This window comes from Grus americana, chromosome 19, assembly GCF_028858705.1.
Source record: "Grus americana isolate bGruAme1 chromosome 19, bGruAme1.mat, whole genome shotgun sequence".
NCBI lineage: Eukaryota > Metazoa > Chordata > Aves > Gruiformes > Gruidae > Grus > Grus americana.
In genome coordinates, this window is record NC_072870.1 from 11912429 (window position 1) to 12481891 (window position 569463).

The 569463-nt window shown below is 47.6% G+C and overlaps 12 protein-coding genes and 2 long non-coding RNA genes across 68 annotated transcripts; 7 read left to right on the forward strand and 7 right to left on the reverse strand.

Moving 5' to 3' along the window:
• Positions 1 to 6631: 6631 nt before the first annotated feature.
• Positions 6632 to 25930, reverse strand: NOS2 (nitric oxide synthase 2). 2 transcript variants are annotated; one of them, XM_054847224.1, is made up of 27 exons: positions 25891 to 25930; positions 24321 to 24491; positions 23077 to 23173; positions 22389 to 22511; positions 22150 to 22298; positions 19980 to 20142; positions 19452 to 19543; positions 18911 to 19052; positions 18365 to 18504; positions 17585 to 17759; positions 16722 to 16823; positions 15885 to 16079; positions 15446 to 15528; positions 14989 to 15133; positions 14630 to 14734; positions 14413 to 14462; positions 14143 to 14317; positions 13527 to 13659; positions 13039 to 13117; positions 12454 to 12632; positions 11642 to 11805; positions 10686 to 10896; positions 10278 to 10365; positions 9695 to 9816; positions 8935 to 9083; positions 7985 to 8179; positions 6632 to 7393 (listed from the first exon to the last, which is right to left on the reverse strand). In XM_054847224.1, exons 2-27 carry the CDS (start codon positions 24425 to 24427, stop codon positions 7280 to 7282), a joined length of 3477 nt encoding a protein of 1158 aa, XP_054703199.1. In that variant the 5' UTR covers positions 24428 to 24491; positions 25891 to 25930; the 3' UTR covers positions 6632 to 7279. The 2 variants fall into 2 exon arrangements, with proteins under 2 accessions (XP_054703199.1, XP_054703198.1); XM_054847223.1 differs by having other exon boundaries at positions 25881 to 25921.
• Positions 25931 to 44114: 18184 nt separating this feature from the next.
• On the reverse strand, positions 44115 to 86271 carry LYRM9 (LYR motif containing 9). 22 transcript variants are annotated; one of them, XM_054847232.1, is made up of 10 exons: positions 85807 to 86044; positions 84296 to 84406; positions 83068 to 83117; positions 68748 to 68822; positions 68063 to 68175; positions 66813 to 66930; positions 56468 to 56529; positions 47722 to 47862; positions 46770 to 46862; positions 44116 to 45592 (listed from the first exon to the last, which is right to left on the reverse strand). In XM_054847232.1, exons 8-10 carry the CDS (start codon positions 47845 to 47847, stop codon positions 45575 to 45577), a joined length of 237 nt encoding a protein of 78 aa, XP_054703207.1. In that variant the 5' UTR covers positions 47848 to 47862; positions 56468 to 56529; positions 66813 to 66930; positions 68063 to 68175; positions 68748 to 68822; positions 83068 to 83117; positions 84296 to 84406; positions 85807 to 86044; the 3' UTR covers positions 44116 to 45574. The 22 variants fall into 22 exon arrangements, with proteins under 22 accessions (XP_054703213.1, XP_054703220.1, XP_054703223.1 ...); XM_054847229.1 differs by lacking the exon at positions 83068 to 83117; XM_054847235.1 differs by lacking the exons at positions 83068 to 83117; positions 84296 to 84406; positions 85807 to 86044 and adding an exon at positions 86166 to 86270.
• A 497-nt stretch (positions 86272 to 86768) lies between these two features.
• NLK (nemo like kinase) lies at positions 86769 to 150508 on the forward strand. Of its 4 annotated transcripts, none has more exons than XM_054847443.1 (12): positions 86769 to 86830; positions 87986 to 88421; positions 121514 to 121643; positions 123262 to 123317; positions 129876 to 129982; positions 131784 to 131869; positions 132801 to 133010; positions 137665 to 137766; positions 142327 to 142413; positions 144134 to 144332; positions 146107 to 146200; positions 146746 to 150508. In XM_054847443.1, exons 2-12 carry the CDS (start codon positions 87997 to 87999, stop codon positions 146798 to 146800), a joined length of 1551 nt encoding a protein of 516 aa, XP_054703418.1. In that variant the 5' UTR covers positions 86769 to 86830; positions 87986 to 87996; the 3' UTR covers positions 146801 to 150508. The 4 variants fall into 4 exon arrangements, 3 of the variants coding, with proteins under 3 accessions (XP_054703418.1, XP_054703419.1, XP_054703417.1); XR_008579867.1 differs by lacking the exon at positions 86769 to 86830 and having other exon boundaries at positions 86843 to 88421; positions 146746 to 150035; positions 150131 to 150508; XM_054847444.1 differs by lacking the exon at positions 86769 to 86830 and having other exon boundaries at positions 86843 to 88421; positions 146107 to 146206.
• A 483-nt stretch (positions 150509 to 150991) lies between these two features.
• On the forward strand, positions 150992 to 154367 carry TMEM97 (transmembrane protein 97). The gene is made up of 3 exons (XM_054847119.1): positions 150992 to 151128; positions 152728 to 152872; positions 153407 to 154367. The coding sequence occupies exons 1-3, from the start codon at positions 151009 to 151011 to the stop codon at positions 153655 to 153657; spliced, it is 516 nt and encodes a 171-aa protein (XP_054703094.1). The 5' UTR covers positions 150992 to 151008; the 3' UTR covers positions 153658 to 154367.
• A 792-nt stretch (positions 154368 to 155159) lies between these two features.
• IFT20 (intraflagellar transport 20) lies at positions 155160 to 157685 on the reverse strand. Its single transcript, XM_054847121.1, has 4 exons — positions 157411 to 157685; positions 156941 to 157026; positions 156017 to 156120; positions 155160 to 155567 (listed from the first exon to the last, which is right to left on the reverse strand). The coding sequence occupies exons 1-4, from the start codon at positions 157535 to 157537 to the stop codon at positions 155486 to 155488; spliced, it is 399 nt and encodes a 132-aa protein (XP_054703096.1). The 5' UTR covers positions 157538 to 157685; the 3' UTR covers positions 155160 to 155485.
• Positions 157686 to 157758: 73 nt separating this feature from the next.
• On the forward strand, positions 157759 to 174006 carry TNFAIP1 (TNF alpha induced protein 1). 2 transcript variants are annotated; one of them, XM_054847118.1, is made up of 8 exons: positions 157759 to 157863; positions 158017 to 158151; positions 160556 to 160896; positions 162471 to 162640; positions 164450 to 164539; positions 164643 to 164695; positions 167147 to 167342; positions 168582 to 174006. In XM_054847118.1, the coding sequence occupies exons 3-8, from the start codon at positions 160680 to 160682 to the stop codon at positions 168798 to 168800; spliced, it is 945 nt and encodes a 314-aa protein (XP_054703093.1). In that variant the 5' UTR covers positions 157759 to 157863; positions 158017 to 158151; positions 160556 to 160679; the 3' UTR covers positions 168801 to 174006. The 2 variants fall into 2 exon arrangements, with proteins under 2 accessions (XP_054703093.1, XP_054703092.1); XM_054847117.1 differs by having other exon boundaries at positions 158017 to 158136.
• Positions 174007 to 175249: 1243 nt separating this feature from the next.
• Positions 175250 to 238957, forward strand: SGSM2 (small G protein signaling modulator 2). 11 transcript variants are annotated; one of them, XR_008579836.1, is made up of 25 exons: positions 175250 to 175549; positions 183534 to 183609; positions 204436 to 204598; positions 208434 to 208595; positions 211171 to 211238; positions 211751 to 211896; positions 212328 to 212462; positions 212926 to 213050; positions 214074 to 214141; positions 215825 to 215988; positions 216522 to 216651; positions 218089 to 218223; positions 221602 to 221752; positions 222310 to 222374; positions 222828 to 222973; positions 223412 to 223540; positions 227441 to 227623; positions 228725 to 229129; positions 229816 to 229940; positions 231201 to 231283; positions 231765 to 231874; positions 233183 to 233279; positions 234502 to 234669; positions 235037 to 235288; positions 236032 to 237631. XR_008579836.1 is itself a non-coding variant. In XM_054847107.1 (24 exons), exons 1-24 carry the CDS (start codon positions 175493 to 175495, stop codon positions 236118 to 236120), a joined length of 3180 nt encoding a protein of 1059 aa, XP_054703082.1. In that variant the 5' UTR covers positions 175250 to 175492; the 3' UTR covers positions 236121 to 237631. The 11 variants fall into 11 exon arrangements, 9 of the variants coding, with proteins under 9 accessions (XP_054703082.1, XP_054703085.1, XP_054703084.1 ...); XR_008579837.1 differs by having other exon boundaries at positions 234595 to 234669; XM_054847107.1 differs by lacking the exon at positions 235037 to 235288.
• A 7150-nt stretch (positions 238958 to 246107) lies between these two features.
• MNT (MAX network transcriptional repressor) lies at positions 246108 to 294808 on the reverse strand. 2 transcript variants are annotated; one of them, XM_054847757.1, is made up of 6 exons: positions 294573 to 294807; positions 278274 to 278847; positions 275223 to 275264; positions 274387 to 274498; positions 253328 to 253520; positions 246108 to 251734 (listed from the first exon to the last, which is right to left on the reverse strand). In XM_054847757.1, the coding sequence occupies exons 1-6, from the start codon at positions 294643 to 294645 to the stop codon at positions 251019 to 251021; spliced, it is 1710 nt and encodes a 569-aa protein (XP_054703732.1). In that variant the 5' UTR covers positions 294646 to 294807; the 3' UTR covers positions 246108 to 251018. The 2 variants fall into 2 exon arrangements, with proteins under 2 accessions (XP_054703732.1, XP_054703733.1); XM_054847758.1 differs by lacking the exon at positions 275223 to 275264 and having other exon boundaries at positions 294573 to 294808.
• Positions 294809 to 295131: 323 nt separating this feature from the next.
• LOC129215124 (uncharacterized) lies at positions 295132 to 304614 on the forward strand. Of its 2 annotated transcripts, none has more exons than XR_008579895.1 (3): positions 295132 to 295369; positions 301149 to 302077; positions 303002 to 304614. It is a non-coding gene; the product is annotated as an uncharacterized LOC129215124 (long non-coding RNA). The 2 variants fall into 2 exon arrangements; XR_008579896.1 differs by having other exon boundaries at positions 303054 to 304614.
• A 13003-nt stretch (positions 304615 to 317617) lies between these two features.
• Positions 317618 to 345793, reverse strand: LOC129215125 (uncharacterized). 3 transcript variants are annotated; one of them, XR_008579899.1, is made up of 4 exons: positions 345675 to 345793; positions 338758 to 338877; positions 319551 to 319875; positions 317618 to 318437 (listed from the first exon to the last, which is right to left on the reverse strand). It is a non-coding gene; the product is annotated as an uncharacterized LOC129215125 (long non-coding RNA). The 3 variants fall into 3 exon arrangements; XR_008579898.1 differs by having other exon boundaries at positions 317618 to 319872; XR_008579897.1 differs by having other exon boundaries at positions 317618 to 319875.
• A 125-nt stretch (positions 345794 to 345918) lies between these two features.
• On the forward strand, positions 345919 to 383409 carry PAFAH1B1 (platelet activating factor acetylhydrolase 1b regulatory subunit 1). Of its 2 annotated transcripts, none has more exons than XM_054847759.1 (11): positions 345919 to 346136; positions 363771 to 363982; positions 366543 to 366627; positions 369960 to 370034; positions 371050 to 371256; positions 373237 to 373405; positions 375084 to 375186; positions 375954 to 376182; positions 377438 to 377539; positions 378188 to 378344; positions 379652 to 383409. In XM_054847759.1, exons 2-11 carry the CDS (start codon positions 363951 to 363953, stop codon positions 379723 to 379725), a joined length of 1233 nt encoding a protein of 410 aa, XP_054703734.1. In that variant the 5' UTR covers positions 345919 to 346136; positions 363771 to 363950; the 3' UTR covers positions 379726 to 383409. The 2 variants fall into 2 exon arrangements, with proteins under 2 accessions (XP_054703734.1, XP_054703735.1); XM_054847760.1 differs by lacking the exon at positions 345919 to 346136 and adding an exon at positions 346288 to 346373.
• Positions 383410 to 387362: 3953 nt separating this feature from the next.
• On the reverse strand, positions 387363 to 427408 carry CLUH (clustered mitochondria homolog). 2 transcript variants are annotated; one of them, XM_054847403.1, is made up of 26 exons: positions 427206 to 427408; positions 412521 to 412717; positions 410754 to 410925; positions 410448 to 410591; positions 410109 to 410236; positions 409305 to 409459; positions 407787 to 407912; positions 405945 to 406092; positions 405093 to 405185; positions 403859 to 404553; positions 402476 to 402693; positions 401728 to 401832; positions 400388 to 400488; positions 398143 to 398295; positions 397468 to 397530; positions 396575 to 396819; positions 395701 to 395785; positions 394848 to 395001; positions 394373 to 394512; positions 394179 to 394259; positions 393416 to 393541; positions 392781 to 392902; positions 391259 to 391352; positions 390356 to 390490; positions 389031 to 389104; positions 387363 to 387886 (listed from the first exon to the last, which is right to left on the reverse strand). In XM_054847403.1, the coding sequence occupies exons 1-26, from the start codon at positions 427321 to 427323 to the stop codon at positions 387718 to 387720; spliced, it is 4041 nt and encodes a 1346-aa protein (XP_054703378.1). In that variant the 5' UTR covers positions 427324 to 427408; the 3' UTR covers positions 387363 to 387717. The 2 variants fall into 2 exon arrangements, with proteins under 2 accessions (XP_054703378.1, XP_054703377.1); XM_054847402.1 differs by lacking the exon at positions 427206 to 427408 and adding an exon at positions 418444 to 419830.
• A 6983-nt stretch (positions 427409 to 434391) lies between these two features.
• CCDC92B (coiled-coil domain containing 92B) lies at positions 434392 to 450313 on the reverse strand. The gene is made up of 4 exons (XM_054847676.1): positions 450169 to 450313; positions 443312 to 443465; positions 438873 to 438920; positions 434392 to 435399 (listed from the first exon to the last, which is right to left on the reverse strand). The coding sequence occupies exons 1-4, from the start codon at positions 450211 to 450213 to the stop codon at positions 434732 to 434734; spliced, it is 915 nt and encodes a 304-aa protein (XP_054703651.1). The 5' UTR covers positions 450214 to 450313; the 3' UTR covers positions 434392 to 434731.
• A 7745-nt stretch (positions 450314 to 458058) lies between these two features.
• Positions 458059 to 538194, forward strand: RAP1GAP2 (RAP1 GTPase activating protein 2). 13 transcript variants are annotated; one of them, XM_054847661.1, is made up of 26 exons: positions 458059 to 458258; positions 460846 to 460962; positions 478306 to 478341; positions 509857 to 509941; positions 517647 to 517682; positions 517955 to 517999; positions 518531 to 518563; positions 518874 to 519083; positions 519583 to 519686; positions 520195 to 520273; positions 520743 to 520796; positions 522005 to 522088; positions 523383 to 523483; positions 524177 to 524306; positions 524530 to 524685; positions 525383 to 525454; positions 525877 to 525963; positions 526222 to 526356; positions 529651 to 529788; positions 530171 to 530289; positions 530597 to 530710; positions 531215 to 531332; positions 531717 to 531843; positions 533125 to 533204; positions 533418 to 533456; positions 534194 to 538194. In XM_054847661.1, exons 1-25 carry the CDS (start codon positions 458209 to 458211, stop codon positions 533424 to 533426), a joined length of 2319 nt encoding a protein of 772 aa, XP_054703636.1. In that variant the 5' UTR covers positions 458059 to 458208; the 3' UTR covers positions 533427 to 533456; positions 534194 to 538194. The 13 variants fall into 13 exon arrangements, with proteins under 13 accessions (XP_054703636.1, XP_054703637.1, XP_054703645.1 ...); XM_054847662.1 differs by having other exon boundaries at positions 533128 to 533204; XM_054847670.1 differs by lacking the exons at positions 458059 to 458258; positions 460846 to 460962 and adding an exon at positions 464574 to 464648.
• Positions 538195 to 569463: the final 31269 nt, after the last annotated feature.

The window sequence follows — 569463 nt, forward strand, 5'->3', positions numbered from 1 at the left end:
GAAAGGACGAGATGAACTTTTCTAAGTACCAGGAGATGCTCTCAATGGTTTGAAGTCAGGAATTCAAGGCAATGTATTTAAAAGACCAGAAATTGTGGGAGGTGTGTGGGAAGAAAGGGAAGTGGATGGACAGAGATGACAGTCCTGCCGTGATGTGTCACCTGATGTACAGGGACGTCATCAGCTCCATCATCACTTTCACTGCAGTCCTGCGCCCTCTCCCCCCTGCCCTTCGCTCGTCTTGAGCAAAGCAGCAGAAGGGGATTGCCCATAATTTCCCATTTACTTTGCCGCACTCCAGAGCCTGCCAGACGCGGGGTGATACAAGCCGGACGGGTCACCCTCGGGAGTAAACGACTAGAGCGGGATCCTCGCGATGGGCGAGGGCAGCCCCGGTGGCACGCGGAAACCCGCGAGAAAGCGCAGACCCCAGGCTAGGGGCATCTTGCCAGACACTGTGCCAGAGCCATCCTGCCCTGCCTGGGCGGCACAGGGAGGCAGCGCCTGTTAAAAACCCTTCTCTGGATGGGGCGGGAATAAGCAGCTATTGTGACAGAAGAAAGTCTCATTTCTAGAAATTTCAAGAGAGAGAAGCTCTTGGAATAACACGCTGAAGCAAAGGGTGACAGAAGTCTCGGGTTTAGCTCGTACAAAAAAAATAAGACTAAAAAATCATATTACAGCTTTTGTCTATAGCTCTTGCTGTGTCTTACAGCTTGCCTTCACTAGTTAATTGATGGCCTCTGAGCCTGTTTGCTTTCTTCCCAATATATTGGCTGTCAATCACTGACATCCTTTCACAAATGAGATGCCAAGTGTGTGTCTTTTCTGCACGCCTGGTTCATTTTGTGTCCTCTTACAAGTCAAACTGCAGAGGCCCCCAGTTACAGCACGGCTGGCAAACTTTCTCAGCTTGCACGGCAGGCTGAAGCACCAGGCCGTTCACTCTCTGTTTGCTGTGACTCGGATTCTTGCAAGAAATCGCATGGGGACGGCGTGAGAGCGAGGGGAAAGGGAGAGGCCAGACCTGGGCTTCCTGCAAGTCCTGCAGGCTCCGGCACAAATCCTTCCCCGGGACTTGATTGCCTCCTCGTGGTTCCTGCCGCTAATTGCAGCTATCCTCCCCCCCAGGCTCCGCCGCTCTTCCCTGCACCAATGGGCCGGGCCAGTTCAAGAGATGTCGAGGCCGTTTGCAGTACCGAGGAAAGTTTTCCCTCCGGGATACGATGGCTGCAGTTATTTCGTGCTTTAAGAACGCCATCGTTTATTTCCTTAAAGCTTTAGACTACGTTGAGCAGCTGCCTCCTCCCACATGCCGCTCCTCAGCCCCCCTCACCTTGCCGCTCAGCCCGCAGTGCCGGCACCCTGGCCGTACACACGGATTAGCCCAGCCGGCACCTAAGCCTGACCTGGCCTCCTCCTGTCGCACAGGGGCCCGTTCCACTGATGCCCCAGTGAGGAAGGAGGGCTATAGGCTCCCTCCTGGCATCGGCCCGCTGTAGGATCTCTGCCCGAGCTGCCCTGTGCACCACGCACCTCCAGCACGGCCCTGTGTGACTACAGGGGGCTGGGCAGGTGCCCAGCTCCTCGCCGGAGCACCCAGAGCCTCCTAAGTCCTGCCACAGCCTTTTCCGTACAGAGCGGGGAAAAGGCTCTGCCAGCGACACCAGCTGCTTTGCTCTCCTCAGTCGAAGTGACATTGCAGCGTGTTAATTAATCTCAGGAACGTTATGCTGCTGCCAAACAGCTTTATGCTGAAAATAACAGCAGCATTGTACTGTCCTGCAGGGAAAAGGCCAAGGCATTATAAAAGCGCAATTTTACATTTCATCCATCTTATCTAGATATCTTTCATATGCAAACAATACAAAGCTTAAGATAAGTTGGGCTTTGTTGTCCTTCACAAGGAATAAGAAATAATGAATTTAATTCTCAATTAAGCTTGAAGGGCACAGGTGTTTAATTTAAAAAAAACCAACAAAACCATCCTCAAGCATAAAGGTTACATTCCATCAGCTGTGAACAAGAACAGTTTTGATATTTGCCTGGCCATCTTACATCCAGCAATTGCAACCTGGCTGTCTGAAGCACCGACAAAGCGAGGCACCTCTGCTCTGGCACGAAGGCAGGCAGCGAACGGGAACGCGAGCAGCTCCTGCACAAGCACACTTAGATCAAGAGGCACTTGAATACAGCCGCTCTGTGCGGAGTGGCTCAAGCTGATCTGCAGAGACACGCAGCACATGGCAGCGCCCTGGGGATCACTAGGTCACCCTGCCAGCTTCTGTCAGAACAGTTCTTGTTCCCACCAAAATGATGCCTCCAACACCCCCTCTCCATTCCATCACGGACTTACAGCAAGCATTGGGCTTACTTGCTTTCGTGTGAGGATTTTGTGTCCCTGGGAGTTTAGACTCTTCGTCAGTCTGAAGGCAGGAGAAGAGGTTGCACCCCACAAAAACCCAGGGTTTGGGCAGAAAAACACAGTGCACAACACAAAGCACTCGTGGGGAAAGGAGAAGCCCAGTCCCCTGAGCAACACGCCACTCTCCCGGGGCAGGCCTTCACAGCAAAGCTGTTTTACACAACTGCTTTTTGCACCAGCTGACCCTGGCAACATCCCTACAGTCACGGAGAGCCCTCAGCAGCAAGCGACGCTGGGACCCAGTTTTGAGGCTTTCTGGAGGGGCACTCAGCTATGGGTGGGCCCAGACTGTGACGGACCAGCTTGAAGAGACAAAGAGCCAGACAGGCAAGAGCCCCTCCACCATTCTTTGCATTCCTGAGCCAGACAGCAGATGTTTTCTGCAGGTACTCTGTTAACCAGCACAAAGACTGGAACTCATGGTGCCTCAGGGAACAGCCAGGCATTTTCTGAGATGGGGTGAAAACCTCCAAGACCTGACCAGCGCTAGTGGTTTGCTGGCCCTTCAGACCCAGCCCTGCTGAAGGCAAGGTCAGCAAAGCAACCAAAGGGTAGTAACTGCCCTGGTAACAAGCGGCCACTGCCCACCAAGTCTTACCACAGCCCCACTAGATGACACGAGCAGCACCGCATCACTAACCTTACAGGGCTGGACAGCAAAGGCTCAGATCAAACTTTTTCTCTGCTGCTATACAGCCAAACAGCGAGAGCTAGATGCAAAAGCTGCAGTCCTTGAACACAACCTGGCCTGTTTCACGCGTTAGCCCCAGCATAACGACTAACAGATTTACGAGAGCCACTTCACAGAGACTGGACAAACAGGAAGATCTGCATTTACTGTCTACCTCTTGCTTCCCCTGTGAAATCACTTCCTCTGACCCGGAAGATTTGCAGCAGCACTTCCCACAGCTCTCCCCATTTATAGATTTGGATGTACTGTGATGCCCAGTGTTTCAAGGTGGCCACGCAGGGACACCACTGGTTTGAGTATGCCTGTGGGGCTGCTCATCTGCAGCAGGTTGATACGTGTGAGATTGGAGGAGACGTTACTCTGACCCAGGCTCTGGTTTAGAGACACGATCCAATGCACAGCTTCACAAGCCACTATATATCAGAGTATAACATCACTTAACATTAGCAGCCACCTAGGAAGTCTCTCAAAGCAGATTTTGTTAGAAAAAACTTAAAATACCTGTCTCCTGCCAAAAGCCTAAAACCACTTGTTATAACCTATGATTTATACAATACAGTGTACTCCTGTTTAGATCATATTCTTAGATTTTTAATGGCCTTTTTACAATATTTCTCTTTCGTTGATGAATAGTCCAAGAATTTGTTTTCCCTCAAAGACAACGAAAGCTTCCCCATCCTCTTTTTTTCTGAAGCAATGAGCACTCACGCCTCAACAGAGACAGGTTCAAGCACAGACACAGACGATTTGTAGCACCAGAGGGACACTCGATTGCATTTTAAACCTAGAGATCAGAGGGGACCATTTCCCATCCCGGTTACTCAACTCTCCTCCCAGCACACATGGAACATCCCGGTGCAGCCAGGGAAATGGCGGCTCATTCAGAGAAGGCACCAAATAACAACACACAACGTGCAGATCAGGCTACAAGTGAACCAACTGAAGCAAGATCGAGGAAAGCTAGACACCACACCTCACAGTTTCACGCTCTCTCAGAGCTCAGCCCTTTCTGGCCCACAAAAGCAGCAGTTCCAGCCCTTGGCCCAGCCCCGGCCTCCCAGCAGGGTCTCTGGGCCAGACCAGCCTCCCGCCCTCCCAGACCCCCCTGTATTTCAGAATACACATTCAGAGAGGAGAACCTCTCTCCACAGCTATAATATAATACATCATTTCAATGAAAAAAACAGAAAAAAAGCCTTTCACCTACCCGAACTCATTCTGCCTTCCCTGTCCCAGCATTCCTCAGCCCTCGCCTTGTGCAGGGCCCAGCTGCCCCTCGTTGCCTGGGCTGATCCGTCCCACCTGCCTGCCGCCCCCCAGACGAGTACTGTGACCAGTCAATGTTCGATTGCTAACACATTTCAGAAACACATCCATGCAGCTGAGCCCTATATATTACAGGCTATAGGGAAGCAATCAGCATATCCATACTGCAAGCCTGGTGCTATACCCAACCAGCACGGGGACTGGTAACTTCCCATGGTGACCTGCAGTTTAGCTGACCCATTTACGTGGTGCACCTCGGAGTACAAGGGAATTTTACCAACAACCAAAAGTGGCTGAGAACCAGGCTAAAAGGTCTGGCATTTCAGTGCCTTGGCATGCAGCCTGTTTGGAATGCTGAATTCCATCATAGCCACCTAAGTTGGGCTTAAGTGTTATGAAACAAGCCACTAATTGCTTCAGAAAGTGTTGATCTGTAATTCTCAGCCAGATCCCAAATCAGCAAGGTGCACAGTCATCTCTCAAACTTTCAGACCAGAATAGTTCCTCTGCCTCCAGCAGCATCACTCAAGTGCTTCAACTAATGCACATGCTTAAATCCTTTACTGACTTGGGGCTGTAATAAACACTTTAATAACCGCAGAACAGGCTGTTTGATCATCTCCAGGATTTTAAAAGGTATATTTTGCATCTAGTTTCTTAAATGAAGTTTTGGTTTTTATCTTTGAATAATTATCCACTGACCTTAACATCTGCACTTTATCTTCCCCATTTATTTCTGTAGAAAAAGCAATTATACACAGCTTCAGATCAGTGCTGCAACTGAAGTTAACTTACAGTTGGGACCACTTTAAATAAATTCACAAAGAATTAAAACAGATCACTGCTTTTCTTAATTCTTTCCCTTAACTGCCTTCTCACCCCTCTGCTAGAGGGAAATGTTTGCGGTGGTGGAATTAAGATGAAAAGGTCCCTCAATAAAACTCACCTCATCAACTTAGAATACATCAGTGGAAAGTCATGCAACTTCTGAGCTGATACACAAACACTTGTGCCTCTGGCTCCGACTTGTCAGAGGCCCATGAAGGAACAGATGTTCTTGCTTCCCTGGCTGGCAGTTTTCAGTGGTGTCTCACATCTTCAGGACACGGCATTATCAAAGGGCACCCCAGTCTGCCCCCAACTTGGTAAAAACAGCATGGCTTTTTTTTTTCTTTTGAGTTTTCTGACTCTCCAACTGGAAGTGAACTATGGTCCTTTAGTACACAAGCAAGCATTTCTAAAGGATTATGGTAATGCTTTAAAGTAAGCAATAACTTTGACAAGACACCTGAGATACAAAGACCATCCTGGCAAGGAAATTCACCTATCTGGCCATGTGCCTGGAAAATGGGCTGTGCAGTGACGCATGTCCCAAAAGGGCAGGGAGCATCTTAGCGCTCTGAAGTATGGAACTGACTGCTTCTGTTAACTGCTTTTGTTGGGCTCATTTGAAGTCTAGGACTCAGTGAGCTCTGGGCTTATGGGGAACTTTCTTAATGGAAGTGCAATTACCTTCTTCCATTTCCATCCCGCCCCAAAAATCGAAAATCAGAAAACATCAATTAAACAAAGTATGAAATAACGCTGATGGAGTGTATATATACACTAGGTGCCCACCAGGACTCCATACTTGCCAGGAATCTCCTCTGTCCTTTACTCCCTTTGTAGCTGTTGTCTGATACATCCTGTTCTCTGCCATCACTGTCCACATGCTTTCATCTATGCTGTATTTTTGATCTTATGTCTAAGGCTGTCCTGAAGCATGTGTGAAACACACTGTACATATGTAGCACTGTTGACTTTTGAGTCTCAACTCCTCCTTCATCAGATTCCAGCTCCTGGAGACAAGGGATAACAAGAAAATCTCACCTTATGCTTTTTTAATATGATCATACAGCCCTGGTAATTTTAGAGAACTAAAAGTTGACATAACTGCAAGGCATAAAAAGAGCCAAAATATAGCTAGAGCAAAATATACTGCTCTCATTGCTATTTTATATTCTTGCAGTTTGCAAGCCAATCTTAGAATCCATGGTGCAAATATACACTTCCCTGGCAATAACAAAAATGTGTAACTAATCTTAGGCAGACTGCCTGACTCCTGGAGATGGGCTCTTCACTTACAGAGGGAGTATTGGCTGGAGCCCAAACCCACTTCACCGGAACTGGAGAACTTACCGACCCCTACTTTTTTAGGCTAAAGCCAACATCAAAAAGAGGTGTAACATTTAATCCACACCAACTTGTTTGTCTCAATATAAAGGTATCTTTTATTACAAACAAATCAAGTAAATCAGAGCATAGAATTCAAATGTACAAAGTGCTTTTGAATTTTCTGAACCTTACTGCCATATGCTCTAACAACAACAATTCAGGTTCAAGTACCTGAATCACACAAAGCAGAATTCAAAACTACTATCATACATTTGAGGTGTATGCAGCAGGTATTTCCACTTATGAACCATTATATTATCTCATTTGCAAATATTGCTTCAATATATTTCAAAGTGCCACAGCCATCCATTTACTTGCTTTAAAGTGAAGATAATATGCACAGTAAAACAAACTGATATAAATAAGTTCACAAAGATAAACAGTACATTTAAAAAAAAGATTTCAGTTCTAGCTTACATGGTAAAAATCTCTAAATTTTCCTTGTATTTACAAAAAATAACAGATTTACACTAGCATAGACTATTAAAAAAATAATTTGCATCTTCACTATTAAGATAACCTATTAAATCTCTGAATAAATAGCAAAAGTTAAAATTATTTTTTTCTTAATTAAGGCTGAAGTCAAATCCTACAATCATATACATGTGTATGATTTAACACATGTAAGAAAGAGGATTTGACCCCTTGTTTCTTGAAAATAACAACAAATGTGCAAATATTGACTAAAACATAAGTTGTTTCGTTCTTGGACTGGTGGGTTGCAAAGCTCTTACACCTCTTTTAACTTCATGTGGGAATACAGCCCCAAATATATCTTCGTGGTATCGCTTTTGGCTCTGCAAAAAAAGAAAGCAAACCCAAGAGATTAATTAAATACTGCTAGTTCCTCCTTATGTAACAGTTAAGTAACTGAAAGGTCTTTTGCATTTGTATGACTGGTTCTGTAATAGTGGACTTTTGTTACTGTCAATAAAAGGAACCCATCTGAATCCCAGACCCATGTGCTGCTCCAGGACAAGTTCTGCTAACAAGAGGGTCCTAAAAAGCCAGCAGACCCAGGCACTGTGTTTTCAGCCATGGGTCCTCTAATTTCTTAAACTCACTTTCCTCCGTTGGTACAATAAAGTCTTAAACTCCTGATGTTTCAGACATGCAACAAAGCTAATGTCCAGGACCCAAAGGGAGACGCTGGGGAAAACGGTAGATGTAAGAGAAGAAAGTCATGTGTCACTCTTACACCACCACCAAACAGCAACTGCATTTTAAATCATGGTAGGTGGACTAAACTGATCACTTCAAGCTCTTTTCCTTATGCATTCTGCTAAAAAGAAGCTCATGGCAGCCCACAAGATCTTGAGCGTGACTTTGAAGACTTCTGCAACCCACTCTGTCAGACTGGAAAGAATGCCTTGCACATCACAGCATACCTTTAGCTGGAAGACATACTCCTCTGCCTCCTGCTCACTGAGGTTCATGTTTTTTGCAAGCATTCCTTTCAAAGTCTCAGCAACATCCTTGGCCATGCGTACATCTCCACAGACATACAGATGCCCTTCCTCCTTATGCAAGAGGTTGCACACTTTGGTCTCCAACTTGCTTTGAAGAATGTCTTGAACGTAGACCTTAGAAACAGGAAAAGGATCATTAGACAAGGTTTCTGAAATGCTACTTTGGCTATTGGCTTTTCTAATTTCAATGTGGGTCTATACAGTAAGGTTCTAAATGCCCTGTCTATTCCAGCTGTGTGTTGCACCACAGCAAAGGAGAAGAAAAATGTCTTCATGCTGTCTTCACAAGCCCCAGATTTGGAGGCTAGTCCTGTCTCCTGATTAAACTAGAGCAGACTAAGATTCTTCTTTTTTAGAACCAGTTACAACTGCCAAAGTCTCCTAACTTGCCAGGAGAATAGGATAGCTAAAAAGAGGATAGCTTAAGCGCTGTTGTTTTCTCCAATGAAGATTTCATCTAAGCAAAATTAATTTCCAGGACCACTGTGTCATTGAAATGGTAAGAAATGGCCAGAGCCAACTCATTTCTAACTCATGGGCTAATCAAATCCTGCAAAATTTACGGCTTTGAAAATGTTCCAGCTTCTAGTTTCAAAGGCTGTTTGCACTTAAAGATTTGATTGTATGTCTATTATGCCTCTCTATATGGCAGCGAGGGTTTTATATTTCTATAGCTTGCTCCTACTGAAGTGCACAGTGAGATTCGCCTTTATTTTGAAGGAGCGGGGCCTTTTGTCTCTTGTTCACAATACGCCGAAGCAAAATGCTAACATTTTTGTAAAGAACATTGTTAAACAGAGCCCAGATCTTAACATGAGGGACCGTTCTGAAAGGAGCCAACCCTTAAAGAACCAAGGAGCCAGCCTCACTTTAGCTTGGCCAGGTTGTCTGGAGTAAGCTGTATAGACTTCTTTCAGGACTCCCTTCCTCTTCATTTCCTCAGTTTCTTCTTTGTAGATGTGATCCATGTCTGGCTGCCGGCAGCCAAACAACAACGTCATGTCACCACCTTTGATCCCTGAAACCAACACGAAAGTTTTTTGTCATTCCTGGTAAGGCCTATTATATCCTGTGACTATTCCTGGGGGGCTCTGTTGTCACAGTAACTAGCTGTGTACAGCTACTTTCTCATTAGCCTTGCTCACTAAACATCTGAGAAGGGGAGTGTGTGTGTCTGTGTGTGACAGTTTCCAATACTAGGGTCCTGCAGTAGGACTGGACCTGCCCAAGACCCCAGAGAACTGTGTGGAATCACCCATTGGAGCAGGTTCCCCAAACATGCTCTATAATACAGGCAGGCCGAGGTGCTTTCTCCGTATTGCGGCCCCCATGCGAGCGCTGGGGCAGTCACTGAACATATGGTGGTTACAAGGACTCATATGCGGCTCCCTCCAAGTGACCAAACACCTCAAGATCACCAGAATGGTCTCAAGTGGGATGGAATTATTAGCTGTTTCAGTGCAGTGTTCAATCAGTCTTGGGATGACAAATCTCTATGGGATTTACTTGGCTAATGTTTCTGGCTGTCTCCATCCGTAGAGATTTTGTTTGGAGGACAAGGGACATCTTGGATGTCTGCTGCTGCTGGACGAGTTATGGCCTCCCTCTTGTAGCAATCCCCATCAGTACCTTTCTCTTCCAGGTCATAGAGACGCTGCTGCCAAAAACTTCTAAAGGGAGCAATTCCCGTTCCTGGGCCGATCAGAATGCATGGCTTGGTTGGCTCCTCTGGGAGACGGAACCCATTAGCACTAAAATGCAAAAAAAATGCTAATTAGGTAATGAGTTTGTGACTGACTTCTCAGTGTCAGATTCCTGAATGATTCTGAACAGCACAGCCTAAGTTATCAATTTGAAAACAGTAAGGGGGCTTAACTTGGTGACGGTTGCTTCTTGTTCTTTAGCTTTACTTGCTCCATAGTGGATATGCTGACAGTGGGGATGGTGTCATATGAATAGAATTCTTTCAGAATTTTCTAATGATTTATGATTTTACTCAACATAAGACATGGTAAAGGGTCTCATTTCTGGAAGACAGGGAGTTCTCTCTCTTCTCTGATCCTCAAACTCAGATATTCCAATTTGCACTCACCAGTCACTTGAAAGTCATATGCAAACAATGAAAAAAAACACTGAAGAAGCTGAACTAAGAACTGCTGTTTGGTTGTGGGTTTTTTTCTTCTTTTTTCTTTGTTCTCTGTCATACACTCACCTGTGTATAAAGCATGGGACCGTTTCATTGAGAGCTATTGTATTCAGCCATGTGCTGCAAACTCCATGGTGCAAAGGCCCTTGTCCATCTAATCAAAGCAAAGGGAAACACCTCTGTCATTCTCTGTTTTTTTTAAAAAGCTCAGTTTATACTTAAAATTACAGCATTTAAATAAGCGTATATCTAGTAATGATTTATAAAACAAGGATATGCTGCTGATGATGAAGGATTTTGGCAAATCCTGACACAGTACGAACACCTGCAGTGCAGTACACTATCCTGCATGATCACAATACAAACTTTTTGCTACAGATATGTTTCAAGCCATATGGCAGACAAGTTTTTTTCTGAACCACAATGAAGCTTAAATATAATATTAATTGAGAAATGAAAACAACAATTCATTACCTCTTGTCCTGTAGTTTACAACTGCAACTGTCAGATGAATCTCTCTGGGTGTCATGTCACAGGAGGAACTGACAGAATAGTACCTGGGTTTCAGAAATGGCAGCTGAGTCAGTAAGAAAGCTGTTGAGACCTCAGCAGAGGGAAACTCCTCCAGGACCTCCAGGATGTTTGGGCTGTTGTAAAACTTCCATTTATTGTATTCTTCTGTGCTCTAAAAGCCAAATGCCACCATTATAATGTTACCAGGTTCAGGAGAGCAGGATAATTACATTCAATTAAATATGCAGGCAAATCAACTGAAATTCTCAAAACTTTGCCTAGACCAATACTGGGGTTTCCTAAGAATTGTTTAATTTTTGAAAACAGAAGTACAGAACACCCACTGTAATTTTCTCAGATACCAGCTCAATCAGTGAGGATGTAGAAACTGAAGTAGCATCTGTTTCTGAGCCCCCTGCAACGGGATATCCACAAAACTGTATGGGCCCAGGTCCTGATAACCTACTGAGCCTTGCTGAACCCAGCAGGAGAAGCAAGCACTTACCACACCTATGAGTCATTGGTTACTTAAACCAACATCCTTCTTACTCTCATGGTACCAAACTCTCTGACAAAAATATCTGCCAGCTCGCCTCCAACCCCTCCACCTCCAAACTGAAAGTTTTTTTAATGGTGTAGCATCAGAAACCATCGCAAGGCAGGCAAGAGAAACAGGCAGGCAAAATGACCCACCCAGAACCACACAGGAAATACCAGATCTGAAGAAATCTCTTGATTCCCACGCCCACGTGGAGCCACAAGACCACCCTTTCTCTCACTGTGGTTGGTTTTAGAAGCACACAGAACAGAGGGATAAAAATCAAGCACCATCACTACAAAAGTTTCTTAAGCTTCTGAAGGGCATCAGATGGTCCAGTACAGAGTACTTCTAACATAGATCTAGCCTGAATGCTTACCTGACATAAAACTTCCAGTCTCTGTTTGTCTCCTTCCGCTGTTACCAGCTGTGAGAGCTTTTTTAGTAGTTGTTGGGAGGGCGGAGTAGTGATATCAAGCAAGTATGTCAAAGCCTCGGAGAGTGTGCAGGCTGGAATCTTTTTGGCACTTGTCCAGTAGCCACCTGGAAATGAGGGAAATAAAAGAACACTTGGCAATTCCTACAACATTTGACAGCTGTAGAGCTTTGCAAAACTCAGCGTCCTTCAAAGTACAAGTTCAGACTAGGTTGCAGCAGGTCTAGACCACAGGACCCTTCTGAAAAGGGGTTACTGTGAGGTTTCAAATTCTTTGTAAGGGAAGGATCTGATGCAGAGAATTGCCTGATAACAAAACACCACTTTAAAATGAAAAGTCTTTCATTTGAGGAAATCATCTTTCTGTGTGTCACAATCCTATGATTTAGGAATTTGTTCCTACTAAGACGGAAAAGATGGTCATGACATGTAAATCTATTTTAGGACTCCAATACATAGCAACAATAAGCAAACTCTGTTGATTAATTTAATTGCATTCAATGGCCAATTCAGCAACTGAATTACAAAGAGTGTCAACCTAGGATAACTCTGCAAACACTGATGAAGTTATCATGGACTGCCAGGGTATGCAAAATCAGAATTGAGAATTAGAAGAATAACTCAAAGCATCAACACAATCCTATTGAAACTTAAGAAAAGGATAATAGAATCAAATTTGGTCTATAATAATTCTCAGGAATTTGAGAAATCTGTTAAACATCCTTGCTTATTTCATCTAAAGAGAACCAACTTACCATCAGCGCAGGTTTCAAGTCTGATAGTCTGATCAGCTGGAGGGGCATCCTTGACATGTGCAATGAGGCCACGGACTAATTCTGGCTGGTTGCCTGGGAAAATCCCGATATGTTCTCCGGGCAGGTAGCACACTTCCTGATTAGTCTCACAGGAAAGCTTTACTAGAATGGTGACACGACTAGATATAGAAAAAAGGAGACCAGACAGATCTTGGTTACGTCGACAGGATTTCCCTTGAATTGCGCAGAACAGTAAACATTTGCCTGGCATGTAGCATACCAAATGAGGGAGAGGGACCAGACACCTGAGCTTCCACATTTAGTGGATATCAGAGGGCTGTATCACAAAGTTAGTTATTTCCCTACACCCCTAAAGACTCTACTGAGAAGTCAGATCCTATCTAAACCAGAGCTAAGATTGTACGTATTCTTGTGATAATGATTTACTTCTACTAATGATGGTACAAAATTCATAAATATTTCTTAATAACTGCAGTGAGAAGATTTCTATAACCAGGCATTTCAGATGTTTAAGATTTTAGTAAAATGTAGTATTGCAATGTTCAAAAGAATGATGTGTCATACCTGGATTTTAAACTTTGAAGATTCTGTCTGAATTTCAGCTTCATTGGAATGATATCCTTGGCGTGAATATTTGCAAGTGCTGTTGAGAAAAGAGGACATGACTCATGGCAATTTCGTGATTAGGTTTGTTTAAATTGTCTTCAAATAATACACAGAAAAGAACTGAACCATGGTCGCCCAGGAATGCAATATACTTTTACTCAGCTATGTGCCCTATATGCATGCATCCCCTGACTAGTAGTTCATCTCAGCTTTTGTTCTTCTGGGGCTGTCAAAACATATGCTAGTTCTGGTGTTCTGATGTATTGCGCTGGAAAAAGATAACAATTTATGCAATGTAGCCCAATGTCTTTTGTTTCTCTGACCACTGTACTTTATTATATGCATTCTATCATCTAGCAGGACCAATATCACTTCTAGAAAACCTTTGCAGTTCAGACCTGTCTGAAGCAAAATGGACAGAGGAAGTGGAAGGTGGGAGGTAATACCTTTCGCCAAGTCCATAGTTTGAGAGTCATGCACTATCCTGTAATTCTTAGGATCCCAGCTTTCACCAGAGGTATATATCTCAGGCAACTGAATACTGTTTTTCCCACGGATGTTAAAGATGTCACAGGCAGTCTAGAAAAAAAAAAGAAAAAAAAGGCTATTCATAGTAAAAAAAAAAATTCTTAGTGTTGTCATAATCCTAATGAGGAGATATCAATTTCACAGATTGCTATTTTTTATTGATCCTGTTGAATTCAGTGGATGTTATAGGGGTTCAGTGAATTCAGTAAGGTTCCACTTCTATACCAGTATAGCTATAAAATTGATTGACTTAAAAAAATTCTCATGTTTGGTGCTACCACCCTTGTTCATACCAAGCATTCCATAATCCAAAAGGTTTTGTGGAACTTTATGTGATTATTAAAAAGTAATAGAAAAGGGGCCCAGTTCCCTCTTCAACTTAGGCAAGCAGTAGAAAAGAGGGGAGTTCGAAATTCAGATATAAATCCAGATGTTTGTTTTCCTTCATTTCCCCCCATTTTTATGGGATGCTAGTGAATACTGAAATGAGTGAATGAACAAACTAAAATATGAGCTAACTATTTATATAGTGACCTTGAATGCACTGACTGCCCATGTGTTAAAGGCTTCTTCTTGCCCATTGAGTTCATCTCCTTCGCCTATTGGAGTGAGCTGAGAAGCCCCCAGTTGGGCCAGTTTTTGGTCAATGGCATGAGCAAAGGCACAGAACTCTGGATACATGCTGGATCCCAAACCAAACACAGCATACCTGCAAGAGGAGATAAAAATAAAATTACTATGTTATGCTAAATGAAATGCAAAAGGACTCAATCACAGGCAAACCAAACAACAAAGTATTTTTACCTAATTTTTTTTCTCAGCAATTTCAAGGTGAGCAAGGAGTTCTTCAGGGTCTGTATAAAAATTCATAAAACACGTAAGATTAGAAAAATACTCTGATTTCAAACAGAAGTGAGACGCTGATCCATATCTTACTGAAGTACATGGGACAAATGAAAGGGTTGTCTTTGGTCTCAGTCTTTGACTTGAGCCTCATATACACTTCTGAGGTGAACATTACCTTTCCGTTATTTGGAGAATCTCCGTTTCCAAAAGTGCTAGTAACCACTAAAAGAAGCGTTTCTTTTTCCAGGTCACAAATGTTGTACTCATCCATGCACAGAATCTGGAAGGTATAAAGCTCATGAGAAATTGCCAGCAACATCAGAACTAGCATGAGGTATCTCCATGATTGTCATATGACTGTTGATCAAATTACAAGGCATTATGCTAAATGAATACAAAAATCAAAGTTCTAGTCCAACTTATGTTTACTGAACATTCCACACATAGGTTCAGAGAATGAAAAAGCTTGCAGAGGCCGATAAAACCAGCCAAACTTCGTTCTCTATTTAGCGTGGATGATTTATACTTTCTTACCTTAGTGTTGAAGGCACAGCTGAACAAGCTGCACAGCTTGTTGGCTAGTGTTTCGGATTTCCCAGTCTCTGTTGCATAGATTACAGTGACCTTGGACCTGGTTGCCATTGTTTGTCGCATGAGTGAAGATGCAAAGAATACAGCTCTGGGGAAAAAATAATCACATATAATTTTTAATATAGCTACACAGCAATTCAGATTGATTCACAAACAAGCTAGAAAAGACTGATCTTGAACATGGTTTTTCCTTGGAAGATTGTTCAGAAGCAATACACGATAGAAAGCCCTGAATAAGAATCTTAGATATGAATATTACCTAACTGTGGACAGGTAAGTCTATGATTCAAACAATTCAAGTGGTCTCTACTGTAATAATTATTTTAAAAAGTGGAACAGAAACATCACAAGAATACAACAGTTGGACAAAAGCATGAAGACTCTTATTTGAACAACTTACTTTGCCAAGATGCTCAACTTTATTTCTTTTTTCTTTGGCCTCCGGGTCTCATCATGCCAGACATGTGTTTTCCATGCATCCACCTTTTAAAAAAAGAAAAAAGTTAACCTTCGGGTAAGAAGTGTAAAATAATAAATACACAATTTGTATATTTTTGAAATGGCCATATTAAACAGAATCCATGTATACAATCCACTGTGTTCAAATATGGGATCAGTCTCTGTAGTATTAAATTGCATTTTACTCACAGCTTTAGAATTCAACAGAACTAATGTAACCTTTCACAGCACAATAGATATTGCCTGCTATCTATGAACCTCTCTAGTGAACTTCCATTAACCAGGAGTTTTCATTCGGACTCCTTCAGATCCCATATTATCGTCTGGACTGCTGAAGTTATCTACTAGAATAATTTTTTTTTTTTTTTGGTAATATGTACCTGGTAGTAATAGAAGGGAGTGAGGACATAGTTCAACATCTCCTGGTGGAACACGGGAGTAATGCTCCCTGACATAGGAGGTACAATCCACACCCAATCGGCCGGGCAGCCGCCTCGCACACGGTACTCATTCTGCATGTATTTCATGAAGGACTCGGCAGCTGAGTGGTGATCCATGATAGTCACATTTTGTTTCTAGAATAATCGCAAAAGGAAAGACATACATTAAAAAGCCCATTCCACTCTTCTTCCTGATGCAGTTAAAGTAATCCTTTTGCTTTGGTTAATATTTCAAGGACTCAAGGACTTTATTCAGTGCCGGGAAATAATTACTGTCAGCAACTATTATATAAATACAGATCGAGGTAGACCTTTGATTAAGGACTCTTATGTCCTTTTTTTTTTTTTTTTTGACATCAGCATTTTACCTCTCCAGCACTGAGAATGCATGCTGAAAAGCAATTTTATCGATCTTTCATATTTTTATGGTATGTTAAATAAACGGTAATTGTAAATAAAAGATATTATTTCAATGGTTTACATAGATTTTGACACCTTCACATACATGTTAAAAGGATGAACAATCTTGCCCTTAACTTCCTTTTCTTTTTCTCTCCCTTCTGCCTTCACCTGAAGTTTTTTCTGGCAACAACAGGAAATACGGAATCCTGTACTTTCCCAGGTGTAAATCAAGAGTAACCCTATTGGAATCCCATTGATAACCTCCACTGAGCACTGGTCCATTGGCACTCTATTTGTATAAAGTTGTTGTAAGTGAAAGGAAAAAGGGACACTCAATATTCAGTGTCTCTCCAGATACCACACTCATTGACTTACTTGGAAGCTATAGAGCACAGCCACATTTATCTCTACAACAGCTCGGTCTTTCCACAATGATGAAAGTTTGTTTGTTTCCAGTCCCATTCTTCTCCCTACCTCCTACACGTGAAAAAGAGAGAGAAAAGGGAAAAGCAAATTTACTATGTGGGACTTAGACCTCATGATTTCCCCACCTCATCACATCAATATGCAGGAAAAAGTATTGTGGAAGGGGGAAGAGTCAGTCTTATGCTGGGGAAAGTATGGCAGCAGAAACACTTGAGATTAGAAGTAAACTTGAATCATGGAGTTCTGGTTCTGTTCCAGTTTGGTAAAGCAGGGAGTGGTTCTCTCCTGGACTAAATGGTTTACAAGTGGCAGTATCTGGTTATAAGTCATCGTTACCAATTTGTATTGGTGTGGTGGTGCTTAAGACCTGCAGCTAACCACCAAGACTCCACTGCCTTGTCAACAGCAGACTGGAACTGACATAAATATACCTCTGAGAAATGCACAGTCAGGGACCAAAAGTCCTCAGTCAGCAGGACTCAGGGTAAAATTGGGGAAGAATTCCCTTTGGACACCATTTTCTATAATTTTTTTTTACAGCTGCAGTTTCACCATTCTATCGAGCTATTTGGAACAGATACTGTCACAACACTGTAAAAACAGTCATACAATCTGGCAGTCATAATCGTGGCAGAAATTCAAGACATCCCACAAGGGTCGGGATATTGTGTCAGATTAGCACTGAAGTGTTAGTGTGATGGAAATACAACAACCGTCCCAGCAAAGACTGATAGCGTCTCCTTTTTAAAAACGCTTCGCCCACGAAGTTCAGTGCCTTCGCAGATCAACACATTTCTACTTCAGAAGATTACCTGTAGGATATTGTATCGCTGTACATCACAGAAGTCTCGCACTCCTATCTCTGTCCCCATGTACCAGCCATTGAAAGGACACCCAGTAAACTCCAGGCCTCCCACCTCAAGAAGCATGTTGGCAACAGCAGGCAGCGCATACCACTTCAGATCTAACTCCTTAAACCATTCATACCTGTTAAACAAGCATTGTGATTTATTACTTTATGTGTCTTTTCCTTCTTTAGGCGATAACCAGAAAGAAAAGCCTGGGAAGATAAAGAGTACTAACTCGTGTTACTAAGTCTTGAAATGACCCAGGAAGCACGGTCTGCAAAAAGTCCTAGCAGTTTTTGTTTACAATGCGGTAACTGGGAATTGCCTGCTAAAGAAACTGCAGAACAGAATTACAGAGTTCTGCAATTTGCAGGCCAGTCCCAAAGCAAACATGAAGAAGAAAACCAAAGACAGAACGGCAACAAACATTTTGTTATGACTGCAGCCATATTTTACATATGTATTGCACTGGCATAAGAAATGATGATTTTTTTTTTTATTTATTCTGAATATGATTGAAATGTAGATTGAGGGGAAAAAAAGATTTCCAACGAAATTGCTATTGGCTTCCTTAATTTAAATGTAATTTTATTGTTCTAACAGGCATTTTATCTTTCAGGACAATTTACTATAATTTCATCCTAACAAAGAACTCATAAAATGACTGCCACAGGTGCAGAGGCTAATAACCTGCCAAGGTGAGGCAGAGGCAAAAACGCAATTATCTAAACCTTGCGTGCTTACTTTGGATGCTCCATTGGCACTTCGAGGACAATTTCTGGTGGGATTTCAAATATTTCTGGGTCTTGGCCATTTGCTTGGAGAATGAGTGGAACTACATCAAAGCGGCCATATTTCGGCTTCCACCCAAGCTCAATGCACAACTGTAAATAAAGAAAGCACATTTTGGGGTTTTTTAGGTTCCCCCTCCTGCTGGATTTGAAGACAAAGAACGTTAACTCTCTAAAACCCACTGAGGTGAATTCTAAGCAATAAAGGTTATCTTTCCCATTCCAACAATGTTGAGACATGTTGTTCAAGTACTGCTTGTGTCCCTGCCTTAAGGGGACCATTAGCTCACCCTGTTATGAGATGGAGGGGAGTATCTTTATATCAGGATTGTAGGAAATTATTGCACTGCCTGCACCTAGAACCTGTGGGGCAGAACATCCTATTCACTCCTTACCGCCACACTTCCCTCCCACTCTGTATAAACATGGAAGAAAAACAAAAAGACAGAAGGGTTAGACGAGATGGAAAGCCATTGTGATTCTGTATGTAGATCTGTACCTGTGTGAACTCCACACTGGCAGGGTCTCCTATGATAGACCCATCTGGCATTTGATATCCAGCGTATCGGACGAGCTGGCTGTTCCAAACACGAAAATCGTGTTTCCCATCAGTCCTTTGGGGGAAGATAGTGATGGCTGATCTGCCCAGAAAGACAATCGACTCCGGTTACACCACAGCATCACGTCAAATACATTCTAATCATTAAGACATAAATTGTTACCGACAGCAATTATTTTATATTTCTAAAATAAACATCAGTAGAAATAAAATCATTCATCACCCCTGCCCACCTCGCTTAATCTTCAAAGCATCTCTTTTCCCCAGGAATTAGAAAAGATTTTGCAACATCAGCCATGAAAGGTACAAAATTTCAAAATGGTTGATGGTACATGAGAGGAACACGTAAGTACCAGGAGAATTAAGAGCAAAGACAAGTTGTCAAAATATTTAGATATACCATTTCAGGTCTTATGTAGCATTTTGAGTCCAGATCTGGATGTGATTTTTGTTGTTTGCAATTAAAATTGAAGAGACTTACCTTATATTTCCATTGTTTGTGGCATACTGAATATGACGACAGATATGGTCGAACATTTCCTTTGCTGTTTTACAATCACGTGCATCAAATACCTATGTTTCCAGAAGAAATGTAAAGACAAAAACCTGATTTTGAAACAACAATGTAAGCTCATTATTTTTCTTATGCATTTAAGGAAAGATTAAGGAAAAAAGTGCAATGAAAAATCAGTATCTCTCAATTTAATTGTAGCTCCACTAGGAAAGTTTCATTTTTATTGTTCTTATAAGCATCATTTTCACACGTAACAATCCTCCAAGGATCAAGACATGCACGTGGTTCCACGACACAGTTGGTTTCTATGCTAAGACTCCTACACGTTTTCATTCAACTATGAAGCAGAGGACTACAAAAAACCCTGTTGATCTTATGATACGTACAGGAGGGAGCAGTCCTCAGTTGAAGCAACTGGCATATTTTACCAAAGGACATTCTTCTGATTTACAGCAGATGACTATTTGGCCCATAATGTCCTGCCTCATACGTTACCTGGAGATTGGACCACTGGATTCTCCCAATACACCTAGGTGCATTCCTCCAGGCCTGTTTGGCAGCAAAGATCAGTTCATCCTTTGTCAGATGGTAGGTTCCTGTTGTTTCTATCTCCTTGGTCACTGTTTCCAGTCGGCCCAGGTGTTCTTCTATTTTTGGCCTTTTGAACAGGAAACAGCCATGGAAAGAAACAATGAGAATTTCATTACTTAGAATTGATTTAAATTGCTGACATTCTTATGTTCTGGATCTTATTGCTCAAGCCATAAAGCTTTTAGGCATCCTTTTGCACAAGAAGACTTCTACATACATTGCTACATACATTGCTGATTTTATCTTCCAGGATGCAGGGAGATTTCCAGGGAAGGGATTAGCATCTATGTAGGTTGAGATATGGCAAGTCTGGCTAAATATTGAGAAACCTGCCCCTGTTATAAATCCACACTCTCTGGATGTGAAACAGGCCAACATAAAATATTCTATTCTTTATGAAAACATCCATCACCTCATGAAGTCAGCAATTTTCACTGTGCTTCGGCTGTAAGAAGTCACCATCATCTGTGCCCCATCTCCCCTCTACTGACCACACTTTTGTCCCCAAAGCATAGCTGTTATCTAGTGCAGCAGTCGAGGTTTTTATCAAAAAGTGGGGGGGTTCTAGGCAAAGGGGTGAATTAAGTACATAGGACTCTGACTGAGGACTACAGAGGAGAATTTTTCCTGGCTTCAGAATTTAGGAACCATCCTTACTGAGTGCAAAGGACAGAGCTTACTAGCCTAATGAAGAGACTAACACACTAGAAATTTAAGTAGCGACACCATCCTTTCACCACCCAACGCATACACGGATTGATCACAAGCTTTTCAGTGTAAGTTTTCCGTTTAAATTCAGATTTTCTAGGTTAATTTGGGAAAAATGTCAAATCACAAGCAAATGAAAAGTAGACAACATGCTAGCTTCAGCCCAGAAGTAAGATTGCAGTGACTGTCCTCTCAGGGCTCTATTTTCACAGGGACACAGCTCTGTTGAGCAAAGTAAGTAGGATTTTCATTCCTAAAAAGAAGTGCTGAGCAATTCCTTTGTCAGGGAAACCAACTCTAAAATTCTTTAGTTTGATAACAGACAATGAAGTCAAAATATTAGGAAATATTTATCACAGCACAGACAAAAATTGTTTTGTTGGCTTACAGACAGAATGAAAATAGCCTGCACTGTCTGAGAGTTTTCACATTTTCAACAAGATGAAAGATCAAGGGCAAGCATGTAAGATAGTGTAAATCAATGTGATCAAATAGCCATGAGCAGAAACACAGAGATGTGCAAATGAGTACAGCCTGTAAGACAGGGACTTTCAGAAAGACTCAGATGGAAGAAAGCTTTGTAGAAGAGTTCAAAGTGTCTAAAGAAGTAGCCATTATGTGGCTGAGTCCCTTTGAAAGTCTGATAATGTTTTATAATGGCATGAGCAAACACTAGATTGTCACTTAAAAGCTTGTCATGTGAAAACTGTCACTGCAAACTCTTGGACCTCAACTAGATGTTCCAGCTTTTCCTGCAACAAGATGTCTCTGCACCATGCGCACTTTAGAAAAAACACAAAGCTCTTTTCTGAAGCTAGAGCGTCCCTTCAGCATGTTCAGTAGCTTACGTTGATGATAGAACAGAGCAAGGTTGAGAAGCAAGAGACTGGCCTTCCAATCTTTGGCTAAAGCCTTGAGAGTCAAAACAGAGGACAAAAGAACACAGAGAAAAGATACTTGGTACAGCACAAATAAAAAGCATTACCCACATTATTCACGTCTAAGGCTGATCTAGGTAGGAGCTAATCCCATTAACATCCAATGTTAAGAAAACAGAAGGTAACATTCTGTAAGAGTCCTAACCAAGCTGCTTTGTACTATAACACACTCAAGGATGGGGCTGAGGAATGCGCTGTACAAAGTGCATCTCTGTATTCCCAAGACCTGGGATTGCCAGATATAGGATATGAAGTACAGTGATACTTTTACTTACCTTTGCTAATAGTCCTTATCTATTTTTTGAATGCACGCTATGTAACAGGATAGTTACCAATAGCCGTGAAGAAATAAAATGCTCCTACAGTCTCACAGACAGACAGACAGGTAGAGGACTTTTATACCAAAGATGAAGGTAAAGTCGGCTTACTCTTTAAATGAATTGTAGTACTGCTTGAGAAAGTCTATTGCCTGAGGTAAAAGCTCTGCCGGTGGAACTGGCCTATCTCTAGTACCTCTCACCAGGCCCTTTGGGGTCATGAGGGCCCCTTGGCAGGCTTTGGTCCGGCAGTTGATAACCTGAAAAACAATAAAATGTCAAAACCCAATATTACGCTCTGTATCTTTTCCAAGTTATGAAAAATTACTGTTCAGGCTTCTGTATCTTACCTCCTTTGCTGTCAGGTGTAGTGTGTCGAGAAAGCTGGAGCCATTTCCCAAGTTTCTTACTTTTACATGTCTTGGACATCTTGATACTTGGGTTGAAGCTTTCATACCATTTTGGGGAGGGTTCTGGACAGAGAAAAATAAAAATATGTACTGACTTCAGACTTAAGTATCTTAAAGCTTCATTTTATATTTTATTTTACCATTAAAATGCTACAAATTAAATTCAAGAAACTATGTATAAATGTGATCTTCTCCAATGTATTTACTCAGTTGAGTACAAAACTATTGACCTAATCCAGAGTTTGATATGAAATGGGAAAAAAGTATTTTTGTACTAATCAACCAATATCTGCCACTGCAAACACCTTTTCAATTTCAATAAGGCCTCTTAACGTAATAGTCACAGACTCAGGAAAGTGAACCAGACCATTTTAGAGAAAGCACATGTTTGTTACTAAAGGCTGGGATTTCAAAGGTGAACAAAGGAATCAGGCGCTCCAATCCCACTGGGTCACCTCGTTCCCTTATGTCTTACCAAAGCTCCCTTTTGTTCAGAACAGATCTGTCATCCAAAGATCTCACAGCAGTCCTAACCTCATGTAACCACAGTTAGGCTGCACATGAGAACTTTGAGAAGTTCACAACCCATGTGAACTGTTAGTATCAAACAAGGACACTAGAAACAGACCTCTCTCACATCCTCGGCCTTTGCTGAAGTTACGATAGGCGCCACCTGTATCTGCTTCTTGCTCAGATCATATAATTTGGCATCATCATTTTCTAACCTTTAAAAGAGAGAAAGACAATTCAGTATAACACGAAGTACTAGATTTTTGTTAGTTTTACCTGCAGCATCAGTAGGGAGATGCTCAGAGCTGTCTCTGAGAGATGTACCGAGTCAATAAGCCAACCACTTGCAGCAGTGTGAGTGGTGGAGTGGACTAGCAGGCCATAGTAAAGCTACAATCACCCGTTCCAGACCACTATGCGGGAAGGAAAACAACTGATATGCCCTGGAATGGTAAAGGTTCAGTATCATTGTTGTAAGCTAAACAAAGGACATCTGTACAATTGTGATCTGGCCAGAAAATACTCAGAGGAATTAAACAAAGAGGTTTAAATCTTCAGGGAAATGCGTGAAAATTTCAGCTAGGTCCAGTCTCCAGCTTATTAAGCAAATAACATACTCTTATATTAATTGCCTTTGCTTTCTGCATTAAGACTTTCTTTCCAAACTCCTACTTTCTAATTTGGATATCAGGTTTCACAAGACGATCAAAAACACCCCAGAGGCATCCAAACCATAAACTCCAAACAAAACCCTTAGTTCGGAGAGGGCAATGATGTATTTTAGCTAGCAGAACATATGTGATCACCCACTTCCACTAGTCAGCTTTGCCTATTTTCACATTTGAATATAAACTACTTTGAGCAATGACAGGAAAGGGCAGGGAATGAGCAGAGAAAGAAATGGTATGCAATAGAAAACAGAAATAAGTAACAGCCTGGAAAGAGACATTTAATATGCACGTGCAATTTATTTTATACAGCTTCTTGTATAAATTGTATCACAGAAATACTTTACCAACTTAATTACAGCATTAATAATCACTTTGCTAATTTTTATAGCATACACATGCCTCCTAAGTCCTAGCATATGTGAAATCATTATAGCACACCAAATAAATTTAGAACTATGAAAGAGAAAGCAAGATGATTTCTTTCCACAACAGTTGTATAACTTAGACACAAAAGTTTAAATGTACCTTACCAAGTCAACACCAGTCAGGGACCCCCAGGGACAACCGTTCTTTGGTTAATATTATTGCTTTGGAAACACATTACAGGTTTCTCCAGAACCCGTATCACTTAGTATCTTTCCTTTTCAAATGAAAGAGAAACTATGAAGCCATTAAAAGACAAAGATCTTACCCATGGATCTTCCTATTTTTCTCCACATTATTATTGATATCCTTCTCTTCAGAGGACTGGTTCTTAGCAGCACGAGGTTTGAATACAAACTGCCATGGGCACAACATTTTGTATGCTTTATTTATGATTTTAGTTCACAGTGCTGAAATCTTGTGAGATGTGGGAACACTTCTGAGGAGGGAAAAAAAAACCCAAGGTCAGTGTTGATTAAGAAGGTAACTGCCTTTGAAAGGGGTTGAAAACCCAGCAGACTAATTGCTCTAACTTCCTGTTTTAAAAAAGGAAAACCACTTGAGTCAGAGTAGTGATACTATACCTAACAGTTTGTCAGTGTACTGCTGCAATCATGCCTTATTTTAAAATACCGGCAAGAGAATTTCAAATGTCCCTCAGTTGCGTAAACCAGCAAATATCAGTTATCTACAAAAAGCACATGAATGCTTTACTTCTAAGCAAAGCATGCCTTGACACTTAACAATGTTCTGTGTTTTTCAAAAGTTTGTTAAGTGTTACTAAATGTTCTGTTAATTCACTATGTGTTAGCTAGGAAAAGGGATGTAAGATATATTGCTGTGTTATTTTCACATAGTAATGAAAAACAATTGGTCTGTAAATTAACCAAAACGTTTTGCAATGTATTCATCTGCCAGAGACAAATGGGTTGCTGAGACTCTGAATTCTGTATTTTGTAAGACATAGATACATAGCATATACTTGAAGGTAACGTATATAGAATAACGTACAAAGTTTAATGCTATTCATTTGAACATACATTTTCTGCTAATTTCTGAGCCTAAAATAGATTTTTGCACCAAGGAAGGTGTGACAGGAAAAAAAGAACAAAATAGTGTTTGAATCTGCTTCATAACAGATGTTTCAAAAAAATTAAAGATCAGGAAAGAAAATATACATTGCCACATATTCCTGATGCAATTTGTATCTTATTTTGTCATTTATAGTGCTTTTTCAGTAAAAGTAAAATTTATATTGCTGGGCTCCCAAGATGCTGTCTGCTGTAAAATCACAGAAGAAAAGACCCACATGCAACTATCTGTGCAGCAGCTGTAAGGTGTTAGGACTTGTCTGGTACTCCAAGTAAAAGAAATAGTGTGTAATACAGTCACAAAATAGGAACAAATCTAAATTACTATTCTGCAATAAAAAAATGCCGCAGTGTGCCTATACACTTTTGTAAAACACAGGGGAAAAGGAGAGAAGGAAAGGAAAGGATAGGGAGAGACAGAGAGAAAGAAAAGAGAGGAAGAAAGTTAGAAAGAAAGAGAGAAAGAGTAAGAAAAAGAGTGGAAAAACAGGGGGACAAAATTTAAAAAGCCCAGAAAAACTACACACACAAAAAAAAGAAAAAAGCAGAAAAAGAAGAAAAAAGTAAAAAGAGAAAATAGTAAGAGGAAAAATGTAAATTATAAAAAGAAAAGAAGAAGAAGAAAAAGACAACAAGAAGAGAAGACACAGTTTCCATTCACTGGCATTCAGAGTAAGAACTTGCTTTTCGCGTTCTCCACAACAGGGTTCTTTAAATAACATTTACAATATTGTTACCTGCACAAACCTTTAAATCAGCAGAAAGGGGGATCAAGTTTTCAGAGCAGCAGGACGACTTGGAAATAAAGCAGAAGACAGATTCCAATGCTTTACTCCTAACATGGAAAAAAAAAGTTTGCCATAGAATTACGTTACTTGCCAGCTGCAGTAAAGGAACAGCAAACCGGACACTTAGACACAGTGCTGTCTTACCGTGCTTTTGGGAGGGATTTTTCCAGACCTGCTAGGAAATGGTCTTTGTCAAAGCGTCTCTCCTTTAACCTCTCCTGCTCTGTATCCCTCCTGTGAGGCAAAAGCATTTTATACTCCAGGACCATGTATGCAAAACAGCAGAGCAAGGCGACACACGGACAGTGGACAAAAGGGGAATCCCAAACCGTCTTTCAGAACCAGAGGGTGTGTAGCTGATGCTGCAGTATTACATAAGATGTCTTGGCTGGGAGGGAGAGCAGTGACTAGTTCCTGATGTTCTGAGCATCCACTCCTTCATGCCTGGCATGCTGCAACCTTGACTTCTCCTTGTGCTCGGTGATAAGGACAGCGGATCGCATTGAACATTTTTACAACCTCACAAGCAACGTTAAAACACCTTAGCAGCAGAAAGACTTCGATAAATGACTTCAAGAAAAGTTTTAAAGAAATTTTATAGAGCTCTAGGGTATCAACCAGTAATGCACTTAAACAGGTGATTAAACATAAATATATTACTTCCTTATTTTTGGTCAAGTCTTAAAGGACCTTTCTCAATAGAGTATTTGTAGAATTTCTTTCTCTCCAGAGCTCCCTGCTGTATCTGTTGCTGCCTGTGAGCTTTGTTCCTTTGTACTTTTCCAACGCGCAAGGAAGGAAACTGCAACTCCCTGAAGCATAAGCTATTCCCACAACGCTGTAGGTGTGAATGCCAGGAGGACAGCCAGACGCTGAGGATGGGATTATTGAGCTGATTTTCAACTTTAGACAACATGTGGACATTCACATGTTACAAAACTGGGTTTCTACGGTCTGAAAGCCACAACGATCCCGGACCGAGGGCGGCATACACTGTGAGCTGCTGCCAGGCAACTGCCGACTCAGAAAGGCTGCAGCATGCCAGGGCACTCTCAAGGATTTTGGCCAGAGTTATTTATTCAATGATATTACGCATGAATTATTTAAGGAAACTGTTTGAACTGTTTTTAAATTACAGACAATTCTTAAATGTGCTGACTAATACAAGGTCAAAATTGTTACGTTGACTAGAAAAAGATTTGCAGGTGCTGATCAAAGATCTGCAGAAATAAGGCATAAGGCTGCAAGAGAAACAAGGAAATGCACATTTGCTTTTCATCCGTCACATTTATACAGGGCAAGGCATTTTCTTTTTTCTGTGTCTATTTAAAAATGAACATTAAGTACTTGTGTAAAGCACTCCTAGAGGTAAACTGAGTTGTGTGTACATGAGTTCATGCATGAATACACCTGTATATATCCCATCCAGGGCTGCTAGAGATAAATCTCTTGAAAGAGAGACCTGAGTTTTCTGTAGTTTGAGCATTCATCTGCCTGAGTGTATCAAGCCCACGCTTCTCTACATTCATCGCTCATGAATGTTCACACTCAGATTGTTTTGTTTTTTTTTTTTTTAATGTGATGATGCCCTTCCTCTCACTGGAATTATCACTTGACATCCCTTTGTTTAAAATATTCCAGATTTCTAATCAGCAGGCAGAAATAACGCCTGCCACAAATTTCAACCTTGCTTCTGATCCACAACAGCTCTTCCCAAACCACAGCCACAGCTGTAATTGCTTGAGTGTGAATACAGCTCTATCTCAAGGGTCAAACTGAAGGTGCTTGAACTGAAAGGAAACTTCAGCATTCTGAGAACAAGGTTACACTCTTCTTTACATCTGCTGTTTTGTCAGGGTTTAAAAATTCTATTTGCATCCTTTCCTTTCTTATTAAATCTGACTTCTCTTTTATACAGGACATGGGGAATCTTAACATCTAGTACTGTAAAAAAGAACATATCTTAGTAGAAATTTAAGTGAATTCAATTATGTCCAATGGTTTCTAAGCTTTTATTATTCAACTTCCTTATTTCCCTGTGCTTGGAGACTGCTGAAATCAAGGAAAGGCTACATAGAGATTAGATATGAAAAATCAGATTCGAAATGACCAGAAGAGGAAAAACTTCATCTTTCCTCATGCAAATAGTTTAGAGTATTGGCTGAGGTACAGCCATTCAGGGAACTGCTTAATCACTCCAGTTTTTCAAACAAGACCTGCTCTTTTACTCACCGAAATTGATAATAAAACTCCCTCTGTATCTTAAGAACAAGAGAGCACCATTAATTTTGTAGGTGGAGTCAGAGATTAACAAATCCACTGTGCACTCCTTCTACAAATATTCTACACTGCTTGGAAAGTTCTTCCCTCAAAAAAACAATTCCGCACATATTTCCCCGTTTCGCACAGCCACTTCAGCCTCTGCCATATCAAAATGCAAGAACTAGTTGCTTTTCTCGCATTAACTTTGATGAAAGAGGTGCCCTTTCAGAGCAGAACATCTGACCATGCTGTCATTTTGAGTTAAATTTTGGGTTGTTTCTGAAAATGTGATGGCCTGTAGCCTTAACAATAAGCTTTCTGCAATTTCATTCAAATCAAGTCACATTCTTTGACTGCAATATTCTGCATCAGCTCAAGAAGTTACACTCCTAAAAACATTTAAAAAAGAAGCTCTGTTTGTAAGGTTGCTCCTCTAAGATCAGGACACCTGAAAGGGCTGATTTTCCTAACTTCATGGAACCCTAGAGAGATAACGTTCAATTATCCCAACTTTTCAGAAATCACTAGTGATTTTTTTCCTAACTCCCTTTTTCCTAGCTAATCTAACTCTTTTCTAACTATTTGAGATGTCTCCATAAGAATCTTTCAGGAGTGTTGCATACGACATCACAAATTCAAAATATAATATTGCAGGCACCCCTAAGCACTTGGCACGTTAGGAGATTTGTTAAGACTTCACACGCTCCTCCTGTGATAAGGATGAAGTACTCTACCTGCATGTCCAAACTGATGGCTCTGTTCTTCATGCATTTCCTTTTCCTGAGGAAACTACTCTGCTTCCTGCCTTACCCCAATTGATTAACTCCACTGGCTGAACAGGAAATTTGGTCCTTAGAATACCAGTAACACATAATCATTAAACAAGGACTGGAAGGGCCCCCCACATGGCACCTGGTCCCTCTCCCTGTGCCATCAGCAAGATCAGCTGTAACTGAGCTATTTTTGAATCAGCGGAAAACAATTACAAGTCAGACAGAGGGGCAGGACTCACAGCAAAAAGCTGCCTAGTAAACTGAGATGAGACACCAAAGAGTAAGGTAATCAGTCAAACTCAGTCAGATCACAAAAGATCATTTACATCATGGCAATGGACTCGCTTTTCAGTCAAGCGCTCACTACTTTCACACATTTGTACTTTGTGGTACTGTCGTGGTTTTACCCCAGCCGGCAGCTAAGCACCACGCAGCCGCTCACTCGCTCCCCCCCCCATCGGGATGGGGGAGAGAATTGGAAAAGTTAAAGTGAGAAAACTCATAGGTTGAGATAAAGACATTTTAATAGGTAAAGCAAAAGCCGCGCGCACAAGCAAAGCAAAGCAAAGCAAGGAATTCATTCACCACTCCCCATGGGCAGGCAGGTGTTCAGCCATCTCCAGGGAAGCAGGGCCCTGTCACGCGTAACGGTTACTTGGGAAGACAAACGCCATCACTCCGAACGCCGCCGCCCCCCCCTTCTCTTCCCCCCAAGCTCCTTATAAACTGAGCATGACGTCATATGGTATGGAATATCCCTTTGGTCAGTTTGGGTCACCTGTCCCGTCTGTGTCTCCTCCCAACTTCTTGTGCACTCCCAGCCATCCCGCTGGCAGGGCAGTGCAAGAAGCAGAAAAGGCCTTGGCCCCGTGTAAACACTGCTCAACAATAAGTCCATAGAACAAAAACATCTCTATATTATCAACACTGTCTCCAGCACAAATCCAAAACATATCCTCACACTAGCTACTATGAAGAAAATCAACCCTCTCAGCTAAAACCAGGACAGGTACAAACACCTTAATTCATTTGGTCCACTGAGAACATTCATTCACTTTCTGCTCCTTTTCTGGGCTGAAGTGCTGTTTCCTCTCCTAGCTATCAGACTTCATTCACATTTTCCAGCTTGCTATCACTTAATTGTAGAAGAGACATCACTTCCCTGGAATGTATTACATACTTCAAAAAGTTATTTTAAGACAAGTATTGTCTCTTTTTTTTGTGCTGTATCCAGTGCCTGGTACAATGGGGCATGGAGCCACAGGAAAGCCTCTGTACTTTTTCAACTCAGAGGTAAATAAATACATAAATAATGACAATGGTGAGGGTTTGTGTCATAGCCTGGGTTCCAGACCACCCTGGGATAGTATCTACGAGCCTCAGTTTGCTAATGACTTTGCAGTTCTCATCCAAAAAATGTTATCTGCAAAAAATATATTTCTAGTTCCCAAATTCCTACAACTACATCACAAGTGTACGAGAAAGCCTGTGATACTCCTCCTGGACAGAGGAGCCCAGGAGTTGTAGGATAAGAACTTTTTAAAGGTTCTAGGTGATCCACTTCTGTTGGTCTTATTTTTCAGTGCTTGCTAATCTCACATGGGTATGGTTCAGCGTCAGTGTCCTTAAAGCTCTTCTGAGTGGAGTGTGGTGAAAGAGTTCTGTACCAAAGGATGGCGAGACGAACAGTCACAATTGCATAGGCACATCACACTTGGAGAATGACGCATTAATATAGACTAGAAGTTTCCATTTTCTCACACTCTGCTTCTTTAAATGTCTAATGGAGACATGAAAAATGAAACTGGTAACTTCTATAAAAACACAAGACTTCAATTTCCCACATTTAGTTTAGAAGGTGAAAGAAATGTAAAAATAACTCTAAAGACACTTCCTTTCCTTATGACATTCCACCCTAAAACACACCAAAGCAGCTGGTCCATGGAAGCCAACTCCCAGGCACTGTGTCTTAAAATGAAGATTTACGTAATGAAACAATAGAGCTTCTCACCAATTCTTCCTGCCTTTAGGGTCTGCAACCTCAATAGATTCCTGTTTTTACTGGAAGCTTCTGATAGTTTCTGACAAAGGAAGACACAATTAATAACACTAATAACTACTGTTAAAAAAGGTGTTCCCAAATATCTCCTCATATTGACTACTGTTAATCATCATCTTTTACACCAGTTTGGCTTTTCAATTCCCCCCAAAAAACTGTTTGGTTTGAATATTCCCTCAAACTTTACAAGATGGTAAAACTGTTTCTTTGGTTTAGTGTTTTGATTGCTTACTGAACCTTCCAGGATTTTAACATATGTACCATTAACTGCAACATCTTCTTCCCCTGCTGCTTCATTATTTTGAAATGTTCTTTATGAAGAGTGAGGATGACAACTTTCTATCAAAAGCAAAATAAAAGACTCAGGTCTAGGCATTTCAAAATATGCAATTCCAGGTAGGATCCCAAATCTACTGTCTGGACTCCTTTTTAGTTTCTGCAGATTTAAGGTATATTAAAAGCAGCAGTTTAGGGCAAAAAGTGTAATGTTTCATTTGCCATCTCCTGATCAAGACAGTGTAAGACTGCATGCCAAACGATGACAGGGCAGAGTGGAAAATTTCATTACGTGAACATCGGAGGGTGAAAATGAAAGTTAAGAAAAGTGTTTAATTTACAGTGCTGTGCCAGGAAACTCATCCCTTCCTGTCTGCTAGTTGTAAGAGTTAAGCCAAACTCAGAAATGCAGCAATAACGAAATCCCCTCATCAGCCACCCTTTTCAAAATTCCCATGTGTTCATATTACAAACATTGACGAGGAAGCAAAGGAGGGACAAAGCAATCAGACACCCAATAACTAGATTTCTTTGTGCCTGGATGCACGTTGTCTCAGGCAGAACTGACTTCTGAAGCGTGCCAACTCACTCGCAGGATCCTTGGCCACAGCTGCAGCAGTAAAGGCTAGCTACCGGCAGATTACAGCAAAGCAGTCAAGTAGCAACTGGCAGTTGACTGGGCATAAAAAGCGGTGTCCTGCATTCGGCTGCCTGCTGAGCTGCGTGCCCTATGCTCCTTGACATTGTTTCATTCTCTCTAGCCTATTGAAGATGTCACTGTCTGGAGCATAAGGAAAAGCTGGCATGTGGATAGGGAAAATGTACAGAACAGTGTTTGCTACCTCTGGTCCTGCAATTCACGCCTGTCACAGCTGAATGTAAAGAATATTGAAGTATAAAAGTAACGTAAGTTCTAAAAGTTAAAAATACCTTAAAGGGAATAGAAGCTAAAATTCAGCCTAAGAAATCATGAGGACTATTTTTATATGGTATAACTGCATTCTGCATTTCTGTGCTTGTTTTCTTCCAAAGATATTAAAATATTGCTAAAACTTATATAAAACTTTGATCTCACCGCACAGTCCCTAACCACAATGTGAAGGAATACAGCCAATTGTATTATTTCTCATGGGAATATGCTAGAAATATCATTAAAACAATGCACTTCCATAGAAGCTGCTCCAAAAATGGTGAAGTTGAATAGAGAATGATATAGTTCTGGAGGTTGATTTAGCAACTTGAGCAGGGTTATAAGTCTCTGTTGTCATGGAGGGTGGATCATGTTCTTCAGCTTAACAGGACTCGAAAACTTACCTGCAATTCACACCAAATAAATGTTTAAAGGCAGTCTGGGCAATGATGAGGGCTCTTAATCCAGTGTTCCATCACTAATTTCTGAAATGTGGGGTTTTTTGTTTCTTACCTTTTACATAGCTTTCTCCTAAATGACTGATTCCACACATTTACATTATGCTTTGCATGAAATATGAACAGGGACTCTTTCTTCAGAGTTTAATGAGCTCTGAAAAAAGTTAAGTCTATTGGGAAGTCCACTAAAATCCCCAGAGCCTGAAGTTTGCACGTAATGCAGTCTATTTCTGCCATATTCTATTTTGGAAGCACACAGGCATAGTATTAAAATAACAAAAATCACATTTTTGCTTAATAGTGAAACACTCAGGATACCTGTAGATGCAAACAGAAGCAACAGTGCTCCATCCTGGATTAAGGAAGTAGGAAGTTAAATCACTAGAAAAATATTAATTTTTACCTGTATCAGGAAATAATCAGAACACATGCTTTCAAGTCTTCCCCCCCCCCAAGTTTTTTTATTATGATTCCCCTAGTTACTGCAGACTCACTGTGAGCACAGGCACTAACAACATTCACAGCAGTTTCTTTTTTGCTTTCCTTTGGGGTCTGTGCCGAGGTCTTTACCTCTGGAGCTCTGACCAACTGGAAAGTATGTTTTTTCTGCCAAAGCATCACTAATCCTCCTGTCAGCCTTTCCCACAAAACCTCTGATGTGTACAACTTTTCCTTGTCTTCCTGTACTGGACCCAGACTGTGCTTCTCATTCTTCTCAATTTCTCTCACCCTACTTATCTCCATATTTGAGTACCTTCCTGACCAGCATGTTAGTGCTGTGTGCTGGGCACATTTTGAAGAGATACTGACCATTTCCTTGACTTGGGTCAACAGAAATTGGCACAAGTTGAGACATTGGTTGAATTTCATTCCCAAAGCAAGTGTTTGTATTCAACGTACTCCATCCCAGCTGGAAAATTCTGGTTCTGAAGAACATGGACCAACTGTGATACCCAGAGAAGGATGGATCATCATCCAGTTCTGTATTTCCTCACTAAGGGACAATCATGAAGCTGAATTTGAAGGGGATAAAATCAAGAGAAAATAACAGCATACCCATAAATCATTTTGTCTTCTGAAAGCGTACTGCTTCCTTATCTATGCCACTAAACCACATGCTTTCTTTATGAAGCAACTGTGAGACATTTTCCTTCCATAAAATGTCTGCGATATTGGTGGCTGAAGAATACCGAAACGAATTTACAAGACGCTACTAATTCATTACCAAACCAGCTGAACTCTTTACAATGTTTGCAGCAGTTGCAACTGCTAGAGCAGTTGATCTACTTAACATTAAGAATCATTGGGCATCTTGGTCATTTGCTCCAAAAATCTTAAAATGACTCCACTACACAGTCCACATCAAATAAACAGAAACTATTTCAATAAAAGGAAACTATTTCAAGCAACTCAATCTGCATGTTTGCCATGTCTTTTTTTCTATCAAGTCATACTTCTACCCAAGTCTCTGGAATTTTTCTCTCCCTAATTGATTTCTTCTAAACAACCAGCAGGGAACTTTTCTTGAAAACTGCCTAATGTTTCCAAGTCAATACTGTCCCAGCCTGCTTATCTGTTTGATAAGAAAAGAGATTAAAAACATGGATAGATCAAGAAGGAAACAGCCACAGCAACAACATTTTGCACTATTGTTAAGCCTTCTCTAATGAAGCAATATTCTGGAAAATATCAGATCTGGCAATAGATGTCTGAGACTAGCTCTGCACAGCCTCAATTTTTAGTAGTTGACAATCTGTCCTCACAGATTGCCTGTGCACCAAAGCACTCCTCTTGGTAACCCTCCATATTTCTTTGGGTCAACCTGGTTTGACAGACTTAAATTTATCAGAAGCGTTTTAAAATTTTCTTAGTTTTTGTGACAGTCTACCATGAACCATGCTATAACCTTCATATAAAGCCTAGCAGAGAGGCATTCATTATGACACCAAAAAAAAAAAAAAAAGAGAAATCCTATCTGTTCTACCACTTTCTGGAATAGAAGATTTTCTTTGATTCTCTGGGTCCTGATATACTTACCAAATATTTACTACTACTACTCAGAACCAATATGAAAAATTTGATAGAAACTGGTATATTTGGTTTTGGAAAAGAAGATGGGGTTGTTTTATACAGCTTCTAAATTTACATTTTTCAGTCCATGTGGAATCTATCCTTTTTTTCCTAATTAGAATTAATAGCAAAGCCTTCCTGCCTCAGTCCCTCAGTAAATACTGTTACCTCCCACTACTACCTGCACCAGAAGTACACCTTGCTAATGAGTTCATTTCCCCTCACATCAGTCTCTCACCTGCTAAATACAGTACAAGATCTCTGCTAGAAAGGGAAAATAATTTGCAATTGCTAACTACAAGATTTTTCTGTCTTGTCCTTTGTTTTTTATTGAAACATATAGCACTGTTGAAAGAATTTCAATAAAATTCATGTGCTTATCTTTATTGCTGACCTCCAAGTCTCTAACTTTTCCTTTATACCAGCTTTTACCTACTCAATTTTTTTCATTTCTGCATGCTCAAGCATCAAACTGTGGTCAGCATAGCTTAGCCTACACATCATCATAGTACGTTCAGTTGCTTTCCATTACTTCCTGCACAGGGGTTTTCTCAGGCAATTTTATAGCTCTGCTTTATCTTTTTACTGCTCAAATTATTTTAATGATTTCTTGCAAAGTACTAGTTAGGCCAGTCTTGCCTAAGCCTGTATAACTTTCAACGTCTGCAAAAGTTAAATCACATTTTCAAAACTTTCAGTGAGAATTAAATTACCTTCCCTCTGTTAGTGTTCAGAAAACCAGCTAGTGCTAGAGGGTTCATGGTAATGAGCTTACAACTCCTTTACTAGCAACTATCTACCTTCCCCTACCAGAAAAGACAATTTCCATGGTACATTCTTCAACATCTTCAGAGTATTTTGAGTTGGTTTTAATTGATTTTGAGAAGCAAATCCAGCTAAATACTTATACATTGAAATACAATTTACAGTTAGATTCTGTTGAGTATACCAGAAAGCAAGCTTCTGCTGATCTGCTGCCAGTTCCAATTCACAGAGTAAATCTCTAGACTAATTTAGGAAATTTTTGTCTCTTATCACAAGTCTAAATAACAACTCAATATATCTGCTCACTACATCTTTATGGTATTTTTCATTTGTTTGTTGATCATCCAATGATGATATGAATTGGAGAAACATTCACACTAAAGTGTCAGTCAGCAGGAGGCAAGCAGTCTAACTTGCAGGCTCCTATTCAAGCAGTGCGGTTAAAATGCAATGCTTGCTTGTGTCCTTGATGCTTTGTCTCTACATTCCATGCAAAAGGTGTGTTTTAGGAATATGTTCACATATATTCTGACTAATTCTCCACCATTGAATAAAACAACTGTTTCCTCATTTGGAACTGCCTAGCAAGTAAAACCAACATGTAGGTGAACTTTAGGCAGCTGCTGAATCATGGTACACTGAATAGCCCTGGGATTTATGAAATATTCGTCAAACATGACTGATAACTGAAATAAAGTCAGTAAAGAAACTTACATTGCACATAGGATTATAGGAGAACACAGGTTGGAAGGGACCTCAGCATTTCACCTAGTCCAACTCAAAGCAGAGTCAGACCAGGTTGCTCAGGGCCTGATCTAGGCTGGTATTGATGACTTCCAAGGAAGGAGAAGGCACAACATATCTGTGCAACCTACTCTACTGCTAGACTGTCCTCATGGGGAAAAAGTTTCTCCTTATACTCAGTCTGGACTTCTCATTTCAACTTCTGCTCATTGCTTCTCATCTTCCCACCATACATCACTGAAGAGCCTAGCTCCATCTCCTTAATGACCTCCTTGAAGTCAATAGAAAGGTGCGATTATGTCCCCTGGGTCTTCTCCAGTCCAGTTCCTTCAGCCTCTTCTCAGGAGGCATGTGCCTCAGCCCCAGTCACCTTGGTGGGCATCCACTGAACTCACTCTTCTTGTATTGGACCCCCAAACTGGACACATTATTGTAGCAGTAAAGATGCAGATGTCTAATTGTGCTGCTTTTCCTACCTCACCCTCTATGGAAATTCCAGGCTAGGGACATACTATTTAACTTGTTTTTCATTCAGTGAGCAAACATACTGCTTATTTATACAACTCTTGACCACGTTGACAGAGAAGATAGCCTTTGAAGCTGCATTTGGGAGGCAGAACAGCACTTAGGAGTTTGAAAAGTCACTTACTAAAAATAAAATAAATAAAGAGAGATGTGAAAGAATGTGTGTTGGTACACAGTAAGGTCAGATTCTAGAAAGTGATGGATGGCTTTATGAAGTGGGTTAAGTCATAGGGTTTAATCTATAATAAGCAGTCCTAGTACAAACATCAAAGGATTGTTACAGATTAATTAGCAGGTGCTATTATTATCCATAACAATTTTTGTTTCCATTCCCGAAAGGATAAGCAGCAAAACAATCAATTCATGCAGTCTAAATGCTTCATCTAACTACTGCAGTAAGGGGGTATTTGGACCACAGCCACCAAAGCAAAAGGATCTGATGTAGACTGTGCACTTAACAGTGAAGTGACAGAATAGTAAGATTTTTGGTCAAAAGCATGTTCGTGCCTAATCTTGTTTTTATGATGATTTGTTTTGGCTTAGTCATCTGAAACCTGGCAGAAGGGAAGGTAAAGGGGAATTTTCTGTGACTTTACAACACTGTCTGTAAGGCTGAAGCAGCTCAAGAGAGCTCTCTGACCAGCACAAACTGAAAACCACTGTTATTTCCTTCTCTCTTCTCATATACCAGCTTCTAAGACTTAGTTGTTGTCTGAGAATTCTCCAAAAGAACACATTGTTTATCTTCCTAGTAGGGCTTTCAGGGATCACTATTTCCTGTATTTCCATGAAGTACCAAAACCCTCATCCAACATGACACCTCTGATCCTAATTTCCTCCCATGTTTCTCCCTTTTGAAATCCTGTTTCTTTTCAATGGAAAAGCAAATCTGCACGTATGAGACAGATGACTGGCATCCTGAAATGACTTCCCAGTGATAAGTCCTCACAGTTAACAATGTCGATTGGGTAGAATGACCATATCAGGAGAGATGACTTCTCAAGTACATAATGACATACTCACAGTTTCTGCCCACACAATGTCTGATTGCACTGGATAAGGAATTAATAAATGATAGCTCATGCATGCTTTTGGTAGGTTTTTGTAATAGTTCTTCACCTCAGATCAGTTCCTACCCAGTTAGATGGATCATTTTGCAAAAAGCCACACCACCCCATCTCTGAATAATTAGAAGTGAATGCACCATGGAGAATGAGCGATCATTTTTATCAGAGATGTATTCTAGGTCAGTGTTGATACACACAAATGAGCACAGTATAAACTAATGATCAGCAATCCATTAACTAGTTTTTAAACAGACTGCAGGTTTTAATATTGATAATGTTGAAAAGAAAAAGGGAACGTAGTTCTTCAGCACAGAAGACAGCAGCATGACTTAATCCAGAATCCTCTTTATGCCTTCCCCTTATTTAGCAGTTGTGACTAGGAGTAACGCCTTTGCTTCCAGTCTCTCAGCTGGCTTGCCAAAGGCCAGTGCATCCTCAACATCAGACCCACCTCTGTAACTTAGCCTATCTGAACTCATGCAGAGACTATGTGTTGTAAAACCAAACAAAACTGTTTCATTTTTAATTCTGGTAACTATGATTAAGCATGGTATGTTTTTCTAAGTATTCGAGGTACTGGAAAAAATGGTGTAAGATGGTGAATGCTCACTGAAATACACAGGAATCTTTCCCTTTGATTTCAGTGTCTTTGGCTCAGAACCCATGAAAGTAAATATCCTGATTGGCAATTTTCTATAATACCTTTGTTCTTATAGACCAAGACAGAATTTGATACAGCATAAAGGCAAGATTTGTGTCTCCCAGCTTTTCTTGTAAGAGACAGTCCCTATGAATTCCAGAGGTTCTTAGAGCATTAGAGTTCTATAGAACAAAGTCACATAATTATAATCTGTGATTTCTTTCAGATACTTATAAAAATGAAAACATTTTCTAAATAGTAAATAAAAAATCTCCCACCCATATAGTACAAAACGTCAACTGATTACAGGTTCAGTACGGTACCCAATCTGTTCCTTTCAAAATGTCTTTGTTAGATGAAAGACTTTATGGCTCTCTTCCTCTCAACCAGACATGGATTTCATTCGAGTTACTTTTTATGCTAAATACCATTCTTTACATTCTCTGTATTATTACATCAGCTATAAAATCTGCAATCTTTGCTTATAAATTAACTTTGAGGATAACAAACAAGTTGGAGGGCAGGATTAGCTCTTCATCTCTTAAGTTTCATAATACACACTGACTGCCTTTTCACTGCATTTAATCAATTAGAAATTACTGGACTTGGTATAGTGTAATACAGCCTATAGGATTTCACAATTATGTGAGTTGGGAGCAGAGTTTGGAGATCTCTTTTTAACCCATGCTTCTGAAATAATTGTAAAATGGTCATTACCGTTTTAGTATCTTCCTAATTCAATCATGCTAGTAGAGAAATAACCATTTTACTGCTACTTGCCAGCAGTCCCAAGCAGTCAGAGAGGTGTTCTGTGCACTGAAATCATCAGGCTAAAGGAAGATGGTGAACTTAGCACTGGGAGTGGGAGCAGATGAGTATGTGAATCAGGTAGGTTAAGAGCTCTCACTGAAGCTTTAAAAACCCAACCCAGTATTGAGATCCACTACAAGTTGTTGTTTAGTCTTGTCTTGCCCATGGCAACCCAACTGTTAATTGCAGTTACAAGTATGCATCTCTATGCAGATAGCAAACCAGAGACCTTTCCATGTAATCCAAACAGACAAGGCAGAATATGAAAAAGCAGTACAGAGAAGTAATCTTATCTTCCTGAGGTTATACAGCAACACAGTGAAATATGTAAGACTATCACCAAGGTATAGTTTTTATGGTCCCAAATTTAAGCACCTAAAAAGCAATCTAAGAATTTCTTTTGAAAATCTTTGCCATAAAGCTGCAACCTACTCTGTGAGATACTTCCAGCGAAGAGGACAAATTCTATAGAGCTCTTTGGGGAGAGAAGTCTCCAAGACTCACCAGGTGTCTGCATTCTGTACTGTGAACTATGGTTAAATACACTATTTTGTGGCCTCTAAAGAGAGGACAAAAACCAGAAAAATAAGAGAAAGCAGCCCTTGCAGTTGCACAATTGTGGAAGACTGAATACTCTATTTTTAGGTATGAAAAAAATCAGTCCTCAGATTGGTAAGTATCAGGGAGGTGTCTCCAGTAAATACAGCCTTTGCCTGTGTTCATCATCATGATATAATATTTTCCAGATTACTAAATTCTGTTTGACATTTGTTTTGAAACACAGTTTTCCTTGTTCCTTGTTTCATACCATCTGAGATACAGCTGACTTTCCATGGATGAAATGACTACTGAGAAAACGAAAGTAAGACTGAGAAAATCCCAGATCCCATGTAATGTTACCTAAGAGACCATCAGTCAAACTAAGCAGTTGCAAGAATTTATCGTTGGTTTTGTATGTTTTAAAATCCATTCTGGAGAATGACAGGAAATAATCAAAACACTAGCTTTTTTAAACTTCTTTCAAGAAGGATACCGAAGACTGTGCAAAAAATAAGCTGTAATAATAAAAGGACATGAAATATGCTAGTTTTTAAACAGATGAAGCTGAACCCCAGCAGAAGGAAGCACACGGGTAATGAGGCAGTTCAATCTAATGTTGTGGAGCAGTGGGCAAAAGAATATTTCATGTGAGGTAGTGAAGCACCCAAACAAAGCTGTCTCAGAAGTTGCTTATTTTTTTTAATCAAGTTAATCCTTTTCAGAATGGATTAATGCAGAATATGAAAGCAGTCTCTTCTGGGGGAAAAGGCACCCAGGGTGACAGTTACAATAAACAACAGTTCCAAAACTGTCCTCTTCATAGTCTACTAGCTTCTGTAAGCGTGCAGGATTACTCCTTAAGTGTGCAATGTCAGGGACTTCTACCAACACTAAATACAAACATTGTTAAGCTCTTAGCTGCAAATGACAGATGCCTCCATCTGCTTCTAAACTTTTAAAAACTATTTTAAATATCAAACACAATTATGAGGAAAACAGAAGATATTCTTCAAAGAACAGCTTTTTTTAAAAGTTAATGTGGCTGTCCTGATAAATCACAAGCTGAAAGGAATACTTGATGACTAGTATATACTTCAGTTAACACTATTTCATAAAGCTGGCTTGACAGAAGTATAAGATAAATTAATCAAATAATACAAAAGCTGAAAGATGCACCAGCTGGCTCATGCCCAGTAAGAAATACACCATGACAGCAGGAAAGACTGCAGTACAGCAGCTGGCCAAGCGAGCAGCACAGTACAGTGTCAAGCCATTTTCCTGTGTTACTGACTTGGTTTAGAACATGGCTCTTAAAAAGACTACTCACACATTCCAAATAAACATATGCTATTTTGGATGACACTGATGGACACTATATTGCAGAGCATTCAGCTCTAAAGACTGATTCTTACAGTTTAAGGTCAAGGACTGTCACAATGAGTGAATATTATGATATTGAACGTCCAAGACTCACAGCCACTGTGCTGCCTGTTTGGTTTGCATTTTATCAGAGCTTTATACGAAGACACAATTTGTAATGCCAAATTAAAAGCTATTCACAAATAAGAAACTGTTTCCCTTAAAGATCACAGTGAGTATTATTTGTTTCTCTCAGAAATAGTGTGTATACTTATTCTTTATTATACCACAAAAAAGATTTTCCAGTGTCATAAGGAAGTAATAAGCCAAACACCATAGAAGAGATGTTTTTGTTTAGCATCAAATTCTTAAGCTCACGTGTCTCTAAACAAAAAGCAATTCTTGTGACATAATGAACCAAGTGAAAAGGAGTTTACATAGTCCTAAAGCTAAAGAATGATTTAAAGAATATTCTATTATTGACAAATGATGCTAAGCAAAACCTGGCTTGGGATGGAAGTATTCTATTCAGTACCCACAGGGCTCAAATGACTTTCAGTGGCAAGAGTCAACTGAAATCACTAACACCTCTGACATAAGAATGTGATCAGAAATATATACCTCTCTAACCATGTGAAGTGCAGAATACTATCCTGTATTTTAGATAAACCACAAATTGACAATCTTTTCCATACTAAACCTTGATATCAACAAGTTTTTTAAAAAGGAAAAATTTTCACTACAGAGAAAGTTTCTACATAAGGCTCCAAGGCTGGTAACAGCAAAAGCAGAGTCTTTAATATTTGTCTGGGGGCTTAAGAGCAAGAACCTAGACGCTAAACAAAACACATTATCTAACCCACCAATAAATTGCCATTGTTCCAGTCTTTCTAGACATGTCACTTTCATATCTGTAATGTACAGATTATTTTCATGCAATTTCAGCTTCAGGTTCCTGATGTTTTATAAAGCATAGCACCAAATTTGGTTCTGTCCTTAGACTGAAGGTTGATAAGTATATAACCAGGAGCTAATGACTAAGAACTTGTTTCTCATTTTCCTTAACTAAAATGTGATCTAAATCTGTTTCTCCATACTTCAAGAATTAAAAGCATGATCCCAACCTATTAAACAGAAGTCTCCCAACTGTCTTTTCCTTGTTCTAATGTTTGTCTTGCATAATAAGCCTCCTGTGAAACTCTCTAGCTTAACTGACAGAGTTGTCTGTACACAACCTTTGAACAGTTAATTCCATTCAACTCCTAATTGTAGAGAAGTACTTAGGAGAAGTTATTGACCCAAGGTCTTACGGTAACCAGCTGCAAACCCGTTGTTTCCTGAACTACACTTGTGTAAACACAATGAAAACCCTCAGGCTAATGAACGACCAGGTGATACTACTCCATACTGAAAGTGATGCTGGTAACCCAATGATTCCTATAGTTGTGCTTATCAGTGGAACCAACAAAAACTGGGGCTTTGACATGACTTTCTGATGGGCCCTTAATCATTCAATTATTGCATATACATTGTAACAGTCCATTACTTACCAGAACTGGCATGATGTACAAGTAAAGAAATGGGTTCCTCATTTCAGTAAAAAGAAACTAAACCCTATAAATAGAATACACTTGTCCCTTTTTACTGACATTATCCTTTGTTGCATCAACAGTTTAACAAGCACTGTAAGCTTTTTTTTTAAACTTTGCAATAGCAATTATAGTATACAACGCAGTCTCTTATCCTCTAATACTTAATCTGCACCCAACACCTTTATTTTCCTAGATATTAATGAAGAGAACTCAAACTCTCAGATCAAACATGTTAGTGAGTGATAAATTAGAGCAACTCCAGGATTAAAGAAGTTTTCTGGATAATAACAATTTTGGGCAGAAGTATTGAAGCTCTTCTCAAAACCCTTTTAGAGTTCAGGTTCTCATTGACTTCTAGGCTAATATAACATCTTCGGTCTCAAATTATGCTGCTGAAGAACAGAATTGGTATAATGTCTTGAAAACATGGAAGCCCAGGCATTAGAGAAACATGTCTGTCTGGGGCACTGGAGTTACTTTCACTATTACAAGGAAGTAGTTTGCATCACATCTCCCCACCACCAAGAAAATTATTTGCTTAGTTATGGAATAAAGTTATCTTCACATTATACTTCCATTCTATTTAAAAGGTTTGTTATTTTGAAAACCAGATTATGTTTGTATAAAAAGAAAGACTCGGACATCTCATTATGCCCTACAACTGAATCACTACTGTCAAAATATTTAGTCATGACATTTCTTGCCTCAGCAACTGTGCTCCCTCTCTGCACCCTACCAAAACCTGCATGCTCTACCAGTTTCCAAAGTCTAAAATTCACTGATCTTGGTCCTACCATATCAGTTACGTCTATCATACCTTTGGTCTGATGTTCCCATATCTCAGCTGGCACCTTAGACATTTGGAGCTCCAGAAATGCCACGGCTCACCTTCCAGCTCCTTGGTGCTTTCCCTCTTGAACTATCCATAAATTAAATAACAGGCATGTAAGAATAATTCAGACACATGCAATTATCTTTAGTAATTCAACAACATATTATGTGTCTCACTACAAAAAGCCAGACAGGTAAAGCAATAGAGGGTTGTTGAGCACACTACATTTGAAGTTCAGGAAACCAGTATGTTTCCATACACCGTCAATCCTATTGAATCTTACAGTTTTCATAATTGCACTGATATAAACTTCAGTGCATCTCCATGCTACAGACCAAATATATATAATAGAATTGCAGTACAGCATGAGTCATCTGTTTGCTGTTCTTGATTAAGAGTAGCACATTTAGATATCTACTATCAAATCTAATTGAGCTTTTATATTATAGCATTCAGTTTCATACTGACTATTCCTTGTCAATACTTTAGTGTAAATGTCTGCTTACAGCCCCCATTTCTTTTACAGTCCTTGTCAAATTTTTCAACTACTTTGAGCTACGATTTTCTTGTTTCTTTCATGGCTGAATGAAAGAAAAAATCTGGTGCCTAAGAGAGATCTGTCTTAGTACTTAAGTTCTATTTTGGCAGGTGAGGTAGCTCAACAATTTGGAAACAGTAAAAAATCCAGCCCCCAAATACTTGGGACTTCGGATAGGCATCGCAGCATGCACTGCCACCTGGAGGCAAAAAGTTCCAAGTGCAGCTAAAAGCAAAGATGTTTCAAAAGGAAACTTTTTTATCCCTAAATTAATTTTATTTAAGATAGCTAGTACTTCTATTGAGTTTTCCCTGATGAAAATCTATTAGGGCAGTAAAAAGATTTTTTTTTAAAGAGGATATGGACTCCCATTTTTAAAAGACATTTATTATATGTTGCAAAAAGTTGTGAAGGCCTTTATATCTGTACGACATTGCACACTTCAGCCATTATACCATTCAGTGCACAAAGCCTGTCTGAACAGTGTCCATTTTCATGAGAGTTGAGAGATTAGGGTGACAGGCACCTATCTCTCACTAAGGAAAGACAACCGTTGCTTCAAGTGCAACCCTACAGAGTAGAATGAAGATATGCCCATAGCACAAACTGGCAAGGGGAAAATACTGTGGTTCGAGTTTCAGATGGGCTTAAAGTTCTTGTGGGTATGTTCTCCACTCAGCAGCCTATGCTTTTGTGTCTGCTATGAGACTAAAACCAGATCTGTGCTCTGGTTGTAACTCTGCTTCACTCTGAAAACTTATCTATGGTCCTGACAAAGGACGATCTGACATAACAGACTGACTACCCTAATTCAGAACCTTACACAAAGAAAATTAAATCCACTGTTACTTATGCAGAACCACCTTGCCACCAAACAACCTATGCAGTAAGTGTATCAAACAGTGCTACACTACAGTGGATCTAGGCCTAACAGTATAATCTAGTCCACAATTGAGTAAAGAGAAATTTGCTCTGATCATCAGTGAGCATTTCTCAGGTTTGCAGGCTCCCAGTATAGACCTCTGTGCTCAGATACTAGTTAAGTTCTTTCAGATGAGACGCTGTAATTCATCAGATATTAACAGAAAGGGCACTATTTATTATTTGTTAATGACATTTTTATTCTGAGTAAGTTTTCCTGAGAAGCTCTCTGTGTTACTCAAATCTTAGACAAGTTTGGGCTTTAAGCTAAAGTTTGTGATAGTACAAGCTAATACTTTGAAACTAGACTGTGCCTTATAATCTACAGACTCAAATAGCTTCAGAAATATTAATTTAGCTTTATTACATCCCAATGAGATATTATTGTGTTTGTATTATCTAAGAAAAAACTCCAGGCGATAACTCTAATATGGTACTGGGCTTCACTGCAAGTCTTCTAAGGATGTTTACCAATGACATTCTTGTCATCTTCATTCTTCTTCTATTTCTGCTTTTTATACTAAAAAAAGAAAAAAGAAACAATTATTTGTGGGAAAGAGCACATTACTAAAAGTAACATACATTCTGACAAGGATTTACAACCCTCTTCATGATGTACATAAAATTATCTCAGTTTCCTTTAAGTACGATTGAAATTTGATAGGCTTTCCCTCCACAGGATACAACAATGCTTCTTGGCAGACCCTGTGAATCCAATCCCCTCTCACACAGTTCAATTACCAGTTTTCCAATGAAGCAGACTACAATTCTCTGCAGCAGAATCAGAATGAGGCTTTTCAGAATTGTAAGGAGAATAAATCAGATTCAGGCACAGACAGCTATTTACCAGGCTGTAACTGCTGGGATTTGGCTACTGCTATAATTTTATAATCTATGACTAATCTGTGCTTGCTCCTGTAACAATTCTCATTTGGATTTCATGGGCTGGCAGAGAAGAGGACTTAAGTCATTTAGTAAATTAAATCACAGATATTTAGAGCAAGCTGAACTTTTGACTTGTTTTACTATACTCTGAGAAATCCATGTTAACCCATCATGCTTCCCAATCAGATTTAAATCCAAGGAAGTCAATGTGACTCTCAGCTGTCTAATGGTAAACAATCTTCACTCTTTTATTTAAGAAACCAGTTTGAGTGGTATCTTTCAGTGCTTGATAGTAAAGAGACATATCTGCTGGGTGATAACTACAGCACAAGTAAGCCAGTTAGCACAATATTGCCACTGTGTTGTCTAACCCTGATCTGCGCAGTCACAGGCAAGATCCAAGGGAAAAAAAGTTGCTCTGGGAGTTTACGTAAACTGACTAAGAGAGGCTAGATTCCTGTAAGGAAAGCAGCTGATGCATACCAACAAACTGGCTTGCAAAATACTGTCAGGTTTTTTTCTCTGTAATAGAGTTATACTAGCCATCACTGCTGAAATTTAATATAATTCTTCATGGAAACAGAGATTGATAGAGAGACCAACTTCAAGCATCATTGGTTCTAAAAAGAAGAATTTTTAAAGAAGAACTATCACAATCATAAATCCCTAGCAGCTAGGTATATTTCCTTTCACCCAGACACTTCAATGTCTAGGACAATGGAACAGTTTGCTGTTCCTAAATTGCTTTCCAATGTTTTCTTCTTTGTTCTGAACTGAGAGAGCGCAAAATTTAGACATTCTGATGCACTTACTTTATTCATAATCCAGTCAGCATCTTCAATGGCTCTCTTAATAATCTGCTGGATTCTCTCAGGATCATCTTCATCTGCATGAACTTTGAAACTCTGCAACATTCAATACAAAAGCTGAAAGATGCACCAGCTGGCTCATGCCCAGTAAGAAATACACCATGACAGCAGGAAAGACTGCAGTACAGCAGCTGGCCAAGCGGGCAGCACAGTACAGTGTCAAGCCATTTTCCTGTGTTACTGACTTGGTTTAGAACAAGTGTTACACTGACTAGCCAACTTAATGCAACAGTTGTCAAAATAAGGATCACTTCTAAATCTCAAAGAAAATATTTGATACGAATAAACTATTGATCTGAAAAGGTGAAAGTTTGCATTGTAGCACCTGGCTGGGCTATTTCCATAACAGGGCTTGTCAAATTTAATTGCATATTAAGTATTTTTCTCCTTTCATGTATCATCAGCAAAAAACACCAGAGAACTTCAATTCAGGACAGTTGAAATCGTCTGGTACATTAAAACTAGAAAGGCACAGGGACAACAGATATGATCAAAGGCATGAAATTGCTTCCATACGAACAATTAGACAAGGTTTACCCAGCTGGGGGCAGGATATATACATTAAAAAGTGACCAACAAGGAACCGGTAAGTCACCCTAAAAGATGTATTTAGGTGAGTAAGGAATGATTGTTCACTCTCTTGACTAACACAAGAATTAGAGATGAAAGCCAAGGAAAATAGAAGGTTTCAGATTCAAAGCAAACTAAAATAAATATTCCTTCTCATACTCCCAGTATAATCATTCAAATCCACAAAGGTTACAAACTTGCAGAAGAATAATTTTTGAAGTGCCAGGAGTTATTAAAAGTTGATCCATACTGTAGGAGGAAAAAAACATAACCAAAAACCCCACAACATTGAATTCCACCAACAAAAAAGAAATCTGTTTCTCACCTGCCTGACAGCATGTCTGTAATGTTGACGAATATTCTCTTCAGGAAGTTGCTTACAGCATCGAAGCAGGTAACGATATAACTGCAAAGAATTCTGAACTAATTCAGCATTCGGTAGAGGGGCCATTATCAAGCTTCTTAGCTGTTGAAAATAACACACACACACATAAGTCAAAATAACTAATTTTATTAAAAACACAGAATTAAAAGCATAAAGTAATTTTACAGCAACAAAAGCAGGGCCAGCAAATTAAAGTTTAGCAGTGTAACTTGAAGAAAACACAATATGAAATTAATCAGAACTTGTTATTTATGGACAGATGGGGGCTAGTTATCATTGATCGATGTATTAAAATACATAAGTGTGCAGTTCATGCAAGAAGATCAGTTCATGATGGTAATATTAAGGTGTATTGCAATATTAAGTTTTTTCTAGTTTATAGAAAGACCCACAGCACTAGCTGCTATCCGTATACAAAGCAGTATCGTAGCCCTGAGGGAGTTTTCTACTGGATAAGCCACAATTCTAAGATTCATTCAAGCTTCCAGTGCTTTCCTTGAGCATCCATAAGAGTCCATCCACATGGTGACCTTGTAGAACAAGGACACTCATAATCTCTGTAAGTGGTGGTGGAATTTAAGAGTATTTCCTTGTATTGCCAGTCTCTCAAAAATATCTTGTGACCTTGCCTATGAATGTCAGGCTTTAACTGGATGTAACTTGCATAAATACAGGACACAGGCAAAAATATTGAAAGGTTTGAAATTTTCCATTTTTTTTTCTTTTGGTAACGGCAACAGGAAAAGAACAAATCTAACAAGTTTCACCTCCATAACTACACTTACATATTGTAACAATAAGTCCATCCAAGCTATATAAAGTGCTAATCAAATACTGTAAATGACTTGTCATTTAACAGATGGTTACCATCTGCAGAGAACTAAATTAACATTTGGAAAAATGCACTTTTACATCATTACTCTTAAGAATAAAGATAATAAGTAACTGAATAACGAAGTAGGTGTATGGCATTATTTTAGAACCCATTATGATACTTACTCATAATTTGGAATATTTTTTTCATTTTTCTTAAGTAATTTGAGTCCTTCGGCCAAGTTTATTTCAGAATAGAACACCACAGATATCACATGCCTAGGCTGTATATTTGCATAGACTAGCTCTTCTTGCAATGGGGAAAATCTCCTCAATTTGTACCTATAAAGTGCCCATCATAATGGAATAGGTAGTGTTGTAATCTGTATTTTCATTAAAACAAAACTCTATCTCAGTCTATAACTAAGTAGATATAAATAAGCATAATTCTATAGCACTAACAAGAGCTATGCTGATGTACAGTAGCAGAGGTCACTGAAAATCTTTAATATTTTAGTCACAAGAAGTACAATTCCTCTACGTGAAGAAAATTAAAGAACTCTGACAAAAATGCAGAGTGCGTCTTATTCTTGAGGGATGGACCTTGACAACATTGCTTTACTCATGGCACAAAACCACAGTATAAAGTCATATCTGAGCACCTCACGGTATTGTTTTTTTTCCTGTTCATTACTGAAAGATTGGTTGAAATCTATGCTATACTGATTTTTTCCATCTATCTTTTGTCAAAAGTAACATCTTGTAAAACGAGAGGGAGCTGTTCCTGTGGCAGAGCTTCTTGTCTACAGGAAATGTGTGAGAGCGCCTTGCAATATTAGTGTTATTATCTGCATTGGAATTGTGCCCATACTCTTCAGTCAAGGATTCAGGCTCTATCATGGTAGGTACTATATATACATACATATCTAATGAAAAAGTTTCTGCCGCAAAGAATTTGCAAAGCAGACTAATGACAAGTCATGAGATGAGCCAGAACAAGGCAGATGAGCCAAACAGGTGGGATGGGAATGGGGAGGAGGTGACAGTAATATGAGCCTGTTTTTGTGTAGACTAATAGAGCACACAATATAGCTCACCACCTGCTTAGCTGATATCAACGGGCAAGTTTTATAACACTATTTTTTTTAAGGACCTGCAGAAACATAGTGAGTCATGGCTGATGGGTGTTATGGAAGCCCCTAAGAAAGGCTCTGATGACACTTCAGAAAAAAGCTTTTCTAGCCTCCAAGGGAAAAAAATGACTGTCTTAAGGAAGCACTTAACAGGGTTACTATCTCATGAGCTAAATTATTAAAAAATATATACAATAGACTAATAAGCATAAACCTTTGAGGAACATGTCATAATCCCTTTCCTGCTTATTTACACTGCCATCTTTCCTTACATCTGAAATGGGTTCTGTGTAGCCCATTTGTGACTTTACTCAAAATCACTTTAGCAACACTTTCAACAAGCAAAGCCCTTTCCCCAAAGTATTAGAGTATATAGATTTACGAGAAACAGTACTCCAAAACTAATGCTGATCACAGTGACTAACTCCCTAGTGAAAAATACCCATAAAAGTTACAAAAATCCCAATTTGACATTCATTACCAATATGTCACATTTTTGGTGATTGCAATGAGCTGAAGGATCCGTGTATGGTGCTGTTTACACCGATTCTGTTATTAACATTATAAAAAACCTAACCAACCAAAAAAAGGCTGTTGGACCTCAGGCTCTGTAAACACCACTCATGGCTGTGATGACTTTCCTTGCAGCCAATACAACACAGCTTTGCAGCTACCTGCACAAGATTGAGCTCAGTCACTTCCTTAATTAATTGTAGGTTAATGACTACCTACTCAGGGGATCTTGTAAAGAAAAGTAGACAAAGGCCATTCCCAAGATGGATAAATGGGTGATGGCAGCGTCAAATGTGTCAACTGCAAATCCTGTTTTGTATTGCGCTGCAGTGCCCCATTCAGTGCAAGAAGGGCTAACGCACATCAAAGACAGAAGGTGGATCAAATTTAACATTTAAGATAATAACTGATTTGGTTATTAAAGTCTGGAATAAAGATCTTGGGAACTGAAATGGTATAACAGTTAGGAAAGATTCCATGCACAAAATGCAGAGAGTGGCATTTCTGATTTTTAGTTACAGGTGACTCAGAAGTAGACCTTGACAGGAGTAAGTTTTCAAACATACCCTTCTCTCAACACAGTTGAGTGCAAGATCATGATGTCTTGTGGGCAAGAAAATCTTAATTAGTTGGCTCCTGGATTCTGTCATCATAACCTTTACCCTCTGCCCGTTATGCACTCCTCCCACAACAGACATGCCCACAGGAAGGTAAATCTGCCCTGGCCTGACAGGTCAGTGAAGCTCACTCAGCCCTGAAGAGTCCCATCTTCCTCTAGTATCTAAAACTGAACAGTGGTTTTCCACACTTTGAGCTTCATGGGGTGTGTCTGCTTTTGAATACTTGATATGTTCTATCAGTAAAGTACAAGAGATGAGGTAAGACTTCACAATAATCCCTCCTGAGAATTATTCACAGCAAAAATACGGTTTCCATTAGCTTTCATGAACAATTAGAAAACCATTCTTCCATCACAAGGACAATAAGTTGACATTGCTGTTGCAATGTTTTCATTCTGCTTGTTTGATTCCAGTTTTGGTTTTTGTATTTGTTTACTAAAAGCCATTGAGCCTCACACACTACAGGAATTGGATACTGTCCAAAATAAACATATGTAGGGCAGAAAGATGTTACAAAAATTCAGAAATATAGACCAAGAGCTGACTTCAAAATGGCTTCAGCCTGACTAGACCATTTGGTAGCTCACTTTCCAAGCACACAAGATGCACTCATTATGGCTTTACCTAAAAAGTTCAGTTTAAAATACTGATCAGAATACCTCCAGGCTTCAAAGTTAATCTCTTATTTTCTTCCAATGTTTTTTCTCTAAAATATGATTTTCTCTAAAATATGATTTTCTCTTTGCAATGAAACCTATGCTAGGCATCAGCTCCATGCATTTTTTTGGTTTGGATTCATTTCACTTTGGCATTTGAGTACAGGATGTGATTATACTCTCACTAGTCAGTAAAGTGATCCCTCCGTTCCCTTTCCAACCAGTAGAAAGATAAGCAACTCCAAAATGTGATTCAAATAATAGACTGAATTACTCCTTGCCCTTCTCTCCACTGAAGACAGAAGGAGTAGCAAAACAAGAATTATAATACAGATCCTGCAGTTACAAGCCTAAATTAGGTAGGATGATTCCAAGTCATGTCCTATGTTGAAAATAGAAATATAATCATAGAATGGTTTGGGTTGAATGGGACCTCTAAAGATCGTCTAGTCCAACTCCCTTCCATGGGCAGGGACATCTCTCTATAGATCAGGTTGCTCAAAGCCCCATCTGACCTGATGGGGCTCTGAATACTTCCAATGATGAGGCGATAATATGTTATGTAATACCAAATAACATCAAATATACTAAAAGAGTTTGTTTCAGAGTGGCGCTCAGTTTTGTTTTGGCATAGCTGGCACCTCATGATATAAAATCTGACTTTCCAAGTGTTAAAGGCCTCAGCAGGTATCTCAAGCAGGTACATGTACATGCTGTTATTTTTCTAACTGCCACGTGCGGTTCGATCCAAGGGCTTCTCCTCCAGCAGACAGCTGAGGGCGTGTTTCCAGCGCACACCTTTCACTCCTCCCTTGAGATCCTTCCTTGACTTCTTCTAAAGCTGTTTTCTTAGGAGCCCTTCTAATACAAATGGACTTTCAAAATAGATTCTGGTGCCCTCCTTCAGTTCCATCCTAGCACTCAGTTCAGTGATCTCTCTGTATACCGCTACTATGTACCAGTGAGAACGCAAATGAAACTTTGAAAATCATCTTAGTTTGTCATGTAAATGCTTTTGCTTTCCTGCTTGAGATATTTAGTTTCACCTGGCTCTTTCTCCCCTACTATTTAAACTGAACCTTCAGCATTCAATTGGTATTACCTTTTTAATTAAAAGTATTTTGGGGTTGCAAATTTACACCATACATTGTAAGAAACATTCACTATACAAACATCATGCTAAATCCCCTCCTTCAATTTTCCCCGGCATTTAGTACTGCAGGTGAAAAAACTGAGAATGCTATATGTAGAATGAGTAATATTCCTGACACATCCTGATAGTTCAAGGGATTGTCACAACAATATTCAATTTATAGAAGGAGATGTCGATGTTTGCCTTTAAGAAGAACTGGGATATAACAATTTTTTATCAATATCTAGATTTACTTTTCTTTCATAACAAGAAGTTAAAGAATACAGTAACAAACATGTTGCCTTTCTTTGTTAGCCTTGAATTTTTTTACCATATGAAATTACATAGGTGAAGCAAGACCTTTTCAATAAAGTTTGGATGTTCTCTGTGTATCTATGTCCATATTTCTCTATTTTACCAATACATTTGAACAAGAACTGCCTGAACAGATACAGCTATAAAAATAAGGAAAATTAAAACAAGAAAGCAGCTACAAGGCATGCCAGAGATCAGAAAAATCTGCCATGTTAATGACCCAGTGACTGTCAAGGTGCTTTATCTATCAGCCATTCAAAGCCTGATTAATCAAGTCACTTTCCTAAAGAATAAAGTGCCTTCTAGAGTCTGCTACAAAGAAATTACTGAAGCTAAAGGATTACTAGAGGTGTTGCACCCACAGACATCTATCTAGCTTTCTTATGTAGTTCTGAATCTTCTATTCCTGTACCCTGAGTGTCTCCCAGTGTCTGACACAGACACAAGAACACCGCTCAGACTGCAGACTGCTCTCATCAATAGGAAACAAGGCACAGAAATTAACTGACTGGACCAGCTTCACATGGGATATCTTTGGCTCCAACCAATGTTTTCCTTTTCTCCTTCCTTCAGTGGCAGTTGTACATAATCCCCAGCTCTGAAATTCAAGCTTTGATATAGCTAGATTTTTGTTTTGTCCTGGATCTATACCCCACTCCCTAAACTCAGTGCAAACTCGAACTGGGCATCGGATTCAACTTGTTACTTATACCCATAGGTTCTGTGTATGTTTTTTCATCATTCAGTACAGAAATCTAGACTACCCAGTTGGATTCAAGTTAGTATAAACCTAAATTTAATTTTACACACAGGGTTTTTTGGGGGCTAGAACCTTAGTAAGAATTGGTATAATTCCACTGACCCTAAGAACCTGATCCTGTATTTCACATATTCCCACTAAATACAGTGAAACATCCCAATTCAATACAGATCCTAAAATACACTTTGGGACTAGAGCCAATTTGTTGAGTTGTTTCTAGGCTTTGATGTGTAAACTCGTCGTATGTCATTGTGATCTAATTAAACTTAAGTGGTGCAATAGATTTCCTGTCACAAAAGCAAAGATCCCTCATGTGTTGGGAATGTACAGAACAGCTGGCTTCAGCACAAAGAAACTAAGCTACAGGAAAACACAAGAAACCAGAGTCACGTAAACATGAAAGGATTAAACTGATCAATGGAATTGAAAATTTTGTTTCACCAGAGATAATTAGGAATTTTCCACTGCAGTAAGTTTTCATAGGAAAATGATGAGCTGTTGAATCCAAGTTGTGACATACATTTACACTGATGAATTTAAGACAAAAATCCTTCACCTTCCCACAAATACTGGATTTTCTAAGAGATTTGAAGATTGATGTTTTCACCAGGTCTAATTATCAAACACATACTGTACAAGACTCGATACTGAAAGAAAATAAATATCCTGAGTTCTGCCATAGATTCATAGCTGCAAAAATGCTACACATTTTGACATGGGTAAATTTCACAGGGAAGGTTATCACCAAAGATCTGAGCATGTAACTTCAGCGTATGCAATATCATTTCCAGTGAAAACTTGATGGCTATTTTGGTAAAATGGCTGTTTAATCAGAATCAATCTCATGACCTGACCCACTACACGTTCTAAGATACTGGGGCGCTGTACAAGTACAACTCAACAGTGAATAGATCCTGGAAACAGGTAAAGCTAAACTCTGCACTTGTATAGAGCACGACACTGGAGAATTGGCATAGTTACTACTGATAGTTTTACCCTTGCACAAAAGGACAATGAAACATAGTAGGAATCTACACTATTGCCTTTTGTTCTACAAACATCCCACAAATGTTACTAGTTTAATCTGCCAAGAAAAAACCCTCGACCTCACAAAATCTGGCTATAATCCTGACTAATAATGTAAATCTCCTTCTGATAACTTAAATATCATGCATAGCACAAAACCCCAACTATCTCAACCAAGAACTGTTGAGTCAGAAATAAAATAATCTGCTAATTGTGCTTTTCTGGAATGGATGACTGTATAATGTCCTAATCAGAAGGCTGAAATCACATTTGCATTTAGATAAAGCCCTGTTTAAAAAGAGACAAGTATAAAAGGAGACACTGAGACTATTGTGGCATTTCTCTGCATTGCATAATCATTTACATTCCTGATAATGATATTCAGATAGTGAAGCAAAGGCTGACCAAAGCCAATTAATCTTGCACTCCGCATTAGCAGGCTTGCCAATTGACCCAGTGTATAGCTGAACCCCTGATGATACTGATATGACACGGTGCCACTACTCAGATTTTTTTTCTTCTGCTATTGTGACTGTTTTTTAAGCAAATCCCTATGGTTCAACAGTTAGAATCTCAGTCCCTTCAGACTAGTTAAACAGCCAAAGCTGGGCTTCAGAGACTGGAAGTGCTAATTAAGGACTGCAAGAGTTACCTGAGCTGTTGCTGTTTACAGGTTGGCTCCCCCTTCCCCTCTTCTCCCCCAATACACAGGCTGCAGATGTGTCTTCTTATTGCTTCCAAGTATTACATCTTAAGAAGTCAAAGTCAGGAATTTATAATTCCCTATCCTAGTCAAACCTCATGATCTGTAAGGTATTGATTTTACAGTGTCCTAGTAAAGTAGCACAATAGTATTATGTCCATTTTTAACAGTCAGAAACCAGGACAGGCCTGGATTCCACTCAATTTGGCCACTTAACTAATATAAAGCTAGCCTCGAGCAGCACCTTGTCACTCACTGCCACAGGGCATCAAAGCTCCTAAGGTGCTGAATACCAACCACTACACAGTATTCAGCAGGATGGAGCTAGGTTCCCACAGACTGCCTCAGCATTCTGACCACCAAACCATCTGTCATAAATTTATCTTCACAATCAGGTTCTCTGTGGGGGAATGCATTGCCATTGACCATTGCCATCCCACACAAAGCCAAGCATGCAAAACAGCTGGAGGGAAAACAAACTAGAAATGGAGAGATAGAATCATTTGATTTTTTTTTTTTTTTACTGTTGGCTCTGTGTTACTGAAGATGCACCTCTGGGATGCAAAAGCTGGTACCAGAGTTTGCAGCTGGCTCCAGGCTCTTGCTCCAGATTGTCTATGTGAGTTGATCACACTGCATGTTCAAGAATAAATTCCTCAATCAAAAAAAAAAGACAGAACAAAACCCATACCATCTCCCTGGGTGTTAGTAGGTTGTGTTTGGACTCAAAAAAATTGCTGAGAAGTACAGAATGAATTTTGCAAATTAAGATTAAGCAAACAAACACTGTAAAAAAATTAAATCTAAGAAAAGCAAGTGCAAAGCATCTATTGAGTAGCATTAGTTTAGTTTTAATTAGGAAGATGCTTCAGAATATTCCCAGCAGTATAAGAACTCAAACCAGCAGAGAAGTGGACTGGTTGGTGGGGTGTTTTTTTTTTTTAAATGTATGTTTGATTTTAGGTAACTTGGGAATTTGGTGTTGAACTTGGAACATCTTATGCAGTTATCTTACCTAAGGTGCCAAAATTATTTGTCCTTCTTGAAAATGTAAATCCAAGCATCCAAAAACAAACTCTGCAAGAGAAAGAGAAATCACTAGTGAAATTACTATTAAAAATTTATAGCCAAGTTCTGTAATCTGACTCATCATGTCTTCACTGGACCTGCTTTTATTAGCATGAATACAGATTCCAAAAGTGGTATTTGTGCAAAGGGAGATGGTAATGTTTTCTGCACAGCAAAGTAATAATCAAACTGCCAAAATAAGAATTAAATTGGAAGCCTCTTGAAACCTCTTTAACCACAAAACATCTTGGTCTATGTTTTGACATCAGTCCAGGAAGACACACAAATGGACTGCTACTACTCAGAAGGATTCTTACTCTTTTGTCTTAGTGTTTGGCTACATCAGTCCTCCTTTCCAGGTTTCACAGGTTCCCAGCTAGTAAACACAGGAAAGGCCTATGACTCTGGGCTCTAACTTCTTAAATACACTTACAACTTACTGCAGCAGAGTGGCAGACCTTATCAGTTTCAGCGAACTAACTGCCTTCTCTGGTTATCACACCACAATGCATTTTCTTTATTCCCCAGTAGGTCACAGGGGTGACTAGTGCACTGTGATGGAGGGCAGCTCTGTGGTCCTGCTGCCCCAGGCAAACCAGCAAATGTCTGTCTCTACCAAGTCACATTCACTCAGAGCCAGTGAATATTTTGTGGCCGTGGGCAATGGCCTGCCCTGCAGATACACCCTGTTCGTTTATGGGTGAGCATGTACAATGCTGAAGTCACTTTCTAACAAACACATCTCTCCAGCATGCTGGCCTTTTATTAAGATCTGTTAGTTTGATGTGATCACTTCTGACGAGCTGTGGTCTGTCATTGTTGTGGATTTTGTCCTTTCTAAATATGATCTGTAAGGCCCTACTGCATGAATGCTGATAGCCAGTCTTGTTCTGTTCACTTCTATTTCTGTTCTTCTCTGCTTTATGCTTTGCTTGATGTGTGAGCGCAGCAGTATCAAATGACAGTGCAACAGCAGCACATTTTAGGGACACAGTCCCACAGCATAAAGTTAGCTTTACACAGTATTAGTAGAGCATACAGGAGATTAAGAACTGGCTAAACAACAGATCTCAGACCTGTTTGTTGACAAGGAATCACCATCGCTTGGACATCCTTCATGCAGTTCTACAGCAACAGTATTAGGCCTACTGCTATTCGACACTAGCAGCAGTTGCCTTGCTGCAAATATAATATTATAATTGGGAAGCCTTGAGGATGACAAAGATTGCCAGAGCTGTACATAATGACAACATGGCAATCAGAATGTGGTACGTTTCTGGATAAGCAGGGTCCAAATTTGTGCTTTAATACACCTGAACGTTACACAAACAACTGGGAGAGCAGGTTGTACCTACACAATAGGGAGCCACTCCCAGGAGGGAAGAGTTCTGAAAAAAGAACTAGTCATATTGAACATCAGCTCCTAGTCAGCTGCTGACAGAAAAACCTGCTAGAGTGATCCCTAAATGTATAAACAATTAAACTATGAATAAAAGAAAAAAATAACTTCACCTCTGAAAGTGGAATAGAGCTCCATTTTATTTTGTACATCCACATTTCTTAAAGGAAAAAAAAAATATATGGGCTGCCACTGTCACAGCAATTCACCCAGCCCTCAACCTGCTACTGACAGCCCATTGTAAAGGACAAAAAGGAAGGTGCTTCACACAGACCAACTGTCCTGGCAACCAGCACCTAAGGCCTGCAAGGCACAGGCCTGCTAGTCTGAGTAAAAGCTTAAATATACTGTATGGTAAAGGAAAACTGAATATAGGTATAATCAACAGGATTATAAAAAGCACAAAAGCTCTAGGTTTGGCCTTAAAGAGACATCAAATTCCTGTCATGATGAAGACCACTTATATAAATTAACCAAAGCCACTAGGCAAATGTTTTATCTCACACTCTCATTTGGTATCACAAAGCAGAGACATGCAATACATCAAACACAGCAAATAAAGCATCGAGACTTGTGCAACACCAGTGAGGGAAGATGCTGCCCACACTGAGGCCAGATTACCCTGTTCTGGATAATTAACAAGCATGCTCAGACTAATTAGAGTAATATTCCTTGGAGCATGCTAACTAAATGTCAAGTTCAGGCAGCAATAAGGGATAGCACCTGGTTTAGGTGCAATTCAAACTTCTCTACTTGTTCTCTTCTCCTGGCTTAAAGAAAATCCTGAAAGGCAGAGTCTCAAAAGAACTTTATCTTCCCAGCTGTAAACTGCTCAGTTCAACAGCTGTCAACATGAATTTTGTTCTCAGTGGTCAAATCTGTAAGTATTTACCTTTGAGATCCCACCTGATAGGAACCGAGTTGTATCTTGGTGCCATCAGCTTTAAAACAAACTGCCTGTTCATTCCTTCCTTTCTTGTAAATACTGTATTTTGAAATGTACCAGTGCTTAGTTCCAGTTTAGCAGTGATGGTTCTCCCTACTACTTTATGATAGTTAGCGTAACAACTTTCTGGCTGGGTTTGTATCACCTTCTGTGCTTTTTGAATCTTCAAATTTTTGAAAAACTTTTGATTGGGCACAATAGAAGCTACCACAAATTTTGTTAAAGGATGGATACCCAGTTAGCAGCATAAGGTATGAAAGTTCTTTTGAAGGGCACAAACATGCTGGTTTTGATTAATGAAAATATGAATTCTATGAAGTATGGGTCAGATAAGCATGGGAAGAAGTACCTTACAGCAGGTCCTCAAGAATCAGTAAGTTTTACATAAGGTTTTGTTACGGCTCCTAACTCTATTCAGTAAGGACTGAAACTGGTTAAAGTTTATTTTACCTTTATGCTTTAAAATAGGCTCATTTTGCTCATGCAATCCAACTTTATCTTTTTTTTTTTCAAGGCAAGACAGTAAAAGCACATAATCCAAAGAAGCAGCTACCACTTAGTGCAGAAAGGGCTCTACTTAGGAAAGTAAAAAGATGAAAGTTCAACAGAAGGGCAAAGTCATGAGAAGGTAAAGAGTCAGAATTTTAAAAAAGCAAAAGGAGTCACTGTGACCCACACTACTGACTAAATATTAAAAAAAGGTTTTTATTAAACCAAGAATGCCTAATATATAGCTCTTAAAACTCCTTTAGTGCAAACCTCATATCCAGCCTACAAGGGAATCAAACCTGCAGTATAACAGGGCTTTCTAGTATGACCTCTCATTTTACTGATCTACCACAGTACATCCTTTCCAGTCCTAACTATACACGCATAATCCCTAGTGACGATGGTGCTTGTACAATGCCCTGGTATCTACAGTGTGCCCTGTAATCATCCTTCCTGGTTTACATTATCCTTTACAGCAGCATCAAGAACAACTTGCTGTCTCATTATTTCTAATCCACACCTGCTGAATTTTAGCATCTTCCAATCCTTTGCCCTCAATTCAAGTAATAATCCGAGCCAAAAACCTTCCCTTGCATAAAGCCTGTCTGTGGTAGAATTATACCATGGATGAATTTGGCCCACCATATCTTGAGCAGAATACATGCCTGTTGATGGGGGAAACATTTATAAGCAGCAGTATTACAGAACATTTAAGTCTCTGAGTCTTTAGCCTCTTAAGGGGGATTTTAACTTGTACAGTTCACTAATCAGGGATTGTTACCATACCAACAGCTAATCATGTGGGCAGATGCCCACCATATCTTCAGAACATTTCTGAGGTCTTAAAGCCATATATCAAGTTTTCCCAAAAACTTTAGTGTCACTCTCCAGGGCCTATCCTAGCTCAAAGAGAACCCGTCTCCTAAGAAAAACAAGGAAAAAGTCTGGCTAGCAACAAGCTTATTGCAAAGAAAGGGTTCCCAGTCCAGCAACTGGTTTTTGAGAAAGGACCCTTATACCTGAAGAACCTCTGTTGGCTGCAGTGGGATGCCACAAGACAGCTCCTCACGCAGCCAGCTGCAGTACGAGACTTGCACATTCACACTTTGGATGGCAAAAGAGCTATATACCCCCCCTTCCTTCAGGGACCATTCTCTTCTACATATAAAATATAGTTGTTTTAGAAAGTCATAGGATATTCTTTTGAGATGAAAAGAACAATGTTGAAGGAACTCCATCATCCAGGAAGTCAGTACCTGGTTCCAGAAAGGGCTACTTAAGAATTGATTCCAGTGCCTCATGATCTGACCCAATTAAAAGAGGGAAGTAATTAAAACCTACAGCTGACAGTGATGGCAGATGTTAGCTAGTGTAATGTATTTACATTGCAGGCCTACACATTGCTTGAGCTCAGGACTGTGTTGCTGCCTACATTAGCTCAGTCCTTGTTTCTCTCCTGTTGAGTACAGGCTTCCCAAAGGAAAACACAAGCTGTATGCCGGACAAGGACAGTTTTGTACATTCTAAATAGGATTTGAAGTCTACCAATAGATCAGACTTCTAACAATATCAACAGGCTAGCACACCTCCACTGACTTTAACAAGCCTGCAGTCATTTACAGCACAGTATCTGACCTCCCAGGAGCATAATTGTCCCCGTGGTGCCAGGAAGGCACCTGTGCACGCCAGCACCCTGGTGTGCAAGGAGGCTTTTTGCCATCTATTTTCATGGCAAAGTCACGGCCGTGATTTAGATGAGTCAAGAAAGAGTATGTTGAGTACTTCCATGTTAGTAGTACAACTTCCCTCCTCCTCCCCTATCATCACCTAGATTTAAATTATCATGTAAAGTAATAAGATGAAAAACAGATGTTTTGAAAAAATTCTTACAAATTTGAGAACTGCAGAGGCATCTACAATTTAAAGCCACCGTTACTTCAAACAGATAACCATCTCATGATCAGTAAGTAACACTGCATTATAACGTTATACATTATTAGCAGTATTGCATTGCACCTTTTCAAAACAAAAGGTAATCTTATTTCTTTCCAACCTGATACCAACTGAACCTAGGATCAGAATGCCAGCAGCAGACTCACAGGTTTCTGGGATGAAGTGGAAGTAAGCAGTTTTCAACCAAGACAGACTTATCCATCTTTTAAAGTCTGTCCCAGAAAAATTCATCCATTGTTAAATAATCCTTACCATATACAGAACTCTCAGAACTCAAATCAAGTATAAATGCAAGCCAAATACCTGTAGCCTTACTTTCCCTGAAGAGAAACAATGAAAGCAGTTAAATAATATTCTTAATCTTCCACATAACATATCAATAGCAGAACCAAAAATAGATCCTGGATATCCTATTGGCCAGGTAAGAAAAATCTTACAACTGGGACATGATTTTTTCAAATTTTCACTTCCCCCCACCTTTTGGATATTTTCATCAATGAGCCGGAACAATATACAAGAAAAACACTCTATAGAACTCTGCAGAACATTTGTTTTCAGATGTACAGTGCTTACTTTTAATTGATCACACACAATGCACCAACTATATTAACTAATTTATAGCTCTGGCTGAGATGAAGTTAAGGGAAAAAAAAATATGTTTTATTGTCTATTGAGTTGAGTTCAAGCCAGAACTCTTGATCTAAGTGTCCAGCTCAGAGCTCTTGCTATAATAGATTAAACCCAACACGCTGCACTTTGCAGAAGGCAGGAGTTGGATCTAAATTTTGGCCCTTGGCGCTGAAGGTAAAAGCTTGTTTTTACCCTCAAAGGCAAAGTTCTTAGCATCCCAGTGCAGAAATCCATTGCCATACATCAAGACACCAGTGATTTAAATATCCCATTGCACTATGCTTAAACCATGGATGCACAAGCAGAAAGAGACAACGCCAGCCTCTTAGATCTCTAAGAGGAAAAAATATCTGAGAAAAGAAACTGTGCTCCAAAAAATTAAGCAGCTTGTGCAAAGTCACACAATGAGTCAATAGCAGAGCTGGGAATAGAAACCATATCTTCTGATTCTCAAACTACCACCTTATACGGAATCATGCTATTGATTACGTCTTACACAGTGATTCACAATAGCATCCCTAATTCAAACAGCTATCCTCTGAATCTTTGGAACCCATGTCTTAATTCTCTTTGATGTATGTCAGCTAAACCAGGTTCAATATCCTCTATATATATATATCTGAATTTTTATTAATGATTATTCTATTTTCTGGTTTTGACTGAATAGCTCTGGGGTGATTAAAATATTTCCTTTTTTCTAAAGTACTTGGATGTTGACACAGAATGCCACAGTATTCTCTTCCCTTTGCAGTAGACGGCACATTTATCAACACCCATCTGAGGGAATGAACATGGCAGGACAGTTCTTCTGACTGGCAAAAAGCACTTGACGGAAATGGAGCTGCCTTAGGTTTCATATGTGATTCAGATTTGTTTACATTTTGTGAAACCTCAGGAAAAAGGGGATAAAAGCTTTGGTTCAATTGAAGTCATGTTGTTAACCTCCAGTGCTAATAATTAACTCAATTATGCTGAATTAATTTGATGTAATTATTAGTGATGGTGCAAAGACAGTGGCCCAGAGAAAGTTTGAGAGACAGGAGAAACAGAAGTCTTAACAATACAAAACACCCCATAAATAGCATCTTTTTTTGCCAGAATGAGTCAAAGACAAAATGAGTTCATTACAGTCATCTGGCTTCACTCAACCCTCCAAATTACCCCAATACCCAGACAAATAGCTGTGAAATCCAGCAAGTGAACTAGAATTAAAACATGCCCTGACAAATTTGACACAGCACTCAACACAAGTGTCTTTCCCCATCCTATTATCTAAACAATACAGATTTAATAATATATTTAAGAGCCACAATGCTTTTCCTTTAACTGAAGACATTAATTAAGAACATTTTCTTGTTGTAGTGTTGTCAGTTGGGTGGTTTTTTTGATGAACAATCTGGAGAATGCTTATGGAGTCTTTTCATTTGATCTGCAGTTTTTATCTAGTATTTTCAGACTTATTCAGTTCAAAACAAACAAATCCCAACTATAAAAACAAACATCTATTTTTCTCCTTCCCCATTTAATATTTCTGTGATTTGCTTTGAAAAAGTATAATAGAAATGTATTCTTTGCTATGAAAATACACATATTTTACCAAGGCATTTAATTTTCTCATGTACTAAAAAAGTACTAAAAAATTGAAGGAAAAAAATCACATGTGATTGTCTTAAGTCTTGGGAAGTGGATTAAACTGAAAATGAAAAAGAAGAAATTCTATGCAGATTTATGCTTTAAGTATAACCAGACTCTCTACAGGACTCTGGCCTCCTCCCTGCGCTCCTCGAGGAAGCACACCTAGACTCTGGTACACTCCCAGTTAGGGTCTAGTTAGATGCCACAGACAAGGGATGCATTTACCAAATAAAAATCCCAAAAAACAAAATATGAAATGCTACAGCCAAGTCAATGACACAAGCCTCTTGTTACTCAGGCTAGAAGCTGTCAGTAGTACAACTCGTTCCCCATTTGTGGGCCTGCGCACCTGGAGTGCAGGGACTCCCACACACTGCAGTTCTGTGTATGAAGCCCAAGGTAAATATTTCATTGCCTTGTTTCCATCAAGCCTCACTGTATATGGATTTAGCACCATGGGTTGTTATTTTCCTAGCGTAAAGAATTTAAATAGTTAAGAGTTTAGATTACAGCATCACTATTTTTGATATTTTACAGTCCTGGAGGACCAGCAATATGTAACCATGAAGAGTTGTGTGCCTTTGCCTGTCTAGCTTCAGCCTGAAATACTACTTGACTTATATTTGTCATAATGCTGTAAATACACAAGCTTCTAAACTTCCACTGCATTTTTATTGTCCTTGGTGACAAGAATAAAAATATTACCTCTAACATCACCAGTTACTTCTGAGGAGAGAATCCAAGTGCTTAGCAGTAACAAATGAATAGTATTTCTCTAATTTGATAAGTAGGTGCTGCTAGCACGCCTACAGATCATATCCGCATCAAGTTCTGACAATTCTCAAACACAGCTGATCTTTCAGAACTCAGTTTAATTGCTATCAGGCTCTGATCAGACTCATCATTTCAAAGCAAGTTGTATTCCATGCATAATTTATGCATTTGATTTCAATAGATTATTTTCTGCCCTGTTCTGAGAGGGCAAAAAGTGTTTTCCATGGGGAAGCTGCTAACATTTTCTGAATAACCAAAGTGGCTTTCTTCAATAACAATTTTAAAAAATATTATTTGGCAAGAGACACCGCATTTTAAAGTAAATTTAGTGTAATGGATTGTTTGAAGTCTCCTACATTTATTTGGACAGCTACTGCAGATTTTCTCTATGCCTATTTACCACAATCTATTTAGTTTTAGTTTAGTGAGCTGAGAGTTATTGCTAGAAGAAATAAACTGAAATAGTGTATGTTGCCATAAATGAATTTACGTTCAGCATAAGAATCTAGAATACTGGTATTGTATCTGTATTGGAACTTAATTCGGAGGACTTTCTTTTTCTACCACAGACAAATGCCACTGAAAGCAACATTAAAATCACTAGTCCAAATTCTTTAGCTGGTGTAAATCAGCACACTTCTACTGAACCACAAAAACCCCCTTATGTTTGCTGGTAGCCTGAACACCCAGGCTTGAGTTTTATGATTGTAGCAGAGTTTCTCCAAAGTTACATAGGAGTAACAGCCAGTTGCCTTGAACAACTCTCAATGCAAGAGCATTTTAAGGGTCAATTAATGTTTGAAGCTATTTTGCATACATACTGTACATTAGCACTCTGAAGGCCTACAAGGCTACTAGAATTTAATATGCTATACAAAGCACCTGAAAAATAATTATTTCTTCCATATATTTCCACCGTGGTTTGAGTAAATTTTGCCGGATGTGACTCAAATATTGTATGTCTCCTCTCATTTTTTTCTCCTTCAACTTCTTCCTGCTTCATTAGATACGTTCTTCCTTTAACTTTACTACTATTTGTTTGGTTACCCCACTGGAAAAAAGATAACCCCAAAATCTCATCTAGTAAGGTACAACCCTACAAAATGCATGCAAAAATAACAGAACAAACCACTTGATTTCCGCTTACAGAGCTACCACAGAAAACACTTAGAATTCTACAGGTTGACCCAGAAGAAATACTTCCAACATTAGCAAATTCAACCACCATGTAAACAGGCAGCACAAGAAAACTGAATAAAGCTGGGCCATTTTGCACCATACTTGGCTTGGGAATTGGATAATGTTTTGAGAAGAAAAAAAATCTAACGAACAATCCCTACATCAAGGCAGCATATAGTAACAGGTAAGAATGAGAATAAAGCTATGTGGCATTTAGGACAATTCCTGCAAGTGACTGTGGTAAGCTGAGACATTTGAGTTAGCAAAGACCAGTCATTAAAGGTTTGGTTTTTTTTTTTTTAATCAAAATAAGTCAAGTTGGGAAGCAATCAATGAGTTTGGCTTTCATACCTGAAGGGGAGATAATCAAAGGAAAGGGCAGGTGGCATGGAGGGAAGGGAAGCATGGCTAGTAACTTTTTTAGCCAGCACAGAAGGAACAAGGAGATGTATGTGGTCTAACATTCTGAAACCACTTCACACCAATCTGGCAATGCAAAGGGTGTTTGCGTAAATGAGAAGATCACCAGCTTTTCCCTGACACCAGCCCACGCCTCCACCTAGAACTCCCTCTTCTCACACCCCCAGCCCTGCTTTTCATTTCTATCGTCACAGACTTGATTTTCCCTTTCATGGATTTTTGCTTGAAAAAGCATCACTGCTTCAATTGTCTATTTTCAGCCTATATTTAAGAAAACCCTTTGGTTCCATTTGTAGCCACATCCTGTCTCAGCCTCCCCCTCTTTTTGTTCCTAAATATAAGGCTGATGCAATTTGATGTGACATGACAAAATAGCACATTTGCATCGGCAGAAACTTTCTCTCAACAGCAGTAATTAAAGGGAGCAGATGAGACATTGCTGAAATTGGTGTTTATTTAGCCTGGAAATAAAAGGCTTAAAGAGGACTTGAGAGGGATGTTCGAGTGTCATGAACATGAAATTCATCGATGAGTACCCTCTTTTACATGCTTCCTTACTGCAAAATCAAATGGTCGTTCAAACAGTGTAATCGATTTACAGAGATTAACACCCCCACCCCCCCAAGATTTACGTAGACCATATTCCAAACTAGTGAAAGTCATTTAATGTGTTTCTTTGGATTAAAAATAGTACCAAGACACTTGTGGTTATACATAAGACAAGGTCATTGAATCGCTAACTTCAGAGCACAGGCTCTCCATAATTGAGTATAAGAGAACTGAGATCTCATTGACTACAGTGAAAATTATGTGCTTAAATATCTTAATTTTTGATCTGAGATGCACCTGCAGCAGATAGGTACTCACCTTCACCTACAACATAGATTTTTGTTAATTGTCCAAGACAGGAATTCAGAAATGGCAGCCCAGGGCTCTGAATGCTATGACTTCAACAGGATTCATACAGCAGATTAAACATATATATCTACAAAACTTAGGAAACAGTTTACTGTCATTGGTTGCTGAATGGATACACTGCAAATACTTGATAGGATCAGATCCCATCAGTTTCCTGCACTGTATTCTGTTATGGATGACAGTAATAGAAGGCAGTGGTGGGAGGGAGAGCAACATTTGGAAGTTGAGGGGGTTTTTTTGATTTTTAGAAAGTAAGTTTAGTTTACTTAATCCATGTGAAGAATTCACAGAAAGGTCTGATGGATGTTCCATAGGCCACAGGATTTAACAGACATAATATGCTTTCACATGAAGCTTCCTGCTCTGAAGAGAATCTTCCTTCTCTTCTTCACATGAGGCTATTCTTTTAAATCCATCTGTGATTGGCACTACCACTCTGTTTAAAACTGGCAGACCACATTTTGAGCAGGCTCATTTCCATCCTAACACAGATGGTATCAAGAATAGGGCAGGCCAGAAAAAAATCAGTTTGCATATTATGCTTCAGTTTTTATGGGTCAGATTACCATTCAATGCCATCAAAATGGCAACCCATATGTGATGTGTCTGCCATTGGAACTAAAGTGATACACCATCATAATCTTAACATGCTTGGTTAGAAAAAGTTTCATTAACCATTAATAAATATCAGAGATTGAAGAGTAAAAAGATATTTTCCTTTCCAACAACATTTTGACTTTGACAAATCAAGAAAATAGCTTTGGTGAACCAAAAACGAAGAGACATTATCACATCTTCATCCCTGAACAACTGTATTGGCAAGGCTCTCTTGGCAGAAGGTAGGTTAGCATCTATGCCAAATATTCACTTAATACGTGAGCCAGGTGCAGATGTTGTCTATGTAATTTGGTCTAACTTCTTTGTTGTACAAGCCAGAAAATTGTTCCCACAGCTTTGGGGAAAAAATGGGGGTATGAAAAGCTCTTCGCATGTTTTCATTGGTTCAAGAATATCAAGTGTTTTAAAGACACTCTTGTAGAAATAAGAGATGTGCCATTAGAAACATGCGTAAGTATTAATTATAGAATCAGCAGAGAGCTATGTCCTAAGGAAACTAAAGGGATGCTGAAACAAGGTCAAAAACATGGCATTCTGTTTCCAGCCTCCTACCCACATTCTGCCTCCCTGCAGCAGCCTACCAGATACAATTGCTGGATTCCATGTCCTATGGGGGTATTATCCCAGATGCTCCAGAAGCCACACTTCTACATTTACAGGGTTTGAAGCAGGCAAGTCTGCTCCTGTGAGAAGTCTATGAAACAGTAAAAATGTATTTTAAGTCTTCTGCTGTGTTATCATGGCACCTGAAATTCGAACAACTCTTATGCTAAATAACTGTTATGCTAAATAACAGGGCCACTGCCCTGTGTCATTACCAATGGGACAATTTTTCATTTACAAGTTTTATCACCCCTCCAACTTCTCTACATGTTCTGGTTAACATACCATACTGATACTTCAGGTGTTTATTCTCAACCAAATACAATACACACAGCAACAACAGTTTCCCTCCACCATGCTGAGATTACTAATCTAGTTGTTGTCCTGACAGAAGTATGAAAACACTGTTTCTTCTGGTATCTTTACTGGCAATTTGCAATTAAGGTTCTGCTACTGCATTTATCAGCATGGCTGGAATGGGGACAGGGTGTTCCTGAATACAAAATGCTGTTTAGAAATATCTCCTGCAAACACATACAGTCATATAACAAATCTGCAGCAACTTCACTTCTACCTTTTGTTTGGTATTTTCAACCTTTCCCCCCCATGTGAGGCAAACAGGCTCCTAACGATTTCCATAAAACAACAAAAAGAGTCACTTACAGCATTCAGAGCAAAGGAACTTTAATTATCTTCACAGATTAGGTCTGTCGAAGTCCAACAGTAAGCAAGAGAGACCTGTGGAGAAGAATCAATTTTCATTATCTGTTCTTCCTCAACTCGCAACTTAAAGTACCATCAATAAAGAAGTGCAGAGAAGCCCATCTATAATCACCATTTATCAGTATGTAAGCTTTCACTTTTGTCTAACTAGTTAGATTAAACATGAATTCATGGCCTTGATATGAATAGGTTATTGCTTTCAGTAATCTACTCAGAAAACACTTTAACATACACTAAAAAAATGTAAGTAGAAAGAAATTCCAAAGCACTCAGTGGAACTGAACCTTCAATATTTCCTGTTAAGAGTTTCTGAAGGTAAGAAAGCATTTAACTACTTTAAAGAGCCATAGTTTCGAGCATTCAGAACTCTATATAGTGACATAATAATTTCAGAGATTTACATATTTATCAGAGAGCAGAACATTGCTTTGGGAAAAAGCATTTATCAACATTACAACAGCCTGGTGGCTCCTCAGTAAAATTTAAGAAGTATTAGGCCTGGATGGTTATTTGGATTTCCATTCCTACTGTCAGTGGTGCAACCTCATCTGAAAATGCTCAAGCACACTTCTGCAGGAAGAAGCAAAGGGAATCACTTCTTGAACACCACTGTACCTTGCAGTACTGATCTTTACTTTCAAAGATCATCTCCAAGAAGGCTGCAGAAAACTAAGAATTACTTCCCTGAGAGTTATTATTGTAACTGAAAACAATGCACAACCAAAGTAGAATGTTTTTACAGCTCTAGCAGACAAACATCTGAGAAGAATCTTCCCTTTTACAGTATTCTCTTTAAACCATCTTAACCACGTCACACACTGCTTCAGAGGTGCACCTTGGTGTAGTTTCTGGATGACTCATTTGGCCCCTAACAGGAGAATTCAGGCTTCTGTTTTCCACCTGTCTGTCTAATCTTTTGGTGACCTGCATGAGCTTACACCTCTTCCATTGTGTTTTGCCCTGACAAAAAATTGCTTTTGACCCATGGGACAATTGACTCAATACAAGAAACCCCTACTTTATCAAATACTGGATGGTGAGTAAAGGAAATCAACTAATTCTTTAAAAAGTCAACACTAATTCCTTTATTTAGAACTTGATCATAAGTTTGTTGAAGTCAAGAGAATGGATTGCTCTGACTATCCAAATATATCTGGATCAGGTCTTATTTCAGATCATCTGGTACTTCAGAAACTTTCAAGAATCACTTGAAACAGAAGTCCTGGAAGATAGCAATGACAGAAGAATCTGAAAGGATCCATCATGCCTCCCTTTGAAAGATGCAAGTCTTTGAAAAATCTAAGGCAAAATTCTGAACTACATTTACAAACATGCAGATCAAAGATAACTGTTGCCATGGGGGACATTCCCTCCCTGCCAAGTATTAATAGTATCATAACTTGATGACACATGAAGGTTGACAACACCTTGGGATGTTCGATTTTGATACCTAATTTAGGCACTCAGTTGCCCTCTGATGACATAACTACATTGGGAACATGGGTTCCAAGAATTAAGCATTCAAAAAAATAATCTCACTTTGGTCATGTTCATAGGAGATGCTTTGTTTGCAGCTAAAGCCTATGTGTCCTTTCTTGCAAGGCATCTGAGACAAAGCATTTCTAATCCATTCACACAGTTAACACTGCCATCCAGATTCTCCATCTGCATCTTGCACATCCAGTGCCCTTTTCTTTGGATCCAGTGTTGTCCTATTGTTCATCTATGCTATAAAATGTTTTCCTAAACCATTACTTCATGTATGTTAGTCTTCTCTTCACATTCCCTTACTGCTTCTCCCTTTTATTACATAAACAGAAGTTACTTTCACTTCCAAGTTCCTGATAGCACATTTTCTCTCCTTACTCATCTCTAACACTGAAACGTGGAATTTTGTCTCTAATTAGCCTATAATACTAACTGCCACCATTTACTTGTAAAATTTTTAATGTAACAACTATTTCAAAGCTCTCTTCCACGCTGTTCCCATGCTATGGAGGAGTGCTCTGCAAACATCCACTAACCCACTTCTGTGTTCCACTTCAAACACTTCTTAAGCTTACTCCTTGTCCTGATGCCTTGAGAGTTTTAAGAGCCAATTGTTACAATTAAAGAGACTAAATGTTTCCCTTTTACTGGAATAATCATCTGAAACACAGATTATGTTAAAACAAAACACACCTGGTAAGACCACACCAAGCTAGGCCTTGTCATATGAAGATGCATGCAGGTAAACTTCCCATAGGAGGTCATGTAAAACAAGGACCTAGTACAGATTCAACTAAAAGCCAGTCCTGAGTCTAGCTTTCTAGCTTTGGTACAAGAACTGAACACTGAAAGCTTATTTTCATTCATCATCCAAATTTTCTTTTCTGAATAGCAGATAAGATGTCTGATATCTACCTTGGACCAGTCCTGCAGAAAACACTTATTATTTAGCATTGCTAATTAACATTTTGGAGATATACCTGCAGTTAGTTTTCCCACTAGGGCATTTGTGATGCCCTTTCAGAAGTACATTGTCCTTCGCTGTTAACGTGTAGCCAATATAACAGCCAAAGAGCAATGCAATTAACTTCCCCATAGGCTGAAATTTAAACCAGCAATTACTTCTATAATTCAATTAGCAGAACATCAGGCACCTTTGCTCAGAAAGCTTTCCAAATCTACTCAAAGTACACCCAGTTGAGCTTTGAGAACACAATAAAATAGTATCAGTTGCTGTGTTTCATTGTTTAGTGATAAACACTGCTTAAGGTCTAACTTGAATTTCTACTTTGGAAATAGAAGAGTCTTTATAAGAGAAATTAATTCATGTCAAACTCGAGGTTCCTCTACGCTGCTAGAAGCGTACAAAGGAGCACTGATGTAAGAAAGAATTACATTCCTAACATTTACTAGCTGGTATAAGTTAGTTAAAGCAAATAATTGCCAGCTTGCTGTGCTATTTACACCAACTAAAAGCCCAGTGTCTTCTCTTGCTCTTAGAATACAAAGCTGAGCTGCACTCAATCACTTTTATGCATCATATTGATAATATCTCTGGATGTTCAGACACCGCCACCAGAAACAATTGCAGCCTGGAACAACCTTTGCATGGTACTGTTTACTTTATAGTATAACCTTTTTCTTAAAAAAAATAAAGATCTAATGTGCCTCTAAACATGTTTGAGAAAAATTTTGGCTTGCTTTCTGTTTGTAAATGCAGACACATTTCCAAGCAAAACTTGGAGACCATGTTCATTCCTGTTTATGACTGAACAAAAAGTATTGCTGTTCGATTTCTTATTTATCAGGTATCAGACAACTTGCCATATCCAAAAGGAATAAAAACACTATATGAAAAGTCTTTACAGTTTAATAAAGTATAATTTACTAAGTGTAAACAGGTATAAATCTGCCATTTCTAACATTCTAAAAATTATTTATCAGAAAGTTTAAAATAAAAAGTGATGGGTAGGAGAGAGGAGAGGATTACCCACACATCTCTACGGCAGCATAAAAATATTAAGTTCTGATCCAAAGGCCAATGACATCAATGAAAATTGGCAGGGGCAGGAAGAGAGTTCAGAGATCTGAAGCAAAGTGGGATTTAGGTACCTTTATACCTTGGGTTTCCTTGAAAAATCCAACTTTGCAGATCCAGAACAACAAAATCATTCTTTATATTTTGTTCTTCAAACTGTGCTTGTCTTTATGTAAGCATGCTTCAGTGAGCAGACAAAAATTGAAGCCATATACACATTATTTTTAAGGGTCGCCAATGTTGGTTAGCCAAACGATGACTCCCATTTACTTGCACAACACCACTGTCTCTGTATATCACAACTCCACTTCCCACTGTTGTTAGAACAGTATCAAAAGTGGAATCAACTGACATTCTCATTTCTTTCTTCCACAGTGTGCACTGGTCAGCTGTTATCGAGAGAAATGTTTCCATAATAATCCGACAAGACTTCTCCCTCATTCGTTTGCAATGAAAGAGTTAATATCTGTGACCCAAATATAGAGACCCATTTTAAACTTGCTGAAAATTGCTTTTTAATCCTAGCTCTCGAGGATTTCCTTTGAAACCATCTGCCATGCATGCTGGGTACTCTTTTCCAGTATATAGGCAGGATTACTATAATATGGATTCTTTTGTGTAACTTAATACATTTCAGCATATTAAAAAATTAGTTGAAATTTCCATTCTTTTCTGATTTCAACTGTATACCATAAAAATTACTGTAGAAGTAAAAATCAGTGATAAGTTCACAGCAAAACCAACACCCATATTTATCTTATTTACTGCAGTATTTACATTGCAATTCTGAGATATTTAGTCAGTCTAACACTAGATAGGATTTAAGCAAATCATTATGAGTCAGTTAACTAATATAAGTTATGCACATGCTTAAAATTAAGCTCAAGCATTTTCCTGGATAGCAATGATTTAAGCATGTGCTTTCCCAACTAGAGCACAGTTTGAACACTGGAAGACAATTAACATCATGATAGAGATCACAAAAGACTGCCAAATATTATTTCAAATTTATTATTCAACTTTTTCTATTTTCTTGCTATGAACTTTTATGCAGTTGTATTTTTAATAATACAAATATCAAGGAGAAGCAAGTCACATTCATAGACTGAATCTTAAAATTGGCATGTGCAACCACATATATTTTAGCAATCATCCAAAACATAAAACAAAGAAAATATATTGCTTCCTATCAGAATGACAGCCAGAGCGATTGAAATGGCAAACATTCAGCAAGACAGAATTATAATCAATTTATTGTATCAAAGTAAAAAGTCAAAATCCCACCACAATTACCGACCATTTTCAGTGTAGAACACTTTCAAAAAAAACTGGTGATGTGCCTGCAAACATTCTGAGAACAGAAAATAAGGAAAATTACTTGCATAGTTTTAATCACTAAGGTGACAGTAACATTTCAGCAGACAGACAAGTCATAGCCTGTGAACTTCTGTTTCACATAAACACACTTGAGAGCAATGTAGCTGTGCATGGGCTTCATGCTAGCAGCCCTCAGAGTCCTCATTCACATTAGTCCGTTTCACAGCCAGTCACCTAATACCTAATAAAATGGAATGGGAACACAAAATCCCACACCAAGACATTCCCTTCCTAACTGAAGACAGAATTCCATACCCTTTGATGCATTTTCCCTGGAAAGGAGCAGTGATAGATATAACTAATATACAGGACAGTTCTACACATGTAGATGTTGGTAGAATGTGGAGAGAAGAAAACACAAGCAAATCATTTTGTTTCAGCAGTAACAGATGTTGGAGCATCATCCTGCAGACACATTATTTTTAATACAAAAGCGCTGATAAAGTGAATGAGGGGTTGAGGACAGAATCAATACCCAATTACCCAGTTATCTCAGTGTTTCCATTTTAATGAGCTTCCTGTATGATTTTGTCCTTTAATTTTCCTTCTTTAATATCATAACAAATTAGTTTTCTCTTAAACATGAGTGAAAAGAAATTCAGCTGTCTAAAAAAATCCTAAGACAACTAGTAGTAGGTTCTTAAAAATGACATGTTATACTGTCATTTACTTCTGTGTAAACCCAGAGCAAGTCAGAAGATCCTATGGCACTACTTGGGATTAGACTTGAGTGACTGAGGACAGCTTCTTCTGCTGATGTGGCAAATGATAGTAAAAGACTGTAGCAGTGCTATGGCATTCGCAGATATATATGTGCTGAAAAAAACCCCAACCAAATGCATAAAAAAATAGATTAAAACCACCTTTCTCTGGCTAAGGGCGGGATTAACTGAAGCCTGGTCTGCATTCCAGCTGCAGAGTAACCTGCTTTCCTGCTAGATTGCACTTGCCACTCCCATTATCAATATAGCACCATAGTTTCTTTCCACTTTCTTAAACTTGGTCAGTGATGTTAAGGAGCTGGAGACACACCAGGAATGTAAGCGGTGCCAGTGCTGTGGCTACAGAGTATGAAATACAACGGATACATGCTTAGCTCTCACCAAGTCTGCCTTCACACACAGCACAAAACCCCTCAAATAAATACACACACAAACCTGTGTAGCGAATTACATTGACAAGGCTTGCAGACAAGGGCAGTAGAAGCACAGTATTGAGGCTAAGCAGCACTTCATTGAGAACATCCCAGTCCTCTACTGGACAACAGGAACCTAAGGAATGTCCAACTACTTACCAGAAGCAATTCAGAACAGCTTACATGTGACAAACATGAGAACTTTGATGCTGTATGGATCCTCTAGGGTCTGCTGAGCAGCACAGCATCACACTGCAAAAATAAGTAGTGGATGCTGGATAAAGAGAGCTATCTCCATCATACACATTGGTATATAAGGCTGCAACAGGGGCTTCGGAATTGCAACCGTCATCTCAGATACAGTTTCTCTTTAGACTGCATCCCCTTCTTTTTAATGCCAGACTGCTACTATGCCACTCCAGAGCCTCATTTACAGAATATTTACATCCCACTTTACAGTTAATTAAATTGAACATCATTAAGACCATAGGGCAAAAGAAAAGTTTCCAGCAGCCTTTAGGATACCTGGAATTCAGAGTGCCATCACAGTGGTAAGCAGGCATACATACACAGACAGACAAGAGACTTATGCAACAGCTACACACGACTGTTGTACTTGGAGTGCCTCTTTGATGACATTCTCCATCATAAGTATTTTCAGAATAAATTTGCTTAGCTGTGTATAACATGGCCCTTCATTAGTACTATGTGAAATCCGTAGTCAATTAACATCCCAAAAGGAGCTAAAGCTACCCCATGTTTCTTCATGCCCATGTGCAAATCTGCAGGCTTTCAATAGCTACCATGTAAAAGATGTATGTCAAAACAAGCAAAAATCCACACCAAGAAAAGGAAAGACAAACCCCCAACAACCATAACTGTTTACAAAACAGCTTTCTTACAACTGACTGGTCCACCAATAGCACGGAAATTAGTGATGTGTAACTAATTGATACAAGTCTCCTGAGGCAAGTATTGCTGCTGGTTATCTTGATATGAGAAATTTAGTCCAGAAGGATAAATTGGATTGACAGCTGAAAAGCTTTAGTTCTAGTAGGAAAGGAATTGATCTGGTAAAAAAAAAAAAGCCCTTAAAGTGATATTATCATGTCAAAAAGCAGGATTAGGAAAAACATCAGTGGTCTCAAAACAACTGCGAGAACTTAGAAAACTTTGTGTTTCTATGAGTAATGCTAATTATTTCCACCTTCACACCAAAGGTGAAAAATTGAACATGTCAAATTTTTAATATTTCTCCTAGTTACACTTTATATATGAATATAATTATAAAACTGTTTGCTACAAAAGTCCATGTTCTTCAATTAGTGATTTCATTTTTGCATATAGTACTTTTACTTATCAGTTCTCCTTCCACCGAGTCCAAGAAATATAAAAGTATTCATATATTCACAAACCTGTAGAAGATTCTCTTCATGTTCCTGGCAAAGTGTTGTATCAGTCTTTTCCTGATTAATTTTACTGCCTGCTCCTATACAAATTACTCGATTCCATAAGCAAGACAAGTACTCCATTCATTACAATCATTTTTTGATAGACAAAACAGCAGTTAATATGTGTTTTACATGCAAGGTATGCATTTTTTGCTCCCAAGTGCACATAACACAAGATTTATTTTCTTCAAAAACATCCGATTTCAAATAAAGGATTATGTGAAGCAAAAGTGTAACTACTCAGTTCTCAAAGCGTACCACACACAGAGGAGTGCTTCATCTGCATGATTTGTGTAAAACAAGTTTCTTGGACCTCAGAAAGAGAGCACTGCAATATATTGAGAGAAAAGAACAGATGTCATAGCCAAAATAGCTCATGATATACCTGCTACTACATTCTGCTGCTATGACTGAACACTGACAGAGGCTCTCCTGAGGCTATCAAGAAATCAAACACCCAAAGCTAGCCAATCATTCAGATGGAAAAATATGAGCAAGAGCTCTTAAACTAACAACATTCTCTGTGTACAACATAATGATTGTTGTCTAACCAAAGAAACAGACCTTCCCGTCACCTAAACCAGTAATTCCCAGGTTACATGTAAATGAAGGTTATTTCCTTTCTTAGCTAGTAGGTTTGAATCAAGACAGCAACTGAATGGCATGACATGTGAACTCAATACTGAATTAAGCAAGTGTGCTTACCCAACATAAGAGGTGTAAATTATGTGATTACCATTTGAGATTTGTCCTGACTGATAAACCTCCTGATCTTTACCTCTATGCCTGACATTACTCACCATATTTAAGAACATCATAAACAAATTGTGCCCATGGTCACGCTGTGCAAATTAAACAATCCACTAATATTAGAGGTATGATGCAGAAAATAAGTGAGTCTAAAGCACCTAGCAGCAACAGCAGTCCAAAGAGCATATCTGAACTGTAACAGACTGCATAGAGAAGGAACCACATAGGTTTTATTATCACACATTAATCAGTTTCCTTGAGGGGTTTGCCTACACAAAGTATTTTACATTACACTAGCTGAGAATATCTACTATCCATAGAGACCATGGTTGCCCAGATCCTGAGCTAGGCTAATTTAGAGCAACTCCACTCTGCTTCTGGCTTGGTATTATTTTTAGCTAGTTTCTACTCCAGAAACAGTGGGTCACAAAAGAACAGGGTTACTAAACATGTGACATGTTTGAACAAGCAGCAAATGGTGATGCAACTCTTGGAAAATACATAGATGTACTGTCACACACAGATTAAAATCATGCAGTGTTTTTTGCCTGGAGAAATTGGCTTCTGTTATAACAATACAAGGTTTGTGGAACAAACCACAGTAAAGGTAAAGAGTTTTTGGCTCAACTAGTCTCAAGTAATCAACAATAAATGTAATCTGAAATTCCACTCAACAGATCCTTTAGTAACACTAATACTGTGTTTAATGTGACTTAATCTCTACATATGAAATGCTTTCCTGCAACAGATATGACCTCCAAGCATCAAAATGTATGTAAACCTATAGTAAAAATAACCCAAGGTAAGTTAACAATTTGAGCAGGTGGTTCACTGGCTCTGGCACAAACACAACAGGCTCAAACAGGTAACATTAGTACAAACACCCACTGAACAACCTGACAGAAGTTAAATAAAGCACATGGAAAACAAAGCATCAAACAGCTCCATACACTGTGCTCCACAAAATGCTGATCTTTAAACTATTTCCATCACAGCTAAAGAACCTTGCTTCTAAAAAAAGACCCAAAACAAAGAATCACGTGGAGGGGAGTTTGAAAGAAGCCGTGCCAACTTATATGAACTAAGTGAGGATTTGGCTTCACACAGTCCATTTCAAATAAACATTACAAAAGTCTACTATCAGATATATGGACATAATTCTGGAGTCAATATGAAATGATGGCCTAAAAGCACAGGCTTCAAGTTGTACTAATTATAACGAATCTTCTATGTAAACTTAAGTTTATTCAGCATTACATTATCCCAGTTCACCAGGTTCACACTCTGAAGACAATGCTAGAGTGAAATGTTCTCATGAACCAGACTGCAAGTTTGTTGTTTCTCATTAGTTTCCAGATGTTTTGGTCCTGTATATATTCCTATCTGAACTATTTGTGTACAGCAAAGAAATATAGTAATATTGGTAAGACCACAGGGAATAATCACTACTCTGTACCTCAGAGAAAAAACTGTTTAAGTTCCATTCTCAAAGTTGTCCTGCTGTAATGGATAGGTGTGCTGCTGCAAAGGCCACAATTTAAAAGTTACTGTTTAAGTGTTTCCATAACACATTGTTCTTTTTTTGATACTGAATGCCTATGGTCTATTACAAGACTCAAGGAACTCTGACATGGTGAAGGATTTATGAGCTATTATGCTAGACAAAATTAGTCATTACATAAAAAAAGCACTAAGAAGTTATCCAAACTGGAAATAAAGCCAGGGGCAAGAATCAGAATCAGGCTGGACTTTGTGCTATCGTTATAAAGCTAGAGCAAACAAAACTAACTGGTATTTACAGATACATCATCACCTGGAAGAATTTAACAACCTGAGGGTTTAATCTCCTATCCAGGACTTCACTGAATCATACCTATAGAATATTGGGTCAAAGTACAACTAATTTGACATAGCAAATTGTTGCAAGCACTTTGTTTCAGTGTAATTGAATGCAGGACAAGAAATAACAGCCATTAGCCATGATGTTGAAAACAAACTCTTAGCAGAGGCATACAATCAGAGAAGCATACAATCAATTCAGATCAACTTAATTGCTTTGTTCAATTTATTGTCACTGGCATCAATGACAGAACGAAAAGCTAACTGTGGGACAGCCAGTGCAGGAAGTCAGGTCTCTGAAAGATGGCGTTTCCAAAAGTATCACCACATCAACAGTATTTTCTATTCTGACTAAATCTACAATCCAGAAAATTCAACATATCATAAGTACTGGTGTTTTAGCCTCCTTCCTCTCTCCCCCATCACTGATTAAAAGATACGGCAGAAACAGAGTGCTCAGGTATTACTATACCTATTTTAATTTGGAGGAAAAGGAAGTAACCTGCTTCTCTTCCCACTCCAAAAAATGTTATTTAGGGATCCTGCTCACACAAAACCAAGTGGTTTGCAATGGTGTTTTCAATTCTCCACCTTCTAGGGAAGATAACACGCTGTGGAGCTATTTTAAGAACATCTCATTCACAAAGGTCTCCAATTCAGTCTTCAGAGACAGAGATGATTTTCTTGCTGCTTCAACATCTTTACTGGCATGACATTTGCTTCAGAGGGAGTTCATTTGCTGTTCCAACATCAAAATGGAGCAAGAGCAGCTGCCAGGAGAGGGATAAAAGGAAACACTGGTGACAAAGAGCAGCAGGGTCATTTCTGGTGCAAAGAAATGTAGAACAGAGAGAACTGCAGAACTGTCACTTTCTCCAAAAAGCTGCAGGGGATAAAGACCTCCCCTCTACCTCCTGCAACTGGTGTTTAGCAGCAAGAAGGAAAATGACACAGAAGGAGCCAAACATTCAGGCTGAAGTCTTTAAATGGCAAATTATTATAAACCAAGTTTAAGCACCTGAGCATTCCCAGTGAAAGCCAAGCTCATGCTTAAGCTCTGCAGTGAGCAAAGAATTCAGCAACTATTTCAGAAAATTCAAAAGAAAACACTTTTGGCTAGGAAGCACTACAGGGTACAGAGTTCAGTGTTTTGGAGGTGATAGTCTTTGGGATGAATTCAAGCCCCAGTGCTAATCATGACTTTCATATTTGTATATACAGTATACTGAATAAACTTGGGGCAAAGCTGTCAACTGCAACCCAACCACCACAAAAACTACACTGCACGAGCCACAAACAGGGCTGACAGGCCAGTGAAGCAACATAAGTGCCTGTAGAGTCCGATCTCCAACATCAGCAAGATGCACTATCTTAGCTGACACCATCTGCCATTTACACCATTTGTCCCCTACTCCCTCTCTGTCATATCAGTGCAGCTCTGTTGAAGTACTTTTTAATCATTTTTCAAACAAGCCATGTTCCCACACTGCTGCTTTAAGGCAAAGATGAGGCTCAACTTGGTCAACATGCCTTTTTGCTAGACTTACAAGCTAGGTCATCCACTTGTTTGAGTACCTGACACCCTCCCCCCCCATCTTCTTATTAATACATTGTCCAGAGCAGGACAGTCCCTCATTCAACAAGATGAGCAGAACCTTGCCCTCCTCTTAGATGAGGGCATATTGCCATCCTTGCGAACTTTAAGATGCAAACCTTTATACATAATCAAAGTTAAAACAAAATATTCTTTCCCTTTGCTCGTCACTGGATTTTGTTAATAGATTAGTTTATTCTTTTCCAGTTTTATAGAAAAAAGATTAAAAAATGAAAACTCTAGAAAATTATTCTTTGCAGAGAAAAGGACTAATACACACCAACAGGAATTTTAATCTTACAGATACAACAGAATAAACATTAATACATACAAAGTATGTTAGGACCACAGTTTATTTAGATCATGATATTTATCAGACTAACCAAACCCCTTCAAATTCAAAAGGCATTAGCACTGTGTTTATGACACCTTAAGGGCTTCAGCATTAGGATTTATGAATAAAATATTACCAGTGTGTCACAGAATACTGAGGAATGTATCTGCAGAGTTGTATATCAAGGTATGTGTGGGCTTGTCAAACACCCACATGATAAATTATCAATAGTGCAGCTTGGAGTACCCCTTTTGTAGATCAGAGACAAATCTGTGCAAGCATTTTATTATGTTTTGTTCCACTTAATGTTACTTTTTCTGCATTAAAGGGTCACAAAAAACCTACATGCATAAGTGCTGAAGGACATTTATGCACAATACTCAGCCATGAAATCAAAAGACTTATTCTAATATTCAGAGCCCTGTTTTCACAGCTAGTTCCTGTGGTACAAGGAAAAAAACACAAAGCCTATGTCTGAAACTGGACCATAACATTTTATACTGTGCAGTATGATACAATCTTTTGTGGAGAATTAAGGTTAAAATACTGCTGAGGAGCATCAAAGAAACAGAACTGGCTGATTACAAATTGTCTTCCATCCCTTGCCCTTATGCAGAGTGCTGTCAAAAAGATTATACCTCTGCAAAGCAAGTGGCAAATCCAAGGGGAAAATAAATCTCTCAAGAGTCAGAAAAGACTAAACTTGATACAGTAGATTTTAAGAAAGGAACAAGTCTGTGTCTTGTGTTTCTAATGCACATTATTTACTTTTATATGTAGTTTTTAAATGAGTTTAGCTAAGAGCACCTGACAAATCTAGCATTCCACGTTTGGTACTCAAACAGCAGACTTGCTACTGCTTTACAACACTCTTACTGTGAATAAAATCGTAAGAGACAGATGCATGTCCCCATGAATAACTGTCTTCACCAGTAAGAGATTAGAATTGATCTGTCACATTTCATCAGCACTAGTCACCAATCGCATATCTCCATGCATCACTGGGGATGACAAATTACTTGCAATCAAACTGAGCTTTGGCAGGATCTAGAGTGGTGTCTCTACCTGCCCAGTTTAAATTACTATGGTTACATTTTGCCAACTCACTCATCAAGCAGCTCTAGCTCATTGAGCTACTCACAAAACACTCTTGCTCAAAGTTATGAGCCAGCTCTGTAATGAGCTCCCCCACAGCAGCCTTATGCTTCTTATACAGAAGCATTAAAATGCAAGGAAGCACTGACTTACAATAGTACACGATTAATTCATTCTGCAGCCCTGTTCTAAGCAGGAATGATTCATATAATAGATAACACTTTCAACTAACAGATCTGTACTGAGGTAACAAAGGTCTATTAGAAGTTGAGCACTTTGTCTGCAAGTTTCATGTTTCCTTAATATTCTTTTAAAAGGTTTTTCCCTTAAACATACCTCCATATGAATCAACTGGATCTTGTGCCCCTTAATGTTCACAGCATGAAGCGCCTAAAAAACAGATGAACTGACGGTCTTAGGCTTCACAGCACGACAGAGGCCAGGGACACCAATTAAAAGTGTTTATAAACCCAGTGTGGAAGGAAGATATACTTGTTAGGGTGGGTCATTCAACACTGGCATCTGACATAACTCCATATGGATGCATAAGATAAGCATACCCTTTCAGCTGCCATGTCACCAGTCTCTCACCTCATTGAAAAGAGCTGGTTCAACTTCAAAGGACAAATAAAAGATGGATAGTACAGTTGTAGCATTTAGTCAAACTAAAATAAAGCGGGTCTCAGATTTTACATACACTTCACAGACATGAAGTTGGAAAGTATGGCTTGTAGTCCAGTCAAGAGCTGTCAGGAAAACTGGTGACAATGCCAGGACTGCAATCCAGTTCACTTTTGCTCTCACTGCTGAAAATTCATCTACATGACAGTGTCTAATGACACTTCTAGAGTATTTCTAAGACAATACACTTATTTACTCATGCACAGCCAAAAATGAAGTCACTGTGGATTTGATTTGTTAAAGCTAATAGGAAAAGGTTGTATGACAAATCAATAGGAAGTCACTAAGTTTAGACAAAGGTGTGTGGGGAGAAACTCTTTATGCTGGATATACTGTTCTGGTTCAGGCAACTAACCCTGCTCACCAAATAGTGGACCGAGGAGTTGCCCCAGATCACTTGTGGCAATACATAAACAAGCAGTCAGACTGAAGGCTGGCTGAGCTGACAGAACCCGTTACTTTTTTCTTTGATACTTACTAAGAATAACCTCTATCCAAAAACTTGAGATTGGTGGTGTTTGATGATAACTATAAAGAAAAGGGACATCAGTAAGCAATAAAAAACTTTTGAAAAAGTTTACCTGTGATATAACTTTTTAACCGAGTCTGTTTTTCATAAAAATAAAGGCAACTTCCATGATATTGTAGCACATCGTGTGATACTTGCAGTGCTCCTTCCTTAAAGTAATAAGGACAAAGAAACAGCATGAACTTCAGTTGCTATGTCCCTCAGGTTAATTGGCAATTGGTTTGCTCATGAGGAAGTGTAAATAGATGCTTTAAACAATAACGAGAAGTGGATCCAATTCTATCTTTTCATGAGCACAATACTTGAAAGAACAGGTTCTCAGGGACACAAGCTGCTCCAGGGGACATAGCTACACAAAGCTTTATACTATACTACCAGAAATCTAGGCCTGAATTACTCCCTGTCCACTGCGAAAATGAGTAAAAACATTCTGCTTAAACATTGCTGTTCAGAAGCTTCTCTCTAAAGGCTCCATATGGTCAGTGGGGAAGAAACATTAGGGTGATGTCCAGACACACCTGAAGTAGACTCCTCCAGACAGCAATGCAGTATACCCAACACAACCCTTTAATGCTAAGGACCCTACAGAGATAAGGCTCCTAAATTAGTCACCAAAACTGCACAGTTCTACAAACGCTTCTCAATAAGCAGTCATTACTAGACTTTCAGGTTTTGCTAGAAAAAAGTTGACTTTTTCCATAACTCTGGACACTGTTTACAACCATAAATTCAACTACAGTCTAGTGGTAAGAACAAGAAAAATTTCTTTCTTCCCAACATGCAGCTGAAGATGACTGATTTTCAGCAACTCTACCAGTAAAAATTAAACTCCACTGAAAATCGATTGTTTAAAAGACATGCGATCCCATTAACTCAGTAATGTGCCTAACCGAAAAAATCGAGATGACGCTCTATATTTGGATTTGAATAACGGCACTGAGACATTAATCTGCAAATACACTTAGAACCCAAGTTTCCATACAACAATTACTAGGCAATTGCTCCATTTTACTACTGGGAAAGATGTTGCAGTAACAGAGAAAGAAAAAAGTCCATAATGAAAATGTGTGGGAGAGTTTTAAAAGCCTTCCAACCTTCAGAGTACTTCCCCATGCCCAGGCCCACCCAACCTACTCTGTATCCACTTCCTTCCATTGTCCCACACACCACACCATACCTTGACAGAGCTTGAGGGGAAGCAGAGACCAAAAGAATCCTTGGTGCACGCCTTATTTGTATTCACATCAGCGGTTTGTTATCAACTTCAATAAAAGCTTCAAACAGACAGCTAGAAATACAAGTTCTAAATAAGTATTCTGACTCTTCTTTGAACATGGAATATTATAAAATGGCTGTAAACCAAATCTACTCTTGCTTTTTTTTTTTAATAAAAAAGTAAAAGTCTGTTTTTAAAACTGTGACATGATAGCAAAATTCTGCTATAATTCCAGACTGGAATATTAGCTAACAACATTTCAAAATGCAACAGACACAGTTATAACAAAGAAACTTGTCTGCTCTTTTGAGAATGTAAAGAAGAAAAGTCTTGCAGGAATTAAGACAAAAAGTATCCAAAACCCATTATTAAGACGATTTTGCACTCAAAATGCAATTAGGAATTGCAGCAGGCTTTCACATTTATAGTCTCCTTTCCCCCATGCTGTACAGAAGTCCAATGATGCTGTTCAGTTTTTAAGAGACATACAGAAAAGAGATCACAGTACTTGATACTGTGCCAACAGGGGTTTGTTGGTAAGACTTCAGCAATGCAGTTGTACTATCACAGTTCTGCTATCCTTTTTTCCCCTGTTCTGACAGGAACCAGATGCAGAAAAGGAGACTGTCAGCTCACCCCAAATGGGGGCACGGACAAACTCACCATCAGTCATTTACTTCCTTTGGAACTGCTCACACAATTTAATCATATAAAGGAATCTCTTTATCACTCTCAGAGTTAATTTAACCCTATTACCATCATGAGTAAGGCTCCAATAACTAGGAGTTTTTGTGAAGTAAAACTATTAATCAGATATGATTAATATTCACACAAGAAAATGGAAAGTGTCAAAACTGTCTATTTTTTATTAGTCTCTATGTTTTAGGCAACACTTATGCTTTAAAGAACCACACTGCATTCCCCAGGCATGCAGATGAATGGCATAAGTGAACTAAAACAACAAACCACAAAAAAAATTTTGGTCCTAGGTTAACATGTACTTTACATTGGAAACAACTTCGAGTGTGTTAAGGTGCATGCTGCAGCAAGCCTCAGAAAAACAGAGAACCAGCTACAGTATCTGCTACTAACCATCTACCAAAAAGATCTAAAAATCTCTTTTTTTGTTTTTTTCCCGATGAGCCAAGGGAGGCGGGAAGCCCATGCCGTGGTGTGACACTGTGCCTCCCATCTGCTTCTGGAGCCTCCAGACAGGCCCCGGCCCTCAGTGCCCCATCTCATTTGCTTCAAACCTTGAAGGTAGAGCCTTCAAGCTTTACCTTCTGGTCTTCACATCGAAGGAAAAAAAACCCATACCAAAAAACCCAAAAGACATCATCCCCCTGCAGAAAAAGAAAAAAACAGAAGAAGCTCCACACATTTCAAGGCCAGCCCCTGCCTTTAAAGTACATTCGCCTTTCCTTAGCCGGGTTAGACAAGCTTCTTTCGTGAAAGGCAGCTTTAGTAATCACCTTCCTCTGGAGAGCGCGGCTGAGGCAAAAACATCTACCTCAGGAAACCGAGCTCCTCTTCTCTTGCCCGGCCCGGAGAGCGGGCTGAGCCCTGAGGGCCCCACCGCCGCCCCAGGGGCGGCAGGTCTGAGGGCCCCGGAGAACCACACCAGCGGGCAGGGCACAGGGACCCGCCCCGGCCGCGCTGCGCCCCGCTCCCCGCGGCCGAGTTCCCGCTCCGCTCCCCGCCGCCACCCCTCAGCGCCCACAGTGACCTCCGCGCCCCGCCGCGTCCTTATCTCACCCCGCCCCGGGAGCGCCATTGGCCCCTCCCGCCGCTCATCAGCCCGCTCCCCGCCTCCCATTGGCCAGCCGCCCACCTGCAGACGGGCACACCAGCCACTTCCTCGCCCGTCACCCGGCGCCTCGCACCGCCATTAGAGGGACAAGGGCTCTTTTAACGCCCATCGGCGCTAATCACTCGTGAGGAGAGCTGTCAATCACGCCGCCGCCTCGCCTCCGAGTACTATTGGCCCAGTAACCCCTTTTCGGGCTTTCGTTTCTCCTCATTGGCTAATTGGATCGGATAGGGCGCTGCGATTGGGCAAAAAGCAGGCCTTGGGGGCGGGAGTCGGCTTAGGAGGAGAGTCAATTGGCCAGAAGGCTGGAGCGGCGCCATGTGATTGGCAGGAAAGGTGAAGAAGGCGGGGCCACCCGAGGTGAGGGTTGTGTGAGGTGAGGGAATCTCGCGGGGTCTCGCTAGCTCTGGGCGCGGAGGCGCGCGGTGATTGGGCGGCGGGGGTCAAGGGGGCGGGACTGAGTCAGGGAGTCTCTGCAGCGGCCGAGTCCTATGGGCCGGCCGAGCTGGGTCCCGCTCGGTGATTGGGTGGGGGCGGCTCTCGCGGAGCCTGGTGGGCCGGGTCCGATTGGCTGCGGGCGGGTGTCGGGCGCGCGCCCCGCATGGGGGGGGGGGGGGGCCGGCGGGGGGAGGGCAGGCCGGGTGCGCGTGCCCGCTGTGCGCTCCGCGCTGGGGCTCCGTGAGGAGGTGAGTGGCGGCGGCGGCGGCGGGTCGGGCGGCCGAGGCGGCGGCGGCGGCCGGGGGGCGGAGCGGCGCTGCCCGGCGGGGGCCTGAGAGCCCGCCGGCCCCCACCTCTGCCTGCCGCACGCACGCAGCGGAGACCCCCTCCCCCCACCCGGCCCCGGTCCTTCCCCGCCCCGCCGGAGGGGGGGCCGCAGCCGCCGGCGCCCCCCCCGCAGAGGCGCTGCCCGCCGCCGGCGCTGGGTCAGGCTGTCAGGGCGCCGTCGCCGCAGGCGGGGGCCGGGGCGCCGCCGCCGTCCCTCGCCGCCCCCATCGCATCCTCCCCCTCGCCCCTCTTTATCCCCGGCCCCGCGCTCTTCCCTGTCATTCATTTGTCACTTTCCCCGCTCCCATTTTTTTTCCCCTCGCCCCTTCTCTCCCTCGTTCCTCCGTTGTTTTCTTTTCTGCCCCGTCCCTTTCTCTTCCTCCATCTATTTTTATCTTTTTTTTCGTCCCCTTCGCCCTCCCCCTCCTTATCTTCGCCCTCGTCTCCTCACTCCTTCCGTCCCTCTTCACTTTTCCTGGGTGCTCGTGTGTGTTTCAGGCCTTCAAGGAAAAGTTGCAAACTCCCAAGTTTTTTTTGCTATATTTGAGGGAGCAGGTGTCGGAAAGGAGGGAGCTATGTAGGAGGTGCCTGGGCGCTCAGGGAGCTTTCGAGGAGATAAATGGAGAGGATGTGGGAATGGAAGGGGTAGACCTGTCAGTCCTCTCAGGGTATTCCAGGGGAGAGACTCCAAATCCTCCTTCTGGAGGGAAGGGGGATTGATCGCTGTATTTCTATTTTTATTTAAAAAAAAAAAAAAGTGAAGAAAAAAACCCCAAGCAACACCCAACCCAGTTGCCCAAGGATGGAGTTTCAGTAGCCGACCACAGCTGGACTCTTGGGGGAAGAGGGTTCATGCACTCTGGCTCACGCACACATGAAGAGATTCTCCAAATTGTTTGGCTTCACCAAGAGATAAGGCCAGTTGAGCTCAATGTTTTTCAAGGTGGGCCGTGTATGATGAAACCCAACTTCTTTTAAAGTGTAGCAGATTTCATTTTTATGGCCAAATGACAGCTTGACCCAGTTGTTATCCAATCAAAGGGCATTTTTTTGAATGTCTCTTTGTGGCACAACAGCCAACGCAAAAATGATGGCGGCTTACAATGGCGGTACGTCTGCGGCAGCAGCAGGTCACCACCACCACCATCACCACCACCTTCCTCACCTCCCTCCTCCTCACCTCCATCACCACCACCACCCTCAACATCACTTGCATCCAGGCTCTGCAGCCGCGGTACATCCCGTACAGCAGCATGCCTCTTCGGCAGCTGCGGCCGCGGCAGCTGCGGCCGCGGCCGCGGCAATGTTAAACCCAGGGCAGCAGCAGCCATATTTCCCATCACCGGCACCGGGTCAGGCCCCTGGACCAGCTGCAGCAGCCCCAGCTCAGGTACAAGCTGCAGCAGCTGCTGCAGTTAAAGCGCACCATCATCAGCACTCACAACATCCACAACAGCAACTGGATATTGAGCCGGACAGACCTATTGGATATGGAGCCTTTGGTGTTGTCTGGTGAGTAAAGAAAAAAACCTAAACCGATTTTTCCTTTTCATTTTTTACCAGATCATAATTCATTCTTGGTTTTGTCATTTGAATCCCGAATACAAGCAAGCTGCTTACTACAAATTTTTTTTGCTGGTTCTTCTCTGTTGTTAGAAAGTTGGCTTCACTTGTTTTTGTTGGCAGAATGAGGTTTAGAGTGGTGAAGAGCAACCTCTGACTAACAGGCCACACCATCAGTCTCTTTTGAGACAAATGCAACATGTTTATATACCTTCTTCTGCATTTTATTAGAATATGCGTGTTGTGTAGCTAAGCTCTGCTTCCTAAAGTTTCAGGTTAACAAATGAGCGTTAGCATATATGTTTTGACCTGACCTAAGAGTTAGAAATTCAAAGCGTATGAAAATGTCTTCCTTTTGCAGTCACCTGCCAAGATCTTTGTCTAGGAGACTGTTTGACCTGCACTAGTATGCTGTATGCTACCCGAAACAGAGTATCTGAACTTTGCTCTCCTCTCATAAACGTAAATGGGATTTTCTGCCTTACTGTAGTACTGCCTACAGTCCTTTTATTCTCCCAGCCACTATTCCAGAGGACTTTGTCAGCGGAGCATAATCTCTTCTAATATATTTTGTGACCGCCTTAATATAATGTGTGTAATTATTGCTCTTCAGGATCACTGAAGCAAAACTGGCATGATTTTTTTTTTTTTTAATAACCAGTTGTCAGTTAACCGTATTCTGAAACGTTCATTAGAAACATGAAAGGTGCCTTGGTGGTGTTTTTGAAAGCAAGTGCGTTGCAGCACACTTCCTGTATCACAAATACAAAGTTTGAAGTGTGTAACTGTGTCGCGTCCCTACGCAACTTTCCGCAGCGTTCAGCTGACAAGACTTGCTGTGGTGCTTCAGGAGTTTTGCTTTAGGTACTGCCCGTACTTTACTTTTACTGAGAGAGGAGTATTGTGTGATGGGGTTGCAGTCTGTGCCTGCGCGTGGTGGCAAAGCGCTTTGCAGGACTGGCCTAAGAAGAGCAAAACGCTCTATTCCTTCGTCCCAGCCCTTAAAGTTGGTCACTCATAACCAAACCGGTGTGTTTAATAAAATCGTGTTTTCTAAGACGGCTGAACAAGCTGCACAAACTAGACGTAGGTTAACGCTAATAGCTGATCTTGTGTCCCTTAATTCAGAAGGCCTAGGGAGTTAATTTAAATGCTAAGTTTTCGGAGTCGGAGGGGTGCTGTTGTACAGTTAGCACTGCTGTTCTTGCTATGATACGGTATAAAAAAGAATGAAAACTGACAAGAAATCTGCTGTAAAAAATTATCTAAAGATGATTTCCATCTGTTCATATATTTTTGATAAAGTGTGGAGTTTTTTTAACTTAATTGTTACAGGCTTGCTTAAATTTAGATTGTTATGTAAGATCAGGCCTTGTTATCGTTTCTACAAGCATTTTGTTTACCTGTGTATATTTCCTAGGTCTTTGTTTTCTCAGTTTTACTTGCAAAAAAAATAAGGTGCAGAGAGAGATCTGCTTTCATAATATTCAGTAGAATAAAAGGTCAAGCTTGCATATTTAAATATAATATCATTAAGAACACTGAGGGGAAAAAAAAAAAAGTGTAGAAAGAAGAAGAGTCTGCTCTTGGCTGACACCAGGTAGAACGGTGCCAAAAGTGTCCGACCATCCCGAGACCCTGATCGCGCAACTGCGTCCACACAGGCAGGAATCGCCACTAGTGGGACTGTGCTTGCAAAGTTGTAACTACAGCTTTTACTTCCAGATGACAACAGCTTAAAAAAAAAAAAAAAGAGAGGGTGTTAAATAAAATAAAAGCAGAAGCTTGGAGGTCAGATCTCCTTTGGCAGAGCTGTAAGGCTACGCAGGCTGAGAGTGTAATTGGCTGAAATTCAGTTCCTCTTTGCTCACATATATTTGAATTTAGTGATCACTGTTAGGCTCTTGGCATTGCATATTATCTTCTGCAAGTGAATGTGAGTCTGTAAGCAATAATTAAACTGAATTTTAGATTTCATTCAAAATGTGAAAGAATGCCTGTGTAATTTAATTTTAGCCATGAGAGATAACGCAACTGAACATAAGCATGGATTTGGATATTTATAGCTTAAGTTGACTTAGACATAAAAAATTTATACTTTGGTACAAGTGTAACACAGAATTTTCAGTAACATCAGGCCTAAGCTAATTTTGAATAAGGATTCTGTTGCTTAGATCTGTATCTCTTTCAGAGCATGTACTGGCACTGATAGATAGCCGAAAAGTTCCTATCTGTACTTCTGAGGGAAATGGATGTTACTCTGCAGACAGTTTGAGTGCTTGAAGAAGTCGTCTTTCATCTTGCTACTCAGATGTGTCATTGCATTGTCTAGAAAGATACACGTTATCCTGCAGTTAAGTTTAGTTGTCAAATAAGTAATCAGTTGTGTGTGGTGTTGAGTTTCCCGTTAGCTTACAGAGAGAGATTTTGACTTGGCACTTGAATTAGCATTTGTCATTAGTTCATTTGCCTGGTACTTTATGATGTTTTGGGGTAGCTAATGTGCTGCTGGAGTTTTTCACTCATGAAGAGCCAAAGTACCGTGCTTCAGCATTTTCATTATTAACTCATGCGTGCTTGTATTGCTGCCGCTAGTATTTGTGTACACAAGCTGTAACCTTGCTCATCTAGTCACCATTACGTTTTAAATTAGCTATCGTTGGCACGTTATCTCCTTTGACTACGTGTAGATTTTAAAGTGAACTTAACCCAAGCTGGCAAAGTAGGAAAGAATCTCTCAAACAATTGGCATTAAATTATCCATTTTCATTGTGCTTTAACATAAAGATGTGCATATTAATGCAGTACCCAAGCTTGGTGTTTCTGAACTGTGATGAAAGGGGGGGGGACATGCTGAAGCAGGGAAGGATGCGTAGGAACCTTCCCCCAGGTTCTGCAGATTCGTTTAACCACGCTCTAGTTTGGCAAATGGCCACGAAACAAGTTGCGTACCTAATTTGCTGAAAACAGAGCAATTTGCTCTTTAAATATTCACTGTTAACATGTTCTTCAAGTGTTGAAAAAAAAATCAGGATTTTAGTTTCAGTGACAAACTCTGTTTGGGCCCCATGGTTCAGACTGTATATCTGATTTTTGGAAGTCTTGTGTGTATTCTAAGAATAAGGAGCTGTCCTTTGCAGAAGTGCTCCCTGTTTTGCTGGGGAGACATGCTACTGCCATCTGGTGGGATTCATAAAAAAAAAAAAAAATTAAAAAAAAATATCTGATGAACCTCATCAGAATATCTGATGAAGTCTCATAGGTTTGGGAGTGAAGAGTGAAGCCTTAATACCTCTGCAAGAGGCGCTCGTGCTGTTTTCATGCAGGATTCCTAGACCGGAGAAGAGGAACTGCAACTTCTGTGGAGGTAGACGGGGAATAATTCCTTTGGCTGCTGGTTCCAGCTGTTAACACTGCTGCTGAAATTTTATGAAAATATCTTGTCAGTTGGGATATATCCACCCCCATGGGATAAGAAACTATCACTCTGTAAGGTGTGCGGGGATTGTATTTGTCTTATGTGCCTCTCAAATTTTGAAAAGTTATTGTCATTCATCAAAGATGGTGAAATCAAGCAATCTGTTTTATTATTATCATCACAACTATGTTAAAAGGTATCTCTGTGGGAAAGCTGTTACAAATGACAATAGAAAGAAGTATATTACTTTGTTTTTTAAGTCCTGATTTACACAATTTTAACTTGCAGCGTGGTTTTTAATGTATTTGCTTCTAATACTTTCTATTCAGGAAGTCAAACAGCAGTATAATGTTCCAAATAGTTTGGTTGTTGATGTTGAGGTAGGACATTATGTACAGGCTGCCATACCTTTTAAAGGCAGAAATAATTTAGCCTAAATCTACTGTTCATTCCTGGCCTTCGAAGGCCTGAAATCACTGAAGTCATTGCTAAATAAAAATTGAAATAATATTGCATACAATTGCTTGTTGCCTGGACCCTGGAACTATTTTAAGAGGGTTTTATCGCTATACTGATACTAAGCACTGCAGCAGGAAAGACGTTTCTAGGATAAACCGATAATCCCCTGTTACTTTAAAGGAACGTGTCATGCTGAGCAAGTATGCAGTATAGATAATTTGCTTTGGACAAATTTGCTAGAATGTATATTAGGAAAAAAGAAAGATGTTTCAGCTTCAAAAAAGTATGAGTAACGGCAGGATAAGTTCCCCTTCTGATGTCTGATATTGCTGCGAACCATGATGATGTTTTGCATAGTTAATGCAAATAATAATGCAAAAATATAGTCTGGTAAGCATGAAAACTTTAGAAAAAAGTGAATTATGAAAACTTTTAAGACTTTTAGTGTGAGTTTTTTTGGTTGTGTTTTTTTTTTTTTCCCCTAAGCTAAAGCGGTTTGTATCCTGATCTTTTTCCAGTCCCTCAAAACTCACCTGTTAGTGGAAGACAGTACTTGAACATTAGGAAAGTGTCCTATGTTAATTTATATTTAGATGGGCAACTGTTTGCTTTGCCTTAAACTATTTCATCTGACATTTTGTATTAGTCTGAAATGACTTTTTTTGTGATTGATCAAAAAAATGCAAAAAGACTCTAAAGTTTATCCTGGAGCTCTCATTGTGAATGAGCCTCAGCATAAATGGAGAGCTGTAAGCAGGAGGTGATGTGTCTGGTAGATGGAACAGAACATCCACCAGAATTGGATAAAGAGGCTCTGGAAGGAGTAATCCACGCCAATGAGGTTATCTGGAGAGAAGATCCCTACAGAACTTTCAAACTAAGCAAATCCAAGGAGCCTTTTAAAGAACTGGTACTACAGCTGGCTACGATGCCACGACAGTACTAATCAAGAATATAACTCAGGGCTTTTTTTAAGAGTGAAAAACATCTACAGTATGATGAGTTGATTTTTGGTGTAGTGAAATTGGCTTTTAGTAATGGGCAACAAAAATGTTTAAAATTAATAAATAAAATGGTCAGAAGTAGTTTGGAAAAAAAAAATCCTTCCAGGATATTTGGACCACTTGGCTGTCTGTACTGACTGTTGTGTTTAGCATTGCTGATGATCCTCACTCATCTAGGTAAATATGAAGCTTTTCCGTTCAAATGTGCATCTGCTTTGTCTACATAGACTATAACAGAAAGATGTGAACAGAAATTTCCAGTTAGAAAAGATTACCACTGTTGAGTTCTTTATAGTCCCAGTACGCAAACGCTTTCCATTAGAAACTGTGATATAAACATCATTGCAATTTCCTGACTTCTTCTGGATGACATTTTTAAATACCGTCGCCTTTTGTTGTTCAGCTGGGTAGAGTCTCTTTTCCACTAGTGGGCTGCCGTGGACGGGCTGTGGGTACCGACAGAACCATTCCCCATAGGAGCACTGCCTCCAACACTGCCTTTTTTGGTTTTCCACTTCTTGTGTCCTGCTTCAATGAGTTTTTCTCTTGTCTGGGGTGTCTGATGCAGATAGGCAGTGATTTCCTAAGGAAGAGACTAAGTCGTTTTCATCCAGTTATTTCTTGGAGGAAACCACGAGGATGCCTGAGGCAATACTGGCAATGGGCGCATTACAGAGCAGAGTGTGTATTGTGTTTCACGCTTACCATCACAATTTAAGGATCTGCAGGTGATTATCTTTAATAGCTAAGTCGGTATTTTTTAAAGGATAGCTTTATCTCAGTTGGATTCTGACTCCATTTGTGAAGAAATTTAGTAGAAATATAGTAGAACAATGACATTTGTTTTTTTAATCTGGGAAATTTTGCAAAGCTTGTATGTTGGGTTTTTTGTTGTTTTTTTTTTTAAATTTCATGAAAAGAAAAATTCTGTTAACATCTAAATGACTAGTCCCTGAATGTGCTGAATTAAATGAAATGGATATAATAACTCCTTGCATTTACATTAGACATTGGGAATTAAGTGAAATTCTATCTAAGTAATATACTAGATTGTTCATTATTGTCTTGTAAGATGATGCAAGAAGGAAGGAATGTGGATAACATTTTTTCCTCAAAGTTGGGCGAGGACCATTTTGGATGAATTAGTTGACTGTAAATTATGCCAAGGTCAGCATTTCACAGGTCACTTGAAATGCACCCTCTTTGCAGCACCTGCAAATCTTCCTGTTGTTTGTATCACATCCAACTGCGTGCTGATAGTACGGTTGGATCGTGGTAGCATTCGGTATTTTCTCTTTCTTCTCAATTCCACAAACGTAAGAGCAGAACAGCTTGTGACTGGATCTACCATCTAATAGTGATTTTTCAGAAGATGTATTTCAGATGCTCTTTTCCCCTCTCCATCCCCCCACGTACTCTTTCAGCTTTTTTAAAAAGAGTATTTACATTGTCAAATTCACTAATCTGAACCCACAAATGCCTTTAGTGTTTATAAATGGGCGAAGGTGTAAGCAGTCGTGCCAATTGTATGTGATCAAACAGAGAAGTAAATAAAGGCAAGTAACAAGTGTGTGTGTTGTGTGAGGCTGCTTGATGTCGCTAGGCTGCTTGATTTCCTGGGGAACAATGGGACTGAGAGTGAAAATAGCTTTGGGCAGGTAAAGTAGAAGGAAGCCTTTGGGATATGTTTGAAGTGTTTTTTTGATGACTTGTAATGGTTGTATCTGGGTCTCATGTATCTTTAATCCTCTGGAAAGTTCTGCCTTCTAGTCTGGAATACATAACGTTCAGCTTTTCCTATGAGAAAAGATAGCTCAAAGTTGTGTAGAGCTTACTTAAACTGACTTTGAGTTTATTAAAATGAACAATAATTCATTAATATAATTGGTAATGGTTTTTAAAATAGCATATTAAAAAAAATCCGCAAAGAACTGTAAATTAAGTGTTAGAAAATAAGAGAATGGAGAAGCTGGCTTAGTCTGCAAAACTGAGCATAGATGAATGAGTTTTATGATGGAGGGAGATGTTTGGGGGAATAATATTGTATTTTAGGTTAAACTATTTCTGTAGGCTCCGGTATGTAAGTAGACCCATCTGTTCTGTATTTGAGGGTTAGCTTTTGCAGTCCTATTTCTCTGAGTTGTTTGTAAGCAAACACAGAATATTAGCATTACTACTAGATTTGGTGTACCAGTGAGATCTAGCTCCCAGGGGTTTTTATATGGAAGTTTTGGTTACTTGAGCACAGCGTGCCTTTCATTTCTTAATATGAAAAGTTGCAATGGAGCAGTCGAGTCCTCTTTTTACACAGAATGTGAAAAATTTTCTCCTCTGTATTTTTGAAAGGTTGAAATGGCACACAGGCAATGCTACCATCTTCCTGCATGAGCTGGGGATAATTTAGTTGGGAGGAGTGTGCAGCTGGGTTGCAATGTTTAATCAGTTCACATCTGTATTCTGCTTGGTCTAACCAAGGTGGTCCATGCGGACTGTGTGGTGGCCACCCCATAACCATGCCGGTGTTCACAATTGCGTGGTAACGCTTGTATTCTCATATGGTGCGTGGTGTAAGGGATGCTGAAGCGATGTTAATTACTTGCTAGGAGCAAGAATATGCTATAGGACTGTTCTAACTGGTCCAAATAGAATTTCAACTGAGACAAAGAATAAATTAATTTTTTTCTGCCTTTGTTGGTTATATCTTTGCTGTGTTTAGATTTCTGTTGGTCTGATTTCTGTGCTTGTTTCCTAACTCTGGAGATTTCCTGAGAGTAGAACTGGCTACTTTGTTGAATTTGTTGAAAAATGAAAGTCCTAGGAACAGAGAATAAGATGATATAGGGGCAATTTAGATTTTAAAATCCTTCTGGAATATGAGAAGTAGTGTAAAAGGTAGGGTCTGTACTCAGAACAGCTTCTAGGGTTTACTGAAAACCCATTTATTTCTGGTCAAAGAATTCAATAAGAAGAAGCTTGGCTCAGTTACTGCAATTTCCTCTGTAACCTTTAGAATCTAAGAGTAAGCACTTGATTAAAGATTAAGTTATAAATATTATTGCGACACTAATCTATCTGAAAATGTTTGGATTTTGTTTCTGAAATTCAAGTTTGTAGTATGCCTGGTACTTACTTAATAGCTGATGTCCATTTTAAACTTCTGTAATAGATTATTTAATGACTGTGATCAATGACTGTGTTCTCTGTTGCTTAGTACGAGGTATTTACAATGATATAATTACTTTCTGTAAACAAAGTACAGTCTCAGTTTTCCAGGCTGTAGCTTGGATTTATGCCAGTTTGAGTCCATGCTAACTTATATGTAAAGTTGGGAAATTCTTAAAGTAATAAATAATGGGTTTAGGTAATGCAGCTTTAGTGTTGATGACACTGGTAAACAGAGTCATTAGCCCTGGTGTAAACTGTTGAGTTTGGAGTTGTATAGATCTCCTCCGATGCTATCAGATACGGAAAGAGCAGCGTGTGATGATGTATACTGGAGGTAGATGGGAGCATAAACCTGTGGAGCTGAAGAGTGGGAGCTTCTAGGAGGAGAGACTTGGGATGAGGATGGGTTAACTGGCCGCGCAGGATGGAGGAAATGGGAGAATCCCTGCTGCGTGCGAAATAGCCCGTTGGCCGGGGCCCACAACTGTGTCATGCATCTGTCACTGATGACATTTCTTAAAGATGACAGCTACCTTGTCTGGGTTGGAATAGTACAGATTGCTTTTCAAACACAGGAAGAAGCTTTATAGCTCCCAAAGTTGTCTAATGCGGATGTACTCAGCTGTTCTACAAGCAGCTAAGTGCAGTTGGTGTGGGCAGAGCCCTAGTGTTATAATTTAAAAATACATCACGTAGTAGATGCTGTAACTTTTGCTTTATTGTGAGTCAAACTAACTATTACATCCAATTTTGTAAAAGTAGACCCCTGAGTGAGGTAGTAGATGCTTAAATGAAAGTGGCTTATGACAAGCAGTACAAATATGTATGTAAAGGATAGAGGTTTATGTGGTTAATGCATTTATTTATTGATAATAGTATTTGACCATAATAAGCAGTAACAATGAAAAAGTGAATGCAAGTGGTAGTGGATGGGATGGGTCATGAATGGGGTGGTAGCTAAAGGTGGTACAAACCATAGCAATTATCTGCCATCTAAATACAGAGAAGTTATAAAAATTAATGATGATGATGTAGAAGTAAGCCATGCTGTTTAAAAAAATAACATAGGTAACATATTTTCTTTTTTTTCTCCCCACTGTGTTCTGACTGTCCTTTTCATCACTTCCCCCCCTTTTTCTTATTTTCCAGTATTGTCTGTGGCACTTTGTATGAAGGGCAGCTTATCAGCAACATGTTTAAATGAAGGCACTAGTGTTTGGATACAAGGGCTAAATTGTAGAAAATAAATACTGCTTCTCTCTGGAAATCACTAGAGCTCCATCCATAGTGCATTGTAGGAGTAACCTGGAAAAAAGCAAAGTCATCTGCTCTATGGAAACATTTGGCATTCCTTAGTATGTCATATATGAATGAGCTACAGACTGGCCTGTGGATGTAAAATGTGCCCAAATACCTGTGATTCAAGCGTGTAGATCACAGAACTGAGTGTCTTTCAGGGAAATCTTGCCTATGGTCAGAAATGCCCTAACTTGGCCAAGTATAATATATTAAAATGTTTGAGATACTGATACTTTTAGTAGTTGATTATGTAAAGTACACTGATTGCCTTGATCCATCAAATTGTCAGCACGTTTTTCTAGGTTTCAGAAAGTTGTCTACTGGGAGTTTCAGTAATCATGGAAAAAACGACAGTGGTGATCAACTGAACTCAGGTGTGTAGTGTGTGAGTGCATACGACATGGTACAAGTACAATGTTGGAGTACACGAGCGCATACAACTTCACAGACGAGAGACCAGGAGACTAGACAAACTGCATCAGGTGAATGCAGCCTTTTACCAAAACGCATGGCTATTCAATACACCAAAACACCAGCAAAATCTGGACTTCATTTTAATATTTAAAGAAATGTCTTTTTAATTTTGTTATGTGAGAGTGATAGATAATTGAAGATAGGCTCGTATCAGCCTTGATATTAAATAACTTCCATGGCCATGGCTGACTCTGGAACGTGGCCATGCGCAGTGTTTAAAAGTGCTTAGTAAGAATTTGAGCTTTAATCCTGAGGGCTGTAGCAGAATCAGTGTGTCCGAGTAGTATCATTCTTTAAATTCCTGATGTGGTATTTTTCTATAAAGGCTTGGAAGCATATGTGTGTGAGTGGAATTTTTATGCTGTTTATGATGTTGGATATAACACCAGAATGGTCATAGCAGAATCGTTTTGTTGAATATGTACTTTGATAAATTATCTTCTGTTATTTCTTTAATTTTCTTGGAACATGGTATGATGGTATTCATGTGTAATTTGAAAACAATAAATTCAGAGCTTTCTGTTCAAGAACTCTTGCAGGAAATTTTATGGAAAAGTAAAAATACACTGGAAAATGTAGGACTCCTTGGACTCTAGAGAAGGATTTTCTTCTCCCATTTTCTTTCATATGCAAATACATTTTAACAGGTGCAAAAAAAAATGCTTACCAGAGAAACTGGTGGTTTAGTTTCCTTGTCATTTTGGTATGATGCTATTCCAAATTTTAATCCTAAATCGATTCCTGGTTTCATGGCAATATTTTTCTTCATTATTCTGGTACCACCAGGCGGTGCTCTTATAGTTGTCTTCATGTTGTAAGCTAAATGTAGTGTCAGAATCGAGCCTTTGCTTAATGGGAGCAATAAAGCTGAGGATGGTATTGAACTGATGGTCAAGTAGTTATTCTGTCTTTGATCTACATTATTAGGCTTTTTTTGTTTGTTTGTTTGTTTTTTCAAAAAGCTGCTGACTTCCCCTTCTCCCTTGAAAGTGTGCATTTTATTATTTTATTTAATATAAATTCTTGTACCTACTGAAGAATATTTGTCAATGAATAGCAAAACTTATTCCATAAAGGTAGCAGCAATTTTCAGAAATGAGCAATCTTCTTCATGTGAAGGAATTGCTAAGATCTGTGCTAGCACTTGTTGAGCTCTGCAAATGGGACTTGAAAGCCAGTCTAGTTGTAGATTAGGGAGGAGAGAGTCTAGCGTGTGGTCTGGGTCCGTGGACTCTGTTTCACTGAAAACCATTTTATTTTTCTTTTAACTGTTTTGGTTCCTAATGAATAGGTTAAGGTTTATTACAGGAAATACAGGAAAAGTTCTGTCATGGTCCAGTTTGGACCCTTGTCATTTAAGTATGGCACTTCTGTCTGGAGTAGAAGCTCACAGTGCACCGACTTCTGAAGAGAAGCGTATGTCTTTCTGTCTTCTAACAGGGGACCTTTTTGGCTTCGTTTTTAAAGGCCCTTGACAACCAATACGAAACTATTTGAAAGCCCTAAATAAGAGCTTTTTCCCCCACCCAGAGATTCCATAGTAAGCAGAACAAAAGCATGGTTAAAAAGGCCGTTTTCATATAGCAATATAACTTCTCTTTGGATGTTTCTGTAAAATCATGTTGGCTCATTTACTTCAGATCTCTGATTTGGAGGGAGAATATCTTGCAGTTAAGCTTTCCGGAAGAATGAAGAGAATATATCAATTATTCTCAGACTGCTTGCGATCCATCTTTCTTAATTTTATCAGTTCCTAGGCTAGCGTTCTTAGGTAAAATGAACAAGAGAATTTTCTGAATCTCTTAGTTCTTTCTGAATCTCCTGTGTTCTCCCCAAGTGCTTTTGAAATCCTCTAGACCAGGCCTCCTTGATGTTGATTTGTAGCTTGTGGGTATGTTGATGAAGCAAAATTATTCTTTTTGTTATTGTTCTGACTGACTGAATGGGCATGGATCAAATAGGTCATGGAAAGACATGGTATTCATAAAATTAATATGCATAAGGCAATACTGCACAAGGTTACAAACGTAGACTGTAGAGAGTACTTAGCATCCAAGTGTGCCTTAACTTGAAGAGTTTTTGCATCTGGCTTGAGCTGTGCTAACAGTTTAGAAAGGTGCATCTGCAAATGAGCTCTTAACTCTTAGTGTGCATTTTAAAAAACCCAAACAGTCAGTCAAAACAATACAAAAAAAATTAAGATGCTGTTTGTTGTTTTGTTTTGTTTTTTAACACAAGTGAGGAGTCTTCCATTCAATTAGCATTTTTTCAAGTCATGATTCCTATTTCAATTGCAAGGACATGTCCAGAACAAGCACAAATAGACACAGGCTGAAAGTGATGTCTTGGGAAATGAAGATCTGCCAATAGTTTTGTTATGGGCACATGTCCTCTAAGTCATCATTCTGGATGCTGATCTTGTTAAGACGATGTACAGTTAAAGGATAGTGGAGATTAATGGTTTATGTTTTCTTCTAGTTCAGCAGGTGTAAATGAAAAAACCACAAACCCAAACACAAAAACAACCAAGGGTTGTATCAAGAAAAATACCCAGCTCTTAAAGGGAAATAAACAGAATGAGTAGTAACAAGGACCTACCTTATTTTTATGTCTAAGTTCAAATTATTGGGGAGAGAAGCTCCCATGTAACAATTGCTGTTAAATTAAATAGGGAAAATTCTGCTTTTCCTTATCCGTTATTCCTGTCACTGTTTTGAATTGGCTGAATGAATTCACTGTTACTGTCCATGACATAACATGCCTCATCCTTGCTGACAGGTACAGTAAATATCTGACTTGAAAAACTCAGTTTTAATTCAGGAGTTGTGTTTGGTTAAGGATGCAGTTTCACAGCCACGTCGTGGCAGCCCGTCCGGTGTACCTGAACTAGCATTCATGTGACCGTGTCCTGAGCTGTTAGTCTGCTGTTGAGGGCTGCTTCACAAGTGAATATTCAGATCATGAACTGGAACAAAAGAATACGAAATTCTTTTCAGGTTTAAATCTTAAAGCCATTGCAAGTTGCCATTTATGATCTGGCAGACCAAGATGTTTATCTTCTCCATGTAGATTCAGACTGCTTCTGGAGGGGGAGAGTCTCAGCACACGTTCCATGGAATACTTCTGTGTCAGTGCTAAAGAACAGCTAGCACAGATCCTGCATGCTATCAGTCTGTATGCGTAATTATTCTAACAGAGAATGTCATAAAGTAATACTGATAAGCAAAAATTCTAAAAAAAATAATCTATTTTACCATAGGTCACCTTAATTCATGTGAATAAGAATTCTATCTAACAGTTTAGCTAAAAGCAGTTTTTAATTATGAAGTAGAAAGTACCTTTTATTTGTTTTTTAAGTTATTACAGATAGCTCAAGGTATCACAGTGCTTTTCTGAGCATATTTGCTCATTGATTGCATTTGGAAAGTCAGGATTAAGGTCTTCCACTGTCTTTTGATGGCAGGGCACTGACATACTTACCCAAGCCCATAATCTGAATTGCAGCTTTCCTCTTACCCCCGCTGAAGGAGAAAAGCATTTATGTTCTTTAGGTTTGGATTGTTTATTGTTTTCTGAAGCAGTTGAAGAAAAGTAGGTGAATGTTGACAGAATTGGGACCAGCCTTGACCTACTTGTGGCTTTTTCTCTGATCTCTGTCTTGGGCATGTCACCTTATCATTTTTATGCTACTGTTTACTCATCTAAAGCCTCATCTAAAACATTAAGAACTGACAGGTGTTTGGTAATTTGAATATTAAATGTATATATCATCACTCCCACAGTTGTTCCCAAGAAGATTTTGTCACCTATCATATGACCCAGTAAAGGGAATCCTTCTGTAATCATTTCTATTTCATACTCAACTATTGCTTAAACTTTGGATTTAAAGTGTTTTAGAGCCATTAATTTCATTCCCCTTGGAAATTCTACATTTTCTTCCAAGAGTCTGTACTTTACTTTGGAATGTCCCAAGACTGGAATTACACCCATGGTAGTGATTTATGTTGTCACACGGTTTTTGACTGACTCAGAATAGAGCAACATATATTAGGATTTTGGGGTCAGTTCATGGAGATCATTTAAAAGTAAATACAGCTTTGAAACCAATAGGTTAGACAAGAGCCCTGCAGATCTGACTTCGGCGTTTCTTTGGATAAAGTTGTGAAACCAGAACAGCTGCTGTGTGGGATGTAAATTAGTTTGGTTTATAACAATTCAGGTTGGTTGTTTTTTTTTGGGGGGGGAAGGAGGAAACACACTTTCCTTGAAGTTCCTGTAATATTTTAAACAGTTATCCAAGATTACATATTGTGGGTAAGTTTTAAAAGGGAGGAAAAAAAGGCTGAGTATCACTGAAGCTGTGCTGTCTTCTTGAGCATGCAGTCTCCTCCGGCACCTGCTTCATGTGCCTGCTTACTTGGGCACTGGCACCGTGAGATTAACAGGGTTGGTTGGGTTTTTTGTTCTGCTGACAAGTGTTGTAGACTTTTACTAATATAAAAAAATAAAGCTTTTCATCAGTGTGCAGGGGTACCATCTTGCCAGCATCAGCACTTGGAGAGGAACAGGGAACAAGGCCTTTCAGTAAGGACCTTGACAGGCTGGAGAGGTGGGCCCCTGTGAACCTCATGAAGTTCAGCAAGGCCAAGGGCAAGGTCCTGCACATGGGTCAGGGCAATCCCAAGCACAACTACAGGCTGGGGGGAGAATGGATGGAGAGCAGCCCTGAGGAGGACTTGGGAGTGTTGGGGGACGAGAAGCTCAACATGAGCCAGCAATGTGCGCTGGCAGCCCCGAAAGCTAACCGTGTCCTGGGCTGCGTGTCCAGCAGCGTGACCAGCAGGTCGAGGGAGGTGATTCTGCCCCTCTGCTCTGGGGAGACCCCCCTGCAGTACTGCGTCCAGCTCGGGGGTCCCCAGGACAAGAAGGACATGGAGCTGTTGGAGAGAGTCCAGAGGAGGCCACGGAGATGATCCAAGGGCTGGAGCACCTCTGCTATGGAGACAGACTGAGAGAGTTGGGGTTGTTCAGCCTGGAGAAGAGAAGGCTCCAGAGAGACCTCAAAGCACCTTCCAGTCCCTGAAGGGGCTCCAGGACAGCTGGAGAGGGACTGGTGACAAGGGCAAGGAGTGACAGGCCAAGGGGAATGGCCTGAAGCTGCAGGAGGGGAGATGGAGATGAGATGTGAGGCAGAAATTCTTCCCTGTGAGGGTGCTGAGGCCCTGGCACAGGGTGCCCAGAGAAGCTGTGGCTGCCCCTGGCTCCCTGGCAGTGTTCAAGGCCAGGTTGGATGGGGCTTTGGGCAAGCTGGGCTAGTGGAGGGTGTCCCTGCCCATGGCAGGGGGTTGGAACTGGATGGGCTTTGAGGCCCCTGCCAACCCAAACTATTCTAGGATTCTATGATAAACCTTTGAACTTTGCTACTCTGCCTTATGACACCTTTTGTTACTTAAGCCAGTGACTTTAATTGCTGGCCAGTAAGCATATCACACCTTTAGGCCCTGATCAAATGTATTAAATGAAGACATAAAGCTAATGTAATAAATATTATGGATGAGGTTAAAGGAGCAAGACCATTCTGCGTGATTTCTCCTTTATTTGTGAATGCCAGTAAAAGAAATGTGTGACGTGTTCTGTTTAGCATTAGAAAATATATTGCGCATCAGCCAACAGAGCTGCAGTAGCATATCTTTCATTTTATACCTGAAGTACATTTATATTTTAATCTCTGAGGGTTTGGTATGGTTGATGATATCACTGATTAATGTTTCAGTTATTGATCATTATAATTAATTTATTACTCAATTTACTTCAGTCTGAAAACATTACCTTGGAAAAGAAAAAAAAATCAGCAATAAAGACCAGCAAAAATCAGTCATCACTGTTTTTACATTGATAATTTATTTTGTTCCTGCATTATGCAATTATTAAACATTCAGATAGACTTGCAATGGAAAAATTTCTCAGTTCTGAAGCTAGATGTTCATTCACTGCCTTTAGCAAATCATCTGAAAAGGTATGCTTTGCTTCAGATAAACATTAGATATAGTACTGGCATAGTGATGCTGTCCTGTCATGTGGAAACACCTAAATATTTGAGTGATGGTCATATACTTTATCACAGTTGGAAAGGGGATCACGTTAGTTCTTGGGAAGTGTTACAAAAGCAGAAAGTTAAGGTTAAAAGACTTGAACTTTGGCAAGAACAATACTGACTCAATACCTAGGAGTTACTTAAAAAACCCCATATATATAGACAAGGACTTGCTTTTACCTGAAAATTTAGATTTTGCAAATTTCACAGTACTTCAGTCATTGGATTAGTAAGCCAAACAGTCTCATAGAATTATCAACAAGATGAGGAATTGCATTGGTTACACATTCTGCCTGTCACAGTCGCGAAAGAATTTTAAAACGTCTTCTATCGCTCTCAGCAGGCTGTTAATTCAAAGGTACTATTTACCTGTCTATTTTAGTCTGTCACTTAAAAATCTTAATATTTCTGAAATTGCTTTTTGAATCTAATAAAAAGGAGTGGTTATGGCTCCAATGTAATTGGGACTGTCAAGGAAATAGGTGGAATTTTTACAGCACTATGAGACTTGATGGTATGTGACAGAGGATCATTCACTTCACTGGTCCATGGTAATGGAAGACTGATGTCTTGTTAAACTCCCTGTTCATAAATATAAACCTGATTTTTTAAATATTTTTTTCTTCTTTGCAAGGTTGTGGGTCTTTCTTAAATCTTCATTAACATATACTAAAATAAAAGCACTTCTTTGACATTCCAAAAATAGCCCATAACCCTGAAGCATCTTCTAGGCTTTGGGATTGTACAGGTTATGAGTTTATTTCACACTTGTGTTTTGACATGTCCCTTCTGTTCCTACAGTAAATCAAAGGAGGAATGACTCTGCAGTGTTGATCGCAGAGAAATCTTTACACCAGAAAAAAACCCAACACATCAGCAGTTTACAATAATTTACATGAGTAAAATGTACAGAGGAAGCATCAGAAAAACTGGTGTCTGGTTACCTTGTATACAGTGACAAGGAAGCTGCCATTAATGTAGTTGGGCTCTTTACCACTATCGTCAAAATATAGAAAGGATTATCTTCAGTTACGAGAAGAAGCCGTATTGTCTCTGAAAGAGGTAGCGCTAACAGAGCTTTTGTCAGATGTGCTGTTCGGTTTGTTTCTCAGCTCTTAGTTTTGGTTTGTTCTGTAGAGGAGGAGTTGAGATGTCTCTGGTTAGTGTTTGCTTTGGCCGTTGTTAAATGTTGGTGTTGGGAATTACAGTACCTTTATAAGCTTAATGTGTGTTTTAAGTCATACTTTAAAGTTCCGTGATTCTAGTATCCATTCCTGTGCAAGAGAGATAAATAAAAATACTGATGTCTAAACTTCTGGTAAAAGGAGTGGAAGAGAGAGTGGCAACTAGGAAGCATTCCAAGTTGCAATACTGAATTATTGTAATAAATATTTGTAGTATAATAAGGAATAAACAGGATATAAGATGAAACTTGAAAGGTCAGTAAATAAGATTTGCCTCTTCCAGGTAAAAACCTTGATGAATGTTCACAGATTTATCATTACTACAGAATTTGGGGAGATGAATATAAATAGCAGTATTTCATAAAATTAAAAGGTACTGTGAGCCTCATACAACAAATGTATCAAAGTCCTGAGGCGTCATACTTAACCAACAGATAAAACTATTTCCCTTGGTGGTAGCAGAGAGCACTGGAGTTTAATTACTTTGAAGTACTGTGTTTCAAATATTTGTTGCAGACTTTGGTTTGAATATTCTTCTAATTTTTTTCACTTGCTGGCAAACAGCCAAACATGATAGTGGTGAAAAAATGAATGGCTGAAATAGCAGAGGTTTAACCTGGAAGGTGAAGGATTCAGATATTGAGATGAGGTGCGGGGCTGGTTCCCCGTGATCATTGTGTAGCTTCATTGGAGTAAAGAGGCGAAAAGGAGTTTGGTCACTATTTTTTGTTGTTTTGTTTGTTTTGTCCCCGTCCCCCTGCCCTGGAGAGGGGGTGGTAGGGAGGATGAGAGGTGCAAGGGAAAAGCTGCTGGTGAAACTTCAGATGCTGGGGATGATTGCTGCGGGAAACTGGGTATCTGTCTAGAGGATATGACCAGAGACTTTATTAACCTACTTTGCTGTGGAGGTGCAAAAGTATTCTAGGAACTGTGCCAAGACCTGGAGGCTTGTTGGACATGGAGAAGAAGGTTTCTCGCTTGGGTTTTCCTTGGCTGGCTAGTGGGAATGGGAATAGAGGTCAGTGAATTGGGCCAGGAATGTAGTGGTTCGTGTAATTGTGGTATACGCTTTAAAAATAAAGAAGAAAGAAATACAAAATACATGGAGATTTATATGTTTATTGGGCATGTTAGTTATTTATCACCATCACAGACCTTACAGAGCTATGCCATTGACTGAAAAAAAAAAAAAAGAATTGCTTTTATGGCAGTAAAAGATATATCTGAATAAATGTCCTGGATAGTGTAATAACTTATTCTAGCTGTGGTTCATATAGGCAGTTGAGAAGTAAATAAAAAGGTCTCAAGCATAGCCAGAAAATTTTGTGTAAATGGGGAAATAAATTTGATTTGGAAAGCAGTTTCAATTTTAAGCTTCCGTGAAGGAAGACAAATTAAACATTTTTAAAGATATTAACCATAGCAGTATCCCTTTAATTTTCTATCCTTTCTTTTAAGTAAGATACTCTGAATCAATTTTTGTTCAAGGAGACAGATTTCTTGCAGTAATCAGTTCTGCTTTTAGCTCTGATTTTTAAAGAATAAGTGATAATGGCGCACATGCTTGAGGGTGTGATTAGAACGCAACATTAAAAGGCTTTTTAGGACATCTATGGTTGAAAAAGGAGCTCTGGAGAGGTCTGCATTTGGCAGCTGAGCAAGATGTGAATAAAGCATACCTTTGAAGTGTGGTATGGAGAACAAGTTGCTTAACCCTTTCACATAAAGTACCTTTTAGTGAAAGTTAAATCTAGGTGTTTTCTTCAGGCTCATCTGAAAGCTATACATTAAATCCGTATTCAATCTTCTTTTTCCCTGAATGAATCCTGTACCTCTAAAAAGACCACCTGTCAAGAAAAGACTTGGCCGTTTGGAGTAACTTACAATACAGGTATTCTGGAGTGCCTGTGAATGTTTTTTGTTACCTTACAGTATTCTGTGAAGTGTGTTGAGAAAACTTAATGAAATGCTGAGAATGCATATTGGTAGTAAGTTAGTTGTCTTTTTTTATAATCTTCTTAAGGAACTTATTTTCTGTTCAGTGTCTTTAAAACACACACAAACTGTTGTTCAAACGCAAATTCCTGGATGCAAAACCTGCTTTACTTGCCCAGATTTTAGGAAAATATTTAGCTGGTAGAATATATTTTTGTAGTTCCAGATTCTAAAAGCGTAAGAAGTTTTTACTTCTGTGAACACCTTCACCCAACTTTTATCAATCCATATCAGTCTGCAAATGACTTCTCCATTTAATATGGTGTGATCTGTTGTGTGAATGAGCGCTGAAACTGATGCAAACTCCTGAAGCTGACCTCCAAAGGTGGGGAAAACAGGGGAGGACTCTGGCCATGGACTGTCACTTCTGGGTGGACTGCTACTCTTGAGTCCTGATGCAAGCTGATGGGACGCTTGGCAGTTTAGGTAGGCGACAAAACTGGAAACCAAGTGGATGTCTGTGTGGAAAATGTTCAGTACATCCCCCTCCGCCCCCAGCGGTGCAGAAAGAGTTTGCACCAGCCAGCCCTACAGATTTACCATACAGACCTGCGTTACCTTGTAACGTGGCCAAAAGTACCCCAAAACTAGATAAACGTCCTCTTCTATCCCTCTGCCATTTATATAAAACTCAGCAAACGCTGTTAGTGAAGGCTTCTTAACAAAAACCAGTTGAATCGCAAATATTGAACAGCCAGTGTAATACTGCTTCCTCCTGGCGAGTGGTCTGCATTTCACCTGTAGCCCCTCACCTCCAGTTGCCAAGTGCAGTGGTTTCAGGAGAGAAACCAAGCGTTTCCACAGTATCCAGACCTTACTAGGTCATGTCCACAGCGAGATGCTTTAAGTCTGGTAGTGTACTTAGTGTGATTTTAATTTTTTTGGACCTTTGGCTAGCTGTTGTTTTACTTGATCTGTCCTGAGACACAGCTCACGCTTCCTATGTTAGTCAGAATGTGTCACTTCAGTTCTAAATGAGATATTTTCCCCAAGCATGAGCCAGGCTTAGCTGTAGGTAAGAAGCGAGTAAGAGGTGAGCTGGGGAAGAGGAGGAATACTGAAATTTATTAAAACAATCAGAGCTCTTTGATTTACTCAAAAAGGAAATTGGAAATCGATTTTTAAAAAGTGTTTGCTATCACCATTCATAAATCAATTACAACATGTTTTGTTTTGCTTGAGTAGCTTGAGTAAATAACAGCTTCCAAAATATTTTTCTTTCCTGTACTTTTTTAATGTTTACCTGTGAAGACTGCTGCACATCTCGCCCTCTGCTTCTTTAAACTTCTATTATCTTCATTTCATTAGCTGAAAGACTAACTTCACCACATCCATGTTTTTGAGGAAAAAAGGCTTTGTATCATACAGTTAACTGTTTAAATTCCTTTTACTTAGCTGTCGGGACAGAGCATGCCATTGCCAAAAGACAGCAAAGCAAGCTGCTTCCTTGTGTTGCAAAGGTTATTTTGTAAGAGTAAAATATACATCCGAGAGGGCGGTGGGTATTGTGTCCTCCAGCAGAAGCGATGCTGTTACATCCTCCAGTCGATCTTTTCAGCTCTTACCTCTGAGTGTCACTGCGCTGGCTGCATAGTTCCTTATTACCTTCATACTGACTGGCCTTGCATGTCTGTGTCTCAAAGCTAAATCTAAGTGAAATCAGAGTTTTGCTCGGCAGTATCTGCTCAGCTATCTTTTTCAGTTTGCTTTCATATCGTATCTCTTAAAGTAATTTTTTTTACCCACTGTTAATATTTCATTGTAACATCTTTGAAGTATTGCCAGCTGGAGACTGCTGCAGAGCAATAGTGACCTGAAAATCATTAACAGCACAACAGTTTCTTAAATATCTCAAAAAATAACAACTGTTCTTTTTTGATAATGTCTTTTAACAATGAAACCTTTTTCTTATTTTTTGATGCTTCTGTGCTAAAAATTCCGCTATCGTTACCAACTTTTACTCAGTGCATTCTTTCGCACTGTTAGCAATGGGTTAATCTGTGCTGTAGCTACTGGGGGCTCTCTGTGGGCAGTGATTTGCAGCAGGATTGTGAACAGATTTTGTGGAAACTTTTTAAGTCCATGAACTGCTGGTGAAAATATGTGGTCACGCTTCGTCAGTGTGGGTGTTACATGTGTGTGTCTTGTGGGCTCTGATTAGCTACTTAGGGTAAGCAGGTATTTAATACAGCTTGCAGGTAGGATAATAAGAAATTATGTAATTTATCCCTAGACCTGTGTCTCTGGCCGCTGCATGAGTACGGGATCCACCTTTTGTCAGTGCTCTTCCTCAGTCCAGCGGGTAGTCATCCTCAGATTCAGCATGCATCTCTAACTTCTCTGCTCCTTCATCACTGATGAAGCTACAACTGTCTGATCTGTTGATTTCCATTTGTTTATTCTTCCTTAGTGGTGACGGGCTGAGTTTAAAACAGCCTTCCAGAGAGCTCTGGTCATTGCAATAAAGTGAGGAAGACTGGACGCTGCGCTGTAATATCTTCCTCCTTCTCATAACTTATCTGTGTGTGGCTTTTCCTTTAAAAATTATAGCTAAAAAGATTATGAATATCTCTTAAATGGGATTATATCAGCTTTTGCATCTCTTAAACAATGTGTGTATAGCCAGAGGGTAAAACACATTATAATACCATGCTAATTGCGTGAGTGTGTATGCTAAAAATCTCTTGTTGTGAAAAATCCAACAAAACCAAAACCTAACTCCCTTCTAATGATGCCACTCAATTAGCCACCGCTCCTGTTTCTCACTGCAAGGGGAGCCTGTCACGCCACTGACAGGGCAGGATTTAATGTGGTTTGTAACATATAGCACTGACTCTCAGTTCAGACTTGGCACACAGGGGAAGAAAAGGCTCATGTAAAACTTAAAAATGAGGGTCCTCAAATCAGCAAGCTTTGGTTATCTGCAGGAGAGGCTTCGTTCTGAGCTGGTGCTCTGCAGTTAAGTGGTAGGGTGAGGCATTTCTAGAGAAACAGTTCATGTGTAATTTAAGAGCCCTCTAAAAGAGATTAATCCCACCTATCCCTCTCCTTATTGACTGGGCAGAGCCAGTGTGACTGACTGAGATCATATTTGACATATGCTTAAGCTGTCATTGTTACTGAAAAAGCAGTCTGTCTGTCTTCCCCTTTGTCTCGGCTACTTGTTTTCCTGCTTTCTGCTTCGTTGTGCCAGCACAGCTGTTTGCAGGGCCACATGGGGAGCCAGCTCTGGCAGCCCAGCAACAGCCCTTACCCAGGTCAAGCACGCCACACTTAGAGCCTGAGATTGGAAAACTGACTTTTAGGCTACTAAAGTTAGACAAAATGATTTAGCATTTGAATAATTTAACTTGCATTAAGAATTGTCACAAAGCTTTAAAATGTATTTGATACGTGTTGGTGAACACCACAGCTGGAGGTCAGGAACCATTTTGGACGATGAACTCTTCGGTCCGTGATTGGAGAAAATACTTCTGTTGATTAGGCAGGGTCACTGGAGAACGTAGAACATTACCACTGTCCTGTCTCACTCGTGCTTGAGTATTTATAATAGTAGAATTGTTAAAGCAGCTACTTTGCTTTGCTTAAAAACTCAGTATATGTGTATAAATTTCCTTGTTAGTCTTCAAGAAGAAATCTGTTGTTAAGAGTGCATACATATATTGTTTTATTTTCTTAATGATTTCACACATTATGTGCATGCTTTCCTCACCTCTCCCCTCTGCTACCTAATAGTCCATTAAATGTTGATCAGTTCTTGTGTTTTGGTAGGGCTCGTTGCCTGTCCGTAGTTCTACAGAGAGCAGATATGCTGGATCTGAGGGCCTGTTCCTCTGTGTAAACTTTATGTACCCAATCAAACATTTCCCAGACAGGTAATTTGATAATTGCACACCCTCTCCCTGCCCTTTCACTTCAGTCTTGGGAATCTTTTGGTTTTGTGAACTTTTCTAAAGGACTTTTTATTTCATCCCATGCTCAGATATATTCTGAGATATGCCAAGATGTGATTGATTGCGATACTGTGTACTGAAAAAGTGATATATTGGGTATCACATGCCCTTCGGTATGAGCTGCATTATTTGTTTGAGTGGTATCTCAAATATGCTTGGGTGAGCAGCTGAAATGCTTGTGGCACCAGGTTTGTTATGTATCTTACAGTAAGGCATTCTGGAAAAAGTCCGCATGATTAAGAGTCAAGCGGCTGAGGAGAGAAGTTGACTGACTAAGAAGAAAACCTTGGAAAGTAATCCTATTAAGTCCCCCGCTTCTGATAAGTCCGGATGTAAGTTTATAGGTATTCTCTGTGAACGTAAGGGAAGGTTCACTTCCCTCTTAGAACAAACTCCATCAGCGCTTTCCCACACTGCCCCTGAGAACATTCTTTCATTATCTTGTTTGTGTGTAATAATTGCATGGAGTAGTCACAAACTTGTTTTTCTACCAGTTGAAATGATAGAACAATGTGTATGCATTGACCTGGATTCAGAGAGAGAAAAGGTTACTGTTGGCATAGCTTCCACCTTGACAATTTGCCATCAACGTGGTAGAGAGTTGCTAAAGACTTATAATATGTAATTGAAAAGGCTAAATGCCTGCAAGGATTCTTTGAGATAAGAATTGTCTTTGAAAACATTTTAACTAGAGGTCTGGATTGTATCATTAATCCTTTCTGTAGTTCTATTACTCTTTAAAATTTTATTATTTCTGGAGTGATTAGCCTGCAATGTAAATAGAAGCCACAGTTTTTGTACAGTATCTTGTTTCTTGATATGTTTTATGTCAGACTCTTTTTAAAAACTTTTTATGTAGTTAAATGTAATAAGACATTTGTAGTATGTATAATCAGCAGAAAACCCCGTTTCCTGATGGAGAGAGGAATGGCCCTTCTACTTAGGGTACTGGGCTGCAGTTCAGGAGATGCAATCCCCATTTCTGGCTCTGTCCGTAAGCCCCCAGCGTGACCGAGGGCCTGGTTTCCTGCTGTACCTAATCTGGTGTAATTGCAAACTGCTTCCAGAAAATCGCACCGTCTTGCACTTTGCCCCAGCCATGTGCTCGCACAGCTTCCCCTCTGTCACATCGAGGGATCGGCTGGCTTTGGGATGGCTTCATCCCTCTTGCTGCGTGTTTAACGCCGAATCTGCCTGCGCAGGATTGCTGTGCTGAACCGACTCGCCTCATGGGCAGCTGCCGGCTCTCTCCAACGCCGGCAGGAGGGCAGGAACCAGCGACGGGTGGGAGCGGGACCTCTCCTCCCGCAGCAGCCCGGGGTTACACGAGATAGCGTAGTGCCAGTAAATCACTCGGGCTAGTACGTCCTCATGTGAATTGCCTGTTGAAAGGATAAACTCTTTTGCTTGGGATCGTGCTGTATCTGTGATGGTTTGGAGACACAGGCGGAGCGAGGGCCCGCGTGCCTGAAAGCTTGGCTGCTTCTTTACACGGTTTGCTCTGGTGAAACGAGCGCTGGCTGCTCAGGTGAAAAATGTTACCTGCAAAGTCTGCTTGGGCATGAGCGACACGGTGCTGAATTACTGCTGTAGAGAAAGGTATAAAGGTTCTGGTAGATTTGACTATCTTTTAAAGAAAAGGTAAAACAAAATGAAATATATATTGGTTTCTTGTTGTATAATAGGCAGGTTTAGATTTATTAGTGAATGCAGGACTAGATATGGAAGAATTAAACAAGATGGACTGTAAGTGCCTTGCAGCCTTTCATCCAGAATACGTATAATACATTCTGGTTAGGTGTAGGAAGTTTAGCTTTCAGCTTCATTAAAGATTTCGCAAAATTTTGGTGTCTGAAAAAAAATGGGCAATATTTCAAGAGGAACATTTCAGTCTCATGTTAAGCATTCAAATAGATGTGTGTTTGACACTTGTTATTTACAAGAACTAAAGTCTGAAATAAGACAAATCGTCTTGTTTACTTGTATCTTAATCTCTTTACTTTGGTGTTTGTATTTGTTTTCCCCCTTTTTGACTAGAGGGATCATTTTCTCATATTTATAGAAAGGGAGAACTGAACAACCTGATGTTACGGAGAACACAAACTGTTCAAAATAACAGCATGTTATCACATACATGGAGAAATCAAGAATAGAGAAATAAACTTCTGGAAGGTTTTGGCTGTAGTAGTCTTGGTGTTACCTGTACTAGTAGGTGGTATGGCTACAACACATTTTTTAAAGAGGCTGAATCATGAAGCCAATTAATGTAAATGTTTTCTTTACTTTCTTACGTTCCTCAAGTACTAAAAACTTGGTAAGGTAAAAGGGAGAGCATCTGCCAATAAAATTTTTTTACTTTGACAAAATGTATTGTTTGATAATTTTTACAATGTAATATTCTACTGTTATTGCGTAGGTAAGGTGAGAGAGAAGGGCAGATGCGTGGGTGCTGTTAGGAGCCACAGGCAAGGGCAGGAGGTTGTGACCGGGTTGTGTTAAGGACCGCCTGGCCGGGCAGCCCTCCTCCGATGGTACCCAACTGCTGGGGTGAGCACGAGTCAGGCGTCCTGAAAGACTTGTAGCTGCTGTGAAAGCAACACGTGTGACTTGGTTTCATAGTATTAAAAGTAGCTTTTTGCCATGGCTTGTACAGTATAATAGAGAATCCATAATGATTGGGTGTTCTCACAGAAACATCTGGAGTCCTATAATTCTTCAAGACATGATTAAAGCCAAACTAGATATTCCTTGATATCCCCCCCCACCCCGATTATATTTATTAACTTATTTTTTGTCCCATACTTATATATAATTATTTTCAAAGTTATTTTTGGTTTCAATCTTGGTTTCTTATCTCGTTATCCCCAGCTACAGTTGATGCTTAATAAGTGAAACCTTTGCAGACTTCAGTAGTAGCTTGAAAGAGCGCCCCATTGACTCTGTGCTGAGTGATGGATAGATTCCCTGCCTGCTGTTCACTTTACTGCCAGATTCACCTAGGGTGTAATATCCTAACAAAGCAGAGGAGGGAATTGAAATGTGTTCTTCTGAGAACAGCAGTAAGTAAAGCTGCCTTTCTAGTTGTTCTCTCAATTAGCTCCTAGGAGATTTTCATGCTTTTCTAGTTTCTCTTGGGGATATGTGACCTGATAGCATATTGCTATAAATAATTATTTTACTAGTACCACAGTAGGTACTGCACACAAACACAAAGCAACATTTTCAGCACCTTTATTGGATGCTGTAAATACCGGGATTTCAGACAGGCTTTTTTCTTTCTTGCTTGCTTTTTTCTGTCCTTCTTTGGAATGCAGTCCTGACATTTCTGATCTTTATAACTTTGATTGTTAGTTTTGTGCTGCCCCTTGAAGTGAAATTGCTAGTGAGTGGTATAAAGCTCACCAGCTAAGGCAAGGGGGTGAGGAGCAGTGAGAAATTGTTGTGGCTATGGGGGAGAGCATAGAGGAATTGCTTTCTGGCTGGATATTGCAAGTGATCATTACTTGTTTGTAGAAGTGGATTATTTAAAAGAAAAAATAAACTGCCCTTAAATGCATATGCCACAGCAACCCCATTTAACTCAATCCTTTGTCAGAGAGAGGAGCACCAGGAAAAGACTATTCACCTAAACCAATTTTTGCTATATGGAAGCATTTGAAAAAGCAGCGGAGAGCAGGCATACCAGGCCTTGCGTACACACCTGTGGTGAAGCTTAACAGTCCTGCAACATGTTTAGCTCTTTTTGTTTTTTAAAGTGGGTCCTGCAGCTAGTAAAACTGGGCATCAGTAAATCTGTGGTAGCTATCAATATAAATCAGAGGTTTCTATTACTCGATTAAAGACCAACCATTTTACCAAATCTTTCACTCTCACTAATGAGGCTGCATGAAGCTATGTGCATGGGAGAAGCGTAAGAATTAATTGGGCACTGATGTTCACTGCTATCAGCTGCCTGATTATGTTCTGACTTAACAGAATTTAGTATTCCTAGATAAGTGTCGTTGTGGAAACTAAACTAACGAGCTGTGGTACGTCAAGGTACAAAGCACCATCAGTTTTCTCCAGCGAGGCTCAGCAGCAGAGGAGGGTTGGGAATCGGTACTGAAAAGTTTTAAGTATTTCCCTTCTGTCAGAGAGAAAAAGAGGATATCTGTTTCATATTTTGGGGGGCACTGATTGAAAGGATTTTTAGGCATTCAGCAACTACTTTCATATCTATATAATCTTTCTGAGATAATTTTTATTTTAAAATGTTTCCTATAATTGTTTTTGAGTTTTTTATTTCTGTTTGGGGTTTTTTTGTTTGTTATTTTGGTTTTGGGGTGTTTTTGATAAAGGAATTGGGAAAGAGGTTAGACAAAGTGCAGGCTTAATACCAATAGGAAATAATAAAAATTTTGCAATTTGTGTTACTGCTCATGTGTAATTAACATTGATTTATGAGAACTTTAATTTAGGCAACTGTGAACTGCCTCATGACTTTCTGCAGAGCAGATATAAACTTGCTCAGCTGTAGATGGTCCACATTCACGTCCTAGAAATTCATTTCAATCTGAACTAGTTTTTGTAAAAGCTGACTGCTGGCTTCTTGTGTTCACATGCAACTAGCATGATTTTGTTAGCAGTACAGCTGAAGGGAGTGAGTGTTTCAAATCCATCAAAAATCCTATTTTAGGTATCTTTTTACAGGACCTCCACTTCAAACTTTCTGGTTTTCATTTGTATGGTAGAGCTCCAGAGATGACTTTATCTGCATTTGAGTCTTGGATTCAGATTTGTAGTGTTGAATATATTGCTTTCACAGTCGTGACCCGTATCGCCTCCATTGCTGCCGGCAACGCGCCTCGTAGGCAACTGGAAGAAGTAGAATGTGTGCGTGCATTTGACTGTGGTTTCAACATGTAGATGCCATTTGATTTGGGTGCTGAGGTCAGGCTGCTTGCTTCCAACAGTTGTTATGGCTCACTAAAAATCATCCCAGGCACACCTACAGAGGCAGTGCAATTGAAAACCAGTGACTGCAAGGAACTTTGTGTTTAATGCTATTCTGTATTTTAACATTTTGGTAATTTCGGACAGTGTGAGAGGAGTACTTCTTTTAAAATAATGTCTTAAATTTCAGACTTTGCCTGAAAATAGTTCGGGTCATTATTCTAAAACTTTATTCTATTTTAATATTTTATTAGAATTGGGAGTGACTATTTTAATCTATAACTCAATTAAAAGGACACCTTTCGAGGTCTTCTGGTAATTTTGTGTGGTTGTATGGCACTCACATGAGCGTAGGTTATAGTTTTTGATAATTTGATTTAAGACTAATAAAATGAAAATATTAGCAGGTTTTACTTGAAATTTCATTTTTATTCAATAGGACTATTTAAATAGATACATTACTGTAAAAATCAAATGTTTGTTTAGTATATGCATTAAAAGCACACTTTACATAATAATAATTTATGTGATGTTCAGTTGGACAAGTAACTGGTCATTGAGGCAGAGAGGCGTGTGAACAGGGTCATTTTCACTGGGGAAGGCGGAAGTTGCCTGTTCGTTATCTGCACGGCCCAAGGCTCATTAGCTAATACAGATGGGATAACCCGGGTGCCGCAGAACCGGGAGAGCTCAGCCCAGCAAGGCTTTCAGCAGGACAGAAGAGCATTCCTCTGTAACCGGCTTCAGCACTTATCTCCCTTCCCTGGTACTGTTTGTGCTGAACCAAAGCAGCTGCTACCCCGAGTTAAGAGAGAACAAACTCAACACGGCGTGAAATTACTGCACTTCCATTCACATTCATTAGAGTTATATTGTTACCAGCTACAAGCATGACTGGTCTTTGCATGAATAATAACAAGAAATGCTGCTTTGTGGGTTTTACCTTAAAACATTAACAAGACACAGTGCAAACTTTGAAACCATGTGTATTATGGTCCATCTAATGATATATATTATTGAGTTTTTCTTGTCCATTGCTGGAATAATACTTACAAGATTTGGAAAAAGGCAGATAGGAAGTTTCTAAACGGAAATATGGTTACAAGGTGGCTATTAAAAATAATTCCAAAAGGTTTCGAGTGTAGGTTCCCGAAGCTGTGTTGCTGCCACTAGAACATGGAACCTCTGCGATGTGGGAGAGGAGAACCAGTACCCAAATCCTCAAGTACCAAACAGACGATTTCCCCCTGGCTCAATTAGAAAAGAACAAGCAAGCTAGCGGCAGCTTGGTTTGGTACCTATTCCTCTTCAGCAGATCACTTTCATCCTGTCTGCTGGCAGGTTGGGTTTCAGAAACAACTCTGTTGCCTGCCTTCAATTCACCGTCGTCGTCGTCTTGGTGCTGCTGCAACAGTCAGACCCGAACGTGGCTAGAAATGCTCTCTGCGCGTAGGTGTAGTGGGCCTGCTTTTTATCTCCCCGCGCTCAGAGCCGTCGTGCCTTTGGTCTAAAAAGCCTTCGGGACGTTAATAGTGAGGAAACGCCTGAAGAGCAGAGAGGACTCTAGTACGTGCTGGGTCAAGTCAGCAGCGTAGAATTTTGCTCAACAGGTTTTGTTACGGTCTTTTGGTTCTTATTAGTCTTTATGTCCCAAACCAAAGCCAAACTATTATTGCTCTTTTTTAATAATGCTGGTTTTATTGATTGATTAATTGCATGTTGTTCAAGCACTTTTTCAATTTATTGTATCTGTTTCACGTAGATATGTGAATTGTATTGCACGTCTGACCAGTTTATGAAATTGTAATATGTCAAAAATACCTAAAATTTCAAAGCTGGTTCTGATACGTTGAGTTATCTGCTTGTTAACATTTACAAAATGGGTTATTCTTTTATGACTAATTGGAATGGTGTCTTTCTGTTGTGATAGTACTCAAATTCAGAAGCTGATTGCTATAGATACAGCCTAAATATACAACCAGGAGCTTAAAAAGCTTGTAAAGCTTCCAGTCCCCAGAACAAGAGGCAGAGTGTTTAACAAAGCCACGAGCTGTCTGCAGCCAGTTGTATGGAAACTTCCTCTTGCTGTAACAGTCACGGCGATGCCCAAGTTTCAGATGACAGATTTTTATCAATCGGGGAAGGGTGCGTTACTTGTTTACAGGTCTGGCTCTGAAAATGTTGCTGTTAGTGTTTTCTGGTTTGCTTAGATCTGTCCATTTCAGGTTCTGTTAAACTTCTGTAATTTGAGGTAAAAAGCAAACAGAAAACCTATGAAATCTGTGAAGCTGCAGTTGATTTCTTCAACGAAGTAAACCTAGAGACCAATTTTCATTGTTTTTTTACTTTGCACTCTTTTTTTGTGCAACCCCTGGACATGATCAATGAAGATTTTTCAGTCTTTCTTTAGAGAAAGTTGTTTACTGCACTCATTTATTACAGATAATAGAAATGGTAGAAGTAGATGTGAACTCTCTCAAATAAGCTATCTGGATCTTAAGCATTGTTTAATTCTGTCCTCAAATAAATGGAAACAATTTTAGAGAATTAATTTGTTTACAGTGTAAAATAGCAATTGTGTCTATTTAAACAAAATTCTTTTCTTGTAGTTAGGTTTTTTAGATATGTTTCTAAGGAAAATAATGAAACAAACCCACATATTTAATTTTCTTCACCTTATTCAAAAAGAATTTTAGAGCGTGCTCTAAATGTGCTATAATAGATCATAAAATACATTTTGAAGGTTTTAAATCAAATATTTTTCATAGCCAAGATAGCTATTTGACTCTTGTTTTAACTGTACTGTTGAACATACCATAGATGAGGAAGGTGCTTGTGGTCTGCCTAGGTACTAAGTCATGTGTGCAGAAATTTCGTGTTGTCAAAGGTCTCAGGTCTCGCGTCTGTGTGATACTGGAGTGCATCGTCATTGCGATCCACTAGTGGAATTTCTTCCACAGCTGCGAATATCCTCTTGATAGCAGTTGTGTCTGTGCAGTGGTCAGCAACAGTGTCAAAACCCCAAAGGGAAAAATTGGTAATTTAGTAGCATCTGTAGTGTAATCAGTGAGGATTTTTATGAATAAAAATTTACAACTTTGTTTTTGTAGCAAGAATGTACCTATTTAATTCCTAGGAATCAGCAGCTTTTAAGGTTGGGGTTTTTGGTTTTTTGTTTTTTGGGGGTTTTTTTACAGGTTAGAGGTTTCATGGCTTGCACTTGGTTTTTTTAATGATTTTTTTTAAAGTTGGTAAAAACTTGGCAGGAGCTAGAAATGCTGTCTCATAGAGAGAGAAGAATACCACTAATTAGCTGATCAGTGGTGCTTGACCTTGTGAGCAGTGGGAGCTCTCAGCTCATGCTGGGATCAAATTTATATGAATTTGTGAGCCACTGCCTGGTACTGGCCCTGCTGCGTGTCATTCAGAATCTGCCTCTGCCATAATCCTAAAGCCCTGGCCAGCCTGAAATGTTGCCTACTCATGATGAATAGTACCTTGTTTCGCAAATAGACTCATTGAGGTTAACCATCATCTGTGACTGAAGTTACTATACAGCGAGGGAGGATATTTCGGTCTGGCCCATGGTGAGTGCTGCGTTGCATTAACAGTGGATTTTCTGTAGGTCTTCCAGTTTTCATTCCCTTTCATTCCAGTTTAGGCTAGAGGCAAGAGGCAAAGGTCCTGGAGAAAACAGGAAACATACTGGGAATTAGAAGACCTTTTCAGATTCTTTTCAGCTCTGTGTTTCCCACCATAGAAATAGTCTGGTATCAACTTTCCGGAGTCTCACTTCGCCCCTTATTTAAAATATAAATATGCAGTGGCTATGATAAGTGTTCTAAATGAGTGTGCTGGGATAGTTCTCCCTTGATTCCAAACCACTAGTGTCAGTGGCTACTTTGGACTTTTTGGATTGATTGGTTTGTATTTTGAAGTCAGATGTGGTACTTGGAGATAAGGCAGATATTTGATTACCCTGTTCTAATTTTTTATGTAGATACTTAAAGCAGCATGGACCTGAGACAAAAGAAGAAGCCTTCCCTGTTGTCTGTAGGAGAGCCACATGATAGAAAAGCCAGCAACTTTTTCAGGACAAATGTAGTCATCAGGGTACATAGCTGGATGTAGATTCTTATGTGGTTATGGCATTGCACAGAAAAGAAAGTTATTTTGGTCATCCCAATAAAAATACGCAGAAAAAAATGAAGGTTTCCTAACAACTGAAGATCTAGAAACCCTGTTTTGTAGTGAGGTTTGAGAAGCTTCACCTTAAAAACCATGTTTGGGAATTGAGGCACCATAATCTCCTTGCTCTAGTTTTATGGTTCTCATTATAAAATTCTATTTTCAGAACCTAATTACTTTAAATTAAAATACTTGCCATGTGCAAAGCACCTTATAATTTCTGAACTACTATACTTGCATCCCATAAGCTCAATGGGAGAAAGACAGCTATCATGCCTGTTTTACATTTGTGGGAACTTAGACACCATGTGCTGTTGCTTCTCCAGATGTAAAGTGATTTAGTGATAGATCAAGTAATAGTCTTACACTTGCCAGGATTCTGTCAGAATGGGATTATTAAATTTTTTGCCCTCTTAGGAGAGGAAGAAGAAAGCAGTAGACCCAACAAGATCAAATCTGTGTAACTGAGAAAATGTTTTACTCTTAATAAAGTCTTTTCTGGGAGGTGGAGGAGATGTTTGTCGTCACATCCGCCCCTCGGCTCAAGGTGTTGATCGAGCTCTGATCTACAGAGTGTGCCAGTGGCAGCAGTGTGTGCGCTGATATGCAGGGGTCCGGCCACTTAGCAGCTACCAAACTTGACTGGGGGTGTGTGTATGCTCTCCGACCAAAGAATGGTCACACTGCAGTTCACGCAGACTCTATAGGACAGTGCATAATGCCCTTTGCTTAATACTTTTTTCCCTAGAACTGTCTTCACGTTGTTTTGACTCACCGTCTTAAGTTGAGAATGATAAGAACTCTAAAATATTCTTTTCTGATTTAGAAAAATCGTCTAACAGTAGTATGTGATGTTCTAAATCTTTTATTCTGTAGGTCAGTAACAGATCCACGAGATGGAAAGAGAGTTGCACTCAAAAAGATGCCCAACGTCTTCCAAAATTTGGTCTCTTGTAAAAGAGTCTTCCGGGAGTTGAAGATGTTGTGTTTTTTTAAGCATGACAATGTAAGTAAATTCGAAGTAATTTTGAAGTCTTTGATAAAGCCTAATTGTAAAATGGAGCTATCTATAATAGAAGTATTTTTTATTTTAAGTTATAGAATATCTAAAATGCTTTAAAAGCTCTCGAATTTTATGGTTATCAAATTTCCTGGAAACTCAGATATTACTGCTGCAAATACTATAAAAAAATGAAGCTATTAAGAATCTAAGGATATTCATAATTTCCCTTCCAAAATGTTTGCAAATAGACAGGCAATACACTTCCACCTAATCTTATTTTAGACTGTAGTTAAATGGCAATCTGCACAAAAGCATGCCAGCTGGAGATGCTTTCGCTTCCAAGCTATTTCTTACTCCATCTTCCTCTCCCCTCTGTTGGAGTTTATTGCTCTCTTAGTTCTTCTAGCAGAGTGGTCGTACAAGCACTCCCAAGTCTGCCTCAGGTAAAAGCAGCCAGGTTAAGTTAAAACATTAAAAAAATTATTTTAATTGACCCATACAGTTGTGTCTGAAGTGAATCATAAAGAACTTACAGCAACTGTTCCACAAGTGCAACTGTGGATGTGGTAACTTCTCCCATTGAGGAGCAGCAACAAGCACATTGGGAGTACTGTGTTCTCCTGGTGGAGTGGGATCAGGAAGTGGGTGTCTGTTTCAGAACCTATTTCATTGCTTTTCCTCCTGTTTTAAAGTTTTTTAAAAGCCTTTTTTAATCTGGGGGTATCATATTCCGAGAGAGCTTTTATTTGTGCTTAAGCACTGAGTTCAGATAAGCGGTGGTTAGTGGGGCACAAAAGAGCCAGGCTGCCTTGCCATCTTGTACCCTGCAGAGTCCGTCCCCCCGCTATCACGCATCCGTGGGAGATGGATTCTGGGACAAGATTTCTTTAGAACTGGTACCTTAAACTGCTCCTCACCACGGTCTTTGTTATGGAGAAGACTTTACTGAGGACTGTAAAATTAAATGAAAGCATCTCCGTAAGCAGTCAGAAGTTGAGCCTGATAACCACTGACGTTTGTGTACTGTACCCAAATGTCAGATATTCCTAGGACAGGATCTAAAAGACTACACCAAGGCAGTATTTTTTCCTGTGAGAGGATGTAAATTCAGAGCTTTGTACAGAGCGCTTTGTACAGAGCGCTGAGCTTCTGAGTCAGAATGTGAACAACTTTAGGGTTTGTAATTCCCATGTGGAAGCAGTGTATCACAAAACTCTTAAAGGTGAAAGGCAGAACAAAGTGTAATATCTTTTGCTTTTGCATTTCTTTGATAGAATTACTTCTTTCAAATATTTTGCGGTTATATGTATATTTGAAATAAACCAATTTTTATTGAGTAGATAAATTTATGCTTTTAAGCTAGTACTTGAACAGCTGGAAAAAGTTTCTTGAATTAAAAAAAAAAAAGGAAAAAAAGGAAAAAAGAGAGACCCTGAATGTACAGAATATCTGACTTGGTGGGCTACTAAATTCACATATCTAGTGAGACAGACTAGTGGTCTGTCGATGTGGGACAGAATAAAGCTAAGCTCCATAAGAAAGGTGCACTCTGACTGTCTTTTGAAAGGGATTTGGTTTTGTTTGACTGGGATAGGTCTTGATCTTGTGTGGTGTTTCCTAGGTACTCTCTGCCCTCGACATACTCCAGCCTCCACACATTGACTATTTTGAAGAAATGTATCCTAAATATAAAATAGAGCATCCTAATTGAGGTAGGTGTAATTTTCATTAGCTTAGAAACTGCAAGTAGTTGGTGGAATCTGTGGAATCTGTGTAATAGAACTATAAAAACTTTGAGCCTGTATCTGAACAGTTTTATTTAAAGAAGTGAACCTCTACTATCAAGAACTCTTAGCTAATGTTAACGTTGGAGGTGAAATGGTGCGGGATTGAACACGACGCTTTGAATACGTAAGAGCCAGTAAATGCAGGGCATTGCAGTATTTACCAACAGATACTGCTGCTACTAATGGTGATTCCCCCAAAATATGCTACTATATCCAGAAATTAACTTCCTCACAGTTGTTAGTACCCTAAAATACTTTCTGGTGTTTTCAGAGTGCTACTGTCACATGCTTTGAAACCATGACTTTTCAGAGACGTTTCAGCTGACTACTTGGGCTGTGGCTTTCCTTGTTCAGCCTCTATCTTGATCCTTTTGCAGACTTTGTTTGGCTTATCTTCTATTTTTGGGGTTGGGAATTTCTGCATTCTTAAATACTGAAAAGTCAGCCGTTGAGCTGGGTAGGCTCTTGCTGACCCTAGTTGGAAGAGAAATTCTGTGACTCAAAAGCAGGTTGGTTTAGTACTTACTCTAGTTCTTAAATTGCTAGAAATTACTCTACCAGAATGCATTAAGTACACATTTTCATGGTACAGAAAGTATCTAGAAATATGGTGAGATTTAGGAAAAAAAAAATTTTAAAAAGGGCTAATTGTGTTGTCTGCAGAGACTTTACTAGCTACAGACCAGGAATCATAATAAAGATTGTCTGCCTAGATTAATCCCACTGTCTGTTCTCTTCTTTATGCTATTTTAAGAATTTAACATGCTAAGATCCAATTTTTTAGATGTTTTTAGCTAATAAGAAATGAACTTATAATTTATCACTGAATGAGATTATTTGTTTATATTTTATTTTTTATGTGTGTAGTAAAAAAGCTCTTCACCAGACTCCTGCCCACAACATTTTTAAGATTATTTGCAGAGTTTTATGAACTGTTCAGATATTTTTACAACATGCTGTTAGTAACAAAATAGCCTTTGTAGACTTTAGTAAAAGTGATATTTTAGAGAGCAGATAATCAAATATCCTAACACATTGACATTTCCATTATCTAATTAGCATTTCGGTACAGGGATCTTCCATACAGCCGAGGTCAGCTAATAGACTGTGAGTTTTCTGTGGAAAACCCCAAAAGCAAACACTGAAAATTAAACTCAGTGCTGAATTGTTGAAAGCGAACACTTGAATCATAGCGCGCTCAATGATGTGTTATCTTTATACTGCTGCTCCTTTTACAGCTTTGGTCGTGGTCTTTCAAGTTTATAATTCATGACCAAATTATATAAATAAAAACTTCCTCCCAAAACCAAAATTGTTACCAAAATCTCCTTGTAAATCAGGCAGGGCATAACGAAATGTCTGTTATAAGCTTATGTGAGACACCTGCCAATTACTTTTCATCTGAAAATGTGTGCATATACATTCAGGAGCATATATAAAGTGTTCTGATGGAGGATTTGGGTTTGTTTTCTAAAATTATATAGTTTTTATACAATTGTAATTGGGACTCGAGAGCTTTTCCTGTTACCTGGATGCGTAGTGATAGTCAGGCTTAAAACCAAATTAATGCCTTTCCACATCAGGTGTTATCTTACAAGTAGCTTTACTATGTTGGGGTCAGTCTTCAGTGGAGGCGCTTGAGTTGGAGTGCACCAGCTTACCCTTATGATTAGACTTCTGAAGGTTGTTTTTTGATTACTGATGGGTCTTAGCTGCTTTTTTGTATGACCCTCTTTACCAGACAATTAATGGGTGGAAAATTGTCATTCTTTATTTTTAGATAAACTGAACTTTGTGAAATATGGTTTGATCTATTTATAATACCTTGAACTGATTGGTGAACAGAGTAGGTGTATGTTAACCAAAGTACAGCATGATTTACTGATTCATAAACAACTTCTAGGACTTTCTTGTATGAATGTTAGGTAAAGCTCTTAAATTTTGCTTTGATATTTCTTTCATGTGCACAGCATATACATGGTCTTCAAAAACTGGATTTTGGTTATTTGCACTAGTTCAATGCCCTCATTTTCTAACAAGTCATATGAGTAATAAATCAGATCTAGGTTAAGGATTACTCCTTCCGTGTAATTGTACAATCAAGAATATTTAAATGGGATAAGCTTATTTTTATGAGCTTAGCTACTGCCAAGTTTTGAATATAAAACCAGAAATGTTAGTTTCCTTCATGGTTAACTGATTTTAAGTCATTCTGACTAGTATTTTATAGGGTTGTCTTTTTTTTTAATTTGTTTGAATTTCTTGGCTCTTAATATTGGTAATAGAAGACTATTTGCTTTGCATAGTCTTCTTTCTTTTGAAATAATTGCAGTAAGTGCACTTATGACCCTTAAATTCATTAGAAGAATGAATAGGTGTTTCAATTTATATGCACATTTTTAATTGCATGTGCTTCTGTTATTGTAGTATAAGGAGAACTTATTTCAGAATCGTTTTAAAAAGATCAGATAACTATATTTCATATTTGGGGGCCGTAGTTGTAAATACTTCTCCAAAAATCTTCTGCTATTGCTTGTCCGTCTTCTTTGACGCATGCCATAGATTGGCATTTCTAAATTGCATAATTAGAGGTGACTTGATGGCAAATTTACTTATTAATTTTACCTATAACAGAAAAGTCAGCAAATTTTAAGCATAAGAAATAATTAAGACAGGCATTTGATTAATTACATTTATTTTTTTTTAATAATTGTTGCACTATTTTTACATGAACTGGGTCTTCATTTTTCATGTTTTGGGTGTTGATACAAAATGAGGATGTTCTAGAAATATTTCTTCTAGGAAGCTATAAAGTTTGCAGAGAGTTAGAAGAGAACAGAGGTGGCATCACAAACTAAGCTTCATATGATCCTAATGTAACAACAAGTCTAACTAAAGTATACTAAATAGGAGAAAAACCCTTGTCCCCATTTTATAGAAAATCCTGAAATACATAAGAAAGAGTTTTGTTTTGTTTTTAAAAAAGCATGTTTCTTGCAGTGTCACGCAGATAAGACACCTCCACTCCACTGTTAGCATTCAACAAGTCCTGCCCCAGGACTTGTTCACAGAATGCTGGCCTCTTCCCAGAAAACTAGTCTATAGAATTGCTTTCTGAGGTATGCAGAGACCTCATAAAGAAGGATCCAAGTCATTCGGAGGATACCACATCACAGACTGTACTTTATACCTTTTCAAAATTTGCCTGTCACTTCGTAAAATATACCAACTCAGCGAGTCTTCCAGTCAACAGAGTAAGTGAAGTTCTTTTGTGCCATGCATTTGCCTTGATAATTATTCTGAAGCAAATTGGTACATTTGTAGTTCTAATTTTATACAGCTACTTAACTAATTACTGCTGTCAGTAGCAATTTTTATCTGGTAGTAATGTTCAGCTTAGCTGCATATCAGAGCTCCAGTGACCACCTCATAGCCAGCATATTTTATCCTTCGACTTAAAGAAGAAAACTGCAAGAACCTGTTTGAATAGTTGATTGAAATCCCATAGGGGGGTTGTAGTTTGTTTTTGCTAAACATTTATAGTACTGGCCGGAGTAAAGTCATTGACCCACTTGGGTACCAGCTGTTTAAGAAGCTGCCACATTTGTAAAAGGCAGAAACATGAAGCAAGTGCTGCTTTCACTCTTGTTTAGAGACCCTCATTAAATTATCTAGAGACAATAATCAGATAGCTGCTGCTCAAGTTAATGGCACCTCTGAGCCCCTGTCAAGAGAGCTTTATTTAATGCGCAACAGACCTGGAGTGGTGCAGGTGCCATTTCAGGCCCTCATTTAATTTAAGCTGCTTTAGTTGGCATGGCAACTAGTTGAGACATCTGGGAGACATTATGCTCGGGATTGAGATTTAGGAGGATTTGTGGCGTAGCAAAACAAAAATCTTATCATAATAAAATGCAGAGTAATGCTTTTGGATTTTTTTTTTAATATTTTACATTAAAAATGAAATGTAAAGATTTGTTGCAGCCATAAGGTAAAAACCAAATTTCAGTGGGCTGGTATAAATATTTAAGAGGGCCTTTGCAAAAGGAGAAGACAAATTAGAGGATTAGAAATTATGGTGCTGCAGGGTTGGGTTTTTCTTTATGATTTCTTTATGAAAGCAATTTTAATTTGATGGGGGTTTTTGGTCAAAAATTTGGCAATATTTCATTTATAAAATTAATTCTGATGTGCTGTGCTGATGGCAGATGAACAATTTGGCAGATAGGGATTTGGCCGGATAGGGTTTGCAGAGCAACAGATGGAAGGAGAACATTGATTGGGTAAAGATGAAAGAGAACGTAAGTTTTCTCTAGATTGTTATAAGTGCAACTTGACCTCTGCCAATTAATTGATGGCAATGGTAAGAACAAGTAGAAGTTTCTGCTGAAGCTGACTTGCTTACTGTGTTACTGAGATAAATATCTTGACTGAAGTCAGGGTTTGCTGTTACGTAGCAGACTTGATATGTAGCAGAGCTGGCTATAAAGAGCGTTGAACCAACTGCCAGGCTCCTGCAGGATAATGGGGAGGTTTCACAACAAACCAAACCCCTCAACGTTGACCTAGTTAGTTAGCTTTGCTTTCAGAGGAAAGGCCAGGATGGCACACTCATAAAAATACCACTGCGAGGTCGATGAGTTCATGAAGTTACCGGAGCTCGTGCACGGCGGATACAGAGGACAAGTGGGACCGAAGCGTGTGACTGGCTCACGTACAGCAGACCTGTCTCTTCCTGCCGAGCGGACGCAGAGCCGTACACGCTCCCGTGCCCAGGGAGCGCCCAGGTGGAGGAGGGATGCTGAGCTGTTGCCAATTCCAACAGATGAGCAGTTTGTGGTTTTGGAAGGCTGAGAGCTGACTGCTGCTTCACCTTGAACCTGGTACACCAAGGGAGACACTAAATTGAGGCCCAGGAGATGCAGTTTTATTTCCATCTCTCTCCTTGATCTTTTGCACGACCTTGGCAGTGTGCACCACGTCTCTGCCGCATTTTTGTCTGTTTTGAACTTTGCAGGGCTTGGTGTGACTTGTGATGCTTAACACTTAATGCAGGGCTGTCGGTGAGACGACCGATTCCCTGCTGTAAAGTAGAAGTTCAGTTAACATGTGGCTACCGGGTTTTACTTTCTTCAGCCACAGACATAATAATATCTGAGACCTTTGTTTCAAATATTACTGCTAAAGTTAGCTTTTAAAGCAGTAATGTTTCTTAATTACCAAGCTTACTTGTTGTAAAAGTTGAAAATTCTCAGTATTGCACGTTAAATCCTTCTTGAAAGTTGGGGTGCTGTGAGTTTGCCTTAAACTGTTCTGGCCCGCAGCTCCAAACCAAAGCTCCGTTTACGAGGGGTGTTTGTGAATGAAGCGGAGCACAGCAGAGGCAGCTTCTCTGCAGCTCGGTATGCTCTGCATCGCTGGCCGCAGTAGAAGCTGTCTGTCGCTAACTGCCCTGTGCAACTCGTAGGCAGCCTGTGTCTGTAGTGTCCCGAGTGTTTATCGTCATGATTTTTGCATGTGTTTTATTCCTGGAAGCTATTCAGGAAATGGACACCTTGATACTGCTTTTGTGCGTTAAGATATGCTGCTATGTCTTCCATATTTCTCCATTTTTGAAACATTTAGTGGTTTTAGTGCTTCCTGAATAAACACAATACCCTTCTTAACGCACACCTTACCTTAGTATAAGCCACAGCATATACAAGTCTTTGGATCTTCAAGTATTTGTATAAACTACCAGTGACATGACGATTGCTGTGTTCTGTGTATCTGTGAGCATGTGGTGTCTGTTTGGTTTTTTACTTTTTCCTCTAGGCAGAAGTTTGTTTTCTTTTTTTTCTTTTTCTTCTCCTGGTATAACTCGGAAGAGGTTTTATGACTGGGATTTGTATGTGTGTGTGTATATGATGCTTGAGAAGGCAAAATATGGGGTACTGGATAGATTTAGGGAAGCGTATGTATTTATAAAAGTCTGTATTACTGATTGTGTAGCAACCTGCAAGGTACTTTTGATAACAGACTTTCACAGGCTTCCACTTGCCACTTTGTCTGGTTAAACCACGTTGATGTACGTCCACTATGAAGATGCTACTTTAGTTGTTTGTAATTTATGGCTTACCGATCTTAAGGAAAAATTTAAAGGTTTCAAGATGCCATTAATTATATTAAAATTTTACTTTGTTTTCTGAGCCATAATTTGACTTTGGAGTAATTTTGTAACAACTACCTTAATGCAAACACTACTTTATTGAGTAATCTGTTTTCTTTCACAACCTGTTTTTTATTTTCATTCTTGTAAGAGTCTGGAGACTTGACCTCTGAAGAAGCTTTATTCTGTTTTACTCGATGGCTCTGACCTGTAAGAGCTCAAATTCCTAGGAGTTAGAGTAAATGTTTCAAGAGATTATGTGCTGGACTTTCTGCTTTTGCCTTAACTAATAAATTGAAGATATGTTGTCACTGAATTGATGCAGAGTGACCTCCATAAGATTATCGTCTCTCCTCAGCCACTCAGCTCGGATCATGTCAAAGTTTTTCTTTACCAGATTTTAAGAGGTAATTTTTCTTCTTTTAAATTTAATGAAAATTATATAGTAGTAGTTCATTTTTTTTCTCTGTTTCTTAATGTTTACTCTCAAGACATCCTTATCTTGAATAAGTTTCCCATGGAAACTTGTTCTTTTTATTTCCTATTCCGAATGAATAGCAAGCGTAATTATCCTAGTTATAAGAAAATGGCAGCCCTGCTGCCTTCCATGATAGTCACAGGTAAAGATGGCAAGCCTTACGCTTCAGCTGCGAAGACTCTTTCAATGGCCTGTGCGAGTCTTCAGGTGGGTGGGTGTGTTTTAACAGTCCTCCAACGCTTTTTGAATCAAGGTACAGAAAGGACTCCTAGACTGAGCCAAATTGATAAAAATATGTAAGTATACCCACTGAAGGCATTCTGGAGAACAGCCTAGTTAAAATTGTTACGGAACAATCCACTAAAGTTTGATTTTTAGTTTAAAAAATTTACCATAATATAGTAATTACAAACTTGATTTTTATTTTTTTTTAGTCCATTTGGAAACTTTTATCCAAGAACATCTGATCAGTGTTAGTCCAGTTGCTTTTCCATTGGCTTTGTTTGAGTACTTTCACTGGAATAAGGTGAAAGTAAACAATCAATTTTATCTAGTAGTAAATAAATAGTAGATTGTATTCATAAAGCAGAGCAAAGAAATGTAAATGATATCCAGAATTAGTATGGGCTATTCCAGGTGCCTGTTGTGCTAGAGAAAATACTTACAGTCCTAAAGGAGAAAAGGCATTTGTGCCTCTGTGGTTACTGAGTTTATGGTGACTGGGGGAACACTCAAAACTCTAATTTCTATCCAAACGGCGATGCACAACTGTCGGTTAAAGTTTGTCTAAGAGTTACTTGAATTCTCATTCCATTTGGCCAGGCCTTTGACCTGAGAGCTCAGTGTTCCCCACTTTAATGCTATTATTTATTTTTGCCCTCTCTGACCCTACTTGAATTGTGGCCATTTTTCCATTTGTCCATGCTTTGTAGTTCCTGTGCATAAACAACTTCTCGTTGGTATATTTTCGTCCACTGTACTTTTTAGTGAGGTGCTTTCTGCATTACTTTCATTTTCTTGAAAGATCAGAATTACAGCTTCAGGGACTGAGAAAGCACACAGGAAGCACAGGTCGTCTTTCTTTCTAACCGCCTAAATGTTAGAAACATCCCAATGGCTGTGCTCAGACACCCCAAGTTCATTAGCTTTAGCTTTGAATTTTTGCAGAAAATTAAGAAAAGAGCTTAGGCTTTACTGTAATTTGGGCTTGTATTCTCTTAGCCTTGTTTTACATTGTCTGCTGCTGGCTTATGAGGTTTTAGTTAGGAAAAAACTGATAAAAAAAAATGCAAATTAGCTTGGGTTTAATCTGAATTTATTTCTGAAGTGCAGCTGTTACCTAGGAAATTGTTAAGTCACATTTTAGTGCTACAGAAGTTAAAATTGTTACAGGGAAACAGAGCAGTAAGAGCTGTATGTCAGTATTCCAGTGCTGTGATTAGCAGAGTATCCATGTCATAACCAGGGATGTGATGTTTGGATTTCTAAAAAAAAAAAAGACTGCTTAAATTACTTGCTCTGTCCAGTTTGTGTATTCCAAAAGTTTTATCCTTTCGTTGAGTGACTGAATGTATACTAGAGATGGGAAGTTAGAATCGTATAAAAAATGAGCCGATGGCAAAGTCTTTGCTGATCAGGAGTTGCAAGACCTTCCAGGAAAATGTTGTCAGCCTTAAGCTTCTTTTAAAATGAAAAAAAGGTATTTATTTTAATTTCATTTAATATTTCAGGTCTGAAATATCTACATTCTGCTGGCATTTTACATCGAGACATTAAACCAGGGAACCTACTTGTGAACAGCAACTGTGTTCTTAAGGTGCTACTTAAATTTATTGAAAATGTACATATGTATATGCTGTTCATGATAAATCAGTTGTTATTTTTTTGAACAAAAACGTTTAATATGAACACTTTTCCTGAAAGTCATTTTAAAAGAAAAAAAATCCCACAGATCCTTTAAAAGTGATAAACGAACCAAACATCTTCCTTTCCTCTTTTCTCCCTATCTCTCCCCCAATCTATGAAAGCAAGATAGACACAATCCTTTTGTTTGACTCGCGTGGGATCTCGTGTGCCCTGGGCAGCTGAGAAGGGCAGGCGATTTCCTCGGGTATTGAATGTTGGTGCCAAAATAAAGGCACACATACGGAATGCCCAAGGCTCTTCCATTAACAACTTAGGCATATGAAGTGTTGGAGGGCTTAGGCGTGTTGTATAGCTATGCCAAATATAAAAAACTTAAGTTTTGTTCACACTGATTTGCTAAACATTCTAACTGTGAAAATTCAGGTCTGTTTTCTTAACCCCTCTGGTTCAAGAAATTTTTTGATAGTTTTCAAAAGCCAAAGTGAGTAGAAAGCTGAATCTTTCTGTACCATTTTGAGGCATATCATGAACAAATGCAGTCTGCTTTGGGATGAAATACTCTGTACCCAAAGATTGGCAATATGTATCTTTTTTTTCTTTAGTGCAAAGGTTTTTAATCTTTTAGATTATAAATATTGTAATGCCAACTAAAAATGTACTGTGATTTCAAATAAAATTGTAGAAAGCTTAAACGGATGTGGAATAAAGTAGCATGATTTGTTCCTATTCCCCTTTCCCTTTGCTTATGCAGTTACAGCAGATGATCTGATTTATTTAAATGCTAGTTTGGAATTTCCTGCTTCGTTACCAGAAGGTTACCTATTTGATATGCATTAAGTGTTTTGGTTATTTTAATTTTTTTATTTACCTTCTCAATTTAGATTTGTGATTTTGGATTGGCCAGGGTGGAAGAATTAGATGAATCTCGTCACATGACTCAGGAAGTTGTCACTCAGTATTATCGAGCTCCAGAAATCCTGATGGGCAGCCGTCACTACAGCAATGCTATTGACATCTGGTCTGTAGGCTGTATCTTTGCAGAATTACTTGGGCGAAGAATATTGTTTCAGGCACAGAGTCCCATACAGCAGGTATAATTAAATTTCCCTTTAAAACATTTTCTACTGCATAATTGCATGGAATCAGTTCTACTGATGCATTTTGAACCTCAAGCTTGCTTTTGTTTTGCTTGGTTTACACGCAGTAAAAACCAAGCTACTTGGAAACGCCGAAATGATAGCTAGCTTCCAGGCAGTATTAAAAGTAGTGGTTATTAACGTTAGCTTTTGAAATGTGTATTTTTTGTAACCCTCTGTAATCTGCTGCAGTACCAAAGCCTGCCATAGCATTTTACTGAGATAAGGTAAAGGTGATATAACTGGCATCAAGCTTTTTGTAACAACTAACATGAGAAAGTACTAAGTTTTCTGTCAGTACATAACTGGAGGTACAGTATTGGCACTTGAACTGTTTAAATTGCCAATTAGTACTATTGCTCAGACCGCTTCATTTTAGTAATGGTCAAGTGTATAAGAAGGTATTGAATATTTTTTTTATGTTGTATAGCTGTGGCTAGGTATAAAACCATGAGATGCACCAGAATACTTCATCACCATTCCAACAGTAAGGAAACGAATGTAATATACATGTGTCTCTAATAATCTTGAAGTGCTGTTTTTCCAGTAGATAGAAAATAGTGTCTGCAGCAAGATATTAGATGGATGCATTTATACTTCTATCTAAGAGAAGGAACAAGATGTGCTGACATAAAAATATTTATCTTTAATGTTACTAGTATTCACCTGTAGATTAGAAACTACATAGCATTAAAATTGTGAGATTATGTGTATTGATTGACAGGAAGTAAAAACACATTCCAAACTTTTGTTAAAGGTGACATTCCAAACTCCTTACTTTCCCTGTATGTTTTCACACATAGCATTTTCAGGGGGTTGAGAGATACTCATGTTAGCATGCTGTTTTCAACATTCGTATATTTTAAATGTTATGTATATATTTTTTCAATGCTGTGTCCTGTCTAGTGGTACCTATCACATCCCAAGGAGGGACTTGCTAGTCACACGAGACAGCACCGATACCTCGTGTGAGCGCAAGAAGCAGGCCTCCTCCCCAGACACACCTCTCTCACCCTTGTGAAGAGACTGCAGGGGAGAGACGCAGTCATGTCATCAGAGCTGCTGGTTAAATTGACGGCTATTCTCTTGCAGTCTCAAAAATATTTAAGATGTCCTAGTTTTCCAATCTTTGATCCTTTGCTATGCCGAAGCTAAACATATATGTGATTTTAATAGCCTTGGCTATCCTTCTTGAAATTTAAAGTGCAAAGACATTCATCAGATAACTCTAGAATAGCATTATGGGGTGGGTTTATTGGGTGGTGTTCACTTTATTTGATTGAAAAGTGGTATAAAGCTACGTAAGAGTTCCTAGATCTTCTGTGATCCCTGTGCAGCAGAATGGTTTAAGAAGTAATCGCCATATATATTTCATGTTCTGAGAAATTCAATACCGTTCAAATGTGGATGGAGTCTATAGAAGTGCCTCGGGCCGGTCAGTGTTCTGCTCTTTCCTTATACCCGTGCCATGCCCCTTAGCGTAGGCTGTAGACGAAGAACAGTTATCCCATACGGCCCATGGAGTTGGCCAGGCCAGCAAAAACTCTGATGTCAGGAGAGCCATCATCAGGCTAAAGTTTTTCTGGTAGAAAAATCAGAGAAGAGATCATTTTAAAACAAACTGTACTGCAGTTTTTAACTCAAATCTGTGATGAAGAAAGTGAACAAACCTTTATATTATAAACCAGACTGGAACTGGTGATTTTACTATTTTAAACTTTGGATAGTATCATGTTGAAAGTGATGACTATATCTAAATTGCTTCCGCAAGTTACAATAGCTAACTTTTGATAAGGATTTTGTGGGATTTCTTACAAAAGTAAGAAATGAGATAATCTATACTGACACTTAGATAATCGGAAAACCTTTCAAATATAGTTATTTCCTAACACCTCCCATTTTTGCTTTTTACTGATACTATTTAGAATAGTTAGCATTTTTGTACAATACAACTTTTCTCTTTTTGTTTAAAAATGCATTTTTAAAGTTGCAAATACAAGTTATTTTTAGCTATATGTCCAGAAACATCTAATACATGTAATTTTATCTTTCAGTGCATCGGTGGTGCAGGAAGGGTGATCTCTGACTTTCTGACTATCTGTGGGAGCAAGTGCCTTTCTCTGCTTGCTTGAAAGACTAGTCTGCACGCTGTTTTGTGAAAGACAGGTTATAGAGTGCTAAGTTTTAACCACCTTCCTAGGTTAGCCAGCTCCTCTAGTCTGATTTTGCTAATTATTATTTAATCATCCTTAAAGATAACCAGTCACGTGCCTGAGACAGTAAGCAGAATCTGTTCGGGAGGATCAGAGTGTCAGGAAGAAAGGAGAATCGGGCAGATGCTGCCAGCCCAGTGTAGCCATTTCCCATCAGCTGTAGCACGTACATGAAGTTGCATTTCTGGCACGTCGTGCAGCCAGCCTTTGACATGTCAGCACGCAGGTACGCAGGGAGGAGAGGCTTGCTGCTTCATCAGTGTACCGGGGTATGCCTGCTGCTGGACGCCACTTCTGTATGTCTGACTTCAGCCACGGTTAGCTGAGCAGTTAGCGCATGCCAGCAGGAGGGGATCTGCAGAGCGAGGGGTAGTCGGTGCTGAGGACCTGACGCCCCCTTTTTCCACAATTCAGAGCAGAGACGTGCTTTGGAGTGGACCTGGTCTGCTTGCACAGCCTGGATGCCCACTGGCAGATGAAGTGCTTGAGATGTTCTCATGCAATGCATCCTCCAGTTAGTCCTCTCTGAAAGGAGCCCAGTGCCTCTGCTCTGCTCGGTGCAAACCAGGGCACGGGCAGCGGCAGCAGCCGAGAAGTCAGCTTTGAAAGTGCACTTCTGACCTAAGATAACAATAATGTCATGGTGTAGATTCTATATACCCGAAAGACTTGAAAATCATGCAACTGAGGTCAGTTGAATTAAAAATTAATGCTTTGTAATATTTTTTCTATTTTTACGCTAAAATTTCGAGATATATTTCATAATACTTCAGAAAAACGTGGTTGATGACTGATGACGTGCATCTAGATAAATGAAATCAGACCTCCTCACACTCTTCTGTGAGTGTATTGGAAATATATGGGCTAAGACAAGAGAATTTATATCTCATGAGGTGTTAAACATAAACTTTCAGGAGATCATTATGAAAATTGTTTTCAGTGCTTGTAACCATTAGAATAAAGTGTGTGTATTTATATCCATATCTATATATAGAGAGATATAAACATATATTAACATATCATTGCTGTGTGCTTCAGGAGTAGTCGGCTGAAAAATACAGGTGTTTAATGCAGTCTACATTCCCTAATACGCTGGTATAATTTATTATATTACTTCTTATATTTTGTAAATATGTTGATCTGTTATAATATCATCTCCATGTGTCTATTTCTCAATTATGTGTTTTCCACATCTAAAAACCTCAAGGTTTAGGATTTTATTTTCCTGCCTAGTGTTCCATCTCCTTACAAACGTAGGTCCTTTGGTGTCACCCCTCTATGAAGTTAGGCTGGCCCTGGCCGCGCCGTGCCCCGGCAGACGGGAGGACACGTGCTCAGTACAGGTTGTGAGGTTGCGCGTACCTCGAGGCGCTGGGCAGACCCGTGCTTCCGCTGGAGAGCGGGCAAGGACGGAGGGAGCACACCAGCGAAGAGTTACACGGTGCGGTGTGTAAGCAGCAGTCACACCGACAGCCAGTGGGTGATTCTCACGCTTGCCAGGCTGGGGTAATGGTGATAATGGGTTTATTCTTGGAGGAGAGCTCTGCAGTTGCTCGTTAGCACGACTCACAAGGGAACTCTTGGAACCAGGATGCTATCCCACCACTGATGAGACTCTTTGGTTTTGCTTGACTTCTACAGAGTTTTTTTTGGTTTATGCACTATGGGAGTATGCTTACACACTTTTATAGAAATAAGGTGAAAGCTTGTCTGTTGCTTTCCAAAAAGAAAAAGGTGAATGAAATGTCATTTCATTTGAAGTTGAGACCAACGTTAACTACAGCATCATCTTTGCTTTTTTTTTAGGTAGCTTTTTGTTTTCCACTCCTTTTCTTTCCTCTGGTGCCAGACAGATTTTTTTTTTTTAAACTTATTTTCCTCATATATTGGAATTTTTTATATAGTATCTTCATACTGTAGTTCTGAGTTTTTTTCCATTTTCTATAGTTTTATTCCTGTGGATGGCAAAATATATTGTGTAAAGTAAAGCTGACCTGTTTTTTTGGGCTTGTTTTGTGTGATATATTGGTATGCAATACTGACATTCAATTAAGAATATTTGGGTTTTGGAATGAGTAACACTTCATTAACAGTACTTAACAATTTTCTTAATGATGTAAAATTGACTTCTAAATTGCAATAAAATATTTTACTAAACCGGTAAACAGAAAACGCTCCCAAACTTGAAAATCAGCTTTTTCAGTGAAATTACAACTGTTTGTATTTGCTATCTACTAAATGTATAGGTTAATATTGTAATTTACTATCTGTAAAATAGTGGTTTTGAAGTGATTCGTACCTTAAATGTAATTTATTTTGGCTTAAGAGTCTGCTATCATAGTGAAACGTATTAACATGTGTCTAAGACCTCCAATGTGTATGTTCTATACCTACAGCTGGATTTGATCACAGACCTGTTGGGAACACCGTCGCTGGAAGCAATGAGGACGGCTTGTGAAGGCGCCAAGGCACACATACTCAGGGGTCCTCATAAACAGGTAGAGCTGGAGGTTGCCGGCCTCTTTGTACGCTTGGGCAAGACAGTCTGTCGATCAGCGCCATAAATTAGGATTTCCTCTATGTGGGATACTACTGCTGCGTCATCGCAGTGTTTCACATCTTGAAATTCTCACCCATTGGTGAAAGGCTTAGCAAGATACTCAAAACTGAGATATAACATTCAACATAGCTGAAGTAAAAGTTAATTAAAAAAAACCCTAATAAACCAGAGAAAAAAAGCAGGATGATTTCATTATGCTGACTGGACAATTAAAAGGGCAAATGAAATGTACTGTTAATAGATACAAAGAAATGCTTATGCAGGAATCCATAGTGCAGTAATAAAGCAATGTCTATCCAATATGGTCATTTTTATGATTGTTAGATAGCAAAAATTAACAAAATTAATAACCTCTACATGTTAATATACCAGATCTTTCCAGTAGTTAAGTTTGCATCTTTATTTTCTGCATGTTGAAGTAATTTCTCAAATGTCTACTCACCACAATAGTAGTTACCATAGAAATGAGCGGTGAATATATATTCTGCTATATTATTAACATGTGGGAGTTCTGCCTCCTTGGCACTTTTGATTCACTACATCAAGTTGTCTCTATTCCATTTTATGACAGGTGTTTTTTCTTTTAACATTTATAATAGGAGGATTTCCTTAAGACTTTCTCTAACAGTTTTAAAACAAATCAAGTCTATTTTTTTTGCTGTCACATGGTAGAAGAGTTGTAACTTTTAAGCATGTAGTCCTGCACTTTCAAGGTTTGAGATGTTTTAAAAAAAGTTTTATAGTGATTTGAAGCTTGGAGAAATACATCCACTATAATTTATATATATAAATATGTAACAGTATACAAATACATCGATACCTTATAGAATACATTGGTTTAAACTCTGATAATTTGATAATAACTTGACATTTCCAAAGTGTGGTAGTTGTGCTCTTGGTAATAGAAAGCAAGAAGTCTGGAATGTATTTGTTAGCCTTGTTCAGTTTGTTAAACCAGGATGTTTTATCAAGACTTGAAGTGGGTACAAGAGTATCTTCTGATTCTCTAATCCCAGCGCTAAGGCTATTCTTCTGCAAGCCCCTGAAACTGTGTGTCTGGACCCATTCAATACCGGAATACTGAAAAGCAAGTGAGGTGAAACGGTATACAGAGTTTCCAATGCAGATTTAATGTCCTATAGCCGCTACGCCATAAGCAATAAACCATAAGCAGTTAGTTCTGTGTCTCGTGAGGCAAACAACAGTCACGGAGTGCCACAGCAGCTGGACAGTCGCTGGAGTCGGTGCGCTCGTTTGCAGCTTGGAGTTAGGGGGTTACGGTGCATCTAGTTGGTTTCTTTAATGACATTTCTCTGTCTTCAAGCACACTTTGTGTTCGAATGCAAATTCATGGCTTTTTGTCTTTTAAGATGGAGATTTTGCTGGTTATAAATAGCTAAATGTTACCAGTTTCTTAATTAGATTAATAGGGAGAGAAAACCAAGTTAGAAACTGGTGATTACTTTGTGGCACAAACTATTTTTAATCGGTGTAGGTGAGCACAGTAGGAGTTAAAGGGTAAAGCATTTTGCTGCTTTATGTAAAAATAGATTAATGCATGAAGTTTCGGATTAAAAAACCCCCACCGCACTGTGTGCTGGCATAATGAAAATTTACATACTATGTAGACCTCTTTGTCAGTTTTGTATTTAAAAATTTGACTTCAAACTAAATTTAAGTGAATTGATCAAGTTGCTTAACTGGCAGCCCTAGGAAGAGCGTCTCCTCCCACAGTCACGGCGTACCGTACGCTGGGAGTTGGACTTCCCTGTGCTGTAAAATGGGTTGGAGTTCCTTCCTTCCTTCCCTCCCTGTTGTGGCCCTTGGGTCCTCAGTTAGGGAAGAGAGACATCCAGTACGATGCATGTTACTTGCTAAAAGACCTGACCGTTGATTCCGTGGTAATCAAATCTTGCAGCAATTCAGTTTTTACCAATTTCTTCTGCCCTTGGTAGTACTCTTGTCAGGACTGGTTCTGATCTCTAGCAGTGGACTTGATTGCAGTCTGCCGGAGAAATGCTGTCCCCAAAAGCTGCATGTTAGCAGATGCTCTTGGAATGGCAGATGAGCTGCAGGCAAGGGGCGTAAGTGTAGCAAAAAAAGTGCATCCTTGGATGCAGCAGGTTCCAGAAGTAAGGCATGTAATCATGTGTTTTCTGCCCCAGTATATGGATGAAACCCACTTGATCACAGTGCTTGGATGACAGTGCTTTTTTGTGCCAATGGTGCTTATTAATTAGAAGAACCATATGAAGTTGCCAAATATTATAGCTTTATATTCTGTAGACCGCACTTAGAAACGAAGGCTGCGAAGTGCTTAGCGCTGTATTTGGTAGTTCAGGGTTGACGCAGAGTGGTGTCACTGTGGAGGGGTAGTTCGTAGATGTACTGGCAAATTTACAGCAACTAAGTAATTTATATTCGCTTGCTTTGCTAAACAGGTAGAAGCGACAGACGCCTGCCAAATACTAGCATTGCATACCCGTTAACAGTCTGTGTAGAGTTCATGCAGTTCTGGAAATCCTGTGGATCCATGCAAATGTAATATAGAGTCTAAGTTTGCCAGTGAATATTGTCCCATAAATACTCTAGCTGGCTTTCAATTGATTTGTTATATTTTATGCAGAATGTTTTACTCATTTCTGTCAGCCGGCTAGTATTTTCTTCCCACATCTCAGTAGTAATTAATCACAGGCGCTAGTGAAGCACTCTAATTCTTCCTGCCCTAATGGCTCTTCCCAACACCTGCATTCACTAGCTAAGATGAATGCTGTTTGAATTTTCATGGGAGGAATACGAAGGTGGGTGCGTGGCTGCACGGGTGTGTGATGGTTTATTTCCGTGGGGAAGGAAATTTCAAGGTGGTTGGAGTTGGAAGTAACACACTCCATAGTAGGAATTTTCTTTGCAGCAGTGTCTGGCCTAATACCTATGGGGCTCTTTTTTTCCTTTGGCTGGGGGTTTCGTTTTCTTTTTTCAATAGGTTGGGGGTTTTGCTTTCTTCTGAGTTTGAAAACTGAGACTTCCTTTCCCCCATCTTACTCTTTTTTTTCTTTTTTTTCCCCCCCTTCACTTCAGAGGAGTAACTGTTCAGTTGTTTTGCCAACACTTTATTTACTTTGAAGACTAACTGTAGTGTGCTCTACTGCTGGTCTTTAAGCTAAATAGAAATAGGAATAATGTCAATTAAGCAGGAAAGTATTTTACTTGATTTTAGAAACTGACATTGTTATGGCTTTAAAAAAACCCAAAACTTTGAAGCTCATCCCAGAGAGTCTAGGATATAGCTAATGCTTTAAAATGACTGGCTTATAACATTAAAGTAAGCTTTTATTGTTGATGTTTTGGGTCTTTTTCATTTTGGGCAACTTCAGGCAGTACTTCTTCCCACGTGTTAGGAATGTGGGGACAGGGGTTTTCTTCGCATTTTCATACCTTAGCGTTAACTTTTGATTCCAGAGTCAAAGGAGACATTCAGGCTAGAGAGTACGTGAAGTTGGAAGTGGTCAGATGGAAACCTTACATACCGAGTAAAATCTTGTTAAGCTATTATCTGCTTGTCGAAGTGGCAGGGCCTGACGGCATGGCCGAGCCTGGAGCAGCGTTTCCGTACAGCCAGAGCCGTATAATCCCTGTTCTCTCAGCACGTTTTGCTGGGGCTCTGCGCCTGCCTCCGGGTCCGTACCTGCAGGGAAGGTTATGTGCGTGAATTCCCAGGAAGGGCTGGATGTCGCCAGTCTTTACAATCTCTCTTAACATGGGTATTTCTACCACGAGGTTTTTTCACTCTCAACTGAAAGTGGAAACTTTCGGAACGGGCAGGCTGTCGTGCTTGTGAGCGTGAGCAAAACGAGGAAATATGGGAGGAAAAGGATCCGCCGAGCTGATTTTTGTGGGGCTGACCAGAGCAAGAATCACGCCGCTGCTGTCAGCTTCTGGATTGTTCCAGCTTTTTTAACCATGCGGTTCATGCCCGAGAACACCCCGTTCCCCCTCCCCCAGTCCTTCAAGCCCTGGTCGTTGGCCTATTTATGTAAAATGCTGTATGCCTGAAGGTCATTTTAATTGTACTAGATGTCACTGCCAGTTAGATATGGATCGCCTGGGTAAGGAAAAGCAAAATAATCCATAATTTGGCAGTGATTGAGATCAGAAAAATGAAATACTGGAAATGATGTGGTTAATCAAACCCCTGAGCAGCTACAGCTTAAAGTCTTGTCTATATCGAAAATTAAATAAATTAAAAAAAAAAAAAAAAAAGGTTTGCCCAGGGATTACATCTGAACTAAGGAAAATAACAATTAGATCTCTCTTACAATTGCTAAGTTTTGTGATACTGATTATAGTCTTGTTGGAAAGCGTTAGGTAGTGCATGTCCTTTTTAACAAGAAGTTTGTCCTTGGTAGCTATAAAATAATGCGTGCTGTAACAGTGTTTTCTTGCTGATGGATTTGACAGGACAACTATCTGTACTTTTCTTTCCCTATTTCCCCTACAGCCATCCCTTCCTGTCCTATATACACTTTCCAGTCAAGCTACACATGAAGCAGTTCATCTCCTTTGCAGAATGTTGGTCTTTGATCCAGTAAGTACGATTTACAATTATTTCTAATGCTTTTTGTTTTAACAGTTTTTGTTGTCTGCTACTTAAATTAATATTTTACATAAAGGACTGCTTTAGCTGATTTTCTTCTACATTGCATTTCAGTACTTTAGGGTCTGTAAAAGATATAAAAATATCATCTTATAATTGGTCAATTAATTCCCCCCTGGAATGGGGGTTTTGCATTTAAAATCTAGTGGGCTTTTGAAGAAAGCTACGATAGAGTGAGAAAGATGAGGGTGTTCATGAATCATGCTATCTTTTCCTAGCTAGGTGTAGGTAGCAGAACATCAGATACTTTGATGCAGTTCTAATTAGAGACGCGTGGGTGTTCATGGTCTTGCAACACACAAAAAATTCCTTCTACATCCACACAGTCACATAACGGGATCTTTTTCCCACTGAGCATCTGTTTTTCTAATAAAAATTTGCTGCTGTGGATTTTGGATTTCATCTCTTGGGCTTGCTATACAAAATTGTCACTAGAAAATCTGATACTGAACCAATGTTCCTAGTTATTTCATCTTTACAGGAAAATCCCTAACATTTCAAATGAAAAATAGACAAATCAACTGACCTGCAAAGGAGGAAGCTTGTCATTGATAAAGGATTCAGAAGGCAGTACCGCCTTATTTTTTTTTAAACCTTAAGATCGCTTTACTGAAGAAAAACATAGAAATGTTAAATCATAACCTCCACTTAAACAAACTTTAACTTTTTTCCTTTTGAACTCCCTCAACACTCAGAATATTATTATTCCCAAATCACATTTGTATAAATGGTTTGTTTTTTAAAGAATCAGGACAATCCATTAGAACAGGTGATTTTAATTTCATCTAAGAAATGTGCTGGGAATTGGGACACTTGGGTTGTATGTCAAGCTTTGCCGCTGCTTTTGCTCTGTAACTTTGAGCAAGTCACTTTGGTTCTGTTTGGTTGCGTGGTTTGGGGTTTTGTAATTCACCTATAACAATGGATTTCATTACACTCTGAATTTGCAGTAGCACTTCTGTCTGCAATTCTTTAGAAACAGATAGCATTCTCCTTTTTTTGACGGGATGCTGTTGGACACCTAGAGGCTGAGTACTTTGAGTTGTGCACAAAAAAAGTCTTAGTCATGTGGAAGTTGACTTTATCATTTAAACCATTGCTCTGACCACTTTCTTCCCTGCACTTCCTTCACCACTTGTTTTCTGAAACTTGATGTGTAGAATATATCCTGAATTATTCTGTTATCAGTGATGCTTAAATTTGTGTTTTACTTTAAATATGCACTTAAGGACACATTAAAAAATGTTTTTGCAGAGTATGGAACTGCAAAATGCTGTATTTGCTAACATTTAATTCTTTGGGCTTATTTTGATGTATTGTAGGATTCATAATTTTAAGGTTAGCTGGAGAAAGTAATTATTGAAAAATCATATTAGCAGCATTTTCTATCATTAGCTATGTACAGAAAGGTCAATGTCATTTTAGCGATGCTGCTTGTTTTTAGGTAAAATCTTCCCCCTAGTGGCAGTGTTTGCAGATCCCAAACATGTCCTGACCTGAACTAATCCTTTAACATGATTAGGCGTATATAAAACAATTCAGAATTAATTGATGACTAAGTATTCTTTAGACTGTTTCAATACCTCTGAAAATATCCTAACTGTTTTGTTTTGTTTTCTCTCTTTTATCTTCTTTAAATGCAATATTTCAGTCCAAAAGAATATCCGCTAAGGATGCCTTAGCTCACCCATATCTCGATGAAGGGCGGTTGCGATACCACACTTGTATGTGTAAATGTTGTTTTTCCACATCTACTGGCAGAGTTTATACTAGTGATTTTGAACCCATCACGAATCCCAAATTTGATGACACTTTTGAAAAGAACCTCAGTTCTGTTCGGCAGGTTAAAGGTGAGTAGTAGTTAACCTTTGCATCCGCACGTACCTGCCTGCTCCATCCTTTAGTAGTGTGTAGTTAGGATGTGCAATCTGGACGCATGTACTGACCCAGATGGTTTTCTCTTTTAGGTATTTTTCCATAGTAGATACTGGAAATAATTTCACTAAAAGAGCAGAATTGCTCGTAAACGTTCTGACATAGTGTAATATCACACGTGTTAGTTGACATGCAGAAGTCTATTGGTTTCAAACCTTAATAGCATTCTTCTCTGACGTCGGTGCTCCCCTTGCCACTCCTTTGTTGAAGGGTGGCACTGGGAGGGAAAGGGAAATCACTGTCATCGCCTTCGAGGTGCGAGGCGCTACCCTGATAGCTGTCCTGCAGAAAGGGTCAGCACCGCCGGGTAACTGAAGCTGAGTAGTCTCATAGTTCTCCTGCTTTGATTTCTCCAGTCCCTCGCAGCCTGCTCACACTGACGTGTCCGTGTCGGGTGCCCTTACAGCAGCTGCTGCCCGAAGCTCCGTACTGGTGCCAGGCTGTGGTTCGGGCCGGAGCGCTGAGGGTGCCGCGTCGGGCCGTGACACGCTGTTGAGGGAAGTCAGTCCTGGTGCCCGGGAGAGGAAACTGTGGCAGCAGATGGTTACTAAATGCCAGCAATTGCATTCTGGCACCAGAGATTTGAAGTCCGATTCCATTCTAGCAAACAAGCCATGAAATAGACTTTGTTTCTTTTGAAATCAGATCCACTCAGGAAAGTGGTCCTTTTATCAGAGCAATACAATATGAGGAACAGTAGTAGGGGTTTAGGTTCTGTTCAGTGGCTGCTTGAATAACTTGAGAGGAAGAGAGGGAGAAGAAATGTATTACCTTAGCAGTTTCTACCAGACAATTCAGCCATTTGGGACAAAAATACTCCATGATGTTGCCATGATAATGTGACTTATTTCAGATATATCTTGAACTTGTAATTCTGAAATTCACATTTATAATCCCTACAAGTTCACGTACCACTGTTTTCTTTTTATCCTGCTACTCTTTCCCTTTCCCTCCTCTCTTTGGCCATCACTTTTCAGAGCTGTACGTAGATCTGCTGTCTTCTCTGAAATCTGTTGCTCTAAAAGCTGCCTTGAAAGTTTGCTGACAGCGATGCAGTTTCCAGCACGTTGCATCTACCGTGCCCCCGGGCGTATGGAGCTGCTCTGCCAGCCGTTGCTGCTGCTTATAGAGGAGCAGCCCGTCGCCAACCCTTCCAGGCGCTGGTTTTTTGGGGGGTGCACATGTGTGTGTGAGAAGATGTTTTGTCTTGCAACTGTACAGAGAGTTCCTCTCTCCTATGAAAATGTACTTTTTTGTTTTCATTGTCTCAAGTGGCCGTTTTGTACTTGGTGGTAGTAACTGAGTTCGTGAATCAAACTGGGCTGAGTAATAGAACTGTGTTCTTGGTATTTGCAAATCAAGTTCAAGTTGAGAATTCTTTGTTTTTCCAAAAGTTATACCCTAAAATTGGGATTTAATCTATCACTGGTTATCATCTGTTCAGTATTATAGTGGTGATTAGGGTTTTGTTCCATATGCATTTATTTCAGCATGCATAGAAGAGTTCTGTGTGACTTTATACTACGAGGTATGGCATTGGATGAGATTTAGGGAAGCTGGAGTTCTTCTGTCCTTACTAAAATGTACTTTCAGTAAAGGAAGCTTTATTTTCCTCCAGTCTACGCTGCATTTTACTGAAGCAAAAAGTGTTAATGATGTGGTGTTTTTTTATTTTCCTCCTATGTACAGAAATAATTCATCAGTTCATTTTGGAACAGCAGAAAGGAAACAGAGTGCCTCTCTGCATCAACCCTCAGTCTGCTGCTTTTAAGAGCTTTATTAGGTAACTGTATGTAATCACATCTGATATTAATTCACATTTATTAGTAGTACAGAATTCACACATCCAAAATGTTTTTATGTTTTAAGTTTCTGAGAGTAGGAAAGGCCCACAGATAACTTCTGCAGAAAAATACCTTAAGGCCATGTATGGTTACATTCTAAAAATACTTTTATGAATTCTTCTAGAATTTGAATAAAATGTGCAAAAGCTTCAAGTAATATTTTTGCATAAAAGTACAGAAGTCAGACTAAAAATGAGAATTGAAGGATTGACGAGTTGAATTCTGATTGTAGAATTGCACTGTAAAAACATGAAAATGAATGACTGATAGATTAAGAATCATTAAGAAAATAAGTAGATAAAGTATAGCGAAATATTTGTTGTCCGTGTCGTTAACTGTTGGTCCTGGGGTGGTTTGGGCTGGTTTGGTTTTGGTGGGGTTTTTGTGTTTTCCTTGAAATGTTTGCTTACTGGTTGAGCATTAACTTTCTTGTCCATGAGCTATTGCAAATGAACACTGATTTTCTGTATCACCTGCATTCTAGTTCCACGGTTGCTCAACCATCTGAGATGCCGCCATCTCCACTGGTTTGGGAATAAAGTGGAAGATAATATACTACTGAAGATGTAATGTAGCTTTCCACTGGAGTCTGGGATTTGCAATTCTGGAGGTTAATCATGCTTGTACTGTAATTTTACTAATGAAGTTTTAAATTAACAACCACTACTTGTACAATATGAATAATATTTAGAAATGTACTAGACTTTTAATCTTGTAAAGTGGTTGTGCTTTTAGAAGAAAATATTTTACCCAGAGTTGCACGTGTTTTATGAATTCTAGTGCAGCTGTGATGGCTCAGCTCAGAACAAACAGAATTGAACCAAATTTGGGGAGGTTTTTCCTTTTTTCTTTTTTCCTTTTTTTTTTTTTTTATTGAAGTGAGATTGTACAAAAAGATAGACATACATTTTGATATTGAGCCATTCCTGAAGATTTTGGGTTTTCTAAAACTAAGGAATACAGAAAACTTGACTGCGACCAATCATGAGGTCACATCAGATGACAGTGACCACAGTAAGTGGGCATGTCACCTGATGATCAAACCCTATAAATAGCTTCTCACTAGAGCTGTGATGGTGATGTGTGCTGTTCTAAAATCAAATGTTGTGAGTAGAGAGAATGAGTTTGTGACTAGGAGAGACTAAACTTCTGTTTCCTTACCCAGTATAAATATATATATATATTTAATCTATTTTTATTAGAAGTTTTTCTGCTCTTTCTTACATAAAACCCCCCAGCATGCATCTTCTATGTGTGTAAATAATTCCATTTATGGGCTAATTTCAGAGATCCCTGACATCATTGCTGTATAGAGAGAAACTAGCTTGCACATTTTAGGTCTGTGAAATTTTGTGAGAACTTTTTCCTGCACTGGACAGTTGAAAGGAAAAAAAAAAAAAAAGAAAAGGAAAAAAAAAGCACATAGGGAATTACGTTAATTGTGTTCGTGTCTTTAGGCGAAGCTGTGGAAGTCTTGAAATGTCACAGTAGTAAATAACTTTTATTACTTTTTGGCTAATTCTTTTTCTGTTGGAACACTGAATTCTGTGCATATGTATATATGAACACAAATTGAAGGCCTCTACCTCCTGGAGTATACAACTTGGTTTGTTTACCTCCACATGATTTTTTTTTTTTTTTAAGTTCAGTGTGGAGACTTGAAACTTGAATGTCCCTTCCAACTTTTATATTTAAAACAAGACTAGAAAATTGAAGACTGTTTTTCACCTGTACAAAGAAATACTGAAGGGTGGTCTTAAAATTTGAGCATTGGTCTGGAGAAAAACCGTGGTGTTTGTTATGGACAATTAACTGTTAAAGTTATTGTAAGTTATCTGTATTTAGCAGAGTATTTTCAACAAGAGTGATCTGAGCTGAAATTGGAGACTATTAGTAAGTTATGTTTGGAAGTTTTAACTTCAATGAAGTAATTATTTGCTGTGAAAGAGACAAACATTGAATAACTGAACAAAGATGGTGCAATATCTTTGTTTTTTATGAGGCTCCTGAGAATAAAACCAACTGAAGCATTTCAATTCACTTGAAAGAGAAACGTGTTTAAGTAAAAGAGCCCAAGAAGACACTGGTATGAAAGGTAAAATCTCAGAGGTTGGTCAGTTAATGTGGCACACTTGCTGGTCACTTTGTAAAATGTAGATTTGAAGTACAGTGGTGAAAACATTAAATGTGACATTTGACAAAGAAGTGGTGTTATCTTTCTTTCCTGTCTGATCTCCCACCTTTATTTAAGAATAAGGTGTTACAATCTTGATTAAATACTGTCTAAAAGAATACAAGTAAAAAGAGTTTATAACATCTTGGTTTGGGCATGGTTTTGATTTTTACACCCGCATGCGTACATACACACACATATACGTATATATATGCATATGTATGCACATATATATGAATTCTTAAAAGAAAATATTCATTTACTCTTTAAGCTTGATCCTGGAGAAAGGCAAAACTTGCTGATTAAATCAAAACAAGCGATTGACTTGCACTTTATTGGGAGCTTGACAGACATCCAGTAAAGGATGAATTTTACTTAATTTGCAAAGTTCGTGTTGTTTTTTTCAGCATAAATGCTTTCATTTTTTCTGTAGTCCTAACGCAAAGAATCCAGCGTGCAGTAGTGTTGCAGAATATGACTGAAAGCATTCATGGTTTATGAGTACAACCTTTTTAAAGATCAAATTGAACTGTGTAGTTCAAACCTCCGGACCTCAGAAGAAATAAACTGATAAACTCTCTCAGCATGTGCTCCCTTCCCAGGGCCGGCACAGACGCTGTTTGTGACTCAACTATATGCCTCTTCTTCAGAACTCTTCTTAAAAGTCTCCATGCTGTTATGAGCTAAAGTTTAACGTGTTTAGACCGGTGGTGTCATTATTGCCTCGTGGTTGTCTGTTGCTGAAGTAGTTGCCATTAATTCACTGCCATTTTTACTTAGCCTGCTCATTAGATTCTCCTTCAGCGCAAGACGATGGCACGAACAGGCGGTTGGCTTGTTGGGGCTTCTCATTTTGACACCCAGTTTCATCAGGCCATGAGCACGCAGCGATGCGACTGGCAAAGACCACTGTGTGCATCAGTGTCTTTTTGGGAGCTGATTGCTAGGGGTCCGTGGGTCAATCTCGTGCATAAACATAAAAAGAATAAAATGTCTTTTGGACATTTACCTTTCAGGGTGTCTTCAAACGAACGTGGGCAAGGCACCGTGCAGAATGAGTTATTAAAATTGGCACAAATGTGTAACTGAAACTGTATGTGCAAATATATAAAAAACCAGTTATGGTAATGTTTTCTGTAGCCTCAACTGCATTTTACATGTTAAATGTAAATCAATGACAATGACAGTGAGAGCTCGAGAGCTGTCTTTGACAAAGATAGTTCCGTTTCTGAAGTGAACGCATGCGTGTATACACTTAGAGCTATCTAGACGTGAGGTCAAGAGAGCTGCTTTCTTTCCCAGTGAGGTTAAAATCTGGCTTGCAGTTTCCAGAGTTGCATTTTAATCAGTTTTAAGCTTTGTTGATATCAATGTCAAATTAATTACAGATTGTAATCATAAGTTTTAAGCTCTCTAAATATAGCTTCTGCATCTCCTTTTACTGATTGTGCCTTGAGAGGAGTACAGAAGTAGTGCAAAGAGTAACTTCAGAATTACTCACAAATTGCTGAAGGACCATCCAGATATTAGAAGGCCTAATCTCTGTGTGCGCACATCATGGAGGTGACGCAAGGGAGCTAAACAAGATCAGCTACGGAAAAGTAAGTTGCCAAAATCCATTTCCTGATGTATGGTGAGATATCGTTGATCAAAATCAATTAATCTACGGAAGTTACAAAGTGCTTTTCTCCTTCAGCCAATTTATTGGTGGCGGATTTGGGACTTTACTCTTTGAGGTGCCGGGAGTGTGACTGCTCGCCTGATGGAACGGATGCTTTTCATATTTACTGGGTAGCAGTTTTTCTACTCTTTTTTACCCTTTATTTGTTTTAGTAACAGAGTATCTTGAGATCCTGGAACTGTTTGTTCTTTGTAACTTTTTAAAATTCTTCTGTCAAGTGTAACTTGATAGGAAATTCTGTTGGCTGTACTTCTGTAATCCTGCTCAGGTACGGTTACTGTGAAACTGTTTGTGACATTGATAAAGGGGAGACTGGAATCCGAGCAGATAACTGATATATAATCTGCGTGTACACCTTGGACAGCTTCTGTGCTCAATAAAGGATGGAATCGGACCCGCTGAATTCCTGGTTATGCTGTAACTTGCTGCCGTCACCGTTGAAGCACTGGGGCCAGGATGGACCCGGCAATGGAGGGCACGTTAGTTCCAGTCCAGGAATCCGTTTTTCCTCAGCTTGATCCTAGACGCAAAATTAAGAGGAAAAGACACCTCGCAAGGTGGTGGCTTTCCCTCGGCGGCCGATGGCCCGGCCTGGCACCCGCTGCCGTACCAGAGCGGGGTCGCGCCGGGTGTCCGGGCTGCCGGACGTGCCGAGGGTGGGGCAGATGAGCGTGAGCTGCGGGAACACGGGGAACGGCGGGGGGGGGTTGCTCGGAACGGGGCACTTGGCGTCCCGACCCCAGCCCTTCATCCTCCTTCTCCTTCTCCTCAGCGCCTCTCGCAGCCGCCCTGCAGCGCCGGCGCGGCTCGGTGGGCGGGGCCCGGCTCGGTGGGCGGGGTCGGGCCCGGTGGGTGGGGCGCGTCGCGCGCGGCGGGCAGGGCAGGGCGCGGCGATGGCGGCGGGTCCGCGCTGGCGCGAGCGGCTCTTCGCCCTGTACTTCCTCACACACATCCCGGTCACGCTGCTGATCGACCTGCAGGCGCTGCTGCCCGCCGGCCTCCACCCGCAGGGCGTGAGCACCCGCCGGGCGGGACGGGACGGGGCTGGGGCTGGGGCTGGGGCTGGGGTTGGGGCTGGGGTTGTTGGGGCCGGGGCCGGGCCGGGGGCTTACCCGGTGCAAGGGTTTTGGAGGGAAGAGAACGTGTGCGGAGCCTTCCGCTTGAATTAACGGGTGCGGGTCATTTTTTACGAAATCTAGTATGTAGAGTCAAAAGGGGAGACAAAAAACTGCAGGGAATTTCCTAACATAGTATTTAAAAATAATTCCATACTTACTGCCTATATGGTGACTTACATTTTTAGTCAAGTCATTCATTTGGGAAGGGGAATAAACGCGTTTAGCAGCACGTTTAGCAGCTGTGACTGACTTTTTTTTTTAAAATTATAACTGGGATGTGTGTGGGTTGCTCCTTCCAGTCACAGGCCAAGCAAGAAACGTCCCCGAGGAATTGCTGGTGCGGGCGATAGTTTCCCCAGTTGGAGCGTTTGCGTTTTGCCGCGCCGGGATGCGAAGCGGCTCCACAGACACGGTTTGTGGGAACGCACCTGCAGCCCCCCGGCACGTACCGCGCCCAGGCCCTGAGCGTGCCGGCAGCGCCGCGTGCCGCCCCGGGCTGTGGCTGTCGCTGCCTTGGCCGCTCTGTGAGCCCGATGGTCCCTCGGGCTCCTGCCGAAAACACAAAAGCGAATTGTTACCGCCGCAGAAGCAGGCATGCGAGCAAACAGATTCGTTAGTCAAAATCTCTGGTTTGCTGGGATCTGAACAAAATTATAGAAGACAATAAACATGATAAAGTCAATTAAAACAACGGTTGGATAGAAGATAAGCAATCCGACTATCGTCATCAGGATGAGATTGGCCATAACTTCCTTTGCAAGCTTTACAATTGGCGAATTTGATCTTTGCCATTGGAATTGCCTGTAGAATTACTCCATTATAGAAATCATTTTTAATTAATAGTTAACTAGCAAATCTCAATACTTATCTCTGCGTTCAAAGTCCACCTTAAAGCCGTGCTGGAATTTACATTTCTGTCATGGAAACTAATTGCCGCTCCAAAGCCAAAATTCTCCCATCGGGCTGTCTGAGCAGTGGAAGCCGCCCACAGGCATCGCAACCCCACAACGTGACGCGATGAGGCCTGGGGACGCCCACGGGGCTGCTCCCATAGGTCACCTCCTGCTGAGGCACGGCAGGTGCCAATGAGTATTTTCGATGTTGAGCCCACCTCGGCTGGCAGTGGGAGGGGCAGAAAGAGGAAATAATCTCTGCTAACACCAAGGTGCGGATTTTTTGTGGTTTGAGGTTTTTCTGGTAAGAAATGACATTTCAGAAATAGTCTCTGGAAAGCATCTGCACTTAATGCTGTAGTAATCCTAAAATTGCCTGTAGTACAAATGTAATCTATACTTAATGAAAGGGTCGGTCACTTCGGAGACCTGAGAAACGCAGTGCCTGTTATTGCGGCATGAAGCCAGGCATACCAGGACGAGATCTCTGGATTTTCCCACTGCAGCGATGGCTCCATCCAACCACCTGAGGAGGGTCATAATTCTTCCTGTTGCAGTTGACGTTCAGTGTACTCATCTGTTGTTTGTTCTTTTCCTGAAGCTGACAGAGTTGTTACAGTGGTACGTGACCACCTTTAGAGACCCCCTGATGCTCCAGCCCCCAGAGTGGTTCAAGGCGTTTATATATTGCGAAGCCTTCTTACAATTGCCTTTCTTCCCCGTTGCAGGATACGCCTTCTTGAAAGGTTGGTAAAAAACAAGCGTAAGAATACATCCTGTGCAGTATTTCTGCCTAACGCTTGCTTTCTGCACAGCAGAGAAAGTTTATTTATCAGTCTTAAGCAATTACAGGGACATACCATGTGGAGTGTTGTGCTGCTTTCATGGCGAGTTTTATCTGAGAAAGCAGCTGAGAAGGAGGCCTGTCAGAAACAAAACCGTGACTATAGGCACTCTTCCACTGCAGCCATTTATATGCAACCAGCGTCAACGTTTGATGTCTGGCACGCTTCCAGGGTAGATGAAGTTCTGGGTCAAGCCTGTGTACTCGTTTTGTTGCTTCAAACTGTCACGGTCACACCATCGTTCTAAATTTCCAGAAAGGTTGATAATTTTCCTGCGGTGCTACTAGTATTTACAGGTTTTTTTCTACTACCTGTTTAATGTGACTTACTGCTTATCCCATCAGATATGGCGGTTAATGTTCTGTTAATTTAAAGGCCACTGAATTCTGCTTGTTTCAAAATACTTAATATTGTTCCCTTTTTGCTTCTGTCCAGGCGGCTGCAGGTGGATAAGGACTCCCGCAATCATCTACTCCACCCACGTGGCTACAACATTGTTTGCCATCCTCGCGCATGTCCTGTTCCACGATTTCTCAAAGTCCGAGCATTTGGGACCCCAGACGTTACGCGAGCGCCTGATTCTGCTGTCTGTATACGTGCCGTACTTGGTGATACCGCTTCTGATCCTCTTCACCATGCTCCACAGCCCCCACTACAGCCACGTGGAGAAAAGGAAAAGGAAGTAGCCCACCGTAGAGGCTGTAGGCACAACACTCACACTGGTTCTGGTTCAGACCCTCCGGCACAAACGTCTGTCTTATGTTGTTGGCTGCAACAGCTGTTGCCAGAGAATCTGGCTCCCGCAGGAAAAATTGAATTGTTTGAGTTTACAGCTCTCCTTCAATCAGAAAGGGCTTTGGGAGGCGCCTGCATAGTGATGCCGTGGGGTTTCTGGGCTTGGGACCCTGCTCCCCTCCCGCTGGCCGTTCTGGGCGGTACGTCTGTCATCGGGAAACGAACTTTGAACCATTTGACGTGTAACTGTGCGACGGGGGGAACTGCAGCTGATGTTTTTCTTTCAAGTTCTTTTTTTCCAAGGTGACTGTTAGAAAACCACTTAAGAATTTTGTCTTCCAAGAGATATTCTGCAAAATCCCTGACTGATTATATACAGATTTGCAAAGCTATGCTTTTGAAGCATTTCAAATCATATAATCACTCTTAACTTCCTCCTTCCTTTAAAACTTCACCTTCCTTTGCTCTGCTTCAATTTTGATTAATTGCCTGATCAGTGGTGAATGTTGCAAAATCTGGATCTCTGAATGCCTGAAGTAAAATTTGCCAGTAAGCAACTTCCTACATGATTGTGAAACACTGCAGAAATTCTAACCAAGGATTTGTAAATTGCTCTCTTCCATGAAATCACTTCTGGTATGGAAATAAATAACTAAATGCATGAAACTGCATTTACTCTTCTGAAGGGAATGACTAAAAGGGACGTAAAAGGCCCATGAGATCGTAGCTAGTTCACACAGTCAATATATGTGTAAGGTACAGCGAAAAAAACCTACTACTGCTAGAAATGCTGGGGTGGTTGGGGTTTTTCTTTTGAGTTCTCAATCTGATCTGCAAGAATCAAACTTGGAGCTGTGTAAGGCTGCAGGTCACCGATGCGGCTTTTCTGTCACTGCCTGTATCGTTCAGGACTTCACGGGCATGAACGTGACCCTGCCCTGGGCTCCAGAGAGGCCAGCATTCAGACAGACGCAAACCACACTGTTTGGCTTCAACGTGAGGCTTGATTTTAGATCCTGGGCATCCAGTTTTCAAATGTCTCGTCCATGTTTATGGCTTGTATCTACTCCTGGGGTCACGCTGCACTTACAAGGGTTTGTCTCCTCAGTTTGCAGTTCTGGTGCCCATGAAAGGATTCCGCGCTAGTGTCCCTGCCCATAGGGACATGCCTCAGGCACTGTTTAAGGTTCAAATTCTGCCCCATTTTCTGCTTTTGTGTGTGTCTGGAACTGATCTGTTAATCACAGACTTCTGGGGGGGGGTTTCCTAACTCTACAGGAAAATTAATCTGGTCAATACAGATAAAAGTTACTGCTGCTTCTGTGTTGTGTCTTTACAGACATGACAAACGCCACAAAACACGGGAAACCCATTGTGACTATCCAGGGACGTGTAAACTCTGCAGCTGAACAATAACATAGCAGAAAGAACTAATTCTGGTATATCCAGAAAGTCTGAAAACAATAATTTATTTCTTGATTAATTTGAAAGAGCTGTACAATTCAAAAAGCGAGCACAATAACAGTAGTATTAATTCAACTGTAGTTAGAACTACTGATTGTACAAAACTTATAAAATCAAAGGGCAGAACAGTCTTCGCATCTGTTAGAAAGCCTCCTTATTGCCACTTTAGTGTAATTCACACTGAATTAAAAGACACTTCCATTTGTACAAACCATCTCTTCATTCATACACAGTGAAAAATTGCATATTTTTGAAATTCTCAAGATTCTGGAATGGTCAAGTTTCCAAGTTAGTTTGTTTTTATCCTAAACCCCTCTATTTCTGAAAAATGAATTGGTCAATGAATTCGTTCTGGTCTGCTTCAATTTTGCACAGAGTCTCGTACTCTATTCGGTATCTGAAGGGGGAAAAAAAAAAAAAGGTTACCAGCTACCTCCAGCCCGCGTGAGATGGTTTAGTACGAAGTTCACCGGCGGGTGGCAAGGGGATGTTGGGCTACGTGTGTATAAGTCATCTGTAAAGCGCTGCCTGCCCGAGTTAGAGTTTGCAGTTCTAAAGCACCTTTACCAGTCAGATACGTGGCAGCTCTTGGTTTTATTCATCTCTTGACCTGCATGGTCTCACGCCACCTCCATTTAAGTAGCCACAAAGTCGTCAGAGAGGAACCACTGCTCTTAGGTTAACTCTAGGCTCGTGGCTCCGTGTGCGCTTTGTGCAGGAGACAACACCTTTGCTGCAGACAGACTGTTTGAACGAGCTCAGACAGTGTCCTGCAGCCCAGCACAGATGGCAGATTGACTTTCCAGCCCACATGGTGCCCCAAAAGCATTTTAACAGACAACTCACCTTTCCAACTGCATTTTTTTCTCAGCTATTAAAGCCCGAAGTTGCTGTTCCTGAGCTTCTCTTTGCTTTGCTATAGACTTCAGCAAATTTCGTGCACCGATGGCCTGTCAAAAGAAGACGGTCAGTGATGTAGTTGTATTGGGATTTTTTTATTGCTTTAACCCTGTCACTACTCGCAGGTTGATTCTGAGGTGTTTCAGCCGCGCTAACAGTACAGGAGGGTTGGCAACTTAATTCTGAACGGCCGGTGCAAGCAGTCCCTGGGGAGGTTGGGCAGATAAAGGCACCTGAGATTTCCTTCAAGCTCAGGATGTTCATAACAGCCTGAAACAAAAGTCACTGACTCCTCTGGAAACACAAACTGATCACTGGTGACTGGTCCTACAGATAGACAAGCTCTGGTTCCATTTTTTTCCCCGGTACAAGTAAGGAAAAAATTACCTACAGTTGTACTAAACATTAATTTCTATCCTCACAATAACATGTAAAACACACCACACCACTTGGTGACACAGAGAGATACATAAGGAAAAGTTCAAAAGTAGTTATAGAGCTATTCATTGATCTGGTCTTCAGAAAGCCGCCCTCCTCCTCCCAGAGCCTCTCCTGCCTCTTGAGGACAAAGTTCTACTAGTAGAAGGAGTGATCAAAAAATACCTGTTCTATTTATGTGCAAATATCTAGACAGGCAGCAACGGTGGGACTGATAAAGGCAGGAACGATGTGACACACTGAGTGTGCCCGTACAAGCCCTCTAGACGTTAATATCCATTAGAAAGCGCCACGCTTTCCTATCGCAGACAGACAGCTGTTAACTACCACGGAGAGACCGGCAGAAAGGGATTGCTTATGCTGCAGGAGGAAGGGAGAGATCTGGGTTTTCACGCACAGTACCCGACAAGCCAGTAATTAATCGCGCGGTACCTTCATCTTCTCACTTTCAGCAGCTTTTGCCAGTTGATCAACAAGTTCAATTAAGCTACCCACTATCTTCTGAAATTCTACTACTTCTGCAAAGAAAAAAAATTGTCAAGTAATACTCAAAACACCCCTCAGGAAGACTAATGCTTCTACTACACGCTCCAATTTTCAGACGTGGCTTGTACTGTTGGAGTTTACCGCGAACACGTACAAGTTGAAGTTTCCCCGGCTCTCGGGTAAGGGGCGGGAGGGCAGCACAGCCCCTGAGCGCCCACGGGGGTGCCTAGCCGCCTCCCCAGCCTTCTCCCAGCTGCCGGGCCGGCGGGGGCCCGCACAGAAAGCGGCGTTGTCCGGGAAGGCACCGGGCCCGCTCCCGGCCTTCGGGGGCCGCGGGGAGCAGCGGGCCCGGCCCGGGGCGGGGGGGGGGGGGGGGGGGGGGGGGGGGCACGGCCATCGGCCCGCGGAGCACTCACTGTCGAGGAAGGCCCTGCACTCCTCGCGGAGCTGCGCCGTCTGCTGCGCCACCGCGGGCTCCAGCACCCGCAGCTTGTTCAGCTCGTCGAAGTGGAGGCCCGCCGCGCCCAGCGCCGCCTGCGCCATCTCCCGGGGCGGGCGAGGGGGACAGCGTCAGCGCTGACCGGAGCGGAGCGGAGCGACTCTCTCCGCCAGGAGCAGGGGTCCTCCCGCCGGCCGCCGACAGCCCCGTCACCTCAGGGCGCCCGGCCCGACCCCCCCGCGGCGGCCACGGCGCCGGCCCGGCCCCGCGCAGGGCAGGCTGGGAACTGCAGTCCCGGCGGCGCCGCGGGGCAGGCCGGGAGCTGCAGGCGGTGGGAAGCGCTTCCGGGTCGCCGGTTCCCAGCGGGGCGCGGAGGAAATGAGCTCAGCCGGGGGCCGCGGCGGCGGGGCTGAGGGGCGGCCGCGGGCGGGTGAGCGAGCGAGTGAGTGCCGGGGCCGCCGCTCCCGGGGCTGTGGGGCCGCATCCCTGGTGTCCCGCCGGGCAGCGAGCGGCGGGCAGGGCCAGGCCAGGCCTCCGGCCGCCGCCGTCCCGCCGCTGGGTCAGCCTCTCTTTGCTTTTCCAGGTGCCGGACCGGGCCCAGGGAGGAAGCGCGCCGCCGGCCTCGGCGGGAAGGCAGCCGGCGTGCGGCCCCCGGCGCTGGGGCGGGCCGAGCCCTCTCCCCGGACGTGCTGCCGCCCCCCCGGTGCGTAAGGCCCTGGTGCGTGCCGCGGCCCGGCCCGCGCCCCCCGGCAGCGGACAGCGCGCTGCTCCGGCCCGCGCAGGCCTGGCAGGGCGGGGATGGGGGGTCCCGGGAACCGAGGGGGCCGCTTGGCACGGACCAGGCCGCAGGACCCGGGCCAGGAGCGTGCCCGGTTTGCCAGCCCTGCGCGGGAGGGGCGGGCGTCCGGGCTCCCCCTGAGCTGTTGGGCTCGTTCCTTTTTGTGGAAAGTCTCAGAGGGGCCGTTTCCTGGGGGGTGTCCGAGCCGGTGTGTCACTGTTCCGCAGTCCTGCCTCCCACACAGCGCAGGAAGGAAGGGACGAGAAAATTTTCTCCTGTGGTAATGGGGGTAATTAAAGGTTATGTTACTGTTTACAGCAAAAGCCTCCTAGCTTATTACTTAATGAACACGTTAGAATGATAGTACCGACTCCTGCTCGGTTTGGCAACGTAGGGGATTCTGCTCATGTTTAGCTTCGTTCTGCTTAGCCAGAGAGGTGAATGCCTGAAGTGGTAGAACCGACTGAAAACTTGGTTCTAATGCATATGTTGGAGAGGTCTCTTTGCGTCTGGATTTATCTCATTACAGAATCAGTCTGGCTGTCTTTAAAAACATGTTTTTATTCTAATGAAGGGATTGCTGAGAGGCTAAAGCAAGTCAGGACATCAAGGGCAGATGTATAGACCTGAGGCATGTTTCCATTGTTACCAAAGATCCTAATTGCAAGACAAAGTGCAGTTGCTTCTGGTCTTGGTTTACTTATTCGTAACGGGTTATAGTAAACACCTATACCTATATCGTAAACTGTTACTTGCAGTGCCTGGACAATGTCTGACCAATTTCTCTATAACCCTTAGCTGCTTTGTTTCAGTAATGAACTTCTTATATAACACCACGACCATGGTACAGGATTTTTGGTTGCTGGTCAGGAACTACTTTCCTGGGCAATTCCATGTGTAACGTGCAGTTGCCTTTGACTTAGATTTGCTCATGGACTGCTTGAGCCAAGTGACGTAGTCGGAAAAAACTTTGCCTTGCGCAGATGTCGCTTGAAGCTTGCTATTGTGTTTTATAGTGATTAATTGAAAGTAAAGAGTGATGGCAGCTAGTGGGAGTTCCAGTTAAAGCATTTATAGACGAACTGAGCTTTTTTGGCACTGAAATTCTTCAAATTGGTTTGTGTCTTGGTGATCTGCACAATATCTGTATTGCTTGTTATTTAACATACATTGTTTGCAGTTTGCTTAATTAGAATAATTGAGTTAGGAATTGCAAAATAATGTTGGTTTAGGTGTTGTTCTAAGTTCAGTAGTTATTCAGATCTCTGGGAATTTTAAGATACCATCTCTAGCTGCCAAGTAATTTGCTGTACAGATGGATGGTTGTGGGCTTTCTCTGTTGAAAGCTGAGGTGGGGTGAGAAGGAAGAGGGATGTGGGAAGAACAGCAATGCAATTAGCAGGTTATTATATTTATTTCTAAAAGGTTACTCATGTGCCATAGGCACAGAACAGAGAAGGGAGGAGATATTTGTAGTCTGAAAGAGTTCTAAAACAACAACAAAAAACAACAGCAAAATGTTTTTGAGAATAATAATTATTAGAAGGAGGATAGGTAAGAAACCTGTATTTGTACTTTTCCAGTTAAAGAACTGCAGATCTGGCCTGTTAGACAGAGTTTCATTCTTTTCTTTGTTTCCATTTTGAGCTTATTGTCGATGGAAGGATAAGTGTAGTGAGGCTGGGAGAAGCAGTGAATGTCTAACAAATATTCCAAAGACCGGACATACTTGTTGGGGGTGGTAGTGGTGTGTTAAATTTTTTTTTTTTTTTTTTTTTTTTTTTTAATTAAAACTACATTCACTGCTTGGCATTCCAGGATGGAGGAAGAAGAGTTTTGAATTAAAGGAGTTGCCAGGAAATAGAACATTATGGTTCAGCATTTCAGTGTCGAGGCATTTGAAGAGACATTTGTAAATGTCTCCAGCTAAAAACCAAACCAGCAGCAACAAACTGCACAGATACACACCCCGGCTGAAGGAAGGACAGAAAGCTCTGCCATTGTGTTTCACTCTGCACGAAAAAAGAGTTGTGTTCTTTTGGGAAGTTGAGAGGGAGCGGAATTAGCTTGGACTGCAGTATTGTGTGGTGTTTGTAAGTGTTGGCTGCAGACTAAATAACAGGAAGTCCAGAAAAGTTTAGTGTCCCTCACTAACAGTAACGCAGCCGTAACCTGACTGTGAGGTGCTGAGCAGCCATTACGCTGCTGCCTCAGTTGTCTGGAAAACAGCTAAATCTTGTCCCTAGGAATCTACTGAAAGTATCTCTTTAATGTGGGCTTTGTGTTTTTGTTGTAAATGGAAATTCCAGGCTTCTGTATTGATCTTACACGTTTCTGTTCCAAGGGCCCAGTGGTTATGACTGCTTTTGCCGTGCCATCCTCGTCTGGTGACTCGTGACTCTTCACCAATCACGGCGGAATCCGTCAAGCCCACGCTCTGCAGGGTTGTCATCTACCTACAGAAGGAGATGTCGGGAGACACGTGTCTAACCACCACCCTTTGTCCAGCTGCAGGGCCCAAGCCCAAAACCTGCAGCTTCAAAGGGGGCAGCCTTGGTAACAAGTATGTGCGACTAAACGTTGGGGGCTCTTTGTATTACACTACAGTACAAGTACTGACCAGGCACGACACGATGCTTAAGGCCATGTTCAGCGGCAGAATGGAAGTGCTCACAGACAAGGAAGGTAAGGGAACGTCTTTTGTTGATAATTTTGTAAAACAAGTGGTTGGTGGTTTTTTAAATATCTTAAAGCTATGCTCGGTTAAGGACGTAGGGAAAGATGTAATCCAAAAATAGCTTGGAACATTAGGCAGCCAGCTCCCATTGGCGCTAACAATCCTCTGCGCTTTATAAAAATGTGTTCTTTTGTTACTAAAATTAACGAGCGGAAGGACTGGTTCTCTTTCCTGCCATCACAGCTGGTGTGCAGATTGTTGATGTTGTTATGAAGACTGAACAGACAGTATGTGGGTTGTCATTTATGTGGTGTCATGTAGCGGTATCATTCAAAATGCGTATGTGGGGAGGGACATTCAGTTTTTGTCTTTAAAACCCAGAATAGCCTTGCTTGCTGTGTTGAGAGTTCTTTTTTTCCTCCTCCCAGTAGCATGTTCCACTTGTGGCTTATGATGCTGTGACAGTATTTAGCTGTCAGTTGAGTAGTATGTCACCTCCTGCCAAACACTCAATATCGACGTTATATCGATCCGTAATAAATTATGGAGTAGAACGAGTAAGAGGACCAATATCAGCAATGGCTACGAGTGCTTTCATTTTCCTCTGTTTAGTAGTCCAGGGCAAAAGTGATACCTTAGGAACCGGGGTTGTGGTGCTGTGGAGAAGAGGCTGAGAGAGGTTAGCAAGTATTTAATCTCTTGGCGTTTCTGAATACTCATTTGCGAAAGCTCTGCTGCAAACCCAGATTACATCAGTTTAACCTTGATGCACACCAGTGTGTTTACTTAAACTGAAACAACTCCTTGTGGAGTTTGTGTATCATTTAAACCAAGTTCCCCTTGAGTAGGCTGGGTCTTGGGTGTTACATGCAACTAAATTAGTTTAGTCCAGCAGTTTTGTATAAGAGCCTTGGCCTGAATGGAAAACAAGGTTCGTGTTCTGACAGCCACAGCTGGAGAATCTAGCAGTGGTTTAGCCTACTTTCCTGTGTTGTTTTCTGTGCCTAGGTCCCAAATTAACACTTTTTTGCCTGCCTTCCCCATTATGGAAAAGGGTTTGGCACTGTATTAAGCCCTCTGCCTCTGTGTGTCCTACAGAGCTATTGTTTGCCAGCAAGTCAGACATCCTGTTTCCTACAGAATGTTACTTCAGGGATGTTTTAAAATTGCAAGAACTGTCTGTCTGCTACTGTTTCCTGTGCTGCGTCCCCTCTCCTCTCCCTCCTGATCTCTCTCTGTCCTGTTTTTTGCTCCCGTTTGGAGACTAGAACAGCCTTTTTCCTGTACTGGCTTTTCTGGGCTAGTTTACCTTTTAGCATCTTCAGAACCCTTCTCTCATATTTTTAGCTTAAGGCTTTTCTTTTGGGGTGTTGGAAAGTAGTGAGGACATACCAAAGGAGTGGGTCCACTGTCAGTTTCTGTTCTGTAACCAAATTCAGTTAGCTCAAAGTCCCTAAAGACTGAATGAAATGGGAAGAGTATCATGTGCAGTTTCAGGAAACATTAATTTAACCTCTCAGAGGAGCTTTTTCTTGCCCTCTAGTGTTGAGGTGATTGAAATGATGTGATGGATGTTTTTCAGGCTGGATCCTTATAGACCGTTGTGGGAAGCACTTCGGAACAATTTTAAACTATCTCCGAGATGACACGATTGCACTTCCAAAACACAGGCAGGAGATCAAAGAGTTGATGGCAGAAGCCAAATATTATCTCATTCAGGGCTTAGTGGACATGTGCCAAGCGGCCCTGCAGGTAAGAAATAGAAGTAGCCTGTAAAGTGTTTGGCGGATATTTTGCTTATAAAATTTACTTAAGACAACTCGAGAGGGTATTTCGTGGCCTTAGAGATGGCATCAAGTCTTAGAGGTACAAGGCAGCCTGGAAAGGAAACGAGGCAGCAGCTGGGTAAGTTGATGGATCTTATCCAGTACGTTTATCAAAGCCATAGTTATCCATGCTCTGTGTGCACGCTTGAGATTCTGCAGTGCTTTGAATTACACATGAAATTTAGTTTATGATCTCCCTGGAAATGTTTTCAGACCCCTGTGCTATGATGGCACAGCCTTCGCCACAGGTCCTGTACTCTGAAGGCATTTAGTGCAATTAGTGAGGTGGTTGCATTGTCAAGGAAGCGATTTCTTTATGAGAAGAGAAGGATCGTCCCCTGGTTAGATTATATGAATCTAGAATGTGGAAGATGTAGATTCAAGTTCCTGTTATTTCACAGAAGTCAGGTGTGATGATGGATAAATCATTTCCCTTTGTGCTTCCGTTCAGTTGTCCAGCCGCCCCCTCAGAAGGGGATAGTAGCACTTTACTACTTCACAGGGATGTCAGGGGGGTGAGTAAAGTAGAAACTGTATTCACAATTTGTCATTTAAATAGAGGTACTGGTTCTTTTCTGTTTCTGTTTTTTTAATTTTATTTAGGAAATAGATAGTGAATGAGTTCCTCTTGTGTGAAATGAAATAAAAGCCAGAAATTTAAAGGAAACTGATTGAATAAACGTGATTATTTTGGGCGTATGTTTTAAAAGACCTTATGGCATTTGTCTAAATTTCCCCCAAGTTATGTCACTTCTAATTAGATAATATTTATAGGCAGAATGGGTTTGAATCTTTGAAAACGTGGTAAATTTTTTCCTATGTTTGAATCTTAATGGAGAAGAAGAGCCATATGGTAAGCACTGATTACTTTAAGGACTTTTCTTTGTATCAATTTTACTACTACTCTTTGCAAATATATAAGCCCATAGTAGCTTTATTCCCTTTACTAGTCCCTATGTCTTGAACTGATTGAAATCAGCTTGTTCTGCCAACTTTTTAATAAGGTTAGCCCAGATGCAATATATATACCTTATTATTAGTCTTAAGATTGTGAAATTAATGTTTCTTGCAGGACAAAACTTAGTAATTAATAAATACCTTGCATACTAGGTTCAATATTCTTCCTGAATGCGCTGAAAGGAATGCAAAGCCACACTGACAATTTTCCTTCTGGTTTGGAATTGAAAACCTTTCTTCTAAAAACAAAATGTTCCAAGGCTTTCCTATTAGTTATTGAACTTTCCTTAATTTGCTGCATGAGGCATCTGGAGTCACAGACTGTACTACATGCTCTTCATTGTTGCTTTTTTATCACAAGGGGCTGCGGTCCGTTTTGGTGACATGCTGTTCTTGCCAAATGTTCAGTTCACAGTGGCTGATACTCTTGCATACCACGGTGTTTTGAGTTGATTAAAACTAGTGCAAACTCTTGTGATCCTTTTCTTCAAATATGACTTGAGCTCAGTGTCCTTGCTGTAGCTAAGGAGGACATCCGCCTGCATCCCAATATTTCAATTACTGCTGACTTCTGGGGATAAGAAATCTCTCTGCTGTATTTCTGGGTTGCAGAGCAAGGTAATGCTGTGTGGTTACTATGGCAACACAGAGCTTTTCCTTTGCATCACAGGAGTTGGGAACATGGCTGGAGGGGCTGCAGAAGACAGCAGCAATAGATGTTGGTTTTAGCATTTATCTCTCTTGAGTTTTTCCTCTCTCTCTTCTTTCTTTAAAACAGGACAAGAAAGACTTGTATGAACCTGTCTGTAGCATCCCTATTATCACATCTCCAAAAGAAGAGGAGAGACTGATAGAATCATCAATGAAAGTAACTGTTTTTTCACAACTATCCAGTGAGAAACTGGATTTTTGCTAAATGTATTCAAACACAGAACTTACCTTTTCTGCTTTTTTTCTTTCTCTCCCAATAGCCTGTTGTTAAGCTGCTTTATAATAGAAGCAACAACAAATACTCCTACACCAGGTATGTCAGCTTTTTCTCCACTGTAATGGGAAAGTTTCCCTTTGGCTATGGGAATGGAAGATGATGTGGTACAACTTAACTTGTTTTGGGGTTTTTTTTGTTTGGTTGGTTTGGGTGGGTTTTTTTTGCTTACAGCAGTGCTCTTCTATGGATTTGAGTGCAGTTATTTTTGATTGATGTGACTCCAAACAGGGGGAGAACACAACAAACTCTTATCTGTTGCAGTCTAGTGTACAGTTCAGTTGTGTGAGAAAGATGAACAGAAACAAGGGACAAGAGCTAAGAACTATGAGACTATTGACTGAAACTAGATGTAACTTAGGTAATGCAACACAAACTGGTAACCAGAGCACTACCTCGTCAATGCAAAGCTAGCGCAGCTGTGATCCCTACCTCATCAGCTTAGCTTTACTTTTGAGTCTGAATATACCTCTGCCAGCACTCTCTTACTCTGACCTACAGAAATTCTTGATGTTCCAGCACCTTCAGTGCCTCTAAATGAATTAATTATTTGGTTACTAAAGAAAGTATCTGTTCTGCTCAGGAACAACCTAGATAGGGCCAGGGCAAGAATTTACTGGTTTTCCTCCTGTATAAAGTAACATTATTTAGTTTTATGCTGTAACTATCATGATCCCTTTGTTATGATGCTATCAGAATGGCTTTGGATTTTCCCAAACCAGTCATTGAAGTGATGTGAGTAATCCTTTATGCTATGCCGAATCCTCATTTTCAGCCTTTTCAGTCTGAGATGCAATCTTGGAAGCTTTTTTCTCTAGACAAACTGATTGTCTACCTGTCAGAGAGATGGATTCTAACAATCATGATATTTCAGGTAGCCAGGAAATGCTACCTACGGGAGTGCTGAAGAGCAGCCTGTTTTTCAGCAGATTGCATTCTGTACTGCACCCCTCCCTGTGTTACCCTTTAGCTAAAGGCAGTGATGCTAAAGCAAGCACAGAATAGCATATTAGTCACCATGGGTCTGGAAAGTAAATGTACTAGTAATGAGAGCAACATAATCCTGGATACCGGGAGGTGCTGGTATCTCAACTAGCTGTAGAGTTCTAATTATTCCTTGTGCATGAATCTACATGCCTGATGGTGTTTAAATGAGGCATCTTTATTTAAAATTCTACACTGGCTGCTAGCAAGCAAAGATTTTTTCCTTCTATTCTTCCTAATCAAGAGTATAAAAAGAGCCTTCTTGGTTATGTTGTCCGTGTGATCTAATAATGAAGACTTCTACCTTCTTTTCCCAGCTCTTCCACTTGATAGAGCCTGGGACTTGTCACTGGCTGAATACCAGATCGCTTTATCAAATGATTTTTGGGAGCTGAAGATTTTCCCTGGTTGTACATCATGCTTTTTTGATTTAGATCTGAACAGAAATACTTCTCAGACTAAGTATTTTCTGTAAAGCCCAGTTGGCTGTCCTTATTGGCAGTGTCTTGATTCACAAGTATTTCATAGCCTTCCTGGACTACTTGCAACAGTTAAGATACTGCATGCAAAAGTACGATGACATGTCTCTGGGTAGATTCTTGGCAGCAAGGTGCGAACCTTGAGCTTCTGGGTCCAAGGAGTAAGGAATTTTACTGTTAAAGCTAGCAGGGTTGGCTTTATTTATTTTGGCAATAATATGTTCACTAATTTCCACATAGCCACACGTAATTTCCCAGCCACCTGTAAGAGGAGACACAGGGGCACAGTGCACTTACTTTTGATAGAGCTGCATTCAAGCTAATCAGAGGAGTAAAGCTTTTAGGTTTTTCTTACTTGATCAAATTGGACATTTATTGGCCATGATGTTGTTATTTAAGTAAAATATTTTAAATTTTAAGAGTAGCTTTCTGATTGCTTTATTTGATTTTAAAGCTATAATACTACGTATATTTTTTTCTCTAGAACATCTAGATCTTGCTTTGAAAAGTAATTAAGATCCTACATTGTGTTGGCTGTCAATAAAACTTAGTTTAAATAATGTATCACCCTGGAAATTTGTATATGGTATCACTAGTGTTACGTGCAGAACACCTTGCTTTTTAGCTGGCCTTCTAACATGCATTGACTCTTTGGACTTTTGCTGTTACTAAGCTGAAGAGAACTGCAGTTAGTAATGTGATTTAATTGTCTTGAGCATCAGTCAAGAGATAGTTGTAGATAGTTGATGTAATGATTTGGGAAATTGTGCTGTCGTTATTAATTATATAACTTGACCTCTAAAGGCTGGTGTGTTTGCTCATGGGGATCAGAGCATCTTATTTGTATCTGAAATTGGCTATTACCCTCTCTTTTCTTGGCAGCATATGGCAATGAGTCACTACTTATTTGTATTCTGCAGTGAGATCAATGCTTAAAACTGTGGTGGAACAGGCATCTAAATTCTGTAGAGATGGCCAGTTGAAAAACCACAAAAACCGTATTCCTTCTTTTGTTGCTGTGTTTCAGTAACTCAGATGACAACTTGCTGAAGAACATAGAACTGTTTGACAAACTCTCTCTCCGATTCAACGGCAGAGTCCTTTTTATTAAGGATGTTATTGGGGATGAAATCTGCTGCTGGTCTTTCTATGGACAGGGTCGGAAACTTGCTGAAGTCTGTTGTACCTCTATAGTGTATGCTACAGAGAAGAAGCAAACTAAGGTAATGGAGTTTTACCCTCCTGTCTCTTACGGTTTAAAAAAAATTGGGTTGATGACACATTGCAGAAAGATACAGATTTTGTATAACTTAAGCCATATTGCTGGGGCAAGCAGTATCACTTCTTGGAAAAGCTTTGATGCCAACTTTCTTGGATATTGACTAGAATTGATGATCAGTGACATGAAAATGAGAAGGCTGGCTCGCTGCTTAGGGAGCTGCAGGATGAGCTGGTGTCTTGGTAAAAGATGCTGCACACCAGATAGAGTTCAGAGAAGACTAAATATAGTAGCTGGTTTGAAGAAAGAAAGACTGAGAATGGTAATTCTGAAAGCATGTGCATTTAGCCCTAGTCTCTTAAAGTTGATGGACTTTGTGTCCTTAAAGCATGTAAGTGCCTTTACATTCTTCTCTAATTAAATGAAGTAAAGATCTAATTCTGCTCCTAATTATACCTACATAAGTTTACTTCATTGCAGTTACTTTGTGCTGTGTTTCACTTGCACTGATGTAATCATCTTATGTAATTGGACTAAATGGTTGTGTCTGGGAGTATAAATTTCTCCAGAGTGTTGGAAAACATGTGCCAAAAAGAAGATTGAAACTGATCTGTCCCAAACTGAATAACTGAAATGGATGGGATGAAATAAATGAAATGGAAACTGGAGCTCAAACACAGTTTAGAAACATGATATTTTTATTATCATTGTGCTTTTATGTGCAAAACTATAGAATATCTGTTAAAAAAGTTCAGCAGGAGTGCAGATTCCCAATAGTCAACCTGTCTTGATTTCCGTACATTTCCAGCAATTCTTCTCATAGTCTTCCCACCTCCGATTTTGCAAAGGTTACCTAGAGACTTGCTTTCAAGCACAGTACATCCTAAAGAGATGAGTTGCATGCATTAGAATATGATAATGATTAGCATGATAAATCTACAGAGTTTCCCTAACTTCATGAGTTAACTTCTCACTTGCAGTGGTGCAGGTAAGGTGACCAGAGTCCAACATTAGTACTTAAGAATCAGAAATACTGTATTCCATTTTAGAACAACTTAAAAGAAGAGGTGAGGTAGGTGAGCTGATGGTGGGAGTAATCCTCTACTGCTTTGCTCATCTTTCTCATTTACAATTGTTTTACTTCATGTCTTTTTATGGCTCAAGTATCTTTTTACTTCTGGGCATGTGTTCCAGTCATGTTACCCTGGATAGATCAGAAAAGGACATATGCTGTTTTTTGTAGGTTGAATTCCCTGAGGCACGAATTTATGAGGAAACACTAAATGTCTTACTATATGAAACACCACGGGTTCCTGATAACTCTCTGCTGGAAGCAACAAGCAGGAGCCGAAGCCAGGCATCTCACAGTGAGGATGATGAGGGTTTTGAACTTCGTGACCGCGTGCGCCGAATCCACGTGAAGAGATACAGCACCTACGACGACCGTCAGCTTGGCCACTAACGTATCAGGAGAGAGGGTTTGGTGTCAAGGCTTGTATTGATATTCTTTGAAGGAGATCAAGAAGTAGGGAGGGATCAGTTGGACTCTGGATTGATCTTTTGGCTTCTTGGCTCCCTAGAGAAGCAAATGGGCATTTGTGCGCACAAAGCAACACTAAAGGCCAAGGGCTTTGAGAACTAAGATGTTAATTTTGCACCATGTGCTTTAAATAGACTGGCCCCTTTTGGATGCCACGTGAGGAATGGAATTTGGAACACCAGTTCTGACAGTTTGTGGTTGCTCTTTCATGTCTAATGACTTGCCAGTTTTCTGAATTCCTGTGAGAAGTACTACTGTTCCTGAATAAGATGGTGTGATTTGAAAATCTTTTTCCAGATACCTGCCCTTTTAGGGTTTTGTATAATAGAACTCCCAGTTTTTAAATCAAGATACTGAAGAGGGGGCGGAGAGAACTTGAACATGATTACTCTTAGCAAACACTACATCTGATAACCCTCAGAAGAAGCGGTTAGCTATCCAACAGTCAGATGCACTGCACGTGTGATTTCTCCCACCTCTCTCCCCTAGTATGCATACAAAAGTTTGTGTTCCAAGATAGCTGTGTTTTAAAACTAATTAATTCTAAGGCAAGCTCTTCCAAAGAGGTAAGAGTCAAGTCATCTAAAAGCCTCCCCTTGTGAAAAATGAGAAAACTTTGAAATATTAAATATATACGTAATGATTTCTCTTGGGAGATGGAGAAATGGTGAAGGAAGAAACTTCTTCAAGTAAGAAGGCTTCAGGGATAAATTGTGGCAGGGTTGCCATTGTTTAGGCTTGGGATAGTGTAATCCTGTTTAATCCCCCAGATTGCCATTGTTTATATAGTTTTACATTAGTTTCCTCTTGTGGCCCAAAAGTGCTATTGATGTTAAATATCTCAAGCAGCAGGGGAAAAATTGCAGTGACTGTAGAAGTACAGACTAAACAACAGTTTATAATGCTAGATCATGTTCATATACTGACAGGTGAATTCAAGTTTTGTGTTCTGAATCCCTTCTAGAGCATAGAAGTTGAAGTGGAAAGAGAAGAATAGTCATAAAAATCTTGTTCTGGCATGAAACTGCCAGAGGCTTTGGACACAGGAGAGAGGTAGCTTATACTGAATTTTAAAATGAAATAATCACTTTTATCCTGAGTATTTGGCTGGGTGCTAGTTGTAAAGGGCCTTTCAGAAGGTTGGAGTCAAGGCTGCTCTGCAGATTGGGTCTCTGGAAACAGATTCAAGTTTAGAATGAAAAGTTGTTACTGTATTTTTAAATGTTTGCTTGTGTGTTTTAGCTGTAGGCTGCAGATTCAAATTTTACCACTGTCCTAACAGGTTATTACTTGATGGCTGTTCATTGGCAGCTATGGCTATGTGACAGCAGTGGAGCACGCTCCGCACCTGCTTTTATGTTCCATATTTTACATGAACATGGAAGGCTTGGATTCTACGATGGTTAGTCTTGAACTGCTTTGACCAGTGCCAAATCTACCTATAAGTGTTAAAGCAAATTACTGCAAAAGCCTGACAAGAAAATAATCCCAAATTAATACAGTGAAGTCATAACTGGAATTGAGGTGGTAGATGGTTTGGTAGAAATAGCAGCAGAGGAGGGAACAAAAAAAAATTATTTCCACTCAATTAGGCTTTTGAAAATGAAATTGTTGACCCTTGGTAAGAAAGCAGTAATGAACGCAAACTTTCAGGACTTTATTGCCTAGCCAGGCCTCTACATGTGGCAGCCTTTCACTTAATTCTCCTCACATTCAGGAAGTAGCGTTGCCACAGTAATGCACCTGCCTTTTTGTGAAAGGCCTCTTTAAATCTCTAATAACCTCTTTTCTTTTCATATTGCTTTCTGTAAGTTGTTGTTTTCCAGCTGGTTTTTCTATTGTGCCAGTGAAAATACAGCTGTTGAGATTAGTTTTTGACAAAGACTTTTGTGGGTTTTTTTTCTTTAATTCTGCTAGTGTGTGATGTGGATTTTTTTAAAATTTTTTTCCCCTCCACTGATACTATTTAAATTAACTGTGGTGGGTGCTTTGAAGCTACCAGCAGAGCCTGTAGTGATAGGGTCTTTATGCTGTACTTAATAGCTTCAATTTACTCTCTTGTACTTTTTTTTCATCTTGTAACAAATAAGACTGCCACTTAAAATCCATGTATGACACTTCTGTTTCTTGGCAAATGGTTTATATTATTTTTTTCTTGTTACTATCATAGTGAATGTTAACATTAAGTGAATGAAGCTGGTAGCCTTGCAAAACTGTGTTTAAAATAAGTTACAAGCAGAAAACTGTTATCTTTGCATTTCTTTGCTCTGGAGAGTACAGGTATGGGAAGGAGTGTGTGAAAGAGAACGAGTATCAGATCCGTGTGCTAGTCCAGAGCCTTTCATTCCGTGACTGGATTCTGTACTCCCAGGATTCATTAATGAAATGAATTCAAACTGTGAATTATTACACTGTAAGAAGCAGAGAAAAGCTGTGTTTTGATTTAGTTGGTTTTCTTTTTCCTGTCTCCCATAGCCAACAAGTACTATTAATTTCTGATTTGAATTCAGATTAAATTAATCATGGAAACAAACTGTTTTGAGAACCATCTGGGTTGTGAAAATCTTTTTAAAAAGTGCAAAATAACTTCTTGGTATTTGTGGAACGTGGAATGTCAGAACTGTAAGCAGTTATGAATGTTTTTTAAATATGTACAGATATCCTTTTCATTTTACCTTCTTCTCTCATCCCCATTTGTTCTCCCTTCTCTACCCCCAATTAGTACTGATCACAAAACATCTGCTTTTAGGTTAAGATATGACTAGAACTGGAATGATGTTAAACAGTGTTTGGCCACTGTGGACAGAACTCAGTCTGTAGGCTTTACTCAGAGTAATAATTTCATGCATAAACACTAAAGTTTTGTCTATTCAAAAGGTGTTTCAAAACTACAGTCTTGGTGTTCTTTGTCCTGGTAAGGTTTTCAGGATGTGGCTGGGAGATCCCAGTTAAATACCAGTGGCTGGGTTTGACTAGCAGTTCTGTAGTTCCCTCCACTGGTGGACAGATAAGAATAGAGAACATCGGGAAATCCTCTGTGTAGGTGTGTTCTGGGAAGTGTGCTGTTCGGACATACACAAGGCGTTGTTGTACATGACTGTAGCGTTAGAGATCCCCTCCCTAGGTAGGGCTGCTATACTTGGCTTCCTGATAAAATCTGGAATGCCCTGAGTTACTTCTTGCCTGAGGGCTTACAGAATTGGATAATTCACAAAGTCACAGCAAGTCTAAATATAGACATGGATGCAGCCATCAGTTCATGAGGTGACCATTTTCTAATTCAATTCACAGAACACTGTATTTTCTCTTAAGAGTCCTGTTTATCTGGAACTGCTCCAATACAGGATGTTAATTGAATGTCCTTTTCACCAAAATCATGCACGTTGATTTATACAGTCTCTGTACTACCAGGTTCTGATAATTCTGAATACTGTAGTTTTGATGTAACACATGCTTTGTATTCTCATCTTAATAATCCTTTACTTAATTAAAGGCTATAAATTGTTTTGACAAGAACATTCTAGACATTCTAGAACATATTTTTACAACCTGGTATAATGGAGAAAAAGCATCACTGGAAAGGATAATGTAGTTTTGAAATGCAGCATTCACTTATTTGTAGTAAGCTGTCCACCTCTAGAGAGAACAAACAGCTGTGCTTCCTAAGAATCTTCTCTGCTGGCTTTAAATATCACAAATTATGATCCCTATTAAGACAATATAGATTTCTAATTATATGCATTTGTCTGCAAGTTAAGAGACTTGTAATGGCTTCCTACATAGCCCATCACCAATGGATGTGTTTACTGATGTGCCTGTGAATTTATAGTAGCCTTTAGGAGGAAGAAATGCCGTTTTGCCTCATTTGTAATGTATGACTTCTAACTACATCGGCTAGCATTCATTAGCTGCTGGAGCTCTTTTTGAAACCTCACTGTCCTCTTCACTCCTAAATTTAAGTGAACTTCTGCACATTCAAATATTATATTAGCAGACTGAGAGAATGAATGGAAAACATTAACTGACATCTATACACAAGTACTGTAATAAAGGGTTGCATGTTTCTGTAATGGGGTCCTCGCATATGGCAAAACAGCCTCAGTCTTTCTGCAGAGGAGGAGACTTGGTGCCTTGAGTGAATGTCTTATGTTAAACATCTTTTCAGTATCAGTGTTAATTAGGCAATAATGTCAACAGAGAGAGCTCTGCAGGGTAGCAGCCTCCAACTGCTTGATAAATGCCGAGACTAAACTAAATGTTTAACCTTCACCTTGACATTTAGTTTTTGGAACAGGAGACATTTATCCTATCATAACGTTCCATTCCACTGACTTTTTCTGTCTTGCACTTCTTGGTTAAAATATAAAATAACTGACTGAGACTGGAAGGGCATTGGAGGGACCGATACTATGGCGTTATTGAAAAGCTGCATTCTGCTTGGAACAGGCAATGCTTATTGTGGTTTTGATTAGGTCTTTTTTTTTCTCTCAGTTTTTTAATTTTCAGACACAACTCACTCTTAGAAATACCGATGAAGTATACCTTATACTTAACTGAATGTGTCTGGCCCAGCAGAACCTGTTTTACGCAATTAGATTGTATCCTCTGACAATCCTTGGCATTGAATTTTTACAGCCAAATTTCACACCATCCATTCTGTTAGGAGAACTGAGGTTTTATTAAGCGATGAGTGGGCATGAGTCCTGTTTCCAGCTTTGCCACTAACTTGGTGACATACAGCAAGTCAGTTTTTCTGTATGTGCATAATTCTTCCTCATCTGTAATAAAATGGTGGTAAGACCCTCCCCTATCTCAGAGGGACGTTGAAGCTTAATTTGTTTAATAATAGTAAAGGACTTTGGATTTCTATAATGTTTTGTATCCAGAGGATAGCAAATATGATTGCTGATTTTGTTTAAACTGACATTCTGTGATCAAGCTGTTTTCTTATAGCATCAGGCTTTGTTTTATTTTTATGTCTAACTTTTAAGGGTCAGTCTTATGGATAAAATACTTAGTTAATGCAGTAACCTTATTAGCTATCGATTAAAGTGTTTTTCTCTTTTATCAGTGCATTAAATGGAAATGGAACACTAATTTTTAATAAAGTATTATATTTTGTCTTCTGTGACTTTTCTCCAGCATCATAACTTTTTATTTGTCATGTTGGTCTCTGCACTTTTGTGATCCTCACCAAATATTTAGCATTCCTGAGCCACAGAAATACTGTATCAGCAAATGGCTTTTGTATTATATGGAGCTGTTGCTACCCGCACCCATTGCCTGCAAGGTCAGGCTGTTTGTAGGAGGTATCAGTGTACTTACAGGTACACAGCAGCCAGCTGGTTTTGATTCTATCTGGCCTTTTCCCTTAATTGTGGAATGTCTGCAGTGGTTTTTCATGTTCATGGAAATAACTTCATTTCCTAATAAGAATTTTGAACTTTCATCAAGTCTACACACAATTTGTATTACCACAAAGGTAACCTAACTTGTATTTTGAAAAATCTTTAACCTTTCTTGAGTCTGTTGTATGAGAGCTTGTAGAACCTGCTTTTATTCATCGTGGTAGGACTTTCTGGTTCTTCTGACTGGGTAACACGATTCAGTCTGCTCTACCTGCTGCCTCTCTGGAAAATGGAACAACGCTGTTACCTTCTTTTTGCCTTTCTGCCTGCAGTAATGGATGTCTGTCTGGTTCTCCTGCCCTCTATTCTCTGCACCGTTCTGTCTGCCTTTCTCTTCTTTTGCAGCCACAGCTGACGTTGGATTTTCAGCAGTAGGTGGAGGAGTGAATGGTGAAGTACCCCGAGTACCCCTGCTGAAGGAGTGACCTTGCCTACATCCTTATTTGCTGTGGAAGGAAGAGCTTGAACGCTTCCCGGGCCCCCTCTGTGGTTTTGCGAAGTGCTGTCCTTTTGCCACCATCAGAAAGTGAATCAAACAAGCTGAGCGTGCTGGTCACTGTTTTAGTGCGATACTGGAAAATAAGGAAATAAGCACCGGAAAAAGCAGATTTAACCTGTCACTGACCTGCTTCCCTTCCCTAGAGGCCGCTGTGCCGCTGCCGCGCCCCAGGGCTGTACGGAACACCTGGGCTCCCCGGCCCCTCCTGGGCTGCGGCTCCTTCAGGACGAGGACGGGCATGGGCTGGTGCCGAAGGGAACCGGGGCTGGGAGCGGGGGCCACCGGCACCGGGCCCGCTCCGTCCGGGCACCGCGGCTGCCGGGGCCGCCTCGGGCCGCGCGTTCCCTCAGCTCCGCAGGCGGCGGCTCCGCCCGGCCTGGCCCCGCCCTCCCTCCCTCGCGCAGCGGCGCGGTTGCCATGGAGCCCCTGCAGCCGAGGCGGTGGCGGCAGGTGCGACCCCGCCTCGCGGCCCCGCCCCAGCCTGACGTCAGCGGCAGCCGCGGAAGATGGCCGCGGAGCCGCGCGGTGCGCTGCAGCCTTCCCGCGCTCGGCCGGGCGGCGCGGAGCCCTCGGCTCCCTCAGCCCCTTCGGTCCCCTCGGAGCCCTCGGCCCTTTCGGCCCATTCGCCCCGCGGGCGCTCCCGCAGCGGCGCGGGCGGGCGGCTCTGAGCGCGGGGCGCGGCGGGCGGTCCCGCTCCCCGCTCCGCCATGAGCTGCTCGGCGGACGCCGTGAAGGAGAAGCTGCTGTGGAACGTGAAGAAGGAGGTGAGGAGGAGGTGGGCCGGGGGCGGCAGGCGGGAGTCTTCCGCGGAGCTCCCCGGCGGGGCCGGTGAGGTGAGGCGGGCAGAGCCCCGCGCTCCGGGCGGTGGAGGTTCCCCCGGCGGCGTGGGGGTCCCCCCCACGGGTGGGCTCTGGGGCCTCGGGCCGCCCTGCGCGCCCTCCAGCCGGGCTCGGCCTCGGCCTCCCGCGGGGGGTTCCGGCCGGTAAGGAAAGGTTGGAGCTTCCGCGTGATGGATTTGTTTAATCGGTTTTGCAGTAGGGCTGGTAGTTAAGAGTTTGTCTTGAGCAAATAAAATAAAGCTTTGGCTAGATTGAATTAAAACACAATTTCCCTTCAGGAGGCGATGAATGGGAAGTGGAGGATTTGTTTGACTACAACTGTTTAACCCTTTCTTTGGTGCTGGTGTGGAATATATGACCTTCCCGTGATTGGAAAATCAATAAATAACGGTGCTACGTAGCTGAGCTGTTGAGGCTGGCGTTGTAACGCTGCTCCAGAAATGTGTCAGTGGGTTTGCTGGGTTTTTCCAAAGAGCCTGAGGAGAAGAGATGCTTCTCTGTGGGCTTGCTCTTTCCTGCCCCTGCAGCCCGTCACAGTGGTGTTCATCCCAGGCAGGAGTCTGCAACGAGCTTGTGGTCCTGGCTCCCTTTCCCGGGGGTTGTGTTCCCTTATTGCGCGCTCTTTGCCAACTTCCTGAGCTGCGAGTTTTAGAGGAGAAGGGGGTGGAAATCAGGGATAAGAAAGCTAGTCCTAAGATACCCTTGGGTGAATGGACTTGGCTCCCAAATGCCTGGCAGAGGGTGTCTGCTCCCGTGGTGCTGGTACCTGCGCTGGAAGTGCTGGGAAGGGGAGGAGGGCTGGCTGTTCTTACAAACAGCTGCGTGACATTTATGTGCTGGGGCAATCTGAGATCTGGATAAACTACAGAACATGCTGTGCCTGAACGGGGACGGTGGCGTTTGATCGCACCTGCGTTCGGACTGGTCACGCTCAGCCCACAAAGGGTGGTGCGGTTACCTGGTGATGTGCTCAGGACAGCCTTCCTGCTGCGCTTCACCTTTGGGTTCCAGCGAGGTTCCTGCGGGGACACAGGAGCTCTTTGGGGTCCCTGCTGAGGTGGTGTGGGAGGAGATGCCTGTGTGAGCGTGCCTTGGTCCACTTGTGAACACGCTCCAGCGTAGTGAGCTGCCGCCTCTCACCCGTGCACCCAAGTGCCAGATTTTGCACTCTTGTGGCATTGGCTGTGTAACAGCTGCGTGTGGCTGCTTCTAAGTGAAGGTGTAATGTTTATCCATCACAGCAACAAGAAGTATTTTAAAAAGCTAACTATCCTCCCGCTCCTTTCACAGCTCACGGCTGGGGAAATCAGAGGTAGCCAAAGAGCAGGATTCATTAAAGCTCAAGTGAGAAGTTGTTGCTACGGCTGAGGTTCCTGAGCGTGAATCTGGTGTCCTAATATTTGTTAGTGTTGAAAGCAGAACACACCAGATGTTTCAGTCAGTGTAGGTTGACTGGCAGTGGTACAGTGGGGAGGACACGTCAAGAATGATGTGTACACAGAACTGTGTGCCCGTGTCCTAGAATGACCCAGGCAGCAGCTGGCTGCAGGGCACTGAGCGGGTGTCACCTATTGCTCGCTCCAGCTAAATGCTGTGGCTGAACATAGCTGTGGACCTGCCACTTCATTTAGAAATTTTAGCTTAAACTAGGACCTTTGAGCCAAGGTAGTGTAAGGCTTGATTTATAAGTGTGTGTGTTTGCTCTCCTGGGTTAATGTTTAAATATATAAATAAATTTGAGAAACGTTTTCCAACTCTGAACATTGCAATCTTGTGCTAATGTACGAGATGGAAAGTGAAATGGATTTTCACGATCCAAGCCAGCTTGAGCCGAGGAGAACAAGTGGTATATAATTAAAAAATCTGAGGCTAATTTGTTTTTAAAGTCTCTAAAATGTTTTTAATTGGACTCTAGCTTTTAAACTACTTGAAAAATGCTTGAAAGTGTTATTTGTACCTTCTGTGTCATCTGCATTTTTGTTTTCTTTGATTTGTTTTCTTTTCTTGTCCAAATCCTCACAAATGCTCTTTTAGAGGATTTATATTGGATTGGCTTTTTGGGGGTTGTCCAGAGCTTTCCATCATAAAATAGTTGTGAGAGCTTTTTGGTGACTGCAAATTAAGGTAACACCTCTCTCCTGCAGATGTGGAGTAGGGGTCCCTGTCTGCTCGCGTTAAGACAAATGGTATCAGGAGGCAGAGATGCTGAGATTGACTGTTTAAAAGAAAAATAGAATCTCAATCAACGGAACCAGGAATTGAATGCAAACCCCTGGAATACCAGCCACCAGATTATGCTGCCCTTAATGACAGTAACTAACTTTTTCTGATAGAATTTTCAACCTCATGTTTTATTCTGTGTGACTTTTCACACAGCCACTTATACCTGCACGCATGTTGTGTGTTGGTGGCCTTGTTTTGACAAAATGGACGTGACTAGTCCATGTCCATCCTCAAAGCGATCATTCCCTTCCCTTGTCCTTTAAACCCAACCTCTTCCATTGAATTATTTTCACGTAACCTCAATATCTAATGGAGTTCAGAGTACATATATTCTTTCCGTATGTTGTTTACACCAAGCCTCTTAAAATTCAGTTGTCTTTGCAAAATATAAAATGGTTGTCTCCAAAGTCACTTGGTGCAAAATGTTTTATTTTATTTTGTCTCTCCCTCTCAGCAAAAACTTTTGCATTTTTCCTTTGGGAAAATTTACTGCTGTTTGCTTTTTCTCAGATGGACTTTCAATTCCCACTGGTAAAGAATGTATTTTGTTGGCCCTAATAGAAAGGAGGACATGTAATGTGTTTTGAAAATTTAACTCCACCGGGACTCATGCTGAGGCTGCTTATAAGTTCACGTTTCAAACATTTATCTCTCTGAAGGAAAATCTGTTGTGACAAGTAGACTCATAAACCAGACTTTGTTCTGGCCATTTCCTTCTACTTACTGAAATTGAGGGTTTTTTGCCATTTCTGGATTTAAACACAGCATTCTTTCTAGCTGTGAAACAAACAGGATAACAATAACCTTAGCAGTTTCACTCTGAAAAATTTCAGAGCCCTTCACAAACACAATTGCTCATCTAACAACTAAAATGCAACCACTTCTGAGCAGAAATACAGTACTTATTTAGCAACTTGTATTTATACCACCCAATTCTTCACTGAGAGTAACAAAGAGTTAGTGCAGCAGGAGCAATCAATACATGAGATGAACAGGAACTACATAAGCTAAAGAAGTCATGGATGCTGGACATAAGGTTTTCTCCTTTGAGATAAAAATACTGTGGGTTTTAACTGTGGTCCTGGTTATTCTAGTATTTTATGAGCACTGTTCTTTGTGTCCGATGCTGCATTGTCCCCATGGTGCTACTCCAGCATCCCATTGTGATGCAGAGATGGGGAAAGTGCTGCCATCTGTGTTCTGAAAGAGTGGTGCTGGATTGAAAGGTCATTCCTAACCCTGAAGTTTGCAGATATGTTGAGAAGTGCTGGGTCAGCCCTGGTCAGAAATCTATCATTGTGATAGTTCAGCAAAATTGTGGTAAGACGAGTCTTGACTGTTTGTTCTCATTGGAGCGGACCGAGAACTCAACAGAGGGATGGAAAAGGGAAAGCCTGTGGGTCTCTGCCAGCCCTGTGCTTGTGAACAAGTTAGTATATAGTCAGTGCATGTGGTGTCTTAGTAGTCTTCATTTTCTTAGTCTTTTATACCAGTAGGTTGCTGCAAAATTGAAGTTTATTTCCATTTTTAAAGCTTCCTTATAATGAATATTAGAAAAAACCCCAAACAACATAAAGGCATTTCTCTTGTGTTTTTCTTTGGTGAAACTTATTAAATAATCCATGTATTATGACCTGTGTTTGGTGTTTGCTTCTGAAAGTTTTGGCCATTGTAGGACGTAGGAGAAAGTCAGAGCAGGGATCCATTATAACATCGTGCGAATGCTTATCAGCTTCTGTTTGAGGAGCTTGCTTTGCTCTCCATGGATAATGCTACCACCAGGATACTCTTTACTCCTCCTATGCCAAGATCTTTCCTCGAGTAGACAGAGCTCTGCCGTCCTTGCTCTCCAGTGGTTGGTAAACTTGGTGCACACAGAGCCCGTTACCTTCTCCCAGGAGAGCAGAATGTCTCCTGAGCCTGTGGCTGAGGCCTGTCCAAGCTCTCTGCGACTCCCTCGGTGCAGGGCTCCTTCTGGCTCGCTGATGCAGAGACTGAGACACACGGAAGTCAATGCGCTTGCCGCTTTTCTGCGTGCTCGTGCTGCCTGGCAGGTGTACTTGAACATCGTGGTTAAGATGAGTGGATCCTGTATTGATCTAACAGAGGAGGCACAGAGAGCGGGAGGGATGTTTCCAAGGCAATGGAGGGAGCTGTGTCGCACCTCGGCCGGACCTCTGCCGCCTCCGTCCCGCTGGAGCAGGTCGCTGTCTGTCAGCAGCGCTGGCCCCGGCTGGGGGAGGCAGCCCTCCGTGCCTTGCAGCGAACAGCAGTGCAGTTGGCTCAAGAGATTTCTTTACCTGTACAGGTGGAGGGGTGGATGCGGTGGGGGCGGGCTGATGATCTTTCTTTTAAGGAGATTAATTTGCAGTTTGGTCAGGTCCGCTAGTATCTGCAAGTGGGTGTCTGTGTAGGCTTCTGCTCAGAAAGCTTCATTGACAACTGCCTCCCCAGAACAGAGACACACAACAGCATAATTCCCTGCAGAGAGAGCTGCCCAAAATTGCAAGAGGAAGAAAAAAAATAAAAAGAAGGCTTGTATTCCATTTGATCAGAAACATTTGATTTAGCTCCTTGCCTGGAGCATCCCTGAATTACGTGGCAGTGGGGAATGACGTGGAATTGAAGAACGCTGCATTCCAGCTTTTGAATCTTCACATCTACGGTCTATGCCCGGAGAATGTTTTCTACTAACATTCACTAACTCTCCAGAAAATGTGCAAAGGTTGCTCTGTGTTCGGTGGCAGTTGGGAACAGACACTGATTGCTCGCCTGGTCTGTACTGCTCAGCTCTGGAGAGCCTGGATTAAAAATCTGCCGATAGCTGACCATACGGTGCTGCTGTATAAAGTAGAGTTGATCGTTGCATCTGAAACCTTTTTCTTTCTGATTTTTTCATACACTTCAATTTTTTTGTTCCTGGGGCTACAAACTGGGATCTAAATAACATACTGAGCTAATGAAGACTAATGATTGGGGTTTGCCTGCGAAATGTGTGACAGTGGGGAATTGGCCTCTGAGCTCCAGAGCTCTTGCTCCTGGCAAATGACTCTTCTTCCTCCCTGTTTTCAGGAATTGAATTCCAGTTCTCTGGGGAGCTGAGGCTGAAATCACAGTCTGAAGTCCTGGGTGCCTGAATTCATGCCTTGAACTTGAGTCGTACGTGCATGACTGCCCTGGTGCAGCTTTCTAGTGCTTCCTTTTCTGTCCACCTCAATGCTAGCGGCACTCGGAGGTGCTTTTTCCCTTTAGTAAATCAGGCCTTTCATTTGGTAGATTAAATGATGGTTCTCATCCAGTGAAATCAGAACAGCTTGCAAAGGTTGGGTCACTGTCCTTTCACAGATGGGTCAGCTGAGGCACAGAGATGAGTTGGCTTGGAGGCAGTGGATCCACGGTCTCTGCTTCCACTGCAAGCTGTGTTTGCCGGAACATGCTGCCTGGAGCAAGTTTTGTTTGATTCCTGCCAAGGCAAACAGACATCAAGCTTCTAAATCAACAATGATGTGAATAAAAATGTGAGAAGCGGTATTGATTGCTGGGTAAACAGGACGATCGAGATGCTTCCTGTGTGAGATCCCATCCATGAGACCTTCTCACACCTTTGCTTCTTTCTTGATGTCCTCTTACTCCTCCACTTTCCACTGCTTTACTGTAAGGTCCAAAGTTCTAATAGCCATGTCAGAAAGAAACAAATTGGTTAGGAGTTTATGTTGTCAAGCCTCAGATGTGAACAGTGAGCCAGGTTTTATAAAGTACAAAAGACTTGCTTTGAAGTCCTCAGATGGAAAAAATGTTCTACTTTCAAAGCCTCTTACGTGTTTGCTTTTTTCCTCCCAATGTTTGCTTTGCAGCCCAGAGGGCTCCTGTTTGATAAGAAGTTCAAATTCTGTAGAATCAACTTGATCCAGAATTTGGGGCGAGGAGAACGCTGCGTTTTGAAAGGCTCATGCAGCGAGTGCCAGAGCTGGAGCTGCAGACTGGTGCCAGCCGGGGCGGGGGTGTAGGAGTGGGCATGGAGACCTCACAATGATTACCAGGGAAAGGCATGCTTGATTGCAGCATCCAGAATTGGCCTTGCAAATTATCTTACTGGAGGAGGAAGCCCTCAAACTGGAGAAAGCACCTTCATAGGCAGCTGCCACCTCATCATCCCAGCAGTGCAAGCAGAGCCCAGCTGCTGATCAGGCATTGCACCTGCAGCTTCTCCTGCTTCCAGCTGAGTGGGGAGGCTTAAAACCTTTGGACCTGTCAACGCTACCAGGAAGCGGTAACCCAGCTAGCTTTAAACTGGTTATCTCGGGAACCAGATGCAGCCTAAGGAGAGCTGGGCACGCAGTTGCCAGCCCTACCGAGAAGCATGGATCGAGGTCTCCTGGGTGCGCAGCCCTGCGGCAGGCTGCTGGGGACCTTTGCTGTGCAGCTTGCACTGGCACTCAGGCCAGAGTGAGTTGGTACACGGGCCGTGCTGCTGAGCTGGTTGGTAAAGAGCAGCCATGCAGTGACTACCTGCCAGATAATTCACTATTTGTTGGATTGCAGGACTGCTGTAAAAATTGTTTTCAAGTAAAAAAAAAAAAAAATTTGGAAGAAGAGAGTATCTTGTTAAATCTTCTGCCACAGTAGCACTTTCATATATTGGAAGTGATGTGGCATTTATTAGGCAGAGTGTCCTAACCCTGTAATTATAGCTCACAAATGAGAGAAGCTGAAAATGGCTGTGGATTTGTATCTGGAAAAGCAAGTGCTCTGTGGCCAGGAAGGAATGAGTGTCTGATAAATGAGTTGGTTGAGGCAAATAGGTTTCATCTGGTATCAGGCTGAGGAAGCCATTGGGGGAGGAACAAGCCAGCAGATGAACGGAGGGTAACTGCAGCCGCTCTTCAAGACCCTAATTGTAAGATTTGTCTGGTTTCTTCCTTAATTTTTGAAAGTCGGTAATCTGCAATGAATTCCCTCTGGAGCCCATCAGCCTTGAAACCGGAGAGGAACTTTGTTTTAAATCAGTAAGAAGTGAGATAAATGTAATTATATTTGCTGTAATTGTTAAATGCTGTCTAGAAGCAAAAACTGAAGGCACTGCCTTCTCTATCGGTACTGTATTATTTTTGTATAGTGTCTGGTGCAGCAGAGCTTTGAGAGCATAATTTGTAATTACTGTGGCATGTGAAGTCCCCAAACCGGGGAAAGGTTGCTGTAAACCTCTCTTGGGATGTATGCCTGTGTAGCTCAGGGATTCTTTGTGCTTGAAAAAGAGCAGAATGCCACAAATGGAAAGAGGACATGGCAACACATAATCTTGTTTCATGAGGCAGAAGTAACTACATGCAGGAAGGCCAAGGATGAATCATATAAAAAGTTCTGCACAGCCCTTTGGAACTTCTGCTGAAGAAGTTCTTGGGAAGGCACTCTGAAATAATTCAACCTTTTATAGGGGCACGTCCCAAATAGACCTGACCTTGTTCTACCAGAGGCTCCCTTATCCCATGAAAAGCCGCTCAGGTTTGTCCTTCCTTTCCCCCCTTAAGTGCTTCTGTCCTTCCTTCCTTCCCTGCAAAATGTAACTTGCCTGAGTTGTTAGTCTTTTGGTGGTGGGGAAAGGGCAAGCAAAGGCTACACTGAAACTCCCAAGTGCTGGGCTAGTTTATGTTGAGATCTTACAATCACTTCTTTCTGTTTGTTTTAGGTAAAGCAGATCATGGAAGAAGCTGTCACCAGGAAATTTGTACATGAAGACAGCAGTCACATCATCGCCTTATGTGGTAAATGACACGCAAAAGAGCTAACGCTACATAATCTTACTTTTCCTATAGAAATGTATTTTGTCTGCTGTCAGAGGTAGATGCAGGGATTTAAATATTAGACATCATGAACTTCAGGCCCATGTCGCCTTTTCTTTACGTTTGCTACATCTGTGTGTACATTACAAATAAGAAAGTAACTCTTAGTAAAATGGCATTATCCAAAATAAGTACCAAGCCAAAATGACAAGGTGATTTACTAGGAAGCACTAGCAGGTTAAATAATATGTATTTGGACATAAGATACAACCCAGAGAATAACTGCCAAAAGATGAAGTTTTTACAGTCATGGGTTAAAATCTGGCAGCTGCCTTCCAGCTGAAAGTACTTCGTTCTGTAAGTTGTCTCAATGTATTTGAAGAGTAAAGTGTCTCATTTTGAGTATAGGTGACAGAATCCAGCCCAAAAAAATCATTGAAAGAACTGTTGCCTCTATTAAAAGAAGAGAAACAATGGAAACCTCAGTGACTTTTCTAGCCAGCGTCGTGCCACTGGCTAATTGGCACATCTCAGATCTTTGCAACACTGCTCTGCTCTCTGCTGTGCACTGAATGCTGTGTTACATAAATGGTGATTTAAGAGATTGTCCATGATGTCAAAGCCTAGCCCTCAATCTTGTATATTTTCTTAATATAATCAGTGAGCCGTTATTTTGGTGACTTTTCCTCATGACTCTATTTTGGAAGTTACATTACCAAGAATTAGCAAGAAAATAAAATTTCTTTGTGGATAACATCGTGTATACCAAGGGTAGCTGGTGTTTCATAACTCTGAATCGATCAAAGGCTGAATAAATTCTAAAATTTGGTGGTGGTTTGCCCAGCCTCTGCAGACTTAGATTGATGCGTGTGTGTTGTGATGATGAAGCGAAGCAGAGCCGGGGTGGGTGGGTGGATAAAGGATGGTCCAAATGCTGGATTCTCGTAGAGATCAGCTCCCCAAAGTTGACACCAAGTACTCCTTTGGAGACTTAGCCACTTCATTCAGTGCCTGGGATGGAACTGTTGAATGCTGGTGCAACAGTTCTGAAATCTAGCCCATAATTTGCTAGGGCCAATAAAAAATTTAACACTATTCTTACTATTCATCAGACTTTGGTGTGTGGAGAAACATCACAGCGAGATACTGCTGAGAACTATGTACAATTGTAAATATATATGTTGGCCTGTGCATTCTTGGCTGCTTTCTCTCCATGCTTGAAATTGAAGACCTAACTGGGAGTGATGCTGAGAATCATTGGAGAGCAGCCATCCTGTAAACACTTCTGGATTTCACAGAACGGAGCATTTGCAGCCAAGCATACCCAGATATGTGTTGATGACAGTGGAGAGGTTAAGAAGACTGGAAGTCAGATTTGGCTTTGGAGATAAGTAGACTGTTCAGACAAAGAAGTATTGACACGTTACTGAAAGCCAAAGTCAGAGAATAGTAACCTTTTCCTGTCGCAGCATGGAAATTCCAACTTGCTCTGCTGCGCGTGGTTATTATGCGTGCAAGGCTAATCTTTCACTAGCCTGCTTGCTGCTTCCAAGTTATCTTTTACCTACAGCTTAGGAGAATTTATTCATCCCTATGTATTCAGGAACGCAAGATTTGGCCATGTTTCCTGGCTAATGTTTTATTACTATTAATACAGACTGTAGCAGTTTCCTTCATTTAGGTTGTGGTTATGTTAATATTCCCCTCTTATCTACTGTATATTTGTACTATACAGAGGAGAAAAGGTAACTGAGGAAGATGGTCCTGAGGTAGGAGCCCTGAGCCAGTGCCCTTGCTGCAGACTGCCTGTTTGATCTAGGGAGCTCCTCGTGTTGTGTGTGTGTTCTCCGTCTTTGAAACTATATTCTGCAAGATGTGCTGCAGTGTTGATGTAAGGGGTAGCGGGGCGGCAGCTATTTCTGTTAGAATCTGCTTGGCCAAAATTAGGAATACTGTAAAATCTTCTTAATGTTTCTCCCTTCCTCCCACTGTGCTTCCAGTTAGTTTTGTGTTCTGGATTCTGTGGGGTCTGAAGAACTAATAACTCTCCGTGAGCTGCCTTATTATTGCCCAGCAATCCTACCTAACCTGAGGAAGTATTCCAACCTGCAGCTGCTTTGGATGTAGGACTTAATTAACTCTGATCTAGAAGTAGGTGAAGCTGAGTGTTCTGCTCTCACTTCAGCTAATTGAATGGAGAAACTGTTTCCAGTAGATTTGGCTAGCAGCTCCTGGCTGGGGCTCTCCTCTGTGTGCAGTTCTCTTCCCTCCCCCTCTACAGCTTCGTGTGCCTCTTCGAGAGGTTTTTCCCTTCTATTTAAAATTAGATTGGCTCAGTACATGAGTCACTTTCAGCGAATCTTTGTTATAAATATAGAATTCTTGTGAATCATTTTAGTCTCCTGCAAGGCTGAGTTTAGCAAGAGTCTCTTAAATACACGGTAGTCGATTTTCAGGGCCCGTCTGCATCAGTAACAGAAGATTTCCAGGCTCTCCTAGGTCCTGAATGGCTGAAGGTGCCAATTAAGTAGCGTGTGCCACTTTCCCCACACCCTTAGGTGCCTCTCTGTTACAGTACACAGGGTTTGTAAGGACGAGGAACTCCCAGGCTGAGGTGGCAGACTCAGTGTTTGCTGTTCAGCCCCATGCTGGACTGCAGCATCTCTGAACAGCGCTTAGGGGCATCATCTGTTAGGCAGAAGGAAGTTTTTCATGGCAGTTGTGCCTGATGGGGTTTCCTCATGGTCCGGCTAGCCCTTGAAATGTGTCTCCGTGGTCCTGGATTCAGTCCGTAGGATGCAGCTGGACAGAAGAGCAGCTTGTGTTGTGTTGGGTTCACTTGCAAATCTAGAGCAGCTTCTATGAGATTTGGCTCTGTGGAGATATATTGGCATCCAAGGGGTGGGAGAGCCCCTTTCCTGTCCCAAGGAACCCTAATGAGACCACAGAAAACACGTATTGAGGTAGGAGACGCAGTCTCAGCACGGCGTGTCTAACCTGTTGAGCACAGAGGGTGAAGCAGTGAGCTCACCTTTGCAAGCTCCTGAAGGAAATGCCGTTCTCCGGACCGGGGCACCTCCATGCCACCCTTGCTGGCCCCTGGAGGAATAACGCAGGTCAGTTCTTCTCATCCAGTGGGAGAGGTTTGTTGTGACCACAGTGACTCTGCTTGCAATCACCTGTGTGATCTCAGAGAAGGAAAACAGTGCTGACGTTTTCATCCTTCTGGGGAAGCAATGAATGCAGATATCTTTGTGTTTGTTCTCAACTCAGCTTATAACCTAGGTATATTCCAGTTATTCTCTCATCCTGTCTGATTTCTAAAAGATCTCTCCAATTCAGAGCCATAGAGGTTCAGTTTGGACTGTGTGCAGTGTGGCTAATGTGTGCCATGTTGGGACAAAAATTCCAAATTTCTTTGGGCTACTGGTTGCTGTTGAGTAAATTTCACCAGTGTTTTGTGGTCAATCAGAGTATAATGAAATGACGCAAGCTCTGTGGATGTTCATAGCATCTTTAGTGGACAGGCGTTTCTGTTAGAAACTGGATGTGGATGTTTTCAGCCTGGGTTATCTGGTGCCGTTTCCATAGTAACGGTAGCTGACATCGTGTGACGTAGGGACTGTGCCTTGCTCGTTCAGCTGAGTGCCATCGCTGCAGGCCAGGGAGAACACTGCCGCTCTCCTGCATCCTTCCCATCACCAGCTTCCCTGAAGTTTTCATGGCTGGTTGTGTTCCCGCCAGGAATACTAGTCATTTCCTGCTTTTTATTTTCCTCTGAGGGAAAGGGGGAAGAAGGAGGAAGATTTTCTTCTGTCTGTCTCTGCAGTTCTCTAACGCATATTTACCAGTAATCACCAAGCAGGGTTTTCCAGTCCAGTTACGCTTTACATTACACTTACTCAGTTTGTCCGAAAGCTACCTGCAGCTTTGCCAAGCCTCTTTCTGCGTGGTTGCCCATCTTTAGATCTGACAGCAACGTGCTGCTATAAGCAAAGAATTAAAAACCTGTTTAAATCTGCTGTTCATACAGCAAACATAATGGAACATGCCTTATTCGTGAATGCATCTAAGGCAGGGTTACCCAAATGTTGTTCTTTGTGCCTGCAAGGGCGTGTAGCTCACGTCATGAATCTCACAGGACTGGTTTTCTCCAAGTGGTCTCTTTTATGTGTCCAGTCAAGATCTTTTGTTACCTCATTTTTTAATATTTCTTCTCTTCCCCCTTTCATCGAAGAAAAAAATAAATAATATAATTGTACGGAAAGTTTCACAGAAGCTAGAAATGTACCAGGTTAGGATATCTTTACTCCAGATGTACAAAGTCAATTCAAACAGTGCTTAATAACACTCTTTATCTTGTCAAAAAAAAAAAAAAAAAAAAAAAAGCCCTTACACTTTCAATCTCATCTTTCAAACCAGCATGTTGATGTTTTTCAAAGAGCTGTCTCATTTCCAGTGGATGTATTTAACGTGTGTTGAGCTCCGTTGCCCTGTCAGCTCGGCAAGGTGGCCCTGAGGAACTGGGACAGCCAAGAAGACTTTCTAGAGCTGGTGTCCTGAGCAGGGCGCGGGCAGGGGCTTCTGCCCCGTTCACGAGGTCTGTGTGCCTCCAGCAACATCGGAAAGAGGAACTTTGGGAAAGGCTTCTGCAGGCTTATCTTTTCCTTCTCTGCTGTTCATCCCAATTAGCGCATCCGTGGTGGAATGGGTGGCCAGACTCTGTTCCTTGCAACAGCATGGGTCGCTGGGACGTTTGTTTAATGCACTTCATGTTTACTCTGTGTGCAGAGCTGTAATAACTGCCCCAGTCGCTCAAAGTGTACGTTCCGTTTGTATGCGTTACTCTTTGGAGGGGAAAAGCCTTCTCCTGGAAAAGACACTTAAAGAAGCCATATACACCGTGTGTGCTTGATGTTTGATGAATGGGTTATGTTCCCAGAAGGACACTGCTCCTCTAATAATAGTAATTAAATGTAGAATATATTTTTAATGTCTTGTTTTGAAAGGTATATTGATAACTACTCTGAAAACAAAGTTTTCCCAGACAAAATCTCCCTTGGTGAAGTTAACAGTGTATTGTTCCAACTGGTGTAATTATTGCTTAAGTGTAGCAAGGATGCTGACAAAAACCGGGATTGTACAAAACGTTCGACATTCACCGCTTGTTTGTTTTACAGGAAATGTGAACTTTGAATTGACTTGTAATTAAATTATTGTTCATATGAGTTGACCGTGTTTGGCCTGGTTTATAATTTAAAGGTATTTTTATATTGTTTGAAATGAGTCTCAGTAGTTTGTTCTCTTTGAATAAATATTTTGAGTGCATTAACTGAAACAATCCTGAATTCTCATGCTGTAAAGTAATTGCCATAGACTTCAGGTGGATTATTGAGAGCTGGGACGTGCCAGAATCACATGTAGATTGTTTAGATGTAAATCCAACGTGCCTGCTTCTCAAAGTGAACGTAGTTACTGCATTTTGGGAGGAAGTTGGCAGTAAACATGAGTAAAAATGGTAACTTGGGCACTGTTGAACATGCAGAACTTGGCTTTTCAATGAGATTAGGGAAGGGATGAACTGCACAAAAAGCTTTTTTTGGCCTGAATAAATCTGCTACCAGTAATTAAACCCATTAATTATAATGTACAGAATCCCTTTGTGGTTGAAATGAAAAGGCCAGTTCTGACTTTGAGCTGTAGAACGGTATTTAATCTTGTGTTTGAGACTTCTTTTAAACCTTCTGTGAGGGTTGCAGGTTTGCGTTGCACGTGTTCCTTGGGATGCGAACGGAGAGGAGAGAGTTGGGGGGTTCTGCTGCTGTCCCTGGGAATTGTGCCACCAGATCTTCTGGGGACGCCCCTGGGTTTGCACAGGAGCCGTGCTGGGAGGTGGATGGGTTTATTGCAGGGGCATAGCCCTTGGCTGGCCCTTTCCTCCCACACCAGCAGCTGGCCTTGATTTTTCTTTGGAGCCCTCATGCTGGAGGAAGGGTGGTAGCTGCAGCAGTGACAATCCCGTAGCTGTGCTTGGTGCATGTCTGATGAACCTCAGAGCCAAAATGATCAGTGTGATACCTCAAAAAGAGGCCCCTCATCCCAGAGGGGAATATTCTTCCTTAGAGTGTTATGGGTGTTACGTGTAAAATTTTTTTATTTTTTTTTTATCGCGGCAGCCAAATTTCTTCTCTTTTGCCCAGGTGCTGATGGCAAAGGAGTTGCACAAAGGAAACTGTTCCGCGCGCTGCAGCGAGAGGCTTTTCTTTGGTGTGGAGCCTCACAACTGCACTGGCCGCTTCTAAGGGCTTGGGAGGCCTGGTCTTGTTAAGTGGCCGCCTGCCAGCGGCACTGCAGATCTGCTTAGTGGCTGAACTTGAACTCGAGTCAACCAGGAGCAGGCCGTCGGTTTGGATTTGATGTTTCAGGCACCTTTCTCTGGTTTTGTCATAGTACTGCTGAGTTTTTTGCTGTCAAGGAAGGTTAGACCTGTAGATCCAAGTGTGCCTCTGAATTGCATCACGCATTCCTGTTGATACTGAGATGTTGATGCGAGTGTGACCAAACCACTTGTAAACTAGAAAGCAAAGAAACTGAACTCAAATTCTGTCAGGCATTGAAGCTCTTCTAGCAAAGAAAACAACAAAACTCCTGTCTTCTTTTGGGTTGGGGGTTTTTTTTTTTTTTTGATACTTCGGGTATCTTTTTTGGTATATTTTGGATACTTGACTTCTTCTCATTTCCAGTTATTAATATAATTTGATTTCCCCCCCCAGTCTCGGTTACAGTCCTTCAGAGGCATTTGGAAGTATTTATTTTTCCTTACTTCAGTGTAATTTAATTATCTTTGCCTTCCAAATCTGTTCTAAAGCTGTGTTTTATCTAGACCAGACTTACAGACCAGAAATATTTTCCCCCTCTTAACCCCAAGCAGTAAATTTGCAATTTCTGAATGTTAAGTCACTGTTCTGTCTTGATAGATTTGTTGAGAATACTTGCTGCAGAACCTGCAATTCCGTGTGCTGGTCCATTCCAGACTCAGCGTGCAGAGATGAGGAACAGAGATCCTCTCCGGCGAGAGGAGACGAGGGAGCTTGGCTCGCTCAGCCTAGGAGACAAGCCTGTCCCCTGGATTGAGCTGTATTAACCTCAGGTTTTGTTGTTTCCATTTCCATTATGTTTCCATTGCTTTTCTTCTCTTATTAACTGATGAAAATGACTGTTTTTTTTCTTGGGAATGCTGTGTTTAAATATCACAGATCTAAAAAAACCCACTCCAAATCCATGTAATGATCTGTCCAGTAATGCATTGGGAACGGTAATATGGTTTGACTGCAGAGCTGGATCTGAATATTAAACGAAGGTGTTTATACGTTAGCTGTGACTACGTTTAGTCACGCATGCAGCCCTTCAAACAAAAGAAGGATGTGATCACTGCACTGGGGGCAGCGGATGATACAACGAGTTCACATTAGTAAGCAGTCCTTGAAGCGGTGCATGGGAGAGATGGGGTGACATCTCCTGTCCCGCAGTGCACAGACAGTCGCCCAACCACGACGCGAGTGCTGACTTGCCCAACTCAGCCTGCTCTGGAAGCAGCCGCTTGCGAAACCCTTGGTAGTCGCTGGACGCGGTAGCAGAGGAGCGTGAGCGAGGAGACGGATGGGTGAGGAGGTCCATGCCGTGGCTGTGCGGTGCTGCGTGTGCACCTGGGCAACTGCAGGGCGCGTCCTTCTCTTTGTGGGTGACTTCCAGGTCTGTAGGCATGATGTGCCAGGTAAATTTATACTTGTTCTCAGTATAGTTTCTCTCATATGCTCCTCTAGGGTGTGAAGTAGCTCCTTCAACTGCCCTGCATTTCCTTTGGTACAACAAGACTAGAATATGTTCTTGACATGGGACAGGTGGTGTTAGTCCAAGCTGGACTCCAGGCTGCAGATAAAAATGGCTCCTTCTGTGAAACACTCCCTAGCTGGCATTTGTATTCCTTTTCAGGTAGAGCAATAGGAACGCACTGTTTTGTCTCTTTTAACCTGTGTGCATATTACATGCAGTCTGCCAGTGTTCCCCATCAAGATACTCACGTACTCTGTGGACTTGATATTAGCCTGTGTGGTGGTTTTGAGGATGTGAGACTGGAAGTCCTGTCACTTTTATTTCAGAGACTTTTTAAAGAGTGTGGGGCTTTTAAATCTCATTCAAAGGAGTTGCTGACCTGATGCATAAGTATCTTTGAACTGTTTGTGCTCTGTTTGTCTTGTCGGAGTGTATTTCATGTTGTGTGCTTTTGCTTTCAAGCTCCTAAAGTGTCTGCGTACATCAGGACTGCACAATTTATTGTTCTCCGAGGCAAAGTGGAGGAGAACTGTCACACACAAGTGCTTTTGAAGCGACTGTGCTTTAGGCTTTAATTCCACACTTGAGAGGAGACCCAACGTGGAGGTCCCATACCCATCCATTGCAGTTTCCTTTCACATAGTCCTGGGGCACCGAGGCTTGCATAATTATCAGTGTAAGATCTTTCCTTCTTGGGAAACAAGTAGGGGGAATTTTAGTTGGAATAGCTCTGTATCAGTCAATATGTGTTCACAGTGAAAGGACTGGCAAATTCTGAGAAACAGAATGGTTCTTGGGTCCTGTGAACGTTTTAGAACCAATTCAGTATATAACATAATTGCAGTTAATCTGCAAAACACTTACTAAGATTGGACTTTCTATCAAACAATTTAACAGTTATTTCCCAGCTTTAATTAGGTGTCATCACAGCTTCCTAAAGAGATGAGTACTCCATTCGTTTTGGAGGTGGTAGGCAGTAGGAGAGCAATTGTGTGGTGGGATTTTCTGGGGCCACATGCTTAGTCTGAGGTCAGTTAAGATCTTAAGTTTCAGGGTCTGTAAATGTTTGCAGGAATTCAATCAAATAGCTTCAGGTGGATCCTGGATGTGTCTCTGTCAAAGCTGGCAGTGGAAAACCAGGAAACCTGTGAAGGTGAATGTGGCTGGTGACTCCTCGAGACCAGACATCGGGGGTATTTCAGGGACAGCGTCCGAGTTGCAGGAGTGCCTGCAGTGCTGGTTAGGAATCTAAGCTGCTAACGTACAAAAGGGTTAACCACAAAAATGTGGTTAGTTGTGGGACTGTTTTCTTCTTTGGTCTTATGATGACTTGTTATCCCATTTTGCACAAAGTTAATTGTGTTTGAAAGAGAAGATCTAATTAGGAACCAATGACTGCATGATGCTGGAGCTTGTGTTCTGTTTTTTCTCGTTTAGGACCTGAAATCTAAGCAATTATCAGAGTCACCAAACGTCATGATTGCCAGCCCCAAGCAATGAAAAATCATGAGTCAGAAATATTTTCCTTCATGGCCCTAAATTACAGGAGTGGATTAAAGTTCATGACAGGCAAATAAAATAAACCAAAGACTAGAAATATATTTCTTAAATACATTTCTTACCCAGAGATTCTTATCCAGCGGCATGCAGATGTTCAATGAAGAGATGGAGATGGACTTGGAGCTAGTGTGGACCTCATTTTTGAAGCGTCCTGCCTGTCCACACAACAAACTGTTGCCATCAGCTTCAGCTGGAGTTGGAGCCTTCCGGTTCCTCTGAAAATCAGCCCCATTAGGAAGTGATGCCTTATGTTTTGGGGGTTTTAGGTGATTGCCTTGAGGCTTCCAAATAGCACAATGCTCCTAGGCTTGCAAAAATGTAAGAATTCGGTTTCCTCTTTCTTTTTTTCCTTAGCTCACAGAAATGTAACTTATGTAGAAATAGATGTAAATAACCATTGTCCAACCAGACAATTTATTATTTGAATTCTTTTGGTTTTCTACACTTGGCATTGATATATTAAAAAAAAATGCAGTTAATCTGCTATGGAAATGCAGGTGTCTCATAAAAAAAAATGAGCCTCCCTGTATTAGTGCTTCTATTTGGAAAACAAATGGAACATTTTCAGTGATGAATAATACTTATAAAATAGTTTACAGATATTCTACCTCACTTCATAAACACATTAGCCCAAAGAGAGTACCAGAGATCATCATAATTGGGGGGAGGCAAATTTTTTTTCACACAAATTTAAAAGGTTTTTGATTGTCCTCCAAAGATGACTGCTTTAGAGTAATGAGTGGCATGCTATGGAGGAGAGGAAAAAAGAGAGTGAATAGTAGCTGCGATGTGAAATCAAACAATTTTTGAACTGCACGTGCTTTTAGTCTGAGAAGTGAAATATCTCTTATGCTTTTTAGAGCACTCTGCTAAACATTTTACTTTAGTCCTGAGCCATCAGATTGGATCATACACAGTTATTTAGAGAAACCTCAGTAATTTTGATTTAATAGTGTTTAATGGAAACACTTCCATTTTCTGAAGGCTGTTGAGATCCTTGAAGCTTAATGGTCAAGATTTTAAAGAGGAGAGTCACCAGCCTCCAGCCCTGATGTTGCCCAGCCAGAGCTATCTTTAGAACTGAGGACTGTCCATTTAGGTATCTTCCCCCCTCCACCCCCACCCCCCCCCCCAGGATTTATTGAAAATACGATGTCTCTGTCCTGTCTGTGTGGCAGAGTAAAACACAAGTAGCTTGAGTCCAGGTGAACTTAACCATCACACCACACAGCCTTGGATGTTCGGTTCCCAGTGACTTCCAGGGGAAAAGGTGCTTTCTCCTGATACAGATTCAAACCATCCAGTTAACTATAAGTAGAGTTTTCAAATTAAACTGTTCCTTTATAGTGTATTTTCAACACTGCTTTCACAGTGAATCTCCTTTCCTGTGAAATGGAAAGGTGTTTTTCTGGTAGTTATCAAGTGCTGTTTTACTGATGGACTCTTCAAGGCAGAGACTGTTGCCCCCTAGACAGTTGCACAGGTCCTAGTTCTGTGCAGTCCTGATCACAGATAACATCTCTTCGTGCTGTTGTAAAATAAAAATTCTTGGTGGTGTGCTAGCACCTTTCACCTTTGCATGGATTTCAAGTGATTTGCTACATTAGGGCTTTAACAAACACTAGTCAAATTAACAGATACTTTAAAGGTCTTCATTTTGCAGCTTGAAATGAAAATGAAATTAAATATGAAAACAGCTTATCCTCCCAGTTGATCTAACATGGGGCATCTTGACTTCTCGGCTGACCAGGCAGAGGAAGAGCCACAGCAGCAATACAGTGCCTTTTAACTCCCCGAGATCCCTGTCTCTTAGCAGTGCTGATGTTGTTCTGATGTGACCGTGGGAGGGCTGCTGTAAAGGAGAACGTGTCATAAATATACCAGACCTGCAGTGAAGCTGCAAGCTTCAGATGTCCACAGTTTTGTGGTGAGATGAAAAATGGGCATATGCTAAAAGAAAGTACTGAAGTCGTACATCAGCAATGGAAGAAACGCATCAGCACAGGTAACTTTGATGCATGTAGCTATTAAGGGATGCTCCGTTGCAAAGCACAAGTTGTACTTACCTACTGAGGCATTTGCTTGAGGTTGTGATTATAAAGAAAATATTTAATTGGACTTCTTGTACTCTTGCTTCCTACTCTTCTGTTCTATGACACGATTTGTTAGTTTTTTTGTAGTAAGGGTACTTCCTCTATCTCAGTGACATATGAACTCTTTCATTCTGGAAATTTGTGTGCTTAACCCTGAAGATGATTGCAACCCTGAAAATTAAGATGTGATTGCAGATATCTTTGTATCATTCATACCCCATGCTATGATATTTAAATGACAGCACCAGAGGTCTGAGGAAGATATTAGTTCAAAATGAGCCACTGGTTTCAGTGTTTTTGTTCTGATGTGCGAGGGAATCCTTCCCTCTCGGTTGCAGTGGTTGTTGCATGGTTGGGTGTGATGAACGAGGTACTGAAGATCAGGTGAGGCAGGTGGGAGTTTGGCTGTAGCACAGCTCTCTCCTCATTATCCTTGCCTGGTGTCCCAGTGGCGTGCTTGGATTTGTTACGTGAGGTCCCTTATTTGCAGTGCAGCTGTATCAGGAGAGTCTATGATCCTTGGCATTTGAAGGCAGAATGTCACATTAGGATTGAGACTTAAGCACGCACTTCATACTCAGTTTTTCTCCCTTCCATAAAATGCACAAAACGGTACCCTTTGGACAAAGGAGCAAATTTATCTCCTCTGCAGTCATTTGCTTATTACCCATCTGTACCTGCATACTAGCTACCTCACCTACTCAGTATCCATTTCTCAATGACAGAGCGTGCTATAACTTGGTAATAAAACTGGTTTCAAACTAGGCAGATCTGTGATTAGCTAGGTAAAGCAGCAGCAGCTGGAGATCGTGAGCATCTGACTGCTTCTTTATCATCCTCCTCGTTTCACTTGTTCTTATTTTCTTCAGCCTCATGAATTCTATTCCCAGTGTGCAGTTTCCATGAAAACAAGGTATTCAGCTGCGGTGTGTCTTCCTGTCTAAGGAAAATCTCATCTGCTAAATAAACCCCAGAAGGACTCCTTCCACAGGCCTTCCACCCATCCAGCCCCATCCCTAGAGCTCTCTTATTTCACACTCCGTTAAATCACGTCAAGATTTCATAAAGGCAAAAAAGGAGAAAACAGAACATGTTCACCTGACCCTGCAGAAGTAGCCTTGTTGAAGTCATAAAAAAGTGACATTTTTCAAAGCTTGTTGGGGACTGTGATTATTTGGACTGTAAATCAATAATGTATCTGCACTTAATTAAATTTGGTGGATACTGCAGAGGATGTTCCTCAAAACTGGCTGGAGTTAATGATTTTTTAGATGGCTGCTGTCAGCTGAACGATACAAGGGAATTACCTGAGCTGTGTTGATTTATTCCAAGTGCAGTGCTGCTCTTCCAATCTGTACATAATGAATATCTGCGTTTTTCTGTAGTCAGTTTTTGTATGTATTTATTGCTGTAAGTATAGTGACAGTAGGCAGGCTCACTCAGAAAGCTTACAGTTGTTATGTGTATACATACATATGTGTGTGTGTATATACACACTACCTGTTTGTACACAAAACTACCTGTTGATGTCTTTCTGATGTTATCAGTTCTGCCAGAAACAGCTAAATCTTCATCTCTTTTTATGTCTTTTTAGAGTGTCAGATTCCAAAAAGGGAGAAAAGGTTCATTTTCTTTAAAATAGGTAAATAACTTCATTTTCCTGTCCCAGAGGTGGTTCTAACTATAACCCCTACAATATTTTGTGTGTTATTTTTTTAGGCAGCAATCTGAGCTCTGCATTCTGTAGTTTGCAACTCCAGGGGGATTACGTATTTTTGGTTTCTCAAAAATAAAGTGGGTTTGCAGAAACCTGGTTTACCTAACCCTCTGGCTCTCTTCCCCCAAAATAGTTCTCTGTCAAGATTATTTTTCCCCACCCCCCAGCTCTACCATGTGTTCTTGATGTTGTCTCCATCGTATGCTGGGTGGGTTTTACGCGTGTGTCTCTGAGTGTGGTTGTAATACGTAATCTGTATTGATTTCAGCTGAGAAAAGATGTGTGCTGGTGCACTATGGAAACGAGGAAGGGGAGTGTGTGTGCACACCGTGCCCTTTTGTGTGTTCAGTTAAAATTTTTTTTCTGACACCGGCCAGCACAACAATAGGAGAGGAGTATATTAATATTCAGGGTAAATGAGTTAGTTCAGTTTGTTTTCACCTATTCCCACAAGCCTACAAGATGAATGCCGAGAGTCTGCCACGGAGAATTGATTTAAATCCAAGAAACAATGCTAATTCCCTTGCAGATTTCCAGAAAGCAAGGAGCGTAAGCAGCGCAACTGCAGAGCAGTGGGTTCGTGGAGGCCTTCCTGCACAGGCAAGGAGAGACTTTCCTGGGGAGGTTTTCAGGAAGAGTTTGTAAATGCTGGTTTACTTCACTGTAGAAAGTGTGCTTTCACCGTTTCAGTCCAATGCTTAGGAAACAGAAATCTAGTTTTTGTGGTTGGTTTAAAACAGAAGAGAAACAGAAAGAGAAGCGATAAGTGGAGCTAAGGAGATGTCCTTGAATACCTTGTGTCTCCTTTCTGTAAAGCCGTTTGAGCACCACTGTCAAGGTCCTCTCATGTCTCTTAAAAGATTCTGCAGCTTGGGGTGATTATTCTGCAACTTTGTCCAGGGTGCATTAAAGTTTCCTTGTGTCTGAGCCTGGCTGTGTGTGTGTGCAGGAGAACGTGGCTGTGGGTGATGGTGACGAGGTGCCATGAGACCCGTGCCTGCCGTGGGACACGCAAAGCCTCCTCGGCTCTCCCAGGCAGCTGACCTCTAACTAACGTGCTGTGAAGCTCCTGCGCCGGTCGCCGTGTGTGAGTGGTGCCTTCCTGTGGTCGTACGGTCCCCCGGGTTGGAACAGGAGGGCGTCTCTGTTGCAAGGTGTGCTCCCCTCCTCGAGTGTTTTGTGGTTTAACTGGGTACAAGCCACCGTGTGTTTGAAAGCTAACTTAGATTAGGTCCAATGTCAATGTAAAGTCAGTTAGCTGCTCTGGAATAATTCCCTCGTATAAAGGAGCCTGGAGAGAAAAGTTGGAGACAGAAAGTACCGAGTACCGTTGGCCTCAGTCTGCGGGTGAGGTAGAGGAGAATGACGTGACTCGAGGGTCACACAGGCTGGGACCCAGGTCTGAGGGTGCCTCACACGTAGAGCTGGACATGGCGCGTTAATCTCTCATCCCATGGAACGTACGTTTTGAGGCAATTCAGCAGCTAATTCCAGTGTCTCTCCCCTTGCGAATAACCGCTACGCGTGTATTACAGTCAGTTGGGGCCTGATGTTATGCCAAGTCCTTGTGATGAGAAATGTCACCATGGAGTAATTAAATATTGGGGCTTTAGGGACAGTCGCTGTAGAAATTGCCCTCTGTGGCAGCTGCAACATTTATTAATAATTAAAGCTGTGCCTGCTGTGCTTTTCACTAAATTTATTTCATTAATATTTTATTGTTTTAAAGAAAGAAAAAAACAACAGCGAAGGTGGGAAGAGAGCCTGTTTCCTAAGCAACAGCAATGCACTTTGCAGTTATTTTTAAAGGCAGGTTGCTTCATTTAAGATTTGGAACCGATTATTGCTGCATTGCTTCGGGCATCTGGAAAGCTGCTTTTCTTTTTTCATTTTCTTTATTTCTTATTGAAAGACAGAGCAAAACAGTAGCTGGGTTAAGAATTGTTGTGATGGTTGCTTGACAGGATCAATGACTATGATGTGAAGAACATCTCCATGCTGTCATCACTTTGTTCTTCCCATGCCGTTCTACCTGGCTTTGCAAAACCCCCATGGGCAACCAAACAGTGCTGACCCCGCTGCTGCTCCTGTGTTAGATGCACAGATGCTCCATCTTTGAGTAGAAACAGCCTTGCTCGCAGAGGTGCCATCAGCACTGGGCTCCCACTCGTGTAGGACCACAGGCAAACAGGCGTTGCCCTTGTCACCTACACATCTCCTCTGATCGCAGCTGGTGTTTCCTGGTATAAGCTGATTGCTGAGAGGGGTCGAGCAGGGATGTGCCCGTGTCCTGGCTCTCCTTTCAGGGAATAGTGCCGCGCGTAGGATTTTGTGCAGAACTTGGGTGAAAAAGCAAGGCTGTGGTTGTCTTCTGAGGCAGTAGTTGTGGGTGGGAAGTGCACCGGCGTGGGAAGCAGTGCCAGACTTGCTGCTCAGTAGCCTTGTTTGATGCTGTCAAGCTCATGTCCTAAGAGATGCGTAACAGGAGTCTGCAGAAGCTGAGACCGTCAGCACTGTTCCGTTGTTGCCATACAGCATCTCAGCAAGTCTGTGGGTTTTGCTTCTCCCGGGCTAGGACTCCTCTGGGTTCAGCCTGGGCCAGACCCTCTTTGCAAATAGCAGTAAGAAATGCTGGGACAGTTATTCCAGGATAGCCCAGGGCCAGCTGCAACAAAGCCTTAATGGTGGAAGGGTTGCTATATGGACTGACTGTCATCTCACAAGGGGAGGAGGCTGAATAATCTTTCTTCTCTGCTTCCAGATAAATCTGTTTACAGATAAAATGCTGATACGTGCCTTGATCCTCAGTTCCTGGTGATAAGTCTTTCAAGTATTCAAGAATGCTGTTCTCTCACAAATTTATACATATTTTCTTCTACTTTTTATCAGTCTTATCTATGTGTGTTTGTCTCTCACTTTGTGTTTATACAGTGCTTGATGCAATAGGACCTTAGTCTAATAGAGAAAGTAATAACCAGGTTTTTAAAATTTAGGATACTCCATCCATCCAGACAGCAGTTTGTTGGTGCTGTTTAAAGTGAAACTGGAAAGAAATAAGCAATTAAACAAGGGATCACAAAGAAAGGTAATCATGCTGGTTTTTTCAGAGAGGTAGTGGGTGTAAAAGCGTATGAATACCTTGCTGTAGCACTCAGTGAGGCTTTTTTGGTTTACGGCAACATGGAAATAGCACGGATGGGTCAGTATTTCTTTTGTCCACTTTCTAATCCATTTACCCTGGAAACAGAAGGGGGTGTGGATTTGCATAGCACAAGCATTTATGCTGAAGACATCAACTGAATGCTGTGAATGCTCAAATGCTCTTATTTATTTAAAAAAAAAAAGAAAACCCAGCAACAAAGCAAAAGAAAAAAACAAGTCCTTCATTATCAGTAAGTACGTGAGACGTGCCATTTCATTTATACAAGCTGTCCTGCTTTCCACAGGGCCTGCCAATCTCCTGAGTTACGCATTTATTGGAGGATGGCTCTGTGTGTGTAGGGCTCTCCTGTGTTTATTTGAATTGTCCCTGGTGTTTGAGTGGTGGAAGAAGCTGGTCACAGCACCGTGCATTACGATCCTGTGCTTTTGGCATGCTTGCCAACAGCATTTAGGTGACGTGTTTCAGATTAGGCAGCTTAAGGAGAGACTATTAAGATAGTACATGTGTCTTGGTTCATCTTCAGATGAAATTGGAGTTTCGGTTGGGTTCTCGTATACGTTGTGAAATAAGGGAATATATCAAATTTCTTCAGAAGAATTTGCAGTCTAAATAAATTTAACAAGGACTAGAAAGGAGGAAGAAGAGAGAATGCTGACTTCTCTATTTTGCAGAGGATGAATTCAGGATATACAATTAGAAGACTTGGCTTTGCTAACTCAGGTTAGTTGCATCTCGATAAAAATCGTTAAAAGTGAACAATCCCAAATACCCAAGCCATCAGTATTTAATTCCACTGGCTGTCTCATAGGGAAATTAGGACTTTCCATGGAAATTTTATCTTCTATCAGATTTTATCCACTGTTACTTAGCTTAAAAACATATCTGCCTTCACAGTTGAAAGCAAAATAGTGACATGGTTGTCCCACAGCACATTTCCAATTTGTTTTTCTAGTGCACTCTAAGAGCAAATGGTTGTGCTTTCTGAACACGCATTAGGTTAATTTGTGTAGTAAGGATCTGATAGCAGGAAGCCAATTAGAGTTTTCTTTTTTCCAGAGTGATAAGACACAAACTGTGAAGTTATTAATACCTCATAAATGCTTCTCTTTAATTTTTTGTGTTCATTCAGCAGGTCGTTCTTCAGTCTTGCAAAGCAAAGAAATAGGGTAGCAGTGCTGGAGATGAAGGGGACGTTTTTACCAACGCCGTTCAATACAGACACATGCCCCCGCTGCCGTAGCTTCCAGGCTAGCTAAATGCAGGTGGTGTTCCTGCGTGCCATCCAGTCTTGCCTGGGACTTTGGTTAGTGTTCCGGGACTGAGCAGTCAGGACAGGTCTTTTTCAGACGCAGGCTTCCAGGTATTACAGGATTTGGAGGCTGCCGAGTACAATAAGGAGGGGGAGTCTTCAGGAGATGCTCGGCACCTGACGATACCAGGCTTTAATCAGAATGCTGCCCTCTTTCAACATGAGCTGCTGAATCTTGTGAGCGATGTGATGTGTATCAGAGCAGATGGAACACCATTTGTTACTCGTAACAAAAATTTAATGTGGCAATTCTATCTGCAGTTCACCGCAGGACTGCCTGCTGTCATTAAACACGGAGAGCGTGGCTCAGATGCTGAACTCAAACCCTTCTGTAAGGGCTGGCATGCCCGCCTGGGTTTCGGTGAGTGCACACCTTGCAGATAACGTTGGGGTTTTCCCCCTCCCTGTGAATGAATTGGTCTGTTCTCCTTCGTACCTCTTTATGGACAGCATTGGCTGGATGAGTCATCTGCAGTCTCGATTTGAAAGCTGGTAGACCAGGAAGGCTTCATTTCTTATTTTGATTTTTATTTGTGTTTATCTTGTTTCTTTTTCCTGCAGCAGTTTAATGAGACCTGGTTAGATTTCTGATGCACAGTCTTGCAAGGCTGAAATAGTGCAATGCGGTCTTTTACTGGTGACCATCAGAGCGTGTTAACGGGCAGGTTTGCAAAATGAACCTCATGGGTGGATCTGCTGTAGATGTAGGTCTGGCTGCATCTCTGTTCCCTCTCAGGCTGTAGTACTGTTACATTTTCTTCTCAGTTCATCACCCTTTCAATCTTTTCTGTCCAAAGCTAGATGATGGGCTCTGTTGGAAGGTGAGCCTGTCTTACCAGGCTTTATTGTCTCGTAGTGAGCTCCAGTGCTTTGGGAGGGGTTTCTCCTCCCTAGCATAACTGTTCAGTTTCCTATTTGTTTTCCAGTAGACCCTATGATTTTAGTCCAGCAAGTGTCCTAACAACTGGTTCATCTTCTGTACCTGTGACTGCAGGGTCGCTTCATGGCGGTCACAGGAGATGCTGTCTTTTCCTGAGGTCTGTCACTTTGTTCTCTAGCTCCTGACCAGGTGATGTCTGACTTGCAGTAGATTCCTTGCAAGATCCGGTAGCCGATGGCTGCTGCTTTTCCAGGCTGTCCATCCTACCACATCAAGGTGCACGGTTGCTGGCTACATGGGCACCTTACCCTGGAGATCTTTGTAACTGATGCAGAGACTTGAACAAGTTGTTCTTCTAGGAGCTTGCCCCTGGCGCTTGGAGAATGTTCTAGGCTGGAACATGGATGTCCACAACATAACTCGATTAAGGTGCGTTAATCAAATCAGAGAGTCTATCTGAGTGGTGGCGGAAGCTCGTTACAGGCCTAGCTATTTGTAATTGTGTTTGAGGTGACAAACCCAGTGTACCTGAGAAGAATGTGAATACACAGAGAGCCTGGAGCAGCTGCAAGCTGTGGAGAGTGAACTGAAATGTCCGGTGGTGATGTTTAAGTTCACTGTTATTTATTCCTAAAGTGAAGGAAGAGAGGGAGGACTGCGTGGGCTGATGTTAGAAGTCTCCTATCTTCCCTGTTTTCACCAGAAAGTGCCTTTCCCATAATCTAGGTGAGTGGAAGGCATCATCGTGGTACCACTTCCCAGCAGAGTCTGTTTCCAGCCGGCCGTCGTGCTGCTGTGTTTGATAACGTGGTCTTATTAACACGGTAAAACAACCGAGTGCTCTTCTCCACCCAGCCAACTCAAACGTGCGTTTCCCTCAATGAGACTTGTTTCAGAGTTCAGGAATATTAAACCAAAACACACGCACACAATCCCAAAAAAATCCACCAGCTCAGCTGTGACCTAGCTGGACTCCGATGCTTGTGGGTTATAAGTGTTCTATAAAGTGTAGCTCTGGCTTTGATTCTCGTACATCTCTCTCCTCCCCCGGCCTCCTCGTTTCTCTAAGTTTTGTATTAGTCACCACGTAATGAGAGACCTGCAGGCAGCAGTACTCCAGGAGCAGTTTGTGATTTTTGTCTTGAACATGCCATTTTAAACAGTGAAACACATAATAAAAGCAGCTTTAACTGTCCTGATACATAGCCTTACCTGTCCCACAGATTTCCATGTATACCGCAGTCTCATTGCATCCGAGTTCCTTCCCAGTCGTGTTAACCAATGCGATAGTAACATTTGCATGTGGCTCATGCTTTTTTCACAGAGAATGGAATACATAAGGCAACCGAGGGGGAGGGAGTTGGTAGACTTTTGTTGTTATTTTCATACCTATTTCCAATGAGAGGTGGCATAATGAAAGTATTTCACTTTCATTTGGGACATGAAGAGTTAATATTTTAATAAGCAGAAATAAAAGGATGACTTGATCTACCCTGTTTCTGCAAATCAGGATCCTGTGGCAATGAAAGCTGTGTGGTCGCTAGATAGATTAAACGATACGCAGCAATGGACTGCGTGCCAGTAGTTGGTTCAATACAGCAATTTCTCACATTCAGATATTGGTTCAGGTTTGAACCTGAACTCTATAACCGACATGAGATGCCTTCTTGCCTGCATCATTCTTCACAGACCAGTGCTAATATTCCTACAACGTGACATTAGAAATGAGTAGCAAATAACAGGGAAGCGTGACCTCCAATTAGTCCTTTTCGTTGTGAATGCCAGACCATATGGAGACATACAAGTGGGAGAAATGAATGCAGCAGCTCACAAAGATAAATAGGACCTTCTGCTCAAAGCAGAGACCATCAGTAAAAGCAGATTTCTAGCTCATTATATCTTGAGTTGGGGGACCTGGTTCTGCCATGAGGAGTTGAGAAGAGGTTTTGCCTTTGGCTTCATTTTCAGTAGAATCAGGAATTCTTACACAGTGACGTGTGTAAAATGGGGTGAAAATACTGGGAGATGTTTCAGTCCTTTGGTTCATTTCTGTGTGGAGGTTATCTGTAACTTGTTGCGGGTCAGACACACACTTGCATCCTCTGATTTTGAGATCTAATCTGTCTTTCTGTCTCTCCTGTCCCATTCTGTTGACTCCACGCGTGACCGGTGGGTGTTAGTGGATGGCATTCACAGCAGAGAAGACCGAAGGACAGCAGTGCCCATAACTTTGTCTCCTCCCTTTTCTTGCAGGTGTTGTGGAAGCGTGCCTCCTGCACATGCTGAAGCGCAGGGCTGCTGGCTTCCTGCGGACTGACAAGGTGGCCGCGCTCTTCACCAAAGTTGGCAAGACGTATGCAATAGCTGGAGACGTATGCAAGAAAGTGCAGGAACTGCAGCAGCAGGTAGAAAGCAGGTGAGGCTGGGTCTGCTTGTCAGCAAAATTCATGGGGTGTATGCAGCACAGTGAGGCTACAGAGGCTGCTTGGTAAATGCAAAGGGGTCTGTCTTGGCCACATTTCTTAAAGCTTTGTCTCTTTGGTGTCTGTAACTATAAGGCAAATGTTTTTGTTAGATCAAGCTGACAGCTAGTAAAGGGGTAGAGGCTGGGAACTGGGTCTCTGGTGTTTCGTTTTGCTTCTCAGTATAGTGGATCAGCACGTCCAGCCCACACAAAGCAACAGAAGTGAACAATAAGTGGTGATTTTAGAGAGTGCTTGCAGTCAGGGTATGGTGGACCACTTTGGACCGTTGGTGGGAAGGGATGTGGGTGCCAAGACCAGGAATGGAAGATTTGTGGGTAATATGGTAGAAATAGTTAATGGATACAAAGAACGATAGGAGGAAGGATGAACTCAAGAAGAGGCGGTCAGCAGTGAGACACTTACTGTAGGGAAGCAGCTAAGTATACCCTGGACTTGAGCACAACTGAATTTGTGCTGGAGTCAGCTTGAGACTGCTGAAAGTCTTAAACTTCTTGCTAGTGGTGAGTAGTGCAATTACAGTTTTCCATGTGGTTCTGCTGACTGAATCACAGTCCAGGAGCCTGTGAGATGAGCGTCTGGTATTGTAAACTCAGGACAGGAGACTTTTTCTTCTGTTTTAGATGGTAGTGCAGTGGCACTGCTAAGCCTTAAGAGGTCTTTGCACATTGCAGGAATTTTTAACCTCTTGATTAACTTGCTGTACGAAGGACTTTGTCAAGAGAGCTTGACTTCAATGTGTGGCATTGAAGTCTTCAGTTATTAACATTGTTTAAATAAACACTTATACTTAAATTTCTCTGTAATTTTCTGGCATTTATCTTTGTTAGACTTCTAATTATCAGACTTTGCTATGTAGCTTTTAATAGGTACTTTTTTGATAGATTTTTTAATTGTGTGCCTACTGATGTAGACTGGGATTTCATTAATTTTAGTTTTTTAAATGTTGGGGGGAAAGGATGCTTTCTACTGAGAGCTGCCCAGCCTTTCCCCTCACTTAAGAGCCCACGTGAACCCTACTCTAACCACGAGAGACCTTTGGCTGTGTCCTCTAACAGAAAGGAGCAAATGAACTTAAATTCTGTGGTTTCTCAGCTCAATTTTATGTGTTTTTCAGCTATTAACAACCACAGATTTTAAGTGCTGTAGAAAATATGCACAGCAAAGAGACTCCATTACGAGATACTGCAGGGGGTGGACTCGCTTCGTTGAATGTATAAAATGAGACAGGGGTGCTGTAGCAGTCTAATTGCTCCTGAGCCTGCGGCTTAAGAAAGCCCCTGTTGAGGGTGCGATTAAACACACTTGAATTCCTCTGATGTTAGTGGTGTCCTGTGTATGCATTGACTTGGGGCTGTCACATGGCCTAATGGAGGACCAGGGGCTGTGTAAAGGCAGAGAGGAATTGCAGACCTCACTCAAGACAGCCCCCAACTATTCTATTTAGTCTTTGAACACTTTCCTGAAACGGGACCTGAGGGCTATCAAAGAACAGGATCATCTGAGAACATGGGTTTTCTACTGCACATTGTTGAAGACATCAGGGTTTCTCTTCTCATTAGGACAAAACTGCACCTTTTTTTCTGCTGTTTTAAGGGGCGGATTTGCTGGGAAAGAGATTAAGGGGGTTTGTCTTCCACTGCTGGCCCCATGCAGTGGATGGAGAGCCAAGGCAAACCTGCAGTACCGTGCAGAAGTAGGAAGCTCTCCCTGTGCTCAGCTCTGTACCCTTCTGCACCTGCGCAGTATTACCTGAAGCAGGAGTATGGGCCCATCACGAGATGTCATCGCGTGCTGTGGCAGGGCTGGCACAGCTTCACCCCGAGCTACGCCATGGACACGCAGCGTAGTGGCATTATGTATTTTAGGAGGAGAGGGTGCAGGGCAGTGCCCCACCAGTGCTGTCACGGGGGACACGGCATGGCTGGTACCACCTTATAAAATTGTGCATTGTGACTTGTTGCTGCCTGTTAGGTATTCAGTATGGAGCGGTGTTGTCATCTTGTCTTACATAACTCGTGCCGCAGGCAAAGCTCACGGGGAGGGAGGAAGGGAACAGAAATGCACGTTTCAGCTACTTTGCTAGGCAGCCGGAAAGAGAAATGGAGAGAACAGACCCATTTTCCTTTTTGTGGGTCACCTTTTAGAAACTGAAAAGCTCTAGACAGCACATTCAGCTTCAGAATCAGTCTGTGGTTCCAAATCTGTTTAGGCCATTAATTATCTCAACAGTGACAAGTGATAATTTGTGTCAGTACCACCAAAGGAGTGAAGGGAGTGTTGTCAGTATGAAAATGTATTTTGGACACCAGTACTCAGTGGCTGAGAGGTGGATGCTCGCTGCGGCAGGACACCCAGCATGGATAAGAAAACTGCTTCTTGGCGTGATGCAAATTCCAGCTCCCACCATGTGAAGCCGTGCAGTGGCATGGCATACTGGGGTCTGAGAGAGAAGTACTGTCCTGTTCCTGTGGCAAAACATCTCCCCACAGTTTGCCACTGTCCCTCACTGGACTGGGCTCAAATAGATTTTCTGGGCAGCAGAGGACTCCACAGAAAGGAATGACAACTTCCCACGTGGTGCAGAGACCACCGTGCTGAGCAGCCCCCGCGTTCTTGTTGACAGCCACGCTTGGGAAGCGATTCTGTTTTGTATAGCCAGCTTGCCATCCTGCTGCTGAAAGGCAGCATTAAGCTCCCCGTTTCTGAGGTGGACCTGTTGCTGTGCTGGCTTATGCTGTAGGAACAAGCAGGGGGTCTGGGCTGTAAGCAAGCTCCCAGCTGGCTTTGGATGCTCATTTGCTGTACTTCTAGTTTCTCAGTTTGATGTTGCTTATCTCTTAGTTGTCTTGTTGTCATTCTGTAGGTGGTAGGAGATAGGATCTCACTGCCAAGACGCTAGCACAGACTGTGCTACAGCTATATATGGTGCTTTACAGAGAGAAGGAAAAGATGGGCCTGTGCCCAAGGATTGCCTGATGATGGTATGGCAGGAGGTCCCTGGAAAAGCTCTGCCTGTCTTATCTCAAATCCTACTCCGATGCTTGGGGTCTCAGTGGGAATATCTCATGCTGAAACAGCCGTGTGCCTTCCTGGGGTCATGGCCAGTTTCAGCCTGGCGGTACCAGACAGAGCAGGGAGACAAGAATCTTCTTTTTACCATCCTCCCTGTGGCTTTTTCAACTCAGTGTGAAGCTTGCTTTGATAAGAAGTAAACTTCTGTTCATCAGGTGCTACTTATTTTCTGCTACACTTTGCATTTTGTTGGGTTTTCATTCTTTTGGATTGTATGGTCTGCAGTGGATATACAGCCTATCCCTTCCAGCCTAGTATGTGGGAGTTGTGGAGGAGCTCAAATGTTGGGCTTTTCCTAGAGCTTCAGAAGTAGAAAAGATATTTTTGGTAGGTGACTACCTAGCCTGAGATACCTAATATAGGCCTGTTTGGGGGCTTTTTTTAGAGCTTGTTGAGCATCTGTCTGTGAATTAGATAATCTTTACAGACTTCTATTTGTAACTCAGAACTGAGGCAGCCTAAGTCATTAGAGCCACGATTTTCAGAAAATCCCTGATGATGGACTGACTAAAACTCCGCACCCCAGTGGTAGTGAGGGCTAGTCCAGTCACGTAGACAGCTATATACAGATACATGTTTTGTCAGACACATGTTGTGTATTCCGACACCTCTCCATGCGGTCTTTCACTGGAGAGCTTTCTGTGAGAAGAAGAGTCTGAATTCTGACTGCTTTTACTTTATTTCCTTTTGCAGGAAAAACCAGGCAAATGGGCAGGAGCCCCTCAAGAGGCAGGGATCAACCACAAGCAAAGCGCCTGTCCTGACACCTCAGGCCATCAAACACATATGGGTTCGGACAGCATTGATTGAGAAAGTGCTCGACAAAATTGTGCAGTATATTGTTGATAACTGCAGGTAAGGAAAGAATCAGAAGCACAGGGGTTTGTTGGACTGATGTGTGTAGGTATCTGCAACAAGGGATTTCATCAAAAGTCTTCAGCAAACTGATGTGATGCAAACTTCTGGTAGGAAGAAAACCGGATATACGGACATCTGGAAGAAATTGTACTTTTGTTTTGAATCATTGATGTGTTTCAGACTTAAAAAGATGTTAACAGCCATACAGCTTCCCAGAAATCAGCTAAAAAGCTAACTTGCAGTTTATTAAGGACTTCTTTTTTCTAAAGTTGGCAATATTGAACAGTGCTACCATAAAGCATTCAGAAGCATGTGAAGCCCTGGTCCTTTCCACTTGCTTAGGCACCTTAGATTTCAGTAGGTATTAGGTGCCAGATTCTAATGGGACCCAGATCTCAGCGACTTAGTGGAATAGAAATGTCTTCTAAGAGGTCAGGAGTGCTTAATTCACTTACATTAGTTAAAAATAATCCTTTGAAATTTCAGGATGTCAGGGAAGAAAATGCCCTTTGTAAGTAAAAGAAGGGGAAATGAGTTTAGAACAGGAGTTAATGACATAAACCCTTAGGGCTGTGGAAAAAGGTTCTTGTAATCATGTTTCCTTTTTAGAAAATTCAAATTTTGTGTAAAGTGCATCTTCCCTTGCAAAACTAGAGAAGAGCATCAATGCTTTATGGATGTAATCCACAGGGACTTTTTTTAAGAGGAAGAGACAAGTCCTCCTTATTCTGTCACATATTCTATCATCACTTCCTACTGTCAAGCATTAGCTTTGGTTTCCCAAGAAACCTTCCTACCCTCACATAACTGATAAAGAAGAATTACGGGGCACATGGAGGACAATTTCCCATAAGAAGAGAAAGGTAGGAACCCTAAAGCTTGATGTGGTCCCAGAACAGTACATCTGTGCTCACTGCCATTGAGATTTGTTCTCTGAGGTGCTCGGGTAATTCTGCACTGGGGGGACACATTCTAGGCTGTCCAAAGCCCATGGGTCTGAACAAGGAAGAGAGCTAGGGCAGAGGAACTTATTTTCACAGTATTTTCCAAGTTTGCATTACTGTTTTCCTTGTCATATGCTTTATTTTCATGATCTATCTTGCCACTAAAAAGAAAGAGAGTGGAAGAAAGGTCTTTGTGCTGTTCAAAGAGAACTGTTGCTCTGGGATATCTAATCCAGTTTGTTTTAGGAGCTGTGTGCGGAAGAGACGGTGGGAGGGTTGGCTGTGCCCCAGAGACATCGGTAATGCAAGCATTTTAGTCCAATGTATCAGTATGTCTGCTGATACATGGATACAAAGATTTTTAATTTCTTTTTCCACATCATTCACCTGCAGACGTGACAAGAGAGTCCAGTCTCACTTGTTCCATTACTATGTATTGTAGATGTTCATCTTACTGCTGTCTCCATCTGTTCAAATGAGTTAGGATCAGGTCCTTAATTGCAGGTGTGTGATTTTGAGAACCGGACTTAGTGAATAAAACGACCCTCTTCATAAGGCTTGTTTCCATGCACTTTGTGACATTCCTGCTCAAATGCTCCATGTTTAAGTCCTTCAGTCAGTTCTGTTCTTGAGGAAGAGAAGATGGGTTAGAGTTGAGCCCCATCTAGTGGAAGAGACAGCAGAGGATAAGGACAGTTCAAGAAATTTGGGTGGTTTGATTTTTTTTGGCTATGTGGTTTTGTAAGTCAGCTTTGCCTGCTGTGATGGGAAGACTTTGGGGTCATTGCAAGAGCTACTATTTGTAGTAGTTCATTGTTCTTGACAGTGTTTCAAGATTATTCCTCGCAGATGGAAGAGATGTTTAAGAATGTGTGGATCTTTTGGTCTCTGTGGAAAACTGACAAAATTGCTTGCAGAGAGTTATTGTTTGTCTCCATATTGCATTAGTGCCCAAAGCCCCAGATCAAATATACTGGGTAAACACATTTAGCAAAAGGCAGGCTCCTGCCTCTCAAGAGCTCAGTTCAAAAATAGATGAGGCAGAATGAGCATACCGAGAGGAAGTGACTTGCCTGAGATTACACAGCTGGTCGGGGCAGAATGTGGAGATGACAAGTAGGGTGGTGGTCATCTTGTTATCTATAGAAGTCTGGAGTGTAGGTTTATTGAGCTGGTTGTTCTGGGCTCCCTTTATGCTCCACGGAGATATAGTTGATGTTACTATACAGTTTAGGAAATGATCTAATTCTAAACCAGATGTCTAAAACAGGCCAAATGAATTTCTCCATAGCCTTCCTGTGGTATATTTTAATGATCTTTAAAACTAGTTCAGGACACACCATGTTGTAAAAGCCTTCTTTACCTGCAACCCCAACACAACATTTCTTCTTTACGAGATCAGTAGGTGAGCCAGTCGAGCTCCATTAGAGCTTTTAGAGGAGATGCATGCATCGGTGATTTCTAGGTCATCCTAGCAACTGCTCTTCCTCTGCCTGGTCAGGACATATATGGGGTTTGGATCCCTTTGGTCCTATCTCTAGCTGTTTAGATACGCCGTTTTCTTATCAACCCACTGTTACAAAATAACAGCCAGTGTTTTTAACTGATCTCTGATCTTTTATTCCTAGTAAATATTATGAAAAAGAAGCTTTACTGGCAGATCCTGTTTGTGGCCCGATACTGGCTTCTCTCCTAGGTAAGTTCTTGCAAAGTGACTTCTTATGCTAAAGAAATTGAATTGTTTCTTAAAACATTTTGTATTATGATGGTGTTACAAAAGGTGATTTTTCTCTCTAGCATGTAGTTTAACTATTTCTAATAGAGCAACATAGATGGTGTTGTTTTGTTGCTTATGAGACCAGTAGACACCAATCATCTGTTTTTATTATTAATTATTGGTTGGATCTAAGAACAGAACGGGAATGGCTTTTTACTGAATGCTTGCTAGCAGATTGTAACTGCTAATGCTGCTATGGCAGAGTATTGTGTTCTACAGGAATGTTTTTATACAGCCCTAGATAATAGGACCTGGTACGTTGTTATATGTATTGTCTATATTATGGGCTGATCCTGTAGGATCATTAAGTGATTATTACTATTGACTTAGCTTGAGAAAGAAATCTTGCTTTCAGTACTTGGCCAGCAGGATAAGACTAAGTATGTTTCTGAACCAACTCAGAAGGTTTCTCTCCTGGGCTGTTTTCTTAGTTGGACCCTGCGCTCTGGAGTACACCAAGCTAAAAACAGCTGATCACTATTGGACTGACCCTTCAGCAGATGAGCTTGTTCAGCGACACCGGATTCATGGAGTGCATGGCCGCCAAGACTCTCCTTCGAAGCGCCCGGCCCTGGGAGTAGGTATTTACTGTGTAGCTGTTTCTGAGTTAAGGCACAGGTTAACAGAAAAACAACCCCAGCAGGGAGAAATCTGAACTTAGAACCACCTTTCTTTTCTCTTCTGAAACGGAGCCTTTATCACAGATTAGAAGTCCATTTGGGCCCAAATGTCCTCTTTATCTGTATGTAGAAAAGTTTGAGATCCAGGACTAAATTCTGTGGCTTTTGACACTTTTGATCTGACCAGGTAGTTCTCAAGAAATGATGAGCTGCCTTGGCCAGGGGTAAGAGCCCGAGTCATTTCTCTGCAAGGTCTCCTCGCTCCAGAAAGAAGTTCCACTCTACAGAGATGGGTGTAGATGGAATTGTTCCTGGTTTATTGGCCTGCAAGTACGGTCATTCCTGTCCTACGTGATCTGCCCTGACTGTGTTTATGTGTGTGCACTAGATCCGGAAACGGCATTCAAGTGGGAGCACGTCAGAAGATCGCTTTGCTGCTTCAGCAAGAGAGTACGTGGAGTCTTTGCACCAGAATTCCCGAACACACCTTTTGTATGGAAAAAACAATGTCCTGGTCCAGCCGGTGAGTACGAAGAGTTTTGGGCCAATGCACACAGCTGCTGCCTGGCTGTGACCTGAGAAGTCAGTAGTAAAGGTAAGGATATAACCCAGGCTTGTCAAGGACTCGCTTAGTGTCTTGTCCTCAGGCCAGTGCTGCCTTCCCCCTTGACTCTATTATGCTGAGGTAGATTAAGATGTGACGAATGCTTTTCACTGCCTGACCAATGTGAACTGTTCCTATAGGTAGGAACAGGCATATGGCACTGTATTTCATAAACCCAGTGACTGTACTGTGTTTTTTCCCCTCTTTCTAAATAGCAGCATTAAATACCAGTACTTTTGGTGTTAAGGTTTCCCTTGGCAGTTCCTAGATAATGCACTGCTCTGGAACTTGTGGGGCACAGGGAGACAATTGATGAGAAAAATGACAATTATAGTTGTGCACTGTGTCACCTGGACTGTCTGTCTTTTGCTTCTGTGAACAGAAAGACGACTTGGAGGCGATTCCTGGGTATCTCTCCCTTCATCAGTCAGCAGAGAGTTTGACTTTAAAATGGACTCCGAATCAGCTGATGAATGGAACACTTGGAGATTCAGAGCTGGAGAAAAGGTAGTCATTGCATTCAGGAAAAGGTCAGAGGCATTCATGGCGTTTATTTCCTATACACTTGATAATATGACATGTGTAACAAGGCTGATTTAATTGAAGGGCTTCTGAATAGTGCATCACTTGAGGTGTCAGGCAGCTTGGGTTCCGTTCCTGTTTTGCCACGGATTAAGCAACTTTCCAAAGGTCCTGTAATGCACTTGAATATAAGGCCTTTCAAAAGGAACACAAAAGCCCACTTTTCCAAGTGTTCAGGAGAAAAGGCTCCACACTAACTTCCATCATTACAATTCCAGTACCTCCCTTCAGAGGGTCACAAATCACTTGGCTAGCATGGCTAATTTCAGCCTCACAAGAGAGACCTGAATGTCATTGTCTTTCGTTAGATCAGTTATTCATCTAATTTGGCCTTCTGCTTCAATGGAAAGACAGGTACTTGAGCCAGGCAGGTATGTCTCCTCAGGGAATGCTTCCTTCAACCCCAGAACAGTGCTCTCGAATGCTTAATCCATTCCATTCTTTTTCTAAAACTTCACGTGTATTTTAATGAACTTTAATGAAGCCCTCTACCCTTGCTTTTATTGCTAAATTCTATCAAGGTTGTTCTCAGAAGGATTCAGAGCTGTTTCCAGTGTTTAATCTGTAAGCTTAAGCCCCAGTGGATTTACTTGCTGCTGCCCATAAATCACATGTGCAAGACAGAACGAACCTGGCTGTCCTGAACCCCAATGACAAGACCTTGATGAAGTCTGTGCCCTGGGCGTTTTAACCTTAGCCAGAGCATTGTTGTACCCTGGTATTGGGGGGGAGGGAGGTTATGGAAAGGCTGCTGCCAGGTGCATCCACTGTGGAGAACTAGTTCCTCTGCCTTTTACTTGACTATTAAATTTACCTTAATTGACCCAATTTAATAAGCAGTTATTAGCTTAGCAGAGTCTTTTTATTGGGTGCTTGGAACTGCAAGCACTCCTGAATATGGGGGGAAAAAAAAAATAATGTTTCCTGCACTTTTTCCTTCCCTATTAGTGTTTACTGGGACTACGCATTAATAGTGCCGCTCAGCCAGATCGTCTGCATTCACTGCCATCAGCAACGTAAGCAAAAACCTTCTTCTCATGGGGGTGCTCCCAAAGCCCCTTTCTGCCAGGTGAATGTTACTGCTGCTGCATTTTATATGGTGCCTGTTAGGGGTTTATTGCAAAAGGAGGCAGACCATTTTTCTTCTTCAGATGTCTCCACTGAAAGGCCTGGTAAGAACTCCTCTGCCTAACGCTGCTCCAGTTGTCAACTGCTTTCTGTGCTCTTCGGTTTTCCTGTGTGCTGTGTTTTTTCCGAGTCATTTGTGTAGAACAGCACTGATGGGAAACTGTCAGCAGCAGGTATTAAATATAGCAGCTTTGGCTCTGTTCAGCGTGACACTCCATCCCTGGACCATTACAAGAAAGGAGAGGGCAGGGGGGAAAGCAGGTCTGTCACCTGTGTCTCTAGTGGGATCACCAGCCTGTGGGAAGGGGGTGCATGTAACCAGGGCCAACCTTGGCCACCCTCTGACCATCCAGTTCTCAGTAGCCCATTCTGCTCAATGCAGGGAGAGGAATCTGAAACAAAATGTCTCTCCCGCTGCTTTTCCTTACCACAAGCTTTAAGTCAAAATCACAAAGCAAAGAACTTTTAGAAATTTTGTTTGGAGTCAGATTTGAGTTACAATTGAAGAACCTTTTGAACTAAGAGCCTGGTTTAGAAGACAGTTTATGTATAGTGCTTTAAAGTGCATAAGCAGGAGAATCACTTGAATGATCACTTCTCCTCCCTCAGTGTCATTAACGCTTCTAATGTGTTATGGACGTATGGGGATGAGTGTTAAAATCCAGAATCCTAGCTGGCAGAGGATGACAATTGCAGCATTCATTCAGGTCCGTTTGCCTCGCTTCGATCAGCTTCCCCAGGAGACTTCGTGCCTGCCCAGTATTTCACTGACCGGCCAGACGCATCCCCACTCCGCTTTGTGGCAGTTCCTTCGGACAAGGGGAATTAAATGACAGACGTGAAATGGGACAGCCTTTGTTGTTCTTCGCTGAGAAAGCTGGTTCAGTAACAGGTGTCAGGCATACACACAACATGACTTTTGTTGTTTGCACAAGATGACAGACACGTGCACAGCACCTAGCTACCAGACTGGAACTTGCCCAGCTGTGTTGTGGAACACATCCCGCTCTACCCAGGTGGCTCCAGATCCCTCAGTCATTCAGTTTTGGAAAAGGAAATGACGAACCTAATTCACTTCTATTCTTTTGAAAATTGTACAAGATGCAGATTATTATGCTTAAAAGAGTATCCAGAGCCCAGGGTGGTTTTCCTTATTTGTGCTAAATTTCTAGTGATGGTGAAGATAGATGAGCAAAACTTACAATGGGGAATGTGACTTGCCAATTCTTACACAAATAAAGCTGACAGCCTCTGATTATACCCGTTAGGTTGGGTTTCATTCTAAATTGTAGGTCCTTTGTTAAGTTATGTCATACACCAGAGACTTAATTATTTATTATATTAGTGTTCAGAATCACTTTAAATGTTTCTGCATGAGGCCTGTCAGAGTTTGCCTGTATTTTGAGCTTCTTTAGGACTAGAGGACTGAGATAATCCTTAGGTTGCACTGTAACTTGGAGGTTTATTTATCTACTTAGAGATGCTCATAAATAAAACTTACTGTGAAAGTAAGAGCAACAAATAGAGGTTCTGATGTAACAAGTGTGGACTCCCCTTGTCCTCCTTTGCAGCAGAAAGCAGATGGACATTAGTCCTGGTGAGTCAGGATGGAACTCAGAGACCTCCGCTGCACTTTCCCCAAGGAGGCCACCTCCTCGCATTTCTTTCCTGTCTGGAGAATGGTCTTCTGCCTCGTGGTCAGCTGGAACCACCACTTTGGTCCCAACAGGGCAAGGTATTACCTTTTCTGATGAGCTCTTGTGTTGGGGCTGAGCTCAATGTCTTTGTTCAACCAGCATCCTGCTCCACAGTGTTATTGTAAAGCAGCTGGAGAGCAAAGTGGGAGGCAAAGTAACTCCACTTAGTCCAATTTGATTCTTATACAGATAGTCTATAAAAATTGTTCATACCTTCATTGCCACATTTAGCAATAAACCGGAATCTGCTATTGTATCAAAATATGAATCCAAACGATAGGGACTGGGACTCAAATGGACAGGGACATGCTTGCTGTCAGAGGCTTGGATTATTGAAGAAGCTGGTGCCCAGCTCCCATGGATTACAAGAAAAAGCTGTGGTTTAAGTACACAGAAAAGTTGTGTTAAGTACCCCTGAACCACCTGCTGCGTACAATTCCTCTGTTGTTTCCTCCCTCACCTCCTCCCAGCGTTGAAGGTTTAGTTTTAAGATGCCAAATGTCTGAAGTTCTTAGTTTGCTGTGCTCTTAGTCATTGGTAGCTGAATGTACGGAATCATTATTTTCTCTAGGGTAAGGTATTTCCAAAGCTTCGAAAACGGAACAGCAACAAATCAGTGGACCTAGAGGAAATGCCAGCTGAAGACACTTCAACAGACTATGTGTTCAGAATTATCTATCCAGGACACAAGCATGATAACAGTAAGTGCCTTTGTTCTGCTTTGTTAAAAAAACCAGAGAGTCAGTCAAAAAAACCCCTAAGAAAACCTTGAAGTAATATCCTGTGAAGTAATCAAAGGTAACAGACAAGCCAGGTTTTTGTAGGGGAAAAAAACCAATCTATTGCAAAATTTCATTGTGTAATAATTGTGATCAACAGGTACAGCTTACTGTAGGTTTCCTTAATGCAGTGAGACTTGTTATCTTAGTGGAAATGGAGTTGAGGTGGGGAATCTTATTTATATTTACTCTGTGTTTTGCAGAGGAAGTTTTCAAAATACTCCCCTGGGCTTGCAAACTGAGACTAAAAGCAAAAAGATTGCTTGACTAGCCAAGAGCAGTTCTGCTCCCAAAGTGAGGATATTTTTATTGGCCATGCTGCTTGCTTATAATGTTGTTGTTAGAAAAAAAAAAAAACATAAACTCAACTCTTAAAGTACCCCCAGAACTCCCTGGGCTAAGGTTTCCTGGCTTGGAAGCAAGAACTTAACAATGGACAAATAAAGGCCCTTCCAAGGAAACTAAATGAATTCCCAAGCACCAAACCACCTCATGTCATCAGTGAATACAAATTCCTTACGTGCGAGAAGGCATTTGAGCTAGTTCTCAAACAGCATGTTCAGTTTTATTCCCCTTGGCAAAGAAGCAAGAATTTCCCAGGAAGATCAGACCCTAAAGTTCACAGGGGATTTGGATTTACTGCTCATATTGGGGCTTACTGCAGCTGAAAAAGCAGAAATCTCACCTGAACCCTCCTTACCCCAGGGGACTGAACCACAGTGGTGGCCATGCTTTATTAGGGCTTCTGGATTTGCACAGGTAAGTTCATGCACACACCAGCAAAAGCACGTTCAGCCTTTGTCTGAATCCAGGGGGCTGCAGATTCGGTGGGCACATTCAGCACAGACCTGCCCGTTGAGTGCAAGGCAGAGCGAGCTGGCTCCTGCCTCGAGCTTCCTTAGGAGGAAGCCTGTACTTGCATGTTTGCAGTGCCAGAGCTGGGGAGCAGAGCGTTTGCTGTCCGGCTGCAGCTGGCACAGGTTTCAGAGTGGAAGAGAGGCCATTGCTAGGGGCACGGTGAAGGAGAGAAGCTAGTTGGAGCCCAGAATTCCCATGGAGTTTTGCTAAAAAGCATACTCACCTACTGCAGGCTGGCATTGGGACTTTCCTTCATTGCCATGGTGTGATGTGTGCTCTGGGAACACATCCTGTGCACAGTCAAAAGCTGGCCTGCGTTTGGTGGAGCATGCTTTTTTTCTGTAAGAAACTCGTTTTTCATACCCATTTACAGGAGCCTGCGCCTTCAAGAAGAGGGCAGGATTCCAGTCCTTTGTCTTTGCTGAACATGTCCTTTTGAGCTTTCCCGCAGAATTGAGTTCTCTCTTCTTATGCTCCTCTTTCACTATTTTCTTTGAGCAGTAACTATTAACTACCACCACTTAGCTGCCAGCCGCTCTGCCTCTGTTGACGATGACGAGGAGGAGGAAGATAAGCTACACGCAATGCTATCAATGATCTGCTCTCGGAACCTCACAGCTCCTAATAGGATGAAAGGTTTTTATCCTCCTCCCCCTGTGTCCCAGAGCTCTATTGCAGCTCGTTCCACTGATGCATACAACAGTGTTGGCATTATTCCGGGGAGAAACATTTCACTCACGCTATGAGATCTGGAGATTTAGTTGACTGTGCAGAGAGGCTGGGAATATGCTCACAACCTACGGGAAGCGGAAGCAACAGCATCTTCCCTCTCCTTTGAGCGTGTGTGCTGCTGAACAGACAAACCTTCTCTCCTGCCAGGGGCTTCCTGCCCCTGCCTTCATGAAAGCTGGATACTCGAGCATGTTCTCACAAGAGAAGGGGGAGTATAATAGTTCTTTGTGTTCTCCCTCTGTGAGTTAGTTGCGTACAGCGTAACAGACTGGGGAGGCAGCCTGGTATAGGAAGGATCAGAGGTAACCATTACAGCAACAGCAGTGATGTGCTGGGCAGAGTCAGAAACGGAGTGTGCCTGTGCAGGCAGAATAGGGCAGAAGTGTGGTGAGTTCCAGTCTGAGCCCAGGGATGGGGCAAGTGTGCATGTTCCACACTTCGGATGCCTCTGTAAGGTAGCAGAAGTCTGCGGAGAAGATCGTACGGAGATGCAATACCTTTCTATGGTCAGGTACTTTCATTCCACTTCTTGCATTCATAGGTGAGGTGGGTTTGAGATCATCACCTGCAACACTGTCCACCTTCCAAAAGTTTGTCATCTAATTCTTTTCCTAAAGCAATTAATAACATCTGTATTAAGGTGGTATTCTCAGGAAGCATATGTATTGGCAGGCATTCAGGACCTAGTATCGTAGTTCTGAGAAGACCTTGCTTCCTCAAAGGAGGAAGCTGAACGGTGTACAAACTAATCCATCCCCCAGGCCAACCCCTCCTGCACTGCTCCGATTCCAAGGCTGGCAGTTGTTCAGAAGCCAGGCAGGTGTTGTCGAGGCCTCTCCGCTGGTCTGTGTGAAATCTCTCCCTCCTGCAGGCTTACCAGTTACTGCACAGCTTCAATACCGACAGACTTGGGCCTCGACACCTCTTGAGTGCGTGTGCCGAATCTGGCATCCTCCTGTTATAATCAAAACAGCAGCCTCTACCTCTTCCTAATAACTGGAGTGTGTCAGCAAGAACAGAATTGTCTCTGTTACCAGGCTGTAAAGTAGCTGTCAAGTTTGACATCTGCAGAGGAAGGAGAGCAACTGCTTGCAAGTTTGGCTCTTGTCTATATTTTTTATTCGTGCATTAGCATGAACACGCTTTTTCTGGTATTTCTGTTTCCTAAGAAAAACCCAATGTATCTTAACTCCAGATAAGATGCTCATACCTTTAAATAGTGGAGCAATGAGTTTAGTTCCAAATGGATGTTAGTCTGGTCTGACTGTAGGAGACAGCAATTGCCCTGCATCTCTGAGTAGTGCTTAAGTTCTGTTTAGCTAGGGTATGAACGTGTGTTCAGGGAGATCCTCCTCATTTCTTGTAGGCTGCCCACACACTTATCCCAAGGTAGTAGCCCCTAGAAACTGATAAAGCCCAGCCCAAGTTAATACAGAGTTCTTGGAAGATATGGGTGGAAAGAAACTCCAAAATACAGCATTCCCCTTGGAAAAAGATACCGTTTCAGGAAGTTTCTGTGTGTCTTAACTAATCACGTCTGGATGTGGGTGATAATGGAAAGGACGAAGGTCTAACACTGCCACATACACGTGCAATCTAAAGCGTAAGAAACACAATTTAGTCTTTTTCCGGTGATGGAAGTTTTAAGTTATCCCACTAAAACAGCTGTCAGATATCTGCTTTTGCTTATTTAATCTTGACAGTAACGGTGTAGTTAGGAATGTGTTTGCTGTTTGAGTAGTGATTCTTGCTGAACTAGAGTGGATTGGCTGTTGTCTCTCCAGCAGCATCCCAATTCAATAATGACAACACTGTTGTAGCAGGTTTGCTAGCCATTTGCTTTTACATTTTGCAACATGCTCGACTTTTGCATGTAGCTGAAGTTACAGATAACACCACTACAATTAATAAAAGATGCTGTTCACTCTAATTCTTCACTGCTTCAGGTACCTTTCATCTGAATCTTTAGGTTCTGTGGGGTTCTTTCCTTGTTTCTCTAAAAAATAAAATAAAAAATTAAAACTGAAAAACCCACTTTTCTTGTCTGTAGAGGGGAGGCAAAAAATAATGATCTAAAAATGTTTGTCCAGTGGTTTTTATTTGAACCCAATAAGAAGCTGCAATAAATACTGGGTCATTCAGCTCCTTCCTGAAGAATTAAGGTGAAGAGCATTTTTGCATCACACTTTGTTTTGTGAAATGAAATACACATGACTGCTTCCGCATGAGCCTGTGCTTTTTCTGTTAACAAATGTTTTTACTCCACTCCTTCCTCACCTATGCCCACTTTCTGATAGGCACTACTAAAATGCTTTATGCTACCTTGATTTAAAATGCATGAGATGGTTTGGAATTGCCCCTACCACCACCCATCAAATGTATGTTTTAAAAGCACGGCCCAGGGGACTGGATTTTACTTACAAATGTTAATTTTAGTGACATACAGTATTATGGCATTTGCCTTAATTTTAATCATGGGTGAGCTGAAAGGCCAGTTATTTATTATGAATCAAGAAATGCACAAGCTGAAATGCCAGCTGGGAAAGTTGGAGAGCTGAAGCCAAGCTTTCTGAAGGCAACTGGTGATTTTTTGGGGTTGTCTTCCTGAAGCTGGTTAATAAGGCAAATAAATTTGGTGGAGCAGGGATAACTCAAGAAGCTGCACTGTACTGTTGGATCACATTTTCCTGCAGAGAATCCTACTCTTATAGTGTTGACATTAGTAGGACTTGAACTATCCTTCAGCGCTCAATATTTTAGGATCTGGTTTAAGGGGGAAAGAAGTATCCTTTGAAAATAACTGAATCAATTTTTCTTTATTTCTTTTAATTTCTTTTCTGCTCAAACTTTCACTCTAGCTGGACTAGCAGTGACACGGCTGATTCCAGGAACTGCAAAATGAAATTCTGAGACCTGAATTAAATAGAAGGTCAGATTAGATGGTCTCTACTGTAGCATTACACAACAACCATTTTTAGATGTTACTAGAACAGCCTTTTCTCTGTTCTTTTGAAACATGAACCGGGATGTGCATGGGCAAGAAAGGGGGAAATGGTGAAGGGATCTGACTTCACGGGAAGTGACCGTGCGCAGCATGCAGCTGGTTTAGGTGTGCCGAGAGCTATTTCTGAGGTCACTAGGACGGTGCTCTCCCCTTTTTGGAACTAAGGTTCAGAGCCTGCTGAGAAGTAAAGCATGAAGCCATCAGGATGCACAGAAGGAAGAGGGGGAAAGAAGAAAAAAGGTTGATGGCTTGCTGTTTTGTTTGTTTTTTTCCCCTAGACACCAGCGAAATGATAGAGATGCAAGGCTTTGGGGCAAACTTGCTTTCGTGGCAGCTGGAGCACTGCAGCCAAGGCTCCTCATGTGTCTCCTGTTCCACGGGCAGCTCTCCCTATGATATACCCAGCTGCTGCAACTGCATCCACGATAGGTAAGCACGTTGTGCAGAGAGCTTGCCTGGGAGGCTTGGTGCATGCCACAGTTAAAAGCAGGGAGGCTTTATTGGTTGCAGCACCAGAGACAGAGAGTAACAGTTTTCAAGTAGTTGTTAACACAAAAAATGGAATTATACAATAGGAAATTCAGTTTATTAAAACTAATGTATTAAACTACTCTCAAGTCACATTTTGATAGAAAAATTGCAACTAGTTCTTTTGTCTAGTTTAATATAACTCAGCTCTGGAAGCGTTTTCTTTAACAAGTCATTAACAATTACAACAAAGGGCAACGATTCATCTAATTTGACAAGGACTTTCACAATGCACCTGCAGCAGTTGTAGCTAAATGCACCGGGTGAATCTTTTGGGCCAAAATGCTGGTGGGGAAAATGCTTTATAAAGTGTAATTTCTCGTTATTGTTGTCCTTTAGCTAAATAAACCTTGGTGCAGAGAAAGAATTGCTATGTGTAGGTCATAGGGATCAGCATAAAATTCATGATGATGTCTGTCCCCGTGACCTATCGTGTTCCTGTTAACGTGTCTCCACAGAACGCCGTTAAAGATGCTGTGTGAAAGCATGAAGAGGCAAATAGTTTCCAGAGCCTTTTATGGATGTAAGTGAAGCGTCTTATATCCAGCCCTTGTGGTGTCCATGTGCTCAGCTAAAAAACACGTGATGTTTGTTTTAGAAAGCAGTCCAACCCCAAATTTCTTCTTGTGAGTCAGATCACCACAGGACAGTAGGGTGGACATGACTCAAGTATCATAGCTTCATAATTCCATTATTTGTGGGTTTTGCACATAGCAATGGGAGAATTGATGCTTAGTGAAGACAGAATGTACTTTTACAGTGTAATGTAATACTCAGATATTACTACTCTGTGTAAGATTTATTTAGTCGTTGGCTGTGTTGTAATTCTTCATTCTTATACAGTACAATGCAAGTTTAGTCCATATAGAATTATTAGTGGCAGGTTTAAAATGTTACAGCTTCATCTTCAAAAAGGGGCTGCTGACATTAGGTAGATCGCTCATTTATAAAAGTCTTCCTCCTGCCCCAACCGCAGGGCTTGCCTACTGCCGCCACTTGTCAACAGTGCGAACGCACCTCTCTGCCCTCGTGAACCACACTATTATCCCACCTGACAAACCCTCCAGTGCTGCAGGAGGCCTGACTAAAGAGGTCTGGAGCAAGTATCAGAAGGACAAGAAGGTAAGGAACAGAATACCTTTACGATCATTAAACTAGCTCCTGTACGCTGCTGCGTGGAGCGTGGTATCCCTTAGAACTGACCCCAGGAAGCATTAAAGGTGCTTTCTAGTCTTCACAGGATCACTTCTTTCTAGTGAGAGAGCTGGTTCTCACAATACCTTTTATCCTTTGCTTCTCTGATGATGGCAAAGATATCAATTAACATCAAAGCAACTGTTCTCCTGATGATTCTAGTCTATTAAAAGTTATTTTCATGGGAGATATGGTAACTTACATTAGACTGGATTTGAGCTGGGGCCGTAAAGGCATGCATCAAGTTGCAAAATTTGCGTCACGCACACGTTTCACTGTCATTATATAGATATAAGTGTATGTATGCATGCCTGAGGAAAATAAAGATGTATTTCCTTCAATACCTTTTTCTCCGGATTGCTGTAGAATTACAAGGAACTGGAATTACTAAGAAGAGTTTACTACGGTGGGGTACAGCATGAGATTCGAAAGGAAGTATGGCCGTTCTTGTTGGGTCACTATAAATTCGGCATGGCCAAAAAGGAAATGGACCAGGTAAGCACAGATTTCCGGGGGTTTGAAGTACATTTGCAGAATAGGTTTTGTTTTCATTCAGAAAAACAAGTGTTAGTCTTTGTTACTTTTTCAATATTCCTAAGGGAAAAATGCTACTGAAAACAAGAGTGACATGTTAGTAGAGGATTATGATATCACGTTATGTCTGAAAATCACTAAAAGGGAGGTTTTTATTGACATTGGGAAACCTGCATGCAGCCTCTGCCTGTGACATGCACTTGCCCTGAACAAATCCTGTTTGTCACTCACAAAACAAGGAGACACTGACACTTGGATAGTAATTTGAGTCATCCCTCTTTTATGTGGTGTGTTGGCCGAGTTATACTTCAGAATGCTCTTTGAAATAACTACTTTATCTACATGATACTGCATTTGCACGTGTGGAATTCTGTTGGAGCCGTAAGCAGCCCAGAAGTACCTTCTGAAGTGCACTTGGAGTTACTGTCTAGAGGCTAAAAATACCCAGAGGAAGGTTTGATTTGTACATTCGTTATGCTTTTGCTAGACTTAAGATGTGCCTCTGTAAAACACAAGGTGCAATTTCAGATGAGACATTATTCCTCTTAATATCTCCCATGCTGCTGCTAACATTGATCAGTGAATAATTGCCTAGGTTATGTCACAGCCTTATTTTGCAGTCTGAAACTTGGCATTAAGTATACAGTTTCCATTAATGAAACCACAATTTGCCCAACTCTTAGTTATATTATCTCCCTTCACTAATCTGTTTATAGCAATACCGACTTTTTACTTTGCTGAGTGCCTTCATTTGTTGTAATTACTGGGCGAGTGCCTTGATAATAAACCTGGCTGGTAACAAACAGATAGAGCCGGGCGAAATGGCAGGCAGTCATGCCTTTGCTCAGCCGTGCTTACTGAACAGAAAGTGGATGTGATCGTAAGGCAGAGTGCTGAGAAAAATACAGCAATACTCCAGGTCCTTACTCCTACATGCTCTCCGTAAGCATCTGCTAGGCTACGCCAGCCTTTATCTGATCAATGTAGCTGCTGTTTTGAGTGCTGTGTGGCATTTTTATCGCACTACTGAGCCAAAGCTAACATATTACCCCCACGTGACGCGTAATAGCCCCAGGTTCATTCTATAACACAGCTGTAGAGCTGATCATGTGCAGAGCAAGGACTTAAGCGTAGGCCTCCTGTGATGAGCAGATCGGGTGGTGCCACCATTGTAATGGTCTCCTGCGGTCCCTGGGCTCGCGTGTAGCAGAGCACCCTCTGCCACTGCAAACCCCAGCGCTGCTGCTAGTCTTACTCCTTGGCTGTTGAGGAAAGGGATGTTCTCCTTCGCAGAGCCATAGGACTGCAGCAGGACACTGCCCTGGGGGTAAGGTCTGGATTTGTATGTGGGTAAAATGTTGCTTTTAACTGACATTATGTTTGCTGAACTGTCTAGAACAGTAATGGGGTTTGCCCTGGAATATAATTAACACGTTAATCTGCTTTTCTGTTTGTGTTATTGCCAGGGAGGTAGCACTCATGCAGTAGCTGATCTTGTTCTGGATTAAATGAGTAGGGAGTGGTTTATATATCAAAACATTTGGCATTTGCTAACTCCCAATTAGTTTATATCCCTGTGAGCACATGCAGATCAGAAGAGCGGCCTGACCTAGAGCCTTGCGATAGAAAAATTAGCTATCCTGCAAACACTGGGCACTTTATGAGCAGAATTCTTCTTACTAAGAATTGCTACAGCAATTTGACTTGTTTTTCCTCACACTAATCTTTATTAACCAGTTCTGAACACGGATGGAGAAATAAACCCCTTAACTGTTCAAACTGGGCCACAATCCAGATTCTTTACCCTGATTCCAGTCATCTTTGTAGGTATTTATATTTAGCATTTTCCATAATGTCTAACATGGTTATAGTATGTACATCAAGAATGTAAATTCCTGCCCTCCCACGACATCAGCCTTGGAAGAAGACGAAGCACCTCAGAAACCACTGAGGCAGAAGTCCGGCTGGTTGCCCCATCTCCTGGAGGCCAGGCAAACTGCCTCGCAGGAGAAACAAATCCAGATGCTCAGCCAGGCTGATACACTGCCGGAGTCCTGCTCAAAGTACGTCTGTTCTACAGGGGCATTTGTTCAATCACCCCTTTTTTGCATGCAGCAGAAGTTGAGAGAAGTCTGTCTAGAGCACCATGGCTGGTTCCTTAACTCTTACTGTCTGGGTGAGAAAGGGAGGGCCCTTCAGAAGACTTAGGAATTTGGTTGAGAGCTTCAGCAGCAGTGAGCTGGCTAAACTGCAGCACTTCCAGACGCAGTGTGAATTTATTACATTTGCATTTGGTGCTCCATTCCTTTTTTTTTAACCTCAAATTTTCAAGAAATACAGGATATTGGAGGTTTCTTGTATAGATTGCATTTTGCTGTCTCTGTTCTCCACAGGTATGTGAGCCATCAGATTTATGATCCGTGTGTAGAAATAGAAGGTATGTCTGGAACTGAAAAAAGGACCCAGATACTTAGTTTTTAGAGTGGGAGATCTGGAGCCACGACTCCTGGATTCTAGCCCCAGCTTCAAAGGGCACACACATGTATACAGCTAGAACATAAGAGATAAATACTTCAGTCCATTTGTACAATAGGAATTACAATAAATTCATAAAGTTATGTTGCAAGGTATAAAAGATCTGATCTGCAGAATGCAAGTTCCCATAGGAAATGTTTTCCCCCGAGTTTGTACCATACTAACACAGGGTGCTCCAAACCTGGAATCCTAATGAGCTGCTCAGCACCTGTAGTAAATAACAGAGTAAATAACCGACTCCTCAAAGAAAGGTGCTGTTGGAGTCTAAAGCTTACCATTGAACGTAAGAGTCCATTAAACAGATGAGTTGAGAGAAGTCATAACATTACACATATCAGAAACTTCTCATGTCCTTAACTGAAGTCATCATGGGTGATTTATCATCTGTGCCCTCTGATGATATTTTTGCAGTCATCCATCAGTATCTGGGGCACTCCCAATGTGGCTGTCCTCCAGCCTTCCACTAACTGTTGTGTCTTATGATTTATGACTCTACAGCTACCTCCAGTGACAAACAGCCTGCAGCTCTTAGCATGAATGCTCTGGTAGCAGCTCCAGCCAGAGAGTCCAGAGCCTGAAGCCGGCTCACAATTGCGGTTTCTCTTCAGCTCTTGACAAGTGACAGAGTAGTAAAATTACTACATGTCCCTTAATAGCTCAAGGGGCGTTTCTGTGTCTGTCTTTCAACAGAGGAAGCCAGCAGTGGCAAAAATCTGGTTTTATTACTATTGGAACCGGAGCGGTTGGATCTGGCCACGCACAGCGCAGCCACGCGACTGGGCTGTGTGAGATGGGATTTCTACTGCTCGGGAGTCTCTTCCAGCACCTAATTCTGTATAGGCTGACGTCTGTAAACCTGTGCCCTGGGATTCGCTGCAAGGGCTACGTTAGAGTTGGAGTAGAGAAGGAGTTGGGAAGGAAGTGTAATGAAATGAGGAATAATCCAGTTAGAGGCAGCAATTGCTCTGTCAGATTGGATCTGACTCCTATGTGAGGTTTCACAGGAAAGCCAGTGACATCTTTTGTTCTTTCCTGAACGATGTCGAAGCGCTGTTGATAGCGTATACACATGCTATACGAATCTCTTCTGGTGTCTACAGTCATAGTTTATTCCCTGCAGTAAATATGCAACATCTTACTGCTCCGGTCATTGCACTTTCCGGTCAGTGATGTGCGCTGCTGCAGCAAGAGGGCTTTTGGCATCCTTCAGGTTTTCGGTTTGAGACACTACACTTGCTTTAGACCTCTCCATCCTGGCTTCCACTCATTGTTAATGCTATCTTTGAAGGAGGACCAGCATCTCAGGGTCTGTCTGTCTGTCTGCAGGTGGATGAAGACATTGCTCTCCGGTATCAGAAGGTCATGGCTGAGTGGAAAGCCTGCGAGGTCATTGTAAAGCAGCGAGAGAAAGAATCGCATTCTGCCACGCTGGCAAAGTTTTCATCGGGCAGCAGCATTGACAGCCACGTCCAGCGACTGATTCACAGGGACTCCACCATCAGCAACGACGTAGGTACTCCCTTCCCAGTCACCCACATGGTGCGGGCAGTGCCGGAGGCTTGGCATTTGCAGGGGTACAGCCCAGGGAAGCAGAGACTTAGAGCAGCACAGCTCCATCAGTCTGGAGCTCCTTGGATCCCATACAGAATTTGAAGCGTGGTGCCTCCACAATAGAGCCAAGAGCAGGTCTGTATTTTGGGTAGTCTGTAGCTGTTCTTAAGCGGGACCTACCTAAGGGGCTTTTTGGTTCACCTAGTATAGAAGATCTGTCTTTCAGCAGAGAAATAGCTTTCTAGATCTCTTATTTATAGGTCCTTTATTCAAATCCAGCGAGAGCAAAGGATTGCTACTATTAAAGCATATTTTTTATTCTGTCATGTCCCTGATTGACAGGTTGGGTGTGATTTTATTTTGGGAGAGGGGACCTTTGTCAGTCTGAAATAAGATGCTAAGCAGTAGAAAGGCAGACTGAATTAACCCCTTTGTAACTTGAATAACCGAGAAAGGGGTTTCTTTTCACGTTGGACAGGAGAGCTGGCATGTGTGTGCCAAAAGTGTCTCTGGGCATCCATTACTTACGCAGACTTCAAACAGTTAGCTAACTGATTTCAGGAAGGCAAGAGAGAATAGAACTTGAAATAGTTCAACAAAGTAGAGTGGTTGGATGGTGAAAAGAATCTGAAGGCCAGTCTTGACCTCAGACAGTAGTAGCTGAACTGGGTTGTCAGAGGCCTGAGGTATGTTGGTTTTCTTCAAAGACATATTGCAATGACCAGATGTTTTTAGTGTTGATGTTGCAGGTAGGAAAGCTTCACTGCTTTCCAAGGTGTTTCTAATTGAAGATTATGAAAGGAGGAGACATCTTCGTAGGAGACAGAGATGAGATCATAAATTGGTATTATTTTTAGAATTACAGTTTCAGTATAAAGACTGAGCAAGGAGCTCTCAACTATTTACATGCAGGGAAGCTCTATTAATCAGTGATCTTGTTCCCTGAAGTATGTAGTCATTTCTCTGTCGTGGTTGGAGGTTTGTTTGCTACATTAATGTTTCTTGCCTCTCTATTCTCCCCTGCTTTATCCAAATCTTCTCTCCCCTGCCCACCCCCAGGTCTTTATATCTGTAGATGAAGCAGACTCAGCAGAGCGGGACTCAAAGGGTCAGGACGACCCCACGTTCACCATGGTGTCTGCTGACACGCCAGCAGCAGCAGCTGCCGTAGAGCAACAGTCGGTAGAGTTTGACTCCCCCGACTCTGGGCTGCCATCCTCAAGGAACTACTCTGTGGCCTCAGGCATCCTGTCCAGTATTGATGATGGGCAGAGTGTCTCCTTTGAAGACGGGGCTGAAGAAGAAACAAGCGCTGACTTGGACAGGACTGATCCAGACATACCACGTATGCAGAAAGCCAAGTCAGCTGTACTGCAGTCTCAGGATTCTGTATCAGAAGAGCAGCTGTGTTCCCAAGTGGATTATTTAATGGATGTTGCTTCTGTCTGCGCCGCATCCTACACAGTAGGTCATGACATACGTACCATCATCTTTCTGCACAGCATTGCTTTGCTAGCAAAGACTCGTACTTCTTCAGATAGGATTTAATTAGAGACAGTTCTAGTTTGGGACTACAGGTGGTGGGACCATAACTGAGGATTTTTGCATCCAAATCTTTTAATCTGGATTTTGATCTAGATTGGAACTAAGATAGCAAGAAAAATTGGGTCTTTTTTTAAGTGGGAGGGCAGGGGCGAAAACGTGGTACAGTTCTAGCAGCTAAAAATTTCTGGGTGTTGGGGGAGGTGTGGGGGGGTGGACAACACACCACTTGTAAGATTTCAGTGTCATTTAATTCAAGCTAAAACCCACATTTAATCAAATTGAACCACAACTTCAATCTAGATTCAAGACTCCACCATCTCTGTTAGTGTCCTGTCAACAGATTAGTAGCTGAGTTTTTGCCTCTCTCTCCTTGAGTTGCTCAACTGGAAATAACCCTTTGGAAATAGGACAGGCTTGGAACATTTACCAGTGAAAGTGCGTGCATTTTACTTGGGATTTTTGACAGCAATCGAGTATTTTGGTGCTCTCATGTGCCTGAAGTATAATTGTACTACTTCTGGTTTGTTGATTCTCAGAGCAAATCTGCACCAAGTCCTGAGAATGCTCTAAACTCAGCAGATCTAACTAAAACTCTTCTCTTCTAGATAGAGTTATTGGACACTGTTGCCTTAAATTTGCACAGAATTGATAAAGATGTCCAGAGATGTGATCGGAATTACTGGTATTTTACTGACGATAACCTGGAGAAACTCCGAAATGTCATGTGCAGGTAATACAGCATGTAAACTGAACTACTTTTCACACTTCTGTCAGAATCCATACACTACAATAATATGCAAATAATAGTCTGTATAAAAATTCTCACTAACGAACTTTAAAAAACTTGCAAGAAGGAGGAACAGGTAGGACGGTAGGTTAGAGAGCGTGGGTATGATAGGCGGCCCAAGTTTGGGACGCAGGCTTGAGAAGATTCTTTCTACCACAAGAGGCAGACCCTATCAGTCACCTTGAACTATTCTCAAAATGTATACGGGCTTTGGTTTCCTGCTTATCAGGAAATGATATGTCATGATAAGTCCACGCTCTAATGGTGTGCTGTGAGGATGACAATAATTCCGGGGTGCCCGGATACAGTGTTCAGGGACATCTATTAAGTAGACAGTAAGACTATAGCTTCAAATCAAACCAAACCAAACCAACCCAGCATCTTTGACCACTGAGACCAGCTGGAATCAATAGAAAGTTAGTTTTCATTTTTAGGAATGCAAATTGCCATGCAGGCTATTCAACTAAACACACTTAAAGCAGCAAGTGTCAGAAAAGATACCAAGATTCCACCTCGGGGGAAAAAAGAAAACAAAAGCCAAAAAAACCCAAGTACTTTTTAAAACTCTGGGCTTTTTTCCATAGACTGTTATGCTTTCGTGAGCTATTTTTTCACGAACTATTGATATGCAAGCCATGTGTGTAATGTTTGGTCCTCTCTGTCCAAGCAGAAAACAATACAGGGCTGTGAAATACACTGGAATGTGAAGTGTCAAAAAGTTCTGAGACACAAATGTTCAACAGCTGCTTAAGATTTATCTTGCATAATCAATTAGACTTCAATACAATATTTAGCTTTTGAGGAACAGGAAGAGAAAAATTCAATATTAATTCACCCTGTAAATAGACAATTGATCACATTCTTTTACCCTTTCACAACACATGAAGACCCTAAAGCAAGAGTCACGAGATATTCCTGTCTCACATGCTGCTCTGTCCTCACTGGGGATTGTTTACAAAGCCTTTAGGAATTTTCCTGAAAAAAAACACAGCAGAAACACTCATCATTTTGTACGAGTGTGTTGGAAGATTCAAATTGTTGTAGTTCTCTGGACTTCCAGCTTTATCTTTTACAGCACTCTAGAACAAGACACTTAAAAGCTTCCAAAAGGAGTCGTATTTTAGGTGTAAGACAAATTTTTGAGGCCACCAGGCAGCAAGAGGATTTTTAATCCTATTATCTCGTGTTTTCTTCTTTCTGCAGTTATGTTTGGGAGCACCTAGAAGTTGGTTATGTTCAAGGCATGTGTGACCTCCTGGCTCCTTTGATGGTTATACTTGACAATGGTAGGAAAGGTTTTCTTTTGGAACATGTTGGTATCTTTAGGGAGGTCTTTCTTTAGAAATGCTGTTTCAGAAGAGGCTGTATGCATTAACCAGGGCTAGCTCACCAGGAAAATCAAACCTGCAGCTCGTGATTCCTGTTTTCTCTACATGTGGCTGTTGTTGAAGTGGCTGGCATTAGTATCTCGGGGATTCCCTGTTCACTCACTGACTTCCAGATTAAATTTGACTAAATTTTTAAAGCAGCTGTGTTCTGGCAGTTGCTGAAGCTGAAAACTCAACTGCAGGCTGGGTGCTTTTGAAACATAACTAGTAAAAATGGTCCAGAGTTGGGTACTGTCTTCTGTTTCATCTAAATACTGGTGATGGGATTAGGGAACAGCAAAGGGGAAAACCCTATTTTTCCCTTGCCCTGCAGTTCGTTATTTTGGTTGACAGAAGTCGCACAATTGGCAACACTGAGTGTTCTGCATTGTATCTGCAGATCAACTGGCTTACAGCTGCTTCAGCCACCTGATGAAGAGGATGAGCCAGAACTTCCCCAACGGAGGTGCTATGGACACACACTTTGCCAACATGCGGTCCCTAATCCAAGTGAGTCTTTTTTAATCTTATTTGAAAGAAGATGAGGTTGTGGCAGAGGCTCAGAACTAGCTGGATGCCACGGTGAAGGGCAGGAACTCCAGTGACCGCAGTTCCTAGTCATCTGGTACTTCAGAGCTGGGAGGATAAGAATTGTTTTATGCAGCCCCAAACTGATGTCCTGCTTCTCAGGGACGGCATTTGCTGTCACAATAAAGTGTGTGTATTACAGCAGGTCAATTCATCTCATCTTGACAAACAAAACAACCCCCTCAAAGGTCTCCTCCAGTACAGCCGCCACACAGTGTAACGACACCCAGTTACGGCTCAGTCCAGCTCCAACTGAACGCAGTGAGAAACAGCAGTAAGATCCAGTCTTTACTGCTTTTTGGAAGAGAAAACACTAATACTTGTGGCACAAACTTAATTTCTTACAGGTTTAAGTAGACCATAGCTGTATTTGTATTCATACAGGAGGCTTGCCGAATGGGGTTTTTTGGACGGATTTAAGGCCTAGACATTCCACTCCAGAAAGCACCCAGCACCTGAGCAAGATTAGTATAAAGGGTGAAAGCTATCAGGATAAGCCATTATTGGGTTTGATAGGTGGCCTATTAAAAAGTAATGAAAACAGAGGTCAGCCAACAAAGATGGTGGCCAGCACGGCCAATGCAGGTAGCACACAAACATGCGGTGTTTCGGTTGAGTAGCGAGGCTGCCGGAGGATGCCACTCTGCTTATCCAGCAGCCCTTGGGATGACATCGGTGAGGAGTGACTATAGATGTATTACACATTTAAGACATGTACCAGACATTTGGCAAGTAGTTGTTCAGTTCCAGAGAGCTTATATGTTGCAGTGCGGAACTGTGCCACTGCTCGTCAGAATTACAAACCAGCGATGAAAAAGTCTCTCTTCCTTCTTCTCCCCAGGTAAATGGATTTCAGTCTTTGCACCCCAGCTCCTATGTTACAATCTGCGAGTAGTGTTAGGTGGGAAGATGAAAATTTGCCACTTGTTGAGAATCAGCAGGATCTGTAACTTGCTGGCTTGGACCTTTAAAATCAGAGTGAAGATTGACTGTTGTCACCTCATACCTGCACAGCAGTAGCTCTTCACCTCCTTGGTCTGTGTCAGGGCACCTGCATCGCAGGCATTGTGCAAACACGTAGTAAAGAGATGTATCTGTACTAAGCAGCTGCTTCGACTGACCACGGGATCGGGTGATAAAGAGCAGCGTGGAAGTCTTAACCAGACTCCAGCACCTTTGATCTTGGCTACTTTCAGACAAGATACTGACAGCTGATGTTTTGCATTTTAGATTCTAGACTCGGAGCTTTTTGAATTGATGCACCAGAATGGAGATTACACGCACTTTTATTTCTGCTATCGCTGGTTCCTGCTTGACTTTAAAAGAGGTAATAATGTTCTATGCCTATAGTTTAGTTGTGCAAAACTGTGAACAGCTCTGTGTTTTGGTCTAAATGTCTGGATGGTGAGTAGCAGCTAGGCTCATGAGAGAGTCTGTAGCTAGGAAAGCTACTGCAACTCTCGGAGATGAACTAGCGCTGGAATGAAGTCAGAGCTTAGAAAGGAGTGTTGTGAATTCCTGATACTGTGGTTGGAGCCAAGTTTCTGCTCAGTGCAAATGCCTGTTTGCTCAAGAAGGTGATCCCAAGTTGATCACACTCCTTTGTAAACTGTGGTACCTTCTTTCTAATCCATTTAATAAGAAGGAGCAGCTCAGCAATAGCCCAGGAGCTGTTGTACTTTGCTGAGTGAGGTACTTCATACAGTGTGGGAGTACCCCAGGACTTCAGGATCCCTGCACGAGCACACCCACACCCCAACTCTAACAGACGTAGCTGCTTATAATGGAGAGACCTGTTTTGCTGTCAGGCAAGTCAGTAGCTCCTTTGAGTTACAGATGGATCTGCAAGAAGAATCAAAAGACATCCCTCTCAAATACCCTCAAGCACAAAGGTGATAGAGGGAGATGATACACATCCATCAGATATTTATTATGAGCAACTATCTGACAGTGAGGGGGGAGGAACTGTGACTCTTAACTGAATAGTAAACCAGCGACTCACAGAGCCTGTCCTCCACATCCCAATCCCCTGGACCTCACCGTCCCAGACTGGGCAGAAGACAGCCTGTATGGTTCAAGAAGACGAAACTTCCACGGGTCATATTGGAATCGTGGCGTGCGTAGACCTAGCTTACGCACATCCACTATACAATTAATTGTTGCCAATTAAAAGTAGCAGAGCTTTAGTGCTCATAGGTCCACTGCAAAGCCAAGAAGGGGGCCCTGTACACAATGCAGCTTTGCAGCCCCACCTAGAACAAAGGGCCTGCCTGTGCTGCTGTCACACGGGCACTGCAGTTCAGGCAGCTTCCCGAGGTTGAGTCTGACCACCACACCTACATTCTTTCTGAGTTTTCCTTTAAACCCAGTTCTGTTGCCGTACTTGCACAAGTAACTGATAGGAGTTGGCTGGAGGAGAGGGGGAGAGGCAAAGGAGGAGTCATCAAGTACTATTCGTGTCTGCGTAAGGCCTGTAAGACGTTAGTTAGAGAGGGGAAAATGGTCAATTTGAATAATCAGATGCTCTTGTAATGTTTATTCCCATTCAGAATTGTTGTACGAGGATGTATTTACAGTGTGGGAAGTTATTTGGGCAGCAAAGCACATCTCTTCAGAACATTTTGTCCTTTTCATTGCCTTAGCACTTGTGGAAGTTTATCGAGAGATTATCCGTGATAACAACATGGACTTCACTGATATCATCAAGTTTTTTAATGGTAAGAAACTTTTTTTTTTTAAGAGAGCCATTTTGATAAAAAGCAAGTAACGAGAGATTGCTCCTTCTTCCTTACTCAGACTAACTGTCTGCAGTTGCGCAGTGCTCTTGCTGAGCCCCTGGTTGTTTTAAGCTCTGAATCTCTTACCCCTTCGTCTAAATGAAGAGCCTGGATTTTCACACGCTTCCTGAAGCTCTCACTTGGCACACGCAAACAACAGTGCCACAGAAGATGGTAGCTTTTTCAGTGTCAGTGGTAATTTTTACCACAAAGCAAGCTTCAGAATTTCTGTTCAAAAGATTTGCCACCGTGACTCTTTGCCCTTGGTTTAATGGGAGGTGCTAAAATGTTGCTTAATTTTTTGCAGGTTTTAAGATTCCCAGAGTCGTTTCTGTGTACAGGGCTTGACCCTGCTGAGGCTGAAACACAGAAGCAACTGTTCATGCAAAACATCCCAAACCACTTCCATGGTTGATTGCTTACCGTAGTGGTCCATAGACGGTAGCCAACATCTACTGCCAGAGCAAGAAGTATTCTGCCAAAGCAAGCTAGGTCTCTTCCTGGCTGCGGAATGCAAGTTAGTCTGCAACAAGTGCTCCCTGTTAGGATATTTTAAGAGGTTTGGAAACAATTTTGTGTAATCACAGTAATTTACTAAATTATCAATGCTGTGGCTTTCAGCCATCTGTTGCAGAAGCCCCAAATTTTGTTTTGTTTTTGCCTCAGCCTCTCTTATTCCAAAGCTATACATATACAAAAAAAACCCCCACCACCAAAAAAACCCAACCAAACAAAAAAAACCCTGGTACTTGCCTAAACTGAACGAAATGTTTATTGTGGAACTGAGGATTCGGGGCTGTCAAGAACTGCTTTCTGATCTTAGTCCACGCTGCAGAGTGCAGATGTTTGTATGTGGAACGATGTGGGCACGCCACTTCGGGTACACGAAGCCCTTCTTAATTGTATTTATTGCTTGCATCCCAGAGTGCAGCAGCAGTCCCTGCCAGGAGAGGCATCTTTTGATCAAGTTGGGTTCAGCTTTACATTCCTGAGATCCCAGGAGGGCTGTTTGCAGGCGCGTGTGGGTACAGCCCTCCCATTCCTGCTCTGGGGTCGCAGGGCACTGGGATCTCTGCAACAAGAGAACTGACACCAGAAGGATTAGATCTTGATGCCAGGACCTACAACACTAAGGGATTTATCCACTTACTCTATCTTTAGTTCTGCAAACCTAACCCCCTGCAATGCTTTTGGATTGCTGCTAATGTTACGCTAATTAATGCTAATGCTACATTAATATCAGTGCTAGGGCAGAGAAGTTCTTGCCACTGACAGTTAAGAATGTTTGTGTGTGTCTTTTAGAAATGGCAGAGCATCATAATGCCGAGGAAATTCTGAGGATAGCAAGAGACCTTGTCTACAAAGTGCAGACACTGATCGAAAACAAGTGAGAATGAACAGACTGTCACTGTGGGCCTTGTCGTGAGCTATCAGATGGAGCACTTCTTGCACTGTAACTTCAAAGTGGTGTTTTAATTGCATCTTCCATGTAATGTAATAAATACCAGAGATTTGTAACAGACTTTTAAAACCAGAACTTTTCCTTCACCAGATAAGGTTTGTGTTTGATAGTCCTTGTTACACTCACTTTGTATTTCTAGACAAAATGTTTTTGCATTCTCTTATTTCCCTCTCTAGAAGACCATCTCTCTACATATTTGAGATATTAAAAAGGGGGGACTTGACATACTAGAACATTTATATTTTGACTTACTGCACCTTTAAAGCCTGGATGCACGTTGTGTGCTCTGCCAGAACCTTCTGTGGAGGTAAGGCCGGATCCAGTACTCACTCATGTGTTGCAAGCATTGCACGGGGTCGTTGGAGGGGCGCGCTCCTGGACTCGGTGTCTATGCCTTGAACGTGGAAGAGAATGCATATGAGCTCCTGTTGCTAAAACTTTTGGGTTTATATTTAGCAGAGTGTTTAGCAGCAATTAAAGTCAATAAGGTTACCAGCTGGGAGAATGGCCTTAAACTAAATAACATGGTTAATATGAGCAGCGAAGATCTGGCAACATTAGCTAAAACCATCAGTTAGCCTTTGCCGACTAGCTCACGCTGTTGCGTCCTCATGGCCTACACGTGCCACAGACATGCCTTCATTTTACTTTGCAAACTTACTCTGCAAATCTTCCCAGATGACAAGATCTGCCTCACATAGTTCAGGTCAACACAAGTTTAGCGCCCGGAACCAGGTTCCCTGCTCATGTTACCAGCTCCCACGCTCTCTGCGTCTGTGCAGAGTGCCATGAAGTTCAGATCCTGCGTTACAAAGCAGGCACAGCAGAGCCTCACCTCCTCCAGATTACTCACTGCATACTACTAGCTGCCTCCTCCCCACTCTGCAAAGCCGGGAGCTCTTTCCTCGGGATCCTGCAAACACAAACCTGGCGCTCATCTACTCAAGCAGGTATCAGCACTTGCCAGACGAAGCAGCTGAAATTGTTGCACGGGATCCCATCCACGTTGCTGGTTTGTTGAGCCGCCTGCTCTGTGCCCCTTCTCCTGCTTGGCCGCATGCTTTACGTGGCAGCATCCGTTCCGCCCCATCCTGCGTAGAGAGCGGAGGTGACGGAGGGTTAGCTGGGCTTCTGCCCTGGACCTCCAGCTGTGTCTGTTGCTGTCTTACACTTCCTCACGCTGTATAAAATTGTCATGTATACTCTACCTATTTTCCCAGGGTGCGTGTTGTTTCCAAGTAAAAGTGTATCTCTGTGTCAGCAAGGGAGGGAGCAGGTTTTTGCTAATGGGGTTAGCTGCAGATTTCATGGATCCTCGTGACCGGTGTGCCTAGGAAACCTAAGGACTTAGTTTAAGCACTTCAAGTATTCCCAAGTATTCGACCCCTTGCCATTAGACCCTTAGTGATTGATTAAAAAAAAAAAAAATTTAGTTTGAATCTGAATTTTTGTGTTTCTGCTTTTTTTTTGGGGGGGGGGGAAGGGTTATCTTTCAGAGCAGGCAGGGTTACACAGCTTTGTTTCCGTTGAACCTTGTAGAGAAAACAACTCTCTCTGCTTCTCATAGACTCACGGGATGGTTTGGGTTGGAGGGGACCTTCAAAGGTGATGGCCATGGGCAGGGACGCCCTCCACTAGACCAAGTTGCTCAAAGAAGTTTACATAAATTAGATCAGCTCACGTGAACGTTTAAAATCAAATTTTAGCAAAAAAGAGGTGTAGGGAATAAAATTATTATGTTTGAAGATTCAAATACTGATAGGAGGTATTTGCTTTAGAGCTTTGCCCTTGTTACTACGCAGGTAGTGGGCACTCGTTCTCTGCACGAAGCGAGTGCTGCCTTCAGATCCTCACGTGCCGGGCGTTACTTGTACAAGAAAAAGGTAGATTTGGTTCTAGAAAGACCATCTCTGCTTAGATCTTTATGCTTGCAGTAAACTAAAAATGGTAAATTATAGTCCAAAAAGGGGAAAAAATGCACAGAAAGTGCTCCTTGGCTCAATAGCCCAAGCCCTCCCTTACACTGGCCTCTCAAAATTTGAGGGGAGGGGAAAAAAAACCAAAACCAAACCCAAGTCCCCTGTTGCTGGTGTAGCCAGATGCCTTCAGGGATGAGCCCGTTGTTGTCCGGGCTCACGAGCATCACGCTCGCCAAACAGAAGTGAGAACAGACGAGCCTGTTCGGTTCTGGGCCAGGTGCTGCGGAGGCGGCTGCTGGGAAGGAAAGCCCCTTCCCACGTCGCAGCTCAAATACCCACAGTGGGAGGGACAGAAGGACAAAGTTTGGATGAGCTGCGCTGCGCTGCCCGCCCCAGAGCCGGGGTGCTGCGCTGCAGGCTGAGCTCATCGGTATTTATAGCTGTATGTGAACCGTCCCGTGGGCCGGTGCGCGGTTGCTGAAAGGTCTCACGAGCGCTGCAGTTTGCGTGGCCGGCTGGTCACTGCGTAAGTGAAAGAGTATTTTTTTAAAAAACGGACAAGAGTGAGGAAACCCTCCAACTCACAGAGCCTGAGGAAGTGATGTAAAAAATAAAACTGCACTATTTTTCTTTGGTATGTTGGGAATGTACTATACAACTCTGTTTAAAGAAAAAAACAAACCTCTGCCAACTTTGTTGTATTTGTTATAACATTCTGTCTAATTGTATTTTATGAATATTGTGTATTGACTTATTTATTTTTGTCGGGAGCAGACTGTTCTCTTTATTGCTCAATTATTTATGTTTAAATGTAAGATACGAATAAATACTTATCGTCAAGGCATTCTGTGGAGCTCTTTGAAAGCGATTTCTTTCCCCCCAAGGTAATTTCAGAGACAGAACAGGGAGTCCTGAGGACAGGGCTGGCTGGGAAGAGAGCGCGATATGTAATTAACGTTTCTATGACGAGCGAGCACGGGCTATTGTACTAAGCAGTATTTTTTAAGTAAGTAAGTAGGTCATCACCAAATGCCTGCTAACGTCCCTCGGCCGAGTGTAACGGTGGATGTGAGCTGCACACAGCGTCCCTCAGAGCACTGCGCTCGCGGGCTGAGCCCGCTGCCAGTTCTCCCTGGGGAAGCAGTGGGAGCAGGCACAGGCCTGTGACAAGTGTTAAAAAAATCAAAGTTTCATTTTGGGCCCGATCGTGCTGCAGCTAGCATTAAATCTCGCCAAGCTGTTGGGCTTCCAGGAGAAATCCTCCATCGCTCCCCGTCCCCCCTGCAAACCGCTTAAAAATTCCTCCAGCTCCTCCTGTTCTGTAGCAGGGACGATCCTTTTTTTGGAACTTCCCGTCTTACCCGCTGGGTGCTGTGCTGCTGGCAGGTTTTGCAGTGATTTTCCAGGTTTTTAGGCTGGAGATCTCTGCCCAGAGGTGGGTCCCCGGGGGACAGCGGAGCATTTCCCCGTTCCACTGTAACAAGGCCCAACAAATGCCTCTCTGTACCGGGGTGGGTGCAGCCGTCCCTCAGCCATTGCTCATGACTCCTACAGCTGTTAATCGTGTATTTATCCTTATAAGAGAGGATAAGCCCTTTATGAAGTGGATCCAATGACACGTTGGCTTAATTAATCCTCCAGTGCCACTGTGTCCTCTGCCTTCATCTTGTTTGGATGGTGGGACTTGGGGCGGGCAGGGAGCGGTGGGTGCTACAGCTGGGATTGCACGTTGGCTGGCTTCTCTACAGGACATGTACACCGCAAACCCCCAGCATTCTCTCTGCAATTTCTCAGAAAGGTTTAAAATAGATATTCAGGCAGTTCTCCCCCAAAGCTGCGGAGTCCCTACAGCAACAGGAATTTATTTCAGCAAGATGCAGCATGCCAATGATGTTTCATCACCGCGACAGTCCCACTCCTACCGACTGCCAGAAGAAAACCAAACCGAAAGAAATCTCCACCGTTTCCCGCCCCTTTTCTCACCAGCCTGGCGAGGTTTCAGCTCCTTTCTCCACTCTGCCACTAGTTTTGCCAAACACGGCAACCTTGGCCCTCACGGTTTAGTGCAGAATCCCATTCATTAGTCCAAGGCCTGCCTTCCCTTTTCAGAAGCTTTACCTCATCTAGAAATACTTTTCAATTTCCCAAATAATAAAAAAAAAAACAACAAACCAGAACCAAAAAAGCATATGAGCAGCACTGGGTTTGGTAGGCAACACCTCACACACACCCCACACCCCCCCCCACCCCAAGCTTTGAGCCAGGCTTCCTAAAGCCTCGCCTCTGGAGTGCCAGCACCCGCCTGACTTGCAGCGTCGCTCGTCCTTCTGGCTCTGCTCTCCCGCCGCGGAGCCACGCAGGAGCCCTCCCCGGCCCGGCAGCCCTTTGCTCCGGGGCCTCGGCGGCTGCCGCCAGCTGAGACTGCCGGCCCGGGGAGAGCCGGGGGGCTGCTGCTCCCCCCACCTCTGTCTGTGGCTGTGTGTGATGGAGTTCCGCCATAAACAGCCCAAAGAGTTGTCGGAGAAAGCTGACATTTGGGAGTGATGGGGCCGATGGTTAAAGGCTTCACGGCCATTTCTGCCGCTCGAATCATTCTGGCTCTGACCTCTGCCCTTCGAACGCCCCGGTGCCTTTCACCCCCTTGGACAACAGGGTTGCGTGGGCTTGTGACAGCAGCCCGGCACATCGCCGTGCCCCAGCAGAAACACACCGAAAAGCTAAAACCCCCTGCGCCACAGCCAAACCCTTTTGTAGTTAACGGTTCCCCACCACATCCTACTCTCTTTGACTTTTCTGGACGTAGAAAGCAAGTTACAACCTGGGCAGTGGTGACCATCGTGCTTTGCCTCACCTAACAGGTGGGTGCCAGAGCACGTGTGCACGTGCAAGCAGTCCAGGTTTGATTTTGTTCTTGTTGTTTTGAGATTATTTATTTTTTTTTTGGATGCATGCTTGGACCAACATTTGCTACAGTTCAGCATCACTTTTCACAACCTTACCACACCTGCGACCTGCAATAATTATTGGTTGGGGTTTTTTTCCTTTCTCTCTCCTGTCAAGACACAGGTTCTGCCACTTTTCAACCCCAAGTCGCAGTGTACTCCCCCTGCACAACAGGCGCAGTGAAATGCGCTTGCTGTGCCTCAGCCTGACGAGCGCTGCCCTAATCCAGCCATCCGAGCCTGCTACAGCCCACAGCAGCTTATCGGCCGTTACGTGCTACGACCGGCAACCTCTGATGGGGGCGGAGAAGCCAAAATGAGCGTTGAGGAATGCAGAGAGCCGGCCATTCCCTCCCAGGGTCCCTCTGCTGAGGTGTCTGCAACTGGGCGATGTCGCCCACCCATTCCGTCACCGTGTGCCCGGGTCCGCTGAGGCAGCCCCAGCCCGTCCGGCCAAGCAACCACCGGTGCCAGCGGAGGTTCACACCGACTGCTTTTGCTCCTCAGCCTCTACGGATGTTGTTTCCCTTTCAGAACACGGTTTATTCAGGCCCACTGTAAAGTTTGGCAATAAATAATCAGATGAACCCTATCTTGCATGTCAAAAGAGGACAGGCTATTTCCACACCAATGCCAGGGAGTTACGGACCACCAGGGCTGTTTAATGGCATCTAATTAACCAAACCCAACGCAGGCACCGGCAGCCTGAAAACAGTGCAGCAATGTCTCACCAAAGGGCTTTGTTAGTGTTTGGAAATCAAATGGGGCATAATTAAGAGAGCTTGGGGGGGGGGTGGCAGTGGGGGTCTGTGCAACAAGGATGACAATGAAATTGTTAAAAACTGCAGCAGCAGCAGTGCTGCAAATCGCTGCAAATTGCTGCGAAACGAATCTGCGCTGGAGCATTAACCTGGACACTGGGTGCAGCAGGACACCACGAAATCCAACACACCCAAACCCCTGCCTCGGTGCAGCCATAGTGGCTCTGAAATGCCCACCAGTGCCCAGCAGCTGCCTGCAGCCCCCCCCCCCCAACCCCCCAAACCCCACAGAGCCCCCCTGAGCCCCCCTTGAGCTCCCCCTGAGCTGCCATAAAGGTTTGACTCGCCACTCTCCAGCTTACCGGGCTCCACGTCCACGTACCGGAGGCAAGGAAACCAGGACAAGCCAAGACTCCGGCTTCATCACCTGCAGGAGAGAGCAGTTAAAGCCGAGTCAGGAGCGGCAGGTTTAGCCGGGCTGTGCTGCCAACTCCTCATCTCACAGGCGCGGGCCCTGCTAAGCCCCTCTCTGGAGCACCCCCGCCAGAGGAAGGGCGCCCGGACGCGGGTCCGGCTGCCGAAGGCGGGCAGGACTGTCCTGCTGTGGTGCTCAGCACCCCGCTCCGGCGGGCAGGGACCCTCATCTGATGAGCACCAAAGCGGCCGGCGGGGCCTGGCGGGACCCTCAGCCGGCCCTGCAGCACCCGGGGGGTCGGGTGGGCTCCAGCTGGGCTCTGGCCCGCGTCGTGTGTCCCCCCCCCCCCCGGCTGGTCACGGGGCACCCGGCCCCAAGTTTTCCCACACTGCGGAGGCTGGAAGGAGTGCTTCCTTCCCACCAGCACTGCCTGGTCCGGACACTCACGCGGGAGGAGCTGCGGGCTGGGTCTGGGAGAGGCGCAGAGCCGCTGATCGGTAACGGCACCCGGAGGGGCGGCTATGGCTACGCAGGGAGAGAAAGCACGGCTCTTCTAGCTGGAAAACTGCAAACAAAGTGAAATATCTGCATGCACAGCACGAGGAGGAAAATGCAGAATCCCGTTTCAGATTTCAGTGCATGTTTATTTCAGTTTTATATTTATTTCAGGCAAGTGCTTATTACATGGATATTATTCATGTTGGATACGCAAATTCTGGAGCATGAAGAGCCAGTATAGTACAGCTGAATAGTAAAAATACAATATGTACAAAATTAGTTGGTTTTTTTTCACACAGCAGATGTATCCAAACACATAAAAATTTTTACAGTCTAGGTTTTTCAATATTTAGCGTTTCAATAAAGTGGTAACACAGTGACACGTCCTCACTGCAAACAAAGACCGCCTTTGCCCAGCGTGAGAGCGTGCCGCTGCGTTGGCTTTGCTGTGATGTGCGCGGGGAGGCAAACAGGTCTCCAGGGCTTTGACTCGGTGGCCAGCGCTGGCAGCAATGCTGCACTTACTTAAATCAGCACCTTCAGAGAACCGTTCCTAATGCACAGAGCGAAGGGCAACGCTTTTAGCCAGGGAGGGGGGTACATGCAGTGACAGACGCGGGGGACCCTGGCAGCAGGACGGGAGGTCCCCGCTCCCGCCACAGCTCCTCGCCCAGCGATGCCTAGGCTGGGGCTCGACCAGATGCAAATAAATCGTTGGGTGGCTGCAATTAATACTTCTTACTCTGTGAAGAAACACTCTTTTGGAGCAGATTGTTAAGGCAAAGCTGTAAGGCATTTGTACCAGGATGGCTCACCTGGAGGCGCACAGCCCCGTGCGGGTCGCTGCCCGGTGGGACGGGGCGGGAGCGTGGTGGACGTCCCTGGAAGCACGGGCTGACACAGGCGAGCCTCCAGCCCCCGGCGAGCCGTGGGGGGCTCTGTGTCCCACCACCAGCGCTCCTTCACACTCACATTCATTTCCACAGCACAAAGAAAGGGTGCGAATTACCGGGCCTCATCCTGATCTACAGCAGAGCTGCGCAATCCCGCCGAGGGAGCGAAGCGGCATCCCACGGTCGGCAAGAACGCAAATTCCCAGTGCGGAACAGCACCGGCCCCCGCCCTGGCCGTGCAGGGCTGCGGGGAATACCGGAGTTCGGGGCCGTCGTGTTGGCTGATGCTGCTACCCGGCCCCGGCGACGCAGCGTGGAAACAGCCAACCACGACATCTGCCAAGGCTGCACCTACCCGCTGCTGTGCTTGTGCTGGCACCTGGCTGATTCAAGATGTGGATTATTATTTTTGAGCTCTATACAAGAGGAAGAGAAAGATGCCGTGACTGACCCGCTGCACCCGATGTTTTCCTTACTCTAAACATCTGGTCCAACAACTGATGGTTGACTAAGGAAGAAAATAATCTAAAACTAGCCTAACGATCACTTTTAATCTGTTCAAAATGATAACAAGGGATGGAAAATAGGCCAGAAGTATGAGTTTTCCTTTCCTCACTGCGGTATCTTTCAGAATTAAATTAAGACTGAAATGAACAACCGTTCACTCAAAATAACCCCAGCTGCAAAGCCTCAGAGGAGCCTCCCCTGCGCGGTGCTCAGCACCCGCCCGCCTCCACGCCACCTCCAGCAGGGAAGGCAGGTCCCAGCTCAGCGCAGCGGCAGGACTAATTAAGCTTAAGCAAGTGCCTAAAAGCCGGGCCGAGCCAGTGTGCCGCTCAGGTAAGCAGAGGTCGACCGATTGCTCTGGCCGAGACCGTTCCCCTTCGCTGGGGACACTTGGCTACACATCACAGAAAGCAAAGGGGCCAAACCAGCGCCCACTGCGTCGTCACACCGGGCAAATGACGTCTTTCCCCCCTCCTTGGCCCTCCTGCCTCCCCCCCAGGCGCACAAGGGAGGTCCCCAAACGTCCCTCGTCCCAATCCATCCCAGAACAATTGTCACACTTTTTTTTTTTTTTTAAATGCAAAAATTCACTCAGGATGCAAACCAGTCCAAAAGAGACACGGGCTACATACAAAAATCGGAGACACGATAAAGTCTGGCATTGAATGTCTATACGTATATAAACAGGCGTGCATACGGACAATCACACCACTACCGACACAAGCAGCAATAGTCTCACCTCCACCGAAATCACTCAAAGGCATTTTACGCGCTTTTTTTTTTTGTTTTTGTTTCTTTTATCCTTTTGTTACAGAAGGCCACTTTTAATTAAAACAAAGAAAAAGAGACAAGTCTTCCAACACCCGCAGGCAGCAGCCTGGCCAGTCCTCGGCCCTGCACGGTGCTACGCGGAACGGCACTGAGGTGGTGGTGCCTTTCCTACCCCGATGAGCTGCGTACGATTGTAAAAGAGCGGCAGGCCCTGCAGAAGGGACGGCACCTCCGTCCAGCTCCCTGCTCAAGAAAACAAAACCCGATCCTGCCGGGGGCCACAGCACCTGAGCCCCCCCCCCTTGCCTTCAACAGCCAGTATCAGCCCAGCACGGGGACACACTCACTCACACACACACACACACACACACACACTCTCTCGCTCTCGCTCGACGGCAGCGCTTTGGCTTCAGCCCTGTTTTCCCGGGTGCGAGCGGCGGGTCGCTGCCTGGCCCCCACCGTGCCCCCGGCCCCGGGAGCCGCACGCGGCCGTTGCCACCTGGGTGGGCAGAGCACGGTCCCGCTCGCCAGGCAGGGCTGCGCACGCACCCTGGGACCGTCTGGGGAACAGCCCGCGCCCCACGGCACCACCGACCCCAGCAACACCACAGGCACGGGAAAACCCTCCTGACGGCCGCCGTCCTGCTCCCTCCGGCCGAGCTGGCTTGCCCGGACCTGACCAGCCCAGGCGTGAGCAAGGGGGGTGCTCGCCTGCCTGCCCGACCAGCGAAGTGCAGCCCCTGCTCCTCCCCAGGGCATCGCCCCCCCTCCCCAGGCGAACCCCTCACTGCTCAGCCCCCATCAGGGTGCACCGCTCCGGAACGCAAATCACAACCAAAGCCTGCAATTCCTTCCCTGTGGGGCATCATCATCGTCATCAAAGAAAAATGCACAAGAAATGGTTTTGGTCGAAAACCAGCTCTCAAACCCACCGAAGCTGTTTGAGTCCGTGGCTGGGCGAAACAGCGCTGCCCCGTGCGTCAGCAGCTGCGCCGTGTCCCTCGCTCTTTGCAAATCAAATGCCAGCAGAAAAATGGCCTTGTTTGAGAGGAAGGCTGAAGGCAACGGTCTGGCTCAGCCTCGGGTAAGAATGAGTTGGTTTTCAGCCTGATGCAGTTCACACGACATTTTCAATGTTGGGAGCTGGGCTGCAGGTGAGGCGCTGAACCTCCCCCCCCCCCCCCCCCCCGTGCCCCGCGCCAGAGCGGGCGCCAGCGGCCGGCATCCTCAAGTCTCTCCTCAGCCTTTCCTGAGATCGGCGTGGGTTTTTCCGAGAAAGGCGCGAGTCAAGACTTGAAGACGTGGCCCTCGGCAGCTGCCATCGCTGCGGCGCCCTGGCCGAGCTGGAGGTGCCGGCAGCAGGAGCCCTGGGTCTGGGCACGAGTCCTGTGTCCCCAGCAGCGGTGGCACGACTGGGACTGTTGGTACTCTGCGCAACGCCCGGGCTTCTGCAGCCAAAACCATCCCTCACCCTGTGCTAGGACGGGAGTGTAGCCCTAAGCCGGGCTTTAAAACCCAGCTCATAAATTGGGAATTGAAAAACTCCTACCCCTTGTCCACCTGATACTATGCAAAAAAAGGGTATAATTCCTTTTGGTAATTTTTCTGCATTTTTTTTAAACTCTGCTCTCTCCCTCGCCCTCCCCACCTGTTTTGCCCTGATCGCTGTTAGAAATCCTGAGCAATCCGAGGACGAGCACAGGGCAGCAGCGGCTCTGCCGTCACCAGACCGGGCAGTTCAGAGAGAACAGTCTCTCTCACACACCCCCCCTTCCTTCCAAGTCCTGCTGCGGGCGAGTCAAGCACACGCAGACGGCATCAACCGCGCACACCAACACACGTGTGCACAGGGCTGCCCGACCGCCTCGGTCCCCGTGCACGCGACTGCAGAGAACATAGGCAATCGGGTGGTCTCCCTTCCTAAGCTCACCTAAGGGGTTCTGGCTAATTTTGATTGGTGAGGTCAGGAAACCGTTCCTGTGTCTGGTGTCAGCCATAAGAACTCTTTTCAGGCTGATTTTCAAGCAGCAGTTTGGGTTTATTCCTCTCTGACCGCACTGACTTGGCAGGCGAGAGGAAAGCGGCCCAAAGCAAAGCGGTGGACGTGCCCGGCCGCCAGCCCCCTCCTCCTCAGCGGCCGACCCGGCTTTGCTGGGCGCCGGGGCAGCCGCGGGGCTCCCTGTGGTGGGCTCGGCCCGGAGGAGCAAAACCGCTCGTCTGCTGGGACAGCAATCCCGCTCCCAGCCCAGGCAAGCTGCGCAAGTGACGGAGCAGTTTTGCACGCACCGCGGCTGTCCGAGGGGTTTCGCTCGCACAGATCTGCCGCTGTCCTTTGCAAACACACACGGCCGTGGTGGCTGAAGTTTTAAGCACAGATGAAGCTTTTGAGCACGTTTCTGCTGTCGGGGAGCAGGCAGGCTGCGAGGTTGGGGAGCACAGAGCCGCAGGCGACGGACCCAGAGCCTGCCCTCGGTGAAACCATCTCCAGACCCACAGGCTGTGGGTCCAGCTTGACAGGACAGAAGTGTCTTCTCAAAACTACTACGCAGAAAACCCATTTGCTATTTTTTTCAGTGGTATGGTTACCAATAACTAATACTATTCAACGACAGAAGAGGTTTCTTGTAAACTTCATATTTATTGATTTTTTTTTTTTTTTTGGGACAAATTAGATCTTCTGAATCCCAAAGTGTACATATATATATATTTATATATAGCTTTCTCCATAGGGAAAACACATTTATCAAAGGAGGAGAGACATTTCTAAAGTGCCCCTTGTTATACAGTACTGAACATGATTTCTAAGAGCATTAGCATAAATCTGAAGTTTCTGAGCAGGAATGACAGGCATGGGGAAAGAGCTGCGGTTTGCTCTTTTCCCCACAGAACAGAAAGTTTGCTGACTTTAAAAAACAAACAGAAAAACCCCAAAGAAGCGTTTCTGGTAGCCATGGAAAAGGCGGATGAGAACGGGGGGACCCAAGACGGCCAGGCCAGCTTAGGGGCCGGCCGAGCAGGACAAGCTGTTCTTCAAGCGGAGGCTGACGCCGATGAAGGGGTTCAGACATAATCGGCACTGCAGAACTCCAAGGGGGAGAGAAAAACTGGCAAAGATGTGGGATTTGTACGTGAGCAGGGTAGTGACACCGCTACCTTCAAACCACGAGGGAGGCAAGGACAAGGAGGTCAGCAGCGTCTCCTGTCCGTACAGTAAAGGCCATTAAATAACCCACCCGAAAGCCCACTTGCCTGTATCGAGTAAAATGGGAGCTCTTCTCTCCATCCCGTCCACTTTCCAGCGTGGAAAACACAGAGCGGCTGCACGCCTGGGTCACTGCTAGGTACCAGTATCTGTCCCGGGACAAGGAGCCCACGGCGCTAAGGTGGGAGCAGAGTTTTCAATGCGCAAAGCAAGCCGCCATGCAAAACCGCACGTAAGAAGAGCAGGACCACCCCGCGCAGGCTGGTCCCGCAGCTCCCGCCAACGCGGCTCACGGGGAACGACGCTGGGGCACGGGGGGGCTCTCGGCCAACGCTCGTGTGCTGAGCCCCGCTTCCCCATCCGGGCTTTTTCTCCTTCAATAATCTCAGCCACTCCTGACTAGAAATGAGGCTTCCTGCCTCCGTTTTATTTTATGAGTTGGAACAGCAAAGAAAGGCAGAAAGATGCTTCCTCCCCCTCCTAACGCCGCTACGGAAGGCAAAGCCATGCGGTTCCTCCCAAGAAGGGAGATGACCCTGTAGCAAATAGTTTTCAAAAGTTTCTGATGAGGAGCAACTGCCCTGGTATCTAACGCTGATCTCTGAAATACCGGCACACAAAACACAACGTCCTTGGGAAAGCCCCCGCGTGTACACGGAGATGACAAAGCCGTGGCGATTCCGCTTCCCCCACAGTGTTAATGGTGCATGAGAAGTGTGAACAATCATCTGTTTAAATGTGGTTTAAGGAAAAGGAATCCTTAAAGATTTGTCCGGTCTGCTGTAGAAACGGTGCTAGCAACACGGGCAAGAGCTTCCTGGACTCAAGGATGCAAGAAAAAAATAAAAAATAATTAAAAAAAGTGTTAACTATGGAGCAACCCAGGGCTTTATACACAGATTTAATGCAATCCTCAGCCACGTCTGCTCAGAAGGCACAATCACGCTTCATCTCCGTTTGCAGTAGTTACTCCTGCCTCCAGCGCAGTTTCAACCACAGCACGGACGGTATGGAACTGGCAAGTCGTCTTCATTAAACCTCTGCCACCGTTCACAGCAGTCCACAACCAGGCAAAAGGCCCGTTGGAGTCAACGGGCATTTTGGGCAGACTACGGACCACGCTTTCCTTGCGGAAGATCTCGACCCAAATCCAGGGCGTAGCCAGCATGGGAGCTGCAACCGCTCCGCCCCACCTCGCCGCCTCCTCTCCCGGGTGCCGCTCCGAGCGCACCCAGCAGGGACGGTCCGCACACCCCGCCAAGGAAAGCGTCCGCTGGCCACAGCGGGAATTTCGCCTGCGTTAAGGACTGCGGCGTATTTGTTTTCAAAAAGAGAGGAAGACGGAAAAGAGATCATTAACAGCAGTACGACACACAAAGCGGTGCGAGGACCAGACAATGCAGTCAGCAATGAAACACGTCCCAAGCGACCTCCCAGGCAGGCTGGCAGGCGCCCGCAGAGCCAAACCACGTCCCTCCTCTCGTCACTCCGTGGGAGTTTGCCAGACTTCACCGAGAGCTGACCTAACCGCCGGAAAGGATGGAACAAGAGGGTCCCTTAGGATGAGGGGTTGTTCTTTGGTGCACGCCTCGCTGTGGTCTGTAAGACACGAGTTATACCTGCTGATCTCCTGGAGCGTACCATTATCCTGTACAAGACTAGCTATTTTTTTTCCCCCGAAGAAAAAAAAAAAAAATGTCAAAATGCTTGCACTTTGGAAGATACCACATGCACATTTATCCCTTTCTATCCACTGACTCCCACACTAAACCGAGGTCAGTTCAGGAACAAACTAACAAAGAAAATTAACCCATGCAGCAAATCTACTCAATTTCTGTTGGTCGTCTTGTCCCAGGTTCCACTCTGTCAGGCCAGATAAACACACTGCGAGTTGCCAGCACAAAGTATCTGCCTCTGCAAAACAAAAACGAACCCGAGAAACCTGGGGGCTTGGGACTGGCAGGAGGAATCCTGAAAGGGGGAGCGCCATGCACAGAGATCTGCAAAATCAATTATTGCATCAGCAAAACCAAGCCAAAACAAAAAACAAACTCCCCAAAAAACCATCCAAACAAAACATTGTCAACCATTAAAATAATAAAAAACATTAGTTTTTTGACATAGCTATAAAAATCAAGTCATTTATAAAACTGCAACAAATGAAGTCCGGTTGTGTATTCTTTTTCCTTTTATTAGACAGGACAGAGAATTTCCTTAAAATGCCATAACAAGTCACAGTGATTTTAGATGGTTTTTTGAAATGTAATATATTGACGGGAAATACCTTTAACATGGTTTAACTTTTTTTTTTCTTTTTTTGTCACTGTATATGTACCCTGGTCCACCAAACCATCTATCTTAAAGTTTCTTGTTTAGAGAGGACACTCTGTCTTCTTCCTCCAAAAATGAATTTTGTCTAATAATCCTGCAAAATAATCAACCTTACAAAAGGCCTTCTTCAAATGTTATATTTATATATATATGTATATACATATATATATACACACACATACACACATATATATAAATATAGACTTCTATGATTTTTTTTCCCATTCTACGCAATGTCTCAATAAAGAGATCAGCAATTTTTATTCTACAAAGAAGCAACACATAAAAGGGGAAAATTAAAGTCTTAAGAACATCATATCCATATTTCACTGATTACACATAAAAGGAAAAAAAATCACCATGAACAACTGTCTTTGAAGTTTTCTCAGATTAGCAAAAGTCAAGTGCAGAGAGGCCCCGGCTCTCGCTGCCAGCGGCAGGTTGGTTACTGGGCGGCTGAGGACAGCCCAGCCCGGCATCCTGCCACTCGGCGCTTCTGCACTTCCCTCCCGCGGAGTCGGATGTGGTTGGAATGTATGGAGTTTAGGAAAGGTTCCCAACAAAGACCTCGCCGTCGGACGATCCCCTCTAGGCCAGCTTCAGTGTGCTCACTGGGAATGATGGCATGGTTACCATAGTCACCGGATTTAGGACCGTTTGCCCAACTAACTGCGGGTGATGGACAACTTGGGTTCCTACAGCAGGCTTGGCCATCACCGCTTGCTGGCCAAGGTTTGTGGTTCCGTTCACTTGCTGGTGCGAGATCGTGTGAGCAATATGGCTCACCACGGGCTGGCTGACGGCCACGGGCTGGGGGTAGATGGGCAGCTGCTGGCCGAGGTGAGCCATGTGGTTGATGGTGGCTGGGTGCACAGTGATGTGGCCGATAGGCTGAGCAGCAGTGGTAAGTTGCACAGGGCTGGACGTGGAAGGTGCAATGTGAGCAATGTGCTTGGTCTGTGGACCCTGAATCACGTGGTTGACAGTCTGAATGACCGAAGCGTGGGTAGTGGCGGTGTGGGCAATAACAGTCGATTGCACGGTCGAAGCCGCCACGATGTGAGTCTGTGCAGGGACGATCGCCTGCGGCTGGACCAGTGCTTGTGTCTGGATGGGAGGCTGTGCGTGGGCTGGGGTTTGTTTCTGCTGGATGGAGAGGTGCTGAGGCAGAACCGCCGGGTGGTGGGAAGCAGCGTTTGAAGGGACGGCTTTCAGGAGCTCTGGGTGCTGGCGCTGGGTTAGTTTTGGTAATGAGTTCACTGGCCTGTCATCTTCCATGTCTTCATCCATGTTGTCTTCACCCTCTGGAAAAAACGAAAGGAAGAAACTCCCATAAAAAAGAAAGCAGAGCACGAACTGGATTAACCAGCCTCCCTAAAGGGCAGCACAGGCGGCAGAGACAACAGCAGGAGGAGTCACTGAGCTACGGGCAGGCGGCACGGCACGCTCCGCTGAGCCCCCGTGGGGCAGCACACCCCTCTCCTCCCTGCTGGTGGGCCGAGGACCCGGAGCCAGGCAGGCATGACTAGCTCGAAGCCCCGGCTAGAGAGGGGTGCTCGCAGCAGGCTGAGGTCCCGCTCGGCAGGCAAGGGAAGCAACGTCAGCAGAGGCAGGCGGAGAGCACCTGGGCTGAACTCCGTCTGGGCTGAAGAGGGCTCCTCCTGGGAAGAGGAACGGGGTTTCCTTTCCTGTCCAGGTTGTTCCACTGATCGGTACCACCCCTTCTGCTCCCAGAGCGGGAAGGAAACAGCCATGGACAAACATGGCAGTGGGTTCCTTGTCCGGGTCTGGAAAACTGACTCTCGTCCAGCCCAGGAACTAATGCAGCAACGCAGGAACATGCTGACCCTGCGGAGATGAGGAAGACGAGCAGGGCACCTTGCGCTGCCTGCGCTAAAGCCAGCCATGCAGTAGAGATTAAAAATCTCAGAAGATACAGAAGCAGCAGGAAAACCAGGGAAGACACTTCCCTTTTGCAAGCTCTGTGGTTAGTAGTAGCTTGAAGCGATCATTCTCCGCAGAGGCCGGCTGGAGAGGTGAATGGCTGACACTCCTACTGACAAAGCACTCCTACTGCCAACTTCCAGCAGCCTACGTGTGGAGCCTGCGAGCGCGTTCAAAGGTGATGAGCCCGGTACAAGCCTCAATGAACCAGGAAGCTCAGGTTTTCCCTTCCTGGAACCCGCTGTATCGTCTGCCTGGAGTGCCAAGAGCAAATGCTGTCGTGATTTGAAGGAACTGCTGCAAATGCTTATGGACTGCTAGAGCCTCCCCACCTCTGGGTAGCAAAGCACTGTCCATCCACGGACTGCCTATTCTTCCTGCTGCAGATCACCGGTAGGGAGAAAAGCATGCACTCCCCTATCTCACAAAAACTTCTTACTGGGAACAGCACACCAGATATTCCTTAGTATCATTTCATCTTCACTGTGGCTCCTTTTCACACAATGGGAAGGCTCGTTAAGTTGTTCAAATGCTCTGGCGATCCTTCCTGTACCGATTCCTTCTTCTCTACGTGGCTGAACACCCTCCTCCCACATCCACGACAAATACACCAGGATGCTCACACACCACTCAGTTCTAACAAGCAGGAATGCAGAGTTGTGCAAGAGGAAAGCTAAGTTTTGAATGCAGGGATCTCCACGTGAGGTATCAGCAGACTGAATGTGCAAACCTGCGTTCTGCATCTACCTAATGTTGATGCACAGTTTTCAGTTTACACAAGCGGCAGTGTATTATTAAGCCAACAATAATGATTACGAACCACTTGAAAACCTTCTGAATGCAAAGAAACATTGAGGGTGCTAAATGAAGATCCCCACCATCGCTATGTAACTGTGTCAGTGACGTACAGTCATTGACAAGTGACTGACAAAAAGAAAAATAATTATGGATACCTGATGCTGTCGAGGTAGATGCCTGGTCATCCTCTGGCTGAACTGTCTGTCGAATAATTCTGTCAATCTCCAAGATGTCCATCCACTGGCTCAACTCGTTCTTCAATTCTGCCAGTCGCTGCTGGGTAGCAATCTTCTCTCTTGCCAGCCGCTCCATCTCATGTTCATATTCTTTTTCCTTCCTTTTTAAAGTCTAAAGACAGAGGGACAAAAAAGAAACATAAGGAGAACAAAGACAAGTATAATCTACACTAACCTGGTCACTCCCATGTACATAGCTCGGGTTTTTTACTACCAGTCATGTTGGTATAAAACGTGTTCAGATATAGTTACACCTTTCAAATTCAGGCAGAAAGGGAAAGGACAAGAGCTGGCCATAAAGGGCTACTTTGGCCAACTGCCTTCTGAGGGAAAAGTGATGAGCCTCCAAAACTGAAATGCTTAACCATGTCAGGTGTGAGTCCCTTCCACTCCAGGGGTAAGCTTAAAGCCCAGAACTCCTCAGGAAAAGCTGTAAAGAAGTATTTCTGGCACTCTAAAAACAGACAGTGAAATCTTCTTCCTGCATTCTCCCTCTTTCACTCTAGCCTTCCCAACAGAACTAAAAAATTCAGAACCAAGAGCACCGAGCTATGACTATGACTCACACCTGTAACGTGGACACCAAACCCAGCACAGCACTTGCACCCTGCTGACCTCCCCAGCTACACGCAGGACACCGATGGTACAGGTGTGCAAACACGGGCAAGAAAGAACCTCCGTAAGGACACCCACAAACGACTCGTGGATGCAGAGCACTCGTGGACCCTGAAGCAGACTGCCCGGGGTCCGAGGGATTTGTGGGAGGTGCAGCAACATAAAGCAGGACTCCTCTCTCCTGATTCAGGCCGAGGGAGCTCCTTGTTGCGCTTCCACATCAGTTTAGAGCGACAGGGGTCAGAACTCAGTTCCCACCGGCAGCCTCCCTTCACCTGCCTTATGAAGTATTTGAAGAGGATTAGGGCTTATCGCAGACTGGTGGGAAGGTGCGAAGGAAGGGAAATGGGCGCAGTTCCCTCCGGTCGCCAGGCGAGAGGCCACGAGACCACGGTCAGTTAGCCCCTCGGAGAGCGGGGCTACGCAGTTTTTACTACAGACGTCTGTTCCCAAACATCCCTAAGGAAAGGACGCATCTAGGCGGAGAGCAGTGCTCCTGCGCAGCAACGGACTGCTGGCCCGTGGCTTGAGAAGGGTGGAACAACCCCACGGCTTGCACGAGGACAGAAACCTTGTGCAGAAAACCCTGCTCTTATGCGGGAAGATAAAACCACAGGCATGTTGAAGTATTTCAAAGACAAGGTGCATAGGAAGAGATAGTATCTTTTACTAACCCAACTGACAGTAGTTGGGGAAAAAAGACAAGCTTTGGGTACACAAGCTCTACACCTACACACTCTGGTGTGTAACCAGCACGTAAATGATGGAGAGAGAGGGAACTTTTACATGGTCCGAAGAAGAGAAAAAGCACAAGTACTAATTAGCTTCTGAGCAACACACACCACACCAAGAGCTCCTGAACCAGGTGAGATGGCTAAGAGCCGACAATACGGGGGAAATCCTGAAGTCAAATGCGAAGGAACAGTATACGTTCTCCTCTTCTGCTAATGCCCACCCAGCGCTGTAAATCTGATACGATCATGGGTAGGGAACGGAAGAGATGCTGCGTCAGTCAGTGCAGTACGCAAAAATGCCAAGCCCAGTACTATTAATGGAAATATAAACCACACAGATCTGATGGGGATCAATTATTGAGCAGTGCAGCAGAAAAACAATAGCTGAGCTTCACAAAAGCTACTAATTTATGAGATTATAAGCCAGCAGCGTAGCACTGAATAGTAACGGGATGGAGAACCTGTTCCCCAGCCCAGGTCAGCACTTACTATAAGCATAAAAGAGACAAAATAAGTGAAATCTGCAAAGCCCTGTATAGCCAGTCCATTTTCTAAAGTTAAGTTTCACCACTGGGAATCTAAATCACATACACAGTTCTGAAAATACCAGCTATACAGACCTCCACAGAGCCTGCACGGATGCTCTTTTTCACTCACTGCTGGCAAGCACTGCATTTAAAAGCAAACCTTAGACTCGGCAGAGCGGCAGAGGATCAGACTCATGATCTTCTGAATATGTACTCTCTATTTCTCTCTCAAGTTCTGCAGGCCAACTGCAATCAGAACCTGACCTCATGCATTTCAATGGTTCTGCTGGTCTTTTATCTCAGAAGTTAGCCAGGAATAACTTTAAAGTCTGTTCAGCCAGGCCTTTAATTCAGCCTAAGCCAACACAGTGACTAGAGTAGCTCCTGCCTTCTTATAGAAAAGTAAAATGGAAAAAAGGTACCTTTGTCCTGATAATAACAAAAAAGGAAATATTTTTAAAATGGTCAAACAATGAGTATTAGCAGGGCACAATCGTTCCAGATGTGTAAATGGAGACAGCTCCTCTCAACGAGGCTTATGCTGTGCCCCCCGGCACAGCTGGCTCTGCTCAGCCAAAAGCCTCTCAGAACAGAGTTTTCAGGCCAAGGGGGGCAGGCAGCAGACATGCCAACTCCTCAATGCCAAGGGTTTGTACTGGGAAAGCCCAGCAGACCAGTAGCCTACAGCAGTGAGAAGAGGTACTGGGAGAGCAGGAAAGATCTGTCGGTGCAGGAGGGGACGGGGACTGCGGGACCCCCACCTCTGCACCAGTGCTGACTTCTAGCCCAGAGACGGCGTTTAGATCCATACGTGGCTGAAGCCAAAATCCATATGCTAGTTTCAACGTCTGTTATCCTACTGAGTGCAGCCGACGCATTTTGCCTGCCCCAGAAAACACAGCAATGCTGCATGTGTGCTTTGATTTCCTTGCAGCCGAAGGGATGTGGGTGGGACACGGAGGGCAAAGCCAAGGCAATGAGGAAGGTGCACGCTCCTGTGCTCAGCTTTAAATATGTCAGAAGAGAACTTGTCTGAATGTCTTCCCCTTTACTCTCTAATAAGGAAAGAAGCAAGTAGGAGAAGCCTGCGACTAAAATCACTACCTACAGACACGAGCCCAGCCCCTCTCTGCAGCATTTCTCTCCAAGCACGTTCTCCATGCAGTTACTCACAGGGCGCGATAACGAAAGGACAGAACACAGCAACGCGGCTTTCCAGGAAGAGTAAGCAAGAAATCCACGCAGCCTCAGCACCCGTATAGTGCACAGCACAAGCATACTCAAGCAGATTTGGCTTCCTTCCCGGCAGCAAGAGACTCCCAGCACCAGGGGAAAGCATGACTATCAGGTATGGGCAGGGCAGCTGGTAATTAGTCACAAACTTTTAATTACTGAAAAGGCAGGCGAGCACCAGGACGAGTCTCCCAGCGAGAGCTCTGTTCCTCTCCGGGTGCTCCACTCCAGCTCAGGCTGGGGACGTGGCGCTGCCCCAAGCCGGGTGCCGCAGGCTCTGCCTCCCTCTGCGCTGCCAGCGGCCCCAGCCCTCCCCGTGCTGGGAACTGACGGGGTGCCAGCTCCCGGCAGCCACTCGCAGCGACTGCACGCTCCTCCCGGAGCTCCTGCAACGGCCCCCCCGGCCGGCGTGCTTGCGCAGGCTGGGTGCTCTCCAGGGGAAGCTGCCGGGGAGGCTGGAGGAGCAGATGGGCTGGAGTCGTTGCTGGCACCACTGATCTTTCACAAACTATTCTAGGATGCAGTTCAGGGTGGCTCACTTGGTAAAGACGGATCTCCCGGATGAGCTGCTAGTTGGCCTAATAACAAACTTGGTGTGATTAACCGGAGCCTTCCTCCCTCTCCAGCAGCTCCCCCTCCGAGCACTGCCCTGCTCCCCACAGGCACCGGCCTTGCAGGGCGCAGCTCCCTCCAGGCTCTGCCGGGGCTGCGTGCGTGCCCGCCCTGCGGCTGGGAGCAGGACAGACCCAGCCCTGACCCGCTGGCCCCGTGCAGCAGCGGGCACTCGTCTCCTGCAGGAACCTGCTGGAGAGGGGACAGGGAGCAGGGACCCTCCTGCAGCCGCTATGGAGGGAAGTGGGTGTACACCTCCCTGCGACCCTCTGACCACTGCCCCTCGGACAGACCACTGTCTAGCATCTGCCTGTCGACAGGTTATTTTCTGCAAATCATCCTGCCCTCGTGAGGTGCCAGGTTTTCCCATCAGTCAGCAGAAAGTCCCCAGTGAAGCCAAACCTCAGGCATCCTGACTTTGCTCGCCTACCTACTCCCAAACAGAAAACACCTTTAGAGACACGCACTGATCTCCAGCAGGTTTTTTCTAAACCAGGAATTTCTTACAGCAGCAGTATCACAATGGATCCTACACGATACAATACCAAACAAAAAAAAAAAATAGTCACAGCAGTTCTAAAATAAGAAGAAACTACATACAACTCCTTTCACCGAACCCAAACCTCTGGGATCTTCCAACAGAAGTGGCACGTAAGGCTAGAGCTGAAACAGGCAGACGGGACCCTGAAACTACATACAACAAAATAACTAATTAAGAATGAAATTTCAATAAAAGGAATTTATGCAAATGCCCTACTATCGGTCTGACAAGGTCTGGAATGTCATTAATGCAGAGGCACGTGTGTCTGGGACAGCTGCAAGTTGGTAACTGCCACCCGCCCCACTGGGGGCCAGGAATGGCAATGGCGAGGCCCTGATAACCCGGGTGACAATTAACCTGCCTGCCAAGATCCTGAAGGATACGCATCCCCAGATTTGACCCAGGCCTGAAGACTCAAACCCTTGTTCCAAATTCCCTCCCCAGAAGACGTTGCTTTCCTTTGCACTGTCCTGCTCCTTCTCTCAGGACCCCGCAGCAGGGGACAGGTCTGGAGTCCCCCAACTCCTGAAGTCACTACTTTAAGGATGCTTGCACCAAACGTTGAGAAATCCTGAGCACAGCTCAAACCAAACGGCTTTCCCTGTCAGAGTAAGAAGGCAAAGGTAAGAAGCCAGCAGGCAAGAGGGGTCACCGAAACGCGGCTTTGCCATTGCTGATATTGGCAGATGTAACTGAGGTAGCTGGACTCCCTCCTCCCAAGGTTAAGGTACGGTATTAAAAAAACCCAAACCAAACCACCCCAAACCTGTAGTTGTAACCAATTGACCAAAAATTCCTGCCACACACAAGCAGCTCAACAAGCCCCCAACATCGCAGGACCACCAGCAGACTCCTTTCCCATCGCAGCAGTACCTTCACCCAGGGTGACAAGCTCGAGGACAGCTGTGGGCTAGCAGGAGCCCATGGTTGGCAAGCCCTGCATCCAGGCTTGGAGTCCCTCTTCCAGTGCTGACCTTGCAGCTAGACTTAAACGCTGTTAAAACCCTCTGTCCCCCTCCCTTCTGTGTCTGCTGCAGCTTCGGGCTGGGAGATGCTAGGAGAGATGAAAATCTGTGTGATTTCAAAGTTTATTTGACCTTGAATTACCTGAATGTGAAACAATTACTAAAAAAATCCAGCTGAGCTTCCTCCTGATAGGCAGTTCTGTGCTTTACGAGTTTCATGCTTAGCCTAGATTGACGTTATGTCATGGACTTAGTCCCTGGCGAAGATGAGGACCGGTGCCCACCCAGGGAAAGCGCGATGGGAAAGCCTGTTGCGTGGGGAAGCGCTCCCACTGCCCAGGCTCTCACCGTGCCCAGGTTCCTCCCCGCGCAGTGCGATGCTGCGGTTTGGGAAGCGTCCACCAACCCCAGGGAGCCAGTGGGATCAGACCCGGAGCCCCTTCCTTCTTCTGTGCCTGGCTGGCGTCGCTGCCACCCCGCGCGCCTGTGTTTAACCAGAGAAGCAGCATGCAGACAGCATCGCGCCTGCGGCTACCTGGTGCAAATGCCTTCATTTAACCTGGTTCATGAAACACTGATCCCGCTTCCAAGGGTGGAAAAGTCACTGAAGTTACCTGCATTTCTGCTTCCCCACCTGCCCCAGAGAGCAGCGAGGACCAGCTGGCACTGGGAGCTGCAAACCCCTGGAGAAGGCACGGTGTAGCCGTCCGCAGTTGTGGTTCTGTGTTCTGTGCAAAGCAGCCGGGCACTCACAACCCGGAGCCGGTGAGACTTGATCTGCGCACAACCCACGTGCACCACAGAAGGCAGCGTGACTTCCGCCAGCTCAACAGACGCACACACACCCCCGAGACTGCTCTTTTCCAAGCAACAAACTTCAGCACAGACTCCTCTCCTTATGTTTGTGCAGCGATGATTGTAGGATTTCTTTCTTTTTTTTCATGTTAAGAAATTAGAAGCCTGGGTTGCCCAGGCAACTTTTACTCTGCAGTGTAAGGAAGCTACGGTGAGAATCACAACTTTAAAACCACTTTATCTTTCACTTCTATACACTTAAAAAAAATTCCACTAGAGCACCACTTAACAGAGCCAGTAAACCCTGACCCTGATGTGGGGGAAGCTGACCTACCCCAGGAAGAAATCACGGATTTCCTCATTTTCATGTGAATGCATGCATGGCTTTTGATGATTGGGAAGTTTTGCTAATTAGCTGCTGGCTCTGGTGAAAATGGGTTGATCATTTCATGCTGAACATTTACAGTTCTCGCAGTTTAACTCCTAACCGCACGTGAAATACAGAGCTGCGGCCAAATAAAGTGCACAGTAATCATTTGCTGCAGGGATCAGCATCCCTGCAAGAACAATTCTGAACGTGAAAGCTGTATTTAAAAGGTGCTTTAACCACACACTTCAGCGTGTGTGTAACATAAAGTACAAGAGTGGTCCCGTGGAAACCACGCCTGGCTCTGAAGCTGAGAGCAGGTCCTTTGCTCGGCAACGCCTGCAGAGACCGAGGGCCTGGGACCCGACTGACCCGACTCTCCCATGCAGTCGCCATCCGCGCCGCACGGAGCAGCTGCTGTCACCGCATCCAGGTGGGAACAGCGACAAGGAAGCAAAGGCAGCGGTGAAAATTCCCTTCGTCTTTTATTTAAACAGCAGCAACCAAATTCAAATCCATACGTGGGTTTGCTTTTGCTCCCCGTGAGTATCTGATTTTCCTCCTTTACACGTAGCTGTGAGCATCAAAGCAGCCTTTACCCACGTGGATTATTAAAGCAAGACCAGCACAACCGCAGTGACAGCAAACGCCCGATGCGATACCAGCTGTAACATTTCGCTCCTTTGTGCCCATCCTTCTCGCCGTTTCAGAGCTGCTATTTGGTCCTTGTGTGCATCCCACTTGCCATTATTTGGTAAACAAACCAGACACAAACTACTGTTGTCACTACGCAGCAACAGTCGTTTGTCACTGTAAAGAATTTTCCATTTTATAGCTGGCTGTAATTAAATTGCTTATTCTTATGTCAAGATTGAAAATAATGCCCCTAAATGCTTTCTCTGCGCTTGCCTCAAGAATAATGCTAGCCCTGTGGTTGGCATCAGTGAGGTTTAAAAGGTCTTATTTAAAAGCTCCCCTTATAAACATTATATTAGCAATTTAAAAACACACTTTCAATTATGAGCTTTTCCAAAAGCATATTTCAGCTGCTGTGTTCTATTACATGGTGTTCGCTGATTAAAAATTGCTCATCAATGAGCAATCACGAAAGTGATTTGCAATTTGGAACCAGATTCTTTAACTCTTTGCTAGTGGGATTGCAGCCACTGCAGCAAACCAGGAGCTGCTGGGCCAGGGCAGGTCCCCGAGCAGCAATCCCACCCCTGCGCGATTCAGCGCAGACCCGACCCAGCCGGTCAGGTTTTCCGCTGCCGTACGAAGTTTTGATTGCTATATATATAATGGGAAAAATCAAAGAAAAGGATCTTATCCTTGCAGGGACTGCCACGCTGCAACAGATCTACAGCATGAGTCGCCCACCAGCCTGACTCCATAAACGTTGCAACCAGAAACATCAGAAGACAGTGGGGTGCTGAGGAACCTGCAGTCCCCAAACAGCCCAAGCCCCCAGGACTCCATTGGCAGAGGTGCCACACTCACCTGTAGTACTTTTGGGAGTTTGCATTTGTTGTACCAATTTTTGACATTCCTGCTTGGAATGTTGCTAAGTCTGCCATGAAGTTCTTCAGGTGCAATGAGCAGTTTGTTTAAAGCGCAGCATCTACAGAAATGCCTTGCCCCAACTCAACCCAACCTGCTGCGATGAAGGAGAGCCCATGAAAGCAGGAAAATCGAGAGCCAGTTCCCTGCGTGGTGTCAGGCTGGTGTCCCCAGCCTCCGCACCCGCAGCGGCTGCGCTAGCAAAGGTGCCGGCACCCACCGGAGCCTGCAGGCAAAGGCCCCTGCACCCTGGACCTCCAGGACCTCCAGGACCCAATCTCCTACCGATGCCAGTGGCCCCTCAATTTGCGGCAAGCAGCACCGGGCAGGATCAGGCCACCAGCAGAGTTAACTGTGGTACCTCTCCTGCTTGTGTGAAACCCCGGCTGGTTGCCATGGGAACCAAAGCCATGGTTTCCATGGTAACTGCATCACTCAGCTGGTTCTTGGAGATGAAATCCCGCAGTGGTGCCGGATGCGCTAGCCTGGTACCGCCGACAGGAAAATACAGGTTGCGGCACAACAGTACCACCGCAGCGGCTGACGTAGCTGCTGTACCGCTGCTGCTCCGCTCTCCCACACGTCACCCAACTAAAGTCACCCACGTGCAGCTACACCCAGAGAGCTTGTACTACAGCAGTTCCACCACGCGTCCTCCTGAGAGCCTCTGCTCCCTATAGGATTACAGTCTTGCTTTCCCCAAACATAATGTAAAACGACAACGGGCTCGACCCGGGGCTCTGAGACGTTACCGCAAAGTGCTCGGCCCTGGGGGAACGTGGGGAGGGGTCCTGCAGTGACAGTTCTCAGCGGATTTTGAGACGTGACAGCTTGTGTGTTGAGGGAGAGGAGCAGAACAAGGACCTTAGGCTACCGCTGGTTTTGTGCACCAATTTCAGCTTCCTAAGCTCTCAAAGCCAACGCTTTATATGAGCACCAAAACCAAAATAAAAATTGCAAAGGGAAACGCAGAGGCCATCCTAGGCTACTCGATCCGATCCCAGGCACAGCTGCTACCCTTCAAAGGAGGCGTGAAGCCCTGGGTGCAGGTCTGTCCACAGGTCTCTCAGACCCAACGGGCTGTTTGCCAGCAGCCTCGTGACCCAGCTCTTCCACGTTTAACCCCCTGACGAGGCCGGCAGCCAAAGAGCGCTGTTAGAGCCTGGGAGGTGACTTCACCCTCACGCGCATGCAGTGAGCGCTGTGACTTCAGGAAACGAGCAAGTCGTTTGCTGCAGAGGCTGCACCGGCTTTTCTGAAAGCACAAGAGAAGTGTGCTGGGCAGGGGCTTGTCATCATCACGTTTTTGTGCGCCCACCACTGTTCAATCTAGTCGCAAGGGAAGAGATGAATATCTAGATAGAAACACCTCACAGAATAGGAAATCTGCCTGAAGGAGAGAAATCCTGGGAAAATGAGAACGTGCATTGTTATTTACATTTATTATTTGCCATTGTTAGCACTTAAGACTCCTGATAAAAAAGGACATTGGGCCATTATCTCTGGAACAAAAATACAGCTGAAACGTGGCTATTGGCACTGGCCCTGCAGATCCAAACGGACCCGGGCTCCTGAAGCACTGCTCTCTGGACAAAGTACAAACAGTTACTAGGGTAGAGGGTAGGAAGAATCCAAATCAGGAAGACAAAGAGTAAATTCAGAAAAGACCAAAAAAAAAAAAAAAAAGCAGCAAATGACTGGAACACAGAGTGCAAAACCAAACCAGGGAAAGGCACACCATGCCCAGGGCACTCACCAAAACCACACTGGCTTCTACCAGTTTAGCAGATCTGGTTTATCCCTTGATATGACTTTCAAGGTTAACAGAAATTCAGCATTAAAAGCATTGAAGTATTATTTGCAATGACTAGGTGTTAAGTTTGGTTGCGTGTTGTTTCTTCTATTTTTATTTTTTTAAACAGTCTCTGTCATTCAGGAAATAAGTGAGGAATTTTCAATGATGCTAATGGATTCTGGATGCCCAAAACACTCTGGAATACTGTGGTGTTTGTTATTAGGAAAATTATCCCAAGCAAATTATTTTAATTTGTTTGGAGTGGGAAATGTATCTCTGCTAGAACACTAACAATTTTCTGTAAGGAAAAAAAAAAAAGCGCACTGCATTTCAAGGAGCAATTGTTACTAACGACAGAACTGCTGGACGCGGGACCCTTGCAAGCCTTTCCTGAGCCGACGTGCAGCAGCTCGGGAGAGCAACAAGCAGTTACGCTTTAGAGCTACAGCCAGATCTCTTACTGCTAGAGAGGAGGAGGAGATTAGTGTGGAGACACGTTATCGCTGCATCTACTTGCTGCAGTATTCTTGTATTTTTCTTGGAGGCATCTCACAGCAGCCGCTGTAGGAGACAAAGCACAGTTTTGGATGGGTCCCGGGTACGGCACTCCCTTTGTTCGTACTCCTACAAATTTGGCTCAGCCAACGGGCACGACGTAGCAGTGGGCCGCGCATCAGAACCCAAACACTGCCAAGGCTGTGATGGGGGAGCAGGCAGGTGAGGGCTTTGCCTGGGAGAGCGGCACAAACACAGTTTTGGCAGGTGATGGCGGTTCCAACAGCCATAAGCTCGGAGAAAACCACCCTCCCCAGGAGAAGAGGACCACCACTCATCCCCAGCAGCATGGGTGGCACGGGGTCCTCCCACGCGTCTCCCACCCAGGACGCAGGAGCAAGGCTCAAAGCCTACCAGACGGGCAGTCCCCCCGACTGCAGACCACCAGCGGTGGGGCAGGCAGAGGTCGGCTGTCCCGCTGCATGGAGCCGGGGGCACGCCTGGCACCACACAGGGCTCTAACCCACCGCAGCGAAGGTCTGGTGACTCAGAGGATGCCATCCTCCCACACCACCTCTCTTCCCTGTTTCTCCATCCGCGTAAGGAGGTCGGAGCCAGTTACTCATCCCGATGGCTCCACCTACGGCCCACGGAGCAGATCTGGGTCACCGCAGGATTTCTCTTGACCTCCCTCCCTCCCTGTTATGGCCACAGCGGCAGTGGGAGGACATAAAACCCAGTTGTTAGATACAAACCGACTCCGGCACCCATGCAAGGCCATACATCGAAGCCGTGCACCCGAAGGGAGATCTCTGCCGCCGTGCTAAAGGGCTGAGGGCTGGCACAGCAGCTGCGGTGCCCACCCTGCCTGCACACCGCCGGTACTCAGGCTCCCAGCCGCTGCTCGTGAAGGTGGTCCCGAGGCTGAAGCTCCTCTGCACGGTGCAGCACATCCCACTGGGCTGAGATTGCCTTGGAGCACGTAAAGCCCCATGAAATTCTTCAGTATGAAGTGACAGGAAGGTGCCAGCTGCTAGGGACGATGAGCTCTGAATCACGACACACACTACTCCGAAAGCGCAGAATATTTGCTTTCTGCAAACCCGCCCAACCTGCGCAACATTAGCATCACTGCAGAATGAAATCGGTCATCTTTCAGAGATACTCTCAAAGATCTCGGCCTTTTGGGAAGAGGAGCAAAATAAAAGTTGTTCTTTCTAATGCTGCAGGAAACTGCACAATCACCCTCGAGGAGCTAGTTCCTGTTCTCCTAAATACAAATACATTCCATAATCAGGTACCTGCCCAACAGATGACGGCACCAACTCGTACCTACGTTGTACAGGACAGCAGGTCACCTGCCACCTACCTTCCTCTTTCAGCCAGAGCCGTAATTTTCAAAGCCATCATCTTCCCTAAATGCTCTCTCAGGTTGACCTGAGCCGCCTTGTTATTGAGATCGAGATGTGTCTCCGCACGGCAGGACCAACAGTCCCTACCCGTCACCCTCACTATCAGACTGCGGGCTGTATCTCCTCCTATGGGCGCTATACGGGCTGTCCCTGGAGGAACAGTATGGCACCAAGAGGGATTTAAGAAAACAGTAAGAATTCCACAGTGAAAGGGACAGTCTAAACGTAAACTTGACATAGTATTTTAACTCATAATGACGGAAAAGATGAGGAAGACAGCTAAAAGAAATTGGGAAAAAAATCCTTTTTTTGGTTTGTTTATTTGAAGTGCTTGTTAACATCCTGTGCAGAAGCAGCTTCCCTGTTCCACCAGGTCACCCAGCGTCCCACAGCCTGTGTGGGTCTTCCCCGCAGTGACAGCGAGAGACAAAAAAGAAGTCGCAGCTGCACACGGAAAGGTGTTTGGATAGCACCACAAGAATTGGCAGGGCAAGTCCAAGGCACAGGCAGGATCAGAGTCACTATTAATTTTTGATAAATAACAACTGAGACAGGGAACCTTGTAAAAAAAATCTTACTCATACTTCCACATCCTCCAAAGCAGGTTTCATCAGCATTTCTACCACATCAGAGTAACACTGACATGACAACAGGAGATCAAGCCGATACCAGCTTCCTGCTGCTGTACGACAGACAGCTCCAAAATCCCCCTCATTTATTATTTTGTAGTTGGCAACGTCTAGCAAGGCTGCCACCGGCAAAGCTTTGTACAACGTGGGGGGAACTCTGCCATACTTGGGCACACACAAGGATTGTTGTTTTCTTGCAATTATTTGTTTGTAATTTTAATAGGTCAGTAGCTACTTCACCGTAAATTTAAAGAGTGTCACCACACACCTTCGCTGCTGCTATCAAGAACAGGAACCTGAACTACCCTGGTAACTTGTGCCACGGGGCCCCAACCTCCTCCCTGTCGGGCTCTGAGGGAAGAGCAAAAATACAAACCAAATCGAACAGTTACGGTGCCAGTGGGGTTCTTCTGTTTGTTTGGGGGTTTTGCCTTGTTTCAAAGGTAGGTGACTTCTGCAATATTACACATAAAATAAAGCTGTACTTATCGCTGCTTACGCCACATCACGTGCGCTCTCTTCTCTCCTGTGCGCTCTCCGACGTCAGACTACAACCAGACGAGCAATGGCACCTAAACAGGCTACAACACAACCGTCATTTCAAAACCCCGTGCTGTGCTCCGCTTACAGCTCACTTTGGTTTTTACAACCCTGAGCGTTTCTTTAAACTACTAAAGTGACAGCAGTATGGTAGATGTAGATTCTCTAATAATTAAAAAGACACATACAAGATTTATAATTCTGTTTACCCTTTCCAAACTCTCATGCATGAGTCACAAGCAAGACACTGTTAAAAAAAAACCCAACACCATCCCTTCTGGTAAAGGTTAAGAAACAGCTTCCGCTCACTCAAGAAGGTTCACACACCGGGCATTTTTAAACACTCTATTGCATGACACGTTCTGTGGCTGCTGCTGGCAAATAAAAATCCACTGACTGCTCTGGATGGAGCCTCCCTTGGGGCAGACCATGCTGCAGCTGGGGAGGGACGGCAGAGGATTTGGGCTGAGGCGCCCGCAGCTGCCTGGAGCCCACGTCAGCTTTGGTGGGTGCGCCAGCTCCAGGACCAAACTCTGACTCAGGAAGGGAATTCCCGTTTCTTCTACTCAATGACTGCGCAAGTTATCCGAAGGGAAAACGATGTCGGTGCTACTGCGTGCTAAGCTCCGTCGCAGGCTGCGTGCTGGAAGCTATTAAACCGTGCCTGACGGTGGAAATTGCCTGCCTGGCTCACAGTGGCACGCTGAGTGCCAAGAGCCTGGAAGCAATCTGGGCATCCCCAGCTTCTCAGGTTGAGCACCCCATCTCCCATAGCGATGTAGCCTGATTCCTGCCTCTGCAGCTAAACTCAATGCTTCAGTGGCTCCATTAAGGGCAGGAACTAGACCCTGCACTAGCTGTGCATGAACAACTCCTGCTGACTCCCATGAAAGATCAGCCCTACATCCCAATTCTCACCCATTTCACATTCTTAAGCAGGTTCCAACTTGCTTTGCTGTAATAAACACCAGTTTTTAAAGCTCTTATTTCACATCTCTTTCTGAAATCTACAGGTGACACCGTGTTGCACGACCACAGCCTACTGTTGCTGGCAGCCTTTAGTATTGGCAATGAAATTCAGGCTAATTAGACAAGATAGAATCAATTGATCCGGTCAGGTAAACAACATGAAGAAGCACTACTTGGCATGTGAGTGCTGTGCACATGAAGGAGGCACTGGAAGTGCGAAGGGACCCGGTTCTCATTAGGCAAGTTTTACAGAAGACAAGTACCTTCCCCCAGCAGCTGGCGGAGACTAAACAGGAGCAGTTACAGCTATGCTCTTCAAGGTGGGGAACCTAATTGGATTCAGCACAGTTTGGCTTATGCATTTCAATCGATAACCCAGCCGCTGCAGTGCTCGAAGGTAAATGCGCTCTATTCTTTATACACGACCAAACGCCAACATCAGATGTGTGGGGTTTCTGTCGGCGGTACAGCACCTCCCTACGTCAGGAACCGCCGTGTTCGGAGTGTCCCGCACCTGTGTAACGCCTGAACCCCAACTTAAGCATTTCCATGGGACTTTAAAAATCCACTGCTCTTGTTCTGGTCCTCTACGCTAGACAGGGATGAATTATTGTGTTCTGGCACTGATGGAGCGACCAATAAATAAAACCAAACCAAAAGAAGAAGAGATGCTGTGGTTATTAACAGGGAAATTTAACAAATGTGAAAACAGTATCTGGTCTGTTCACGTGTCCACAAGATCAACTTAAAAAGGACAAAGGATTTTTTTTTTTTTTAAACACACGCTATTTAGGCATCCTTGGACGGTACTTTGTATACATTCTGTCCTTGAGGGAGTCAATTCTGTTGTTTATAGTTGGCACAGATGGGAAACCACCATTTTTAGGTGCACAGCGTGTTGCTTCAGGCAGTTTGAAAAGCCAAAAAAGACCAGGCAAGAATAAACAATTTAAACATCTCATATAAACAATTAGCACTACTGATGAGCACAGGTAAGTCAGTTCACGATGGATTTCTACTCCCGGCAGGAGGTCAGGATTCAGCTCTGTAATTTACTGTTTGTCTGACGCAGCACCCCACACTCTCAGCCTCGTCGGTGGCTGCTGAGAATATACCCCAGGGCGAGGGGAGGAGAGGAGAGGGACAGAAGAGGGAGAGAAGAGGGAGAGGAGAGGGGAAGCAGGCACGAGGGAAGGCAAAATAACCAACGTGCTATATGGTGAAAACCTGAACCCATCTCCTGCATCAAAGTGCAATGAGTGATGTCGACACGTCCTCTGCTGCAGGATTATGGTTTTTTGTTTATGAAGGGATAGAGTCCACTCTCCTGCCTAGGATAATGACTTCTCCCTTAACACCTACTTCACACCCACGGTCTGAGTTCGCTGAACTACTATTTTTCTTTCCATCTAAAGCAGTCACATATGACAAAGGAAAATAAGATCATCTGGGCAGCGGTGACCTGGCCAGGAGGTCGGCCGAGGCCGCAGTGCGGCCGTGTGAAGGCAGTTCAGCTGAGGAAGCCGGCATTCCTCATCAGTTGAGGAAATTAGGCACACTTCCCTCAAAATGAACAATGCAGTTATTGAACTGGGAACCTAAAGAGATGCGAATTACCTTGAGCCAAGTATACCACTTTTTTTTTTTTTTAGCATGAACATTTTTTTTTTAATCTCCCGAGAAAGGCATCGGACCACAGAAACTGTAAGGTGCTGCTTCCGCTCACGGCGAGGAGCCTGCCCCAGCCTCGGAAGGGAACATTTCCACCATGAAGATGGAGACTACTTTATTTTGGTAAAACACCTCTCTGGCTAGCTGCTCTACGGTTCAAGTAAGAGGCCTGCAGCCTGTTCACACAAGCAGTCTTGTGACTTTTAAACGGCTTTGCCGATCGTGTGTACATTTGTAAGTGCACGCAACCAGGAAAATCTAAAGATTGGTTTGCAACAAACATTTATCTGGGTGATTCCTGGGAAGGAAGACTACAGGCATGGCCCAAGAGGCAAGCTGGTGTCAGTCAGGGGCTTTGCTCCAACACCCGTCAAGCAGCGGGACGTGGGATACGATGCCAACCCCAGACAGAAATTCTGCCCTTCCTGCCCCTTCCAGAGGCAATAAATGATTTCCAATATGACCAATGTGTCATAAGTTCATCACGGCTATTTTCTAACACTACAAGCAGCAAAGAGGACTGGTAAATGACCTCTACGAATTTGTAAGCAAAGTTGATTTCTTAAACAGAGCAAATACTCCTCTGCAGGACCAAGGGCCAGCATCTGCCATCACAGAACGTCCCCCCGGCACATCTCCAGTATCTAAGCAGCACACGCAGTGGTTTGGATCACAGCGGTGCCCTGCTCTGCGAACTTCAAGGGATTTTACTCTTTGCTTCTTGCACGCCCTGGGAAGCTCAGCTTTGTCTAATATTTTGTAAGCACGTTATTATTTAGTCAGCATTTGACTCTGGTTGTAGTGGGGAAACTGGCAAACAAGCAGGACTTGCAGCGTGATCTGAATCTGCCAGGCTGCGACCGTGCTGCTCGCGAGCTGTCTCATTTTGGCTGTCCCGATGTCACCCGGTGAGCAAATCGCCTGGATGTCATCTTATGCTAAATATGCAACAGAAAATAACCCCCAAAACTGGAAGGTGTTCAGGTACCATAGTGACAGGCACAGTTTGAGGACACAGAAGAGAAAACAGTCTTGCTTAAGGACTTCAATTAGCTTCCAACTAAGACGATTACAACATTTCCTAGGGGGAAAGGAATCCTTCAAAGAGAATCAAATCAAAACACCCAGCTGCACGGATGTCCCGGCTACGCGCTGTGTCTGACGTCTTCTGTGCAGAGCTCCGCTCCCCGACTGCCCCAGCAGCGCCTTCCCCAGCACAAGGGAAGCACGGTGCAATTCCCTGCGGCAGCGTGGCTCGCCGGTGGGATGACGGGCTTGTCCTGCCTGCTCTCTGCCGGGGATGCCGCTTCGGCGGCAGGTGCTGGCCTGCCTCTGCCCAGGGCTCCGCTCTCTCAAAGCAAACACCATTTTCATCCCACTGCATTTTTTTTCCAAGTCACTTCACTCATCTTAGAAACTTTCCAGAGGCCTCCAGCATTTTCACTGGTGTTTTGCAGGGAGCGAAGTGAAGAACGAGGGCGAGGTGGCCCGTGTAAGAAACGCGCTTCGTCAGAGGCTCTGCCGCCCGGGACCGGAGCCCACCCCGCTGCCCTGACCCGCAGGGATGACTCCCTCAGCCGAGGGCCACAGCACAACAGCCTACACCGCCTACAACTGAATCACCGTTTAAAAGGATTATTAACTTCCAGCTGCGTTCAGCCTAATTTCCTTTGTGCAACAGTGTGTTTAATTGCAGAGATTCTAATTTACTGTTGCAGAGCACAAGCCCAACTCTGAGGATAAATTAAAATGACAGCTCCATGGGAAGTTTGGAATTTAACTTTCTGACTTATCTGATTTGATGCAGATACAAATATTTAAATCCAGCCAAGGAAACAAACAGCCTGTTACTAAGAAGTTCCAGCTGGAATGGGAGAAAAAGGATTTTGCAGGAAGAGAGGCTGCAACAATTAGTGCACTGTCATACTCCTCGCGGGCACAGATCATCAGCTAAGCAGAGCTGCGGGGCCGGCATGCTGCACTCCTCTGCTAGGCTCATTTGGGTTTGGTTTTTTTGGGGTTTTATTCCCCTTTAGTGAAAAACTACTTTGCTATATAGAGAGTAAGACGTTTTACTTTTAAATCTCCTTTGTACAATTCTCCTGTTCTCTTTTCAAGGGAGAGAAGCAAGCACCAAGCCTGTCGAGTGAAACACGCCGAGTCTGGTGCGTATTTGCTGCCAAGAAGGCAATGTTTCTTTTATTTTTTCTTGTAATCATGACCAACTCTGTGCTCCTGCCTGCAGACTAGGCTGGGACTCATCTCACCCTGCTGAGCCAGTCGCAGTCCCACCTATGCTCTCCGTAACCCCTGGGGAAGAGGCGAGCGTCGTCTGCAGGCAGTTCATCCCGTCCCCACACTGATGCATGTTACTTTTGTGGAGACAGAGCAAAGCTAAATTCAAACTGAATTAAAGAAAAAAATAATTAATTTTTAATTTTGAACTCTGAAAATTCAAATCAGATTTCCAATAATCTGTTTTTTCAGGCAAATAAACAGAGCGCTCAAGCTTTTAGTGCAACTGCATCCCGTGATTCGGGCGCAGGCCCACGGCGAGGCCGCTGCCAAGGAAAACACTCTGCGTTCAGGATACTCCCTGCCGCTCGCGAACTCGGGTGAGCAGCCGCCAGAGACGCTCTCGCCGCCCCGCCGGAGGAGAAGGTAAAGCGCTGCAACGGACACTGCGCCGACGAGGAAGTTACACAAGCGGCACGGCCCTGGGCCCTGCCGTATCTGCCGCCCGCGGGGCGGCCAGCCAGCCCGGCTGCCAGTGCCCAGTCAGGCACGGCCACACAGCCCAGTGGCTCGCTGGCCGGCCGCCCCGGATGGGCAGTGCTGTCATGCGGGGGCTGGTGCTCGCCATGTGCTCGCTGCACACGTGGAGGTGGACGCTGGCACGGGAGGTCCCGGCCGGGATGGGCCCGAGGTTGCCGTGACCTTCGCCACCACGGCAGGCGAGCGCCCGGCCGCAGGCTGGCTCTGCCGGTGCCAGCCCAGCGCCACCCCACCGATGGACAGACAGACATCCCAGTGCTGCGGTCGCCCTCGGGCTGTCCCGGGTGACGGGGCAGCTCTCCTGTGCAGCACTCCAGGCAGACTCCTGGCAGGGGAGCCAGCACTGCGCCCACAGCCCACGGCCTTAGGGCTTCGGTCGGGTCTGCTCCTGCACACACCTCCCGCACCCCACCTGCGCCTCTCCGGCTCCCAGCTGCCCGCACCCCGGCAGGGCCGGCTCAGTGCTGGGGTCCTGCGCCACCCCGATCTGCCGTGCCCACTGCAAAACCAGCTCTGTTACCCTTAAAGCCACCTGCGAGTGGGAAGCTGGAGAGACAATGTTTGGACAAGACAGTTCAACTTCTCTGCACTGAAACTGGTGGGAGAAGTGGGGGGGGGGGGGCTGCTCCCTGCGCACTCCCCGAAGCCAGCCCGGGGAGAACGTGGGCAACCGGGGGAGTTTCTGGGATGCTGGCACCAGCATCGCACACCCAAGACGAGTCACTGCAGCAGTTCGTCCCACAAACCACGACGTCTGTGGTGCAAAACCACCAGAGCTGTGCAGATACAGCTACCTCGGTGTGATGGTCTCCGACGCTAGGATCTAAGTGTTGCGCTGTTAACCATCAGAACTTCTGCATTTTCACTTCACTGAATGATTAAATACACTGCAACTACACCAGCCCCACTCCCTTCAGTCCCAGGCGGTGGGCACACAGAACGGCACGGGCGCACCAGAGTAGTCAGCTCGGCAGACCTGATCCCAGCCATTCTGATTCCCAGAATGGATCCGTGCCGGGAAAAGCAATTCAAAGGCGGCACTGAAATGGACCCTGAGTGGCAGAAACTTAAAGAAAACAAAATGGGGTTCTGAATCTGTGAATACCTTCTGGACCATCATAAAAGTAGTCCACACTTCCCAAGAGGAGGTGACGAAAGTTTAACTCTTAGCAACTTACAGAGATGTAGGTACACACACTTGTAGGTAGCACAAAACTGCATTGCACCTACACCTCAAAACATTTCACAAACGGATCCAGAGCAGAGGGAGAGGAAGAATCAGCAATCCCCACTGACATCCTCAAAGAGAATTTTAAGCTGTTTTCCAAAAGCACAGAATAAAAATGCTGCCAGAAAGCAGAGTCTGCTCATGGATAGGTCTGCACGTGTATCAACATTCACAGAGCGCCAGCTCCCATGCCAGAAACAGCTCCGTTCCTGACATCCTGACTCTGGAATCGACTCCCAAATGCGAGCGCAGGTGAGCAGATTGCTCCATCTCCTTCACTGCTAATGGAACCTCATCTCTACCGACACCAGCCTGCCTGAAATCAAATGAAAGGCTCAGATCTTTCCTAATGCCCATTAGGCTGCAATACAACCACATCTCCAAAAATGACCTTTTAAAGCAACATAGATTTTTTCCTTTTGTTTGCCACCCTCCAGTGGCTGGGTACCATTAGAATTTGCCCCAACCACAGGCTCTCCAGGAGAAGCCGCCAGTGAAGATCACTGAGAAGGGCTGAGCTGCTCTAACTCTGAAAGGTGATGAGCAATTACAGACTCTCCAAAGTAAGGCTGATGCAAATAATCAATGTCCAGTACTTCTGAACATAGGAATGAAAAGGTATTTGAGAGAGACTGAGGAAAACGGGATGAAAGCAAGGAAAAAAGATGACGCTTTACTGTGGAAAAGCCTGTTGTGAACAGTCCTCAGCTCCCTTTATTCCAGCCAAGATTTATGAGGTCTACTGGGTATCTTCATTTACACTATAAATTTAGCAACTCTTCCATTTTCCAGATGAATTTTAATTGCATTACATGCTATTGATTTCACAGTCACAGAGGACATCTGTAAGAATTTCTTTTGTGCTACCATTAACCACTTTTACAAATATTAAACAAGCAAACCCTAACACTTACTTCTCTCAACCTGCAAACACCACAACTGAATTTTATCTCTACTTTCTCCCAGAGTTGTTCCTGGTACCCCATCCACCTAGAGCTTCACGCTGCAACCCCAAATTCCAGTCTTTCCCTGCCTGCAAGCAAATGACCTGTATTTACATCTCCAGCTCATCAAAAACGTGACATTCAAAACCTTCATAGAACTCTGTATGTTTTGGTCAAGCAAACAGAAAACCTCCCCAAAACATACGGACTAAAATTCATCTTTGTCCAAAAAGGAGGAGCTTAAGTTTATACAGTCTGGATGTCCCTCTTTAAGATCACCTGAATTATCTGTTCACTGCATCCCCATCGCTGGTACGGATGGATGACTTGTGGTTAACTAGGAACATCTAGTATAAGGAGACTGCATAAAGCCAGTGTTCCTAGAAGATCCAAACGTTTTGGAAATCTGGAGTTTATAAATGTCTACACTCCGCATGGGAGGAGAAGGAGGAACGGGAGCTTTTCTCTCCCCTTTTTTCCTTAGCATTACAGCAGTTAGCACTGTTCTCTGGTTTCAGCAGATAAAGAGCTCTACAATGCCAGCCAACAGTAACCCGAACGCTATGCATACCTGGATGTATCGCAAGGCACTCCTTAGGACGCTGAGGTTTGAGGTCTTCTTGTCATCTACGTTGGGGATGTTGCGTTTTAAGGTCTCAAAGCATTCTTTCAAATGCGCACGTCTAAAGAAAACACAGGTGGTTTGTCAGCTTGGGGAGCACACACCAGAAACCAGTTTAGCAGCGGGCTAGAGCTTAATTGGGGCCTTAATCCAGCAAAGCACTTACACATGTGCATAGCAGTCACTCAGACTACCTGCATGCTTTCAACTGAGCCAGCTCAGTCCAGCAGAAAGACTACGGGGTTGTACGCCTGGATTCTAGTCCTAGCTTTGTTAGGAAACCACTGTGCAATCTTAAATGAACTATCTCATCTCCCTCTGCTGTTGCTTCCACTTTCACCGCATTTCCCGTTTAGCTAGTTAGACTTATAAGAGTTTTGGATCAGGAACTGGTCTTTATTCTGTATTCACACTGTACACTGATCCCTGATCTCGACTACTTTATTACTTTAAATCAAAAGAGAAGTTACACCGTTATGCACGTGGGGACATACTTTGCGGGATCAGGGCTTTGCAGGGTTATTGTAAGGCAATTACACAGTTAAGTACAACATTCTGGGAAGCAAGAGATGCAGAATTGAGCTATGAGAAAGCAAAGCAATACTGCAAGAGTCATTAAAAGTCACTAAGAATTTTGTTCAGGTTATTTGTTAAAAAACAAACAAACAAAAAACCACCAAAGCCAAACAAATATTGACAGACTATAGGCTAAAAAAAATAAAGGGAAGGGGAATTACAATTTAAAAAAACCAACCAAACAAAAAAACCCCTGGCTTTCTACGCACCTGTTCTTCTCCAATTTATTATGTACTTCCCTGGTCCCAACCCTGTAACCCAAACAGAACAAAGATAAACTCAGTGCAGGTTTAAAAGTACTGCCATTCAACCTGTGCTTTCAGCAGTGTGTGTGTGTCTAGGATATACAGGTAAATATTAAAAAGCAATAGAGGTGCTCAGATATCACCGGTTTAATATTAGTTGCATATATATTTCCACCTATACTGTATCAAGATAAAATCCATACTTTACACACATATTAGATGGGATAAGCATTACGCATATACTGCACACAAGATACAAACAGGTATAATGTGCGTATATATACACAGACACGGCTACTATCCATGACAGGGAAAGACACCAAGTATGAATTGTAAGTATTTGTACAGTACTAGATAGCCCAGATCCTGACCCATTTCTGATCTACGCCTACACTCCAATGGCGTCAGATTTATGCAGTTTCAAATTAAAGCGTGCGGGACTTGGCAGACATACTTCAAACCGCTTCAGTGTTTTACTGTGCCTGAAATAACACAGCTGAGCATAAATATGGAATGAAGTAATCCCAGGAATCCTCCAGTCACTGCTAAAGGAAGAACCAGGGCGAGCTTCTGGTTTTTGGGGTTCTGGTCTGTCCCCACCCTCCCAATCAGAGGAATACTTTTAGGGAAAGCCAAACAAATTCAGGTTATCTTAGTTTTTCAGCTACAGTGGTGATAAAGTACATCATTAGACATGTGGAGATTTCAATATCTTCCATACACTATGCAAAGTAATTATTTGCCTTTGGCCGAAAACACACCAACATTAAGGTGAGCATTTCAGGAAGTACGTTAATATTTAATAAATATTCAGGTATTTAAAAACAAATATTTGACAGCCTTTTCCCATGAAACATTTACAAGCTGAAAAAGACACCTTTTCTGTGCTTATGTCTAAAGGAGTAATTCTGGGGAGAAACAGAGCAAGCACCTTGGGTAACCCGTCCAAATGCATTTCAGGAAACCTTTGCAACTCACTCAGCAGCAGACAGGTATTTTTCTGGTGCACCCATGGCAAGAGCTCCAGAAATCCTGGACGGTAAAATGCTCCAATTACAGCAGCAGTGCTGCACTTCGCACTGGGACAACAGCCCTCCCAGGAGCAAAGCTCGGCGTGACGGCACAAGAGCAGTTTCCTGGTGCAAGCGCAGCCATCCTACCGCCTGCTGCCAAAAGAGCTGCTGCCCAGGCAGCAAAACTCCCCGCAGCTGTCGCTGGTACCCCCGTGCCATTGGAACCCCCCCTACACCCACACAACAATGTCAGGGACAGGTTGGCTTGATTAAAGCACAAATACACTTATCCTTTCTGCAGCTGAGCCTTTTATAGACAAGCTCTAAAGATCACAATCTATTGTAGAGGAATTATACTGGCATTTTACAAAGGCCATTATCTTTACAAATTCTTATCTACATGACTTTTGTTGTTTCCTTCTATGCATTTTGGGATCTCTACATCCCAAAGGACACTCCGAACCATTTTTTAATCCACTACATCTTACATCTCTTCCTGCTCCCACAAGATGATACTGAAACTACCGCTCCTTGCATGGAGGCCGTCCACGGGGAAGGTCAGTGGCAATTCACAGCCCCGCGCTCGTGCTCCTTTCACAACCAGGCTCCTTTCACAAGCGGTTCTGCGTTACAGCTCAAAGCAAACGCCGTAAGGACCAGAGGACATGGGGGAAAGAAAGTGAACTGCCACATCCTGACCTTCTGATACATTCAAAATACTGACTCCATCCAGGAGGGAGCAAAAGGCAAGGCCGGATTTTCACCTAGCCAAAACGTTTCCTCTGAGCAGGTCACCACCGGGGAAAGGACTGCATTTTGGGTCTCTTCTGCTGGCTCTTGCTTAGGCTGGGTGGACCAGAGCGACTTGCAGGGCCTCCAGCTCTGCTGGGTCTATCTCAGCTCGGCAGCCTGAGCCATCCCAGAGCAGAACAAGGCTGCTGCTGCTGCTGCGCTGCACAGCAAGCGGCACTCCAGCTGGCATCTTGTCTAGCAGCATCTCCTCTGAACTCCTGACCAGACCCCCACCCCTGCCCTGAAACCAGGGGCACATGTGCTCTATTGCGCTGAACAGGCAAGACGCACGGCACGACTTTCTGCCCAGCCTCCGTGGGATTAGCGTACCATTTCAAACACCGCCACAAAGAGTTATCTACCAGCTGCAGGCAGTCAGGAGAATGGTCAGAGGTCTAGACAACATGGCCCAGGAGGAAAGACTGAACAGATCCAGGTCATTTATCCTGCAGGAAGGAAGACTGAGGGGCCAAGGGAAACAGGTAAAAGTTTGCTGCAAAGAAAGGAACGATTTGTTCTCCCAGTCCACCAGAAATAATACCAGACTACGTATTAGAATACTGTGGTCTGGAAACAACCGCCTGAGGAGAAGACGACAGAGTCTCCACCAGCCAAAGTCCTTAAGAACGAGTTAGATAAACACTAACCTGGAGCAACATCAGAGTCACAAGTCCTGTCCAAGAGTTCAGGACAGATTAAACAGCCTTCAGTCCCTTCCAGCTGCAGGAGTTGTGAACAAGCAGGAGGCCCTTAGCACTTACAGCACTAAGAAACTGAAACAGCAGCTAAGGTGATGTCTGTACTGGGAAACAAAACCTCCCAGATCACGTCCCAGTTTTCAAGAAAGTTCCTGTGGAGCAGCATTGCTGCACGATTTCCCTGATCAGTACAAGCAGAGATCTTTTGCCAAACATAAGATGCCACCTGAGATCAGACAGGCAGTGCTGGGACTTGCTTCCCAATACAGTCCTGGCTTGGAAAAAGAAATCCTTGTACAGAATCCTACAGTGTGTAGTCAGGGAGGAAAAATAAAAACCACCAAGCTAAGAAACCCTGCTATCAAAAAACCAGACATCCAAACATCCACGGATCTTGGTATTTCTGATCTGACAACTCTTTGCAAATTCAGCAGCTGCTCCAGGTCGATGCAGCTTTCAGTATCATTTTGTCTGGTCCCTCTCAAAAGCCTCCACACACAAGGTGCACTCACCCTCCAGGTCTCTTCTTCTGCTCATTTGGTTTCGTGTCCTCTGCTGGAGTCAGCTTCAGAGCACCAAGCTGCGGGGGGGCTCCCGGGTGCTGCAGGGGCTGGTGAGGCTGGGGCTGGATGGGCTGCTGAACCACATGGTGCTGGGAAATGGCCAGGACCGGCGCCGTGTAATGCTGGAGCTGCTTCGGGCTGCCCGACGGGGGTGTAGCAGCTTTCCCGTCAGGCAGAAGTGGGCCCGGCGGCCTCTGGATGACCGGCGCGACCGAAGATGCTTCCTTAGTGACACTGGGAGTGTTTATGAGGGGCTGGTGGCGTACGAGCGGCGAGGACAGGGTGGTCTGGGCTGCTTGCTGGGGGGGGCTGGTGACAACAGGGATGGGAATGACAGAAATGGGGGCTGCCAGGGGCGGGGGCGGCAGCGGGGCTGGGGCCGGGGGGGAGATGGGCACCAGCAGTTCGCTCCGGGGCTCCTCCGGGATAACGGCACTGTTCGCCCGCGGCACGCTGGCCTTGCCAGCCTTCTTCTGCTCCTGCTCCCTCTCCAGGCGGAGCTTCTCGTGCTTCTCATTCTCCTCTGAAAGAGAAACACCGACAGCGATTAATGGCACTTCCCTGACCTTCCCCATCCGACCAGGCTGGTGACTAACTGTGTTAGTGTTTCTGGGAGGGAAGTGGAGTCCTTGGGTAACGCAGCCCAGCCCACGGCACATCCCATAGCAGGACCTGTGCCCCTGGAGCCCCATCCCATGTCCCAGCCAGCTGCACCTTCCCTTGTGGCCCTTTCGCTGCAGTGCCGACGACGTAAATACGAACCACGTGCTGCCCCCACAGCCAGCACTGGCGACTCCTGACTCCTCCACCGTCTGCAGCAACCCCAACGTCCCCAGGGACACCACAACCGCAGCAGCAGATGAAAAGCAAGACACCAGCCGATCAACCTCCTTCTCGAGATCCCCATCGCAGCACCGCATGGAGAGAAATGGCCTGATCCAGTCACTTCCCACTCCCAACATCCAAACCCACAAACTGCAAGGCCTTTCTGCCAAGGGCAAGCATTACTGAGCTGAAGAAGATTAATGGGACTTCGAAAGCTGTGGCAGGAAGCCTGTGCCCGCTCCTGGAGGGATCCGGTGCAGGATCAGTCCCCGCTTGCCCTTGCACAAGCTGGCAGGGACGGACTCAGCACTCCAAGCGATGCTTACTTCTACCGTGCCTTCCCAAAGCCCTCCCTGCTTGTGTCTGTATGTAAGCATGTCACTGCACTCTATACGGAAGAATAAATCACTCCACAACAAAACATTTTCAATTCGTCCTTTCCTACTTTTACACTGGCCAAGAGCTATGGGGCGTTCTACCAAGGAGCCGGCCCTGGCCCCGCGGCAGCCCCAGGACAACGCCAGCCTTCGCTTCCAGGGAGGTAAGGACAAGCCTGGAGACCAGCCCTGACTAACAGCAGGGAAAAACTGCATTTCGGGATCGCCTCCTGAACTGGAGCCGGTGTGCGGGAGACAGGGAAACCTTGAGGGCCAGGCATCCCCCGCTCCCAGTTCTCCCAGCACCGACCCAGGACCCACAACTGGTGAGACAAACAGCAGCCGCAGGACGGCAGCTGGGCGTAACCAACCGGCCGCGCAGGGCAGGGCAGGCTCCTTAGGTTAAAATACCCCGTATTTTATACTATCAAGTGCAAATCCTAGCTCAATGGACATTACACTGATACAAACCTGTCAGGGCGCTTCTTTACTGCTGTGGATTTTATTCAAGCTTTTAAACTTGGCTTTGATGTGCGTACGTTCCTATATGTTTTTAGAACACCAGACAAAGTAAATGAAATCTGTGTGGCCCGACTAGCAAAATAAACCTCATTAAATGCGATCCAGGTCTCCGGCTTTAATTGTGTGAACGTGGCACAAATGAAATTTATTTATACAAGTCCTGTGGCGCCAGTGGCCCCGGCATCTAGACATCTCACAGCCTTGATCAAATATCTCCAAACCCGCTGTCCACGAAGCTCAGCAGATCCCATTCCTCACGGCCTCCAAGGCGTTGCAACAAGAAATGGTGCACCAACAGCGTGCTTGGAGCTATGACTTCTTCACAGTAATACACAAATATTTGGAAAATAAACCCTTACTTCGTCAAGCAAGGGATCAGAGAAATGACGCATACAGTCTTAAATAGCGGCCAGTACCAGGTAATTCAGAGGAAGCTCAAAGAAACATCCCCAAAGAGCCTGTCCACCGGAGAAGCTTGGGCTTGACCTGAACGCTAAAGTCAGAGTGCGTATTTCAGAAATCTGATAGAAAAGCATGTATACTGCAACCTGGAATCACCACCCAGTGCTCAACCGCCCAGTTATCTTCAAGAGGAAGCTATATTAAATACAAGTGGCACAAGGGGAAAAGGCCCCCCCAGTGAGGCAACCTCCCTCCCCGGCCACGGAGTTGCCCAGGCCTCACGCTCCCCCCGAGGGGCCCTGCCCCTGCCCGGGTACTTTCTTACCCAGCTTTTCATTTTGAGGGGTGTCATGCAAAAACAACAGAGAGCAATTAAGGGAATAAAACTTTTATTCCCGATTCTGAATGACCTTTGGTACATGTGACTACACAGCGTCACTGTCCCACATTCACAGACCGCGTCATTTCCCGAAGTTCCCTTCGGCCCAGGATTTCTACAGCGTACGTTGTATTTCCTCCAACCTTCACCAAAGCACTTTGCCCCAGCTCTGCTCGCTGGCTGCCTGAACAGCTCCGTCCAGAGCCACACCAGGCCTGCAGCAGAGCGGCCCAGACCCCCGGGGCGGAGGAGGCCGGCAAGGAGTGTCCGAAGAGATGCACAGGCAGCCCAGCTCCAAACCTGCTGCGGAGGGGGAAGGAGGGGAACTTCAAACCATAGCAGCCCTGGTTCAATGGTCGGCTGCAGCAACAGCCCAACACACACACCTCGTGAGACCAGGAACCAGGTCAAGCACCCAGCTGGCAGGGTAACACCTACACAAGGAGAAGGCAACACCTGGATCAAGCTCCAGCACCAGGGCTGCATCTCCGGGCTCTGACCCCGCGGCGCTGGGACAGGCACCACGTGAAATTCACTGATCTGGAAGGGTTTCACATCCAAAGAGTACTTTTCCCATGGTTGCTCGAGACCCAAATCCAAAATTTTAATTCAATTCTTTGTAGCACTAAGGAGGAGGGTAAGTCAGCTCAAGATCTGACCTACTCCAAAATGTGAGGTTGTTTAAATAGAAACTCAGAGTCTGAATGCAGTATTTCTCTACCTTGAAACATTTTGAGAAAACATAATTATCAACATTTCCTTAAAGGAACAAGTAAAGCAGGGCACAGTGGCAAAAACCCCAGCAGGAATCCCCTGATGTAAACAACATAAATCTTAGCTACCAATGATTTCAGACTGGTTCAATTGAACAACATTAATAACTAATAAATAAAAGCCCTTTGTCTGCAATTCTTTTGCTCCACTTTACTGCTTGGTTTGCAGCCAGAGCCAACGTGATGGCCCTGGCACAGGACGCACGAGGAAATTCAACCCCGGTGACCTGCCGACTAATCGCGTTTTCGACGTGCGTGTTTGGCCACGCAGCCAGCGCTGGGGCAGCACAGGTAGCTGGGAGAGGGAGAGCGTCCCCGGGGATGACCTGGCGCCAGCCCCGGCCAGGCACACGCCAGACGAAAGACCGCAGAGCTTCCACCCAGGCCTCAAACTGCACCGTGCCGGATGGGGGGCAGCAGCAAAGGAGGCAATTAATGGAAACTCCTGGCACCGCTCGGGGTCTGGTGAGGACGGCGGAACCTGCCCACGCTCAATTCACTCCTGCACGGGCTTCTGGCAGAAACATCGCGACGGCAGAGGAGAGGATCTAGAAACGAGACCTGCAGCTGAGGTCTGCACTGACGGCAACGCTTTCCAGTGCACGAGCAGGAGTCGGCAGTGAAATTCCTACAAGTAATCTTCATTCATCGGGGAAGCCCAGAGAACAGGAAAGTAAGGTTACAAGCGTGCATTACTGATCAGAAATATTTATGTAAATGTCTCTGCAAAGCAGGTGCAGCCCTGGGGCTGCTGACAAGCTGCCAACAAGGCCTTTGGTGTTGCAAATCTTCAGCTCCCTTGAGCTAAAGAGTTTATTTCAAGGATTTTTTTAGCCAAAATCTGACACCAGTGAGCCACTGTCCTCTGTGTCTGACTCGTCCACGGGCAAAAAGGAACCCCACTATTGACCCCTGCTCCAGCGAGAGGACTGAAGGGTCTCCAAGCCACCTCTTCCTAACACACCCCCCTTCAGAACAGAAACACTTCCACTGAGCTATGAAGATCTGTCTTCTGCTCACTTTGTGCTCGCACCTTGTGAACAAAGTAAAGACACGCTTTAAAAAAGCTCCCTAGAGCCCTTTGGTTTTCCATCTGAAATAAGTTCACCCAGTTTCCTTCACACATACGGACACAAGCAGTGAACAGTAAGCAGCGCCGTGTGCTCAGGCACACGCACGGCTCACTCTTTCACGTGCAGCGCGCTCACCCATGAGCTTCTGCAAGCCCAGCACGTAGAAAGCTGCGAGGCTTAGGGCATTTTCTTGGGCTCGGGGGGGACAGCCGAGCCGGCAGGCGCACGCCAAAATGATGTGTAATTGTCACTCCTTCTTGACACCCTCATCGAAGGGACCGGAGGACTGAATGAACCGAGGGAGCGAACCAGCCCTGCAAACCCTCAGGGGTCTGAGCCGCCGCCGAGGCAGGAGGGGACAAGGACCCTCACCCTGCCCACGCCACGCCGCCTGCCACAAGGCCCGCATCGCAGGAGCGGGGGACCTCAGCTTCCCGGCCAAGCCACCGAGGCGGTACGCCGTAAAGGAGGATGATGGCAACGCCAGCAGCAGGACAGAACAGCAAATCTTGTCACAGGAGATCACAGAGACAGGGTCAGCCTTCCTGACCCGTGGACTGGTGCTATTTTAGGGCCCCGATGGTCCAGGAATACACAGTGCCAGGCACTCTTAACTTTGTTACCTAATAATCTTGCTGGCTTTAAATTTATCTCCTCCCTCTCGCCTGCCCTGGAAATGCCACCCCTCTGTAACAGCAAGCGCTGCCAGCAAAGGGAGCAGCCGTGCAGGCAGAACCGCACATGCCCTCGGCAGCGGCCAGGGTACGTCCCCGAGCCTCCCGCCCCCGTCGTGCTGCCAGAGCACTGCATCAGCACGCCTCAAAGGAATTTTAATGCCATTTTTAATGCTCCCATTTTGTACGAGGGACACTATGAGCACGCAGAATTTATCAACAGCATGTGCTTTTGTAAAACCAAGCATCTTACCTCTATGTATGCTTACGGGTCCCTCGCCAGTATAGACAGAAAACATCGCTTAACTCCATGAACAGTTAGGCATTGGCAATTCTGTGGTGTAATTTTCTTAATAGTTTGAAATGTTTCTCTGAATCATTCAATGCTTCTGGGAGCTTACACCGCACACCACGAACCATTACAGACCCGGGGCTTCACTCACACCAGTTCTACAGCAGCGTCACCCACAGGAGTCACTCCTGGTTCGCACCAGGGAAGTGCTGGGGACCCCAGGAGTCTCCAGGTATTTTCCATTTCTGAGGCTGGCCTGGCCGCACTCGAGGAGGGGACTGCCGCACCGAGAGAAGGGCAGCCTGCAGCCTGGAGCTTGGTTTCTGTTTCTGCAGGTCCCAAGCTCCGGAAGGGAGAATCGTGAAAGGGAAGATAAGACCCGAGTCAGCAGTACTGGAGCCCAGTAACGCTCAGCCTGCGCCAGGCTAACTGAGTCATAACTCAGGCTGCTGACACAAGAGGATATGCCAGCAAACAGCTGCTGGCGCTTTCGAGTGCCGAGAAACAAGCTGGAGGACTGAGACCCCTTTGAAACGGTGACCCCTTCCTCTGAGTCCCTCTGAATTTTGTTTGACAACAGCATAACACAAGCCCAACTCTTCCAAAACTGCGGCGTTTGGTGCCTGTCCCTTTGCACCACTGCTTCTCCATCCGTACCGTGGCAGCCCTGAGACACAGCACTTCTCCCCAAAACCCTCCGGGCTCCCGGCTGTGCCGGCACCCAACGGCTCTTCAGCCAGACCGCTCGCTGCTGCACGTCTAGGTGCTGTGTTCAGATTTCAGCCTGCTACCAAAACGTCCCGTTCTCCTTCCTATCCACACAGACTGGGCCACACTGTCTTCTTAAAGAAAGACTGAACTGTATTTTGAAAGCATGCTATTCACAAAAGATATTGAAACGCTTCACGATTAGAAATCAGAAGCTCGTGACACACTCCGGAGGAGTGAGAGCTAAGCCAGCCCTCCTGGGATTTCAGTTTCAGGGTTTGAGAGACCCCAGCTCCCACCTGATACTCCTCTGCTGAGCTATCCTCACTACACTGGCACACCACACGCTCTTCACCACCTTACCTGCAGACAACGTCACCATTCACTATTAACAACAAACATACTCAACGCTCCATTTTCTCAGCCCGAGGATGATGACACATTTATGTCCTATCTGTAAAAGTAAAGGAAAATCAGCCTTCAGGTAAACTACCCCTCCTCAACACCAACCAAGACAGACCATTAATGGTTTCAGCGTGACGGGCTTAGCTGTAACTCTTAGAAATCATTGATCAGAGAAATGACAAGGTGATCCTCTTGCCTGATAAAACCTAGGGAGCAGACACGCGCTATTCCTACTTTATGGAGACAGATGGCTTACAAGGAAACGAGGAGTTCCTCTCAACAAAACCATCGCAGCTCCTGGAACACAGAAAGGAAGGTTGGAAAGACCCTCAAGAAATCGGGTAGTTCATCTCCCAAGCCCCAAAGAACAATCAACCATAACTAAACAGTACTTGGTACACGTTTCCTAAAACAACAGCTTCTCAAATCTCTATGGATAATTTACATTTTGCTTTAATTTGCTATTCCAGTGCTTAACTGAAACCCTGAATCAGCTCCAGATAGTCATTTTAGCTGCATTTTAGTTACAACTAACTCTTAGTGGACAGAAGAAAGAAAGGGCTAGGATTTAGCAGTGCAACAAAGGAAAAGAAAACAGATCAAGACTGCTAAAACAATAAAGCCATGGTGGACAGCCTTATCTATGCACAGACCACCCCAGCGCTTTCAAGCCATGAAGGTGCCGAGCACGCCGTGCACCATCTCTGCTGCAGCACTGAAGCTCGGCAGGCTGGACTGATGTAAAACTCTTGTTGTCCCTTTCCGCAGAATTCAGATGAACTGCAGAAAAGCACTGGCTGAGACAGGCGGAGCGGGCACCAACAGCGCACAACCAACTACCGACTCTGCTCCAACCTGGGCAGACAACCTGCAGAGCTGTTTCTATACGAGATGCCGTCTCAATGATTTCCGTTGGGCATCAGCATTTTTAAGAAATAGGGAGACAAAGCAATGTGTTCTGATAAGCAGTTATTTGCAAGTTGAACAGATCTGTGTTGCAGTTCAGAGCAAAAAGTGGCGCTGACGACGGGCAGGATCCAACCCCACCTGCTCCACTGCACAGGGAAGCTGCTGTTTCCACTCCTGGCCTGGGGAAAGCGTGGCACACTGAAGTCTGCAGAAACACAGCGAACAACGATGCACTTTAAAAATACTGGTTGGAAAAGAATGGTAAAGAAGGGCTGACAGAATAAACCATTTTATAAACAAACTATGCACTTGTAGAACAAAACAAAAAGCCCAGACACTTGATGTGCCCACAGAAGAGACTCCAAGACCCCGCTTCATCCACCGCTCACATGCGGGTCTCAGACACGAGCGGTCTGCAAACTTTCTGAAGTCAGACAACACGCTGCTCGTACTTTACACGCGCTAGAAACTGAGGCAAAGACAGGTTAATGACTTCATGTAACACACTGAGTCATGGCAAAACCGGATCTGTCAGTTAATTACCAGCCTGTTAGGTAAGCGTATTTGCTCGACACCAGCTCATGTAATGTTCCTCGATCCCCATGACGAGAACGAGAGCCTAGTGCTGCACCTTCATCCCAGGGCTGTGCCAGGGGTTGCCTTCACAGGCTGCTCACACCGGTCAGCTCTCAAGGAAACAAATGGAAATGTGCAGATTACCCTTCAGAATCCTATCTCCGTACTTGAAAAAGAAAGAGGAGATAAGAATCCAAGGGTATCTGCCCATCAAAGCACACCACGGGTGCACAGGAGTGGGAAGCCTTCCTCCGTCTCCCGAACTGGCTCCACCAGGGCAGTTATCCCTGCCATCTCTGAAGTCACGTGGACATTGGTCTCCGTCACAGAGCAAGGCTCTTCCCAAAGTTAACATCTAACTCACAGAGCCAGCGTGCCACTACCCCGAGAGGAAGAGCAGGTTCTCGGGGCGGGCCACATCCTCCTCCAACGCAGCATCACTGTGATTCTGTCCACCTTCACGACAACAACCTTGAACCTACGGCATCATCTGCCAATGGTCCAGGCACGTTTAGTGCGTTCCTCATTAAAAATACTTGGTATGCTCTTTGCTCGCTCGGCTGCCTGCAAATGGACAACAGCTCAATCCACATCACACCTGAAACTACATCACGTCCTCACTAGCAAGATCCTGCCATTTGGCCACTGCAATTTTAATCAGAGAGAACAAAGCTAATCAAAACCAGGGTGACAGATTTGTTTGAATGCTTCAAGCTGTCAGCTGGTAGCAGGAGGTTTTCCAGAGGGAGATGCCTGACAGCACCCAGATCATCCACTGATCTACGTGAGGTGCCAATGAGTCCTCTCAAACCTTCCCTCATGGTGATGTGACTGCACTGATGTGAGGGGTCGACTGAACCAGGGAGTATTTTGTGCTGCAGTGGGAAAACCTGGTGCCTTTTGAGCTGCACAAATACTCAGAGTCTGGTCTGCAGACTTCATGAGCAAGGCTGCACTAGTTCTAACAAGCTAAACAGGTATACAAAGGAAATGGAATCAAGAACGTGACCAAAATTTCATACAGTGGACATCGAGTTCAGATGGTCCTGTTCATATGAGGTGATTTTGGAGAGGTGGGAGTGAGCACTACAGAGTTTGATCCCCTTCCCAGCATCTCTCCCCAGCCTGAGCAGAACCAGCTCCCAGGCACCAACACGCCCTGCCGCAGTCACTCCGGCCAGTCTCCCTCTGACCCTTGCCTCTTCTACATAGATACAACACACTGTCCAGGGACACCGGGAATCCCACTACCAGCAACAGCACTCCGGTACAGTTCCTGGTTGCAGGATCTGTGTATGCACCAGACATAACACACGTACCAACACGTGGCACGTCCATCACCTTCCGCAGGGTTATCACCACCTTGTAGGCTCTCGTGAGCTACCATCAGATATATGTCATGCTTCTGCATATAACCTTGAGCATAGAAACACAGAGGAAACAACTTTTGTTATCAGATGCTGCTATGGAAAAGATCAGAGGCCGAAAGAAGGACAGGGAGAGCCCAAGGGAATCCTTAACTACCAAGTAGAGTGAATTGTACCACCTGCAATAAGACAGACCTGATTTCAGCACGCAACACTCCTCATTCATCCCCATCCCATCCTCTGCAATGCAACGCGGCACCTTCCAGCCAGGAGATCTGATGTTCCAAAGATTCATCTGGGGCTCTCTATACTCCAGCCTCCACATCCAGCGAGACAGGAGACTGTGAACCAAACAGCTCAACTTTACATCCTGCTTTACCAAAGCACAGCTTTAGGTAAGGCACTTCACACCCCTGCACCTCAGCTCTTCCACTCGTGACCTTTCAGAACTGCTGCAAAATTCAACTAAGGATGATAAAATGCTTTGATGTCCCTTGGTGAAACAATTCATCAGCCAATGGAAGGGAAGTTTGCTTTTCTTTTCTTTTTTTTTTTCCAACGGAGGCCTGCAAACTTCGTGTGCTCTATTTTGTATTTGTATTTTCTAAGCATACCCGTGTGCCTGTACATGTAGAGAAGACAGGAGGGGATGAAGACGGGAAATGAAGGACAACTTATGTGCAGTTTTACTTCTTCCCTTGGACCGCAGCTGCCCTGAACCGAAGCCCCCAGACCCGCATGTGGGGGGGCAGCCAGCGTGCTCTCCTGCGCTACGTAGCTCAAATACATGAAAAGCAATGAGTTAAAAACAAAGAAACTCTTTCACATATTGAATATGATTACACTGTGGGACCCACTGCCACAAAATTCCATTGAGGATCACAGCTCTCGTCAATTAAAAATGACTAAAAAATAAAAGTTTTGATGTATACAATTTTGTCAGGCTTTGGGAAGTTCAGTATTTTATACACAAAATTCAACTGACGGGCCCCACAGTACAGAAAAAGTCATCAGTGGGATTAAGGAAAGCAGATTCCCAAGTTCCAGCCCTGCTGCTGGCCGATGACGCAATGCTGCTTCACAAAACAATGAGATAAAAAGTTACGTTAGTGCCTCAGGAGAGATGAATCGTACGGACAACTTCAGACGTGGAAAGGGTCCTCTTCTGCAGCCAGTGTGACTCCCTTACCCCCCACCCGGCCTGACTGCCTGCACCGGGGTTGCGCTCATCATAAAGGGAAAAAAAGGGAAAGAAATACAGGAAAAGGTGAGCACCACAGCTAGTCTGGCACTCGAGTACCGAGATAGGTTAGGATTACGTGAGGCAGTTGCTCTCCAGAAGCCAGCCTGCTGTCAAGTTTATTCCGTGGTTTCGGCAGGCCTGTGCAGACTCCAGAAAGTCAAGCTCGCGTTCACGCCTAGCAGAGCTATCTCCACCTGCCACTGTGGCACCGGCGTCCTGCGGAGCTGCAGCGAAGCTCACGTGTACTTGGGAGCCTTTGAGAAAAGATAAACCACTGCACTATTTGTTGGGAGGTGTTTTAACTTTTCCTGAAAGAAATCCAGGTGGATGTGCTGCCCACAGCACGCCAAGGGTGACGGAGGACATGGGCACCTGCACCCAGAGACGCTCAGGACCTGCGTGCATCCTCAGCCACCCAGACAAAAGCCAGTGGGGCCTAAAAGCCCTATGGGGAATCTGGAGACGTCTCTCGACATCATACTGATGAGACCCGTTGAGAGACACAGAGGAGGACCAGACTGAGCACAACACCAAGCCGTTGCCGAAACACAGACGCTGGGCACGAGCTGGTCCTCTTCCTCACCCGTCAGCACTCCGTGGGTGGCACTGCAGCCAAAGGAAATCCTTCTGGTCACCACACATCTTGCTATCCATCTCATGCAATTAAGACGTGTGCCAAAATGACAGTTAGATGAGATGGGAAGGGACCAGAACTCTGCTTACTGTTTGGTCACCACCCTCGCTGGCAATGTTCAAAAATGAGAGGCCATAAACATCATTGAGCAGCACCAAGCAAAGCAGAGCACGCAAGCTGACGGGTTGTAGACAAGTATGGATGGGAAAAACCCTAAGAAAACAATTATTAGTTACTTGCAATTAAAAATAAATTTGTTTTCTTAGATCATGAAACATTCTTGGATTAACCTGAATGCAAAGAAATCAGCCACCCTCTAATTCAAGTCAAATGTCTCTGGAGTTTGCAAATAACAGAAAAAGGACCTCAGTTTGTGGTTTGTGCATGTGTAAACATATGCATTTATGTGCATGCAAGCCGCTTGTTTACAGAAAAAGAGTTAGGAGCAGCAACGTTATGAAGCATGAAAGCGCAGATGTGGATGAGACAAGAGCACTTCAAAATCCTGACTCCCAAAACAATCGGAAAGGCTGAAGAATGTGGCCAACATGGTGCACGTCCAGGGTGTGTCTGTTACTGTTTGCATCCCCAGAGCGTTAATATCCTAAGAAGAAATGCCTAACATCGACTATCCCCCTCGCCTCCCCCAGGCTGTTGGTTTTTCCTTCACAAATTAACAAGATCCAAATAACGTTATTACTAGTATCATCATTTACATAACATTTGTCATCATGTAGGAGAACGGGTCTGCTGAGCGTGTAAACAGGAGTACGGGTGACGAGCCAAACCACTGAAGTTTCATTTTCGTTACATCTCTCTGCGTATCTACATAAACCCGTCACGCATTGTAAGAAACTATTTCCGAGCCATACAAGCCCAGCACAAAGCATGCAGCAAAACCACGCTACTCACGGGATCCCACCAGGACGTGCAGTGAGCGCACCAGCAAAAGAGCCTCCAAAAACCACTACTGCAAGTCAGTAAATAGCAGAAATGTTTGTGTCATGGAAGAGTCATCAAGAGTGAGGAGTCTATAGAGGTAAAAATCATTAGATGCATCTGGGCAGTTGCTTAATTAATAAGCATGCAATTCCCTCTTAATCTGTTACTTGCATTTCATTTGTTCCCAGTTTACTTGGGAGGTAAGAACCAACCACTCGTGCTGCACCTTTCAAATTCCAGCCAGTGTTTTAGCAAAGCCTGAGCTCAGCTTTAATAACAAATGGCACAACTCAAGGATGCCCACAGCACTGAAGTCCTTCTGGCCCCCGAGGTCTCAATCACGACCGTACGATACTCTGTCAAGCTGTTAGTCTTATGGATGCATCTCCGGCTGATGTATTTAGACTCTGACTTTTTCAGCAATTTGAAATTATGTTCTCTGAAATATTAATACACGTAATATGTAATATTCAACAGGCTTTTGGGTAAACATCTTGTAAACACAGTTTGAACCATATTGTAGGCAGTGCCTGGTTGCCCAGGGACCCGAGGAGTGACGCGGCTGCGTGCAGGCTCCGTGTTAACACCCTGCGGTGGGTCAGAGCAGCCGGCGGCACGGCTTCGCCCCAGCCACACGGGCAAACCCGAACAGGGTCGACGACAACTCCCCAAAGCAATGAACGGCCCTCAGAGGGCTGGAGGCACACGACACTACTTGCTCTGGGTATAAATTAAGAAAAACAAAGCCCACACGGTTTAATTTCCACTGGTGGAAGAGGCTGAGGGAGCAGGAAAAGCCACGTGCGTACCTGCCGGTGAACGAAACAGCCCTGAGCAAAGGCATCGGTTAGGGCCAGGGAAACGGGACCTTCAGCAGCACTCGGGTTGGCTGGAAAGCGCCTGGACGCCACGTGTGCGCTGACGGGAACACAGCAGGACCTGACTCCAAAGTCAAGCTCTGCTTTATCTGCAGACCTGTGAAATGCAGCATTCGCCCAGGGACACCAGCACCCTGCCTGCGCCGATGGCCTTCTCCCGGTGCTTCGGGGGACTCCGGTGTTATGTGCAGCACCCTGCGCTACGTGGAAGGAGAGGGTAGATGTTGGGGCAGGTGCTGGGCAGGTGTCGATCTGACAGCTTTGCAGACCCCACTCTGCTCCCTGGAGGACGTGATTTCATTTCAGGTCAGTCCACAGAGCTCTCCCAGAACCCTGCAGTACTCCCCAAAGCTTGACATTACTCAAGCTGCACCCCAGCAACCACAAAAAGAAGTACAAAGCAGTGACCAAAGCTGCTGGCCTGACCTCCCAGCGAGTCCAAGGAGAAAGTGAAGATCCAGCCGCTGCCTGCTTTCAGGGAACCCTTCTGCCTCTCCTCTCTTCAGAAAGCTCTCCGTCTCAGCCACGAACCGCACACGGAGACCGTCCTCCACCACCGCTGCACAGCTGGGAAGCAGCCACAGCTCTCTCCAGGCAGGCAGAACGCGCGGCGATGCCTCCATACTGTGTTTTCACGTGTGAGTACTGCAGCACTCCGTGTCTCTGGGAATCCCCACGAAGGGGACCAGCCGTACCTTTGCCCTCTTCCCTTCTAAAGTCATTCTGCTCTCCTTCCTCCTAAACCTTTCTGGGTTTTCCTTCTATTGGTTTTCTTCCTCATAAAGACAGGGTGATGAACGTCTGGCTGAACAGAAGACTTTTTCCTCCTTTATTCCCAGGTTTGAAAAAGTAACAGCTGAAGTATTTACCATATTTTACCATCTGGCTGGTAGGAGGCCAGGAGACCAGGTAGACCCACAAGGAATGACCGCAGACCATGCTCACCGCTGCAGCAGCAGGGACTCCCGAGCAGGTCCCCATCCTGCTCTCCCACCTGAGGCCGAGCACTCTGCAGCACTGCTGTCAGCTTTAGACCCAGCAGCCTTAAGTCAGCTTTGCTTTAAATTTTTAATGCTGTTCCAAACTGGACTGATTTTAAGGCCAGACCGGACCTCCAGCGTTGCACAGTGTAACTGTGGGTGTAATGCAGACCGTAAAACTTCTCTGAACACACATTTGAAGGGGGAGGAGAGGAAGAAGACGACGAGGGAAGGAAGCCAATCCACAACACTTTATCATTGCCCAAACAGTCCTTCCCAGCTATTCCTCTGCTTGTGCTCTCCCCTGACATCTTCCTGTTACCCAAAGTTCAAGCGACGGGCTCCTCCCTCTCGTGCCACACATCTTCCTGGTGCCTGCCACTTCCCTGAAGTAGCCACGTTTGCACTGACGCTGCTGCTCCACCAGCCAGTTCAGCCCTGACGTGCCTGTTGCAGCAGGAACGGTAACCGTGTGTATCACAGCAGAACACAACCGAGGAGCGCTGCGCTGGGTGCTGTGCAACTCACCCGGGCAGGTCCTACCTGGAGCGGGCTGTGGTATAAAACGGCATCTCCACACGTCCTTGCGTGCTGCTCCTTGTAACTAGAAAGCCCGCCCGATTTCTTGGGTTTTGGTGCATTGCCTTGCCCGCGCCCCGCTCAGAAATAATTTCTGCCTTCAGAGGTGACCCAACACGACGCAGCCAGGTCACTTCTGCCCCTCCTGCCTTGCAGTGACACCGCTCCCCATCTATCCCAGATCCGCACTTGTTGCATCCGTTTGCAAAACGTTCTCCTAACGTGGGGTAGCCGGATAGTAATTAAAATCTTTTCCAGCAGCAGAAGATACAATAAATAACCCCGGTTAATACCAGTTCTCCAATGTTTAATCTCCGCTATACGCGGGCACATTCACCATCTGTGAGCCACAGAGCCGCGAATATTAACAGCCATCGAGCACGCCTGACGAGAGCGGCGGCAATGAGATTGTCACAGGCTAATTAAAACAGGCGGACGGAGCAGTGCCACCAGCCTGCCGGGGCCGCAGGACAGCTCGGGAGAGAGGAGCGCTGGAGCCCAGAGACCCACGGGTCCGTTTGGTGTGCGGGAAGCCTCCTGCCCCTGCACGTCTCCGAGCTGTCTTGCTTCATAACATCTACTATCTCCTGCATGACTCATCACTGAAACAATGGGCGTGCAGCTCCCGCCGGCAGTGACACACAAAGAGCTGTTCCCTCCCGCTCCTGCCGCAGGTACACACGCGTGTCACTGAGCTAATGCTGCATCACGGCTCCGTCGCCGCTTGCAGCAAGCAGCCGGAAGGAACCAAACGAACGGGCAGCGGCGTGTGCGGGGACGGCCCTTCCCGAGCCGTTAGCAGGCAGGCTGCCGTGCGGCCCCAGCCCCCGGAGGCACGACCGCGCCGCCGCCCCCGGTGAGGCGGGAGCCCGGGGCCGGGCCGGAGGGCGCCAACAGCAGCGAAGCGCAGAGGGGCCGGCCGGGACGAGGGGCAGGGCCGGCGGCGGGGGAGCCGCTCCGGCCCGGCGGAACGGGGCACCCGCCGCGGGGCTTCCCCGGCCCGACCCGGCCCCGCTGCCCCCCCCGGCCCGGGCGGGGGCCCCGCAGCCCTGCGCGGGTCAGAGCCGGGGGCGCGGGGCCGGTGCTGCCCGGAGGGGAGGGGGGGGGGAGGGGGCGGGGCCGGGGCTCCCCGCCGGGGCGGGCGCCGCTCCCCGCGCGCGGGCGGGGCGGGGCCGCGCGCACGTGGTGGCGGGCGGCGCCTGGCCCGTCACGCGGCGCGGCTCCGCCCCCGCCCCGCCCGCGGCGCGGGGACACGCAGCGCGCGGCGGCGGCGCGCCCGCGGGAGGGGCGGGGGCGGCCGGCGCGCCCCCCCCCCCCCCCCCCCCGGTGGGGACCGGGGCTCGGGGCGCTCGGGGTCGCCGCGCCCGCAGGGAGCCCCCGCCGGGGCGGCGCCGCGCTCCCCCTCCTCCTTCCCTCCTCCCCCCCCCCCGCCCCGCGCCCTGTCACTTCCCCGCGCGGCGGCAGCCGCCCGCCTCGGGCTTCCCCCCGCCACCGCCCCCGGCCGGGCCGGGCCCCGGCGGCAGCGCCTCGCACCGGCAGCGCCGCGCGCCCGCCCGCGCCCCCGTCCCCTATCCCGTCCGTCGTGTCGTCCCCCCCGCCCTCCCCGCCCCGAGGTGCCGGCGCGGCCGCCCCCGCCCCCGTCCCCACGCCGCCTCGGCCGGCCGCGGGCTGTCAGGCGGCGGCCCCGGCGCGGCGCGGCCGGCCCCTTACCACGTGCGGTCTGCTGCTGCTGCGCCTGCCACTCCAGGAACCGCGCCGCCTCCAGCAGCGTCTCGATGCTCATGGCGCGGGCCCCGGCCGCCGCCGCCGCCGCCTCCCCGGTCGCGCGGGCCCGGCCGCAGGCGCCGCGCCGCCCCGCGGCTCGCCCCGACGGCAGCAGCGCTGGCGACAAGATGGCGGGCGGCAACAGAAACACAACAGGCGGGCGCTGGCGCGGCCCCGCTACTACGCGGCGGGCGGCGGCAAGACGCGGCGCGGAACGCGGGGCGCCGCCCGGACGGGACGGGGCGGGACGGGACGAGACGGCCGGCCCGGCCCGCCGCGACGCGGTGACGGCCCCGCGACCCCGCCGGCCGCGCGGAGCGGCCGCGGCCGCCGGCGTCGCCCCGGGGCGGGTGCTGGACGCGGGAGGGCGCCGGGCGCGGTGGGGGCCGGGCCGGGTCGGCGGCGCAGCGCTCCGGCCGCCGGGTTTTCCGGGCGACCCTCCCCCCGCAGTGCGCTCGCGGTCCATTACAATATGTCACCGCGGCGCGGGCCAATGGGCGCGGAGGACAACAAGGCATGGAGCACCTCCACATGGGCGCCCCGCGCCGCCGCCGCGCGCCTTAAAGGGGCCGCGCCGCGCCGCGCCCCAACCGCCCGCCAGCGCCCCGCGGGTCGCAGAGCGGCCGGACCCGCGGCGCTGCCGGCCCGGTGGCGGGGTCCTGCCCCCAGGCTCCCGTCGGCCGCTCCCGGCTAGCGGGGCAGGCGCCCCGGGAGCGGCGGTTCACCGAAATGCGCTTTTCTAAGTAAGTTCCCGCAGGGCGCTGCGGAGCGGGGGGGCCGTTAGTCCGGCACGGCACGGCACGGCCGGGAGCGGAGGGTGCTCCGGGCGCCGGCACGGAACGCGCGTGCACGCCCACGGGCGGCGGAGGGGCGAGTGGCGCGTCCGTGGGGTGTCCCCGCTCCGGCACCTCCCCAACCACCCGACGGCCGGGAGGACGAAACGCGCCTCTCCAGCGCACACGCGTTGCGGCCGGCCCGGCCCCGAAGCACGGCAGCCGCCCCCGCGGGACCGTGCCCGGTGCTCTCGGCCGGGCGCTGCGGGGCCCGGGGCGGAGCGGAGCCGCGTTCCGTGGGGCAGGGGCGGGGGCGGCCTCCTGCGAGCGGCTGCAGGCGGTGCCTGCTCCGTGGGACGTTCCCCCAGCGCTGCCGAGCGGGAGCGGGAGCGAACCCGGGCTGTGGAAGGGCCCTTTTCAGTCGCTTCGCAAGCTAAATTAGACTTTAATTATCCACGCTGAAATTTTCCGTCGTAAGTATCTGCCTCTGGTTGACTTAGGGCTGGGAAAAGATACTGAAGTGAGGGAAGAAGAAATGGATTAGCAAAAGTAATGCTTCTCACGGAAGGAAAGAGATTGAAAAAATTGGATTTCCAGGGAAGAGTTTTCATTCAATTTAAAAAAAGGAATTTGCAGACCAAAATCTACGCCGAGGAACGGCCACTGAAGGTGGCAAACCACCAAACCCTTGCGAGCCGGGCCATGCTGGTTTGGGGAGCTGGGGCTGCCTTCCGGGGGTGCACCCCTTCACGCCGCCCGCGCCAACCTGTCAGGACGTTGTCTCGCCGCCCTCGCTCAGCGCGGGGCTGATGGCCTCCCCTATTGCACGCCCATCGGATCTTTCCCCGCGGGTGGGGGTAGTCATCTCCTCCTGGGCTTTGCCGTGAGCTCCCCTCCGTGTGAGCTGAATACCTCACAGCAGCAGTGAGCGTGCCGTCAGCACCCACGAGTGGAAGATGTGGATAACGACTGTCGGCAAAAGCCCGGCTGAGGGAACTGACCTGGTACCGTCAGGCAGTTGTAGCTGACGGAGGAACGTGCTTCATTTTTCAAGGAACTTCTCAGCTGCTCTTCAGTCATCCGTCCTCCTTCCGCAACCCGCCTCAGCCCGCTCCTCGCGCTTCTGCAAGAAATGGAAGAGATTTAACGATGTGAATGCCCTTCATCCCACAGCCCTGACTCCTCAGAGCGGACGTCCAGGCTGCGTACTGCCCGCAGCAGGAGGCCTGTGTACAACGGTAGGGTTACCGCTGCGAGTCGTACACGGCGTGATCCTTGAGGAGCTCAGTGAAAGCTGCTCCAGGGCAAACTTAATCTGACATTTCCTAAGTCCTTGCCTTTGTAACCTGGACATGTTTAGATACATTTTGCACGTGTGGCATATGTTTGTGTACGTCGCGTCCAAAAATCAGGTTTGCCTGATCGTGGCAGCGGAGCCGAGGATCGGATGGCACCTTGAAAGCAGAGCTGGGGAGGGAGCACCGGCAGAGCTTTGGGCAGGACAGCCTGCAGCTCCGCGGTGTTGCCGTGCGTGTTACAGCGCTATCAGACCCCGAACGTTGGACTGGTCGAGGTGGCACTTCAAAAAGCAGGGCATCCGGATGGCGAGAAGACAACAACTAAAAGGTGGCTCTGTCTGCCTGAGGAGAAGAAGGGTTGAAATCCACAGCGGGGACAAACCTTTGTTGCAGTCCAAGTTGATGGCGTGGGCTGCAGCGTTGTAGGCCAGGTCCATGGGTGTAAGCGCGCTAAACTGCAGCTTCTCTCTCCAGCCGCCTCTCTTGTCTTTCATGCTGTGCGTAATCCTGCAGACCGCACAGGCTTACAGAGCGTTCTTCTAGATGTCCTCAGTTTTAAGAAGGAATTGCTATTCTGCGATCAAACTTGCTTTATACCTCTTAACCACAGAGCTTGTGCCCTCGCAGGGAGCCGCGGCTTTACCGCACAGCTCAGAGACCGGGCTCTGCGCTCCCGCAACTGCCGCGAGCTCTGTGGGGTTAGCGGGTGAGAGAAAAATCCGAGACAACAGAAATGAGCCATTGGAGGAACTTACTGACAGCACGACAGCGGTCTAAAGGAGTACACTTGTTAGAACAGAGCCTTTAAAAGAAACGTTTTCAGATACGTTTGAATAGTTCAGTCCCGTGCTGGGTTAACTGCTTTAGCAGGAGGCCAAACTTTCCTTCTGCCTGTCTGGAAACATCTTTTGCAACGCTTTAATCTCCGAGGAGAGTTGTTTGTTCTGAAACCCTGAGCTCTGGGGGCTCTCGACTGCTAAGCTAGCTCCTGCCTTTGGCAGCCGAAAGTATAAATCGGTGCCATTAAACATTCATGTCGGAGCGATGTTTCCTGATTAAATTCATTTATTGCGAGTTTTTGGACCCAACCGATGCAGCAGCTTGGGAACACATCCAAAATCCATCAACTGTGTATTCATCTACCTCTGGAGGATTATACTAAGAAAGGTTTTCGCTGAATCATTTGACCCTGTTACTAGGGACAGCAATAAACCAGAACACTTACATTATTTGGATTGACTTTGTGAACACTTAAGGAGAGTTTTTGAAACTTTGCGTATGTGCTAAAAGTACAAAGAGGTCCAATTTCTACCCCGTTACGCCCCACGCTCGTGCAGAGCAGAGGCTGTGCTTTTATACAGCCCAGCCAAAGACGAACGGGCGCTGGGGGCTGAGGACACGCAGAGCAGAGCAGCTCGGTCTGAAGTCTGAGCCCGTCCTTCCCCGCCGGCCGCCCGCTGCTCTGGGTTCCGCTGCTGCTCCGTCTCTGGGCTGCTCCTGCCGCAGCGCGGGGCAGGAATCCCGGGGGGTGGCACGGTGTCCCCGGCAGCGACGGCCCCGGAGCGCTGCGGCTTGGCTTGCAGCCCTGCGGCCCCGCTGGAGCTCCCCACCTCTGCGGCGGGGACAGGAGCGGCCGCCGTTTCCATCTGTGCTCCTGAACCTCTCAGTCGAATCCTCTGACTAATGCTTTTCTCATCTTCTCCGCAGATTAGGTGGAACTTAGGAGAATTTAAAGGTTTTGTTTCCTGTACGAGCATATGTGCGTTCAGAGGCGTGTCTCCACCTGGTCTGAGGGAATGCCAAGGGCCTTTTATCTTCTTATTTGTTTATAATTTCCCGTTTTGTCAGTCCTTTAGGTAATGTTGGATGATATTCAGAAGGTACAGATATTCATCTGTGCTATATTCTGGCTGCAGTAAGTTTAAAATCAATGGAGTTGAGCATAAATGAAATTGCTCCCATACGCTATGAGTGGTGAATTTGGATAAAATCTTAAAAGTGAAGCTGGGCTGTGAAAAAAATGTTTAAGCATTTTGAATAGCACAACACATGCAAAGTCTTACTGTACTCAGTAAAATGCATTTCTTTATTTTCAGGGTTATTGATGGCATTATATAAAGTTTGAATGGGTTTAGATTTATTTAGCTGTAATTACGATCATGATATTCATATATTGATAGTGCAGGGAAAATAAGCGATGGTTATAGGTGCCGTTATCTTTCCCTATATCCGCCCTTCCCCCAAAAAAAAGGACAGGATTTCAAAGGAGATGAAAAGTTGCCATGAAAAATTTGCTATCTTACAATGCCACCTATACACAAGATGCCACAAGGATCATCTAAAATCCTAAACATCATGTTCTATACCAGGGATATGACGGATGTTTAAAAAAACCAAACAACTCCAGCTGTGCAAATTTGGAAGAGTAACTGCACTACTGCTGAAGACTCGACAATCTCCTCCTTCCTGTTATTCTGCTTATTTCCTTTCCACCGATGCAGCAAACAGCTTCTCCTTACACAAAACCATCCTCAGAATTTTTGCATCACGTGGCCGTCAGTACGTTTCAGCTTTCTGGCAATATTCATCACCGAGCCTTTCCCCCCTCCCCGGTCAGAAATTACTGACATTCATTTCCTGGCGGGAGGTGCCTGGAGCAGGAGGTGGTTTGAGGCTGGCGAGGAGCAGCTGTTGGGTGTTTATGCTGTTGGCACGAGGATGTTCTTCAAAACTTGTGCTACGGCGCCGGAGAATCCCCGTCGCTCGCATGCTGCAGCTGGGGAGCAGCCTGGTCTCCCCATCTCGGTCCGACACTCTCGCTGCCGGTCCTACGTGCTCGTCTGCCGGTTGTGGACAGTCCCACCGCGTAGCCGTGTCCGGCGTGCGTGCATCAGCTACCTGCTTTCCTCCTTTTCTTTCTCGTCAGGAAGGAGCTTTTATGGAATATCGCTTCCTAGCTGTGCCTGTTGGTAGAACAAACAATCCCTGAATGGGAGCTTTTAATAGCAAGATAAACAGCTACATCCCAGTCAAAATTATTTGCATTTAATTGGAAATATAGTTGGTTTTAGAGCACCTTGGATGATGTAAGCTCATTAAATGTCTCTCAGAAACCCAGCTAAATTGCTTTCTAAAGTGTGAATAGTGAAAATTACTTAACTATTTGTAAACATTCAAATAAAAATTGGCTGAGCGACTCGGGTAATTCATTTTGTGCCACGCTGTCCCACACGCTTGCGTCAGGTTGGATCGTTGGGGCAGTACTGGACAAGTGACGCGACTTCTCCTAACTGGCACGACCCCGGCTCGCCAGGGCATCGCCCCCGGCGCGTGGGACCGAGCTCTGTGTTCTGCGCCCCGATCCGGAGCCCTCGCCATCCGCCTCCCCGGCTCGGGCACCGCGCCCCGGCTCCCAGCACACGTGGATTCGCTTTGTGCCGCTCTTCCCTGACGCCAAATAAACAACTTTTCACTCCGGGCCTCGGAATAATCCTCCTGGAGTCGGTGGGAATACTTGGCTGCCTAAAGTTTTATCGTCTGCTTAAATACTTTGTTGCTCAGGGCCCAAATTATGACTGAACGTAAATGATTAGATGAGTGTTTATCCTCCTTTTTCAGGCTTCACACTGAATAAGAAATTACACCAACTGTACTCACATGAAAGCGGGAGTTTATCTCAATATTTTCATTTTGAAATTCAAGTATTGAATGCAGAAAAACCCACAAGGGTGAAAATAATTAGTGCTCTTTCCTGACTGAACCATTCTGACTTTCTCTGTAATCCTTTTATTTGTGGTTTTAATGATGAATAAATTCTTATTGTAAATATTTAATTATGAAGAGTGGTTAAGCAGGACTTATGTGATGAATGGGTCGTGCACAGATCTGCCGATACGCTGAAAACTTCCCCGTTCCTCCCTGCAGCGGCGCACGACATCCACCCTGGGGCAGTGCCGGGAAGTGCCCACACCGGATTCGCAAGGTCTCGGACACTGTCCAGATTTCTCTTGGTTTTACCCAGTAATCCCCATACTGGTCCAGTAACTTTGGCATGCCATGAGCACAGCTTGTGTTACGCTAAAGTGTATCTTCCGAAAAATACCTGGTTGTCATCTGGAAACACCACGAGCAGAAGTCGGCACTCCCGCTGCTCCGGGTGGCTATTTACACCCCCCAGGAAGAAGCCGTGCTTGGTTTTTCCTTTGAAGAGCCCGAATTCAGCTCCCAGCCGCTCGGCCTCCTTACGGCTTTCTCTGCTATCTTACGCTATCTGCCTACAAACACCTTGTGTTTCCTCCAAGAAAACTACTTGTGTTTTGTCACGCAATTGTCTTTCAATCTTCTGGGTAAGCCAAACAGACGGAGTTGTTCCAAGTTTCTGACTGTGAGGTATATTAACATTAACCCCCAGAAGCATTAATGGTAGTTTTTCTTTACTCTCCGTTTTTCAGCCACTCTTGCGGACCCCAGAGCTCTGTACCGTATATCAGCGTCAATCACAGCAATGCAGTACACATCGGTCGTTATTGCCAAGTCACCTTTAGATACTCCGGCAGCCACGTGTAGGGACTGCAGCAGTGCGACGGTGCCGTCACCATTGCTACGTGTTTCCTTCTGGCTACATTCTCCCTTACACCGTTCGTAGTATTCCTACAATACACGGTGTGCGCTGCTACGGAATTGCACGAGAGAGACTGGTTCGGCTGAACTGAACCACGACGTCGTTCCGGCACTCAGAAACACTCACTGGGCTCCCAGCGGCCACGCTCGGTGCTGGTGTTTTGGGGCCCGCTGCTAAATCCTGTCGTCTTCGCTTGTGCAATCTGAGCATTTGTTCAGGTCTGGATTTGCACTTTCGATGTCTGTGCTAGAGCACAAGCAGGCAATATCAGCTTTGCAGATTTCTAAGCAGGTAAAACCCTGACTTTCTGTTGTTTATGGCAGAACAGGGAAATGCTGTGTCGCAGTAACACACTGCCATCGGCTGCAGAAAGTACTTCTGGAATTGTTGATAAATAGTGGGGGGAAGGTCCATCCAAAGTCCACAGAGTACGTGCTAACGTCTCCTGGGCTTGGGGAGCAATAGCTGACTAAGAAATGGGCACTGAACATACTTCCCAATCTGCTGCAAACTGCTGCCTGTGATAAAATACCTACTGGAACGATAGAATTTCATCTATGAAATACACGGAGAAATCCAAGTATTCTCCACTGAGAACTGGATTTGCCTCTACATTGCTCTGAGTCACCTCTTAACTGTGTTAAAATTGTGCCAAATAAAAGAATTCTGGAGAAGAAAGCTGCGGAGCGATTTTGACGCACCAAACCCAAGCGTGCTGTCCTGCTGCGTGAACCTCAAACCCCAAAGAACAGGTTTAACGTACGTACTCGCCTCGTGCCCTGCTGCGAAGGGTGCTGCTGTGGCCAGGCTGCAAAGAGGGGGGCAGCTCCACGGGGCTCCGCGGGGCGCGATGGCCGGGGGGGCATCGGGGACAGCCAGGGGTGGGGGGCATTGGGGAGCCCGGGGAGCGCTGGGGAGCCCGGGGGAGCACTAGGGAGCCCCGGGGAGCACTGGGGAGCCCGGGGGAGGGTTGGGGAGTCCCGGGGAGCCCGGGGGAGTGCTGAGGAACCCCGTGGGAATGTTGGGGAGCGCCGGGGAGCCGGGGGAAGCGCTGGGGAGCCCGGGGGAGCGTTCGGGAGCCCCGGGGGGGCACTGGGGACCCCGGGGGGGGGCACCGGGGAGACCGAGGAGCACTGGGGAGCCCGGGGGAGGGTTGAGGAGCCCCTGGGGGCACTGGGGAGCCGTGAGGGAGCCCCGGGGGAGCGTTCGGGAGCCCTGGGGGGCACTGGGGAGCCCGGGGGGGGGCACTGGGGACCCCGGGGGGGGCATTGGGGCGCCCCGGGGGGGCACTGGGGACCCTGGGGACCCTGGGGGGGGCACTGGGGACCCTGCGGACCCCCCTCCTCCCCCTCTCCCCCCCCCCCCCCCCCCGGCCGTGTGTCGCTGTCGCCCCCCGTGCGCGAGCCCGCCCCTCAGGGCCGCGGTGCCCGGGAGCGGCCGGCAGGGGGAGCCCCGCGCCGCTCCGCACGTGCCGGTGCCGCGAGCCCCCGGGGCGGGTGCGCAGAGCGGCGCGAGGGGCCGGGCGCGCGCTGGGTGCGGTGCCGGGGGCCGTCGTCGGCTCCCGAACCCGGCGGCGCGTGGCGGTGAGGCGGTTCCAGCGTTCCCTCCTCCGCTGCTTCCCAGCCACCGCAACGGCAGCGCTGTGGGATGCGGAGCTCGGTTCAATTCTGCAAACGTTTCCAGGCTGGTCGGCCCGCCGGGTAATCACTGATCGCGCTGTATTTCCTCGCTGCAGCAACGCAGGGGAACGGTGCCCGCCTGAGACTGCGAAGTTCACCCACGGCGTTTGGGAGGTCTCTGTACATCGCGTTAGTCCTTGTCCTTAAAGCTGTGTCAGGCTACAACTAAAGTAAACCCAAACCCACCAAAAGAGCCCGTGCTGGTGGAACAGCCGAGTGAGAAACGAGGATGCGGGAGTTCGGACGAGTGAACCTCATCTGGGGGGGCCAGAGAGGGATGGCTGGTGTAAAACAGGTCTGGATTTACTGAGCGGGGGGGTATCGGTACTCAGAGAGCCAGTGCTGCCATTGGAGGGGACCCCCGCGCATCCCCCCTAACAGAGACGCCGACCCCTGCTGTAAGTCCTTCCCTGCGGAGCCGCACGGCCGTGCAGTCCCTGCGCGGGGAGCGATCTCCATCCCCGTGTTTACAAAGCCAAGGGTGGGCAGGCGTGATCGGGGCAGGACGCAAAGCGCCACGAGCAGCCATCTGTTCCCAGCACCAAACGTTCCCTGCAATAACCCCACTCTACAAGTCAGCCTCAGACGTGGTGTCGGTAACTGCTTGTGTCGGGATACTGCACCGCCTTGGCAAAGGCCAGCGTAAAGACGGGTTTGCTAGCTGGCATTGTGTGACTACGGTTACTGGGGGGTTCGTAGATTGGGTCAATCGTTTGATGGATGGAATCTGGTGTATTTAGGTGAGATTATTCCAGTGTTGCTGAACAGCGGCATTTGGACTTGTTCCGAGCAGTGCTGCTCAGCCATCAGGCTCCTCTCGGGGGAGGCTGTGACCTCTGCGGGACGCAGGAACTGGTCTAAAGAAAATGGGAGGAAAAATATTTGCTGCTCCCTGCAAGTTCATTTAAATTGAAGACTCAGCAAAAGAACACTTAATAGATGTTTCTTGCTTTTGATGATTTAACCAAAGCTGACCCAGCGCAAGAGGAATAATCAACGCATTCTGCCCTGTTTGCTACCGCCAGTAAAGATACAGAATATTAAAAGTAAAATGAAGTTGTTAGAGAAATTGCAAACCTACCATCAATGTCTGCACATGCCTTAAATCCATACAGGAGAGTATTAAGATCTTCGGAGACAAAGTCTCTGCACAACGACAGTGCAAACACCCATTTAAATAACTTCAGTGTCAACATGCTATTTTATTTTTAAATGCATTCTACAATATACAGATGTGAAAATAGAAGGTTTTGAATGGCACAAGCCAATTCAGTTTGACAAAAGTTCTGAAAAAGGATTTCACTTAGATTTATGATAAACACCTGCACAGTTCATAAAAATACAATTTTCCCTTTCCATCTATATGTACTCATGCTTGTATTGAACACGTCTATATCATAATATATGGCCACATTAAAACGTAATGATAGCAAAAGCAGGCTTTAAGGAACAGCAGCTCTAAAAATCATGCTTTGTGCTTGCAGTAGGATAACACTATTGGTTACTATAAAATAAAACCTCGATAACATAATGTAATGTTGGAAAAGACACCCCCCCTCTCTTTTTTAAAGCAGACACTAAGAAGTAAAAGAGTTCAAAGTTTTCCTGTATCTTAAAGCAGTCGTCGTCTGGATCTGTTCTGAGAAGGGCCAGAGCAATCAAACTGCCACAATCTGGTTTAGCAGGCAATGTGCACATAAATTATTCAGCATTCTAAAATCTAAAAATCAATGCTTTACGCTGCGTAATCCAGCTTAATGTAACAACCAGAAAACCAATTTATCAGCAATTTTAGATTAGGTTTTCCCACAAAACCTCAAGAACTGCAATTGCAACACAGAACGAGAGGAACGAGCCGCTGCCTGCCCTCCGTTACGCACACAGACCATTTTGTAGGATACGCGCTGGGCTGTCGGCGTGCGCTGTGACTCTCGGGGCTGGCTACACCCTAACCCGCCTCCCCCTCGCAGTGGAATTAATAGGGAGCTCTACATAAAATGCTGACATAAGTCTTGCAAAGCGTTCTTACTCCCTGAAGTAGTGGCACTGTTGGTGCTCGAGCCCTCACACACCTCCTGTCGTTTCTAAATCCTAGTGGGATGAATCAGAGAAAGGGAGAAGCAGCACGCCGTGTCTGCAAACTCCAACCTCTCCGGGTTGCTGACAGCTGCATCGCTGCCCTCGATGTAAAGAGGAGCTATACGTAAACCAACAACAATAGTAAATGTATCTGTATTCCTCCAGTACCAAGCATACTATCAGGGCTTAAATAATTAATGCTCTGGCTTATGATGTACCTTTCACCCCAGGATCGCTAAGCACTTTGCAGTGTGTGGGGATGGATTTTTATTTTGCTGGAGTAAATAGTGTAGAGAAAGATTAACTGATTGACCAAGGTCATGCTGCGTTAACATTTTATTTCTGCTCTACCATTTAACTGGATAGCTGACGTGACCTTGTAGAGCAGAAGGCGGCTGCATGTTAATGCTAACGATGTAAAGATCATCTCCCTTAAAATGTACCATATGTTTGTGATTAGGCAAAAGAAAAAGCTTCAGAAGAATTGCTGGTGGTGTGAGTGTTCACAGTGTTCTCCGGGGTATAATAGCTGGAATTTTCAGTGGAGCCTGGGAGAAGTAGATGCAAAGCTCTCCTTCTATTTCAAGGAAAAATGGTTACTCAGCATCCCTGGGCTCTGCTGAAAAATCAAGCTTGTATACCTATGGAAGTTTCCCAAGCAGAAAAACTGGTGATCGGGTGAGGCCACGGGAGGTGTGCTGGTCCGTGCCCGTGGAAGTTTTGATCCAGGACGCTCAAGATGCCACCGCAAAGCCATAAATCAAATATTTTAGCAATGGACACTGGTCTGCGTGGGGGAAGCCATTTGGGATACAGCTGTTGAAGCCAGGCTGATGATCTGTCAGTAAAAGACAAAATGCACTGGTAGATAAAAACCCCAAAGGCTTCTCACCGCAAAGGTACCGAGGAACAAATGTGTTCTGCACTGCCTGGCTCCGGGCTCTGAACACGTGTCCGCTCCTCCCGCTGAGCCGTGCCCTCGCCAGCTCCGATTCCCCTTACAGCGGCCGCTCTCGGCGACCTCTCCGTCCGGCCTCTCGTCACTTTGTCCCCTCAGCACTCACGCGCGCACCGGGGTGCGTGCTCTGGTGCAGACCCGGCGAGCTGCAGCGTGCCGGGAGCCACGGCAGCGCCAGAGCCAGCGCACGCATGCCGGTGGTTCGGCTAGGCTGACATCCTCTCGTAAAGCAGGTACGCTCCGATTGCTGCCAGTGATTTTTCAAGGGGATGAGGGCGTCGTAACGTTCGACTGTCTTGTCTTGTGGCCCTAACCTGACTCTGCAAAGCCACACCAGCCTCGAGCACGCGACTCAGACGAGAGCAACGGGCTGCAGAAAAGGAGCCACTTGACTTGGCAGGGAAAGGAAACAGCCCTTGTTCTGTGCGCGGCTCCCCCAGAAGTCAGTCAGTAGGCCTGACGAACAGAAAACACAAGTTGCCATAGAAACTCGCGTGCCTTCCACCAGGAGGAGAAAAAAATGTAGGCCAATATTTCTGCTTAGCTGGCTCTTGTTCTTGCTGCGCTCCTCAGCCTGCCTGCATCCCGGGGCCGGATTAGCAACTCGCATTTATTTTGCCCCCAGCTGAGAAACGCCCTTGCCCTCACCGCCTCGGGAAGCTGCAGCTTTGCACGCGCACACACACGCGTGTGCGCACTGACACACGGGCACACGCAGGGACAGGGACGCCACATCAGCTGAGCCAGCACTAAGGCTGTTGCTGGGTGACCACGAATGAGGAGCCCCCGCTGCCTGCGCAGGCGATGGGCAGGGGCTGGGCAGTGCCCCGGCTCGGCGCGACGCCTCCCAGGCAACCAGCATCCTTCCACCGCCGTCACGCTGCGAGGTGGCGGGGAGGGCTGGAAGAGGAGTCGGAGTAGTGGGTTTGAAATGAAATGTTTGTGCTGGATTAGTCCACCACCTTTGATTTAAATAAACTCCCTTCCTCCGTACCGCACGTTTCTCATCTGTAAAACGAGGGTGAGCCCTCGGCGGGGTGGAAGCACGCACGGGTATGTGTGTATGTAAATGTATGCAAAGCCCTCTGCGATGCTCCGAGGGAAGGGAGCTGACGTGTGCGAACACGGGTGTACGCCTGAGCTGCTGCTCCTTGCTCACCCACACGTGTTTCCCACCCAGGCAACCCCGGCAGGTAACACCGCAGCTCATAATTACAAACCCGACGGATCGAGCCGGTGGCTGTGATAGCGGAAGAGCCAGGAGCTGGCCGCATGAGACGACGTGCTCCCCTCACGCGGGCTGTCGCCTACAAAACCACAAGTGTCTTTGCAAATGCTTTTTACAGTTGAATAGAGATGATCGCTGCTGAGCTACGCTTTGGTTTATTTTGTTCCCTGACTGTATGTTATTGTTGGGTTTTACTTTTAAATGTGCACACAGGGCAAGGTGCTTTACTTCTTTTCTTGCTCCCGGTCTTGCAGATCGCATAAAGGACAAATGGCCTACTATATAGTCTGTGGGCTGTTATGCTTTAACTGGACTCCAAAAAAACCAATTGATCAGAGGGGAGAAAATCCACTTTCCCCCTGGTTTTACCTGTAATCTTTTGTGACTCACTTCTAAGGAAAAAAAAAAACCCAAACCCAAACAGAAAAGACATTTGAAACTGGCATTTGGGCAGAGAGCAGTGTAGAGTGTACAGCCCAGAGTGGTGTAACACCCAGTACGCAGCTTTGGCCCAGTAGATCTGATCACCCGCCGGGTTCTCGGAGCTGGTGACGGGCAGCTCCGAGATGACGGACAGCTGACCCGATGCCAGCCCCGTGCCCGCGAGCACCGGCTCCATCAGCGACCGTTAACGGGCAGCGGTCAGAACGACGGAGAGCGCGCGCTCCTGCGGAGCAGGGCACACCACCCAGCCACCAACAGCACGGAGAGGGTATGTTGGGTTCAGTTCGATAGTCTCCGGAAAACATACGATCAGGTGCATAATTGAAAAAGCTGCACATTTTGAATGGACTGAGTCAGGATCCCGGCAGCCGGAGAGACGGGTGGCGGATGGCAACCCCTCTCCTTCTGGAAGGTCCTTCTGGTTTGGGGGCACGAGGGGAGCTTTGTAATCTCTAAGCGGTCTATGGCATTTGAGCGGTGATGGGACTGTTGGGTTTAATGTCATTTAGCAGGTAAAGACAGCTTTATGTAATTATCTGCTGATCGTGAATGAAGAAATATCCATAAAACCCAAATTCCTACAACACATTTACTTCAAGACATTCTAGCAGGAAGTTTTCTTTTTGCTGTAAAATAATGAGTGAAAGAAGTATAAAGAACTAATGGAACTGTTTTATTCTTTAAAAAATAGTAGTCTGCAATGGTACAGACCCTCCTACCGCAATGAGAGCTACGTAAAATGATGCTTGCGTGGATTCAGTTCTTGACAAGGGTGTAAACCAGTGCAACCTTCTTGTAACGATGCTGGTGATACTGCCTTGGAAAGAACCCAGTGGTTCCCTTCCAAACGTACTCTGCTCATCCCCTGTAACCGATCCACTTTGAGTACTCACCACGCGATAAAAACGGTAAAATTCAAGTCAAGTGCGAGCATTGCCTTAGCGTGGCAATTGGTAACTTCGGTTCGCTCCAGCAAAAAGATTGCCGTGGCTTGACGGTGCAAGCACAGGCGTAAGCTGCGTTTACCCAGGAGATTTTGTCAGCGTAACTGCGAGTGTGGATTTCACATCAAGTACAGCGGCAAAGGCCACTGGCGAGGAGCAGAACTGCACGCACACAGAACTCCCCGGCTTAAAAATCCCCCTAGTACCTCACACCACACCGGACGTTGCTCTGCTGGCAAAAGCCTCTCCCGGCTTGCCTGCCCGGCTGCGGCAGCCCTGCTGTCCCTCATACCCGGGGCACCCCCGGGAGCTGGCGGGGTGTCTGCAGAGCTCCGCAGGGCTCGTCCCCGGACCCGCTGTGGCCTCGGGACCTCTCACCCTTCTGTTTACTCTGCCACCGTTTCAGTGGTACCCACACCAGTGCCCCTCTGTCTTTTGAATAGTTGCTGTAATATAAATGGTTAATAACCACTGTTTGGTTTAGATACCTGCTTTGGGAGCGGAAGAGTCAGAAAACTTATTTTAGAGATAAAAATCACTGCATAGGTTTAACAAAAGTGGAACAAAATTCAAGAGAAACTTTGCAACGTTTTCACTGGGGAAGCAAGAGTCTAATTCTGTGGCTGCCACTGCTGGATTCGGTATGTGGGACACTTCCCTCTGGGAAGGAATAAGTCAGATAACGTAGAGTTAAAAAAATAAAAGTCCTAAGCTTACTACAAGATGAGAACTTGAGAATATGTTAAAACTCAGCAGTAGTTTGTAGAGGGAAGTTGTTTAAAAGTGCAAAATGTCGGTATTGAAGAACAGATTTCTTCCAGTCTATATTGTCCCGTTAAATAATTTTCAAATGACGGGAAGTTTGATAAAGTAAGCGTAAACGCAGTATGAACCAAAGCATGATGGAACATCGGCAGCTCAGCACCGCTCTTCCCCCAGGCTGGCCGTTTGCCAGTCCCCGTTCCTTCTCTGTGCGCTACAGCAGCTACTTCAGCGCCCGAGCTCTGTGCTCTGCAGAACCGCGTCCTGCGTGTCCGAGCGCCACCGCCGCGTCGAGGTTTCCCAGCGGCAACGCGTCCCTGGTAGAGGTAAAGCGGCTCGTGGTCCTTCTCAGGCTGCTCCTCACTCTGCTCGAGAAGCTGGTTCAACCAAAGCCGCCCTCCCGTCCGGCGGCTACCGCTGCTGAGGTCGTCTGAATCAGCTGAACTCTTTTGACCTAAAAAGGTCAAAATTTTGTGAATGTAAAACCTAATCCTGTAAACAGCCATGCGTAGAGATTTGCTGCCCAGCTCATTTCAAGGGGCAATGTGACTTCAGTCCCTTACATGGAACTTGGCTGAAATCATACTGACATCTCGACCTGTCGTGGTTTAACCCGGCAGGCGGCTAAAACAACCACACAGCCGCCCGCTGACTGCCCCCAGCGGGATGGGGGAGAGAATCGGGGGGAAAAAGGTAAAACTCATGAGGTAAAGACAGTTTAATATGACCGAAAAGGATGATGATGATTGATGATGATGATGATGATGATGATAATAATAATAATAATAATAATAGCCAGTCGGGTTGGCTGTCCTGCCCCCTCCCAGCTCCTTGTGCACCCCCAGCCCCTCGCTGTGGGGCAGGGTGAGGAGCTGAAAAGTCCTTGACTTGGGGTAAACATCGCCCGGCATCAGCCAAAATACAGTGTGGTATCAACAGTATTTCATCCTAAACCCAAACCACAGCACTGTACCTGCTGCTAGGAAGAAAACTAGCTCTATCCCAGCCGAAACCGGGACACAACCTTAAAAACGGAGTTTGCCATTTGGAAAGTATTGTTAAATCTTTAAAAATATAAAAATAGTGCAGAATTACAACTGAAAAATCCTTCCTTCAAAAAGAAAGCAAATCTTTCTCTTCACAGTTCTAAAAAATGAAGGAGGAATGTGATCCCTTTGGTAAGGTAGGCTCCAGCTGAGCAAGGTGCCTTCATTCCAAGCACAGGACTAGGACCCTGAGGTCAGTGGCAGTGCTAAAGCCGAGCCCGTGCTTACTTGCTGAGCTGAAGCAGATCTCGACTATTTCATTGCTTCCCATCATCTTCCAAGAAAAAAAAGAAAAGTTTAACATAAGAAGTGAGAATCCCTTCTCCATCTCAAGCTCTCTGCTTACGACAAGGTATTACCTCCCACCAAAACAACCTATAAAGCCCCAAGACTTAAGTTTGGTGGAAGATTCAAGTGCTTGTAGCAGGAGATGTATAAGGCAAGTGATGCTATTCAAGCATACACACTAGGTTTGTGTTTACATTGAAAGGAATACTATAAAAGAGGAACCGCAGAGGAAATATTTTGTTCAAGAATAAGTAACAGGTAATCGGCTTCCCAATATGCTGATTTCAAATGTTACTCCCTGTGCTGAAGTTACCGGAGTTACCGCATACAGAGAGCTTTCCATGTTGAAAGGAAGAGAGATAATTGGTGAGTGATCAAAGATTTCTGCCTGGTAATTTACAATCATTTTGGCGCAGGATTCCTGTGGAGAGGAAAACCAGACGTCAGTCGGATGTTAAATGATAAAAAGCTCCTGCGGAGGCAGTTATACATTCACCCAAAGCTCCTGTAAAAATGCAGCATCTCCTAAGGCCCATAAACCTGCTTTTCTGGAAAGGAGCCCTGGGGTCAGACATGTGCATCCTTCGTGTACCGCAGAAAGAGATACCAACAAAGATTTTCCTCTCCTTTCCATACTTTCCCTGCCAGGCAGCCGTTGTGTCTCTTTTACGTGCCTGTGCTTTAAAGCTTCTCCATCTGCCAGCAGCAGGTGAGTGATTTCAGTAGTAGGAGTCGCGTGAGTAAAACCACTCGCCTGCAGAACCCGGTACGGACCGTGAGGCCGTCAGCACGACGAGGGGCAGGCACCGGCATGGGCACCAGCCTCCACGGGAGCCACCCAGACGTCCTGGGAACAGGGATGTGATGGATGTGCAGGGAACACCCACCACCGAGACAAGATTATTTTAGACACGAACTGTAACTTCCATTTTCTGTCAGCAGAATTTTGATGTACACAGAAGCATTATTTCATAGGTATGTATCTTTGGAGGTGGCTTCACACCCAACACCCTCACACGCCCTCAGAAAATCCGAACTGGGAAAGATCCTGTTTCTTCCCCGCATGACTGCGGGAAGCACCGCTCACTGGAAAGTACTCAGAAAAGGAGATTTTAATCCAGCAGATACTGGTTGCTCACAATGGCTATTTTTGCAACAGCAATAAGATAATGAAGATGAACCTAAATTGTTCTCACTGGAGGGATCAAACAAGCCCTGCAGACATAAGTGTCCCTTGCTAGAAGGTGACCTACCCCCCAGCCACGTCGCTGACGCTCCTCCCGCATCGGGTGCAGGCAGGGGGGCTGCTGCCCAGCAGCTGCCTGCTGCCAGATGCGGAGGGGGCTCGGCGGGCGCTTCTGCAGGCCTGACCCCACAGGTTAGCTTCCCAGCCCATTTCACGTGGGACGAAAAGCAACAGACGGCCTCTTCGGAGCTTTAACTGTGACTTTACATTTACATCCTTAGGTGGGGGAGGAAAGGAGCGACTCCTGCCTTCATTGAGCAATACAGCCTGGGTCATCAGAGCACTGCCAAAGTGAAATACAGTGACTAACGAAGCTCACGCTTCGCTCAGACTAACGTAGCAAAGGCATCGTACATATAACCGATCTCTGCTCACTGGCATGGTGTCCCAGCATCAGCCCAGGGAGCCTTTCGTCGAACGAAGGTCTGGTGCCGCTGGGCACGATCCAAAGACGACGGCAGCTTTTGCCAGATGAGATCGCAGCCGCCCGGACTGGGCAGACGAGGGAAGTGTTCCTCCTCCGGATCGCCGCCAAGGACCTGCCCACGGGCAGAGGCCAGAGCAGACCCAGAACCGGGGTGTCCTGCACTGCCCATCGTCCCCCTGCGAGGCCGTGCTCTTCTGACTGTCACCACGCCGTGCTCAACGCAGATGTCTCCGTGTGGCTGCGTTTACTGTGCTGGGTTTAACTATCAGCGTTCTGGGTACCAAAATGTCTTTATAATATTAAGAATTAAAAGGAAATGTTTCATAATAATGGGAGGCATGCTGTGCTAGTGATTTCAACTGTTTTTAATAACCCTAGATCAATTTTTTTCTCCCACTTTCTCCAGGTTTGAAAGCTCAATTAATTTTGAGCTACAACTCCGTCTATCATTTCAACCACATGTGGCGCAGTGAGAATTCATGCGAGACAATGGTTAATTTTTGGTATCTTCTGCTGCCTAATGACAGGTGTGCTGTCCTAAGCAATTAGCTTTCAAAAAGGGATCCCCTTAACCCTTCTCTAGAACCGGTTAGTGATCTCGGTTTTACTTCATTAAGCTCTTGACAGCTCAATGTATTCACATCTGTTACTGTTTGGGAGTTTGATTCCAAGAACACAAATCGCTTCAAGAACTGGCAACAAATGCATTCAGGCTCGTGGTGCAGCTCAAAATCCATCTGTTTACTAATCAAAAGCCATATTTTAATCACAGTACAATAGCGGTGTCAGCAATATCGTAACTTAGACTTTCTCTCTGCCCTAAACATGATAGGTAGTGCTCTTCATTTAAGCTACATTTATTTGAATTAAATATTTAAAATGCAAGTAGTCTGATATTCAAGCACTTGCATGCCGGATTTAATCAATCACTGGACTAGGTCATCAGGCATTTTTGACCTACAGGCTTAACCTGGAAGTTTCTTATGATTTTTTTTTTAATTCCAGGTAAAACCTTGGCCTCATAAATTATCCCACCTTACTCCTCATTTAACTATAGCAATGAACTCAACTCTGCACTCTATTCAGGTTCACACTTATCTCTTCTTCATGCCTGGGATATAAACTCAACTTTCAGGTGCCAGACACACTGACTTTTCTGACTGTGTGTACGCACTGTAAATTATGCTGCATTTTGTACATGTGTTCTTCTGTGCACAGGAGCAACCGGACTAGGGTTAAGTCAGGTTTCTTGTGAACAAATAGAGTCTTGCCCACAGGCCACATACTTTGCTTTGGAAGCTGGAAACCCTACGATGAGTAAGGCAGGAACAGAAACTGTTCCTGAAGGACTGGACTCCATCCCTGGCAGCTTTTCTGTTCAATGGTGTGATGCAATTTTTTCTGCTCCCAGTGAAGTTTCAGGTCTTGCATTTTAACAGATGTACTCCCATTACAAGATAAACAACAAAAAAATTAAGAAATTAAATACCTATAGGATACTGAACTGGGTGGTCTGATCCAGCACGGTGTCTGGTTTCTACTGCATCAGTCACTTCTAATATGATTCTCAATTACATCAAGAGAGGAAAACAATGTGATGAATCAAATTATAGATTAAATTTCTAATTGCTTGTTTCTACGAAGTAAAATACTTTGCCTCCCCCAACGACGACAAAGCTGACCAATGGCTGTGAAAGTTTACCTGTGCTTGGTGACCCAGGGGGGATTAACAGAGCAACTGCAGCTCCGCTGGATCCCAAAACTTGGGGAACAACCTGGGCAAAATCTGGGGCAACACCCCAAGATCCAGCCTGGGGGAAATGAGAGAGGATCTCAGATTTCAAGATGTTTGGCTTAGCCTAGGAGGGCTGAAGAGAGACTGTGTGGATTATGATGGGGAGGGTCTGGGTAGATAATAATTCATTTGGATTTGAAACAGGGAGGATGTTTTTGGAATGGAAAAACAGTAAGTGAGACCGTAAGGACACTACTGACTTGCCGCAGCTGCTCTGTGGAGGGTCAGCTCAGATGAGGGGATCCGTAGGGTTTTTTTCCAAAATGCAAATCCTAAAGAAGGACTTACATTGCACTATGTGACAAATCAGCATATGGCTGTATGTGTCAGCTTCTAATTGCAACAGTCATTTTGATTTTAAAAGAGCGGGCGAGATGATTGTAAAATTATGCCGTTATCATTTAACCGTGATTCCTAGAGCACTGTCAATGGATGGCAAATGTGGAGTGGTCAGAGGCTATTACAGGATAATGGCCTCTTCAAATGAGAAAATCTGCAGACATTAGGCAGCACAATTCCCCATGGATTTCATTCTTCTAGGTGGGCTGCTGTCCTTGCAGCAGCTTAGCTAATAAGGGTGTTAGAAGTTACCTGAGCGCTCCTCTGGAAAGACTATGGACAGGCAAAGGAGAGAGAATAGTTCTAGACTAAAAGAGAACTAGGTCAAGCAGAAGGTCAGAAGACACTGACAAAATCTTTTTGATTTTTGGATGCGTAAGAAAAATGAAATAAGGATCTGCATTAAGTTTCTCCAGTTTTTTCTATGTTTGTTTATCGTGACTGCTATCTGGGTCATTAGCACCTAAATGTGCTGATATTCTCCATTGTTAGTGTTTCCAAGAAAACAGTGGAGTAGAGGGTGCACAGTTATGAAATAATATGAGTGTATTCAATAGCTATTATGAAAGCTTTCGAAAGCAAGCACTAGCGATAGTGCCTAGTGATACCAGGCTGTGTTGCTCCTGCTGCCAGAAGTGCTATCAGACACTCGCTTTGCATCTGGGGCGCGTGACGCGAGGCCCGGAGCCAGCCAGCCAACGTTCCTGTGCAGATTCAGCAAGCCAAGAACATGTGGGACACAAGGTCTAGACTGGATACAGCAGTTTAGCGAGCATCTGTTGAGAGGGAAGCTAATCCAGGATTATAACACACTGTTCAAATTGCACGTGCTTTGAGAGCAACAGGACGCGCTTGTGGCAGGTGTTCTCTCGATGAAGTTTTCTTCACGCACATACTAGTGAAAATATTAAATAGAAACAAGTGTGACGGATAATAAAAAGGACCATTTGAAGTTCAGAAATAAAGTACGATGGTATTTTGATTCATCTGAAAATACTCGCGTTTCGCAAACAGCAAATTTGCATTTCTGTGCAGAACAAATGGAACTGCCAAGCAGGCTTAACTAAAGGTTGAATTGATCCAAAACCAAATTTGCTGATTTCTTGCCCTTGTATTCTGGTTGTGGAGTAGCAGTTTCTCATTGACCTCACATACAAACAGCTCCTATGCTTCAACTAAGAACACTCACTCTGGGACAGCTGCTCCTGAAGAAACTCATCCTTACAGCACGACCTGTAAGCTCTTCTGTTGGCAGTTAGGTGACCAGAAGCGTTCTGCACATGACAGCAATCTCATGCCAAAGGTTCTATAGGGATTTTTGGCTACATTCACAACATCCAATTAGATCTACTACCTATCAGGAAATTTAGTCCTGAAGAGCACAGTAAGAACTGTGCTTGTCCACAAACGTCCACCACACACAAAATTCTACATGATTATTGATAGGAAAAAATGTCAGGTAAGACAGCTGGTCTCAAACACTGGGTCATCCGTACTCTCTTACAAAAAATACCAAATACTGAAAATAATACTTTGAACAAATTTCCTGTAAGATTGAAGCAAACTATGCTTTCCAGTTTGCCAGCCAACACTACATAACTATTATCCTCTTGTGCATAGCCTGAATACTTAAATGTGCATTAGGATTAACTGTATTGTATTGTATTGATTGAGCCTATGTTAGAATCAAACTCTATTCTTTCTGAGATAATTTCCAAATTGTTGAATAACACTGAATAGCTGTGAGTCAATCCCACAGTTATTTTTATGTGAATTATAATAAATTTTGCAGTTAAGGATACATAAGGTTATAAAAGCATAGCTTAAAAAATCAACAGTTCAATAAATGTCTTAAGTATGGGTATGATGTCTGAAAGCACTGACTGCTAAATGGTCCAAACCAGGCGAATATATTTGTTAACTTAGACGGTGAGCCTGCAAATCGCGATGCAGGATAGGGTCCTTCTTAAGTCAGTATAGAGCTCTGTAGGTGCAATGAATTGCGGCAGTGAAGCCATCAGTGAGTTCCTGACCCTGTGAAAATCCACAAAGTTTTGATATTAATTATAGATTTCACCCATTATTTTCCTTGATGTGGGGTAAGTCAGTAAGATCCTAGTTTATACATACCTGAAAAGAAAAGCCTAAGGGATTTTACAAGATGGTTAACCTATGACCATTACATTAAGGCTTCAAAACAAATGTAACTCATTTGCTCAGGGATGACAGATTAATAAATTGTTCCACCTCATTATCCGCATAGTACCTGACGGCATAGCTTAGAGGAAGTCTGGCAAATGACATAGGCCAGAGGTCAGTGCTCCTTTTTCAAAAACAAGATTACAAACCTTAATACAACTATAAATGATTCAGCAGATCTATAAAAAGACAGTAGAAATCCTAGTTTGGGTTCAAATACTTATTAACATAAAAATTGCGCATCAAGCTGTAAAGCGTGGTGCTAGGCACAAGAAATGGAAGAGGAAATGGATGCACCCACGTTTCCGACTTCTCAGTGGCTGTCACCTTGGCAATGCCGGTGCTGCCAGACATCGCTGCGTGCCGGGGCAGGTCTGGGACCCGCAGCACTGAAGCAGACTGCGCGCTGCTGGCGGGGCAGGTACCACGGCTGGGCGGCTCCAGGGCCACCCATGACCGCGACAGGGTGTCTCCTAATTCCTTTCTCTGGGTTGTTGGAACATCAATATAAAATAATAGAGATGGTGGACCATAGATTAGATACAGTCCTGCAGTTCCAAACCCGTGAATCAGGATGAAGACTCTCTCGAGTTAAGCTTTAAAATAGGACCTCATTTTAAATGGTTAAGCTTTTGCGCTTTGTAATGTCCCTAGAAATCTTCAAGCCTGTAGGGTCATATTTGCAAGCTTTTATCAACAACTGCAAAACCGAAAAGAATATTTAAAATAACAAAACACTTGCCTGCAGGAGTTAAGGAAAAGGTGAATATCATGAAAGCTGTGATGAAATTACGAGACCTGGAAGCTATGAAACACAACTTTTAATATGAAAAGATGAAACTAGCTACAAACATGCTGAGGTTTACATATTGATTAGTCTTGGCAGAGAAGCCATAAACCCAGAAGGTATTAGGAAGAAAGGTTGTGGCTCAAAATAGTTACTCTTTATGGTAACAGACATGCATTTTCTATGCAGGCATGTGTAAACTTTAATGGATAATGTGTAGAATAGAGCAGGGCAGAGAAAACTACATAACTAAGCAAAAATACTATTTTTTTGGAATTGCTTCTATAGCTGTGGAAATAGGTGAAGATTTGCTAAACTGTAGAGTGGACAAATTTAAAATGGTTGTAACAAGAGCAGAGTACAACAATCTGAATAGCGTCACTGCAGCCAGACCACAAGCAGAACGCACGCTTTCATGCCAGTATTGTGCATGGAACTGTAAAGGCCTTTTGTTTCCGGAGTCACAAATAAAAATAATCTAAAGTATCAGGTCAGGAATGTCTGGAGTGCCAGGCCAGACAAATAGCACAAAATAACCTTAAACCAGCCAGAAGCAGCGAGTGAGGAATTCCCCTCGTGAAGGGGAACTGTACGGACGCAGTAGGGTAGAGGTCTGAGATGCTCCGGTGGGTATAAAAAAAGGGGGGAGCATGAAAGAGGAGAGTTTATTTACATCAAAGATCACTGAAAGTCACCGCCAGGATATAAATCAAAGCTGTTCCTTTTCAGCTTTACCATACCCAGAGATCTGTAAACTCAGGGCCACGAAGCTGAGACGGGAGCCTTGCTCTCCTGCAGACCCAGAGAACAAGGTCTGTACTTTTTAAGCATCTTTTCTTGTTGATTACCGTTGCTGGAGTGACTGCAACAGCCCATCATCAAGTCATAGTCTGTTTTGCTACAACAAAACATATAGAGTAGACAAAAAATTAAAGTTTCTGTAAATAAAGATGTCATGTAGAAACAAACATGATTTCTGTTTGGCAGCAAATAGCTTTGTTACCAAAGCACCTGGCATTTTTAAACGTTGGTATTTGTATCTTTCTCTGCTAAATATTTTAAGCAGAAAGAACTGCTCTGGCGAAAGAATAGTAGTAGGAAAGGAACACTATAACCATCCACCTCAGTCATGTTCGAGATTAATTCATAATGTCACTTGCACTGAAAAATCACTTGTATTTCACCTCTCTTTTTCCAAAGGTCTTTAATTCTTCCTCGGAAAAGGAATGTTATTTTGCCATTCAATTACATTTTAACCATTCAATCAGATCAAGCTATATATAAACGTACGGACTCTTGTTTCAGATTCCCTTACTCAGCTTTTACTTCATGACGAGAAGAGCTGTGTTCCAAGGTCACAACTGATTAATCTTGACCTGTGAACCTTGAAAGCGTAAAGTCTTAATATAAATGTATTACTCTACATAGTGAAGTGAAATGTACTCTGTATCCATGACAAATAATGAACTGCATTTTTCTGACTTTACTCTTTAGTTGCTAATTAAGCACTTAACTACAAGATCTGTTAACTCTTCGGTGCTCTTTGGATAAATTATGTGCCTATAAAGAGAGCGAAATCATTTGGCCCTCTGAGCAGGTGGGATGGAGGTATCTTCTCGTCAGGTATTTTGCAAAAGCTTTTTCCCTGAGCCTCGAGGATGCTCGCGGTGGAGCTGCCACGGGCATGCTTCAGCCCCATAAAGAATCTATTATTCACAAGCGTTGAGGCCTGTGTTTAACGAGTGTTAAGGCTTCCAATAGTATTGTGGCAATATTTTTATATTACTGGTGCTATTGCAGATTTCTGGTAATATTTCTTAGAAATTAAGTCACAAGACGGGCAAGTGAAATGGAGTTATTTTAGAAGAAAAAATTTTGCTAAATGGATACTGTTGTCACAAATTCAATTATACAGTAAATAAACTAAATAAACTAAACAAAGGTTTAAGGGGAAAAAACACATTTCCTTTCAGTGACATCACATGAAGTTAAGCTTTTTAAAAGAAAATACCTTTTTTTAAACATTCATTAATATATGCTTCTGGAATGTGTCTCTCATGCGTCCTTCTATCAGAAACTCTTGCCCAAGTGGAGGAGTGAAAGCCTGTGCTGCTCCGATGCTCATGATGAGCAGGGCCAAGTCGTGTTCCCAATGCCCGCTGCGGCTAGGTAAGATGGTCAAACGCTGGTTCGCCTTCCACGCGCTTCAGTGCAGCTTCCACCGTGCGACACCAGTGATGCCGGTGGAGTTACTGCGGCATACAGTGAGGGGAACTGGGCTTCCAGAGTCCAAGAGAGATGGAAGGGAGAGGAGTGGCAATGCCTCTGCAGCTCTGCTATGTAGGTACAAACAAGAAGAGAGAACGTCTATGTTCAGGTCAGTCTTACCAAGCAGGTTTCTCATCATGTGTGCAGTTTACTGGCAGACTCTTAGAAGAAAATGAAGTATACCACAAAATGGGACTTAAATCACCTGGCACTTTAAGTTAACCAGAAGACAGTAAAGTCAAAACAAATTTATCAGGTGCTGCTTGGGATGGCAACCGGGACTGGAAACATTTACAATTGTGACAATGCAATTAGTTGTGCTCAACAGACACCATGAAATCATTTTCAGAATACATTAGGACAGTCTTACACGGGTGTTTTCAGCAAGCAGATACCGTATTTCCTGCAGATCTGAGGCCTGATGCAATTGAAAACATAATAAATCTATTTTTATCTTTAATCATTCATTTGAAGTACTGACAGGCACATTAGGCACTCCTGTGTAAAATTAGTTCTGTTCATGCTGGAAGCAACCATTTATTCCATCAAGCTATTTGTATGCTTAATATCAGAAGACTTCTTCTGGGAGATGTTCCTGGTTTTGTGTGAGGTTTCTCTGAAAATCTTGTTTGGTTCCTAGAACACAGTATTGCTGTCATCATCGACGTCCCAAAGCTCTGTGAATGGTACGTCATTAAAATCTCCTTTAACCTGCAGGCTGCTCTGGGAACCAAACTACAGATGTGCTCTCAGGAAACTAAGCAGTGAGATAAAAGGATGGCTGGGTTAGGAAATGCCAAACCTTGACCCCACAGTTGCCTTTTACCACCAGAAAGGGTGCTGCAACCATCACAACCGAGCAATGGGTCCTTCATCTGGGGCGCGCCCAGGGCTGCAGCCGTCAGTCTTCACAACGGTCGCTCCAGCTGCTGTCTTTGGGCCCGAGACCAGTAACAAGGAACATCTCAGTAATACATAACATCTTCCTCTATGCACATGGTCTGATCAGATGCTCTAGGGCCACAGAGAAACCCTAATCCTGACACTGCACTACCAGTTCTACTAGTCACGGTTTCTTAATGTCATTCCCTTTTAAGGGTTTTGGAGGACTCATGGGCACATGAAACAATCTTCCACATTTTAAACCAGTACTGCTGTTGCGTATTCCCCAGTGCCTAGGCAGCTCTCAGTAGAGCCGCCAGCTTTGCTTATGTCCAAAGCGCTTACGTACTAAGACTCATTTAGAGAGACAAAATGAGATTTTAAACCAGGTGTTGACTTGTGTCCAAAGCTGCCCACCGCCACAGGAGAACACGCAGCGGTTCCTCCTCTAGACACTGTGCAATTTTGCTGCCATCTTCCCAGAAGAACAAGTGTGAAGATGGCAAGGTTTTGGCCAATCTTAAAGGTGGCACATGACATGTATTTACTGTAAACTCCATCTGATCTAAATCAACATCAGCTCATCGCTTCTGGACACTCCATTTGAACGATTGTTCCCATTCCTGTGGTTGGGTTGATCAGCCACTGGATGTCACTATTAGTCCGAATACATAAACCCAAACAGCATTTGTTTGGCATTAGAAAATTTCTAAAGACAGGATGAATCTGAGCACACCAAATAGCGATAACATTTTCAGATGCTGAAAGCTTTTGTTCAAGTCTTACATTTCCATCAAGTATATGGTATAAGAAGTGCCTGATTTAATACTTTCTTTTTTTGGCGATTCATTAATGAATCTAATAGCAACTCATAGGTTCTCAATTTCACTGTTTTCCTGACAGTACATTCCTGTCCTGTGCCACGTGCTGATTTCCGCGCAGAACCAGCATGCGGAATCCGGCATCCCGCAAAATGTTCCTGAGGCAGCCCCAGCTACCTGGCGATGTCCCGGGCGGAAAAGCACCTTTCCAGCCCTGGCATTGCGCACTGTCTCCCTCCCATGGACAGCCCAACTGAAGCCCTTACAGAGCTGCCTGGCTTCCAGCGCAGAAAACAGATGCCTTCAGATCTTCAATTCCAAATCTGATTCTGTCTGATCAAAACATGTCCAGACTCACGGCTACAGAAAATGGCCCAAATCAGGAGCTGTCAAGATATGCTGCTGAATGGGGAGAGGAGAAAAGGAAACTTTTATTCTTTATCTCCTACAATCTTCAAGTATCATGTATCAAAGTAGAGAAAATGAAGATAAACTAAATTAATGTTCTTCTTTGTAGGGTTAAAGGACAGAAGATCTGTTTCTCCAAAGGGTGAGAAAGGTTGCACTGGCAAAGTGGTTGTGTGTTAACACAACCAGCCAGAATAAGCATAAAACCATTGAACAAGGTGCAAGGTAATGGTGAATCTAAGCCAAGGACTGTAAAATGAAAATGGAAAATCCAGAAAAATAAAATAAAATAATTTTAAAAAACTTTAAAATCTAACTCTAGTTAGCTGATGTGAATCTTACTTTTATAAAACTCCATTTTGGCAAGGTCCCAACTATATTGCAAGGAGAGCCAGTCACAGGCAGTACAAAGCAGAAACCTGAAATGCCAGCCGCTATACTCCTGCTCGTACAGGGACAGTGTAGTTATCTTGGAGCAAAAACTGACTGTAATTCATTTGGCATAGGGTGGAAATCTACTGTAAGGAAATACAGAAACACTCGATAATGATGCTCAGGACCAAAAACCCCTCTCTTGAACGTCCCATCAATGGCAACAGAACAGCCAGTGACAAAATCACATACAAAAAAAATCTAGACAAAGTTCTTTTAACATATAAATGTATGCCCCATCCCTGGCAGTGTTCAAGGCCAGGTTGGAGGGGGCTTTGGGCAACCTGGGCTAGTGGAGGGTGTCCCTGCCCATGGCAGGGGTGGCACTGGGTGGGCTTTAAGGTCCCTTCCAACCCAAACCAGTCTGGGATTCTATGATAAATTAGAGTTTGTTTTGGAAATTAAGATAAACATGAGAAAACAACTTTGAAATTAAAAACACCAGACCTGATTCTCACTAGCTCTCATAATTGGGGAAAAAAAAAAAATTAAATTGGTGGTAACTGCTTTTAAGTCTATGATACACAATTAGAAGAAATTAAGTTAGGATCGGGTCCATTTCAACCATCAGGTATGTACTTCTGTGCATTTCTTTCCTACTGTACAATTAACAGCATGATTTTTCAACATTTCTTCAACCTAAAACACAAACCCATTTAATTATGCAAGTGACAGTATACGAAACGGTCTCATTATAAGCTCTTTATCTCAAAGAACAACACCCCTTAAGGACAGCGCTCATAGAAGGGACTCCGAGCCAGGGCAGGAGACCTGGGGCCGCACGGTCACCTTTCAGGCTTCATTCTCTGCGGTGATATACCGGGCTGCACGGCTCGGCGGCAGCTGGCTCGCTGGCTTCCATTTGCTCTGCTCTGAATGGCCCCGGCTTGCAGTTCAATGCTCCTCGTGCTCCAGGAAAGACGGAGCATCCAACAGGTCTCTCGCAGCAGCTCAGAGCAGATCGATTACATCTCTGCTTGGCCAGATGTGCACGATATAGTCGCAGTGCCGAAGTGAGCCGAGTTTGGCTGCACTTGACAGTCACTGAGACAGAACAAGAGGAGGCCTCATAATATCAATGCATCAAAGAGGAGAAGAAAAGTATTTCAAGAAAAGGTATATTTGAAGCAATTTTATTAAAAAGGATATGACCGATTTGGTTTACAATTATTCTGAAATTATTATTTAAAATAATTAGATTGCTCTGAACCAATATTGTAATTTTAACACAGGTATAATCACTGTAAGTGACATTAAGAGCTTGTCTACAGGCAAATTGCATTGCTCTGATTATAATGGGATTGTTAAAGCTCAGCAAATCCCCAATCCAGATATAGCTGGCCTGGCAGAAAAGGAAGGGAAAGAAGTTATGCCAGAAAAACCTAAACTACCTTGGGCTTACACTGACATAGATATTTCAGTCAAAAGGACTCCTAACCAAACCAAAACCAAACCTTGAAGAGCAGCAAGGTATACATCAGCTCCAAACCACGGAACTGCAGTGGAAGCAATGCTGAAATTTTGTTAGTTTAAGCTTGACAGAGAATCTCAGCAAGTGCCATGAACGTTGCCTTTTAGCAGTGTCCTTCTGCAGGTTGTACAGCAACCTGGGAAGAGGCGATGCGAACATACCCACGTCTGAGGAGGTGGCTTTGCAGCGTTAAGACGACAAGCCTCTCCAGCTGGAGCTCCGAAGGGTGTCAGTGCCACACAAAACGGCAGCTGGCCAGCAGGGACCTGTAGCGGTGATTCTCCAGACATGCTGAAGACTTTTTAATAATAGCTTATGAACCCAATCGAAATATTTCTCTTATATTGAAAAGGAAAGTTACAGTAACCTCTGACAATCCAGTATCTGTATTTGTTCCCCTCTAACTCCTGAAGAAAGTGAAAAATAAAAAGCCCACCACAAAAGGTATGCATGAACCGGTCAAGAAAAGAAGAAACTGCACACAAGCAGTTCCTAGAATCAAAATCACTCAGCAGTTCCTAAAATCAAAATTTGAGCATGCTCCGCTCAGTCCATCCTCGCCGACCCTCAAGTCATGCAGGGCACCCGTGGGCATGAGGAAGATGTGCAAGCCCGAGTATCAGCAGATGTGTTGGAAAAGCAGCGGCCGGTTTCAGGTCAGAATGCTGACACCATAGGAAATGCTCCGGTCTGCAAACATTTCCCCCAGATCAGAGGAAAGAGCTTTTAAAATCACTTTAGAGAAAGCCTTTAGAAAAAGTTCTGGCCACTGAAGTTCATGGGAAAATTTGCGCTAACTTAGTGGAAACAGAAGTGAGTTCAAATCAGTAACTACCTGCACCAGGTTCTGTCTCAAAAGCTGAAAACTAGAAATGAGAAGAACAACTGACCTAAATATTCAGCAATTACTTAGTGACTGTTAGTGAATCTATTTTTGAGTGGTTAACTACAGACTTCTCAAAGAAACTTCATCACCAGAGATAAAACTTTAACGAGACAGCACCTTTTAATGTATCTCAGTTTGAGGCATATAGAACTACTAATCACTTCAGTGAGAAATTGGGTCAGTTATCCCCATCTTCCCCAAAGTGCTGGAAAGCTAGATTTAACTGTATATATATTTAAATTAATGTGTAATTATATATTTATATATCAGTTTGTATTCTACTTAGCAGAGATGGCAAAGTATAGTAAGTGCTGAAACCACTTTGGATGTAAAAACACCAACCGTGGGGCATTTTTTGCTAAGTCCATTTTCAGCCCTGTTTTCAACAGATAAAAAAATCTATATTAATTAGTGAGTCAAAACCCCCGTTACAATTCTTAATTCGCTAGGCAGAGACAGGGATATTTTGTACCTGTTAATTAACAGATATAAGATGCAATGTGGATGTAAACAAACACATTTGGATGTTACTTATGGTTGCACAGATCTGTAAATAAGAAAATAGGGGTAAGTAAAGGTGTATTATTTTCTACCAGTATTTCCAAACTGCTTCATCGTATTCCTACCATATGTTCATATGTAAAGTCTTAAATTAAGAAAGTTTAAGCACAGCATGCCTTTAGCAGACTACATCCTCAGTAAGCGTCACTCAGCAGGTAGTAAATCACGGCTATTTGTGCTAGCTGGCAATGTAGCCCTAGATTTGCTGTAAGCATTATCTGTGCTTTCATATTTCTTAAGAAGCAGCCTGTTAAGGTTCCATTTTCAAATGTTTTTCATCAATAATGCCTAAAGGTGGCATGCTCACTAAACAATCTTGCTAGAAACAATACAAGATAAGACATAAAAGACGTATTAGATTACCCAGTCCATGTCTCCAAATGCAACAAAAATAAATGCAAAATGCTTTGGGGTTTGCCGCTTGCAGCATGCAACAGCTTTTCCATTATGCTGTGCCTGATCCTTTGCCAGATTTCTTCAGAAAAACTGAGTGCTAGGAAGAGCTTGTCTGGAGGTCACCCTGGGAGCTGGGAAGCAGCGGGCTGGTGTTCCACTCCTGGCTTGTTCTAACGCCTTACCGGGCCCTTCCTGCCGCCTTCCTCCCAGCTATCAATACGGACTTTTCAGCTTCCTTCCCATGTAAGTCTTACAGATAACAAACGATGACATCAGTGTTATTACATTTATTATCTAATGTTAATGCTGTAAGTAAATCCAGGACTCTCCAAACGGATTGAGACCTCTAGTGTTGTGTGGCATAGCCAAAGAGTTTACATTCCTAAATCATATAATCATTCAAATACCAATGACAGGACCTGAAGCAACTTCATGCTACAATTCCAATTTTAAATGCTTCCATAGTGATTGCTGCAGGGGGGGACTCCCTGGTTCTTACAGCCTGCATCCTATTAGCCCTCCCAACCACGGCCCACCCCAAATACCACAACTACAATAGCTTTTTTTCCTGCCCAAGCTTGTCATATTTTTGCCAAAGTCAATCTCTTCCTCCTCACTCAGAATCGGCTAGAGGGAATTCCTCCTGTCCTTCCTTGCTCCGCAGAAGTTCACTTCTTACCCCTCAGCAGTTCTGAGCTGCGCTCCTTTCCCTAATTACCTCCCTCGCTCCCTGCTTACCCCGTCAGCAGCCGCACTCCTACACACCTTCATCTTTCTCTTTTTCCCTCTGTACTGTGCTCCCGACTTACCTTTCTGGAGCGTGACTTTACAACTGACCCCAATCACACAACTGAGGGCAGAACTGAGCGAAGGCAGCGGGAACCTCGGACGACACGGGAGTCCCGGCGAGGAACAGCCCCAAGGTCAGGGCTTTGGGCTGCAAGGTCCTCACAACAGACCGTGTTGGTGCTGCTGTGTATGTGAAGTGCCTACGTACCTCCAGATGTTACGCATATATGGGTAGGGAGGCAGCTGATTCCCACGCGCTGGGAGGAAACATTTACTAATATTTCTCAGGTAAGTGCTATTAAAATGATGAGGATCACTGCCATGTCAGGAGTGTTGCAGAAATCATTTGATGCTGTTCTGAAGCTGAGAAGAACTATGTAGGCACTACTATTATAAATAATAGTTTCCCAATTCCTAGTCCAAATATGTTAGTAATAGCACCACAAATAGCTAGGCTAGAAGAACATTGTGAAGCAAAACCAACTAGATGAGTTTCATTTTCTTTTGGTGAGGAATTGCTCTTTACAGTTCTACTACACGAGTCCACGGTGTCGGCTTTGAGCTGCCAGCTCCTCAGGGCAAGGTTTAAATTAAGTCCTCTTCTACCTTTTTTTTTAACCCAGGAAACTATTTATATTCATTTCAGGCTTTGTAATCTTCTCCAACCCACTGTTAAAAAATAGCAAACAAACAAAAGAATAGCCAAAGCTGAATGTTGACTCTAAACCCCCTTTTCCAGCCTCCTATTTAATCAGCCTTGTGGCATATTGGAAAATAGATCATTTAGTTCCACTTCATTATTATGGGGGTGAAAAAAATCTTAGAGTCAGGCTTAAAGCACCTAAATACCTAAAGCCATATTCTAATCTGTAAAGCACGTGGGTGTAAAACAGGCAGGCAATTTTTCATTTCCTTGGGGCGACATTGTTTATGGTGACTGGCAGGGGCTTTCTGTATTCCATCAGGCCCTTTCCGAGCACGCTGCCAGGCACGTACAGCCGCGCTCGCTGCATTGGTGATCAGATTATGTGCAATGGCAGATAATGGCTATGTGGCTGTCGAGGGGGGCAACGGAGGGACTGGTGCAAGGAAATCTGAAATTGCTGGCTTCACCCTTAGAAATACAGAGGGCTTAATATGTCAAACATACACTGAAATGAGCATGGTTAGTAGTGCTGCCAGTGAACGGCACCTGCGATCAAAGCAAAGAGTTTTACCCTTAAAAAGTCTTGCAAAATACTCCCTATTGCCTATCCAGGGAGTGGACCGGCCTGCAGTCTGGATTTCTAACCACCAGAGAAGAGAGGTTCAGGAGAAGTTCCTCTAACCTGGAGAAGACTCTCATCCTCTTGTGGCAACCCCCCCCCCAAAAAAATTCTATGGTGTCACAGACATTTAGGAACAGGATTATCTGATGGCAGCTGACTGGACTGAATCACAGACGGTCCATTCCAATTGTATGTTCCTTCAGCAGATTTTCAACTGGCATCTGAGAATGTGAGATTGTTGATAAACAAGCCTCAAATTACAATAATGACAAAGTGATAATATCTTTGAACTCATTTTGGTTTGGTTCTTTCACATGTTGTTCATCAACATTCTAATATCAAAATAAACACATGTAAATACTGCCTGATGATGCTGGTAAAAAACATCAATAGAGATTGAAGAATTAACTAAAATGGAAAAAAATTCTCTGGGGAAGGACCTACCCGGGACCTTTTGTTTTGAATTATGTAAAGGTGACCATTCCTTTCCTGCCTTTTTTCTCTGACTGGGCACTGCCTTCATCCATGCATACTACTACATTAATTAACTGCCTTTAGGAAGCTGACAGGAACACACCTTTCTGCTGGTCCAAAGTGATGGAGGCATTCTAAAAGCAGTTACGTTGAAATAGAAGAAAAAGGCACAAAGTCCTCATTTCTTTATATTTCACAAAAATTTGAAGACAAGACAAAGATAGTGAAGCATTTCTGGACCTAGCCAGCAAGCAAAAACTTGTTATTTTAAGTTGTTTACAAAATAAATCCATTTCAGGGACTGAAATTGCTCTGGTTGTTCATCGTGTCCCGGCCAGAGATTACGGATATCCTTAGGTTTGCTGGAGCGGCTGCGTACAGACGTACTAGCAAAAGGCAGAACTGATGCGCAGCGCGGGGCTCCGTGCGTCTGGTGACGGAGGCAAGCAGCCTCAGCCGGGTAACGCTCGTGCCCTCCATCGGGAGTCTGTGCCCTGCACCGAGAATCAAAAACTTGACTAGTAAAGCCTTTTCTCTCTCCAAGCTGCCGGGCACTGAAAGATCTCCCTCCTCCCTGCGCACGGCCAAAGGGCCGGTCAGTCGGGGAGGGTGGAGAGACGAATAGCGGGGTGCTCTGGAGGCAAGCAGGGGGTCCGGGTGTTCGGTCCTTGCAGGCGGCGCCTGTGAAAAGCTGCGTGCAGTGCGCAAGCCACAAGTTGTTACCGTCTGGTGCAGACACTGTGCTGTACACGGTGCAGCGCAGGGACCGGCTGGCGGCATGTTGACTGCAGAGCAGCAACGCAAGGAGAGGCTTATTTAAAAATACAGACACGTAAGCAAGGCAGAAACCCCACCTCCCCGTGATTGTCTGAGAAGGATCAAATGGGTGGAAATGCCACAGATAGACACACTCCTCCCAGCATAATTGTTACTATCACAGCTGTGGTGGAGAGAGGGGGAGGAGAGCGGATGATGCAAGGAGCTTGGCATGGTGCTCAGCAATCGCTAGACTGCACCCTTTCGTAAGAGGCGAGGAAGCGCTGGAATCCACCAGAGACAGCCCAGCTCTGCGCGCCGTCACCGGGTGTGCAGAGCTGGGACTGCAGAGCCACGGTGACACGCTGCATCTGCGGCTGCGGCTGCATCTGCTGTGCAACCCTCCGGACGCACTCAGCCTTCCCACCCTACCGCGCAAAGTTTATCCAGCAGCTATGCCATTTACTCCAACAGCACCGGTTCTTAGTCACTTATTTTCAGAGCTCATTACAAAGAGTAATTAAATGGTAAAACGTCCCTAGCCTTAACCCTATTGAGTAGATAAAGTGGATAATTAAGTATTGTTAGCTCCATTTTGCATCTATGGAAACGGGTGACAGAGGCTAGCGCAAGGTCACAGGGCAACTCTGAGTCAACTGAGGATTATAATACATCAGTTACTAACTCCTTCATCCAAAAATGCTGGGATATTGCATTGATTTTAAGGAATTATGCATCAAACTGCTATTCCTGTCTTATCACTGAGAAATCTAACACAGAGAAGCAGTGCATGATTTAACCAAATCAAGTCTTTGGGAGCTCGAAATGAGCACCGATATTTTGCATTTCATCTCTCAGGTGAGATAACCACCATCGCTTCTTTAAACGATCTCTGATGTAGCTAATTGTTCTCGTATGCATATCCTTGTACTAATGTATAACGGAGCAGTGAGATGTGACAAATCTGAGACCCGGCCCGTGGAACTTAATGTTTAAATGTTATTATTTGTAGCTGCCTAGGCACACCCACAAAACCCTGACGCTCGTTCTCCACGGGAGTTTCTCATTCCTGTTACCTGCAGCGGCAGCTCTGAGATGTCAGACAGCGTCTCCCGAGAGCACCGCCTTCCCCGAGGTGAGCGTGAGCCCGGGGACTTCCAACGGCTGTATCCTTCGGGCTATATATAGCTCTATCCCTGCAAACTATTATCTCACTTTTGGCCAGTCGACTTGCTTCATTCAAAAATGTTTATCTCGCCTGAACCGCCAGCCTAAAGGTGGAATGCTATTTTCAGACTATGAGAGAGGCCTAAAGAGAGCCGAATTTTTAAATACTTCCCTTTCCTCAATTTTTTTTAATGCCTTAGTACTTATGCAAGATACTACAAATTGAAGACCAGTATTTATTCAAAATAGGTGTATAAAACTGACAACTTTTCTCTACTTACATGTCTCAACCTGATTTCTAGGGAGTGGAAAAGACTTCTAACATTTAATTTTTGGCTTCGGTCCTACAGCAGACCAGTAAGGCTCAAGAAAAGACCACGTGCACTTCATGTAGGGACCTCCAGACAGTCACCAACGTGCACAACGACTCTGCTGACAAACATGGGATCATTTGAACTATCAGCTTCACGGAGCCATCGCGTCTCCCAAATTCTGATTGTCTTCCAAAGCTTTGTTAGGAAATGCATGATTATACTCACATAATCACAACAAACATTGAATTCCGTACTTCCATTTAAACCTGTGGAAAATCTGTGACAGATTTAAAGGGTGGGAAAAGTAGACCCTCTAAGTAATGTGTATGTAATAAAAAGCATCTTACAAAATGCACTGAAGTGAGAAAGCCTTTAAAGGACAATTGCCTTTATTAAATGTTGAAACAGTTTGAAAAACAGAGTTCAAAAACTGCCCTTATATCTAAAATTCTGGGTGAGGACTGAGCGGAGGATCATTTCTTGCCACGTAATTCAGGTGTAATCAGGTGAGATCCCCCTGTGCCACGATACCCAGGACCAGACACGGGCTAACATTCCCTAAATCGAGTTAATACTCAAAGGCAGTTCACAAGTTAAATGACTTGGGTAGTTTCTAGTATGGACAGACCCACCACTCACAGCGTGGCACACCGGAGACATCCAAAAGATTTAGACAGCTTTATTGCTTAAAAAAACCCTCAAACCAACCAACCAAAACAACTCAAAGACTCAAAAAAAATCAAGCTTTCTAGAGAAATTCAAGGCAGCTGGACCTGACATCGGGACCGGACTGGTGGTACAGCGATGCTCCCTCTCCCCATCGCACGGCTGCCGTTCCGCTTGGCTCCGAAGCGGTGTCACTGTTAATTGGATGCTGAGTGACGGATCTGGCCACCTGGCACTCTGTCTGGCTCCGAGCTGATGATCGACTCACTTGGCAGGCTAAGTGGGGAACTGGCCACCTGGCTAATACGAGGGCTACAGAATCTCTGACGAGCTGCTGCCAACCTGCTAAGGCGGTTTTTATTGTGGATGCTGACAGTAACTTCTCTCTTTTGCCATATTCATCTTTCTCATCGCAACTTGCGTGCTCACAAAGAAACACCCAACTCATGACCCCCTCCTCTCTTTACCTTCCTCTGACTGCTATGACGGATAGAGACAGACTCCTGCCTTAATTGCTAAATGAATGAGAACAAAATGAGCTTCTCGCCTTCTCCTCCAATTTCCTTAAATTATTCCAAGTTCCCTACCCCCACTTCATCCTGCCTTGCTTCTCACCATCATTCTCAACACTCCAGATTAGAATTTGTATTAGCTGATGAGTTTCACAACAATTTTTGAATGGTTTAGTTTGTTGCGTGTTTTTTAATTAGTAAAAATACTGATAAAAAATAGGAACAACAACAATCCAAAGAACTGGACAAGAATAATGTGAAATCAGATTCATGCCTGAAGGCTAGATTCTCCACTTGCCTTGCACCCTGTTTTATTATTAGCACTTGCAAAACCTTAGTGAGAAAGGCCACAATTTTGATTTGATTTTTTTACATTCATTTTGCATATATGTAAATTACTCCACAAGGAGCAAGGCAATGGAAAATGAAGAATGAAGTGCACAAAAATACATCAGTAAAGAATTCTAGAGTACTGTCAGCGTTAGTGAAACATCCTAAGTTATGCCATGAAAATGCATTTTATTACTTCAAAATCTTAAAGAAAAAAGTATCACAAGTACTGACATTTTCTGCCCAGTTTCAAATGTACTATGATGAGGTTCCGCAATGTTTTTAAGCTGGTCTTGGGATACAGTAGGTAGCTAATGTCAAGCTTTTACATCGATTAAAAATGATCTGAAAATACCGTAGTTTGTTAATTGCAATAATTGTACAAAAATTAGATCACTGATCGGAGTAGGACTACATTCACTCCTGGTGTGACTTCGTTAATTTAAACCAAAGATAGATTTGCAATCAAGGGCCTGCTCCAGCTGACTTCAGCAGGGGATGTTCCATAAGCTGAAAGAATTGGATCAGGCTGCCAAGAGGTAAGGTGGCCCAGGGGGTGGATCTTCCAGATTCTTAAACAGCCGAAGCTTAACTGAAGTTAATAGAAACATTTTGATTTATGCAAGTGGAGATTATGGAACTTGTTTTTCTCTTCTCATTGTATATATGCTACAAATACTGGAGGGAAGTATACCATAGTTCTAACATCGCAGTTTAAACCAACATAGCTTGGCACTGGTGCTGACAGTAGCGGCCACGTGCTTCTCCGTCCGCTCATTTCTAGGCTGATACAGCCTGTTCATTTGTCCCAGGCAAAGTTTTCATGCAGCCACATGATGAAACATGTCGTGACACTGATCCAGGTAAAAACTACGGTCACTTTTCACTCTGGTTATGTTTATCTTCAATTGTTCTCCCATCCATTCATCACACAAAGGGAGGGAACAGCACGGGGACAGAAAGAGAAGGCTGGGAACTGCAGAAGGGGGGATCACTTCTTTTAGCTGCAAGTGCTGCCTTAGAGCAGTTAGCATTTACTGTGAAGCCACAAGATAAATAGCTCACCTCTAACAACTGCAGCACCAAGGAAGTGTTCATAGGATTCGTTTAGCAGCAAAAAGATGTTATGAGCTGAAAATGTGCACTGAAAAATGGCAACGTGGTATTATATTGAAGTAGCAGATGTGGTTAATCCTGAAGAAGTCTCTTTATATGAAATAATTCTGTTCAATTTTCTGAATCTGCATGGTAAGTTCAGCTCAAGCTTTCAGCAATATTGTAAGCATGAACGTACGTATTTATACTGTATTATTTACACACACACAGTGTCTGTGTCTAATAATGTATTAATAGACACATATATTTGCATTAACAAGTTATTAGAAGTTTACACTTTGAGGTCCAAGATAAAAATATCAGAAAAGAAAGGAAAGGAAGGAAGGTGGTCAGGCAAATTCTCTAGTGATCTGTCACTCTGTTTCCCTTTTATTCCCCTCCTACCTGTTGTTTCAGAGTGTTGGTGCCCTGAGCAACACAACAATAGCTGAGACAAAATGTTCATGTTTTAATTCACCTCCAAAATTCGATTTGTGGAAGCTGTCTGTCAGAAGCAGACATTTAGACAAAGTGCTGGTACCTTTTTAGAAGCACAACAGCTATGCACTTCCATGTCTCTGAACTTTCCTGGAATTAGCCTACTTATCTTTTGTAGCCTTTTTTTTTTTGCCTTTTGATTTTTCTTTCCAATTTTCGTAATAGCCCTGTAATTATAGGAAGAGTATCTCTCTACAGTCTAAAGATGGAAGAAAGTATTTTAGATATTCATCAAGACAGGAATGAATGTTGAACTAATCAAGTTGCTGTCTTCACATTATTTTTTACCTTTTTTCAGCTGGACAAGTGATTTTCCTGCATTCATGCTGGAGAAGGTTTCAGGAAACTCTAACTGCTTTTTAGGAAGCCCTCATCAGCATGAGCACCATCTTTGCCTGTGAAAGCGTTTACTCTCCTTTACCTGGTGAGCCTTTACCAATAAAATTACTGCCAGTCTTGGTCAGAACTTACAGGTGAGTCAGGAACCAAAAGCTCACCAAAGCACAAACATCACCAGCCACTGAAAGAATCTCCTTGTCTTCCCGCAGAGCAGCATCGCTCCCCTTTGCAGTCACCATGCCAGATGCCTCTCGGGTCACACCAGTGCTCTCGTGGACACTGGGGACAAAGAGGCACTGGGGTACATGTGGCTCGCAGTGTGTGTGCCTGCTGACTTGTCTGCATTTCATCACCCTCCAGGTAGTGCTGGTGTCTGCTCCTGGCACCAGTGTCTCCTCGCTCCTGGACTATGGAGCCCTCACTGCTCATAGTTTACATTAGAGAGGCTCCTGCTTGTGTATTTGATCCCATTTCTCCATTCTGGCTTTACAGCCACGTGTGACTGCTCCCCTTTATGTCTCACAGCTCACCTAAACACTAGACAACTAATACTAAAAAAAAGACAAAAATCCAGTGATTTTAGCTGACTTCCAGTTTCAGGTGTCTAAATGTCGGGCTACCGGAGGCTCTCCTACGCTCTCTGACTCTGTATCAGAGCTTGAACTACCAAGTTATTAGGTAACAGCTCGCTGGCACAGAGCTCCTTCCAACGCGTTCAGCTGGCTCAGCTCTTTCGGATCTGAGAGTGCTTTCCATTTCTCTGACTGGCGATGCATCCCATCAGCAAGGACCCACATTATTTTCTAATCTTTAACTGGTAAAGGGCAGCTGAACGAGTACGGCTGTCATTTCCAAGTGTGACATTTAGCACTGCTGGCGTTTATTTTGCCCATCGTAGGTGTCAGCGGAATACTTGTTGCTGGTTGCTAACAGGCTTTGAAGACTTCCAGCTGTGGACAAGGATGATGGAAAATGTGGGGCAAGGGATTTATTACAAAAACCTCAGCATTTGGTGTTATCTTAGTGAAGTCTGTGGCCCTCTTTCTGTTATTTAGCCGTCACTGCTAATATCGATCCAAATCGGAGCTGAGTGCCAAGCCCCTGCAGCTTGCAAAAGCCAGGGAGTTGTTCCTCAGTACCGTACCAGTGTCCCTGCTGCTCTTCTTCAGCGCTCACAGCAAACATAGCAGTCACTGCTTGGTTCTGATGCTCACTGCGGTGACTGATTCGTAGCCTGTAAGCAACTAAATTTTAGTTCCCTGTAAAAGGTTGTTTTTCTTTAACTGGTCTGGCAGTCCAGGAATAGCTCTGTGTGCTCTAATACATACAGCATTGTAAGTAATAACAGATAATGCTATCAGGGTCTTTTCCTAGAATATAGGGATTAACTCACCTCATTAAAATGTACACATTCTGCACAGCATAATGCAGTACTACTTCAGGACAACTATTTAAGCTAGCCAAAAGATACTATGTTCTGCGAGAACTAGGATGATCCCTTGCTGTCTTACTTCCCTCTGTTCAGATTTTTAGAATCTTTTTAGATTAATACATAGATATCACAGCACTGAGCACCTTTAAAAACCTAAAATAGACTACATTAGCTTAAATTTCTAGGTAGTAAAGAAACTCGAGAGGAGAGAAACATAATTAACTTGGAGCACGGAAGGATTCCCTTGTGAGAAAAACACCCTGAACTAAAAAAGGTAGTTCGTACAATGTACCTAACAGTGAATGTACCAAATCTGGCAGGTTATACACTCTGCAGACTCATGTCTTAGGTTGAAGGTGGAAGGATTTTTCTTTTATTTTCTGCTGAACATTTGTTCTTATATATTTAAAACTTATTTGATTTCTTTGGATATTAAAATATAATCATCGCAATTTTCAGTGCTTGTTTTGTTTTTTTCTTGCAAATAAATGAAAATAAAAGCTGCGTTGCTGGAATTGCCTATAGGTATTTCTCTACGTTCAAAGAATTCTTCTAAAAGCTGTGCTAGCACATGGAGCCCAGTTCTGCTCACATGAAAATAAAAGGTGGAAGTATCCTGAGCATCAGCAGACAGAGAAGGTAGGAATGGAGAAAGCAGAAGTCTGTTCAAGAAGATCATGCCCTCCAAAAACCAAACCGTTTTTCCCAAATGCTTCCAGTTTTTTCCTCACAGGTTACTTTTTGTTTTCAACTTACTAAAGTAACTCTTAGCCGTTTCTGGGCTGCTTAATTTCTTTCTGCTTCTGCAACAGCCTCTGTGAGAAATGGCAATTACATATATATTTGCTCCAGAATTGAGCTCTTAGGTATTTATCTATCAGCTCAGTAAATGCCCGTTCTTACAGACGTGTAGGTGGCTACAGAAAGGTGAATTTTATGGAACTGACTGCTGATCTACTACAGATGAAAATTTTAAAGTCCAGACTCCCATGCTAGTTATTACTGTCTTACCATAATTCAATTTATTTTTAACAGCCCTACCTAACTTAATTATTCTGGCATAATATGTCAATCAGTTGCCCCCCCTCACACTGTTTGGGTTTTTTTAAAACTATGGTTACACTGCCAATTTAAAACAAAAGAAAGATATTTCTGTGTTACAGCTGGTTACATACCCTTGGCTTGATTAATTCTAAGTCCAAAGAAGTAAGAGTCCTAGGAAATATTGCTATGGGAAGAAACAGCAAACTCGAACTTCTTATTTATGCAATTCCCAGTCTCTTCCTGACTGGTCAGGAACTTTGGCTGGTTTACATCCTTCTGAACAAATCCTTAAAAGATGCAAATTGTTTGTTTGATTGTTTGTTTTTTAAAAGCTCCAGACTAGCTCTGTAAATACAACATTTCGGAAGACTACTGTAGATTAGATGTGTTATAGTTTATATCAATAAATCTTCTGCTTTATCAGTATGTCAGAAATCTTAGGAGATGCTTTGTATTGTCTTGTACCATAAAACGACACAAACGTTTTAATCTAGTATATCCTTCACAGAGCCCGCTTAATAATGAAAAAGCTGCCATACAAGATAAAGAAGTGAATACAGATAACACAGTGAAGCCTGAAAATGGGGACAGAGAAAACTCTCCAGGCCAAATGGAAATCTACTGGGATTCTGTAAATGAACCAAAGAGGAGTTCATTCCCATTGTTTTAAGAACTAGTAAATCAGTCTCAATTAGAAATGCGTCTCAATTCCAAATAAGAATTGTCATTATTTAGTAACACAATTTCAATGACAGTAGAGAGTCAGGGACAATTCATCCTTTCCAAAGCATTTTTAATTAAGTGTGCTTTCTAACCTGGCCAAAAAATGTCACATCCTGAAACATATCTTTTTCTAATGATATATATAACCATAATAAGGTCAGTGAGGGCACTAAATTACGTTTAGCACAAATGATAGTAGTATACTGAAGGCTGGAGAAAGCACTTCAGCCAGCAGAGTGTGAACGCACCTCAACTTGCTGCTGTAAACATTACAGACCAGTCAGATGATTAATTCTATCACAGCCACCTACAGCTTTAACAATGGTTTTGAAAGAGATATTCTCCAATACTTGTTAATATTATTTCTGTGGTGACATTTATTGAAGCATAAACAAACTTCATAAACATGAATTAATAATGCTGGCATTAAATGTTTTAAGAAGTATTCAAAAGAGGTTAAATGATTTGCCCAAAAGGAGTTCTTGAGAGAACAAAGCACAGGACAACATCACAGTATATCAGTGTTAATAATCTGTAACTTCCCCCAAAATGAACTGATGTTCTTCTTTGTACCGTTTTCCTCACTCTTCAGAATGATAGTTTCAGCTAGAAGGGATTACCTAGAGAGATACACGTATTCATGTACTACAGAATGAATCCTTTTTCTGCTTCTGTCATTTACTGTTTTCAATGCTGAACATCCACATGGGTAGCAGTGTAGCATCCCAAGAGTAACAGCAAGCACTCCACCCCACTCTGTCTTCTTTCTGTGTATTTGCTGTCTGACAAAAGTTTTAAATCTCGTATCTTTTCTTCCATTTACAATTTTCAGTACCTTTTCTAGAAAATACCTACTATGATGGGCAATGTCTCTAAGTAGTCCTTCTTCACAATCAATTTTAGATAACATAATATTAATTATAGCTGTTGTCCAGAGGAAAAACAGTGCTGAGAAAGCAAACTAAGGTTACTGTTTCTTTTTGAGATATGTTATGAAGAACAGCCAAATGCCACTGAAGTATTTCATTACTGGCTAGCATAATACTGAATCACAGCACAACTAACGAGTATAATTGCATTCAGAAAGTTTCATTTTAAGAATGTGTCAAACATATAATTTGATTAGGGCGTGTGAGTATCTGTGCATGGGTTGTTCATGGTACATTCTTACATATGTGAATCATAAGGCATTATGAGCCACCTACCTCCTGGTAATAGGGAACCTGCAATATTCCTTCCTATTAAAAAGAAACCTGGACCATCTTTTTAAAAGTTGACAGCTGTCTCAGCACACATCTATTTCAACTCCTAAGCTTCTAGTTAGACCAATAACATTCATGATGTTACTGAGAAACAATAGTTATGAATTTTCTAATCTAAAAGGGAATTTGAATTTTCTGGTAATAATATTCTAAAGTTTAAAAAATGAAGCATCAGTATGGTATTTACAGTTCTGAATAGCTCTATTTTTTAAAAAATGCTGCCAATTTTAATGGGGGGAATAGATTGTCGGTTTATTAAATTTTGGAACAGGTTTATTAGTTAAATAGATTGTACGTTAGGAAAAAAGCATTCATTTTGCCTGTAAGAGGTTAGTGTTTCTGTTCAGGGTTGTAATTTTGTTTAGAAGACATGCAAGATTAAAAATCATCTTTCAAGCAGCTACTGACCAGACTTCCTGCATACCTTAGTCTGCATGTTACAAATCTCCTCTGTTAGCTCGGTAAGAACTTCAGCTGCAAAGTCCATCATCCTTCTGGAGAGGCAGCTCCCCAGTCTTCAAGCCAGCTCAGCTTGCTGTGGCACCTGAAAAGAACAGTAAGACGTTATGTCAACAAGACATGCGATGATTTCAAAGTCATCAACTGTTGATAAACTTCCTTTAGAACAGCCACAAGTTGCAGTTCCTACATAGCTTTTTCCATTGCCCACATCTGTAATGGAAATCACCTTATGAATTACATCTTTCTCTAATTTTCATGGATCAACTAAATCAAGATATTTGTACCATTAAAGCTGTGTTTAGAATGCTGCAGCATCCTTGGGGCAGAGGCCATATTCCCCTGTTGTTTTACAATATCTTGAGCAACAGATTTCTGCTGTAAAAGCAGAACTTTAAAGAGCTTCTGGTGATTCTGCAATAACTAACACGTATCGCAGAAAATGATTTAGAGGAAAGAAACTCTCAACTTAGAAGCAAATTCTAGATTTCTATGTGTTATATATAAACAATAAAATTATAAAAGCATGAAAAATAACACGAGAACATCCTTTAATATTAGGTTGAGTGCAATGAAACTACCCTTTGCTGTATGATGATTATATAAAATGCAAACAATGTCATTTAGCATTGCCCGCAGTGCTTTATTATTTCACGTGAAAAGGAATATAGTGAAAGGAATTCAGAAGGGGGGTGGATAGTGTCAGCAGTAACAACATACACGATTACACATTACTATAATTAGCAATGGAATTTAAAGAATTAAAAAAGCAACATATTTGCTTTGGTTTTAACTATGCTTTTGACTCAGCAGCAATTCCATTGATCTACTTGGCAGAAAAGTTTCTCTCAGTCTTTTTTAAAATATAAATGCATTAGAAGGAGAAATGCTGTGACCAAAGGTAAATACTTCAAAATAAAAAGGGCCTTAAAAAACCCTCCAGAAGGCAGTTTAAGCCAAATCTGGGATAACTATGGATTAAGAATACTTCAATGTTAGTTTGTGCTCCCCTCCTTTAATACTACTATCTCGCACTAATATGCTTTGGACTATTTTCCCCAAGCCTTATACTGACCAACCCTTATGGTATAGCTGCTTTTTTTACTTTGATACACAAATTTGTGAAGCAACCTTACATTGCGACTTCTAACACCACGTATATGTTCTTTTATTCCATTCTGAAGTGTGATTTCTAAAGGTTATAGTTGTGAATGAAAAAGTGATGCTGAGGTACAACAAAGGCTTCCAGTACATCAGATGTTGCTTAATTGCCATCTCAATATGCTTAGAAACATATCTGTATGATTGATGAATGATTTATCTGATCAAAACTATCTCCATGTGCATTTGCAGCAGTTTTCAATGCAAATCAGGCACTTATGCACAGAAATTATTCTCGTTAGCTACAGGAGTCTATGATGACCTAATCTGCATGTTCAGCTGTAGTACACCTCTAAATTAGCATGAAAACTGTGCATCTTTTGCATGCAAAAGTGCATGCCCAATTAAATTGAAAGGCGGATTTTTTATTATCTCTGCATTGCTTTACTATACTTGTAATTGGGATGTACATGTTACTGGCATCCGCTTTAATTCATAAAAACATTTTGAAGATATAAGGAAATATTTGCTGAAAATATTAAAGTTTTAAAAATAAGTATATTCATCCTTTGAAAAAGTGTAATTCTCATATAAATTTGGGAACAGAAAACATCTTCTTGTACAGGAATAAATACCTGCAGTTAATGCTCTTGTGTTAAAAACTTGGCAAAGGTTATTATATGCAATACTTGTCTTCACAGCATCACAAAAAAGCATACTTTTAATATCTCACTGTATGGGGACAGAGGAGGTTGAACGTGAGGCACAGCAGACACTGATTATACCCCCACTAAAACGCAAAATAGCCAGCAGATAAATTGTGACTTCCTAAGTGAGCCAGGCTTACAGCTATCAGATAAAGCTGTACTTCAAAGGTGAACAATAAAGTTTATGTAAGGTCCTCTGTCAGCGTACAGCCAGTAAAACCAAAACTGATAAGCTGATGAAATGCTACTTGTACCTGGACTTTCATCTTTTGGCTCTAGGAAAAGTAGTTGCTGGACTAACATGTGAGTTTAAAGAAGGAACCATGTGAAAATAACATCCATAGAAATACGGACTATTGAATCAAGGTATAGAAAGACAACATCGTGCATAAACTCTTCATAACCTATGTGTGATGACCAGTTAAACTGAGAAGCAAAATGGAATAAATATAGGCATGTGAACTTCCAGTGGTAAAAATGGGAGACTTGCTGAAAATTTAATTTTCACTTTCTTTCTAATAAATTTGAAAAGGGGTTCACTTCAGTAAAAAATTCTACTGTGAAGGGTGAAGACTTTGCACAAGGCCAAGGTTCTCAATACTGAAACACATTAGAGACCAGATTTGTTTATCTTCTTTTTAATGCTATTAAGAAGGTCGGGTAGAGAGGGATACAGTTACAGATTGCCCTCTTCCATATGTTGATAATATATAGGAAAGGCCACAGGAGTACTGGAAGGAGGATTTCTAAAATCTGAAGATACATTAAAAATTAATCTGAATGCTTTTTATGCTATGCTTTGAATGGGAACACAGCATCTTCCCACACATAGGTATCTTCTCTCTGTTTTGGTTTTTCAATATCTTTAAGTTAAACCCCAAGTGATGTTAAAATTAAAAAAAGCACAAACCCACAATGGCAGAAATGTTTGCATGTAATTCCATCCATAAAAACAATGAAGTGGATGATTTTGCAGTTCTAGAGCCAAGTCTTGCTTGAGCCACAGAGAAGCCACTATTTACCAGTGAACAAAAAGATGAGAAAATTCTCACTTCTTGTGATTTATTCCAATGACAGGGTTAATGACATAGGTAGACATGCCCATTGACTCATTAAATTGAACGGCAAGACACAGCTAGAAGTTAATTTTCCTTTGGTATGTGCTTAGGCACCTAGTTACGACAGTATTTGTGTCACCAGAATTTATTCCCAACCTAAAACTGAGTCGATCTTTCCAATCAAATCTGTGGAGGCATTTTCATGCAACTTTTTATCTTTCAAAGCTCTGTAGCTGTAACAGCTCGTATTTTTTGTAGGTCAGGCACCATGATGGACTTGCAACATGTAAATTAGTTGATTACAGTGGTACAGTCGCTACGGATGTTTTGCTACACAAATATCTACACACATAGAATATTAATGACAATTTTCATTCATAGGCAACATATGAATTATCAATGAATGACGTTTTCAGAGTTTAGCAGAAACCTTTTAGCAAGGTTTGATCTGACGTTTTGAAATACGTAATCTCCAGTGTGGTAGATATAGCTGTGTATGCCGCCCCATATGGTAGAAGCTACCCTGAAGAAGCCTGCCTCGCTCTGAACCATGGCTGTGCAAGTTGTAAACATTTACTTTAGGAATATCCTGAAGAAAAATTTGAAGATGGAATCAGGAGCTATGCAGTTTGGATCTGCACATCCCCGCTGAGGTGCAGGGTATGTGTTTTCTATTATCAAGGTACACTGTGGCAATTGAGGAAGCTATCAAGAAAAATGGGCTCTCAGGCTCCTCATAGTTTAGCTGTGCTGGGAGCTGGGATTTTTCTTCCATCCCGGTATCGAGCAATGGTATTACAGGGAAGGCCAGCTGTAAAAGGAGAATCAAATATCTGTGTCATGAAAGTGCTGGGAAAATTCATTGATCTCTGTGAAATGGATTTAATTGCCTCTTAATTATCACTTGAGTATGCACCCCAAAATACTTGGTATGTTAGAATTTTGAGAACATCAAAGCAGTTTTGCCTGCTTTGCAAACAAACTGAACTAAAAGCCAAGGTAATTTTACCATTTTAAAGTCTCACCCTACACTTCAGTCCCTGTTTCTGCAGATATCCTGCTCGCTGGTTGCAGGTAACATAATGGGCACTTCTAGAGAACTCCAGACCGGCCGCTGGGAAGGCTGCGGAGCGCAGCCTCCAGGACACCCTGGTCAGGCACCAGACACAGCGAGATGACTGGGAGCAGCAAGCACCAACTGACCAAGGGCAGACTGTGCTTACTGTACTGCCTGATACTCTGCAGTGCGACGACCGGCTCTAAGGACAAGGGGACAGCTGTGGATGTTGTTTGCTTTGACTTCAGCAAGGCTTTCACATGGTCTCCCAGTAGCGTTGTAGCCAAACTGATGAGATATGGACTAGACAGGTAGACTGTAAGGGTGGGGGAAAAATGGCCAAACCGTCAGGCTCAAAGGCTTGCGATCAGCAGTTCAAAGCACAGGGACTTCAGGATGTAAGCTACATGCCAGCAATGTAACCGGGAACGTGTTCATGGGTAACTAACCTGAACGTGAAAAAGGCTGATATCCGTTACATACAGTAGGAGTGGAAGGCTCTAAGCCACTTCCAGGTCTGTCCTTTTATAATCAGCACATTAAAAAACAAACGAGCCAATGACTGTGTGACTCTTAAAAGATAAGAAAATTTACTTAATGCGCTTAAAAATTAAAAGTAAGTTCATTGCCAGAGAACAATGTAAGAGGCTAAAATTGACCAATGGCTAATAGCTGCTAGGATTTAGAATGTGGGGAGTAATAAGCTTCAGTTGGACACGTTGATTTTCTATATCCCTGAGTGGCATAGCATCGTGCAGATTTGCAATTTTGATCCACTGCCTTTCTCCTGTTGACGTGTCTATGAAATACCACTGACATATGCCTCACGTGGGAACTGTCATCTCTGCCACGGGAGGAAAGTGCTATTGCCAGTGGTCAGCACAGAAATTTAGAAATACTGGGAGGAAAAAACCCTGGACGGACAGAGCCAATCCTCTTTTCTGGGAAGTATCTGAACACTTCCTTGAAATGTTGGTATGGGACACTGACACAAGCTGCTCTGTTTTGATCGCTTTTCATTAACAAAAGGATCAGACTCACATTGCATTATTTCCTCACTGGAAATTTGGCCTGCTGACTTATCCAACTGTTTATCTCATCATTAATTATATTAGTTAGTATATTGAAACTGAATTACTCTATACTTTGAGCCCATTTTGAATGTCACCAGTGCATTTGGAAATGTCTGTGATGTCATCATCTCTAGGTGTAAACTATAAGAATTTTTCAAGGCTTAAATGGATCTAAAACTTGTAATCTAGCCAATTAAAAAATAAGTTAAATGCAGGTTCATGCTCAATATTTGTCCTGGATGCATCTGCAGTTTTGCATTGTGTATTGGGTTTAAATAGCCCTCTCTTGCGTACTGCTACATAAAATAACATAAACAAAAGAGGAAGTGACTGACCAGAAGCCATAGCACAACAGTGAGGCTGGCAGAAAGCACTGTCAAGGGTCCTCAGTACATAAAGGGAGAGTCATTACATAAATTTTATATATTAGTAATCTCCATTGCTACCTGCAATAAAAACAGATAAAACCATACAGCTTTTGATTATGAAATTGTCAATGTCCCTTGAAGTTCCTTCAAGTTTTTGCTATGCAGATAATTTTACACGTGGAATGACTTATTCCCTCAAATCAGCATTTCAGACAACTTTATGGCCCACGTTAAATGTTGTATTATGCCGTTATGCTGCCAACATTAGAGGTGACTTTGGTCACCGGTCTTTGATAGTGACACATGTAACTGTTTCCTGTAACAGCAGGACTTTGTTTTGCATCTGGATTTACTGCAATTAAGCAGTTCCAGTGGTTGGGTCCACTGCCAGCTCATCTCGGTCATTTACCAAAGAGAGCATTTTGCAAAGCACCTGGGTAAGGACTGCTGTCACCCATACTCAGACAAACCACTGAAGACCGTAAGGACTATAACATCAAAAACCGATGGGAGAATTTTGCCTCTGATGTACTCGGCTGCTTGACTCTGTCCAATGGCAACTGAGGGAGGCGGCAGCCCGTTTCTCCAGGACTCTGTACTCTCTTCTGTCAGTCACTCGTGAGCACGTGGATTCAATTATCAGTGGTCTATGCCTCGGTTTATCATTAGCAACACTGATATAGTAAACGAAGGATATTTTGAGATTTAAATAAGTGGGGTTTGTCAAAGATTATGAAAAGATTCTACTCTAAGCGTAAAGCATGTTTTTTTCGTACTGACACTGTGAACGCACACTAGCAAGATGCACGGGGACACGCCAAGTTTCTGGATCTCCAGTCCTATGGAGATAACGGTCACAAATGATATGCATGCTTCTTTCAAATCTGGTAACTCCAGGTCTGCGGGACAAGGTTACTCACTAAAAATAGCGCTGTCTCAGAGCAGATTCCATGCAAGCCAGAACATGCCATAGCAGTGTACCTGTGCAGCGAGACCAAACGTAACAGCTCGCAGAAAGGAGCTGTGTAACTCCACGTTAAGAATTTTCTTGGCAGTTGCACCAGTTTGGTTTGAACAAAGCCAGCATCGGCTCCTCCACCGTTACCTGGAGTGGAGCGCAGTGCCGCGCTGCACCGCAGGGCCCCACCTCACTGTCCTCTCCATCGCTTCGCAGCACACTGAGGCAGACATTGCGTTTCATGTCATGCACTAGTGATGCGGACAGCCGGAGAAGTGTTCCCCAAGCTACACTGTACAGATAAATGGAAATTATATATATATTTATTCTGCCTTTTCTTTCTCTTCCAGCACCTCCAGTAGCATTAGTCTCTTCACTGGTATTTGCAGCTTTTTTTTGCCATTCACAGCCATCGCTAACGCAGCTTTAACACTAATTAAGACGCTGACGAAGAAAAGAAAGGCAGTGCCAGTGGCGGGGGCTGTGTGTGTGACAGGGCAGCAGGCTGCCACAGCAGCCGGAGCGTGAGGCGCACAGGCGCCTTGGGAAGGGGCACTTACAAGCAGCTCCCACGCCTGGTGCCAGAGGGGACCCGAGGGACGCCCGGGGGACGCCCGAGGCCCGGTGCCCGGTGCCGGGGCCTGACCGGCGGCAGGCCGTGCCCGCAGGCCGCAGCGGGTCGCGCGCGCGGGGCATGCCGGGAGGCGGGCGGCGCGGGGCATGCCGGGACACGCGCCCTGCGCCTCAGCCGCCCAAGATGGTGGCCGGGCGGCTGTCCCCGCCCCCGCCGCGCACATGCGCAGTACCGCGGCGGGCCGCGCCGCTCCCTCCCTCCCTCCTGGCGGCCGGGGCGCCACTGACAGACCGCGGAGCGGAGCGGCGCGAGCGGCGCGAGCCTCCGGGACCCCCCCGGAGCCCCTCACCTCCCCCTCCTCCGCGCCCCGCCGCACCGGTGAATGGGAGAGGCGGGCGGCGCCGGCCCCACGGAGCAGAGCGAAGCGGCGGCGCTGGCGGCGGCTCGGGTAAGACCGGGGCCGCGCCTCCCCTCCCTGCCTGCCTGCCTCCCCTCCCCCGGTCGCCGTCGCCCCCCGCGGGAGGCTGTCCGGACTGGTGGCGGGGCCCGGCGGGCCGTGTGGCCGGCGCGGCTCGGCTCTCCCCCCTCCCCTCCTCTGCTCTCCTGCTCCCCGCCCTCCGCTCCCTCTCCTGCCCCCTCCCTCCTTCTCTCCAGCTCGCTCTCAAAATGGCGGCCGCGCCCGTTGGTGAGGAGGGAGCCGGGGAGGAGGCGGGGGAGGCAGGGCGGCGGGGCGGGAGGGAGGGAGGCGAGGCGGGGGACGGTCCCCGCGCCCCGGCGGGGTGGGGTGGGGGCCGCCGGGCGCGGTTCCCTCCCCTCTCCCCTGGCCCTTCCCGGGCTTCAGCGCCGTCCTCGCTGCCGGTGACTTAGCAGGAAAACAGGGCGCGGGGGAGGAGTGGGCCAGACAAGGGAGCGGGTGGGGTGAGGGGGAGAGGAGCCCCTGCGGTGGGCTCCGGCTCTCCCGGCCTTCGTGTCCTGCCCCCCTTTAGGCCGCTTCATTTCTTCTGGTGACTTAGCAAGATGCCGGGGAGGAGGCGACGGGCCAGAGGCGAATAATGATGAAAAAACAGTCTGGGGCGAGGAGCCCGGTGCATGTGTGCCGGAGAGGATGCCGAGCATCCCTTCCCCGAATCCCTCCTGGAGGGTTTTCTCCGTTCTCCTCTCCCCCCGTCCTCTCCGAGGGCAAGGCAGGCGTTTGTCAGGAGATGGCCCAGATCTCCAGAGTCGGCCGCAGCACGGAAAACAAAATGAGAATTGATAATACGGGGGAAAGGACTAGGTGTTATTTTAAGAATTTGTTTCACATCCACCCTGTTTTCCTGCAGTGATCTAGCAGGGAAAGCATTGATAGGAGGTGGCTCAGACCTTCAGAACCAGCTGCAGTAAAAACGGGGGAGGGAGGTCTAATCTCTCCTTCTTGGGGTCATATCGCTGCCTGGTTGTCTACAGTCGCACAGACTTTCCTTGAAAACCGTTTAATAACAACCGAGTGTGCTAAAATGCTCTAGTTATTGCTGTTCTTGAGTTTTTGTTTCTGCAGGAGGCTATATGCAGGCAGGGCTTTTGATGGAAGTTGGGGGGTGGGAGTGGTGCCTCCCTTAAAAAGTTTAGGTTTTACTCAGTTCTGTGGGTGTGAGATTTTTTTTTAAGGTGGATGCAATTAAACTTGACCTTTAATACCAATAATAATGTGACACCTTCCCTTTCTTTGCCGTAGTATCACTGGTAAAATTTCTTTGCTGATAGTGCTGCAGCAGAGGGCTTGGTTGTTGCAGGTCAAGTCAATTCATAATGAATTACCTAACCAGGGGATGGTGGAAGGTTAATCTAAGCTATATTAAAAATCTTATATTTACAGTAAAATAGTGTTTATTAATGTTTGGGCATATTGACCTGGCTGAATGATGTATTTATGTGGAGATTCTTTTAAGTGTATATTTCTCTGACGGTATTGTTTATATAGTATTAGGGATGGGGGTTAAAGAACCTATGTTTAGAGGTAATCGTTTTGTAAATGATTGTGCAGCATTCGGCTGGTTTTCGGAAGAGGGAGGGTCTGCTATCAAAATGTTATTTGCCCTTAGAGCAATTTTGTTAAATAGGAGAATTATGTCAGGCTACTAAACAAAGAAAATATTTTTAAACAGAAAGATTTATTGCAAATTTCTCATTTGTTCTCAGGGATCTCATTTTTGTGTGTTTCTTTTGATATTACCATGTTTATGGATGCTGTGTGCAGCCATTGAGCAGAGAAGAGACTGGGTGGAGTAAGGAGGCAAAGCTGCGAAATGGCTAGATTACCCTTTCATAGCTTCTTTTTTTTTTTTTTCCCTCCTTTGCTTGCGTTTTGCTGGGGTGGAGGAATACTAATTGCCGTAACAATGAAGTCTCTTCTTTAGGGAAGAATCTAATGGTGCAGGAACCTTCTGAAATGAAACAAATCTCGCATTCTGTTTTGAGGCTTATTTTTCTGCAGGGTGAATCTTGATTTGTCTGACAGTGAGAAGTGACCAGTCACTGTTGCAAAGCCAGATTTTTTTTGTGTGTGTCTGATAGCCATTTCCATTTATCGACTTAGATATTCACTTGTTGAATTTTTTATTTGCACTTTAGATAAGAATTACAATTTTTGTGTGGGTGTTTTACACACAAGATTCTCTGAAATAGAAAGAACCCCCCGTATTGTTACTTAGTGCTATTATTTGTTCATATAACTTCTTGGTTAGAGTGGCTTATGGGTGGACACACGAAAAGACAATCCCTACATTCTCTGATGCCCACAGTAGAGTAACTCCTATTAGTATATGGACTTAATTGCATTATCCTTCCTCATGTGCTGAGTTCATGTAAAATAACATCTCAAGATTTTGGAAGCCCTTTTGAACAATATGGCTCTGTAAGAGCATTGCTGTACCACTTGGGTACTGCTGCATCATGGGGGTAATACTGATGCTCGGACTTAAAAGTTGTGTAGGAAAGACGTTAGAACAAAGGATTTGGGGAATACAATAGGGCTCAGATGAAGCACCTAGGAGGGGCTGCTTATAGAAGTCCTCTCCTATTCCAGATGTGGCTCATGGCATTCCCACCTGAATTCAGTGTTGATCAGAGGAAGTAGAACCCTGAACACGAATGATTCTGAAGCAGGTTTAGGTTTTTCTTTTTTCTTGGGTCTGTCTCATTTCTGGAGTCCAGTTTTTGATGGTAGATGGCCACAGATGAGACTGTGTTTGGTTTTAATTTGTCAAAAATTAAATAGTAGTGGCTTTTTTATAAGATGTAGTTCATTCACTTAGAGTAGATGTTACAGGATTCAATGGATGTGTTCACTAAATGCCTGTGTCTGAAAATGAATCCAGGCTAAGAGCAGTGAAGAATCGAATAAAACACTTGCCTCCTTGTAACGTTGGTTGATTTTTGTCCTTGAAATGATGGTAGTTACTTTCTGTACAGGAGTAACTTGTTCATTTCTGCTCCAGAAAAGAAAAAAGCATTAATACTTAGCTTTATGACTGTATGCAAGGTCTGTCTTGCCTGTATTGCTGACTCTTCTGCCTATACTGTTTCCTATGCTTCACCCAGCCTTGAGTGCTCAGTTCGTATTCTTTGTCTGCTCTCAACTTTTTTGTCTATCCAACTTGCTATCGATGGGACAGCTATTGAATTAACATCTGTTGACGGTCTTGCCCACCACTCCAACCTTGTCTTTCTTCAAGAACTCTATAACCAACTTCCATCAGTGCTAATTAGAATGTGTTTGTACCCTCTTGTAAAATAGGCAAACAATAGCTGGAACCCCCCTGCCTGTCTATAGCTCAGAAATATACTGTGTATGTTTGTTACAGTTTTTTTACAACCCTCTGTAGCTGCTTCTGGTATTGATGAACTACAGTAGTTGGAATTACTGTAGTACGAAGGGGAGCAGCTTTTGAACAGTTTTGTTTCGAGCAGCTTTCCCCTACTTTTGTCAACTTCAGACACATTTTCTAAACTAAAGGCAAAGACTGTGGGATGGCTGCTGAAATGTCTGTGAAGTGAACACTGAAATACTTGTCAGCCTGAAAATAAGAACTGCTTAGGCCTAAATTTAGGAAATCAAGAGGACAATAAAAGTCAGTAACTATTATTAATAAATAATAATTTCAGATTTTCTATAGGGTGTGAGGGAGTTTCCAGCCTATAACATGTAATTTGTGATGGCAATTGAAGATGCTTCCCAAGTATCAGAGCCATGTGTGTTAATCAAAATGGTTCTGGGTTTCCTCTCTGAGGTTTATTACAGAGAAGTAGTAAGTTATGTACTGCCTATACATGCAGATCTGTTAATGAAGTCACAACAGGTCTCCTTTCTCCTTTTTAAAAGGCCTTAAATATCACTGGCAGAACAACCTGTCTACTAAAAACCTATTCAGTTGATGAAGTCTTGCCTGGGTTGAATGGCTTTCTGGGGAGCTACTTTATTACCTGACACCAGGGGAATGGGGCTCCTAATGTGGCTTTTGGGTGTTGTGAGCATAGGTGTTTATTAATGGGTGATGTTGCTTTGTCTTTTGATCTGCCTGACAGAGTAGGTTACACCTCAATTTAAGTTTTTTAAAATACGCATTTACACTAAGACATAACCCTGACCTGTTTAAAACTAGTTTTCAAGTACATAAAATAATTTCTTCAGAATCCTTACTATAAATGCTGTCAAAGTTAGCAGGAGTGCACACATACATGGTCATCTTCTGCATGGAAGGCTTGTGCCATTACTGGAAATGCAGCGGTGTGATTTGAGCTGTAGCTGTTTTATGCCAGCTTCATTGCGGTGTCCTTAGCTTAGGTTGAGTTAAATGTCTGTTTTTCTTGTATGACAGTTATTTTGGAACAATGCTTTTCCTCATTCCTACTGTCTTTTGAGACCTACTGATGAGTATTGCATATTAGAAACATTTGAAAGAACCATGATTTTTATGTGATGAATAATTTAATTCTAGTTTTAACCTGATGAACTTGCTAGGTACTGCAGGTTAGCCCCAACAAGTATGCATATCTAACTTTTATATATATATAAAAGTTGCTTAAAGAAAGGCGTTTTCTTCTTCATATTCACTGAGGCAGGACTTGAATGAGGCAATGTGTGTCTCATTCAGTGTGTTTAAAGGTGGTTTTTTGTTGGTTTTTTTACCTCATGCTCTCTCTTTAGGGGATTAGATAGGTGTGACTTAGGCTATCTTGCTTTTAGTTCACTGTCATGGAAGCCACCTATCCTATTACTTCATACTGCCATGTACTGTTAAGGAAATTTCAAAGAAACATGTTACCTACAAAAGGAGTGTATACTGTGATTTGTTTCATCAGTACTATGAACATACAGTCCTCTTCACAGCAAATCATGTCTGCACAGCATTGTCATACTAAGCAGTATCAAATGCACTGATACATGCATAACTATATTTAAAAAAAAATCAACATTATGAATTCAAAGTACTTGTTAGTTAATATATTTAGAAGTACGTTTGCCATTTCCTCCTTATTGGTACTGCTTCTGAGAGAGCCCAGCAGTTTGACCTGACTGCTTATGGACTTTTGGATAAGGATTGTGACTAAATAAATGTAATAAATACATCTTTGTGGTTGTGATTCCGTTGATTCTGGAAGACTTAAATGATGTCTTTAACCAGTAACTAGTTGCTGCAGTCCTGAAAAAGTATTTCCAGTTACGGGACAATCCATTGTGGTTGAGGTTTATAGGTGGTGCTGCAGCAAATGTCTGTCCTGTAATTTTCTCAGGTCTGTTGTTAAATAGGTCCCTGTTGAGTGAGTTCGTAGATACACTCTTCTGGAGCACCTCTTGTTCTCCAGTGCTCGTGAGTCAGCTGGCATACTTCCTTTGAGGTAGGGTAAAGGTAACAGGTTTATGGCATGATGCCGTGCTAGTTTACATCTGAGATAGCACAGCGGCCTTCGTGACTGGGATTATTTGTACCTTCTCTCTTGTATCAATGTTAATTGTTCCTATTGTGCTCCACAAATCTGAAGTTCTTTTGATTGAATTAGACAAGTGTACATACCTGTCGTCCCGCGCCCCCCCCCCAGTTACCTCTGCCTTGTTTTTCTGCATGGAGGTAGGCTAATGCTAAAGCAAAGGTGTTAAGTTTATCCTTCTTTAAGACTAGAGGAAAATCAGTTGGAAACATCTAGCCTGTTTACCTGTAGATAACGACTGTTTCTTCCATGAAGAAAGTCCATGCCAGCAGTTTGTCTTGTGCTTGATTCACCTGTTTTTTGGGGTGAAGAAAAAGATTGGATAAACAAAATTGTTTATTTATCCAATGTTAGTGTCTTTACAATCTATTAAGAGGATGATGTCATTAATGTGAGTATGTATATGTATTTCGAAACAGATGGTGTCTATTAAATCAGCAATGATAGAAGTTTTTTGTTCTCACTCAGCTGGATTTGTAGGCAGCAAGCACAAACTAGATTGGGGGAAGTTTAACGGAGGAGCTCTGACCCTAGTATTCATCTGCAGCAAACAGTGAGGATGGGGTTAAAGTTCTAACATCATGCATGCCATTTTTGTAATAAGATCTTCTGAATAGCTAACGCTATTCCAACAAACTTGGAATTTCTTTGTCATGTTTTTGTCACACTAATAAGAATGGGATGAGTACTAATGATAGATGATTTCCAGTACCACAGCATATCACAATCACAAATTTCTACATCAACAAAATGAGAACTGAGATGGTTGTGAATATTGTGGTCTGCTGCCTAGTGTCTGCTCTCTCTTGGCCCTGTTTTGTACTATCTGACATTGCTTCCGCATGGAAGGTGTTTTCCATTTCAGTGGGAAAAGAAGTAATTCTGTGTTTGTCTTCTGCTCTCTTGGCTTAGATGAGGGACCTTCCTCCAGGGAGAGCAGGTTCTCTCTTTAGCAGGAGAGTTACTGCATGTGCTAATAGATAGGAGATGTAGGGATTCTGAGAAGGGATGCTGGTAAAGTTGGGAAGAGAAAGGCAGGTATTTCTTAGGGACTGGTTCCCACAACTTCAGCTCTGCTTAGACAGTAGTGTCCTAGGTGAAGATGGGTCATAAGAAAGATGAGACACCTTCTACAAGAACCCTGATTTCATTACTTTTGGTACCAGTGTCATGAAAGATTAAAATATGTTCCCTGTAATAGGATAAGATACATGTGTGACAATTACAATATTCCTTTTTTCTTTTTTTTTTTTTCTCTCCTCTTTACTTGCTGAGAGAAGCCATTTTTGGTCAACAAGCTTTGAAAATGGCTAAAGGACTAACAGCGTTCTCATGATTTGAAGAGTAGAAGTTCAGTCTGAATTTTCGTTTGGTTTTCTTTGTGGTTTTGACCTTGTCCTGTTTCTAAAGTTTTAACATATGTGTTCCTTCAAGTTTCCTTCCAAATGTTTTTCATATACAAATTTAATCAATTCACTATCATTTTTGCTAACATCATATTTCAAATATAACAGGCAGCTTAATAATTGAAATATTTAAATTTGGATATAGTCTTGTGACCTGTTTGAGAGTTGCAAGTCTACGACTCAATTCTTCAAGCCAGAAAAGGATGGGGGGAAGAACTGAAAAGAACAAAGTTCAAATCCAGTGCATGACTGCTGACCAACTGTAAGAAACTAGTCTGAGTACATGCTCTCTTCTCTTGGTGGCAAAGAGCAAGTAGCTTAAATACTGTGCTCTAGAATTGCTGTTACAAAATGTGTATGTATTGTTTGACCTAGCAAAAATGATTTTGACAGAGATCTTTTGCTGAAGTCATCCAGATAAATCATGATGTGCATTGTGCATTTCTCTGAACAAGTTTAGAGTAGCAGCTTGTAATACTTAAGCCCACTGTAATGTTAGCCCTCCTCCGCCCCCCAATGTCACTAACCCACATCTGACCAAAAAGTCATTCAGGTTTCTGGTGAAGTTCAGTGAAAACCCAGTGGAGGTTAATATGAATTTTAAACTAATTTTGTGAAATAATTCCTTGCTATCATATCACTATCACAACATACTAAACAATGGCATGAAGAGTTTTATGCCCAAAACTTTAACCTGCATTTTTGCACAGAACTGAACAGGCAGGCTAGAAGTAGAACGTTTTCACTTGTTTTCTGCCAAAGTCTACGTGTAGACTACAAACATGAGCTCTGACCTGGAAGAAGCTTAAAAGCACTAAAATCATACATAGTGACTATGTGCTTGTGATGTTTCTCCTGACAGTTAAGTGTATCATGCTTCTATCAGAATTGCAAAACTGAAGTGATAGAGGGAGGATAAATACCAAGACTGAATTAATTTAAAGACTTCTTTTCCCAAAAAATATTTTTCTAGCAAATTTGGCCCAAATGTATTAGTGTTGGTGCCTGGGAAGGTGACAAGACCAAAATGTCTGTTGTTGTTTTACAGTCCTAAAGGTAGGTAGTGACTGCCCGTGATGTGTTCAGTAGTGATTATAACTTGAGATAATATGGAAAAGTAGATGGGCACATAAGTTTATTTCAAAATGCACATCTCTAATTAGGACAGAAATGCATTCATTAAGGAACTTGTAGTTAGATGTAGAGTTAGACGTAGAAGAGTAGTTAACTTGCTCCTGTTTTGTAGCATTTTGATGACATTTCTTAGCTTTATTTTTTGGATATAATTACAACCTGCATTCCAAGTCTTTGAAACATAGGCACTATATCTGATTTGCTATAGATTACTTTCTAGTTTGCCATGGATTTATTGTTGAATTATTTTCAGAAGTAAACTACAGTATCAGGTTTTTAGGAAAGTCCATTAAATTAACCTGTAAAGGAGGTAAAATGGATAAGAAAACAGGCACAGGACTTTTTTTTTGTGTTAAAAATATATTTGCTTTGATAAACCTTTAACTGAAATGGAAGATATTTTTGGTAACTTATTGCAAAATGTGAACAAACACTGCACAAAATGCTATATTATGTGTAATCCTATATTGATAAACTTGGCAAAGCATTTGTGTTTAAGACCTGCAGGCGTTTTAAGACTTCACTTAATTGCAGAATAACAGGCTTACTAAACAAGTGAATTAAAAATAAGTCTCAGAGTTGTAATTCAGATCAGATTTGCTTGTTGTTTTGTTTTTCCAAAATAAGATAGTTGCTGGAGCTCACTTTTTCATAATCCTTCAGCTAGCTTTACTGATGTAGGCTGAAAAGTGGAAAAAAGATTAGCCCAGGTCATAAATGAGTAGCTTTCTTGTATTCTTCGACTCATCCCTGCTGGCTTAGTAGGTTATTAATTCTAACATTTTCTAGGATAAGGTGTGTGTGTTTGCACTGTAAGAACAACTGCATGGCTGTTCTGTTGTGATTATGCTGTGTATGTGCTTTTCTGCTGTAAAAAAGGAACTGGAAGTTTTATTTACTTATTACCATTTTTCTTTCCTGTCAACAGATGGAGACAGATTTCTAAGAAATCCTTTCAGGTCATAGTAGTTATGCCCAAGAAATATGGATATTACTTCACTTTTAATTAGATTCATATTTAAATGGAAGCTTCTATGGAATCTGTGTCTGGAGTGCATTTGTGGGAAGAGTTGTCCTATTCTGTGACTTGAGTTTGATAAAGCAGCTTTTTGCTTACTGGGTTCAAAACAAAATCAGACCGTTAAAAATTAGTCTGGATTAAAAGGAGGTGTGCTTATATACTTGCTAGAATTTAGCAGTATAAGCTAGAGGTGTAAGAGAATGTTTCATTTAATCTAGTTCTCCCATAAAGGCCTGTAGCTCTAATTGCCTGCAAATGCTCACAAATAGCCACTTTAAGTCCTGTTGTTAATATGTTATGAAACAAGATACGCTGTTGAAAAACTTTGTAAGGTTGTAATGTGCCAGCCATGTAGCAAGTGACAATGCAACAAGAGTTTCTACTTTATTGATGCATAAATGGCATCCCCTGGACTTTAAAGAATTGTGGAATTTAATTCTGATTATATCAATTCAATTAGTCTTTTGGTGGGTCTGGTCTCTGCTACCACTTCATAAGTGACTTGCCTTTCACTGGGGTTGAAAAATTACCAGAAGAGAGGAAGCTAAATGAACTAGGATTTCAGATACATTGACAAACTCAGAAGAAAGCATAATGAGTTTCCTTCCAGGTAAAACATCTTTTAAGAACAGTAGAATGTGTTAGAGAAACCGCTTGAAAGTGGGTAGCATGTAGCTGGACACTCAAGACCCTTTTGAGTTTTACACAGGTAGTTGGAATTCTAAACGATTGCAAATTAAGATTTAAATTTGAAGCTAAATTGGAGCAATCTAAAACTCTGTAATTGATTTCATAATGTGAACCCAGTTGTGTGTTCCTTGTGTTCATAATGGCATATATGCCTTTTTAATGCCTGAGCACTTAGGTGTGCCTAACCTGCCAGTCTGAGAACATGATCTCAGATTTTGTCTCCTTCAAAGAAATATTCTTGTAGAATATTACTAAATACATTATTTTGTCATAATAATACTTAGAAAACAATGGTCTTGTAGTTGAGTTTATTAGGGTATTAGGATTCTGCAAAAAAAGCAAAGATTTGTTGTTCTTGAAGCACAGCAGTGATGTTCAGAGTTGAGAGGTGTTGGTCTGTTCTGTATCTGCTAATACATTTGCTCTAATTTATGCCATCTATCTCTTCTAATTTCGGATATAATGAGCTACAGTTACGTGTTTAGTGTATGTAGCTTGTGTTTTTGTGGAGAAGACTGTTTATGGAGCCTAAGCAACGGTCATTAAAACTGTAGAAATTTAATTAATTTATTTTTAAGTTCCTGGAGGAGCTTGAACATGTATTCCAAGATCTACAATAACAGCAGTGGTTGTTAGGTTGCTAGACAGCAGCAGAGTGAACTTGGAGTGGTGCTGATATATTTAACTGCTGCTGCTGTTGTGAACCAAGGAATGATGTTGAAACTGATTTTCTTGGTTTAACTCCTAAAAATTGAGAAGTTAAGAAAGCAAACATAAAATACAGGAGGGATGAATGTGCCTGTGGGAATTACGAGAGATAAGAAAAGTACTTAAGAATGTATTAAGGCTGATTGACTGTTTTTGTAGTAGCTAGTAAGCAAATGTTTCTGTAGGCTTGAGGACTTAAATTACCAGGATGATAAAGACTTTGAGCCTGGAGTTCCAGTGGGTGAGACTGGATTTCATTGTGGTGCTGATGAGGATTTTCTTGATGACGGGAGCCCTGGCTTAAGTAATCAGAGTAACTTAGGCTGTGAAAGAAGCCTGTAAAATGGAACTCCTGAGACTTGTAAAGGCCTTATAATGTAACACATCTTTCTCTACATTACCCTTTACAACTTTTTTGAAGTGACTTTAAAAATCTGGTTAGAACCTACAAATGTCTTCAATAAATACTTCACAGTGAACTTGGAATAGCTTTCTGCTCTCTGTATGTCACTACTTGATTTTTGTGTAGATTTTCTTAAACCTTATTGCTATGGTAGCAGAACACTGCGGGTCAACAAGGCATTGATACAGATGGTTTTGCTGTGTAGCATAGTCACGGTGAAAGGAGAGCACTGATCTTAACGCAGGCATGTTAGATTGAGTCTTGCTCATGCTGCAGAGGCACACTCAACTGAGTCTAGGAAAGCAAGTGTACGTCCAGAATGAAAGATGAGTTTGATGAATGTTACTTCCCGTTGATATATTTTTACATTTACTGGGGTATTTGTTGTTAAACAATTACATATTTTATTAGAAACTTGCTAAACTGCAATTTAGATGGATCATATCTCATTTGGGAGTTATTTTTACTGTAACTTTTTCTGAAGAGTGGAAGTGGGTGTTGTTAATCAGCTGAGCCATTTCAGTAATTTGTTTATGGTGTTGATCCATAAGCAGTATTTTTGACACACTTGATGGGAGTAAAGGAAAGACAGTAGTGAACTTTGAATTGATCTTGCTGATACAATACTGAGGAAGATGATAAGGCTGGTTGTGATGGCATAGTTTGGTATCAGGGTATATTTATGAAAATGTTTGGATTTGGAAGGGCTTCATAAAAACTTAAGGTGAAACACCCTGTTGATGGCAACGTTAGTGGAGAAGTTAATAAGCTTGGTGGTTGTGTGCCAGCAGCTGGTGGGCACCGAGTGCAGTTCGTCCCCATGGTGTGATTCCCATAAGGCAGTTTAAAGGACAAAAGCCCTCATTCTTTCTGGGATGCTAAATCCCCAAGCGAACTAATACCTTGCAGGGACCAATGTAGCATCTTACAGAAGGTATAATTTATATCATGAGTTAATAACTAGTAGCTAATGGCTGCTTTGACCTCTGTATTTATGGCTTCAATTTTGTCATGGTACAATATATGTATTACTTCAAAAGAGTTAAAAAGTACCCTGCAACATACAGATAAAACCTTCTGATTAAAGCTGTAGCAGTGAGTTATTACAATTGGTAAACAAAGTCATAGCAACAGTAAAACAAAGGGCTTAGGTGAAACAGAAAAAATAACAAAACTTTCATCCTGCTCTAAAATACTTGGATGAACTGTGTTATCTATGCAGTAATTAACAGCAATAATCAATAAGTCAAAAGCTAAGTCCAGAAACACTATTTTATTAGTTAAAACTAAGAAAGCAGGCTGGTTTTGATTTTAAAAACTTCTGTCTTCAAGTGTGTTTGAAAACTTCTGTTTAGTCTCATTGTAGGCTTGCAAAGTAGATGATCAGCTTGAAATGGACAAAAGGTAAATGTCAGATTCAGGGCACAGTCTCTTTACCGGACATATGTATTCGAACAGAATTTTAGTACTGGTTAGCATCCAGTGTACTCTGATGAGCAAAAATGTAATAAACTCTAAAGGAATTTACATACTTTTTTTTTTAAATGTGTACAGAATGGGCAGGTTTAGGAATATTAATTCCAGTAACGTTGCTCTTTCTCGATGCTAGTTTAGGTAAATGAACAGGTATTTTTGGCAGGTTGAGACTAAAATGCTGAAGGATTAATTTGACTCCATAATCTCTTTCTCAACTGTATTTGGAGAATACTTATGGAAAGTAATACTTAGATGCCTGCTGAAGCAAGTATGAACACCATCATAGAAATATCTGCAAGCCAAGGCTTATCATTTATTGGCATGGCGTATCATGAACTGAGGGGAATTCTGACTATCTCTTGCCTGGAAGTGTTTTCTGTGGGTTTTTTTTTCCTCCTACCTCATTGCTTTGACTGCATCTGTTTAGCTATTGTGCTTTGAATAGTTACTATATAGCTGTCTCAGAGGTAACAAATATAGCTGAACCTGTTTCATTTTGCTATTTGTGCATCTTATGAATGGTTAGCAAGTCTCTCAAGTTATTGTGAAGTTTTCCAGTAATCTAGGAAACACATGAACCACACTGATATACATCAGTATAAGGACCTACTGTTTAAAAGTCAGGAAGAAGAAACTTTTGAGTTTGTTAGGATGTCTTAGTCACCCTCAGGAAGAGGGTGGTTCCTATACAATATCAGATCTCTGATGTCCACTTCAAGGGTGAAGTTAGACTCAGCCAGCTGCCCTGACACTAACCAGTTGCAAAAGGTATGTATTTAGTCACTAGCAGGGTGGGACCATCTTTAAATGCATGTCAGGCAGTATCTGGGCCTCAGAGCAATTTTGACAGCAGTAAATGTGTCCTCATGAAGTGTGGGTGAGTCTTGTGGTGAGTGCAGCTGGCTCCAGCCACAGGCTGTATGTGGTGAAGCTAGGGAATCTCTGAATCCCAATTTAGGAAGATGTGAGAGGATTCTTAGATGTGAAGAAACAGAGAAACAGAGGGTATTCCACTTTTTTAATGAGAAAATCAGAAGAACCTGTACTGTGCTGCTTCCACCTTCCCTTACAAGAAAGGATTCTTCTGCTTTTGGGGGTTTTCTGCCCAATTTGTTGCTCTTTATCAATAGTTCTGAATGTTTTAGAAGCTTGTGTGGGGAAAAAATTCTGGCCTGTAATTATTCTTGGCTGTCTTTTCAATAATTTTTTTTTAAAGATTATGCTTTAGTATGCCACTCTTCAGTCCTACAGCACTTAAAAATTGAATTAGATCTTGTATCCTTATTGCTCAGACATTTCTACCAGTCCTAAGTATAAAAGCTGATCTTTAGCTAAGTGGAAAAGTTAGCAGTTGAGATGAAATGCAGTTGTCTGTTGAGGATATGTTAGTGTTAATGGAGCTGAGGAAGGTGTTAATATAGTTTTCAAATGGTTTGTGTTTCATAAAGAAGTAGCCTACCTAAACTGCTGTGAGTGATGTTTGTCTCTTCTTCCACCAGGTACCTGTACATTCTAGAAAACCGAGCAGGTACCGTATTGCCAGAAGCAGTACAAGGCAAACATTTGATGTGCCATGCCTATTCCAGTGTTAGGCATTCAGCCAGGTCTAGTTCCCAATTTTAAAATGCTTATAAAAACAACTGATCTTGCTGAAAGCACCTGTAGCTCACTTTTGTTGCAAGATAGCACATATGCAGATGTTTGCCACTTAGTGATTTTATATATGAAGACTATTGATATGGAATCAAAAACATCCTAAGTTTGAAACTAAAATGTTTTGCAGTGTAAGTGGGGCTATTAATAAAAGACACATCCTGGTTTATATTTAATTAGTAGCTGTTACTCCATGGATTGCTCTATTTAGGTTCAGTCTTTTTTTTTTCTGTATTTAATACAGAACAAATTAAAATTTTCATACAAAGACATCTTTTCTTTCAAAAAAGATCTAGCACTGTGTCTTGACACTACCTTATTCACAGTAAGCTGCTGATGTTAAAAATGACCAATTTCAGGCAAGATGTAGTGAACAGGCGCTGTGTTTTTGTGGTGTTTTTTTTCTCAAGGGTTCTCTTTGAACACTTGCTTCCTCTCATTACAGAGGTTGTTTGCGGGTGTGTGTAACGCAGTGGTGACTATAAACCTTGATAGGCAATGGAGAAGGACTGGTTAGGCTTGCTCCACTGAGTTGTGTATGTCACCAGGCCTTCTCTAGCTAAAGAAAAGGCAATGCATATGGACAATATTCACCCATTCTCTGTTGTTACTAAAAGTGACATAGGTGTATAATTAAAGTTGGGTCCTTTTTGGTTTTAGACGTTTTTGCTTGTGTGTTTTTGTTTGTGGGGTTTTTGTTGTTTTGTTTTTTTCTGTTTGTTTTTGTTCGTTTTGTTTTGTCTTTTGTTAAAGGGTGTACATGAAGGAAGCTGCCCTAAAAATACTTTGTCTTATATTCAGGGGCCTTTGTAGTGAAAAAGGCAGGAATATGAGAAGGGTGCTGGGAACAGATGCTTTTCAGAGAAGCGAGATATGGTAGATCAGTTGATTGGTGACTTGTGGATCAGCTGTAATTTGCTAATAGCAGAAATAGCTGCTTTGCCTTGTAGCTGTTGAAATTTATCTAGTACTAAGATCTGTTTCTGAATAACAATTCCGAGTTAGAGCGATGGAGCAGGGCAGCTGTTGCAAAGTGTTGGAGATACAGGAGAAGTTGGGGATTACTTTACATTTGAGGGGGAAAAATGCCTTTCTGACTAGATGACAGGTCAGTTGCTGTTATTTTTAGGTAAGTGCTATAGTTGCATCTAGACGCAATGACAAAATTGACAAAATACTGGAGTATGATTTTTACTGGAGTTACTGCACTAATGCTAGATTTACAAGGCATTCACTGCTTAGCAGTAGTTCATAGTACAAAACCCACCTTCTGGTTTTAATACTGTGATTTTTACCATGGTAGTACTACAAGCAGATTTTGGAAGTTTATATCTTTGTGTTCTGATATTCAGTGCTTCAAACAGTGCTTCTGTGTATAAAGTGCCTTATTTTGTTCTTCTCCACAATGTTTATCGCTACTGAAAGCATTGCTATGTTCGTACTGAAGTGCAGAGATTCAGCCATTATAAGCCTCTGTTTTTCAGTACTTAAATTTATAGCAGCATTGCCCTCTAGAGGGCACTTCTTATGATCATGTAAATAGATTATTTTCTATATTAACTAAATTTCCATTAATTTGTATGTGATACTTCTACTGTGTAGTGAACAAGATGCATCTATTGAAAAACAGTTGTCTCTTTACCTGTCAGGAAGTGAGGTATGGGACAAAAGTTAAAAGTTTGCTTCTGTTCTCTGAAAGGATGTAGCCTGTGCTATCAGTTTTCAACTGAATTGTTTCTGAAATAGCTATTAGGGAAGAGGTCAAACTAATTAAATAATATCTTGCCTGTTTAGAGTGCTCCTGTCCGAAATGGCTTGCAGTGCAGTATTATGGTGTACAGCATTTGATGTGGAAAATCCACCAGCAGAGTGAAATACAAGCAACTTGCAGCTTAAGCTTATTTTGAAGCAGACAGCAGAGCCTAGATAGGTTTAGAAACAAGCTCCTGATCCCCTGTGATGGATAAGTAGACATTAATGATACAAGCTTAGTATTTTCTTTAATTTATTTTTTTTATATAAGAAAGGCTTTTGTTTAAAACAGGCCCCTTACCAAAATTGTTATCCAACATCTATAGTCAACCTTGTGTACCTGTATGTCTGTGAAGAAGCAGCAGGGGAGAGGCAGTGGGAACACGTGTTTGCTGCAGTAGTTGGTAGAAAGTTTACAAATCCAACTGCTATCTCCTGAGTCTTTGTGTATTGTGTTCAGTTTATCTCATTGCTAAAAGCTGGTTGGTCAAACTTGCTAAACGGCTTGAGTAAATTATGTGGTATAGACAGACTCTTGTCAGGTATGCAAGAAATGCTATCTTCAGCATTTTTCATAATTACGTTGCTTACAAAAAGAGTACCTGCAGTGCAGAAATCAAAAGGCAGTGCTGCTAAAATGATTTTGATGATGTCACCTTGAGGAGGATTAAAACTGTCCAGTTGAAGTAGATTGAACACTAAGAATACGGAAGTTCATGTTACTGAATAAGAAGGTATTAGTGTGTGTGTGTGTAGGAAGTAATTAATTTGTGAAAGGCACAATTCTGACTTGAACACTATCTTGAATACGTCGAATTCTGAATTAGCTTGCATTGTCAGATGTGTAGTGATTGGGTTGCTGTCTGAACCCAGCTGAAGTAACGGGCTTGTGGCAACTCTGCACCGTGGTAATTGTGCCACTCTGATAAGATTGAAGATCAGTTTAAAAATTCGCTGTACCCCAAGTACAGGCGAGATAAAAGATTAACTGTAGGTAAACCATGTTAACACATGACTGAAAAGGTGGAAACTATTGTCTTTTAGAACGTGGTTCTTCAGAACTTTTTCAGATAGTGTTACTAGAATAGAAAAAGTAATTTGTCTGATAGAATTGTGTAATAATCTACCTGTAAAGCTCACATGCTGAATTATAGCCATAGTCTTTAAAAATGCTGTTTGGTTAAATCCTAGAGAACTGCATAATATAATGCCACGAATGAGCTACAGTGACAAACTGAGTGTGCCTTGATGCTTTTGGTTATGGCCCGAAGTGTGCTGTAGCATCTTCCATAGTCCCTTTCTGGAATGTTCTCATCTTTCCTTAAACTCGCCTTCAAAACTTGAAAGATACAGGAGAGTGTTAGCTGTGTGTTGAAAATTAACTGAATGAACCTTGCTGCATTTTGTTTGATGAAGAGATAAATAAGGAGATTTAAAAAAATCTACCATAAAGATAGAGGATTTTGGGGGGGGGTAGCTTTTTAATAGGAGAAGTGAGTGCAAAAAGTAGACTCTTTGTGTTAGGCTTCAGTTCTTTTCATCACGAGACAATACGATGGAATTGCCTCCAAACTGGAACTGGGCTGTGACTGAAGATGTCTCTTCCAACTCCGTGTTTCTTGAAGGACTAGTGGTGGGAAGATGAGGAATAAAGACAGTGTACAAGTCTCACCAGGCTACTCAGTCCAGGTCGGAGATACGCTATAAGGACATAATCCAGAGTAGCAAAATAAAATTGCATTTACAATTTTAGTCAGTTAGTTTGGTCCAGAGTGGTGTTGCAGTCTGAGTACAGAAATCTTCATGTCAGTCCAGAGCAACTGAATGCTTATTTAGAGGAAATTAATGATGTCTCTTTCTTTTCCCCTCTAGATGGATTGAATCTTCGGTGTTGAATGCCTCTGGATTTCCTATTGGACTTCACACCTGGAAAAATATTTTTGATTTAAGCCACTCAGTGGCAGACTGAATTGTGGATCCAGAGTTCCGAAGACTTTAGCTCTTGAGGAGGCAGCCACTGCTGAATCACGTTAACCTGACATCACAGTCACAATGGTGCTGTCACAAAGGCAACGAGATGAACTGTAAGGAATGGTTATTTTTAAGTTTGTGTTGCATTTTCATTAAACTTTGAATATTAACTTTTGTTTCCAAATACATTTTACGGAGTGGCTCTGCTGACGTGCCGATCAAGTGCCATGTATTATGGTTTAGATCTCTGTACTCTTATTTTTCATACAACCACTGGTATTTGATAATACAATTGTGAAATGGTGAAAATATAATTTCAAAGTTATGGTATAAAAATGGATTCTTAAATTTGCTATAATTTATTATCCTCTATTTTGTTTTGACTTCAGTCACAAAGTTATGAAAGGGTTACACTAAGCAGCAAGCACATTGCAATACATGCTCCAAACTGATTTTGTGAATTCTACTTTTATCTTGAGTAAATTCTGACAATTTTTTGCTGTTTTACTCCCCAGTGTAGATAATGATCTGATCAGAATGTGCTACATTGTGATTACAACATTTGTCTCCTTAGATTGTATTTAAAATGGACAGTATGTTTAAAGAAGAAAAAAAAGCAAAACCTAAACAAACTAAATAATAAAAAACCCCACCCCACAAAAAAAACCCTAACCCCACAAAAACCTCCACCTTAATTCAATTTAAGATACAGAATACTTTCCAGATTTTAAGGCTAGGAATAGGCTGTCAGTTCCATGCCTTAATTTGCTTTCTCTTCTGTAATAAATCATGATAGAGCAAGTGGTGGGTAGCAATCGGGATGGCAGTGTCTTGCATGATACTCGGTTTCATAAACTTACATAGTTTGTGGTTTAGTTTTGGGTTTTTATTCCTTTTAAAAGTATGGATCAAGTATCTTTTAGCATTTGGCATCTCTCTTGTCCGTGGTAAACTCTCTATTTTTTTTAATACAGCTTCTTCAATTTTCCAGTAATGATTCAACCCCCATTATATTAAATACAGTATGCATTTTACTTTTTCGTTTAATATACTTACAGTTGTTCTCCTTAAAGTAGATTAGAAGCTATCTTCAAATTTTCATTTTTTTACAACTGCTCATTGGATTTGGAGAAGCTCTGGGGTTTAAACACATTCAAGATTATGATTTATTAATTTTTTTTTTAGCAATTCTCTGAAGGTTTTTTTCTGGCAAAAATTTCAGAGAGTACATGCGTTAATGGGAAGATGGAAGTAATGAACTGTTATGAATGGAACTGGAAATGACCAAAGACTTAGGATTTACTTTAGAGGTCTGATGAGGAGGCAATACTTTGTCTGAGCGTATGTTGTTTATGAGGAGAAATTTGAAATTTCTGCTTGAATGCAGAGTTATATTTAGAGTTGAATGTCTGAGGAGAGATTGAATACATGTAAAAGGTAGGAAAGAAGAATGTAATGAAAGCCACAGGAAGAATTTTCATGTGAAAAGCAATTTCTTTTCAGAAAAAAAGCAAATTCTTTTCACAACAAAAGTCATTATTGCTTCTTTATTCAGCTACCAAAAGATATTTTCTCTTGAATGCCTTGTGTAGACAACCTTCTGATTTTTAATAAAGTATCTGTAGATCAGTTTACTTAAATATTTGTAGTATGTTAAATATGTAGTATCTTCTCCCTGCCCTCCCCATATATGTATGTATACACACACATATCCCTTCCCAAGAAAGTAAGTGACAATAAGAAAACAAAACTAGACTTGCTTCTGGAGGCTGAGAAAGTAAGTGACAGTAATTTTACCTTTAAATCTGTTTAGAACATTCAGCTTACACAACAAAAAGTTTGCTTAAGTAACTTGAAAATATTTATCCATTTGAAGTAAATGTTGAAAATGCAGAGTTTCCTAAGTGGTTCTCTTAAACAAAAGGTGCTGACTGCTTGTTGAAGTCTTAGAATAATACAGAAACTTTAAGAGTAGGTCCCAGCACAAATGCATGCTATCTTGAGAGAGAGGTTCAAGACATATTAATTTGGTAATTGTCTTGTGTCAAAGTGCAGAATATTTCAAAGAATAATGTAAAATTTTAAGCACTGTACATTTTGATCACAGGCTGTATCCCTTCCTGTAATCTAACTAAAAGTTATTGTATCATTCTGAAAAACAAAACTAAGACTTGTTCTCTTAAACTGAGCATTTTATTCAAGTTCAATTGAAGTAAAATTTCGTAAGCTAAACTGTTCTACCCAAAATAGTTTTACCCAAAATAGTTTTTCTTCAAAGATGAAGCCACAACTTTAATATGTAGATATGGGTGTCACTTCTTTTATCTGCTCTGGGTTTTATGTACGATACAGATTGATAAGTATATTCGTGCTACTCCAATGTTTGGTAACTTAAAAGCAAAAAACCAACCAAACAAAAAAATCCCACAAAACCCCTTCACCAAACCTAAAATAAAAAGCGTATCCTGCTTTTGACATCGTGAAGCAAAATCTGTTTGCCAAATATATTTATAAAATTTGCTTGGGCTTTTAGGAAACATAATAATCCCAGGTGCTGTACTGCACTGAAGACTTAGATGTTGATCATGCTTTTTTAAAATAAAAAAGTCTGAACCAATTCTTCTACTCTGTTATTCAGAATTGTGTCTGAAGATGCTGTTCTTTGTTTTTTAGAAATCGAGCAATAGCAGATTACCTTCGTTCTAATGGCTATGAAGAGGCATATTCGGTTTTTAAAAAGGAAGCTGAGTTGGATGTGGTGAGTTCAAGCAAGATTCTTCATCTATATTTCAAGTAAAGAGTTTATAATTTTATGGCATTTGCACCCATTCTGACCATGTATATCTATTATCTACCTATTAATTCATGCAGTTTCAGAACTGGAGGTGATAAACTCATACAACTTATTGCCTTGCCATAAAATTAAAAAATATGGCAGGGGGGTGGAACTAGATGATCTTTAAGGTCCCTTCCAACCCAAACCATTGTATGAGACTATGAATTATTAGATGACTTGGTGATTTCTGAGCAAAACTCTTACCTTTCTCTTCAACTAATGAATGACTTAGGCGTATTTTTAATTTTTTTTTTTTTTTTTTTTAGTCTAGCTACCACTCATCTATACAGTGCTGAGTTTTTCCTGTAATGGCCTTTTAAGGCTTCTGGTCCTGAGAGAGCCTAGATACTTCAAGATGAAAGGTGCTAGAAAAGAAAGCTAACAAAAGGCAACATGAATGTATAAGAAAGGTGATAGAAGATGGTATTTAAAAGAAAACAACAGACAGACATGGCCCTTCACTGGACTCACTCCAGCAACTTCGTATAGGACTAGAGCATCTCTTACGTGGGGAGAGGCTGGGAGAGCTGACGCTGTTTAGCCTGGAGAAGAAGAGGCTTAGGGGGATCTTGTTTATAGATACCTGATGGCCAGGTGTGAAGATGACAGAGCTAGACTCTCCTTGGTGCAGCTAGTGACAGGACAAGAGCCAGTGGGCAGAAATTGAAACACAGGAACACTTTTTTTTACTATGAGAGTGATTGAACAGTGGAATAGGTTGCCCAGAGACGTTGTGGAGTCTCTGTCCCTAGAGATATTAAAAATCCTCACTGGATGCAGTCCTGGGCAGTCTGCTCCAGCTGACCTTGCTTTGAGCAGGGAGTTTGGACATAAATATCTCAAGAGGTCCTTTCCAACCTGAACTATTCTGTGCATAATATTCAGAAGAATGTGTCTAATTTTAACACATTTAATTTCTGTTTCCTGCTGTTGTGTCCCTCCCCCCCTCCCCTCCCTGTAACTCATTTCCTTAACTGTGTGTATTCCTGTCACGGAATTCTGCATAAAAGCATAAACTTTCTGCAATACAAAATTAGAAAACTGAAGACTGTTCTCTTGTAACCAGACTTGAAATGGTATAAGATGATGCAGCTTTGGGGGCTGACTTCACATGGTAATGTTTAAGAAATGGGAAGACAAAACAGGATTGCTTTTGTCCTCTCCTTTATCGTACAGAGCAAATGGTAGAAGTCGTGTTTTGTGATTGGAGTTGGGTCAGTAGTTAAATCATTGCCTGAAACTGTAGCATACCAGTTGGTTAATCATATAGTAGGAGGGCAAGCCTAAATAGTTAATATAAGTTGATCAGCTCTGGTAAGCAACACTATTTTGTTAGACTGTATGGATGCTAGTGACTCAGACCGGTCATTTCTTGCAACTTAATTCTGTTCATTTGCCTTTGTAACAGATGATTCTTGGTATAATTCTTAAACTTGCCACTTACTAGCGTAAGTGGTGTGCGTTTCATCTGAGTTTAACTTTTTCTGGAGACACTTGGATTGAGTAGTAAACTTCTATGTGCTGACTTCTGATAAATCCTTGCCTTTTCTCTATTATAAATCTTGCGTTGTTCTTTTTCCAAGATGCTTGGCTGGTTTGACTTGATTTCTTCAGTCTGCTTCTAGTATCTAATAAATATGTAGAAATGACAAATTGGAATACCAAATTGAAAATCCTAATACCATTCCCTTATCTGCCTTATCTATCAACCTAATTAATTCTTCTCTTCCCAAAGGTTAAAAAGGCGATCTAAATAGGCTACATGGTCCTGAGGGAAATAGAAAATGCAGTTGCTAAAAATTCCACATGACTTTCTTGCAAGAAAATCTGAATTGAATGGGGCTATACTAAAATGACAAAAAAAAAAAAGGCAGAAATTATTTCAGTAAATGGAAAGGATTCAAGTGTAACTCTAAAAAGAGGGATTTCATTTTTTGGATTGATTATTCCTGCAGATAACTTTTTACAAACGCTGCTGAAGTAGTAGGTTAGCATCCGGTCTCTGACCAAGGTAGCCAGTCCTCAGAGCTTTTATGGAGTAAACCATGACATTGTTGTTTTCACCATGCCTTTGTTATTCTCCATCTAATTTAGAGTTATTCTAGTATGATATTGCAATTTTGTACATGGAAGGAAAGTGTGCAGCATTTAATTAATCTACTGTGCTTCTGTTGTTTGGTTTTCTGTGTTGCTTTTCTTTCTCTTACTTCTGTTAATAGGTGGGAGGGAAAAAAGTGTATAATCCTCTGGCTTTTATAATAACATTAGCTGTTCATTGTTGCTCCTCAGCTATTCCTTAGAGCCTGAAGGAGAAAAATATTTAGTGGAAGAAAATGATACTTCATTAGAGTTGCAAACTCAGTGTTGATTTCTCCAGTAGCTGAGGTGGTGTTCAGTAGGGCAGGTGTATTAGTCTGCTTTCTGCTTCAGTTACTGAAGTAAAGATGCAGAGAGGGTGGACTTAAAGCTTGTCTTTGCGAAGGTAGCACAAAATAATCCAGTATTATGCTGGTAATTGGAGGTTAACTATAATCAAGTTTAAAAAAAAATCAAAGTTATTTTGGGCTAACTGCTTTTCAAGTGAGATGAAGTATATGTGATCCTACTCTGACAGCTGGCTGCCACTTTCAAACATTGTGTGCATCCATCAGAGAAAAAGTGCATCGTGCTAACAAGTAATAGTGCTAGCAGTCTTAACTCTGAAGGTAGGAGTTCATGATTTCCTAATGCTGTTAGTTGCTGGATATGACCAAGGAGGCTATCCGTGAGAACTAATTACCAGTTCTGTATGTCTTGATCCTTGCAGTCAACGTGTGCTATCTGCTGTTGATTTCTAGAAGAGTTAGTTGGGCCGAGGGATGGAGGGAATCCTGTAACAAATACGGCATTCTCAGATATGCAGAGCACTTGAAAAGCTTTCAAGTAACGAAGATAAAAACCAGCATAGTTTAGTTTAGTCCTAGGTTTTTTTAGTCCTAGTTTTTTATTTTATTTGCAGAATCTAGCATCAGTAATCTGTACCAGTGCAGTATTTCTAATTAAAAATTATATTTTAAAATGTTTTCCTCTTCTCTGTGTGTGTAAATTTTAGCTATTAAAATTTGAAGCGTGGTTGTTCCATTTAACTAGTAAAACTGATTATAGTCTTTTACTTGAATTCCTCTTTCTGTGGTCAAGGGATTGTATTAAAATGAGCTGTTTATGTTGCCTTTGAAGAAACACTTTAGAACTAGGATTTATTTATTTAAATGCAGAATGAAGAGTTAGATAAGAAGTATGCTGGACTTCTGGAAAAAAAATGGACATCTGTTATAAGATTACAAAAGAAGGTAAGTAGACATCTGATGGATTTACTTGTGTAAGAAGTTATGACTGAAATCAAATATTCATCACTGAACAGAAAGTTACTTATTTTCCTCATCAGACAAATGCGAGGTTTAGAAAATTATGCCCCAAAGATGAATTTTGAGGACTTGAGTAGGGAAAATACCTAAATCCATGTTGCAGACAATGTTTTGTCTATCTCAGTGCTAGCAGAGACATCTCTGAGTTTCTTTATTAAAATTTCTTGACTTCAGTTTATGGATTGCATGTGCAGTTTCTGAAGCTGGAAAGAAAAAGGTGCCTTAAGGCAGTTTGTGCATGGAAAGATTGAATAGCTGTCTCCAGAAGGCTTAACTGGTTTAGAAAGAAGGTAAAAACCTGTGCTGCCAGTTGTCTTTGGCCATTATGTTAAAGGAAAGAAACCATTAACTCCAGTGCATTAGAGCAAGTGATTCTACTGCAAGTGGACAGTACAAAACTCTTTTAGCAATGCTTCAATGGATCTAGAGTGTTTTAAAAGCTTTAAAAAAATAAAAATCACAATGTGCTAACTATAAAGACCTAGGTTAATATATTTAGTTTTATTACACCTTCAGTTTCTCTGCTGCTGGTTAATATGCATGCCATCTCAGAGATACAAAAAATTATTGCAGTAGTAGAATTCCTTTTTGTTAACACAGCCTCCTTCAATAGTTTGTCAAAATAGTAGCTCAAACATATTTGTACAGTATTTGAGTGACTGTGATTTTGTAGAACTTTTTTTTCCTGTCAAAATATTTGGGAAGTTAGAGAAGAATAAATCACTAATGATTAAATTATAAAGAATAAATGAGATATGATTAAATTAGGTTTGGTTTTTAGAAATACTAATGCTATTGAATGTTGGTAATCAGTTTGGATCATGCAGTCTTGGCTTTACTGTGAGTTTGGGAGCCAGTTGGTATTTGGATTTTTAATGAGTGAAGGTGAATCTTGGTATAAACCAGAAATGAATGGTCTCTTTAAAATTCATAAACTTAGGTAATGGAATTAGAATCGAAGCTGAATGAAGCTAAGGAAGAATTTACATCAGGTGGACCTCTTGGTCAGAAACGAGACCCTAAAGAGTGGATTCCTCGTCCTCCAGAGAAGTATGCATTGAGCGGACATAGGAGTCCCGTCACTCGAGTAATTTTCCATCCAGTTTTCAGTGTTATGGTCTCTGCTTCAGAGGATGCCACAATAAAGGTAGGTGCTTGCTACAGAAAATTAAACAAAGCAAGTCAGAGGATGTGTAATGTGTAACATCAGTACTTCAGAGTGGATGTGTGTTTCCCTGATGGACGATTGTTTGTTTCAGATTCTGCTTTAGCTTCAGTAGGGACAGTTGTTTCAAATATAATGTCCTGTGTAACCTACAAATTTTAGTTTCATGCTGGTCCAATTACCATCTTCAAGAGTATTTTACTATCCTTTGACCTGAGGAAAAAATAATTAAGCTAATGTGGATTTAGAGACTGTAGAAATAGGTAAAGCATCAATGGGGGAAGAATGCATTTGGACTGCTCGGTAGAGGAGGAATGGCATAGTGTATAGAGCAGTGACACGATGAGAGGGAGGAAGACAGTTTCCCCAAGTCATCTGAAGTGAGTAAAGCTGAGTGAAAGTGGTTATGCAGCTGTATTCTTGACTGAAAATTAGGTCTTCCCATTTAGAATAAAGTCCCATGAAGTCCCCGTGGCTTTCAGTAACTTTAAATGGTCTTCATAGGCCTTTATTGCAGTGTACAGTGGCATGAAGAGATTTGTTGTAGTGTGCAAGCAGTTTCTTATTTCAACAGCCAATAAAGACATGATTGTGCATTTTGTTGTTGGAATGTCACAATTTAAGGGAATTACACTGATAAAGGATACTTCTCATTGTGCTGCTCTTTGCTGGTTTGAAAACTATTTGGAAAAGTGCTGTTCTGAAAAACATTGAGTAGTGTATTAAGCAATGTGCTTATAAATGCAAGCTGTTCTAACAGTGGCTACCTGTTGGAGAACATTAGCATAAAAAGTGTCAGCCAGATCTAGTTCATGAAAAGCTTGAACCTTTTCTCATTTCTGCAGCAGACTTGAACATAGAGGACGGGTGTTTGTTCTTCAGGCAGGCAGGGCCAGCTGAAACAGTGACAGCTGTGTGTTTGTTAGATGTTATAGAGGAGCCTAATTAGCTTTGGTTTTGCTCCCTCTTATGGATACACTGGATGAATTTCCTTATTCTTGAAGTCAAGCTGTATAGCTTAATTTCTGACTGTTGCATTCCTGATGATTGCAGTCTATTGGGATGATGGATTCTTTTTGTTGTTGGGTGGGTTTTTGGGGGGATTTTTTTGTTTTGTTTTGTTGAGGTTTTTTTTGTTTAGGATATAATTTAAAATGAAATATCTAATTTTGTGCTTGAGAGACACACCATAAAATCTGTAGGAGCTTGTTTTGTTTCAAAGGCTTTTGTTTGCAGTTTGATAATAGAGGACTGACTTAATTAGAAGGTGAGAATGGGGACTTCATGCTATCTTGCAGTTATTAACTGCAAATGTTTATTTAATCTTTGACAAATTCTGTAATCTACTAATGTGTGCATATCAAACACTTCAGCGTGGTTTGGATTATCGTCCCTAAAACAGAGCATTCTGAGTATTGCTCTTCAGTATGCAGAATACTGGCTATTTGGTTCTGAAGCAGCAAGTAAATTCTGGAGCTGCAGTAAAGCTTGGGAAAGGGGGAGCAGGAGGGATTGTTAAAGATGATGCTTTCCTCACCAAATGTAAATGGGCAATATTGCTGAAGTTAGGGAACTAGCATAGAAAGAGATGGAGAAAAACAATTTGTACAAAGTGGATTTGTTCTGACCAATGTTTTCCAAATGAATCTTCTTTATTTTTAAGGGTATTGGGTGTTAAGACTTCTAGATACATGGAACTTATTTTCCTGCTGTGTTTATAATGTTCTAAGTTAGCTGAAAAACAGTTTTCAAGATGCATTAATTCAGTTAATTTGTAAGTAACAAAATCATATAAAAAATAATGCTTATTTTTCTATGCTGTTGGGCTTTTTAGTGCTGTCTGTCTCTTGCCCAGTTAATTATTGAATAAGGTGCCAGACTGGCCTGCAGAGTGCAAACGTAAGGCCGGAGAATACAAAGAGTAATAGGTTGCTGTTAACGGATTTTCTGTTCACTTGTCAGGTGTGGGATTATGAAACAGGAGACTTTGAACGAACCCTTAAGGGGCATACAGACTCTGTGCAAGATATTTCCTTTGACCACACTGGTAAACTATTGGCCTCCTGTTCTGCTGATATGACCATTAAGCTATGGGATTTCCAGGGCTTTGAGTGCATCAGAACTATGCATGGTAAGGTATAAAGGGAATTGATTTAGTCTGTAAAGTGAAGAATTTTTTTTTTTTTTTCCATCCAGGAAAACTGCTGATGTGGAAAGGGGTTATAAACCAGAGTATTGTCCAAAAGAAAGAGGGGGGGGATATTTTGATGCTTTGAGTGCTCTGTAAATAAGGTATATGTTCAGTGTCTATGGAATGAAATAACATCTCAAACCTGCTACGCATGATGCTGTGGGAAGCATCCCGTAATGCTATTGAAATGAAATGGCGGTTTAGAGGGGTTTAGTGCTAAAAATTAAGTGCTTACTAGACAATAAAACTGTGCCTTCAAATCAGTAAAACGTTACCTCCTCCTTCACCCCTCTCTTTCCCTGATATACCGCTTCAGGAAGGAAGCGATTAGTGCAAAAGGTGTTCAGTGTATATATACTGTGCACTGATTCGCTTCATGTTTGTCTGATTTCAAATGAACATCCCTTTGCATTAGGCTTAAAAGCCATAAGAAAAACTGGGCAAGTAAAACAGCCACAACTATAAGATTCTAATATTGACAGCAACTGTTTATTTTATAGTCTTGATGTAAAGGCATTTTTATACTGCTGCTTGTCTTGCTTTTAATATCTTCTTGTAGAAGTGGTGAGTAGGAATAAAGAATGTTTGAGACTTATGAAAACAAACACACACACACACCACACCCCCCCCCCCAAAGAAAACAGAAAGCTGTTGACTTTTGTGCATACAGTTCTTTAAACACCACAGAACACTACTGTAGAGGAAGAACAAACATTGCAGCTGGCTGATCGCAAGGAAATAGGGCAGTGCTACAGTGGGGTTTTTTGCTCTTTAAAGATTTCTTTATGAGCACACATGTAGTGTGTTTTTATGAACTGGATGTTGTAACATGAGCATGGGTGAACTAGCTTCATGTGTGTTGCCAGTTACTTCCCTTCAACTCATTTCAAGTAAAAAGAAATAAATAATCTTTTCAGTGAGGAGTTGTGAAGTACCATACTTGCACTGAAACTAGTATTCTCTGACACTTCACATACTTAATCACTGGTGTGATTGCTTTTTAGTAGAAGTTCACCAGGGGCTCTAAGTTCTTAGTGCAAAAAATGGAAAATTGTGAAGTTGTACATTGTAGGTACATGGCTTGCAAGAAGCAATGTAGCTGGCAATAAAAGAAAGACAAACCCCACAAACTTCATGAACTTACTGGCTATAACTTTTTGGAAAAAAGAACATCAGATCTCCAGATGAAAAAAAGGAAGCTGTTTAATGCCTCTAATCTGTTTAGAAATTATATATGCTCAAACTACTGATCTCAGCAGATTCATTTCTAGTCCCGACAATTTAAGTAGGGACAACTGCAGAGCTTAAAGTAAGACAAGTGCATTAAGTCTATACAAACTGTTATAGTCAAGCTTGTACACTGGACTTGTCAAAAAACCCACCCTACCCAACAGCTGCTTCTGGATACTGCTAAAGTTTGAAAACAGTTATTTCTATTGTTTGCCACTTTGGGAAGTTCTAATTTTTCATAAAATCTCAAGTTTACATGTAGAGATTATTCCATAAAATATGCACTACTGCTGTAGCTACTTACCTAAGATAAATGAATAGCAAGTCCTCTGTGCTCTGTAAAAACTGTTTATAGTACCACTTAATAAAGGTTTGATTTTGTTTTTAGGTCATGATCATAATGTTTCTTCAGTAGCCATCATGCCCAATGGAGATCATATAGTTTCTGCCTCAAGGGATAAAACTATCAAAATGTGGGAAGTCCAAACAGGGTAAGTGCGCTTCTGGCTAAACATCAGCACCTAAACAAAACAAGCATAAACCACTGTTTAGAGGAAATGCACCACATAAATCTGGAATGTCAGCAAACATTCTTTGAAATGAGTTATGATATTGTACCATTTAGAGTAATTCATCTAAGGATTCTGCCTTAAATCATGAAGCACAGGGGTTTAGGTTTTAGTACCAACTAATTAAAACTAACTGACTTTATCTTTCTGGGAGCTAGGAGGGTAGAACGCCATAACTCAGGACAAGGTAGGAATATAAGTTCAGCGGTTAACCACAAGTTTAAAGGGAGCATGAGAGGAGGGAGGAGAAATCTGTTAACTTTCTTGACACAGATCAAGGTGTCTACTGATTTTTGGTTTTGTCTTGTTTCGTTCATCAGTTATCTCTTTAATCCATCTATTTGCTAAAAGTTGTAGATGAAGGCTATCTGAATGACCTGTAAAAATCTGTATTTGTTCTTTAAATAGCTATTTAATGCAAGCTGTCATGTCAACTTCATTTTTTTCCCGAGCTTCCTGCTTTCTACCTTAACAAGGACTTGCCAGTTCTTAGCTGTCACTTTTCTCATGTCAACTTCCTTTCCATGAACTGTTTTATGGCCTTGTACATCACCATCCAGGACAGACATGTGCATGCTGAAATATTTTATCTTAACTTCTAAGAGCAGGTTGAGCATCCTTAAATTTCAAAGGCATGTGTAGTGGGTTTATTGCAATATTGAGTCATGCTGTATTTCTTTTTTGAATAGTTACTGTGTGAAGACTTTCACGGGTCACAGAGAATGGGTGCGCATGGTGCGGCCTAACCAGGATGGCACCTTAATTGCCAGTTGTTCTAATGACCAGACAGTGCGTGTTTGGGTGGTAGCGACAAAGGAATGCAAAGCTGAGCTCCGAGAACATGAGCACGTGGTAGAATGCATTTCCTGGGCTCCCGAGAGCTCGTACTCCACCATATCAGAAGCTACAGGATCAGAGGTAATGTTTCTAATGCTATTAAATAAGCGCATGCAGTAAGATTGACAATGCTCTATGTAGAACTTGCTGGATAGTATTTAGAACAACTAACCTTTGTTCTCAAAGCACTTGGCCGATATAGCAGGTGTATGAGTATTTTTTGCTGAGTATACTTGGTGTACTGTTAATCCCCCATCTGGGTTTCATAGGACCTTCGTTTTTGTGTTTTTTACAGTAGGACCTTACCTTTGCACTAATGAAAGTGAACTTTGGAAAGATGCTCTATTTGTGAGAAGGTTGAGAGTGAGACCATTTTCACCTATTTCAGCAAAGAAATGTGGAAGGTCATTTATCTGGCATGTCAGCAAAAATTTCTTTCTAAGGATGACTAAGTGTAGAAGTGAACTAGAAATTAACACCAATTCCTAGTTAAAAAACTCCAAGTGTTTCTGCCTTGCCCTCTTCCTCAAAAAGAACACAAATACTCAAGGGAAAAAGCAGATACGCTGAAGACAGAGACTTGTCTAGTGATGGATTTTACAGCTTATTTCAGTCAAATTTTACTTGCGTCCTTAAAAGATCCTTATAATCTTTTAATTAAAAGTGATTAAAACTACATTCCAAATGCTCACTTCCTCTTGCAGTGGTAACGACCTGAAGTGGTGTCTCCCCTGCCCTCTGCTGGTCTGAGCAACTGTGTACATCACATTACGGTGCTTGGCTTGGCACAGCAGCAAGTTAGTGTTGACTTCACAGTTGAAACGTTTCACGTTCTGAGAACTAAGTCTTTCATTCATACTTTGCATGATTACAGACAGAAATAAGTTCAGTGTAGCAACTTTATGAAAATTCTTAAACTTGTTTCATTACTTTTTATGAACAATGAGAACACAAAGGTATGTCTGAACTTCACATTTTTATCTTGAGATGTCTGAGTCTACTCGAACTGTGCCTATTAAAAGAGGATGTCTTGCAGTAGGCAAGTGTTGATTCAAAGTATTATTTGGCTTGGTGCATCAGCAGGACATACAACCATTTCTTTAAACGGATTGTTTAATTCCTTTTGCTTTTTGTTTCTCCTAGTATTAGTAACAAAATGCCTATGACTCAGCTTTGGTGGTGTGTTTATTAGCTGTAAGCTGTCATAGGAACCGATTTTTCTACTAAGAAATAGCACTCAGAAGGGATCTGCTTTTGCCCTCCTTTTGCGCAGACCCCCCCCCCCCCCCCCCCCCACCCCCCACTGTGCCATAACTTGAAACATCATTTTCTGTAGACTAAGAAGAGTGGCAAGCCTGGGCCTTTTCTGCTGTCTGGATCCAGAGACAAGACCATTAAGATGTGGGACATTAGCACTGGCATGTGCCTTATGACACTTGTAAGTTCACTGGTGTTTTTCTGGTGGTCATAGCTGTATATGTAAAACCAGTTTTAATGGAATGAATTATCTCATGTTTGTTTTCAAGAGAAGCCAAAGTTATTTCAATAAGACAAACACTGGAAATACACAGTTTTAATGGCTTCTCTAGTTCAGATCTTGTTGTTGCCAAGAAACACTAAGAATCTTAAAAGGCATAGTATAAATGCAGGAGTACTGTGATGTAGTGTTTGTGATGAGTAGCTTGGTTCGTCTACAGAAATGCTGATAATCATCTGAATTTTGTCCTCTGTAAAATGCTGTGTTCTTTGAATGCTTGGTCTCCCCGCAGGCTAGGACTGCTGTTTTTCAGCCTGTATTCAGGCTGGACTGGATGTTGGTGCTGGGGGTGGGAGCAGAATTAGTGCAGATCACATGAGGACTTCTGTTTGTTTGCCTTCAAGGACAGGAACTCACATTGTTGGTAGTGCTGATACAGATGTAATAATAGAAACTGAAGATAAACTTTGAGTTCTGATAGGTTTTAGAAAGCTAAATGATATCCTTGCAGGAACAGGGCAGGGAGCCGCTCAGTTTGCCATAGCATAAATTGTAGAATGTTTAGCCTTCGAACATGCACCTGCTCACTGATTTCTCCTTATGCACAAGGTGGGCCATGATAACTGGGTACGTGGCGTTCTGTTCCATTCTGGGGGAAAATTTATTTTGAGCTGTGCTGATGACAAGACTCTACGTGTCTGGGACTTCAAGAACAAACGATGCATGAAAACCCTCAATGCGCACGAACACTTTGTTACCTCTTTGGGTATGTATTGTTCTACAGTGCTTACTGCAAAGTACAGAGCCAGAGGTACAGATATTGCTACGTCTTCACCAGCTGAAGTTGAGCACCAAGCTAGACATTCACGTTTTGGATTCCAGTGAAGTTTTGTGCTATGTGTATTTTAATCAAATAAGGACAGATATGAATTTCAAATGTGCTGGATTTTCCCACTTCTGTTACTAGTGTTGCACACTGGATAAAGATGTTAACTGCCAGGGTGTCCTGGAACCTTTTGTCACTGAGTGTGGAGGGATTTGGGGAGTGCCATATTGCAAACGCTTGCCCAGAAGAAAAATAATAAATAAGAAGCAAGGGGGGCAGAGGGGCAAAGCAAAATGGTCAGGAAAGATTATACTTGGAATTCTTGGGCATGCCTCTTTGGTATTACCAGATGTTGGTAGGTGTTAGTTCCCCCCTGCCCTGGCAAAGCCAAACCAAACAAACCCCATTGAACAAAGCTAGCTTTATTCTGGAATCTTCTCTGTTGTTTCTTTTGCTGAGCTCCTCTGGCAGTTTGTAGCTTCTTCAGGAAAGCTGTGTGAGTTAGGTTACTCCAGTGGACCTGGAGTTGGCTGCTAAGGTTTGCTAATCAAACTTGCAGGTCCAATCAAAATGCAGGGTTTCTGACTTCACTCTTAAATTGTTGAAGACAGCTGATGAGAAGGGGGCAAAGAAAAGTTAGGAGCTGAAGAACGTGAAACCATTAGCATGGATTGGCTAACCTTGGAATCAACTGCTTTGCTTACAGATTCCTTTGAAGCCTTCCTACACAGTGAGGCCATTTGATTCCTCTTGGTTAAACTTCCCGGTACCGTCCGCTGACCCAGGCCAAAATTGACTTGTATATATGAAATATTTTGGGATCTCCTGAGAAACAGTGCACTTTACATTTGTTAAATACTAGCTCACAGCCTGTACTGTCTGCAGCAAAAAGTCAAGTTTCTTGACTTCTGATTCTGAATACCTCTTACATAACTGCATGAAGTTCTGTCTTCAGGTGGTATTCAAGGGGTTTATAAGTTTGAGATGTTTTGGACTCCCCTCTGTTACAACTTTGTCTGGATTTCTTTTCTATGAAAGCTCCTTTATAACTGAACTGAAAGTAGATTTTCACCCTTCACAAAATTATAGCATGAGAGAATTTGCCTTCAGAACTACAGACACACTGAGCTTTGAAATTTAGTCTTTGAGCTGGTATCATTCTTTTGAAAAAGTAATAACATTCAGCGAGAGTGGAAAATACTAACGTTTTGGATTCATTCTTAACATAAGCTTTTCTTTCCTCGCAGATTTCCACAAGACGGCACCGTATGTGGTTACTGGAAGTGTAGATCAAACAGTAAAAGTGTGGGAGTGCCGTTGATTGAATTCACATTTGACCCCTTTTTCCTCTGGATGCACTCAGATACCATGGTTACCCATTGAGCTCTGTTTAAATAAATATTGTCCTTTCATGTAAATTATTCTGGATGTAGATTGAGCTTATTAAATGTTACACACAAAGTATTCATGCATGGTGAATCCAAATTGTATACTGTAAATTTACATACGTTGTCTAGAAGTACCATAGGTTTAAGAACATGGGCTGGCATTGGTCACATCAGACCTAAGAAGGCAGAAGTTGGATAATTGAAATAGGGCACTTAACTGAATAGTTGACAGTGTCGTTCTATGTCGGATAATTATACCTGTTTTTCTTTCTGCTGTCTGTTGGTGCCTGAATTGGTGACCTCATTTGGGAAAAGTTTTGTAGGGCTCTTTCAGAAATGTGTATCTATGTAACATCACTTAAGTGTGCTTAATAAATCTTCTCTAAGAATACTAGATAATAAGGCTGCAATTCCGAATCTTCTGAACCTTATATGTAATTAATGGAAATTAATTAAACTCTGGAATATTTGTCATGAAACATTTGCCAAATCAACAGAATACACTTGTTTTGGCCTCCTATCACACAAGGGTTGGTATATTTATATAACTAACTGTAAATCTGAAATAAGACAACAAATCTTAGTAGCAGCTGATGTGATAAATGTATTTATTTTTTATTTGGTCATTCAATGGTTAAGCTGTGCTAAGTTTAAATGGGTTTTTTTGTTTGAGGTTTTTTTTTTTTTTTTTTGTGCTAGACGAACTTCCAGGAGGAGTTGTCCATCCCACTAGAGTTTAGTGATCTAATTTCCAATAGAACTTAATCTCCCAAATGACTGCCATGGTACAACTTGCTGTTTGCTTTCAATGTTTGTTAGAGATGTGCAATTCCTATTATGCAACAGTATCAAAGTACACTTCCCTCATTCATTCACAGGAGGTTGGAGTATACAAAGGTTTCTTGGTTTCTTTAGTGCCTCCTTGGAAACCCTTTTGAAAATGAGGTTATACTTACCTTGACAAGACAATGTGGCTTGAATAAAAACGTACTGTGGTTTGCATATTGAGAAATACCTTGGGTTACAGTATTTAAATGCTTTAAAGAAAGCACTAAATACCTTGAGAATCAGATTATAATGGCAGATACAGATTGATACAAGAAAAAGAAAACACCATCAACAAAACAAAGTTCATCTGTGGGAATGATGCTATCAAGTAAATATTTAAAACCAAAACGAAATCCTGTCAGCATCAGTTATCTATGTTGTTTGGTGTATACACAATTTTTAATTTGCATATCCCAAAAGTTACCTATTTTGATCTGAAGTGAATGAAAATGTTATAAATTAATATTTTAATCAGCATTTTTGTGACAAATTCCATTGTAGATAACTAAGAATTACAATACTTATCAAACTAACCAGGTCTTTTTAAAAACCCACTTTAAAATTTACAATATAATGAAGTACCAGTCTGATGTTTTAACAGGTGAATTTGTGCTTTATTTTATGCATTTTGTTTAATACATGGCTTTTAAAACTGTCCCTTTTAAAGATGAGAATCCTTGACCACCGTAGCGTCGGCTGGAGGGTGCACACACCGAGAAGCGGAGCGGGGTACGGTGGTTAGCTTCCTGCAGCTGCCCTCAGCAGGATCCGTCCTCCTCTGCGAGGGGGTGGATTCCTGGATCCTGGCGTAGGCTTGCCTCTGGGGAGGGCTGGGGGAGATGGAGTTCTGATGGGGGGGGTTTGGAGCCAGTCTCAGATTCAGGCTAATCTCTTAAATCCAGTGGTTTATGTCATTTTCAGTGTGTGTTTCTGCAGTTAAGCATGCACAAATAAAGTATTTTTTTGTTTGTTAGCTGCTTGGACTGGAAAAATTTGCTGCTTTGTCCTATTTGAGAATTCCAGATACACAAGTAGTGAGTGCATATTAAAATTCCTCAGTGCAACTGTAAAGTAGGACATCTGTTTGATTCCTGATAGGACCTATAAACTTTATTTAAGTATAAAGTAAACCACACTCATGTACATAATTCATAAACGTGAATGAGAAATTAAAGGTACCTATGAAGTGGAAGCTGTCTACTGCTTTTTTTCCCTTTAGCATACAACTATTTACAAGGACAGACAACTAAAGTCATGTAAGCAGCATTTAATTGCTTGTGCGAAACACTCTAAGTACTTCTGCAATGCAATTTGCAACCTTCTCCTTTAACAAGCAGTGAATAATCTCAGGGATGGTCCGGAACGGATCAGAAGTTAAAGCCCTGTTTAGACGAAGAAGCGAAAGCCACAACACAGGAGTTGGGTTTGTGAGGGTTTCCTGCAGTGTTGCTCTGTGATAATACACTGTGTTGAACTTTTTCTGCTGTTTGCAGTGTTTTCTGTCAGCTAATCCTGTGCCTTTCCTGTGATGATAACTACACTAATGAGGTTACTGGTTTGGATTACAAAGCAAAATTTATTGGAGGGTTTAAGAGGTTCACTGCTGCTTTGTCACTTCCCTTACTAAAATTGGCATCGCTTAAAAAGTACCTATGTATAGGCCGTGTTACCAAATAGACAATACAGACTTTTTGGCTTAAAACCAGACAGACATTCCAGTGCCACACTAATGTAACGTGCCCAGGAAGTCTTAGATGCATTCTAAAAAGTGCAACGTTTATTGTGGTTTAGACATAATCCGGAAGTTGATGTTTTATAGCATCTTGCACTTTAGAAGATTAAAAAAAACCCGTCCTGCTTTTGTGTATGGTGTGACCAATGATGTGCCCGGGGCACTAATTAAAAAGAAAAAAAAAAAAATCTAGTTGCTAGCAAGTTGTCCAAGGGCTGTGGAGCACTGTAGTATTTTGAAAGCTTTGGCTATAGACTCACCAGGCCCAGTCTACTTATACTGTCAGTACCCTGCTTCTCCTGTTGGCCTCCTCCTGTTTTTATGTGAACTGCCTGATAATATCACTCTTAAATAGCTTTTGACTCGCATGAAAGCTATTTAAAAGAAAAAGATTATATCTTTGTTTTTGTAGACAGTGGTGGCTTGATAATCCTTTTAATGATTTGAATATTAAAAAAAACCTGAGTTGAGTGAAGGAAAAACGCACTTAGAATGAGTTATTTGCTGTCCAGCTGTACATAAAGTCCGGTGTATTTAAAAAAAGTCAAAACTGAGAATCTTCTAGCGAGAGTACGTACATAAAATGGTAGGGATAAACACGTTAGGGGTGGGGAAGGTTGAGTTGGATTTACAAGTCACAACTGGATTTGACTGGCCTTTTTATCCTTCCACTGTGTCATGTAAGTAGCTGCTTTCCTGTCCTGCCTGTCCCTCGAGCTTCCCCAGGTTCATTCTGAAGATAAGTTAGAAAATCTTCAAGTTTTAGAAGTTGATCCTGACATTGACATGAAGGCAAACGTCAAATTTTTTCATAAGAACGATGTTAGAGGTTGCAATTGGAGAAAACAGTTCCCAGGCTGTAGGAGTTAACTGAAGCTATTGACACAATTTAAAAAAAAAAAAAAAATCAGTAAAGGAATGTATATAATACTGCTCTGTGTTTTACAGTAAGATTTGTTGCTCTCAGACTGTGTAAAACAAAATTTATTCATGTTTTCTGCATATTAAAAAAATCTTATTGTACCAATTGGTAAACTATTAAATGCATATAAAACTAGATGTGTTTTTGTTTCCTTGGATGCAGGAATTAAAACTATTTTGAAAAAAGCTACTGGTGTTTCACCCTTCAGCTTTTGCTCCACACCTGCTTTTCTCTTATCTAATGTTAATTTAAATTGTGCTCGCCTGAGGAAACGTGAAGCATTTGTCAGGCAATTGGTTACCGTTGGAATAGCCGAAGGCTGTCTTGGTTCATGCGGTGACGTGGGATTTTATACAACTGTTGTTGTTTAAGCTGGTTTCACGCATGGTCTGGGAGAGCGCTGATGCGGTGCTGGAGGTCTGGCCCCTTGCGAAGCGCTGGCTCGCGTGCTGTGCTGTGCTGTGCTGTGCTGGCTCTCGCCGCAGCCTCTGCCCTGGTCTGCTGCAGCGTACGCGGAGTGGAAACTGCTGAGCGGGTTGTGCGCGGGGTGTTCGTGCAGGTGTTGGGTACGATCCTGTGCCTGGTGAAGGAGGCACAGCGCAGAAAGGGTCCCTGCCCTGCGTGGTCGTGTTCTGTGGCTGAGCAGGGAGCTGCACTGCTCCCCTCCCAGTGTGCGTTTCCCCATTTTCATTTGGTTTGGGTTTGGTGTTTTCCCCTTACCTTGAACCTTACTTTTACAGCATGAGAACTGTCTTTCGCTGTTTCTGTACTTGGTACGGCTGGTGCTGTTGGCACTGAAGGCTGCATGGCGAATCCTCCGAGGGATGCAGGCGGGCAGCGGTGGGTCGGTCTGTCCCCGGCAGCGGTGGGTCTGTCTCTGCCTTCTCGGGCAACAGAAGTCCTGTGCGGGAGGTGCGTACCTGGGCAGCTGAGGCGCTGAATGGTTCTTGGAATTCTTGTCTTCACGTTGGTGCCTTTGAGGTGGTGTGTAGGTTTGTTGGTTTTTCCTCTCCTGGGATCTGGCCTTCATCGCCTCGAGTGCTGCTTATGAATGGGCCTGTGAACTGGAATGGGAACGGGCATTTCTTCTTTGATGGCAGAGCGAGGACGTGACCTTGACCGTGCTGTGGGGCAGGGAATGAAATGCGTTCTGCGTATGCATCCTGCTTAGTAGCAGGAACGGCGCTGGGACAGGCGATTGTGGGGGGACTGGCTCTCATTTGGGAAAAACAGCTGAATTTCAGGCTCTGCCAGAGTGAGTTGGAGGTGCTGGCTGAGGTGACGGGGTGTCCTGGGTGTTGGGGCCGGAGGCAGCGTTAGGATGCAGGTTGGGAAGGAAAGCCTGGCGGTTGTACGAAAGGGAGAGGTGAGGGATGTCGAGATGTAAGTCGCCAAGAGCAATTGGGGAAGAATTTCCTTTTCCCCTCTAGCTGGGTGATCGTGCAGCGAGTTCAGCAGACATGGTTGAATATGAAATTACATGTATAGGAGTTGTGGTCAATGTTGGGAAGATCAGGTGCTCAACTGAGAGGGCTTCTCTGGCCTGTGCGACCACTAAATGCAGCGAAGGTGCAACTGGTGACTTTGCCTTGAAAAAAGTTGTAGCTTTTAGGGGATGTGCGATGTCCGATGACGTTAAGTGTTGGGAATCCCTCTGTCTGGAAGGAAAGCAAGGAGGATAGGAACAGTGTGTGTCTACGTGCCTTCTTCAGCATCGCTGATGTTTTTCATTTGCTGTAGTTATTTTTCTCGGGCAGTGACCTGCCAGCTCTGGGAACAGCTTCAGTGCTGCTCCCAGACATTTCCACGTGGGGCGTCAAATCCTGCCTGAGCCAGACCCGACCAGGGCTGGGAATGACGTGGAACTATGGGCTGGAGGCGAGGAGTGGTGTTCCAGGGCGGGGAGAGCTATGTGCAGATCCCCCACTGTCCACCCTCCTTGTGCCCTGGTACCTCCTCAGCGCTGGCTGGAGTCAGTTCTGTGTCATTTTTGGTTAAGAACTTGTGAACTGAGTTCCTGAGAACACCCAGACCCCCAAAGGAGGTAGAGAATATTAGACCTGATGGTGTTAAATGCAGCTACGTTAACAGCTCAGGAGGGAGTTCATGCTGCCTAGCTGTGCAGCCTTCTTAGCCAGGATTCCCCTCCCTCAGCGTCATTTCACGTTTACAGCCCCCGAGCAGCAGCTCCTCTCCCTCGGGACCAAGTGGTGCTGAAGCATCTGTTGCCGGATGAGGAGGGTTTGGAGGTGCTGTGGTTGTGAGTGGCCCCGGGCTTATTACTGATCTTTTGGAGCTGATGCCTTTGTCAGAGGAGGAGGGTGCGCGGAGCAGAGCCAGCGTTAACCTGCACATCGGCGAACGCTGCAGCTGCTGGAAAGCTCCTGTGCCAAACCCTTCCCCGGTGGTCCAAGCGCTTTCACGCCGGCTGCCGTGCAGGTCAGTAGGACCCGAGCAGTAGAACCAGGTGTACTGGTACAGGGAACACGTACTGCGGGCAGAGGAGCGCTTAATGGGCACTGGACCCCGCAGCATCGGTGCAGTTACAGGTTTTAAAGCCTCCAGGGAATCTGGAGCCTGGCTCCTGCTCAAAGGAACAGAGGCGGAGGCTCTGGTGATGGTGTTCGGGTTAATGGTACCCAACACCAAACTGTAAAGAAACCAATAAATAAAGTACCTAAAATAGTTTAAAAAGCTTTTAATGGACTGAAAGACACTAGTAAAAGAGAAATCTTGTAGGAAAGATGCACTGTAGTCATTTTTATTGATTGCTTTTCAGGAAATTCAGAATTTTTCTAGAAGGAGCAAAGTAAAGATGCCTCTTGCTTTGTCAGCTCCACCACCTGGGAGGCTGCTCCCCTCCTTCCCCCCCCCCCCCCCAAGAGTTACAGAGACCTGTCCTGTAGTACAGGAACCAGGGTACAGAGCACAGTGACAGCACTTCTTCTCCAAACAGCAGTAAAAGAAGCAACGCAAATTAGCACAAGGGTACTATCCATGACAGACAACGAGAGAGAGGGGACTCCGTCAGCACAGGGTGGCTGTGGACAAGCGCTCAGGAGTTGTTCTACAGCTTGAGCTGTTTGGAAACAGGACATTCAACTCTGTCGGCATACCACAGCCTGCAGCAGCCACAGCTTGTGCAGCCAGGGGAGCACACGCTGGTGGGTGACAGCCGCCACAGGACATGTGTGATGGGAGGGGACATAAGGATTTGTTTAGTGGCATCGCCCTTTCAGTAACAGCCATTGCCAGCAATGGAAACGCCCTGGCACCAATCTCCCACCCAGTGTGCAAAAGAGTTCGTTAAGAAGGTATCAGCCAGCAGTTTCAGTGAGTTTTTATTTAACACCCTCCCTGAAGCCCAGCAATTCCCGGTTGTGGGAAACGGAGGGTTCCACTCTGGTTCAACTTGCCTGTCAGGTTAAAGTCCATCAGCTCCGTGTTACAGCTGCTACTGCGAATGAGACCAAGTCCCCATTCCTGACTCTTCCTCCCCTCTCCCCCCTCTGTTAACAGGGCTGTGAGTTCCTGCTGACTCACTTTTGTTCAGACCTCATGTGACGCCGTTATCAATCTCTCCTAGGCACTGGGGTTTCCATTGTAATGGAAGGTTGTGCGCTTTTTTAAACATCAAGCCCCCACTCTTTGGATACAGTATCCTAAGTTACTCAGCTGCAAGCAGAGCAGAGAGGTGGAACTGTGAGTATCATTCATATATATATATATATCTATCTATATCTTTACTTTGAAAATTAGAATGTGAATGTTACAAAACCCCACTGAATTGCCAAACTGCCAACCAAAAGTAGAAAAAATGGTTAAAGGAATCCAATGGCTATATCCTGATGTAGAAAATGCTGTACATCCCCCCACTTACACGTTACAGGCTTCAGTCATCTGAGCAATACAAATATGGCTGCTTAGCTTTCCTTAGCACGGATCGGGATAGTGACTGGGGGGAAAATGAATCTTTTGGCTTGGAATCCACGTTTTACAAGACTGCTGAGCAGTGGATGGGGCTGGTTTTGTACTGGTTTAGCAAAGCAGTGTCCTTAGTCAACATAAAAATGACCTGAGAAATGTTACATACCTCAAGACAGTTCATTTGGAATCCATATGTACAAAGTAGAAATAACTGATGATATGCACACACACACACACAACACGTACACACACACAGGCGTGACAGCCTCAGGCTGCGCTCACCTAGGATGGGTCTCGTACGCTGCTGCATCCTGGCCACCTCTCCCGTCATGTGGCAGACACAAGCTCAGTCAGACAGATTACATTTCTCAGATTAGTTCTTTGCATTGTGTATTAATTGTACCAGTGCAATAACATTGTCAAAAAAGGAGGAGCTGCGCCAGGGGAGTCCGAGACCCTGGTTCAGATTCAGAAAAAGGGTGGTTTAAACTTTTTTTTTTTTAAGCGAGGTACACATTAAGCAGAGCTCTGTGTTAAGGGGATCTCAGCAGAAGGCATGCTTGGCTCAGCCTCTTTCTCCTCCACAGCTTTGTCCTCTGGTTCCAGCTGTTCACCACTTTTTATGCTTTCTTGGAGCTGCTGGCGTCGCTGCACCTCTGCTTTAAGGTTCTCCAAGTCTTTTTGGCTGAAGGGGAAACCAGGAAGGGTAGCAAACGTTAGACCAGCCTTAGGGACAGTGTGATGCACAGGGCCACAGTAGTGTTCAACAAACTAGGAAATTCTGGCCACTCGGGGCAGGGGCAGTGAGGTTGATCTGGTCTAGATCCAGGCAGCCTCCAGCTGCTTCTGGTGAATTTTTACCATCAGTGATTATTTACAGCATTAGAAAAATACAGTCTCAGTTCAGGTCATCTTTTTCTACCACCACCCCAATCACATTTTCAATAGAAGTCTAAGAGACAATTTATAGTAAATGAAAAAACCCCACATTTTAATAGTACTGCTGGGTGTAGTGGTCCTAAAGATGATGGTAATCAGGGCTGGTATTACGATCTCAGCTCCTGTTCTTTGTAAACAAATCCAGCAGAGCTGGGAAGGAATAGCTGCAAGCTGTACTTTAAGCAACAACCCTGCTACACAGCCTTGTCTGTGGAAGAGCTGATGCTGTTCTTTGCAGCCCGGCATCGCTCACTTCATTTCTTCTGGGTAGAGACCACTGACTGCGCTTCAGCTGCCTCCCACTCTGCAAATGCTGCTAAACCAAAGAATCCCTTTGCTGCAGGGTGATGGGCTGAGAACAGGCACCCAGGGGCAATGCCAGCTCCCTGCTACTTGCCGAGCGACCCCCAGGGCAAGTCACACCTTAGTGGTCTTGCCCACGGATGCATCAGTTCTCCAGGAAGTTGCCCAGCTTCCTTTAGCTTCACTGAGCAGTTTGGGGCTTTAGGCTTTATGAGATCAGATTGCTGCTACAGGGTCAGGGTTCCGAAAGAGACCCAGACAGCTCATGCAACATTCCTCCAGCCAGGAGCTTTTTTAGTGCCACTGCGGATTGCCCAGGGATCACGTAGAGCATCCCTTCGCAAGTGTTCAGCAGTGCCTTCAGGAGAGCCAGCACCTTCAAAGGCAGTTTTTTATGTCAAAGTGACAATTTCTGCCATTATTTGCCTAGTGCTGCCCGAAGAGAAGAGGTACCAACGACCACTGGGAACTCCGCGGTTTGGGTCAGTGCAAAGGGAGGCATTGGGGTCACGCTATCTCAGGAACAAAGCTTACACAAAAGGACTACTTGATTTCTAACAGTAACACACAGACAGGTATCACTCTACCTTAGTGGAATGAAGAGAATTCCATTGATAATGTTGAGCTGCTCCAGGACACTGGCCATACTGGGAGCTGTGAACTACAGTGCAAGAGAAAAAACAGTTTTTAAAATTAAAACTCTGACAGAAGAACTCAGAGTTCCTAAGCAAGTCCACACCATTTACCAACAGCTGAGAAAAAGCTAGGTCTCATGACACTGCAGTAGCTGTAAGGTGGCATAATTTGTATTTCCTACCTCGTTATACCCGTAAGTTGAAAAGCAGCATGTAGAGGTCCCCAAGTCCTCTGGGCAACCTCCCCTCTGACCTCTGCGGGACTTCAGTTAAACGCCACATACACACGAGTTCAAAATGTGGTGGGGGTTTCTTTTTTCTCATTCAAGTGTTGTAACAAGGGGAAAATCTTTATTACTGTTTTATGGGTTTGAGCCTCTTAGCTGGACACTACTTCCTGGACTTGACCATTTGCTTGATTCAAGGGCCTTATGGTCAAATTACTCTGCCCCAAACTCCCACATTCTGTACCCAGTTCTTTGCAGTGAGAAGAAAACCCAGCTGCCCCTGCAGAGCACTACCCTGGAGGGAGCCTCTGCAGCTGGAAGCCTCTTGCCCAACCCGCTGGCTCGCACTCCTCTGGCAGCCACTGGCATACAGCATGGCAGGGAGAGCGCCCATCGCACACGTTAGTGCAAACTGCCCCGGACATGCCGCAGAGGGGCTGGCGTGATCTGCCAGGGGCAGATGAGAGCGGTTGGGTTTGGCCCAGGAGGGCCGATGTGCTCCGTGTGAGGCAAGGCGAGGCAGCCCCCGTGCTCTGCTCTGCTGCCCAGCCTCCCTGCACCACAGAATCCTTGGAAGGAGAACAAAGCACGTGGTGAAAGATGACAGCATTTTTTAGGATGAGGAAACTGAAGTACTTTTGGATTGAGCAACCTGCCTACAGCCAGTGAGTCAGCCGAGGGGCAGGTTTGTGCGTAGGTGTCCCAGGTTCCCGCACTGCGAGCTGCCCAGCGTGTCCTTACTGAGTTCCCTGAGCACCCTGCGACGCAGTCAGCAGCACTCAACCACCTGAGCTCAAGAGAAAGAGCCTGATCCTATTCCAAAGCGGAGGGGAGGAAGGCTCAGTCCCCATCGGTTATGCTGCACTGGGTCTGAGCCACTGCAGGGATTTCCCACCCGTGAAGGGTCTGCCACCGATACAGCCACTACCACCTGCCTGCACAGGTAGCGCCTGCCTGCCTGCGCACACTGACGTGTCCTTTGGGAGCAGCTAAACACAAACCTCTGCCTTCATGGCAAGCACTCTGCATCGCTCTTGTAACGTAGGTTACCTTAAGTGGCATGATGTTTGCGTTGGAGCCATTCTTGTAAATCTCGTTCATTGTGCGTTGAAGAGCGACAGCTTGCTGAGTCAGGTATTTCAAGTACTCAGAGCTCTCTTTGGTCTTTTCATGGTGTTCTCCAAGCTAATCAGAAAAGGGGGGGGAAAGAAAAAAACCAAACGTGTACAACATTACAAATGAGAACAGGGCCTGAACAAGGGTGCACTCCTAGTCTCTGCTAGCTCAACACCCCTACAGAAACTCAGAACTTGATTTCACCTGCCTTGGCATTCAAAAAACAAACAAACAAAAATTCCTCTAGGAGCCTTATTATCAACGTCACACAGTTCCATCAAGTAGGAGCACGTCTGCAGGGTGAGCGGCATTCCCTCCGCCAGGCTGTGCCTTCAGCCAGCGAGGCGGCGCCGAGTCACCGAGCACAGCGGCAGACGTGTTCAGACAGACCCGGGCTGATGCAGAAGTTTCACTGTGCATCAGCAAGGGCTGTGAGCAGGAGAAGGCACTGCCCATGAAACAGCAACTACCGAACTAGTTTGGATCTGGTGTTTAAAAGACAGGTGGTGCAAAAAAGGGGAAAGAACAGATCAGCTCTTTTGGTGCCTGCCAGAACACGGGGCCATGCCACCAACAGGTTTCTGTCTGGCGACAGGGGTACTGCACGAACAAGTTGCAGGAAGGATATTTGGGGACTTTTGGCATAAAAGCGGTCAGTTATTGTACAGGGCAGGAATTCTGCCCCGTCCCTAGAAAGGGGAATCCCTGGTGTCTGCTCAGGACTGTTTGTAAGAAAGGCCTCCCCGAGTTCCAAGCTGTGGCACTGTTTGCAGCGGTACCGCTCGTCTCTGGCAGCAAAGTGACATGACACAGATCAGCAGCACGCAGGCTCCTTACCTGGTTTTTGTAGATGGTGTAGCCTTCCTTCTCGTGCTGCAGAGCTGACCGGAATTCTGCTTTGCTCTCGTACACTCGGGCTACCAAGTGGTGGCTGAGGGAAGGAAAAGGGTTCAGAGGAACTTTAATGAAGAAGTAATATTTCTGCAGCACAGCGAGCATGACACTAACGTAACAACGTTCAAGCTAGAAGTCTTAATACCAGTGTCAAAGGAGGCAGATACTGGACCCTGAATACAGCACCAAGACAGTTACTTCTCCCCACCCCGTTTGGGGATTAATGTACTACGCTGATTTGGGCTGGATTTTTGTTGAAATGCTGAGAATTGACCTGCAAAAGTAAAGTCTGAACTGGGGATTTTTTCCTCCTGCTCCCAGGAAAGCCGAGGGTCACAGTGGTGAACTGGACAGAGGCAGCACATCCATGGGAACATCTCAGGGCTAGATTTGTGAACTGGAGGAGGAGGAGGAAGCAGCCACAAGCCCTTACCCTTCAGAACAGGTCTTTTTGTTTCTTAGAAAGCAAAAGTGTGAATTACTTGTCTATTCACAGCCGAAAGTAAAAAAAATAATCTTCCGGCACAGAAACAACCAGCAAAGCGGTGGCAGAGCTGAGACCTAAGTCACCTGGGCTCTCTCCAGCTGGGAGAGCTGACTTGGCTTGGCCTTGGCTTCCTTAGTGTTTCTGGAATGAACACAGGATTTCTGGTTTTGGCAGTATTACTCTGTGGGAGGTGATGAATCTCATCACGCATCCCAGTGCTACTAAGGGCAGGCAAGATGCTTTCTGCAGAATGCATATCCATCAACTGCTGGAAAACAAATCAGACTCTTGTGGGTGCTTAATAAGATTTATTTTCACCCTGACGAAGAACAGATGGGTTGCAATGTGGTAGTAGTAATTAGGAGCGGGCCACTGCTTGGTTGATAGCGAGACAGCTTTGCTTTCAAGGACAGTGCACGCAGCGCCGAAGAGCAGCGGCTATCTAGAGCAGATCCTAGAGGTGCTGACCACTCATAGCTCCCTTGGAAACACAAGGAAGCTGCTCAGTATTTTATTCAAATACAAGGCTTTATGGTAAAGGACAAAAGCAAATTATATGCTCTCAAAGATAGCTCCCTGAGGGCTGAAACAATTAAATACAAGTGTTTACGTATCATCCCCGTCTCCCAGTATAATTACGCTAGCCTTGCTCTCCAACCTTCGCTTGCCGCGTTCTCTTTTCTAGAGAATCCACAAGGACCAAGGTCATCTTGACAGACTTTTGGGGCAATCAGCATTATAGCAGATCCCACAATTAAGAACAAGGGATCTCTGTCTTTCAGGACAAACTCACTCATATGCTGCACAATGACCTTACACGCACAGCTCAGCAGTCCCAAGGAGTCTGACAGCTGGGACGAGACTGAATCTCTAATTTAGGAGGACACAGCTGGATCAGATCCCGCCCGTAGGAGCGCACGGTGAACGTACTCATTCTCACAGAACGGTGGCCCAGCCCAGCACCCCACCCTGCCTCACCTTAGTGCAACTTTCAAAGACTTGGAGCCGTGATACTTGGAGCTGATGGCCAGCGCGTTCTCCAGGAACCGGAGGGACAGGTCATACTCCATAACCCCGTGGAGTACCAAGCCGATGTTGTTCTGCACAAAGCAGCCAAGCAGGCATTCAGAAAGGCAAAGTCAAACTACGCATTTATTGCTTCATAAACACCAAGACCACACAGGTATTTTGCTGTTGAAAAGGCTGTGGCAGCCACAAGTCCCCTGCGGATATCTCTATAGCACGTAACACGTGACAGGAGACCAACGTCCCCCTTTGGAGCTCAGGCCAAACAAACCAGACAAAAGGAACTCTCTCCATTTTACACAAAGGCAACAAGAACAGGCCAAATTAAGGAACTTGCCCAAGGATTACTGGCTCTTGAACCCACGTCTCCAGTGTCCCAGTGCAGAGCTCCAGCCACAGAAGGCTGATCCCCCCAGCTAGAGTCAAACTCCTCCTTTCCCTCCTTCCAACAGCACTAACTGGGAGTAACCCAGGGAGGGAAAAGCAGTGCCTAAACGTTTATTTTAAATAGCCAGCACTATGGGCATTTTAAAGGCCAAGAGGTTTCTTGGAGATTAGAAACTTGAAGACTCTAAAAGGTTACTTACATCTAAGAGTGCCATTTCTGGGTGATCCTCCCCAAATACCAATAGCATGAGGTAGCGTGCACGGTACAGTAAGTTCAATGCTGTCGAGAGCTGGCTGTTTGCAAAGCAGTACAAAGCGAGGTGCATCTATAACAAAAGAAGTAACCCAGCCTCAATGTTTTTTACTTCCCACTCCATAAAGCAAACTAATCTGTCCTTTCTACTCCTTTCCTCAGCTGCATACAAATAACAAGGTCTTCCTCTATGGATAAGGATTTCAACCACTCAGACCAGTCCAAGCCTGCTGGTTGATGCACAGCTCCACTGAGGTACCACATAAGACCCAGCACTGAGGAAGCTGTTGAAGTGTTTCACTTCAGTTTCTCTTACGCACCTCAAGGAACATTTCAAAATTGATCTGTATGTATATGATACTCTGATTGCACTTTCAGGGTAGTACTTGCTCTTTCTTCATTTCTGACATAAGCCCAGGGCAAAAGCCAGCAGAATGAATGAATATAAATAAACATTCAGCAGACAAACCCCCAAAATTCTACACTAAGACAAATACTGACCATGCAGGACATTTATTATGCAAACATTTAGGTATTCTGTTTACAAAATCGTAAGACACAAAACTTATGATGGAAGTGGAGAATTCTGGGAAGAACATTACAGGAGGAGGAGAACAGCAACTGTTTTCTAGATGCAGACACGAATTATGGCTCACAGACTCCAAGTGGACACACGAGGTGCTGCTTCTCCCCCAGCACCCTGTACTTACGTATTCTTGAATCGTGTTGGGATGTTCGATACCCAGGACTCTCTCGCTCATTAGCACCGCTTTCTGCTGATTACTTAAGGCCTAAACAGAACAGAAGACCCAAGAGCAAGTCACACAGATGCTGTGCACTTGAGCAAGCAAGCACGGGGAAGAAATGAGAGAAGTACACAGACCCTGTCAGAGCCCTTGCTCACCTCTGAATAATCTCCCATGATATAGTTGAGACGAGCCAGCAGCCTCAGGCAGGCACAGATTTCTACATGCATAGCACCATACACATTGTTGAACAAGTTTAAGGCTTCATTGATGAGCTCGCAGCCCTCCTTCAAGAAACCTGAAAAAAGTTCTATTTGTGAATGTATGTTAAATAACCCCCAACACCACTGGAGAAGTGCACTGCCTGTGCAGTGAAAACAGTAGCGGGACGTGTGGCCACAGGTCACTGCCTTACGTCAAGGACTAAAACCTGGGAGAGGGAAGTGGCTGCCCTGCATCCACCCCTGTTCGTCCTTGGTAACGTTACAGCAGGTGTGCGTTTCAGGTGGCCCTGGAGACCACGATTCTCTACCAAAACGGGGTGGCTGGGGGTGTACCCTGCCATGTCACACCCCCCCACCCTTCCTTTTATCAGCAGTCGCCTCAAGAGGAGGTGGCACGTTGGGTCTGTACCTTGCTGAACCTTCGCTTGCCCGCTCTGGAAGAAGTGGAAAGCATCTGAGGCTTTGGGGTTTACGTGCTTCACTACAGGGAAGATGTTGAGAATATCCTCTTCCGTGAAGGTGGGCTTGTGCCTGTTGTCAAAGTTGTACTCTTTCAGCAGTATCTGGAGGAACCGAAAAGACCGGAGGTCACGGTCACCACTTTCATAGGTACTTGGCAAGAAAAGAGGGGAAAACGAGCCTCGGATTCTGCGTGTGGATTCACAGTCAAAACATCCCCAGTATCACTACCTGGGGACAGCGCTTTGGAGGGAGGTCACATGTAGGTGTGCATGGCGAAATCACACCGCATGGCCGTGCCAGTACTGGAGCCCCTGACGGGGAACCCCATCCAGCCAAACTCTTGCACCCCAGCGGGGCGAGAGGCAGCGCTGTGGGGAAGGAAACCCCGGTCCTTCACGCAAGGACAACCCCAAAAGTCCTGCTCCGCTCAGCCAAAGAGCTGCTTCTCTTTGAATGGGGAGCATGCATGCACATGAACTTAATTAAGGTGTGAGTTTGGTTTGTCAGACAGAGCAAGCCACAGGGATTGCATTCAGGCTGGCTAATCTTCCAAGGGAGATGCGCAGCAAGTCTACCCTAAAAGGGAACTGGATCGAAGTCTCGTTCCCCAGGGTTGGAACCTGTATTCCAACATTAACACCACCCTGCTGGTTTTGGCTGGGATAGTTAATTTTCTTCAGAGTAGCTAGTACAGGGCTGTGTTTTGGATTTGTGCTGAAAAGAGCGTTGATAGAGATGTTTTCGTTCTTGATGAGCAGTACAGAACACGATGGGGAAGGGAGGGAAGACGTGGATCTTACCTGGACTCCAGTTTTAAGGGAGATTTCACGAAGCAGGGTGATTTTCTGTAGATTATACACTTCAGCTGCTTGGTCAGCATTCTCACTGCAAAACGCACACACAAGGTTCAGCTCTCGGGTAAGTTTCTGCTCACAGACATCCCTCCGCTGTGGTGTATCTGAAGCAGAGGCCCCTGTACAGCTGGGTGCTAACTGGAACCAATGACTGACATTACAGTGGCTGCTAACGGTCTCTGTAAGCTTACAGGGACGCACAACAGTACCTCTTACTGAAGTCCTGGTGTGCTCGTGTGAAAGCTCACTCATTCAGGTGAGAGGCTGAACGCCTTCAGCTCTTGGTAAAGAGCGAGCTGTCCCTGACGTGAAGGGATGATCACTGATTTAGCCAACTAGCCACCGCTTTTCTCTTGGGCCATTGTTTGCCCTTCCAGTTTAACACTCACTACTGCACCTTCCAGCAGCCTCATTCACCATCTCCGTTTCTGACACAGGAGAAGCTGTCCCTGGTTTGGAACATAAGCTCCCTTCAGCCTAAATCACCATCTATCTAGACAAATCTCTTCTGATTACACTCCTTCAGCTTCTCACCTTCTTCTCCCCCTGCACCGCTAAGGAGAGGTTTCCCTTCCTCCTCTGGTTCTCCTAGCTGCCTTTGCCTCATCGGTTTCACCACATTTCAAACTTCAGTTACACTTCCCCCTGCTGCTCTCTGCCTGATTTCTTTCCATTATAAGCCTGTAAAACTCCCTCAAGAACACAAATTTATATTCAAACAGAAAACAAGTAAAAAAGGCAGGTCCTGTTGAAGAACAATAAGAGCTACAGACATTTGGTGAGAGTCCAGGCACAAGCGAGGGTAACTTGCTCTGCTTACCATTCAAGACTAAAATCGAAGTAGTTCTTTGCTTCTGAACAAATATTCTTCCAAAGCTCCTGAGGGGTCATGCTGGCCCATGCAGTGTTATCAGCATTTCCAAGGTTCCTGTTTTTCCTTTTCTTATTCTTTTTCTTGGAGACCAGCTCATCAGCTGGAAGATGGGCAATGGGATTTGGAAAGGAGCTTAGAAAGCAGTTCAGGAAGTGGCTGATGGCTGCTGATAAACCCGACAGCTCCACGCCCTACAGCGAGACACCGAAATCAGTCGTGGAAGACACCTGCCATCATGCAGGCACAACTCCAGTCCTACTAGAAACAGGAAAATCTTCCAGGAGAGGAAGGCAATATTTGCAAGTGGAACTAGCAGAGACAGAATTATGTAGATATAAGTATATACCTACACACAAATATATCATTCCATTTCGGGCTGCTACCTGGGACAGAGGAACCAGAGAGTGTAAAGAAGATTTTGACACTGGAATAAAGGCAGGTGTATTGCTATGCTATGTACGGACCGGTATAAGGATGCACTAGCGTTATGCAATTAAAAAAGGCTTCTTAGAAGGGCGAAAGCAACACCGTTTAAGAGGAAAAGGTATTACAAGGAAAACAAGCTGTGATTTCCCTTTTAAAAGCCTTCGACATAATGAGTGAGAATCTGGGGAAGAAGAGCATGAATGATTACTCTCTGGGAAAGCTATCTTCAAGTGGGAACTTGTTTTCCCTTACACGCAGGCCTGCACCTACTTTAGCACTAATGAGATTGTACTTCCCGTTGCTAGGCAACCCCTGCGAACTGCCTAATGAGAGAAGGCTCCAACAGGCTCTATTTGGGGAAAAAAGTCATTAGAGAGGACACACAAGGCAAGAGGTTAGACTGCAGGTCATACCTGGAGGTATGTCTTGAAGATGTGTTTAGCCGATCGGGTGATCAATTCACTGATTCCTATTTTCTACCCAAAGGAATACAGAACAGAGATTAAGAGTCAGTCGGCAATAACAATTAAAAATATGCTTTGCTTTTGAAGTGGGCTTTTATCAAGCCCTGCAGAAGACTCATTCTCCAGTCCTTACCCTGCAGCTATTTTGCATTTGACAGCACTCCTGGAGCCAGGGAAGAGCCCCCTGCACACCCATGCACGGTGACCACAAGCCAGCCGCACAGCTCAGCTCTGTGGCTTGCAGGAGCCACCGCAGCACTAGCCCTGCATGTGCTCGCGGGCACTTTCCAATTTGATCCAAAGCCCTAATGGATCTTAGAGGCTTAAAAAAAAATGCATGGCTTAAAATCCAACAGTGTGGTGCCTGCTGTCGTGCTTGGGAATCCCTGAAGCACTTCTCTATCCCAAAGGACTCTCAAACCGTCTAAAGTTATGAAAGCCACTAAGGATTTGTGAGCAAAACTCCCCATCTACCACTTACAGGTCCTTCTCCCCCCTCCTCCATTTTTGAAGCTGTTTATTTTTTTTTTTTTTTTTTTACACAGAAAAAACAACTGGCCAAGTTGGAATCTATATGGGGCAAATGATGTCAGAGGCAGTTTTAATTGTCAGTCTGAAGCTTACAAAAATGTGATCCAGCTGCGCACGGCCAGGGGTCTTGGTGATGAAGCTGACCACTTTGCCCAGATAACGCATGTTGATGCCCCTCTGGTGCATGGCCTCCGCTAAGGTAGCCCCATCCATCGGGAGCACCGTGTGATCCAGGCAGTCTTTGACCTGCAGGGTATATGCAAACTTCAGTTACAGACAGCAAACGCGAAGAAAAGAATTTCAATTAAAAAAAAAATTCTGACTGAAGAGGGGAAAAGGCATTGCCTGCCAGAGAAGACAGTTTCCAGGCATGACATTTACGTTACAAACACAGCAAGAACTGCCAGTACAGAGCGCTGATCAGCTGGAGCCTGGGCTGCCGGGTGCTCCCTGCCTTGGGCCAGAGGCTCCACAGCGGGCAAAGCAGATAAATTCAGCCTGGAAAGACTCCTCAGGAGCTCGGTTAGTGCCGCCTCTGCTCTGCCTCTGTGGCACGACTGCTGCTCTGGGACCCAGCACGAAGGAAACACCAAGTGGCCACAGCCTCGAGCCCCCCGCGCAGCTGCGGGACTGGAGCAGGAGCGAGAGCTGTTCCACCCAGTGCTGCGAGGACGGGGGGGCAGGACGGCTGCTCCCCACTGCTGGTCACACACAGCTGTTACCTGGGGCTCGGGGTCACCCCAAGGCCCACAGCGACCCCAAGCAAGGCTCCTTCAGTGGGGAGAGTGCTGTAGTACCAGAGACCACCGTGCTACACGGGCAGGGGGAACACTTCCAGCAGACAGGCCAAAGCAGCTTGTGCAAGCTCCTTGCCACTTGCACCATTTTCACTCACGTCTCAGGGGAGAATGAGCAGCACTACGCACTCCAACAAGCACTGGGCAACCGAGGCACGCAGAGATAACTGTCATAGTACAACAGCTCAGGCTTCATCCAACTCCCTGTGCAAAACAAGTGGAGGCAAAGGCCCCGCGGAGCAGCGCAGAGGATTGTAACCAAGTGCTGAGCACGCAGTGTCCTTCCTGAGTGGCCCAAGGAGACCAGTGCAGACAGTGACGGCGTTCAGCACAGTTCAGCACACGACTTCCAGCAGTTTGCCTGAGGCCGTGCAGGAGCTCAGTAGCAGAGCAGGGACTCAGAGGGCTCCTGTGGCTCTGGCAATGAGAACCGCCTTCCCTCTGGCACGGCTGTTTTAACTAATGCTTGTGGAACTAGTAGGCTAACCCTTTTTAAAGGCCTCACGGTCACTAACTTAAACCATTTCCAATTAGAAGACTACATGGAGTTGCGCACACTTAGGTGATAAGGGGAAATAGCACTTGAAGTTGTGCTGCAGTGCTGATAACGAGTCAGCTGATAAAGAGTCAGTTAATTCACGCCACGGAGTAACACGTTACTCTCTGATACGCAGAGTATGGAGGACTGCCTGCTTACAGCAGCTGGCCTGAAACTTGCCCTCACGCATGCTTGTGCGGCATTTTGGGTTTATATACTAGTGTATCAACTATCTTGTAAAACAACAGTCACCAAGCCCTTTTCTGATTCACTCCCCCTCCTTTTTTATTTAAAGACTGAATAGCTGGTCTTAAAGGTTACGCTGACTACAAAACCAGTGGATTTAGAGTTCAGAAGAAACTTTCCAGCAAGGAAAATCCCCTCCTACACAAGACCAACAACTCCTGAACCTCCTGGAGTGGAGATCATCAATCCTACCCTCCTACTTACAGTGCCTGCTGTAACATATGCATTAGCAGTCAATTTAGAGAGCATCTTGAGAAGGGAAAAGTTGGTATTTCTTATCCAGCCAGGTGTATGGGTAAGCATCCAAAATGCTTAAGACTTACAGAAGGAGTTTTTACAATAGATATTAGTAAGAACAATTTCCCAGTTCACTCAAAATTATTAGTCACCAATTGAGTCACAATCAGGGTCAGATAACACAATAGGTTGTGCAGGATGCCCAGGGCTAGGGAGGATGGCTTATGTGGTCTTTATTATCCCAAACTATTAGCAATAGCTGTTAATTACTAGTGCCAAAGATTCTTTGTTGGACTGAGGTGGGAAAATTGTGCCATGATGCAAGACAGGAAGTGGAAAGCCCCTTTTGTGCTTGCACCAGAGATGCTTGCACTGTTCACCGTACTTCACCACTGGTGCCAGAACTCGGCTGCCAGCAGGAGGCAAAGCTGGCGTACCGCTGTGTCAGCGCTTGCTCAAAGCGGCCAAGCTTGAGGCAAGCTTTCAGAGGGGACATCACTGCTGGCCCTCAGTTCCTTACCAAACCTGGGATCTGGCACGACAGCAAGAACGCAGCAGCATCCTTCAGCAACTGCTTCTGATCCTGCACCTCCTCTTTGCTAGACTCGGGAAAACGAACACCTAGGAGAGTAAGAGAGACAAACATAAACCACGTCAACTCAAAGAAGAAACAAGTCACATACAGAAAGCGTATAGTAAGAGCAGGTAAAGTGATTCTGTCTCCCTGGAATTAAAGACGCTTCTTCAAGAACTCATCTACTCTGTGTGTTTCAATGGAAAAAGCATTAGCTGCTCTGCCTGGTTAGTAACTGTGCTGCTCTTGCCCGCTCATTCTTAACACAGCTTTTAAAAGTCCAAATTCTGCTCTTTATCTGGTCCATTCTACCTCCTGCAAAGGTCTGTGTACACTTCCAGTGCAAGAGTCAACTAGACAGACTGGAGTGGGAATGTTTCAGCAGGTGGACCAGCAAGTGAGGCTTTGGGCAACCTGGGCTAGTGGAGGGTGTCCCTGCCCATGGCAGGGGGTTGGAACTAGATGGGCTTTGAGGTCCCTTCCAACCCAAACCATTCTAGGATTCTATGAAATACTGCAAGTGCTAGAAACTCAGAGCATTTTGCTTTTGTACACCAAAATTAAAATAAGGTTTTAAGTTCTAGCTGCAAAAGTTGATGCCAAAGCACTAATTCTTACCAGCCTTAGAAGATGCTTGGGCATTTCAAAACACATGCTCCTTCTGATACATTCCAAGCTAAATTCAACTGTATGGCCATTCCCCTGCAATTTGCATGCAATTTGCCTCAGCATTAACCCCCATAAACACTCTGGGAGCTTCTTCTGTATTTCCAAATAAAAAAATACTGATTCCAGCCATGGAAAGCTACATACAACATCTGCGACCGATGCATGCATTTGAAAGGGCACTGTGACCTGCTTACCATAATGTTACTAAAACAAACCCTGACCTTCACTGAGGATGCAACATCAGTTGTTGTTTTTTTTGTGTAAACTACTACATTAGGATCAAATTTAATTTTTTCCCTCCCTCTGCTTCTTTTCATGTGGTCTAGCAGCTGGGATGCTGGAGAATTGCAAGAAGATTCTTGGCAGCAATCTGCAGACCTCCCTCGAGCATAGCTGTGGGAGACAGCTTACTGCCTGCATTTGGTGGTTCGAGCATTGCAATCAATTACACTCCTTTCTCCTTCCGTATCTTTGTGCTTCACAGAGCATCCTGCACCATGCCCAGCCAACCAAAAGCCAGCAATATTCTTAGCTACAGAACACAATCTTTTGTCTGTAGCTGGCTGGACACAGCAATCTTCTGAAGGAGGACTAAAACCAGCTCTTTGTACACATACCTGGTGAGAAAATATCTGGGTTAAACCGAATGTCAAATGATGTGTCACTAATGGAGCCTACAGCCTTGCAAGCATTTCGAATCACTTCTCTGCTTTTGGGATCCACTGGAGCAGGAAGAAAAACAGAATACAAATGATCGTGGATTTCAGAAAATGACATGCCTAGCTATTAAATTAAGAGAAACGCTTTGTTACTAAAAGCGACAATGATGGCATGTACTGCAGAAATCCATTATTAAAAAAATAAATCAATGGTAAGGTATTTGGAAAGGAGGATGGCTGCAAAATGCAGAGTCTCAACAAAAGCATGTAAGATGACCCAGAAAACCCATGGAGCCCTCCCACTCCACAACCACAGACACTCAGAAATCCAAGCCTGGGATCCCCAAGGGTGTCTGCACGCTCCCCAGCCCCACCACAGCCCGCTGCCCTCCGCCTGCACCGAACCTCTGGCAGCCCAGCCCCAGCCACCAACCCTGCAGGCCAGCCAGGCTCTCGCTCCTGCGGCAGAGCTGATGGGCTTGCTGCCGCCAGAGACACTTGCCCACCTACCCAACCGGCCCCCAGGGTGATTAATTCGTTAGTGTGGGAACAGGTCCATGCAAAGAGCTAAGACAGTATTGATAGAAGCAGCCAGCGCTCATCCTGTTTAACAGCAGTCACCCCAACCACCCCCAGTCTGGCACAGCTCCTCCCAGGGACACAGCCCACCAGCTAGGGCAGGAGGCCTGCGCTGAGGATGAAATACCTGTTCCATCATCAGAGGCAATGGTCTCAGCAAGCTCTTTCACCTGATCAAGTCCAGTCACGTTATCATCTATTTTACCATCCTCTGACTCAGACTTCTCGCTGTCTGCAGTACCGTTCTCCGGAGAGGCGCCATTTTCCAGCACACCTGAGCTCTCCTGCTTGTTGGCTTTCTGCTGCATCAGCTGCAACGCGGCCAGCTTCATGAATAAGAGATACCTACAGTAAAGGAAAAGAGGAATTCAGCACAGCAGGAGAATCCAAAAGGATCACTGCTGCTCTGTGAGGAAAAACCTCACAAAGTTACCATTATAGAGCACACAGTTTCCCTGTGGAAAGGCAGGATGTACACCCTCTGCCCATGAGCTTTCCAAAGTCAAAGGAGCGCACATTAGTTTATCGGAAGAAGCAAAAAAAAAAAAAAGTGGGTTTTCATTACCCATCACAATGGGAAACTAATCTCCTTACAGCGGTTACAAATTGTTTTCCACACACAGACGGCTCGGGAAGACTCTTGCTGCCAGATGCACAGGACTAGTCAAAAACAAACCAGCAGCAATTTTGCCAGGAGACCTTTACAGAGAGAGGCCCAGCCTCTGCTAGCCAAGGAGGAGCAGCAGCACCCTACGGCCACAGTCCTGCAGGCTGCTGGTCTGGAAGCTCTCCCAGGGAGCAGCAAAGCCTGCCTGCGGGCACGCGGCAGAACTGGGAAGGGCACTGGCTGCAGAACTGGTTGCTCAGCGGGCAGGGCTCCTCTGTCAGCACCAGAAGGGTTCGTCTGCTTGGCAAGCAAAGCACAGGCTCCGACCATCTGTGATAGCAGAGCACCTGCAGCCCTTCGCATCGGGGCCAGGAGCATTAACAGCACCAGCGCCACACAACTTCAACTTGTCCTGCTTCCAGAGCCCCCACTTCCTCGCCCCCACTGAGCGAGCCCACACACCAACACATCCCACCACAAAAGTGCCTATGGCAGTTCCCATAGGTAATTTTTTTCCAGCCTCTAGGCAAAACCAGGTAGCATTCAAAACATCTGGAGAGCCTTAAAGAGAAGCATAAATCCTTCCACCTCCCTAGCCATCAGGTGCACAGAATATCTGCAGGGAAAGAAGAGCTTCCAAATGTTTGGACAGCAAACAACAAACAGATCTGGAGACTGAAAAGCAAACCACCTCTTTCCCCAGCTCCCCTTACACCATCAGAATCCCTATTGTTTTCACCTCTTGGTAATTAAGTTTCTATAATTGCACCTGCAGGGCCAAGCAACGGGAAATTAGCTGCCCACTTGTGGGAGCTCTGTCACGATGTCCCTGCGACAACGCAGCGTGGTCCTGACTTGGACCCTTACCAGTTGCGGGTGGAGGAAGTGGGGAGCTCAGCTCACCTGTGTTCTACAAAGGCATCAACAAGCTCTTGCCGGAGACAGCAAAGCTTGTGTCTGTGCTGCTTGGGGAACCCCATTTTCTTACATTCCTCTGGCATCTCCTCCCCTTCGACAGGCAGGAAGTTTAGATCTGGAGGGAAAGTGCGGAGCAGGTCCAGGATGTAGTGACGCCCGTCGTTGCCAATAATGCCTTTGCACTCCACCGAGGAGCACAGCTCCACCTCCTCGTTCTTGTCGTTGAGGACTTTGTGCTTCTGGATCTTAAGTGGCCTGCTGGTCTTCTCCAGCAGCTCCAGGTACTTGGGATGTGAGACAACTGTCTTGCCAAAGTCTATTGACCCATAGATGACGCTCTGTTCCTGCTCCCGTTCCAAGATGCCAGGAATAATAGACTGAGCTGTCACCCTGTAACCTCTGTAATCCACCACTACAGTCCCCAGCGTGTACAGCCCTTCTACATCCACAGCATTATAGGTCCGCACACCATTGAGATCATTGGTAGGAGCTACATAAGCAGCAACATCTCCGCCAAAGTCCTTGTAGTGGTCACGGACGTCAAAGCCCAGGCTGAAGAAAATGTTGTTCCAGATGAACATCTGCATCTTGGTCTCTTCACTGGGGTTGATGGCCATGACATTGCCATCAATGACAGCCATAGCACCTCTTGTTGCTGCTGCAGTGAAGTCACTGTGAACCTGGAGGTAAGCGGAGAAAAAGCTGGGTAAGGAAGGGCTCTCACCCTCCAGCACCTCGCTCTCCAAGCTCCCTGTAGATTTCTCTGTCACTCCTCTCCTCCTGACAGCCTTCCAGCGGGCAGGCAGGCCGGCCAGCTGGCTTTTCCTTTTGTGAGCCTGGCTAGCGGCTTGGATACAAGCTCCAGGAGCCAGAACATTAGGGATCAGCATGGCTCAGACTCATTAGGTCTCTGCAGAGGGGGGCTTAGGTGTAAGTGTGTCCCCCCACCCAAAGGGGGACTGGATCAGACGGAACAGCAGAGGACTGAGAGGAGGCTGCCTCAGGGTCAGCAGGCAGACACGGGGTCAAGGAGCGCAATTCTCCCCCATGGGGCTGGGAGCAGACAGCAGACGTGCGAGAGAGAACGAGACTCCCCAGCTTACAAACGGGGATCCTCCTCTTGCAGTTTCTAAAGGGCAGCCTAAGCGAAGCGTCCAGGTGTGATACAGGCAGCAGAGAAGGGGCTGTGGGAGGAGTTGCCTGCACAGCCCAAAGTTACCTTGAAAATGGCTCGTTCTCTCAGCAGCCTCTCGGGCAGGTTCTTGCGCGGCAGTTCTCGTGTGGTCTGCAACTCCTCGTTCCAGTCTCTGGTCTGAAAGAGTCAAAGCCTTGTGGGAAGCAATGCATTGTGTAGGAAGGGGCTGGCAAGTCAGCGTTTCTGCTGTACGAGGCACTTCGTGAGAGAAGGGAGGGGAAGGGGCAAGAATTCAGGCTGCCGTGGAATTCACAGGAAGTGAATTAGCAGCAGGAATGAACACTCCTCGTGAGTGGACTTTATTCAACAGCAGTTTGGGACAGGCCTTACATTAGCCCAGCCTATGCAGCACGGTTTAACGGAAACAGCAGCTGGCTGGCTCTGGAGGAGCACGGTGCGGGTTTCAATGGCCAGCACGCTGCAACGTAGTCACACCGCAGGCAGGCAGCCGCCCACGGGCAGCCGTTACAGCCCTGCACTGCTCACAGCCTGCAAGATTTTATGCTACCAAGCTGCAGCTGAAGCGTTTGGAATAGTTTGCTCAGAGATGCAAGAGCCGTTCCAGGCCTGACTGGCATGGAGGAGCGCTCTGCCTTCTCTGCAGTGGTGCTCGTCAGAGCAGGGACACGGGATTTATAAACACCCAAGCAGAAGCTGCTCCTCTCAGACCTTTACATGCTCAGGGAGCTGCAGCCTGAGTGGCACAGCCCCTATAGTCAAGGGCACCGTCAAGAACAAGAACTCCCACAAGTTCTCCCTTGATGAGCAAAACCTTTCAACAAATACCAGAGGTCTACTCATTAATAGTTAACCGGTTCCCAGAGCAGCTGGCAGCAAAACTCTTGCCAGCATTCTGAGGCAAAGCAAGACCAATACCTGTCCAGGTATGTGCTCTTCATAGCCCAGTCTAGAAGTATAAGCGTCTTCTGCCCGGACACAGTCCATGGCATGTTCTGCTTGCGGAGCCGTCCAGCTGTACACTTGGAAAGGGGTGGCTATCCTTTCAAAAGGGTGTCTCTGAACCCTAGTTCAGGAGTGAAAACTATTAGACATTTTCCAAAGGAAGATTTCTTTCTATTCTAAGAGAATTTTCCTTCTGCTGCAACATGAGCTTCTGACAAACAACAGAAGAAGACCAGGCCTCACGAGCAGCACAGTGGACTTCCATTTAACAAGTACTACACCCCACGATGACTGATTGCCACAGGCAGCATCTCTCAACAACAGTCTGCAGAATTACCTGGGCTCTCCCCATCCCCTTTCCCCAGTTTTATCCTCAGTTGCATCTCCGGAGATCCCCATCACCCTCTGTATTCAGAGCCAGAGGATGCCCGTTCCCACCCAGGCACCCCCCAGCTTTCACACCGCTCCATACGGGTTGCGTTATAAAACCAGCCTACAGCACACATCCACTAATGAAGTGAAAAAGCAAACTTCACCGAATGGCCTCTTGTGTAATCTGTCTGCTCTCAGCAGGTGCTGGAGTCTCATCTGTATTTACTTCTGGCCCAAGCAGCAATACAGTATAATCATTTTTAAATGGCCAGATAGTCACAGTGGTGGCTGGAGGCCACTGCTAATTTCCAGCCCTTGTCTAGTGTCACTTTCGTCTTCTTAATGAGAGCAGAAGCAGAGCTCCTGAAAGCCACACAATGTGCCTGTCAATTTGCACCCTGCTGAGCCGAGGCAGTTCATTAAGTGGACTCTAAAGAATGACAGGCTTTTGCACAGGACCTACTGTCCTGGAGCAGAATAAATGGTCCCTGCAGCAAGGGCAGGAGAATAAAACAATACATTATTGGTTTTTATTGTTATTATTATAGGAGCTAGAGGATATTAGAGAAAATGAACATGCACGGACATGTTTAAAATAATTATTCTCTCTCCACTGTAAGCCTACACAAAGCCCGGTCACATTACTTTCCCTAGTATTTTATGCTTCAGTCTCTTTTTCGGATTCAGGGGAGAAGTACCTACTGGTCAGGTTAGGAACTGAGTCCCTGCTGCAGCAGGTGGCTGCGCTTGGCATGAACTCTTTGCTGCCTGGCTAGCTAGGACATCAAGTCTCCCACAAGGCACGTAGCCCACACACAGACTCAGCAGGGAGACCCACATCTCAGGAGCTGCTCCCTCGTCTGAACACATCAGCAGTTCCCTTGTCTGAACACTGCAGTCCATCTCTGGGCTCTCTCTCTCCAGGCAGAGCGCCCTACGTGTTCAGTTTCTCAGCAGGGGCAGAGCGTTGAATTCCAGGCATGGCTCACAGCATGGCAATGGAAAGCTGCTGTCCCCTCACCCTTTGCTTCAGGAAGAACCAAAATCCCTAAATCTACATGCTCTACACAAGACTCATCTGGGAGCTACAGCCAAGAGAAACCATCCAGTGGATAAGGATTGGGACTCTGGGCTTCCACCAGCCTCTGGTATTGTCGTGCTGAACGTCACATCAGCTCTGACAGCTCCATGTTACGAGCAAGGGAAAGCCAGATACATCGGGGTGCTGCCATGATATTTAGTCAGGTGTTTGGTGGTCCTTGCTGCATAGACTCGCATGTCCCAACCACCTCACCGCTACATGAGCTCAGAAAACACGGACATTGCAATCCTTGCTATATCAGTGGCATCCAGTTCCCACAGAACCAACCATGTAGCTGAGCCTCACCAAGCAACTTAACAACAGACTACTCAAGGCAACTAGAGAGGAAAAAATGCTGCTACCGTTTCTTCTGCAGTGCAGAAAAGTTTTTTTTGAAGGTAGGACTGATCTGGTTAAGTAGTTCCACCAAGGAATGACTGAGAAAACTGGGGTTTGCAGGTTTGGGATTGAAGTTGTATGCAGTAGACCTGAAGGAGGAGAGGAAAAGAAAAAAAAAAAAAAAAGACACGAGTGAGAGTTTTCCATATATGCACTGCATGAAAGGGCTGCACAATGTGCCTGCGACGCAGAGACCACATGACACATGGGCCGCAAGGACCCTCTCCAGTCCCTCCACATGCCATACAGTACATACCCTGTACCTGGGCCCTGATGGACTGCACAGCAAATTTAATTTAGAACTTCTTCAGCCACCACCAGGTTCAAGAGAGGCTTTTATTTTTATAGCTGGGAAGGATTGATTTCATGGAGCTTTCCAAACACACCAAAAGGGCCTTTGCTTAACAGAGACCCCAACGGTAATGTCACCAAGTACAGCAAACAGTTGGTGCCCTCTCAAGACACCGTGTCTCCCGGCTGGCAGGCTGAGCACCAGACTGCCAGGAGCACACCGACAGGTCCCCCTCTCCTGGTCACGTTTTGCCAAACTCTGAGAGCCCACTCGTTTTGTGTTCACTGCGCCACTTGGTCTCCTGGGACCTGCACTCAGATGTACCCTTACACTCATTACTTGTAACACTTATTTTTACAGACCTGAGGGGAAACAAGGGACTACAAATCACTTCTTTCACAAGCCAGTTGAACACAGAGCACTTCCACTTCATAATGGGACAGAAGGTGGAAACGTGCTTGAATTTTACCTTCTATACTTTAAGCTCTCCTTTTCAGGCAGCTTCATTCTCCTGTGAATTATAACCTTGTATTTAAAGCACGCAGTTATGGTTGCCCAGGCAATTATCTGGATTGCAGGACCGAGGCCATCCAGAGATGCTTCCGAGCTGATGGTTGCTCAGCTACAGCAGGGTTTGCTGCTCTGGAGTTCTCTCCTGTTCACCCTCAACTCAACAGGTCTCTGTCGCAGCTACTGGGCTGGATGGACGCTGCACCTCCCTCAACACAGCTGCTCTGACAGGCACAGCACAGCGCAGCCACTTTAACACTCCTCAGCACTTTAAATAGTCACTATTTAAAAATAAAAATAAGTCTAGTCAAATCTGCCCAGCCTAGGAAGTTCTGACAGGCTGTGCTTTTGCTTTAGGGCAAAATGAGGTAGTTGCAGTGGTCAGGAAGGAATTCTCTCCCAACTCAAAGTGCTCTAATTAGCTGATGACATTATGGGATATTTAAACTTTCCCTAAAGCATCAGGCATTTACCCACTGCGGAGAAATGGTACCAGGCATAACTGAACAGCCCAATCCAGTATAGCAACTTCTACAAACCCATGTTGCAGCAAATTAAAACAGGCTATTTTCTACCAAAAAAATAAAATAGCACCAATTGTTTGCGAGTTCTTTTCCAGTTGGCTATCACAAGCTCCCTGCTGCAGGGCAGGACAGGAGGAATCTCAGTGTTTACTCACTGATTCAAGTAAAATCCTCGCGTGGATGCAGTGATACTGACGTGCCGATCCTCCACCGTGATGACATATAAATACATGAGGTCTCCGTGCATTTTCCGGTTACCGGGTGGAGGATTCCAGCCACTCATCGTCAATACCTTTAGGCACTGCAAAGGCTACAGAAGAACACAACAGAAGCAACTCCTGTCAGCAGGAATTAATTCCCTTGAGTTACAGAGCCACCCGATGTACATGCCAGATTCCTTTCACCTGCCACCCTTGCTTGGTTCCAGAAACAGAGCTTACAAAAAACCCTGCTCTCAAGAGCATAGCCTTCCTCAAACCGCTTGCAGTCCACTAATTTGCCTCAGTTTGCTGTCTTTCACACCGCAAGACACAGGTAAAAACAGACACCCTGGGCCTTTGGGCTGCACAAGGCATGGATTTCTTGCTGTACTGGTTTTCAAATGGCAGCTTCTAAACTGGAATCCAAGTGGGAGGGTATGGGAAAGCTAAGGGTAATTTGTAGTGATCTGCAGATCCCATCCCAGGACTTTGCAGAGAAATGCTGTTCTCCTTCCCTGCCACCACTCCCAACGAGACTGGCCATTTCACACTCTGCAGATGTCCAGACTCGGTGGCCAGCGTTTTGCGCACAAGCTCTTGGACTTTATTCTTTTGGCTAAGCAGTGCTATTCCAGCACTCATTAAGCATCAAGGAGAGCAAATCCCAAAGTCCACTTCAGTGCAGCTTTCAATCCCTGAACACCAGTTTGCTGCAAGGAATGTGCCAATAGGTGTTTTAATGACACAGGAGAACTCTACCTTCCAGTCTCTGTTCTGGGGCTGAAGGGCACACAGGGGTCTCTCTTTGCTACCTGGCAGGATATGTTCAGGAGGGGTGCAGTCAATTTGTTCCATTTCAGTACCTTTCTTCTTCCGTTTTCCACTGTCTAGAACAGACACAGATAACAAGTCAGTGCTGAAGAACGTAGCATTCCCTCCTCCAGTAATTATTCGAGGAGGAATGCAGGAGTGCTCCGAGTGTTTCTCTGCACTCCTGAATGATGTGGGACAGCTGATTGCTATGACGTGTTTTAACGAAGCAAGGAGTCAGGGGAATGAAAACACTGACCACACCAGAGAAGCCTTTTTGCCCCGTACCTCCCAGGTCTCCTTCCGTGAAGACACTCAGGAAGGACAGTGAATTACAGTCCACACCATTGAAAGCATCTGATGGGTCAAGACTCTTCAGAAGGTCCCGAATGTGACGCACATGTATCCTGGCTTCTCGCACCGTGTACGGCTCTGACGAGCAAAAAGGGAGGAAAGAAACTGGAATTACACAGTTGGTTACTCCTTTGGCACACAGGTCTGAAAAAGGAACCACAGGAAAGGGCTGCCAGGTGGCCAAAGCCACTCCCTACAAAAACCCTCACTCATTCCCTCCCGAAGTCTGAAGGAACTTGCCTTCCACCACTTTCAGCAGCGAGCCCTCCTGCAGTCCATCAATAGTTTTCAGCTCAGCAAAGTTATCGAGAACATTGCCATCCAGCTGCAGAGAGAAGCAAGTCCGATGGCAGGTATCCTCGCGGTCCATCAAAACTTGGTGGATCTCTTGCACCATCTCTTGAGGAGAGACCTTAAGAAGGGAAGAACCCAGACAGTTATTCTCAATCCTCACACATGTTCTTGCCAAACTTTGTCCCTCTGCCGCAGAATCAAATGCCTCTTGTACCTCTCCAGACATGGAAAGGCAGACTCTAGCTCTCCCTCCCAGGGAGATCACTTCTGTCCCTGCTGGGAGGGTGCTGCCAGGGTCGGCCACCCCAGCTCTGTCCCACAGGGCTTGGCACCCAGAGGCGTCACAGCCTGGCACTGTGCCGAGCACTCGGCATGGGACAGAGGTGGCAGAGAGGGCAGCGAAGGAATAGAAGGCGATGGGGAAACCAGGGGCTCTTCCCTCATCCATTCACACTGCGCATCTGTGGCGAGGCTTTGAACAATGCACATGGAAAACAGACCATTTCCTCCACTCGATCTGCCATGGTACCCGCAGCACGGCGTGTCCGTGCCAGTGCCACACGTCCAGGGCACGCCACCTGCAAATGCACAGCTCTCGTGATGCAAGAAACTGCCCTGGCTTCTGTGCCAGGGCAGCTCTCCTGCCTCCCTGTTCTGGCTCCAGCACCACTGACACTGCTCTCAAGCTAGGACGACTCAGGGTATTTTACATAAGCTGCTGTAAACAACATGACCTGCTATTATTAGTCTATTAAAACTAACAGCCAAGGGGATTTAAAGGAGAAATAAGCTAGGCTGAGATACAGCTAGTTCCACAGGGGATATAATTTCACTGCATTCTCTGCTAGTCTTGGGGAGATAAGACTTCTCACTTAGTTTAGACTCCAGACACCTCCCCTCAAAATTAAGAGATACTTCATCCAAATGGTTTTCAGTGAAGTATCAAGCTAAATTGGAATATCAGCTAGGCATGTCAAAGCCTGTTCTGATCTGGCAGCACATGCCGTTGTCCACATGACACGCAGAGCACTGTGCAGAGCATCATTCCCTTGATCTTCAGGCTGGTGCTTGAGCTCCCCGAGCTGTGCTAGCACCCGTCACTGTACCAAACCCAGGTTAGCCTGAAGGAGCAGCATGCCAAAACCGCTGGGCAAGTAAGGGATTTTCCCTTCCTGACAGTCAGATCCAGAAATCATGTTTTCACATCCCTCCTTTAAAACAGCCCAGAAGTGGGAAGGCATTTGCCCTGTGCTCAGCTCCATGCCTGAGCCCCTCCATGTTGGACAAGGAGCACATACACCTTGGCTAACTCCCCCTCTCCTTGCTCCACACCTGGGATGCGGAGCAAAACACCTTCCTCATCCTCGCAAAGCCCAGGCAGGCCTGTGCCAGACAGCCTGTTGCTCACGTCTACCTCTTCCTTCCTTTTTCTCTAGAAGCCGCTGGTCAGGCAGCTTCTCTCCTGCACCCTCCATGCTTTGCTGCCTCCTTCCCCACTCAATCCCATCAGAGGACACACAGGGAGCTGCGAGCAGCCTGAAGGTACTGTCCAGACCACGGGGGCTAACAGGGGCCTTCCTGGGCACAGTCCCCTGTCCCCTTCCCTGCCTGGCTGAAGGGACAGCGCTGTGTGTGCCCTGGCTCAAACGCTTCCCGCCTCTTCCTCCTCCAGCGCCGCCTCCGTTCCCCTCCCCAGCCGGCAAAGGGAGGTACCTGCAGGGAAAAGGGCTCTATCCCTGGCGCACAGATCTTGACGGTAAAGCCTGTGTCCTGTATGACAATGACCTCCTGGTCATTCCCATCTTCTCCCGGGTCAGCCTCCTCGTGACCGTTCTGCCTGGCATCCTTCTCACCCTTGAGGCTCTCGTGCGGGCCGCTGCCATTCATCAGTGCCACGCCAGATGGGTGCTCTGCGTGAGAAGAGAGAGATTTAGACATGGTCTGAGCAAATGGACGGTCCTCTCCGAGTGCCTGGAGAGACTGGCTCGGACAGCACCACTGTCCCCTGGCCAGCCCAAGTGACCCAGGGGTTAAAAGGCAGAAAGGGTTTTATTCTGCACTTGGTGTTTACTAGACATAGGTGTGCCAGGCCCTTCCCCTCACAGCACAATTAACATGCTCTCGCTCGCCTGCGGGGTTTGCATCTTCCACAAACCGTGTGTGGAGAGGGGAGGGAAGGAAAGCAGGAAGGATGGGTCAGTGTACAACACATTCAGCTTAGTCTTAAGAAGCCTCTTAATTAAAAGAAATGGGTGTGTGGTGCTTTGCGGCCTGGAGGCAGCTGTAACCTCTGCACCAACATGTTACGCAGCTCCTAACATACCTCCTGGTACGCTACTGCTCAGCCAGGAGAGAAGGGAGGGGAAGAGACAGCAGTTGCATTGCTAAGCTGCGCATCACATGGGAGCCAGGTTACTCCACAGGCACACAAACAGCTCCCACGCCCCTGCCTGCATCTGGCCACCCTCTGCATTTCCAAAATACTTCGCAGAGATCCCATGGTGCCAGGGCGAGGCTTTGCCTAAGCAATTTTATTCAAGAAAAAGATGACGACATTTTAAGTGCTCATTTAGACAGATGCATCACAGGGACGGGGAGCTCTCTGTACCGACTCCACCACTCCTGCAATGGTTTGTTTTCTTTTCCAATAAGGCGGATAATGTCAGAGTGCTGATAAGATCAGGAAGCTGCTGGTCTGCTAGGGTAGCGTACGCCCACCAAACCAGGCTGGGGACCAGGCTAAAGAGGATCCACTGCGTTGTTGGACTGAGGTGCTGCTGGGGTAGGCTGGAGTTGTGGAAAGAGCCGCTGATGACAGCCTTTGGGAGAGGGAAGAGACCCCCTTTGCCCCCAGCCTGGGAGCAGGGCACCGCTCCGACCTGCCTACCCTAAGCAGCGAATGCTGGAAGGGAGCGGGCGTCACGCCCCACAGGGTGCATTCACAGCACGGCTGTCCCGTCCCAGCCATGCACGGCCAGCACACCCGGCCACTGGACCCCCAAAGTCACACATGGCAGTTCCAGCCTGGTGCTCCCAGGCACCCACTCACAGGCGGAGCGGGCTGGGTGCTTTCCCAGGCATGGGAATGGCCTTTCCAAAAGGCTGCACCGGGTTGGGGCAGCACAAAGCCAGGTTAATGCCCCAAGGCTGCTGAGCACCAAGCTGTAGTCCTCCAGCCAGCTCCATCTGGCAGGCCTCTTTCCTCCTCCTCACCTCCCAGCAAGGCATCAGTCCCAGCTCCAGCTGCGCTCCAGGGGAGATGGCAGCTCAACCTCCGTCATTTCTGAAAGGCAGACTGGCGCTGTGGCTTGAAGACCTAAAGCTACCACGGTTAGTTCTCACCTATCAGCCCCAACTGCTCCAGCAGCCCAGAAGAGTCATCCAGCCGTCACCATGTATAAGAACAGGGATGGAAATGCTACAGCCCCTCGCACGCCTCTGGAGCGCAACACGAGGCTGCAGCGACAGGCCTTGCTGAGGTGTCCCTGGAGGGTCACGCTCCTGCTCCAGACTACGACTGCCAAGAGCAAACCCACCTCAGGGACAACTGTCAAGGCTGAATTAGGACATGGTGAAAGAGAGCACGAAACACAAGGAAAGCACGCCCGTTCCAAAGGGCAGCAGGTAACCCAGCTACCTTAAGCAGCCTTCGCTGCCTTCAGCATCTTGGCAGCTGCTGCTCATGTTCCCTGTCACTTTGCACATGTCCCCAACACGAGCTGTTCATTTCTTTGACAGATGAAACCACGGGCAAGCCAGACGAGAGGCTGGGCTCTGGCTCTAGCAAGCTGCAGTCATGCTAGAGAGGAGGGAAAAAGCTCCACACAAGAGTGCCCCAAGAGACGCGGTTTCAGAACAGCCAGGCCCTGCCCAGAGGGCTGGGGAGAGCCCCTCATCACACCCTACAGCCAGCACAGCCACGCTCCTCCTGCGCTGCCTGAACGAGAGGAGGGAGCGCAGGCAGCCACACCTGGGGCTACTAGTCCTGCAGACAGGACAACCCGGCAGGCTCCCGAGCCAGGCGTGGTCCAGCCCCTACCCACCCAAGCAGGGCAGGATCTCTAAGCTTTTGCTCCTGCTGTAGCAGCCAGAAAGGGGAGGCAGAATTTGGCTACGACGAAGGCCGTAGCACTGACAAAAGACCCAAGAGCCCATCTTCAACTGCTGTGGCAGCAGACACCAAGGGCAAAATCCAGGCACAGCCGCAGCGGTGCTGCCCACAGCCTGAGACCCCCAGTCTCCACCCGTCCACGGCCAAGGACCTTTTCCAACAGCGTCACAGATGACAAGCTCAAGGTGCTGCTGACAAACAGCGGACTTTTGCTGGCAGCTGAGGTGTGGAGGGAGCAGCCCATGGGATGTACCAGCTCCTGTCTCTCTGCTCACATTCCCAGTCATGTCGCCTGTCCTGATGCTCTGCAGTCTGTGCCATGCTCCAGGCACACTCCTGTGACTGGTAGTCACAGTAAAGGCTTGATCAAGGATGCTTTCCAACCAACCGACTTATCAGCAGTAGTGAGGTGGGCACTGAAGCTACTTCTGTGCCACACAGTTGGCAGGATATTCCTGAAAGGGACGCTGTCATCCTGAGTAAATGTGATTTTGTTTTACATCTTTTTTCTCAGCAAGATCCAGCAGAGAAGGTGCCTCCATAGCAAGCAGAAATTAACTGGCCAGAGCTGGAAGCGGGGAGAAGGAAAGCAGTGCAGAGGGACTAACCAAACCAGGAGGAGACAGGCTTCACGTGAGCGCTGAACAACCCATGCACACACTGGTCTTGAGCACAGCAAACACCCTCAGCTGCAAAGCAAAGCAAGACAGAGAAAGGTTGCATGCAGAAAGGAAAAGTTACCAACCAGGACCACACTTCTACTTTTCCCTACTCAGTGGTATCAGATCCCCAAACTACCAATTGTTTCAGAAATCAAAAGACCATTTCTTATCTGCAGAAATACAACGTTTTCCCCCTTTCTATCCCCCTTTTCCTACTTGAGTGAAGACGGGGCTGGTGCAGCTCTGCACTGCGTGACAGAAGAGACATGTAGAGGCAACACCTTCACATCTCCTTATGCCAGAAGATCCAGCTCCAGCCAGCACTGTCTTATGTTTAGAAACAAAAGTTAAGCCTGGACCAAGAAAGACTGGCTGTCCAGCAGGTTAACCCTCTGATTTCAGGCCAGTGAAGGCTTTCCAGTGGGATTTTACAGAACAGGTATGTTTTGTTGAAAACAGTGCATTTTGTTTCAACCCCAGCTGACGGCAGCGCAGGCGAGCTTGCCTGGAGGATGTGTTGCCTGCTGGGTGCTGACTCACCGTGTGTGCTCTCCCCACGGGGAAGCGGAGCTTCACCCGCCTGCCTTAAAGTGGGTCACCAGTTCTTACCACCTGCTGCAGACCAGCTGTGCCATGGCCTCAGCAGCACCAGCAGGGAGAGTGAGGCGAAAGCATCAGGCACTTGATTTCAGCATATTCAAGATGGCATGAAGAGCAACAGGGACACCCGAAAGACACCTGCAGAGACCTCTCTCCTGTTACTTGCCCTCGGTTCAAGCCCCAAACAGGTCAGTAGCTGCGTTTAGTTGCAAGCTCTCGCCCGCAGGAAGAAGCACCGTGCGATGCACCCCAGATGGTTTTGCAGAAGGCAGCTGAGTCACGGGAAAGCAGTCCCACCCGCTCCAGGGGTGCTACCCCACCACTCCTTCCGCTTACCACCCCGCTCACGCTGCTGGAGACTGAGCAGGAGATCCCTCCCAGAATACGTCAGCCTTGAGACGTGGTTTTGCGGTCTCGATCAGAGGCCGTGACTTCCAGGCTCCCCTGTCATTCCAAGGGACGCACCAGCGTCCCAGCAAGGACCCTTCTCCTTTCAGCCCTCAGTTTGTACCCGCAGGCACATCTGAGGCTGCTAAGCTCTGGCTTGTGCTGGCTGGCAGCCGAGCTGTAACGCAATGTTCTCATTGCTACGCGGAGCACAGCGTGAACAAATCCCGAGTGCACGCAAGACTACAGCATTAGAAGAACAGGCAAAGCAGAACACTGAAGAGGGGAGGAGGCGGCGGTGGCACAGGCACCACCTCACCGGGAGGAATCGACTGCCTGACTGCGGGTCAGACCTGGTAGAGAGGTTCAGCAAAAGGACTGAGTTTCATCTTTGCACCTGGACAACAAGTACATATGTTTTAATCACACTTCCTATTCTGTGAGCCTGCAGAGATGGCGGACACCTCGCAAACCTGACCGGTCAGGATCCCGGCATGAAAAGGGGGACACACCTGAACCTGAATATTGCTGCTGCACACAGTAATAGACAGCATAGATCACGGGAAGTTTTAATAACTTATTAACGTTCAAACAAATCTTCTAAACCAAAGACAGTCACTAATCCTCTTCTTATATTATCAGGTCAAAAAGATGGTAACATTATGTTGCTGAGTTAGCCTGGTCTGGAGAGACTGCTCTGTAGATGATGAGTTTCCTCCCCTACAGTTAGTAACAGCAGAGACTATTAGAGGTGCAAAAACTGAAAATTAAAACCCTACCTTTTCCGTCACTGAGTTTGGGAGCCGATAAGAAATGCACTCCTGTGTCATTCTGAGGGCCCCAATTCTGCCATTCCCACTGCAAAGGTATTTCGAATTCTGAGCAGTGCGAGACAGTTTCCGCACAGTCTCCCAACCAGCTGTGCCTGCACCACCGGCACGCTGACAGGCGTGTGGACAGCCAACCAGGCGCTCTACCACAAACCAAGCAACCGGCTCGGGTCAGCCACACATCCCCTCATGCCACCAGGCACACCAAGAGACAGCATTTGAGACCAAAATTCAGCTACTGCCCAGGGACCGAACAAAACCAAAATACAGTGATAGAAAAGCAGAATTGGACTGTGAGACTTAAAAAAAAAATAATAATCTGAGTTTCTCATATCTTACAAGTCCTGGCAAGGACAAAAGCCACTCTGAGTTACCACCAGTGCCACACAGGAACAACCGGCGTGGACTCCAGCCATGCTGTGTCAGTTCACACAGAAGTGGGAGAGGAGGACAGCAGGATACAACCAAGTGGCTGCTCCCCTCCCACGCTGCAGCAACTGGCTGAGGCCCCGCTGTCCCCACCACGCTGGGAAGATGTGCTGGGCAAAGGAGAAGGAACATCCCGCCCCTGCGCTCGGAGCAGCCGCAGAGCTGCTCCATCCCTGCAGGTCAGGCATCTCCTCCCACCCGCGCGCAGCTGAAGGGAGCCAAAGGCTCTGAGCAAACACTGCTCGGTCCCTTGCCGCCCCGCACTCCTGTCTGCGCTGCTGCAGGCTGGGCCTGGCAGATCTGCTCCCATCCTTTACAAGAACGCATTTGCAGTCAACAAGAGAAGGATTTGCCTTATGAATTAAGGAAAAAACAAGCAAAACCCCCTTATGTTTGCTTTGCTAACACGGACAAGGCACAGACAGGTCACTCCATGGGTGACCAGGTGGAGTATCTCACCACCTTCCTCCTTTTCCTTCTGCCATGAAGTTAAAACACTGCCTCCCATCCCCTTCGTCCTGCCCCATGCCACGGGCGTACGCAGCCACCCACCCCCGTTACGGGCATACAGTGTTTTGGCTACACGAAGAACGACAGAGCACCATGCCACTGAGCACCTAGAAGCGTGAGCTTCTTTTTCTTCCTCCTCTTCTTCTGCTGCTTTGAGGACAGTGCCTGCGCCTGGGAGCCAGGATCACAGCTTGACCCGCCGCCAGGGCGGGCAGCAGGGCCCGTCACTACAAAACCAGTACTTTTGTCCCGAGCCTTAGATGGCACCTCACCAGGGGGGACAGCCGGCACGACAGTCTGTTGGGCCAGCGGGGTTTTTCCCGCGCTTGCTGGCAGAGCAGAGGAAGGTGTCCCAGGGCTCCCCGGGAAGGGAGCAGTACCTCTGCATTTCGGCACGCTGTCCGGACTCGCTAAGGCTGCGTCTAAATGCAAGGCTGCTTGTCCCTCGCCGTGGCCCCGGTCAGCGGGACGTGCTCCAGGGGCCGCATCCCCCCCATCAGCTGCTGCCACGTGCTCCTCCCGGCGGCAAGATCTGTGGGCTAAGCTGCTGTCCTCAAGTTTCACGCAGCTCTGGCAGGCCCCAAGCGACTGAGCATGATCGACCAGCCCCGCCGGCCCTTCCCCAAGGTCGGCTGGAAGGACAGCCACCGCACAGGATGCCTCTGCCTGCCGCAGCAGGCCGGCGGCGCCAACGCCGGGTCTCAAACAGCTCATATCACAGACGGTCACCCTTCCTTCGTCGTCCTTGGCTTTGGATAGGTCTCGGATGTGTTTGGTGCACTTCTGCAGGCTTCCAGCCACTGCCTCGCTGGGGATGATGTCTGGATACAGCCCAGTGCACTGGGCAGCTTCTGGCACCCCCGGGCAGGCAGCGCAGCTCACGGGAGGCTTTGGTAAGAGGGGTGACCTCTCGTCGGGCGAGTTAAAGCTGCGCGTCTGGAAGATTAGATCGGTGACATGCCTGCAGCAGTTTGCAAAAAGGCTGTTCCCCATGATCACAAGCAGCCTGGCTCATGCAGCACCGGATTAGAAAAGTTTGTTTTGTTTGCACACATATATTGAAGTCCCCACAAGGCAAACTCCCACGCGGCAGCCCTCGCCCTCTGCAGCCGGGACCTGCTCGCCTTCTCACGCCGCCTTCTCCAAAGAAAATTCCTACTTGGCCCCAGGGTGGCGGGACGCAGAGGACTGTCTGACTCCGAGCAGTATCCTGCACACCCTGAGCTCCCGTCCCGTGTGCTTGCCAGAACCGGACGCTGGTCTTGCAGCAGTTCTCCCAAAGTGCTGCCCAGTGACCTTCATCCACCATGCACCTTCGCCCCTCTCCCCGACCGCCACGCTCACATCGCCACGCTATCCGTGAAGACCAAAAGCAGCTCCCCGCAGCTGAAGCTCTCCTCTCCCCACCGCGCCAGAGGAAAACCAGACGTGTATCTAACAGGTTCCTCAGGCACGCTCGCAGAGGGATGCCGGACCGATCGCCCCGACCCAGAGGTGGTTATAAATAGTCCGATCTCGAGTGCTGCACCAGTGCAGCATGTGACGAGTGCTAGAGCGCTTCAGTGCTGCCAAACCTGTAAGCAAGTGAGATGCATTGAATTACAAGGCGAGGGCAGTTACTATGGCACGCCTGGGCCCAGGCACAGCCATCCATACTAAGCAGGCGAGCACAAAACAGCCAGGCAGTGAACCAGTAAGTAGTTTCCAGACGAATTCTGTGTCCTCTCACCCTGCTCTGCCATGTCAAACACAGAAAAAAAACCCACAAAACCACACACACAACCCCCTAACATCACTCCTTTCTCTGCATTTAAGAAATCCCGGCAACTGAAGAGGGATTACGGAGCTGGAGATCTCTGCAAGCCCCAGGCACCCCGGGGAGGCTGCAGCTGAGCAGGCCGCAGCATGCCTCCAAAGAGGCCGCGCCGCAGCCGCCCGCTCCTCGCCTTCCCCCGGCAGCAACGGCCGGGCATCACGGCTCCTCGTGCGCAGGCACACATCCCACACCAACACACACGCTGCTGGGCATTTGGCTACTCAGGTCCCCTCGGTGGTCCCAGATTCCTGGGACACATGCGAAGAGCCAGATCATTGACACGTGTGATGTGACGTGCAAGCCTGAACCGACCAGCCTCGGACCTGCCTGGGAAAGCCTTCGTGTCTGGTGAGCAAACCTGACAGCCCCCCCACTCCTGGGCAGCCCAGGTTTCGGCACAGGCTTCCTCAGCAAGTCTCCTGAGCGCTCGACGTTGCTTCACAGGCAGGAAGGGGCCCAACTCTGTGCCAAGCAGAAGAAAAGTACATGCCACATCCCTAGCGCAAAAATCTCAAAACCAGAACAAAGCTAAGATCACACGGCTCACGTGATCACTTGCTCAAGGCCAACACAACACACGCAGAGGAAGGACAATCCCTTCTCCAAAGGTGGCCTTGGGAAGGCCAGGAGCAGCCCCCGGAGCCCCTGTGCCAGCAAGCCATCTGCCAGGAGAAAGGCAGAAACCAGCTGAAAAACAGAGCAAAAGCTCTCCACAGAACCCCCTGGCTAGCTTCTGTGGTCCTTTCAAAGGGAAGAGGAATCAGAAGAGAAGTCTCTCCCACTCCAGCTCGTTTGAGCTCCTGCCCAAGAAGCAAGGAGCCCTGGGCACCCCAGGGCTGCTCCTACGACGCAGGAGCCGCTGAGCCTGGGAGCCCTGAGACCAGGCACCCCTCGGCCCCGGGAGCCAGCACCAACTTTCAGATCACATCAGCATCGGTAACTCATGGTTTTCTGATGATTTTTGAAGGCATTTAGATGTACTGACAACTTCAACTCTTCCTCCTTATCAAGAGGCTTCTGGGCAGAGGCGAAATCTCCTCCTGGAGAAGTACCTGGTCAGGAGGTGTCATGAAGCTGAGCAGCATTTCTTCAAGTCAAGCCAAAGCAAGTTCCTTTGTGCTACCTTTAACACGTGAAGGCTGGTGTCAGTATAGCTAATGCAAATTAAATTTTAGCTGAATAATAAATTAAACAAAATAAATAGTTTAATGAATGTAAAGAAACTGACTAAATGAATAGGCATTAGCTCCAGAGATGGCCCTAGCAGAAATGTTTCTGCAGGACATGCCAGCAGGGCAGGTGGGAGACAGCACGGACGTGCCTCCCTCTACCTCCCCGCGGAAACCACAGCTTCCCAGAAACTTTCAGCACTTTAGGTGCAACAAGCACTTCTTTGAATAAGGGCCCACAGTGAAACGTTAGAGCTGCTCTGCTGCCATCATTAAACTCAAATTGGTTATAACCCATCTGTGGGTAGAGGTATAAGCACTGCATTTATTTTTCAGCAGCTTTACAACATGGGGGACTGACTCGCACGGAGAGCGTGGCAGGGCTGCAGCGTGTGGCGCTCTGGTCCTGACGTCTGTCCTGCGACACTAACAATCCAAAGATGATAAGTGGGGAAATTATTCATTCCTAGCTCTTATGCATCCCCAGTAAGATTTGGCTGGATAGACCTAAACAACTCAAGCCACATCCCAGCCTACTTAGAAGTTTGTGGCTTTTCTGTATTTGTACAGATACTGGGACATCTGTATTGCAGCCGTGCCCCTGGGCATTCACGGGGTCCCACAGCTGCCTGCTCAGGCATTTACAAGCCACTGAAATGCCTCCTGCTTTGCATTTGGCACCCTGAGTTACCCACGCTGTGCTCTCCACACCTGGGAACTACATCTAAACCCATTTGTAAACTTTCTATCTGGCCAAAACTTTCGAAACTTAAGTCCTGAAACTAGCTGGCTGGATGACTCTGCTACGACAACATGCAATTCAAACACCACCGAATCAGGAGCAAAGACTAGGACCTAAGGCAAAGTGCAAAGATCAGCACCAACAGAAACATCAACTCTGTTAGGAAGAGCACATTTCTCAAATTTCAAGAGAGGAGAGCTGGATGAAGGAATCCCATTTCAGACAGGCACCGAGCATCAGTCGATAATTCTCCAGGTACATGTATTTTATTCTGGCACATACCTTAGTTTCAGAAAGCTACTGAGACAGCGAAAGCCCAAGACAGCAAACTATCCCGTTAGATTCTGCGCACAGTGGGACCAGTGGAACATCAGGCTTGCAGACAGAAGCAGACACGCTGGGAGGCAACAGCCACAGCTCCACAGTGTCGCAGCGAAAACTCCAGCTTCACCCCACGCTACCACTGACACCTGTCACCACAACCGCAGCGGCTCTGGGGAAGACTCCACGCAGCACAAGCCTGGAAAGACCAACTTTGCCAGTCCCAAGAGCCCTATATAAACCTTAATGCGGCCGAGAGCCCCAAGACCCGCAGAGGTGCCGGCAGGGAGCTCCGGGTAAGGTTTGCAGGGGAGATCCGACAGCTGCCATGTTGTCCTCAGCAGCTCCCGCTGCCTTCCTGCATCCTGCGGCGCAGATGTGCTGATTAGCTCGCAGCCTCCCACCCGGCCAGCCCTGTGCCAGCTGCCCGTGGCTGCCCTGGGCCTGCTTGGAGCCGCACACAGCCCCAGGGAACAGGCTGGACGGCTGCTCCCTGCAGCTCTACCAGAGCGTGTGACAGGCGGGAGCCTGGGAAACTTGCCTGGCCTGCAGAAACCCCTCTGCCAGGGACACCGAGCACCCTGTCCTACCTCGCACAGTGCCATAACCCGAGCTGGCACCAGAGCCCACCTCAAGCCCAGCCGAACCTGCACACTGAGCTTCCAGGCTGGCGGAGGCTCCAGCGCCACTGACAGTGACGACACTTACCCCCGGTGCCTGCTCGCAGGGCGCTCTGCGCGGGCACGGCTTGCTAACAGCCAATATCCACGTCACCATTTCTTCCAGCCTCATCCAACTGTAACAGCAGAAGGTTAGCTAGCAGAGAGCCCGGGAAGGAGGGCTGGTGTCAGGCTAATCCGACCCGCGGTAGCTCTGGGCAAGCAGGGCAAGAGTCACGATCCTGCAGTTTTATGTTGTTGGACAGTAACTACATAAAACTCCTCTGAGCCTGCAGTTTTGTCAAAGGGTTGCAGTAGAGCTTTTCTCTTCAAAGTGAAAGGCAAATGAAGGAAATGCTTTTTTAAAAAAAATGTGCCATTACTCTAATGTCACTTAGCTGTAGGAAACTTTACTTCAGTGGCCTGCTTCATGGGACTTTTCCCTCAGCACTGGTCAAGCAGCTGGTGAGCACCACAGCAGTTACTTCTTCAACTCGAGGAAAGAGCTTACTCCCGCAAGCATAGATCTATTTTCCCACCCAAAGAGGAAATGTTTGTCACCTGTGCAAGTGCCTCTACACCAAACTGTCAAGAAAATGCCAGATAACCACATGCCCCAGTCTCACCAACGTTAAAAAGGTGGAATGCAACAGAAAGCTCAACCACCAAATGGGCACGTGCGAGTTCTGCTATATCAAGTGCCCACTTGCAGGAGGCAAGAACCAAACACTAACCCTTAGACAGCCTTCCTACTACTGGCGAAACACTGACCTGCTTCCAAAGAGCAACAGCCACCATCACCATGGGAGTAACCACACTCTGGTTTTCATCTTTCTCTGTCCAAGCACTGCTCTATGGACTGGTTCTACTTCTCAAATGTAAACAAAAAAATGCATGAACTTCAGACCTTTAAAGCTTCTAGAAATAACAACTTTCTAGTACAACCAATAGAGCGCAATGCAAGAACGCAAAGCGAGCGCTGGAAAGCTACGTCAGGAGAGGGTGCGCTGCTAAGTTTAGTCATTTACAGATGACAAACACAGGACTCTGCAACACAACGCTGTTCTTACTGTGCACGAGGCAGTGGATTTATCTAGGTGCGTGTTCCTGACCTACCTACTTCCACTTTTCAGCTGGGAAACCCATGAGCGAGGCTGCTCAGGCAGAGGCAGCAGCGAGCTTCCAGCGGGAGCTCAACTCTTATTCCACCAGCAGAACGGCTCCAGACATGATCCCCTCAGGTTCCCACCCCCCCAGCTTGCCACACAGATGCTGTGTTATCACACTCCTTTCCTCCTCTTAACCTTGTAGCGGTGATCAGATTTCTCTTGCACAATATTCCTCCGATCCTCTCCCCCAAGCCTGTTACAACTGCATATTAAAAAAACCCTGACTGCCAGCAATTCAGCCCTTTCCAAAACACCAGCAAACCTCCAAGGTCGGGTGACAGACAGCGATAGCAGATCCTGAGATTAAGAATCAGTCTTCTGACCTTGTTACTAATGCACAGCTACCCTTGCCTCCACAGCAGTTTTCCATTAACACCTGCGTTCTCCGCTTTTTTAACAGAAGACGTGGCTGGAAGATATGGGTGGCCTGGAAGGACAGGGGCACCAAGCTAGAAAAGGCAAATTTTTGGGCAAGGTGAGGTTGAAAACCATTTTATGGTAGCTAGAAGCACTGCTAAACTTGCACATGAGAAACTTGTTCTAAGGCAGTGACAACTGTAGGAACAGAAATAATCCAAGAAATGCTGCATACAATGGCTGTCTCTTGATCTTGTGCTAGCTAATAAGAAAGGTAACTTAACCCATAACTGCCCCATCAGAAATCATTACAGGAACCCCAACTGTTCATGGTTTTCTGTGTTTCTGTACTCAGAAGGATGGAGTGGCCTCAAGTTTTGGCTGGCTTATAGGTGGCTACCTATAAGAAGCAGTCACCTGCCCTCTCGCCTTTTCAGATGCGGAGAAGGTAACCCCCAAGGCTCAAGGCCTGGCAGAGCGGTGTATTTCCTCAGCGAGAAGCCCGCTTGGAGCCTGCCCACCGCCCAGCGGTACTGACCGGCTCCTTCAGACAAAGCAGGGTAGCCAAGACAGGTGCTCTGCAAGCCGCGTGGGCAACAGCGGGTACACAGAGCGGAGGCCGATTTTCCCTGGCAGAAGGAGAGGCCTGGGAGCCAGAGCTCATCAGGCCGACGCCAACACGGACAGGCTGTCCTCACCTCCACTGCAGTACCTCTGCCTGGGAGCCACACGGCCAGAGGCACTGCCTCAGCCCCAGGCTCCCAGGCCAGACAAGAGCCTTCCTCCCCCGCCTCCCCAGACCCACAAGATGCCTGAGCAATCCTGCAGTGCTGAAACACGGGGAGGATTTTTCCACCTCCCTGCCTCCTTCGGCAATCAGCTTGCGCCCTAAGAGGCGGAGATTACGCAGCGTAACTTTTTAACCCAGTTGCTGGCACTGCAGGTGTGACGCCTGCTTTAAAAACTGGCGCGCAGGAGGAGGGGGAGGCTTTCAGCCCTGCGCTCCCCACTCTTGAACTGCGTCCAGCCTGCTCCAGCACCAAACGCTGGTGAACTTTGCTTTAGGCGTCAAACTTCAAAAATTAACCTCACCACCATAAAATCAGGAGAGGGAGGAAGTGGCGGGTCACTCGCTCACTGGATACAAGTGCCTCGGGACGAAGGCCAGCCACAAACCACGTTTCTTCTACCCTTTCTTCTTGTACGTTAAAGATTGGAGAAAAAGGCCTTGGCTGAGCCAGAGACCAGTGCTCAGGACTGTCACCTCTTGAAGATACAACGCACCAAACTCAGCAAAACCCAGAGCAGGGGGCAGCCTCGCAGGGTCTGTGCCCAGAGCCCTGGAGCAGGCGCTGGGGACGGTCAGGATGCGGGGCTGCACCTCATCCCTGGCCTGAGCCACCCGGCCTCAGTAAGGGCAGCCAGCAGATAACTAGTTAAAACGTGTAATTTTCAGCCAAGCTCTCATACAAGCCATCTGCCCTTCCCAGGAAAAGCCAAGTTCTTGCTTTTGAGCATTTCCTAACATGTCAATGGCTCCCGTATTCCAAACTTCCAGGACACCCCGGCCCTCTCTTACCTCACACAACACAGACACCAACGTGCGTAGCGCGGGCAGCGCCAGCAGCACCCTGTGTGCGGGTGCACCCAATGCCCCCGGTGTCCGGAGTGGACTTGGTGGCTGGTGACCATTCCCGTAACCCCCCTGCGCCAGGAGCGGCCGCCCCCGCCCGCCCCGCTCCGCTCCTGGCACTACCGGCACCGGCGGCCGTTTCCTCGCAGCCAGGGCGCGGGCACCGGCGGGCACACCGGGCAGGCCCGGCCCCGCGGCTTCCCCGCCCCGGCCCGCACCGCCGAGGGGGCCGCGCCGCCGCTCCGCTCAGCCGCTTGAGGGGCCCGGGCCCGGGCAGCGGCGGAGACAGCCGGGGCAGCGCACGGGGCCCGGAGCGGCCGCTCCCCCCCCGCGGCCGCGCGGTGGTGCGGCCCGGTGAAGGTGACCTTCACCGGGGCCCGGGGCTCCCTGCTCCGCCGGGACGGGCCCGGCCGGGACGGGCTGGGGCGCCGCAAGGCGCGGCCTGTCCCCCCGCCGCTTCCCCGGGCCCCTTCCCCCGGCTGCGGCCTCGCCGAACACGGACGAGCAGCGGGAATCACGCGTCCCGGCCCCGCTGCGAGCGCCGCGGCCTCCGCCCCCGGCAGCCAGCGCCTCTCCGGGGAAGCGGCGGACCCGGCGCGGGCTGCGCGGAGCCTCCCCCAGCCGCGGAGCGGGCGTCGTGCCCCGGGACGGTTTTCCCGCAAGGAACGGGGGCCCCTGGGCCCGGGGGCGGGGGGCTGGCAGCCTGACCTCGCGGCGGAACAGGCGGGCCGGGCCCGGGCCGCTCCGGCGGGGTGTCCCCTGGCGGGACGAGCAGCCGAAGTTGGCAGAAGTGTCCCGGGGCCCACGGCGACCCCCGCTCCCCCGGCACCCCGCGACCTCCCCGGCGGGCCCCGGGCGCCCCAGCGCCGGGAAGGAGGAGCGGGCCTGCACCCCCGGGACGGGCACCCCGGGTCGGGCACCCCGGCCCCAGCAGGCCCCGCCAGGCCCGGCCCACGCTCCCGCCGCAGTCCCCGGCCCCGGCCCGGCCGCGGCGCCCCCTTACCGGGGCGCTGCTGCGTCTCCGCCGGCCTCCTGCCGCGGGGGCCCGGCTCCTGCTGCTCGCCGCCCTGCGCGGCGGCCGGCACGGCGGCCGGCGGCATCTCGTCCGCTTTAATGACCATGGGGCCGCGCCGAGCCCCGCGCCCGCCCGCCCGCCGCGAAGGACAGCGCCGCTCCGGCCCCACGTGGTGCTGCGACCCCGCGCGCCGCTACGGCACGCCGCCCGGGACCAACCTCCGCGCCCGGCGGCAACGCCTTAAAGGGGCAGCGCCGCGCGGTTGGCTCGCCCTGCGCGAACCGCCCCTCCGGGCGGCCACCCGGACCAGAGTCGTGTCGTGTCGTGTCGTGTCGTGTCGTGTCGTGTCGTGTCGTGTCGTGTCGTGTCGTGTCGTGTCGTGGGCGCCGCCGTGGGGCCGCGGGCAGGCCCCGCACAAGGCCCGCAACAGCCGCGGGCGGGCTGCCGGCTCGGACGGGCGCCAGGCGGGGGCACGGCCCAGGGAGGCCCCGCAGGCCCCGGTGAAGGTCACTGGCTGCCGCAGCAGCTCGCTCCCGCCCGGCTGCGTGCGACCTTCCCGGAGGCCGCAAGGTCGTCGGCCCGGCGGGCCGCGCCCGGGGGGATGACAGCGCCCGGCCTGCCTCCCCGGGGAGCCGGCAGGGCCGAGCCGGTGGCGCGGGGGCCCTGGCACCTGCCCCGCACGGCCGCGTCTGCTCCCGCTCCCGGCGGAGCTCCGGGGACTGGGCCGGGCCCCGCGGGTGCTGCCCAGGGCAGCGGGGAGCCGGTAAACACGGGCAGAAACTTGGAGAACCCGCCATTTCCCCCCCAGGCGGGTCCCAGGGACAGGGTGGGCTGGAGGGGCGGCGGCGGGGCACACGGAGGGGTGCGCTGGGGCCGGGAGCCGGGACGCGGCCGTGCACCCCTCGCTCGGGACAGACGGGCAGTGTGCGACCCACCGCCCGGCACCGCTGGCCGACGCGGCTCCAGCCCAGTTCGTGGTTTGTGGCTGGGGTAGGACAGCGCAACCCTCCTCAGATTTCGGTCTCTTTATTAAGAAAAAGGCATATTACAACGACTCCTGAAGTACAGCTCCATACTCTAGTCTCTGGGTATCGACACGTTTTGAAAAGCACTTGGTTAAAAAGCAAAGTTGACATTAACATCGTCCTGGCGAATAATGGTGTCATGTAGTAAAATGAACATTCAAATAAAGCAGAGCAGTGTCAAACCTTTGGCATCTGTCCCACCGCAATGGCTCTCCCCAGCACGAGGCACAGGCTTTTATTGTTCTCAGCTGAGCTTCGCAAGCTCAGCCAAGGAGAATATTTTTGCTCCGATGAAACCGCAGCTGTTCTGGGACTGGGGGAGCTGTACCCAGGGGTGCTTCCCTCCCGTCCCCTCTGCAGGGCCTTCCCCGCGGTCTCGAGCGCAGCTCTGGCCAGGCAGAGGTGATGATGTCCCCACCTAGGGAGGCCCGTCACAGCCTCGGCAAGGACTCGGATGACAGCGACCTTCTGCGTGACCTTGAAACACCCGCGCGAATACGGACGTGCTCGTCCCTGCAGGGCTGCGGCTCAGCACCTTACCCACATCCCCTGGGGGGAAAGGGTCTGGTTTTTTCAGACGTACAAAGATTTGAGGGATTCCCATGGCCTAATAGCTTCATTCCTGCTGTAATTGCAATGTCAGGAAAGGGGATCTTTTCTGGAAGCCACAAGAAGAGCGAGCTCTGTCGGGAAGAGGCAGGAGGCATCCCCACACCCCACGGAGGACCAGGTGCCACTTGGGTTTCTGTTGGGTGCACTTCTCACACTCACACCTGCAGCTTCGCAATCCTGTTCCTGCCCGAAGGCACGAGGGGAGGGAGGGTGAAATGAAGGGAGCGGATACGGTGCGAGTACCGAGTGTCACGCCGTGTCCCCCTGCCCACGGGAGCCGGCCCTTCGCGTGGCTGCAGCAGGGAGCGGGACGGCAGCATCACTGCAGGGCCAGCCCCGGGCAGCGCCGGCAGAGAGGAGACAGAGGCAGAAACCTGGCTTTGGGGAGCAACGGGCAGCTTTTAACTAGCTAGGAGACGCGGCACTTTTATCTTCATGCTTTTATGCAGTGTGTCGTCTGGTGGGATCCTCCTGGCCGCTGCGCTCATTGATCCCAGGTTTCTCTTGCTCACCCAGCCCCGGCACACCGGCATTGCTGATCTTATCCACGGCGTGAGGCAACCTCTGGCTGTAAGGGAGTTCTCTCCCCTCCTTCGCGTTCCCCGTAGGACTTGGCAGCCAGGCGCCGACGGTGCAAGAGGGTGACAAGAACAGACGTGCACCGAGGCAGCTGCAGCGTCACTACAGCGAGACTGGCTCGTCAGGGCTGCTGGGAAGTGAGGGCTGGTGTTCCCGGAGAAGGGCAGGACCCAAGATGTGGCACCCCAAAATGTCCCGAAAATGAAAGTCCATCAGCGTGCTGCTGATTTACCTTCCCGGTGGGGAGAGCCAGCCAGCCAGCGCTGCGGTGCTGCCTCTCCTCTGCCTCCTGGGAGCTTATTGTGGGGAACCACGCACGGAGACGCACTGCGCGGAGCAGAGCGATCCCTGACCGCCGCGGGCTCCGGCTCTCCAGCCACTTCAGGCAGGAGGATTCTCACTGCGTCGCTACCAGCTTTCCTGGGCACCCCGGAGAGACGACCACCCCGCAGCCCCTCCGCAGCAGCTGCCCGGTGTAACACCCATCAGCTGTGCCCTGCACCTCCGCTTGCAGTAAGGCGGTTTACAGAAAACCTGGGGCAAATCTTCCCCAAGGTGGCAGGATTAGGCCCCGCCGCGGACAGGTCTCTGCAGCGCCCTGCAGCAGCGGGAAGGTCGTGCAGCCTCCCGAGGGGGGTTCGGGGAGCGGCTGCGCTGTTCAGGCCCTCGCAATGGCACAGCGGGGACGGGAAGGACGCAGCCAGGAGCTCTTAGGTTAGCCCCAGCAAACACATTCAGAAAATATGGCTTTTTAATTAACAGGGTCAAGAGGGAGAACTTCCCGACCTGTCTGCCTGGGGTTAAAGTAAGTCCAGGGGAGGGCACACCGAGTCGCCAGGACTGGCTCTGCCACCGGTGCCGTTGGCTCCAGCACGGGCGCAGCTGCAGCGAGTGGAGCTGGTGCATCTCCTCCTCGCCCGCCGCTCGCCCCGCGCCTGCTGCGAGGTTGCACCATCTGAGACATCACTTTCTCAGAGAGCATTAGGAAAAATAATAGCAATAAGGAAGAGAGAGATTAGCAAACCCAACACATCAAATCCACGAGCCTCTGCAGAGCTGCAGAAAGGAAGGGGGTGCAGAGGAGAGGTGCCCGGCTGTTCGTCTGTACGCAGAAAGCTCTCAGCACGTTGTGGTTTATACACATAAGACATTGTTTAACAACCGAGCGTTATTGCTATGCATCCATTTCCAGTCTAATCATTAAGCTTTACGAGTTCAACATCAAACATCGCTTGTTGCACACAAAGCACATAGGTGTCAGCGGTTACACTCCTGGCTCTACGCGTGTCAGGTATACGGCGCAGCTGCGTGCACCCTTTGGGCTCCCAAGGAGTCCGGCAGCACTAAATGCACCCGCAGACCCCTGTTACACCTGACAGTTACAGCCCGACCGGGGGTCTGTGAGAGCCCCCTGCCTGGGGAGAGGAGGGCAGGCACTGCCTGGGCTCCCGCTGCTCCCCGGGGCTCGCTGGGGCTAACAGCAGCCTACTCATTAAAAAATAGGAACGCTACCTTTCTGTTCTTTTTTTTTTTTTTTTGGATCATTTTGATCTATTTGATCATTTTATATAAATACAAAGATTAAAATAATTTATCTCAACATCATTTCTATTACAATCATACAGTGTTTTCCCTTCAAAACAAGTGCGTGTGTATATATATATATATATAAGTGTATATATAGTATCTCTAGAGCTTCCCTCCCCCCCCAGAACAGCAGCAGTGACTGAAGCAGGTACAGCACGCAGGAGCTGATCCTTCCCGCTCCGAGGCAAGGGTGCCCAGAGAAAAGCGCAGGGCTCGCCCCGACAACTCATTTCCAAGCACGTTACATTGGCGCGAAGGGGGGGAACTGGGGTGCTCCCTCTCCGTCCCTTTGGGAACACCCCCCCTCGCTGTAGGCAGCTCTGCCTGCACGTCCAAGGGCTGCGGGGCTCAGGGCCTGCCCAGCTGCCCGCGAGCACCGGGGAGCACCGGGAGGAGGGAGAAGCAATCGGGGGACTGGAGATGAGATCAACTCCGTGAGCAAGCTGCTAATTAGCGGTGAAGAGGAAAGGATCCTGCAGCTCAGACAGGGTTGCTTCATTTACATACTAGGCACTAAAAATGATGATTGCTAGGAAGGTATTTACACAGAAGAAGGATCGTACCTCTCCCTCCCCTTTTCAACGCTCAGGTCAGTCAGGAACACCGTGATCTTATCACGGGTTTTACAACAGAAACGCAACATACTCTGTCTATCAGGATTGTCTAGGACGGAGAGGAAAGCAGCTGTGCACACCACAGCTAAGGAGCAGCCAAACAGCGCAGGGACGCGTATTACCTCTCTCGTGTTGAAAGAGAATAGAGACAAAACCTCAGCAGAACCTCTCGGAACCTGAGAGAAACAGCGATTCCCAAAGGCCGAACGGTGCCTCACCTGTGTGACGCCACCGGGAAGCGGGTGGCCGCGATGCCGCACCCCCGGGTGCTGCGTGTGCAATGCAGCACAAACTGCCCCGCTCCCACAGCAGGGCCCCGCGCACGCCCTGCTCACCCCAGAGCCGGGGCGCAGGCAGAGCCCGCCTTAAATCCCTTTGCAACGGTGGGAAGCATCCCGCAGCCTTCCCGAGAGCCAGGCTCGGGGCTTTTCTCCCTCGTGCAACTGTACCCCGGTGCTCGTACCCCAGCTGGGCGTCACCAAGGCACCCCATGCTGCCCCCGCACCCCGCCTGCCTCGGGAAGGCAGCCCGCGCACACCGTGCTTTGCGGCTTTGCAGCCAGGGCAGGGGAGCACCCCGTCTGCGGGGGGGGTGACAGTCGGGGAGGGCAGGCGGGAGCGAGCGGAGGCTCGGCCGGGCTCTGCACTCCCGAGGCAGCGGCTCCGGACACGTCAGCGGCTGCAAATCTTTCCTGCTAGGGCTTTGCCTTCGCGCCCGGGAGCTGCACACCTCTGCACGGCTTCAGTCAGGGGGACCGCTCTCTGGGCCCCCGCCTTGGCGACCCGCCCAGGCGCAGCTTTGCTAGGCTTCTTCCCGAACTCGGGGGGCGTTAGAGACCACAGTAGCAGCAGTGGGGGGTCCCAAGCCTCAAGGGGGTGCCCTGGGGGGAGCAGGAGGGGTCTTGCCCTCCAAAGCCTGACTATTCACATCACAGCCAAAGAAAAGGTACAAAACCTGCTAATTTCTGTCCTGCTAGTGCAGCTCGTACGTTTATGGGTTGGTTTTTACCAAAGAGCTGGCTTAGGGACTGTTGCTGAGAATCTCGTAAAAGCATTTTAATATAGTATATAAATATTGAACTACAAAAATAGACACCTCTGGCTGCATGGGCGCACTGCGGGTGAGCTCGGGCAGGCTAAGCCCGACTGGTCTACGAGGGCGATGTTTCTGAAGAGGTTTCAAACTGAATTGAAAGTAAATGGGGTCCGATCGTGGCCCGTGGCTTCCTCCTGCCCGCGCCAGCCGCGGAGGCAGCGGGGCCCCGCGGGAGGCAACCAGGCAAGGCGCTGGGCTGCGGGCAGGGGCCGGGGCTCCCGGCTGGGCATCGCCTCCCCAGCACGCCTGCACGGCCAGGCCAGCCGGGGCTGGGAGCCAAACTGCCGGGGCGAAACCCGCCCCTGGGTATGGCGGAGCAGCGCAGGTCCCACTGGTGCCCGAGCAGCGAGACCTTCACCCTGCCCGGCCGCCGGAGCCGTTCTTTCCTCTCCCTGTTTCTGCTGCTTCAGAACATCCAGGGAACGGATGTATAAAGCCACTGGTTTGGTTTGGAGATCGGGCAAGGCTGCCCCAGCGGGGTGAAGGCTGTGTGCTGTACAGCCGCTGTACTGGGAGGGACTGGGAGGTGTGGGAGGACTGGAGGGCCCCGCAGCGGCTCAGCCCTGGGAGACACGGCAAAGGCCACGGGTGAAGTGGCTTTTTCAGCCTCTGCTCCTCGTGGAAGCTGAGCCTGGGGCTGGTGCGGCCCCGGGAGGGTTTCTGTGTACCGTGGTGCACCATCGCTCACCATCAGCAGATGCTCAGTCGTCTGCAGGAAACCCAGGCCTGGCCATGGACGTGACCGAGAACCGAAATGCTGGTGCCGAGGCAAGACCTGCCTGGCACGGGGACGTGAGTCGCAGCCCTGCTCCAGCGGCACGTGGAGCAAGGCTGTGCTGGGCGAGGAGCCATGCGGGGCATCCGGCGGGGGTGGCGCTTGCGGCTCACGTCCAGCCGCCTTGTCCAAGTCTGGTGTGTAAGTGTAACGGGGGGAAATCCGTGTTAGAGACGGCCGAAGCACTGCGCAGGGAAGCGAGGGCCGGGGGACATGGCTGGCAGAGCTGCACCATCCCCATGGAGGGGGGATCCCTCCTGCACCCGTGGGACCGACCGTCGTTCAGCTGCCTGCCTCCCGGAGGACCTTCCTGGTGATGTCTGGGGCCCTCTCCAGCCCAGCCCCGGTGCCGGTGGTGCCCAGGGCTGGAGGCACGGCTGAACTCATCCCGCTGTGCCGAGCTGTGTGCCGCACAGCTGGTCGCTTGCTGCTGCACGCCCACCTCCCGGCTCCCCAGCTGGGGAAAACACACACGGCATCCGTTCCAAGGGGCACCAGCAGCAGGAAGATCTCATCCCAGAAATGTTAATTTTCTTTCTTTTCCTTCCTTCCTTCCTTCCTTCCTTCCTTCCTTCCTTCCTTCCTTCCTTCCTTCCCTCTCTCTTCTCTTCTCTTCTCTTCTCTTCTCTTCTCTTCTCTTCTCTTCTCTTCTCTTTTCTCTTCTCTTTTCTCTTCCCTTCCCTTCCCTTCCCTTCCCTTCTCCTCTTCTCTCTTCTCTCTTCTCTCTTCTCTCTTCTCTCTTCTCTCTTCTCTCTTCTCTTCTCTTCTCTTCTCTTCTCTTCTCTTCTCTTCTCTTCTCTTTTCTCTTCCCTTCCCTTCCCTTCCCTTCCCTTCCCTTCCCTTCCCTTCTCCTCTTCTCTCTTCTCTCTTCTCTTCTCTTCTCTTCTCTTCTCTTCTCTTCTCTTCTCTTCTCTTCTCTTCTCTTCTCTTCTCTTCTCTTCTCTTCTCTCCCTTGGAAGCTCTGGACAGGCTGTTTCCACTCCGCAGACACCGTGCCGGGTTGCCCACCTGCCCCGCAGCGCTGCCGGCAGCACCCCTGGCTCAGACCCTTTGGGCAAGGGGATCCTCCCTGGCTGCCTGCAGGCAGGAGGTGCGGGCAGGGCATCCGCTTTCCGCTGCCCCTTCCCCTCCGAGGGGACGGGGGAAAGCAACCTCAGCCGGCGCCCACCCCGGTGCTGCCGGGCTCAGGCCTTCCCGGCCAGTCGGGCCGTCCCGCACCCTCGCCGCCTACTCCTGGGCCCGGGGGGCACCGCGGGGGCCGGACCCCTGCCTCTTGCCGGGCTCGCCCTTGGCCGACCTGGCCCTGGCCGCCGGCTCCTGTGCGGGCTGCCGGGGGGACCTCTGCACCCGGGGGGCTGCGGCGGCGCTCGCCGCGCCACGGGCCTGGGCGGGGGGCTCTGGTGGCGGGCGGTGTGGGGCGTGCGGCCGCGCCGTGTAGAGGAAGAGGGCCGGGTCAGGCATGGCGTCGTGTTCCTCCTGCACGGGGTCCCTGGGCCGGGTGCCGTCCCCAGGCGGGCGCCGGGGGTGAGCCCTGTGGCCGCGGCGCCGGGCTCTGCCCTCGGCCGGGGAGCCGGCGGGGGGCTGCTCGGGGGGTGGCCGCCCGCCTGCCCGGGGACCCGGCAAGCGCTGGGCCGTGGCGTGCAGCTGCAGGGAGAGGTAGGCGGCAGCCTCCGTCTGCTTCTTCAGCTCGGTGTCGAGGATGGTGACGCGGTGGCTCCGCCGCTTCAGCTCCTCCAGGAACCGGCGCTCCTTGTTGCGGAGGCTGGACCGCAGCGCGGCCACCAGCGTCTCCTTGTGCTGCAGCTCCTTGCGCAGCTCCAGGTTGTCCTTCTCCTTCTCTTGCAGCTGGGCCTCCATCGCTCGGCACTTCTCCTCCAGCTCCCGGTCCAGGATGTCTGCGGGGACAAGGCACAGAAAGGGGTCAGGGCAGGCACCGGAGGCTCGTCCCGACGCGATGACCGCAGCCCACAGCTCCCATGGGTCCCCGCAGGCTCCCAACGTGGCTGTGAGGGCACGTGGACGCGGCTGCTGGCCACTCCATGGTGCCAGCATGTCCCAGCAGTGCCATCGGGGCTGCCTGGGTGCTTTTTGGAGCTGGGGCTCCAAAACTCCGCGGAGCTGCCCGAGCGCAGGCTCCCTGCCAGCGCAGGCAGCCTTTCCCCACGCACCGCAGGCAGGGACGGGAACCCCCGTCAGCCCTGAGCTGCGGTGCTGCGGGCACGGTGCAACGTGTAGCACCCGAACGCGGGGGGTGAAAGCAAAGGCAGTTTCAGCGGAGGATGCCGTTGCCATGGAACCTGCCACCTCTGCCTCGCTGCAGCCTTGTGCTGCAGTTTTAAAACTTCCCTAGGTAACTAGTTTTTCACCCTAAAAGTGACTTTGAGAGTGTGCAGAGAGCACAGGGGAGCACACAGGCTGGGAGAGAAAAGGAAACCTCGGCAGTGAAACCGTCAGCCTGACTTAGGAGGGGTCGTTAACCTCAAACCCCGAGACTCCACAGCCTGATTAGCGAGGATGGAGACGCTACTCCAGGACTACGGAGGAGCTGGGCTGTGCTCAGCAGGGAAGGAACCTCCACCCCGGGAGGGAGGAGTGGGCTCAGGGGGAGCCCGTCCTGGGGGCAGGATGCGCAGGCAGCCAGCTCTCCTCGGCTGCTGTGTGCCCACCACGCCGTCACCTCTGGTCTCCAACGCCTGACCTGTTCACCCTTCTGCTCCTGCCAGCAGCCGACTGCCAGCAGTGGGGCACGGACAGGACTTGTTAAAACAGAGGCACTGCATCAAGCGGCAGGTTCCCCACAGCTCCCACCACCCTCCCTGCCCTTCCCACACCTCGGCAGGTGACAGACACCCTCCCTGCCCCAGCCCTTCTGAGTCACAGCACAGGCACCCAACAAAGCGTGACTTCACATGGAGCCCTGCACGCTGCTCCTGCACACCCTGCGCTGCTCCGGCCAGCCCGCGTGCGCTCCCTTCCACCTGCCTGCAGGAGGATAACACCTGCCTGACATCCCTCCATCCCTCCCTCCATCCGTCCATCTCTCCCTCCCTCTCTCCTTCCCTCCATCCCACCCGCCATCCATCCTTCCTCCATCCCACCTGCCACAGTGGCCTCAAGAGACTGTGCTGAGTAAATGGCTGTAGCGCAACCTGGGGAACAAACCTCCGCGCTTCCCCAGTCCCTGCTGTGCGGCCACGCCGTGAGCCCGGCACAGGGGGTCAGACCGCCCTGGGGCACCCTCCCTGCCCGCGGCTGGACTCCTGTCTCCGGCAGCCTTGGCCGCAAGCTCCTGCACCCAGCCCTTGGTGGGTGCGGGGAGGGGAGCGAACGCTCCCCGCTGAGGCTGGCACCCGCCTGCGCTCACCCCTGCCTGCCCAGGCCTGCTCCCATTGTCTGCAATAATCTCTGCTTTTTACAGTATGATTTGCAACCGCTTTATAGCCTCAGCTCCTAAGTGTCTTCTGCAGAGGAAAATGCTTTATAATGAGATCTTAAGGGAGGCAGTTGCACGCGGTAATTATTACATGAGTGGCATTTGAAGAGCAATCATTTGATGGCATCTTAGATTAGGTGGTTGCCCCATAAACGTGGCAAATATCATCGTACTCTTCGTCAGCTGTTAAACGGCTGAAGGATGGGCAGAGTCCTGTGGGTGGGACTCGCTGCACGCTGTGGGCTGTGACGCACCGATGGCACCTGGCGGGCTGGACACCAAGCCCTCCCGCCAGCACAGAGCCCACCCGCGCGGGGAAGTGACCCCGTGCTCAGCGGGAGGAGGGGGCCGAGGTGGGAGGCTGGCAGCACCAAATGCCCCCGGAGCCAGCCACGGCACTGAGCGAGGGTGCTGCCGAGGGACCAGCACCCCGACGGCCCCGGCGAGAGGGAAGCGTCACCTGGCGCTGTGCAGTGCCGTTTGCTGGCCCGCGGGAGCAGCACGGCGAGGGTGGTCTCAGCCTGTGGCACCTCAGCACAGAGGCGAGGCCAGGCAGGATGGGGCCCCGAGAGACACCCCCGGGTCACCGACATGCAGCCCCTCCCCGCCGGGCTGCGGAGTGGAGCCATGGCCCCAGCCAGGCGGGGGCAGCTGGAAAGGGGACGGCAGCCGCCCGGGAAGGACGTCCGTGGCCAGAGTCCACTGCCCGCAGAGTTGCCCAACGCATCGCGCTCAGGCGCCAGGCTGGCCAGACTCTGCTCCGCGGGTCAGGGCTGCGAGTGCGTGCGTGCGTGTGTGAGTGTGTGTGCGCGTGCGAGATGCAGGGAGCGGCTGCACCTGCCTCCGGATGAGGGGCTACGGCCGAGGGATGCTCAGGAAGGGGGAGCAGTGCTCAGCTGCGTGCTGGCAGCAGGACGCCGTGCCCGGGGTGTCCCTGCTCCGCTGCCGTGTCCATGCGCAGCCAGGCACAGCCCAGCCCGCGGCCAGCCCCCTGCCCCTCTGTGCACTCGTCGCTGGAGGAGCCGAGCCGAAATCAGGGCGAGCTCAGCGCCAGCTCCCCGCTTCGGTGTCCCTCGGCACAGGCTTTCATTTGAAAACCTGCCCATAGCCATCAGGTCGCAGGCGCCAGCGCGCTGCTTGCCAGCACCGAGAGAAGCCGGAGCCCTGTGCCACGCTGCTCTGGCAGGAGATGTCCTGCCCGTGGTGGCCTCTGGATGGAGGAATTGCCCGCGGGTTTCCAGCCCCGGCGGCCCATTCCCGGCGGCTGAGGCTGCCTTTGGGCTGGAGAAGCGCTTTGCCAGGGCTCTCCAGCCGGGCAGGGCTGCCTGTCCCGGATCTGGGGCTGTGGGACACGGAGCCGGTGGCCCGAGGGGACAGCGTGTTGTGAAATGCCTTTTGGGCAGCTCTTCGCTGCTGGTCCCAGGCCTGGGATGGCGCCTGGAGCTCGCAGGCATTTTTCATGCACGAAGACATTTCTCCCTCTTATTTTGGAATGTGAAAGATTACTTTGTGAGCAAGGTGGCTGTTTGATGAACCAAGAGTGCCAGGAGATTTTCTGACTCAGCGTCTGGATTGCAATGGGTGAGGGGAGCTGGAGGGGGGCTGATAACGTCCTTGTTGGCTCTTCCCTGGGGCTGAAGGGTTTGCAGGCTTTGAGTCCTGCCCCGGGGGTCTGTGAGCTGCTCCTGGGGGGGGCTGTGTCAGGGCATCAGCAAAGCCAGCAGAGATGCCAGCTTTCGCATGCAAAACCTTCCCAGGTGGCTGCCCAGGCATGCAAAGGGGGTGCCAAGAGGCTGTGAATGTGCACAGCCCTGCCCTCAGCCCCCGTCCCCTGCAGACAAGGTCCACGTCCCCCTCCCTGGGCAGCCCTGACAGACCCCTCCTCCCCACACCCCCATCCCTCATCTTATCTCCTGCACAAACCTGTGCTCTTACCTTGCTGGCGGGCTTCCAGCTCTTTTATTTCCAGGTCATGGGTGAGCTCTGGAAGAGAAGTCAAACAGGAGTGAGAAGGAGCATCCCGTGCATGTTGCTCCGCGCCGGGGCTGCCGGGGGGCACTGGCAATCACCGGCGTGCCGCCTCTGCCTGGGCCACGGTGCGAGCGCGGCCATCTCGGAGCACCAGCCACAGGCTGAGCCAAGAACAGACAATTCCAGCAATTTGTACGTTATTAAGCAGCCTTCGGATCTGGCATCTGCCACAGCGCTTGCCCCTGCGACGTGGCCAAGGCAGTGTCTGTGGGTCCTGCCCCACGGCAGAGAGGGAGGCTCCGTTTCTCCGGTAATGCCTTTTCTTTTTCTACGAGAGCTGCCGAACCATTTTCGGTGCTTTAAATCAGGACAAAGAGCAGAGCAATGGACTGAAAATAGACCAAAGTGTAAGCTGCCACCCAAAGTATTTCATAATTTACTTCTTCCAGGCTGATCTCTCTGCACACGACGCAAGCGGGACGGCCTTCTGCAGAAGGATGCTGCCCTGCTCCGGGGACCACGTGTAGCTTCAAAATCAGCCTGCCACCGAGCGCAGGTACCTCCCCGGGCAGAGCGGGGCGAGGCTGCTCCCATCGCGGGACGTGGGCTGCAGACCTCGGGCACCGCAAAGCGTCCCTGCGACTGTCCCGTCTCCCGCTGCCGTGGGGCCAGGACAGGGCGGCGATGCTGTGGGTCCGGGTGCAGGCAGCTGCCCACAGAGCTGCCCCACGCCCACGCCGCACCGGGGAGCAGCCGCAGCGAGGGCAGCGTCCCGCGGGGATAAGCCCATCGCGGGGCTGCAGCCCCTGCCCGCCTGCTCAGCCCTGACACGCTGCCTGCTCTCTGCCTGCTCGCTGCCTGCTCTCTGCCTGCTCTCTGCCTAGCCCTGGGCACAAAACCAGCTCACAAAGGGCAGCGAGGGAGGGAGCTTAGGGACTTTCTGGAGTTCACTTTACCCTGCACGCTTTTACAGACAATCTCTTTTGAATTAATTATCACAGCCCACCAAACCACCAGCAGCTCTGAGAGGAGGAGGAGGGGGGCAGCAGCAGAATTCACTTGTTTTGGGACTTTTTTTTCCTCTGAAAATGAGTTCAAACGGTTAATCTTTGCCCTACATTTTTCTTTTAATCTGCTTTCATGTTGACTCTAATCCTCATCACTGCCATCCTTCTGAAACGAAACGCTTGGCTCAGGCTGCTCTGCCCGTCTGTCTTGGAAAACAAATCTGTAGTGAGAAGGCAGAAGTAACCAGAACGTAATGCAGTTTCTGGAAAGCTTTCAGCACTCCCAACTGCCCCACTGGAAATCAATGGCAACTGCGTTATTTTTCTGAAGCTAAAATAATAGGTTTGGAGTCTCAGGTATATTTCAAATGAAAACTAAAGCGGTTGCCCATTTCCAAAAAAGACATTGCCCTGCTGAGCGAGCGCAGGGCTTGGGCTGATGCACAACCGGGGGTCCCAGCTTCCGTGCGGGAGCCAGGGGGGTTGGTGGGAACCTGCTGCGGTACCGTCCCCACAACCCCCGAGGGACAAATCCAGGGGACAGCACCCTGCAGGGCTCCCAGGTGCTCCTGGCCTCGGCGGGACGGATCCAGCTGCTCCGCACTGCTGTGTCCCACCTCCTGCGCTGCCGCCCCGGCTGCAGCCGGCTCCCAGCGGCTCTCCCGCCTGACCCCGGTGCCTCCGGGTGTCCCCTGCGCAGGGCAGGGCACGGGGCACGGCCGGGTGACGCACCCCAACTCGCCTGGCGCAGGACACGGCTGAGGAGGGCTTTGTGTTCCCTGCCGCGGGCTAGGACACACGGGTCCTGCAGGAGCCCCCCAGCTGCCCGAGGGGCTGTGACCCTCCTGGAGGTGGCTATATGCCCCTCAGGGAGCCCACACGCTCATGGGCAAGCTAGAAATGGGTTTATTTAAGACACGGTTGCTCTCAACATGTCGGACTTCCCTTTGCTGCCTGGGAGGACCATCCCGGTGCCCCGACGCATGGGAGCGTGGAGGGACCGTCGGCACAGCCCCATCCACCGCGCTGCCGCAGGGATCCCCCCAAACCCCGCTCTGCTCCCGGCACCAGCCTTCCCTCCGTCGCTCTGCTAACACCGCCGAGCAGGCTAATTATTGCCACAGGGCTTGAGCTCATCTTCCAGGAAAAGGAGAAACAGAAGAGCCAGAGGAATCTATTGCTATTTCTGCTGTGTTTATACCTTGCAAATAAAACGGGAGTGGGAGGGAAGCCAACTCTCCTCTGTAACGTGAGGCTCGTTCCAATAAATGAATCACAGCGCGGGGCTCTGGGCTGCGTTACCTTCCTGTAAAGCCTCCGACCGGGAACGCCGCGCTGCGGGGGTTTGCTTGGGCCGGCTCTGCCCTGGCTGCGCAGCGAGGGCTTGCGGTGCTTGGCCAAAGCAGCCACCCCTCCTCCTGCCGGGCTGCGGCGAAGGGCACGAGGCTGCGGGGTGTCAGGGGCTGGCGGGGGCTGAGCGCACAGAGGCTCCGTCCCGCCTTCTGAAAAATCTAAGGGCTGAAACAACAGCCCCAGGGCAGGCGGTGCAGCTCCGCAGGGCCACAGCCGGGGCAGCGCTGACTTACCAACTGCACCTTCCTCGTGCAAACAGCCCCACCAGATAACGGCGTTCAAACCACCAGCAAAGCCACCTTAACACTAGCCAGGGGTTTGCCCCCATCACTCCTAGCAGAAAGGCGTTGCGGAATCACACACCTTACAGACGAGGCTGCGACCCTTGTCCGGTCAGACAGAGCTGTCGTTCGGTCGCACCGGGAAGCGCAGATCACTGATAACCAACTGTGCAACGGGCTCATTTCTGCCCCTGGGGACTCAGAACCCCCCCGGCCTGATTTAGGCATGAGAACTTTGCTGTCTCGCCTATCTGGAGAGGCTGTAGATGAAGCCATTAAAACAATAGAACAGCAAAAGCTCCAAAGGATGGGGAAAAGTAGACAATTTTACCAATGCAGACTTGTCTTTTTTTCCCAGGAATCAGGGAGGACGAGAGGCTGGAAGACAAGAAATAATTAGCTACGGCTGAATTATTGATGAGAGCGATGGCACAAGTTGGAACGAGTTTCGGTGGCAGGCAGGAGGCCGGGGAGCCATCGCTCTTGCGAGGCTGCCTGAAGGGGAGGGTGACATTGCCGCAGCGGGGCCGTGGGTGGGGGACCGGTGACCGTGCACCCCACAGCCGGGGCAGGTCCCCGAGCCCCGTGCCAGGCTTGTGGCCGTGCTTCCCGGAGCCTGGAGACAGGCAGACCCCATCGGGCCGCTGCAGGGGCTGCCGTGAGTGACCCTGGGTCCCCAGGGACCACGCTCCTGGTGACAGCCCCCGACCTCGGGAAAGGCGGGGAGGCTGCAGAGCTGCAGCCGCTGCGGGAAGGGCTGCTGAGGGTGCCTGGCAGGGACCCTCCCTCCGGAGCAGGGAGCAGCCTGGGGCGGGGGAAGAGATGTGCTGATGCTGCTGGCGTTCGTGCTTGTTCAGCACCGCAGCGGTGAAGCACGGCAAGGGGGTACCAGCGCAGGCACCAGCCGGGCTGCTCTGGGCTGGGCCGGCAGGAAGGGAATCGATTTTGCTTCTCTGTGTGCAACAGAATAAAGAGTAACAAAATATAAACAAGAAAATCACATTTCCTCCTGTTTGAAAGTGGCCTCGACCACCCCCGTTATCAGCAGCGTTCAACCCTCTTCATTCCTCCAGTCTACTGGCACCTGGGAGAAATGATGAATTACTTTTCCATTTTCATGATCAGAATACCTTTGCGGGCACAGATCACGGGAGGCAAAGGCAGAGCCATCTCGCTGGCTAATGCTGGGTTTTCCCTTTCCTTACACCAGTGAATCCCTCGGGGTAGCAACTCCTGCAGCCAAACTACTGCAAGGTGCAGGAACACGCAGCCGGGGAGAGTGCTGAGCTGCTGGGGCTAATCCTCGTTCAGAAGCGTGCCCTGAGCACGGCGTGAAAACAAAGGGAGAGGATTTTAATGATGGATTATCACACAGCCTCCTGTCTTATCACCCACCCGGCCAGCTGATGCCCAGAATAAAAATCACTTTGGTTCTTCAGTGTTGTAGCTGGACGAAGCTGCTGGCACGCGTTCGCAGAGGAACGATTTCAGGGAGTTTGATCCACACCAGCTTTGGTGGCCACGTAACATGGTCCAGGGAGAGGCTGGTGGCACCTTGGCCAGGGGTGCAAGTGGGAGGCTGAAGGGGATGGAGATCCCCTGATCCCACACTGAGCAGGATCCCCTGTGGCATCCTGCCGAACGCCAGCGCAAGCTCCTGCACGGGTCCGGCCCCGGCCCCAGGGTGCCAGCAGGAGCTTTCCCGCCTGACGCGCTCCGTGGACACGCAACTCCCGCACGCCACGGCCACCCCAACGCTCACCTGAGCAGTGCTTCTGCAAGCGGAGGATCTCCAGGTGCAGGTCATGGAGCAGCTCCATCTGCTCCTTCTTCAGGAAAGCGATGTGCCGCTGCACGCTCTGGATCTGGTGCTCCAGGGACACGGTCTCCATCGCAACCAAATTCACGGTCCAGGCCTGCGGGGAGCGGAGATGGCTCGTGATCAGACACGCAGCAGCACGCTGGGCTTGCGAGCCCCATCCCTGGAGCCCCTGCGAGGGGCAGAGCCTGCCGGGTGCAAGGTGGGTGACTGCTCTCATCCACCCTTTCCACGGGGACGTGGCTGCGGGCGAAGCGGCAGATCCCCAGGAATGGTCCCCAAGCCACCCACCGCCCCAGCACCTCTCGGGGCCGGCTCCTGTCCTGCCCGCACGCAGGCTGGGAGGCTCAGAGACTGCATGAGCAGAAAATGCTGCTGCACGGACCCTGGCATCGGAGCGGCTCGTTTCTATTTTGAATTTGGCCCTAGGAAATGTTTTGTCACTGAGCAGGATTACATCTGGGACAGGATTGCTCCCCGCAGTCCCCAGGTGGGAGTTGCACCAGAGACGATTTTGGCTCTCACTTGACAAGCCACACATTAGGAAGCAGTAACTGCAGCGAGAGATCTAACACAGGAAAAATAGAATATGATCCATCTAACCCGATCAGCGTTACGTGGCGAGGACAGTCGTGTTGTCTTCCAGAAGAAGAAACGTCTTCCCTAGTAATTCGCCTGGCAGACAAGAGCTGCTGTCAGTGCTGCGCCAGGCAGCTCAGCCCGTGTCGGGGGTCCATCACCACGTGTTAATTAACGGCTTCAGCAAAGCAGCGGTGCGAGCTGCCTACCTGTGCCGCTGCACCAGGGAGATAAAAATAAACCCCTGAAAGAACCCTTAATCCTGGGAAATACCATGTCGTATGGATGTGGGATCCGTCCTCGCTCCCCACAGCCAGTGCAGGAGGAGGGGGAGCTACAGCAAACCGCGGTGACGGCGCGGAGACGTTGTGCCAGCAAGCCTGAGGGACGGCGTGCACCGTCCTGTCCCTGGGAAGCTGCTTCCATTCCCTCCTCCATCCGCGTCTGAATTCAGTTTTCTTTCGATAGAAACTTCAAGCGAGGGCTTTGGCTCCTGTTTCCGGCATGCCCAGCGCCGTAGCGTAGTACATTTTAAGATAATTCCTGCAACCAAAATCGAACCAAACTGCATTTGAGGTCGATTCCACAGTAAGCGATGTTGGCAGTGCCCCGAGTTCAAAGCTTCGTTCTTCCCAAAGCCTCTCCAGATTTGCGACAACCCTGAAGTCCGGTCTCCATGTTCCTACTGTTTCATGGAAGGTGGGGTGCAGCGAGGCTCCAGAACTAACGGGTTTGGGGTGCTGCCTGCCGTGCCCCACTGCTGCAGCATCGCCCCATGGCCAGCCCCAGCCCTCCCTCACCGGCCGCGGTTCCTGGCGCCTGCGTGACCCTTCCCGTCGGCGATTCGACGGCTCCACCGACACCTCTCGTGTAGCCACGGCCGCCACGGGATCCGTGGGGAACGTCAGCCCCTGTGCACCGGAGGCGGCTGCGGGTGAGAGGGGGCTGAGCCCTGCGGCTGGGGAGAAGGGGCCGTGGCGCAGCATGATGCTGCCTTCACGACGCCCCCCTGCCCAGGCTGAGCACATCCGCTTCTGCTCCAGCTCTGCCCCGGGCTCGGCCCCGCAGCCACCCCAGCCATCCCTCCGTCCCTCCCGGGGTATAAACCCCCTGCAAGGGGCTGGTGCTGCTCTGCCTCCCGGGGCGCTGCATGGGGGGAGCTCTGCTTTGCTGCACCCCTGCGAGCCCAGCAGCCAGCCGTCGGCCTGGCTTCCGCAGGGGACTTCTCGGTTGCGATGCCCCTGAGGCAGGCCAGTGCCGAGGGTTTGGGGAGCTCCGGTGCTGCCGTTCCTCTCCTGCAGCCGGTGTGGGGTGTGCTGGGAGGGGGCCGGGTGGGCACCCCAACTTGTGATGCTGCCGGTGCACAGGCAGGGCGGTTAGAGGCAGCTGCAACACCCAACCGGCGTGTAATTAAGTAGAAATCATGGAAACTGTGTTCTCCTGTGGCTGCCCCCTGCTCGAGGGGGTCAGACCAAGCTGTGGGGGGGGCTGGGGGCTGGCCTGGCCCTCCTCGGGGCTCGCTCTGCAGCCTGGGGGTGCATCTGCCTGCAGGGGCTCTGCATAAAGCCGAAAACAAGAATATTGGGTAATGGGAACTGGCTTTGGCATGTATGGGGGGTTCTCAGTGGGGTTTTTTCATGTCCCAGGGAGCCATTCCTGGAGGCAAAATAATGAAATTTGGAGTTTAGGATGGCTCTGCTCCTCAGGGAATGAAATGCTCCGAACATTCACCCCATGAATGCTATGGGAAAGCATGAACAGGGCTGGTGTGAGGCATAAAGCAACAGATACAAAGGTCCTGCTTCTCATTTCAGGGCTTATTGTGGGAGGTATGATTTGTACTGGCCTAAAGCTTCCCTGTGGAACAATGCCATGGAAGCGAAAGCAGCCCCGGATGAGCCTGCTTAGCCCTGCCCGGCTGAACGGGAGGTGCGCACGCTCTGCGCAAGGAAACCGCGGGCGTTTCCAGGCACCCCAGGGGGTCTGCAGTCCCTTAAAATGGATCAGGGGAAAAGATACCCAGCTCTAGACTCTACTTCCTAACCACTCCTGTTCTTCTGAGTGACGAGGTGATGATTTCCAAGTCTTGTAAGTCCCCTAGCCTTTCTTGATGGCACCATAATTAACAGACAAGAGAGCTGGCGTTCGTTCGTTGTACCGTGAGAGCTGGCAACGATGGGGATTCGTTAAAGGGGTGGGGGGTAATTTACTTGTGCCACGCACCAGCTGTGGAAGTTATCCGGCATCTGCCGTAGGTGAGGAATACAAATCGTATCACAGCATATACCCTCCCGCCGGCCCCGGCTGCGGGGGGCTGTGAAAGCGCGACGTGCTGCGCGCCGGAGCAGCTTCTTGATGGGAGTTGTGGCACCTCATCTCGGGAAACATCAGAAAGTAGGTTGGACGAAGCCCGGGGGATACGTAGTGCTATTTTCAAGCACTTTGTTCTGTCTAGTTGAAATGTCTTTAGTAGAAATGGCCGCAAATTTTCCATTGAACTTTCCCTCCTCCCTTTAAGTGGGAAATTGCGCTTTTTTACCAACGAAAATGTTTTCCTTTGCAAATAAATAGTTGATAAATATCAAGCTGTAAAGTCAAAGAAAAAACTTCTGGAATTGAGATCTGTTTGCTCTCCCTGATTTGGAAGATACAAAGCCTGCATAATTTACCTGGGGAGGGGGGGAAAGTCTGTTTTCAAAATTGCTATGAGAAATCTTTAGCGGGTTTGGATCAGCCTTGCCTGTCCAACATGACTTTCACCGTTTCCCTTGAGCAACAGCTCTCGGCTCGTGGCAGGAACGTCAGAGGTATCGTGTCTGCAGGAGAGCACCTTGTTTTGCCCACGCGTGAGACTCCCGTCGGCACTACGGACACACGGCAGGCAGGGCAGGAGCTGCCTTCACAGGCAAACGGGGACATCGCCGGTGACGGTCGCGCTGCTGCCGAGCAGAGACGGGGAGATGTCTCCTGGGGCTCCTGTGGCCCTTGCACCAGGAGCCCAGAGACCCGCGGGCGGTGACCTGAGGCTGCTGCTGCTTCTCCAGCCCCACAGCCCCCACGAGCGAGGGGAAAACCATGCCGTCCCGCTCCGTGGCTGTTAGACAGCTGTGTCACAGGTAATGATGCAAGAGCCAGGAGCTATTAACGAAGCTGCAATTTAGTCCTGAGGCTTCAATAGCACCCGTAAGCCGTTCGAGTGCCTCTAACGTTACCAGAAGGCAGCGGATGAACTCTCGCCTCACCGAGGCTGCGACCATCCATCACCCTAAAGGGTCTCAGAACCGAACTCTCAACGACTGGCATCTTCCCTCCGTTGCTTCTGAAGTCAAGCGGAGATTGCAGCAGCATTTTGAGCCTTTAGTTTGATGCATGCCTTTGGTCGGTTCACACAGCACAATCACTTGGGAGGTGTCGGGAGTTAACAGCGATTAGCTGCCGCTCCCCATGTCGAGGGCTTCAAGGCACGCAGCAAGTGCCGATGACCATGTTTCTATGGGGCGAAGCGAGGTGGGAACCTTCAGCCTGTGTCAGAGGCACGAGACCCAAAGCACAGTGACTGGGGCTGTCACTCCCAGGGAAGCTTAGAAGCACCAGCTCCTCTCGCCCCGGCCTCGCGAGCGCTGCTCCCAAAAGGACGGTTGTACTGCGGCAGGTAGGGATGGGGTTGGAAGTGACCCTGCTCTGATCCCTGCCTTGCTGCTGTGGCTGTCACGTTTCTTTTCCAGACTAGTTCTAACTTGCCAAAGCAACTGGTGGTGGAAGCCTTCACAGTGACCACGTACTCTGTAGCTTTGAGGAGTTACGTACGAGGTTACAACTCTAGAAAACAAAGTCATTCAGAATGAAAGCCAAGGGTAAGTGATAGTCCCCTTTAGTTTGAAGGGTGCTCTGTGCCCTTGTGCTTCTGATAATATAGACACACAGAGCTGGAAAGGAGGCAGCAATCAGCTGATTTTTGCCCCTATTCAAAGGTGGCACCTACAATCTGAGCTGGCCCCTTCTCCCTGCAGAGCTGTGGCTGAACACTGGCTCTGGTTTTGGAGACTGGGCATCCAAGGGGCTTTGCTCCATCACAGTTTTCCAGGAACAAGCTTCCCTTGCTGACCATGCAAGGGTTGGAGCACAGGACTCCCAGGCCTCTCCTCGGAGTGGTGGGACAGCCCTCAGCAGGGCACTCAGGACCAGATCTTTAACTTTAAAAATGCACTTTTAATATCTTAACCCTCAACTGCAAATTTACTCAGAGAAGCTCTGAAAGCTGAGCTGGTAAAGTGACGGATAAGTTAGAGGAGGTTTCTGGGCTGCTGAGCACCAGCAGTTCATGGGAGTCTGCGTGAGTGCAACCCACAAACGTGAACATGGGGACATATTCACCAGGAATAGGTGAGCAAGCTCCAAAACAGGCCTTGGAGAGCTGCTGCCTCCAGAGCAAGCTTCCCTGCTATGCTTGGCCACCCCCTGCCCGCTCTGCCCCTGCCCAGTCCCTCGGCAGAGGGTCTCCAAGGCCATGGGCTGGCGCCTGGGCACGGCACCGACCTGGGGTGCGGCGGTGCTGGGCTCAGTCCCCTGCAGTTCCCCATGCCGGGTGGTCGTGGGCACAGTCTCGACTGCTGACCCTCCCTGTGGGCCTGCCCCCACCTCTAAAACACATTTTTTTCTGTCACTCCTTGTCTTTTCACCAGATGACTACAGTCGTTGGGACAAGGCATGTTGGGAGTCCTGACCTCAGCTGGGTGTTTCAAAGTGCTATCAGGTGACCTCAGTGAGATTCGCAATTTCATCCCAATTGATCGGAATTCTTATTTTACAAAACAAAATGACCGAAGCAGCCTCCTGAAGTAGCTACAACGGCCGATTTAGTGACAGGTCTACTAAGCGCTGATTTCCTTTGCACAGACAGATTGCTTGAGAATTTGCTTCCAGGGCAAAACTATCCTGAAGTCTGTTGTTTAATGCCAATCAGAATCCCAAAACTTTGACCCAAGAAAAAAACCTCAGTTCCTGATGATGCATTTTGAAAGGCAGATACGGTAGTGCATGTACACAGACCCCAGCACAAACACCGTCACACCGAGATCCAGCCCTTAGCCACGTAATCATTTTTCCCCATAAATGGCAAATTAACTAGGAGTCAGAGGGCACAAACAAGGTTTGCAGAAACAGGTCGATAATTTATCCCGCTGTGGATGCCAGCAACCCCCTCTCCATTGCATTAAAACATACGCAGGAATAAACACTGATACATATTAGAAATCTATACAGCTCAGTATTTACGATCTCAAAGAATACGAACGCAAACTTCGCCACAACGCCACGAAGCAAGTATGTCTTTACATGTAAGGAAAATAAGGCAGCAGGAAGCTAAGAAACTTGCCGAAGGTCACAGAGGTAGTAGCAATGCCAGGAATAGAAACTAGAGGTGAAATCCTGGCCTTGGGAAAGTCAGTGGGAAACCTTCCCTGATCTCGGTAGAGGCAGAATTACACTCGGAGTCCTATTTGCTATTCATTGTCTACCAGTATCTATTTAAAGACAAAAATCGATGCAAACGTTGATTATAAATTATTGTGTTTTCTCGCAATTCTCTAAACACAACTGCCTGACTACCAGCCAAAGCTGAAGCTTGTCATGTGTTTGCAGATGCTGAAAGCAAGGCCGTGTTTTCTCCTGCTGGCTCCGGGGGAATTAACTATGGATTCAGCTCTCCGTCAGGAGCAGAATTTGGCCCACCATCAACGCTCTGAATCAATCATCATCTTAAGCGGGTGATCCCCGTGGTGCCGTCCTGCACTTTGGGAATTTTGGAGCAATGCTTTCTGGTCCCCAGCTGAGTCCTTCTACAGACACTTAACTCCGCAGCTGCCAGCGCAAACAGGCAGAGCCGCCGCCTGCGCTCCGAACGGCCTCTGCAGCGGGAGGAACGAGCCTCCGGTGGTTATGTACAGCGTGCGGCAACTTCCAGAACAGGCACCGGAGGGGCTGAGGCAACTTCTGGAGGGACAGCCGCCCCGCAGCGCCCGGGTCCCTTCCCCGGCCCGGTCCGGTCCCCGCTCTCCGCAGCCCGGCTGCGCGTCCCCCCGGCTCCCCGCGCTCGCAGCCCCGCAGGCAGCTCCGCGCTGCCGCCCCGGGCTCCCCCGCCCGCCGGGGCCGCTCTCCCTGCCCGGGGGCGCCGCCGAGCCCGCGCCGCGCCCGCCCTGCCCCGCCGAGCCCCGGTCCCTTACCTGGGGGGAGCGGCGGGGCCCCGCGGGGCGCCCGCTGGGCGTCATGGGGCGGCGGCGGGGCCGGGGCCGGGGCCGGGGCCGGGGCCGCGCCGGGCTCCCCGCGCTGCCCGCGCTGCCTGCGGCGGCCCCGCCTCGCCCGGCCCGGCCCGGCCCCGCCGCCCGCCGGCAGCCGCGCCGTAAACAGGCGGCAACGTGACCGGAACTGGGGAGCTCCGCCGGGGCGAGGCGCGGGCGGGCGGGGAGCGGGGGCCGCGCCGGGAGCCGGGCAGGGGCAGGAGCCTGCGGGGGCGCGGCGGCTCCGGCAGCACCGGGGCGCGGCGGGGTCCCGGGGGACCGACCCCCCACGCCGGGGACATCCCTCCCCCCCGCCCACAGCCCCGTAGCCGGGCCAGGGCTCCGCTGCCCCCCCGGGGCGGGGAGCCGCACTGGGGCCGGGGTCCGCTCCCCGGGGACTCCCCCACACACACACCGGGCCGGGGCTCCGCTCCCCGGGACACCCCCCCCCACCGGGCCGGGCTCCGCTCCCCGGGGACCCTCGGGGCGGCCGGGGCTCGGCTCCCCCCCGCCGCTGTCCGCGGTGCTGAAGCCGCCCGCCCGCCCGCCCGGAGCCGCCGTCCTGCCCCGAGCGCGGGAGCCGCCTGGCAGCGAGCCGCGGGCCGGGGAACTCGGGGTCTGCCGGCAGCCAGAGCGCTCGGTCCCCTGCGGGGTGTTACTGCTAACGCGATTCAGGTCAAACGTGGGGTAGTCCCCGCTTCAGCGAGGACACCGGTGGGAAGAGCAAGTCAAAAAAAGAGCTTCCCAGAAGCTGTGGGCAGAGAGAGGATGAGAAGAGGTTGTTTACTCATGTGGTTACTAATTCTTCACGGCCTTTTGTCTGCGATATCCAGAGCAGCTGGGGCTCCACTTTCAAAGATGACTAATTTCATTGCGCCTCTTTTACAGCAGGGGAAGCTCAGATGCGGTGGCCTGTTCCATGTCGCGTGGCAGTGAAGGCACAGAGAAATGGTAGCGTCCTCCCCGTCAGCTGACAGTCTGCTGATTCCTGTTCCCTTAAACCAAAATCTGCTACAGAGAGTGCAGTGTTTCTGGTCTGATGCTCAGCTGGATTGTGCTGCCATCCCCACATTAAAGCTGCTGCTATCTGTATATATCAACCTTCAGTACATCAGTCTTCTGTGCACAAACAGAACATGAATGTGTTGTAGGGCAACCCACAGGGTATGGTTTGCGGTATCTTGTAATCCCACATCCTTTCCTCCCCTTGGATGCTTCAGACCTCTGAGTGCGCACGCTACGCAAAGCATACGCCGTGGGAAATAGCCCTGCCTTGTGCCTGCAGGCAGAGGAGAGCATCCTCCAGGTGTAATATGGGGGGTTCGTAACATCCCTGCGCTGTAACAGCGGAAGACTGGATCCTTACCTAATGCAAAGTGGTGTGGTACAGCCCGGCTTGGTGCCAGCAGAGGAAAGCTGGGCTTGGGATTAGGGCTCTTCTATGGAGGGTGAGTTTAATTCTACAAGAAGGGCTGGAAGGAGGATCTGGAGCACTACAAGCCTGTCGGCCTGATCTCGGTGCCAGGGAAGGTTATGGAGCAGATCACCCTGAGTGCCATCGCATGGCATGTACGGGACAACCAGGTGATCAGGCCCAGTCAGCATGAGTTCATGAAAGGCAGGTCCTGCTTGATTAACCTGATCTCCTTCTATGACCAGGTGGCCTGCTTAGTGGATGAGGGAAAGGCTGCGGATGTGTCTACCTAGACTTCAGTAAAACCTTTGACACCATTTCCCACAGCATTCTCTTTGAGAAACTGGCTGCTCATGGCTTGGACAAGCGTACTCTTTGACGGGTAAAAAACTGGCTGGATGGGCAGGCCCAAAGAGTTGTGGTGAATGGAGTTAACTCCAGTTGGCAGCTGGTCACAAGTGGTGTTCCCCAGGGCTCAGTACTGCGGCCAGTTCTCTTTAATGTCTTTATCAATGATCTGGACGAGGGGATCGAATGCGCCTTCAGTGAGTTTGCAGATGACGCCAAGTTGTGCAGGAGTGTTGATCTGCTCAAGGGTAGGAAGGCTCTACAGAGGGATCTGGACAGGCTGGATCGATGGGCTGAGGTCAACTGTATGAGGTTTAACAAGGCTCAGTGCCAGGACCTGCCCGTGGGTCACAATAACCCCAGGCAAGGCTACAGGCTTGGGGCAGAGTAGCTGGAAAGCTGCCCGGCGGAAAAGGACCTGGGGGTGTTGGTTGGCAGCTGGCTGAATATGAGCCAGCAGTGTGCCCAGGTGGACAAGGTGGCCAACAGCATCCTGGCTTGTATCAGAAATGGTGTGGCCAGCAGGACCAGGGCAGTGACTGTCCCCCTGTACTCGGCACTGCTGAGGCTGCACCTTAAATACTGTGTTCAGTTTTGGGCCCCTCACTCCAAGAAGGACATTGAGGTGCCGGAGCGTGTCCAGAGAAGGGCAACCAAGTGGTGAAAGGTCTGGAGCACAAGTCTCATGAGGAGCGGCTGAGGGAACTGGGGGTGTTCAGCCTGGAGAAGAGGAGGCTGAGGGGAGACCTGATGGCTCTCTACAACTACCCGAAAGGAGGGTGCAGCCAGGTGGGGGTCGGTCTCTTCTCCCAAGGAACAAGCAATAGGACAAGAGGGAACGGCGTCAAGGTGCACCAGGGGAGGTTTAGATTGGAGATTAGGACAAATTTCTTCATCAAAAGGGCTGTCAGTCCCCAGAACAGGCTGCCCAGGGCAGTGGTGGAGTCCCCATCCCCGGAGGGATTTAAAAGTCTGTAGATGTGGTGCTTGGGGACGTGGGTTAGCGGTGGGCTTGGCAGTGCTGGGGTAACGGTTGGACTCCGTGATCTTAAAGGGCTTTTCCAACCTAAATGATTCTATGATTCTAAAAGAGAAATCATTAAATCAGGGAAAAAGGTGACCAGTGAGATCTGAAGGTCTGCACATGCACGCACGGCTTCTGATTTGCAATGAATTATTCAGATATCTTTGCTGAAGGCCCCAGCCAGTGCAGTCGAGAGTTTCAGTGCTTCCTAACGCTCGTCCAGTCACACTGACTGCTGCACGGGCCTCCTCTCAGCTTGTTTGCTCTGAAAAAGAGTCCTTCCTGCAATGACAAGTCATTGAGAGGTGAAGGGGTTTTGTGCGAAGGAGGAGAGTGCAGACTTCCTTATTCAGAGAAGTGTTGTCTCATTAGGAGCACCTCTCACCGTTTGTAACCATCAGGTCAACGCTTGCCAAGGCGTCGTTTGTCCCTCTCGGTGCAGTCGGGGGGTGTGTGTGGGGGGGTGTGTGTGTGTTTAATGTCTCACTGTATCTTCCCCTAACTCGTGTGCTAGCTTGAATTACAGATGGGGAGGCGGGGGGAAGAGGGAGGGTGGTTTCTGAGTGCATCGTGTTTCACCAGGTTTGTACAATTTTCATTGATTTTCCACTGAATAAAAGACCAGCCTGCAAACGATCAAGGTCAGGCATTCGGGGACAGAGAGCTGCCTCTGTAAATGAGGTCATCGCTCCAGGATACAGCCGTGCTGCGAGGGAAGGCAGCGGAGCACAGTGCACCCTCTGCACCCAGCGTGGCACGGGATAAAGCCGGCCGCCTCTGCAGCGGTTGCCTGGCGGCTTGGATTCAGCCACAATGCACACACGCTGTTAGTATTTCCCATCACCTCTCTCGCTTGCGCTCGTCATTCCACTGTGAACTGGTTTCACTGGCAGCTCTTTGCTCTGGGAGAGTTGCTCTCAGCTTTTTTGACCGGGACGTGCCTTAGCAGTCCCTTAGCTAATGCCTCCAGCAACCGCGACGTCCTGCACCGCAGTTATGCTGCGACCCTTCCCCACTCCCCCCCTTGCTCTGAGCGACAGGAACCGAACCGCTTCTCTGACGGGTCTGAGGTGGGTCGAGATCAGCATAATGCGTCACAAATGGCAGGAATGCCGTTTCAGCCTCACGAGGGGGTTGCGGGGTCCCTGCTGCCAGCCAGGGTTGCGTGGCTGAGCTCCGGAGGGCTGTTGGGCAGAGCCGGCCTGCTCCTTGCCTGTTGTACACCAGTTGGGAGACATCCACCCGCAACGTCGCCTGGAAGAGGGCACCGACAGCACCCGCCCGCTGTGACCCCGCGGATGCAGGCGCTGAAGCGGGGGGGGGGTCGCGGCAGGGCTCGGGGGCCGGCAGCCGTGGAGGGACCCACCCGAGCGCCTCGGCCCCGGGTTTCGCTGCGGAGACGTGGCTTCGCCCCTGGCAGCCGCCCTGGAGAGGGGGCGGCGGAGACGGCGGAGACTGCAGGTCCTGCAGCCGGGGGTCGCGGGCAGCGCCAGCCAGCCCTGCCGCTGCCTGGAGCTCCGTACCGACACTGACCTCTAGCGGCAGCGCTACGGGCAGGGTACGGGCAGGGTACGGGCAGCGGTACGGGCAGCGGTACGGGCAGGGTACGGGCAGCGGTACGGGCAGCGGTACGGGCAGCGGCAGCTTGCACAGCCTCCAGTGCCGGGCTCGGCCTGCCCAGGGCTGGGGTCCCCATCCTGAGTGGCTGGGGGTGCTGGGGGTGCTGGGGGTGCTGCACAGCGGGCAGAGTGGGGAGGGACGGGCACAGACCCCGGGGGACCAGGTCTGGTGCTCGGGGTGACCAGCACCCAGGCAGCCGTGTGTGTGTGTGTGTGTGTGTCCATGTCTCTGTCTGTGTGTGTGTGTGTGTGTACGCATCTGCGTGTCTGTGTGTGTGTCTGTGTGTGTGTCTGTGTGTGTGCGCATCTGTGTGTCTGTGTGTGTGTCTGTGTGTATGTGTGCCTATGTGTGTGTGTCTGTGTGTGTGCGCATCTGTGTGTCTGTGTGTATGTGTCTGCGTATGTGTCTGTGTGTATGTGTGCCTATGTGTGTGTGTCTGTGTGTGTGCGCATCTGTGTGTCTGTGTGTGTGTCTGTGTGTATGTGTGCCTATGTGTGTGTGTCTGTGTGTGTGCACGCGCATCTGTGTGTCTCTGTGTGTGTCTGTGTGTGCGTGTGCGTGGGTGGTGGTTGAGCACAGCCCTGGTGCAGGCAGGGCTTCCTGCAGCAGCACCCTGCACCCAGCCAGCGCGCGGGGCAGGCAGGGGGGTGGCTCTGGGGGCTGGGGACCGTGCCCGCGCTGCCCGGCAGAGAGGGTGGCTGCGGAGGGAAGGTGGCATGAGGGACGTCGTGCTGTGAGCCGCCGCCTCGTTCGGGGCCTGTCTTTGGCCCCGTTTTGATCCCATCTCAGCAGAGACACTTGTCTGGGGAGGGCACGAGGACACAGCAGTGATCTCGCACTCCACGTGCGGTCGGTGGAAACAGGCACGCGAGCAGCGGCTCAGGCTGCTCCTGACCATGGGTCCCTCTTGGCTCTGGCTGCAGGAGGAGCCGTGCGCGCCTGTCCGTGGTTAATCGCCGTGCGGTGGGGGACACCAGCGCACACCAGGGGTGACCGATCCCAGGATGAAACGGCCACGTCCCAAAGCGAGCGTGCATCTTGGGGTGCGCTGAAGTTAAACCTTCGTCCAGCAGCCTTCTAGACTGACCGTGAGGAGTGCTTTTAGACCTCTACTTTCCCCTCCATCCCCCGAGTTAACTATTAGGGGAATTTTTGCATTTCATTTTTGAAAATGAATTTAATTTTGCCTCAAATATTATTTTTCAAACTAATTGAAATGGGGGGGGTGTGTGTGTGTGTGTGTCTCCTAATTGCTTTGAAGAAGTGAATAAGAAGCTCCTTAAAGTGACGGAGGGCTAAAAGCTAGAGGGTTTTGATAAATTTAACATTAGCTTAACATTTCCACAGGGATTTGAAAATATCAGACTTGTAAGGATATTTGCTTGAGCTAAGTAATGCAATTTGTCCTTCTTCAAAGAGCTGTTGCTCTGCCCCACTGACAGCAGGAGGGCTGCAGCGTGCCCCAGCGATGTGGGGGGAAGGAGGCAGGGGAGCATGGCTCTGCGGTGCCCGGCTGAACGGGACAAAGGGTTGGGAAATAACGGGCCAAATCTGCCAGCCCGGCTCTGGCGTGCTGGCCCCGGAGGGTCGCCCAGCCGGGATCAGCACAGCGCTGGCAGAGCAAAGGGGCACGGGGAAGACGCTGAATGCATTAGCGTGTGTGTGCTATGTGAACACTACACATTTTTAAATTTGTCATTATTTTAGAACTTTTTTTTAAAATAAAAGTTATTTTTATTCTTTAGATCTCACAGGCCTGCAAAAACGTATGTGTGCTGAAACAGGGGTGGGTCAGTTCCCAGGCTCCAGGGGCAGAAGGGAGAGCTTTGGCCTCTCCTGCGCCTGCTCCTGTCCCCCCGCACCCCCACAGGGTCCCATCGCTGCTTCCCACCCGTGACCTCCCGCAGCGGGTGCAAGCACCGGAGACTCCTCCGTCAGGACTGAGACTCTCTCTGCAGGTACAAGTGTGAAATTCAGCACAACTATCCGGCTCTGCAGAGTGAGGATCGGATTTTTTTATCTGCCCTTGGCTCTGAATCTGATGGTGAGCGACACCAATCCAGGCAGGGCTGGTGCCTGGCAGCTGCAGGCAGCTGATAACGGGGCCTTGCCGAGGGGGCAGCTCACTTGCTGCCAGGCTCATTAAAATATGATGATTTCAGTGTCAACAATTTCCTGGTCATAATTTCGGCCGAGGAACCCAGCTGAGGACCGAGCTACCAGACCCCCAGCTGCCAAAGCAGCGCATGGACGCAGCCTCTCTGGGAGGGTGGCTTCCTTCCAGCCATCGGCCCATAACGGGTAAGAGCTCCTCCAGAGGGTAGGTCACTGCTCGAAATTTGGGAGCCCTCTGGCTGAATCCCCTTTATGTGACCTGGAGCAAGGCACGGCCTCTCCAGCCGACACGGCAAAGCACTGCTCTGCTTCCTGGCGAGGGGCAGCTGAGATGGAGGCATCGATGCCTTTCCGATGTGTTTGGGTCCTACAAGAGTGAGGCTCGAGTTACCAATAATAGGTACTTACCTGAGTAATTAACGTTACTTGATTTAAATGAAGCTGTTGGATTGTGGGTGCAACAGCTGGGAATGCTGAATTGTGAAATTACATTCTTAAAGGTCAGAAAAGTTAGGATTTAGGGCCAGAACATCACTTTTAAGCAGCAGCTTTTAGTGTGATTTGAAGCTCCTTGGAACAGTATCTAGATATGCTCCCAGTTTGTCTCCTGAGCGCTATGGGCCATCCGTAACCGAACGCACCCTGCAGCTCCCAGGCTTCGGAAGGGAAGCCCCGGCTCAGGCAGATGGCAGGTTTCACCTTTGAATCTACGCGAGAAAAATTTTCACTTGGCGTCCCTGGGCCTCACACAGGCAGGTGCTGCAGGGTTACTGCTTCGCTCTCAAGGATGAGCGGGGACCGGCATCAAAATCAGGGGTCAAGGGGTGGGCTTGGGCTCCAGCCCCCCAGCCTGCGCTGCTGTGGCCGTGCACCTCCCCTGCAAGGGGGACGGCGTGACTGCGGGGGGTCGGGCCGGGCTGGCGGGAGCCCATTTCTGTCTTTATTTCCACCGGCGAGTGTTTCCGAAGGACTTCGCGGCACTCGGCTCAGGCTCGCTCTCAGCGTCTGAGAGGCTGCACCTCGCTCGTTTCCTCGGAGGCTCTGGCGGGGTCCGCCCAGCCCATCCAGACCGGAGACGGAGCGTTCGCCCGCAGCCCAGCACCGCTGCGGCTCTGCCGAGCGCCCTTCGGGGCCGCCCGGGGGCAGCGGCCGTTGCGTAAGGCGTTACGTAACAGGGCACGGTGATGTGACCCACCCCCGCACCTGCCCGGGCCCGGTGTCCCCCCCCCCCCCCCACCCCCACCCCGGATCCCCCCGGGGGCCGGAGGAGGCGGGAGCGCGCAGAAGCCGCCGCAGCCGCCCCAGCCCCCGCGGGGGACGGGGACCGCGCTCCGGAGCTTGCCCGCCGCCGGGCCGGATCCGGGCTTTGCCGGTGGGCTCCCCCCTTTCCCCGGCGGGGCTCCCCCCCCTTTCCCCGGCGGGACCGCCCGCCCCCCGCCCTGCGGCAGCGCTCCCCGGCCCCGGCATGGCCTCGGGCAAGGCTGCGGGGGAGCGGCGGTGGGAGCTGGTGCGCTGGTGAGTGCGGGACCCGGCGGGGAGCGGGGCCGCCGGGCGGGGGGGCAGCGGGGGGGCCGGTCCGGGGCAGGGGTGGTCCCGGCGGGTACCCGGGGGGCTCCGGGCAGGCTCGGGGAGGGGGGGACCCCAGCGGGTGGGGGGGTGTAAGTTTGCAAAGGGGTCCGGGTGCGGTGTGGGGAGGGGCGGGATGGGGGAGGGGGGTGCTCCTACCTGGGGGGAGTCCCGGCTGCTGAGCCAGGTGAAGAGGGGACTCCCGGCCGGGGAGGGCTCCGGGTGCGTTGGGGGGACAATCTAGCCCCGGACCTGGGGCCCTCCGAGGGTCCCAGCGGGGTCCCGGGCGTGGGGCTGGGGGGTCCCAGCGGGACGGCGGCTCCAGTGGGGAGGGCACACGTCCCCGGGCAGGGAGAGAGCGGTCTGGGCTGCAGCTGCCGTGAGGGGGATCTTTGGCATTTGGGGTCCAGCGGAGGTATGAGAGTTGGATCCCAAAGCGACATCCTGCTTCTGGGAAACGGCCCTGTGCCGCACAGGAGAAGTGGGGGGAGCAGCCGTGTCCTGGTCCTGGGCACGCTTGGGTCTTGTACCTGCCAGCGGGAAGTCTCTGGGCCACGCACGGGATGCTTTGGGGGCATCCTGGCTGTTGTTGAGGGGGTGAAGGGTGCTCTGGGCTTTGGCAGGTGGGGACCCGCTTCTTCCTGCTGGGGACGGGGTGATTGCGGTGACCGGAGCAGCCGAGTCGGGCTGACATCGGAAACAAGCTTTCTCTGTATTTTTTTTATTTTTAATTGTATAGTTTGTGACGTCCAAAGCTTGTGACTTTTGAGCAGGGCGCTGTAGCGATGCCAGGCAGTGACTGGGGTGACTCCGGCTGCAGCGTGGTGCTGCTGATGTAAGAGCTGGAACCGGGCCCAGGGCTCGTCCCGCGTCCCAGCACCGGCCGGGCCGGGAGCAGAGCCAGGCAGGCTGCCGGAGCTCCCAGGTGTGGGTGGGATCCCTGCAAACCTGGGGGAACAGCCAGAGTGGAAATCATCTGAGGATTACTCTGAGCTTGTGAAGCCTTTTTTTTTTATTCTTTCCCCTCCCCCCTCAGCAGCCTAGTGCACTTTTTTCCTTGCACACTTAGACCCAAACTGTTACAATGGCGACTTGCTTTGGCTGTTCTGCCACCCCCGCTGCCTCAGACCCCCCCCGCCTCCACTTCCCAAAAGACATTCTGGCTTGCCTGCCGCTACTTTGTGCAATATTCAATATTATCATGTGCAGGAGCTGCAGGGGAGCACTGGGACTGCACCGTGCTTGGTTGCTTGTTCCAAGGAAGTTAGCAGGTCAGTCTGTACCAGGGACACTCGAAGGAGCCTTTTGGGTTTCCTTTTGCTGAGAGCAGAGGTCCTGACTCCCACGCTGTCGCTGCCCCCAGCTCTGGGGGGATCCTGCAGCCCTGGGCTGGGCCGGTGCGGGCAGGCGGGCGGCAGAGCCCAGCAGCAGTCAACGGCTCCAGCCAGGGCCCCGCTCGTCAGGGCTGTGGGGTGGCTGCAGGGAGCCCGTGGCACTGTGGTGCATCTCCTTGGCCCCGTGGCCGGATCCCTGCAGTTAACGGTGGGAACGCACTGCCTGGATCGTCCACATGCTGGGGAGCGGACTGTGAGCTCGTCATGGATGCTGCAGCTGTGTGTGCATGTGTCTCCAACCAGTACCACAGGGGCTTTAAATAATTAATTGCTTGCTGATGAAATTTCATGTTCAGAGGAGGGTGTGTGAAGTGCAGCTGGTTGTTGGGATGGAGGCAGGCAGCAGAATTGTGTTCTAAAAGATGGGAACAACTGCTGTTACCAACATTTTACTAATGTAACGGAGAACCCGTACTTCTCTAAACAAAATAATAACCATCAATTCATCACTTGAACGTTACTTAATAAGCCTCAACATCTGGCCTGACATTCAAAACGATGTTAGAAAGGCATTAGCCTGGTCTTGGAGCTGGCGATAACGCTGGGGACAGGGCCGCTGCCGGGGTTTTGCGGGAGTGGCGGGGCAGGAGCTGTTAGAGGCAGGCTGTGCCCCAGGGTGATGATGCTGAGCCAGGGGGGTGTTGTACCTCTGCCTCCCCGGGTCTTACAGCGACATGTCCTGTACTGCTTTGGAAACGTTTGCTCTTCGCTCTTCTGTGCGTGGGGGTTTCAGGTGCACGTGGGTCTGCCCTCGGGGGTCCCACGTCTTCTGCAGGGCTCCGTGCTGCAGCCGCTCACCGGGGAGCTGTGGCCGCTGCCTGCGCTGGGCAGTCAGGGCCTGGCTCTGGTGGCGGGGGGCCCCCGTCCCCTCCCCTGGGCACACCCTCGAAGGGGTGCCCCGTCCGAGCCGTGGCCGTGTGCCCACGGGAGCATCCGCTGATGGGCAGGGAAGGACAGGGACGGTGCGGGGTTGCAGACAGACGGGGCTGGAACGTCGTTTTGCTGGAGGAACACATTAGCGGTGTTGTCGGACTTGCGGCTCCGAGCAGCGCTGCTGAGCCAGCCGCTCTCTGCGTCCTGCAGCTCCCTCTGCACAATCCTGCGCTAATAAATATTTCAGTCTTCCTTGCCGTTATTTTTAGGTACGTGAGAGAAGGCCGGTTTCGGATCGAGGAGAGGACGCTGACAGCTTTCCAGTGGCTGTACTCACCCCACCAGCACCGCATCGTCAGCCGGGCGGACCTGGGCTCGCCCAGCAGGTAAGGGGGGGCTGGCGGGTGCAGCGCCGGGGGCCGTGGGGAGCACTGGCGTGTTCCCTGCCAGTGCCACCATCAGCCTGCCACGCTGGTGGGACCTGTCTGATCCTCTTGCCACAAGCCCTCGTGGTTTTGACGTGGGTCTCCTGAGCCTCAGCCTGTCTCTGGAGCCCTGTGAATATCTGAGCATCTTGGGTTTCGCTGTAAAGCAAGGTTCCAGACGCAGCAGTCACAGCCGGGAGCTGCGAACGTCATGTAAGCCCCTCTTCGGTTTAAAGCAGTGGAAAGGACAAATTACTGACTGCCTCCCCAAACTTCTGTTTTTAAAACCCCCATGCTTTTGGTCAAGCACACCACCTTTTGAGGACCTGCGTGCAGCACACTTGGGATTTGCTTAAAAAACAGATTGGGAGCCAGGGGCTACATATGTCCCAACCGTAAGTAATCTCTGGAAAATATTTGTTCTGATACCCCAATTTCATTTGGTGCTTAAACCCTCTCCTTCACAGCTCGTTGAGAACATGTCTTGGAGCCACGTCCTGGGCATGTGCCGTGGCTCTCCCTGCTGATGCATATGCATCGCTGTCGGTTCGCATCCCAGGGTTTGATGATAAAACGCCATTAACATAAAAGCCTTGCGGGCCTCAAGACACATATAGCGCAGTGTCTGTTTTCCTGCCTGTTAAGAGCACTGAAACACCCCGAGCCCCCGGGTGGCTGCGCGGCTAAAAGCTTTTCCCTCTGTGCTTTAGCAGCAGTTTTGCTCCGAGAGCCCTTAAAGCCCTGAAGTATTTATCATCTCCCTGGAATCGCACGTACCAGAGTACCAGCGGGAGGGCAGCTGGGGAGGGAGGGGTGCCCGAAACGCGCAGGGAGCGGGGGCTGCGCGGGCTGAGCCCCTGCGCAGGGCGGGGAAGGGCTGCAGGTGCTCTCGGAGGCTCCCCGCCGGGTGAGGGGTCTCCAGGGGGGACAGTGCTGAGGGGCCTGCCCCACTCGTGGGGAGCCGGAGGTGACATCCATGCCTAGAAGAGATTTCCAGGAGCAGGAGGGGGGTGCCCCACTTCCCTCGGCGGGACCCATGGCGCGCGCATGCGCTGCAGCCAGCTGGCGATACCTCTGCCTGCCACCAGAGAGGCTTTCCAAAACCTGAAATTGCCATGCCGGTTATTGATTTTAACTAATTTTTGCAAATTGCTATCAAAGGCTGCGTTAATCTCATCCCTGATGCACGTATATCACGCGGCATGTGGAATTTTGATGCGTGTAATGTCATTTATAATTAATGTTGAGTACCATTGGGGTTAATTCCACTGGATTCATTTGATTTCCCAGTGGGCTGGGAAGTTGCCTGGAGCAGTCTGGTCGAGCGTGTGGGACATCAGTGGCCAGTTACGCATGGTGCCTGCATCCCTCTTACGGGATAAAACCTTTACCCGGATTGCAGCTGGGGCTGTTGCCCAGGGCAGCCTAGGTGCAAACTCCAGCTCAGCGAGTCCTGGGTTTGCCTAACTCTGACTCTACAAGCAGACAGGAGCGCAGCCTGCTCAGGCGGTGCCTGCAGCCAGGGAGCAGAGCTGCTGGCCCCACTCGGGGCACAAAGCCACCGTGGGCCGTGCCGTGCGCTTCAGCAGCTGCTCTGCGGGACGGGAGGGAGGAGGACACCGTGTTGGGGATGTGTTACCATCTTTAATCCCCTTGTTTGTTCCTGGCAGCAGCAAGGTGCCCTGCACTGTCCTGGCCTGGTGTGTCCCCACTGGCAGCGAGGGACAGGGCACGGCGAGCGGGCAGCAGTGTCCACCTCCCAGCACCGACGCTCGTCTTGGCTGCGGCACGTTGCTGCGGAGGCTTCGGCTAGGGAACGTTTTAGTGCCTCGGGTGGCACGCTGACACCAGGATGCTCTGTGGCATTTCAGGCTGTCACGTTATTTATCTGTCACATTAATCGGATCGGTGTCTCTATTTTGCACTTGCTGCTTTTTCTTTGCATAATGGTAGTGACACAGCCGAGCAAGAGGATGGCTGACCTGCTGGAGTGGTTAATGTAACAGGTGTATTTTATTATTTTTATTGTTTGTACACATTAATGTACTCATCGGTCCCATTTGAACAGCACTTTATGGAAGGACGAGAGCACGGGCCCTGTTTCCTACAGCTCTTCACACAGCTGGGTTGGTTTTGCCCTGGCCCCACAAACGCGGTGTGGTGTCTGGAAGCAGCAGGCACGCTGCTGCCGGCAGAGCTGCTTCGGCTGGGATGGGCCTCTCCTTCGGCACGGGAAGGCTGTCGGCAGCTGGGCCCAGCTGGCCGCCGCCGGGGAACAGCGCGGTGTCTGTGGCTGTTTGCAACACAGAGCAAACCTGGGTGTAAGAGACCACGATGGTTTGAAAAAGTTGTGTGGCTGTCGGTCACCTCGTGCGAGTGCTGGCCTGGCCGAGCCGTGCGTGCCGCCGGCGTGCTCCGGCAGGGAGTGGGCAGCGTGGAGGCAGACGGCCGGGGAGCAGCGTGGGGTGCAGTGGGCTGCCGGGCTGAAATCACCTACGTCCATGTTCAGTGCTGTTAAACTGATTGCAGGGCTGCCAAGAGAAGGGAATCGCGTTGGTGTCACTGAATCTCTTTAGGAACCAGTGGGACCAAAGCGATGCAGCTTGTGACAACCAGGCTGAGCTCCACAGTTCGGGCTCATCCTTTGGGCTCTGCCGGGTGACAGCGGTGTGGGGCTGGGTTAGATGCCCTGAGAGCTGGAAAGAATGGGCCTGAAATTTTGGCTTTCCTTTCAGCGTGTCCAGATTTTGGCCCTGGAAGCTCTTTTGTCTGGTCCGCTCTGTGTCTTTAATCCAGCTGCTAGAGATGAAGGGGCTCACATGTAACACTAACGTCTGCTTTCCAAGCTGAATCCAAAGGGGCTTGCTCCATTTTCTGGTTATTTTTTCACCAACGAGCCCTTTCACTCTAAAAGCCCCAGGCAGGTTTAATGGGCAAGATCCTCAGCTTTCCCTGGTGGGTATCGCTCCAGCGATGCTACAGAGGTCCCCCCGGCGAATAAACGTTGCCCAGGAGCCCAGTGCATCTCCAGCCTCGTATTCTTTCCTTCCCCCCAGGGACCCAGTCCCAGTTGCCAGCTTGCGGATACCCTTCACCTGAGCAGCGCTTGTCCCTCTCCCTCTGCGTGGGTGAAGCGTATGGTCGGCCGTAGGGCAGAGCAGGCAGGGCAGGGCAGAGCAGGCAGGGCTGCGGGCAGGGCAGAGTGGGCAGAGCGGGCAGGGCTGCAGGCAGAGCGGGCAGGGCAGAGCGGGCAGGGCTGCAGACAGGGCAGAGTGGGCAGAGCGGGCAGGGCTGCAGGCAGAGCGGGCAGGGCAGAGCGGGCAGGGCTGCAGACAGGGCAGAGTGGGCAGAGCGGGCAGGGCTGCAGGCAGAGCTGCGGGCAGGGCAGAGCGGGCAGGGCCGCAAGAGGCCGTCTCTGCCCCGGCACCCCTCCTGCCCCCCTCGATGGGCTGTGCCGGTGCCTCGGCAGCCGCCCGGGGCGCGGGGGGGCCCGCGGGTGCGCAGCGGAGGGCGCGCGCTGCCGGGGGGCCGGGGGAGCGGTAGCTGCGGGGCTGGGGGAGCGCTGTGCTCCGCGCTGCTCCGCGCTGCTCCGCGCCCCGGCTCGCAGCCGCTGCTGGGTGCGCGCAGAGGACGGCGAGGAAAGCGAGGTCTCGCTGGAGCTGAGCTGCAGCCGCGGTGCAGAGCGCTCGGGAAACAGCGTGCGGGGACCGGAACGCGGCCATCCAGGGTAAGCCTTTAGCAGAAGAGCTTGAAGTCCGGATTTGCCCTTGTTTTTACCCTGGATGGGCTTCTCTGAATGCAGATGTAAGGCAGAGCCGGGGGATCTATTGCTGAAATGCTTTACAATTCTCAGCCGCTCTGTTTGCGTTTAAATACGCGATGACTCCTTCAGGCACGTAGGCTTTGTGTGTCGGGGGCTTGGGGACCGGGAACGTGGGATCCGTGTGCCGGTGTGACCGCTGTGGCGATTGCCAACGCTTATGTCAAATATTGAAAATTCAAGGAGGCAACTTCAAAAGGTCTTTTCAGTGCTCTGCTCCGATGTCTTTCGGGGGTCTGTGGCCTTTGGCGCTTGCTCTGAGCAGCTCTCCGGCAGGGCTGCGAGGGGTTACGGTCCTGCCTTCGCACGGCACCTCCTTGGCTGAGGAGCCCCAGTTTTTTTGCATTTGACAGAAACAGGGCACGGAAGGAGATTGTTCTGAGCCTCTCTGTGCACCCAGCGCCCTGTTTGCGGGGTAACCCTCCTCCCCTCTCTCTTTGAGCAAGATCACGGCTTATCTCTGCCAGAGAAGCAGCGTAATGTCTGCTCGCAAGGCAGAGGCAGAGCGTTTCTTTTTATCCTGCTCATCTCTGCGGGCAGAGCACTGGTGTGACCCTGTGTGCGAGCTCGGCGGAGCTGATGAGGGCTGCATGAGCATGTTGTCTGCATCCCTGGTGTTTACAGGACGTGAGATGGATCCTGCCAGGTACTGCCTTAGTTCCTCATCTTCTGCATACTCCAGGCTCCGCTGTTTTATTTAAGACCGCTTGTTGTTTTAGTAGCACAAGGGACATAATATCTGTCCACACGGCACGATTTACTGAGGGTTGGAAACATGCCAAGGAGTCTAAATTCAGATTCAACAAGAAGCGTGATTCCAGCCAGCAGGCTCGCTCTCTGCACGCACCGGGTTTAACAGATATTTCGTTCTCCCTCTGCTGCTGCTTCCTCCCAAAGGGCAGCTCACAATAACCATAGCAGCAAAAGTGCCTCTTTTCTTTGCTGATGTTTGTTTTATCATCCTTCCTTCCTCTTCATCTCTACGCGTATTGGTACGGTAGTGGGGTCCGGGGGCTGCTCAGAGGGTCCCTCTGCTGCTCTTGCCTGTTCTGTACCTGAAGTCAGATGCTCTGGTTGTCATCAGCAGCTGCTGTGGAAACAGGAACAGGACTTCAGCAGCAACAGTGGGAGAGACATTTTTTCCAGGAGCTAAAAACAGCTCATTCTCCCCAGACCTCTTTCCAATTTCGTGGGGGTAGATGGATCCCTGCTTAGAGTTAACATCTGCCTCCAGGTTGGATGCCAAACCAGAAGGAGCTGTTTCTTGACTCTGATTTGAGTCTAGCCCAGCTTTTGCAAAAAGCACCCAAAATGGTGGAAAAACACAGGTGATATTGGCAAGATGTAGCAGGGTTTTGAAAAGCTCGAGTCCAAATCCTGTGTGTCTTGTTTGCAGTATTCAGATGGAAGCGTCTACAAGTTTGGCCTTGAATCTGAGCCCTGCCTAAATCTAATCCTGCGCCAGCGCATCTTGGCTTCAGGCGGTTGCCGCTTGGCCATATGCTGTGGAGGGCCGGGGAGCAGGGCAGCGTGCGGCTGTGCGGAGAGGCGCCCGTGAGGGCACGAGCTGGTTCACCGAGACCAGCTCCCTGCTGCTGCAGGCACCATCTCGTGCCTTCATAAACGTGCTCAGCGTCAGTTAGGGTTTTTCCCTTCGCCTGTGTTACCTCTATCCCAGAGACCGTTTGTATTAGAGATGAGGAACCTCCTAATTTCCAGCCAAAGCACGCTCAGGTCTATCTCATACCCGTGCTCTCCTCCCACCCCCACGTTTTGCCAGCCCTGGTGTTTAGTTTAAGCAGTTCTTTTTCTGTCTTGCCACAGTTTCTTTATAGGCTGCAGTCGCATCCCTTCCCCGTGTTTGCCACGCGATCTGGGCCAAATGCTCTCCGGTTCCGTGTCAGCTCAGCTCTCTGGTCCAGCTGCATGCCAGCGCCAGCCTGTCCCCCACCTGCGGGAGCCGCCGGCCCTCGGGGCAGAGTGCGGCCGGCTCCCTCCCCGGCTCTGGAGGTGACTGGACACGTAGGTGAAAACCAGCAGGAACGGGGTTGTGTCGGTTTTTGCGCTAACGCATCCCCCCTCCACCAGCCCCTGCAGTGCCCGCGCAAACAGGCGATGAGCTCCGCTCCTCCAAGCGGCGGTAGCAGAGGACCAGGGGACCGCGGTGTGGGATGCACAGTGATGTGCAGGTAGCCATGGTGACGGTGCCCAGGGACCTGGCACTGGGCATGGCCAGCTGCCTGCCTGCTCCCCTGCCTGCCTGCCTGCCTGCAGCGGGGCTGCCCCGGGCATGGGAGGGGGCAGTGGTGCTGGCCCTGCTTGGGGCCGGGCTGTCTCTGGAGCATCCCGAGCAAGGCACGCTGCCCGTGTATCGCAGCACACACAGAGAAACCTCCGTGCTGGATCCTTGGGGGAGACGCAGCGTGTGCGTGTGTGTGGACACGGGTGTCTGCTGTGCGTCTGAAGCGTCCTCTCTCGTGTTGAACTTGCACGGGAAGGGACATGGGTGTAAGAGGAGGGGAAAACAGACACGCAGAAAATCTGTGTGCTTGGACAGGCTCTTCCTAAAGAGAGAGCCTGCCTAGGGAATTTCATCCCCTAGCTAGCAAGGTGGAGCTCTAAAATGGGTGGACATGAGAAAACGTGCAACTCTGTGCATTAAATTCATAGTGGGCTGAGAAGAATTTAATGAGCCTGGAAGTCTGTGTGTTGACTTTCTGTTCACAGCACTGCGATCAGACAAGATCTATGTCGCTCTGCAGTAAAGAGCTGGGTGTGTGATGCTGGGAGAAACCAGTTGCTGAGGAGTGTCAGGCCAGGTGCCCAGAAGGCGTGTGTGTGCAAAACATGAATGCTGGGGACATTCTTGGTGCTGCAGGGTGCTCAGCCCTCAGCAAACCCAGTTACCCCCCAGGGAGGCCCAAAGGCAGCAGCTGGGGACCCGGGGGGTTGTACCTGACCCCCCCCGATGCTGTGAGCAGAGTGAGCTTTGGAGGGATGGAGAGTCGCTTGCTCCAGGTTTGCTCCTGAACGTGCAGCCTGGACCGGGCTTTCCTCGCCTCCTCTCTGCACTGCCTGGAAGCAACGAGATCAATACTGCGAAGAAAAGACAAATTAGCATCAATGGACTTCCGCCCTAGAAACAGTTAAACCCATTGATTTCTGCTGGTGTTATTGTCCTGAACCAACCCACGCTTTGTGGAGTTCGGCCTTGTCTTCCTCCACAGTGGTCCCGCAGAAGCGTTTGCATTCCTGCCACCCCGCCAGGCTGAGCACAGCCTTTGCTGGCTCGTCCCAGAGCTTTGCTCCCACTCGATGCCAACGTTTACTGGGACGTGCGCGATGGGGTCTCGGGATGGCCCAACTTCGCTGGTCAGAGTTTGCCTGTTTCTGCTGGCCGTTGAGCCGCCTCGTGTCGGGAATGGATCCGGCCGCCCTGGCGTCTGGCTGCAGCCTTACTGGGAGCAGCGGCACTACCCGGTTCCTGCTGCCCGAAGGCGTTTGGGTATCTCGGTACGCTGATGTGGGGATGGCTCCAGAGATGCGCGGGGAGGAACCACCCCTCTCCCCAGCGATGGCTGGTGGGTTTATCCTGCCAGGGTGCTGGGTTCCCCAGGTCCAAAGCATGCGGGACAGGAGCCCCCCCCGCGCTGGGCTCAGTCGGTTGCCACAACCAGCAGCCAGCGGGTTCCTCCACCTCCCCTGGAGACCCTGGAGCAGCCTGGGGCTGTCCCTGCCTGCCCCGGGGCCTCACAGGGTGAAAGGCTGCCACGCCGGCCGTACTGTTGCCAGTGGCTTCGGCTCACGCCAACCTCTCCCTTGCACGGCGTGCAAAGAGCTGGCCGGGGAGCGCGAGAGCTGCTTGCAGGGGTGGAGAGGAGCTGGGGGTGCTCCAGGCTGGATGCGGCCCCGTGCGGCTGAGTCATCCGACCTTTCCGTCTCCCTGACATCCCCTGTGCAGCCTGGGGCGGCCGCACGAGAGCTCAGTACAAACCTGAAAGCTGCGGCTGAGCTGGGGCTGCTCTGCTCTGGCTCCTCTGTGCTGTGGTCCTTGAGGCGTAGCCAGGCTCTCCCCGGACCACCGGGAATGCTCGTGGTGCGGCGCCTGGCTGGGGGCGCTGGGCTGGGCGCGCGTACCCCTCGGTCGCCGCTATCTAAGAAGCGACGTGTCGCGGGTCAAGCGGTGGCTTCCTCTAAGATCGTTTTTTTAGCCATTTTCATAGAACTGAGCAGGAGGGATCAGGTCACTTTGGGTGTAGGGACGAGTCCGTGAACCGTCAGCAGCTCAAATGGTCTCAAGAACATGGAAGAGGAGCTGGAGCGTGGTGTGCAGCGTGTGCTGCGCGTAACCGCGGTCTCTGGAAGGAAGAGACCCTTGGGCCTTACCCAGCACTGAATCTGCCCCGACACCTAAGTGCTGCCGGTGGAAAATGAGCTCCCTGGAGCCCTGGCCCCAGCGTCCGCCCTCGCCGTTGCCACGTCTCTGATGTCCCTGGGTGGGCTCTGCAGACCCTGGCGGGGGCGGGAGCCAGCCCGCCTCTCCCCAGCTCCCCGCTGCCCCTTACCCCCACCTCGCCGATGATGCTGAGCAGGGCGTGCGGGAGGGGCTGAGCACAGCACCGGGCTTTCCATGGGCTGGGCTTTGTGGCATCTAACCCCAGAGAGGGGACCACAGCCACGTGCACGGCTGGCACCCGTGGGCGCTGGGGGTCCCGTGGAAACCCTGGTGCTTGCAGGAACCAGAGCTGTTAGCCGCAGCGTCGCTGCAGCCGCTGGCTCCTTCCAGGGACGAAGTGGATGCGTACTTGCGCTGGGGAGGCTCACGGGCCGCAGAGCATCGCCTCTCCTGTCCTGCCGGAGCCCAGAGCAGCAAGCCTTGTCATCAGCCTGATAAAACCTCAGTGCCCAGGGCGGAGGCACGGTCTGCCCTTCTCCCCAGGCACGTTCGGCTCACTTTTTCTCCCTGTTTTCTGTTCCTCAGGTTAGGAGCACCTGGAGCAGGACTGCCTTTCTTAAGGAGGCTGCTAATAATTTACATGCTGAACTTTCTCTCGTTTTCTGGCCAGCTGAGCATTTTGCTGGGAATTAGCTCTTCATTTCTGTATGCATGTGTTTGCAATCCCTACTCCATCCTGCAGACTGTTCAGTTAAAGCTCAGATGTATTGAGCCCCGCCTAATGAGTTTAACGAGCAGGTTGTAGATAAGCAGGCTGTGCGGCTCAGCTCCCCAGGCACTGCTGTCCATCCCTCAAGAACAAAGCAGCAGCTCAGGCTGTTGGAAGGAGGTGGTGGTGGTGGAGTCCCTGCAGTGAGCAGCCCCGAGACTGACAGAGGTATGGTGTGGTCTCTGGAAGCTCTGCTCGGCTTTGTTGTCCTTCGGCTGAAGCTCACCTCTTGGGTGACAAACAGCGTTCCCCCTCCCCAGCGCGGTGGCCGGGGCTGCGGAAGCCCCATGGCAGCCGGTTGGAGCTGCAGAACTGTTGGCTGTTGAGCAGTAAATCGCCACCTTGGAGAGCAAGCTGGGTTTTGTGGGAAGCTGCTGTTTAAGGCAATGAGTTTCTCACTTCATTTCACTTCAGCAGCACCATAAAGGGGAGAAAATACTGTTAAAAATATTCCATGCACTGAGTCAGAATTAATTCGGACACTGTTTTCCTTTGCTTTGTACATTGAGGCTGATGATATGCACAGCATGTTCTTCCTGCCAGGACAAAATCTAATATTTCTGGGTGCCCACCTTCCTTAGAATCATAATAGAAAGATGAATACCCTCGGTGCACTGCATGCAATATTAAAGCACTAATGATGCAATCAGTCTCTCTTAGCCCCAGTAACAAAGGAAAGAATTACTCTGCCTTTCCTGGGCATAATTCTGCTCTGCGGTGTGGGCTCTGACTGCCACGGAGACAGCCGGGTACCCGTGCAGCCCCCTCCCCTGCCGTGCCTGCTGCTTGTCCCCGGGCAGGGGTAGTGCCGTCCGTGCCGAAGGCTTGTACGGGGTCAGCCCCGCGCCAGAGCCCCTCACGAGTGTTTCACCTTGCTATTTCCGTCCAAATTGGTGGGCTACCGCAGGCACCCGGAGCAGCCCCGTGGACTGGAGCAGCCGGTACCATCTGCGCTGGCTCCACCGCGAAGGGTCCTGTGCTGCGGGGAGCCGGGGGCTGAGCCGCGTGGCCGTGCCCGCGGGCTGGTGGTCTGGCCGAGCCATCCTGCCACGGCTGGCGTGTCTGCAGGAGGCTGGGCCGGCAGCTTCGGCCACCTCCCGGAGGAAGGTGCCTTTGGACCCTCCTTTGTCCTGCGCCGTCGGTTCGTGCGTTCGCCGGCGCTGTGTTGCATGGACCTTTGAACGCCCCGGGTTCGGTGGCCTCGCCGGCAGCCGCAGATGCGATGTCGGGGCAGTCTGAGCCCCGCGGTCCCCCGTTAGGTGACAGGAGAGCAGAGCCAGGGCTGTGCAGGATTAGCCCGTGTTTCCTTTTGTAAACAGAATCGCAGCCCAGCGGTTTGTGCTCATTAAGCTTTAATGCCGTGCGGTTGTCAGAATGCTGCTATCGGCGCAGCCTCGTGCTCCCTCCCCTTCCTCGCTCTTTCGTTGTGCCTGGTTGGGGGGTGCGACGGAGCCCACCCAAACGGACACCTCTCCCCCACGCTGCTCCCCCCACGAGCTGCTCTGGGGGCTCCGGGACCGGGGTTGCGCTCTGGGGAGCTGCAAGTGCCTGGAGCTCCAGGGGAGCTGGGGTTTATGAACTGTGCAGCACCCCCTCCCCGGCGTTACGCTGGGCCGGGGCTGCTCGCCGGGGAGGTCGGGGCGACGGATGCTCCCGGTTCGGGCAGAGGCCCCTGGGAAATGTTAATTTTGATGGTGCAGATGGTACCAAGGAGGCATCCTCCCCCGGGCCTTTGTTTCTTCATTTTGGCTGATCGGTTATGACTTGGCTGTGCCTGCTCCGAAGGGAGGAGGGTTTCCTTCCCTTTTGTTTTTGAGCCCAACTGTTAAAGGGGAGTCTGGCCCTGCCTTGCCGAGCGTCTCCCCGTCGCCGTTTCCATGTTGCCTCCGACAGCTCGAAGCCAGCGAGTTCACGTAAGGACTGAAGTGGCGGAACAAGATGCAGTAATTGGTGCTTACAGCGCTGCAGGAGTAAATGTTTAAATGAAGAGCTGGCTGTTTTCCTGGGACTCTCCAAGTTGTTTCTGGTGCGATGCCAGCTATAGATTGATGCTTCCCGTGGCTGCTGTCTCTACCTGTCACTGCACCTCTGTGTGCAGGGCTGCGCCGGAGCTGCAGCAGCTGGGTGTTGTTTTGAGGCATTGCAGAGCTCGGCCATGCGGGGAAGCTCCTTGCTTTTATTTTCAGGCATGTAAATCGTGAGCAGCTCAGTAGAGCTGGGCAGAAATCAACTGGTATGAGTGTAAGAAAGGCGTGACCTGGGGGAAGATGAAGTGAGAGGATAACGTCACAGTGCTGTTGATGCAGAGCTTTAACACGGAGCGTGCAGGTCAGAAACAAACGTGCTCCAAGCGAATGTCTGCTCCAGATATTTCATGGTACCTGAATTATGGCCTTCAAGGCTGCAGCATTTTTGGGATTTTATTTTTTTTTTCTTAAATAATGTCCTTAAGAGCTCTAAAATGCAAAGGATTTCCATCATTTCATCCCTTTAAGGAAAGATGGCTGTGGGCAGAAAAGTAGGAGTTGAAATAGCTGGATTTCAATCCAAGCTTTTTCCCCGGAGTTGAGTGATTTCTCTCTCCAACGCCCTATCTCCCCCCTCCTCCTTTCACACATCAGACAGAATCCAAATGTCTCTCAATGTAAAGCTTTTGGATGCTTGGATGGGCATCTGACTCCTGCAAGCGCCAAGCGCTGTGCTACGAGCTGCCTCGAGTCCCCCGGGAGCCGCGTGAGCCAGGCGCTGCCCGGCCGCGCCGAGTCGAGGGGGTGTTGTCTGTGTGCGCCAGGCGACGGTTCACATCACCGGAGCAGGAGGTGAGTGGCCGAACCCGTGGGACCTTGGCGGCCGGAGGCTTTCTGCCGGTCTTTGAACTGCCCGGGCTTTGGGAAGCGAGCGTTGGGCTCCTGTATCTCATGAGCACGGTCGGTGACGCGCGGCCGAGCAGCTGGTCCCCTCCTGGCTGCCGCGCGACGTGAGGCTCCGGCGGCACCCGCGCCAGGTCCCACGGCCACGCTGTGCCGGCTGCGGCCCCGGGGCAGCGCAGCCCCCCCCGACTTTGACCCGCGGAGGGTGAGCCCTTCTTGCAGCCCGGGCCTGAGTGGGTGCAGACGGGCGCTGGTGGCCGCTCTGGGGAGGCGGAGGGTGTGAGGGCACCGTGCCCAGATGCCGGCACCGGGCTCGCCTCCCCACGAGCTCTGCGGCGCCCTGCCGTGCCCGAAGGCTGGTGCAGGGAACCCTGGCCTGTTTTCTTGGGACTTTGTGATGGATGGAAGCTAATACCCAGCTAGAGGTCAGCATTTCCATTTAAATGGGATTTCTGACGCCTGGCTGTTAAAGGACGGTGGGGTTTTTCGGTGGCGGTCAGGCTGCAGCCGTGCACTTCAGCATTATGGAGCTGCTGAGGAAGCGGAGGAGAGAAAACCGGCGTGCCGCAGCTGCGCAGGGGCCGGGTGGGAGACGCCTCGCCAGGCTCTGGGGCAGCCGGGGGTCTGTTTGCCGTGAGAGAGGAGGTGAGGGGATTTTCGCTTAGTGAGGTTTAATGCTTTTAGTGGGATGTCCCCTGACGCGCAGTGGAGTGGGGAGCCAGCCTGGTGCAGTGAACGCAGCCCTGCCGTTTCAGGGGTTGCCAGGGGAAAGCCACGCTGGGAGGGACGCCCCCGCGTTGTCACCAGTGACCCTCTGCACCGGGCCCGGGGGCTGGCAGGTGGGGTGGGGGCAGCCCCACGGCACGATGCTCCTGGGTGACGCTGTGCCCGTGGCGCGGCCCCGATACCCACGTTGCCTGCGCGGCGCTGCCCTTGGCCCCTGCCGTTAGGAGAAATACGATATTTGCAGCGTGAGGTTGCGAAAAGCCCGAGGCCACAAAAAAAAGAGGAAATGACTTTTCTTCTGGTGTTTTGTATGTGTGCATGCGTGTGCATGCGCTTCTGTGCTCGGGGCAGCTGACCGGGAGGCGCTGGGGTCCCCATGCCCCGGCACAGCGCCGTGCACACCGGCAGGAAGCACCCGCCGTGGCTGTCCGTGCTGCCGGCCCCATCGCCGCTTCCCCCCGTGGCCAGAGCGCCCTGGCAGCACCGAGCCGCCACCATGTTCCAGAGAAAGCGCAGCGTCTCCTTCGGCGGCTACGGCTGGTGGGTGCCTTTTCTTTCTACCCCCCCTTTGCTACTGGGAGCGCGGTGCCGCACGAGGAGCTTTTCTTCCCTCTGCGGCTTCGAAGGAGGAAGCACCGTGGTGCTGCGGCACGGCGCCCTTGCGACAGAGCCCTTCGTGCTGCCACGCACCAGCGGTAGCGCGTGGAATTTGGGAAGGACCTTCTTCCTCCCACGCCTGCGGGGAAGCGCAGCTCCGGCGGGCGGGTGCTGCCGTGCCCTGGCAAAGCCCCTTGTGAGCCCCGTGGGTGCCAAGCGGCGAGGGAACCTCCCGGGCTTGCAGTGGGCTCCCGTGAGCGTGTCACCTGCAAGAGCATCCCATGGCTCTCCCCCGCCTCCTTTTCCTCGCTGCTGAGGACCCGCTGCTCCTCCACCCGGGCAGCGATGCTCACGGCCGCCTCCGGCACCTGGCGGTGCACGCGGTGAGGTCCCACCTGGTCCAGGGCAGGTTCCCGCGGCTGTCGGTGCCTCCGCGAGCCATCCCTGCACCGTCTGCCCTCGGCAGAGCGCCACGGCTGCCGCCCGCAGCCTGGGTTCAGTGGGACCGTTTGCTTCTCGTGTCCCTGCCCTCCCAGATGTGTTGGTCTGTAGGGAAACGGTTTAAGAAAATGGCGCTGTTCTCCCTCTGCCCTTCCTCCGCTTTCTCTCTCTCTAAGGTATTTTGTGGCCGTTCCCAGTCCGTGCAGTGGGATGGCGATCGGGCCGTGGGAACCGATGGCCGAACTGGCAATTCTGGAATGATTTTGGCTGTTTGGCGCTGGGGCAGAGGGTCGCTCTGCCTTCCCCTCCCCGTGCCCTGGTGTCCGTAGGGGCTGGGCAGCCGGGACCCCGGGGGGCTTTGGGAGGAGCGCTTGTGCCGGGGGCTTGGAGCTGCTTGGAACCTGCTGGGGGAAGCGCTGAGCGAGCCGGTTGTGGGAGGGCAGCGAACTCGTGGGGAGCTTCCGCAGCGTCTCCCGGGCATAGAAGCACATGCCTTACTGAAGCCAAGCGTTTTGTCTCAGCTGGATTTTTTTTTTTTCTTTACATAAAAATGGGAAGGAAGCGCTCTGGTAAACTTCTGTACAAATGAGCCCGCATTTCACAAAACTCATTTTGTGGCAGAGAGAAATCGCAGCTCTTGGGCAGCTTTGCCCCGCAGCCGCCATTGGGAGCGGTGGCTCGGGGGTCCCGACCGTGCCGGGCGCATCCCGGGAGCTGCCGCTGTTAACAGCTTCCCGCTGCGGTGGAGGGGAGCCGTGACCCCCCTTTGCAGGGCTCTTTGGGACCGTCTGGGCTTCGCTCAGTTGTTTTCTTTCTGCACTTTGGCAGTTGCAGGGGAAAGACAACCACGAGCCGGAGAGTCGTGCCGGAAAAGTGTGGTCTGCTGGCTGTTTGTCAGGGGGCTGCGCCCGTCGCAGCCCGGGCTGGGGGAAGCGGGGTGCGGGCTTTCCTTAAGATATCACCTTCAGTGCCTGCACAGTGAGAAAGAAAGATCGGGGGGAATGGGGGGACCCCTGTTCTCCGTGCTCTGTGAGGGGAGCTCCCGGGAGGGTTGGGGAACGGCTCCCCGGGGGTCCCTGGGGAGGACACCCCTCACGGTCCTGCATCGCCCAGAGCGCGCCCTGCGCAGCTGGGAAAACGCTTCCCCGGGCGTCTGTGGGAAAGGAAGGGACCTGCCGCAACCCCGTACCTGCATCTGCATCTTCTCACAGCCGCACGGGCCCGCAGCCAACACACCCTTCCTGTGGTGACCGTGCGTGGGGTGACCCGGCACACCCAGCCGCTGCTTTCGGTAGCTGCAGTTGCTATTTCCAGCCCTCTGCCAAAGTGTAAATTGGCTTTTTGTTCTGTCTGCCGGCTGCATCTGCTGCCAGCGCGGTCCCGGGAGGAGCGTGCCCGTCCTGGGGCAGCAGGCGCGATGTGAAGCCGTTGGTGCGCGCGGTCTGAAATGCGAACACGCGTTGGCAAAACTGTTATTTCGGGGCCCGGAGCCGTGGTCACAACCAGCTGAAGTTACTCTGAAGAACTTTGGCTCTTCTTTCCTGGCGGGGGTGTAGGCTGTCCCAGGTCCCCCGCTGATTTGTCCCCACTTACAAAGGAGGGGAGACTGGGGACGTTTAGGGCAAGATCTGAGACAGTTGGGTCTTGGGGTGTCTCATCCCTCCCCTAAATAGCAATACTCCCCTGACTCTCCAAGACTTACCACCCTCACCTTCTCGCTGCAGAAAATAAGCTCTTTGCGCAAGAAGCGAGGGCTTTTACTGGGAATAGTGCTGAGAAGACTGAGCAGGGAGGAGGCTTCCCTGCACCCCCTCCCGCACCCCCCGTGACCGATTCGGGTCCCAGCCTGCTCCCAGCTGGCACAACGGTAACACCGGTCGCTTCGCAGCTCACGGTGACCCAGAGCTCTGCCGTCAGGGGGCTGGGCGCAGCCGGGGTGCGGGGAGGCTCTTGCCCTCAGACACCCCTTTGCTGTGCTCCAGCCAGGGCTGCGGCGGGGCGCGCAGGGAGGAGCCCGGATGGGTGCATGGGGTGTTTCGCTTCACCCCACTGTGGGAACGAGTGCAGGGCAGGGCCTGATAAAGCGGCTCTCATAACTCTCATATTGCAACTGCGGTTTCCGTAGCAGAGGGTTTTCTTTCTTGTGTGTTTCTTTTTTTCCCCTTTTTTTTCCCTCTCTAAGAGGCAACATAACAGCAACTGATTTTTCTTGCTGCGGTTCTGGATGGAGCTGCTGGGTGCAGGTCCCGCAGGAGCTGTGCCAGCCGCCCACTGTGCCCGTGGCTCATTTGCACCTGCCACCGAGTTTGGCAGCAGCCATTTACACCAGCACGCTTCAATGTTCACCTTGATTTAGTGATCCACGAGGTCTGTGGACGGGCTCGTTACGTATCGAGCGATGACAGCGGGTGCCATGGGTCTGCTTTTAGGAGCACCAGCGTGCCGGCTCTCTGGGAGCAGAGCACGGGAGCTGACGCGGGGGGAAATGCCCGGAACGAAGCCCCCGTGGCCTTGGGGATCTGCAAGCGCGGTGTCGGTCTGAGCAAGGGAAGGACCCTGGGCAGGTCACGGTGCATGCGGGCAGGAGGCGCTGGGGCTGAGCTGGGGTGTGCCCCTGCCCACGGGGAGCGGGGACACCGCACGCGGGGCTCCGGCTGCGTCTGCCGCGGTGCCCGCCTGGCTCAGCCTGTGGCACGGTGTGCCGGGGATCCGGCCCGCTGCGTCGCCCGTGGGTGCAGCCTCCCTGTGACGGAGAGGTTGGGCCTGGGAGCAGAGGGAGGTGAAGCTGCATTTCTGCAGCCTTGTGGTGTCCTCTGTGATCGTGGTGTAAAACAAGTGAGGTTTGGGGGTGTTTTGGTGGTTTGTGTTTTTTTTTTCTTTGTTTCTCGAGATGTGGAATTAATTTTATGTGGCAGATAACAGAGCATTTGCAATGACTGCCAAAAGACATCATTTTGCTTTTTGAGTCATTACTATGATTTGCATTAATTAATATTAATACGACTTTAACCACAGTGATTCTGTGCAGATAGGCGCTTATGAATGGTGCCAAATAACGAAGTGAAGCGGCTGGGGCTCCCGGTCCCACACGAGCCAGCCGGGGCTGGGAGCGATGGGGCTGCTCTGCGTTCCCTCTGGCCGGTGCTCTCGGTGCGGGTGCTCGGGGGGGTCGGGGGGTACGCACAAGGGTGCTCGGGGGGGTCGGGGGGTACGCACAAGGGTAAGTCAGCGGCTGGTGCCCGGGTGGGGATGGTGCAGCCCTGCGGGGACGAGCCCGAGCTCAGGCAGCGAGGGGGACACCAGCCAGGCATGAAAATCCTGGTGGGATTTTTCTGGGTGGGAACAGCGCTTTGGGGACAGCTTGGACGTGGGTAACATCCTCCTCTGCCCAGTTCACCTCTGGCGTTTCGGAGGAGGAGGGAACAGTTCTCCACTGGTCACCACCAGGAAATAACTGGGGGGATTTTGTTTTACTTGCCGCCAGGCTTCCCTTGGGGTTAATTCTGGTTGATTTTGTTTTCTGGTGAAGTCTGCCTGTGGTGGTCATTGTGTCAGCCAGACCGATGGCACCTCCAGAGGAGATGCTGGGGCCGGGTTTGCCAGCAGCCCCCGGTACCCGAGTCGGGAGGTGGGACAGCCCCCCCGTCTGCGCCCGCAGTAACGTGCTCCTCTGCTCTCTCCCCAGGATCGACAAGACGATGCTCGCCAGCCTGAAGATCAAGTGAGTACCCGCGCTCTTCTCTCGCGTAAAGTGATTTCCCTGTGAGATGCTTTGTGCGTGGAGGGCGCTTTCTCGTTAGCCGGGCTGTCTTCCCGGTTCCAGCTCCGCACAGCGGCAGACCAGCCGTATCGCCCTGCTCCTCCAGGTAGCTCTGTGCACGTCCCACGGCTTGTTTTCCTGTGAAGTCCGAGGTGATTCATGTACTGAGTGATTATCTTAAACGCAGTGACACAATGGCTGTGTGATCAGTGGGTTAAGGCACGGACGATGCAATTCATGGGGCACCAGCTCTGCCTTGGGAGGGATGGGAAATCGGCAGGACAAGCCACCACTGAGCTGCTGGCTGTAAATTCAGTGAAGCCTGGTTTTGTGGGGGCTTTTTCCTTTGTTTTTGAATCTTGCAGTCTGGAAAGGGGGTGGGTGTCAGTGGGACAGTGGGTGCCTGTGCTGCCATGCAGCTGGGGGGGCTCTGGGCGTTGCTCTGAAAGGGGTGAAGATGCTCTTGGGGCCCAGGAGGGTCCGTGAGCCGGTGGTCTTGCTTGGCGGGTCCATCTCGGGTTTGCCACGGACTTGCTGAAAGCTGGCGAGGGGGCTGTGTGGCTCCTGGCGAAGCGGCTGCTGGGCCAGATCCTGCTCTGTAACGGAGCGAGGCGTGCTCCGCTGGAAAATGTCATCAGCTGGATGGGGAAGAGCAAGCAAGAAAGGGCTGGAACGGTGGTGCCGATGCTCGCTGTTCTCCCGGCACTCGCGGCCGTCTGGGACCTGCCTCCTGTTCCCAACGGGCCTTGTGCTCCCGGCTCTGCGACTGGGGGGGCCGATCCCTTCCCTCCTGCCACGGCGCATCCTCCCCACTCCCCGGTTCCGGATGAGCTCCCCGAGTCGGGGGTTTTCCGTTGCAAGCACACGTGCGGCTCCAGCACTGTCAGTGTAACCGTCTGCTCATACAGAAATATTCTGGCCAAGCCTCCCTTGAGCTCAGGGTAACGCGTATGGGTAACGGCTCACGCGGTTTCCCTCTATAATCATTACTTGCGCAAATTATTCATTAATGGAAAAGTATACAGAAAGCCTTGGGGGAACCTGCTGCCTGAATGAGCCTGCAAACGCCCATTGTACATAGCACAACAGAAACGCTGGTGCTACGCGCGTTGCTCGGGTTTTTGCTGAACTAATGAGAAGTTTAAATCAATGTTTACCACTCTGGGGAGTGGAGGGAAATCTCAGTAGAATTTCCTTTTCCCGTGGAGCTGAGAAAGATTTAACTGCTCCTTATACGCTGCTGTACCTTGTGCCCTGATTTTTTTCCCGGGGCCTGTGCAGCAATTCTGCTGCAGAAATACCATTTAACCACCTTTCCCGGCCATGCCAGGGAATTAGTGCCGTGCTTGGAGCGCTGTGCCGATGCCGTGGGGCGTGCTGCCGCGCTCCTGCTCGCGCGGGGGTGAGGGTCACGTTTCTCTCTGCCTCCCTCCTGCCCCAGCCGGAGACGCGGGTTTGCTCAGGGCGTTCGCTGAGCATCCACTCCACGCTATTTGCAGCTAATGCTTTCCGCAGCCTCATAACGCTTCTGGTTTGTGGACAGATTGCTTCGTTAAATGGTTCTGTAATTGGGGCCCAGCCAGAGCCACATTAGATATTTGTAAAAGCTTTTAGAATTTAAAAAAAAAAAGTTTTGTTTTTTTAATGCCCTCTTATTATTGCTGCAGCCTTCTGGCTAAGATACCAGGCAGAGGCAATTTTCTTTGACTGTGTAACTTGTTAACGAAAAGACAAGCTGCTTTCTGCAAGCCAAGGAGCACTTCACGAAGCCTTGTGCACGCTGCAAACATCAATATTGACGTGCAGAATCCTGGCAGGGGAGGAATAACGCGTGGTGGTGGATGCAGCCCCGAGCTTTCGGCTGCAGAGGGGGTCCCAGCGTGGTTGGGGGGCTGCAGGAGCCCCCGCCTGAGCCGTCCCCTCGCTCCCCGGGGTGAGGGCTGTTCACCGGGGCAGCGTCGAGCCCCTCCGTCCCAGGGGAGCGTGGCGAGGGGGAGCGAGGGGCTGCGCGTCCCAGCGGGCTCTCGGGGGCGAGGGCCGGATCCTGCGCAGAGCCGGTATTTGGTGGAACAGAGACGGTGCTGCAGCGGGAGGGCGTGAGCACGAAGCGGGGCTGCGGGATGCTCCCCTGCCTGCTGCTCCTGTCGCTCGTCGTAACAAACTCGCACACGCAGGTGGCACCAGCGCATCAAAGCGCTTTTCCCTCTGTCTGTCTTTCCTTCGTCTCTTTTAATTTGGGTTTCATTAGTTCCTATGGTAACCACGAATATGTCTGAGGGACTCGGAACCGGAGAGGATGAGTAGACGTTGCAGAGGGGGAGTGTCGAGGAGAGGTGATGGATGGAGAGCCCTGGCATCGCGGTCAGGGGCTCGGCTGGCCTCGTTCGGTGACGGGCAGCGCGGGGAGGTACCGGGGCCGCGCTCGGGCAGGGAAGGCTCCGCAGAGGACCGAGCATCCCCGGGCGGCTGCCGTTGAACGGCCACGTTTGCTGCTCGGCCTCCGAAATGCGCAGGAAGCTCTGGTGAGTTTGGGTCTGGCTCTGGGGGCTGTGCCCGTGCCCTCTCGGGGCAGAAGAGCCTGAAAGCGTCGGCTCTCCAGCTTGTGCACCCGGTCCCACCGCTTCGGGTTTAAAGGTGCGGCTGGCAGCAGGCTGCCCCTGGCTCTCAGAACCGCTGTTCCGGGGTAGGCGAGAGCTGAGTTTCTGGCTGCCACGGGGAGCCGTGGGCTGCTCTGGAGAGCTCGGGCGCGCTCCCACCTTGCGTGGCTGGGGGCTGCTCTTGGGAAGCCTTGCAAAGCGCCCAGAGGCAGCGTATGGGGGATGGAGAGGCTGGGAGAGGGCTCGGAAACGCTCTGCTTGCTGGTTTTGGGGGGCTGCAGGAGCTGGTGCTGCAGGGCTCAGGTGCCGGGAGAGGGACCGGGGCTGCCAGCAGCTGCTGGGACGCGGCCGGCCCCGGGGTGCTGCAGGATGGAGAGCGAGGCACTTCTGCACCCGGACGGGATTTGGCATGTGCAGACCCGGGGCTTTGGCGCAGACCGAGTCCATCGCCATCCATGGTTTTCTGTTAAGTCTTTTCTATTCCTTACCCGCTTCATGGGAAAGCGCTGGGGGCGGCTGAACCCCCCAGCCTGGCAAAAGGCGCGGCGTGTTCAGAAGCAGCCCTCCCAACCTTGGCTTGGTGCTGGTGTTTTCTTCTGTCACGTGAAGTCTCTGCAGAAAGCCGGCAGCGTCTCTGGGCTCACGGGGTGCTCTTGCGGTGCCCTCGCTGCTCCTTGGGGCACGGCTTCGTGCAGAGCTTGTAAAATGTGGCGCAGTTTGAGGTCAGGTCGTGAAGGGGAGAGCTGAGCCGGGCGGCAGCTAAACCCGCTCCCCGAGCGGGGAGGTCACCCTGAAGGAAACCATCGGCCTATCAAAGGATCTGCGCGCGTCAGAAATCAGCCCCAGCAGACGAGCTGGCCTAGGGAGTTTGTTTGCTTCTCACAACCGCCCCGCGCTCCTCCCAGGCAGCACAGCAAGGGCGGGGGTCCCTGGGGGGGAATCCTTGTACTGGGGGTGCTGGAAGTGGGAAGGTGCGATGGGGATGGACCCGTGGGGACCTTCTTCTGGTGGGGACGGACCCGTGGGGACCTTCCTCCTCCGTCCAGCTGGACTTCTCAGGAATGAGCTGGCCGGGTGATGTCCCACGTGGGAGGTTAGCCAGCCCTTTGCCTGCTGATGGCTCCTCAGCCCTCTGCGCTCTGGTTGTTTTCTGTTCCGTATGACCAGTAGGATGTACTGAGAAACCACGGAGTATTTTAAAAAAAAAAAAAAAAAGTGTCAATAGAAAAAGTCCCTCCTGTGAGCAAAGAGTCACCTCTTGCTTTAGCCTTATAAAGCAAACACAGTAATGAAATAATCATGTCTCTGTGGAACAGGGGAGCCTTGTACACCAAATCCTGCGAGTCAGTGTGTGTAAAATTCACGTGAAAGAGCAGGTGATGCTCATCTGGTGATGGGAACAGTGGTGGAAGATAAAGGTGGGAAGAGAAGAGATGAAAGGTTTGCTTGACCTTCCTAAAACGAGTTGTGTCCAGGCTTGAGGCTCTTTAATATTTGATGGGCCAGAGCCGAGTTAATGGGAAGATGTGGGAATGATTTAGCTTCTTGGCGGCAGCTGCGCTGACTATTGCAGTAATCTCGGAGGTTTGTGCTTAGGTCCTGTGAGGACAAGGTCTGGAGAGCAGATTGTGTCTAAGTAAATTCCTTTGACTTTATTACCACCTTTTAAAGCGGGTAATTGCATGCAAATGTGTATTCTGCGATTGTACTATAGCTGTAGTGGTTTATGCCTTACACCGCAAAGCAAACACTACCAAAACTACCGCAAAGCAGCCGTCTGCAGGAACGGGGGAGGCGGGCAGGCTGCCTGTTCCGTTTGGTTTGTAACTCCTTATCTGCGGGGCTGCCGGGCGAAACCTCCCGCAGCGACCCGCTCCCGGCCCCCGCGTGCCGGGGGAAGCAGTTATCTGGGCTCTGGTGCAGAAAGGCGGGAGAAGAACTGACTGCGTGGCACTCGGCGCAAACTTTAAAATCAGTTAAAATCAGTGCTGGGGCTGGAGGGGCACAACGAGGTACGGGCCGGTCCAGGCTCCCAGGCGAGTGCCGGGCAGAGTCTCTATGGGAGTCCAGGGGTCTGTGCCCGGATGAGCGTTAATTGGGCGCCCGGATGAGCGTTAATTGGGCACCCAGCTGAGGCGAAGGTTGTTTAATCTGCATCGCCCCACCAGCTTGGACGCTCTTCTTGTCCTGGAGTGATGCCTCTCCCTTTCTGACGTTGCTGTCGTTGGTTATATAAAGTTTTATTGATGTGTTTGTGGCTTATCTAATCACAGCAAATTCTTCTGAGCTTTTCCTAAGCAATCTTTCTAATCTCACCCTGATGTTTTGTAAAGTCTTGCTGGAAACTTAAACCGTCTGTGACGGGTCACGAAGCATCCGTCCCCTCGCAGGTGTCGGGTGGGTTACGGCAGAGCTTCTCCTGCGTGCATGCGACAGCGAGGAGGCAGAGTGCACCCTGAAATGGTACAGTCCCTTCAAAGCGACGGTGTGAACCCGGGTTACCTCCTTTGATGCTTCCCCAGAAAAGCCGCTGCTCTGCCTCCTCTCCTGGGAGATTCCTGTTGCACCGTGGGCGTGCGGGGCGCTGGCAGCTTGGGGGCCCGTGGCCGGACACGGCACCCCAGGCAAGATGAGCCCTTGTGTCGGCAGCAGGTCTCGTGCCCGGGTCCCTGCTGGGACAAAGCTCCTCGCGAGTGCCAGGGAGGCTGCAGGCGAGCGGCCAGGGATGGTGACAGGTCCCTGTTGCTGCCGCCATCCCCACTTGCCGTCTGCTGCCTCAGAGCCGCCTCCTGCGCGTTTGGGCCGGCCCAAATTTGGGGGAGTCGAAGGCTGCACGGGTAAAAGTCAGCACTGTCCCCGTGCAGACCCGAGGTGACAGCTCTGCCTGGCTGGGGGGGAGGCGAAGCACCTGCCCCCCCCTGGGCTCCTGGTGAGGACCGACGGCGAGTGGCTGGAGCTGCCCTGGGCTTTGGCTGCGCCGGACCCAGACCGGAGTCATCCACCGATTCAGCGATGGGTTTTTGGGGGGAGGGTGTCTGGAGGGGTTTTTTCTTGTTGCTGTTTTTTTAAAAAAAGCAGAGCGCTCCACTCTGAGCAGGTTCAGGCTTGTATCCGGGACCAGGCGGTACGATTTGATCCTCCTCGTCTGGGAGGAGGAGATGGGCACGTGTGGAAGCGTTTCCAAGTCCTCCTCCGTGTGCGGTGCAGACGCAAAGGTGCGGGACCTTTCGCAGGTGGTTCCCAGCCTGGCCGCAGCCCATGGGAGCTCGGTTGGAGGCTCCTGCCCGTGCCCCGGTCCCCGCCGCCGCCGCTTCCCCGGCCGAAGCCTCTTCCCGGGTTGCCGGCAGTCGGCACGCGAGCGCTTGGCTGCTGCTGCTCGTGAGCCGATAAAAGCGCGGGGAGCCCGGGCAGGGGGGGTCCTGCTGCTGCACGGCCCTACGGGGGGGCTCTGCTCCCTTGGAGGGGGTTTCTGGCTATTAGCGACCCGGCTGCCGCAAGCCCTGTCCCCCCAGCTCACACCGCAGCGGTGGTCGCCCCTCTGAGTGCTGGAGTGAGCGGGGAGCTGCAGGGGATGGGGCGCTGCCCGGTGCCCTGGGGACCCTCGCAGCGGTGAGCCGTGCTGCTGGTCCCCGTGTCCTGCCGTGGGCTGCCTGTGCACCCCCAGCCCGGGGTCTTCAGCGTGAGGAAGCAAAGGTGGGAGTCAGTTCAAAGCAGAAACGTAAACCCAGCGAAACGGCGGTGAAAGTAGGGCAGCGCGTCGGGGGGCTGGAGTGAATCTTCAGCTAGCTCTCGCTGCTGCTGCTTTATTTGCTTTTTATGCAAAGAAATTAGTCCGTCAGCTGCGTTTTGGTTGCCAGTTTAGGGTTCGGCAGCCCCTGGACGAGCAGGTCAGCACCGTGCCATCGCTCAGCTGGAGCTGCCGCAGGTCCTGGTGCCCGGGCGGGCGGGTGGCCGCAGGGCTGCTCACGGAGCCCTGGCCGTCACCTCGGGAAGGGCCCGTCCCAGCCCCGGCCGCTTCTGTGAAATCTGGGCTTTGCCCTCGCGGCAGCGCTGGCTGTGGGGCTGAGATAGGGACGGTTCTGTGCTGCAGTGGGGCTCGGCCCTGCCCTGCCCGGGGACACGGAGACACCCCTCACGGCCCCAAAATGCCCTTTGCTGCTGCCGAGCCCCCGCTGCTGGGGCTGCCCGCTCGCTGGGGCCGTCAGCGGGTGCTGCCCACGGTCAGCGCTGCCCACGGGCTTGGGACGGCCGCAGCAGGCGGTGCCGGGGGTCACGCCTGGTGCCCTTAGCTGGCACAGAAATGGATTTGGGGGTTTGTTTTGTTCTAGCGGTGGGTTTTTGGTATCTGTCTTTTGTGACTAGCGACAAACCCAAGCAGGGTGAGCGCCAGGGAGGTGGTGTCTGCCTCTGCCCCTTGCCCCCAGCACGCTCGGGGGTGAAGGGAAGGGGGTTCTCCCCACGGAGGGCTGACGCAGCACCAGGGTTTGGGTATTGCAGCTGTGCCGGGGCTATGTGCTGGGCTGGGGTCAGCGGCTGGTGGAGCTCAAACAGCACAGCACCCCACTGACACCACGTTCAAGCGTAGAACCACCCCCAAAAATCACATCTATTTTCTAGAGGGGAAAAACAACCTAGGAGATGGGAGCCTTAATGATATCTTGTTTTCTTTATGGATGGAAATGACTTTTAACGGGCACAAGAGCTGCTCTTTTTGCTGAAGCATCATATAATTTTAAGAAGAATTGAGGAGCTTTGGTGAGCAGAGGCCGATGTTCCCCTTGTCCTTGTTGCCCCGGCAGTGAGGGTGAGGCAGGGCCCCAGGAGCCACCCCGGGGCTGGGGGCACTGACCCTCCGTGTGCAGAGGGGAGCATTTGCAGAGGGGGAGCAGCGTCTTCACCCCTGGGGCTGCTGCTGCTGCTCGGTACCCGCTGCGCCAGCCAGAACGGGCAGCAGTGCAGCACCAGCCCTGGGCAGCCGCTGGCACACAGGGACCGACGGGAGAGGGACGAGCTGGAGGGGTCGGACTTTGCTCATCAGCTCCCAGTGGTGCCGGGGAGGGTGCTGGACCGAGGGTTCCCCACGAGCGGCGTCGCGTGGCCACTCGCCGTTATGTTGTGCCGCAAAACACCCTCCTGCGGGCGGTACTGCTGTGGCTGGGAGGTGATGAGCGAGGACGTGCTGGAGATGGTGGCCAGAGGATGGGGAGGCTGGGAGCAGGGTGCAGCCCGGCTGGGGGTGCTCACCCCGGGACGTGAGCGGTGCAGAGGCACAGTCAGCCCTGCCTCAGCCAGCCCTAGGGCTGGCCGGGGATTTACAAAAATCTAGCCAGTCCCAACGTCTCCCTCATATCTCAGTCGAGCAGGCGGGAGCACTTCCCTCTTCGTGGAAGGGTGGTTATCGCCCCGGCTGTCCCCGGAGACACCCAGCCCCGTGCCTGCACAGCATCCTGGCCGCACGTTTCAAAGCCTGCCTGGGACAGGGGAAGCTTTCCCAGGAGGAGAAAGGTGCTGTCAGCTTTGAGGACTTGAGGTGTTTCAGCCATTTAATCTGGTAAGTCTTATGTATATAAAATTTGGAGAGAGGGTACCGGCACATCTCCACTGATGCTCCTGCCCTGGGAGACTTCCCTTGCTATTTGGCTCGGCGCTTTCCTCTCGGTGGCTTGCTGGGGTTATTTGGGGTTTATTTCTGCAGAAACCCCAGCTATAGAGCGGAGGCTGGGATCCAGCGATGCAAACTCCGCTTCCTGGCGATGCTGGAGGTGATGCAGCGGTGCATTCTGCTCGTGTGCTACCCAGTCCCATATGTTGAAATGTTGTTGTTGCTGTCAAAACAGCATTCACGTATTTAAAGCTAGATTATCCACAATTACATCTGCCCAGAGGACTTAGCAACCCCACGTGGGTCTATTTTTAGCTCTATTTCAGAACCAAACCTGCGCTGGTTTATATATCTCTTTCCTCCTGCCGTATTTGTAGCCTGTCAAAAAAGGAGCCGTTTGCAGACAATTGAAAGGCAGCCGCTCAGAAGAGTAACAGCCTTCTAAAAGCAAATCCCGTTGTGACGGGGGGACGGAGCTGTAATGGCTGGAGCGATAGAGACACCGTCGGCCTGCGGGTGTGCGCTCCCGAATACCTGGGTGTGCGCTCCCGAATACGCGGGTGTGCCGGAGGACGGGGTTGTCTGCGACAGCCGAGGGATGCAGCCGGTGCTGCCGTGGGGCTGGCCTGGCCACTGGCAAGTGCTGGGGGTTCAGGGGGGCTGTTACCCTGCTCAGTGTGCCTGCTGGCCCCCCCTCAGCCACGGCCGTGCGTCCGCTCGCTGCCGGGGCGGCTGCGATTTGGGGAGTGCGGGCGGCCCCAGCTCTGCAGAGCCGAGGAGCCCAGAGCAGGGCAGTGAGCACCGGCACGAGAGCGCAGGCGCTGCACCAAAGCCTGTGGTTTGTTCCTGACAATAATTTTGTTAATTGCTGTGCCACTCCTGCCGGCTGTCGCTTTACCTTCTAGTCGGCGGGGTCCCGGCCTCCCGACGGCGACCGGTGCCAGTGGCCCCGTGGTGCGGCGGGGACGGGCGGCTGCTGGTGCTGCCTCTGGTGCCCGGGAGCTCCCGCGCTACGGGATGGTTCGGTGCCGGCAGTGTCCACGGTCCCTGTCCCCAACCTGTCTGGAAATGGCCCTCTGCACCTCCAGCATTTTATTCCACTGGGGCTTGTGATGCCGTTTGCAGCTTTTGCTCTTGGTTAGCAAACAGCAGCATCGGCATTGAACCCCTACGATATCCGGGAGCCTCACATCTTCCAAAGCCTGTTGTAAAAGCCGGGCTCGTCTCAGACTCCCACCCAGAAGAGATGTGTAGAGGCTTGACAGGTACTTGAATAGGTCAGAGCTGCATTATGAAGTCTCTGTGAAGACTCAAAGGTCACTCCTTTCAGACACTGTCCTGTCTCGTTCCTCTCAAATGTTACTGGTGTCAGGCCAGGGACTGTGACAGCACCTTCCTCCTACAAGCAATTTGGTGTTAATCCTCTCCAATTTGGAACGCAGACCTTGATGTTCTCTTCCCCGAGATGACGCGGGTTACATTGCTCGGTGACGCAGGGGTGGTAACTAGCCATCCTGGCTGCAGGGGGGCTTGGAAGTGGGGCTGGGTTTCCATCAGGTCTTCAGCAGAGCTCCAAAACCCCAGTGCAACTGTGTTGTCAGCCAAGTGATTCGCTCTTCACGTGCGTGTAAAGCTCGAGGACAGGGAGGTGTGCTCACAGGCAGGAGAACGAGAACGTGGTGGTAAGAAATACAGGATCAGACCAGCGGACTGTGTCCGCTCCCTGAGAGTGCCAGTGCTCAGGGAGAGACTGAGAAACGGAGATGTCCTTTCATCTGAGATGCTATCTCAGTCCCCTCGCAGGCTCTCCACAGCCCAGGCTGGCGGGAAAGGAGAGTTTGTACCGTGCCCGCGACCGCTGCTGCAGCGGGACGCGGTCCCAGCGCCTGCTGGCTGTACGTACAAAAGATGCTGCCTTGACCGGGGTGCTCCCTCTCCCTGCTAGAGAGGACGAGCAACCAGCTGGAGACCCCACAGCGGTACGGGCAGCGTGTGCGTGGAGCAGGTACAGAGCAGGTACCCCTCTGCCCAGCCTCCCTCGCGTGCGGGCCTGGGTACCCTCCGCTTCCCAGAGCCCCGGCACGCTTGAGCCAGGTCTCTTGTTCCTGGTCATTGATGAGGTGGTACAGTGCGAGGTGATTTGAGGAGGAGGAGGGCAGGTTTCCAGATGCAGGTTGCATCGTTTGTGTCTTTTAGATCTGGAGCAAGAGGCAAGGAAAAAGCCGCAGAGCAATAGAAACCCATTTCTGAATGTGATTGACTTCAGCACGTTCCCTGTTGTACAGATGTGTCACTGAGATAATACCGGTGTTTTAGCTCCACAAATTATATGTCTTTTAATGCTCTCGCATCAAACCAGGTGTCTGAGGGAGACGGGTAATCGACACAGCGGCATCTGCGGGGGGAGCTGCCGAGGGCTGGGGAGCTGCTGGTCCGGCTGCTGCCCTCCATGGCACCGGGACACGTTCCTGCACGAACCGATGACCACCCCTCGCCGTTCAGCGAGCGCAGCAAAGCGGGGTGCTGCTCTCCCCCGAGGTTTCTGGAGGTAGAAAGGTTCCTCTGTACGCAGCACCCGTCTGCGATGCTGCCCGGGTGCTGGTGCTGCTCCTGTGAGCCGTGGGGGCTCATTGCAGCACGGATTCGTGCAGAGGCAGCTACGATCCCTCCCCGTCACCAAAACAACCCAGCGTCAAAGGAAATCCAGGCCCAGAGACAGCACGAGATTTTTCCAGGGCTCCTGTAGTACACCCGTGGCAGGGCCAGGCTGGTTGTCCTTGGAGGCTGCCATCTCCCCATCACGTCTTCAGATTAACTCTCCCCTCCTGACGCTTTCTTTGGGGGGGGTGGTGCTGCGTCTGGTGGGGAGCTCGGGAGAGGGAGCGACTGCGATGCCGCTGCCCTGTCGAGGGGGATTAGAGATGCCCGGGCACACATTCTGCTTGGTTGGGGCTCCTCTTTTACATAATGCGATTAGCGCTTCTCTGGAGCAACCCCTCCCGAGCCAGCTGAACATTCAGCATTGCCACGAGGGTCTGCATGTGCAGCCACCAGCTCTTCTGCTCGCTCTGCCCAGGCGAGAGCTGCCGCCCACCTGTGCCGGATGGAGCCCGTGCGGTGCTGGTGTGCCCGGCGGCGCCAGGGGCTGCTGTGGCTGTCCAGGCACAAGTTTGGCAAAGCCTTGCCCTGGTGTCAGTTTTAGCTGCGGCAGACCCGTGACTCACGTGTCTGGGATTTAGGCTGTGCAGTGCGGGACTGGCAGCACGGTGCCGCATCCGACCCCATCACCGGATGCTTAAACCGGATGTTTGATCTGGCTCTCGTAGGGATGGGGCCGAAGCGGTGGCTTTCCGCAGGAACTGGAAAGGATCAGCATCGCCTGTTGCCGCAGGAGGAGCGGTGCTGGCCAGCCCTGCGCCTTTTCTGGCTGATAAGAGCCGGTGCAGGGTGGAGGGCGACTCTCCCTGAAAGGCTGGGCTCCAGTGAGCCCTCCCCCGGAGCCTGACCCTTCCGCCCCAGCCCACCCCGCTCCTCCCCACCTCTGCCTGGGCTCTCCCCCCTGCTCCCGCATCCCTCACGGCATCCTTGGGAAGGGGCATCGCTTGGATGAGCCGAAAGTTTGGGCCTGATGCTGAGCTTCCCGCCTGGATGCCGATGGCAGTTGATTGAGTAACGGGTTCAGGGACGGTCGTTGTCCTGCACGGGGAGCTGGGGAAGGACCAAGGTCTAAGGAAGGTGCTGGCGGTGCTGGAAGCGTCGGGCACGTGGCCGATATTAGTTTGCTGTGCATCCTGAATCTGGCTTTATTAGTGATGTTAATGATAAATGATGGCATTTAGTTCACTGATTTGCTAGTAAAATTCGAAGGATCTGCTCATGCTGTAAAGACTTATTTCCTCTGCTGATTTGATCTAATTTAATTGAACGCTGAAATCTTGGAGCTCATCTCTTTAGAAAGCCTGCGTTTACAGGGAAAAATACCCCAAATTATCAAGAATACAATTTCCCTATAATTGCGCTGCTGTCATAGGCATGACTACCTTGTGCTGCGTTTAGCCATCAGAAACGATGCAGTCACTCAAGGGAGCAGACGGGGCAGGGGCTGATGCTGCGCCGGAGCCCCGGGGCTCCCTGCCCGCCCACGGCAGCAGCGTGACGCACGCCTGCCTTCTCCTCTCGGCCCCACTCGCTGCCCGGCCTTTGGCAGCTCACCTCATCTCCCCGTGCTGCCGGTTTCTGTCCGCACAACAGCTTTGGTTTATCATGGAGTTGTTTGGGTTGGAAAAGCCCTTTAAGATCACGGAGTCCAACCGTTACCCCAGCACTGCCAAGCCCACCGCTAACCCACGTCCCCAAGCACCACATCTACAGACTTTTAAATCCCTCCGGGGATGGGGACTCCACCACTGCCCTGGGCAGCCTGTTCTGGGGGCTGACAGCCCTTTTGATGAAGAAATTTGTCCTAATCTCCAATCTAAACCTCCCCTGGCGCACCTTGACGCCGTTCCCTCTTGTCCTATCGTTTGTTCCTTGGGAGAAGAGACCGACCCCCACCTGGCTGCACCCTCCTTTCGGGTAGTTGTAGGGAGCCATCAGGTCTCCCCTCAGCCTCCTCTTCTCCAGGCTGAACACCCCCAGTTCCCCCAGCCGCTCCCATCAGATTTAGCGTGGTGCTTGCTGGCCCCGCGACGTGCCGAGGAGCCAGGGCCAGCTCTGCTCTGCTCGCTGACGGGTGAGCTCAGCACCAAAACGTGACTCCTGTTCTGAAGTCCTGGGATGTGTGTGATGGGAAAGTGCTTTCTAAGAGCTTCTTATCAAAGCTGTGTCTCTCTGGAGGCTGCTGAAGGAGGAATGGTTCCGAAAATAAAACCATGAGAACCTATAGATAGACATGTAGACACATGTAGATAGACATCTGTAGATACATAGACAGAAAAATATCTGTGTATCTTCTTGCACACAGTGGATGCAGCTGTCTAAGCCCCCTGGACTCTCAGAGATGGTTTTATACTGAACACGGACCAGAGAACTGAGTGTTCCTGTCTGACCCCAGAGCATTTCATCTGGAAAGCGTTGCTGTGGTAGCCCTGGATGAAGAGCTTTGCCCTCGTTTGCGTGGCCTCGCTCAGCTGGCAAGGTTTCCTTTGCAAGCCACGGCTATGATTTGGTAGTCTTCCCGGGCTGGATAAAGCCTTAGTGCCCCGGGCTGCTGCGGCTCCTCCGGCGGTGATGCCAGCTGCGTGCGACTGGAAAGGCAGAGCCTTGGCTGATGCTTCATCCTGAGCAGGGCTCGTGGCGTGGGAGGGGGCTGGCGGGCACTTCTCGTTCGGCTGTGCTGCCCTGGTCGTCAGGAGGGGGGGACTGGTGCATCCCTGCCCTCGGCAGGAGCCGGGTTGCCCAGGGCTAAGTTTTGGGTCGGCTGGCCGGCTTTCCCGGTGCGTGCCTCGCGGTGCCCATCCCGTAGTCCGCTACAGGAAGCGGGGCCGCCAGAGGAAACGAGTGGATAATTTGCAGCTCAGCTAATTAGAAGGCTGTGATTTCGAAGGCTGGTCAGGGAAGATGAGAGGGACGTGGCACTGAACAAGCGTAGCTGCTTGCCGCTGTCTGGGGACGAGTCCCCAGTGCCAGCGGGTGCAGGGGGCCGAGGGACGGGTGCCTGTGGGTGTATGGGGCATGGTGGGGGACACACGCGCGTCGCTGGCCGGCGCTGTGGAGCGGAGGTAGACGGGACCTGTGCTCTGCGGTGCAAATCCCGGCAGCTCTCGCGCTTGAGCAAATAGCCATTCGTTTGACCTGCCGCCAGCCCTGCTAAGTAGGCAAATATTTGCTGCCTCCTCCTCTCGGCCGCTCAGCGGAAGGGAAGGAAGGGAAGGGGCATCGCAGGGCTCGCACGGCGGGCAGGTCCCGTGGCCCGCTGTACCGTCACCAGTGCTCTGGTACGGGTCGCCTTTCTGGGGTACAAATAACCATGCTGTGGCATCCACTTTCAGTCTTTTGTGCTCAAAGCTTAATTGCAGTGTGATAATACACATTTATTTTTTATGCCTGTGCTATTGCGGAGATATCTTAGTTTGTACTCTGCGTGCCATGGTGATATACAGCAGTGTCAACGGGCTACTAGAAACGCTGTGCAGGAGCGTCCAGCTGCCGGGGGTTTCGTGGCGAAACCCCTCTCCCTTCCAGCCTGCTCCATCCACCCCGTCCCGTATACAGCCACACCTGATCCCTAGTTCTCCACCAGTTCTTATTATCTCAGTTTGAGTGCTCTAACAGCCCGTTTCAGGTGTATTTTCGAGTCTGATGAACAACACGAACGTAGCAGCAATGACAGGGTGCTTGGCATCCTCCATGCGCTCTGCAGCCATTGACCGTTTAATCGTGATGCTCGGGAGGCTGTACGACCCTGAGCGGGGACAGTCCAGGGCGTGCAGAGAGGAGGTGCTGCCAACGCCTTCCTTAGCTGCCGCTCCTGGGTGTCTGCTCCGGCCACCCAGAAAAGGCTGCGTAACTTGCCGGGACTGGGATCTGTTTGCAAACAGCTGATTGCACTGGGCAGCGTGTGTGGTGGGGGACTTTGGCTTTTCTCTGCAGAGTACAGAGCAAACGGGGGATCCAGAAGGGCTGAGCCTCTCGGTTCCCAGAAAGGAGCAATTAAGCCCCCGTGGCTTTAATCGAGTGGTGTTTCCTGCCTCTCACGGAAGCTTGAATTGCTTCCCACCACAGTGGGAAGATTGTTTGTGGACTGGAGCGGTGATGTCTGCAGCGTGCCCTTAGGACCGCCGAGGATTTTCAGGCTCCCGCTGGCGGCCTGGGTAAAGCCTGGAGCCCACCCCGTGGCGTAGGGACCCCCGCTGCCTGCCGCGACCGGGGCTGGGGGTGCAGCGCCACGTGCGGGGCCAGCGCTTGCCCCGACTGCGGCCACGGGAGCCGTGGGCACGCGGGTGTGAGGGGCGCGAGGTGGGGCTGAGACGAGGGTCCCCGGGGCTCGGTTCCTGCCGTGTCTGCGTGGCCCGGCAGCGGCAGTGACTCGGGCAAGGATGGCTGCAGAGGGGGAATCCGTGGCTGCCCGCCCTGGGGCACCGGGATCCCACGGGGGGAAGCCATGCCGCCCACCGTGTGGGGCCTGCGGCTGAGGGGGATTCACCCCGAGACCCTCTGGTCTCGCACGTGCTGAGGGCAGGGGAGCAGCCAGGTGCGGGGATGTCCGACAGCCGGGAACGCCGTTCCCTGCAGGGAAGCGTGGATGTTGCAGTCCTGCGAGGGCTTGGCTCAGTGGCTTTTTTTTTCTTTTTTTTTTTTTTTTTTAATACCGATGCCTGCTCTGAGGTGCCGGGAGGTGCTTTCAGTACCGCTGCCCGCTCCTCTCACCCTGTGGCTGTGCCAGCACAGCGAGGGGACGTCGCGAGATGCCTCACCTCGCGGGAAACGCGGGCTTGTGCAGAGGGTGCAGCCAAGACAGGGTCGGGTTGTTTGCTCGTAATGAATTTTTGTTCTTTCACTGTGGCTGTGATTGCTTCCCCTGCTTATTTCCTGGGAAGGCTGATAATTGCGCTGGGGAGATGAAACGTCGTGGGCCCCGCTCAGCCCCAAGTCGGGCAAAGGGTCGATGCTTGTGCGCGCTTGTGACGGGGACGGGCTCTGTACGGGGCACAAGCCCGTTGCGTTGGCTCCCAGCTGAGCTGGGCAGATACATTTATTTTTGCACATCAATCCTTGACTCGTTCCAGCAGGAACAGTGCCGGGGCGCAGGGGTCCCCAGGGTCTGGGCGTTGCAGCGCGGTGGGGAAACCTCGCCGGGAGCCGGGGGAGCTGGGTCTGCCCCGCGCCTTGGCACACGTCAGCCCCTCTTCCGATCGCTCTAAATTGAGAGGTGCTAAGGCTGCCGGTGGCGTATCGCACTCGTCTCACACCGTTTCAAGAGAGATAAAACTTGCTGCGTTCTGTCTCTGCGTTGCCAGCATGGAGGAGCTCGCTTCCCGCTTTCTTGGTATTTCTTCTGTGTCTTTCTAACTGAAGCCATAAAATAAATCTCTAATCAGATTACTTAGTGCTGGATGTAACATAATCTAAAGCTCCATTTCTTGTGATACTTCTCTTAAAACTGGATGCACTCTTATCCTCTTCCTGCAGCACCGTTTGAAACGCTATAATCGCTTTCTCCTAGTTTGCAAGCTCCCAAATCCTTTTCTTCCTATGCCAGGGAATCAGAATGTGTCTGCTCCTTTGCGGAGAACGGGTTACTATTTTTGTCTTTCGGTCCGTGCTGCTTCGGCTCCTTTTGTTCCTCTCCGGCTCCCGGTCCCTGGCGCAGCCGCCCCCCCTCTGTCCCAGCTCTCCCACCTGGGCGCTGCGGGCGCCCGCACCCAGCCACGTCCCGCTTGGGTGGGGGGAAGCACCCGCGGGGGTCTCTGGGTGAGTGTCTGGGGCGGTGGGGCAGGGTGCTGGGGCGGTGGGGCAGGGTCCCCAGGCAGAGCTCTCGGCGCCCCGTCAGCCACTGCGGCTCAGCCACGGCGCTGCGGGGATGGGCTGGCCGTGCCTCCAGCCCGGCTGTGGCAAATGCCTGGCATAGCTCACGTATTTCTGGCTCTGTCCCTCGTGAGCCAGGGAACCAGAAATATCTCTTGCAAAGGGAGGCGCAGAGGGCGTCAGGGACGTATCCTGCACCGTCTGACGAGGCAGCGCCGCAGCTCTGGCTGGAGAAGCCCTGAGTCACCGGAGCCGGGCTCGGCTGTGCCCGCTGCTCGGTGTGAGCGACGGGGCCCTGGGGGCCTTCACGGGTGGAAACGCACCCATGGGCAGCTTGGGAAGGTCGATGGGCTGCTCACCGACGGGTGATTTAATCTCACTGCAGCATCAACGCAAAAGCCAAAGTTACTCCATAAATATATGGCTTCTTAATAATATTAATAGTGCCATTTATCCATGGGAGATTCAGTAATACGGAGGATGAAGGCTTGATCTTGTCACAGTCCAGTATTTTCAGAGCCTTCTTTCTTAGCAGAGTGCCCAGAAGAAAATGCTAGGCTTTGCATAAATGAGCCAGCCACCCAGGTGATTTATTAATCACGGCGTGTAATTGTCCTAACCTGCCGTGAGCTCTCTCCAGCCCCTCGAGACCTGGCTTCCTAGTTAGCTGCAAAACTGTTTTCCCTGAAGCAAAAATGTCAGGGCATTTTAGAGAGATATTTATTTCTTCATAAAACAGGGGTGGCTGCTTAACTTGGAGGTTATTTAGTCACTGCAGAGGTAATACTGATTTTTTAAAGGAAGGATGGAGACTCAGAGGAACCTAGAAATGCTGGCGGGGAGCTGGGGGGAGCTCGTCGGCTCTGGTCCAGGCTCCATCGCAGAGCGGACGGGGGCTCCCTCCAGCTGAGCCTGGGAAACCTCCGTGGGAGGGGAGCTGGCAGCCCCTCTGGGGACCTCTTCCAGGGTCGACCCAACCTCCCCGGTTTTCCAGTCTAAGCCTCCTAAGCTGCAGCTTTCTGTCTTACGAGACATCCTTTGGCACATCTGTGCAGGCACCAGCTGGAGAGCTTCTGAGGGTGCTGGCCCCAGCGGGGCATCCCTCGCTCGGACCCTCAGGAAGGCGATGCTCTGGTGGCACCGCTGCGGGAACAGGAGGCTGCCTGGAGTCACCCCGGCCCCGTGGAGCTGGGGGACGAGGCGTGGGGCTGGGGAGATGCTCTGCAGAGGTGTTTCTGTAGCTGACAAGGACACGGGCAGAGTAATTGCCCCTTGCTGGGATCGGTTTGATGGGATCCTCTCTTGCAGAGAGGAAAGGCTGAACTGGGGACGCGCGCCACGGCCGATGCACTGCAGGAGCCAAGGAGACCTGGCTCTGCTCCAGGGTCAGGGTGCCCCAGCGACCCACGGTGCCCGTGGCTGTGCCCGCCCTGCTTCTGCTCCTGCTCCTCCCTTTGGCAAGCAGAGATGATCACTGTGTGCACGGTGAGACGTCCCTTTGCAAGGGGACCCATTGGGCGGGGGGGGGGGGGCAGCAGGCGCTGGGGAAGGCGGGCAGGGGCTGTTCAGATGCACCGGCCCTGCCGCCTCCTCTGCTGCCCTTGGCATCCCTGGCGTCCCACTCCAGGCTGTCCTGGAGCCTTTCGTCAGACGGCAGGACGTAAGAAATGCGCGGTAACTTCTTCAGGGGCCCATCGCAGCCACAAGCAAGCTCCCTCCTTTGGAGCAGGAGGTCCCTGGTGTCCCTTCACCTGCGTGTCCAGTGGCTGAGCATCCGACCTCCTCGGAAAGCCCACGGCCTCCTAGGAAGATGTTGCCATCACCAGATGGGAGCTGCTTTGCGCCGGCGTGGGGGGAGCAGGGGGGGCTCTGGCGTTTCCCTTGCAGCCCTTTCTCTGCAAGAGAGGAGGTAGGTGCATGGCAGGGTATGGTATGGTAGGGTATGGTATGGTAGGGCATGGTATGGTATGGCAGGGCAGGACATGGCGTGGTATGGTATGGCAGGGCATGGTATGGTATGGCAGGGCATGGTATGGTATGGCAGGGCAGGACACGGCATGGCAGGGCAGGGTATGGTATGGCAGGGCAGGGTATGGCAGGGCAGGGCATGGCATGGTATGGCAGGGCAGGGCAGGGCAGGACATGGCATGGTATGGCAGGGCATGGTATGGCAGGGCATGGTATGGTATGGCAGGGCAGGACACGGCATGGCAGGGCAGGGTATGGTATGGCAGGGCATGGTATGGTATGGCAGGGCAGGACACGGCATGGCATGGCAGGGCAGGGCATGGCAGGGCAGGGTATGGCAGGGCAGGACATGGCATGGTATGGCAGGGCAGGGCAGGACATGGCATGGTATGGCAGGGCATGGTATGGCAGGGCAGGACACGGCATGGCAGGACATGGTATGGCAGGGCAGGGTATGGTATGGCATGGTATGGCAGGGCATGGCAGGACATGGTATGGCAGGGTATGGCAGGGCATGGTATGGCAGGGCATGGTATGGCAGGGCATGGCAGGACATGGTATGGCAGGGCAGGGTATGGCAGGGCATGGCAGGGCATGGCAGGGCATCGCGTGGCATGGCTGCAACCTGGGTACCAAGCTCCCATCCCCAGCCTTCACTTCACCGCCCCAGCAGCCCTCCTCCAGCCCCTCGCCATTTAGTCTCTTGCCCTCATCCTATAAATTACAAATCAGCTGCAACAGAGTCCAGAAGAAATTGATTACAGCGCGGGCTCGTTTGCTGTATTTGGGTGGAGAAGAAAATATGGCTGAGTGTGTCTGCTTAAAGTGATTCTCTATTTCCAAATATGAGGGAATTGAACATCTTTAAAAATCAATACAAAGCCACTTCAGCATAAAACAAGAGGAGATTAATACTTAACTTGTCTGGAAAAGGGGAAGAGAGACGGTGGAAATTGTCTCCAGAGAGAGAGACTCAATGAAATTCGAAGCTGCCTGTTTAATGCGAGAGGTAAAAGGTTTAAAATTAAAACCCCTCCCCCTCCATTAACTGGAAGCTAATGAGGTGCTGGAGAATTGGTATAATTTGGCAGGGGAATGAGTTCTAATTTTTTTTTTTTTTTTTTTTGCTGTGCCTGAGAAATTTGTCAGACTGATGATTTCTGCTTGAAAGGAACCAGCCAGGTATTTTCTGCAAGAACAGGGAGATTCGTTGGTCCAACAAAATCTTTGTTAAAAGGCTTCGCAGTGCGAGTTAAGCGCTCTGCCCTGCCAGCGAGGACGAAGGTAGCACCCGGGTTTCACAGAATTCTTTCCTTTTACCCACTCACGTTCTCTCACCCACCACACGCGGTTTGGCATCATCTGATGTCGTACTGAGGAGGCAGAAACGCGTTTCGGGGTGTTTTGAGAATGGGTTGGGCTTTTCCTTGCGAGGAAGTGGGGATCTCGACACTCATCTGCTGGAACTGCTGTGCTGGAGAGACTTTCTGCTGCTTCGTTCTTCCCGGGGACTCGTTGAGATCTGTTGAAATACGAAAGTACTAATCTTGGATTTAAGTTCAGATCTCGATTCTTTGAAGAGCTACACGTGAGCTGTGTAGGTCAATATGAATGGCGTGGTGACGGCTGAACTGCCGTCAGGTTCTTCTGGGGTGAATTAACGTGGCATGTTGACGAAGAGAACGTTGTACGTATTTTTATCTGACTTACAGTAGAATGCATAAAGAGATTACGGTGATGATTTTTTTTGTTGTTGTTGAATTTAATGAATACATCTGATTAGAGATTGTGCTGAAACATTTAGATAGAAGGCCAGAGCTAAGGTGATGTCGATCACCTTGAGCATGGCAAGCAGGGGGTGGCAGGCAGGGCGGCGGCAGGCAGGAGGAGGCAGGAGCGGCTGCTCCGTGCCAGATGTGGTCTGTGGCCTTTGTGAGCTGTTTGCTCCCGAGCAAACACATTTATTACGGACTTTGCCAGGAGAGCCCCACGCGCTGTTAATGATTGACTGCCCGGGCCAGGGGGTTTCCAGGCAGCTCACGCTCCACGGCGTGTCGGGACTGCTGGGCCATTGCACCGTGCGTGACAGCCTCCCCGGCGGGCGAGGGGCGGAGGGCCCCATCTGTCCCCGGGAGCTGCTGCGGGAGGGGGGTCCCCCCCCTTGGGTGGGATGCTGGTGGTGGGGTGGCCATGGTCGGCCCTGCAGCCCGCGCGTGCCCCCCCGGCAGGCTGCCTGTTTGCAGCAGGGTCCCCCCAAAAGCCCTGGCCTGTCGGCTGTGACGGTTTGCCAAACAGCCGCTCCGGGGGTCCCGCACCCTGCTGCCAGCGGGAGGTTGTGCTCTGCCTGCTCTGGGGCCGGGATGGTTGAAGCACGCTCAGGGGAACGCGCTCGTGGCCTCGCCCGGACGATGCAGTAGGGTTCTGATGACTCTCTGAGGCCGGCTGCGGAGGTGTGGAGCACCGGTGGGCTTTGGGCAGACGCTGATGTGTCAGTCGTGTGCAGGGCGGGAGTTTCACCTGCACGTTCTCATACGTGCCTACAGCACGGACTGTGCCTTCATCCCGCTAACCAGGAACACGCTCAAAATGATGCAGCTAGTCCTGTATCTAATTCCTGTGAAAATTAAACTCACAGAGGAGGAAGGTGAGATGGGGGGGACACACAGAGACCTGAGTGTTTTATCACCATGGCAGCAAAGGCTTCCAGGGAAAGGTGCTGAGGTTGTGAAGTAGACATTTACAGTTTACTTAATAAAAAAAATAATAAAATAAATATTTCCTGGCACGAGCTGCGTGCCAGCTCCCCCCTGTAAGAGGCAAGCTGGAGGGCTCGTGCTTTCACGCTGCTCCCAGGCCTGGCTCCGTGCAGCTCTGCAGCGGGGAGGGATGCTCATCCCCGGCACAAGCACAGCGGGTGCCTGGCTCGGCCCCGCTCAGAGCCGTGTCCCGCACGGGGAAGGGTTGCTAAGGTCTGAAAAAGGCAGAAAAAACCGTTGGCGCGGCAGGAACAAACCCTTCCCTCCGCTCAGGCTGCAGAGGGGCCGGAACGTAACTTCACCCCTTCAGAGAAGGCGGCGTAGGGCCGGCGGGGCAGGCTGTTTCCGTGAAAACCTCGGCATCGGGGCACCGGGCTGGCGGGGCGCGGGGGAAGGAGGGCGGTCGCCGTTCGGCAGCCGGTCCCGCGGGGCTCGCGGCCCTGCCCGCCGCTGCCCGTCCCTGCCCGCCGCTGCCTGCTCGGCGGAGAGCGGCCCCGCGCAGCCCCGCGTGGCGGCGGCGGGGAGCGCGCAGGGCGGCGCGGGCGCGGAGGCGGGCGCGGACGCGCCGCCACCCCCCGCAGGTGGCGCGGCGAGGGCCGGAGCTCGGTCGGCGGCGCCGGCAGCGGCGATGTCCCGGCCGGGCGGCAGGATGCACTCGCGGCGGGCGGGGATCCGGGCGGCCGTGGTGCTCATCGGGCTGCTGCACCGGTCCCGCAGGCAGAGCAAGGAGAAGCGGTGAGCCGCGGGCGTCCGTCTTCCCGGCGCTCTCTCGTTGCGGGCGGCGGAGCGCACCGCTCGCTGCCGCAGGGCCGGGGCAGAGGGGCTCCGGGCGAGCCGCGGGAGCGTCGTCCCTTGTTCCGAGGGTCCGGCGGGCGGGAGGGGGAGTGGGGGGACACACGACACACCGCGAGCCGGTGCCGGGGCGTGTGCGTGCGGGCGGGGGCTGCCCCCGGGGAGGTCGGCACCGGCACCCGGCTCCTGCCAGGGAGGACCCAGAGGGACCGTTCTCTCTCCCTTCCAGGGATCGCCGCGTTCGCAGAACTGCTCAACAGCTTTGTCTCTTCGCTGGGAACAGCTGACAAACGGTTTCATCTTTCATTGACTAAGCCACGGATCGTACTTTATGTTCAACTTTGTGTTTTGAGGAAATGGCCTGTTTGCAATATTGTGTTAGCTGGCATCTGCTCTGCACGGCTCCGCTTCCCCCCCCCCCCCCCGCTCATTAACGGGAGTTGCTGTTTGCTTCAAAGATCTGCCCTGCTCTGATTTATGCTGCGCGTCCTCGGTCAGGGAGTTCTCTCTCCTCCAGGACTCTGCTGCTCTGGCAACTTTGTTGTTAAAAATAGTAAGAAATGTGCATCCGAACCTCGGGGTGTGCGTACCTCTGGTTCAGGGTGGAAGCGACGTGGATGCTGCTGCAGATTGAGGGGTTGGGGTTGTTTCGGTTTGGTTTGTTCAATTTGTGATTTTGTACCAAAACCACATGAATGAAGACTTGATTATCTGGCATCTTTATGGTAAAGTACCCCCCACCCCCCGCCCCTCAATCTGCGAGCCTGGAAAATCAAGAGTAAGACAAAAGGGATGAAGCTTCAGCTCTTCGCCCACCCGCAGTTTTGGGTCACAGGGTCTGTACCCCGTTTTTCGGAGCTGCCATAGGTGCTTTGCCTTGGACAACAGGCGCCCCTGAGAGCAGGATTTTAGTGATGCTTTTATGACTTAACGGTGGCCTTCCCATATAGCTCGTGTGCTGCTGCTGCTGTTGTCTTGGGATATTTTCTTCTCCTTTGCTGGGATTTTAGGTAGGTCATCAAAGCTGAACAGTTGGAAAATAACGACCCGCAGGTCCTGATGGTCCTGAATGAACAGCAGAGATGGATGCTCACCTGAGCTGAGCTGTGCCACAGCTGTGGCCCCTGTCCTCCCCTGCCCCCAGCTGGGACACAGGATGCCGTCGCTGTGTTGGGGTGCCCCGTCGGGCTCGGCCGTTCCCGTCCCTGCTGTTGCTCCTTGCGTTTGTCTCGTTTAGCCCAGGCCCGTCCCTTCTGTAGCTCTGCCCGGGGGCCGGGGGCTCCAGCTGTGGAGCAGCAAGTTTCGGAGGGGCTGGCTGACTTGGGGGTGGCTGGGGCCTCTGTGCCCCCCCCCAGCACTCCATGGTCCGGAGCCTCTTCTCCCGCTTCCATGTGCTGTGCGTAGGGAGCGTCCGAGCACTGGGGAGGTCTGTGCTGCCGGCGGGGGCCCGAATGCTCCTCCGAACATCGTCCCTGCTGAAACTCGTTGCCCATCGTGCATGGGCCTCGAAGCACGGCAGGGAAGGAAGAGCGTGCTTTCCCGGTCACACTGAGCAACACACCCAAAGAGAGTCGTCTTTCCCCTAGGTACCAGGTTTCTGTGAATGAGCTCAGCATGGCACTTGAGGGCTGAGAAAAAATCTGGCTCTGAACTCTCACAGAAATCTGGCCGGTGATGTGTGAGTCTGGGGTTTTTAAATTTTTTTCCCCGCCATCATGCTGAGCACAAACCTTCTCAGTGTAGTTCTTGGCTGCAGGGTTTACTGAGGACAGCGAGAGTCACACAGACATCTCAAGGGGAGAACAAGAACCTGAGGAGGTTTTTTTCCTGTCTGCTGTGGACCGAGGAGCCTTCATGGGAGTGATTGCAAGAATTCAAGCAGTGCTTTACGGTGGCTGCTTCATCTTATGCAAGCTGCCAGGGCCATCAAAGTGACATAATCTGCAGGAAAAGGAAGGGACTGCTAGCAGCATCGTCAAAAGGGACTCTGTTCCTCCACCTGCTCCTATTTTCTTTTTTTCCTCCTACATTCGGTCTTTGTTCTGTGTTTGCAATTGAATTTTGCTTTACACGAGCCATATGCAAGCCTGGCAGGATCGGTGGCAGCTGCAGAGTCCCCAGTGGCCCGTGGCCCTTTCTTGTTAGCAGCCCAGCAAAGTGCAGCACAACAAATCGACTTCACCAGGCTCCCCTCGCAGAGCCGGGGTGATGCTTACCTTGCTCCCTCTGCCTGCAGTCGATCCGTCCGTGCCTGTCCTGCGCGCTTGAGCTGGAGGGGGGCAGCAGGAACCTGCACCGGCAGCTGGGGCCCAGGGGGCTGCTGCTGTGGTGGGCTTGGGGCTCCTCCTGGCTCTGGTCCTGCTCCAGAAACCTGGGATTTGGAACTGGGTGTTTTTATCTAAACCGATTTTCCTGAATGTCCCACACGCAAGCCAGGTGGCGGTTTGGTGGCTGTCTTCTCGCGGGGTAAAGCCGGCGGGTAGGTGCCTTGGCGTCAGTGCAGCCCCCCATTTGGTTATCGGTCTCAGCTACAGTGTAGGCAACTGGGAATAAGGCAAACGTCTTTTATCGCGGCTGTTAGTTTACTGTTCAGTTCAGCGAGGGCTACTCATGGGTAATCTATCTCCCGGAGCCGCTGAGTGAGATCTTTGTACTGCTGAAGTCGGGTTTAATCCCCGTTTGTTTCAGCGGGATGTTCACTGGAGCAGCATCCCGCACGTTTTGGGCCTCTCCCCTCCCACTCCACCTCCCGCCCTGGGGCGGATGCTCAGGAGGGGACAGCGTCCCTTCGCCCGGCGGCGCTGGTTCTGCCTGCAGTTGGAGATGCTGGTTTCTGGGAGCTGTTCTCTGTAATTTGCAAATTATCAAATCAGCTCAGAAACGGCTGCCCAAGGCTCGCTGGCTCGTGTTTGTCAGGAATCGGATCAGACGAGCCTTCTGGTTTTAAAAGGTCTGTGAGTGCCTTGGCTGGTTTACCCAAATGCTGCGGGAAACCGCCGCTTTCCCTCTACTTCTGCAAGTGAGATCAGACAACAACATTTGTAAATCATAAAAATCTCTTTCCTCGATGATTTGCATATCGAGCCTTGCTTTCCTAGCCAGACCAAGTGGGAAGTCCTTGGCCAGTCGGAAAGAACCCAGTGTCCGCAGAGGTGCTGGCACAGCAGGAGCCAGCTCCTCGCCATCCCCCCGAGCAGGATGGGCAATGCGCGGAGCAGCAGTGACCCGCACAACCAGTGCAGGCAGCACTGCCCGCACGAGTGCGGGACGCTCCGAACTGTTCTCAAGTATATTCTCAGCGCGAAGGAGTAATTAAAGCTAAACTCATTGGCAGTTAAATGTCACCTTGCTCTGAGCAGGGCTCTGGTTCCCGCTTGTGGGAGCTGTGCAGTTGGGGAGGCTCCGTGTGCACACAGGTGCAGGCTGGCAATTTGCAAATACGTAATTTATTGCAAGAAATCTAGACCAGAAAATGCTGCGCTTTTTCTTTGCTGACTCTTAGGCTTCAGCGCAAGAAGGTAACGCGCCAGGGTAGGGCCAGCCTGAGCCCAGGACATGACGAGGTAAATCAGTTTATCGGGAAGACGTGCCACAGCAGGGCTCTGCCCTGCGCCCCTGTAAGCCCCGGAGCACCAGCAGCTTCGCAGTGCTGGGCGCGCGGGATGAAACCCGGGTCCGGGGTGGCTGTGGAGCCCCGGGGCTGTCTGAAGTCAGTGGGAGCCCTGCAGCAGTGCGTGTCCTCTGCAGACGTCCTCCCTGGGATGAGTGATGATGCAGCGAGATCTTGCCTGCCTGGAGTCCCCGGGATTGGATGGAGAGCTGTTCAAAGTCAGAGTAAGGTGCCTCGTTCAGGCACTCACTGCAGATTTCCAGGTGTAAAATCTCAGTGCAGTGCCCTTGTCTCTGTTGCAAAAAAACCCCCAACAACATTTTTAGGTTGGGGTTATTTTTCAACGTGGGAGCAGCCGGCTGAGGGCTCCTGGCCACCTCTGCGCCCGGGGTGTCAGCAGGCGCTCACCGGTGTCCCGGGAGCTGGGTGTCGGAGGCTCGGTCCCAGCCGTGTGCCGTGAGCCGGGACCTGCCTGCGGGGAGCGGGGATGGAGAGGAGCCTCCCGCAGAGGGAGCGTGACAGCCTGGGCTCCGGTCCCACCACCCGCCCCGTGACGAGGGCTTAACCCGGGGCGGTGTCAGAATGAAAAGCAATACAGAAGCACAGTCCCCTGTGAAAACTTAAGATACTGGGCATTGAATATTAACTAAACTGAAAAAGGGAGCAGCTGGCAAGGTGATGCCCATCAAGGACAAAAAAATGATGGCTCCAAAAATAGAGGCTGTTAATTTACAGGATAATCTTTGCTGTCCTTCTCAAGGATACAGCATCTAGACAGGCTGAACCTGTTGCTGCAAGAGTTTTGCACCTCCTTAGGCCAGGTTTCACCTGCAGAATTAGGCGTAAGCATAAACGTAACCTGCAATGCTCCGTGTTTAATTTACACAGCGTAACAAAAGGTAGAACTAACCACTTAGCGCGAAATGCTTTGCCGTGTCAGATAATATGTTGACATCTCCCCTTCCCACGCGTAATTTATACGAACGTACTGTGTCAATTTAGAGCCTGTCTGGTAAATCAGCCAAACAAAACAAGAAGGTGGGATGCATTAGAAGTTTCTCATTAGGCTTTAGACTGAGAAAGCGGGAGAGAAGTGTGTGCCCGGAGGCAGGGGTTCGGCTGGGAACGCTCGGGAGGCTCTGGGGGGGTCCCGGCAGCCCTGGCTCTGTGCTGAACGGGACATTTTAATCATAAATTCATTATGTCAGCAGGGCTTACCAAATGCAGGATATGAATTTGTAGGCGCTTTTGGGATGTGATCAGGGATGCTCTAAAGACAAGAGAAAGACGTCACCTGCCCTCGCTGTGTTGGGAACTCGCCAGCGTTACAAACCCAGTGCCTGTGCACTCAAAATGGGGCGGGGGGGAGGAAATCCCCATTTGCTCCCCCTTTGGAGAAGCAGGGAGAGCAGCCCCGGCTGTGCCTTCCCGGTGGGGGCTGGCGGCAGCGGGGTCCCCCCCAGCACAGCCCCACGGCTGCAGCCCCGGCCCTGGGGGGAGCGCGGGGCCTGCGCCGGGATGGCAGGGCTGATCTCACGCTCTCCGTTAGGAAACCCTGCGGTTGGGCCTGCGTAACTGCATTAAAGTATTTCCTTCATTAGATTTACTAAGTATGTAGGATTCTAATTCTTTCTTTTCCTTCTCTCTTAATTTGCCTAATGAGAAAAATGAAGAAATAAAATTATAAAAACGATGCCCGCGTTGCCTTCCAGGAAGGCCGGTGTCCAGCCGTGCGGCTCCGGAGGGTGCTCTCGCCCACCCCGTGTGCTGATGCCCGGCCGCGGCCAGGCTGGGCTCGGGGCGCGGGGCTGGGCGACGCTCCCGGCTGCCTGCCGAGCCCCGGGCGCTGCCTCCGGGGAGCGAGCGCCGCGCTGTAACCTTTGGTTACGTTATCGGTCCTCCAGCCGTGGGGACAGGGAGAGGCGAGTGGGGAGCGATCGCAGAGGCCGTTTATTGGAGCCGTGCCGTGCCAAGGCCAGGCTTAAGCTCATCACGCTAGTGCTGCTGTCCTTCCCCGCCCCATCCTCTCCCCTGCTTCCTAATTGCCCTCTCCGTCGTGTCTGCTCAGGCTGCTCGGGCAGGGGACATGTTTTCTTCTTGCACCGCGCCATCCTGGTGCAGGACTCGGTGGAAGAGCCGTCAGCCTTTCGGGAAGGCTAACGCAGAGTGCGCTGGGGGCCGTGCTGCAGGAGGGTCCCGGCCCCCGCGGGGCGAGGGGAGGCCGTCCTGCTGCGCAGCACAGGCAGGGATGCTCGCACGCTGCGGGCCACCGGCGTCCCCTGGCCAGCCGGATGCCGGCTTTGCAGGGAAAGCTCCGGAGGGGACGAACGTCCTGGGGCCGCTTCCCGGGGACCCTGCTGTGGGTGGGAGCCCGGTGCCACGGCGTGAACGCCTGGGACCTTTGGGTTCTGCAGAGACTTGTACCCCTGGTGCCAGCCGGGGACCGGGTCACGGCGTGGGGCTGCCGTGAGCGCCCGCTGGCTCTGGTGGCGTCCCCAGGGGAGATCCCCGGGGGCTGCTTCTCCGTGGGAGCATGCCGTGCACAGATAAAGACGTGCTAATCTTCTTCGTGATTCATTTATCATCCCGTGAGGGTAATCTGTTTGGGAATTAGGCTGATGGCCCTTGACCCCATAGCTGACGGCAGACTGAATCATCCGAGTCAGTGGTTGCAGTTTAACGTAACGTATTTCCAGTGCACGGAGGCTAATTATAAGCGAGGGCTGGTGAATGGGTTTGTTTTGCTCTCCCCGGAATTGCAGGAGCAGTTCCAGCCGTTCGGCCCCAAAGAAGCGATCGGCATGTGACAGAGGAACACGTTGTTAAGTTGTGTGAGTGATTTTATAATACTTAGAATATGATGCTATGGCAACCCATTACAAATCCCAGATCAAATCAAATTATTTGTGTGCATCCCTGTAACTTTAATCTTTGCAAAGTCTGATACATTTTATGCCTCTGAGGCCACTGTGCAGATTAGTGCAATCAGGCAGAGCTCAGGGTTCAAAGCAAGGAGAGCAAAGGATGAGGGGTTTGCTCCAGATCAGGCTGTGCTGTAGTGTCCTAGAAAGTCAAAGAGCAAACCGCAAAAATCTGTCATCCTCGGTATTTTTTCAGCAGTGGAGTCACGGTGAGTTTGTGGACAGGAGAAAGGGAAGGAGCCCGATAAACAACACGGGTGGGCAGGACATGAATTCTGCTATTGCCCCTACGCAGTCCCACATCATTTTAATTCATTTCTTGAATTGGCCCTGCGGCCGCCATGGGGAAGGTGCCGGGTGCTGCTGGTCCCGCTTTGCCTTCGCCCCTCGCAGCCCCAGGGCAGCTGCCCACTCCGCTCCTCCCGCTCCATCACCGGCCAGCCCAGAGGCCAAAAAATCCACCTTCCTGCTGCCTGCGGCTGCCTGCGCCCCAGGGGAGCCCGGCAGGATGGTCCCAGTCGGAGGGAAATAGTCCTGAGTGCCGGCCGTGCTGCCCCCACGCCTGCACCGCCCCGGGCTCCGAGAAGTGCCGTCAGCAATTAATTACAAGTATTGGAGGATTTGGCTTGCCGGGTCCCAGCTGGTCTCGGCTGTGGTGCTGCCCGGCACGGCGGTGCGTCATCCTGCCCCGTGCCGTGCCGATCCCCCCGTGCCCTGCCTGGGCTGGTCTTATGCCTCCAGGACGGATTCATGGGCTTGAACTCCAGCCCTGAATTTCCCCTGACATCCAGCTGATGTTCCCCTGGTTACAAATGAAGTCCATTAATTCTTGTTCCTTGGTCGTTGACTAATGAGAACTATCGATCTGCGGCTGGTTGGTCCCTGCCTTCCCTTGGTCACAGGCACTGCAGCTCCCTGCTGCTCCTGTCTCCGTACGTGCAATACGTTAACAGCACAGGCTGACAGCTGGCAGCCCCCTCCGTCCAAATCTAATTGTGCTGGCCGCAGGGACGCGGGTTCCGAGGCACCGCCGGCTCCGGCTGCTCTCCACTGCTCTGCCGTGAAGCCGGTCCCGCAGCGACAGGGAGAGATGCCAAATCCCCGGTCTGGGCCGTGGCGCTGCGAAGGGCAGGCTGGGATCCTGCAGCATGGGGCTGCAGTGCCTTCCTGCAATCCGCGGCGTGCGGAGGCCTTTCTCCTAAATACTGATTTGGGTGCGTGTGTGTGCGTACACACATTCGTACGTTTATGTGTTTCAAGAGATGGAGTCAAGTGTCAGCAGAACAGAAGGCTATCAGCCAGAGCAGCTGCACACACACAGGCAGGAGGAGCGGGGGCCCTTCTCAAGCTCCAGCTCAGTCTCTCGTTAGCAGGGACACAGCCACTCCTTTGCTCACGCGGGCACCGGCGGGGTTTTGCACTCGCTGTTGCACCAACGGTCTTGGGAAAACTCGCCTGCAGTGCCCACAGCATCCCTGCTGCACCCCCGTGCATCCCTGCTGCACACCCATGCATCCCTTCTGCATCCCTGCTGCACCCCTTCTGCATCCCTGCTGCACCCCCATGCATCCCTGCTCACCCCCGCTGCATCCCCACGGTGCACGGCCCTGCCAAGGAGGGGCCGCGGGCACCCAGCCTCCCCGTGACCGGCGTGTGGCTGTCACCTGCTGTCGTGAGAGCTGGGACTCGGTGGAAGGAGCGCAGCGGGGGCGGGAGGGCAGGGGCCGGGGCGGGGGGGCCGGCAGTGCAGGGGGTCGGGTGCGCACCCCCTGGCAGGAGCTGCGTGTTTTGGAGAAGGCGCCGGTGGGCATCGGTGCCCGGCTGCCGTGCGTGCCGCGCTGTGCCGTGCCATCCCGGGGCGGGCTGCCATGGGAACCAAACCTTGTTACTGCGAGATAAACAGTTGGACATTTTGGCCCGGTTTCTGCAGGACTAACCTGGCAGGGATGAGAGAAAACTAAATTAAATCTCAGATTTTCTGACTCCCAGAGTAGCATCTGGCAGTACCACTGCGAGTGACGGCTTGGTTGTCTGCCTGGGAAGCCGTTGGTGTAAAAGGGACAGGGTATTTTTATCAGATGCTCGGTGGAGGGATGAGGTTGTGCCTTTTCAAGGTTGGGGGGGGCTTTTCTGTGGTGCTTTCGTGGCAGGTCCATGGCACGGCGGCTGCTCCCAGCTTCCGCGGGGTCTCGTGTCCTCATGATGCCTCTCGCTGCCTCCAAATTCGGTGCCCGTGCCCAGGTGCCCTGTGGCGGGGGGGCCCTGGGCTGGGCCATGCCAAACCCCTACCGGGGTGTCCCTGGGTTTTACGTCGGCGCCGCCAAGCCAGAAGCCGCCTCTGCTGTCCGTGTCGCCCAGGAGGCCGCTCGGCCGTGGATCCTGCCCAGGCAGGGACGGTGCCAGATGGAGGGAAACCGTGGGGATGGGTTGTCATAGAAACCCAGCCCGGCCGTCCCCGCTCCGCTGTCCGGCTGAGCCCGGCACCACCAGGACCGTACCGCAGCCCGGCTCCGGCCGGCCCCCAGGGAGGGAGCCCAGGCGTGCGGTGGGGCAGCGAGGGGTCCCAGCCTGCCTGGGCATGGGGCTCTGCAGATGGCTTTTATCATCTTTTTCTGTGATTTGTGTTTTTCTCAGATTCAAGATGCTGTTTCGCAGGCAGCCCGCACGCCCGCGGCTCTGCCGAGGAAGATAAGCCCTCATCTCCCACCTCGCGCGCTTGCTCGGGGCATGGAGGAAGCTGAAATGCCTGTGTTTGGTTTTTCAGGAAACAGGAGCTGCTGAACAGCACGGATGTGACCGTCCCGGAGCGGCCGCTGTCCCCCCCCCTCACTGCCCCGCCGACCATGAAGGTGAGTGCGCGGGCGATGCTGCGCCGGGCCGTGGGCGCGCGGTCCAGCCGAGGTGCCGGTTTTGGAAACTGAAGCTGGTGAGGAGCGGCACTTCCAACGCAGCGGCTGTACGGATTTGGGCTGTTCCCGAGGGAGCAGCAGTAGGTGGTTTCTGGAGTTCAGCCTGCAGCGTGTTCAGACACCATCAGCGGCAGCGGGGCGTGCGTGCCAGCGGGCCCCATCCTGCACTACCGCTCACGTTACGCAATCACGAGCGGCGATGCCAAGCAGGGTGCAGAATCCCGGTGCTGTTATCCTTCTAATAACCCTTCCCGGGTGCCGCGGCGGCGGCTGCTTGCCAGCACGAGGCAGACGGCGTGTCCCTGGCAGGCAGGCGCTGCTGGCAGGGTCCGACCTGCCGCTCCCTCCTGCCCAGGACCGCTCGGCTGCTGCCTTTTGCCGCGGCGGAGGCAGCAGGCTGTGGGACTCTGCCCGTGCCTTGCCGCCTCTGCAGGACTCTGCCCCTTCCGCAGTTTTCCCAAACCCAACGGGAGAAGGTCACGAGTAACCTGGTCAGTCCCAGAGGCTGGTCCTGCTTGACCCGGGGTTGACCGGGCACCTCTTCAGCTCCCAGCTCGCAGTTCCCTCCTTCAGAGAGCGGGGTGGTGACCTGGGTCAAAGCTTCAGGGTGAATTTGGCTAAATAGGATAAACTGCAACATGGGTTCACCAAAAGTGGCTTCTGTCAGAGTAACCTGAGAAATTTCTGCGATAGCAGAGCTTGCAGACAAAGGCGACGGTAGCTCTTCTCCCCGGGTTGCTGCAGAGCGCTCGATACGCTGCCACCCGGGAAATTACTCATTAGCTGGAGAAGATGAGATGTATGTGAGGATTACGAGGTGGCTGAGAACCTGGTTAAATGGCTGTTAAGAGCAAGTGGGCTTGGAAATAGAGTATTGAGTTGGAGGAGTTTATTTAGTGGAACTTCTGAAGATTTGGCTTATTTAGGGTTTTGTGTGTGACCTGGGTGCACAAAGCAGGCAGGAGCCGACACAGTCCACTGGTGACACGAGCTGTGGCACCTCGTCGGGCTGCGGAGGAGGAGGGGTCCTGGGGCGGGTTCGAAGCCTGGAGTGATGGGAGGGAGTGGGGACATGGCCCTGGGGAGGGCCCGCCGGCAGCAGGAGCGTTGTCCTGGGGGCACCGTGGGAAAAGGGGGGAGAGGGGGGGGTCCCGCCTGCGGGGTGTACCCGGCGACATGCGGCGTGCGGGGTGCCGGAGGTGCCGGTGTGCCGGCAGCAGAGCATGCTTCCCGGTCCTCGTGCCAGCAGCACTCCTGCCAGCCTTGGGCTGGTGCCCGAGGAGGGGAGGGCAGAGCCTCCGCGCTGTTTACCAGCCTCGGAGGACAGGAAGTTTCCCGGGATGGTGCTGGGCGATGAGCAGCCCTCCCGGGGGCTCGGAGGGATTTCACCTCGGGGGTGTTGCTGCATCCCGTGGTGGGATGCCCGGTGCCCTCCCTGCCCGTGCACCGCCGGGGCAGCGGCAAGCATCCGCGTTTCTCACGTGGGCCGTCGAGGGCGAGTGCCGCAGCCCCGGGGCCTGCCCGTCTGCCCGGGAAACGAATTGTCGGTGCCGTTTGTTTTGCCTTGCAGAAAGGTGGCAAATTGCTCGGTAACGCCTGGCTGGCGTTCGGGTCGGGCTCTCTGTGACCGTGAGCTGCGGGGCTCCTCGTGCCTTCCCAGGCTCTACAGCAGCACCCGCGTCCTGAGAGGTTCTGCCTTTGCCTCCATCCTCGTCGTGTTTTAAATGGAAATTCTGTCGTTTAACGAACCGGCGAGCTGGGCAGGCTGAGCCCGGCTGTGCGGGTGCGGAGGTGGCCCCCGATGCCGGGGTCTGGTCCCTGCCGGGGAGCTCCTGCAGGAGGGGTCACGGGGCGAGGAGCCAGGGCGATGCGGGGCAGCGGGAGGTCGGGCTCTTCACCGATGTTTAAACTTCAGTTCAAGGCTTCCCTCAGCATGGGAAACTTGGCACAGAAACTTACGGAAAGCTTGGCGTGGAAAAAGCGTGTAAGATGCTGCTCCATATGCTGCAGGTAACGTAACCTCCCCAAAAGTAAATGCTGAGGTTTGTTTCTTCGTGTGTCTCAAAGGTGGCCATTCCTCCTCGCATCACAAGCCGCATGGGCCCATCTCGCTGGGGGCGCTGCGGCCGGGGGAGATGCTGGCGATGGCTTTGGCTGAGGACGCGCCAGGGGCCCGGTCTCCGTGGGCAAGGCTGAAGGCTGCTGGTTTCACTGCTGGTTTTTGGTTTTTATAATCACGTAATTAAAGCAATTAAAAGGTGATTACTGACTTGTTCTGCTTTACAGCAGGATTAAAGGGCTGCAGAATGTTCTGCAGATGGCACAGGTTGTCCTTTCGGAAAGGCGAGGCAGAGCTGGGAGCCCACGGCGCGTGTTCCTCCCCCCCCCTTCCCTCCCTCCCTCCCTCGGTCCCCGCGGCACCGGTGGTGGCAGAGCCGCTGTGGTGACACCCCGGCCGGGCAGCGGCAGAGGAGGATCCTGTGTGTTCCCTGAACGTTGCTTTGCCAGGTGCGGGGAGCCCCAGAGGTGCCGAACAGAAATAAACACGTGTGGTCTTCAGGCCGGGGGCTGTCCGTGGGCCAGGGGTTTCGTTGGTGCGTTTGGAGCTTCCCCGTGCCCCTGCTGCCGCTTCGGGCTCAGCTGCTGTCGGCTCTTGAAAGGCAGGGGCTGGGGCTGGGTTCGCTGGCATTTGAGATGGAACTGGAGGTGACTGGGAGAGGAGACGTCAGAGGTCAAGGAACCACCAGCGTGAGGATGGGAAACCTGGAGTGGCTTTGTGGTTGGGAGCTAGCAACCTGGTCCTTCTGGAGACGTCGGCTCGGTCCCCTGACCGTCACGGTCAGCGTGGGGGATGCCGGGCAGTGGCTCAGCACCAGCGTAGCCGAGTCTGTGATGAGATGCTGCACAGCATGAGTGCATTGAGCCAATATCCTCGGTGCTCATCCTGCTCTGTCCTGCTCTTGGCAGACTTTAAGGTGCTTCCCAGAGGTCTGTGAAGACTTAGTGTCACAGAGAGAGACAAGGGGTCGGTACGGGTGGTGGGAGCCGGGAAGGTCCAAGCTGAGGCTGCCCGTGCTCCGGCACAGCCGTGCAGGTGTTTTGGCCAAAGCAGAGTCGTGTCCTGCCTCCTCCCCAGGCGGTTTTGGGACGAGAAGGCCCTCTTGGTGCTGGTGCCAGCTCTGTAGCTCCTGGGTCAGCAGGTTGGATTGTCCTGAGCTGACTCCGAGAGGATTTAAGGTTGTGATTCGTTCCGCTCCATTGGAAGGGCTGTGGCTTTTTTGTGCATACGGATTTCCAGCTGGAGAGGTCGGATTTTCTGTCTCCCGCCCAGCGCCAGGTTCCCGCTGCGGCTCTCCCATGTGAGTGTCCTCCCGAGGGGCACAGCGCATCCCCCCCCGGGGCCGTGCATCCCACTGTAGGGCCGTGCATCCCCCCCCCGGGGCCGTGCATCCCCTCCGGGGCCGTGCATCCCACTGTAGGGCCGTGCATCCCCCCTGGGGTCGTGCATCCCACTGTAGGGCCGTGCATCCCCCCCCGGGGCCGTGCATCCCACTGTAGGGCCGTGCATCCCCCCCCCGGGGCCGTGCATCCCACTGTAGGGCCGTGCATCCCCCCTGGGGTCGTGCATCCCCCCCCCGGGGCTGTGCATCCCGAGCGGAGGAGCCAAGCGCAGGGCATGTCCTCTGCAAACGCTCGGCCGCTTCCTGCCCAACCTGTTTCGGGCCCTTTGCCTCCCCGGGGAGCCACCCTTTGCAATAACAAAGCAGCAGCGCTGCCGTGCCTCTGCCCTGGAGAAACATTAACGAAGGGAGGTGTCGGGGCTGGGAGGGATGGCTGCGCTGGCCCGCTCTCGCCGGGCACCCACGAGGAAGTCTGGTCGCGGCAGCAGCCGTCGCTGCGTGGCTGACGCGGGGGGGTGACGCGGGGAAGATGATGGATTTCTTGCGGGGCCTGCTGGTGAGTGCTGCGCGGCCCGGGGGGAGAGCGCTGGGCAGAGCTCTGCCCCGCTGTGCTCCGTCCCTGGCGGCTCCTGCCCGGTGCGGGGGTTCCTTTCTGGGTGTCGTTTTCTTGGGAAACCTTCAAAGCAGGCACGTACTGCCTGCGCCGCAGCTTCTGCTCCGACCGCTCCTCATCCGCAGGTGCCCGCTGGCCAAGCTCGCCCCCGGGGGGCCGGGGCGGTTGAAGGGACACTGTGCGCTCCGGCCGGCTCGGCTTCAGGCCCCGGGGTCTTGCCTGGTGCCGACGGAGAGGAACGGAGGGCTTTTCTGTGCTGGAGCGCTGCGGGGTGGCCGTACGTCCCCTCCAACGCTGCCAGCGCGGCACGGCCAGTGGTGAGGGGCGAGGGCATGCGAACGGGAAAGGAACAGCAACGGTATCATTTTGGGTTGACTGTTTTGCATTTCCGAGGTCGTTAGCACAAGCTGCTGGGGGGGTTTGTCCTGCTGAAGGCCGGCCGTTGCGTTTCAGAAGCAGATGTGGGTTTAGTCGCAGTGACCCGAGTGGGGTGAGTGTAACCGGCCGAGCCCACGGCAGGTGATGTCGCTTCCTGCCGGGCGTCACAAAGCTGTAATTGTCCTCACTGTAATTACCAAAATATTTGTGGCCCAGTAGAGTTGGCGTTAGGTATGCCTGAATCCCCAAAGGGTGCAGACTGCTGTCTTTGTTAAATACATGCGGGTGTTTTCAGCTGGAACCTGCTGTAGCAGGTGGATCTGGTGCTGCTGCGCGGTCCGGTCCTCGGGTCCGGCTGCTGACCGGAGCGGGACCTGGAAACTTCTGATCCACTCAAAGAGGGTTTGCCCATCGTGGAGACCTGAGGAAAACACATAATCTAAAACAGGTTCAAAATAAGGAAAATCCTTTTAAAAGTGGTCCCAGCTTTGGGCACAGAGCTCCTCTGAGCCCAGGGTTCGTTTTTTCTCCCGTAGGTGCAGTAGATAAAAACAGGGCATAGTCTAAAGCTAGAGACAGGGCCAGGGCTGCTTCCGAGCCACGCAGTCCCCACCTGCGACGGCAGCGCCTTTCCCCTGTGCTGGCTGGTGTCGCTGAGGGCAGGCACTGGGCTGCTCGTGCCGTGAAACTAGCCTTTGCTCGCGGCGGTTATTAAAAGAAAAATCTCTCTGAGGTTTGCCTTTGGTCTTTGATTTTCATTTCTTCATCTCCTCCTCTGTTTTTTTCTCTCTTTTTTGTCCTTTGAGAAAGTCAGTCTATTCTAAGAGCTCACCAAAAATCACCCCCCATGCCTTTCTCCTTTGTACCGTGACCCCTTCCGCCCCAAATCTCGCATCCCTTTTCTGCAAACCATTCCCAAAAGCTGGCAGCACCGGAGCTGCTGATCCCGCTGTCTGCTCTCCCTCCTGGACCGGCAGTGTCTGCCGCGGCCCCAGCCTCTCCTCGGCCGCGTGAGCCGAGAGCCCGACGGCTGCGGCTGGAGCGCGGTGAGTGCCCGGGAGCAAACACGGGTTAGGGGAGAGGTGGGGGGAGGATGGGGGAGAGGAGGGACGGCGCTGCTGCTGCATGTCTCCAGGAAAGCCGCTTACTGGTTTACTGGGAGTGGCCCAGTATTTACAGCCGTAGTTTGACTAGATGATGTATTCGTGTGCACTTGAGAGCAGGAAAAGCCAGACGAGGGATCAGGATCGTCCAGCTGCGGTTGAGCGTTGCTGTGCCGAAGGGGTGACCCCGCAGGTCCCCGGTGAGGCGGGAGGCTGGTGCGTGCTGGCAGAGCTCCGATTTCCCGCAGCTGCGTGTGCTGGTGGGGCCGTGCCCGTCGTGCGGGTCAAACCCGCCCGCATCTGCTGCGTCCGAACATCACGGCAGGACCGAGTGAGCAAGGTGGCTGGTGCCAGCCGAGCAGCTCAGCGGCGCGCTGGCCGCCACCAGGACTGGGGCCCTTTGGGCAGCGCAGGTGGATCGGGGCAGGATCAGCGTTTCTTGAAGTCCCCTCTTGCCTGTCCCGAGCAGGACAGACGTGGCTCTAACGCCTCTCCGGGAGAGGCGGCGATGGGCTCTTCCCGGTCTGGGTTTGGTTCTTGTCCGTGAGCCCCCCGCGCTAAGCGTCTCCAAAGGCGCAGGAGCCGCGTGCTCCGTGTGCCCCGTGTGCGCTGCAGCGGCTTGGGATGCTCACGGGGCTGCAAAGCCCCGCGGCACCGGCACAGCCGGGGATGGAGGCAGCAGCCTGCGAGGCGGGCAGCAGCGTGCTGGGGGAGCAGGGCGAGCTCCCTGGCTGCAGGGGCAGGCTGCTCTCCAGAGGAGCCACAGGATTTTTAATCAGAGCCTGGGGCTCGTTAATCTCTTTAGTTCGCTTTGCAAGTAGGCCATTAACCCTGCACGGGCAGCCCAGCCCCACCGGCTGCAGCACTGCCGGCGTTTCCACCGCCGGTGACACGCAGAGCCCAGGGCTTGCACCTTGCAAGGTAAGGGACGTGGGGAGGGCTGCTGCAGGTGTCTCATTTGCCAGAGTATTTATTTGCTTTTTTGGATCGATCAGTCTGGGCCCGTTTCATTTCAAAAGGAAAGTTTTTTTGCTGCTGGTTTGTGTGCACAGACCCCCTCCTGCCGAGGGCCCCGCAAAGCGGCAGGAGGACACGTGCACCCCATCCCTCTGCCCGTGGCGGGACCGGCTCTGTCCTGTGTCCCCGCATCCCCAGCAAACCCCACGCCTATGACCTGCCGGGTGCCCCACGGCACTTGGCAGCCGTCTGGGTTTTCTGCCCGCCTGATCCCTGAGATCCAGCGCCCGCTGTGCAGAAGCGAGCAGCACATCTTGGAGCAGCGGCGTGTGGCCACAGCAGGTGCTCCCCTTTCCCTTCTTTCCCTTCTTTCCCTTCTTTCCCTTCTTTCCCTTCTTTCCCTTCTTTCCCTTCTTTCCCTTCTTTCCCTTCTTTCCCTTCTTTCCCTTTCCTTTTCTCCTTCCCCTTCCCTTCTGTTCCCTTCCCTTCCGCACCAGCAGCTCCACTCTCCCTTTGGCATCTCTGGACTGTGTCACCGGTGCACAGAGCCGGGAAACACGGACCTTAGAGACCTGAGAAATCACCCAGGGAACAAAAGGAACCCAAAAGAGATCGTCCAGCCGATGGTGCCAGCGCTGCCGTCATTAGATACAGGACCATTATCGAACCGCGCCAGAGCGGGTTGGGAAGGTGCCGGGGCTGAGCGTTACCGGTGCTGGTGAACTGCGCAGTGCAGCTCTGAGTCAGGCTGGGCGGGAGCTCCCACGGCTGGCAGCCGCCTGCTCGCGAGCCGGGAGCGGGACGAGCGCCGCGGCGTCACTCCACCCGTCTTCTCGGGCTTTTTCCGAAAGGAAATGCAGAGCGGGAGGAGTTGGGGAGCTGCTGCCCCCCACTGCTGCGTGCGCTGCCCCGGCTGCGGCAGGGGCACTTGCTGTGGGACGGCCACCGGCCCTGCGCGCCCGGGGCGGCTGCGGGGCTCCGTCTCTGCCCGGCGGCGCGGCTGGGCAGGGTGGCTCGGAGTCACGCGCCACCGGTTATGGGTAGAGCCTCTTCTTCCCGTTCCTGTCGAGGCCCAGAGGCAGAGTGCCCGGTACGAGGTGGGGGGGCCGGTGTCCCTGCCTTGGCGTGGCTTGGGCTGGCTTGCCTTGTGTCTGCTTTAATCGAACAGCACGTTTCCTTCTTTTCTTTTTCAGTCTGCGGAATTCTTCGAAATGCTGGAAAAAATGCAGGTGAGCAGCAGCCGCAGCAGCAGCGTGCCAGTGAATGCGGGATGTTCCCCACCCGGCTGAGAGGCCGCAAGGACGGGGGTCCCGCGGCACCTCGTACGTTTAACGTGCTGGAGGCCTTGCGTGATCGTAACAGGTTTTGAATTGCTGCTGAAGTCCCCCGCAACGTGCCACTCATGTCAGAGTGATTTCTGTGTAGCAAAAGACCCTTGTGGTTTCGTGTGTGTTGTCGAAAACATCTTAATTATTTGGTCTGTTCGTTTTGTTCCAAACAGGCACCAAAACTTGAAGAACAGAGGACTGGAAGCCAAAAACATAAGGTTGGTTGAATTTTGTTTCTTGCGTGGATCTCTTCAAGTGTCTCCCCCTTATCTCAGGGCTTTGCTGCCTATTGTCACAGACAGTCACTCAAAGGGATAAAAAGGATTTCAGAGTTCTCTAAAAACAAGGCACTGATTGAATTGCAAAGACGAGAGAGTGGTGCCTGTAAATCCTAATCCAGCTTTATGTCCAAAGGGGTGTATTTCAGCGGCGAGCTGTGCGAGATGGTTGGGTTCTGCCGTAGAGCTGAGAAGCTTCCACCAACAGCAGAGACCCCGTTGGGAAAGGACTCGCCCGGCCGCAGTGCTTTCCCACAGACCCAGAGCAGGGAGGGGTCCCCACGCCGTGTCCCCGGGGCTCGGCTGGGCTGCCGCGGTGCCGGTGCTGGGCTGGCACGGTGCAGGGCGCGGGGACAGGAGGGACCCGTGCAGCGGGCGGCTGGAAGGCTCCCCGGGTTGGATGTGCAAGGCTGTGGGGATGGCTGGTGGGGAACAGATGGTCACGCGTGGTGTTTTGATTCCTTTTTCCAGGAAGACTACATCCCGTACCCCAGCATCGATGAGGTGGGTGCTCTGGACCACCTGAATACCTTTCCAAAACTGCCGAGTTGGCAGAGAGCCTGTTTCCGAGAGGAGCCGCACAAAGCACGTTCCCCCTCCCCGCCTTTGTGGCTGCCGCTTTTCCTCGGTAGCGCGTGCCCCCTTCTAGGAGAGGGAGAAGGGGTTTTAGAGAGGGGCTGATTTTGTCCCCCATGGGCTGGGGGCTGCTGCGGGAGGGGGCAGTGGCGGGGGGCAGCGCACGGGGCAGCAAGCCCCTGCACCCCACATCCGCACCCCGGTCCTGCCCGACCCCTCACGGCGCGTGTCTCTGCAGATCCTAGAGAAGGGCAGCCCGTACCCGCTGATCATCCTGCCCCAGTTTGGGGGATACTGGATCGAAGACCCGGAAAACCTCGGAACGCCCACCTCGTCCGACAGCAGCATCTGCGAGGAGGAGGAGGAGAACCTCAGCCCCAGCGCCTACGGCTACAGGCTGGAGTGCAAAGGAGAGGCCAGAGCCTACAGGAAGCATTTCCTGGGGAAGGTGGGTGCCCCCGCCGGAGGGGGCAATTGGTCAGCCGAAAATTGCACCGCACCCGCAAGGGAAAAAGAAATTCTAAAATTGTGAGCAAAATGGGCAAATTTTGCAAGTTCCCTCTTTGCAAGGAGAGGAGGGGACCGTCAGGGTACCAGCCGTGGCAGTGGTGGCCACGCGCAGAGCCTTCGCCCCCCGCAGCCGGCAGGGCCCCCCCAGGACACGGGTGGTCCCGCCGGCTCTGAGCCCACCGTCTGCAGGACCCCTGGGGCTCGGGGGACCCGGCCCGGCAGCCGCTGCCCACCCCCTTGGTCACAGCTTGTGATCCGCTTTCTGGCTCCGAACAAAGCGGGGAGCAGAGCGCTGGAGGCTGCGGGCAGAGGGGTTAAAGCCCTGGTCCCGGCGAGGAGGGGGTGCGACTGCGTGTCCCCGGCCGGGGCGGGGGGCAGTGTCCTTGCCCGCATTGAGCTGCCTCCCCCGCCGCTAACGCACCGTTTTCTATTTTTAGGATCATTTAAATTTTTATTGTACGGCCAGCAGCCTCGGAAATCTGATCCTTTCTATTAAGTGTGAGGAGGCAGATGGCACGGAATATTTAAGGATTATACTCAGGTACGGAAAAAAAGAAAAGCTTTGCTTAACAAAATATTTTCTCTCTGGGAGTCCCTTGTTTTGTTTCTGCTGTAAATGCTGGAGCCGGGCTGGCAGCACGGAGGGGCTGGGGGCGGGTGGGGAGCAGCAGCATCCTCCTCCTGCTGTTTCTGTGCTGGGACAGCCTGACCCCGGGAACGAACAGGGGACTTTGATCCGTTGCTAAACCAGCTGAAACCGGGGGTAAACCTCTCGGTGACGCGGGATAATACCAGCCACATCTATCGCCATCCCTCTGTAAGCTGACAAGACCCAGCGCGTCTGAACCTTTGTCTCATTTCTCTCCAAACTATGAATATTTTAAGAGCTGCAGAGATCAGAAGACAAATCGAGCCTTTGCTTACTAACCAGGCCCAACAAATTCAGCAGAACATCGTATCCCAACAGGGCTGGCGAGCGGGGGGCCGCGGCTGGTGTCTCTTTGGCTTAGATGATCCCTGACGTCTGCTCGTTGCTTTTTCTTCGCTAGGTCCAAAGTGAAGACGTTGCATGAAAGGATCCCCCTGGCAGGATTTAGCAAGCTCCCCAGCATCCCCCAGATTGCGAAGGTAAAATGCCAGGCTGGGCTGGGATACCTGCAGCAAAGCCACGCCGCTGCGCCTTGGGCACCTTGGGCGGCGATGGGCGACGTTGGGTGGTGATGGGTGGCAGTGCCTGGGCGCTCGGGGGGCTCAGGGGTGCTTGGCGGGTGGTGGTATGTGCTGGCCCCGCTGTTGGTTTGCTGCTGATCCCGGGCAGGTGCCTGGTTGGTGCCTGGGGGAGGAGGTGAGGAAGTGGCAGCACCTTTGACCCATGGAGGGGCTTGGGACTTGTCTTGCTGCATCTCAGTCAGGTACCAGCCAGGCCACCCGGCATCCCAGTGAGAGGGTGCGAAGAGGGGAGCTCCTGCAATCGGAGGCTGGATTTGGCTCCTTTACAGGACTTTCACAGCCTTGTCGTGGGGTTTTGGCAGGACGGGGCTGTCCGCTCCACGTGCCCGGGAACCCAGCACTGACCGCTCTCTCCCCTTGCCCACAGGCCTTCTGCGACGACGCCTCTGGCCTGAAGTTTAACCCGGTTCTGTACCCCAAGGTGAGGTAACTTACCCCAAGTTGGTCACGTATTCGGCAGAGAAGGTCAGATAAAGTTAATTCTCCCCTTTTATCCAAGATCCAACAGCTGCTTTGATACAGAGCGTGGATATTTGTACTGCGTCTTTCTGGCTCTCTGCCTTTGTCCCTGCCCGCAAAGGGGACGTGAGCAGCGCCGCGGTGGCATGCTGTGCCGGCACCGGGCAGCCGGTTAGCTAACGGCCATCTGATGGCATGTGCGTGCCGCCATCTCGCTCTGCCAGCTGGCCACCAAGGATTGATGGCACCTTGGTATTGATCTCAGATGAAGGGAAGGAAGGAAGGGTTGTGCTGTGGGGTGAAGCCGTGCAGGAGGAGATGCAGAGGTGGGTGGGACACTGCGGGGGACAGAGTGTTTTACCCGGGTGGCAGTCCCCACTGGTGACGTCCTGGGACTGACTCATTACCCGCTCCAGGATCGCTTCTCCTCCTGTGCGCTCTTGCGCTGCCATAGAGACCCGCGCCTGGGAGGTTACGCAGCAAATCCGTCATTTTCAAGTGCCTTTTATGTGGGAGACCTTTTCTGTGGCAGGCGCAGCAGTAAGTTGTAGGGCAGTGTCGCCACCCTTTGATGCAGCCAGGGTCAAGCCGATTTCGCTCATCCCTTGTCATTATTGGAGCTGCTACCAAACCCCTCTCTGGAAGCGTGAGAGCAGCCGATGCCCAGTTGGGGAAGATGAACGTCTCTGATGGGGTCCCCACTGGGCGAGGCCGGGGCACTTTGAGAACTGCTGTTAGCTGCACCCAAAGGGCCCCAAACTTCCCCCGGAAAACCTGCGAGAGACTGGGGCTCCGTGTGCCCCCCCCCCACGCCTGGGTGCTGGGGCCGCAGCTCGTGCCCACCCGAAGCCCGTGGGCGTGCAGGTGGAGCGTCAGCAGCAGAGGCTGCAGGGATGCTGATAACCAAAGCCGGGGCCACTGTTGAAAATTCTTCTCCTATTTATGTGGAAATTTGGCTTCTGCCCCCTTCCTGCTCCCTCGGGTGCTGCCCCGCCGTTGCCGTACCCCGCTGCCTGCCGCGAGGGGCAGTACCGTGGCCGGCGGGCGATGGCGAGCGTGCCGAGCGGAGCTCTGAGCCCGGGCAGCAGCGTGCGCCGAGCAGGGTCTGCTCTTCTGGATGTCATGATTTGAACTACCTAATGAAATACTTCGTATTTGGTTTTCCTGCAGGCGTCCCAGATGATAGTGTCTTATGACGAACATGAGGTCAACAACACGTTCAAGTTCGGTGTGATCTATCAGAAGTTCAGGCAGGTGAGCAGTCCCTGTGCCGTTCTCGTGGAGCACATCCCCGCTTGCCAGAGGTCTGTGTTTCACAAGTGCAAATTCGCCCCTGCAGTTAATTCCGTCACGTACAACACGTTGTGTTGCCGGGTGTCCTCACTAATAATGCATTTCTTGCTGCTCGGATGTTTCCCTGACTCATTAAAAAATGATGTGACTGAAAAAATTCAGTATGGAAATCAGCCCAGAAGCTGCTGTAGGGAAAAGTGGATGTGAAAATGGATTTTAGCAGGCATGGTATTTTAGTCAGATATATGTTTAGACAGAGAAACAGTTACATTTGTCTTGGAGGACTGTGGGCTATGAAGACACGCATCTGCTGAAAACGCTGTCATTAGCCGAGGGACTCCGGATGGGGAGCGCAGAGGCAGCTGAGTCTTATAACTCACCGAAGATTATTCTGACAGGCACTCTAATTATCTTTACATATTGCATTTTATTCTGGATTCAGTAACTCATGCAAGACCATAATTGAGGTCTCATTGTTTTGAAATATAGCACACGAGGGATGATTAAGACTTGGATTTTCCAGCGAAGGATTCGTTGTGGTTTGGTATTTCCCGTGCGTTATCCTAAGGTCCCTTGTTTCTGGTCAGAAGCCTCTCTCAGCAGCTTTACCTTCGGGTGCCTTGGCGGCTGAGCGGGCTGTGTGCCGGTGGCCGAGCGCGGCGGTGCCAGCGGGGCAGGGGAGGCGGGGAGCAGGCTGCGGCCGTGCGCGGCACCCCGGGACGCGGTGCTGGTCGTGCCCCGGGGGGTCGCAGGCGGTGGCAGGAGCCGGGCGGGCAGGGAGAGGTGTGCTGAGCCGAAATCGCCCTTGGAGCTGGGGCGGGACGGGTTCCTCGCTCCGTTGCTGTGGCACTGTTGCTGATAGCAAGGTTTCATTTTACCAAGGTGCTCAGAGCAGGGCGACAAGCAGAAGGTGCGTTTCAAAGGGACCTTTCACGTTCGTGGTGTCCGTGGCCGCTCTGTCCGTACCGCCCGTAGCGCGACAGAGGAGCAGCACCGGGAGGTCCCCGAGGGCGCAGGGCTGTCCCAGCGCGTGGCGGCTGCTGGGGACGGTGGCTTTGGTCACGCTCGGCTCAGGCGGCGTGGGAGCCTCTGGGGCTCCGTCAGACCAACACCGCGGTGGCAGAGCCGTGGCCAGACCCTCCTCCTTTTCCCCCCCTGGGATCTGGTGCCGGCGCGCGCTGTGCAGCCCGGGCGGGCTGGCTGCTGGGACCGGGCAGGGCTGTGGCTCTCACAAGATGCGCCCTGCGTTTTGTAGACCCAGGAGGAGGAGTTGTTCGGCAATAATGAAGAGAGCGCTGCCTTCAAGAACTTCTTAAGTTTTCTGGGAGACACCATAACACTCCAGGACTTCAAAGGGTAAGTTAAATTAAAAAAAACGATTTTACAAATACATTTAACGAGAGACCATGTCATATGTAAAAATATCTACCGTGCGAGAACAGAAGTCATCTCACTCATGAGCGGGATGTACAGAGCAGAAGCAAATATAGCTTTGGCTTGTTTTTCAAACCTGGGGGAGTTTTCCAAAAAAAATTAGAGCTGCCAAGAGAGAAAAACTTCCTTTCCTGCAGTTTTGAGGTTGTGAGAAAATCTGTCTATATTCAGCCGTTGCTGAAAGGAACTTCATATGGAAATGTGCCCTGTCCGGTGTCGTGGGCTCAGCCGCGGCGTGCCTCCGGGGCGGTCGCTGCAGCGGCCATGGTGCGGGCAGGGACCTCGCGCTGCCGGGGAGGGCCGTGGGCTGGCAGGCGCGGGCAGCTCGCTGCGGCAGCGCTCGGCACCGCCGGTCCCAGGGCTGGCACCCCCGGCTGCCGTCAGCCCCGGCCGAGCGGCACTGCTCTGCCGCACACCCTGAATTTCAGACTGGTGACGGCGACGCTTGGGTACGATACATGACGCACGGTTTGTTCTTTCCCGTTTGCTCGCTGCTAGATAGAGATAAATGAGCTGGTTTGTTCTATCACCCTGTCCCCTGACAGCCGCCGGCAGTCTCTGCTAAGCTTTCGATTAATATTTCTTTGTTTCTCCCCGCCTTCCCTTCATCTCCAGTTTTCGAGGAGGTCTGGATGTCAGCCACGGGCAGACAGGAGCAGAGTCTGTGTACACAGTGTTCAGGGACAGGGAGATAATGTTTCACGTCTCTACAAAGCTGCCTTTTACCGAAGGAGACACACAACAAGTAAGAGAGATGAGCTGCCTTGCGCAGAAGCGTCTGAGCAGGGATGCGCTGCCCTGCCCAGCGCCGGCAGCCGCCGAGCCCCAGCGCCGCGGCATCCTGGGCTGGCGGGCGGCAGCGTGGGCTCCCCGGCACGCAGCAGCCTGCGCGCCCCGAGCTGATGTTTGCTCCCGAGGGAGCAGAACCGCCTGGCTTTACCGACCGAATGTTTTCCCTTTCCGCTTAGCTCCAGAGGAAGAGGCACATTGGCAATGACATCGTGGCAATTATCTTCCAAGAAGAGAACACACCATTTGTCCCAGACATGATCGCCTCCAACTTCTTGCACGCCTACATTGTTGTGCAGGTGGAAAACCCCGAGGCAGATAACACGGCGTACAAGGTGAGGGGAATCTTGACTGGCACGTGCCGATTTTTGCTTCGACATCTCGGGCCGAGGTCTGGAGGCGGCTGCCCGGCGGCTGCCCTGCTCAGTGATACGGCCGGTATTGTGTCTAACCAGAAGAGGTCTGTGTATATGAACCGTACATATATACACGCACACGCATATTTATCTACGCACTATTACATACTGTGTGTGTATACAATCTATACTGTATGTGTATAAAATATGTGCACGTATAATAGCATGCTCATTTACTAAAGATTTTTGGTGCTACTCAGGAGCTGAATAAGCCTCAGAACAGCTCCTGCCCGTCTAACACATTGCTCAGGTGCAGGTAGCGTAAACCCTGCTACTGTGAAGACGTGCGGCAAGACAGAGTTTTTCAAACTGAAGCACATTGCTTAGAGCCACAAATGAAAACAGAATTCATAGGAAGTAAATGTAAAAAGCTGTGCGTGGTTAACCCTCTCCTGAAGGCAGGAGTGATGACTGCTGAGGGCTGGGGAAGGGGGGGGTTCTGGCTCTGGGCTGCCCCTTGGCTCTCAGGCGCTGGGCTGGGCTGGGCTGGGCTGAGCTGAGCTGGGCTGAGGAGAGCATCGCTCACCCCACGCCTGCTGCCCTCCAGGAGAGGGATGTCTGCCCTGGGGGCTGCCCTGCGGCACCCGTGGGAATAACGTTTCTCTTGGCTCCGCAGGTGTCGGTCACGGCCCGGGAAGATGTCCCGTCCTTCGGCCCGCCCCTGCCGAGCCCACCAGTATTCCAGAAGGTAAGAGCTGCGATGGGAAGCATGTTCCAAGTCATAAAGAAACTGTGTGCGTATGTCCGAGATGTTTCCAGGCACGCCTGCTTAGGGGAAACGTGACTTCTGGAATTTATCTGCATTTATACTGACTTCTGGTGAGGCCCGCGGGGTCTGTGGTAGGGCAGGAGGCTGCGCGCCGCGGCACAGCGTAACCCGTGCAAGCAGCAGCTGCAGCTCTGCTGCCGGGCACCCGTGTCAGTGTGGAGGGGACGGCCAGTGCAGGAGGGCACCCCGAGCCCCTCTGGGGTTTTCCACCAATGCTCCGCGTCTGGAGGGGGCTGCAGGGTGCTGTGAGCTCGGGTTTTGGGTCAGAGCAGCTCCGGTACCGGAGATACGCGGGGTCTTATGACAGTGGGTGTTTTCCACCTTGGTTGTCTCCCCGCCAGAGCCCCGAGTTCCGGGAGTTCCTGCTGACCAAGCTCATCAACGCCGAGAACGCCTGCTGCAAATCCGACAAGTTTGCGAAGCTGGAGGTAACGCTGCCCGCCCCGTTCGGTGCCGCGGGGGGCTCTCGGCATTCCTCCTCAAAGCCGCCTTTCCCTGGCTGAGCTGGGTCAGCGCTCGCAGGGACGAGCGATCAAAGCGTGCACGTGTCTCAGCGCTCTTGGTGGCCGTGGGGTCCCCTGGGGCCGCTGGTGCCCTCGGTGGGGGGACGAGCCGGCTGTCCCGTGGGTCAGCACTGCTGCCCCCTCCCTCGGGGCCCCCAGCTGAGCCCGTTCTCGCTCCCCCAGGACCGGACGCGGGCCGCCTTGCTGGACAACCTTCACGACGAGCTCCACGGGCACACGCAGACCATGCTGGGGCTGGGGCCCGAGGAAGACAAGCTGGAGAACGGGGGTCACGGAGGCTTTCTGGAGTCTTTCAAGGTAAACCCCTGTCCCTTGCCAACAGCAGAGTTGAAATGGAGCCCGGGCTGGCAAAGCACGTTTTAGTGGAAGACGTGGATGGGTGGTGTTGGGGGACGAGAGGTGGCCCCCGAGAGCAGGGTGGCGGGAGGAGGTCGGAGCTCACCACCACCAGCGCCCGCTCAGCCAGCAGACCGAGCTGGTCCTGAGCGGGTCCCGGCGGGAGCGGGCACGGGCTGACGCGGTTGTGGCGTTGGCAAGTGCCACCATCGGGGCAACCTCTCCAGAGCCCCGGAGCACCTCCTCTTCCTCCAGCCTGCTCTGGCACTCGCCCTGTCTCTGGAGGGGTCTCGGTCCAGGTCCTGCTCGCGTCGCCGGGCTGCTGGCTGTCCCCGCTGTGCCACCCTGGCTGCGGGATGGGGCTGAGGGGGAGCGCGCCTGGGGGCAGCTGCCACGGCAAGCAGGAGGGAGGCGGTTGTGGCCGTGTTAAGTGGGAGACTCAGTGAGAGGTGCTGGGTGCAGAGAGGGGAAACGGTGCTGGGTGTGTGCGGGGGGGGAATGGGGTGTAAGGGGAGAGAAAGGAGGGTGGGTTGGCAGAAAAGGGGGGAGGAGAAAAAGAAATGGGATAAAATGATGTGGATGGAACTGAGCAGCCGTTGGAGGTAGGGACAATGGCCAGCTGGGCACCGGGGGACGTCCCTTGAGATGGGACGCCCTGCCACGGCGATGGGGAGGCGGCTGGGAAGGGCTGGCACGCGTAGAGCCGGGCCACGCTCACAAGTGGGAGTTCAGCGGAGCCCCTGAGCCTTGGCACCGCGTCCCTGCCGTGGGTGATGCCTGTGGCCGTGCTTCGGCCCCTGCAGCTCCCCCGCGCCTCTCCCCATCCTCTTCTGGCGCGTCAGCTCTGCTGGGCAAAGGCCGTTTCAGCTGCACCCGCAGCTGGGATGGGTGCTGGTGGGGGGCGGCTGTCACCGTCCCGGGCAGGGGAGCTGCCCTGGCTGCGGCTGTACAGAGCCAACCCCTGCGGTTACCTCGTAGGCACGGTTTTCTCTGTGCTCTAGAGAAACAGGCAGTGGTAGGAGATGAGTGACCTCATCCTGCACCTGACAGCTGCAGAGGGGGGTGAGCAGCCCCCTGGCCCCCACTGTGGGGTGGGTGGAGGCTCGCGTGTGCCTGTTTAGGTACGGGATGTGATGTAGAAATTGAGGTGCTGGGCAGTCACATCACAGTGGTCACTTCAGGGTCCGAGACGCTGATGTTAATCATTTTTTTGCGTGCTTTTTGTGTACAAGAAAGTGGACTTTGCTCTCTTGGCGTTGCAGGGTGTGCTGGGGCAGGCGGTGAGTTCCGTGGTCCGGGCTGGGCTGCATTTGCCCATCCGCCTTGGGACCGCGCTGCTGGGCTGCATCCTAGCTTATGTCCTCCACCGCGCGCTGTCAGAGTGAACGGGGGAGAGCAGAGATGGTAACTAAGAGGGCTGGGAGGGGGCGAGACCTGATCCCCACGGTTTCTGTTTGCCCGGTGCCTCACACCCGCGACCCAGCCCGCAGCCCCTTCCTCCCTGGCCGTGCGACGTGGGCACCGGCCGCTCAGAGGAAAGCGGAGCTCGTTTCTGCTGGGCTCTGAGCAAGCGAGAGGGGTGCCTTCACCTCCCCGCCACGGGGAGAGGAGCTGCTGGCCAGTCCTCCCCGGGAAAGGGTGTCGGGGTGCCCTGCAGAGCTCCGCAGCCTCGGCAGCCCCGGGCAGGAACCTTCCTGCCTGCTCGGCACAAGCGCCCGCCGGCGCTGCTGGCAGCAAAGCAAGCAACCGGTTACTTTTATTTGCAAACGCTGTCAAATTTTGTATGAATCGCTGACCTTAATAAATCAGGTCCGATCGACTCTTGCTTGGTGTTTGTTACTGGATGGGCAGGAGGGGACAGCACGGGGCTGTCGGGGCAGCCGTGGTCCCTGGCATGGGCTGGGGATCGGTGAGAGCTCTGGGCTGCGGCTCTTGCTTGCCCTGGTGCAGTGTCCGCCTGCAGCTCAGAAACCCTGGAGCCAGCAGCAAACCGGTACCTGTGCACCATGGACACGGGGCCGGGCACCTCCGGAAATCTGGCCCTTGTTGGCTTGTTTCCTCCCAAATCTCTTTACCTGGAGCTGGGATTCCAGGGGCTGGAGGAGAGGTGGCCGTAGCACAGCAGCAATTCGAGGGGAATAGCTGGAAGAGAAACTTTCCTGTAATTGGCACACTGGCATCACAGTCCGGTTTGGGCTCCTGTTACTATGGTGACTACAGTAATTAAAATATGGGTATAGATTTTTTTTTTTTTTTTTATCTTGCGCATTTCACTGCTGCTTTTCATAGCGTGTGCCAGACTTTCAAAAGATCTCGTGGTCGTATTTGTAAGTGCTTGGGACAACAACTGAGAGAAGACTGTAAAAATAGCTCAGGTCCTGTTTAAGCACCCAGACGAGCGTTCGGATCTGCAGAAGGTCTCTGCCTGCGGTACGCGCAGCTCTGCTTGCAACGGTTTGTCTCAAAACAGGTTCCAGCAGTCCTCTTCCCCCGCTTGCGCAGCCGACGTTCGCCCAGCCCGGCCGTTGGCCCTTTCCTGGGGGACGCGCAGAGCTCCGCGGGGGCCGTGAGTCCCGTCGTGTCCCGCCCCGGTGCAGCACGTCTCCGGCTCTGCCACGGCGCTGGGCTGTGGGCTGGACTCGGTGCCTCTGCTCTCTGCCCAGGAGAGGTTGCCCGGCCGTGGCGTCCCTCGGCGCGCGGAGCTCCGGCGGTGCTCCAGCTCTCCGGGGCGGCCGGAGGGCACAAGGGCACGAGGCCTCGTGCTGGCGTCTGGCTCCTGTAAGAACCGTGCAGGAGAGGTGCAGGCAGCAGGCAGGGCAGCAGGCTCCGCGCCGGACCCGTCCACTCCGAGTGCAGGGAGCGTCGCGGGGGGCTGAGCGCATCCAGGCAGCGGCTTACGGCTCGGCTGCCGTCACCGCGTCTTGCCAAGGGGTTGGGAGGTCGGGCAGGAGGCAGGGCTCTGGGGTGCATCTGCTGCTCCCACTCCCGTAGCTGCACTGCTCGGCCCTCGCACCCGGCGGCGTGGGGGCAGCGGGGGGAAGACCCGACCTTGTCCCGGCTGCGCGGCTCCTCGTCCTCGGGCTGCGCAGAGCAATGGCTGCCGCCGTTACTTGTGGGGTTGGTGGTGGCGTGCGCCGGCGCTCGGGGGGGACGGCCAGGCAGGTCACGCTCCGGTGTGCCTTGGGGGGATGTGGGGCTGGGGAGCGGGCGTGGGGCTGGCGATGACCTGCCGTCCCCTGTCCCCTCTGGCCACAGAGAGCTATCCGGGTGCGCAGCCACTCCATGGAGACGATGGTGGGCAGCCAGAAGAAGCACCACGGTGGCGGCATCCCGGGCAGCCTCAGCGGGGGCATCGCGCACAACAGCAGCGAGGTGACCAAGACCACCTTCTCGGTGAGCACGGCCGTGCGTCCCGCTGTCCTTCTGTCCTCCCTCCCTCCCTCCCCAGCCTGGCAGGGCGCCGCACTGCGCTGACAGAGTCTGGCAGTCCCCTGCGCAGGCAGCGAACGCAAGGGCGAGGAGAAGATTTGAGCAGAGCGTGATTTTATGAGCGCTGCGTTCAAGTTGGGTTCGTTTCGTGGAAGAACCAAAGATTAGCTTCCTAGGTTTTCAGCCCATAAGTACAAAGGAGATATAAAAGAAATTCTGGCATTACATGTTTTCTAGATGCACAGGCTGAGAGTTGCGGGCAGCGTAATTTCTCGTAGGATGTTTAGCCTCAGGAGCTTCTAGGAAGGAGCTTTGCTCTCCAGCCTGGACTGTTCTGTGCTTTCAGCCCCCCGTACCCGCAGCCGCTGCCAAGAACCAGTCCAGGAGCCCCATCAAGCGCCGCTCGGGGCTGTTCCCTCGCCTGCACACGGGGTCTGAGAGCCAGGCAGAGAGCAGGACAAGGTGGTAAGTTTGGCATCGCCCTGGTCACTGAGGTTAAAAGCCCCTGTTGCATGTTAAACGTCGGTGGGTGCGGGAGACCTTGCCTGGGCGCAGCCTCCCCTTTTCACGTGAGCCAGCGAGGAGAGCTGCCTTTGCTGCGTTCGAGGGAACGGCGCCTCGGATCCCCTCCCTCTGTTTTAAATCGAAGCGGTGGTATCCAGAGAGCATCTGTTACGCGTACAGTGTAGCATTTGGTGGTAGGGAGGATAATTTGACCATCCCTTTTAAGTCTCTTGTATAACTCGTGCAACCTGTCTCTTTGTGCCCTCAGCGACAGTGTTTCAGGAGCCCAGAAGATGCCAGATTTGGGACATTCTTCTCAGGAGATGAAGTCTGAAACCTCGTCCAACCCCAGCTCCCCCGAAATATGCCCCAACAAAGACAGGTGAGCGGAGAGGAGCCCCATGCTCCGACCAGAGCCCCGGTCACCCTGTAGCTGACAGACCGTCAGGGACTTTGTCAAACAAAACCGTCTCCAGGTTTTACTATAAATAAGTTTGATATTAAGGGAGGAAGAAAAGATTCTGGTGATTCATGAGCACAGCTCCTTTATGGTCTGAAAATAGCTGTCTTTAAAAAGAAAAAGAGCAAAGAGCAGTGTTGGACAGGCGTTGCCCAAACCCTCACAGACGGGCCCGTGGTGCCCGTCCCTTCCTGCCGCCAGGGACTCATCCCGACCCACGGGTGTCCGCCAGCGGCGTGAAAATGCCCTTTACCCCGTGCTCTTGGAAGTGGTTGTTTACAGAAACACCCCGCCGGGTTTGTCCCTACGGCAGCTGCTTTGCTCCGGGGGTGCGCAGGAGGGTCTGTCCCCGCTGTCATAGCCCGAAGGACACGGCTTTCCAATGATGACCACGTGCTCTCCGTTTTGTTTCGCCTCTCTTCCCAGGCCGTTTATTAAGCTGAAAGAGAACGGGAGGTCAAACATCTCCCGTTCGTCCTCGAGCACCAGCAGCTTCAGCAGCACGGCGGGGGAGAGCGAGACCCTGGAGGAGTACGACAGCGTGGTAGGCACCGAACCCGCCCCGCGGCACGCTTGGGCTCGGGACCCCGCAGCTCCACACGCCCCTCGGCTTCCCGCTGCCTCGGGTGGTCTCTGGGAGAGGGGGTGTCCTGGGGCCCCCCCGGCGCCTCCTCCCTGCTGGCATCGAGGGGCTTAATCCTGTCCCTGGGTGCGGGGAGAAGGGGGGCCAGGGGGCCCAGTGGGACCCTGCGGTGAGCCTGGGCGTGCTCCGGGACCACGCTCGGCACACCGGCCTGGCAGGTTGCTCCGTCAGGATGGGCCCTCTGGCTGCGTGCACCCCGCGGGGCTGCGCCGAGACATCAGCAGGGTGTGGGGAGAAAAGGCGGCTGCACGACGGAAAGCCGTGTCCCGGTCTCTCCCCGTGCAGGGAAGCCAGCCGTCTACTGCGTCGCCGTTCAAGCAGGACGTGTTTGTCTACAGTGCCTCGCCTGGCAGCGAGAGCCCGAGCGTGGGGGCCGCGGCCACCCCCGTGATCATGAGCAGGAGCCCCACAGGTGGGTCGCGGGGACACGGGCGGGCTGGGGGTGGCACCAGCTCTGCCTTCGCCTCTGGAGCTCCGGGCAGCCCCCGGGGTCCCGCAGCGGCGGGTCGGGACGGGGTCTGCGGCTCTGGGACAGAGAAGCTCCCTCCCCAGCCTCGCCCGGGCTGCGGGCGGCTGCCAAAGTGACGGGGCGAAGCAGCGGCCGCGCTCGCCCTGGCAGGACGAGCATCCCGCGGGAAGCAGGGACGCCCTCGCTCCTCCCGAAACCCCGATCCCGACGGGGCTGTTCTGGAGAGGCAGCCGTGTGCTTTATTTCTGTATTTCCATGGGTAATTTGTTTCCCTTCTAAATTAGAGCGCAGAGGTGGCTTTTCTGTGGCTTTGTTTCCTCCCTTCTTCCCTGACAGACGTGTGCAGTAGTCGTGGAAACTCGCTGTCTCCAAGGACAGAGCCGTGACTCACAAATTATTTAATAAACAAGCAGCTTCCCTTGGTCTCGGCTCCATTACCCCCGCTGCTAACTCACTCTGCCACCGACTCCATCCGTTTCGGTCGGACAATTATTTGCAAAACGAGGCGCAATTCAGCAGGGGTAAAATTGGCAGAAATGGCCCTTTGTTGGTGCATCCTGCAGTGCTGGCACGGGGGTGCTGGGGCTGGGGGATGTCTGCAGCGTTCGCCCCTCGCCCGCAGATCACCACGGCTTTAATTTCCTGATGCAGCAGCGCGCCTGCCGGAAGGCACCGCGATCCGAATGAAAACGCACGTTATGAGCTTGGGAGCTGTTTGCGGAACAGCCGGGGAGGCACAAATCCACCCCGAGCAGCTCCGTAACTGGGGACAACGCGGGGGGAGGCTGGGCTGCAGAGTGCAGGCTGGCTGGTGTATCTCAGCACCCCACAGGTCCTCCTCCTTATTTCATTAGCGATTTTCTGAACTATTAAACCAGCCCCTTTTAATGTTTAAAGTGTTTATTTTGTATTTCTCCTGCCAAGAACACGGAAATCCACCCATACATTATACGGATCAGTCATTTCTTGTAGCCTTTTCAGTGGCATTTCCAGTAGAAAGACTGTGAAATGTAATTAAGCCTCAATTTGTTCCATCCAAAACATTTAATGTACAGATTTTGCCAAACATTCAGCCGAGATAGACTAAATATTGGTAGCACTTGTGACAGTCTATTGAAGTGCCTGGCTGTCAGGCTGGTCGAGCGGCAGTCAGCGCTACCGCTCCAGCAAATATTTTTGTTCGTAGATTATTATTTTTCTTCTTTGCTTTTCCCCTCCTTCCAGCAGATATAAAGAACAGAAACTCTCCAAGGTCAAACCTGAAGTTTCGCTTTGACAAGCTCAGCCACGGCAGCTCCAGCACGGTAGGTGCCGGCAGCAATCGCCGGGCGAGGTGCTGTGCGGCCGCATCCTGCCCTTGCCCGGCTGCGGGCGCACGAGGGGGGTCCGGGGCTTGCGGGGGGCTGCGGGGCGGGAGGCAGAGCCCACGAGGGGCAGGCAGTAAAGGCAGGGGAAGGGATTTCGTGACTTCTTGCCCCTTTATTCACAACCCAGCCCTTACTCTGTTTTTTCTTTAGAGCCACTAGCAGGAAGAAGAAGTCCTGAACTTGTGAAAGGTGAGTGTGTGTAACATGGCGTTGGGCGGAACGGCTTGTCTCTGGTGCTGTGAACAAGCCTGGAGCCTTCAAAGGCAGCTAACGTGGCTAATTGCACTGTTTATTATTAAATATGTGATCACTAATAAAGCATCCTAAACACTTTGGGAAGATGAGGGCAGCACTGGGGGTGAAAGCAGAGCGTGTGTCCTCACCCCCTCCAAAAACCGGGTGGAAACAGTCCATTTACGAGGTGGATTTTATAGGCAGAGGCGAAGGGAGCGCGGCGTGGTTAGCCTGGGCTCTCGGTGCCGGGGGGCTTCCCGTCCCGCGGCACGGCTTTTGGCCACGCGAGGGGCCACCAGCACGAGTGGGTGCTTTCACGCAGGAGGCGTGTGCAAGCCACGAGGAATTTATTTACTGGTTTTCTCTCAGGCTCCAGTTCCCAGAGACTTTCTATGTCACGAAATCAGAGGTTTGAGAAGTTCCTAGCTGAGCAGAAGAGCCCGTAAAACTTGAAATGAAAGGAATTTCCATTTCCAAAAGCACAGGTCTCAAAAAGCCATGATGTTCAGCCCCTCACCGAGCTTCCTCCTCTCCCAGCCCAGGGGGCCGGCGGGCAGCTGGGTGCCTCGGGGATGGGCGCTGCCACGGCTTCGGCTCCCTCCCTGGGACCGGCGCATCGTAGCCGTCACTGCAGGAGCGAGAATATTTTCCTTCCGCAGTCTCTGACACTTCTATCCTTTTCTTCTTCGCAGAGAATTTTTGTTTCAACAAAGGGAAAACTCTTCAACATCCCGTGGGAAGATGCACGCCCCGGCCGCGGGCAGCGAGGTGCCCTCGCCTCCCGGCTGCACTCTGCGCCGGGAAGAAGTTCTCACCTTGCCGCGATCTCTGCCCCGACAGGGACCCAGCCACCTTCCCACCGGGTGAACCCCTCGCCAGCAAACGCCCCCACACCCCTCCCCCTGCACCGCGGGAGATGTGTCTCTGTGTTGCACGCGCGTGCGGCCGGAGGCCACGTCGCCCCGTGGGCACCCATCTGTGCTGCGGCTGATGGGTGCTGGGTGGGTGCCGTCCATCCCCCCTCCCGGCTCGCCTGCCGGCTCCTCTCGGGCAGAGGGGAAGCGGGACGGACCCCCCCGGCGCGGTTCAGGTGCCTCCACGCTTTATTTGCAGCTATCAGCGGGAAAACAGGGTTTCTGCGTTTGGCTTTTGGAAGGGTAGGTAGTCAGGGCAAAGTTACGTGTTCCCGCGCCCCGTCCTTTGCCCTCGCTCGTCTCCGGAGAGAACGGGGCAAAACCTCCCCGTGGGGGCTGCGGCAGCTCACCAGCCACCCCCCTGCTGCCTCCCCCTCCAGCTCGCTACTCGCATCGCAAAACTGTTAGGGCAGACGCAGCCTCTTACTCCGTGCTTATGTAGTTTGTGGCACAAGAGGAGGGCGTGCGAACCAGCCCCGGGGGGAGCAGAGCCGGTGACCGGGGCCGACTCGTCTCTCGGCAGGTCGGGAGATGGTTTATAGGGGCTCCCTGCTTTTTCCCTGCCTGCAGCTCTGAGCGCGACCCTGGAAAAGATTAACCAAAGCTGAAGTGTAGTGTATCTAAATACCAGAACTGGTTCTCGGAGTGGAGTTGCCCCGTGGGCTTTGCTTTACCCTACGGATTGCCAGGCAAGCAAATGCCTCAAACCCCAGTGACCGGGGTGGCATTAGGCTGCTCCACCCCGTGCAGAATCTGTCCCTCTGCTTTCGAATGTGCTTTTGGTTGTTGTGAAAGACAAGGATTATGAATTCTGCAAGGCGACTTCCCTGGGATGCCCTTTTCCAAAAAATACCTCTCTCAACATGCCAAGAAGTCCTCTTGCTCTTTTATGGAACTTTGTCTAAGGTTTACTGAAGTCTGTCCATGAATTTCACATTGCTCATAGATTTCCTCCGTCAGGTCCGTGAAAGATACGCTGCAACGCTGCAGGGATGCTCCCCCCCCCAACCACAATCTGTGACCTTTGCAAACCCCCCCTGAAATCAGGTTCTTAAGCGAAAGCAATGCTTTGAGTTCGCGATTCCTAATGAAAACAGAACTTTGAGTGCCAAAGCTGACTTCACACAGCTGGAGCTGCGAGGGGCACGAAAGTGTCTGACAGCCGCTTTGAGGAGGCGCGGGCCGAATCGCGTACCTGGAGGCAGCCCCAGGCAGCCGGCGCGGGGGATTCCCAGGGCCGCCCGTCCTGGGGCTGCGGCTGCTCCCCGGGGATTCGGCTGCTGGCCCGGGGCCGCACCTCTCTGGGTAGGAGCAAACCATCACCTCCCCGCCACCTCCCCCTGGACCAGGGCAAAGCCGAGCCAAGCCAAACCGAACCGGCTCTGCTAAGCGAGGCTCTGCGTGGTACGACGCGACAGCCTTAACAGTGGGTTCGTACGGGTGCTCCCCTTGCGCGTGTAACTTACCCATTTGAGAAGAAAAGCCCTAACGGGAGAGGAACCCGATTAAAGGAGGAAAACACGTTGTGGAAAAGGTGGAGAACAGTTCCACAGGCACTGGTGCGCCGTGTGGGACTAGTAAATACCAGTAACCACCAGTGGGAACACTCCCTCCTGCTTTCAGTGAGTTGTATTTAAATAGACTTTAAATCTTGAGGTTTCCTTTGAAAAAGGAGAAGCACGGTGTGCTTAGCCCGGTCCGTAGCTAGCTCTAGATGTCTCAGGTTCCACATTCTTTGCTGTTCAGCACTTCTGTCTGATAATGCTTCGGTAGCACTTTCAAACCCATCCCCAGTTCTTCCCCTTAGAAGCTTTTGGTCTGGTTTTATGCTGCGCAGTGAAATACTGACTGGTGCAACGGCTTGCTTTGAGGGTCTGTTCTTGGTTTTGCTTTCTTTCCTTGAGAAGTTGCTTGATTCTGTAGACGTCATCATTCGCATGGGTGTTGATCTCCGTGAGATCTTTCAGCAGAAGATGCAGTGACTACTGTCAGCTGGGTTTTTCATTTTTCGTTGTTTTGGGGTTTCTTTTACTTGAAACCGTGACATTCCTTTCTGACCTAGATTGATTTGTAGAATTATCCGAATGGGATTAACCGGCAGGCAGGCCAGCACGAAGCTGCAGGGAGAGAGATGCAGCGTGTTGGACTTGTCTTTCCCCGCGCCAGCCTGCCGGAACGGCAGCGGGGCCGGGAGCCCAGGTCTGGCACGAGGTTTGCCAGCGGCTCCTGCCTGCTCTGGGGCATTTTCAACAGCACTCCTGCCGACGGGTTGTGAAAACCTGCTGCAGCTCCTGAACAGCAACTGGGCTTTTCAAGCGCTGTCCTAGCCCGGCTCTCGTGTGGTTTCCGCCTGCCTGCGCTGCCGTGCAGCTGCGTGCGCGTGGCGTGTTCTCTCAGCCCTGGGTGGTCCCGAATTGTCCCGCGGCAGTGCGGGACCGACCCGCAGTTGTGCCAGACCCCGGAGGCATTTGCGCTTCCAGCGGTGGGTGAAGGTGTTCCTGTACATCTACTGCAAAACGTTTTGTGCTTATAAGTGACACACATGCGTAGATACATATATAAAAGGGATTTTTTTTAATATATATATATATATATAAAAGAAAGGATCCTTAACTGACACTAAAATTACTGGGCAGTGCATTTTCCTTTCTGGTCCCCACCGTTTACATGCACATAACTTTACCACACTCAGAAGTGGCTTTGCACAGGGAGCAGAAGGGGCTCAGAAAGGCGACTGGGGGGGGATCGGGGGAGCCCCCGGCTGCATGGCGAGGTCTCTCCTGATGCGGGAGCTTGCTCCCCTTCTCGCCGGGGTTTCGGTCCCCCGCGTGCTGCTGCTGCAGCCCGGCTGCCGCTTGGCTTGGACCAGCTCCTGAGCTCGGTGAGAGGCAGAGGCAGGCCAGGTCCAGGCCAGCTCCGCAGCGCCGGTGCTGCCGGCTCCGAGTCCTGGCAGCAGAGCGGGGAGGGAAAGCTGCCGCCCTCCACCCGCATCTCCGGCCTTAGCCCCGGGGACTGGTTCCAGCTGCCGAGAGCCGGAGCGAGCCGCTGCTCCTCTGGGCTGTTGCTCAGGAAAGCACTTAGCGTGTACTTGCACCCTCTTGAAATCCCACAAAGTCAAGCACAGGATTACACTTAAGCACAAAGTGAAAGTGCTTTTTTCTCTGGGCGAAAAGGGGGGATCCTAAGCACAAACTCGGTTTCTTTCCAGCGTTTTGAGGGTCGTCAGGAATGGCAGGTGAGGGGGCTGCTGGCACGGATGGGCTCGTTAACCCGGGCTGAGGTTTCTCGGCTTCTTGGCTTGACTGCAAGGGGTGCTTAGTGCTGACAGCTGCTCTTAAAACCAGCGGCTGGGCAGAGCTCAGCACCTCTGCAGATCGCACCTCGCGCTCATGTTGCTTTGCTGATGTTCCGACTCCTGTTCCACTAGAGCTGGCAAAGAGCCTGTCGTTCCCCAGTCCTAGAGCATGCTGTCATTATGTTTTGATGAATGTAGCACTGCGTGTATCCTGCAAAGGGAAATGCTGAATTTATATCGTTAGAATGTGAAGAGAGTTTATAGAGTGAAAATAAATCTTGAAGACATGTATCTGACAAAGTTTATTTTTTATGTAGAGACGCGGTGCTTTGTAGTTCCTGGTGGCCTATGTCTGTTGTAAATAATGTACATTTAATTTATTGCTATGGTAGCAGATTGTTATGTATAAAACTAAAGGTTCACAGATGTATATTTTGTTGCTTAAATGTGTCTTTGCAAAATTCACAATAAATAACATATTTTGTGTCCATATGTGTGCCCTGTCGTGTATGTCCATAAAGTGACTGAGCTCTTTGGGAACAGACAACGATCTTCTTTACGTCCCCGTAAAAGCCACGCGACGGCATAGAGCGGGGCTGAGCCGTTACCGGTGTGAATCTGGGTGAGCTCACGTGAAGTCGCAAAGTGAGGAGGAAGAGGAGTGTCAGCGTGCAAGAAGGTGTAAACTGGGACATCGCTGCTGATGTTCCCAACGCTGGGATGGGTCAAGAGAGGAGCACCCGGCTTCTCTTTTGCAAACGCATAGCAATTTTAATCAAGTGAACTGTTCTGTTTGACCTGGAATTAGTGCCACATAAAGCTCAATATAAACCGGTCCCTGTCAGCAGCTGCCCCACGTGGGGTAAAGAAAATAAACAGGCGGCAATTCAGTTTGTCAAACCAGCTTAGTTCACCTTGGGTCGTCAGTCTCCGGCGTCTTGGCTGCCTTCGGACGTCCTCCGTGAGCTAACTGTGAAATGGGATTTTCTCTCTCCAGCTCCTCAGGCTCCTTTCAAATCCCCCTAATTTCCCAGATCTCTTCCTCCCAGGGCGCTAAGCAAAAAGCTGTTATTGTTTGGAGGCAGCGCGTCTGGTACGTTTTCCCCACGGCTCGGGCTGAGCGAAGCACAAAGCTATTAGCCAGCGTTATGTTTTTAACATTTTGTGACGAGGGGAACGAACCCATTAATTCGTACCTGTGAGGATAAAATACTTGCCTTTGCCAGGAAAAAAATTCCACCACGAGGAGCGTTGCGTTCACCCTCCGTAGTGCAGCAGCCCGGCTCGGGTCCCTGCAGCCGCCGTGGCAGCCCCAGCTCGACACCGCGGGGGATGCTCCGGCAGGACCGTCGCAGCCCCAGCTGGAGCCCGGGGAGGGCTGAGACGGGGTCCCGGGCGGGTGCCGGCTGCAGCAGCGGGGTGGGACACGTGGGGGCTGTGGCTCCTCTCGCCCGGGCCCAGCAACGCGGAGCACAAACCGCCCTGGAAAGGGGCTTGGGCAGCACCCGAGGTGCTGCCAGCTCTGGTGAGGATGTCACCCGGCCGCCCTTAATGGGAAGCCCCAGGACTTCGCTCCGGGTTGTGCACTCCTGCCTAGAGCAAAGCGTCGGCTATGGGGACGTGTTCATCAGAGCTGCTGGCTTCCACCAGGAAGGGCAGATGAAGAACAAAACCAAACCTAAAAAGTTCAGTTTCTCTTAATGAATCTTTATTGGGGTAAAAATTATTCTTGGTTACCAAACCCAAATTTTCCCCTTGTCCAGAGGACGATGAGCCGGCACTGAATCTGTGTGTCGCTGAATCCCATCCCTGGCTAAAACGCAGCGAGTCCAGCCCAAGATGAAGCCACCAGCTCTTTCCTCCAGCCATGGTCAGGTTCTGGTTTCCTGAGAACAGCAAAACTGAAACAGCGGCGAGCGCTTCACAGAGGGCTGGTAACAGGCAGCGCGTCGGCCCTGCTACGCACACGCATGGCCAGTGACCGAGCTTTACTGGAATTTGGTAGGCAAATAAATTGTGGGGGTTTTGGCAATGTGCTGGAGACGTTTCTCCTCTCTTGAATTTTTCGTTTATACGTTTTTATTATTATTATTTTTGCAATGAATCAGTATAAACACATCTGCCTTTTTATGGCTTTTTCGTTAGTGAAGTGCCAGGCTTGCCAGGCACAAAGAGGAGGAACAAAAGACTTTGGGGGACCCATCAGAGGTGGTCTGGACCAGCCACACCAACGGTGGAGAAAGCAGCTCTTCACCTTCAGAGCGGACAGCCCCAAGTTGCAGGAGACCTCTGTGCACCCCCCGCTGTCCTCCAAAATCGGAGCGGTGTCGAGCCTGCCCCGACACTGAGCAACCTTTGAGATTCTCCACATGTCAGACAGGGATACGAGTTCTCTCCTCCCGCTCTTACCCTGGTTTTGGCCACGAACAACGCGCCGTGCCTGGCACAAAGAGGCCCTTTGCTGGCTCCCTCAACAGACACCGCTCTTGGAACATGCTCACGACAGATTCGTGTGCTCAAGCCAGGGGCAATAATTACCAAAGGAAAAGAAGTTTCAGAAGAAGAAAAGACTGGCATGAGGATGCGGATCAAGCACTCGCCCTGCAATGCACGATACTGAACGCCGTCTCAGTTTTGCTGCCTTTTCCTCCCTGCTGTACTCGTCTATCGCATCTGAGAGACCCCGTCCTGCTGCCGTGCTAACCACAGACTCCCAAAAAAAACGTTGTCCCAATTGCCCTCCTCCCATCTGCTCCGGGGTGCCTTGCAGGACTGTGGTAGCTTTGACAAGGCATGGCAGCACTGATGCCGTGCAGCCTTTGGTGGCTCCGGAGCGTGGTTCCTGCGGGCAGCGGGCTGCTCACCGCCTGCCGCCATCGCTCCTCGCCGGGCAGCACCGTCCGACTCGTGCTGCCTGCGTGCTCCCCGGCAGGCAGCCGCCTTTCATGCTGTTGTCTTCCACCCTCCTTTCCAGATTTGGTACCCGACATTTTTTGTGCGCTCTTTAGAGGAGCTCTGCTCCTTGCCTGGCTGGCACTGGAGGTCCTGTCCCTGGTAAGGTGTGGGCCGGCGGGTAAAACAGCAATGAATTAGTGAAGAGAAAAATGGAAAGCACTGAACGTGTTTCAGGTAGAAAATGGAAAACAAAAACTACATCTACCTTAGCAGTGCTCCTCATGAGGGCAGGGAAAAGGGGAAAAAAAAGAGATTGTGACATAAAGAAGACAAAGCACGGCTTCCGCCTCCCAGCACTGGTATCTTGGTTTGGCAACGTGGCTCCTGGGGAGACCCTCGGCCACCCACCGCCAGCAGACTCCTTCCCTCCCCACAGCCCGGATTTGGTAGCCTGGAGGTTATTTTACCTTTGCGACGATACCAAAGGGTGCTGGCGAGGCTGAGGAGGAGCAGCAGCCGGGTGGTGGAGGTGGGTTCTGCCCCAGAACAAAAGAAAGGCCAACGGCCGAGACACGACGGCTGCGGTGCCTGACCCGGCCCCACGCAGGGCATGGGGACGGGAGCAGCAGCTCGTACAGGTCGACTGCAGGGGGTGGGAGTGGGAACAAGCCCCAGCGGGCCGGCGGTGATCCTGCAACCGCAGCCCGGCTGCAGGGCATTTTACTGGAGTCCACCTATCCTGCTGAATTAAAGGCCAGAATACCCTGGCACAAGGTTTCCACTGATACTTGGTGTGAAACGATGTCCTCATTCGATCCGCTCTGCAAAGATTATGTCCTATGTTGCCCAAGACAAAAAAGAAAACCCATCCCATTGCAAAGCTGTTTTCGAGGGAGTTCTCTATGTTTTGCTAAGGGCATCTGGTAGCTGCTTCAAAAGATACCCGGCTCTTGCTTATGAAAAAGACTGTTAATTGTGGGCCAGAACTGGCCAGGAACTCCTGGAGCTGTGGAGCCTGGATGCCGTGTGGGTAGCAGTGCCTGATATTGTGGACCAGCTTGTGATGCTCTCCTTCCACAGCGACGGGGCGTTGACGTTTGTGGCCACTGTGGGGTTTCCGGTGAGTGAACATTTATTACACTGCTAAGTCTCTCAACTCGTAAATTCTGTCTCCATCATTAAACAAAACCGAATCCAGGTTTGTATGCTATGTATCTGAGCACTTCCCTTCAGTCTTAATTAAACCCCAGCAGCCCAAGCCCATGCTGTTGACTTCTATTTGCAGCTGCATTGTTGGTTCCCCAGTAAGAGAAGCCGCTGACACCAAGCAAGAGTAGGTTCCTTCAGCTCTCATTTCTGCACTTCTGAGTAACGGAGAACCGTTTCCCCTGGGGATTTCCTCTACGACCACCTCAGCCTGGCGAGCCGCGCGTTCCACCTGCTTGCTGGATCCGCTCTAAGTGGACAGCGGGGTTTGTGCCCCGTTTCTGGTGCGATGCCCCCCGGAAGGTCCCACCAGCCTGGCGAGGGCAGAGCCCAGGCGGACAGACAGACAGACAGCCAGCCAGACATCCTGCAGACAGACAGACATCCTCCAGGCGGACGGACGGACAGACAGCCAGACATCCTGCAGACAGACAGACATCCTCCAGGCGGACGGACGGACAGACAGACAGACAGACAGACATCCTCGGCCGGGGCCGGGCAGGCACCAGGAGCGGGGGGCAGTCGTGCCGACGGGGGGAGCACCGGTGAGGACCCGTTGCCATCTAGTGACCCGAGGCTGTAGTGCAGGTCCTGGGCGGGATGAAGCTGCTCAGGGCAGCGGCGGGGGCAGCTCCCAGCCCGGCTCGGACCCACTCCCGGGTGCAAGGCTTCACCCCCCGCTTGCGGCTGCCAGGCTACGAGACCTTCCCGTTCTGTGCGCAGCCTCGGGACGTGACCGGTTGGGATGCGGGGCTGTGTTAGTCAGGAAGGTCGCAGTCTAATACTGCCCAAGAGGCATTTTTACAACTCTTTTCTTGCGTCCCTGAGCCGCTGCCGTGTTACACTTTGTCCTTGCCTCATTTTGAGTGACAATAATAGATGTCAGAACTTCTCCACATCTCTTATTGCAACAGGAGGTTTAAGGAAGCAGCATCTCCTTCCCACCACACTGACTGTTGCTTTGGAAATCATTGCAAACCTAAAAGCTGCAAGGGAATGCACACAGGAGACCACGTGTAACCTTGACACTGGGAAGTGCTAAAGAGCACCCAAACGCTTTGGGTGGCAAATTGAAGTCAGCTGAGTGGCCCAATTAACCTGCTGGAGAGGCTATCAAAGGCAGCCGGGTGGCAGCAGCAGGGTCAGGCAGGCTGCCTGCGAGAGGGTGTTAGGAAGGGCTGTCCCTTTCTTAGCTTCCGAGCTGGGTTCCTGCCACGTTTTGTCTGCTTGGATGTAGTGAGGCTCCGTAGTTTCAGTGAAGTGCTCCTGCTGTGGTAAGTAATCCATTTTTAGTACAAGGGATGGGGGAAAGGCTGATGTGGGCCAAGGGGAGGATCTGAGGAGCTTGGCATGCAGGCAGGCAGGAGGTTTGTACCTGCCAGTGATGGGCTCTGCAGCTCCCCGCAGTGATGCGTGGTGCTGGGGGCTGGTGCTGGCTGCCTGCTCTGGCAGCTGCCTGCTCCTGTGTCCCTGCTGGGGACACTGCATGGGGACCGGGCTGCGAGCCTGCGCTGGGAACCTTGCTGCAGCCACCATATCACAGCTGCTTGACCTCAGTCGTCTTCCTGCTATTTTTAAGCGCTGCAGCTGCGTATCTCTTGATCAGATAGCAGCAGGTCCTGGGGGGGGAGGTTAAGCAACACAAGTTTGTGGTCTGGGGATGGGAACTAGAGCCTTGCGTTCTTGTTCTGGCTGTGACATGCAACCCTTCTGCAGCTGACCGGCTGCTTTCGGTTTCTTCACACAAAGCTTCTCCCTATCCGTAAAGGGGCGCCTCACGCCTCAGCGCTGCTTTCTGTGCAAACACCATGAGAGCGCTCTGTCTGCTCAAAAAATTAAGATAAGGTTTAATGGGTATGGCTATGTTAAAGCTTTGGTGATTTAAGTATTTGCTGTTAGGGCTTTTAGTTACGATGGTATGGCAGTATATAAATAGAAAACAATTATGCTTTTGAGAAGCTGTTTTGAAATTATTAGCTTCTGCAATGTATGCATAATCCTCAACACAAGGGAGAACATATGCTTTTTAATAAAAGCATTTTGTCTTACAGTATGTTAAAAAGTTAGCTTAAGCTATTTGTAAACTCGGGAGGCTTTTAAAAATAGACTGAGGTGCTTAATCACGGAAGTCCAGAAGCTAAGATTGGGAAGTGACAACTGTTGCAGCATGTAAAACCAGAGTATGAATTTGTAGCATCCGTGTGTTGTGCCGTGGAAGGGCTGTTAAATTACCTGGGGAGAGAAGGTGAAGCTTTACCAGACCAAAGCAAAGGACTCAGAAGATGCACCCATCTTACGCACGTGAACCCAGCAATGAACGCGCAGCAGGGTGTCCCGGCCGTGCCCCCAAACACGGTGCTGGAGGGGAACAGGGCTGCCCTGCAAAATGCACCAGCTCAACCTGAGATGCTCCTCTTTGATCCTCCTGGGCAAAGCAGAGGCTGGACTCACCTTTTCCAAATCCCGTTCCTGAAACTGAGTCAGCTTATTTCACGCAGGCCATAGCAACCGGCCGTGAAACCCTGAGTTACTTCTCAATGAAAAGCCGTTTGGATTTCACTCCTGGAAACGTCAAGGGGTTTGTTAGCTCCGGGGCTACTCGAAACACCGCACGGGTCTTGGTTACTACCCACTCCCCAGGGGAAACGTTTCCAGCTGGAAATATGCCACAAATCCGTCACTGCTGGAACGCCGTAGCCGGTATCCGTTCAGCGGGTCTGTCGTGTTGGGAAGGACGCTGCCCGCTCAGCACCGGCCCCAGCAGCGAGCAGGACCTGCCAGCGTGGGGTACGGCGACGCACTCCCCCAAGCGAGCTGTGAAGGGGTACGTACCGATGCACGGTACGCATGACGTTAAATAATCTGCTTTGTAATTAATCCAGGGAGCAAGTGAAAACAGGCGAGGCTTCATCCTCAATTGTAAAAGATGCCCTTTGGATGCTCTAAGTACAGGTGATTTGTTGAATGACCGAGCACAAGCAGCATTCATCTTCCCCGAGGTGCCCGAACACCAAGTCGAAAGGACCATCAAAGGCAGCTGCCGTCGCCGAGCTGGGATGGGTGGCAGGAACCCAGAAACCCCACCGTGTTGCTGCTTCCCGGTCAGGGCTGACGCACCTGCGGTAGCTGTACCACCGCCTGCCCTCCCGCCCGGTACGGCAAATCAAGCTTATCTGGTGAAATGCAAGACAGTCACTACGCAGTGCAAAACTCCTGATGGTTCCTCATCTACAGAGCAGCATCAACCCTGAGAGGGTTAAAAAGTTAAGGTTTAAAATTAAATAGTGTGAGACAATGTTGACAGTTAAAGACAAACAAGCAGTTTAGACACACGTTTTCAAGGTACAGAAATTTTTTCTAGCCCTAGGAGATGGGCAAGTTGGGAATTACTGGTTGACTATTCCAGCCAGAATCTGGAAAGTTGCACAAAGAGTCTGGACTCTGAAATGGGGTGGGAGGGAAACTCTAATTCTCCAGACACTCCTGAAAAACTCCTCAAAACAGAGTTCTCAGCAAGAATTGCTCCACTCACTCTTCTCATGTAAATAAACTGCTAATGTTGTAGAAACAACTGCCTAAATCCAGGTTTCAGAGGATTTGGGAGATAGAAATAGAGGTAAATTATAGCAGAAATAGACCAAATCATTAAATAATACGCTTGAGAGCACTCAGCTGCTGGCACTCCCACTCAGCAGGCGCAATACAAACCCAAATACTGCGGAGCCTTTTCCCAAGAGGTCGCTGAGCTCGGTCTGATCTCTGGTTTGGGGTTATGTTTTCTGGACAGGGAGCTTGTCTAGTTTTAGCTGAAAGGCCTTCTTCAGCTCAGCCCTGGAGTATTTAAGACACTTGCCATAATTCATTCCAGCAGTAGCTGCAATTATGATATGCTGTGTACACAATTTTACAGCTCAGTCTTATTCCATATAATTTTGAACTTGAGATGCTCCAATCAGGATCCTAATTTTCGAGGCTCTGTCTACAGACAGATATGCATGATGAATGGTGCTTTGAAACGCTGCCGCTTTTCCCTTTCTTATAATCTACAGAGAATTCAATCAAGCATGAATCCAGTCGTAAGAGGAAAATATAAATAATCATTACAGTATTTACCTCCTAGAGGTTTATTACTAGATTACTTACGGAATTAAGATATGTTCTTTGGACACGCAACCGTGTATAGGCTTGAGTGATTTTTCTTACCTGGAAGTGATCCTTCTTTCTCTGCGCTTTACAAGGCATTAGCGGTTTGCTTGGAGTTTTTAATTCATTCAGCTCCAGCTTTCCACAGAACTAAGAACTACCCAACTTGCTTTTGCGAATGAGTTGCTGATGTGCACAAAGCCAGAGCCGAGAACACGGTGGCTTTTGCTTGGCTGCTTACGTGCTTGGAGGACCGGAATCATGGAAAGACGATTGAGGACTTTTACTGCCCAAGCGTCTCCTCTGCCTCTTGTAGGTACGCTCGGTATGTCATGGGTTCCAGCTCCGATCACAGAAGAGAATAATTTGATCATTCAGTTGCAGGAGCATCAGCAGACATGAAGCACAGCACAAACCCACGCCTAAACCTTCACCTGGAGCACTGAAGGGGATCACACGCGCAGAAGCAAGGACGAGCTGTCAGCCCTCCCGGCTTCCGGCTGACATTGCGAGCCCAGAACCAAACACAAGGCACCGCGCCGATGTTCTGTCTCTCCCGGTTTGAAAACCACCGACCTAAACCGGCGACGTTTGGGACCCACAATTCGTGGCAGAACCTGGAGCAGAACCAGCTGCCCTGCCTCGACCACGGGAACGGGTGGAAGGGAGCGGAGATCAGGCGTCTGCGGGAGGCTGGGGAAAGCCAGAGCCCTTCCTCCCTCCCTGCTGTGCTGGCTTTGTGTTCATCAGACAAACTTGGCTGGAGACCCCCGAGGTGACGCGGCCCTGCCCGCTTTCCCGGGAGCAGGGGTGGCTGCCTGCATCGAGCGCCCCAGCACCGCCCGCCCGCAGGGATCCTGACCTGCCGGGGTGCTCAGCGCGGTCCCCGGGGCGCTGGCTGGCGATGCTCGCGGCCCTGCTGCCGCCCGTGCGTGAGCTGTCGCTCCAGCCCCAGTTAAAAGCGACTAGATGTTTTAAGGCTGTTCCAAATCATCTGCAGAGCTTATCGGATCTGGCAGAACGGTGCGGCACATCTTTTGCGGAAGCTGACAAGACCTTGTCTGTCTTTTTAATGAAGCTCTGTGTGTGCCAGATAATGGTGCTGAACAGTACTCATTGGAAAACCTCCTAAATCATCAAGTAATTTTCTAGCCACTGTTGGAAAGTAGAACAAGTAGAAAGTAGAACATTCAAAAGAATGAAATCACAGAATGGTTCGGGCCAGAAGAAGGGACTGTTGAAGATCATCTACTCCAGGCCCATGGGCAGGGACATCTTTCACTGCATCAGGTTGCTCGAAGCTCCCTCCACCCTGGCTTCGAACACCCCCAATGACGGGGCACCCCAGCGTCTCTGCTAGGTCGCTGGCCCGGCTCCGGCTCCGATGGATGGCTTTGCGTGGCTTAAGGAGCAAAAAGCAGGTTTGGTCTCAGTATTTCGACTTGGAACTAGGGACAAGAAAATCCAGTTTAGGGATTTATTTGGCTTTTTGTTATGCCTGTGAACTCTTGATATGATATGAAAACCTGTTCACAGCCAATGTTGACAGCAGTTATCGTACCTGCTGTTGGATGAAGTTGATTATTTGAGGACGAGGTGTGCGTCCCCAAAGCGCAGGGGACTGCGGCCGTGAGGCGGTGCTGTGCAGCAGTCTGATGGAACTGAAAATCGCTTCAAACCTTTCCCCGGGGACGCACTCGGGATGGCACAGAAGAAAAACAACTATCCTTGTTCACGCGCTTTAATTGTGGTCCTGTGAATTCATTTAGCAAGAGGTTTTGATATTTATAGCCAGATTTATACTTCAGTTCAATTTTTTTGATAATAACGAATGTTTATTTCTCTCATCCGTTACATGTTATCCCAGAAGCTGTATGAATTTATGGAAAACACAATGTGAAGCTGATGTACTTTCTCTGTAAAATTAGAAGGTTTCGGCACATGTGGGTGTCTTAAGCGCACAACTCAATATGCTGTTGAGGTACCGAAAATGTAAATCTTCCCGTATTTAATTTCAGCAGTGACTGTGTTCCCACGTGGGTGGGGAAGAATTTTCCAGTTTCATCCCTTGGAGCTCCTGAAATTCAGAGGTTTCCTTTTCTGTACAGAAGGTGGCACTGGAAATACAGGAATGAGAGCGTAATCCTCTGCTTGCTTTTACGAAACAGGCTTGCATTTGAGTAACGTCCTGTGGGAGGGTTATTCTCGCCCTCAAAAAAAATGAGCTTTGCCCCTTTCTCGGTGAAGGGTCCCGTTGAGCCTCTTGCACGGGATTAATTTAGAAGTGACTCGTTCTGATGTGGGAGGGAGTTCTTGCGATGTACGGTACGATGGGGGTCCCACCCCGAGCAGCAGCGCGGCTGGCTGGCTCTGTGGAACGTAGGGCTTTCCGTGTACCCACCGAGCCTCTCGACAAACCGCAAAGGCTGGTGGAGGTTATCACGGAACATGTTAAACGTATGTCTGAGCTCCGCAGATGAATTGGCATCTAAGGTAAATCGTCATAGCCCCAAGGTGACTGCGGTTTATCGGTACCTGCCGACGTGTTTGCATCGGCAACATTGGGTGACACTTTGATGTCTCTCTTGCCATGCGGCAGTCGTCTTACTTAACCAGTGCTTGTCATATGCGTTACGCTCTCGAGAGATGAGACAGGGCTCCTTCTGCAGAAAGCTCCCACAAAATTAGAAATGACAATACAACGAGTAGTTTAAGCGATGCAAGGGAAAGATAAATAACGGCTTTCTTGTTATATTGCTGGATAACAAGAGTACGCTGGGCAACTCTGCTTAGCTGTAGAATTATTCACTGTAATAATTGAAGCGAGGGTTCCTCTACTGTGTCACTGCATCGTTACAGGTACCAAGCAGGGCAGTTTTCAGATGAGTTGTTACGGAGTTAGGTGCCACATGCAGAAAAAGCAGTCGTTACGCCATTTACATTACTTTATTAGTTGAATGAGTTTGGCTCTATTCCTAGAAACGGTGTTGCCATTTTTGCTGTCTCTGCTGCTTCAGAATGCCTTTAGCATGGGGATATGCGGAGAGGTGTGACATCAGGCAGCACAGCGGGTTTGGGAATCGCACCGTCGTGGCCGTGTCACCGTACTTTCTGCTAGTGTCATTAGCCTAAGGACAGGTGCCCTGTACTTTAAAAGAGAATCAGGTCTCGACTGCTTACGGCACAGCCAGCCCACCGCAGAGAGTGTCTTATCTACATTTCCATGTTGGGGTACAAACGTTGCGTTGGACTGTTTCTTCCAGCTGAATAATTGAAAAGGATTTTCTGCAGCTGCTTCATTTTTCTGCACTAGGTCTGACCAAACCCAACATTTTCTAGGAAAGCTCCTGCTGCTTCCCTGCTGTCACCATGGAGATGATGCTCTTGATGCATATTCCTCCCCTTCCCTTGCAGAAGGGAAAAGTGAAGGAGTAATTCCCGCTCCCCTGCCTGCAGCTGGAGACAAGCCACAGTGTTTGCAAAAGCACTTTCATGACTTGATCCGTATTATTGAAAGTGTCTTAAATGGCACTGCTGCAGTTCATCCCTTAGCATGCACTATCTTAAAACAATGTGTTTAGAGCTTATTTAGAGCTTATTTTGGAAGGCAGAAGAAGCTGTTTGCTCAGATGTCTTCTCTCTAATCTGTTTGCTACTTGAGTGCTTGAGGATAGGAGACAGTAAAGAAGCTGAACTATAAAAAGGGGAGGAATGAGGAAGGGAAATCAAAAACACTTGCCAAAAGACTGAAACTTGTACCCTGCATCTCCATTTTCTTGGCGTTTGGCAGCGCTTTGCCCGTGTCCATGCTGCTGATTGCTGTACGGGCTGAGGTGGCCACCAACTCCTGGCAAACAGCACAGGGTGTCTGACTTAATCTATAGCCCATAGGTGCAAGCAGCTTTTCATTGCAGGTTGCCTGAAGGAAACCGACCAACTCCCCAGAAAGCCTGTCTGGAATGTGAAAGCAGAAATGGATGTTTTGCTGCAGTGGTGGTGGAGGATGGGCTCTGTAAGCTGCAGCTCGCGCAGGCTGCGTGGGAAAACGCAACTGCCGGGCAAAAGGCAAACGAGAGCAGATCTGTTACCGTGACCAGCGGGGACCATCGCTGCGGTCCCTGCTGCAGGTGCACGTGGGGCCTTGGCTGATGGGCCGTGGGTCCTCAAAGGCCTGGAGCAATTGTTCTGGGAAGGTGATCTGCTCGGAACAGAGGGCGGAGCTTTTAATTCCTGCATTCAACTGAATTTAAGTGGGTTTGAGGGGGCAGGGGATGTGTGTGGAAAGGCTGGCTTGAGTGAAAAGCTCCCAGGGGCAAAGAACTTGGCTGGGCTGGTCAGCGCTGTCCTTCCCACTGACCGTTGACAAGTGGCATCTTCTCTGCAATTCCCCTTAGTACCAAGCAGGAGGGGGCTGCTGCTCGCTGAGCCGGGCGGCCGCGTGCGAGCTGACAGACACCGGGTGCGTTGGTGTCCTGCCGAGCGCCCAAGAGCTATCTGCCCCTTACTGTGCTCATCCTTCACGACGAGGGTTCGTTTTGTAATCGCCCCGGACCTGAATCCAGGTCGCCGTAAGGAAGGATGAAAGGCTCTGTCAAGCTGGTCTAAGCTATGGGGACAGTAGGAGTGACGCAAAGGGGATAAAGGTGACGGGCTTCATTTGAAAGCAGGCACAGACCCCGGCGTCTCGGAGATGCGCGGGCTGGTTCAGGCCGACCGCCCGGGAGCCACAGAGCGGCAGCATCGCCTCGGCAGAGAAGGGCTTTGCTGGCCGCCTGCCATTGCTCTCTACCCGAAAAACAAAATCCAAGCATGGTGCGGAGTGTAGATTCTGAAGATAACATAAAAATAAATCATTTTAGTTGTAGGAACTTAGAGCTCACACGCTTGACTAAAACAGAAGATCGATCTTGCTTTGCAACGTTGGAGATGCTGCAAGGGACCTCGAGCATCGCACAGGGAAAGAGAAACCTCCCCGGAACAGAAGAGCTGCCGGTAGGGAAAGTTCAGCGCTGGTGGTGCCCAGCGAGCTGAAAAGGGCGGGTTCGTTTCATCACGGTAATAAAGTTTCGTTACAACTTACCAAACGTTGCAATTTCAGAGAATTTTTGTTTCCTCTAATGAGGACAAATCCGGCTTGCTTGAAACTCTCCCAGCGCTTCCTGCCCCGCCGCGCTGCAGGCAGGGATGCTGCCCGGCCCCGGCGCTCGCCTCCGGGGGTGCAGGAGTCCCCAGCGCCCACGGGGCCACCACCCCTCGCCGCAGGGCGGTGAGCAGGACCCCTGCGCCGGGGCAGCAGCGCCGGCCGAACGAGGGTATGGCTCTGGTAAGGTGTGCTGGCTGTTTTAAACAGCCTTTCAGAGCCCTCTCCCCCTGCGTTTGTCTTCATGGGCTACCAGTTAACTGAGCTGAAGTCTTTGTGGTTTTGGGGAGTCCCCCTCGTCCGTCCTGTGCTGTGAACGCCCCCCCCCCCCAGTTTGGAAAAAGTTTGGTGGCAGATAGGATGAACTTTGGTTTTTCTGAAGAGTTTAATTTAGAGGTTAATCCCATAAGCAGCTCAGCAAAAAGGAGGGGTGATGGGGGGGTGGGGGGAAGCAGTTGCATCAAAAGAATGGATTTAGGGAACATATTTCCTGCAAAAACTAGGTATTTTTTGTAGTTAAGATCCTCACAGCTTCATAATTTTCCACTTGAGTCATACTTTGCCTGTATCGAGAGCATCCTGTCTGCATCCAGGTGCCCTGTGCGCATCCTTAGTGCGTGTTGAAGATGAAACGGGCTTTTGGGGGGAGTTTTCTTCTCCCACTTTAGCAACCAGCGACTTCTTATTAGCGAGAGCCGCAGTCCTGGAGCACAAGATAACAGCGTGGTGCAGCCGAGGAGCTGGGCTGCCGGCTGCTCGCGTTGGTAGCTTCACCGGACACCCTGGTCCCCTGGGCACTGCAGAGGAGCAGCCGAGGGACGGCCGGCGTGTCCCCCAGTGCGCTCGCCGTCCTGTCTGGGCCCTCCCGTTGATGGAGGTTGCCCGCTCATTTTAAAGGCCTTGTGTGCGCTGCCTGGGTTAGGTGTCTGAGCTAGAACGTAACCCGGGTGGTTAAACATCCGGGTTTCCTGACTCCCGCTTCCACGCGTGGCCACCCGTGGCGATGTGCAGAAGACAGGACCCAAGCGCAGGGCTGCCCCGTGCGGGGAGGGGCTGGCCGTTGCGTTTGCTGCTGAAAGAGAGAGACGATCACTGAATAATTGTGTGCTCCCAGTAATGACAAACAGGCTTGGCCAAGGCTCAAGGGCTGACTAAATGTCTGGCCGTTCCCATCGTCTTACTGCCGGTGCCACGGTCTTTAACTTCCATGACGTTTCTGGCTCTATTTCACATGCCCAACAGGGGAGGAAAGTGGAGAAAGGAAAACTCGTAGATCTGTCTTTCCATGCACGCGTGGTACTGAGACCTGAGACAAGTCGTGTAGCTCCGTAAAGTGCTGGGCAGCGTGAGAAATCGTACTGCTACGTTACGCTCCGTCCGCTAATCCATCTCCTGCTCCCCCCACGCACTCTCCATCAAGCCCTTTCTGGGAAGGACCCCGCGCTGCCCGAGTGGCTACAGAAATTCCTTCCTTGAACCTCCTGATGCCATTTCCCCTCGGTTACTGAAGCCGGAAGGTGGCTGCAGTTTGGGGTGCAGGCATGGCTCCTTCGAGACGCTCCGGTCCTGCCTCTGCCTGCTCTGACAGGGACGGTATTGCTTTTTTTCTCCGCTCTGCTGCGCCGCCTGGAAATTAGGCAGAAAAAGCTGAGATTGGGCTGAATTTGGCGCGTTCTGTTCTCCCTCTGTTTGCTTTGCTTGAGATCTTCCTGGCGGATATTTTTATTAAACAAATTAAATATTTTGGGAATAAGCCACAATTGTTCTCATTTACTGTGCAAAGACTCAATCGTGTACCACTGACACCAGTGGGGATTTTACATCGATAAACGCAGTACCGTGTCTAAAGAGAGCGCTCCGCCCGAGGTGGGTCTGCTTCTGAAGAAATGAGCCCATTTACTGACAAGCAGAATTAATCTGTTGGGTTTTGTTTGCATGGATCTTGCAGGAGTAAAATCCAGCTTGTTTTCCATTTCTGCACCATGAGAAGCATATTGATTTTTCTTCACTTCTGATTGTTCACATTACTGGATTGCTTTTAAATAGTTGACAGAGAGACCATTTATTTTCCTGCCCCAACATATTTTACAGCACCTTTCTTGGTTTATTTGTGTGTGGGTGGGTTTCCACAGTTATACATCATATTGATCACGTTTTGCAAACTGCAGTCCGAGTAGGAGTGGAGAAACTGCTTCTCCGCGGGGTTTTTGCTCCCTTCCTACCTCCTCCCCGGCACCTTCAGCATCTGCGCTTCAGGTTCCTGACTTGGGAGTTGGAGGTGAGGTTCAAAAAAACCTCTGAGCCATCAGAAAATGCCACAGTGATAAAATGGCCACGGTTAAAGCTATACCGTTGTGAGAGGGGGCGGAAATATTGAGAGGGGTCACTCGGGTTTTGCCGTTGTAGAAGGGCTGAAGAAGGGGCGACGCGCTCTCCAGGGGACGGGGAAGCGTTCTTTCAGCCTGATCGAGACAATAAACGAGGAAACCTCTGGGCACCTTTTCAGTGCAGAACACAGCAGGCGTTGAAATGCTGTCCTAGCCCAAACGCGCAGGTGGGTCCGTGCCCTATAAATGCACCGTCTTGCTCAAAACCAGAGCGTCGCGCAGAAGCAAGCCGTTTGAGGGCTGCGGTAAAGGAGCAGGTACCTAGTCCTATTCTTGTTCGAAGATGAGCATTAGAAAAACCCCAGCTGACCGTTCCGAAGGGTGTGTGTAGCCTAAGTGGCAATGCTTGTTTGAACGGACCTGCGTATTGGGTAGGCACGTTGTTTCATTCCTACAGTTAACCCTGAGGGAGTGGAAAAGGGTAATTTTTTTATGTTTGCAGATAGTGATATTAAAACCCAGGCCTCCTAAAATATGCAAGCTTGTCCTGCATGGAATTTATGTCTATCTCAGCAGGAACTGCACATATTGCACAAAGCTTTTGCCCAGAAAGGTTAAAAACATCTTGTCTGTTCAGCAAGACCATGACTGAGCTAGAAATAGTTCAGATGCCTGGGGCAGGAGATGGTCGGGGAATAGCTAAACTACCACGTTAATTCAAAACAGAGTAAAAACTCTTCTGTCGTTATATTGTCTTAGTCTTTTCTTGGGTTTTTCTGGCCACTTATTTTATCTACCTTTTGCTTTGAGTGTAGAACAGCAAACTTTGTGGAAAAGGATATTTATTTCTCACAGCTCTTTGCACTGGAAAAATAATGGGGCCTTTTAGTGCTCATAGTAAAGGTTATTAGTATTGATTAAAGTACCATTACTACTATCAATCAGCACTATAATGATAAGAATATACCGTGGGTGAACAGTGCCCTTCCACTTGCCGCTCCGTGAGAGGAAAACCTGCGTGACCGGGAGCACCAGGTCTCCAGCGCAGGCTCCGCTCGGGCAGCGGGTGCCCTGCCCGCATCCTTCGGAGCGCTGGGTTCACCCCTGCAGCAGCTCCGTGCTCCATACCCGCAAACTGGCAGCACAGGCGGCCTGGAAAATCAACATCAGCGCGTCATCGGTCTGATTTATGCCTTGGGTGTAGCTCTAGGCTAGAAGATATTTTTAAATGGGATTTAAATGTGAATTCCTTAGCTTCCAGGGCATTTACAACGGGCACAAAAGGCAGAACAAAACTCACCAGAGAGCTTGGTACAAATTTGGAATGAGGAGTCTGCTAACGAAGGCTCACAAAACCGCAGCGGAAGGGTCTGCTACTCGGGCACTTGCAGACATTTATGAATTAAAATATTTTTTTCCGTGGGCTTGTAACATGTCTTCCCCAGAGAAAGAGATAGAGGTTTGGAGAGTGTGTTCCTCCACTCCGTCTTTATCAGGTCTCCTCCCGTCAATCTGAATGAAGTATCTAGACCTGTCTCGCAACACGTCTTCTCTAGAGGAACAGGGATTGAGTTTTGAATGGTCCCACACGCCCCACGTGCTTGTTGCTTTTTTTCTAGGGCACTTGCCAGTGGCCAGATTCAATTTAGTTCAACAGCGCCATACTAGAAAGCACTTAAATAAAATTAACGGCTAATGCAGCATTCCTCAAGAAGGAAGAGCGTGTGCCTGTACCATCATCCTGTCAATACCTGCCCGCTGCCTGCCTTCCTCCAGGGGATGTGAACTGCCGCGGAAACGCAACCGCGCTGCCAGCACCGGGGTGTGCGGAGGTGCCCTCCTCCCCCAGCAACAGCTCTCGCCCCCTTTAATTTCACCTGCACGGAGGCTCAGGTGCATTCCAGTGCCGGAATATTCCTGAAACAGGCCGGCATAACGATAGGACACAGCAGCAGCAGTCGTGCTGTGCTGGAGCCGATCGAGGAGTGAGATAAACCTTTGAATGCTCCTTAGCCCAGGTCCGGAGGGGGGTCTGTCTAGAAACTCAGCTGTATTTTGGTCACAAGGTGATGGATTTGAGGGAACCTTCTCTGCTGGAGGAGTACAGCAGGGTAGAGGTGAAGTCACGCCTTCTGCAGCTACGTCTTGTCTCACAAATACGACGATGGTTCTACGGTTCAGGTGCGATGCCACCGGCAGCTCGAGGTGCAGGCTCTGCTTGCAGGAGCAGCGTTACTTTACTTCAAGGGCCGTGACGGACGTGGGGGTGATCTGGCTGGAACAGAACGCAGCCGAGGAGTTGGGAGGTGCAAGACAAGGCACAAAGGTTTTTGGGAGGTGGGGGCTGAGACCTCCACCAGCAGAGCAGGCAAGCGTGTCCTCAGCCTAGTGAGACGGACCGTTGTGGGGTCGGTTCAGAGCTGGTGGGTGCTCAGCCCTTAGGATCTGCCTTGCCTGGCGGCTAATCCTGTCTCTGTGCGTGGTTCTGTTAAAAAGGACGCACAAATGGGTGAAGAGAGACGTCGTCTCTCTGCGGAGGATTGGCCCACCCCGAGGACACTGTAAGTGCACAAAGGGAGGTGAGAAGGAACCGCACCCCGAGGTTTCCTCCTGCCCGAGGCACGCTGGAGGACAGCCCTGTCCTCAGCTCTGCCACCGAGAGGCTGGATCCGGTGCTGAGCAAGTCACCCCGTCTCTTCGGGCTGGATGTGGTGCTGAGCGAGTCACCCCGTCTCTTCGGGCTGGATCGGGTGCTGAGCGAGTCACCCCGTCTCTTCGGGCTGGATCGGGTGCTGAGCGAGTCACCCTGTCTCGTCGGGCTGGATGTGGTGCTGAGCGAGTCACCCCGTCTCTTTGGGCTGGATGTGGTGCTGAGCGAGTCACCCCGTCTCTTCGGGCTGGATCGGGTGCTGAGCGAGTCACCCCGTCTCTTTGGGCTGGATGTGGTGCTGAGCGAGTCACCCCGTCTCTTCGGGCTGGATCGGGTGCTGAGCGAGTCACCCCGTGTCTTGGCACCCTTCCCCCCGAGCCGTGTCACCTCTGAAAGTCCTTTGGGAGCAGGAGCTGTCTCTCCCTGTTTGCTCGTGCAGTGCCTGAAGCGATGGGGTCTGGATCTCAGCGAGGCCTCAGGCAACAGGACAACGGTGCTAATAATGAGAATTAATAATCCATTTATCATTTCACTCTCAGTGAATAATCTCCAATAATCAGGTACAATTTGCTGCTTCAGTGAATACTCTGATAGTAAACAGAGCTGGTAGAATAAAGTCACAGGAGTGAAAACCCCGTGTAAAAGGAGTGAGAAAATGGCTGAGACTAATAGATTTAAAAATTTCCAAGGAACATTTCCGCGTACTTGTTTGCAGTATGTGCCCAGTCCTAGCAATGGCCTGGACAAAGCGGACGCGTGGGAAGGCAGATAAAAAGAAGAGCTGCTCGGTCCCTTGCACAGCTCTCGCTGGAGAGCCAAATATCCACCCGTACGAGCCCAACAAGGAGCCCGTGTCCCACGGCCACGTGGACCGGCTGACCCAGGAGCTCCTTTTTCCTCCTTTAACCTCTTCGCAGGGTGAAGAAAACGCGGCAAGAGAAAACTGCTCGCCGCTGAAGCAATTAGGTGGGAGTTAAATATTCACAAGGTCAAATGATTGGGGCATCCAGACTCCAGATCAAAATCGAGCCTGCCCTGGAAACGCAGAGAAAATCACCTTTTCGCATGGTATTGCGTTCAACGCAGCTGAGGGTCAGTTTGCATATAATTACCCATAATTACTAAATGACGTTTGCTTTCCCCATTTGCTCCTGCCTTTCCTTTTCCCATGATCGCTGGATTGCTGGGTTCCTAGGGCTGTGCCAACTCTTACCTCGCAGATCCGGCCCTTGTTTTCGCTTGCGTTTATCGCGAAGCCGCTTGTGAGAGCGGCAGGTACCGGCGGCGAGGAGCCGCGTCAGGCTGCAGTGCTCCTCTCGTTGGAAACTGTTGAAACCCATCTCTGTTACCAAACGGAAATCTTCCAGAAGCAGATTCCACTTGAATTATATTGTTTTATTTGTAGCGTGGTGTTTACCGTGCCTGCTCACGTCATGCCTCGCTGATGTATAGTGATGATGTATAAGGTAGATTTCACAACGCTGAGAAAATTAACGCTTCAGAAGAATTTATCTCCCCCGTTATTGATGTTCTGTCGGTAGCGGCGCACTAATATTCTCTCCAGAGAAAGTAATGGCATTTACAAAAATCACTGAACTTCTGTTCTCATCTAAATATCCAGATAAAAGGTGGCATTTCTGTATGCGAGAAGCATTATTTGGCGATAGCAAACTGTCATCTGTTTTTCCCTTTGTGAGTTACAGGATATTTGTTAGGTTTTCCTTTTTTCTGGCCAACTTTCTGAAACACGATTTGGCAGATGTTATTTACTTGCGCTTTGCTCTCTTACATCTTTTTCCGCAGAAGTATTAAAGCATTTAACTTTCATTTAGGCCACCGAATCCCATTACTTTCAACTAGAAATAAGGTGTCTGGATGCCTGGGAGGATCGGGGTCTCCGTGCTGATCTTTCCACCGCTTTGGTTACGGCGCAGCTCCGGCAGACAGCATCGCTCCCCGGCTGTTCCTCAGCACCGGGAATGCTAAAACCACGAACCTCGGGTCTTGAACGCGATTTGCAAATCCTCCCAAGCAAATACGTTTGGGGAGATGGAGCACGGTCAAAAGCCGGATGCAGCCTTTGTCCAAAAATGGCTTTGGACTTGAGGTGAGACTGAAGTTTTTGTTAAATGTGATCATAAAGGCTTAGATTGTCAAGGCATGTGAAGAGGAAATAATCTAATTATTGTCAGATGCTTTAAGCTTCTTTGAACACGGCGTGCGCAAATCATGATTTTTAGGGTCACCCGGACCGTGACCCGGCGTTTATAATCACAGGCGTGGGTGGGTGTGCTTCTGTCGTCTTCCACCGCACGGGGAGCTGAAAGTCACGTTTCGGGGTAAAGTCTGTGTGGAGCTTTTCTCATCGCCTTTTCCCTCTGAGCAACGTGCCCCTTCTTCCTGTGACGGCTAGAGGCTCCCTCGAACGTGGCCGTGAGGTGCTTTGCAGTCTCTGAGGGGGGCACAGACGATTTGCTCCACGTAGTGCAAATGAACCAGACTGTTGCGCAGCAGATTCTGCGCTCCGTGCAAAAGCGGACGGCTCTCTCTGCAGCCGAACGCCCCGCTGGTGGGTACGCCTGGGGGTGGCCCAGCAAAGGAAATCAGGTCTGTCTTCCTCAGCCGCGTTACAGGGGGGTGGAGGGGCGATTTTTGGAGAAGAAGAGTCATTGGATTTCTGCGCATAGTGGTGGACTTTGCGAGCGTGTTAATTAGCAGAAACGATGCAGACAGTCTCTTCAAAATACACCATTATTAACTGAAATGTCAACTGTAATAAACTTCCCAGGGGCGTGCGGCAGCTGCTGGATTAGCCTGATGGTTTACCAGCGGCTGATCTTTGGCGAAGGGGACTTCCACCCACCCCTCCGTCCCCAGCGCAGCTTCTGATGGGCCATCATCCCGGCGGTCGCTCCTGCAGTGGGCTGAGTCACGCCAGACGCTGCGTGGTGTCGGTGCCGTTAGCTGCTCTTTGATTTCGCCCATACCCAGGGCTATTAAACGAGTCCCTCCAAACGAACAGTCAGCCTTACGTACTCCAAAGTTTGTGAATAAAGCTCTGTCGGTGGGATGAACTGCTAGCAGCTTTCCCACGCACAAAAAGCACGTGCATTTCTAGATAGAAAAATGAGAGTATAACATTTTAAAGCTATAAGGAATTCAAATATTTAGTGTGTCGGGCAGCTGATTTGAAGTAAAAATCCAGGCAGGGATTTACTCATTTTCTCATTAAGCCACCTGAAACAAATCACAATGGCTGCGCAAGATGCTTGCACTGAAGGACACGGACGTTTGCCAGTGCTAATCAAAACGGTGCGGGCTTGGGAATACCGCTGCTCGCGGACTTGGCCGAGCGGCAGGGAAGCCAGCCAGAGCCAGCGCGTTTGCCGGACCTGCCGCTCCTCGGCGCTGGCGGAGGGACAGCGTGCAGAGCCGCGGCAGCCGAGCATCCCCCGCCTCGGGGATCAAAACCTTCCTCCGCAACGCCACCGGCACCAGCCTCGCCCCTGCGCGTGGGTTGCGGCGGGAGCCGCGGCGGGCGCTGCCTGGTGGGGGGTTCACGGGTGTTTCGGAACTTGCTTCGCTCGTGCTGGTGCCAGCGGATGCTCTGAGATTCACAGCGCCCGATCCAAACCTCCGCAGTCCCGGTGACTCCGCAAGCCTGCAGCCCCCCGTGCTACGCACTGCTAAGCAGAGGTTAAACCTTCGTCTCACAGGCGCGTCATGGACTCAGTTAATGTTTTCAAAGCGCTCTGAAACCCCGGGATGACAAGCAGGATAACATATGGGTAGTCCCTGGGGAGCTTTCCCCTTCAGCGAGGAATTTGGGGTTTTTTCTTTAGCGAGCGGCGTTGTCTGAGGACTGTCCTGACAGTGATTATTTCTGAGGCGAAGCAGCAACACGTTCACAAGGCGCTGCTGAATTTTAAATAGACTCCAGTTTATTGCTGAAATACAGCAACGGAGCGAACGCTCCCCGTTGCACCACTGCAGCAAGCCTGGCCTGTGCCTCTGCCGCCAGAAATTGCTCTACAGCTTTGTGCAAAAAGGGCGTACGCGGAAATCACGGCGCAATGCGAACGCGTTCAAGAGGTCCCACCTTTTGTTCCTCAGGAAAAAACGTATGGAGTCGGATAATTTACCTTTCCTATAGGAAGGCGTCTCACCTTGCTCTGCATCTTTAAGCTGGGTAGTAATTTTTTCCTCCTCCTCAGGGGGAGGTTTGGGGCAGTTCAGCAATGCTAATAAACAACGTTATGATAACGCAGATTAGGTAAATGTACAGGTTTTCTACCATTTCTTGTGCTACCCATGGGAGCGAGTATTTTCTGGTGTGTGAGCAGGCTGCAGAATTGAACCCTCCTCCTTTTTAAAAAGTGCTTGACAACAACAGAAGTGCCTTCGGAGGTTCGCTCGTCTGATACCCGAACCAGCGACTGTGAACACAGCACAGGCCCTGCAGAAGCCAAATAACCCTCCAGGAATTCTTCCTATTAAAATAATTGCCAGGGCAGAGGAATGCTGCAAACAGCTGTGGTTCATCCCATGAACATATTCTCCCTCCTTTCGGAGCCTCAGCTTCCAACTTATGCCAGAGCCCGTCAGCTGCAGGCAGAGAGGAACGTATTTCCTTTGCAGAAATGAAAGGATTGCTGTCGAATAAATACGTTACGCGTAGACCTGAACTATCCAGTGAGTGGTGCGTATGCAGAAAGGAGAAAAGTGACAGCGCTTCACGCTGAATCGAGCTGAAGCGCCAGTTCACCTGCCTAACGCGATGGCAGTGGAGCTGCCTTGTGTTAGCAGCCTAGCAACACGGGGTTTAACGAAAAGAAACCAAACCCTGAAATCAGTTCAGCTCTGAGTGGCATCCTCTTGCCACCACGGTGCACTTGCCCTGACTGGGAAGCGGGCTGTAAAATGTCAGGGGGACGTGCCGACAGAGAGATCCCCCTGCAAACCGAGTGTCCTCCTCCTGTTGACAGCCGGTGCTTCTCCTCCAGAGCAGCGTGTGCATCCCCACCCGGCTGTGCTGTGCTGTGCTGGTGGGTTGGGGTACCCAGCCCCCAGCTCCCCCCCACTGCCCTGTTCTTCTGCAGAGCTGGGAGCTCCGGAGCAGAGCGGGGACCAAGAGCCGCCTCTCAGGACCTTCATGCTGACTGCAGTGGAGCATGCCTGGGCAGATCTATTTGTTCTTAGTGTGCCTTTCTCCCAGAAATACCCCCAAAATTCCATTTGCTGCTTAGCCCAGGATGGATGACTGGTCCCTAGCCCAGCCACCTCTGTTGGTAACTCCCAGTGTGTTTCGCAGGGCTGAAGGTTCCCAGCTGCCCCATCAGGCCACCAGCAAGGGTCCTCTCCTTCGCTCTGTTGGCGTCCATCAGACTGGGGCTCGCAGCTGCTTTGTCAACTGGGCTTGAAACCGGGCGGTTCAGCACCTCCTGCGAGGTGGTGTGGGGACGGCAGGCGCCCCGCTAGCAGCCCTTGCAGTGACAGCGCGCGAGGGACGCACGGCTCTCCTGTCTGTTGGAGACTTCGTTATTGCGAGGAAAAGTTATTTCCCAGGTTTTGTTTTACAGTGTTGTGAAAAATAAAACGTGAGGCCCCCGGGGGCTGAGAGGTCTGACTGACTCAGCAGACGGTTCATACCGGGGTTGAAAGAAGGATTACATTTTAGAGCTGGCAGCAGAGTGGTCTGCAGGGGTGAGTGCCCTCTGATGCTCACCTGGCGTGGGCAGTGCTGGGATCCATGTTCCAGACTTGTTCTGAGCAAATTGCACCATCTCTCCTCGCTCTGACATCTCCCTTTTATTTTTTTATTTCTGAGATGGCGATGCTTCGAGGAAGGAACGTTCTGAGCCTCCTGCGTTGTGCCCGTGGCTGAGCGTCTCGGTTGGAAGAGCTGCCATGCAGTACAGGTTGCTCCTGAGTTTGCAGACTGGTGATGGGTGATGTTTGTCTAAGCCTGGCATTTTGGGGATGGCTGTGTGTGGTGTGGCCTGTCCCACAGTTTAGTTTGCCCTGTGAGAGAGAGAGAGTGTGTGCGTGTGTGTGTGCACGGTGGGGACCCATGGGTGGGAGCCCTTTCACCTGGCTTTGCCATCACAGCCCACACAGCGTGAAATAAAGACCTCCGTTACAGGGACCACGTGGAAAGGGGTTAATGGGACGTGTTTCTTCAAAGCTTCACCAGTCTCTGCTCCCATATCTCCTGAGCATGGCTGGTGCCCACCAGCAACGTCAGCTGGATCTGCTGAGACTGAGTCCTCCTCGTGCAGAAAGCACCGGGGGCAGCGTCCCTGCGGGCAGGATGGTGCCGGGGGGTGCTGGTCACCGCTGCCTTCTGCTGCAGAGGGAGCAGAGGCAGCGAGCTTCACCTTGGGGTGGTGAAAACATGACGGGTGAATCCCAGCCCACGTAGCAGGGTGCTGAATTCAGCACCGCACGATGCTCCACCATCGGTGTAGGTTGCTTGCCTGACGAACGGGCTGTGACGGTCCTACTGCCCAGCGCTGGGCAATCGCCGGCGCGGGGCTGAGCGCAAGGAGTTGATGAATCGCCCTGGAGATATCCAGATACCCACGTCCCCCAGAAGTGGGTAAACTTCTGAACCGGTTCCTTGTACCCTCTAAACTGATGTCAGAGAAGCTGGAGTAAAGGTTTTTAAGAGAAGTCGAGGGCTAATAACAGATTGATTGCTCTTTGCCCACCGTGAGCTGAGGCTGTTTTGGCATTCACCCCTGGCGCCGCGGGGCTGGGTGTCATGCAGAGCCGTAACAGCCGCAATCGATGCACGGAGTCAATGATAGCCCGAGCCCGGGGAGCCCCAGCGCGCCTCCACCACACCTCCCAGGAGAGCAGGTGAGGCGCACGCCGGCGTCCTGGCTGCTCGTGATGCGCAGTGCGCGTGCTGGAACGCGGGCTGGTGCAGCCCCCGGCATCGCTGCGGGGCTCGGGGCGGCTGCTGGGGCTGGAGTCAGCGCCCAGAGATGCTCCCGTCTGGCTGCTCGGTCTGCTTTTCAACCTGGCCGCGGCTGAAGTACTTGTTTTTCATGAGTATCGGTTGCCTTTTGTGCTGTTTCTTTATTATTTTGACCGTGGGCTTTGCCAAGATGTAATCTAATCTTGAATAATTTACAGACGGGCATCATTTCACCCTCAGCCCCGTGGGAACACGTACGATTCTCTAACAGGTTTTGATTGCCTGGCTGATTTCAAGCAGGATCTGAAGAAAAGCCTCATTTGGGAAGGGCCGGAGCTCCCGGGCGGGCTCACACCGTGCTCACAGCCCCGCCGTCCGTCTGTACGGCCGGAGGCAAAGGGCCGAGCCGGGGAGGGCGGGAGACCCTGGGCCCAGGGCTGGGACCACCAGGCGCTGCTGGGCTGTGGCTGCTGTTAGAGAAAGCTGGGGGGGGCAGGAGCCCCCGGACCCACCGACCCACGCGGGGCAGCTGCCTGGCGCTGGGCAGGGCGACGCGGAGGGGGAGGCGAGGCGAACCGGAGAAAGCCCCGTCTGCAGCTGCAAGGGGACGTTAGGGGAGAAACGCAGAGGTCGACGTGAACCGTATTTGCCCCGGTTTTGTGGGCTCGGTATCCGCCTGACAAAGTCCAACCCTCTGGCAGGCCCGTTTATCGCCGGCAGTCACGTCTGACAGGAGGAGGTGAGCAATGGACGCCGCCAACCTGCCGGCCGGCCGAGCTGCCGGCAGCCCTCGCTGTCACAGCTGTATTTCTTCCCGCTCGGCGTGCGCGAAGGGGAAGATTTAGCAGGGAGCGGCGCTCGCCCGGCACGCCGGCTCCACGATCCGCCTGTCACGCTGCTAAAATAGACTGCACCATATTTGCAAAATATTGTTAATCGAGAGACACAGTTCAAGGCATTTGACTGGCACATCCAGTTAAGTGGGAGCAAACACATGTTGTAAAACTGCTGTGCTGAGGCCACCTTCCTAATGAATGCAAAGTGGGAGCAATCAATCAGAGCCTCGAGAGCAGTCAGCGCTCAGCTCCCTGCATCTGCGAACGCAAATTGAACGAACAATAATGAGCGTTATCTAATTAGTCCACACAGCTGCAATGTTACAGCCCCATATAGGACATACCTTGTTAAATTTCATGGTATGTATAATAGAGTGTCTAAGTTAAAATGATTGAGATTCACCATGTGCATGCCTAGTACGATACCGATAGGTAGATTCGTAGTAATAAATGCATTATCCTCAGCAGATGGCCTCTGGATTAACTAATGCACGGATCTCTTTAACAGTTAGCTAGTTAAAGTGCAAATCAGCCGGTGCAGCACAGGCGCTTGGAGTGTGAGCGCTTTGGCCCGGGACCATCGGTAGGTTGGGAGCAGAGACCTCGGCGTCGCGGGGCCGGTCCTCAGCGAGTTTTCTCGTGCAGCCCCTTCTCCAGGAGCTTGGCCACTCGGTTTGTCGGGTCTCGGGGGAGCACAGGGAAGGGAGCCGTCTCGGGGCGCTGCTGCGGGGAGCTGCCGAGCCGTGCCTTCGGCGGCCCGTTTCAGTGGAGCCGGCGGTTTCAAGCTGGGGGCGTTAGCCCTCTGTGAGCTCTGTGCTTTGCAGACAAGCCTCACCAGGAGCAAACGTGCCTCCCTCACCCCAAATCGCAGGCGTGCTCGCGCTCAGGCTCCCGCTGTCCCTAAACACGTTCCTCAGCAATAACATCAGTCTCCTGGTGTGACCGTGCAGAAGATTTTCTTTTGCGTCGTCCAGCACCGTCGGTGTTCGGAAGCAGGTGACGTGAAGCGATGCTGGAAAGCAAGTGATAAAAGATTCAGGCTCAGCAGCTGAAAGCTCGCTCTCTCGAGCAGCCCTCGACTGAACTGGATGCACACGCTGATCTTCAGGAGTTTTTGAGTCACTGGTGACCCGGTCCCACCCGCGTGCGTAGTGACTCGTTCACTTGCCGCGGCTGGAGCACCCCTCACCTTTCGGCTCCCAGTAAGCGTCCCACGGAAAAAGGCACGTTCCCGCGGGCCGGGCAGCCTCCCTCCGCCGACCGTACCGAAACCCGAATGCTCTGCCCCGGCCCCGCGGCTGGATGATGGGATGAGCTGCCTCAGGATAGTCCTACCAACACCACCCGGGTTCCTCTCACCGAGCCAGCACGCCCTGCGCCTGCGTCCCCGCTCCGGTGGGAGCAGCAGCGTCTGCTCGCTGCGGAGCTGCTCCGGCTGAAAATTAACTCGGTGCGCTCATCTGGCTTTCCCTTTACCTGCACGGGGAAGAGAAACCCATTTCACAGTAGGTCTTAACAATGAGAGGGAGAACACCCGGGGCCAGATTTATCCCCAAGACAGTTTTGTTCCAATCCGCGGCAGGAATCCGGCCACAGAGGTGTTTCAGGCAATTCTTGCATCTTTGTCACCTCCGCGTTCAACAGTATCTTCTCTTCCTGAAAATCCGTGGTGTCACTGCAGGAGACGGTGTTTAAATATTGATGCTTTAGCAGCTTATGTTTTTAATACATTTTAAATTATGCACATTTTTATTGGACTCATAGGTTCATCATCAAATTAGTCTCTTCCAGCTGCGCAGCGGGGTGTTTAGTAGCTCCGTATCGATTTCTGCCTCAACCTTTGAGTCCTTGCGACTGGATGCATCTTAGTGCCTTGGCAAGGTAAACAAATCCGCAGGCCTTTATTCGAGCGCCGCTGGTTAGTAGCCATAAATGTGTAATGAACAACTCGGTATCCTTGGAATTAGATCTTCTTAACAATCATTAGTTTCCTCCCTTGCCGTTTTAATAAACATCTTGGTAGCAGGCCAGAGCCAATTATACTCGTGCTTGGAAAATTATAAAACAAGGAGAAAAACAGCGTGTTGCCAAAAATAAGTGAAAATTTTAACTGGCCTAAGACTGCGACACGTGCGGGACTCATCTGTTGTCTCTCTGAGGTCGAGAATTTGCTACTGGAGACAATGCTAAGGGACTGTACATTTATTTGGCACGTTTCTGGATTCTTCCCCCTGATGCTCAGGCAGCAGGGCCGTGCGTGTCCTGCTGCGGCAGCGGTGGCCGGAGATTCCCCGTCCCTCGCTCGGGCGCTGCGGACCTGGGGTGCTGCCCGGCACGACCCAGCAGGTCACGTCCTGAGGCCGTGCAGCCTCGGTGAATTAACTCCGATTAAAACGTGCTTTGTTGAAAGGTCTGGGGCCAGTGACCCACTGAAATCCTTAGAAGCGAGGATGACTATTATGGTATAGTGACTGAATTCCCAAGGGCTGGCTTTTCACTTTCCCCTCTCTTCCGCAGCCCTGGATGGATCAGGGAGCATCCCCGGGAACTGGCGCTCTGCTCCGGTGCGTCCTCGCCCGTCAGGATGAGCCCAAGGCGGCTGGGAAGGAGTTGGGCCAACTCTCGAGTGCTCTTTCCATTCCCGCTGCATTCAGAGCGCGGTGCCCTGGCTGCTGAACGAGGTGGTTTTCCCTCCACAGAAGGATTTACTCTCTAAAAACGTGGAAAGTGGTGTCGTCCCTTGTCTAAAGGATAAACGCTCCTGTGTACCTGGGGCTTCGTTAGATTTGGGCAACGGGCTCTGTACCGTTCAGTGGGACTTTTGCAAAGCGCCGTGAGAAGAGAAGATGTATTTGCACCGAGTACGACTATTGCGTGGGCTCTTCCTACAAGAGAATCATTAATAAAAGATCCATTCCTTCTTCTCCAGGCGGTTCTTATGCCATCATGCACAAGATATATTTTTCAAGTGAGGTGATAAGTTTCTAGGATGCAACATCGGTTTTACAGTAGAGCTGCTGGCATTAGTGAGATGAGAATGGTAACATAAACCGTAAAAATAACAGATGGAAGGCAGATATAATAAAATGGAAGCACAGGCACATTATAAAACCATTCAAACTGTTCATGCAGATAAAACAAGGAAACAAAAACGCATCTGAAATCACAAGGACCGGGTGTCTGTTGGGGAAAAAAATGTTTGATTTTTGTTGTTTGTTAATGTTTGCAGTGGAGGCATTCAAGTTCAAAAGACCTGAAGGAGAAGCAGTGATTTCGGTTGCAGGGGGAACTTTTGCTGTGACGCCATCATTTGTTGGTGAGGATCATTTTGAATATAGAGGCTTGAAGACGGTGGTTTTTTTCTCAACCCACACCGCAAATGTTAATGTTCATCTTGCGCCAGTGCAATTACTTTATTACGATAATAAAATATCACCTAAATAATTTAAGAAACAGGAAGGGGGAAAAAAGCCCTCAAAAACCTAAAGGGCAGCTGAATACGAAAGCAGAAACACAAACTGATGCTTGGGATCTTCTGGAGCGTGCCCGGGCGTTTGACAGGAGAGCTGCCAGGGACGGGGCGGAGGTGAGAGCAGGGATGTCCCCGGGCAGACGCGGGCTGCAGGGGGGGGGTCTGCAAACGCGCCGTGCCAGGAGACAGGCTGCAGTTCAGGGGTGGCTTTAAAAATAGCCATAGCGTGAACGTCTGCTTGTTTTTTACAGGAGAGTGTGGTCTCAGGGCTTTGCTCTGAGGCTGGAACAGAGCTGGGGTCTGTCTGGGACGAAGGGCCCAGGCTGTGGGATGCTTGCTGCTGGTAACCACGAATTCTCCCATTTGAACGGGCACACACTGAGCACCTACTTGTGGTCCAGCCCCCCGAGGGAGTTACAGGCCACTGCATCCAGGAGGGGTTTATCCTCGTCGCTCGCTGGTGGCGTTGGACGTGCAAGCGAGGTGCTGGGCTTGCCCTCGGAAGCTCCTGTGGCGTCTCCGACGTGCTGCTGCCGCGGCTCCTCGGCGTGCGGCTCCTCGGCGTGCGGCTCGACGTAGTGAAAGCGCTCTGTGGAAGCGTAACGTCTGCCCGTGGGCAGGCAGTTTGGTGCGATGCAGAGCCCAGGACCCGTGGAGGTGGGCAGCTCGTGGGCAGCGTTTCCAGAGCGCGAGGCTGCGCAGAGCCCTCGTGAGCCGTGGCTGGGCAGTGGGGGGGTTGCTGCTGCGCTCCTGTAACGCGGCTGTGCCGGCCTCGCTGCCCTCCGTGCATCGCCCACAGCGCTCGCCGTGCCGCCGCGCTCCTGAGCGGGACGGTAAGTGATCCATAAAGCTCTTGGTCGAACGCCCCCTCCGTGCAGACCGGGCTTCGCTGGCGGGAGAGCTCACGGCCCTCCGCTCGCCGGGAACGCCGCTGCCGGGATGAAGGATGTTGGAGGGTGTGAGCACCACGGGGCATCGGCTAAGATGATTTTAAAAGACCCAAACAAAAGGCTAGGTACGCCGGAGCATCCAAAATCATCTAGCCAGGACCTGCCTCCAGCAGAAACTGGGCAAACACCAAGTGCTCTGCGCCTACAAAAACCCTCCCAGTTTCTAGTAATTAGCAGATCAGAGACTTCCTGAGCCAGAAGTTGCATTGGGACCGAGGGGTTTAATAGCCACAGATAGGTTTCTCCTCCGAATTAATTGAATCCCTTTTTGAACCCATTTATCCTTCTGGCCGCCATTCAGCTCACAGTTTAATTGCACAGTGCCTGACGATTTAACTGGGTGCCCCTCTCCCGTTGCACCGAGCACGAGGAACAGACGTTCATAGTCTCACCTTCTTCACACCATTTATCTGAAATCTCACTGCAGGTTTCTACAACATCTGATTCTTATTAATGCTTCACTTTCTGAAGACACTGGACTGGGAGTCTGTTTTCTTTTTTTGTTGGTTTTTTTTTTTTTTTTTCAGTGATTTTATCAGTGCATAAAGAAGGGGGGGATGAGATCTCAGTAGAGGTTCTGAAATCTCTATCCAGAAGGTAAACAAAGACTCTCAAGTGATTTTTCCGTTTTGAAGTCTTATGATTTTAAAGCCAATCTCGCATTTTTGGCAGAGGGGAGGGATTGGGTCGCTGAAATGTTGTGTGTTCAGCGGAAGGCAATGCAGAGCTAGTGAAGGTGAAGCAGTAGCTGGGCTCCGTGGAGCCTTCCCGGTGCAAAGCAGCCGGATGGGGCTGGCGGTTGTTGTGGTTCCCTCCCGTTCCAACAGCCCGGGGTGCTGCTCCAGGAGACCTCTCCGTTAGACCGGAGCGGTGCTGGGAACTGGTGCAGTTTAGCTGCTCGTGAAGCACGTGCCGCAGTTCACGAGCAGATGGCAGTAGCTGGGGCTCGGGAAAGAGCTGCGCTGGGTTTCAAGGGCTGAAGCCACTCGCTGTTTGCTGCGAACGGCTCCTCCGCCCAGCTCCAGCCCTTTACAAGAGCCGAACCCTTTTCGAGGGGTTACCCTGAAAGTCACCCCCAACCGATTGTCCTGTGCAGGTCCGACCTCAGCAGGTGTACGCCCTGACCCCCAACAGTGTGCAGCAGAGAGCGGTAACACGAGTAAAACCCAACGGCTGGCAGTGACGGCACGTTGCAAACAAGACTTCGGCAAC

Excerpts from the sequence above, each read along its gene's own strand:
- CLUH (XM_054847402.1), bottom strand. The coding sequence starts at position 419,329 with ATGGGGAACAGCCTTTTTGCAAACTGCTGCAGGCATGTCACCGATCTA. Across the intron at positions 410,926-412,520 it reads TAGAGCCCTTTTCCCTGCAG|GTCTCTCCTCAAGAGATGGT; the intron begins GTACCTCCCTTT and ends TCCCTTCTTAAG. Across the intron at positions 389,105-390,355 it reads CAAACATCATGCCACTTAAG|TTCACAGCTCCCAGTATGGC; the intron begins GTAACCTACGTT and ends CTTGCACTGTAG.
- PAFAH1B1 (XM_054847759.1), top strand. The coding sequence starts at position 363,951 with ATGGTGCTGTCACAAAGGCAACGAGATGAACT. Across the intron at positions 370,035-371,049 it reads TTATAAGATTACAAAAGAAG|GTAATGGAATTAGAATCGAA; the intron begins GTAAGTAGACAT and ends TCATAAACTTAG. Across the intron at positions 377,540-378,187 it reads GCATGTGCCTTATGACACTT|GTGGGCCATGATAACTGGGT; the intron begins GTAAGTTCACTG and ends CTTATGCACAAG.
- SGSM2 (XM_054847107.1), top strand. The coding sequence starts at position 175,493 with ATGAGCTGCTCGGCGGACGCCGTGAAGGAGAAGCTGCTGTGGAACGTG. Across the intron at positions 227,624-228,724 it reads ACTCCACCATCAGCAACGAC|GTCTTTATATCTGTAGATGA; the intron begins GTAGGTACTCCC and ends GCCCACCCCCAG. Across the intron at positions 231,284-231,764 it reads GATGGTTATACTTGACAATG|ATCAACTGGCTTACAGCTGC; the intron begins GTAGGAAAGGTT and ends TTGTATCTGCAG.
- CCDC92B (XM_054847676.1), bottom strand. The coding sequence starts at position 450,213 with ATGACGCCCAGCGGGCGCCCCGCGGGGCCCCGCCGCTCCCCCCAG. Across the intron at positions 443,466-450,168 it reads GGCCCCGCCGCTCCCCCCAG|GCCTGGACCGTGAATTTGGT; the intron begins GTAAGGGACCGG and ends CGCTCCCCGCAG. Across the intron at positions 438,921-443,311 it reads CTTGCAGAAGCACTGCTCAG|AGCTCACCCATGACCTGGAA; the intron begins GTGAGCGTTGGG and ends CTTCTCTTCCAG.
- LYRM9 (XM_054847225.1), bottom strand. Across the intron at positions 46,863-47,721 it reads ACAGACATGCTGTCAGGCAG|AGTTTCAAAGTTCATGCAGA; the intron begins GTGAGAAACAGA and ends TGAATGTTGCAG.
- NOS2 (XM_054847224.1), bottom strand. The coding sequence starts at position 24,427 with ATGTTGTGCCCATGGCAGTTTGTATTCAAACCTCGTGCTGCTAAGAAC. Across the intron at positions 16,824-17,584 it reads AGCGATACAATATCCTACAG|GAGGTAGGGAGAAGAATGGG; the intron begins GTAATCTTCTGA and ends TTTCACGTGTAG. Across the intron at positions 15,529-15,884 it reads CTCCCTTCTATTACTACCAG|GTGGATGCATGGAAAACACA; the intron begins GTACATATTACC and ends TTTTTTTAAAAG.
- MNT (XM_054847757.1), bottom strand. The coding sequence starts at position 294,645 with ATGAGCATCGAGACGCTGCTGGAGGCGGCGCGGTTCCTGGAGTGGCAG. Across the intron at positions 275,265-278,273 it reads CAGAAGAAGAGACCTGGAGG|GGTTGGGACCAGGGAAGTAC; the intron begins GTGAGTGCACCT and ends TTTGGGTTACAG. Across the intron at positions 274,499-275,222 it reads AATAAATTGGAGAAGAACAG|ACGTGCGCATTTGAAAGAAT; the intron begins GTGCGTAGAAAG and ends TGTTTTCTTTAG.
- RAP1GAP2 (XM_054847661.1), top strand. The coding sequence starts at position 458,209 with ATGGCCTCGGGCAAGGCTGCGGGGGAGCGGCGGTGGGAGCTGGTGCGC. Across the intron at positions 518,564-518,873 it reads CGTACCCCAGCATCGATGAG|ATCCTAGAGAAGGGCAGCCC; the intron begins GTGGGTGCTCTG and ends GTGTCTCTGCAG. Across the intron at positions 520,797-522,004 it reads ACCCGGTTCTGTACCCCAAG|GCGTCCCAGATGATAGTGTC; the intron begins GTGAGGTAACTT and ends GTTTTCCTGCAG.
- TMEM97 (XM_054847119.1), top strand. The coding sequence starts at position 151,009 with ATGGCGGCGGGTCCGCGCTGGCGCGAGCGGCTCTTCGCCCTGTACTTC. Across the intron at positions 151,129-152,727 it reads CCGGCCTCCACCCGCAGGGC|CTGACAGAGTTGTTACAGTG; the intron begins GTGAGCACCCGC and ends CTTTTCCTGAAG. Across the intron at positions 152,873-153,406 it reads AGGATACGCCTTCTTGAAAG|GCGGCTGCAGGTGGATAAGG; the intron begins GTTGGTAAAAAA and ends GCTTCTGTCCAG.
- NLK (XM_054847442.1), top strand. The coding sequence starts at position 87,964 with ATGTCTCTTTGTGGCACAACAGCCAACGCAAAAATGATGGCGGCTTAC. Across the intron at positions 131,870-132,800 it reads ACAGCAACTGTGTTCTTAAG|ATTTGTGATTTTGGATTGGC; the intron begins GTGCTACTTAAA and ends TTCTCAATTTAG. Across the intron at positions 146,201-146,745 it reads GCTTTTAAGAGCTTTATTAG|TTCCACGGTTGCTCAACCAT; the intron begins GTAACTGTATGT and ends CCTGCATTCTAG.
- IFT20 (XM_054847121.1), bottom strand. The coding sequence starts at position 157,537 with ATGGCGCAGGCGGCGCTGGGCGCGGCGGGCCTCCACTTCGACGAGCTG. Across the intron at positions 157,027-157,410 it reads GTGCAGGGCCTTCCTCGACA|AAGTAGTAGAATTTCAGAAG; the intron begins GTGAGTGCTCCG and ends TTTTCTTTGCAG. Across the intron at positions 156,121-156,940 it reads CTGAAAGTGAGAAGATGAAG|GCCATCGGTGCACGAAATTT; the intron begins GTACCGCGCGAT and ends TTCTTTTGACAG.
- TNFAIP1 (XM_054847118.1), top strand. The coding sequence starts at position 160,680 with ATGTCGGGAGACACGTGTCTAACCACCACCCTTTGTCCAGCTGCAGGG. Across the intron at positions 160,897-162,470 it reads AGTGCTCACAGACAAGGAAG|GCTGGATCCTTATAGACCGT; the intron begins GTAAGGGAACGT and ends GATGTTTTTCAG. Across the intron at positions 164,540-164,642 it reads TGATAGAATCATCAATGAAA|CCTGTTGTTAAGCTGCTTTA; the intron begins GTAACTGTTTTT and ends CTCTCCCAATAG.